The 429,975-nt window shown below is 35.6% G+C and overlaps 13 protein-coding genes and 2 long non-coding RNA genes across 34 annotated transcripts; 12 read left to right on the top strand and 3 right to left on the bottom strand.

Moving 5' to 3' along the window:
• The first annotated feature begins 9,929 nt into the window (after window positions 1-9,929).
• LOC131521740 (uncharacterized protein KIAA0040) lies at window positions 9,930-16,324 on the top strand. Its single transcript, XM_058746757.1, has 2 exons — window positions 9,930-10,172; window positions 13,152-16,324. The coding sequence occupies exon 2, from the start codon at window positions 13,677-13,679 to the stop codon at window positions 14,007-14,009; it is 333 nt and encodes a 110-aa protein (XP_058602740.1). The 5' UTR covers window positions 9,930-10,172; window positions 13,152-13,676; the 3' UTR covers window positions 14,010-16,324.
• A 2,318-nt stretch (window positions 16,325-18,642) lies between these two features.
• Window positions 18,643-57,315, bottom strand: tnn (tenascin N). 3 transcript variants are annotated; one of them, XM_058746631.1, is made up of 18 exons: window positions 57,299-57,315; window positions 56,464-56,572; window positions 46,195-46,584; window positions 44,561-44,935; window positions 39,872-40,135; window positions 38,614-38,796; window positions 38,417-38,506; window positions 31,043-31,306; window positions 28,110-28,373; window positions 26,414-26,677; window positions 23,665-23,928; window positions 23,208-23,338; window positions 22,009-22,147; window positions 21,699-21,850; window positions 21,417-21,513; window positions 21,134-21,298; window positions 20,899-21,062; window positions 18,643-19,364 (listed from the first exon to the last, which is right to left on the bottom strand). In XM_058746631.1, the coding sequence occupies exons 3-18, from the start codon at window positions 46,577-46,579 to the stop codon at window positions 19,239-19,241; spliced, it is 3,327 nt and encodes a 1,108-aa protein (XP_058602614.1). In that variant the 5' UTR covers window positions 46,580-46,584; window positions 56,464-56,572; window positions 57,299-57,315; the 3' UTR covers window positions 18,643-19,238. The 3 variants fall into 3 exon arrangements, with proteins under 3 accessions (XP_058602614.1, XP_058602610.1, XP_058602622.1); XM_058746627.1 differs by lacking the exons at window positions 56,464-56,572; window positions 57,299-57,315 and adding an exon at window positions 52,137-52,273; XM_058746639.1 differs by lacking the exons at window positions 26,414-26,677; window positions 56,464-56,572; window positions 57,299-57,315 and adding an exon at window positions 52,137-52,273.
• Window positions 57,316-64,792: 7,477 nt separating this feature from the next.
• mrps14 (mitochondrial ribosomal protein S14) lies at window positions 64,793-65,972 on the top strand. Its single transcript, XM_058746745.1, has 3 exons — window positions 64,793-64,946; window positions 65,214-65,378; window positions 65,552-65,972. The coding sequence occupies exons 1-3, from the start codon at window positions 64,878-64,880 to the stop codon at window positions 65,732-65,734; spliced, it is 417 nt and encodes a 138-aa protein (XP_058602728.1). The 5' UTR covers window positions 64,793-64,877; the 3' UTR covers window positions 65,735-65,972.
• A 551-nt stretch (window positions 65,973-66,523) lies between these two features.
• Window positions 66,524-71,553, top strand: cacybp (calcyclin binding protein). The gene is made up of 6 exons (XM_058746708.1): window positions 66,524-66,675; window positions 66,963-67,176; window positions 67,270-67,366; window positions 70,463-70,562; window positions 70,663-70,757; window positions 71,083-71,553. The coding sequence occupies exons 1-6, from the start codon at window positions 66,658-66,660 to the stop codon at window positions 71,240-71,242; spliced, it is 684 nt and encodes a 227-aa protein (XP_058602691.1). The 5' UTR covers window positions 66,524-66,657; the 3' UTR covers window positions 71,243-71,553.
• Window positions 71,554-73,119: 1,566 nt separating this feature from the next.
• Window positions 73,120-80,562, top strand: plk3 (polo-like kinase 3 (Drosophila)). Its single transcript, XM_058746644.1, has 15 exons — window positions 73,120-73,437; window positions 74,782-74,889; window positions 74,971-75,087; window positions 75,178-75,307; window positions 75,402-75,489; window positions 75,572-75,667; window positions 76,040-76,238; window positions 76,410-76,536; window positions 76,639-76,751; window positions 77,146-77,263; window positions 77,686-77,769; window positions 77,879-78,041; window positions 78,222-78,351; window positions 79,028-79,141; window positions 79,238-80,562. Exons 1-15 carry the CDS (start codon window positions 73,237-73,239, stop codon window positions 79,433-79,435), a joined length of 1,986 nt encoding a protein of 661 aa, XP_058602627.1. The 5' UTR covers window positions 73,120-73,236; the 3' UTR covers window positions 79,436-80,562.
• LOC131521699 (dynein light chain Tctex-type 5) lies at window positions 80,229-131,956 on the bottom strand. 6 transcript variants are annotated; one of them, XM_058746665.1, is made up of 5 exons: window positions 116,221-116,353; window positions 115,739-115,890; window positions 115,509-115,625; window positions 99,322-99,434; window positions 80,229-83,044 (listed from the first exon to the last, which is right to left on the bottom strand). In XM_058746665.1, exons 4-5 carry the CDS (start codon window positions 99,389-99,391, stop codon window positions 82,341-82,343), a joined length of 774 nt encoding a protein of 257 aa, XP_058602648.1. In that variant the 5' UTR covers window positions 99,392-99,434; window positions 115,509-115,625; window positions 115,739-115,890; window positions 116,221-116,353; the 3' UTR covers window positions 80,229-82,340. The 6 variants fall into 6 exon arrangements, 5 of the variants coding, with proteins under 5 accessions (XP_058602648.1, XP_058602655.1, XP_058602638.1 ...); XM_058746672.1 differs by lacking the exons at window positions 115,739-115,890; window positions 116,221-116,353 and adding an exon at window positions 129,476-129,603; XM_058746655.1 differs by lacking the exons at window positions 115,509-115,625; window positions 115,739-115,890; window positions 116,221-116,353 and adding an exon at window positions 129,476-129,587.
• Window positions 128,700-130,347, top strand: ankrd45 (ankyrin repeat domain 45). Of its 2 annotated transcripts, none has more exons than XM_058746729.1 (5): window positions 128,700-128,956; window positions 129,467-129,634; window positions 129,715-129,809; window positions 129,923-130,113; window positions 130,268-130,347. In XM_058746729.1, exons 1-4 carry the CDS (start codon window positions 128,719-128,721, stop codon window positions 130,070-130,072), a joined length of 651 nt encoding a protein of 216 aa, XP_058602712.1. In that variant the 5' UTR covers window positions 128,700-128,718; the 3' UTR covers window positions 130,073-130,113; window positions 130,268-130,347. The 2 variants fall into 2 exon arrangements, with proteins under 2 accessions (XP_058602712.1, XP_058602704.1); XM_058746721.1 differs by having other exon boundaries at window positions 129,923-130,061; window positions 130,268-130,311.
• Window positions 131,038-212,082, top strand: rasal2 (RAS protein activator like 2). Of its 8 annotated transcripts, none has more exons than XM_058746548.1 (18): window positions 131,038-131,977; window positions 170,594-170,721; window positions 171,544-171,682; window positions 187,665-187,774; window positions 191,114-191,226; window positions 198,602-198,755; window positions 199,407-199,505; window positions 199,605-200,159; window positions 200,248-200,392; window positions 200,477-200,621; window positions 201,502-201,738; window positions 202,041-202,242; window positions 204,131-204,330; window positions 205,616-206,576; window positions 206,662-206,793; window positions 206,895-207,097; window positions 208,008-208,095; window positions 210,807-212,082. In XM_058746548.1, exons 1-18 carry the CDS (start codon window positions 131,848-131,850, stop codon window positions 210,972-210,974), a joined length of 3,909 nt encoding a protein of 1,302 aa, XP_058602531.1. In that variant the 5' UTR covers window positions 131,038-131,847; the 3' UTR covers window positions 210,975-212,082. The 8 variants fall into 8 exon arrangements, with proteins under 8 accessions (XP_058602531.1, XP_058602538.1, XP_058602522.1 ...); XM_058746539.1 differs by lacking the exon at window positions 131,038-131,977 and adding an exon at window positions 149,397-150,179; XM_058746555.1 differs by lacking the exons at window positions 170,594-170,721; window positions 171,544-171,682.
• A 1,941-nt stretch (window positions 212,083-214,023) lies between these two features.
• On the top strand, window positions 214,024-230,594 carry dhx9 (DEAH (Asp-Glu-Ala-His) box helicase 9). Its single transcript, XM_058761994.1, has 28 exons — window positions 214,024-214,162; window positions 214,584-214,704; window positions 214,789-214,929; window positions 215,014-215,113; window positions 215,318-215,454; window positions 215,529-215,677; window positions 216,664-216,710; window positions 216,812-216,948; window positions 217,035-217,124; window positions 217,204-217,365; window positions 217,466-217,543; window positions 220,804-220,995; window positions 221,089-221,230; window positions 221,309-221,391; window positions 221,479-221,635; window positions 221,848-221,945; window positions 224,050-224,263; window positions 225,679-225,773; window positions 225,854-225,927; window positions 226,245-226,397; window positions 226,486-226,646; window positions 226,726-226,837; window positions 226,991-227,152; window positions 227,269-227,396; window positions 227,490-227,719; window positions 228,403-228,518; window positions 228,661-228,861; window positions 228,980-230,594. Exons 2-28 carry the CDS (start codon window positions 214,594-214,596, stop codon window positions 229,359-229,361), a joined length of 3,852 nt encoding a protein of 1,283 aa, XP_058617977.1. The 5' UTR covers window positions 214,024-214,162; window positions 214,584-214,593; the 3' UTR covers window positions 229,362-230,594.
• Window positions 230,595-232,638: 2,044 nt separating this feature from the next.
• Window positions 232,639-291,975, top strand: lamc1 (laminin, gamma 1). The gene is given in 29 exon segments (XM_058748820.1): window positions 232,639-233,368; window positions 265,696-266,000; window positions 270,533-270,663; window positions 274,419-274,495; window positions 274,498-274,584; window positions 275,803-275,991; window positions 279,161-279,278; window positions 279,467-279,565; window positions 281,853-281,989; window positions 282,124-282,246; window positions 282,340-282,529; window positions 282,983-283,095; window positions 283,258-283,479; window positions 283,819-284,007; window positions 284,096-284,341; window positions 285,133-285,286; window positions 285,373-285,515; window positions 285,611-285,789; window positions 285,895-286,051; window positions 286,356-286,561; window positions 286,701-286,780; window positions 286,868-287,005; window positions 287,123-287,267; window positions 287,349-287,498; window positions 288,081-288,195; window positions 288,356-288,555; window positions 288,667-288,825; window positions 288,909-289,008; window positions 290,374-291,975. Coding segments are annotated over 29 exon segments (4,779 nt in total). The 5' UTR covers window positions 232,639-232,998; the 3' UTR covers window positions 290,631-291,975.
• A 5,892-nt stretch (window positions 291,976-297,867) lies between these two features.
• On the top strand, window positions 297,868-309,150 carry lamc2 (laminin, gamma 2). Its single transcript, XM_058765453.1, has 22 exons — window positions 297,868-298,096; window positions 299,916-300,092; window positions 300,327-300,450; window positions 300,536-300,678; window positions 300,766-300,897; window positions 300,984-301,173; window positions 301,391-301,503; window positions 301,610-301,825; window positions 301,914-302,090; window positions 302,396-302,629; window positions 302,959-303,095; window positions 303,796-303,952; window positions 304,036-304,241; window positions 304,423-304,502; window positions 305,687-305,824; window positions 305,935-306,079; window positions 306,221-306,370; window positions 306,553-306,667; window positions 307,445-307,641; window positions 307,860-308,018; window positions 308,111-308,210; window positions 308,729-309,150. The coding sequence occupies exons 1-22, from the start codon at window positions 297,901-297,903 to the stop codon at window positions 308,980-308,982; spliced, it is 3,540 nt and encodes a 1,179-aa protein (XP_058621436.1). The 5' UTR covers window positions 297,868-297,900; the 3' UTR covers window positions 308,983-309,150.
• Window positions 309,151-309,349: 199 nt separating this feature from the next.
• Window positions 309,350-321,442, bottom strand: nmnat2 (nicotinamide nucleotide adenylyltransferase 2). The gene is made up of 11 exons (XM_058765464.1): window positions 321,226-321,442; window positions 318,831-318,919; window positions 317,182-317,249; window positions 316,948-317,026; window positions 316,746-316,863; window positions 316,574-316,654; window positions 315,693-315,737; window positions 315,195-315,271; window positions 311,672-311,773; window positions 311,474-311,541; window positions 309,350-311,397 (listed from the first exon to the last, which is right to left on the bottom strand). Exons 1-11 carry the CDS (start codon window positions 321,308-321,310, stop codon window positions 311,295-311,297), a joined length of 915 nt encoding a protein of 304 aa, XP_058621447.1. The 5' UTR covers window positions 321,311-321,442; the 3' UTR covers window positions 309,350-311,294.
• A 3,389-nt stretch (window positions 321,443-324,831) lies between these two features.
• On the top strand, window positions 324,832-343,076 carry smg7 (SMG7 nonsense mediated mRNA decay factor). Of its 3 annotated transcripts, none has more exons than XM_058747657.1 (23): window positions 324,832-324,965; window positions 329,339-329,370; window positions 329,749-329,866; window positions 329,959-330,091; window positions 331,734-331,905; window positions 332,074-332,145; window positions 332,245-332,395; window positions 332,494-332,629; window positions 332,776-332,938; window positions 333,520-333,676; window positions 333,976-334,046; window positions 334,131-334,191; window positions 334,302-334,421; window positions 334,770-335,187; window positions 335,282-335,417; window positions 335,521-335,897; window positions 336,124-336,468; window positions 337,997-338,146; window positions 338,663-338,740; window positions 339,131-339,287; window positions 339,421-339,591; window positions 339,953-340,107; window positions 340,271-343,076. In XM_058747657.1, the coding sequence occupies exons 1-23, from the start codon at window positions 324,940-324,942 to the stop codon at window positions 340,382-340,384; spliced, it is 3,513 nt and encodes a 1,170-aa protein (XP_058603640.1). In that variant the 5' UTR covers window positions 324,832-324,939; the 3' UTR covers window positions 340,385-343,076. The 3 variants fall into 3 exon arrangements, with proteins under 3 accessions (XP_058603640.1, XP_058603631.1, XP_058603648.1); XM_058747648.1 differs by having other exon boundaries at window positions 324,833-324,965; window positions 335,276-335,417; XM_058747665.1 differs by lacking the exon at window positions 337,997-338,146 and having other exon boundaries at window positions 324,834-324,965; window positions 335,276-335,417; window positions 340,271-343,075.
• A 4,493-nt stretch (window positions 343,077-347,569) lies between these two features.
• Window positions 347,570-351,079, top strand: LOC131522281 (uncharacterized). Of its 3 annotated transcripts, none has more exons than XR_009266493.1 (3): window positions 347,570-347,924; window positions 350,096-350,360; window positions 350,940-351,079. It is a non-coding gene; the product is annotated as an uncharacterized LOC131522281 (long non-coding RNA). The 3 variants fall into 3 exon arrangements; XR_009266494.1 differs by lacking the exon at window positions 347,570-347,924 and adding an exon at window positions 348,289-348,426; XR_009266495.1 differs by lacking the exon at window positions 347,570-347,924 and adding an exon at window positions 349,941-349,969.
• A 1,735-nt stretch (window positions 351,080-352,814) lies between these two features.
• On the top strand, window positions 352,815-353,578 carry LOC131521963 (uncharacterized). Its single transcript, XR_009266415.1, has 3 exons — window positions 352,815-352,962; window positions 353,272-353,366; window positions 353,517-353,578. It is a non-coding gene; the product is annotated as an uncharacterized LOC131521963 (long non-coding RNA).
• The last annotated feature ends 76,397 nt before the right edge of the window (window positions 353,579-429,975 follow it).

Below are 429,975 nucleotides of genomic sequence, written 5' to 3' on the forward strand. Positions count from 1 at the left end.
GGACAACTTTCTAATTTACAGTTATTAGATACAACCAACAGGAAGTCGGCTATTTTGATTTGAATGTGGATTTTTGGAAAATATGGCTGTGAATTAATGCATACTGCTCAGAGGAGAATTATACTATACACAGCATACATGATTTGTCTACATGATGCCAAAACACTGAGGAACTTAAATTGCGAACGGCTTTTGGATAGCTTGAACAGTGTTGCAATGGCGATTTATTAAAGTGAGAGTAAAAAAAGATAGCAGTAATTTTCTTAAATCTTTAAAGTGCAGCTTCCAAACACTTCAAAACTTTTTACATACAGAGAACAAGTCATTCTGCGGAAGTATGGTTAATTTCATAACTTTACAAAGCTTTATGGATGACAGAAAATTAAAAAATAAATTAAAAAAATTTAAAAGTGGGAGGTGGGTGAGTTGAGTGTGGGGGTGAAGGAGTGGGTGAAAGAGATAGAGAGAGAGACTTTTAAACATCTCTTTAATCACCAGGAAAAAAAAATAATAATAATCAGTAATTTGTTGTTGTTGTTTTGCATTACAGCTTAAGAAATATCTTAGGCCTTTTCCTTTTCTGTCAGTTTTAGGGACCTTGAATCAGTTAATTTGTAGGGCACTGACAACATAATTTTATATAATTATGTTAATAAATATGTTAACTAGAACATAAAAACATCTAAAGATACATAAACGTTGGACATTTTTGTGCTGCAAATAATAATTTGACACTCGTGATACTGACCTATGACATCCTGTGACATGACATTCATCTGAATTTACATAATCTCATGGATGTAACAGTAAAACAGTTCAGCTCACAGATGAAGACTAAGCTGTAATGCAGACAAAACTATTTCACAAATGCTTATACATCAATAAAATCATTAAGAAATGCTTATAAATCATTAAAGGTTATGGTAACACTTTACAATAATGTCTCAGTTTTTAACATTAGTAAATGCATTAACAAACATGAACTAAAAATGAACAATATATTTTTACAGCATTTATTAATGTTTGTTGATGTTAGTTAATCAAAATGTTCATGCTCATTTACAGTGCATTAACTAATGCTAACAGATAAAACTTACAATTTTAATAATGTTTAAGGTTTTAACTTAATATTAACTAATATTAATAAATGCAATATAATAATTGTTTATGTTAATTAACATAGTTAATGTTAATAAATGAAACCTTATTGTAAAGTGTTACCAAACTTTTATATATTGTTCTGTGTGTGTGTGTTTCAAAGTCTTGATGGTTTGGATTAACCCTCTCATTGCTGTATCCCTTAAAACCAGACCGCCAGAGGGTTACTGTAAATGCATGTGCCCGCTGGGCACCATTCTCCTGATGCCACCAGGGTGGCGTTTGCACTGATGGCTTGGGCCCGTCATCGCTGCTTGCAGCTATATATATATATTTTTTTTTTTTTACACACCATTGCAGGCTGTGTAGCCAAATAAAGGCCTATAAATGATTAATAGATTTGTTAACATACTCAACCCTCTAATATATTGACAAACAGATAAAAATGTTAACAGGGATTTATACCAGCTCCACACCTCAAATTTTATTGACAGAACGGCGTTTCATCCGCACTTGGACGTTCAACTGTTTGTGTCTATGTTTTGCCAGTCAGTTTTAGATGACATTGACTCTGTCATTCGCTCAAACAATTCGTTCAAAACACTGATTCATCATAAACAACTGTGCTGCTCGCTGCAACCATTTAACCATTTCTGCCTTGATCGTTTGGAATTATTTTTGTTGGTGGAGCTGGCAATATTTTCTAAAATGTAAGTTACTCTATATTAACTTCTCGTTTACTGAATTGTAGTGAATATTAAATGAAGCTTTGCAAAGGAGTACAGAGGCTTACCTCGTAGATTCATTACCTAAAGTTCATCAACATGGCCTAAGTTGTGGCATCGGTGAACATTTGCCTTTATATGGAAATTACGTAATTTAAAAAAAAAAGAAAAGAAAGAAAGAAAGAAAAAGTTGGTTCAATCCTTTTGAACCAGTTGATTTTCAAAAACCATTTAGCAAAAACAGATCTCAGACATCCACTTTTTTGACTGAAAACAGTGCCTAAAGATGTAGGTAAATAATGTAGAAGCTGTTGTATCACTGTATTGCGCAACATTTCTTGTTTTTAAACCATATAGCAATTAAAGCAGCATAATTAGGGGAAAAATACATAAATAATAAAAATTTTAATGTAAGAGCAGGTGAATTTCTCAGGCCATGAATGTGTAAGTCATTTGCTTCCAGTTATTTCACCAGTGCAAAAACAGTCCATTATGATGCGTATTTGTTATCATATTATTTAGAACTTGTTATTCTTTGAGACTAATGAATCAGAAGTCTCACACATTCAAAGAAAACAGGTTAATTCCGCATAAGGTGAAAAATTAGGTGAATACTGCTTAAGTGTGAAATGTGCCATTTTTTTGTTTTTGTTTTTTTCTAACTTTGGTGTTAACAAACATCACTATTGAACTGTGTTCTGTAAATAACACACAATCGAGCTGTTGGTCTAAATATGCATGACCTCTGAATAAAAAGTTTTAAGGGACGCATGCGCTCCTGCAGGAAATGTTCAGACGAGTACAAAAAGGAAATGGAGTTAGTGGTTGTTGCTTGGTGACAAAATTTTATATGCCGTTTATTTATGCTACTCTTCCATTTGTGTGTCATACATTTCACAGCCATAGACGCACTCTTGCTAGGTGTTAATTTATAATCTAAAAATACATAAGAAATCCTCTTTGTACGCGATTCTATTCACCATTACAGCTGTAATAACCCCTTTTATCTACTTGAGGCGGGTGGACAGCAGTCTTGAACTGACTTGCTAGGGCTTGTATTAAAGTAACATTAATGCTTGCCTTTTCAATGCTTTCTATGTGGTATGAGGTAGAGATGAGAGCCATGCCGCAGGTATTTACAGAGCACACTTAGAGTAGTCCGATAATGCACTCCATGGCCTGATGACCAACCGAAATGGCTCTCGAAATGGTTGAACCCCCTGGCCTCAGAACCTCTTTGCTCTATTATCAGAGCTGTAGGTCCCTGCATGCACCGTGCCCAGGGTGAGTCTGATGTAAGTAGGCAGATACACCCCCCCCCCAAATCTTCACAAGTCACTGAACGCTGCGAACTAATCACTTCTGACACTAGAATAAGAGGCTGGGCGGCTGCCTGTAGGAGGACTCACTAATGGCAACACACACGGGGGTTAAATCAGAAACCAAGTTCAAATCTCTGGAACAGCTTCAACAGAACCAGTGGAGGTACGTTCGGTGTCACATGCACATGCTGTGGAGGAACGCCAGCAATCGATGTACATCTGAAGGTAAGCAACATACGTGTGTTGACAAATAAAAACTGGACTGTGTCCTATGGTGTGACAAAGCAAAAATGTTGGGAAAAAACGTAACATACAAATAGCATGAGAAAAATGTATCTTCATTCTTAGAGTTACAAATAGCATGAGAGAGTTTTTTTTTACATTTTTCCGTCACACCATAGGACACATTGATACGTCAACTACCAGCGTGCAACTGCAAGTGAGTTCTATACAGAAGAATGAATAGTTTGCTAAAAGAAGTGATGTGTCTTTATTTGTAGTTTCTTTTCCTGATCTTGACAGGTCTGTGGAACTGAGAAATAAAACAAATGAGATTATATGCTTTTTAAGCATGCTATCATTACATTTCTTTAATTAGCCTGTAAAGTATAAAATGTTTTTTATGTAGGTTAATCAATCAGGCAAAGCATTGAAGCTTGTTTTTAATGTTATAATACTACCTGTCTTTAAAGATTTATTTCAGAATAAGATCATTTTCATCCATCCTGACTTCACGGCTCATTTAGGCTGCAATATAAATGGTAAACTAACCAAAAAATATGAGTGTTCTTCATCTGTGTGTGATGAATTAGTCTTTTTTTTTTTTTTTTGCTTGTAGAAAAGTGTCAGTCTGGAGCATGTCAGTGCATGTTGTCATTCAAACAGAAAGACAATACGTTTATATTGCACCTCATTTTGTGACATGCGTGACAACTGTTGAAAAAATATTGCTTGGATTTCTAGGGCACACTTCAGCTTGATGTATGAAATAGCTTTCCAGAAAAGAAGCTTTTAGTACAAGAGCAGGCTTTTCTGAGTTCCTCAGCCATGTTGGAATTTATGCTCTCAGGCAACATCAACCTTCTTGTAGTGAGCATGCCCAAGCTTTTGTCCTTTTATCAAGATGTCTCAACATACGGTGCTAAAACCACAAAAGTGCCCTTTAGGGCTGGAAACCCAATAATAAGTACAGGCCTGAGGCCTTTTATGGGAGGCATTATTTTGCAACTGTTTTGTCTTTTTGCCTCAATATAGTCCAGGCTGAACCCAATCCTTGTGTTACTTCATTTCAAATGAATCGTTCTATTTAAAGCTTTCTGTCATCAGCTGAAAAAGATTCAGTAAAAGAACTTTAACTTCTGGCATAAATTATACTGACCTTCATATGACCATCTTAAAAACCCTTAAAATGTGTCTTCCTTTTAAAATAAAATTAAGTAAGGTTGTTCATTTTTTGTCATGTTCTCAAAGGTAGAAATAAACATTCACACATTTAGCCATGATCTCTGTAATCATCTTTCTTTCTCAAGCTACTTGCTTGCTTATGTATTTTGAGTAATTTAGGTTGATATTCTGAACAATGTCAACAATACTAACATACAGTCATATGTTTAGACTACCTAACAACATGATGTACATGTGTTAACAAGACTGCTGCCATAATCTAAATAAAAATCTAAGATGCATTAGATGATGTTAGAGGGATAGTTCACTCAAAAATGAAAATTCTGTCATCATTTACTCACCCTCAAGTCATAACAAAACCTGCTGAACACACACACACACACACAAAAAAAGATATCTTGAAGAATTCTGATATAAAAGTGTGAAATTATGTTGTATTTTTGGTCTATATGGGGAAACCGAAACAGTTTAGTTTGCCAACATCCTTCAAAATATTTTCTTTTATGTTCCACATAAGATGACTATTCCTTAAGCATTATCTTAATATTACATTAAATCAAAATAATATGCCCTGCACAAATTGTAGTGCTCACTACCAATGTCTCAAAAAAGGAGATTATTATTAAAAATAATTATTTTTATTTAATGACGGCTTTCTAAAAACGCAAGGTCACCTTACAGCAAGCAAACTGGTATCGGAAATTAAAGCATAGAGTAAAGCAAAAATCACACTTACTGCGATTCAATTGGTAATCTGCTCAACAGGAAATGAAACAAAAACCCCAGTAACTGACATAAATATTCAGTTAATCTTAGAAAATTATGAGTACAATTTGTCCATGAAGTAGTGTAGTTTATTAGCCTAACAATATAGGCTGTTTATATGAAATTATAGTCTGTATTTTTACTACGTATATTCTGATTTTAAACATTCTCAATTTTTTAATTTGTTTTAGAATTCAATTTATAAAACCACATATTTTCACATTACTTTCCACCTCTCACAGCATACTGATCTTTATCTAAGCGTGACGGTGGGAGGGATAGGTGGGGTGAGTGTGAAAACAGGAAGCTCAATTTCAAGGTTCAACACAAATTCATGTAGCCTTGCGTCTTTTCTAAATTGGGTAGTTCCCTGTTTGAGGAAATGTGTCCCTCCAGAAGTCTAGTAATGAAATGTACAAATTTTACACCCAAACTTTACCTCACTCTTGGTTTGAAATGAAACAGTATACAAAAAAGAAATGGAAAAGTTTAAATTACTCTGTGAATTACCCAATTCTTCAGTCCCAGCAGTATTGTCAGTTTGGAGGGAGCAGGTCCATTTATGGCAGAGCACAGAGCATTCACTGGTCCCTCCTCTTGTTTTCATAGTGCTGTTCTGATACATTTCATTAGAATGACTCATGAGCTACAGTTGTGACTGGTTAGGAACGGCCTGTGCTATATTTGGATTCAGAGACAGCCTGCTTTATTTTTCATTAGAGGGACTACACATAAACCCAACACCCTAATGTTTCCAAAGCACACTCTGTGCCTTTGGGATGTGCAGTTTACTGCTTCTGAGGGATCCAATCAGAGGACAGAACGTCAGACAGAAAGATGATTGAAGAGGCTGGTAGAGAGAGATAATTTTTGAGTCTGCTTTCCTTGGATTAGCAGTCTTGCCTCAGCATAGATCTATACAGTTGGGTGGGAATAACCAGAGTAACCTCAACCCTGTGAGACATCAAAAGTGATGAGTCCAGGTTTACATCATCAAGGACACAACAACCTAAGTCTGGTAGAAGGTTTTACAGATTTTACATTCATACATGTAAAATCCAGACAATGCTTCTCTTGCTTCTGTTTAAGTTTAACAAAGCAGCCAGGACAGTCAAAATTGTGAAAGTAGTGTTGGAAATTAGCATCAGCAGGGTTGGGAACCTTCCTGTTTCGCTTGGTTGACTAAAAGAAGTTCAAGTATTGAACGTGCCCAAAATAAATGCTCAGTTCTGCATTTTTAAGTTTTTCCATGCTTGATAGATTAAAGTGCACAGTCTTTGTGTTGCTTCACTCCGTGTGTGTGTGTGTGTGTGTGTGTGTGTGTGCAGTATATATATACACTATATTGCCAAAAGTATTGGTTCACCCCCTTCTAATGAACAGGTTTGACTACTTTAGTAATTTCTAATTTTAAAGCAACAGTTTGGACAGGACCCTTTTGTATTCTAACATGGCAATGCCTCTGTGTATAAGGCAAGGTTCAAAAAGAAATGACTGATTTAGTCAGTGTGGAAGAACTTGACTGGTCTGCAGAAAGCCAAGCCCTAATCCAAGCTGAACACCTCTGGTGTGACTTTAAATGCAGATCTTGAGCCAAAAACTCTTTACTAAACACCAATGACTTGTACATATGGGTACAGTCATTTTAGACACTTCCAAAACTGTTGCAAAAGAGATGGAAATACAATTTTTAAATACATTAATTATGTTTCCATCTTTGTTGCCACAGTTTTGGAAGTGCCTTTTTCTGTTCTAAAGAAGGGGTGTCCCAATACATTTGTCCATATAGTGTATGTACAAGTCATTGGTGTTTGGTAAAGAGTTTTTGGCTCAAGATCTGCATTTAAAGTCACACCAGAGGTGTTCAGCTTGGATTAGGACTTGGATTTCTGCAAACCAGTCAAGTTTCTGCAGACCAGTCTACTGCAGGCAGCAGGGGCGTCTCTAGAGGGGTGGCACAAGGTATTGTCAGCGCAGACTGATCAGAGTATGGGTGTGTTTGACTTGAAGCGGCGCTGTGCAGAATGATCAGTGTATGACATCAAAGTTCCGCGAGAGCCATAAGAAAGCAGACGGATCCTGATGCTTTCGAATTGCTCTCGCAGCACGGGGTGACCTGGATGATGAGACAGCAGCCATATTGCGCCAGAACGCCCACCACACACCAGCTTATTGGTGGAGAGGAGACAGAGTGATGAAGCCAATTAGTGTATGCATGATTAGGAGGCCATGATGGTCAGAGGCCAATGGGTGAATTTGGCCAGGATGCCGGGGTTACACCCCTACTCTTTTTCGAAGGACATCCTGGGATTTTTAATGACCACAGAGAGTCAGGACCTCGGTTTAACGTCTCATTCGAAAGACGGATATTCTAATTTGACCTTGAGAAGATAGCGTCGATATTTGACCACTATTTTTGATCCTTAGTTGGATACTTGGTTACAGAGTGACACTAATAGTTCTCATTTCTGCTAGGAATGCACAATCAATCGGGAGTTAATGATATTTTGATCAGAGTAACGAGACACTGTTCAATCAAGTTTGCGTCCATATTTTTGATCAGTGCTTTGCTACACAACATACAGGGCCTCATTTATAAATTGTTGCGCAGAAACCGTCCTAAATTTGATCTTACGATCGTTTCTCAGAAATGCGTACGTGCGATTCATAGAATGAACTTACGAACAGAAAACGAGCGTACGCGCCTCTTTCAGATGTGAAATCTATGAATTGCAAATGATCTTGAACTTGCACGCAATTGAATGGTTTCAGCTCTCTGCCTTGTAAACGACTCCTAATTAATATCATTAACATATAAAATATCACCAATCATCATAATTTAGAACAGCGACCTGCAAGAACAGCTTACATTTGAAAAAATCTGCATTACTCCGACAATAAAAAGTGCGTACGTCTGCTCGGACCCTGACGTGACGCTAAGCACTTTTCCACGTCAAAGACCGTTTTTATAAATATGAGCGTTGGCGTGGATTTAAGCGTACGCACACTCTAAGATCAAATCTGTGCGTACGCACGCTTTATAAATGAGGCCCACAAACTTTACTCCAAAAGTGCGCACATTAGGCTATGTATTCACACGTTTACCTCATATTTCTTTAAATAGAATAGAACCATAATTTCTTAATGACTCGCAGAAAGACGATTCTCTGCCGATCCATCAGTCAATATTGCGTGATCATAATTCCCAATACGGTGACGCTCTCATAATACATTTATGCGTCAGTTTATTTACAATATCTGCATTAGGTCACAAGTGAGTTTTGAGCAAAAAACATTGTGTATTAACATACTGTCACAATGAAATAGCGCGCGCTGACTTTCTGAAAAGTGCTGGTATGGATTGAAACGCGTGAACCAGGATCACGAAACCCAGACGGTTTCTATTAAGCGGGAGGAGCGCTGACAGTTAAAGACCATTTCTGATTTTACTGTTGCTTGTATTGTCAAGTTGCAGCATTTTACTTGCTAGTGTTTTAAAATATATTTTCATTTTTGGTATTCTATATGCTTTGCTGGTGGTTGGTGGCATAGCATCACCCGGGATCCCCCCCCCCACACACACACACACACACACACACATACACACACACACACACACACAAATCGCACCCTGCAAATTTTCAAATATAGGCCCTATGTCAAAAAAGTATAATCAAAACGTAGATATTTACTTCAATTTCATTTGAAAAATTAAATGAAAAATGGGAAGATAAGGTTTCAACAAAAATATTAATACAATAATAACACATTATCCGAATTACCATATTAGAATGATTTTTGAAGGATCATGTGACACTGAAGACTGGATTAATGACTTAATGGCTTAAGTCAATGGCTTCGTTATAAAGTTATTGTAAAAATAATATGACACACAATATAATAATATATTCAGAGACAGATATTGTAATAATACTTCACAATATCAATCTTTTTACTATGTTTTTGACCAAATAAATACAGCCTTGGTGAGCATAAGACACTTTAAAAAAATTAATAATAAATAAAAACCATTAAAAACAGTGCATACCAAAAACTTTTGAATGGTAGTGTAATATTCACTTCTATAATTTTTTAATAAAAAAAAAAAATAGTAGGGAATGTTATGAGTTATGTTATGAGTGAGAAAATAATAAAGGGAAACGGGGCTAAACTGACAGAAAATTAGATGTTTCTGAACATTTTGTTAAGTCAAGAATAATTCTGTTTTTCGATTCTCTTTATATCCAATACCTTGTTTTAGCACAGTGGCATATTCATAAATGTGAGAAAATCCTGTTCAGTGTTCATTTCCTAAACGTTACATTAAGCCGTAAATCAAATATACTACAAGAATGCACTTTTACTTTTGCTCTCATCGATGTGAAAGGTTATTTTAAGTTTTACTGCACCTCAGTCTAAAAGCATAACTGTTTCTTAAAATACAAGAAAGGATTTGAGACTATTCTCTCACTCGACTTAACTCTAGTTCCTCAGTGAACTTTCAAAATGATTTCATTACATGCTAAAAGCTGTTTGTGGGCACTATGTAAACACAGTGACACATTTTCCCCTCCCTTCATTCTGTGACATCACAGGGAAGTTGAGTTTATAAAGTAACCACAAGAATGCAGTGTGTCAGGCAAAAGAGTTGCGAGCAGACAGAGGGCTCTTTCTTATACTGTACGGCCCAGGAAGACTGAGAAACAGTGACTCGACTCCTCCTCTCACACACAGGCTCCAGGTACAGCAGTGGATATGTGCCGTATGTGCTGTCCATTGAGAGCAGCAGATTGTGTTGCTGAAACGAGGGTTATGTGATGCCCGCAGAGACGTCTGGACTGACCCCTGATCAGAGCCGGTAAGGTTTAATGCTTATGGGCTGAGAAATGATGGATTGCTGGCCTGATGAGCATCTGTTTGTCACATGTGGCATAGCTGAGAACAGCTAATTCAAGTCAGGCCATATGCCCCTTTACCTTCTGAGCTCCTCCTGCATCGTAACTGACATTCTGTGTAATGGAGAAGCTTGTGGACATGCTGAGAAATATGTTTTTCTAATTTTGATATGTACCACATGTGCATTCTGCGATATGACTTGCTTAACTGCCGTCTGACTGATATTCCTTAAATAACTGTTGACCTTTTTCCAGATTAGTCTTGGAAAAGATGTGGTAAAACAATTTTGTTTATATTGAGGCCTGGGATTGTGCACTTTGCTTTCAAGTCTGAAAAATATTGCTGTTTGACATCAGTAGGAAGGAAGGAGATACAAATCATTCATGAATATAAACTGGGCACGTAAATGAAGGGCAGGTGGAGGTTTATACAGGTCCTCTGGTTTTGTAAATATTTCCATAACAGGTCTAGAAGCATGCAAGTGTTTGAATATAAGACAGACACTTTAGCTTTTGTTTGATATAGAGCTTTCAACTGATGAAACTAAGCAATTGCACAGCGCTTTCTGTTCGCCCTCTTTCTCAGACACATTTTGGACCCTGAGGGCCTGTGCTGTATTTAGACAGTGTCCTCTCTTGTGTGAGGTTAATCATGTCCCTGTATTTGTCTTTTCTAAATGTGTTAAATTGCTTGTGAGCCTCGGAAAAGAATTACTTGTCTACCAGGTATCTCTTTGCAAAATTTGGAGGAATTTGACTTGCACAACAGCATGTCTTTGCATGTAACTGATGTTGCCAGTGAAATTCGGAGCTCCATCCTGGCTTTGTGTGAAGCTGTGAGAGTCTTCCTGTTTAACATTCCTCTGCCGATCTGAGAATTACTTAAAGTGATTGTTCTTCTTCAGAAGGGTCGTGCTGAGGAGGTGAAGGATGAGAGTAAGAATGTAGAGCTGAATGCTCTTGAAGTCTTAAACAAGTCTACGGCTGAAACTTCAAAACATGAGATGATGCATTTAAGTACTAAGCTTCTTGGAGAGTCTTCAAATTGTCTGTATTTGAGAAGAGAGTTGCCTTTTCTTGCATAGGTGTTTATCAAATCTAAAAAATTATGCTGCACTAAAGGATTTCCTGTTGTGAAACTATCTACAGGAAGCAGGGCGGACACATTGCCCGCATGAACCGTGCACAGCCAAAACAAGATGCTGAGGCTTCAGAAAGTTTGTGCAACACAACATTTGGGAAACAGAGGATTTTTTTTTGTTTTGTTTAGTAATGGCGGAAATATGATAATATGTAATCCCTCTTATCAGACTAGCGCAAAGAAAACATCCAAAATATATATTTAAGTCTTTATTTTATCACACTTTATCTGCAGATTTCAATCTACATACAATACGATACCGTTTTCTCTAAATTAGTTTTTTTTTTTTTCCTCTTGCTAGAAATCTCAACTTTAGTGGTGCTTACATACACCAAACTTTCCAATTTTATTCCTGTATATATTCTGAAAGTTTTTACAAAAAGGTTTGTTCACATATCATTTGCCTGCTGATTTAAGTAACATTTTATTCCTGAAAACATGGCAATTCTCCATCTCTCCAATTCAAACGTTTAAGCTTATGAAGCCCGTTACTAGCTATGAAAAAAACAACATGCTAGGAGATTATTTAGAAATAATTTTAATAGAGGTATACAATCTATTAATTTATCCTGTATATACTGACACAAAGGGTGGAAATTTTAAATTTTTTAGGCTATACAGTAAGTCCTCTGAAAAATTATAAAAAGAAAAATGATTTAGTAATGAAAAAAAAGTTTGCCTAATACTTTGTTCTTTCCTTCCAAAGAAATTATGTCATTTCTGAGAAGCCACGAAATTTAGGGCATATGGTTAAGATTTTAAATGGCAAGTATCAGTAACAGGGTGGGGGTAAATGTGTATCAAAATAAATTGAATTTTTATGTCAAAGAGTAATTGTATACTAACACTCAAAATTGCAATGATTAAAAAAAAAATTCAAAGTGAAGTTGAAAAAAGTCATGATTGAGGATGTGGGAATTTGCCAGGTGCTTCAAAATGTTTTTTGTTTTTTTTACTATAGTTACAAATCATTATGAATTTGTGTTGATGTGGTGTATCTATGTATGAAAAATCATGTGGCATGAAAGTGAATTAATAATTTTTTTTACGTAAAATATGCAGTATTGTTTAATGGAGACATAAAAACTAAGTTCACATGTAATAGTTAACCTTCAGTTAACTTAACAGTACAAATTTGCTTTTCTTATGTTGCTGTGGTATTTCTTCTAACCGTCAGTTATCTGTCATATGGTGGTTTTGCTGAGCATATCTTTTTGTCACTGTCTTTGTGGTATATGTATTGACGTCAGAGTGTTTCTAGTTGAGTATATTCATTGGTTCCTCATCCTTTGAAACAATGTATTATCTTTCATTGTTTTTGTAATATATTTGTCCATTTTACTGGATTACATTGAAACAAGAAAACAAAACAAGTGAACATAATAGCATCACTGAAAGAATTAACTATCCAAAGTCTGATTTTACCATCTATGATATTCAAATAATTATAATTTTTTTTATTTAAATATGTTTATTTTTATATTTTTATTTTATTATGTTTATTTACATAGTTCATATTTGACAAAAAAATATTAATACTAAGTAAGTAAAATAAGTAAATAACTAAAAAGCACATAAAAATATATTTCATGACCCACTCAGCTGTTCTTAGACCTGGTTTGACTCATGTAGCTGTGTACTCATGACTCTGGCCTGCAACATTGATGAGGGTCAGAATACATGAGAGACATGGAGTCACTTGAGGATCCACAGCTGACTTAACTTCTGTATTCTCTCTCTCTCTTTCTCTTTTTCTTGATATTTCTTTATTCTCTCACTCTCCATCTTTCTCTCTCTCCAGAAATGCCCTCATTCCATCACATCTGTGAGAGTCAAGGCAGAAGAGACTAAAATAGAGCTGGAGTCTCCAGAGGGACCGATGCTGAGAGGAATCCACCCAGTATAAACACGGCCCACGATCTCTCCAATTCTCACAGCCACAAGATATGAATCGTGAAAAGTGAAAGAGAAACATCTCATAAGCAATGCTTTGTTCTTAGACCCAAAAGGCAAGGCGTTTTATGAGATAAGCGGTGTAGTTTGGGATTAAAGCAATAACTGTGTGCATCAAGGATTTTGAAATTGTCTGTCCACCGTTTATTACAATTGGCTTGTGTGATATGTCCTCAGGATGGGACTTGCTATGACATAAGAACATTTAGCAGGTGTTGGATCTGGATCAAATGGACAATTTCTTGATCTCTAGATAGAAATCCCATGCTAATTACTGGTTTAATCGGATCTACGGTGGCTTTACATCTCAGATCACATTGGATTTGATCTCTACAAGAACACCAAAGGGATTTTGAAGAACTCTCGCTGAACCATGAAGGAGGAAATCCTGCAGTTTTTCAGTGATATATGGAACCTCGCTTCATCCAAGCACGACCAGAGCGTCTACAACACGGTGTGCCTGGTAGTGCTTCTGACTCTACCGCTGGTTGTCCTCTTCACATCTCTGCTGGTGTGCTGTCATTGTTGCTGCTGTCGTAATGCCAATGGACGCCGGTGTTGTTGTCGTAAAGGGGAGACCTCGGTCACAAATACGAAAACCGAAAAGAAGAAAAAGAAAAATGCCAGCCAAAATAATGAAGACTTGTGGATCTCCGTCAAAACAGATCCTTTGAGTAATGAAAGACTTGCACTGACTATGGTGTGAACAATTTTATATTTATTTATCTTTATGGTACGTGTAAAGGTACAAAAGTGTTACAGCAGTGTTTACTAAAAATGTGCCTGAATGTAAAAAATTCAAAAGAGAATATCAAAAGAATTTTTGTATAGAAGTAAAGTTTAGGAGTGAATGAATGCACAAGAAAATGCTGTATGGTGTGTGTTGTCCTGAAAGGCTTTCCAATAACCAATGTTAGGAGAAAAGGAAATGCATATCTTTAAACAATTTTACACCGCAAAAAGCATTCTGTCTAAAACATTTACACCGTCTGTCATTTACACTGCAGGTCTTGATGCCCAAAATCCAGTTTGTTGACTATATCCTTTTTTTTTTTTTTTGATGACCCATATATGATGTCTGCATTTACACTTGGCAAAATAGCCCAAGATAGACGTACTGACCTGGAAAAACTTAGGCGGAAAAGGGAGTAAAAATGGCACGATTTGCAATGGAGGCAGATGAAATGATCATACAAGCTTTTGAAAACTGTGGGATTTCAGCACGACTCCACTGGATTGAGCCTTCATCCACCATTTCGTCATTGAAAAGAGTCATGTGATCACAGTTGGTGTCCACCTGAGCTGATGTCATTCACCACCGTTGCTTTTTCAATTGCATACAACTCACATTGACAGGAATAGCTGATCCAGGACAGGATATCTGACAGGATATCTGATCGGTGTGCTTTTTCCATGTTTCCATGTTTGTGGGGCATATCTGATCTGTGCTACATGGGAGGAAAAAATCATAATTGGGTCACTAGAACTATGTAGTCTGGTAAAAGCGGCCTAACAGACAGTCAGTGTAACTGTATCAGTATTATTAGTACTCCGTTTTTCTGAATGAGAGTCAACTGATTTGTTCAAATACAAAGATTCATTTAGGAACGAAACTGTAGTTACCATCTATATAAGTGAGTCTTTGAATCATTTACATAACCAATTAATTCTAAATTCATTCTGGAATGAAACATACCACTGTTAAGAGACACATCAGTTGATTCTGTTTTGGCTACTTTTGGAATTTGTTAGTTGGCAGAGTGAAAATACAATATTGTGCCTAAAATGTAAGTTACTCAATATGAAATTCTCATTTTTTGAACTGCTGTACACGCGCAACCATATGATTTCCTGCAATATTCGGAACAACAGCACTTGTGTGATATTGCTTGTTTAACATTTCTAAAAGGATCAAATGTCAGAAATATGTCAGATTTCCAAAGAGCTTACCACAATTTCAAATGCTTCTAAAAGCTGCACTTAAACTAAATCTTGAATAAAATCATTTTCCAAAGTTGCTGTAATATACAGATGTCAAAAAGTTCTAGTGACGCACTTAGTGGGTCGCAACCACTTGTCCTTCACTTGAAGGATGCAATGCATTTAAAATGAGTTGATTTAAATGGCTTCAGAAATTGATAGTTTCTGTACAAAACAATTTTTCTATAAATATAACCTGCCTTTCTTTCTGTGATGATTCGCCAGAGAAAACCATTATTTTGCCTGAGAAACCATTATTTAAGTGTGTGTGTGTGTGTGTGTGTGTGTGTGTGTGTGTGTGCGTGTGTGGTGGTGGTGGTGGGGGTCTGTGTTGGATCTGTGACGCATATGGATGGATTTACTAGAGAGCAGTTCAACAACACCGTGACACTGGTCTCATAATTTCCTCCTAAACACCTTCATTCACAATGCAGTGAAAAAATGATTATACTGAGCTCAAAACTCAGACTGATAGATACACCATCATCATCACAGTTGTGTGTAACTGAGCTTGCTGATAAACAAACTTTGATCTTCTTGCACTTTTTCAGATGCTGGGATGTTTGCAGTGCCATAATTAGATGTTTATGTGGTACTTCAACACATTCTGATTAGGCATGCATGTCAGAAAGTCATGCATTAACAGTCATTGTGTTCTTTTTTTCACTTAACTGCTGTGTTTCAATACCATGCATTTCGGGTAAAGCAACCACTGAATTATTCATTATGTAATCAGTGAGGTTGGATCATACTTGTCCTTCATTGATTTTGGTTTCTGGTACAGCTAGATCAAAGGAGAATGTTTCATTTGTTTGAACAATGAAGCTGTCAAGTTCTGTTTCCTGCACTCTCGTTCAACATATGTGATAGCAAAGCTTTGATCAGCCTAGTTCTGCATGAAAATGAGTGCCAATTTGTATGAATATGCTGAAGCAGCATTGTCTTACTCTGTTGCGATGCAGGTTGATGCGTGCAGATTTTTTCAGCCTTGTCTTTTTTTTTTTTTTTGAAGTGCAAAATTAAATAAAATTATTTTTTATATTTATTGTGTGCTGTATTTTGTACTTTTAAACCTGTCAAAGTCAACATCATGTTATTTAAATGTAATAAAATAAGTTAACACAATAATTTAAGTTTAATCATGTTAAACAACCATGAAACTATTATAACACACACACATATTATTTCAATAAATACAGTATATTCAATACAGTGTAAATACAGTAAATGCAGCCAACTTGGTGAACAAGAAACTTCTTTCAACTTATGCAGTTTTTTTATTCATTAATTGTAATTATTTTATTATATACACCAATGTTTTCTTTCAATCTGCTTATTGTGTGTGCGTGCGTGCGTGTGTGTCTGAGTGTGTGTGTGTGTGTGTGTGTGTGTGTGTGTGTGTGTGTGTGAGAGAGAGTGTGGTGGCCAAAATTGTTAGAACACCTGACAGATCTCAAAATATTGACCTTTTGCCTCCAAAACTTAATTTCATAATGTTCATAAAACATGCAGATGGTTGCTCTGAGCACAACAAATATCAGATGAAGTGAGTCATACTGTTTTTATGCACTTTTAACTTTAGTATTTGGTACAGCAGCACATCTCTTTGGCATAGTGTCAATATATTTCCTGAGAACTTCAACACTAATGGTATCCCATGCCTTCTGCAACTCAAGCCAAAGGCTTTTCTTTGAATGTACAATAGATCTGTCCAGCTTATTTTCCAACTAGCCCCAAATTTACTCGATGGGGTTGAGGTCCGGACTTTGAGGGGGCCGTTCCAGCAGATTCCTTCAGTCACAGGTAGTTCTGGCAATAGTTTGTTTTATGGGTATTATAATGGCCAATTTAACAAAAACAGAAACCTCTTAAATATGCCAAGTGTTCTAACAATTTTGGCCACCACTGTAGGTTTCAGATTACAAGTTACCCAATTTAAAATGTAAGTAACTATTTCAATTACTTTAAATAATGTAATTGATTATTTCATTGGATTACTTTTTGATTACTTTTCTAATGAACGTTTTCAACTGTTAATCATTTTCAAACATTTAAAGCAGGCAGGGTTAACCTAATGATTACTGTCAGACTTTCAAAATTCATCACTTGAATTAAGATTATAATAATTATAAGATTATAATAATTTATAAGCACAGCCACCACAAAAATCAGACTTAGCACCTCTTTTTACTTTCACGACTGTTCTGAGGTTAATGACCTCATAATTAAATATTAATACAAGAAATATTCAGATATAACCTCCTTTGTAATCTACACTTTCATAAGTAATTGTAACTTAATTACAATTTTTTTTTCAGTAACTGTAACGGATTACAGTTACATTTATTTTGTAATTAAATTACGTAATGCAGTAACATAACTAGTTACTCCCCAACAATGTGTGTGTGTGTATATATATGTGTATGTGTATAAACACAAACACACACATGCACACACATATATGCAGTTGGAGGTTTCATACACCTACACTTCAGCTGGTTCATTCAAATTTAATCGATAGACCTGGAATATGGTGAAAGCAAGGTGTGATACATCGTCTGCATGTTTATATGGAAAAAAAAGCATTTAGTGAACATTTTGCAGCCATGGACACACCCTATTGCTGCAGCTTTCCATCACATAACAGTCATGAGCGTCATGAGGCAGGGCAGAGGGCTGAAAGGGAAATTCTCCCCTGATTACACACACCCACAGTCCAGATCCCTCCAACCAAACAGACCTTGTTTTGTCTCATGCTCCAGCTCACACTAATGCAGGAGAAAAAGGCGGGGAGAGGAAATATAACAAACCCCATTCAAAACAGCGATTCAGCCATGGACTGATGAGAGAAAAATGAAGCATGCTAAGCTGCAGGCTGAAAACATGCCACTTTTGTTGAGCAGCGCAAAAGGGATCCGGGACTCTTTATGGTACATTTCGGTATCAGAATCCATGGGGATTTTGAACAAAACATGCTTGTAGCAAGAAAATAAATAAATAAAAATAAAAACAAAATTTCTTTAGCCTGCTATTTGCCCAGTAGATATGCCAGTTTGGCAGATGTCTGGAGACCTGAAGATGAGCCACAGTCCAGATCCTGCTGAGGCTGATATGTCTCCTTCTGATGTCAGTTCCTCTATAAGAACAGTTATTTTCCCGGTATGATCTAAACGTACATTTCCGGTTACTCTGAGGGGTTGATGTGAAGATTTTCAAGCAACCGGCCCACTGCAGTTACAGTGACGTTGAAATGCTGCAGTATGCAGTGCAATTTTCCTAATTTCCCATCATTTCTGGCTGTAGAGCCAGTCAAATCTGATTCTCAAATATGTGAGTGAAATATTCCAACAGCTTTTTTATTTCAACAACTTTATTTCTGTGAAAATATGTGACACTCGATTTGGTGTCTGTGTCAGGAATTATAGTACAACTACAGTACACAACCAGATGGAAGACATTATAGCTTAAAATCTGTTATAAACGTCTTTTTATACATGACATTTGAATTAAATCATAATTGTCAGCTATTATGATGGGGAAATCCTGAATATCCATTCAAAACTTTATCATACAGTACAAAGTCCTTTGGTGCAAAACACTGTAATAAAATTAAAAAAAGAGGTTCTGTGAAGATTATAATGCAATATACCTTCACTTAAATGTATGAAAAACACCCCTTGGGTTAGGAATGGCACTGGCATGTCAGTTTATGCTACACATTTTGGTTTGGATTTCTTTCATATACAGTGTGTATATATACTAAATCAAAACAAGTATAGCATATTCTATTCAAAATCTGCCTTTTGTAAAATGATACAAAATACAATTACACAGCATACAATCTACAGCATAGAGTGGCTTTTCTGATATGAAGAGCTATTCCAATCTGGTTTGATTCAATTCCCATATGTTTTGGATTTTAATATAACATTTTGTAGTTTTTGTCAAGTGATTATTAATACACAGCTACTCTCCTTTTCAATGACCTCTTCTGTCTGCCCACTGCTCCCACTGGCCGGATCTTAATTTCTGCAAAGTCGAGAGACTGGAGGTGCCCCTTCCATGGCTCCCAGTTTACTCCCTGAAAGACACAATCAGAAAAGTATTAAGATTATTTTACTAACATTCAGGTACTCGTTCATTGTATCATTGGGCAGCCTCTCTGAAAAATAAAATAAAATAAAATAAAATTCATACTGGGTGGTAATTATTCTGCCCATGTTTGACAGTTTTTCAGAAATGCTTCAAAATGTTCAAAAGTTTTAGAAATGTTTTTGATAGAAGTCTCATAGAAGTCTCATTTAATCAAAAATAACAGTAAAAACAATAATAGTATTTAAAATTAAAATAAACGTTCTCTATTTAGAATTTTAAAATATAATGAATTCCTGTTTCAGCAGTCAATACTCCAGTGTTCAGTGTCACAATACCCTTTAGAAATCATTCTAATATGATGTTCTGATGCTTAAGAAATATTTCTCATTATAATCAATGTTGAAAACAGTGTGGAAACCATGCTACTTTTTTTCAGGATTCTTTGATTAATAGAAAGTTTGGTCCCACTTTATATTAGGTGGTCTTAACTACTATGTACTTACATTTAAATTAATCATTTGATACAATGCACTTATTGTGTACATACATGTGTTTACATTGTACTTATATTTTTAAAATACCTATATGTAATTACATCTGTAATTAATTTCTGTAATTACATTTAGAATTACATTGTTGACCCATCCCTTTCACCTTAACCCACCCTTAAACCTACCCATACCACCAAACCTGTCCCTAACCTTAACTGTATCCCACCTCAATAGCAGCAAAAGTGTTTTGCAATACAATATGAACACAATAAGTACATTGTACTTATTTTTTGATGTAAGTACATAGTAGTTAAGGCCACCCAATATAAAGTGGGACCGAAAGTTTAAAAGAACAACATTTGTTTAAAATAGAAATCTTTTGTAACATTACAAATGTATTAAATGTCACTTTTGAACAATTTAATGCATCCTTGCTGGATTAAAGTATTTATAGTACAGTATAAAAGTATCGATTTACATCTGGCTGAATAGTAGTGCATGTTTGGGTCATTTGTAATTATATATATTTTTTAAAAATCAAACTAAATTGCCAAAGTTAACACTGAAATAAAGCATGGACAAAAAAAAAAAAAAAAAGTTTGCAGCCCCTAACACCTAAGTTCAGTCTGATGTTTAGAAATAAATAAATAAATAAACATTTCCTATACTTTGTGGCCTAAAATGTTGTTTTCCTTCCTCTGTGAAAAACATTCAGTATACACCTGTTAGCCTCACAGAAATAAAGGCTCTAATGGGAACATAAATCTCCAACCAACTTGAAAATATCGTCTTATTTGTGAACTTATGAAATCTGATAGATCCAGGACACTGCTTTTCTTTTGAATTATTGGGCTATTTCTTGTAAGTGGTTCGGTTTTCAATCCTCCCTTCAGTGTTGTAACTTGAGAGCTCCCTCTGCTGGTTATTACATCTCAATACTGCAGAATCTATGGCAAATAATGCACCAAAACAGATGCCCCATTTTTTCAAAACTTCACTCTGCTTCACAACAAAATCCTCATAACTCACCATACTGTGTCTGCTGTCCCCAAATCTGCCGTTCAGATTGGCCAGGTGGCAGTTCTTGTACCACCAGGCACCTTGGTGAGTCAGAGCACAGTTACCAAGCGCAATGTCATTGTCTGAATCCACCGTGGAGAAAGACCCTCCCTGGTGGTAGGTCATGGCATCACCTGTGCACAATGTGTTGTTAATAACATCATATAACTTAGCTGGCATAATCAGGTTACATAATTCAACTCACCAGCATTTCCCTTGTAGTTGCCAATGGTAAGTTTAAACTTCTGTTTGGATGGTGCTACTTTGAAGTTATCGTAGACAGCATATGTCCGCTCTGATCCCAAGCCCAGATCGAAACGCACTTCATATTGTGTAGGAGTATTAGTCAGTTCATGGATCTTCTCCAAGCCTGGTCAACAACAACAAAAAAAAAGCTCAAAATCAATATCTAGTTCGGTATGAAGCAAAGACATGGGTAAGTGAAAGGTTTCAATAAGCGTATAATGTGAAATCTTTATTAGATATACCGAGCCAAAATTCATCTGTCAGCTCTCCAAAGCCTTTCATATACTCTCTCCAGCGCCTCATGAAATCTATTTTGCCGGTGTTTCGTCTCTGGAACACCTGGAATTGATACATAGGATAAGTTGTTAGATACAACACTTGTAGTGTGTGTTGTAGATACAAAATGAATTGATAAAATCAAAACAGGAAGAATATTTAATAAATGAAACCTTGCATTTAATTAAGTCATATCTTAGTATTCAATAATCCGCAAGAAAAATTAGTAATAATAACGGCATACTCACAATCCAGCCGCCGCCATCAGTTGTCATGTCACAATACACCTGCATGGTTCTGCTACGGTTGTTGTTGACGTAAATTGTGTAGACGCCACTCTCCATGTTTCCATTCCTCATAATCTGAGTGCAGTCCATTGGGAACGGGTAGGCCTGGCTCACTAAAATATAATGGAAGTGCAATAAATATATGAGGGTTTTTTATTTCTATTAACTGTTATATATGTAATATTTGGTGAAAATGAGGCTTGGAGATGTGTTTATACACTAGGAGTCTCATAAATGTGTAAATGAAGGAATATAGTATTGAATATATTACCTGTGCTAAAGCTTGTCTCCACTACCCTACTCCTCTTTGTGCTCCTGTAGGCAATAAGGGTGACAATGTACTTTTTCCCCACTGCGAGGTCAGAAAGTGCAAATCTATTCTCCCGCGCAGTCACCATTTTTTCCACAGTCTAAAAAAATAAAGCAGAAAATCAGTGAAACAAAGAAAAACTCAGTTGGGACAAACAGACAAGTGTCTGTCAGATAGTAACAAATATAACAGATTTTAACAGATCTCACAAACTTTATGATAAAGTTCATTAGCTAATGCATTGGGTATCATATTATGGCATATTATCGTTTTGCAGCATTTTTTGCATGCATTACGGCATTCTTTTTTTTATATTATTAAAATAAAATACATTCACTGTGTAAGTGCCATATCTAACAAAGAACAATCATTTTTAAAGGATTTTTAATTTGTGTTTACTAAAATAAAATACATTTACAAAAGTTCAAAAGTTTGAGAGTAAGTTTGTTTTTGTTTTTTAAGAAATTTATACATTTATTCAGCAAGGATACATTAAATTGATTAAAAGTGACAGAGCAGACATTTATAATGTTGCAAAAAAAAAAAAATCAGTTTCAAATAAATGCTGTTCTTTTGAACTTTCTTTTCATCAAATAATCCTGAAATATTTATCAACACATATAATTTTTTCCACAAAAATATTTTAACTTTGATAAGAATAAGAAACTTTTTCTTGAGCACCAAATTAGCATATTAGAATGATTTCTCTAGGATCATATGACACTGAAGACTGAAGTAATGGCTGTTAAAAAAAAATTCATCAGAGGAATAAATTACATTTTAAAATATATTAAAACAGAAACACTTATTGTAAATTGTAATAATATTTCAGCATTACTGTTTTTACTGTATTTTTTTATTAAATGTAGTCTTAGTGAGTATAAGAGACTACATTTTTTAAAAATCATATATGAATAAAATTATATATTTTTACAATTTTGTTCATGTTTGTTCATAATACATTAATGTTAATTTATACAAATTGAAATGTTAAAATGTATTAAGGAACATTAATAAATGCCGTAAAAGTATTGTTTATCCTTAGTTCATGTTAGCTATTGCATGATCTGATCTTAACATCAACTTGTAAAGTGTTACCAGTAAACAGACACAGTATTGAATTGAACAGGTTTCAAAAGCTGTTAACATGTAGAGCAAACCTGCATGCTGCCATCCTCAGCCCTGTAGGTCAGGATGTAGCCATCAATATTAGCCTGAGGAGCTTTCCATGTTATAGTGGAGGTTTGAGTCTGGACATCAATGGCTTTGAGATTCTTTGGCGCATCAATCTCTGTGGATCAACAAATAGCACTCAGTTAAATGAAGTCAACATCTGAACTGTGTGTCTGGGAAAGATCATGAGAATACAGCTCATTCTTAATGAGCTCTTAATAGATGAGAAATGTCTCTCTTTATAACTATGAGCATTAGCATTCCAGTTACTGCTGAAAACTGATGGATTCTTCCTATTTAAGCTTTATGTTCAGAATTAATTAACTTATCACTATTGCTGAGACAAGACCTTAGCGAAGACCTTCGACATGCTTCATTTGACATTTTTAGGCAGAAGAAGAAAGCACGGGCGCAGAGCCACGCAGCCAGCTTGAATCAGATAACCTGTTTCAGCCTCAGTTGTGGCTTTTCTGCTTGAGCGAGGGCCTTTCACAGCCCAGACGTAGACTGTGTAGAGAACTCCAGGCTTCAGAGCAGTGAACCTGTAGGAGGTGCTGTCAGCTCCTACTCGAACCTCCTGACTGGAGCCATCTATAGAGCTGTAGCTCAGCATGTAGCCATCAATGTCGGCCTGCACCTTGTCCCACATCACCAACGCTGAGTCCTCTGTCACCTCTCGGGTTAAGAGGTTAGTAGGAGCGTCGATATCTAGAAAGCCATTTGTATAACAGTGTTAATTCTTCAAGGAATTCTACTTCTGTTGGTTTGTTTGTTGTAGAAATGAGACATGAATTGGTTTTGTTGAGTGAAGTACTTAAGAAGGAAACAAAGCTATTCTAGAGGCATGTTTTTTACTGCCAATGACTTTAGGACTTAAGCTAGTGAACTTGTAGGGGGCTCTGTTGGTTTCTTCTTATATGCTCAGAGCCAAAAACACAACCATAACCATTGATGTCTTTCACTTCTTTTGGTCTAAAGGTTAGTAGGAGTATGGATTTCTAAATTAACAGTTGACACATTCGATTAAAGGTGAAGCATGTCATTTCTTTACCACTAGTGGCACTAAAGAGAATAGCAAAAATAATTACTGTTTTCAAGCAGGTTTCCCAAACACTTTCCTTTTGGGCTGTCACGATCCCTTGATTTGAGTACTCGATTTTTAAAAATACTTGATTGTATTTTGCCTGTGTCAAGTAACCGGCATAACTATCTGTAAAGTGTAAAAACAATCATCGGGCCGTTGGTGCATTCATAATGTACAGGTGCATCTCAATAAATTAGAATGTCGTGGAAAAGTTCATTTATTTCAGTAATTCAACTCAAATTGTGAAACTCGTGTATTAAATAAATTCAATGCACACAGACTGAAGTAGTTTAGGTCTTTGGTTCTTTTAATTGTGATGATTTTGGCTCACATTTAACAAAAACCCACCAATTCACTATCTCAACAAATTAGAATACTTCATAAGACCAATAATAAAAAAAAACATTTTTAGTGAATTGTTGACCTTCTGGAAAGTATGTTCATTTAATGTATATGTACTCAATACTTGGTAGGGGCTCCTTTTGCTTTAATTACTGCCTCAATTCGTCGTGGCATGGATGTGATCAGTTGTTGGCACTGCTGAGGTGGTATGGAAGCCCAGGTTTCTTTGACAGTGGCCTTCAGCTCATCTGTATTTTTTGGTCTCGTTTCTCATTTTCCTCTTGACAATACCCCATAGATTCTCTATGGGGTTCAGGTCTGGTGAGTTTGCTGGCCAGTCAAGCACACCAACACCATGGTCATTTAACCAACTTTTGGTGCTTTTGGCAGTGTGGGCAGGTGCCAAATCCTGCTGGAAAATGAAATCAGCATCTTTAAAAAGCTGGTCAGCAGAAGGAAGCATGAAATGCTCCAAAATGTCTTGGTAAATGGGTGCAGTGACTTTCGTTTTCAAAAAACACAATGGACCAACACCAGCAGATGACATTGCACCCCAAATCATCACAGACTGTGGAAACTTAACACTGGACTTCAAGAAACTTGGGCTATGAGCTTCTCCACCCTTCCTCCAGACTCTAGGATCTTGGTTTCCAAATGAAATACAAAACTTGCTCTCATCTGAAAAGAGGACTTTGGACCACTGGGCAACAGTCCAGTTCTTCTTCTCCTTAGCCCAGGTAAGATGCCTCTGACGTTGTCTGTGGTTCAGGAGTGGCTTAACAAGAGGAATACGACAACTGTAGCCAAATTCCTTGACACGTCTGTGTGTGGTGGCTCTTGATGCCTTGACCCCAGCCTCAGTCCATTCCTTGTGAAGTTCACCCAAATTCTTGAATCGATTTTGCTTGACAATCCTCATAAGGCTGCGGTTCTCTCGGTTGGTTGTGCATCTTTTTCTTCCACACTTATTCCTTCCACTCAACTTTCTGTTAACATGCTTGGATACAGCACTATGTGAAAAGCCAGCTTCTTTGGCAATGAATGTTTGTGGCTTACCCTCCTTGTGAAGGGTGTCAATGATTGTCTTCTGGACAACTGTCAGATCAGCAGTCTTCCCCATGATTGTATAGCCTAGTGAACCAAACTGAGAGACCATTTTGAAGGCTCAGGAAACCTTTGCAGGTGTTTTGAGTTGATTAGCTGATTGGCATGTCACCATATTCTAATTTATTGAGATAGTGAATTGGTGGGTTTTTGTTAAATGTGAGCCAAAATCATCACAATTAAAAGAACCAAAGACTTAAACTACTTCAGTCTGTGTGCACTGAATTTATTTAATACACGAGTTTCACAATTTGAGTTGAATTACGGAAATAAATGAACTTTTCCACGACATTCTAATTTATTGAGACGCACCTGTATATTTAACAATGCAAATGGAAACGATGCAGCCTGTTTTACAGAATACGTAAGTTTGTTGCACATAACCTACATTGACGTTTAACTAGAATGACAGGAAGAAGAACTAAGACCAATCAATGGTGGAAAACCATGGTATATGAGAAAGTATTTTAACATTAAAAAAATGACATGCTTTGCTTTTAATGCACATTTCTACATTAAAGCCATGCACAGGACAGTTTATCTGTAGAAAGAAACCTAAGGCTTCATGCCATAAGCCTTATTTCTGCAAATAGATAAACTTTTAAAAACAGAGAACTTTGTGTTAGTTTGCATGAGTCGACTTGGAAAACACGATTCAAAAACCTGTTTCTGCTTCTGTCGAGCTCTTTTTGCTAGAGCGAGGGCCTTTGATGGCCCACACATAGACTGTGTAGAGAACTCCAGGCTTCAGAGCAGTGAACCTGTAGGAGGTGCTGTCAGCTCCTACTCGAACCTCCTGACTGGAGCCATCTATAGAGCTGTAGCTCAGCATGTAGCCATCAATGTCGGCCTGCACCTTGTCCCACGTCACCAACGCCGAGTCCTCTGTCACCTCTCGGGTTAAGAGGTTAGTAGGAGCGTCTATATCTAGAAAGCCATTTGTATAACAGTGTTAATTTTTCAAGGAATTCTACTTCTGTTGGTCTGCTTCAGTTATTTTTTCATTTTCTGAGGTTTAACACAAGATAAAGAGTCGACCAGTAAAGTTGTAGAAATGAGACATGAATAGGTTTTGTTGAGTGAAGTACTTAAGAAGAAAAGAAAGCTATTCTAGAGGCATGTTTTCAACTGCCAATGACTTTAGGACTTAAGCTAGTGAACTTGTAGGGGGCGCTGTTGATTTTTTCTTATATGCTCAGAGCCAAAAACACAACCATAACCATTGATGTCTTTCACTTCTTTTGGTCTAAAGGTTAGTAGGAGTATGGATTTCTAAATTAACAGTTGACACATTCGATTAAAGGTGAAGCATGTCATTTCTTTACCACTAGTGGCATTAAAGAGAATAGCAAAAATAATTACTGTTTTCAAGCAGGTTTCCCAAACACTTTCCTTTAGGGCTGTCACGATTCCTTGATTTAATTTGAGTACTTGATTTTTAAAAAATACTTGATTGTATTTTGCCTGTGTCAAGTAACCGGCATAACTATCACGTGGTAAAGTGTAAAAACAATCGTCGGGCCATTGGTGCATTCATAATGTATTTTAACAGTTTTGTTCAAAAAAAACATATGATTACTTGCTTTTGATACTTTATTTGAACCAATTGTTACTGCCACATTGCTATTATATACTGTATGTATTTTAAGTAATTTTAAAGGCTATTGTTCATTTAGGTCTATTTTATTACTACAAAAAAAATCTGATTACTCGATTAATCATCAGAATATTCGTCCGATTACCAAAATAATCGTTAGTGACAGCCCTACTTTCCTTGTTGGCCAAACTGGTAGTCTTAGAATTTGAATGGGCTTAATACAAACTGACAGCGATATGGACTTGTAAGGTAATCAGCTAACCTTCCTAGTTATTTTTATTGCTGCCGTTTTATTCAATTTTAATATGTGAATGTTAGTGAGAAGAAAAAACCTTTAGATATCAATCTAAACATTGGTTATGCTCATCTTTGGTCTTCGTTTAAAGGCATCTTGAGTAAAACTCTATATTTAACAACGCAAATGGAAATGATGCAGCCTGTTTTTCAGAATACGTAAGTTTGCTAGAACACGTAACCTACATTGACGTTTAACTGGAATGACAGGAAGAAGAACTAAGACAAATCAATCTATGGTGGACAATCATGGTATATGAGAAAGTATTTTAACATTAAAAAAAAATGACACACTTCACTTTTAATGCACATTTCTACATTAAAGCCATGCACAGGACAGTTTATCTGTAGAAAGAAACCTAAGGCTTCATGCCACAAAGCCTTATTTCTGCAAACAGATAAACTGTTCAAAACAGAGAACTTTGTGTTAGTTTGCATGAGTCGACTGGGAAGACACGATTCAAAAACCTGTTTCTGCTTCTGTCGAGCTCTTTTTGCTAGAGCGAGGGCCCTTGATGGCCCACACATAGACTGTGTAGAGAACTCCAGGCTTCAGAGCAGTGAACCTGTAGGAGGTGCTGTCAGCTCCTACTCGAACCTCCTGACTGGAGCCATCTATAGAGCTGTAGCTCAGCATGTAGCCATCAATGTCAGCCTGCACCTTGTCCCACGTCACCAACGCCGAGTCCTCTGTCACCTCCCTGGTCATGAGGTTAGTAGGAGCGTCTATATCTAAAAAGACATTTGTACAACAGGTTAATACACAACATTGCTGCATTTCAGTCATGCAGATATAGAAAGTGCAGCAGAGGAGATGTAAGAAGATGCATGTCCATGTAAAGGAATGCATTACTGAACCATGAAGGTATACAGTTTATCCTTTTCATACTGATACAATTAGCTATAAATCCAGGATGCAGATAGTAAATCCTATTATTTCCCATCACAGTTTGACTTCATTTCCCTCCTGGATCAATAAAGTCTTTAATCTTATCTGATGTTGTTTGCTTCATCAAAAAGTTGAGCGAAAATTAATGGCTTTAATTAATGTAAATTTGGAAATGTTCTATACTTATGAAAAGTGCAATTTTCTCAAATTAGTGTTCAACTTGATTAATGCTGCCAGCAGGTTCTGTTGTAATGTTGCAATTCATCACAACACCACAGAGACAGAGAAGGAAACAACACACCATGCTGTAGAATAGTATTCTTAAATACCATGTCTTATATGAATATTTACGGAATTTAAAAAAAATATAGAGTATCAAAACTATGAAGAAAAAGCACTGATTTTGTGTTTTGCATGAGCCAAATTAATTACAGGTCAATCAATGCTGGTTATGAAATGTAGCAGTATTTGAATTAATATGTATTTCTAATATTTCCCATTTCTATGCTGTTATTGTTTTGTTGTAATTTCAGGAACCTCCTATCCGCATTGTTTACATGTGAACTCATCTTGTTCCTGATGTTCCTGATATTCTTGATGATTGCAGGGGTCTGCATATAAGGCCACCCTGACCAAAATCAAAAGATGGTAACACGGAATATTCTGACATCTTTCACAAACATTTTTTAAAAGTTATATAAATGTTAGGACAAAATGTTCTTTAAGTAATGTTTAAGGAAAGTTCTTATAACATTAATATTTGATATACATTCTCATAATGTTGAAGGAAAATGTTCTTAGAACAACATTCTTAGAATGTCCTTATGATATTTGTACTGGATATTTGAACATTCTTAGAATATTAAAATTAAACATTTGAAAAATGTTTTATTTGGTTGAAAATGAAGTTAGTAGAATGTTGTAAGAAACATTTTTGTAACCTTTAAATTACGTTAATCACAAGAAAACATTTGAACATTCTTAGAATACTAAAAATAAATGGTCAGATAATGTTTTGTTTTGGTTGAAAATAAAGTTAGAATGTTGTAAGAAACATTTTTGCAACTTTTAAATTACCTTATAATCGCGACAAGAAAACTTGACATTGTAACATTTTTTAGAATATTAAAAATAAATGTTCAAATAATGTTTTATTTTGGATGAAAATAAAGTTAGCAGAACATTGTAAGAAACATTTTAACCTTTAAATCATGTTATATGTCTCTATGCTACACTATATAAAGAAAACTGGTCATTTCAATGTTTTAGAAACATTTCAAAATAATGTTCCCACAACATTTTTATAACCTAAATGTGTTACCTGGGATGACAGAAGTTCATATGATTGACACTTTCCATGTAACCTAAAGATTTACAATCAGTAATACAAACACAAAACATGATAAAAAAGGGTAAAAGGACCATTTTGTTAAGACAGTGCAGATCAACATTTGCACAGATATTAGAGCAAACATGAGTGATGGGTGAATTATTGAGCAATCAGCAGAGATGCTAATTCCCTAATATGAAATATTAACATAAAATCTGCATTACTGCATTACATGTTAACGTGCCTGAGGCTAATTAAGCCAGTAGCAAATATTATACAGCACTGTTATTTGTAAGTTTAGGCACCAGCTACTGTAAGCAACATGATTAGGTTTCTTACAAAAAACATTCATTTGTTTAAAGGTTCCAGTAAGCAAAGCCTCAAAGGTAGATATTCCAATCATTCATGCAGTTTGTTAAAGGCTGCATTAGTAACAATGTAAATAGAAAATACACAATGTGGCTCACACTACAGTGCACAGATTTCTTCTATAATGCTCTTTAGACGCTGTAATGTGGACTGTGATAAATGGTTATGGAAACACATGGGTACATTTGTTATATATCCAAGTGCTTCTGTTTGGGTTGTGTTTCCTGACTCTGACTGTCAGCTGGTAATGCACTTAGACCATCTGCTTTACTGTCTACAGCAGCACCCACTGGAGAAATACCTCTAGTTTTCTTAAACATGAATTGCTATGAAGGAGTCGTCATATTAAAGGGATGGCGGTTTAAAAGAGCTTAAAAGAGATTTGTTAATAATGGTTCATCTTATGGAGAATGGAAAATACTAGAAGATTATGGCTACATAATACGCTGTTGACAACTGGTGCTGGAGCTGGTGCTTGCAACACCACGGTCATGGTCTAATTCTCAGATAACACAAAATGCATACCATGCATCTGCCAAATGCACAAATGTAGATGTTTTTTGCAAGGAATGCATGCAAAAGCCTTGTTGGAGAGACAAAATCTCTGTCAAAAGAAATAAAATAAAGTACGGAAATGACTGCTTAGGTGCACAAGAAAACAATGAACATATGAGAATGCCACTGTTCCATTCACTGCACAGCTCAAGAGATCAAAGCATAGTGGCAAGATCCCTTGCGGGAACGCTTGAGACGAGGAAATAAAAACAGTGAGGGTAAAGCCCCACATCCTCACCCAGAAGGTGAACAGCTTACCCGTCTCTGCTTCGGTCATGCTCTTCCTACTGGAACGAGAGCCCTTGTAGGCCCAGAGGAAAACTGTGTACAGGACTCCTGGTTTCAGAGAGGTCAGCTGGTAAGAAGTAGCATCAGCGGCCACTTTAATTTCTCGGCTAGTGCCCTCTGCAGAGCTGTAAGTCAGCATGTAGCCATCGATCTCAGCACGAACACCATCCCACGTCACGGTTGCAGAGTTCTCTGTCACCTCCCTGGTTGCCAGATTGGTTGGGGAATCGATGTCTGTTGGAAAAGATAATTCAAGACATTCAGATGAAAAAATACAACAATGGTATACTGCACAAAAAATTACATTTTCTAAATCAGTGCTTTTGTCTTTTTCCAGAAAAATATATTTAAATCATTTAAATGAGATATTTTTAAATATATTTTTAAATAAAATCCATAATATTTGAGATACTATTTGCTCACAATTGTATATCATAAAAAGACTTCAGAGATTTCATAGAATATCTTCGCATTATATCTTTATTCATATTTGTAAAAAGATATTAGTAAAAGTAAAAGTAGATTTTTTTTGTTGAATATAGATTATTTTATTTTAAATATTTTAAATACAATTGAATAATTAAACTATTGAAATATTGTTTGAGTGAATAAAATATTACATATTTAATTTAAAATTTTAGATGTATAAATTTAAGTTATAAAACATGACGCATTTACTCTTTATTTACACAAAATTGAATCAGATTTTTTTTATTGCATATGCAAAGTAGAAAAGAAAATTTTTTCCCATAAATACTTTTATTCCCAAATATTTTTTAGCATTTAGTGAAATGTGTTTAAAACATAGCATCCATAATATTTAAACAAAGATTTATAAGTATTATTTACTCACAATTGCATATAATGCAAGGACTTCAGAGATTCCAGAGAATATATGTTTTTGTCTTTTTTGTCGTATAAATATTATTTTATTATAAAATGTTTTAAATATAATTTCATATTTAAACTAAATTATCTAAATAAATGAGGTTTAAATAAATATATTTGATATATAAATATTGATAAAACATGATAAATTTGCTTTTTAGTTACACAAAATTGCATACAAATATTATAAAAAAGACCTTTCCTGTTTCAGCATAAATCTAACAACAATTTGTGACCTGATTATCTGGTTACCCGACAAAACTTTTTTAGTGAATTCTTGATTGAACTTGCTATATTTTGTATGCAAGTGAAAGTAACTGCAAGAACAAGATGCTGTTGAGGGTTTTATATTTCATGGGGCTTATGGATTTGCAATTATCAGGACCTGAAAATCTGAGGATGTGTGCAGGGTCATATAGGCAGTGTAATATGCATTTGTGAGCAGTTCCACTGGAACTAAGAAAGTGCCTATGCAATGCAATAGAGGAAGTGAAGAGACAAGGAAAAGCAATCATCATTTAGGCTACCGTTCTGTGACTGCAGCAAGGTTAGCCGAATGTCACCATGCTATCCGCATCATGGAAACTGATTCCCGATGCCTTCCAAGATTGCTAGAATCCACAGCTCTCATTTTATGCTCTCTGATTGCCAAGGTGGGCTTATCAGTTTGGACTCGTCTGAGTTTGAAACATGGGCCAGAATACAAAGCAACAGCTCACACTGGAAAGCAGACAGCGCCGACGCTAAATGCATTTATGAGACACTGAAAACTTCATGATTCCTGCAACTACCTAGTCAATATCTCAGCACAAACAACCACATCATAATGACAAGATATGTGCCAAACAGCTCTTTTCTGTATTATTGCTTATTCAAATAATATGTGCTTTATCAAACAGCATGAGAGATTAAGTTGACTGCCAATTTTATCTCTATTCCTGTCTCTGACCATTGATGTATGGTCAGATTAGAAATATTTCTCCCAAATTTCTCTGGACACATTTCAAGCTTCCAAGCCAAAGTACAGCAGGGGAGATAAAAGCTGGAAGCTCTTTTGAATCATGGAAAACTGTTTATCCATGATGAAAATCAGGGCAGAATTATAGCATCATCCGCTTCATAAGAAGTGCATTGTAGATTTGCTTTGAAGAAACAATGCAATGCAAAGCTATTCAAAAAAAAAAAAAAAAAAAAAACTCTGATATACTGCATAAATGAAAAAAGAAAACATTTTCTAAATCTTTTTTTTTGCAGTGATCTTTCCACAAAACTGCATAACATAAAATGATAATAAATTCAGAGAAAATGTATATATTTGTCTGTTTTTTACAGTAAAATATTTAACATTTTTAAATAAATGTTTTGTAATAAATAAAATATTTATAAGAAGAATGTAATATGTACACATTCTCATAATTGCATATGATAAAAAATTATATAAATACTATTTTTTTATTTGAATATAATTTCATATTTAAACTATTTAAATATACAGGTGCTGGTCTTATAATTAGAATATCATCAAAAAGTTGATTTATTTCACTAATTCCATTCAAAAGTGAAACTTGTATATTATATTCATTCATTACACACAGACTGATATATTTCAAATGTTTATTTCTTTTAATTTTGATGATTAGAGCTTACAGCTCATGAAAGTCAAAAATCAGTATCTCAAAATATTAGAATATTAATTAAGACCAATACAAAGAAAGGATTTTTAGAAATCTTGGCCAACTGAAAAGTATGAAAATGAAAAGTATGAGCATGTACAGCACTCAATACTTAGTTGGGGCTCCTTTGCCTGAATTACTGCAGCAATGCGGCGTGGCATGGAGTCGATCAGTCTGTGGCACTGCTCAGGTGTTATGAGAGCCCAGGTTGCTCTGATAGTGGCCTTCAGCTCATCTGCATTGTTGGGTCTGGTGTCTCTCATCTTCCTCTTGACAATACCCCATAGATTCTCTATGGGGTTCAGGTCAAGCGAGTTTGCTGGCCAATCAAGCACAGTAACACTATGGTCATTGAACCAGCTTTTGGTACCTTTGGCAGTGTGGGCAGGTGCCAAGTCCTGCTGGAAAATGAAATCAGCATCTCCATAAAGCTTGTCAACAGAAGGAAGCATGAAGTGCTCTAAAATTTCCTGGTAGATGGCTGCGTTGACTGTGGACTTCAGAAAACACAGTGGACCAACACCAGCAGATGACATGGCAGCCCAAATCATCACTGACTGTGGAAACTTCACACTGGACTTCAAGCAACATGGATTCTGTGCCTCTCCACTCTTCCTTCAGACTCTGGGACCTTGATTTCCAAATGAAATGTAAAATTTACTTTCATCTGAAAAGAGGACTTTGGACCACTGAGCAACAGTCCAGTTCTTTTCTCCACAGCCCAGTTAAGATGCTTCTGGCGTTGTCTCTGGTTCAGAAGTGGCTTGGTAGCCCTTTTCCTGAAGGCGTCTGAGCGTGGTGACTCTTGATGCACTGACTCCAGCTTCAGTTCTCTCCTTGTGAAGCTCTCCCAAGTGTTTGAATCGGCTTTGCTTGACTGTATTCTCAAGCTTGCGGTCATCCCTGTTGCTTGTGCACCTTTTCCTACCCAAATTCTTCCTTCCAGTCAACTTTGCATTTAATATGCTTTGATACAGCACTCTGTAAACAGCCACACCTTTCAGTAATGACCTTCTGTGACTTACCCTCTTTGTGGAGGGTGTCAATGTTGTCTTCTGGATCATTGCCAAGTCAGCAGTCTTCCCCATTATTGTGGTTTCAAAGAACAAGAGATACCCAGAATTTATACTGTAGGGATGGTCATTTATTCAAACTCAAATGTAACTATTCTAATATTTTGAGATACTGATTTTTGACTTTCATGAGCTGTAAGCTCTAATCATCAAAATTAAAAGAAATAAACATTTGAAATATATCAGTCTGTGTGTAATGAATGAATATAATATACAAGTTTCACTTTTTGAATGGAATTAGTGAAATAAATCAACTTTTTGAAGATATTCTAATTATATGACCAGCACCTGTATATTGGGTTTACTTTAATTTGGGGACCAATTCTCACTAACTAACTAACTATTAACTACAACATTTGCCTCCATAAACTCCAAATTACTGAATTATTATACAAATTATTAATAGTTAGTAAGGTAGTTCTTAAGTTTAGGTATTGGGTACGATTAAAGGATGCAGAATATGGCCATGCAGAGTTAGCTTTGGGTAGAAAAGAAATAATGTATGACAATTTTGCAGGTGAGTTTAACATTTAGGATTGTAATAAACAAAATATAACTTCAATAAATAGATAAACTGTGTAACTGCATACTATAGGTAAACTAAGAAATTTTGTTTGGTATTCAAAACGGCCTTTAAGTAGAGAAACTTCTCTGAAGTTAGGCCTTGCTCAAGAGAAAAACAAACACCTGAGCCCTTCTTGAAAAGTAAAGCTTTAAAGTAGTGCTGATCAAGATGTGAGGTCTTGCTTTGCCACTTTCAGGACATTAAGTTCTTTGAAAATGTCCAATCCAATGATTCTTTCCACTGAACAAATGATGCATTAAACTCCCTTGTGGAGGAAGAACTACACCTGATTGTTATGGAGGAGGTGATGAGGGACACATTGATTTCAGGGTAGAACAAAAGTATCAAAGTCTGTGGCAGATTGAATGTCTTCAATTGCAAAAGAAATGTCCCCAATTGAGCCATTTTGTTCTTTTTATAGAGGCAGTCTTTTCAGTTAATTTAAAGTTGTGTTTATGGTTCCCAAGAACTTGAAAAACTCAGCGGTGCTGTTCAAGTCACTGATGCTAAAAGAAACCAGGTTGGGGGCCTTCAATCACATCTATAAATCTCACTCTTCATCTTCAGGTCAGTGTGAATGCTTCAGTTATTCAGTCGTAAAACATAAGGAATCCTACATTAAACTATATGGTCACCCTACATTGCACTGCATAACAAGAAGAACAATATACACTCTGGCCTCGTTGTGATGGACACGTGCAAAATATGCAATGTCCATGAGGAAGCACTGAAAAACCATTTCCTGCTCCTACGGTTTGGTGAGACTAAGTGTAGGCGTATCTGGTGCTGTAATTCATAAGTTGCTGAGCGGAGGGAAAATACTGTCTACCGGAGACCCCTCTAATGGCTGCTGTAACTGTCAGGAACAGACGCAAAGGATGTAGTACTACCTCAAATTTAGGCAGATTCAAGTATTAAATTCTCTCTAACCAGAGCACTTTTTGAAATTGAGAATCTCTCTGTGGCTTACATGACGTGTGTGCAACTACAGAAATCAGATGGCTCTTTATATAAAATGTGCAATAACACCCAAACTATTTCTTCTAGAAACCCCCTAAGACAAATATACTATCATTTTGAGCCAATACTCAGAAAATCCAATACAGAGCTAAAGTGTCCAGCCACTTTTTTGGCAATACCCTGACTGTGTAAAGTAAAAATCTCTTTTCTTGGAAAAGATTAGCACTGTTGGGATAATATGAGGTCAGATGTTAGCTACCTGACAAGGATCAAATAAAAAAGCAGTATACTTCATTTCACAGTTCACCCCAAAATGAACATTCTATCAACTCAAGCTCATATCATTCCAAACCTTTAAGACTTTGTTTTATCTGTGAAAGAAGATATTTTGAAGAACATTCAGCTGGGGTCCAAAGCAACACTGAACCCCATGGACTTCCATTGAATTTCATTGTCATACAAGTTTGGAACAACATGAGGTTGAGTAAATGGTGACAGAATTTTCATTTTTGGTGAACTATCCCTTTAAGGAAGCCTTGGGGCTCTAGGAACAGAAGAAGTAGACAGCTTAAACACTTTCATCTTATGTATTTGCCTATGTTTTTCTGTTGCAAACACATTTGACCGCTATTTGATTTCATATTTTGTTTTATTACTATACCGATGATTGTTTTCTCACTGAGACATCACTTGCCTTCTCAGACAAAGCAATCGGGAGAGTCAAAGTACAGCTAATTTATCTATCTCAAGCACCTTTGGCGAAGAGCTTAATTCCCATAGGTAAATAGCCTGACATAGTAAACTTTATTTATGCTTACAGCAATAAATCAAAGACGCAGATGTTGAATACAAAATCTAGCAGTTCCCTGCCCTGTGCTTGATATATTAAAACAGCCCAATGAACACAACTGTGGTTACGTATGATAAGTTTTCTTTTGCAACCATAATTTTGCATCTTAAACCATAATTCTAAAGAGATGATCTTATTATTGGACCAAAAGCACTGACGCATAAATATTAAACAGGGAATATTATAGCTGTTAAATAGACATATATATTAGTCCAAGCGTTTAGGCTATGAAATTTAAAGCTAAAACATGACAGATGCCTTTTAATGATTTAAGGGCCATAGCTAATTGACATTTTAATAGGGGGGATATTAAATGTCCAGTCAATCAGAATTATTCTGTAACATTTCCAAAAGGCACAGACATACTCAAATCGCATATTTAAAAGATTTCTTTTCATTAGACATCGTTGGGAACTTCTAAGGGAGATTTACAGACCACTACTAATTTGTTTCCAGATTATTTGACAGGTTTAGTTAGTATAAAGATCTCATTATTGGCAGACTATCAGCTCTAAAGCATACTGGAGCAGTACTTTTAAATATCTGCAGCTCCAACCACTAAGATACCTATAATAATACAGAAACCGATGCCTCTAGGGTTCTTCATGGATATTTGTTGGTTTTGGACATGTGTATTTTTTCAGAGCAAGTAATGTTAGAACTGTCACATTTCAATAGCCCTGGGTAAAATAATAAAATGGATTTGTTGTTTTTTCAGTCAAGGAAGCAATTTAATTGATTTATGGTGACAAGGAAAATATCTGTCTTACGCACTGGGTTGTAAAGATTTTAACTACCATTGGACACTGAAGCCTTTCAGAAGAAAATATTTTCTGAGAGTAAAGCATGAGAGCATGAAAGGACTCCCTTCATTAAAGATTGTTGTGGTAAAGATTCTATCTCTAGCATCAACATCTTAACAGTAATATAATTTCTGCATCTATTTGTCTCTTTTATTTCAGCATATTTTAAAGTTGTAATCACTATACAGATATAGTTCAGGTTTCACCTACATTTTAAGCACCAAATGTCCCTGCAAGAGTAATAAAACGTGAAATCACCTACAGTGTGGCACAACGAAGTGGCTTAATAAACATATTAAATATTAATGTTGTATAGTAAAACAATAATAATAATAATGACCTAAGTCTTGCAGAATATCTAAAAATGCAAAAAGTTTTCTGCCTTGGGTTTACAGAATAGAAAATATCATTAGCTCATTATAGAAACACTATACAAGTCAATGGAATGTCTCCACTATTAAAGAAAATCAAAAGTGGTGTCTGGAAATTTTATTTTCCACTTTATGCATTGCTATCGAGGCATATTACTGACCTGTGACCCCTGTGGCATATGACAGCTTGCCTTCGCTTTCACCTTTGATTGCTTGCACGCCTATCTGATATTCTGTTCCTGGGTTGAGGCCTGAAAGACACACATTCATGTTGTTCTCAGTACACAGCCACTGAAGTCAATACACTCTGAAACTCAGAGGCCTGTGACTGCAGATGGATGCTTATCAGTGGACTGACCTACAATGGTGTGTTTGGTTCTGGCCTCTTGGCTCATTGCCACGTTCTCCTGTCCTCCCTGACCATCAGGACTGGCATGGGTCAGTTTGAAGAAGTCCACGGCAATTGCAGGGTTCTTCCAGTCCACCTGGATAGAGTCCTCTGTCTGGCCCAGCACCTTGATTCCTTCAATACCAGAGACCTCTGAAGAGAAAGCCAGATTGGGGAAATATTGTGAAATATTTTTGCAATTCAAAATAACTGTTTTCAATTTTAATATAACTTAAAATCTAATTTCCTTCTAAATTCCTTTGATGACAATAATGAATTTTCAGCAGCCATTACTCCAGTCTTCAGTGTCACGTGATCCTTCCGAAATCAATATGTTGATCATGATATGCTAATATGCTGATTTTGTGCTTTTTTAAACTTTTTTTTTTTCAGAATTGTTTGATAAATAGAAAATTCAAAGGAACAGCACTTGCTGAACATTAAAAAAAATAATAATTCTTACTGAATTTATATTGAGTTCTAAAGCCACATTTGTAATACCTATTCTAAGATTTACTCATCTGCCACAATAATGTCATGTTTAAATAAAAAAATTATTTTAATTTAATAAATTAGCATTAATTCAACAGTGGTGCTGAAAAACAAACAAGCAAAAACAAACCCCAAAAAACTTTTTTCTTAATTCTACAGTGCTTCTGCATACACACTTTTTGGGTACAAGTAATACAAATGAATGCAAATCCTTTGCCATTTTTTTCATATTTTTGATTGGATGTCTCCGGTACTCCTCTTACAAGCATCCGTCCTCAACATTCTGCCACCGGATGACAGAAATGAGTTGCAGCCAAGCATTCTACCACTTCAGACTGAGCTACACTTCTCATGTGAGAAGGAAACGCTTTTAGGCATTCAAATTCTTTGTTAACCGTTGGCTGACAGTATCCCATGCTGGCCATTCATCTGTGTCATCACATCCAGATGATCAGCACTTTCTCACGAGAGTCTTATGTGCTGAGAGGAATGAAAGACTGACCACATCAAAATGCTGTAGTGCGCATCCTATTGTTGCAAAACTGTAAACATTCATTTCCATGAAAATGTGTTTTTGGATTTCCACATTTTCATTCTAATGGCTTAGTTACATCTGGCCTTAGAGATAACACAAATACCACTGCTTGTTTGCTGCTATGACAAAGCCATTTTATAAGTGAATTGACTTTACAAAGCTTTCCATGTATATTACAAATATTTAAACAATTATTCTTACCAGTCGTAGCCACTATTTCATCTGATTCACTGTTAATGCCCTTGATGACAGCGTACACCTGCACTATGTATGTGACTCCGGGTCTGAGGCCTGTGATCAGGTAGGAGTTTTTCGTGTTTTCCACCTGGACCTCTTTAATGGCTCCCTCGTCTCCATTTGGATAGTAGGACAGGATGTAGTACTCAGCTCCTCTCACAGACTCCCACTCCACCAGCAAAGATGTATCTGTGACTTTGATCAGACGAAGGCCTTTTGGTCCTAGAACTGAAGTACGAAGAAAAGTTGTCAATGAGCATTCTTTTACATCAGATGACATACTACCGTACTGACCCGAATATAAGACAATGTTTTTTTCTTGGAAATAGATCTGAAAAAACGCAGTCGCCTTATATTCAGGGTCTAGACTTTGATATGTCAATAATACACCCCCAACAATAGGTGGCGCCAAACACACTTAAAAACAAGTGTGCCACGAAATATGTAATGTAATGTGAGTTGTAAAGATCGTGAGTGAAAACAAAAGAAAAAGAAAAGCTTACAGCAGCATGAGTCGTGACTGTCATGTTAGCCTGATGGGACCAAACATCCTCTGTAAGTGATTTTAAAACATAAGACAGTACCCAGATTTCACTTCTATTGTTAGTAAAATCGTGGTAGGCTATTATGAGATGGATAGCCTAAATGTTATATAATTCAGATGTGCTACCTGTTATTTTTATGGTAGCCTATATCAAAAAGTGTATATTTTTTAATGTCATTGTTGGTACATTTTACCAGTATTTACCATACTTTCAAAACAAAAAGTAAAATAGGAAAAATATGCAATATGAAAATAATTTAAGAGAGAGAGAAAGAAAAAAAAGATTTGGTTTTCAAAAAGCCTTTTTCCAGAAGATACATCTGGAAAAAGGGGGGTCGTCTTATCAGGGTCGTCTTATATTCGGGTCAATACGGTAGTTGTCTATGCATTGGGGTCCTGTTTATTAATTATTAATTTGTACAACTAAACCAAGAATAACGAACACATCAAAATATAATTCAATATTCATAGACAATTTTCATAGTGTCCGTACAATCATATAATTCACATTCAGACCATTTTTATTGGATCAACTGATTCATTCAAAAAACTTAAAAGAACAACTGATTCACAGATCAAACATTGCTACTCCTCTCATGAACTCTCATGAATACACAAAGAAGAGATTTTCTTTGAATACTTATGTCAATTTTGATTTGTTCATCACACAAACTGCAAAATATATAAAAAACAGTCACACAGGGTCACCTTTATGATAAATTGATGGTGTTTTTTGTCATTTTACAGCTTCACAGCCTCTATCCCTATTTATCTTTATTATATTTAAAAGAGTGGACAAAAATATTTTTTCAGAACTTCTCCTTTTCTGTCCCACAAAAAAAAATAAGTCACATAACTTTAAAGTTGAGAAAATAATGAAAGAATTTCCATTTTTTGGGGTGAACTATTCCTTTAAAAGTTTTTTAATTTCCCAGTTCTCTTCTTTCATTTCTAAAGTTTGTTCATATTTATAAAGCTTGTGAAATACCAGGTGATCTTTAGGTTTACAGAACATCTGAGTTGGATATTTTATGGAGATCACACATTTTCATTCTGGTTACTCTGTGGTTTTGAGCCTCCATCAGTAAGTAGGGATTTTAACAAAACTGCACATCAGAGTAGGAAGAAAAGAGGGGAGGCCCCAGGAACAAACCAGGAGCCCCAGAGTCAGACAGGACAGTCAGCAGCCCAGGGAGCGAAGTTTCCAATAACACATTACCCACCGGCTTACAGGGGAAAACATAAGGGAGGTGGTGGATTTAAGGAAACTGCAGGAGAAAAAAAAAAACAGGGAAATCCATGAGGGGGAGAAACGGGTGCTGTTGGAGACCGCATTACCCAGGAAAGAATGAACAGCAGGTTTGGACATTGTTCCACATGGCATGGGAGCAGGAAGTCAAATGTTTTCCTTCAGTTTTGCAGGAGGCTTTCCATCCAGTGGCAGTTAATACGGCCATTATTGCTATTCTCTCCTGGGTTTGCCAGTAACAATTTCACCCGTAAATAATATCCCAAAAAGGCTTGCTGAACTAATGAATTATCATCAGCCAGCTGGAAAGAAACCATAAGTGCCGGAAATGCATGTTCCCACTGATTGATTGTAAGGGCTAACCAAAGCAATTAAATTACAATTACAACACAGTTCTGTTTGGACTTGGACAAACTTGCATAAATCAGCAGTGGTGGTTCTTCAAGCCAGAGAAACATCAGCCTGATGCTTAAAGCAACTTTTAATTACATTTTATTGATAATCTATTGTGATCAGGACTAAATTTCTTACAATGTCACCACCTTTTTGTACAACAAAACCGTAGTGACTTTTTATGCAGTGTCTAAGCCTGTGGCAGCAGCAATAGGTACAGTAAATCTAATCTTCAACATCTGCACATTGTTGATCTGTTATTAAGACATCCACCAAAATCCACTAGACTCATTGTGGTCAGAACAAAGTTGCCACGCTGATCTTTTGATGATCTACCACATTTACGATTAACATAGAATCATTTCATGGTGTTTTCTCTGTTTTTCATACAGGTCTAATCTGTGTGGGTTTAATTGTAATCGCTTCCACATAATCCAGTCAGTCTAGGCTTGCAACATAAATTTTTTTTATTTATACAGTAGTAAACAAAAGTTTGGGGTTAGTAAGATTTTTGTTATTGTTGTTGTTGTTTTGAAAGAAATTTATGAAGGAGCATGTGACATTGAAGACTGAAGTAATGGCTGCTAAAAATTCAGCTTTCCCATCACAGGAAATAAATTGCAATGAATTAATTTAATAAATTGTGAATTACAATATATTAAAATAGAAAACAGTAACTTTAAATTGTAATAATATGTCACAATATTTATGAATGTATTTTTGATAATAATAGTAAATGCAGTAAATGTAAGAATAATAATAAAAAATATATATATTTTAAAAACAAACAAACAAAAATCGTAATGTTTTAAAAGGAATATTTTTGCAATGTTTTGCATTCACACATTTATGTTCATTTTTATTCTATTCTGCAAGATTCATAATATATTAATGGCAAAATAGATGCATAAAAATAATTTTTTATTTGGTTATTAAAAGTACTGGAGCATTCAACCCTAACAAATACCTCATATTATAATAACCCCGATATTTTTTATTGCTTCTGGTGTTCATGGTATAACTTTTAAAGCATCTTCCTAGAATCCTCGTAAGATTTTACAAGTCAGACATCCCCATATATGCAAGAACGAGAGTGGTTTAATAACGATGGCAGTTCCATATAGCGTTAGATATGGAAAATCTTTCAGACAAGTTATGGACAGCTGAAACCCTCAAGTAATATTCCGAAGCCAATTAGTGTCAAGATCATGAGAAAGTAACACCCAAATTGATCTGTTTGACTAGTTTGCAGTGCTTGCTCTTACCTCCCAACTATTATCATTCTTGGAGTAAATTACACTGTGCCCTAACTCCCCTAAGAAACCATTTCAGAAGTGTTAACACAGATAACACCTAAGGCTATGGCTAATATTTTTTGAAGCTCAGCTCATCTATCCATGCATTCCAACTCTGAGGCATTCCATTTCTTTCTGAAGATCTGAGGGCGAAACGTGTGGAACAGAAAAGGATTGATGAAAAACAATTCCCTTGTGCTAATGAGGCCTAACTTTTACTGTTTTCTTCCAGCAGGAGACTGAAAAACAAGATTAATACGAGCAAATGAACTCAAAGTGTTCAATTAGTTCTCATATAAGTGTTTATTGGAAAAGTATAGAAGTTGCAGTAAGTTTACTCTGTAAAGTTTGAACAATGTTTAAGCTTGAACTAGAAGAGTTTCCTCTTTGTTTGCTTACAGAGGCCTCTCAAATCAAGCATACATTTAAGTATGCTTGAATTTTAGTATACTGGGGAAAATGTTTTTGTTTTTTTGTTTTTTGTTTGAAGTTGTAAATTAAACAAAGATTATTGGATTATTGTTTCCAAAATTTATTTATCTGTTTATCTACATCAAAATTTCATGTTTAATTCAGTGTTACTTGCTGTCTTTTTTAATTGTTTGTAAAATTTTACTAGCAGTTTTACTAGCAGAGTAAAAACTGTTTCTACGCCAAATTTGCTTCAGTAAAAAAAGATGAGTATATAGTAATAGAACAATTGGATTAAGATGCAGTATTTGTGTTCCTGGAAGCCATACGTTGCTACAAATTAACAACAGTGGTCAACGAAGCAAACTACAATAATCAAGTACTGTAAATACTTAGTCCTTTTTTCAGCATTATCTATTTTTTTGCATAAAACAAACAGGCTTTCGTTACAACAAGGATTAGAATCTCAGAAACTCGTTTTTAGACCAATTAATGCTCGTTTCTATAAACTAAATTCTTGTCCATGTATTCCACTGTCAATGTGGACAGAACTACACCGTACTGAAATACTATAAAAAAGTTTATTCCACTGCACTGCAACATCGCTACTGAATCTACAGTGAAAAACAGACAGCTTGACCAGTGTAGTCCAATTTCCAAATGAATCTAAATTATTAAAAGATTCTTTTTAATGAATCAAGCACATAAAGCACAATCAGGAAATTTAGATTCTGGTCAGAATTTCCTGTAAACCAACTTACCCATGGAGCAGTCGATTCCAAAGAATCCCTCATCGCAGATGCACTGTCCATCCACGCAGCGTCCATTTCCTATGCAGTCGTTCGGACAGGTGGCAATACTGCAGTCTTCTCCTGAGAATCCACTAAAGCACACACATTTGCCATCCACACAGTGGCCTTTGTCTTTGCAGTCATTGGGGCACGTGAGCTGGCTGCAGTCACGGCCGGTGTAGCCTTCATAGCAGACACAGCGTCCATCAACACACCGGCCATTATCGTTGCATTCATCAGGGCAGGAAGAGATGGAGCAGTCTGGACCCTCCCAACCTGGGTTACACTTACAACTGCAAGAGTCATGCTGGTATGTGCCATGCCCACTGCAGCTAGTGTCCACACCTAGCAAAGGAGAACACATAAAATGGGATTTTGGAGGTTGGGGAACTCTAAAATCTGTGATTAAGGCAAGATATGACACAAGCCAGCTTACCAGTGGATTTATATCAGATGCAGAGAGTGGAGAGTAACATATAAGATAACATTACAGGTTTTTGCGTGAGACTGAATATGAATTAGAATGGTTCTATACAGGAAGTGGAATTTACTGAATTGCAGTTCAAAGAAATTCAACAGGCAACTGCATTCTGGGAAATCAAGTCCTTCACTCTGGTTCATATATCCATGTCTGTTTGTAAGACCTATATATATATATATATATATATATATATATATGTGTGTGTGTGTGTGTGTGGCCTATATATGTGACCCTGGACCACAAAACCAGTCTTAAGTGTCAATTTTTCAAAATTGAGATTTATATAACACCTGAAAGCTGAATAAATAAGCTTTCCATTGATGTATGGTTTGTTAGGATCGGACAAGATTTGGCTGAGATACAACTATTTGAATATCTGGAATCTGAGGGTGCAAAAAAATCTAAATATTGAGAAAATCGCCTTTAAAGTTGTCCAAATGAAGTCATTAGCAATGCATATTACTAATCAAAAATGAAGTTTTTATACATTTACGGTAAGAAATTTACAAAATATATTCATGGAACATGATCTTTACTTAATATCCTAATGATTTTTGGCATAAAAGAAAAATGTATAATTTTTACCCCAGCGACTTAAGACTGGTTTTGTGGTCCAGGGTCACATGTGTGTGTGTGTGTATATCCTTTCAAAAATTCTAAATTCACATTTCTAGTTCCTGCTAGATACATTGATACCTCACAAATTGAACTAGAATTAAAAAAAAAAAAAAAAGCATTCTAAATTCAAATGACATATAACTCTTCGAATATTTTAACTTTTTTAATTGAAGGGGTCACATACAGTCTATATTACATATGCATGTACTTATTAAGACTGGTGTCTAAGTCCAATATAAGTTACATAAGACAAAGAAAAAAAACAATAGCATCTGCATTTCACACTTTTTCATTATGCACTAAAATGTTAAACTGTGCACTAATTAAAAAAAAATATATATATATATATATATATATATATATTTGCCATAACTTTTTAGCCTGAACTGATTCAACTGTTATATCTGAGGTGTATTCAGGTATATATGGTTCACCGTACCAAATCGGGTAGCTTTATTTTTAGTTTTACAAAATCAGGGAATAATCTCCAGGTTAGTACTAATACCTGACCCTCCTTTGCAGCAGCCCTGAGCACATTGGCTCTTTAGGTAGGTGACTTCCTCCTCCAGGCCATTTACACGGTACAGCAGGGCTTTGAAGTCCTCAGAATCTGCACATCCACAACCAGCCGACTGCAGACGTATGTTGTGCTTGAAGACAATGTCATTCTCTCCATCCACTGTGACTAACTGTCCTTCTGAGGCCTGGTCCTGGGAAAGCTGAGCCACTTGAGAACCCTGTTTACAGCCGGAGTCAATCCTGTAGACATGGCTAAATGTGACTTCTTTCTCTGCAGGACCCACCTCCTCAGAAAGCACAAGATGGGACACCGTAAAGAGCATCCCTAGAAGGAACAGGCCTCTCTTCAGACGGTTGAATCTTACAATCATGGTTTCTGAAAGAAAGCAGAAATACGTGAACCCTTGGGGAATCTTATGATGATTGCGTGGTTAAATTTACAAGCATTTCTTTCTTAAAATATCAAACTTTCCTTATGGTTTGCGGTCTCACCTTCCAGTAAGGAGCTTGATTTGCATGCTACACACGAAAATCAATGTGCAAGACATCACATTATGTTTAATGGGGCGCAATCTGTTTTACAAGGCCAGTGTTATAGATGTCTGATCCTACAGTAGGAACTGGGCAGACCGTATGTTTGCCAAGCACATTCCATCCAAACCATTAATTGCACATCCACAACCACAAGGGCTTCTGGGAGCAGAGAACCCTTCTAACTAAATGATGTAATCCCCATGACAATGATGTCATTCAAAGCTTTTAATACATCTCTATTTAAAAGTAGGATGTTTTATAAAAGAGAAAATGCTTGCTTAGAAAGAGCCACCTGGGGTTTGTTTGCTTTAAAACTAAGATGTGAATTAAAATAACTTTTTTCTCCTGAGCACCAGCTGAAAACAAGTCCCCAGCATACCTAAGATAATGTAATTCATTAGCAGTAAGCATATGATCTTGTGTGGTCTGGGAATCTTGATGTGGAAAATCATGTAATTTATACAGTACTAAAGTTAACTACACTGTAAAAAAAAAAAAAAAAAAGTTGAGCCAACTTAAAAATATAATGCAACCAGCTTCAGCAGATTTTTGAGTTTTCTCAACTTGTCGTTTTAAGTTTATACAACAAAAATTTGAGACTCTCCCACAAAAGGAAGTTAAGCAAACTCAAAAATCTGCTGAAGCTGGTAAAAAAAATATTTTTTAAGTTCGCTCAACTTTATTATTTTTTTTTACAGTGTATAATTGGTAAATGAACACTATAAGTCTTTATAAATAATTGTTCCTCTCTAATACGTTTTAGAACAAATTTATTCTAAATATTAATATTCATATTAAATTAAATATTAAATAATAGTTCACTAATTTAAATAACTGTTTAAATGTCTATTTTAATGCATGCATCTAATTGTACAGCATAATGATCTAGAATAAGTACATACCTTTATTAATATAAAATAAAAAACAAAATATAAATAAAATATAAAATATTTTTTTTTAAATGTAAAAAACATAAATCTAGCATAAGATTGTCATAGATAGACAGCACATAGAACATCCTTTAAAAAATCCTGAACACATGAAGATGAGACACAAACTCTATCCGTTATGCAATGTAAAGTCGAGGGCCCTTGTGAGCCTACAGGACCTAAATTGACAGTCATCTACTCTGCCTTTAAAGCCAAATAGTTTCAGACATTGCATAACCTATGAAAACAAATCACTAATGTCTCAAAGCCCCTTTACCTTTATGGAGTTTATTTCATCATCAGTCACAAGCTCTGATAATAGACCACGACATTGTGATATTGTGATACTGACAACCAGACAATTACAGTAAATGGCTTAACATTTCAGCATATGCTTGCACCACAGTACTTAGTGTAACAGAATTTGTCATTTTTTTCATTTTTTTATAAATTCCATGCTTTGTTTTGAACATTAAGGAAATCTTTGTAAATGTGGCGCTTAAATATAAACATGGAACAACACACATCAAAGTCCAGAAGCAGATGTGGAATGGCAGAAATGCTGAAATGAGAAGACAGAGTACTCCCCCAGGACCAAGGTAGAAATGTGAACAGAAGTACAGAAAAATCTGGAGTTTATGCCACACGGATCAACCAACTGAGCAGAAAACATTGCTGGCGGCTGTTGTTTTTGACAGATTCTCTTTTGCAGATGTGGAGCGCTATCCCTTTGCATTAGTCTGAGGAGACGGAATGCTAATGGCCATTCTGTGTTCATAAATTACCAAATAATAACTTGAAATAAACCAATAAACAAGACGAAATCATCCACTAAATGTACCATCCAGCAACTGCGACTCATATTCATATCAATAAATGCGCAATAATCAACCTCAAAGCTTACAACAAGAACAACAGCAACAGCCCAAACAAAATGCCCACACAAAGCAAAACAATAACCCTATAATGGTAACCGCATAACAAATCAGCAACACAGTTCATATGAAATAGTTTATTCAAGTCAGTTAAGCAACTTGTGACTATTTGAGGAAATATTGTTGGTCTAACATGTGTTTCTATGTAGAGTCAAAGCAATTCACATCTGTGGCTCAAAGGGGACTGTGCACTGGAACAAAATATTCCCCTCTGAATTATCTCTTCTAATTGTTGCATCTAATTCAGGATATTTAACTCACTGGGTAACACTTAAACACTGAACCACTGAACTCAAACAGGCAGGAGAGTCTCTCCATGACCTCATGGGACACCCTGATACTAATTAGATTGGATGGTGCAGTATTAAAGCACAGAGTGGTAAGGTGCATGACCATCCTGCCGTAGCCCACATCACAGGCCCAGACACCACATACATGCTAGAGCTGCAAGGCCCTTTGAGGGTCTCGTTTATTGCTTTCTGTCAGAGGCTTTTATTTCATGTGCACCGTTTCATTTTGCACTTTTATTTATCTTGGAAAGGACACTGGAAAAGCCTGCCAGCTCTCTTCTTCCACCGCTACTGAGGCGATGTTTGAGTCTGCATGCATAAACACAAAAAAAGATGCTCTGTTTCTACCACAGTAATTGAACAGACAATGCAAATTGCCATGCAACAACCACAAAATACTTACTGCCCACATTATGCATGTGACTGGCCAATGTATGACACCAAAATTGCTGCGCATAGTCCATGAACTGCTCATGAAAGATGTTTCATTTTTAACATTTTTTTTTTTTTATCTCACCCAGTAGACTACACTGCAAATGTACACACACACAGAGAGATAGACAGATAGATAGATAGATAGATAGATAGATAGATAGATAGATAGATAGATAGATAGATAGATAGATAGATAGATAGATAGATAGATAGATAGATAGATAGAATAATAATTTGTTTGAAAAAAATAATTAAAACTATAATGAAAAAACAATTTAACTATCAAGATTCTCAACCAATGAACTACACTGTAAAAAAGTTAAAATAATAATTATAAATATGCATATTTTGAAAATATAATATAAATAATTTATTTTGAATAATGTTCCCAGAAAAATAACCTTTAATTTTTTATATTTTAAAATTTTCAGTTTTTGCAAAATTAGTAAAATATATTAAGAATAGTTAACATTAATAACAGTTAACTGTTTGCATATTGAATATTGATAATAACAAAACTAGAAAAGTATTAGAAAATAATAATTATTGTCGTCGTTGTTGTTGTTGTTATGTCCTCTTATAGCAGGTAGGAAGGTATCAAAAGAAAATACATTACAAAACAATTTTAAAATAAATCAAAATTAATAGTTTGTTTAAAAAAAAATTGATTAATTAAAATTATAATGAAAAAAATCTCATGTCTCTCAAACAATGAACTACTAATGTCAAACAATGAAAAATTTATAAATATGAATAATATTTTTGTATATATAATTCATAAAATATATAATAGTGTATTTTTAATAATACTGTTCCCAGAAAAACAATTACAATCCTTTTAGCAAAATTTGTATAATATATTAAGAATAGTTAATATTAATATTAATAACAGTTAACTGTTTTCATTTTAAATATTGCTGGAAAAAAAGAATAGAAGAAGAAGAAGAAGAAGAGTTTATTTATTTATTTTTATAATCACCTTGAGCTTTAGGAGTTTTTGTCAATTTGCACACAGTGAAAATCTCATACCAGGGACCATTACAGTAAGCCGTGCCCAATGAAATCTCTGCAACAAGATGTTTAACAGAGTCTGGTTTAAGACAAAAGAGATGCAGGCTGCTAAGTGGACGCTGGCTGTTTTCTGTTGGATCTCAACACCAAGTCAAAATATAAACTTTCAACGCTGTGACTCATTCATGCCTTTTAGGAACTACAAGGGCAAAGACCTACAAGCAATATGGAATACAAACAGACTGTGAACAGCATAAATCACATTCTGAGAGGGGAATAAATTGAGTGAGGTAGAGGGCGGGAAAACAGAGAGCCAGACTGTGCCGTGCCGTGCCCTCTCCTCTCCTGAGACACATTATGAAGAAGAAGAAGAAGACAAAGACAGTCTGTTCCTCTGCGTCTGAAGCGGAGCCCCAGTTGCACAATTAGGCAAGAGATTCGGGGCTTACCAATGCAGAAAGAGAAGAGGTGGAGAGGTGAGGAGTGCAGACTGCAAGCCACAAACATTCAGCACTAGTGATTTTCCCCTTTGCTTCAGCTGATGAGAGCTGAAAGCAATTAAGCTTAAGTTTAGATTCAGACTCATTTCCTCTCCTCAGTATGCACCACTGGGGAATGAAACCACAGCAGCCATACAGGATCTTTCAGATACCCAAAACTGACTCTGTTAATGTGTAATGTGCAGGCAGCATATAGTAAACCTTCAGCGGGTTGCATGCGTGCAACATCTGCTGTTCATCTGATCTGGGCTTCTGATAATACCTGAAGCCAACACAGTAGCGTTTCCTCTTGATCTGCCAGACAAGGAGGATGTAGCTTAGATCTTGTGTAAAAGTGGGGTCCAGACAGGTTAAGTACTAAGCATTAAAAAAAAAAAAAAAAAAACAAAGAGAAGGAACGAACAAGAAATAGCGAGAGTTGACAGCCACAGATGACAACCATATTTGTTCTCTTATAGCAGGTAGGAAAGGGCTCAGAAGAAAACTGACAAACATCATATCAATACACGAGGTAAAGTAACAGGATCATTTTTAAATAAATATTAAATAATAATAAAACTGGATTATTTAAAACTAAAACAAACTTTAATTTAATAATCATGCTGCCCTGCAACTGATTTCAAAAACATTTTTCCACTATACATTGGGACACATATGTTATCTTGTCAAGACTGGGACACCCATTGCTTCCCAAGATTTATGGTCATTTTAAGGTGTTCATTGAGCACTATCAACTGAAATGAAGCTGTTTGTCCTTTCAAACCAGAAATTATAGTCCTAAATGACAAATCTGAATCTGTTTCGATAGTTTCAATGTCTAAAAATAATTAATTTAGCAATGATTCTTAGTACTGAGCGTGAACATTTAGCAGTGGCAAAAATATAAAAACAAAATAAAAATCTAAAAGTTTAGATGGCCCTATATTAGTGCAATATTTCTATTTGTTAATATTGTAGTATATTACTTAATTTAATTCAGACATGTTAAATAATACTTTTCACTTAGATGTTAGTATATTTTTAGATTAGCTGTCAAAACATGTTTACAGTGTGGAATCAAATATTCATAATTAGCAAGAATTAGCAAATAAGAAAAAACAATTACGGTACCAAGCAATTAATTAAAATAAAGTTTTTAAATCTAAGTTTTTTTTTTTTTTTTTTTTTTTTTTGAAATCACTGCATGATATCTACCCTCACAAACATCATAATGCCGATTAAACAGCAGATTTTTACAGCTGCAAAAACGTGAGATGTTCATGCAGAGGCAATAATGAAGCTGTAGATGCCTTACCCCAGAATATTCCCTGCCACAGTAATATCCCTGCTCGCTGACGCACGCCTATTACTGCAAGCACCTGTTTACAAGCTCAGACTGGGCATTCAGGGCCCTCCTGACCAGCAATGTCCCGAGTCCTCTCCAACTCTCTGCCTTCAAACAGTTTAAATGTCCTCATTGCAGCACTGAGCCAATGGCCAGCCTGGGTGTGGCTATCTCCAAAACTCAACCATAGAGGACAGAACTGAAGGAGGTAATGAGACACTTCTCTGTTGTACATTGTCTGGAACTTATTTCATTACTTATTCCATTCAACACAAACTTAACAAGAGTGGTCCACACATACCGCCAGCTCTCACAGGTAGATTTTAATGAATACGTTTTTTTATATCAAGGATTTTCTTACAGTAGCAGTGCTAATCAATCTGTTTTCCAGGAATTGTGATATATAGCTACTGACAGGCGTGTAGAGCCAAACTCAACACAGTCCTGAGCTTGAATACAGCAGCAAACTACATGGTTACAGGAGCAATATTTTTATGTGTCCTTTCCACACATTTTCCTCTTGATTCAAAAACTGGAATAACTTTACGAATGGAAACTGATTCCTAATCTAATTTACACATTTGGGTTTTGTGCCGTCTATGAAACATGTTCAGAAAAACTGCAGTGAAACATGCAGTGAAACATTCAGAAAAATGTATGTTCCATAGCAAAAACTTTAAGATGCATCTTAATTTTTCCCTGCTGCACTCAAAAGAATTGAAATTGAAATATAAATTATATGATATATATATATATATATATATATATATATATATATATATATATATATATATATATATATATATATATAGATATAGATATATATATAGATATATATATATTTTTTTTTGGTTATTGTAAATAAAACTGTTGAAACATCTATTTCAGAATGATACTAATACAACATATATTATGTTTCAATATTTCACACATTTAAATTTTAATATTTCATCATTTAATTTAATCTTTTACTTGTTTTTTATTGCTTAAAGCGCATCTCTACCTAAACAATGGCTAAATATAAAGGAATACTTCACCAAAAAAAAATCATATTCTGTCATAATTTTGATATTGTAAATAAAACCATGAAGCATGTTTTACAAGAAAATACTATTTCCAGCCTTCTCTTTGTAATTAATAGTGAAATTAGCAGTTTCTGCATAAAAACTGTTTCTGTGCCCTTTTTAGTGTAATAATAAACTAACTTTGAAACATTTTGAGTTTTTGAGACATATTTAGTTTTGAGACATATTTGTTTTGAGTTTTCCACACATATTTTTCTGTCAGCCTATAATCAAGATTTTAAGTGGAACGGAGCAGCAATTATCAGAAGTCATCACTAAGGTTATTTGGCTATAATTTCCCAGGCATCTGTTGATCTCTGGGTGTTGTGTTACAGAGAGGTGAAATAGTTGGGCTGAAACTGGAGAGCAGGCCAGGTGTAATGTTTTTTAAAGAGAAGCAGGGGTCCAGCTTTATACATAATGTGGTTGTATATTCTTCCTCAGACATATAGCAACGGCAGTAGTTTCCTCTTGGAACACTTTCAAAGGATGGCGTAACTGAAAAAAGCACTATCCCAGACCCTAAAACCTTCCCCTCAATCTATGTTGAACTCAATGTTTCATTTGTTAACAGCTAAAAGTAGAGCCTGTGCACTATAAAAATTAAAAAAAAAAAAAAAACCTTTGGCACACCTGATTGTCTCCATAAATATTTGGATACTTTCACATGTGGTTGGAATATGTAGGGAATAAGAACAGGGAGAAATTGTTCTGTAGTCAGGAAATGTCCGGCTGTATAGTGAAAAAAAATCATGCTAGTTTACAGCACCGTTCACTCAGCAGTGAGTAAGTGATTGTGTGCTTGTCTATGTCTTTAATTACTGTTGAAAAACACAGTAAACACTGTTACTACCGGTTTTAATTACATGTCAGTTTGCTTTTTGGTGAATGATTTAGTGACTGCTACTGCAGTACTATGGTTTGAATAATGGGAAAACGGCAGACTTAAGGTAAGGTAAGATTTAAGTACTTAGAATTATACTAATAAAGAATGTATTATGTTTCAATATTTCACACATTTAAATTTTATTATTTCATACAAATTTCTAAGATTTAAAGGGATAGTACACCAAAAAAATGAATATTCTGTCATAATTTATTCACCCCAATGTATTCAAAACTGTATGGCTTTCTTCTGTGGAACTGGAACACAAAAGAAGTTAAACAGAATCTGTGCTGCTTTTTCCTATATAATGACAGTGAATTGTGAAGGCACACTAAAAGCATCATAAAAGCATATTTGCTATATTCCAAGTCTTCTGAAGCCATATGATAGCTGTGTAAAGAAGATCAAGGAGGGAATTTTAGGGAATGGACACCATTGACTTTCACTGTATTGAAAAGAGCCTTGCACACATGTCGCCTTGCACATTCTGCTATAAATAAGAGAAGACAGAAAGTTATACAGATTTTGACAACTATAACTAATAAAACTACTATAACTAAATAAGCAACTATCATTATTTATTTATTATTTTAGTTATCATTAATATTTGTTATTTATGTGCTGCCTAATGATGTACATTGTAGATTATGTAAGGTTTTGAAAGAAGTCTCTTATGCTCACCAAGGCTTCATTTATTTGATCAAAAATGCAGTAACAACAGTAATATTTTTACAAAATAAAATAACTATCTAAAATATAATTTATTTATGTGACAGCAAGCTGAATATTCAGCCTTCAGTGTCGTAAGATCCTTTAGAAATCATTCTGACATGCTGATTTGATGCTTAAGAAATATTTCTTATGTTGTGCTGCACAATATTTATGCAAAAAACATACTCTTTGTAACAAATTACTGTCGCTTTTGGCCAGTTTATACATCCTTGCTAAACAAAAGTACTGATTTCTTTAAAAAAAAAAAAATGGATTGGTATACTTGTCAGCATACTTCCCCATGCATGACAATACTAAAAATACAATTTTTAAGTGGCCATATTTATTTACCACTTGTTTACGAATGAACTATGCAGTAGAATGATATATACAGTACGTTTGGAGTCAAAATCTGGCTACCGTATGTTTTACATTTTCCAGAGAGCTCTAAATCATTTACCCTTTGAGCGATACACATGTTTGAGGTCCCTCCTGACACATCCTCAAATATATCAAAGCAGTTTCCTTTTGAATTATTGAATTATTTTCCAGTTTTTCAACACTAGTATCGAGATGATACCCGTAAAGGATACGCAGCTTTCATCCGTCACTCATTTTTCATCAACGGCCATCTCTCTCCGTTTATTTCAAAAGAGGATCTGTGTATACTGATTAATGTGTTTGGCCGCCGGTGTTGTGTACAAGAATGCAGCAGAAATGTGGCATGGCGTGAAGCAGACTTATGGCTTTCACCATGCTTTTTATGAGGCAGAGGCTCAGCAAGAGTTTGTGTATTAAGGAAATGGGGACATATTTCAATAAAGACTACGTGAGTGGTCCACAGAATAAAAAATGGGGGGGAAAGGAGAAGGAAAAATGTTGATTGCTATGCTGGAGGTTTATGATGATTACAATTACTTAGCAATAACCTGTAGCTAGAAAAACATGAATAAAATGTATAAGCAGACTACATGTTAGACAAACTCAGAGGTGTAAAGAATTTTCTCTCTTCTGTTGAGAGTTTTAATGTCTACTATAGAAGCACAGAGACTTGAGGCTGCAAAGACAAAGCCACAAGGAAATCTATCAGAGAAAATTAAATCTCTGTACTTAAACATATTTAGATGGAATGCCTCTGGGTTTTATTAGGCTGGTTTTGAAGGTCAACCCCACCATAAGAAAACTAAGAGGGAAAAAAAATGTAAATCGAAGCCATAAGGTCTCAACTCTGCAAATAAACCTTCCACCAACTCACATACGTGTGAGACACAGATCCAATATTCTATATCACACTGTCAACAGTAGGCTTTGAGTTACCTTATACATTCATCTATCTGTCTGTCTCCAAAGCAGGGATCATAATAAACCGTAAGGAATGAAGGCTTTTCATAGCAGCGGTAGGACGCTAAGAGGAACCGAATGGGATGTGTTGCAATTGCATTGTGCAATTCTCTATTCACTGAACCGAGACATAGTTAACATTAACGATTTGAGAAAATGTGATCTTACTAATAACGATTTGCTCTTCATAAAGCTGACTGATGGTCTTAATTGCACAAACACACTTAAGTAAGACTGTTGTTGTAACTCAAAGCAGGAATACGTATGGCAATAAACATATCAGCATGCAGGTGACCTTTAAGTTCAGCACAAAAGACATTCTTCACATTCGTGCCATCTGACTGAATCAGACCTCTGTGATGCTGATGTATTTTAAATCCATGGCAGGACTCTACGTTCCTAGACTGAAAAATAAACAAGAAAAAGTCACAAGATGTTTTAAGGTTCGTGGCTTTTGACAGTCTTTCACTTCTTGAAATGAATACAGATGTAATGTAAGTCCAAGACTGAAAAACAGACTTATCTACAAAAATTCGGTTTTAAAGGGATAGTTCATCATTTACTTACCCTCAAGGTGTTCCATACCTTTATAAATTTCTTTCAGCTGTTAAAGACATTACCCACATTCTTCAAAATGCTGATGTATAAACTTAAAATGCTGATGTATAAAATAAGCTTGAATTGAATTGAATTCAAAATCAATTCTTTTGTGTTCAGCAGAAGAAAGAAGGATGAGTAAATGATGACAGAATTTACATTTTTGGGTAGGCTATTGGAAATGCAAATAATAAATAAATCACAAGGCAAAATAAATTATGTGTAAAATATAAATTCTAAATATAGAAATCTATGTAATTTATGACAAAATTGCACAACATTGTATTGGAAACCACAGCATTATTTACCCTTTGTCAAATGTAGTTCCATTATACTTGATTCAGCTGTAGTTGAGCAGACCAAAAAGATTTTGACTGCATCTCTCCAGAAACAATTTTTAATACTTTGTTTTGTTTATAGCAAACAAAACCCCAACTTATTACCAAAGGCTACCAAAACATCATTCTACAGTATCCCACAGGCACAAAAAGAGCTCACCTCCCTCCCAGAGAGCAAAGCTTGTCTTTTCTCACCTGTTTCTCATTGGCCACCGAGGTTCTTTCCTCCTCAGATAGAATGTGATCTAGACACCTGAGTTGAAGCATGCTGTTTCAACCCGCACTGCATGGCCCAAAAAAAATAATTTTTTTTCTTTATAGGTATAGCAGAGGTCAAATCTCTGGAAGAAAAGTCCCATATGGCATTGGAAGCTGACAATGTTTGTGAATTGCTCGGTTTTTCTTTTTTTATGCGTTCCAGACAGACTTTTGAACGACTTTTTCTGCAGGTTGTTGCACAGTTACGCCAGCAGGTGGCGACAGGTTACAAGTTCTTGAGTGAATTATTGAATCATTCAGTGAATGGATCTATACAAATACACTAGGCGCGTTCGACTTTAAGCGGCGCTGCGCAGAATGATCAGTGTATGGCATCAAAGTACCGCGAGAGCGATAAGAGAGCAGAAGGATCCTGATGCTTTCGAACGCGCCTACTGATTCCTGCAGAAAGTAAACAAATGAATGAGTCATTGAATCATTTACTCAAACGATTCGTTAAAAACACTGATTGATCCAGGAATGAAATGCCATTACCGTTTGTTACTGTGTGTGTTGCTTGGAGAGAATGATTCTGCTCTGATTTCATTTGGAATTGTATTTGTTGGCGGAGCAAAAATAAACAATGTAACTGGGAATATTGTGTTTAAAATGTTTCTAAAATGATTTAACATCAGTTTTTTTCACAGCTATTGGTCAAAGATACAAATAAGAAACATATTGATTTTTGTGCAGGAAATAGCAAATGGTGCTGGTGAAAAAGGTTTTTTGCTGATAGGTAGTTCATTCGGAAACACGGAAGAGTGTGATATGATGAAGAGCTGTCCTATCGCATCTCAAGATCAAAACACTGAGGTCTGAATTTAGTTATAATAATTACAGTGCACCACATCACATGACCTACCATTTCCACTGACATTTATTTATCCTGTAACTATCTAACCTGTCCTTTAATCTGCTTTCCCAACAGACAATTATGACAGCATTATCAGCTTCAGATCGCAGGCCCTCCCTATAAATTTAATTTATAAGCAAGCAACACAACTAAATGTCTACACGGCCTCCTCCAATTTTCTGTTTACCTCTGTCACAAACGTTCTTTAAATAAACCTCTCTGAGACACTTAGGGATTCTTGTTTGTCACTGCCTGTCAAAATTGTTGATATATTACAGTAGGTCAAGTTTATAAGCTCAAAGAGGCATTGCCAAACCTATATTGTCAAGCCTATGAAATGAGCCCTATGTAATGTCAGAACTTATTTTCAAATAAAAATATCTAAGCATCCTTATAATATAATAAAAAATAAAAAAATTAATTTTCAGAGAATAATAGTAAATATATGCGTGTAGTAGGCTAGGTCTTGCATTAAAAAATATGTATCACAATTACATTAAATTTATAGAAAAAACTATAAAAAACTTATAGAAAATACATAAATTTTATGTATGTTTTTAAAGGGGTGGTTTACTGCTTTATTTCTTTGCCTGATTGTGTGTATGGGGTGCAATATAACATGTCTTCGTGTTTCGTTTGTTAAAAAACGCCTTATTTTTCATATATTTCACCTTTATTGTAAGCCGCTTTCTCCTCTGTCATTTGAACGACCGGTTGACTTTCTGATTCTATGAAACCACTCCCTCAGAAACAGGCAATGGGCTCAGATTGGTTAGTTGGACCGGTGTGTTGTGATTGGCTAAACTGCGTACTGCACATTGTCCGGAAACTTCACGGCCATTACCTTCACGGGCGACAGTTGCATGTGCTGCGGTCAAATGTAAATAATGGTGTCAATATTGCCATATCAGTTTAAGCCAGAATCAGACCCAGAAAGCGGTAATGAAGAGAGTCAAGCAGAACTTCCGCAAGCACAGCTCTTACAAACGTTTCTGAATGGAAGTTTGCTGTTGTGATTACATATCATTTTTTGAAGTTTGTACACGTTTGTCTTATACACACAAAATAGCATCGAACTAACTGGCTACTATAACCAAACAGCGTTGGCTTGTGTTTACGTTCTTGATCAAATCGAAAAATTACGTCATAAAGTATACATGGAAAATACATTTACAAAATTAGTACTAATTACAAATTCGGGTCCAAAATGTTTGTACGCGTTTGTCATAGACACACGAAATAGCATTTAACTAACTGGCTACTAAAGCCAGCGTTGGTATTTGTTTACGTCCTTGATAAAACTAAAACATTACGTCTGAAATTATACATGCAAATACATTTAAAATTATGAAATCTTACTTACATGTTGTGGCCCAACAACTGCTGCCTCTGTTTTTAAAGTTGGAACTGCTCCATGTTTTAGTAATAGTTTCTGTGTGAATCCGGCATTGAACTCGTGTAGATTCTGGAAGCTGTCTTCCGTTCAGTGCAGCAACTTTGCAGATACTGTTCATGCACCAACAGCAACATTACACACTATTTAAAATGAAAAAAGTGAAATCGCAGTAAACCACCCCTTTAAGTAAAAATATTTTAAATATATAAAATTATGTATCAGAATTACATAAACATTACAGTAAATAATAGTAAATGTATCTCTCTTTTTTTAGAATATTTAAATATTTTACTAGAGAACAAGGCAAAAAAATAGTGATACGCAGACTATATCAACAGTTCAAGTTTAAGTGTCTCGCTTTTACATTAATAAATGATCTCTTACTGTAACTGAACGTTCTTTCAACAAACACTGTTGCCAGAGGACTGATATCATACACGATCATGTGTGAAATGTTTCCAGAAGTCTAATCAAATGAACTAAAGTATTTCTCCAGCCACATTCTCCATGCTAAATTAGATATCCCCTACTCACCCACTCAGGTGGGTGCAGAAATACTACACTTCAGCTGTCCAGAACACTACACATCCACATAGTTTAGATGTACTGTTGAAAATAATGCACCAGGAAATCAGTCAAGCAATCTCGCTTCTAACAGCAGCCTTCCCCAAACGTCTACAGATTAAATTTACCATCTTAGTTAAATGGTTAAAACAGGTCAGAAACACATGCTGACATGCACATGTGAGGGTTTTTTCTCTCTGCAGGCCATTCTCAATTACCTGACTCAATAAAAGAAGATTTCATAAAGTTTACAGACTCTGCTCTACCATATTGTGTTGGGTTACTCCGCTCCACTGAGTGGAAAAGGGTAGTGGGTGCCCTGAGAGCACACTTCCTGTTAACCTTGGTGGTCTCTTTGAATGTATTCACAGATGGTCATGCAGAAAACTCTGGCCTAATGTCCTAGTTATCATTTCATATTTTATTTTGAATCCAATTCGTCATAAACGTCATTATGCTGTATTTGATGGGATTAACAGTTAGGTTTGGAAAGCATGATTGCTCTGATTGTGATGGTTGGCCGTGCGAGGTTCATTCCCTCTGATGTCTCTATTTCTTAATCTAATGTCAAAACCAGACACGCGTCGGGGACAAAACATTAATCAAATACTTGTCGTGCTTCTGTGCTGAAATTAGAGGTTGAACGTTTAATAAAAATGACACTGCTGGGAGTCGTTCTATGAGCCCTCGTTTGTTTACTGAAATTGACGATCAACTTAAATAGGATAGATGTTCTCTCTTTTTCTATACATCAGCTTCAGCATCTGTTGAACAGAAGGACTGGAGTGTAAAATGCAGATAAAAACATGCACTGACCCATGGAGAGACAGAGGAAGAACAGGGGCTTCCGACAAAATATAGACTGAGGGTAGTCTTCGGTCCCCAGCTATTTGATTGACACAGTCCTGAGGGAGCAATGCAGAACATTCCAAAATTCAAGAAGGCCTTGACCTCGAGTCCAAAAAGGACTTTACCTCATAGCTGGAAGGCTGCCTGAAACAGTAGTAAGCACAATGGAAATGTTAGAGAAACTGCACTGATTTCATTTTTTTCTTCTTTAAAAGTTTGCCTAATGTTAATGGTTTCCCACTCTCTAACCAACATTTTGCATAATAGAACAATGGAGCAGTTCTGAATGATATGCTGTTTGAAATCTTTCAAAAATTCTAAATAAACAATTAGAGCCACTGGTCCAGAACGCTAGACCGTGGAAAGCAAACATCTTGAGGTTACGTATGCAAATCACCTGTTACAACATTTGGTAAAGAGCTCAGAACATGCATCCCCATGTGTGTGGAACATTTGAATTTCTTCAAGTGAAATTTGTGGGAAGTTTTTGAAAGATGCTGCCTTCAAGTGCACCTGGGGAACTCCAAGTTGGGCACTCATTATAAAGACATGTCACACATTGAAGTCGGAAGTAGCCTAAACAAAACAAATTAATTATTTGACAAATAAATCCAAATACCAACATCTGAATTCAAAATGCTGAAAAATATACATTCCTATCACTTATTAATACATGGTTTCAAAACTAAATGTTTGTGTTACACAGAACAAACCATGAAAGTTGAGTACTTGTCTATCAGCTGTATCATCACAGCTCGAGGTTCTGCATATCAAATTAAAACAACTTGCTAAATTATACATTATAATTCACTACAGACATGCTTCCTACTGTTTTACAAGTGTTTCCGTAATGTTTAATTGTCATGCCCTATTCCAACTCGACAAGTCATGTCTTTCCCACTTGTAAATACGACTTTGCTCAGTCATTCATTTACTTGTAACTTGTAATTACAATATTTCCAACTCTACATGAAGGGCATAAGAGAACTGACCAAAATAACAGACATAGTAATATTTAGATGCTGAACCATGTTTAGCACAAGCAGACTAAATAATTTTGCAAACGTTCTTCCATTTCACTTTCTCTGAGCTCATATAAAAACTGAAGTACCCGCAAATACTAGACTGCCTGCTTCTTTTCTGCAGTGTGTTCAAATGCTGACTTCGCAAGGCTTAATATAGTGACGTCAGAATGAACAGCCCACACAAGTAGCTCATGAAAATCAAACAGGACACGGAAAAAGTGAAACTGATTTGAGCTCTTTGTGATTTTGTTTAAATGGACCAGTGGTGATGCTAATATAAAAAGAATATGCACTTTGCATGTGCAACTCTTCATTAATCTCTTTTCTATAATGTAAATCTGAGAGCATAAAATCTATTTTGGCAATTCACACAAAAATACTTTTTGAACAGGTTAAAAAAATTAAACAGCAATTTTAGCTTACAAAATGTCAACCTCAAAGTCATTCAAGGTTCAGTTTTGTTTCTCATTTTCACACCCCAGTGAGAATCAACCTGGAATGTCTGAAAATGAATTCAATGGAAGCCCTTCACAACACTATGTTTAATTTTTTATTTGTTAAAGAACAAAGCACAGACCGAATCTGCTTTGTTTTTGGAAAGGATTGATCTCATTTAAAAGCAACTACTGGGGTTTCAAGTGGCCTGCGAACAGCAGGAAATTTACTAAATATTTTTTGAAGCCTACGCTTCAGAAATCTTCAGAAGAACAGAGATTTGCAGATATTAGATTCAGCTTCAGAAGAGCAGCACATGCATGACACAGTATGGCATTCTGCTTTATGTTGGTAAGCTTAAAATAAACAGAACTATGCTGTGAATATTCTAGATCAACAGCATTAATGCACAGATATTTCCAAAGCATGTCCTAAATAGAATCATTTGCACAATGTCTCATATATATATGGAGTTCTTCAAAGGGTATTTTTCATGTAAAGATGATTATGGTAAATTTAGTAATCGGTGGGACCTTTGAAACTGCACTCCCATAGAAACTAATGCAAAGATTCTAGGATTTTTGCTCACTGGTCACTAAAGTTGCCAAATACTTCTGCGTAAACATCCAGAAATGGCTCATGAATTAAACATCACCACATGGCATCATTTCCAGCGGGTTGTCAAAAGCTCTTCCTAAGACTGACTGCTTGTACAGCGGTGGTTTTTGAAGTATTGTCACACAAAAAAATATTTACAAAATGGAAAAAATATGGGTAAAGCCTTCAGCAACTTTAGTTGCCTTCAAGCTTACATGGGTTAAAATTAGTTATGTTCCCTTTCTATTCCTATTAATTTATTTAAGTTAACCTCATATCATAACAATTGGTTTATAGAAGCATAACCTGGTGTCTAGACCTCACGAGATCTATTTTCCACTTTAATTTACATAATGGATCTTCTTTGTGAAGTTGTGCAATTTGACACATGTTAGTATTTTTCTCAGAACACATCTCCTTGTATCTTTTAACAAAGGCAGATTGCTTGGGAAATTCTACAGGAATTTACTAGAACAGTTTTTTTATGAATGCCTTGGGGTTGAACTCTAACCAATGTCATGCAGAGAAGCACATAACAAGCTGTTTGTTGGTTGTTATTTTGTTGTCGTCTGCTTTTTTTCTTTTTTTCAGTTGCATTGTTTTATTGGGGGGATTTATCCTGTGGTAACGACAGAATGGTAGATGAGCATAAGAAGTGGCAAAGTACTGGCTTAAAAAACAAACAAAAAAATATATGTCAGCAGACACAAGATGAGCAAATTTACCTCTGACATCAAGCTGTGAGGGAGGAATTTTAAAACAGAAGGTTTACTCTGTCCCCTGTTTATTTTTATAGTTTGTAGGCCTACAAATTCGCTGTCTAAACGTGGCCAGATTTTGTACAGCCAGTCATCATTACAATCAGAGAATATTGTCTCGAAAAGACCTTGTTTCTCTTGTCTTGATCTGCTACTAACACAATGCAGGTGCAGGATGCAGGTCAACTCACAATGTCTCAAAGGTCTCCGAGGTGTGATTGTTCATTTGTCCAATGCATTGTCAAGAATGAAAATGTCATTTGTGAAGACCAGCCTGTAAAATTGAGTCAACTGATGCTACATGTTTTTGCTGAATTAAATGCCAAGCTTTAAAATATACTTTACTGAGTAGAAATTGTGAGTAAAAAATAAATAAAAATTAAATATTGTTGTGGGCAATGGGGAGGTCTTGCCTTGGAGTCAAAAAGGTTAAGAACTCCTGCTTTAAATGCATATAACATATATGACAGGTATTTAAGGCTTTAAGTATACAGATCATACAGATTTTGTCAAACAGCACGTTTGTTAGTTTAATCTTTTGACGTCTAGACTATTCGGCGATTATGTTGTTGTTGAATTAGTAGCGACATTCTGCCACTATCTGGCCCAGTACTGCAATTACACACAAATATATAAAATATATATTGCTCTTACACTATAACTGCTCTTCATACTTTATGATTTTTTTTTTTTTTTTACTGATTATTTTGTCTTATGAAACCTTTTTTGTATGTTACAATACTATTTTCACGGCTGGCGATAACAGATGCTCAGAGTTATAATTCTCTGTGGACTTTTCCAAAATTAATCGAAGTCTATAAATATGATTCGCCACGACATTCAGACAAAGCCAGTTTTCGACAATATTGTCGGCTACGTCCTATAACAACAAAGTATCATAACTTTTGCAAATTGTTTTGAGTGAGGACAAAACCCAAATGCTTGAATGAACATTTAATATGACCAGGAGATGGCGGTAACGACGTACTAAACGCAGTTCTTACCCTTCAAACCACCATCGAGGTAGAGCTGGATCAACATGGCGGCACGGAAGGTCCTCAGCACGGGGATGGGGTTTCTGCAGTCGTCCTTGCCGATTTGTAGACAGGTAAATTCACTTTTTTAAAAATCAGATTTGTAAATTAAAAGTCTGTTACGACTTTGAATGCATTGTACTTGTGTTTGAATGATGTTGTATTTAGATTGCGATCGCGTTACACACTGTAATAGGATACACCAAGACATATACTACTAGTGACATTTATAGTTTACGTCTGCCAAAAATGCTATTTTTTGTCTTTTTTGGGGGTTTTTGACTAGGTGTATTTCAGATATACACGTATCCCAATGTAAAAGCTCATTTGATGTTCCTCAGGCCTACAGAAGTTCACTTGGAGTGGTGGAGCAGGTCAGGAGCTACTATGTTGACTGGAGGATGCTTCGGGATGTGAAAAGGAGACAAATGGCATTTGAATATGCAGATACAAGACTGCGCATCAATGCCATCAGGAAGAATACTATTTTGCCAAAAGAGCTACAGGTACATTCAAAGTCTTGCAGTTTCCATTCGGTGGAAGTTTAACGTTATACACACTTTAGGTTGTTTTACACAGCCATTAACATTTATTTTGACTTGCAATGAATGAATGAATACATTTAATGTCAAAATATTGATAATAAAACATGCCATGTCTCTCATGTTTATTTCCTCAGGAGATAGCTGATAAAGAAATAGCCGCACTACCTCGAGACAGTTGTCCCGTGCGCATTCGCAACAGGTGTGTGATGACATCTCGTCCTCGTGGAGTGAAGCGCAGGTGGCGTCTTAGCCGCATTGTTTTTCGGCATTTAGCAGACCACAACCAGATGTCGGGAATTCAGAGATCAATGTGGTGATCAGCCATGGGATTGTTCTAAAACCTTGTCATAAAAGAGAAGATATTCTTGCATAAAATGCAGAGACACAGAGCTGGAAAACCAACAAGCACCTGCTCATTTGTTGTATTATTATTTTTTGTTTTATTTGTACTAAATTGATTCAGATTTCACATTGTCCTTTTTTTTTTGTCTTCAACTGATGGCAATTTATATAAGTTATTTTATTGTAGATACAATAAAAAGGTATTATGTGCTACTTTCGTGTTTTGTGATTTTTGTTTTCATTTTTATTATTTTGGGTTTTAGGTTACTGGTATCTAACCTTTTTACTTATTGATTACTTTGTTTAATGTCACACTAGAATATTTTTTTGACTAACTTGACAAAAAATACAAAAAGAGGGTGATATTTAAACTACATCTTTCATCAACAACACAAAGAGCTTTGAATTTATTTTAAATGAAATTTTAATTCTTATTTGTGCATTGACAAATGAGCACTCACATTAAGCAAGTGTAAACTGGTGCATTTTACTTGTTAACTAGTAAATGTTTTGAGTATATCTACTTGCTGTAATACATCTTGAAGGTTATATGCACATTAAAATTTTTAAATTTAGTATATATTTTCTGCTTTATTACGTTTAGAATAATTTTACCTCCTAGATCATCATTTGCAACAATGTAATTCATTTTTTAAAATTATGATTAATATTTGTTTTTTTTTAAAGAATTATTTAGTAGTGTAATTGCGGTCATTTTATCAAAGGTCAAAATAGGACTTTTATTTTGACATCACAACGCGGAAGCAAGAATCTTTCTAGAAACAGCGCTTCGTGCATATCAGCGGACAAGCAGCGCCCGATTGATAGCAAAATTCATTTTCATCACTTCAATCAAAAACTGCAGAAGCTAGTTTCCTAAGGATTCTTCAAGGCAGCGATGGACATCAGTGAACTGGTATAATTGACTGTTTTTGTGTGTGTGTTTTATTCATTTTTGTCCCATGCAGTGGATATATAGCAGTCTTACCACCCAGGTTTCGTTTTCATTGTACTGTAAAGCCTCAGATATAAAGCATCTTATGAATGTGAATGAAACTACTAGGATGTTTTATAGGACAATATACACATTGGGTGAATGAATTATCATTGGTTGTGAGATGACAGCTGCCTGCTGATCTCACCTGTGCTGAACATGTAAACATGCTTCATCACATGATCTCAGATTTGACTTTGTGTCTTTAGATCGCCGGTCTTGAGAGTGATCTTAAAGAGATCTCGAGTCTGCTGGAGAAGTGTGAACGCCAGCGCGTGCGGGACGTGTTAACGCAAGAGCAGAAGAAGATCGAGAAAGAGCTGGCACAGAAACGACAGCAGAAACTGCAGCAAGCCAAGAAAGACTCTGGAGACAAAACTGACACAACACTCAAAGGATACACAGTCAAAATTAATAATTATGGTGCGTTCATACCTCAGGATAAACGGCATAGGCTATTCCACAATGATATGTGTGGTCTAACACGCCTGTCAATGTTTGTTGGTTGTGTTTTAGGATGGGACCAGTCTGACAAATTCGTCAAAATCTACATTACACTAAAAGGAGTACATACTATTCCAGCTGAAAATGTTGAGGCCAATTTTACAGAGAGGTATTGTTTTCACATTGAATATTGCTGAATTTTGGTTCATCTTTTTCATTATGCTAAAATTATGGAATATTGTTTTTTTATTGTTGTTGTTAATCATTAATAAATTCTTAAAATTGACATTAATAATATATATTAATATTAATTATATATATGAAGAGTTAATTTGCAAAATCAGATAACTCTCAAAAAGACCATTCTCAGAAATCATGTTTTTTCATTGTGCATTCTAATTAGGGTTGGGCGGATCGATCTTAATATCGATAGTAGCGATACCAACGTTGGTATCGGTATCGGATCGATACTAGCCTGATTAGATCGATACTTTAGGTTAATTTCCTCTCCTCTACACTTAATATAGTGGATTAATACATTCAACAAAGAATAGACATGTATGTGTGTTTATATACCGCTCTTTTCACGTCTCGTATGCAAACATTACTGCTCCTCCCCTGCTTTAGTGTTTTGTTATGCCATCACGTGACTCAGCGGCTCCAAGCGCAAGCGGATATTATTGGCTACAGCGAGAGATGGAACGGTAGAAATTCGCTACTGTGGCAACAGCACCAAATTTATTCACCTTTTTCAACGAGACCGTATGTGCGAGACTTCCACTTCATTAGGCACGGTAGGGAAATCATGAGAAAAATAAACAAAAAATAGTTTGTGCTATCCACAGTGTGTGTTTATAATTAAGACAATTAATTAAAATAATATGGTATGAAACACCAGTTTGCAATATCAAGCAAGCAGCAAAACGAGCTGTTTTGTACAGTTAAAAATTGCTGGAAGCGGATGAGACTGGAAGCCAGACCCATTCAATTTACCGAATTTGGCCTTTTTATACAGTATTTTTCTTTGTAAACGTTTTCTATCAGAAGAAAACACTTAACATGCATGCACTTTGCGTTCATATGCTGGGCTGCTTGCCTGCATATAGTTTGCATCATCAGTATACTGAGTTGGCCTTTCAATATTAATTTCTTAATGCATTATTAGGCCATGTCAAGTTTTTTTTTTTTTCTCTCTCTCTCTTTATAACTCTTTTCTATGGGAGGAAAATGCTTAACACGAAACTTTACGCATTGCTTTCATATTCTGGGCTCCTCTGCTTGCAAACTCCTTTCAGAAAGGCAAATATCCACATAGCTTTAAGGTGAATGTAATATTTTAGTCATATCAACATAAGTTATTGTTAATTTTCAAAGTGTAATTGGTCATTTAAATGCATGTTATTAAAAAGGAAAAAGTATCGGTATCGGTATCAGTATCGGCGATACTTGCCCTGTATTTACTTGGTATTGGATCGATACCAAAATTTGCAGTATCACACACCCCTAATTCCAATTAATCTCAATCAAACTGCAGTTGGGTTATTTTGACTAGGTTAAAAAATAACTAAAAAAAACAGCTAACTATCACAATAAAACACAATAAAAACATTATAACATAATAAAAAAACATTTTTGAAAATAAAAAAAACGGAGTTATCTGTTTTTTGCAAATAAACTCTTCATATACAGGTGCTGGTCATATAATTAGAATATCATCAAAAAGTTGATTTATTTCACTAATTCCATTCAAAAAGTGAAACTTGTATATTATATTCATTCATTACACACAGACTGATATATTTCAAATGTTTATTTCTTTTAATTTTGATGATTAGAGCTTACAGCTCATGAAAGTCAAAAATCAGTATCTCAAAATATTAGAATATTACTTAAGACCAATACAAAGAAAGGATTTTTAGAAATCTTGGCCAACTGAAAAGTATGAAAATGAAAAGTATGAGCATGTACAGCACTCAATACTTAGTTGGGGCTCCTTTTGCCTGAATTACTGCAGCAATGCGGCGTGGCATGGAGTCGATCAGTCTGTGGCACTGCTCAGGTGTTATGAGAGCCCAGGTTGCTCTGATAGTGGCCTTCAGCTCATCTGCATTGTTGGGTCTGGTGTCTCTCATCTTCCTCTTGACAATACCCCATAGATTCTCTATGGGGTTCAGGTCAGGCGAGTTTGCTGGCCAATCAAGCACAGTAACACTATGGTCATTGAACCAGCTTTTGGTACCTTTGGCAGTGTGGGCAGGTGCCAAGTCCTGCTGGAAAATGAAATCAGCATCTCCATAAAGCTTGTCAACAGAAGGAAGCATGAAGTGCTCTAAAATTTCCTGGTAGATGGCTGCGTTGACTGTGGACATCAGAAAACACAGTGGACCAACACCAGCAGATGACATGGCAGCCCAAATCATCACTGACTGTGGAAACTTCACACTGGACTTCAAGCAACATGGATTCTGTGCCTCTCCACTCTTCCTTCAGACTCTGGGACCTTGATTTCCAAATGAAATGTAAAATTACTTTCATCTGAAAAGAGGACTTTGGACCACTGAGCAACAGTCCAGTTCTTTTCTCCACAGCCCAGGTAAGATGCTTCTGGCGTTGTCTCTGGTTCAGAAGTGGCTTGGTAGCCCTTTTCCTGAAGACGCCTGAGCGTGGTGACTCTTGATGCACTGACTCCAGCTTCAGTTCTCTCCTTGTGAAGCTCTCCCAAGTGTTTGAATCGGCTTTGCTTGACTGTATTCTCAAGCTTGCGGTCATCCCTGTTGCTTGTGCACCTTTTCCTACCCAAATTCTTCCTTCCAGTCAACTTTGCATTTAATATGCTTTGATACAGCACTCTGTAAACAGCCACACCTTTCAGTAATGACCTTCTGTGACTTACCCTCTTTGTGGAGGGTGTCAATGTTCATCTTCTGGATCATTGCCAAGTCAGCAGTCTTCCCCATTATTGTGGTTTCAAAGAACAAGAGATACCCAGAATTTATACTGTAGGGATGGTCATTTATTCAAACTCAAATGTAAATATTCTAATATTTTGAGATACTGATTTTTGACTTTCATGAGCTGTAAGCTCTAATCATCAAAATTAAAAGAAATAAACATTTGAAATATATCAGTCTGTGTGTAATGAATGAATATAATATACAAGTTTCACTTTTTGAATGGAATTAGTGAAATAAATCAACTTTTTGATGATATTCTAATTATATGACCAGCACCTGTATATATATATTCTGCTATTATGTCTTCACAGAAGCTTCAATGTTCTAGTCAAAGATCTGGATGGGAAGAACCATCAAATGACATTCAACAACCTTTTATATCCTATTATTGTAGCAGAGAGTAGTAAAAAGGTTAGTCATTTTCTGTTTTTGTATATTGGCAAATTGATTTGTTTTATGGATAAAAAATTGTATAGATAAAGAGGCAATTGTGAAATATATTTGTTTACAGATAAAAACAGACATGGTCCTTGTTTTGTGCAAGAAGAAGTCAACAAAAAAGTGGGACTGCTTGACACAAGTAGAAAAACAGTCTAAGGAGAAAGAGTGAGTAAAATGCACACTTTCATTCTGTATTTTTAAAATTTGTATATTGAACCAAATTTTAAATCAAATGGTGCAGATGCATAAAAAGGAAATATAAATGTAGAAATTATAAGATTATAAATCTAAATTAAAATTATCCAAAGTATTAATACAAATTATATTATTATATATTATAAAAGTATTGGCTATAATTATTAAAAATATATATATTTGACTGCATAATGCACTTATCAGGGTAACATCATAGTAATAAGCATCATACTAAATTTGGTTCTACAAATTATTAGTCATAAATGGTAATTGAATGGTAATCTGTCTGTTTCAGCAAACCCAACTTGGATGCGAACGCTGATCCAAGCGAGGGGCTGATGAGTGTGCTGAAGAAGATCTATACGGATGGAGATGACGAGATGAAACGCACTATCAACAAGGCCTGGGTTGAGTCTCAGGATAAGAAGGCCAAAGCAGATGACTTTGACTTCTAAGCCAGCTTAATGATCTGCTTTCACAATGAAACACCCAAATTCAGCTGCTGCATACATGCCATTCCAATTTATCCAGATTATATTATGTATTTTTGTACTTTTTTCCTGTTAAATGCGGATGTTAATGAAAATTTTGTTTCGTAAAGTGTTTCCATTCCCATTGTAATTTTCACAGCATTCATAATTTCAAGTTGTTCCATATGGTGAACAAGCTATGGTAAACAAATGTTCAGGAAATTTTCAGTCAATGTTATTGCACTTAAGACCATGTACCTTAAATGTGGAAAATGAAAATAAATTCATTAAAGTCATTTATTGCTTCTGGTGGTCATGAAATTAAATGTTGCTGTCATGTAATATTACTCTCATCATCATCATGGAGAGAAAACAGTATCTAAACTAAATAAACTGTGGATATAAAAGAAAACAGTGTTTGTTAATTAGAATTTTAATTTTTTTTTTAGATAACATAATTGTGCACATAAATGTGAGTTTTTATGTGCAATAAATAGTCTCTGTAATTTACCTATCAAGCCACAAGGAGCTGCATACAAACGGGATGTGCATGAGTTTGTTTATGATATTTATTGTGGTAAATTTATGGAAACATGGCTTACTTTAGTCAATATTACTGTTGCAATTAGTACTACATACCTTTAAAAAAAAATAATTAAAAAAAATCTCATTGCTCCTGGTACTCAAAAAAATTAAATACTGCTGTCATGCAATATTAATATTAATACTGCAATTGATCAATTCTCATTTATTTATTTATTAATAAATAACATAATATAATAGTAATAATAATCATCACTTAGATTATCAAACCACAGAGTTTATATATATATATATATATATATATAAAATGGTAAAATCATTGAAAATCATGGGTTTTATGTTTATTGTAATATTATTCTAGTAATTAGGACCATATAATTTGAGAGTGATAAAAAAGAAAAATAATTAATTTTTTTAATGTATTTATTTATTCAAAACACCCATGTTCATTAAATGAAATATTTCTGGGATGCATTATTATTAATCTGATGTATAAATGGAACTAAACTGAACTGTGAATCGGTGTTTGTCAATCGTATTTACATTATATTTTCTAATCTTGAATGAATGAATGAATAAATGAGGCATTTATATAGCGCTTTATTGTGTATTGCAATACACCCAAAGCGCTTTACAATCATGTAGGGGGGTCTCTCCTCAACCACCACCAGTGTGCAGCATCCACTTGGATGGTGCGACGGCAGCCACAGGACAACGGCGCCAGATCTGGAGAACATTTTGTGCAAAAAGAAAGTGCCCGTAGTTTATTACTTCAGCCACACGGGGGCGCGTGAAACCGCGCGTTTCTCTTTCAGTTCCGTACAGCTGTACGTTCCACAATGACGTAATTTTGCTCTATCCACATGATGTAAATATGCAAATCAAATCCGTGTATGTTTTATGTCAGATTCAACTCTGAATGATACATTATGATGACACAGTGTGGCGGCCATCTACATTTTGTTTTTACACAGTACGACATAAAGTCATGAAATCTTGAATTAGTTAACCCATATATCAAATAATGTAAAGCTGATTTGATAATAATAAATAAATATTACCCTAGTACAAAAACCCTAAACAGAGGAAAAAAGAAACATTGTCAAGCAGCCAGTGCAAGTCATCCGAAGGTCCATATAATCACGTCAACTATGATTGGATGATGTTCTTAGGCTTTCATTCACCTTTCTACAGCACTTTCAGAAGCGTCTCTGATCTGTGATTGAATCTTCAGCAGCCAATGGCGTTGCTTGTTTCGAGACGTCCCCGTCCGTCACCCCGCCTCTGCCCATGACGTCACGGAGCGTTTATATACGGCAGGACGCCGGTGGCGCGGCATGTTTGACTCACACGGGACTAACGGTAGAGAACTTCGCCACACTTTGGGACTTCACATAAGGAGTTTATTTTCTACGGCGAAGGATCTACATTAATGAATGGATCCTGCTTGTTTTACCTCAGCGCAGCGTCTTTCCTGTAAAATGATGAATCCGGATTTGTTCAAACCGTCTCCAGCGGCTCAACCGGCCGCCAAGCCGAACCGGAGTAAATCCGAGCACGTTAAGACGGAGATCGCGCAGGTGGTGGTTGACGCAAAGACTGGAAGATCGTACTGTAAAGGAAAGCTTTTGGGAAAGGTACCAATCTGTTTTTCAGTGTTTGAAATAAATCGGAGCTGGTCATTTTAATTATTTATGTGATCTGTCACGGTATCGCGTTTCCTGATGTGCTTAAACGTGCACGGTGCGCTGTGTATCGGTCTCGTGCTTGGGTTTGGCTGGTTTTGGGAGACGTGCCTCTGTGCACCAGAACCACTGGACCGCAGTGTCTGCGTTTCTAGAACCTGCCAGCACTGCATCTTAAGTGTCTTTCAAATATTGTCCATTATGTATGATTTTCTGCAAAGACAGTATTTGCAGTTCACCGTTGGATGGGTTTTTTAATACGATTCCAGATTTGATTCGATGTCAGGAAAAGATGAATGAATTAGTGCATCAATGAAAATGATGCTGCATTGCTCGCGAGCAGTGGAACCAATGACCACAGTCCCGGTTTTGTTCACTCGTTTACAAGACTACTTGGTTACAAGACTGTTGATTATTAGAAGTCTCGATAATCCCAGTGTTTAAAGTGCCGCATCATTGTGCGATGCTGTAAGGAGGGGTTGGTCGATTGGGAAAAGAATACGTCATTCCTTTGTACATGTTTTGGACCTTCTAAGGATTGGTGCAAAAATGCCCAAAATATTTGGAAATGTGGGGTGATTTTTAAAAACGAGAGAGGGAATATCGATGTATGCTTTAACAGAATTTGTTTAACGAATCTGCTAATAAATATGTAGAATTTGTCACTTTTATTTTAGAGGATAAATTCTGTGCAGATTTGATGCATCGGATGTGACCGATATCGGGTCAACCGATAAATGGTAATCACACAAAAAAAAGCAACTACCAACAGCTGCAAAACGAAAATTGAAGTTAATGGTAGATTATTTAAAACGTTTAATTTAAAAAAAAAAAAAAAAAAAAAAAAAAAGAGAATCTCTGGTGCTTGATTTGATTTGTATAGATAATAGCCATATACAGTATGTATTCCCCCAGTTAAAGCACTTGCAAAATGGATGATACACTGTTTTTATATGGTGCAAAGGGTAAAAATGCCCTTAAATCAATTCCAGATTGCAAATACTGGTCTGGACAATACTGATGGTCTCTGAACTCCATTTAAGCTGGCTGCCTAGACTGCATTCATGACATTAGTGAGGCTGAAAACGTATGAATCAAATGTTAAACACACATAATCTCCAAATATGTTGTCTCTGTAAGCGACTAGCTAGTTTTTCAGAGTCATTGAGTTTTGAGACCGTTGTACAGGCACCTGCAGACAAATTCTAAAGTTAATCATTACCTTGAGTTGAAACTCCAGCATTTTTTTCCTGTTGAAACATTGTGTGACTAAATTTATAATGGCTTTTGTTTTAGGGTGGTTTTGCACGATGTTATGAGATGACGGATCTTGCCAACAACAAGATGTATGCTGTGAAAGTTATTCCTCAAAGCAGAGTCTCAAAACCACACCAGAGAGAGAAGGTAAACAAACAATAGCCAAATGTGAATCCTCCCATTTCTAGCTGCCTCTCTATTGTTTATTCATTAATTTTTGTCTCGTAGATCATTAATGAAATCGAACTTCACAAAAGCCTCCAACACAAGCATGTGGTGAAGTTTTCCCATCACTTTGAGGACCAAGACAACATTTACATCTTCCTTGAACTCTGCAGCAGAAAGGTGACTTGCTTTGTTAAAAACAGACGTCTCATGGTTTGCTTTTTGGTGAATACAAGGCATTTACTCCAATCCTATGCTTCATGTTTACAGTCTCTGGCACACATTTGGAAAGCAAGACATACGCTGACAGATCCAGAAGTACGTTACTACCTCAAACAGATCATATCTGCCCTCAAATACCTCCACAACAAAGGCATCCTCCACAGAGACCTCAAACTAGGTATTGTTTTTGTTTGTTTAGCCTGCTGTTTGAATCACAGTATGCCATCCATCAAATTCAGTTGGTTTAATAATGCTCTAATTTGTGTTTGCAGGTAATTTCTTTGTGAATGAAAACATGGACTTGAGATTAGGAGATTTTGGGCTGGCAGCAAAGCTGGAAACAGTCGAGCAGAGGAAGAAGTGAGTTTGCATGCCGCCGCCTTCAGTAACTTTAATAGAAATAAACTTGATTGGTGTGCTGACGTAAAAAATGCTCTTTCAGGACCATCTGCGGAACTCCAAACTACCTGGCACCAGAGGTCTTAAACCGACAAGGTCATGGGACTGAGTCAGATGTTTGGTCGCTGGGTTGTGTAATGTAAGTCTTATCATATCTACTCTACACTATTTTCATGGTTATTGTGTAGACCAGGGTTTCCCAAACTGTGGTTTGCGAGTTCATGAAAGGCTAATAATTAAATCACAAATTATAAATCCTCGTTTAAAAATAAAATGCTTTCTAAAAATAAAGATTTTGTTTACCTGCATGTCATATGCCACAAATATCAAGTTAATATTTCAAGTAAATGTTTTAGAGGTTCAGCTGACAAAAAAAGATTGGGACTTCCTGGTGTAGACTAATAATCAATATAGTTCTAATAATATATTATGGGAAGTCCGTAGTAAATACTTGACTTGATGCATCAGATTTGACAGCCTTGATGACAAGCTCTTTTTCTTGGCTATTTAGGTACACACTTCTATGTGGGAATCCACCTTTTGAAACCTTAGACTTGAAAGAGACCTACAAGTGTATTAAGGAAGTGAGATACAGCCTTCCTCCTTCCCTCACTCCATCTGCACAGAAACTGATCTCCGCAATCCTTCAGAAAAACCCATCTGACCGCCTTACACTGGATCAGATACTGGCCCACGAGTATTTCACAAAGGTTAGCATACTAATAGCCCTGAGTAGTTGTTCATCTTTTCCTTAACGTAATTATAAAGATTTTAAGTGTACTTTCTTCGTCAGTTTCTTACTATAATTTTGTAGTCCTCTAATCATTTTATTATTTTTTTTTTTTCTTTCCTTAAATCCACCTACTGTTTCCCTCCCTCAGGGCTTCACCCCAGAAAAACTCCCTCCCAGCAGCTGTGTGATGGTGCCTGAGCTTAATCCACCCAGCCCTGCCAAGAAGTTCTTCACCAAGATGGCTAAAAGCCTCTTTGGCAAGAAGAAATCAAAAGGTATGTACCTACTTTAATTAAAAAAATTAACTTGGTTGACAATAACACCATTGGTTTGGATTCAAACATTGGTTTCTTTAATGACACAAAATGTCATTGCAGCTGTTGAAAAGACACCTTGTGAGGAGAAAGATGACATTTCTAAACTGGTTTCTGGCATGGTGAAGCACTCCATCGGTCGGCAAATGAGCTACAAGACAATGGGAGTGAATGAGGTAATAATTCATCTTGCATTTATGTGCATTGCCATGTGTTAATAACTTCGCTGTCGCAAAAAGCCGTGTCAGTATGCATGCTGTTTTTCAGCATAGCTAAAGTGGGCTCTGTGGGGACATTTTGAAAGTTGCTGTAGATGAATAATAGAGTGCAGTTGTCCAGCTATTGTCTGAATGTCTCAGAATAACTGTACTGACCAAACCCAAAATTGCAAAAACAAACCCACACAAGTCGCTGAGTTAATCACATGACAAATAGATCTTTTAAGCTTGGAAAATAATTGAGACAAGATTGGAAAATAATTGTCCACTGTGCATGGTTAGTAATTGCTTAAAACGGAGTACAAGGAAGTACTTATGATTGTTAAAACAATGACTTCCTCTTGATACTCAGGCCACTTCTCCTACGGTTCAACTGGCAAGCTCTGGCCCCCTGGACACCCCGGCCGAGGAGGAGTCCAGGAAGTCTGCATCTCGTTCCTTCAAAGGCACCGTCGCCAGCAGCACTGATGGTAAGGGACCACGGAAACGAATTTGCTCAGACATACAGCAGCAAATAGTTTTGCATGCATGTGGCCTATTTTAGGCTCAACCCCCAGGCTTTCAGAGGCCGCTATTAGGAACAAGTTTGTCCAAAAACATCCTGGCCTAATTTTTTATTTTTTTGCTGAGTTTTTGCTTAATTTGGCAGCAAGGTGACTTGTCATTTCTTCCCTTCATAGATTTGTCTATCTTTTTACACTTACACTACCAATCAAATGTTTAGGGTCATGGTTTTCTACAAAAATATTAAACAGAACAACTGTTGTCTATATATAACCAAGATACACTAATATTAAATGTATTTTTTTTTTTTTTTTTTTTTTTTTTTTTTTTAAAGTAATTAAATTCCTTTCAATTGACTTTGTTCTTTTTTTTTTTTTTCCTTCCTTAGCTAGTGACGATATCCCTACTCCTGCTGTTGTAGCCGAATCTGCCATGAAGGTGCTTAACAGCTGCTTGTCTTCCATGCCGACAGGTTTGTTCCCATACTCTGGTCACACTGTGGTGCTTAAGCAATGGCCATTTTCAAGGTTTACTCTTAAGCCATTGATCATGTACTCAAATATTGTCCTTTCCTCTTCCAGCTTCAAGAAACCCACCCTGCCTTTCTAAAACCAAGCCTTTCATCTGGGTAACCAAGTGGGTCGACTACTCCAACAAATACGGCTTTGGTTACCAGCTCTCCAATCACAACGTCGGTGTACTCTTCAACGAAGGCACTCATCTGAGCCTGTGTGACCAGCGGAGGTATGTCAGCTTACTTTCTGTGCTCCTGTTCGCTAATGAGTCTCCAGTTTGGCATTTGGACTGCGCTTTGATTGACCCACATAGTGCTTTACCCTTTAAAAAGTCTTTGTTTTTGACCAAATTGTTTTAAGGAGCTTTGCTTTGTGATTGTTCTAACTGCTTATTTTTATTCTTCTGCAGGACTGTACGTTACTGTCTGACGAACAACAAACACTTTAGTTTTCCAGCTGATGCTTTACCAGAAAAGCTCCAGAATCAAAAGCACATAGTGGATTTGATGGCTAACTACATGGAGCAGAACCTAATGGAGGTAAGTGTAGAAATTAGCCCTCAAACAGAATTTAAACATTTGTGACCCTCGACCACAAAACCATTCATAAGGGTCAATTTTTTTGAAATTGAGATTTATATGTCTGAATAAATAAGCTTTCCATTGATGTATGGTTTGTTAGGATGGGACAATATTTGGCCAATATTGAGAAAATCGCCTTTTAAAGTTGTCCAAATTAAGTTCTTGGCAACACAATTACAAATCAAAAATTACGCTTTGATACATTTACGGTAGGACATTTACAAAATATCTTCATGGAACAGGATCTTTACTTTTTAATATTATTATTTACATTATCCTAATGATTTTTGGCATAAATGAAAATGCGATTAATTTTACAATGTATTGCTACAAATATACCTGTGCAACTTATGACTGGTTTTGTGGTCCATGGTCACATTTGAATAATGGGATTACTCCTATTAAATAACAATTTTTAATGATAATATTTTAAATAGCTTATTTTCTAAAATATAAACTAGAGTTCAGCACTAACCTTTTATCAAGTTAATTTCTATTAAAAAATATAAATAAACGTTTAAATGTTTTATTTATATTTTAATTGAAATATTTACATAATAAATCACAAATGTGTACAAAAATGAAACTCTTAAATTTTATAGTTTTTATTTAAAACGAGTTTTTCTTTTTGTAGGGTGGAGACATCAACTGTGAGGACCAGCCACCTCCAAGCTCTTCTCCATTGCTTCTGCAGTGGATCAAAACTGATCACGCCTTAGTCATGCTCTTTGACAACCGAACCCTACAGGTAAGTCTCTGATGGTGCAAAAAAGGATGAAACGCTGACAATTTGAATTGCTTGGCCAGTTCATAATATTCCCTCTCTTTCCACTTTCTTTCCCAGGTTAATTTTTACACAGACCATACAAAAATCATCCTGTCCAAGACCTCGGACTCCTCGTACCTGCTGACCTACATCAGCAAGGAGCGTGTCTCTTATTCCTACCCTCTGAACGTGCTTTCCGAATGGGGCTGCTCTCCAGAGCTCCGGCAACGGCTTCATTACGTGGTACAGCTTCTCCAGCACTACACCAACGCATAATGACTAAGAACTTCGATTCCGATTTGCTGCTTACCGCTTCCGTTTGAGAAGCAAAAAAGGACTATGACAAAGAAAAAAAAAAATCAGGGGAAGCTTCCACGTTGCCACGAAGATCTCCTGTCCTTGGTCATCGGCTGGCCTCTTTGAACTATGGTGCACTATTTTTCCTTTGGTTTTCTTTTGTTGTTTTTGCGACTGAGCCTACACAAAACATATCACACTACCAGCTTGACTCACAGTGTGCACAACCAAAATTTGAGCCTATTCTTTTTATGATTTCATATTTTTTTAGCTGGACTGAAGTGCAGATGGCATAAAACACACAGGGTTCTTAAGCGTCTTGCTTTTGCTCGCGGTGTCCCAAACACTGCGCAAGATGGGCTTGGCTTTTTATGCTCGATCACTTGGCTTTTTTTTTTTTTTTTTAAAAGAGGACATTTTATTTCACTAAATAGTACACAAACAAGAGCTACGAACACCAAATGGTTATTCTTTTAACGAGATTAGTTTTAAAGATGGCAGAGGTGAATGGCTGAGGTGGAACTGTAATTCATGGAGGAGCAGTTAGGAGCGGGAGAGACTAAAGTGCCTTTCTGATGGATTCCTCTGTGCAATAATGGCCCTGGATCTCAAGCTTAAGTCACAAAGGGAATGAAAGGGGCTTTATATAGAGTCTTCATATTCGGTTTTCCAAGAGAATTAGGCAGGAGTGGGGGAAGAAACACTACAAATACACACCTGATATAAGCTTTTTGCTCTTAAAAGTTATATCGTTTAATGTCTGTACTTGAGGAAAAAAAAAAAGACTATGTATTCAGTGTGCCTCCAGCTTTGTTTACTTGACATGCTCCATAAGTAATCATAATGTCCTCAAAACTGTGACCATGGCTGTAAGTGTTTAAATAAGTGTTCAGAATACCAACATTGTGAAAGCCATTACCCTCAGACAAATCCTAACTAGTATTATTAATTAATTGTGGCACGTGTTCTATTTATTTTTTTATTTATAGTTTTTTATTTATTGATGTAACATAATTGTACGGTGTCAACACTGGGAAATGTTCAGTATGATCACTTTTTATGTATTGGGAGAGTGGGGGGGGAATAAAGTTTATTGAAAATATACAGTTTCTGTGTCTTGGTTTTTTTTTGTTTGTTTTTTCTCCAGGTTTCAAAGACAATTAAACATTTTAATTTTATAATTTAAGTTTCATTTCTATTTTTTCCATTTCTTGGTTTAAAAGTTCAGGCTTTGTAAGAGTCTTTTTAACGTCATTTTTAATGATGCATTCAGTGAGCATAAGAGACTAATTTCAAAAACAAACAAAAATTACAGCCCTATTACACTGTGTGTGTGTATATAGATGTATAAATGTGTATGTACATGTGTATATAGTCATGGCCAAAAAGATGATCAAAGAAGGCTGTGAAAATTAATCCGCATTAATACTTTTGACCTTTTTAAAAAAAAAAATCACAAAAATTTAACCTTTCATTGGAGAATAAGAATTTAAAATGGGGGCGGGGGGGGATATCATCATGAAATGTTTTTCTCAAATACACGTTGGACGCAATTATTGGCACCCCTAGAAATTCTTATGAGTGAAATGTCTCTGAAGTATAGTCCCATTCATATTCACAATTTTGAGCACTCCAGGGTGATTATGAACATGAAATGGGGGAGAGGTAGTTTGGTTTGTCACCTTTTTCACTTCTGACGAGTTTGCACCCCTGACCTACATCACGTGTTGTTTGGGAGGGTTTCAAGAAAAATTCATCCAAAAACAAACCAGCATATTCAGTTATACACGACTGGAACTTCAAATGGGACTGGCTTCTATGGTCAGATGAAACTAAAAATATGAGCTTTTTAGCAGCAAACACTCACGATGGGTTTGGTGAACACAGGGATAAAAAGTACCCCATGTTTACAATGAAATATACTGCTGTATTTTTGATGTTGTGGGTCTATATTTCTGCTGGAGGTCCTGGACATCTTGTTTAGACACATGGCATCATGGATTCTATCAAATACCAACAGATAAAAAATCAATAAGTGACTGACTCTGTTAGAAATCTTATAATGGACCATGTTTGGATCTTCCAACCGTACAATAATCCAAACTCAAACCTCAAAAACAACACAAAAATGGGTCACTGAGCTCAAAACCAAGCTTCTGCTGGCCATTCCAGTCCTCTGACCTGAACCCAACAGAAAATGAGTGGGTGAACTGAAGAGAAGAAGCACCTACATGGAGCTGGGAATCTAAAGGGTCTGGAGTGATTCTGGATGAAGGAATGGTCTCTGATCTCTTGTCAGGTGTTTTCTAACCTCATCAGGCATTATAAGAGAATTGGAGCTGTTAAACTGGCAAATGGAGGTTTCAAAAAGTATTGAATAAAAGGGTGCCGTTAATTGTGGCCAATGTGTATTAGAGTGTATAAGCGCGTGTGTGTAGCTTTTTTTTAGACAGAAAATAAAAATGTTATTGCTTACGTCTTAGCATAAAGTCTATTTTAAAGTATATAAAATGATATATGTATGTATATAAATTGTGATACTGATTTCTAAATTTGTCTACTGGAAAATCAGTTTTGCCATCACAGTATTAATTTACTTTTTTTTTTTAAATGGATAAACTTTCTTTTAAATTATGGTATAAGACACTTCATTGAGAAACAACCCAAAAATCGTACTGCCCCTATTTGACCATTTAAAAAAATCCTTTCTTTAAAATTGTAATGATCTTTTTCACAATATTACTGTTTTTACTCTGTTTTTTTTTTTTTTGGTTTTTTTAAATCAAATAAATGCAGCCTTGGTTTGAATCTTTAAAGAGAATATTATTTCCTTTTTTTAAGCATGCATTTTGTGCACACATATTAAGGGCTGCTGATTTAGCCTTCATTCAAAATACATGGCGTGTACTAAAGCCACAGCAAACAGTGAGTGATTATGGAAAACAGCAGATGTGTAGTTGTCAGTGTTGGGGTTCATCAGGCTACGGCTGGCCACCCTTATACCTTGTTTACCACTCTGCCCGACCACCACCTGGCACACGAGTTTATATCGTGGCGGATTGACATCTTTTAGTTTACTGAGAACTAGATCTGCTAACATCTGACACAGCTGGCTACAACTATCAGGACTGTAACACACACCTTCCAAATAACTATCCAAAGTGGCCTGTAAGATCTGCTGGGTCCTGCTGGCACTGAAATGGCACCCTGGTTCTGGTCCCATTCTGTAGGTGTTCTCCACATACACCTCCTGGATGGGTTGTTGGAGGTACAGTCCAGAGAAGCTCACTCTTCCTCCCTGGTGCCAGCCTGCAAATGAGAACCGCTTGCCCATGGAGATGTGAGAATTGCTGACGTTGGGGCTCAAGAACGATGACTCGGATGAAGGAACCGTCATGCTCCTGAGAAACAGGGGTCTGTGGTGGGGCTGGTCCTTGGATTGGTCTTTAGAGCTTCGGCGAGTGGAGATAGAGCCCAGACGTCGCCTTGGAGGCCCTGAGGCACCTGGTTCTGTGGACATGGAGCGATTGAACTGAGCTAAAGTCTCCTGAGACAGTGGCAGAGGCCGATTTGCCATGATGAAGAAATCTGTGAGGACACACATCACATTGTATTGATCAATATAGCCTTATTCAAAAAGTGATTTTAATGATTTATTCACTATACATTTCGATATATATATATATATATATATATACAGTATATATATATATATATGTAAAATTATAAATAGACTTGAGTTAATTTCATATAATTTCATTTCAGTTTGCCCACACAATTTTCAAGGAATAGTTCACCCAAAAAATGTAATTTGCAGTCAATATAAAATTTACATTAGATTTTGTTTCTCCGATGGATTAATTGGTCAACTAATTGGTTGATAATTTTGATGTTTTTATCAACAGTTTGATCCCTCCTTCTGACAGCACCCATTCACTGCAGAGAATCCATCGGTGAGCAAGTGATGTAATGCTAAATTTCTCCAAATCAGTTCCAAAGAAGAAACAAACTCGACTACATTTTAATTTGACATTTTTTGTGAATGAAAATATTTATAAATAGTTTTACTTTATACATATTTATGATTTATTATTTTATATATAAATATTTTAAACAATTCATTGCATATTATTTAAATATTTATATTTCATATTTTTTTAAATATTAATTTAATATGAAAAAATTACTGCTGAACCACCACTGACATTGAGGAAACCACCATAATGGGATGCAGTCTAACAAATAATCAGATTATTGCTTTTGTTTATTTATTTATTTATTTATTTATTTATTTATTTATTTATTTATTTATTTATTTATTTATTTATTTATTTATTTATTTATTTATTTATTTATTTATTTATTTATTTATTTATTTATTTATTTATTTATTTATTTATTTATTTATTTATCCATTTATTGATTCATTCATTCAATGACTCATTTGTAATCTACTACCTCAATCCATCTGGTTATCTTTGCAAGTAGCAATAGTTATTTATAATTTACGAACCCTAAAGCTATGTGTTGTGTGCCAGTCCTGTTACATACTAAATGTTTTAGGGTTGAAGATCAGTGCTAAAACGTCTTTGCTCCCACCCTGAGCAACTATCATTGCACCACACATCATTTTTTACTACCAGTATTCTTGTGCATTGTGCCAAAAACAATATTTTTCTTTAAAAAAAAAAAAAATAAGACAAAGACAAATTCTGCTTCTTCACTGAAAATGCATCAGGCATTTTAATTTTAGTAAAAGCTACAACGATACAATTCCATTTAACTCATTATAAGCAGGATAAGCTTATTGACTGATACTTCAGTGAAAAACACAAAATTATGATTTTTTTTCTTCACACTACAGTAAGTCAAAAGTTCAGTATTCAATTCATTACATGTAGTAAGTCATTCAGGCACAAATGGCATCATTTCCTGGGAATTACCCACATTGTATTTGTTGAAAAAGATGTGAACTTACAGGATGGTCAGCTCTGTAAAAGAGGTCATGCGCGTTCAATGGTTAAATGCATCCAGTCACAATCAGGTGTGAGACTAAGGGCCTTTCCCAGTAACACAAACTGAAATTTTACTCTTGTTTCCTCAAAGACACAGGTTTCTAAAATGAGATAGTTTTCTTGAACCAAAAACATTTCTATGAATCTAATTAAAAAGATAACTGAGATTTATTAGTTATAGACCTACTGTGCAAGAATTTGGCCCTCATAAATCCATGCCTATTGAGTGTGGTACTCTTTGTTATTTGTTACTCTTTCTTATAAAGGGAGTCCAGAGAGAGCTGCCATCAGGGGGGAACAACCAGGAACATTGTCCTAGGCCCTGGGACTAGAGGAAGCCTACTAAATCAATGCTTCTGAGTGTATGGGGGCTGGGGTCCAACATTATAATTTGGTCCTAAAAAATCATTTCAAAAGGTGTTCGCTACATCAGTAGGCCATTAAAAAGTTTATACTAAGGAATTGTGAGAGTGACAATATGAGTCACATATCTACCATAAGAAAAGCAATAGTGTGTCAGTTTAAGATTGAACAAATGCTTCCAAAAACACATGAATAATCCTAAACAGAGTAAATCTATGAATTAAAAGCTATAACACAGAATAAAGCTTATATTATTAAAAAACGGTCAAGCGTAAGACCTGAATGTGAATCAGTGACCTGAAGTTGTTTGGGCCAAAATACCATCAAATACCATTTGGAACTGATGTACTTGCAGAAAGAAAAAAAAAAAAGCTTTATTTAGTTGTTGTTGGAAATTTTGTGAATGTTAGATTTGTCCAATAAAATGACATATTTCACAACTGAAAAAATGCCAGTGAAGTGTTAATAGAAGACAACCAGAGACCGCTTGAGTCCAGACTTAGATTAGCCTATGTTTCTAACAATTAAAAAACTATTAAACATTGATTTTAACCTGGGCACCTAGTTGAATCTGTTTCTTGGAAGCCAACCCGAAGAGTTTCTTTAAGAGAATTAAATTATTTTTAATGTATGAAACTTTTCTTAAACAGCACCATCAGGGAAGTTCCCACCTGTTTGTGCAGTAAGTTATTGTTAAAGTCCTCAGATTGAGTCAACAATATACCACACCTCAGGTTCAGTTCACCTTTCTTCTGTCTCTCCCCAGTCTTTGTCTCCACACCACTCTAGAGAGATATCAGTATACGTGCCAAAACATTCACCACAGTTTACCGCTCTACACACATGTAGAATAGTAACAGTAAGCAAAAAAACGTGTAAAAGTACAGGTGTGGGTAGGATAGAGAGTAAGAATGAGTCTTTCACAACTGAGTCACTAGAAAAGAACAGCAAGCAATTGTACATCCTCACCCAGATAAGATCATTTAATTAGCACATCTTTACCGTCAGCTTCCACACCATGGCCAGCAAGAATGAACAAGCTAAAATGGCTCTTGAGTCAGATGTTTTACAAGCTCCGAAATGAATCTACCAAAGTTTCTCTGAGAAGCATATTTATTGTTTGTAAAAATATATTTAAGTATCAGTTTTATGCTTTTTCCATCTTGTCAGAATGAATTAACAATAACATTTCAATGATATATACAGTATGTATGTATGTATATATATGTGTGTGTGTGTGTGTGTGTGTGTGTGTGTGTGTGAGTATGTATATATATATATATATATATATATATATACACAATCAAACCAAAATTTATTCAGACAACTTCAAGATTTCTCACATTATATCACAGTTTATTCGCTATAGTTTTGAAAATGGTAATAAAATATGACAAGAACTCTGAATTAAACTGTGTCAGAACAAATTCATCTTGATAGAAAGGTATGTAATGGATTACAATCAACCAAAAATTATTCAGCTGTTACATTTAAGTACGCAATTTGATAATACCAATTTAGGTCAACCAATTACCAAGCAATGTTAATTCTGTTCAGTCTGTGGTGTGAAAAGGTCACATTAGCAAATAAAGAAAACATACTTAAGCAAAACATGGTCAGATCACAGTGTCTGAATAATTCTTGATCCCAAATTTTAATGGTAGTCCACTGTATGAAGAATTTTTGGGCAAAAATATCAAAAATTGTATCTGGTGTCTGAATTATTTTTGGTTTGACTATACTATATATACTATATATATATATATATATATTATTTTCCCTTTAAATTTTTACTCTAACCTATTTATCTAACACAAAAAAGACCTATTAGATAAATAGGTTAGAGTAAAAGTTTAAAGAGAAAATAATATTTTAAATGATTAAAACATGAAAGTCAATCTAAATCTAAAGTAAAGTCAATCTCAACAAGCCATGAATGTTAATATGGCTTCCAAAACCATCTATAAAATCAATAAAATATTTGTTGTAATAAAATGTTGTATTTGGTATAGCCATGATGCTGGGTTACCCCAAATTTCCTTACCCGTTTAGGAGCTCAATTAAATTTGAAAATTGTTGTATTCCAGTGAGGTTCTCTCTTCTCAACTAATGTTGTCACTAAGTGGTCCACGCTCACTGTTGCGAGTGCATCTCTAAGTAAAGAGCGGCCCCGTAAATTATTGTCAAAATGGGCTACATGGGCAGACACACTAAACAATGCCCTGCAAGCCAGGCAATCATTCACACAGAGCATTGAACAACCTGGATATCTGCCACAAACTTGCTTGTAGTCATGGAAAGCCTTCTATGTTAACCTTCCACAGCAGCCTGGCTTATCAACAATTATGGCTGATTTCCAATGCAGGCATGGGTAATCAAGTAAAATATACATGTTTTGTTGGCAAATGTTTTGCTATATGGTCATTTTTGTATTTCCAACAGTGCTGTAGAGCTTCATTGCAAAGGGCCTTAGTGTGTCATACTGATCTCTTGTATTTGAGAGAGAAAAGGTGCTGATCTCTGGTTGCCAGTGGGCGGTATCAGGCAGAGCCATCTGTTTCCACTGCAATCAAGAGGAAAAGGAGGGCTACAGTCACGTCCAAACACAAGCCACTCATGAAACGCACCTCTGTGCTGAATCTCTGACTCACTAAACCAGTCTTAGCAATTTCAGGGGGCTCTATAATCTATTCAAGAGTTATCTCAAAGAATACCACTGACAAATACTTTATATAATGGAAAATTTGTTGTTCATAATCATGATAAAGTTTCCACCCCTAACTCTCCATATTCTCTGTAATGTTTTTAGTCATGCAAAACATAAGGACATTTGTGAGGAAGTTGGAAATAAATGACAGACACACAAAGGTCAACAAGTTCCAGCATGTCTGGACTTGTCTGCAGATGTATCAATAAACTTGTGGAGTTTAAAAAGTGCTCTCAAGCCAAAAATGCAAACAGTGGAGGCAGTTGAAAGCCAAGACCTTTGAGAGGGGAAAACCATAAATAGTGTTTTCATATAGACGAAGAACTCTCTGTTTTCCATAAATCAACTAGTAGATAGTTGCGTTACAGAACTGAAACTTTTACTTTTCTGAAGAAAAAGTAGCGTTTGACGCCAAATGCTTACCAGAGATTTATAATGGTTTCTTGGCTGTGTGTTGCTTGGTTGTTAGGTTGGAGAACCAACCTTCAAGCAACGCTGTGATTATTTACTGAAAAGCTAAATCTATTAAAAGTAGTTTTTGTTCATTGAATTAAACTTTAAATAAAATAAAATATAAACATTGGATGAAAAACTCAAAATGTTACTTTGGCAACTGACTGAAATAAAATAGGTTTAAGTTGAAATAAAAATAGTGCTGTCAAATGATTAATCGCGATTAATCACATCCAAAATAAAAGTTATTGTTTACATAATATGTGTGTGCTGTGTATATTTATTATGCATGCATGTATATATTTCAGAAAAATATGCTTTTTATGTGTGTGTGTGCATTTATATGTACATAGTAAATATATACAGCACACACACATATATTATGTAAACAAAAACTTTTATTTTGGATGCGATTAATCACGATTAATTGTTTGACAGCACTCAATAAAAATAAATATTTTAAAAATACATTTAAAAAAAATAATTTGAAACATGACAAAATTACTAAAACAAAAACTGAAAATATAAAAATAAAAGTTGATTACATTTAAAAATAAATACTAAAATATTAATGCATGTCTAATACTAAAATAACACTGCCTCCACGTCTCTTCACATCTCTGTATGGCTTGGGTCTCTCCTTTAATGAAATATGAGATTTCTGACCATTTGATGTATCATTCATATCCAATAGAAGCCATGTTATATTGAGATTTAGGGTGAATCCCATTTCTCTGTCTTAACCCTTCCCCTTCTCCTACCCCTTCGTCTTACCCCTAGCCCTTGTCCCTCGAAACCGAGTGGTAAGCGCTAGGGGTGAAAACATACCCCTATGAAATGAGACACCACTTGGTTACGGTTACATCATCATACACCTTCGCTAGCTGGCTGCTACGTCACCAGAGCCGACAAGTGTTGATCACAAACTTTGGAGTTTAGTTAAAACTGTAGCCATGCATGGAGTCCATTCAAGGCTAGTCTACGGGACTGTTGTGCAAATAGCTCGCGAAAATGCTTGGTTTTAAGGGGTATCTACTACTTCCCCGTAGCCCTACCCCTCGATCAAAACGAGAATTGGGATAGCCCTTACTCTCACGTGAACGTGCAAAACTAAGGGGAAGGGGTAAGACAGAGAAATGGGATTCACCCTTAATACTTAGGCTTCGGGGTTTGTCCATAACTTCAGCAAGCACCTCAGAGACTGATGTAAAGGGTCAACTTGATCTAGTTCAACGTGATTTTGATGCACAAGGAGTTAGTAGCACACACTGACCCAACAATACGAAATTCAGCACCAATTCAACTCTGATTGTACTCAGAGGCCTGAGGGCTCTAGTGTTACACAATTTAAATACTGCGTACGTCAGGTCTATTGATGTCACCCAACTGAAACATTTAGAGGAGTACTGGATCAGTCTGTACTCAATCTGGAGCTGAGATAACAGAGCCCTTTTTCTTGACAGGACACAGAAGTCAGAACGACCATGAACAAATCATTCTTTCTGAATTATAAATCTTTCACTAAAAAGAAGTGGCTTTTTGAGAATTTTTGAAACTTAATAGTCACTGGTGAATATCTAATTAAAATAAAATGTCATAATTTTTGTTCCACAGAAGAAAGAAAATCATAATCGTTTGGAATGACATGAACAACAGAATTTTCTTTTTTAGTTGAACTATCACAATAAGAAAAGCCACAGTAGAGATCTATTAAAGTAATTATAATTACTGATAAAGTTACCACCCATCTACAAGTCAAAACATTTTTGAGTGAGATTTTTAAGTGGTGTCAATTCAAAACAACTAAACAGATTCTGTTCTCCACAACAAAATATAAGATGGTACAAAATATAAGAAAGCCTTTTAAGGATATTTAATCCATAGTTTAAAAAAAGATGCATAATCAGACCCGAATTGATAATTTGACCTATTATCATATCAAAGTATTCTGTTTCTCTGCATTATTCATCAAGACTTACGCTGATGCATTTTTCATTGACTTTAATCATGGTGTCAGATAAACCTCTTTTCTGAATCACAATTAAATGTACAATGTTTCATACACAGAACATGTGGGTGTGCATCGTGTGGCACGCAGATGACACAACAAAGAGACATAGGGTTTAGTACTTTTCAATCAAAAATCTATACTTTTATTCAGAATGATGGATTAAATTGATCAAAAGTGACTATAAAGACCTTTACATTATTAAAAATAAATTCATTTCAAATGAACGCTCTTTTAAACTTTCTATTCATCAAAGAATCCCGAAAAAATTAAGCAGTACTATTTTTGACATTGATGTTAATGAGAAATGTTTCTTGAGCACCAAATCAGCATATTAGAATTATTTCTAAAGGATCATGTGATCCTGAAGACTGGAGTAATGATGCTGAAAATTTAGCTTTGCCATCACAGGAATAAATACAATTTTAAAATATATTAAAATATATAAAACAGTAATTTAAATTGTAATAATATTTCACAATATTACAGTTTTTACTGTATTTTTGATCAAATAAATACAACTCATGGTGAGCATAAGAGACATTCTTCAAAAAAAAAAAAAAAAAAAATACTTAACTCTTTGCTAACGTGTTAACCATGGTGAAAGTAAGAAATGAAACGCCTGCTTTTTAACCTAAACATATGACTTTGTCTCATAAATATCCCACAGCTCTCATAACCTGACGTTGCAGTTGTTTGATGTTTTGAGTAAGCCTGCATGAGTAAAAAGTAACAGTAAAAAGCTGGGGTGTGTTTCTCACTCTGACTGAGCAATCTGCTGTCACCCACTTGCCAGTTTTTCCAGAGGCAGTCTTAGAATCAGTGAATCACATTCGGGAACCACAACAAAATGGAGTCTGATAGGAGTTTTGTTTCCTTTTGACAGCTTCTTCCATTTCTTTAGCACAACTTCATAGCACTCTGCCCCCTCATTGGCCAAGTTCAGCTGGTGGGCTGAGCTGAGTAACACAAACTGTGACACTGTTGGCCAGGTCATAACACTTATATGCTCTAGTGTAAATAAACTGAGAGACCTTTATACAAACACATGTGACCTCATCCCATATTTTTAGCTTTTAGTTACGTGAAAAGTATTAAAGGGACAGGTCACCCAAAAAATGAAAATTCTGTCCTCATGTTGTTCCAAACTGAAAAAAGTCAAAAAGGTTTGAAACAACATGAGGTTGAATAAATGATGACAGAATGTTCATTTTTGTGTTAACTATCCCTTTAAATTTTCCACTTACTGCTGTAGGCTGTGTCAGGGGGCGGGACACTCTCATACTAGGGAGCACTTGATTGGACCAAATCAGTGTAGTGCAGGATGAGTCATCAAAAATTTGGGTCTGTTTTCCTATATAAAACTGCAAATATCAAATGCATATATCTCATAAAGATTCATATTGTCAGATTTTCTTCTCAATTTTCGACTTCAAGACCCCATTTTGTCAAAGACGATTTTTAAATGTGTACTTCTGGGACTTCTGTTCAGGCCCGGTTCTATGGGGGTGCTAAGCACCCTCAAACGAAATCAAAAGCACCCTCAGTTAAAGCTGTATTAACTGTATTTTATTGCAGATTTGGCAAACTATCCAGTGCATTATGGTTTGCGCTCTGGTGATCAATTTCTATTTCAACGTGTTTTTGCAGCATTGAGCAATGTAGCCAATCACAGACATGTCTGTTGATTTCTTGAATCAGAGGCGTTTAAGTTAGAATCCACTCACTGCTCACTGAGTTTTTGTTCAGGTTGAGTTCAGCGCGAATCATCTCATTATAACAAAGTGTTGACGCAATGTAAATAAGAGATTCGTTGTGCAGCGTAGAGAACTTTATTGATAACGTATCTTTGTGAGATCACGATGAACTAAGATGAGTGACAGCTTTTTAGTGATTATGAACGGATGAACGCTCTTTGCGCCATAGCAACAGACTCCACTAATATATATATTCAGTAATTTAAGAAGCACCCTCAGTGATTTGATTCTGGAGCCGGGCCTGCTTCTGTTGTTACAAAAATAAACTCAAAAATATGTTTTCAACTCAAAAGCATTTTGATTAAGATTATGTTAATATAACTAAATTAAATAATTGTGAGACTTTTTTAGCTCCCCTTTGCTGAGGCCCACTTGTGGAAACTTGCCCAAACCACTGGTACAGATGACTTTAGAGCAAACAGACATGAATTAAATGCCACAAAACTCCATTTGGGATTTTATGGGGACTTTAAGGAAAACCTCATGGTAATCTACAGAAAGGGGAAGTGGTCAAACCTATCGAAAGAGCAATTGCTGATGTTTAGCGACTGGTTTTAATTAGGAACTTCCTCAGTCCCAGCACATGGCAACACTCTGAAGACCAAACAAGGCCTTGTCCGCTGGCTTGTTCAGTGTTTCCTGACAAAAGCAGGGATTGTAGGGGTGGTGGGTGATGGGAGACTGTTGTGAACTTCCTCTGGACACCGGCACAGGCCCAGGGCAGGGCCAGATAAGCAGAGCTTTGTGTGTAGATGAATTTTCAGGGAAAGCCCCCTAGTTTGCCTCAGCAAAAAAATAATGAGGGTGTATTTGTTTGTGAAAGGGGTCTGTCATTAAACCAAAGACATTTACAACAAAGTGTGAATGAACTGATTCATGTGAAACTGGTTAAGGGTGGAATGGCGACTTCCCTTTCAGTCTTGTTATTCTTTATTTCACATGTGATGAAAGTCACACTGTGGTAAGTAAAAGCGTTTGTTTGACTTTTAACACTGTTTTCTCAGTTTTTGGGTCAATACAATCACCCTAAAGACCGATTTGTCTCACTGCAAAGCTCTGCTTCGACTTTCAAGATCTGATGTGTCAGCAGCAGGCTCATTCGACAAAAACATTAACTAATAGGATCAATATTGCAGGCAAGATGTCTCTACAGCAGCCAAGGATGTGGACACCTCCTATTACTTGTTTGTCGCTGCCAAAGTTTTCATTTGATTTTGTAAATTGTACATCACATTATATCTGGTTTTAAGTTACTTTAGTTTCCATATGCCAATATACCGGCCAATATATTTTAAATATTACAAATGAAAATGAACTAAAAAAAATAGAGAAAAATTATATAATTTCTGCTATATTGTTGTTTGACCTCTTCAATTCATTTAATTATTTTTACTTGACTCATTGATTTCTCATACACAGATAGCTGACACAGTCCTCAAATGAATAATAACATGTAATATGACACATGGATGGCTGATCTTTTCTTAAGCTGTGAATTATTAATAACGTATTGTCAGTATGACCCACTCTCCCTGCTCATTCACCACCTGGATTGGAAATGTATCATTGTGACGCAAATGGAAATATAATTGGAATTAATATACAAAACGCTTTTTAAGCATTTCATGGATCATGTACTATGCAAACAATCCAAAATCAGAGCCGGATTAACTTAAATGAAAGAGGACAAATACACCGCTTCGAATGATTTCAGACTAAAGTACAACATCTGTCCTTTGACTTTAAGCTTTATCATTTTCATTCTTTCTTTCTTTGAACCTTCTCTTTTTACAGGCCCAAATATTATGCCAGACCAATAAGACATTCCAAAGTAACAGATAGGGGGAATTCCCACAACATTCCCTGCTGATTATTACAGCAGCCTGGATCCCAGATGCACCTCACAGCAGCACTAAAGCCAAAGGCTTGAAGTCGATGTATAAAAACATCAGTGGATTTATGCATCTCCTACATGTTTAGACAAAGTGATTTACTTCTGTTAGACACGACTTTGTACTTTCCCTCAAAGTTAAAGTACAAAGTTTTTGTTTGGCATACATATTTTATCAGTAAAAAGTACGATATTGTGACCCAAAGCCAGAATAATCATATTGAATTTTTGTGAATAACAACAAATATTTTTTCTAATCAGAAGCAGTGACGTTCAAGATTATAAACCCGTTCCAGTTATTTATAGAACAGATAAAACCATGAACTATCTTAGGACAAAAACAGTTAAATCAGCTGATAGCATGGGAAAATAAACATATACATTTAAATTAATTCAGAGAAGCACACCCACCCCATATATATATATAAAACATATACATATATCGTATCTTAACAGGCCAGACTCAACATTCTGATAAGTCTAAGATATTGATTTGAATTCAGCCCATTCAAGAGAGACTCTGAGGTTTTTCATCTCAGCTTCTCACGTTGAAGGCCGTTAGCTGAACTCAAAATGAGACACATTACTGTTATTAGCTATACACTGTCAGTCAACGCTGAGTTTGTTCAGTTCTGAACTTTTCTTTCACAGAAATATGTGGGTGTTTATGCTTGATCCGTTGACAGGGTTTTTCAGAGGTGACATTCAGAACAGTGGGAGGTTACGGTTTTGAAGGTGTGCAACACTGACGACAATGTAATCGAGGGAGACGAGAGTATCACGCGCTGAAACAGAAAGACACTCAGGGAGACTGTGGGCGGAGGACAAGTCCTTTACTCAGTCAGAGGAAAACCCAAAAGGGGCCTTTCCTAACAATAATAATAATAATAGAGATGAAGTTGGTGAAGAAGAATGTGAATGTAAAGAATGTGAAGACTACAGTAAATCTAAAGAAAAAAAACTATATGTGAAATTATAAGAAATACTGAGAATTTTTTTTTTTTAAATATGTATAATCTATTTATTTATTTATTACATACACACACACATATATATATATATATATATATATATATATACACACATATATATATATATGTATATGTATATATATATATAATTTATTTATTACACATTATCAATATCTATCTATATATATAATTTATACTTTTTTTATTCATTCATTTACCTTGCTTAATACTTTATTGCAGCGTAAATAAATACTTGTGTCTCAGAAGCGTGGAATGCAAGACACTGTTCATCTGTCAGGCCGGGACAGCCCCGTGCCGGTCTCTCCAAAAACTCCCCAGTTCTTCACAGTCATAAACCAGACATCTCTAACTATCTGCTGCTCATTTTTCTAGAGTAGAGAAAGAGGGACTAAAAAAAAAAAAAGAACAACAACAACAAAGAACAAGAAATCTGCTGGGGAATTTATTGTACTTTCTCCTGCCCCAAACTGCTTATGAATAAAGCATGATAATTCTGGGATGTTCTCTGTCATGGGTACCAATTCTAATTTTTAAAACACTACTGCTTTTGTGCTACAGAATGCTTTCAAAACCCAAACTAAAGTGAACAACGGATTAATGGATTTAATTTCCATGGGCACAGTGTACTAAATACATGTTTCATGGATGTTGCATGTGTATATGTTCCCCTCATAAATTCCCATTACTACGTTATGCAAGGTATAATGTTTGTATGGGCTTGTTTGCATGTGTTTGCATGAGAGTGCGTAAGTGCAAAGTGTAAGTGTAATTTTATCAAGCTGATAAGAATCACAAATCTAACCCCAGGGGTTATTTATATCACAAATATATGCCCACAGTAAACTAAAACTGAAACAACAGTACAACCCCTCAATCCCACACACTGGAAATGTCCATCCACTGACTGCACTGTCACCACAGTTGCAGAGAGGTGTTTCTATGCTCTGACGTGACATTTGTGTGCACGGTGTGACCTTATAATATATCTCTTTTTATAGAGTTAGATGGTAGCATTATTATGTTAAGCTAACAACACAGCACTGATAAACTCATAAGAATACATAGGAAATATTGGGCAAAATTGTCTTTTTGTTAATTACACTGAGCTATTTCAGCAACAACAAAAAAATTTGTAACTAAAGTATATTTATTGTCAAAAATGTTTGTGACTCATTCAGCTTGTAATTTTTCACTAAGCATGGTGCAATGCATTCTTGGATTACCTAATTCATATAGAACAGATGTGATGTCATCAACTAAAAAAAAAAATGATTTCAATAGACAAGTGATTTCTCATACACAATTCATTTTAATAGAGTGTAATGTTAACGCTTAATATAAACATTAATACTTATTAAAGTGATAGTTCACCAAAAAATGAAAACTCTGTCATTAATTAACACAAATTAAGATATTTTTGATGAAATCAGAACTTTCTGACCCTGCATAGACAGCAATGTAACTACCACGTTCAAGGCCCAGAAATGTAGTATAGGGCATCTTTAAAATAGTCCATGTGACATCAGTGGTTCAACTTTAATTTTAAAAGTACCTAATTTGACTTTATTTAACAATTACATCTCTTCCGAGTCAGTCTTTGACACACGTTCATGACAATACCATGACACATAAGGGCGAGCAATTAATGACAGAATTTTCGTTTTTGGGTGAGCTATCCCTTTAAGAATTAATAAATAATATTCTAATTAGTACAAAAATAAAGTATTTTTTTTAATTATATTAATTTAATATATAATATAAAATGTGATGTTAATACAATAAAATGAAATTTAAAAAATACTCAAATTAATTCAAGGCCTAATATTTTGTACGCTTGCTGTCTAGAGAGTTGATGTTAGTGTGTGAGTGTGAGACTGTCTATGCCTACACAATAACACTAACGGTTTCAGTAGGAGGCAGGTGGTACATCTGGAGTGTTGATGTTCATGCGGGTGACCTTTTCGAGTAGATTAACACAGCGTGAGGAGGCTCTGAGGTCGAGAACCAAGTCCTAAGGGTCGACTGAACAACAACAAGGAAGCTCTTAGTGTGTTTTTAGGTTATTTCCACAGTTCTCAGGCGATGTGTGGTGAGAGCTATTACTTCAGGGGATTATCTTTGAAATACAAGAGCTCTTAAAGCCGGCCAACAGATAAAATTAGTTTTTATGGGAGTGACAAGCGAAACTCCCCAATGTCTCTCTGTTGTAAAAACATAAAAATTGGCAGCATGCCTTGCGAGAGAATGTTTTATGGGAGGAAAGATACAGCAAGAATTCAACTTATCTGTGCTATTACTCAGATATATTTTGACTGATACGTCTGGACTCTCTCCGCGTTTAGCATCACGACTTGTTGCTCAAGTCTGTAAATGACACACTGCACCTTTATACATATAAATCACTGTCTTTCTCAAATCTACACAGTACGGTGTGCTTTCACGCCTGGTACATTGGAGGCAGGGACTGTGCTGCGATATGTGAGCAGAGCTGAGATTTGATTCATTCAGGGATTGCATGAGTGCTCTGCTGATGGGAAGGACTCAAATGAGTCCAAACTCCCTCAAGAGAGTATCTCTGAGCCAGCCAACCACAACCGAAAATGCTGCTGTCTGAAACAAGCTGCATTTGTGATGAGAGGACACTGTTCCTTCTTAGGTTTGCACCCTGATAAAAGAGGATCTTATCTGTTACGGAGTCAGTACATTGCAATGAGTCACATGACATGCGAATGATTAGATTAAGTCATGTCTTTGCAAAATCATCAGAAGCAGCAGCAAAATAATACATGCCTCAGTCCATTATATTAGCACTAATGGCACATTTTGGATCTTCCTTATTTGACATACTGAATTCAGGTCATAAAGACCATCTAAACATCTAAAACAAGGGGGTCCAAACCTGTTCCTTAAGGACCACTGTTTGGCACAGTTTAGCCCCAGTCTTAATTGAACACACCTAAACTAGCTAATCAAGGTCATCAGACTCACTTGAAACTTCCTGAAGTGTGTTGAAGCCGGTAGAAGCTAAATTCTACAGGCCATTGACCCTCTAGATGCAGGATTGAAAACCTCTAATCTAAAATGTACAGTTTTGCACATGTATACATATATGCATGTTTGAATATTGAGTCTCAATATACAATATACAGATGAAGTACTGCATCTGTTGAGGTTCTAAATTGTGCAACCAGTGGATGCGTTGCTGTCTCATGAGACTATTGGGAGCCATCACTTAAAAAAAACGGCAGAAAACTGTGAGCCATACAGTAAGTGCATTATACCAAAAAAAAATCCTGTGTTTACATTAACAACACTCGAGTAAACAGTTTTCACGGTCAATAGTATCATAGGTCACAAAAACACACAGGTCAAAGGACGACGCCAACATAGAAGATTACTGGAGTATGTTTTACAAGAAAATACGATTTTAGTTTTTCTACTTCAAAATTTAACATTTAATTCAGTGTCACTTGCAGTGTTGGGGAGTAACTAGTTACATGTAACAGCGTTACATAATTTAATTACAATATAAATGTAACTGTAATCCATTACAGAGAAAAAAGTGTAATTAAGTTACAGTTACTTATTTAAATGTTATTATGAATAATATTAATTTGTTGCTTTACCTGTTTTTGATGTGCACAATGCCTCCTGTCATTTAAAGGCCATTTAGTAAAGTGTTGCTATTCTGATGATTTTGATTGGTTCTCTCATTTGCCGCACACTACATCTGCCAATTACATCAATCCACATTGCTGCTAAAAGCTACAACTTGTCTGAGAGTTGCCACCGTGGCAAATGATAAAAATGCATTCCAGCACTGAAAATTTAAACATCAAAAATCAGAACAATCTCAAAGTAAAAAGTAGTTCTGAAGTCTGATTTTGTGGTGGCTGTGCTTTAAAATGAAATTATTATAATCTTAATTCAATGGATGAAGGATTTTGAAAATCTGACAGTAATCAGTGTTTAATACTAAGGTTAACCCAGATGTATGAAAATGATTAACAGTTGAAAACATTCATTAGAAATTTAGAAAAGTATTTTTAACTGATCAAAAAGTAATCCAATGTAATCAGTTACTTTACTTTAATACCGTAATTGAAATAGTTACACTACTTATTACATTTTAAATAGGGTAACTTGTAATCTGTAACCTGTTACATTTCCAAAGTTACCTTCCCAATACTAGGCCTTTTATTCGTAACTGTTTGTGAAATCAGTGTATGATTAGGAATCCTGCATAAAAATCAAGATGTTCTTCATCAAATTCAGTACATAATATGAAAGCACAAGAATTTGGACGCGTTCACTCGCCAAGATCGATCATCCTGCTGATCTGGCATGCACAGGTGCAGCAATCAGCGCTTGAAAAATGGAGCATTTGCCCCCCACCATGTACTGTGTTTACTTCCCAAAGCACCACAGAGCTGCTCTCTGTATTAATCTTACAACATTACAGCAGTGATTAATCAGGGTACAGTCTGCCGAAGCCGGCAGAGGGGCTTCCCAGTGAGAGAGACAGAAAGAAAGAGAGTGAGACGTTCTCATTGTATTTCCAGTCACACATTATCTCCTCAGGCAGCCGCCCCCACCCTCCTCTTTTCTCTTTTTCTCTGTCTTTTCTCTCTCTCCCCCTCACATCTGTTTCCTGGGGTGATGTTCATGTTGCTACTTACTTTCCAGAACACATTTGATTCCATCCAGGGGAAAAGCCGGTGTGCTGGAATGTCCAGGCACCAGGTGCATCAGCGCTCTCTGTTATTCACATCTGAGAGGCTTCGTGATCTCTCTACCAGAAAGAGAAGAATAATTAGTGTGCACACTAAACAGTGCTTTCTACTGAAAAAATGGCTTTATGTAACCATTAAACACAGATGGTTTGGCATACTTCACCACGCTCTGATAACTACTTTTATTTGTTCTAAGAACCGTTTAGGGATTGTTTACCATTCAAGCAATGTTAACTGGATGTGAAAATGGAATAAAAAGTCTGTTTACGTGATTAGGCATCACTTGTGATCAACCCATCTACGCATTTAGATGGGACCCCTGTATGGAAATGTGCCTGTTGCCATGGGAAACTTCCAAACCTATCATCACATCAAGGATATGATGAGTCATCCACAGGCAGATCCATATTTATACTCCGTAACTCTGGTGGGTCACACCCCCCACCCCCACCCCACTCTCTCTCCATATATGTTTATAAGCCGGATATAGTCTCTTAGCAGCAAAGCAAAAGCTAAGAGTCATGTGGTATGTAAATTTCTTTGGTATATATACACACATGGTCAGAATTGTTGGTAGCCTTGGTAAATATGATCAAAGAAGGCTGTGAAAATTAATCTGCATTGTTAATCCTTTTGATCTTTTATTTTAAAAAATTCACAAAAATCTAACCTTTCATTGGAGAATAAGAATTTAAAATGGGGGGAAATATTATGAAATAAATGTTTTTCTCTAATACACATTGGTCACAATTAATGGTACCCTTTTATTCAATACTTTTTGAAACTTCCATTTGCCAGTTTAACAGTTCTATAATGCTCTATTAAACCCTATAATGCCTGATGAGGTTAGAAAACACCTGACAAGAGATCAGAGACCTTTTTTTTCATCCAGAATCACTCCAGACCCTTTAGATTCTCTTCAGTTCACCCACTCATTTTCTACAGGGTTCAGGTCAGAGGACTGGAATGGCCAGCAGAAGCTTGGTTTTGTGCTCAGTGACCAATTTTTGTGTTGTTTTTGAGGTTTGTGTTTGGATTATTGTACGGTTGGAAGATCCAAACATGGCCCATTATAAGATTTCTAACAGAGTCAGTCACTTATTGATTTTTTATCTGTTGGTATTTGATAGAATCCATGATGCCATGTGTCTAAACAAGATGTCCAGGACCTCCAGCAGAAATATAGGCCCACAACATCAAAAATACAGCAGTATATTTCATTGTACACATGGGGTACTTTTTATCCCTGTGTTCACCAAACCCATCTTGAGTGTTTGCTGCTAAAAAGCTCATTTTTTAGTTTCATCTGACCATAGAAGCCAGTCCCATTTGAAGTTCCAGTCGTGTCTGATAACTGAATATGCTGGAGTTTGTTTTTGGATGAGCTAGGAGAATTTTTCTTGAAACCCTCCCAAACAACATGTGGTGATGTAGGTGCTGTTTGACAATTTTTTTTAAGGTTTTCTGACCCCGAGACTCAACTATTTTCTGCAATTCTCCAGCTGTGGTCCTTGGAGAGTCTTTAGCCACTCAAACTCTCCTTCTCACCGTGCATTAGGACGATATAGACACACATCCTCTTCCAGGCAGTTTCGTAACATTTTATTTTGATTGGAAATTCTTAATTATTGCCCTGATGGTGGAAATGGGAATTTTCATTGCTCTAGCCCTTTTCTTAAGGTCACTTTCTAATTTGTGAAGCTCAATTATCTTTTGCTGCGCATCAGAAATATATTCTTTGGTTTTTCTCATTGTGATTGATGATTAAGGGAATTTGGACTTTGTTTTCCCTCCTATTTATATTTCTGTGAAACAGGAAGCCATGGCTGGATAATTTAATGTTCATAATCCCCCTGGTGTGCTCAAAATTGTAAATATGAATGGGAATATACTTCAGAGGTATTTTACTTTTAAGAATCTCTAGGGGTACCAAAACATTTATTTCATAATGAGATTTTCCCCCATTTTCAATTGTTTTAGTTCAATGAAAGGTTATATTTTTGTGATTTCTTTAAATAAAAGTTCAAAAGGATTAATAATGCAGGTTTATTTTCAGAGCCTTCTTATATATATATAAGAATATACATACACACACACACACACACACACACACATAAACTTGAATCTAATATTATATATATATATATATATATATATATATATATATATATATATATATGGTCATAGCTCATAATATTTACACCACCATACAAATACCATTTACAGACCTGTTTGAAGTTTGAAGTTTGTCTGTAAGATTTTTTAATATTTTTGAATGTTATGGTCACCAGGGCTGCATTTATTTGATTAGAAAAATAAAGTAAAAATTATAATATTGTGAAACATTATTACAATTTAAAATAATTGTTTAGCCATGTTTTTTTTCTTCCTATTTTTTCTTTGATGAATAGAAATCTTAAAAGAATAACATTTATTTCAAATACAAAATTTTTTGCAACACTTTTTGTGCAAGTCACAGGTTTATGTGGCATGGTAAAAGAAAAAAAAAAAACATTCATTTTACCTTGCATATATATATATATATATATATATATGTATATATATATATATATATATATAAAATTCAAAAAAATTTATAAAATATTAAATAGAAAATGGGAATTTAGTAAAATTAAAATTAAATTAAATTAAATTGGTAGTACCTTTGAAATAACTGAAATTATCTGAAGCAGAGATTTGTAAGTCTTATGCAGGCATTCCTGGAATAGCACACTTTAGAATCTTCGTCAACCTATCAGTTTTATATATATATACACACACACACACACACACACACACACACAAACTGTTTTTATTTTAATTATTCATCCATTCTAAATTGTTAAACACATGGCGTGTTAATCACAATGCCACCAGTAGACACAAAACAGGAGAACAGAAGAGAAAATCAAGAGACTCTTGGATAATGTAGCTGAAAGAAAATACAGTGCAATTATGTTCTAAATCACTGGTCTCTTCGAGCAGAGGATAATGCTGTTTTGGTGTCAGACACACAGGGTGATTTCCCATGCTGTGTGAAAGAGGAATGTAAACAGTGGGGTGAGAGGGCTGACACCATGGGTGTCTGAGAGTGTTTTCCTTTGCTCGGTCTCTCCTAGCTTTACAGCACGGAAGTGTGAGATGCTGCACAGTTAATAGCACCCTTCGAGTGAAATAGCGCACCACGCAAGCTTCTTACACAGACAGCTGACACTGCTTTCTAAACACTGCATCCCTCTATAGAGGACCGTAAAGGCCAGTTTCTCTGTGTGCGTCAGCAGGAGGGAAGACTTTATAATCTTGACTGGTTTTAATATAGATTCCACATGTAATGTCAAAACGGCTCCGGCCCTCCCAACTACACATCAAAGCAAAGAAGAGCGCTCATGAGCTCAAGATGTCTAGTAGTTGGTATTCTAAACTTTGACCCCTAGAGTATAAATGCTAAGAGTGGTTGTTTAGAATTGAAGGGAGTCGTTGCATTCATTCATCGGTAGCAGATGTTCACTTGGACCTCGTGGTTGAAGATCGCAGAATAGCGCAATGGCACTTTGTCATAGGCTTCGCATGCACTGAACAAGTGATTCAGAAAGTGACAAATATACAGTGAGAAGTGTTTTATGAGAAAGTCAGAGAAAGTTTGAGAAGTGATGCATTGGTGTTGACATTTGTGAGAAAAACAATGACAGCAAATGGTCAGAGGTTTTTAAACATCCAGATATGATGATTTACTTCTTAAAATACAGAGTTATTTATATTATCCAGTATAAAAACCCATTTACTATATAATACAACTGAAAAAGAGTGATAATGAAACAAGATATTGTAACATCATGTTTCCAAATAAAAAAAATATATATATATATATATTATTTGTCAAACTAAATGAATAAAAAATGTTTTTTAATAAATTACACATATATATATGTGTGTGTGTGTGTGTGTGTGTGTGTGTGTGTGCGTGATTATGTTGAAAAATATGATTATTTTAACACTGTACACAATTATTCAAAAGTTTAGAGTTAGATAAGATCAGTTAAAAAATATATTTTTTGAAAGAAATTACTATTTTATTGATTTTATTACAATCTTCTTTATTTAATTTTTTCTTTATAAAAACTTCAAAAACCATTAAAAAAATCTTACAGACCCCGAATTTTGAATGCTAGTGTGTATTTTCAACCAATAATAGAATATTAGAGACATATTTCAACATATTCAATGGTTAATCATTTTCACATTTTTTAATCATTATTATTTTTTACATTTTTATTTATTTTTACAACAAATATTGATCCAGAGCACCACTTAGCAAGCAGAAACAGCAGGCATGCAAAATATGTATACTATACAATTGTGCATAAACTATATATTAGCATATTACAAAACTATATCTGTTGCTATTGTTATATTTTTTTATCATTTTACATTCTTTCAAATTTTCCATGAAGCCCCTAGCACTCACTTGTGGCCTTCTGGAGGGGTTCGGTTAGAACAGTTGGATAAATAGATAAAAACAATATTTAATGCTTAGATTATAGTTGCATGATCCTTTTCTACCTTTTTTGCCCCCTATTTATTTAGTGGGTAATAGAGAAAGGACAGGAAATGGTTCAAACCCACATTGCCCAGCACCATGGTACAATTTCAGAGTATGTGAGACTGAATGACCCTGCTTATGACACAAGCTCAGTCTTTACTTAAAGCACTGATTCACCACTTATTATTATACCTAAAGCTTGTGAACACAATGTCTCGAAATCAGAGAGTTCAACTTGGTTTCCCTGACAACAGCAGCAGCCAGGTTCCCTGGTCTCCGGCCATACGTCAGCCACACAGAGTAATCATAGGATGAGCTCACTGAAGTCTGAGCCAGAAACTAATGCATGTCTATGAGTCTCCCAGCATCACCACACAAAAGGACACTCCTTGACGACAACACACGACTGTTTCATTATCTTGGATCTAATCTCATGTCTGTTAATCATTCTTATTACTGGTGCTATATGCAATGCCCTATTTTGCTGTTGGATAACCTGATTACAAACTATTGCCAAATCAAAATCAAGGTTTCGTAAATACAGTATCTCAGCTGTTTTTTTTTTTTTTTTAAACAGCAATGAGATTAAATGTTGAGAAGGCTTTTGTTTAAATAGATGGTTAAACCTACAATGATCATGCCATTCCAAACCTGTATGACTAACTTTCTTCTGTGGAACATAAAAGAAAACCTTTATTTTTAAGAGTGAAGAATGTTGGTCTTCCAACACTGAGGCATTTTTCAGAATTGTATGTTCCAGAATTGTAGTTTCTTTTATGTTTCACAGAATGATGACAGGATTTTCATTTTTGGATCTCCTAGAAGATATTTTAAAGAGGTCTCAAACTGTGCTCAGATTTGCCAAGTTACTAAAGCTTGCCAATAAATCCAGAGACTTTGTATTTTAAAATAGATCAAAATGCTGTCGACATCAATTTTATACAACAATTTCTGTTTTTATTCCTAAGAAAAACGTTAATAGAGTTGAAAGCATAACTGTGAACTCCTGAGCAATGAAAGCCCACAAATGAGCAATAAAATGTTCCTCTGGGTTTCTACATACTCTACATAATCAAAACATTGGTTATGAACCATGACATCTGCTACGAACACCAGTTCAGATATGACAAAGCATTAACTTTTAGTAGCAGAAAACTCCATTTCCCGGAAACCAAACTCACCAAAGTGAGCTTTTAATCAGAGGAAAGCATCTGAATAGGTCAGAACAGCTGATGTAGAAGAAAGTTCACATGGGCCTCATAAGCACTGAGGCAGGAAGGCAGGAAGGCATGTAGCCCGAGCTCCATTAAATTAAGTGAGTAAAGCAATGCAGCCCAAACGATGAATCATGCCTGCCAGCAATGTGCACCTCTCCAGAGCAGAACTAAGTGAGAGAAAGCCACATAATTATGTAAGTGAGCAGAAAATACTCCAGGGAATAAAAAACAAAGCTTGAATAAATCATAAGCTATTTGATTGCCTTGTTTCTGCCTACTGAAAGAAAGAGTATTTCTCCAACAAAAAGATATACACAGACATCATGGCAGGAAAATGCGTGGCAATGCACCAGCACGCATATACACACATTTAGAATTCAGGGGATCAACTATGCAATGGGTCTGTGGCTTCCTGTCCTGGTGATCTGGGAAAATCAATAGTTTTCCATAAAACAAAATGACAGCAATAAAAGATTTACAGCGGAAAGATGGGACCATTGCCATTTCTCTGTCACAGATTATTTTATATGGAGGCCAATTAAAAATCTGAAGATACATACAACACCCTTGCGATTTTGATATAATTTCACATCTCTTGCTGATAGAAATTGTTGACAGGAACTCACACCATGTCTGATGGAATATATTAATAGTGCTTAGTACATACAGCATAGCATGTAATGAAAACTAAATATGAAATAAAAATAACAACTAACTTAGAAGAGTGAGAAATATGCTAAAAAAAATTAACTAAACTAAAATACATTTTTATGATCCAAACTTACTAAACTAAAATAAAAATTAATTTTTGTTTCAGTGTTTAGTGCATTGTATAAAACCTTTCACAGCCCTCCTGCATTAAACATGAAAATGACATTAGAAAAATTCAACATAACATACTTTTTTTTTTTTAAATGACACTACTTTGCACATTAACTTTGATAACCCTAAAACAGTAAAACTAAACTAACTAAATAAAAACTAGAAAACTCTAACTAAAAATGACAAGTGAAAACAAAAACTAAATTAAAAAAGACAATGAAGTAATAATATAAAATAGATAAACAAATAGATAAAAAAAATGGCACACACAAATGAAGGACTGTAGTTTTTCTGCTGCCTAAGGAATGCTTACACATACAGATCTATCATTATACATAACTATCAATCTTGTTTTTGGTTTTGTCTGACACATAACAGAAGTCACTTAAGTCTCAACCAACTATACGTCAGATATGTCTACTATCACAAGAATCCAGTATCAGTCACAGACGCTAATGTACAGCCTTGGGGTTTCAGGAATGCCTAGAGATTTGTTTCTCTTTCACGTTCATGGAATATTTTCTCAGCAAATACCTGCATATTGTTTGTTTTTGAACTATGATCAGTCTTTGGGCACTAAAAAGTTATTCATTGCTTCAAACTGACAAAACCACTGACTGTTACGTAACTGCTTACATACTTTGCATAGGTCCATGTGAGACCTTTGAGTCCTTTGCATAATGTAGATTTTTTTTTTTTTGTAAAATTGGAAAATAATTTCCAGTTTAATCACAATCTACACAGAATATATTTATAAATTAATTACACATCAGATCTTCCTAATAAACTGGAGCTTCAAAGCAGAAAAAACGCTCATCTCCTTAAGCCGGCATTACATCAATGTCCCCGACAGAAGATCAATGCTTGGCGTCATTTCTCGGTTTGCTGTGTGGCAATCTGTACTGTAAGGAATTAGGTTACACATCACATCCTTCAATGGACTTCCTGTTGCCTGCCTCACTCAAACACAGCTTAAATTACATCCATTCAGTATCAATGGATTCCTCTGAGCTGTATTTTTCTATCCATTCATTCAGTCGTGGAGTTGCATACAATGCACGTGAAAACAGCAGGTTTTGAACAACAGTTCAAAGCTGAAATACTCAGAGTGCCTACGCAGAATTATGCAGAGTCCTTGAGCATTTCAGTGCAAGAGTAATTGATTGCTTTGATATGCTGCTGGAGCGTACAGCTGTAGGACTGAAGTCTGAGACTGATTACAATTTCTATGCTGTTGCTGTAAATGAGGCCAATGTAATACAGTGCATCTGCATCAGCACACACGCCATGACAGGTTTAATGGCTGACAGCAGTGAACTGCTATTTGTTTAAGGCCATTGAAAGTGTGAATTTTAGAGTGTGTTTCAGTTTGACTTCGTTTGAGTGATGTAATCCTCTAGAGAGGAATGTCACCTCAAAAACAGATTGCAAAAGAATTTAACACTGACACATAGCTCTAAATCGATAGCAGACTCAAAAATGTACTTTCTCATGCTATCACAAACCAGGGTTATTAGGTAACTATAACTAGAACAATGGAAACAGATTATTGTTACTTGAAATAAAATAAACAATACCAAAATAAAATATTCCAAAAAAACTTATTTTATATCAGCTAGTTGCCAATACAAGATTTCACATTTTCAGTTAGTTTAATTTGATGTACTAAAATAACTAAAACTGAATAAATATGTGACCCTGGACCACAAAACCAGTCTTAAGTGTCAATTTTTCGAAATTGAGATTTATACATAATCTGAAAGCTGAATAAATCATCTTTTCATTGATGTATGGTTTGTTAGGATAGGACAGTATTTGGCTGAGATACAACTATTTGAAAATCTGGAATCTGAGGGTGCAAAAAAATCAAAATATTGAGAAAATCACCTTTAAAGTTGTCCAAATGAAGTTCTTAGCAATGCATATTACTAATCAAAAACGACGTTTTGATATATTTACAGTAGTAAATTTACATAATATCTTCATGGAATATGATCTTTACTTAATATACTAATGATTTTTGGCATAAAAGTAAAATCTATCATTTTGACCCATACAGTGTATTTTTGGCTATTGCTACAAATATACCCCAGAGACTTAAGACTGGTTTTGTGGTCCAGGGTCACATATTATAAAAATTTTTTTTTTTAAACTATATAGAAATATATATATAAAAACACACACACACACACACACACACACACACAACAACATTACTAAAACTTTTATTAAAATGTAAATGTAAACAGGAAAAAAACTAATATTAATAGAATTTGTTTTTTTCATTTTTATAATTTATTTATATATAAAATATTAATAAAAACTAAAACTGTTACTAAAATAGTATCAAATAAAATATCCTTTTCAAACTTTAATATAAGTTTTTTTAGAATACATTTCTAAAAATGTGCTGGTATCCCTTTTCAGTGCATTACAATGACTAGGGCCTGAAGTTGTCATTGATTCATTTAGTGAATCAAAAACATACAGCGCAACCAGAGCTGTCTGTTTCATGAGTGAATGACTCTTATGAGTCTTTTTTTTTATTTTTATGAATCGATGTCTGATTTCTGTTTCTGAGCAGTTCTGCAAGCTTCAAAAAGGATGCCAAAATACCATAAAAGAATCACAAAAGTAATCTATAAGACTCATGTTCTTTTAAATCTTCTGAAGCCATTTGATAACTTTGAGATGTGCAGACTATAAAACGATAATATTTTATGATTACTGTTAATCACTAAGTCAAGGACTTAAACTGGAGAACTAAATCAATCGGGTTCATGAACAAATCCTCAGTTTTGTGGACTGAATCAACTGATTTATTGGACTGATCTGACTGGCTGGCTGTTTACTAATCCGCCAATACTATGGCTAGAGCAGATGTCGAGACCTTTAGTGAATCACGAATCAAAAATCAGTTCGTCTCATACAAAGCTATTGCATTTGCTTTGTCATTTTTGAAGTTTGACATGTGCTTTCATTATATTGAAAAGGTTATGATATACTCCAAAGTTTACCCTTAGTGTCCTATGGAAGAAAGAAAGTCATACCACTGAGAGCAAGCAAATGCTGACAGAATTTTCCTTCATAGGTGAACTATCCCTTTAACATCAAATATGCATTGAGGACACAGTATGATTGTTGCAGGTCGTTGCTGAATTCCTCTCCTCTCTAGCCGGATGAGGAAACTGTGCTAAAATAACCCTTAAAACATCCAGCAGCAGGTGCAGAATCAATCAGAGGAATCAACACGAAGCACCCTCATCAGAGCAATTAGCATTGCTTCACAAGGAGAGGGAGAGGAGAGATGTGCGCATGGAAATTTCGAGAAGCAGAGAGAGAGAGCAAGAGAGAACGAGAGAGTACATATAATTGCAGGGCTCAGGCTATGACTGGCAGAGACTGTCTGATGCTCCTGAAGGAGCTCAAAGAATATGCTGCAGCCCACACACAGATGGAGAGGGGCAAACACACTCAGACAGTGCTGTGACACAGCACAATGATGTCATCACATTGTAGACATGTGCTCCATTCATAATCGAATCAGACAAATGGCCCATTACATAACACATGCATTCACCATTGCATTCACCTGAAGTCAATGCACAAGTAATTGTTAAGTAAGAGCTTGTAATGTACTGATTATAGAGTCATTTTCAAAGTTTACATAAATAAACTGCTTCCTTCAGCCCTAGAGTACTTATCATTTTAAATGGACAATAGAAAGAGAGGGCAAATAGGTTATAGGTGATATAAGTACAAATGCATTGTGTAAGGTTTCAAAATTTGATGATGATGATAAAAGTCTTGCAGCCTTTTAGCAGCTTAGATAACTTATGAGTACAAATCCAAGCTGTAAGGATTTCCACAGGCAACAATCCAGCTCTAAGTACATTTTCATGTTCTTTCAAATTGTCAAAACATGTTTCGTCACTGATAGGACTTCAGACAGAAAATGGTTGGAAATGTAGACTAAGAGGCTATTTGTTTTTCTTCAGAACTAGTGTTGATAATTTCTTTTTTTTTTTAAATATTCAGACAGAATGATTTTCATTACACTTGATTCCGTTTTATCGTTTTCACATTTCTATGGACGAACGGAACACTGTCTCATTCGAATGTCAGCTGATCTTTTGAGTGAATCAAAAATATATACTGTATCCAGAGAAGTCTGATGCTCAAGTGAATGATTCATATGAGTAACACAAAGTGCTACCAGGTTGTCTGATTCATGAGTGATTTGACTCTTATGAATAAGTTCTTTTTAGTGAATCAAAAGCAGAGAGCGTGGCGAGAGATATAGAATTCCAAAGCAATGACTCTTACGAGTCCCTTCCTTTTAGTGAATCAAAAACATACAGAGTGACCAGATAAGTCTGATCCCTGAGCAAAAAAACGTATGAGCCTATTCTTTTAAGTGAATCAAAATCATATAGCACGGACAGAGAAGTCTGATTCCAAGCATGAACAGTTATTTTTAGTGAATCACAAATTCTTATGAATCAATTGTCAGTTTCTGTGAACAAAGAAGTGATATTGTGTTTTGTTGTTCTAAAAGCTTGTGAAGACTTAAATTATTGTAGCTTCTGGCTTGGTGTTCATACGTCAATAGTTAAAGATACACAATCAAATTTTTATTATAAAAACCACAATGTGGAATATATTAATATACAGTACAACAGCCCACATCTTTTGTTCATTGTTGTTTCGCATTTATTTTGGGATTGAAATGATCCCAGCATTTGGCAATAGAATTGCATTTAGGTTTTCCCAATTTTTATTCAACAAATTAAAGCTGCAGTCCATAAGTTTTGCCTCTTTGTCGCCATCTCTGTTTGAAAACCTGGAATTGCAGCCGTGTGCGGAATTATCTTGCTTGCGTGGGCTGTATGAATCTAATGTTTTGAGGTGAATGTTCTTCACAATCACAGATTCTATCCTATGTCTTGGAATATATGACCCAAATAAGAATTTTCACTGTATATTGCCATCTGAACAAGTAAGTGACAAGTTTGCCACATTTGTTCTGACCAACTGAGGTAAAAAGCATTACCATAAATCGTGCTACCAATGGTGATTTAATCTAAAGATCGGTTAGCTCATATCACATCAAACCGTGCAAAGTATTATTATTGTTATACTTTGTTCTCAAATTATTAATGTTAACAACATCAGCATTGCGTGACTATGAGTGTGTATTAGCATGTAGATTTCAATTTTTGTACAGTCTAATCTAATTGTCATGCCATTCGAATTTCATATTAAGAAATTCTTTTAACCCAAAAAGCAAACTATGCTCCTTTCGAATTGGTTTTCTTTAAAGTACAAATCTTGTGTAATCCCAGGCTATCTGTAATCAGAAGCACATTTAAAACTGGAATATAATTCATTCACGTGTTTCATAAACACATAATCCTTTCCGGATTACAATCCACCATCAAAATGATACATTTAATTATTCTAGCTGCTGTGAGAAAAGGCTATAAACGGTCCACCACCTGCAGGATAGCCTAGCAGCCGGGACAACTTCTTTATGTTTACAGACGTGATGTAATGACGCAGTGCCATGCTTGAATTTCCCGCAAAAACTTACAAACTTCCCACTTACCGCTGTGAATCGGGCTAAAGTAAGGCAATAGTTTTGAACACTGGCTGGTTATGTACTTGCTCAAATATTTTTTTTATGACTACCATTCCTATTCAGCAATTACGCAAAAACTGAATTTTGGAAAGGATTGAAAGAGAACAAGAAGAATCAATGGCAGATGTGTGTTGTTAGTATTCATGTGACCCCTACAAGACCCGTTTTAAATATCAGTATGCTCTGTGTTTACACGCTTGGCGCTGCATGAAAAGTGGCTTTGGGTTCAGCAGTCTGCAGATTCATCTTGGGTTTTGTGACGTAGCGGTCTGGCTTTTGTGTGGTCTTGACAGGTGGGGTAGACACCCTCTGTCCGGAGGTTCGGAAGCAGCGAGTGGGATTCATCCCCCATCTGCTGCTGTGAAAGTGGGGCACGCGACCCTGGTAGTAGCCCCCACCGCTGCAGCCTCCGGCGGTAGAGAGAAAGAGGCCCAACGGCATTGCGCATACAATAGAGGAGTCTGCACGTCTGTCATTCTGGGCGTATAACACAGACCGGAGGCCCCAAACAGCCCTTTTAGCTTTTCACTTAATGAAATGGAGTGTGTGTGTGTGTCTGTACACCTGTCACTGCATTGCCTTGGTTACTCCTTAAAGGAATGCTATTTCATGGTGTCTTTCTGTTCTTATGTGTTTGTGCAAGCGTTTATAATATAGCCAGAGGGCTCAGCACATTTCTAAAAGCACAACTGCAGTGAACACCTGATACAGGCTGACCAGTAACAAATCCTTTGCCCTTTCATTAGGAGCTGAAGCTGGTTTAACACATTTAACAAGCCGGCAGCAGCATTGAAGTCTGTTTCTGCTTTCCGGAGGGCTTTTTCCTGGTGTCATTTTGAGAGAGAACATGTAATGTGCACTTAAAACTTTTCTCATAAATGTCAAAAATGACTAGAGTTTGCCAAGACACGACTTAAAAATGAAAAAAAAAAAAAAAAGTTAGATAAGATAAGAAAGAATAACATTCAACACAAAAGAAACTTAAAGGTTAAGCATAAATCGAAGTTTATTTATCCAGTGCTCAACATGCAGCCATTATTTAAAATTCTTATGAAATAGATCAACAATTAAATGTTGTGCAATGTTATGTAATGCTTTTTGGTTCCAAAAAAGAAATACAAATCACAGAAAATGTAAAAATTGTATACTATATATGCTGTGTGCATGTGTGTGTGTGTGTGTGTGTGTGTGTGCATGTGTGTATGTGTGTGTGTGTGTGTGTGTGTGTGTGCATTTGTCTTGATGTTATGTAGGAAAGTAACCTGTTAAAAACAACTTTAAAACTGTGGTATATTGCTATAAATTACATTTTAATGTAAAATTTGTATTCTATGTATGTGTGTGCGTGTGTGTCTGTGTGTGTCAAATATATGGAACCTCATGTCAAAAAGGTTCCCAATCACTGCAGTGCATTATTTTCCATTAAATCTTTTTCTCTTTCACTGTCCTCCATCTCCCACCCACACCTGTACAATGATTGGCCACAACCTAGTTTAAAATGATTATGTCTGCAGACCAGAGAATTGAGCTTTAGCTTGGAGGAAGTTGTGGTTTGACCTGTGCTATTTTTTAAGTTTGGTCCTAATGATTTCAGTTGAGCACTTGGCATTGTTTTTTTAGTCTTTTACACAGTGTTTTACACAGCAAAATGAAGCTGCTCTTCTGCATCTTTACTCATTGATTTATTTGGAAATGCCACTGGGTGTTCCTCAGCAAGTTTATGATATACTGTGAAGAAGGCGTCAAACTGATAAATCAAAAGTACATTTCCATGTCTGGGGCCATGTCAGATTCTGTCACTGATGTTGTCACTTTTAGCTCATACTTAAAAAATACTTTGTGTTAGATGCATTCTGGAAACACCCCCTCACATCCACAGGAAGGATATCCTTAACTGGCAGAGCAGCAGTGACAGACTGTGCTTACATTGTGTACTGACATGTTCTAATGCTGGAGTAAAGAGGACTTGTTAGATTATCTCTTGGAAAAGGCTAGTCAGTTAGCACAACATCCCCTTCACCCACCTCAAACAAACACACTCATTACGCGCCCCATTTATACTCATATCTGAATCCCACATGCAACATGATTTATATGGACAGCAGCTGAAGCGACACCCCCACGTCAGATCAAAAGCAAAGTAAAACTCTCTTTGGGACAGTTTTAATCTACTTTGACAGTGGGTCTGCAGCAAGTCTGACTGTCAGGCCATCAGTGTCTGCAATATAGGGATCTGCAGTCTAAAAGAGCTGACCTTTAACATTTCACCCCAAAACCCTGGCAGCTGTCTGTGAAGCCAGTTCAGAGCTGCCCCCATCTGTCACTGACCTCCCGTAGGTGTAGGGGGAGGGATGTCTCTTTATTTCATTAGGCTGAAAGAAAAGAATGCCATACTCTTTGTTAGTGCACTTGTTTGTTATATAGTGCTATATAATGTGTATACTAGATTAATAGATAGATATTTTCTATTTTATGTAATATGTGTTTATATATTAGATGGCAAACAGTCATACGGATGGATGGATAGATGGACGGACAGACGGACAGGCAGACTAATGGACAGACAAACAGACAGATAGATAGATAAATAGATAGATAGAGAGATAGAGAGAGAGAGAGAAAAAGAAATAAAGAAAGAAATAAATATTTTCCATTGTATATGACATGTTATTAGATGGCAGACAGACATATGGATAGATAGATAGATGGATAAACAGACAAGACAGACAGACGAATTGAAAGAAAAAGAAAGAAAGAAAGAAAGAAAGAAAAGAAGATTTGTTTCATATATTACATGACAGACAAACATACACATGGATGGATGGACAGACAGACAGCAGACAGAAAGAAAGAAATTTTCCATTATATATGATATGTATATCTATATTAAATGGCAGACAGACATACAGATAATGGATAATGGATAGATAGACAGGCTGACGAACAGAAGGACGGATACATAGATATGTTATATAATGTGTATAGATAGATATTTATAATGTGTAAATATATTAGATGGCTGGCAGACAGACATACAGATAGATGGATTGGATTTTCAGACAGACAGACAGATCAATCGATCAATTAACAGACAAACTAAGATTTTCACAACCATTATATATAATATGTATGGCAAACAGACATTTGGATAGATGGATGAATGCCTAGACAGACAGACAGATAGATTAGACAGACAGACAGACAGCTATTTACACACACAAAAGAAGAATTTTGAGGCTAATTCTGAAGTAAAAAGTGAACCTTGATATCCGGCCACGGCATTAGCCCAAAGATCCAGATCATGACTTAGAATATTATTCCAATTTCCTCATCTCCTCATTTCTAAACTTACATAAACTGATTTGTACACAAAACAAAGCTGAAAATAGAAGCGGGTTAAACTTGATTATTTAGAGGCGTACTACACAAAGACTCAATTGAGAAGAACCTCTCTGAGCTCCATAAATCCCTAATGCTAACTGTGGTCTTAGGAAGCTTAGAGTGAACTCTCACTGGAGGTAACAAAATATGGCAATTTTTTTCTCTCAGAGACAGCACACACAGCACAAGGATATGTCATTTCTGCTTGATGCATCAATGGAATAAGAGTCCAAGAATACAATAAACAGAAGTCATTTCAGTAGATGAAAACATTCATGGACATTAATACGAATGAGAATAAAGTGTCTCACAAATTCGTGAGCAATTAGTCATTTCTGAGATCACACAGTTTAAACAGTAGATGTTACTGTGCTCAAGGCTGTTTGCATTCTGCCTGGTTGATTGCCGGAAGTGACTCTTTAAGGTGTGGAGAAGTCTCTCACTCATAGCCGTGAGATGAAAAGCTATGGGAAAGAGCTCAGGGAGCTGTGGGCGTTTGTGAAATGCCAGGAGAACACTTGCCGTGACGCACAAGCGGCTGCTGTCACAGGCAGGATCAGTTCGGGCTCTGCAAAGGCAAGGTGTGAGAGGAAACCCCGTTCTGGGATCGTTGTCTAGCTTGCGTGGGTGGTATGCTGCTTGCTGTTGCCTTGGAAACAAAGACGATCCGAATGAGTTCCTGTCTTGTTCACACATGCAGCGTGCACATAAGCATAGATACATGTGCATATGTTACAAATAGCAGTTTTATCTTTACTATACCTGAAAGGAGTGTCTGTTTAGCATATGTGCACTTTATTGCACTGTATTGTGCGAGTAATAATCAGCACTCATTTATGTCTGTGAGACGCAGACTTTGACAAGGTGTGGTAAAAGTAATTTGGCTTCGAGTGTTTTACAGGGCTCCACTGACACTGATAAGACAATAAGCAAACATGTGATCAGATAAAAAAATTAAAAAGATGATACTGTACACATTTACGTTCATCGCTATCATTACAGCCTTGATAAGCCTTACACAAATAGAGAAGACATAGTTCAGTAAGTTTCGGATGATATAAAACAAAAAAAAGCATTCAAGCGTGAACTCATAATTTGCACATCAAGTAGGCAGCTGTTAAAGGGACAGTTCACCCAGAAATTAAAATGTAGTCATCATTTACTCATCGTCATGCTGTTTCAAATGCAGTGTGACTTTAATGAAATTTGCTGAAAAGTTTAAAGGAATTTTTTCACTTGCTCACCAATCACCAACCTTCAGTCCGCATTTATCGTAAATATGAACTATTCCTTTAAACTCTTTTGTGACTTATGATTCCATCTTGCCAAAGTTTTCTGATATTGCCTGACGCATAATTGCGCAGACAGCAGTGACAGTGATGATCTATCACACTGATTGTTCTGATTAGGACAATTTCCTTGCTGCTTGCTTTCGTCACTTTGTTATGGTTACAGTGCAATGTTGCCATCTGCTATTATTTCACTTAGATATTTATCTGGAGCTAAGCTCGGATTTATTTTTACTTCTGACTGCTGAGCACCACTAAACCAGGCAATGTGTCATTCAGTAAGTTACTTCTTGGGTAATGCGTACATGTTTGTTTGGTTGATTCCTCTGTAACCATGACAAAATGTGCAGTATACAGACCTTCTTAATTTGAATTTTTGACGATTTCAGACTTGACAAAGAATAACAACTTATCGCACCATCAAATGTGTTGATTTTATTCTCTCGACCTTGAAACCACACATGACACTCCTCTTGTGGTGTCTGAAAATATCTTGTGGTTGCAACTGGCGTTGAAAACATGCACAAGAAAGGTGTGAGTCTAAGTATATATGTGTAAAAACTGAAAACAAGTCTGACCTAACTGCGTCAAGTAGCTGTTTTGTTTGTGCCAACATAACTGTGACATTTCTCAAGAGATTTATGATGCATTTATGTAATCATCCAGTTTTTTCTGCGAACTGTTGCGAGTACCTCTGTGCAGAGCAAGTCAACAAATAACAAGCAGACCACAACTGTCACATTTTGAGGTTTTAGTCTAAGAACACTCAGTTTTGTTAGTAATACATTGTATTAATTAAAATGAACTTAATGCAACATGATCATCAATTAAAATTATTATGCCACGGCATTTGCACAAAAAAAAAAAAAAAAAAAAACACATTTAACATCATAAGAACCATCTACCAAACTGAAATACTGTAGAAAACTCCAAAAAGAGAGAATATAGGACAGCCACAATCAGGACAAGCACAAGTTTAAATGGCTTGCTGCCTGCCACCCAGATAATCAGCTACCCAGGCAGCAGAGCTGCTACTGCCGTCAGGCTACACAAAAACAGCTGTACATCCTCAAATCAGCAGGACAAAAACACATAAGGAAATCTAACATGAAAAATAGAGCAACTCACAAACTCCCAAATGGAGAGGAGGACTTTCTTCAGTATCTGAGAGTACACTGAGCTTGTTATCGTACCCTAGAGGCAAATGCTCAGTGTGTTGTGTCTTTAAAAAGTGCTGTAATAGTAGGATAGTTGAGAGAGGATCAAGAATTAGAATTGGTCAATCATTCTCATTGAAACTTTAGAACGATTACACTTATTCTTCCAGATAATCAGTCCTCATGCCAAAATGCCAGGCACAGACTTACTTTCCCTTGAACCAACATATCACGCAAGAACCTTCCACTGCACTACAGCTCCAACAGTACCCTATTGAAAAAAACAGCATATGCTGGTTAGGTATGTTTTGAAGCATGGCAGGTGTTTTGACCTGGTTTAACTATTTCCATCTCAGGACCAACTCAGGACCAGCTTAAACCAGCTGCCATACTTCAAAACATACCCTTTTTCAACAGTATAAATTCTGGGTATCTCTTGTTATTTGAAACCACAATAATGGGGAAGACTGCTGACTTGGCAATGATCCAGGAGACGAACATTGACACCCTCCACAAAGAGGGTAAGTCACAGAAGATCATTACTGAAAGGTGTGGCTGTTTACAGAGTGCTGTATCAAAGCATATTAAATGCAAAGTTGATTGGATGGAAGAATTTGGGTAGGAAAAGGTGCACAAGCAACAGGGATGACCGCAAGCTTGAGAATACAGTCAAGCAAAGCCGATTCAAACACTTGGGAGAGCTTCACAAGGAGAGAACTGAAGCTGGAGTCAGTGCATCAAGAGTCACCACGCTCAGGCGTCTTCAGGAAAAGGGCTACCAAGCCACTTCTGAACCAGAGACAACGTCAGAAGCATCTTACCTGGGCTGTGGAGAAAAAGAACTGGACTGTTGCTCAGTGGTCCAAAGTCCTCTTTTCAGATGAAAGTAAATTTTATATTTCATTTGGAAACCAAGGTCCCAGAGTCTGAAGGAAGAGTGGAGAGGCACAGAATCCATGTTGCTTGAAGTCCAGTGTGAAGTTTCCAAAGTCTGTGATGATTTGGGCTGCCATGTCATCTGCTGGTGTTGGTCCACTGTGTTTTCTGATGTCCACAGTCAACGCAGCCATCTACCAGGAAATTTTAGAGCACTTCATGCTTCCTTCTGTTGACAAGCTTTATGGAGATGCTGATTTCATTTTCCAGCAGGACTTGGCACCTGCCCACACTGCCAAAGGTACCAAAAGCTGGTTCAATGACCATAGTGTTACTGTGCTTGATTGGCCAGCAAACTCGCCTGACCTGAACCCCATAGTTTGTCAAGAGGAAGATGAGAGACACCAGACCCAACAATGCAGAAGAGCTGAAGGCCACTGCTTTCTTTGTATTGGTCTTAAGTAATATTCTAATATTTTGAGATACTGATTTTTGACTTTCATGAGCTGTAAGCTCTAATCATCAAAATTAAAAGAAATAAACATTTGAAATATATCAGTCTGTGTGTAATGAATGAATATAATATACAAGTTTCACTTTTTGAATGGAATTAGTGAAATAAATAAACTTTTTGATGATATTCTAATTATATGACCAGCACCTGTACATACACAAACAGGAAGTGCTGGTTGTTCAGTTTAAAGGAAGTTCACCTAGACAGTTACAGATTGCTGCTGAATACATTTATATCTGGTAAAGTTTGATTGGTTTCTGAATGACTTAATCTGTATTAAGTGTGAACAGATGAAGTCAAAACCTACTTTATGTAAGCCTTGCGGTTCTATTTCTCTAATTATATGTATTAGAGATTACATTATCCTTGACAGGAATGTTTTTTTAATCTTCTCTTAGCCAAAAAGTGTTTTCCACCTGACCCAGTGTGACTTTCACTGAAGTGAAAGAAAGATGCAGATGCGAAAATAAAACAGAACAAAAGGAAACAGATTAGCATAACCACAAAAACCCTCTTGCAAGATACCAGCTCACTTATAACAAGCTGCTCAGTAAACAACATTCTCCAGTTCTAATAAATACTCACCATTTACCACAATGTGATCAGACCTCACCACTTCATAATCATCATGCACAAGGGCAAGAGCCAGAGGTGCAACTGTGCAAACTGCAGCACTGCACCAACTTTGTGAATCAATATACTTCATTCTGTAGAAATTCTGTGGAAATTTTAAAACTTGTTGACAAAGGCAAGTTTGTTTAGTACTTTTCTTTGCAGGGTATTATTACAATGAACGTCATGTGCAGCAGAACTCAGCAGCCGTACACAATAGACCAGAGCGTCATGCAGAACTGACGTCGCTGATGGCAATCAATGGCACTCAATTGTCCTAAGTTCTGCTTTTGTGTAAATAAATACCCAAAGCCATTCCTACATTCACTTATTGGATGATTTGAGGACAAAACACTGATCAAGGTCAATGCTACATTCATTTTTTGACATGTTTTCTGATTCAAATGTTGATGCAGGCTGATAAGTCAGACAGTCTCATTACGCTGTCAATGTAAAGGCTACAGATTTGAATACAGATAAGAATTCAATCTAAGAATTGTAAAGTCACTGAGATCCCCTCCTCCCATCACTGTTCCTGTGAAAGAAAAAGTCTGCTGCTCCAGAGGGACCGTCCCTGCAATCAGCATATGCGTCACTTTGGTTAAAAAGCATCTGCTAAACAACAAGAAACATGTTGCACAGAACTGAGGCATTTGGTTAGATGCTATTCTGTGCCCATTTCAAAATCCTTCACTTGATCAGAAAGAAATTTTATTTTACCTTACATGTTATGCACCTTTTTAAGGTTTATTGTTTGGTTATGCAAGTGGAGGCAAAGAGCGGGGAACAAAAGTTAAATGTTTTTCTTTTTTTTTCTTAAGTAAAAAAAAAATTAAAAATTATAATAACATAAATAAAAAAATAAATAAATAAAAACAACTTTTAGACTGTTCATGACAAAAAAAAAAAAAAGACATTTTACGAGTGTTCCCTTTTCATGTGTAAAATAAATGTGTAAAAAATAGAAATATGTTAAGAGCACATGTCATGTATACATATCATGTAGGTGCAACAAAAACAACAACTGAGCAACAAAAGAGACGCGCCAGAACAAAAACATAATTTTAAAATATGCCAACATTTTTAATTTAATGAAATGAAATAATGAAATGAAATGAGCAACAAAAGACCAGAATGTGCCAGAACAAAAATATGGCAGAATGCAGAGCTCTCCTGACTCCATAATTTTCTCTCTCCCTTTCCGGCAGAGCTCAGTGAAGCAATATGCTTGAGATGTGGGGCACTGGACCTCACCCAAACAGACATCAAGGTGATGAATCTGTGCCCACTGCAGCTGGAATGCAGCACTGCCTAATGACAGACAATGGGAACAGGAAGCAAAAATTGTTTCTGTATTATCAAAATCTGCTGTGTTTTACCATTATAATGGTAGTTGTGCTTGTTGGTGCCATAAACACCACCATGAGCCTGTGTAAAAAAGTAAATGTATCTTATATCATCACATGCTGCAATATTTGGTCAAAAAATCATATTGCTGCTGCATAAATATCACTTTTACCAGCTGTATTTTTCTAAATAAGAAACTCAGACCATCTGCAAAAGCATAATATTAATAATGAGACCGCAGGTGTACCTTACCAGATTACACCTCAGATTTCAATGGAAAGATGTGTTAATGTATGTCAACCATGCTAGATGAATGCACAACCCATTTATAGATGCATCCTGTGGAAACGTATCTCAACATAGACACCTGTGTTTGTAACACACAATGTTTGTTTACAGCCTCTTTGCTATCAGAGTTCTTTGTGTACTGTTGTTTCCTTGCGTTGGATTGTTTCTATGCAGCATGCCCTTTTTCTGATATGTCAGCTTCCTGTTGACTTTTGTGGTTAACATACACACTGCAAAGTGTGATCGTCATCATTCAAGACTAAAATAGCTGAACTGTTTTTCCAACCACTTTCTTTTCCATCGAGCAGGTCACATGGTTTCAACTTGTGAGAGCTGCAGACAGAAGTCTGGTGACAACTACTTCCACAACTACTAGCTCTAACTAGTTCAAGATTAATGTTATGTGATGACTCATAGACATTTAGTGTTAAATATTAAATATTCTATGTATTTCTTAGTCTCAAGGAAATCTGGCCTTTTGTACAAAGAACATACATGAAAAATAGTACAGACTTTCTAAATATTTCTCTATATGTCATAAGTTTTCTTGTTTAAAAAAAGAACTGAAAAAAAAAAAAAATCAGAAATCTTCTGTTTATTGCCAATTTAAATAAAATCTAGATTTTCAGTGTAGATTCTTTGAGCGCCTGCTGTTTGATTACAGGAATACCCATTATGGTGATTAAGACGATGCAAATCATTTAGTAAAACATCAACTAAGAAAAACAAAAATCATTGCATCACCAAAACCAAAGTGATGATCAAAAGATAACGAGGTACATACCCACAGAATTCCCTACCCTCTTGAAAGGCATCAATGGGGAATGACTCTGAGTTATGTATACGACAAATCAAAATCTCATGTGATACACTAAAAGACACTATTTTTAATGTACAAATCCTACTTTAAGAAAGGTTTACACAGTGAAAGTAATGGGTACACTATGGTTCAAAAGTTCGGCATCAGTACATTTGTTTTTGTTTTGTTTTTAAATAAAACATGCTTTATAATACTTTTGTTTTTAAAGAATGCATTAAACTGATCAAAAATGACAGTAAATACATCCTTCTAGAATACTGAAAAAAAGTATCATGGTTTCCACAAAAAAATTAAGCAGCACATTATCAGGGCAAATGATACATATTTGTAATTTGTACGAAATCGTAGGACCTCACTTGTTCGAATTTGTACGATTTGTGAAAAATCATACATATTTTACGAGGTGGCAAATTCGTAGAAATTCATATGAAGGACCACACCTAACCCCGCCCCTAAACCTACCCCTCACAGAAATCGTACAAAATCATACGAATTCAAATCAGCCACCTTGTAAAAAAAGTATGAATTGGTCGTGAGATAGCATTGCTTTCAACACTGATGATTTCTGAAGGATCTTGTGACACTGAAGACTGGAGTAATGGCTGCTAAAAATTCAGCTTGTAATCACAGGAAAAAAAAAAAATTTAAGTAAATATTACAAATTAATTTTAAACATTAAAATAATTTATTATCATTTTAATAATAAATAATAATTGTATGTTATTTTAAAAATGTAATAATATTTCACAATATTACTGTTTTTACAGTATTTTTTAATCAAATAAATCTTACCGACCCCAACATTTTTTACTGTATTGAATATCCATTGTCTGTCTATTGTATCATTCACTGCTGGGTACACACCACAAGAAAATCGGGCTGATTTTGGGCCGATTTCTCCCCTTCCGATTATCTTGGTGGTTCTAAAGATTATCTTATCATATTTTCCTGTGGTGTGGGGTGTGTTAAGAGTGATTGAATCTGCTCGGAAGAACATCGGAGGCACCCCGATCGCGAATCGGAATATTTACGATCAGAAATCCTGATGTGTGCGGAGGAACCCCGAGGACACCACACACTATAGGAACAAAACAGTTAAATTTAGGATTTTTGTACTGTTTACTTTAGCCACGAAACTGACTAACTAGCACATTATTAGGAAAGGCGATTTGCGAAGATTCATAAAAAACCCTTATACTCACTTCTTCTGTAGATGAAGCTGGATCACGAATAATTCGCGCGAACATAGATGCATTTAGGTAGATTGGGGATCGGCGCATTCCCTTCAAAACGAAAATAACCTTAATCCTCTGTGTCTTCAGCGGCTCAGATGTCGGGAGTAAACGATGACTGCTATATTCATTATTACATCCAACAACAAAACACCTCAATCGCTTAATCGGAGACAATCTTGTCTTCCCCTGCAACGGAGTTTACACAATGGCGGACAGCTCACAGCTCACTCAGGGCGGGTAAGACGGCCTTATCAATCAACTATCGTGGGAGCGGCCTGTGCAGAACTACGTCCTTCTGACAGGAATCTCAGAATAGCCTGATTTGAGAAAGAGGATTTTAAAATTTTATTTAAAAAAAAAAACACTGGGTGGATTTTTATCATTATAGTATGGATGTGTACACACACTTCCAACACACATTTATGTTCAAACAACTTGTAAAGTGAATTTTGCATCCAATGACCCCTTTAAATCACACCTAATACTCACTCCTAAACAACACATAGTACAACCCGAATTCTGGAAATGTTGGGACGTTTTTTAAATTTGAATAAAATGAAAACTAAAAGACTTTCAAATCACATGGGCCAATATTTTATTCACAATAGAACATAGATAACATAGCAAGTGTTTAAACTGAAAATTACAATTTTATGCACAAAATGAGCTCATTTAAAATTTAATGACTGCTACAGGTCTCAAAATAGTTGGGAGGGGGGCATAATTACCATGGTGTAGCATCTCCTCTTTTTTTCAAAACAGTTTGAAGACGTCTGGGCATCGAGGTTATGAGTTTCTGGAGTTTTGGTCCCATTCTTGCCTGATATAGGTTTCCAGCTGCTGAAGAGCTCTTTGACGTATTTTTCGTTTAATGATGCTCCAAATGTTCTCTATAGGTGAAAGATCTGGAGGCAGGCAGGTCAATTCAGCACCCGGACTCTTCTACTACGAAGCAATGCTGTTGTAATAGCTGCAGTATGTGGTTTTGCATTATCCTGCTGAAATACACAAGGCCTTCCCTGAAATAGACATCGTCTGGAGGGGAGCATATGTTGCTCTAAAACCTTTATATACCTTTCAGCATTCATAGTGCCTTCCAAAACATGCAAGCTGCCCATACCTTATGCACTTATGCACCCCCCCCATGCTATCAGAGATGCTGGCTTTTGAACTGAATGCTGATAACACACTGGAAGGTCTCCCTCCTCTTTAGCCCGGAGGACACGGCGTCCGTGATTTCCAACAAGAATGTCAAATTTGGACTCGTCTGAACATAGAACACTTCACCACTTTGAAACAGTCCATTTTAAATGAGCCTTAGCCCACAGGACACGACAGCGTTTCTGGACCATGTTCACATATGACTTCCTTTTTGCATGATAGAAATTTAGTTGGCATCTGCAGATGGCACGGCGGATTGTGTTTACCGACAGTGGTTTCTGGAAGTATTCCTGGGCCCATTTAGTAATGTCAATGACAGAATCATGCAGATGAGTGATGCAGTGTCGTCTGAGGGCCCAAAGCAATCCAACAAAGGTCTTCGGCCTTCTCCTTTACGCACAGAGATTTCTCCAGTTTCTCTGAATCTTTTGATAATGTCATGCACTGTAGATGATGAGATTTGCAAAGCCTTTGCAATTTGACGTTGAGGAACGTTGTTTTTAAAGTATTCCACAATATTTTTACGCACTCTTTTCACAGGTTGGAGAGCCTCTGCCCATCTTTACTTCTGAGAGACTCTGCCTCTCTAAGACATCCCTTTCATAGCTAATCATGTTATAGACCTGATGTCAGTTAACTTAATTAGTTGCTAGATGTTCTCCCAGCTGAATCTTTTCAAAATTTCTTGCTTTTGTCAGCCCTTTGTTGCCCCCGTGCCAACTTTTTTGAGACCTGTAGCAGGCATCAAATTTGAAATGAGCTCATTTAGTGGATAAAAGTGTACAATTTCTCCGTTTGAGCATTTGTGATGTTCTCTATGTTCTATTGTGAATAAAATACTGGCTCATGTGATTTAAAAGTCTTTTTGTTTTCATTTTATTCAAATTTAAAAAACGTCCCAACATTTCCGGGATTCAGGTTGTACTACAATGCACTCAGTCATGTTAAACATCACAATAATGCATCAAGCAAGTTATATGGGTAACTGTCAAACTGGTTGCATCACGGCCTAAAAATGATAAAAAGCTTTAAAGAATGTGAATACTCAACGTACAAAGTGGTTAAACCTGTATACCATTTACAGGTGTGGCTGAAGTTTCAGGATGAGAGGAAATCCAATATCATGAGTCAGGAAAAACAAACATAAAGACTGAAACTACCACATTATCGGCCTTACAGCTTAAGGAAACATCTGTTTGTCTTTGGATCTCCTGCAGTGGAAGACGTCACCTAGACGTCAGGCTGTAATCCAGTGCAGAGGGGTCAGTGTAAAGCAGCGGACATCAGTCGATTCTCAGGACCCGAGAGCCTTACTCATTTCCTGAGTCCAGTCTTCTAAAGGGGTTATTTTTAGTGCGCCGTGATTCACTTGTAAATGCAGTTAGAATTCAGGCCAAGCTAGGCCGGATTACTAATTTCAAGGCAGAAACGGAAAACAGACACGGACTTACGAGGAATATGGCGTCAGAAAGAGATTATTATAGATTTATAGGGCAGAAGGTCAGCTCTTCGTATAGGATGAAGCAAAATGAAAGTTTTTCAGCCCTGATCTTTCATTCAGTTGATGTTAACAGCTTTAGCCTAAATGACATTCTTGGACAGATTGGCAGAAATAGAGCTCAGTGACTCTAATAAGATGATGTAATGGACTTACACAGCAATACAAGACTATGTTGATTCTCAATCCTCTATGATTAGCCTTGGGACCAGGCTGGTCAATGTAAACTCGTAATTAAAACATTCATCACTTACAAAAGCAGCCCTAGATAAAGGACGGCTGATGTAAGCAGCCACAGCCTACATAAATGCAAAGATCTACTGTATTTTAGACATAAGTGTTTGCTGTATTATGGCACCTATCAGTGAAATCTCTGAGGCGTCCCGACAGCCCCAAGCACATTAGCACTCCTTGGACAAGCACAGATGTTGTTTTGGAGTTTGAGAGAACTGAAGCATGACTGCATGGGCTTTAACAGCTCTGAGGACAGATGCTGACAGCCACGCTTTAAATGGTGAAAACAGCCAGATGCATATTCGTCTCACCACAACTCAGGACTGTGAGAGTGAAATGGCAGTGAAAGTGGTCTACTGAACTAGTATTTAATTGTTCTAATAACTATTAAAAAGTAAAATCAGTCATAGACAAACAAGGGTGAACTTACTGTAGCATTTACTGTAAGATTCTGGTTTCTTACATTTAATCTTGTAAAAATAATAATAATAATAATAATAATAATTAAGACATTACAATTATAAAATAAAATAAAATAAATAAAAACTTGGGTTGGCCATCCTTTCGGGTTGTTGCGACCCTACATATACAGTTTGGAGAATGGATAGGTGGGGGTAAAAAAAAAAAAAAAATAAATAAAAATAAAATAAATAAAAAAATAAAATAAAATAAAACAATTTAAAATGAATAAAATAATGTAACAAATTACTAAAATAACAGTCAATATTTCGTACATTTAATCTTGTACAAAAAAAACAGATGGTTTTAAGGTTTTGAAGTTTTTTTTATTAAGACGTGTTATGTTAAAATAAAATAAAATAAAACAAAACAAAATAATTTAATCTTGTAAAAAACAGAAGGTTTTATGATTTTTTTATTAAGACATGTTATGTTAAAATAAAACATTAAAATAATTAAATTAAATTAAATTAAATTAAATTAAATTAAATTAAATTAAATTAAATTAAATTAAATTAAATTAAATTAAATTAAATTAAATTAAATTAAATTAATAAAGCTTACGATGGACTGGCCATCCTTTCAGGTTGTTTCCCTGCCTATGGCCTGGGAAGCTAGGATAGGTTTCTGCATCCTTGCAACCCTACATAGGACATACAGTTTGGAGAATGGATGGGTGGGAAAAAATATAATAAATAAATAAAATAATTTAAAAACATACCATTTAAAATAAAAAATCAAATAATGTAGTATTAAATTGAGAAAAGAAAAATCCCACCGTGGCACACAGATATCTACATAATAGGATCATACTGTAATATCAATATCAGTCATCTATATTTTCTTTCAGGCATAGCTGACATTTCTTCATGTTTGATACTGCCATTCCCTTTCCCTCCCATTCCCAATTTTCCTATAATTATAGACCCACACCATAAAAAGTTTCCTTCTTTGGCCTAAGATAGAGCAACTGGAAATACAGTCATGTTATTCATTGAACACACACATGCTACAAATAGACTCCAATGACAGAGCAGGAGTTATGGGCAGGTCAGGAGTGAACACTTGAAAGCAGCGCAATGGAATGAGTCAGAACCTTTGACATGAATCCATTCATTCCACATTCTTTACACACACTCTCTCTCTCTCTGTAATGTGATCGTTTCATGCCTTGAGCAACGTGGCTGTCAGTGTGGCATGACAAGATGTCACTAATATCCAAAAGTAAATTATGCTTTTTTTTGTATAATAGAGTGAATTCTGTCACATAATTCCCCGTGTCATTTCATCTAATGATAATAATGATGATGCAAATATTGAGTTGAGGTGACCCAGAACTTAAATGATTATATTTTCAGGTGAGGCTAACACTAAAACTAGCCATGATATTTTAACAACAAGCATGGTTTCAGTTGATTGAGGAAGTTTTTTTTGGAATGTACAATGACATTACATGATGACAAAACTGAATTTGCACTCACAAATTTCCCTGTCAGATGACTTTCCATTCCTTATCATCATATGAGAGAATATGACCTTTTAGGACATCAAATGACTTTTTTTTCCCCTTTTAAATGAAATATATCACATAATTTTACCACAAGAATTGTCCCTATATTTCCTAATAATCCCCCTCCTCTCAGTGAAAAAGATTTGCATATACTAAACAAAGTGGATAGTACATTTATTCACATACTATACTAATATATCATCGATTTGAGTTTACTTTTCAAGACTTTTCATTTCGAAGAATCAAAATATATGACTTCATATACATATTTTGTCTTGATTATGATCTTTCTTTTCAATGCCAGTCCTTTTCCTAGATGTCAGATGATTATGTAATTTACACAGAGAAGTCTGAACCCTTCAAGGACTTTCTATTCTTTCTTTCTTTAAAATGATATCTTTATGGGTAATGATACAACATAAGTTATTCTACATACATAAATATTCTTGTCTAAGATTACAGCTGATAAATACATTTACTTACTTTCACACTTATTTATTTCCACAGAAATAAATAGGGGTTGATGCTAAGCTTATTTTGTTCTTTTTCTTAGAATCCACTTCCTATAACTGCTATCAACAAGATAATATGTAATTTCTCAGTTCAGCTCAGATTTTCAGTTCTTCTTATTTCATACAGCAGTCAACAGCGACATCTCGTGGCCGGTGACAGTAATGACCGAAATGACTGCCCGGTTGCCATAGAGACAGTGAAACACAACATCGCTCTTCCGCAAGTCATAATGCGGTCAACTGAGGAGAAAACTGTACTTTTATGTGCTTTAGATGATGATGTAGAGGGACTTAAGAGTCTTTTGGAAAGCAAGAGTGCCAACGAAACTCAGCAATCGGAGAATATTTTGTGGGAAAGAGATGAGGTGGGAAGAAATGCGCTGTTTGCTGCATGTACTTTTGGTCGGAGCGGAATCGTGCGCGAGCTCGTACAGAACGGCGCTGACGTCAATGAACTCACAGCGCGCGGTAATTAGCGAGCAAATTACTTTTAGGCCTAATTACAAAATACTAATTACTTTCCCACTTTAACTCCTACAGTAAAAGCCTGAACTGCTTTGCTGGTCTGAGCTGATTTAACCCTATTGTTGTGGTCACACTTGTTATCCAAAACAGACCGAGGACAATTAAGCCAATTTAATAAAATAAGTGTACTATATTTTGTTTCAATAATATTGTTTCTTTATGAAATATTTACCTCTAATTATGCACCATTTAAAATACAAATACTGGAAAATTTCATACCAAGTTCACCAAATGTTTTAGGACTAAAATGACAGAGGACCACTAAAGGGTTAAGAAGTTTCTCAGCCTGGAAAATGCCCAGAAACCCTCTAAAACCAGCCTGGCCAAGACCTGCAGACCAGCTTTAGTTTACTGTAAATGGACCAATTAACAAACAGTAACAGAAATTACAAACTGTTGCACTAAAAAAAATAAAAATAAATAAATAATCAATATGGTTCACTCTTACTGTAGGCTACTCACCATTGCATTATTCTGCCATGTGGGGTCAGCTGGACACTTTAAAAACCTTGGTTGAGCTCAATGCTGATTTTCAAGCTGTCAATTTCCGTGGAGAGAAGGCTGTTGATGTGGCCCGGCGTTATGACAAACTGGACTGCGCAGAGTATCTGGCATGGGCTGGTGAGAAAGTGGAACAGAGCACAGAGTCAAATCATGTTATGATTAAGGCAGATGATGATTTATTTTTTTTCTCCTGACAGAGGCCAAACAAAGTTTGCAAGCATTAATACAAGATGTCAGAGACATTATAGCTGATCCAGAGAAAGTTCAAGGGAAGCTCAATAAAGAGGATAAGGTAAATAATTATTTATTAATTCCTTAGTGAAAAGTTGCAGATTGTATTTTTAACATTTTTAGCAAACCCAAAAGTACACATTCTCTAATCATTGTTTGTGTGTTGCTATATAGACCATGTTTATAAACATCTGTTCTGCAAAATCTGACTGGATACACAACGCCAAAAATGCAACAATTCAAGACTTCATTGAACAGAAGAAACAGCTTGAAGGCGTACTGGAACCTATTATGCTCAAGCTTAACACACAATGTGAGAACTGATATATCTGATTTATCCGATTTGCAGAGAAGCTGACAACTGGGTATTTTACTTCATTCAGTATCAAACGATCCAAAATTAATGTACACTTTTTTTTATTTAACCCAGGGCATTTCTAGCCAAAAAATATATTTGTTTTTTATTTAATTTTATTTTTATTCTCTAAATGAAGTTTTTTGTTTCTTATTTATTCACAGCTGAAGCCACAATGAAGACAAGAAAGCCTTAGAAGCATTTTGTCATTCAAGTGAAAATAAATATATTTACAAAAATTGGTTATATTTATTTAATATATGCTCTGTGTTTAGTATTTTCAAATATTAAAAATTAGTCCCTTAGATGAACACTGTATGATTCCTGACACAAAATTGCAACAATTTGATTTTTTAATTGAAAACTTACTTTAAAAATTTTTTAACTGCACTTAATTTAGAACATACACATGCACTTTTAATATTATTTACTGATGAAGAGAATGAAGATCATATAAACAATCAAAAATTATAGTAACAAATTAATACGTTTATAGTCTAAAGCAGAGCTGATGTTCTTGTGATGCGCTTAATGAACACTAGGTGGAGACGGAGGCCGCCTGTCGTGTTCAGATAAAAAATTGAATACATGTATTTTTCATTCAGCTTTTGTCTACAAAATATGTTATTCAAGAACTAAATGCAACGCCTATTAAAGTCAAATCAAATTAAATTCATTTTTATGACATTTATGCACGAGGTTAACCAGCAGATGTCTCACTCGATAATCAGTCACATCTGTATTACTATGTCGATCGATGCTGTCAAAGTCTCAATTCGTCCTCATTTCACATTCAACAAACACATTATGTATTTCTAAAATGTTCACAGATTTTTAATCGATGTGTAAAAGTGGTAAAAGCTGCCTGAATCGGTTTAAAACGTAAATGTGTGCTGATCGAGTCACTCGGCCATCCTCTAGTTTCCCCTGAATCCCAGCGCACAGGCTGGCAATGGCATGTGATTGAGGTGGAAAAGCGGTCTGGATTTTGAAGTGTGAAAAGGGCTGTCTGTCCTCACCACAGGACCGGGAGGAAGGGAGGGAGGCAGTCCCAAACAACGAGTCACACTTAAAGTGGACAACAGAACAATAAATTGATACTTGCTGTTATTTTGATGATTTTTGCCGCAAGGACAATGCAGTAAACTCCTGCCGCCGATCCAGGAAAACCGACGCCTGGATTCATTCAATTATTACTGCTGTTTCCACGACCTGACTCATGGACACAGACAAGAAACAGCAGTCCATCTGAATATAACTGCTGCTTGTTGCTTCTGTTTTAACTTTTGGCTGCTGATTCTGTTTTAAGAAAACCAGGTTGATCTGAAACTTTGCACTTTCGTATTTTTTAGGCTTTGATAAGTGTTTAAATACGTTAACGTTACACTATCGACGCTTTTTTATATCCGTATTACCTTATTTTATTGTGTTTTATTGCCGACTACGTAGCTAACGTTACAGTTCTGAGTAACGTAAACATAGATTAGAGTCGCGCGTACATAATTTATATTCCAACTGTGAAACAAAGAAAAATATGGGAAACTCCAAACGTTTAGTTTGAAAATTGTCATACTACTGTCGCTAGTTTATCTAGCTTTTTTAAAACTCTTTTTAGCTGTATGGTTTGATACTAAACCATCTCAAACCAACGGAAAACATTGTGACTGAGGCTCTCCTGCCACGCGCGTGGAAATCCACCGGACTGGAGTCTTTACCTGGACGTTACCGTGGAGGTGTACCGAGCATGGAGACGGATTCGGTAACCGGTGGCGACGTGGACTCGGTTCAGGGAGGCATGGTTTCTTTAGACCCTGTGGTCGATGGGATTTTGATGGACTCGTTTTGCCAGCAGCAGGGATGGGTGCGGGTGTACGGTGAGTGATATTCAGTTGCTGTGCTGGCATCAGATCTGTTCACCTTAACACCTCGGTGATATAAATCACAAAAGAGGTGTTTTAAATATAATTCTGTGCTTAAATACATTAAATAATTAAATGATTTGGGGTTTTATTTTCTATCACCCTTTAATACCGAGGGGAATTCAGAGTCTTATGTTTACCGAAGCATTGTCAGACAGGACTGTTTATGGCAAGCCGTTTTAACATTTAGCCTGTATCATTTCAGTGAAATTTCTAGCGTTTCATGATTGCATGTCCATAGCAATCAGCACTCCATTTGTATTATTATAAAATACATTTTTATGAGATTAGATCAACAAAGTGATACATTTTTGACTCTGGCATGGCTAGTTCTGATTCTAAACTGCTAAAACACACAACATGCTGATATATTTTCAGGGAAAATTATTCTCAGGTCAGTCTTGGAACACAGTTGTCTTTCACTGGTTCTTGTTCCTCAGGTATAATGGTTTAGCAATACACCATTCCTTGTAACTAGCGGGGTTTTTTCACTAAGGTTCATTATGTGCTAGTAGGGTTGTAATGATATACCGGTATGACGGTCTATCGCGGTTTGAACGTGCACGGTTATCATACCGTAAACAATTGCATATCTACGGTTTTCAAAAAAAAATTAATGAAAAAAAAAAAAAAACATCTCACCCGCGCATATGCAATTTATTTCGGCTGCTTCACTCTGCATTCACATGGCTGCTTAAACGCACTTGCAGCGGAGGAAATGGCAGAGACAGAGATTATATCTAATCTCCATCCCCTGCCGAAAAAGTTTAAATCTGCAGTATGGGAATACTTCGGATTAAAAAAAAAAAAAAACGAACGCGGGGTTGTCCTTGAGGACGAATCCAATTGGCAATAAATGTGGACGCAAAGTGGCTGCAAAAGCAGGCAATACATCCAACATGTTCGCTCATATTTGCGGACACCATCCCTCCGTGCAAATAAAAGTATGTCGCATTTATAACAAGTTAAAAGGCCGTATAATTTCCGTGATGCAGAGGGAATCCCGGTGCAGTCTTGAACATGAGATTTACAGTATAACGTTAACGAGGTTGTCACGTAAAATGCGCAATCTGATGGATGGATAAATCAAAAGATATGAGTGGCGCCGTTTTATCTGCTACATACTGAAGTATGCATGCATGACACTAATGGTGTTTTCAGCGTCTACATAAACATGAACATCAGCAGAGCTGCTCTGAGAGAAAACCTAAATAAACATTTCCCAGTTTTATTTGAGATAAACCATTGTCAAATACACTCTGAAACTCAAAGGTCCGCTACAACCCGTCAAAATAAAAGTTCAATTTAACTTGAAGTCATGACAGAAATATATTAGCATTGTACAATGTACTTAATTTATCACAATGACAATAATAATAATATTATTTATAATAATTAATTTATTTAAACATTATTTTTAAGGAATATCATGTTTGTCCATGTTTTAACTTAGTATACCTCTGTTGTGCAGCACTTTGCCAAAAATAAAAGTTGTTAAAGTGTGATTATAGATATACATAAGGCTTATAGCTTTATTTTTAAATTAAAAAAAAAAAAAAAATCACAAGGGAGACTTACTTTCATTAAAATGGTTTCACGTTTGTTGCAATAAAGGATTTGTTCACTCAAATAACTTGTTCTTATTCTTTTAAGAGTCATTGTTACTGATAAGAATTGTTTAATATATACCGTGATATTTTCTGAGATGATTATCATACCATGAAAATCTCATACCGTTACAACCCTATGTGCTAGTAGTGAATAATTATTTAGTCAGTATTACTTGAACATTATGTATTAGTAATTCTTCTTCTTCTTCTTCTTCTAGTCATTCCCAGTACTAGTAACTATGACATTGAAACAAATGGCTTGTTTTGCAGTTTAAATATATAGGGGTCTGTTGATCAGATATCAACTATTAATTTTAAACTCAAATTTATACAAATTGCTAGTTTCGTATTCCACTTCTTTCTATTCCTGTTGTTTATTCCTTAGTTTCTTGTAGTTATTCAAATAATCATTACTGGTATATATTCAAGTTTTTAGTAACAATTAGTAACATATCCTAAATAATTGATTTATGAGCCACAGATCTACAGAACGGATATTAGTTGAGCAAATACTAGTCACTGTTGGCATATTTACTGGTAATTAAAAAGAAGTTTGAATAACATTAAAATAGCTGCTGGTTAGTTGTATGAGATTAAAATGAAATGTAAATGTGGCTTGCCATAGTACCACAGCTCTAATAGAAACATGTTGGCTTAATGGTTTATTTTCCTTCCTGTGTGTGACTTATGCTGTACATTTTCAACTTAAAAAGATTCTAGGTTAAGTCATATGTCCTTATACATTATACAGTGTGTCTGATGGTACAATACATTTTTTGCCTTTAGTGTGTTTGCTTTAACTGTAGTGTAATTTGTAAAGAAACAATGGCATGAATGTATGATAGATTCCAATGTGTGCATTATGATTTGTGGTTAAAGGAAGGGCTGTGTGGAAAATCCTGGTTACACATAATAGGTTTGAATGTTGATCTGGTTGTGGATGATTATGTCTCCTAGTTGTAATAGGAGATGGGGTGCAGTAGAAAAGGTTTTAGCACATTGTTGACAAACATGAAAATGCGTTCTTGTCATGGTTTCAATTAGAGTTTTAAGAGGGGTTGTTAGTTTGTTAATGCACATGCACAATTTTAATTCTGATTTACAAGACAGAGTAACAGTAAGCCGTGGTTACTGATTGTGTTTCCAGATCTGTGTTGTTAAATAAAGCTTCTTTAAGGCTGTGTGCACCCTATAGACATGTTGCCAGGGGCTGTTGTCATGGCAGCCTGTTGTCTTCTTATTTAAGGATGTAAGTCGAAACCAGGGACTTCACATGAAAGACAGGACATCCAGTTCTGTCCACCCACTGCCACTGACTCCTCATCTCATTTTCCATCCCGACTTATTCTGAGCTGGACCAACTAAAATCAAGTTCTAAAAATTATAATATAAATCAACCAACAAATTAAAGGTTAAGTTCCCTTAAAAATAAAAAGTGTCATAATTTACTCTCAACCTCATGTCATTCCAAACCCATATTATTTTCTTTCTTCTGTGGAGCACGAGGAAAAATTTAGAAATTTTACAAGATCTTTTTTTCCATGCGCTTAAAATGAATGGGAACTGAAATTTCAAGCTTTAAAAAAGGACACCAAAGCACCATAAATTTATTAGAAAATCGGTTCATTTGACTTGTGGACATGTTCTATGTTTTATGAAATCATATGATAGATAATCTTGATGTGCTCTGTAGCTCATTTTCATAAGTAGCAATTCCTGATTTGTTCAAGAGAGACAAATCTTGAAATGGTAAAGTTCACAAAACCAGTCTAGATTTTGAATCAGACTGACTCAATGAGTGAACTCACTTGATACAATGAGTAATGAACAAGCAATGAATAGTCAAGCACTTTTATGATTTCATACAACTTTGAATATAGTCATGCTTTTATAGCATTTGGAAATCAGCGGCCGTCACAGTCTTTCGAATAATTCCTTTTGTGCTCCACGGAACAAATAAAGTCATTCGGTTTTGGAACGACATGAGGATGAGTAAACTATGACACAATTCTCATTTTGGGTGAACTATCCCTTTGTTTTGAAATACAGAGCAGTTTAATCTTATTTTCCAGGCCCGCACTGGGAAAAAGTTCAAATCCAGATGATGTGTTGTAATGTGTAAAGAATTCACGTTTTCTCTGTTCATGTGCTGTCCAACACCCTATGACATAATTTATTTCTTTGGTATTTGTCTTTAAATCGCTCCCACTGGTGTAAGCTCAAACTCCCAGCGAGACAGAAGTGAGTCATTACTGACAGTCAGAGAGCAGTCAGACCTCTCAAAAGCTGGCTTCAGCATGGATGTCAGATCATCCATAATTAAATGACCACGGCAGCTACATGCTCATCATGTTAAACATCCCTTCCTCAGATAGAGGGAAGTGAATCACAGTTTTAAAATAATTAGCAGAGCAGGGGCTTTAGTTTTGCTGTTGTTCATTCAGTGACTTGTTATTACTAGGAAGTCTAATAGCAATAACAAGTCAATGAGTGACACTAATAGCATAACTGTTCTGTTATAGTTCATGTTCCTCCCACACAGGCTTATTCAAGGCCCAATTGTGTTCTGTAAATGTTGTTTATGTGCTTTAAATGTGGGGTTTGTATTGCATTAGGCAGCCTATTCTGTGCACTTTTTGGGTTTGTTGTTGCCTGAAGTGAAATTTTGGAAATATACAAATGCTTCCTGCAGTCGTTTACGCAAAGCTCAGGGTTGGCGGGTGTGCAAATTTGGCATGTGTTTGGGCCTGCTGGTTCAAAAAGTTCACCTACACCCACCGAGTTTCTTACATCATGGCCCTCATATTGAAATGGAAAGGTCCGGGACGGTTCTGCCATGGTGGATGAAAGTGAATGCTGTCGAATGTTTGTGAAGTTGCTGCTTAGATGTGTTTAATCTTGTAGAGGAAGCCGAGAGAGGGTGGGGAGGGGTGGGAGTGAATGGTGGGATTGTGTTAGCGGCGGACGGCTCAGGATGTGCGCCCTGCTGCACCACCTCCCCTCCGCCCAACGTGAACCGTTCGTTCGTTCATTGTAGCTGTCAGCAGACAGGGCCGGCTATGATGTAAGCAGACCGTTCCGAGAATGACCTCAGTGGACTGGATTCCAAAATTCCAGAGCAACCGGCACCAGTGCGTTCATCGTGGCATTCCAGAGCTGAAATAGCTCAATAAGGATGCTGGCCGGCTTCTCTCCCACTCACTTCCCTTATGTATCTGTTAAGAATAATGTTTTCCATGCCAACTTGTCTATTCATGGACTTGTTTTGGCCACGGCTGTTCTTCTCAGCAGTGGTTACAAAACATTTCCGTGTGGACAGCAGAGCTGCTTTTAGCAGTCACATTTTATTTTAAGATCCGATTCTTGCTATTAACAAACTAGGGCTGCATCATATATCGTTTCAGCATTGATATTGCGATGTGACTATCACGGATGCACACATCGCAGGATGTGTGATGTTCAGAGGTGGGTAGTAACGAGTTACATTTACTTGAGTAAATTTTCTTTTAGAGTATATTTAAAAATGGGTACTTTTACTCTTACTCAAGTACATTTTGTACTTGAGGGAATGCCCTGCCTAGACACAATTAATATTGATATTTTCACAATATTTACACTTGCAGAAATAAAGACTACATTTGTTTACATTTTGCAGAACAGACGGAAGAAGATCCGTCAATGTGCATTTGTTTCGTTATGTTCAGATGTTCTGTAGCGGTCGTGTGAGGAGTTTTCACTCTTCTCCGTGTCAGAGGTTATATACATTTATAATACATAATTAAACTTTAAAATATAATTTAATTTAACTCAGTGATGCAAATCAGAATTTGTATCAGCTGTTACTCCAGTTTTCAGAGTCATATGATCTTCAGAAATCATTAAAATATATTGATTTATTACAAGTGTTGTTGAAAAAAACAAAAACAAAAAAAGAGCATATGCTGGTTAGGTATGTTTTGAAGCTGGGATGCTGGTTTATGCTGGTCATGTGCTGGTCTTGAGCTGGTCGGACCATCTTAAAACCAGCACATGACCAGCTTAAACCAGCTAAGGACCAACTTAAATCAGCTCAAACCAGCATCCCATGCTTCAAAACATACCATACCAGCATATGCTGTTTCTTTTCAGCAGGGAACAGTTTTGCTGCTTGATATTTTTTGGAACCTGTGACATTTTGTTCAGGGTTCTTTTATGAATAGAAAGCTAAAAAAGAACAGCATTGATAATAAATCAGGCTGATAAAAATTCTGATTTGCATCACTGAAATAAATTACATTAAAAAAAACATTAAAAGTATTTTGAATGGCAGTGTGTGTGTGTGTGTGTTGTTACTCAAGTAACTATTCAGACTATTACTTTTACTTGAGTAAATATTTCTTCAAGTACTTTTACTTTTACTCGAGTACAGTTTTTGGGTACTCTACCCACCTCTGGTGATGTTTAGTAGGCCTATACTGATCGTTATATTTATACTGATCATTGTCTTTGCTGACACACAGACACCGCGTCTACACCGGACGCGACAGAGATATCCATTTTAAATAAATTTAGTAACAGAGCTACTGCAAGCGATTTTCAGTGCTGGAAATCCATTTATCCTTTGTTGAAACTTATGCGTCGTCGAGGAGAGCGCAGGTCACGGTTGCTTAGCAATGGCAGATGCCACGAAAGCGCTTTGAAAGAAACTGCGGGTGTTTTCCATGTGTTTTTAGGCGTGCCATATGAACGGGCCCAAAGTCTGTCTACACTGGATGCGACAAAGTGACGGTTGCTAATCATTTGAACTTTGTGTCAGTACATCATAAATAGAACAAGGTATCAGTTTACTGGTGGGGATTTGTCGTGTCGCGCCGCATCCAGTGTAGTCAGTCACACAGCATCACTGATTATAATGAATATTGTTCTATTGTATTTTGTTGTGTCGCATCGTGCTGCTCACATCCAGTGTAGACACGGTGAGAGCCACGCAGATGCAATTCCATTCACTTCCGCTACTATTTGTGCCTGAAATGACACACATGCGCGAAACACATGCATGCGTCAAAATGCATGTCTCTGCAAGTATCCTTGTAAAAAACAGTTGCTTATGTCTTAGGTGAAGGTAAACAATTGAGAAAGAAAGAGGATAACAATAACAGCAGTTTAATGTCCCTGTTGCTTTCTGTGTCATGTCAATCATTTTATTTATTAAATCTTTATTAGATTTAATTTTCAGTGAAGACTATGCAGTGTTATTTTACATTTGATTATTCAATTTCTGTACCTGAATACTGTTAGACTTGCCTTAAAAAAATACAAAGCACTGTTTATTTCATTTTCATCATTTACTATGCTGATTTACTCCCCTACTAAATCACCCCAGTCATTGATATTTTTTTTTTCCAAATAGAGCTATTCAAGTCATCTGGGTTTTTTCCCCTCCATATCGCAATATATATCGCAGAAAAACAAAATATCGCAATGTGATTTTTTTCCAATATCGTGCAGCCCTATAACAAACCGTTAACTACGACTTTTGCCTCAATAAACTCATAATTTGTTGCTTATTAATAGTTAGCAAGATAGTTGTTTAGTTTAGGTATGTGGGTAGGATTAGGGATGTAGAACATGGTTATGCAGAATGTTCTTTATAAGTACTAATAAACAACCAATATACTAGTAATATGCATCTAGTTAATAGAGATCATTGGTCCGGTCCCATATACTAAAGTGTTACCGTTTTAGCAAGTTAGGCTGATGTCAGATTCCTGTGCCGCTGATCTGCATGTTGAAGTTAGGGATACACTGCTTATAATTCTGGCCAACATGATTGTTTTCATGCTATTTTTAGTTAATATTAAAATTCAACACTATTTTGTCAAATATAAATGAAAAACTAAAACACTAAGAAACTATTGTTAATGCTACACATTGATCGCAACATGTGGAAGTACTGTATGAAAAATGGTTATTAATGCAAAACTATTTGATCAAAAATACAGTAAAACAGTTATTCAGAATTATACAGTTATACAGTAAAACAGATCATTCAGAAATAATTCTTATATGCTGTTTTAGTGCTCAAGAACCATTTCTTCTCAGTGTTAAACTCCTGTGGTGTTTATTTTTTGTGAGAACTTTGATAAATAGAAAGTTCAGAAGAACAGCATTAGTTTCAAATGGAAGTCTTTTGTAACATTATAAATGTCTAGTCGCTTATGGTTAATTTAATGCATCCTTGCTGAATAAAAGTGTAAATTACTGACCTTATACTTTTAATGGTAGTATGCATAATATCTTGATATTGATAAATGAAACAAATCCCTCATGTTGGCCAATGTAAGCTGTGTACTGTATCTATGGATCAGTAGAGCAGCAGCGTTCTCTAATTTTGTTGTTGAGTTTCTGCATCCAAGGTTCTGTCTAAAATTCAATTGCAAAGTCAGGTTTAATTAAGTTTAAATGACTAAATGTGTCCTTGACTTGGCTCTCCATTAATCCCTGATTTTCAGTCTATTAAGCACCTTATAGATAAGGATTAGGCTCTGTTTAATGCGGATTGTGGATGCTCACTTTGTCATTTACTTGGAGAAAGACTCGTGTCTAAGCTTATTAAAGGTTTGCTGGAAATGGGGGAAAATGAGGAGCTTATCTTCTAACACTAACTCTTGAGGAACCGACTGGGATAATGACAGTTTTTTAGTGATTTCTGTCACAAAGAGTGATGAGTTGTGTGGAACACATGCTGCCTAGTCAAGTTCCTCATCAAGTTTGATGCAGCGCCCAGGTACTCCACATCAGCGTGTTGGTGAGTTGCCTGCGGTGCTGAACGTTCAGTTTGAAAAGCCCCTTAATTGGAGAGTCCTGAATTGAGTTCACTGTAGTCACAAGAGTTTCACATGCTTGACTCTGATGCACCAGGCCGCCTGCTTTGCTTCCTCTCTCAAGGCTGGTTCAAAGGTGCCTTTGTCTCCTTAGATCTTCCAAAACAACATGCTGATAGTTTTGGGCATGTCATCTGTGTTAAATAAATAAATAAATAAATAGATGAATACATTTATTTTATTTTTGGATTGATGCTTTGGTTTTAAGGGGGAATGTTTTGAGGGTCAATAGAATATGGCGGTCTGCTGTTTCCCAGGAGACGAAGGCAGGTATCTGTCAGTTCTCCACCCTTTCCTTTCACTCATGGAGACTGAGTGGCTGGAAGACAATGTTCTGGGATTCCAGGCGTTACCTGAAAACACAGGAAGCCCCCTTTCCTGTTTTCCTGATCATTCTTGGATAAATATTTTGCTCCTAGTCTTGCCATAAAACATGATGGTGAAGCACATTATAATGCTCTGTATTTTTTGTATTACTACATGATTTTCTAGAAGACTTGATACTTGTTTGTCAGTCATAGCATTCTGTGGTCAAATATTTTTCTGTAATGACCACTAGCTGTGGTAGTTTCATCTTGTGTATTACTCTGGGGTCTCTTAAGTTCTCACAAAATAAGGTCATTGCTGATCAATATTTTATGTTCATTTTTTATTTATTTGGTAAGTAGTCATGCAACAAGCAGGATAATGTACAGTAAGGTGGTCATTATCACAAAATAAACCATTTCAGGATGATACAAGATCCCTCTGTTTCACTTTGAGGTCCCAATCACCCTATTGAGACTTATTTTTATAATGAACCTGATTGGACAATATCACTCACACAGTGATGCACTAAAATTAAAAAATGTATTTTAGTGCATCAAAAATTACAATTTATGCTAAAATAAAAAGTAACTAAATACATTTTTATTAATTATCATTTTTACATTTGCCTTTTTTTTTTTTTTTTTTTTTTTTTAGAATTTCTGTCTTGTATTTATTATAATTAAATATTAAATAATATTAAAATGTCTCATAAAATGTCTTTTTATATTGCATGTCTTGAATTGTTTACCATGTGTTTGCTGTGCAAATAGCCTAGTTGCTTTCAGTATTAAAAGAAATAACAATAAACAAACAATAATATTTATTTAGAAAATTAGTTTTAGATTATAACTTTTACATACGTTTTCATTTTATATTTTTTTTATATTTTAATTGCTTTAATGTGACTTTTTGCGTGAAGTTTTCAGCCTAAAATGTTTAGTGGGGAAAATGCTGTGCGATGCTACTTTTAAATGATTGCTGCTGTTCCATTAGCTTGGTTTTGATTCCTGAGTTTGATTTGAAATTTGGCTTGTTTCTAGTGACTTATGATTTTGTTACCCTCATATTATTTAATTAGCTACTTATTATGCATATAATTGAACTTTGCTTTAACTTTTTGCTTTATAAATGACTTGGGAATGTCTGTTTCAACACCCTGATAACCTCTGCAGCTTGTGTTCTCCCATCTGAACATTAATTCCACTTGCAAGAGATCTCATGAAAGAATTCCTGCCACTCTGGGCTATCGATTAGAGCGTGTCAGCAGACCGGTGGCATGTGCTTCCTGCCTGCTCTTTTCAAGACTCTGATACAGGAGTGTTACTCCCCCCTCCAGGACTCATGGATTGTCAGAATTGATTGGCTTAATTGGTTTGATTGGGATAACACCCCTCAGGTTAAACAACATCCTCTTGTTAACCAGCTCATGTCTCCGCATTAGAAATGCACTGAGGATTAGGTGCCTTTGAATTTCTATGGTTGGAATGAGACTCATCTGTGCCTGTAAGTAGGCCAATCCAGTTATAATATTCCTCAATTTGTATTTATCCAGTGTATTCGGTGATAATTCATTAGAAGTTGCTCAAGGTCGGGCTGTATCCTCAGAGCGGCATATTCTATTAATTAAATGCTCTCTTGCCCCGGGTTAATGTAACTCGTGTGTTTTATCACAGCCCTTTGATGGATGCGATTCATTACGGGTGAGCAGGTCGAATGCAAAAACGCATCAATAAAGCTTCCGCTCATCTGGAAACATCTGAGCCAAGCTGTCAAGCGGGAAGTATATCTTCTCTGGCCTGTATGGTACACCTGCCATTGATAAAGATACACATGGTTGGCAGATACAGGGAAGAAAATGAGCAAGATATCCAAAGGGAAACGATAAGGGATGGAGGAACATGAGAAAGACGAGGCGGTCTGATCCAAGATAAACCTTCAGGTTATTTTGTTTAACATTCAGCGTTGCTATAATTGATGACTGCTCATATTTGGTAGCCACTTCCTCATCGTAAAAGCCTAGATGGTAATTTTCCACCTGTCTGCTCTGATTCACCGTGACCACTCTGAGCAAAAATGCCTGAATAAAATGGATAATAAAAGCCATGCTGCACTCTGACTTCCACAATCTCATGTTACTGACAGAGACTCATGTGACGCCAAGGTTATTTGATATGCTCTCACAGGAACCAAAGCCCTCGGCGTTTAGATTTCGCCCTCAGCAGCACCTTCACGTTAGTCTGTTCTAAAGCTTTTACCGTTTGGGTTTGTAGGTACACTTAAGGCAACCGCATTTATTTAGGAAGGCTTGGCGTATATAAACATTGAGCCTGAAGGGATTTCAACATCTTTGTTGCAATAAATTTGGAGCAGGTATTATAGAGCTCTGGTTCAGTGTATGGTTTGCTCAGTCCACTAAGCACATATAACGCAATGTCTGTCATACACAATGCTTTACTTTAGCTGGCTTGTTTGAGGAAAGCATGAGGGACTGAATGACATCATGATGCATAACAAGGCCCCTCCCATTAGCAGTGCTAGCATTTGATTGGTCGACACCAGCTGTGTGTGTCCATGTGTGTGCTCTCTTGCATGTCTTCCTCTGGAAGATGGATGGTTGGTAGGTGTAGCTGCTGTTTTATAGTGGGCTTGATGGCAGCAGTTGCATTATACCAAGCAATCCTTTTGTCCTTGGTTGAATTTTTCCTACTGATTATCATTTAAAGAAAAAAATCTTATTACTGCAATGCAATAGTGAAAGTCATCATTTTTTGAATGGTAAATAAATAATATGATGTATACTTTACATATGTACAAATATATCTTCTTTTTTTTTTCACATTACAGTTAAAAAATACGTATTATTTCATAGTAGGCTACCCATAATTGGAAAGGTGAAGTGTTAATAATGCAAAAAAGAAAAAAAGATTGTCTTAAACAAATAGGCTTTATTTTCTGCATTTAATGGGGCCTATTACCATTCAAATGTTTGGGGTTGTTAAGAGTGTCTCTTATGCTCACGAAGGCTTCATTTATTTAATCAAGAATGTATAAATGAACTGTAATATTGTGAAATATTTTGATTCAAAATGACTGTTCTATTTTAACATAATTTAAAATGTAATTTATTTCTGTGATGGCAAAGATGAATTTTCAGCATCAATTACTCCAGTCTTCATGTCACATGATCCTTCAAAAAAACATTCTAATGATTTGGTGCTCGAGAAACATTTTTACTGACTCCAAGCTTTTGAACTGTAGTAGTGTACCAATTTATGTTTTTATTTATTTTTATATTTTTGTTGCTTATAAGTTTTCCATGCATAAAACACAGATCCGACCAATCATTGGATCCGATTAATCAATGTAATTCATTGATTATTCTGAGGAAATCTATTTTTGATCAATTTAAAAAAAGTATCAAAATGTGCAGCTTTTGTATTCAGCTCATTATGTTCATTTTGCGTATTTTTGAGCTGTTCAGTTCATAGTAATATTAATAATTTTGATGGTTGAGGGGGATTTTTTTAGGTTCAATTTTGGTTCTTTGCTTTGGTTGCCAATTTTATTCAGAGTAAAATCTGGATCGGAAAGCAAAAGCAGTTGAAAACCACTGTTCCTTCACTTTAATAGTGAGCCATTACAGACATTATCTCTAATGTGGGTGCCAGGCAATTCCGTCAGATATGACGGTCAGGTCTTACTCTTTGAATCTTAAAATTGCGTGTTTCAGCCTGACGGTTGTTATGGAGTATCTTGTTGATATAGAGGTTCATGTTGTGTGCTGTTTGCTCTGCAAATTACTGGTAAGAGTCACAGATCACACTTCACTGCTTAGCAATGCTGTGCAAACTGCCAAAAGAGAGCAGAGCACGAATGAAAGTCTGAAGAAAATCAGACTTCCCTTACTGTGTTTCATGCACTTTGCAGACCCTAAGGATATTAGGCAACTCTGAAAGCCCCATTTGATTCGTTGATCGAGAACGGCTAAATGGGGTCAGGCGCTGCGGGCTCCTCCGAGTCTGACTGACCGAAGTCTACTGTGGGAAGCATCCAGAGTTTTACCATGCTAATGTACAGCTACAGTACCACAATTGAAAAAGCTCTACGGTTACTTCATAAAAGATTTCAGATGCCTATCACTTAGTCTGAAATAAGCCCCATTGATGTGGCGCCTTCGCATAAATAGAAGTCTGCATCATTAAGACATTGAAGGTATGTGTACAGGGCGTGTATGTTTGCCGTTCCATTTGCTTTCAACATTATCTATTTGTGTACATTTTGTAGATGTCTTGTTTTGTGCATGTGCATCACTGTGAAATGTCTTTCCAGGTTTTGTGTGGGCCATCTCATCTATTTTGCACAAGACCTTTAGTCTTGTGTTTCCACTCAGTCTGTCTCAGGGCTTTGCAGTGGATGGCTTTAGAAAGCGGCTCAGCTGGACTGGACACGTACAGTGAGGCAGGTGAAGCCGAGCTCTTGTTCCTGACATCCTTTTCCCATCTCAAAGAGTCCTTTGAGGCACAAACAATAGGGCAGCAGTTCTACTCCAAAAGGGTCATAATTTTCCTCTTAGTTCTCAAATGTAAAGGGCTATTCTTAGTAAGATCGAAATAAAAACAGAGTTCACACAGAAAATTAAACTCTGTCATCATTGAGTGCTGCAGTGATGACGTGTTTTTGTAGGCCAACCCAGAAGTTCAATCTGGTTCCCTCAACAAAACCCATTGAATTTTTTTCCATTGGCTTTTGGATTATTACAGAAGATAACAAACGTTTATGTATCTTGCATGTTTATCATGATAATCTTCGCAAATGAACACAACTTTCATGAATTTTAAAGACTAAATTCGAATATCAGAAATAAAAAGGTAAAACATAGGTTATAACGTCACCACCAATAAGCTTCCAGCAGCTCTTTCAGTTTGTATTTAAAAAGCATTTTCCTTGAAAGATTGAGTTAAAATAGTTTGCAAGAGCATGATTATAAACACACTGAGACAGTAAAAGTTAGATGAGTTTACTTGTTTAATGTGATTGTTTAATGTCCCTGACAAACTCAGTAGTCCCATTAAAGGGATAGTTCACCCAAAAATGAAAATTTGATGTTTATCTGCTTACCCCCAGGGCATCCTAGATGTAGGTGACTTTGTTTCTTCAGTAGAACACAAACGAAGATTTTTAACTCAAACCGTTGCAGTCTGTTAGTCCTATAATGCCAGTCAATGGGCACACAATCTTTGGGAGAAAAAAAAAGAAACATGCACAGACAAATTAAAATTAAACCTTGCAGCTCGTGACGATACATTGATGTCCTAAGACACGAAACAATCGGTTTGTGTGAGAAACTGAACAGTATTTATATAATTTTTTACCCTGGGGGTAAGAAGATAAACATCAAATTTTCATTTTAGGGTGAACTATCCCTTTAAGCCATTGGTAGCAACTGCCCTTTTTAAAAGCTTAAAATAAATCACAAAGGATTTTTATTTTATGTCATAGAATAAAAGGGGAAAATATCTTGAGCTTGTGTTAACCACAGACCTTATTTCAGGCATTTAACCAAACCCATTCAAAAAAACCCATAGGCTTCAGGACGATGGAACGGAAAGTGCCAAAATGCTAAATAGTTTCTGGATTTTGGCCTACAAAAGTATGTCATCCCTGCAAGCCTCATGTTGTTCCAAGCTTGTATAAATGCCAAAAAAAGATGTTTTGAAGAACATTGGAGACCATCAATTTTCATTGTATGGACAAAAACACTAAGACATGTTTCAAAACACCTCAATTTTGTAGCACAGAAGAAAGTCATACAAGTTTGGAATGACATGAGAGAGAATAGCCTAAATGATGACCGAAGTTTCATTTTGGGGTTAACTATCTCTTTTACATCTCTTTTCTAGCAGCTATTTCTTAGATTGTTTTTTGAAAGCAACATTACTTTGATGCCCGTGTTGACCTGCTGTACGGAGGAGATGGAAAGTTTTTTTTTTTCAGCCTCCACACTGGGGTGATGTCTGGGGGTGGCAGGATTTCCCCTACTTAAGAGCCAAAGCGAGAGCACTAACCTATGTGTGGGTTAAAAATACACACTCCTCTGTTTCTGGGGGGTCTATCCTTGCTGAGAGAAATAAATGCATGGAAGAATTCGTCCATGTCTGTGTGTTTACTGTACTAATGGGATGTTGCCAGGAACTAGGGCTGGGCATTCCATCATATTTTCAAAATATAATTATACAACAGTTAGCAGCATCATGAATATCATTATTAATATGCTTTTTCATGCAATTTCTTTTTATTTCAGGGATTTCTTTTTTTTTTTTATTGTAAACTTACAAGTATGGGAGTGTTATGATGGATGTTTTAATAGTGCCTCTTTTTAAATGACAAAACATCCAAACTCCATTACAGACTTGGTTCATTTCAACGGTTCAAACTGTCAGGTCTTCATAATGATTCATGTCTTCATAATATGATTCATGATCTTTGTGTTATCTTTATCATCAGTAACCCTCAAAGGTTACAGTGCATTCAAACTGCCGGTGTAACTTTCATCTGCTGTGGTTGTTTTTTTTTTTTTTTTTATGTGGCCTGTTGTCCCCTCTGCCCTCTCCTGATACTTTTCTGACAGATTTGTAGGGCCTAATACTATTTTTAGGAGAGGGGTGTGCGTGCTTGCCCTGTCCCTCCTGGTTTCCTCCTGCACTAAATAGTAGAGCTAAAAAAATCACTCCGACAAAGTGGCGGTAGGTGTAGCTGGGGGCCTTGTGTCATTACTTCCTGTGGTCAGACGTGTAGACAATGTGTCCTCCATTGCTGCAGAGGTTGGTGGAATTTTTTTAAGGCGATGGCTGATCAGAGATTGTGAAGAGAGAGAGAGGATAGGACAACAAGCTTTGAGCAATGTCAACTCAACAAATGTTATCAGTCCTGCATTAGCACTTCTTTTAAGCAGACATAATGACCGACATGTCGAACCGTATTTGCTTTGTAGAAGAATTACCGAAACACTGAAAGGAAACATGACCTTTTGGTCTTTTTCAGATCAGATTGTGCTGTTGATAATGGCGTTTATCTGCATCTCACGCTCGTATAGCGGTGGAGTGGGATACTGGTGTTTAATGATTGCTTTCATGCGCTGCCTCCAGGCACAAAACTTGTTTGATGGCTGTAACAGGGTGCTAATTGCTACTGTCCAGACTGGACTCTCACAGGGCGTCAAAAGGCAGGAAATTGCTTCGCTGACTTCTGAACATAGTATAATAATAGAAGCTCATGGATGTCGGATGTAGTGTGAATGTGACTTTAACTCTGCGCTCTTTCGCTCACCTGCGTTTAATTCAAGGCTGTTGGTAGATTTTGGAATTAATTCCCTTTTCTTAATCAGCCAGGCTGGTTCAGTAGATCTAATGTCAATATATTTGTCTGTGATTGTAGAAAACTTGCTTAATTTTCTTTTTCTCTATAAATTTGTAAGTCAAGGTTTATTCATAATCTACAGAAGAGTCAATAATGCACATGGTTAATCTCAGTAGAGATTGTCGACTTTAATATTCACAGCTTTGACCTTATGTACTAAATCCTTTGCTCTGGAAATGTACTGCTCAAGCCCAAAATCTGGCATATGACAGGGAGTCCTGCTGATCAGCTGTATGTTTCTTTTTAACATGACTCAAGGACATATAGTTTTTTACAGTGGCTTGGCTATTTAAAAGTATGGGAATGCAAGACCTGTTTGTAATGTTTCTGATTCACCTTGTAGCATTGAAACCCTTTTTAGTTATCAGCATTGAAAGGATCAGACTTGGAAGGAATTTTCTTCTTTAACTTTCTCATTGGTTCATTGGTTGCTCTTCAGTCATTGGGCTTTTGTACAGATGTGGGTGTACTGATGTGGCGCCGACATGCTATTGACTGCAAATGTTAAAGGATATGATTATCAACCTCTTCATGTAATCAAGATCAAAATGACATCCATTGTAACCATGTCTCCCTTTGTACAATACTTCTGATCTTCTCACCATCAAATTGCTGTTGTACTGGATCTCACAGCTGTGATTCATCATGAACATAGACAAGAGCAATATAAGAGCATATCAGATCAATCAGAACGAACCATTTTGTTATCCAGAATATGAAACTTCCATGTTTGTTCTGTTTTTCTGAGATGTTTTTTCCCTCTATTGCACAACGGATTGCAGGGAAATCCCTTAAAGTTACTGTTCAGTTTCTTATTCAGTGAAAGCATTTCTGTTTTCTTTGTAAGTTACACTTTGCTGTTTTTTTTTAAAATGGTTATCTTCATCACTACCCTGAATTTAAACTTGCAGCACAGAAGCCGTATGATGTACATTCTCTCTACCTGACTCTGATGAACCAGATTCTCTGAAGACATTTTTTTGTTCTTCCTATTTTACTTTCATGAAATGGTTGGTGTTGCGCCAACCACAGAGTGGGGCCACTAAATGGGCAGCACATGCTCTGATTGGATAGTGAGGCAAAGTGTTTCTGCGCGCACACATATCTGACACCTATTTCCTCCCAGAAACCCTAGCAGCAACCCAGAATCCAGGAAGTGGTGGCTCACCAGTAGATGACTTGCTCTCTCGCTGAGACACATTTGCTCAGCATGTTTCTTCAAGGAGATCTCTGGGACGGTGTTATCCACTATGTCAGGCATCAAATTTAGAGTATTATGCTTGGATAACTTGGTTAGATCCAGCCTAGCTCATCGAGATGAGACTATGATGCAATTGTTAGCATTTGCGATGGACTGAAATTGATTTTGGCTTCCTGCTTCTTGATATTGTTAAGCTTTTTTAGCTTTTCTCTCCTCATCAACCATGAGTTTACCACGGAAGGCCACATCGGAGGAGCAAATGGGGTCAAACAGGAATCCATCACGCTGTTCGTCTGGCAGGGAGAGCGCTCGTCGCTGGCGTCTCCTCAGCAGGCCTTGGCTAAAGCACCGTTCAAATTCAGCCCCCGAGGAGCCCTTGGACACACTTGACAGAAGGAACCTGGCTGGACAGGACATGCGCACACAGAGCTTGACATGGTCCAGAAGCAGCAGCAGTATGGCTCGATCCAATCCTCCTATCTCCAGGGTCCACAGTCTCCCAGACCCCCACAGGGTCACCAACTGCGGTGTCCTCCTGGAGCATCCTAATCTTCAGAGGGACTGGTTATCTCGCAGCTCGACCCCTTTTTTAAGATCTACATCTGAACTGGGGAGCGAAATTCGTACTGAGACTCCACCGCTCAGACGGGGGCTGAGCTCTCAAACGTTTTCAGGGATTCTGCTGTCCATGTCAAGACGAATTAGCCAAATTTTAAATACCTCTCCTGAGCCGGCTGTTGGAGAACTTTCAGAAGACGGTAGGAAATTCCGCTTTACCATTTAGACTAGATTTTGTTTAAAAACTTGAGTTTTTCTTTGTCCAAAATGGTTTTGATAACATGCCAGTGTAAGTTTTCTTACTTGAGGGGATGGTTCACTAAAAATGTAAATTCTGTCATTGTTTACTTTAACCCTGTTATGTATGACAAACTGTATGACTTTCTTCTGCGGAACACCAAATATGATATTTTTAAGTACGATGACAACCAAACAGTTTAGGCTACTATTTTGTATGGACAATGCAAACACTGAGACATTTCTCAAAACATCTTCTTTTATGTTCCACAGAAGAAAGTAAGTCATACAAGTTTGAAATGATATGAGAACTGTTGCCAAATTTGCACTGCAAGGGTGGCACAGAAGAGCTTCTGAAGTGGTATTTAGGTGTCTTTACACAGTTTAGAATCAGAATGAGCTTCATCGCCAGGTATGTTTACACATACAAGGAATTTGTTTTCGTGACAAGCTTCCACAGTGCAACAGAATGACAGTGACGGAACAAAAACACATATAATAAAAGAATAAAAATAGAACAAGTAATTACACTGAATTTTGAGCAGGCACATAGCAGCCTTAACTCTGCTCTGTAAAGATGCCTTAGGGTGAGTAAATGATGCATTTTCATTTTTGGTCGAACTATCCCTTTAAGTGCAGTCTCCACAATGATTTGTTTAAAATTTGGTTCAATCGTAGGGTTGGTTGAGTGCTGACTTTGTCAGATGTGTAGCTGCCGTCCCATGTACTGTAAGTAATGGTTTGACTAACTTCAGAATGATACAACACAGTGAGGCGTTCATGGGTTTAAGCCAGTCATATTGAGTCACATATACATCAGTTAAGGTGATATTACACTGACTTTTTGAGTAACAGGATGATTTTTCGTTCATCCTTAGGATTTTGGTTACTAACAGCAATATGAAAGTTATATAGCTTTCTTATGTCTTTCCAGTGTAGCTGTTTCTTGCTTATAAAACTGTGGTATTTGAGTCTAATCTCATTGTGTATCAGAAAATGCAAAATTGAAGCTCGAGTGTATCTTCAAGCTTTCCATATCTACAGTAGAATCAGTCATTCTTTAGTAATTCTGGTAACTCTTTACTCAGAGCCTTTGTGTAATGCATTATAAAATAGTTTTAATGCATTAATTGTGCCTTGTAATGCACCTTATAATGCATTAAAAAGTAAAATCTCCTGAATAATTATTACCACAGTTTATACATAATGGCACTTATCAATTCATTGTTACACTATGCATTTCAAATTTAGTTGTAATTATTTATGACAAGATATAATCTATTACAACACACATTATGAATAATTATAATGCATTATACCCTTTAATAACCCTTTATAATGCATTATACATAAAGGCTTTAAAGGGATAGTTCACCCAAAAATGAAAATTCTGTCATTAATTACTCACCCTCATGTCGTTCCAAACCCGTAAGATCTTCCTTCATCTTCGGAACACAAATTAAGAGATTTCTGATTAAATCTGAGAGTTCTCTGATCCGAGTTACTGTCTACTGAACGTAAACAACGCTGATTACGTTGATTACATTCTGGGGTACTCTCCACAATGGCGAAAGACGGTAACTTTGCGAGAAGAATTGTTGAATCAGTTATTTTATTGTTTTCTTTTGCGCACAAAAAGTATTCTCATAGCTTCGCAAAATGACGTTGAACCCCTAATGTCACATGAACTATTTTACTGATGTCTTTGCTACGTTTCTGTGCGTTGATCGTGCTAATGTCCTTGCTGTCTACGGAGGGTCAGAGAGCTCTCAGATTCCATCAAAAATATCGTAATTTGTGTTCCGAAGATGAATGAAGGGGTTTGGAATGATATGAGGGTAAGTAATTAATGACAGAATTTTCATTCTTTAAGTATAGTGTTACCGTAATTTTTTACTGAGATGAATCTTTACATGAAAAAATGGCATATTTATAAACACATTTTTTATAATTTTTTTACACATTTTATAGTATTGTATTGTATTTACATTTCCTTGAAACTTTTGATCAAAATATTATCAAATTGCAAGCATTGTTATTGCCAACCTCTCCTTTGACTCCATTAGCATTAGCATTTGCAAGTGAAATGGTAATACATTGAATACTGCGTCTCACTATCGGAGTAAACACCTTTTCCTCTTTTAGATTCACTTCCCCCTTCCTGCTTTCCAACTTATCGCTGAACACTTCTCATCGCTATTAGCATAAATGATAAGTAGCTAGCACGGAAAGGCAAATGCATAAAATTGATAGTGTTAAACCAAGCAAAAGTGTTCCCTTTGAGCTCGCAGCTCCTCACTTGCTCTAATAAAGTAATTATTGCTTTCGGCTCCTCTGGGTTCAACACTATTCAACCGAGGTTGGAAGTGTGAATGCAGATGCCTGGGTTGGCTTGGAGTTTGTGTCAACAAACCTCGGGGTGACAGCAGGAGTTTGACCCCCTCCTAAGTCCAACTTTTTCCTCCATTCCTTTAGAAATGTAGGAGGCAGCTCACTCACCTCTTTTTGTATGCTAATACATGTTCCTGCAAGGGTACAAAGACCCTGGGCTCACCACCTTTTAGCCTTATTACCCTTTGAAAAGCTGGGGCAGAGGTGGTCTACAGAAGTCATGAGAAAGCACCCTGTGTAATTGAGTTTTAGAAGGAGATAGAGGCAGACCTGTACCTTCAATAAAGCCAATTTCCGTGTTAAAGCAGAATGTACTATTTAGGTCTTTCGGACACATTAGTAAGCACAGTTTCCTCATTTAGGTCTTCTCGTCATGGGCTGGTTGCTCCAGGAATCCCCCAGCCTGACAGAAACACAGTGGGTGGGGAGAGCAGCTAGTCTTAGACCTGCAGCTGAAAATGGGGCGATGCTGAATTTGCAGTCCCAATGTCGTGCTTTAGGTAACTTTGTTCTGTCGAGCAGATATTCCCACAAGAGTTGGCACACAAACCTTTGTCATTGTGCATTAACAGCGAGAGCGAGCAGGAACAGTAAAGACACTTAATCCTTTAGGATGGAAAGTGCTGCCAATGAAGAATCCACTGGCTTGAATATAGACAGAGACTGGCTATTTATTTATTTATTTTATTTTATTATCTATTTATTACACTTTTTTTTTTTTTTTTACAATTTCGTTTCCAATGCCAGGAAACAACTGTAAAAGGAATGTTTGTTTGTTTGTTTGTTTGTTTGTTTGTTTGTTTGTTTGTTTGTATTTATTTATTTATTTATAACATGTTTATTCAAGTAGAAAAATATAATACTTTCGGTTGCAAAACAACATTGTAGTTGTTGTTGTTTATTATTATTAATTTAATTTGTTCTATTAAATTTATTAGTGAATAATAATAATAATAATAATAATAATAATAATAGTAAATATTTAATCAGTGCTGTTTAGTTAGTTAATAATTATTAAAATAATAATAATGGCTTTGTCAAATTAATTTTTGTTAAAACAATATGACCGTATCATAAAACAATAGTGGATTTAGGTTTGAAGCACATATGCAGGAGGTGAGTTAATGCAGGAGTGGGGGATATGAGGAAAGGCATGCAAATGTTCCAGGCATGCTGACGGCAGCTTATTTAAATATGTAACAAAGTCTTTCAGCGGAGGATTGTCGTACTTGTGACTTGAACAAAAGAGCATGCGCTTAGTGCCCTGCCTCTTGCACGGTCCCGTCTGTAACAATGGAGGAAAGGAATAACAGCACTGCGAATTATTTTACATGACAGATGTCGGACTGTGAGAAATGCATGACCTCCTTGTTCGACAATAAAGTTTGATGAGTGTTAAAAAACACGTAGCCATGAAAAATGTGCTAATTGCACACAAATTTAAAGAAGTGAAATTGATTTTCCTCACCACTGTTGTTTTTTTAACATTGCTTTCAGTCCTGATAAATGTCAGTTTAAATATTGACTGAGTTGCACAATAATGTAAGTGATTCCAATACAAATGAAGTCAAAATGTTATTACATTCAGTTTATTGGGTCTAGTGTCCTAACAGTGCCTGTAACTCATCTCTCAACAGTATGCATGTATTTAGGCGGGCTCAGCTGGGCAGAGGGCATGTTTTGTGGGCGTAGTGTCTTTCTGACCAGTGTGGTGTTTTAGCTTCTGCAGGGAGTTACAACTGACTGAACAAATCCAGCCTTAGGAGGAAGATGTTTGAGTGTGCAGATTAAAGGGCAAAGGGACGATGGTGTGTTGTCTCAGAGCTGCTTCGCTAGAGTGGCATGATGGTAAAAGGCTTGTGACGCTGGTGATGTGAATTATGAATGACACGAAGCACTCTCCTGTCACTTCCATGGCACAGACCCACAAGCTCCATTCTACTGTTCGCAAGCATTTTGTGCAATTTTGCATTAGGGTAATGACCTGAAAGGGCACCTTTTTATATTTCTAAATGCAGTTAATGGTCATTTAAAGAAAAGGGGAATCTATTTAACAGCAGGTGTTTTTGGGTGAATTTGACTCTACCATGGCCTGGATTTCTAAATTATATGAATGCTTACATTTTTGGCGATTTTTGTTTATATATTATATTATATTATATTATATTATTATATGGTTTGCACTTTTTAAAATTTGGACTAATACTATTAATATTCTATTAAAATAGAATACTAAATAATAAAATCAGTAGTTAAAATACTATAATTAAATTTTGCCATGTTATTATAATGTACAGTATGAAAAATTTTAGATATTTTTCAAATTCATGTTTAAACATTAACAGTAAAAGAATAGTTCACCCAAAAATGAAAATGTACTCGCCCTCAGGCCAACCAAGATGTAGATGAGTTTGTTTCTTGAACAAACAAGAATAAATTTAACATTACATAATAGATCCATTGCAGTAATTGGGTGCCATCAAAATAAGAGATCACACAGCTGATAAATTGTTATTATTTTACTATACTGATTGTTGTGGATTATTGTGATGCTTTAAAATCAGCTGTTTGGACTCTTATTCTGACAGCACCCATTCACTCCAGAGGATCCATTGGTGTGCAAGCGATGTAATGCTAAAGTTTAGATAAAGAAACAAACTCATCTACATCTTGGATGGCTGGAGTGCATGTAAATGTTTAACAAATTTTCATTTTTTGCTTAACTATTTCTTTAAGTGAGAGTTAAATGGTGGAAAAGCTCATCTAATGCTGGGTACACTCTAAAAGATTTAAAAAATCTTATAAGATTTTCAAAATGTGAGAGACCACAAACATGAGGGGGAAAAAATCCTAGATTTAAACGTTTGGCTTCTATAGTGTGTGGTGTCCTCGGGCCCCCCCCACACACACACATCAGGGTTTCTGATTGTAAATATTCCACATGTTGAATATTTACGATTCGCGATCAGGGTGCCTCCGACGTTCTTCCGAGCAGATTCAGTCACTCTTAACACACCTCACACCACAGGAAAATCAGATAAAAAAATCTTTAGAACCACCAAGATAATCGGGACATTACCTAGGATTGTCAGAAGGGGAGAAATCAGCCCGATTATCTTGTGGTGTGTAACCAGCATAAATGTAAAAATCTGGTAAATGAGCGTGGACAAATATCCAGTATGTTTAAAAATTAAAATCTCTAATCTTGCTTGATGACCAATATGTTACCGATATGTCATGCATCCCTACTAGTTTTTGTGTGGCTGAGCAGTGTCTTAAGTCGCAAAGTTTTTATATTTCTCTATGGTGGCGTGTCTGAGATCATGATAAGAGGACAGCGCTGCCCCACCTCACCCCGCAGCCAACAGCTGTTCCTCCCAGGCTGGACCAGTCCCTGTTAGATTACTGATTAACCCGTACCGGCACATCACATCCTGCTTAACCAACTGTGTCAAAACAAAGTCGCAACTTCCCCTAAGCATCCCCACTTTGTTCCTCCAGCTGGAAGCTCCACAAACGCATCCTCACAGAGTTGCAATCATAGCCCAATCTGTTAATTGCAGTAATTTCCTCTCTCTGTGGACCCAACTCCCCCAAACTCCCCAGACACCAATTAAAGCTGCTAATTTGAAGGGCTTATGAATTGCCATTCCAGAGTGAGATGGCTGTGGATGCATCTGTAGTGGGCTTACGCTGAATCTCTTATGATCTGCAAGAATTTGAGTCCTGCACTTTGCCCTGCTTTTAACTCACAAAAAATACCATGGCATTGCTGCTTTTGGACACATACAGTACCATGGTAATGCCATTTGTTTTTGGACATATGCCTTGCGAAAGCACAATGAAAATTCAACTCAGGTGTGTGTATTTTGTCTGTTTTACAATGACTTCATAATATGACTCATTCATTCAGAATTTAGAGTCCGATATAAGTTTATATTATATTACATTATAGATTTATATTTTTGGTTTGTAAGTGTATTTATTACATTTATTAAAAGTAAACAATTCACTGGATTTAACAAAAAATATCCACTGTTGCTTGTATAAATTGATAAATAACTACAAGAATAACAAAGTGCAGTAAACCGTAAAACTATTTGTGCTACAAACCAGTGTTTATGAAAATATGATAATGCCACTTTGCATTATCAAGCAGCATAATGAGCGGTTTATACAGCTAAAAATAACTAGAAGACAATGGCACCAGAAGCCATTCAGGTTACTAATGGCTAGGCCCAAATTTGCATCAAAAATACATATACGCATAATACAATTCGTAACAAAAAATAGGCATGAATAAATATTTTTTCTATTTTTTTTTTGTTATTACGTGTGTATTTTTTAAAGTTTATTATTTGTATACATATACATACATAATTGCATACATACATACATACATACATACATACGGACATACATATATGTATATGCACTGTAAAAAAAATAAGTGCAATTTTAACTTATGAAATTTTGTAAAAACATTTGGGCTTTGTTACATCTTCTGTTGTTTAATGAAAGTTTATTGCATTATTTAAGTATCGTGTGTTACCATGATGGTGTTTTGTATTTGCATTAATGACTCTATATATTAGTATATACTTCTGCTTGTGGCGAAGCTACTTGTGATGAGCTTTGATTCTTCATGCATGGTTTTCTCTTTTACCACCTGCATTATTATGGTGGTTGTCAGTATGTTAAATGTACAAAACAGATTTTAATAGCAGTGTGTTGTTGAATTATACTGGTTTACATTCAAATTTCCTTGTTTGCAAATTAGTTTTTCTGTATAGTGCTAGACAGAAACTGATTTTTTGTTTTGTTTTGTTTTTTTCAGTGCTGCCGTTAGTCTGTGGTAACAGTGGTAAAACCTTTGCTCTCTCACGGGTTTCATATGGGCTATTTATATAACATGAGACAAGCCGCCAATCAGGGGTATACGGGCCATTTCTGCACCACACCTTCTCGCTGTTTTCTATCTTACTCCATTACGTACACTATATCACGCGCACTTTCCCTGTGCTGACTCTAGTGTTCTTCCACACGATTTTCAACCTGGTGTGGCCACACCCCTCCCTCTGTGCTCAGGCATTGTTATTGGACGGGCTGTTTGTGTTTAAGGGTTGTTGTGGAGACCAGGTGGTTGGGCGCTGTGTAGGTTGGCTCATGAGAGGGCAGGAAGGTGACGCTCCACAGCCTCCATGGCTGAGCGACACAAAGCATCTCCTGTTCTCCTTCGCGATCTGTTTGTGTGTTTGTGTGTCAGGGTGTGCACACACCTGGCAAGCACTGTGGGAATTTGGCATCAGGACGTATATATTGAAAGTCCACCGTAATGAAAAGACTCATTTGGGTGAAAGATCCCAGTATAATCAGCCAATTCATGTTTCTAAACTGCGCAATAGACTGGATGTTTGAGTATCTGCTTAATAGTGATGTAATCTGATTCTTTTAATGTACACTGAATGTAGGGTTGGGAATCAATAGCCCTCTTAAACAGAACCAGTTCCATTAAACAAAACAAGCACAATTGATTTTCTATTGAGTGGCATTACAATAAGAAATTGTTTTTGCTGAGCTTGCAGCATGTCTTCAAATTGATAGAAGAAAATAAGGCTGTAGAGTGAAACAAAGGCAATAAAAAGACACACATCTCTCTATTGTGGTGTTCTCGCTGGTTTCATACAACCATCAAACATACTGGGACCAGCATAGGGCAGTTGGTGAACAAATGACTCTTTTGTGGTTCTTTTTAATGAATCAGTCTCAAACTATGAGTTTCAGTTTGAATCAATGTAACAACTCATTCACACAGTGAGTCACAGAGTAGTTTTTGATACTAAACTTAAATGATTATTTTCATATTGATTTTTTTTTTTTTCTCACCTAGAACGGTGTACACTTAAGGCTTGTGAGATGTGGGGCCCGTCCACACGGTAACGCATTTAGCTGTATACATATAAATGTGTGTCATATCGGCATTTCTTCCAGATGGATCCGGCGTTTTGGGAGCCTGAAACCGCTATCATTTTAAACCAGGTCCCAGGGTGGATAAATCTGAAAATGACAGCCTTGCATTTTCATGTGTACAGCCAATCCGTATATATTGTGAAAAGATGATGTCCTCACCCTACGTCTCGACCCTAGTCAAGACACCACTATGTCATGTAACTGCAACAACAACAACATGAACAAACAATGAATGGCCGTGTTTTTATTAAATAACATTAACACCGATCAATAAATGTATTATTCTATGTTTGTCTTTTTCTTGTTGTGTTGGGTTTGTATACGCAAGGTTTATGCGCATGCTCAAAGTCCCTTTCAAGGAAAGTCTGTTCACTCGGCCGCCATATTTGCATTGCCTCCAGGCAGCTCAGACAAGACCAAGTCCTATCTAAATGAATGGGGGAATCCTGAAATCTCAAAAACTGCTCGCTGAACTCGCGATTAAATTACATATTTCAAATCAGCAACAAAATCTGAAATGAACTGCCCCATAAATGTTGTTTCTTAAGCTCAAATTATACTTTTCAGTCTAGACCAGCCAATGCGCTTATGACTGTGCATGTGCATCAGTTGGTCCAGCCCATAGACTGTAAAAAAAAAATGGACGTAGTGTCCGTGACGTCACCCGTAGGTTTCTGAAGAGCATTTTTGAAGCTCAAATTGCTTGGAGCCGGCCGTCGCCATCTTGGCATCGCGTCACTCCCGGATAATCGAAAATGGGCAAAAAGGCTGGAGGTGGGTGGAGCTGGTTGCTGAAACCTCGCCGACAGCTGTGGCAATCCACCTGTCAGTCAAGTGGCTACGCCCTTAATTATGCAGAACTTTTAGGCTTAATATAATTGAAATGGATGAGTTATAAAAAAAATTCACCCCCCTCACAGTTGTCATGAAGGGCAAAATTAGCTATATAGACCAAAACCACTTTTTGTACCAGGCTGTAAACATACTTTTTTCTGCTGTAAAGTTGGGCATTTTAACATGCGGAGTCTATGGGATTGACTCCCTTTTGGAGCCAGCCTCTAGCTGCAGTTTAAGTCACTTCCGTGTTAGGTTGCCGCTTGGTCCAGCCTTAGTTTTCTATGGGAACCAGAGCTTATAAGGGCTGCTGCAGTGACGCAATGACTTTAACAATCAACGACTATCCCACCATATTGCGTGTTGCAGTTTCTCCCATTCATAAGTATAGGAGTGAACCGTCTTTGTATTTCTATAGTCTTTGGCACGCTCCAAGTCTTCTTCTCTGTTTTAATGTATCTCTTTGGCAGAATTACAGCAACACATACTGGTCTAGCATGTATACTACATCGTTTTGAGTCTGTTTCAGTGGTTGTGTGTGTACGCAGATATTTCTTGAGACAACGCTGTGTTTACAGGAAGAACGAGGAAAAAAGATCAGATAGGGAAAGCTCTGGCTTCATGTGGAATTAGTGTAATTTTTGACTGGTTGTTTATATTACATTGCATAGTTTGATGCACTATAGTGTTCAAAAGTTGGGGGTCAGTAAGATATTTTTTATTAAATATTTTTGAAAAGTGCTCAATTTTGAACAGCAGTGTACTCACAGTTTTGTGTAAATAAACTGTGCTTCAATTTTTATTAGACGTTTTTGATTAATACTTAGTATATAGTTAGACCAGAATGTCTAAAAAGGAGCTAGACCATCAACATCCGTATTTTAGTTCTGCAACAACTGATGCTTCCCTGTTGCCTCACTTCATTACACTTCTGCTTTCCTCATATGTCTGCGGTATGAACTACTTTTATAGTTTGGTTCGTCATGAGAAAACACTAGAGAAGTAACGTTGTCCCATTTGTGATCAAACAATCGAAGTAGCTCATAAAGTGTTTGTGAATCTCTCAACAGTATATGAATCAGCATGTTTGCGACCTAAAAATTAAGGGTTGTGTGTGTGTATATAACATACGTGACTCTACCTATTTGGCTTAATTGATACTTGGTGTTGAATCAACATTTATTATAATTCACACACAAAACACAAGCTGCAACATTTAAATTAGTAGTTTACTCTAAAATAGTTTCCCATATTTAATTTAGCTTAGAGGAAGATTCTCAATAAAAAATGACTTTAAGTTTGGTCTATATGTTATACTAACCTAATGTTTGACTTCAGATGACTATGAATATAGTATGGTGCTTTTCCACTCCACTGCATGGTACGGCACGGTACGGTTCACTTTTGGGGGGTTTTCCACTGGGTACACTACCTGGTACCTAGTACTTTTTCTAGTACCACCTCGGCCGAGGGTCTGTGTACTTGGCGGCCAGTGGATTTTCCTTTTGAAATTAGAAAACCAAAATCGGGAATCGAGCATTCACTTGTTTTTTGTTTTAATATTGAATGTAGAAACATGAGAAAACGGCTCCTTTTTCGGTTTTTTTTTTTTTTTCAAGAAACGAAAAACAAGAATTCAGCTTAATTTTTTGTTTTCCGTTCAGGGGTAGAAAAATGTGTAAACCACTTGAATATTCGATTTCTACACGTGGGTGGGAATTGAATGCCCCTTTCTGCTGATTGGTCAGCCGAAGATCAAACCGTGCCATCATCAGTTCTTCCGCAGTTCTGCGAGGCAGAAGTCCTCCACTGCTGCAGGTGTACGGATTCTTGATGTGTTTATTGCAACTACATTTCATCTTTTTCTCATCAAATAACCAGACAAGTGAATAGCTCGATTCAATCCATTCTTCTGTGTAGATATAAATTCTATGATTTGCATCAGCTGGGCATGTATGATATGACGTCTGTCATAGCCTACCCTGTTTTTTTTTTGTTTGTTTTTTTTAATTGATTATAATTGAGACCTCCAAAATGATATGTGCTTGTACTGGCCGTGAGCTGCATGCGCACTCGCACACAGGTATGTAACGCAAGATTTTCATAAATGTAACTTGCATTTCGGGTTGATTCTCACCAAACCCCACAGAATACATTAAGAACGCTTGGAATATACGGCACGGGATTAGGATTATTTTACGACAGATTTGCATCCGCTTAAAATAAAAGTCACCATCTCTGCCATTCTCTGCCAAGTGAGAGCAGGACATTTTGTGTGTGTTCGAAAAAGGAAGGTAATAAGCCTTTAGAATAACAAGGAGAGTTATCCCTATAGTTCACACAGTTTTAATAAATTGCGATGAGTTAAATAAACTCAGTAAACTAAACTGCAGACAAACTAAACGACAGTCAAGCGCAGACCAGTATTGAAGTGTACAGCAAAAATGCAGTCATAACTTTGTTTTTGCTGAGTTTAATTAATATTGAGTCGGCCTATTAATTGAAACGCAAACCGTGCTGTTCCGTGCTGAGTCATACCACGCAGTGGAAAAGCACCAGTAGAATGAGACACATGGGCCAGTTTTGTTGTGCTTTTTCAAGTTTTGGAGCTTGATTGCACACATTGCCATTTACATTTATTCATAAGGCATTTTATTTTTATGTTCCACAGAAGAATGAAAGTCATGGGTTTTGCAGCAACATCAGGGTAAATAAATGGTGTTTTGGGTGAACTGTTTCTAGGGTTATACCACTGAAAGAAATTGCAAGGAGTGTTGATGAGAGTTTAGTTTCTTGACTAAGTGGTGTTTTAAAAGCAGGAGGCGGTTGAGTTTTCTCTGTGTTGGCAGTGATTAGCGGTCCCAGGCATTCCCTCGTCTGAAACCTCATCCCGGACAGGTGGTATGACCTCTCCTTCAGCTGAAGACATTCCAGGCAGGGCTGCAGGGGTTAGGATTACCCTTCATCAGACACATGCAAGGCCGGTCTGGGCCTCAGTGGGTGTCTGTGATCATAGAGATGTACATTAGGCCTGTCCCGGTCAGTGTCATGCACATGCTTCTAACAGATGTTTAATCTGCTTGCGACATATCTGCGTGCCAAGTTACTCAAACATCACAAACCGTGATGTACCAGACATGCTGAGGCAACACTGGCTTGACTCATCTGTTTACCTTTTTATACTCTCATAGATAGTCGATGCCTTATTGCTTAAATATTACCTCAGATGTCTCACAAGCATGATGATATCACATTATCATCCTGTATCACACATGGATCTTTAATTTAACACATGCACGATCACTTCCTGCTAGTCTGTCTGAACCTTTACTGACCTCTTGGGTGAGCTCTATTTGTGGGCTCCAGCTCCATTACAGGGTCACAAACTGGCAGCTCTTGGGATCAGCTGGCAGCCACCCTGCAGTAATTGTTTTCAAGCTGTGCTGCTGCACAAACAAACATATGGGTGCATGTAGGACCATGTCTAGGACACCCACATGGTTACAGTCTTATTACACCCTTTCTGGAGCCCAGGTGTCCTCTACACACCACAGCAATTGCCCACACAGCTCATTGTGTATCTTCAAGGCCAAAATTATCGGCACAGAAGCAGGGTATGAATTTGTTTTTGTTTTTTTCTTTTGGCTTGTTTTTTTTTCTTTCTTTTTTTTCACTGTAGTCGTAGTAATTGGTCACAGTGATTAGTAAACGTTATGTGTAATGTTATATACAGTGGGGGGGAAAATTATTTGATCCCCTGCTGATTTTGTGCTTTTTTCCACTGACAAAGAAATGATCATTCTATAATTTTAATGGTAGGTTTATTTGAACAGTGAGAGACAGAATAACCAAAAAAAAATCCACTTCAAAAAAGTTATAAATTGATTTGCATTTTAATGAGTCAAATAAGTATTTGATCCCCGATCAGTCAGCAAGATTTCTGGCTCCCAGGTGTCTTTTATACAGGCAAGGAGCTGAGATTAGGAGCACTCTCTTAAAACCTGTTTAAAAGACACCTGTCCACAGAAGCAATCAATCAATTGGATTCCAAAAGATTCCACCATGGCCAAGACCAAAGAGCTGTCCAAGGATGTCAGGGACAAGATTGTAGACCTACACAAGGCTGGAATGGGCTACAAGACCATCGCCAAGCAGCTTGGTGAGAAGGTGACAACAGGTGATGCGACTATTCGTGAATGGAAGAAACACAAAATAACTGTCAATCTCCCTCGGACTGGGCTCCATGCAAGATCTCACCCCGTGGAGTTTCAGTAATCATGAGAACGGTGAGGAATCAGCCCAGAACTACACAGGAGGATCTTGTCAATGATCTCAAGGCAGCTGGGACCATATTCACCAAGAAAACAATTGGTAACACACTACGGCGTGAAGGACTGAAATCCTGCAGTGCCCGCAAGGTCCCCCTGCTCAAGAAAGCACATGTACAGGCCATCTGAAGTTTGCCAATGATTCAGAGGAGAACTGGGTGAAAGTGTTGTGGTCAGATGAGACCAAAATTGACCACTTCGGCATCAACTCAACTCGCCATGTTTGGAGGAGGAGGAATGCTGCCTATGACCCCAAGAACACCATCCCCACCGTCAAACATGGAGGTGGAAACATTATGCTTTGGGGGTGTTTTTCTGCTAAGGGGACAGGACAACTGCACTGCATCAAAGGGACGATGGACTGGGCCATGTACCGCCAGGGCATTAAAGCCGGCCAGGGCATTGAAGCCAGCCAGGGAATTGAAAATGGCTCGTGGATGGGTATTCCAGCATGACAATGACCCAAAACACACAGCCAAGCCAACAAAGGAGTTTCTGAAGAAGCAGCACGTTAAGGTCCTGGAGTGGCCTAGCCAGTCTCCAGACCTTAATCCCATAGAAAATCTGTGGAGGGAGCTGTAGGTTCAAGTTGCCAAACGTCAGCCTCGAAACCTTAATGACTTGGAGAGGATCTGCAAAGAGGAGTAGGACAAAATCCCTCCTGAGATGTGTGCAAACCTGGTGGCCAACTACAAGAAACGTCTGACCTCTGTGATTGCCAACAAGGGTTTTGCCATCAAGTACTAAGTCATGTTTTGCGAAGGGGTCAAATACTTATTTGACTCATTAAAATGCAAATCAATTTATAACTTTTTTGAAAAGCGTTTTTCTGGATTTGTTTGTTGTTATTCTGTCTCTCAAATAAACCTACCATTAAAATTATAGACTGATCTTTTCTTTGTCAGTGGACAAACGTACAAAATCAGCAGAGGATCAAATAATTTTTTTCCCCACTGTGTGTGTGTGTGTATATAATAAATCTTTATTTTTACATCCCAAGCGTTGCATTTTCAATATAGTGTCAAGTTAAAAGTAGTCCATACTTTTCAAAACAAGTCTTGAGACCTTTTCTCCATTCCTTTGCACTTCTTGTAGCAGCTAGAAAATGCCTCCCCTAAAAAGCTTGTCTAATTGGGGTCAGGTAAACCTGAAACCAGCCTTATTTTACAAGGTTCCTTAACACAGATTAGTCGACTAGTCTTTCAGACAACTCACTAGTCATTAAAAATATTTAGTTTTGCACATCCCTATTGAAAGGGGTGGCTTCATTTGTATCTTTCATTTTTGTTTCCCCACAGAGGTCACCTGATCTAACCTTTGGTTCTGTGGTTGCATTTCCTTTCCAGAGAAATGAGTGTTTGTTCTTTCTGGTGCATTTTTCATGTCTGTCTTATGAAATACTATAGCAATAAATTTATTTAGCGAGACATATACTGCCTTTTGTGGGGGTTTTATTCATCCCCTTGTCTCTTGACATTTTAACCGACCTTTCTGTCATTTCAGGTTTTGATTAGTATCTGTTTTCTCACTTCAGAGCTGCCACCCCCCTCACAGAGCATGTTGGGTAACATCCTTTGCATGTACTCCGTCATTGCTGACGCTGCACAACAATCTAGAGGATATTTGGAGTGAAAGATGAGTTCAGTTGAGGATGATGGACACACTGAACTCTGCAGAAATAACATTCTTGTTAAAATGAGTTTCTGCAGAGGTTATATAACAGGACTTTTTGAAGGACTTTGTCAGGACAGATGTGATTTTCACGCTAGATTTCAGATGACACACTCATACTTAACTAAATGTTCCCTTGCCCGAACACCTCAGGGAGGGGGCTTTATATACCGCTGATATATTTAGCAGGAGATCACAGTAATTAGGTTCCTGAGCAAGTGTTAAATGTTTTGCCTTCTCAGTGGACTAGAGACTGTCTAGTTTGTTTTGCGGTTACTTTGCCGATCTACATTCATCCACAGAGAAATAGTCTTAATTTAAAAGGATTCATACCAGGCATCTAGGATTTTCTCTAGAAAAAGCATATGGACCATTTAATTAATTTACATGACATTTCCAGGACTTCCATATATCAGTTTTTTTTATAACTTTAACCCTGGTTCATCCAAAAAAAAAAAAAGAAAGTGAGGGGGTGAATTAGAATATTAGTTGTTTTAACTTATTTTAATGCTTAATGTCTTATTTCAAATAATTCATGTTTTCTCGAGGCCCCTGAAAACTGCTGGTTTAGACACCTTTAAAGATTACATTGTTTTTATTGGATTAAATTTTGTTTTTAAAAATGTCAAATTATTTTTTATAATAATTGGAAATGTGCCTAAGATGATGTTAATGGAGCTAGCATTCAGATTTCCCATAATCATGGAAAACCTAAAATATTAATGGATTTTGTAAAAATATAAATTCCTAGGCCTTAAAAATTCAGAACAAACAAATTAATAGTGTTAAAAATCATGGAAGGTTTATGCTGTACACTGAGCATCAGGAAGCTGAATCCTCACTGAGCTGCAATTACAGTCTCTTTTTAATCATTTTGTATGCCAATAAATATGGGATAGATTTCTTTAAAATCTATTAATTCAAATAATTGTTACCCAAAATGCAAATGGAAAAAAAACTCTATAATTGTGTAATCATGAACAACTAGAAAAAGTATAGAAATACTTTGCTTCAAAAAGGGTGGCAACCCTGTATGTTGCATTTTGTCCAAAGAATTAGTTTAACCAAGGTTTTCTAAAGATTTTTAAATAGCTGTCATACTTCTGTATAACATTCCTGCAAATTAAATCAAATAAATGAATCTGCAATGTATAGCCTTCCATATGCAATCAAGACTAGTTCAGTGAGATGTAAATGAGAATTCTCTGAAAACACTATTGAGTTCTTTCCACTGGCGAGAATAAAGGGCTTTGAGAGGCTGTTCCATCTGCTGGTTTTGAGAGATCTCTGATCTTCAGTGTTCACTGGCCTTTTACTCTCCCCAGAGAGAAGCTGTGATTTGCACATAGCTGGTATGAACAGGCGCAGGTGAAGCCCTCATCCTCACCAGAATGCCAAGGCAGTGAATCTGTACGGGATCCAATTAAAATTCCTTAAATAAATCTCCTTGACAGTCAGTGGAGGATGCTGGTTGACGAGGTTTAAGTAACACTGATACACAGATTAAAATAGACAGCTATTTTTGAAATTCAGATGCTAGTGGCACACAATTTACACATTTGTAATGCAAATATTGGTGTTATTGAACAGGGTTATTTTCAAATCTCTCGTGCCTGGAGATTCTCAATGTGCATAGATAATTATGGAAGATATTGTGTTCCATCAGATGGAGTTGTCAACTGCTTTCCCATCAGCTTCACACATTTCTTAATGGCATATGAGATCTCTGGAGAAGTCGCTTTATCTCACCCGTCCATATGTTATATGCTGCCACTGTGCCGCTGAGCGCGAGCTGTCGTCTCAAACAGGCAGGCTTTAGATTGAGCTGGCTCCCTCCACTCCCACACGTTTCACCTCCATCTTTCCGCAGCCGCCTTGAGTGGAGCGCCGCCAGTCTCCCTCGTTTGCCTTCCAGCTCTTATCCAAACACCCATTAAAGCATGTCTGTTTACACAGTTGTATGCTTGTTTGCAGAGCAGTAAATAGAAGAACTGTTTGTGTCGTTGTCAGTGTTGAGCTCGATCTCTCCTGAACTCTTTTGTTCACACCTAGGGCTGGGTGATATTACCAATAGTCACAATATATTCATGATGATCGATCTCTGGTGATAAAACATAATCAACACTGTGAATGGCTCATGGGCCATTAAAGAGGTAATTCACCCAAAAAGTGTATTTCTGTCATCATTTAATCAACCTCATGTCATACGTGACTCGTTTGACTTTTTCCATGGAAAATAAAAGGAGCAGTTTGTCCAAGCTGCTTTTTCCATAAAATGTAAGTGTACAGAGAGCCAAATGAATCTTAATAGCATTTCTGACTTAAGATTTATTAGCAAAAACAATATTTAAACGATTTGGTAAGTTTGATTCATTTCTAAATCTGTTCTATCTGTCTGATTTGATTCATCTTTTTTTTTTTTTTTTTTTTTTATTATTCAGTTTTTATATAATGTTAAAAATGTTAGTTAAAATGCACTAGTGTTCAGAAGTTTGGAGTTGGTAACTTTTTTTTTTTGCTGGTTTGTTTAAAGAAGACTCTTGTTCACCAAAACTGTATTTATTTGAAAATACAGTAAAACCACTAGTATTGTGAAATATTATTACTAATTAAAATGTTTTTTTTTTTTTTTTATACATTTCAAAATGTAATTTTATTTCTGTGATGGCAAAGTGGAATTTTCAGCAGCCTTTACTTCAGTGTCACATTGATCCTTCAGAAATCATTCTAATATGCTGATTTGGTGCTAAAAAAATGTCATCTTATCAATGTTGAAAAACAGTTTCATATTTTTGTGGAAAATGTCTTTACTGATATTTTTGATACTTCTGTTGCATCCTTGCTGAATAAAAAAAAAAAAAATTTTAATCATAGTGCAAGTAAAAGAAATGCTGTTAGTACATAAATTAAAATTAAGTATACTTTTTTGCTTTACTTTTAACTTGTTTTTTTTTTTTAACCTTTTTTACAATAAACATTTTAAATCTACTGTAACAACTTGCTCTATATGACTGCAATGGTTTAAAATGATTAAAAAACATTTTTTTAAAAACTTGATTTATATCAAAAATATGAAAAAAAAAATCACTATTTCTTTTATTAATTTCCCCACGCTCTTTTTGCACTTTCTAGGTCTCTATTTTGGTCAGTTGGCTTTCTTTCTGGATCTTTCTATCAGTTCTCTGTCCGCTCTATCTCCTGATCTCACATTGTTCAAAGAGCTAGTGTTTTTTCTTTCCCCCTTGTGCATTTTCGTCATGGCATTGCTTTAGGCTGATAGTTTATGTGGAAAATAGTCGTGGGCAAGATGACTGCGTTCAATAAACTGAGCAGGGATGCAGCAGTCACACCCGTCCTCTTGAGACACATTGCGTCACTTTCTTCTGCGTCTGTGTGGTGTTAATTTAGTCATGAGGCCTGGGAAAAACTGAAGTGCGGCCACTATTGGCCCAGTCGGCTGATCCAGAGTGACATCAGGGCGGGCTGACCTCTGACCTTGAGTCCTGACATGTTCTTTCTGTGTCTCGCTCTGGTCAACCGTACAGCAAAACCATCAGCCAGAACTGATTGATTGAAGGTCTAAATGGTCAATTAATAGACAAGGAGGACCGCCAGGCTTTTTGTCAGTAATGTTTTCTGACAAGTGCTTCCACTCGTTGGTGTGTGAGTGTTGAACGCATCTAATCACTCAGATCTTGCTTTAAAAAAGCAGATGTTTTCCCTAACAGGGTTTGTTTGTTTGCTCTGAGAGAGATGCAAAGAATTATGAGCTTCCTGCCTGGTGTCATTTTCTCCCACTGAGATTGCTTGAGCACATGAGCAACACTATAAACTAGTATAACACTGCCCTCTACAGGCAGCAGTGTGTAGAACACCATACAGTTCAATTACAGCTGTTCAAAGGTGAAACCAAAGTTTACATTGATGCACTTTTGTGGTCTTTTTGTGCAAGTTATTTAGAAGAAACAGAGCCTTTGTGATCTTTTAATCACAATGTGAAAAATTGCTCTGCCTCTGAAATGACTTTCCTTTCAGGTGACATCACCAATCCCGTTTTCTTTTTCAACACTTCCCAGCCACCCTCCGATGTCCGCTTTTCTCAATCCAGTCAATTACTAATGGATAAACTCTCATTTAGAATAAATACAATTTTGCGTTGCTTTTTTCTTGTTTAATATTCTGTTTTACTCAAACATAAGTCACATATAGTGAAAGTGTGCAGTCAGTCATTTTTAAAATGATTTTTAATAAATTAATTCTTATAAATTAATAGTTTAGTTCAGCAAGGGTACATTAAATTAATCAAAATTGGCATTAACGATGTAATGAGAGAAAATCCATTTCATATAAATGCTGTCCTTTTCGATATTATTTTTATTATTTTTTATTTTTTTAAATCAAATAATCTTGGGAAAAAATGCATCAGTTGCCACACAAATATTAAGCGGCACAACTGTCTTCAGCATTAATAATAAGAAATATTTCTTGAGCACCAAATCAGCATATTAGAATGATGTAACACTGAAGACTGGAGTTATGGATACAAAAAATTCAGCTTTGTTTTACTTTTTTCTTTTTTTTAAATGGAAAATAAATGTACTTTTTAAAAAAGGATTACAAAATACTTTTAAAACCAACCCCAGACCTTTGAACAGTAGTGTAGTATTTTTATATAGACTTGATTAAATTTTTTTCTGTTACTTGACACATTTTTGAATGTGATTGCAGCATTGTATTATGTTGAAAGATACATGAGATACATTTGAGACCGCACTAGCTGTTTGTCCTAACAGTGGAGGACAGTTGTGGAGACCGTTGTTATTTTTACAAATCCATTTGATGCTGCTACTGATGCAGAAATTGCTCACAGCAGCGTTTAATGAGTCCAGTGTGACTCATTTTCTTATGAGCAGCATCATTGTCCAGAGTCTATTTTTGTGAGATGAACTGGTTATTAAATAAAGAAGAGAAGAGTCTGTGCCTCTCTGAGGGCCCTTGTCTATTTCTGCAAGCTGTGAGGGAATATGTAGCCGCGTATTTTGGAAGTCCCATTAAAAGCATTGCTCAGTCTTGAAGTTTTAATCTGAAGAGAATCATTGCTGACATGAAGAAAGCCTGTTTTTGTGGTGGTCCTTTTCTGTGGCAACCCATTCTGAGGTGTTTTTTCTGTCCCCTCTGCACAGATGTGAAGGGGCCGCCCAGCCACCGCTTCTCCTGCGGCCAGTCACCGTTCACGGAGCCCTGCGTTTGGGAGAGGAAGTACTGCATCCTGACCGATAGCCAGCTCATCCTGCTCAACAAGGAGGAAGAGGTAACAGCGCTCCTTCCCTATGCTTTATCCCCTCATTCTTCTCTCTTCCTCTCCATCAGAATGAACAGCGAAGGACAGTTAAACGAAGACACGCAGATGATGTTTGTGTACATTTCCCCTTGTGAGGGTTAAATGCATTGTTTGCAGATGTAATTTGGATTTGGATGGGATTAGTTTTCCAGACAGTTACGTCTGTAATTCGAATAAAATCACAAAGTAAATTTACCTGACCTCCTTAAAGGGTCAGTTCTTTTTAAAAAATGAAAATTCTGTCGTTGTTAACTCACTCTCATGTTGTTGTTTTTCTGTGGAACTAAAAAGAAGATATTTTGAAGAATGTTGGTAAAAACAGTTGATTGAATTCAATGGAAGTCAAAGGGGACCAGAAACTGTTTGGTTACCAACATTTTTGAAAATATCTTCTCTTTTGTTTAGCAGAAGATAGAAATCCATGCAGGTTTGGAACAACTTGAAGGTGAGTAAATGATGACAGAATTCTCATTTTTATGTGAACTGTCTCTTTAAGGAAAACTAGTCCCATCCGAATTGGTCTTGAAAGTTAAAGAGCCTCATTTTGCACAGTTTAATGATTTGTTCTCTTCTTTAATGAGTTCCAGCACATTACTCTCGTTGTGCAATCTTGAGGTTATGAAAGGGAATAATCAATTCACTTAATGTATTGAAATAGTTTCTGATTGACAGATTGCTTTCAGATTAGTTAATTAGTAGCGCTGTCAGGAAAAGGGGCTTTCTGGCCCGCTGTTAGAATGTGTACCCCTGTGACCTCCACCCACTGACCTCTGACCTCTGACTTGTTCCCAGATGCCATCTGAGGTCAATGAAAGCCCCACAGCATCCTCATCAAAGGGTCGCAGCCTGAGAAGGACAGTCAGTGTGCCCTCTGAAGGACAGTTCCCAGAGTATCCACCAGAGGGAACCTCCATGTTAGATAAGATTTACAGTATGTGGTGTTTCTGTTATGATAGCAAAACTACTATTTATGCTCTCTTGTCAGGCAAAATAACCTTATAATTAAAAATAACCTTATAATTAAATAACCAAGTGGAAACTTGAATATATTAGGCAATTTTGATATGGGTTATCAGATAATATTAGTGATGTTTATTTTTTTGTTTGTCATTTTTATTTCCATCTATTTTTACTTTTTAGATTATAGAACACTCAGTTTATTTTTAATTTAGCCATAACATTTAATAACATTAATAATGTGTTAAATAGTTAAAAGTAATTTATATCAAATAAAAATTTTTTCATGTTTTTAATTACTAATATCATGTAAAAATATTCTGTTTTTTTATATTTGTGATGCAAAAATAATGTAGACTTTTAATATCAGCCATGTATCAAAATCATTATCAGTTGAAGCTATTAAAAATGTAATAATAATAATAATACTGTTAAATATAATTGTTAGCAAATTAATTTCTTTAGATTTTCAATTAATATTGTGACCATTATTCACTGTAGAATTAAAAAATATATAATTTTAAATTTTTGATGTACAAAAATAGTGTAGAGATTTAATATCAGATATTTATCAGTTATCAGACATACAATCAAACTAATTGTAAGCTTAAGCTTTAAGCCATGACTTATATATTCTTTATATATCAGTTTATTTTTTTTATTTTTATTTATTTATTTTTTTTATTTATTTTTTTTTTTATCCACTAGAAACTTCTCTTTTGCAGTTTCTTTTTTTTTTTTTAGTATTATCATATTTATCCAATCATGAACAATTGGAAATATCATTGTTCAAAAGGTGTCGAATTGTGAATTCAAACAGTAGCAGGACCTCTAGTTACTTCTGACAGAAGCTTTTTTACTCTGTCTATAGGGTTTCAAAGATGAAGCTTATACCACGGGATCAAATGGCACTCTTTTAGCATTTACTGTAGCTTTAAGATGTTGTTAAGCAAGCACGCTCACACTGCAGCTTATAGCATACGGATTTGTGCGGTAGCAGGCAGAGCATGAGGTGAATCATGAACAAAATCACATCAGTAAGGTGCATTTGTAACATCGGAGCCATTACTCCTGAATCCACTGCCACAAGCACAGAGGATCAGGATAACAAAGCAGTGGATTTAACCGCAACACCGCAGGCTGGGCTTTGAAAAACACCAGATTGGGGGCGAAAATATGCATGCTAAAAACTGCAGAATATTTCACAAAACAAAGATCAGTTGTACAACAGTATCAAATGCATAATTATTCGCATATATACACACCGCCCTCATTATTACAACATGAGACTGTTTAGTCTTGCTTTTTTCATAATTATTCACTCTCATGTTGTTACAAACTTGTATAACTTGACAGGCTTCTGTGAAATACAAAATAAGATATTTTAAAGAATGTTTTGTCTGCTTTTGTTTATATAATGAAAGTCAATGGTGTCCAAAACAACACTGGACCCCAACGAATGTCATTATATGAACAAAAAAGGATATTTTTCAAAATTTCTTATTTTGTGTTCAACAGAAGTAAGTCAAACAAGCCTTTAATGGCAAGAAGATATGTTAATGATGACATTATGTTCATTTTTGGGTAAACTATCCCTTTCATGTAAACTGACTCTCCCTGGACGCTCCCTATCCAGAATTTTCAAAGTTCAAGTTGTTCTGAAAACAGGTTAATCATCTGATTCACCTCTCCATATCCGCACCTTTTTCTCATAATGATTCATTATGTTTGGGTACGTTTGATCCTGCGACCCCTGTGGGCCGGGCAAGCTTGTGCAAGGAGGAGTATAGAGGAATGTAATTTTGCAGAACAAAACTCACTGTTGTTACTTTGTTAGTTTTCTCTCTCTCTTTCTCTCTAGACAGCGTTTCGTTCGCTCCCAGGCCTAGGGGGCAATAACTGAAGCTGCCCTCTGACTGGTCTCGCATTCAGTGCTAGTACGTGCGGGGGTGCGGACACTGACCCAGTGGGCCGGTTGCTAAAGGCAGCGGTCAGAGAAATGCACAAATCTCTGTGACTAAGAGAGTCATTCATTCTCCAGACCCTCCTAAGCTGCACCGCCACGGATTCAGAGAGCGAGAGAAGAGGGTTATTTATATGTTAATGTTCGCTCTGTTTGACAATGAGACACTCCGCAGCCAGGGTGGTGAGGGAGAGTCCAGGATTTCTATGGCCATTCAGAACAGGTTGAGTCTCTAGAGGCTGTTAGATTCACAGCAACCAAAAATTTAGTGAGATCATATGTGGTTTTCAGTTTGTATGGTTTCGATCTGTGAATCATACATATATATTTTTTCTGTTGTTGCAATGAGGAGAGATGTATCACTTATTGAAGCTCCAGCTCCGTCTTTCTCACGGTTGTCAAGACAATGAGGTTCTGACTTCTCTCACATAGCAAACTGAGCTATTTATGTACTTGCAATTAGGTTTGAATTGTGGATGTTCCTTCCACACAAAATCTGGTTTTAAAGATCAGATTCTTTTGCTGAACACAAAATAAGATATTTTTAAGAATGTTTCAGTTGTTTTTGTCCATACAATGAAAGAAGTCAAAAATAACATTAAACCCTTTGGGAGTTTTTAAATTTTTTTTTAAAAATGTCGTCTTTTGTTTTCCACAGAAAACGTAAGTCATACACATTTGGAACTAAATGAGTATGAGTAAATGATGGCAATTTTCATTTTTAGGTTAACTGTCCCTAATAAATGCAATATTTGAAATGGCAACGTACTCTTTAACCTCTTTGCTAGTAGTAATGAAGCATTTAATCGAGACTAAAATGGAATAATGGAGATCTATTTTGGTAGATGAAATGCATCTCATTCTATTGTTGCACTAAAGAATATGTCCAATTGATTTTGCTATTTATACATGTTGAGGCAAGGAAGAGGACTCTGCTTTACAGAATCCACTAATATTGGTCCCCAAGTCTGTGTTTTTCCCCTGAGGTCTTTGTGCAACACATTTTAGTGTTTTATTGAAACAATTTAAAAAAAAGAAGAATGAAAATAGTTCATTGAGCAGTGTCATGGGGCATGCCATCCTAAGAAATTCACATTTTACGTGGTGGGCGAGGCAGATCAAAAGAACTTCCTGGCGTATTTAGGGCAAGAAAAACCGCTGCTAGTCTGTTGATAGCAGAATATTGTTGTTATGCTCGTTGGAAGGAGCAAAGTTCGAGGCTATATGCATCAGATCTATCTGGATGGCCATTGAGTATTATTATCAGCTCTTTCCTACAATTTTCTCAGTGCATTATAGATGCACATAATTCTACTTGTTTGCTTTGGCCTTTTGGATGCTGCAGTGTAATTTTCAGTCTCTCTGCATCTTGAATTTTAGATGAAAATCATTGTAATTTTTGTACTGCAACTGGTCTTTTTTTCTGGCTCCTTTTTCTGTCATCTTGAGACCGTCATCTGATGTTGCATTTTGGATTTTTCTCCTTAAATATGTTTTTAGGAAGCCACTGTTTCCAAAAATGTATGAGGTTTATGCATATGATGTTTTGGGGTGAATTTTAGAGAAATGTAAAACTGCAAAATTGCAATGCTGGGCTTTTAGGGTTACAAAATTTCACCATGTTGTTGCCTATACAGCGATATACAGTATGATTTAACAGTCTTGACGCTTTCCTATAGCAAGTTTAGAAGGCTGAAATTCTGATATGTTCATCTCAGAGCTTTCCTCTGTCATCCTGTAATATTCCTCCACCTCACAGACTTCCCTTTAAAGTAACTCCAAATACATAGTTATAGGCTTGCAGTGCAGTTGCTTTGACCTCTATAAAAGCTTTTTCAGTGCGCTAGAAGACAGAAGCTTTAGTTTGTTCCTCTCAGAGCAACCATCTTGCACTCTATAAAGTTTAGTCCAGCTATGATTTACTGAATTGGCTTGGTTTTGTGAATAACATTAAAAATTGTTGACTGTTAAGTATGCATTTCTGCAACATTCAGAATCTACAGTGTCTCATATTTAATTTTTTTGCAATGTTGCAGTATTTCTATCGCTCGACATTTTAAGGATTGGAGGAAAACTGCAGATCAAATACCTGAAGATTGCAACATTTGATCTAAAACAGTCAGCATGGTGTCATTCGGCAGTGACCATATTGTGTGACTTTGGCATGCTGGGAGATTGAAATTGCTAATATTTCCTTGCCAGACTTGTTGCTATGATACATTTCACAGTGTGAGCTGCTGTTATATGTAGCTTCAACCCATTTTAAGTGGGAAAATAAGCTTTACTTAATTGATTTAAACGGCGGGTCCCAGAAGATCTAATAGCATTTTCACACTGCAACCAAACTTTGTTTACACCGAAACAAAGCTTAAATCCTACTGTATTCTTTTTCTGTATTGCAACTGCCGATGTTTCATTCAGAAAATGTAAACATAGTTACAGTATTTTACTTTCTCGTGACTTCCATTCTTTTTAATGATTTATCTTTAATAAAACTATGGTATGAAATGGCATTCAACACAATGCTAATGCTCAGAAAAATAAATTGAGTTGTTCATCCAGCTGCCTCACTTCCCCTATTCATTCCACTATATTGTTCTGCAGCAGTGAGGGTTTCCTGTTCTTTCTCACGCATGTAACAGGTGAATGTCTTTCTTCAGTGTTACACAATGAGTGAAATATAATAGTGAAGCCATATTTTTATATTTCTGTTCTGTATATTATCAGGATCTGTGCTATATTGAATCATTGGCACCTTTGCATTAAAGCCATAGTTTTGTTTCTTTCTTCCTTTTTTTTTTTTCTTCTTCTGGGAACCATCATATTCGAAGCCTATTTGGCTTTTTCTTTGGCAGAACAACATAATTGTAAATGACTGAACTTTCATTTTGGGTGAAATACCTTCAAAACAAGGGATTTAGCTTGTCAATCTGTTTGATTTATTGGTTAAAAACATTTCCTGGTAATGTAATGTCTGAAGATGGACAGTGTGCAGTCGTCTGTAAATGAAAGGATCCTTGGAGAGGAGAGCCACAATAGACTAACAGAGCGAAAAGCGGAGTGGGTTTGACTGAGACTGACTGGATCGGGCTCAGGCTTTACTGCATTCCTCAGTGCATCTACTGCGTGAAGGGGTGTGAGAGACTTCATTCACTAAACACCGGCTCGGCTCAAATCATCTGCTCTCTGGGGTCGTTTCGTTTTGTTTTCGCGGAGGGATGTGACTATTAATGATTGCGGGATCGATATCAACCATGGAATTTATAGGTACGTTTTTCGCATCACTTCATATTCAACGGTTGTGGAGCCACACGGCAGTTTGAATTGATTTTACGTGATACGTACAAATTTGGGACTCTAGTCTACTACTAAGCAGTATTATTATAGTGTTGTTATACTAATGCAGCCATATGGTGATGTAGTGCGTAGTCAACAGTTGTCTGAAGTTGAAACTGCTTTACGGTTCTGTTTACGATTCTTAATCGAAAAACTGTTTTTTTATTTTCATGACATATACGTTTCCTAAACTTGTGTTTCCCGCCGTTTCGGACGAAACGCCGTATTAAAAAAAATAAAAAATACTCTGAATCTGGTGTTTGAAACATACAGCGTGACTAGTGTAGTCCGATTCCCCAAAGAATGACTCTTTGATTCACTACTATAAAGAACCGACTCCTAAAGCACAGCCCAACCGAAGTAGTCCGATTCCCGAGTAAATGACTCTTTTGAGTCAGTTCTTTTTAGTGATTCAAAATACGACACACTAAATGAATCATTCGGAGAGGTTACTAAATAAAGTGGCATACAAACGCGTGCTATTATTTATACTGTCGTGTTTTAAACCAAGAATTGTTGCTGTTTGCGTTGTACTTAAAGCTCGTGGTACTTTTAATCAATGGTGTTTTATAAAGATAAATGAATGAAATTTGAAGTACTAAAAGAATCGTTCATGGAACCAGATTCGGAAGGATTCCCATTCCTCATTTTTCAGGGCTCTGGTTTTAAAAGTGGTCCGTGGACGTTTTCCTTTGTCCGGTTTAATTAAAGCCTAATTTAGATTAACAATGGCTCGTTGTCATCGTGCCTTTAACATTAAGTAGAAGAAAGCATTGATTCTTCCGCTTGCCTGCCCCCCTATCCTTCATTAACGGTCACCCCTCCTGGCGTCCACTGCTGTTATTTATTTATTTGCCCTTTTAATGTCATCTATCCTATTATGCTCATGTATTAAAAGGGAGAGGGATGCTTCCATTTTGAATTAATCTGTTAATAATTAATAAGATAATCCTATTTTATTTTCCATCTTTACACAGATTTTATTATTTATATGTATGGAAATCCTAGATTACAGAGAACATGAATAAGATTACGAATAAACTATGAAAATGCACAGATTGCTTTCAAGAGACCTTCCAATAGTTTTGCATGCCAAAAGGAAAACACATGAGCTTTCAATTATAAATATCACTCAAACTCCCTTGGGATTTGAGAGTCCTAGGCTGATTTGTCACGGAAAAGTTTGTTTGGATGTAAACTGCTTGGCGTCATTCGATCTTTGTTGTCCATTGCCCTGCCCCCATCTGACAGGATTTTTACACTGTCGAGCCTGAAACTTGCTTTGTGACTCTGAATACCTTGAAATAGCATCTTCTACAATGACAGTCGTCACATACAATTGCTCTACTGTGCATGTAGGTGTAAGTGTTTCATATGTAAGTGGAAAGGAAGTGTGTAAGTACATTGTATGACCCCCCCCTCATATGAACCTCAGTACACTTTTAATACCTAATGTTAAACTTGAAATACCTGTCTGTGGGTTTCCGGCGTTTTTGACCAAACCTGTTTGACCTTTAGATTCTGAGGCGTCATAAAACTAAAACAATGCAAGGTCTGTGAGTTGCAAGGATCTTAATGTAGTGCACCACACCTGTCTGCTCAGTGTAAGCTAGGAAAAGACATCTTGCGAGTCTCCAGTTTCACAGCTTGGTGTTGTGACATCACTGCATTCCAGACATTTGGAATCACACAAAAACAGAGAGACGAAAAAGTAAATAGTGACAGAAGTCTTGTCGTGAGGGAAGGAAGAGAATAAATACACTATTGTGCTTCTGTTTGCACTTGTTTCACATTCTCAAGTGTGGTGGTATTTATTTAAGAAGGTGCACCAACCTGAACCAAAATGGCAAGACAAGGCAAGAGAGAAATTGCTGTCTTAGTCAGCAAACGCTTCTGAAAGTGTTCTGTAGCGCCATCAATCTGTTATTGTGGTTTAGCACCACGAATAGAAGTTTGAAGTATAATGAACCCAGCAATAAAAAGAAATATAACCCCTCATAAAATGCTTTTGGGTATCTGACTGAAAAGAAAAAATCTTTGAGATAACAGGCCGTGGATAAGTGTTTCTGAGTAAATCCTGTCCGGTCACAGCGTTTTCTCTAACCTACTAAAACCCCACTGTGTTTTGCAGTGGCTTTCATGCGGGATTTTCCCATAGCTTACCATCTCTGAGCATTATGATGCAGAGAAATGCTGCAGTTGCGTGTGGTGGAAGTGTGGAGCTTTGCTCAGCTTCACTGATGCCCCTGCTGTTCCACTAAATATGAATAATTAATACCCGGCCTGCACATTTCATATCAGGTATCATCATCTTTACTGTGACGGTGTGGAGAGGCCTGACAAGTAGGCTTTTCATGTATTCCATACTGTTCAGGCATGCAGTATTGATAAAATTGTGGGTTTCTTTAAGGTCTTGTTCTCAGGGTCATGTTGGGATAATGAGTAAAGCTTGGCAAGGCTCATACTTGGGTAGTGCTCAACAACAAGCATGCATGATGGCGGTTCTATATTAAATTGCAATTGCGAATTAAAAAAACAAACAAACAAAAACAAATTGTAGGGCCACACAAGTTGGCCAGAATTTTGTGATTTATGTCCATATGGATATAAAATTCTACTAAACTACTATTAATAATAATTGTATAAATATAAAAATATTGAAATAAAAAATACTAGATGCAAAACAAATTAAAAATATTAACTTTGTAATCTTATGCTGTAAAGTTCAGAGTTTTTAAATATAATAATAATAATAATAGTTGATGATAGATGGCACATGTTGTGTTCCTAAAAGCACATTAAATCAACCTAAACTCGAGGAGATTCATGGAGTTTGTGTGGATCAGCATTTACCATGAACAAGGCACTGACATGCTGCGAAGGGAAACGTGCAGCATGTATATATATTTTGTTTAATTTAACTGCAGCCTTTGAAATTTATTAATTGCACTAATTAATTTTTTTATTTGAGGCCTGTGAACGTTGGAAAGTAAAGTTGCCCTGTTTTCCTATGATTTTCATTGCTTCAGTGGTTGATGAACAATAAAACTGTTAATGGACAATAAAACCAAAATCTCGTAGACTTGCAGTGGAGGAGGGACCCAGCCATCCTTAGCTTAGAGTTTTGCATAGGCAAGCACAGAAAATGTAAAAATCTAGTTTTTCAGTGAATTGTGACTCCTACAATGCATCCATACATCAATACATTTAATAACAGTCTTCTCATCCATGCAGAGAATGATTGGTAATGTAAGTCCAGTTATGCTTAATGTTGCAGGCATTTTGGCTCTGGATAAAGCATTGTGGCAAAATCTTTTTCACTCTTTTTAAGCAAATCCGTATTGATTCATTTACACCCTCCAAATGGCATTTTACCACAGATTGATTGCTTATCTCAGAAGGCAATAAAAGCGGTGGTGTTGCTCTAACTAGGGACCACCCTTTCTCGCCCATCCCCCGCCCTCCTATCCACCAACACCAGAGCACCCGCATCACTTCTAACTACAGCCTGGGTCCCTGTTTCAGGTCTTGCAGTGTTGATTTTAACCCCTGTTATCTCCAGCGCTGTATTGATCCGAGGAAGGGCTGGGCCAAATCAATGCAGTAAGTGGATTTTCAGGGGCATTCACAGCCTGGAGGGTAGGAGAGAGGAGACACTACGCTGTGCTGTGCTGGCCTCACTGAGGGACTGACAGGGAGACCTGATGACTCTGACGCCAAGGGACAGAGGACAGTCAGGGACAGTCTGACCTTGGGCTGCATATAGTGAGGTGATGGATGGGCTGAGAGCTGCAGAGGGAGAGAGACAGGAATAATTCTAGGTGTGATGTAATAGCTGTGATTTAAGGGAACTAAATCAAAGTGTTGACACTGAGAATAGCTGGTTTGTCCACGCTGCCTTTGTTTCATGCATGTTTTGTTTTGTTTGTGTTTTTTTTTTTTTTTTTTTTTTTTTTTAGCTGACTCAGTGTACAAAGATTCAAACAGCCTGTTGTCCTGAGGTAGTCTCTATTTGCTTTGGTAAACAGTGGAAATTTTTGTTGTAGCTTCTTTTTAAACTATCGATACGTTAATTTTTATTTTTAAATATTTGTTACATTTTTTGAAAACTATATTTTATTCATTGGTAGGTTGTTATGGGTGGTTGCTTACTGGCCCAAGTAAAAAATAAAAACAAAAAAGAATTAGCAGAATGTATTTTTAGGTCTGTCAAACTAACAGCAACTAACTATTTTTAACTGCTTTATTTTATTGATTTTTTTCATTTGCACTTATAAAGTTAAACAATTTGGAGAGAGTAAGATAAATACTGATAAAAACAGTAAATACTGTTATTTTAAACTTTTTATTCATCAAAGAAACACCAAATTAGCATATTAGAATGATAATGTAACACTGAAGACTGGAGTAATGGCTGCTGAAAATTCAGCTTTGCCATCACCAAAGTAAATTACATTTGAAAATATATTAAAATAGAAAAGAGGTGTTTTAAATTCGAATAATATTTCACAATAGTACTGGTTTTTTATAGTATTATTGATTTAAATAAATGCAGCCTTGGTAATCATAAGAAAAGTCTTTCAAAATAATAATAAAATAAAATACTATTTTATTATTTATTTGTCAACCTTTTAGCATCTATGATCTAACAATCCCAAAAGGTGATGACAAAGAGAACATTACAAGGTCATTTATTCAACAACACTTATTGCAGTATGGTGCATTTAAACCACTAATTTGTACATTTGATAAGTCATCAGTGCTTGCTTCTAAGTTGTTTATTTAATTTGGCAAGCTAATGTTAATTAACTTTATTACTTTATATTGCAGCTGTGGCCTTTAGTACACACACTCCAACACCTTGAGTTGACTAATGTGGGCAGTCTAAGTTTGAGTCTGTCTTGCGTCATTTTCTGATCCCAGTTTTCTGATAGCATCTGATAATGCTTTATTAGATTTAATAAGGATTTTGAAGGTCATGCTAAATATAGCACATAAAGTTGTGCACCATACTCCTTCAGTTCAGTCTACATTCGATTCTGTCTTCTTTCAGTAGGTCACGTCCAGCTAACAGCTCTAACACGCTTTGACCTTACAGTGTAATCTGATACACACTTGTGTTTCCTCTCTATTCTTTTACTTCTCCATTCTTAATCGCCCTCTAAAACACACCTCTCACAAATGACACGCAGTCACACGCGCAGCACAAGCCTCCAGAGCCATGTCCCACATGAAGTACGAAAACAAAAGTCTCGAGGCAAAGAGCGCCTCTTCGTTTTTGCTAATGTGCAAGGCTGCAGCAGGCAGACGGAGCCAGATGCGCTGAGGAGGGGGGGGGGAGAACGAGCGAACGAAGAGAGAAGGAGAGAGAGAGGGATGGGAAGTGCTTGCAGTTCTGCTGAGAGGAACAGAGGAGTGAGGTTACAACGATTGATTGAGTAAATGCGGTAAAATCTCTTCCGCTGTTGCGCCAAAAAAGAGAAAGGGAAGAGGCTGATAAAGTGAGGACTAGGATTGCTGCCCAGAGATACGGATAGAGAAGAGGATGGACTGAGACGGGAGAGAGAGGTTTAGCAGAGGACGTTTCAGTCTTTGAGGGAGAGCGCTGGAGAGAGAGGAAGACTGTACGATGTGGCAGCAAGCCACGGCAGGACAATGAAGAGGCTGCAGTTTATCAGTGCGGCGGAATCTCTCTCAGAGTGATGGACAATTAAAGGGAAAGCGCTCAAGCTCATTGGACGAGGACGATGGTCACTCTTCAGCCAATCCAATGGTGACCAGCACCATTTATTCAGCAGGTGATGGGCAACAGCTGCGATAGAGGTATCTTTCCTCTCCCTCTCTCTTTTCCTCATTCTCAGCTGCGTTTTATTAGATTAACTTTAATAAATTAAGTTATCGTCTTGCTCTCAGACTTGGAGGGTCATTAAAAAATCTATAATGATTGAAGTTGAGTTGAATATGCTGTTACAGGTCATTTCCTGTTTGATAAGTTGTCCGTGCATGTTCAGAGGCGAAACGAGGTGGTGTTTTGCTTCCCTTGGTTTACATTTACTCACATTTATGCATTTAGCTTTTCTCCAAAGTGATGTAAAGTGCATTCAAGCTGTATGTTTTATCCCAACATGCATTCCCAGGAAATTGAACCCGTGATCTCGTGTTGCTAGCTTCAAGATTGTAATATAAGTACCGCTGTGCTTAGTCATAGGGATCACTGCAATTCGTCAAGTTCAGCACTGCAGAGCCCTCGCACAAGCAGCAACTTCACGGAGAGTGTGAGTGATGCATGGAAGAGTTTGATCCAAGGAGCTCGATGATACAACAGGCAGTCTACAGAGCCCGGCTGTGGAGGAGAAAACGTGAAGTTGCTGTTCTTGTAAAGCACGAATGTAATGTGAATGACTTTGGTAGCGATGCAGTAGAAGAACCATTTTTGTTCCCCAAAGAAACTTTGTGAAGAGTTTTTAAAAAGAATCATTTGTTTCTTAGCTTGAAGAGTATTTTAATAAACTGAAGAGGCTTTTTTAATGTTTGTTATAAATAACATTTTGTGCCGTGACAAAAAGGGAACCATCATGAAACCATCAATGCCAATCAAGAACCTTAATTTTTAAGAGTGTATTTTAAAAAACAGATGTATTTTTCGCATCTTGAGGTCTTAGAAGTCGGATGGACTGCACAGAACTTGACTGGGCCACTCCTGGGCTGCAAAACCGGTTGAACTGCTAAATTTAGGCGTTAATCAATGGTCCTCTGGAGAGTGGCCAAATGCGAGCGTGACTGATGCGTAATTTAAGAGACATTATAACATCCCGTTTATTTGATGAGAGATTTGGTGTGTGTATATGAGATATTAAATCAATAGCTTATCTAAAAATATAAGTTCTTGCAGATTTCTTCACCCTAATTTTGTTCCAAACATTTACATTAACTTTCTTGCATTTGTAAAACAGATACATTGAGAAATATTCTGTAGAATGAAAGTTAAAAGGGGTCTGGTGTTGTCCTGGACCCCATTGTCTTTCATTGTTTGGATAAAAACAGTATCATACGCTAGAAAGTAAGTCAGACAAGTTTGGAATTTTTGGGTGAACTACGTCTTTAAGCTCTTTATTGTGAGCCGAGGGTTTGATCTTGAGCAGCAGTGGGCAGCTCTCCAACGGACCAGGCACAATCTCTATTGTATGGATCCACTGAGGCCTGCAAGCTGAAACCAGAAGCAGCGTCTTGGCCAAAGACCCCTGGGTCAATTTCAACAGTGTTTCTTGATTCAGTGCAGACGCTGAGAGGCGGGAGTTCTGCAGCACTTCGTGCTCAGTGATGGACTGGGTTTTTATTTCTCTGGGTGAATTAACTCATTATGGGGTGATCTACACTTCAGTGAGGAGGACGGCCCGAGGGGTGGATCTCTGGGAGGTTGTGCGGATGTAGGTTACGTCCTGCTCCATCCTTGACACACATCGGCTGCGGGGCTCCCTGCAAATGTAGAATAAATCAGTCTGAGGAAATTAAAAATAAACTTGGCTATGAAAGGAAAATGAGTAATATTACACTTAGCTTCTGAGAGTGGCTTTATATGAGAGCCACAGAACGTCCATCTGGAAGTCTGGTGGTGGCAGGTAGAGTGAGCGATCATGAGTGCTTTATTAAGAGGACTTACTGAAAGCTTTGGGTTAATTCACTCTTTTAAACCTGTCTGACTGGCACTTTAGCAAGACGCGAGCTCTCTGCTTGCGACCCACTGGACACCATTAAGGGAGAGATAGATTTACAGAGGGCAGGTGACTTTATTAGACCCCAGACTACATTTAAGACTGGTCAAGAGGATCAATCATGGGTGCAGGGGCAGTTTTGAAATGTGGAAGCAAAGGAAGACACACCTGTCTTTAAAACATCATTATTAGGGATGCTCATAAAATAATGTTCTTGTGCATCCTTAATCTTATTTTCAGATATTTTTTATTAAAAATAGTTTGGGTCTATAAGATTTTGTATTGATACTTAAAAGAAATCTCTTGTTCACTAAGGCTACATGTCATTACAATTTAAACCTAATTGTTTAGTATTTTAATATATTTTAAAAAGTAATTTATTCCTATGATGACAAAACCGAATTTTCAGTAGCCATCACTCCAGTCTTCGGTGTCACATGATCCTTTGCAAATCATTCTGATATGCTGATTTGGTGCTCAGGAAACATTCTTTTTTTTATCAATGTTGAAAGTTGCACTGCTTCATATTTTTGTGTAAACTGTGATAATTTTTTCAGTGTTCATCTATGATGAATAGAAAGTTTATTTGAAAAAAGCATTTATCTGAAAATGTCCGAATATTTTTTTTATTTTTTCCAAAATGTTACTGACCCCAAACTTGCTTATATATTATTACCTTAAAGGTGCAAAAGTGATTTTTGCCAAACAATGTTGATATTTGAAAGCACCAAAACGAACACGCTCATAGCCCAATAGGACCTCGCCCCTATTTTGATATCTCTGCGCCACACGTACGTACACAACCCTGGCATAACGACGATCGTGGAAACAAGCAAAGATGACACACAAGCATATTTAAACAAAAGCCAATAACACAGATAATTTGTGTGAAACAGTGCAAAATCAATGTTACTCGCCTATCAAAAAGAAACAACGCAACCTCGGCATCCGATTCAAGCCCTTCCCGCTCCTTGAGTTCTCTCCACCGCTGGAAAGCTGCTCCAATATTTTTGCGGGTCCTACCTCTTGCCTGATCGTAACCCTTCTTTTTAATGTTTTGTTGTTCCAATATTTTCCTCCTTTTTTCAATTTTTTTTGTATTTTATTTTTTTTCTTATCTTCCAGTTCTCTCTATCTATAGTCGAACTGCTAATATCTGTCCTGTACACTCAAATTGTGCGCTGTATCATTACAAGACACACCCCTTACTGCTGATTGGCTGCAAGTGTGTTTTGGGACATGGTCCGACACTGCGGTCAAAAGCGTTTTTCAAAAATTGCTTAGTGCACCTTTTAATGTATGATATATAAATAGAAACTATAAATACAGACAAAATGTAATATGCGACTATACTGACATAGAACTACTTAAAGTGCCCCTATTATGGGTTATGAAAAGTTCATATTTTGGTTTTGGGAGTCCCCAACAACAGGTTGACATGCATGCAACGTCAAACAACACTTTCATTGTCTTAAAATATGCATTTATTTTTCCTTTTTTGCTCACGACTCCCAAATGGTTGGCACAACGATTCATTTTCCCAAACCCCTCTTTTGCGTGATGCCAATCTGCGGTGATAACCCAGTCTGTTGTGATTTGGTCTACCCAAGCAGCCATGGTATATATGCGTTAGCCCAATGCAGAAATGTATTGATAAAGCACTGCAGTTTGTACACCAACGTATTTTTTATCAGAACTCCAAGTAATAACGACAGACCTACAAGCTGCGCGGAGTGAGCACAACACACACAACTAAATACGTATCTTGCATGCTACAGTACAGAGTACATGACAGCAACAGTTTTTAAAAGAATTACTTCACTTTCAGAATAAAACTTTCCTGATAATTTACTCACCCATGTCATTCAAGATGTTCATGTCTCCCTTTCTTCAGTCGCAAAGAATTTATCAGTCACAATTTATCTAGCGAAACCATCGTTAATTTTCTTTAAAAAAAAAGTTTATATACTTTAACCACAAATGCTCGTCTTGTCTAGCTCTGCGAGGCGCATGCGTACTTTGTCTGTGTACGGTCTCACTTTTCTCCAACTTCAAAATTCGCTGTTTTACCTTTTTTGTTTTTTTTGTTTTGTAAAGCGTGTTTGACTCTCCTTGAACGTTCACTTTGTAAACACTGGGTCGGTGCTTCTGCAGCGATGTAGGATGATTTTGAAGTTGGAGGAGAAAATGAGTTGGGAGTTTTTCGACATACCGTAATGGATTTACCCTCACAGTGCAGAGCACAGCATGTTCTCCACAGGAATCCGCTACGGTGTTTGAGGGAGGGGAGGTTCAAGTTTTCCCGGGACTGCGTGAGCAACAAGTGGGCGGGAATAAATATGCTAATGTTTCATGTTGACGTCACCTTGAAACAGTCGACTCTTTCTTTTGAAAGACAATAACTTTATACACGGTGCACTTTTAGATTTAAAACTTTGTAGGATGTTTTCATTCACTTAGAGCTGTGTTACACTGCATGAAAGGTAATTTTCAAAAATGCATAATAGGGGCACTTTAATTGCCATGCAGTTGAACATTCACCACTGCACTGTTGAGTTCTGATTGGCCTTTAAGTATTCATGATATAGACCTAAGCTATAACATAATTACATAATTATTGATTATGTGTCAGCCATAATTTCTAAATTAGTATAGCCACCTTAGTAGTAGTAGTAGTAGTAGTAATTATGTTTGGCACAAATGTTGATTCCACTTAAAAAAGATTCCTGTGTCTGCAGAATCAGTAATTCAGCAATAACGCCAAACTTCTTCTGGGAAGTTTTCCACAGTCGACTACCCCTGTGTTACAGGTTTCCAACTCAATGCTTTAAATATCTGTAGTTCTTTGATCATTATTGTGCCTATTAAAACATTTAAAGACATCCTCCCAGTCTCTCTGAAGACTTCCTCTGATCTAATCCCTGCTTTCCTCTCTTCTCTCACAGCGGAAGCGTCTGCGGAGCGCTCTCCCAGGCGGAGGAGCATATCGGGGCTGGGCAGCTCAGAGAAGAACATTTCCATGGATGGCCCCAACTCCTCACCCTTCAAAGTGCCTGTGAGTTCATTGAGCAAAGCACTCATATCAGCATTATACCAATTCATCATCACATCTCTCCGGCCTCAATTACTTCTCACAGTCTGCAATGCCAGCACTCTGTCCTTCAGCTATTATTTCATTTTTAGGCCCCTGAATGGCTTTTTTGTGGGCTATTAGAGCTTACTTTGCTGTTTTGCTTACTGACCAGTGTAATCTTTATCCAGTATTTTTTTATTTTTTTTTTTGTGTGTTAGTATTATTTTTCAGTTCATTTCAGAAACTGTTTGAATGAGCTGAATCACAGGAATGAATCAGACTCAGCAATGCTAAAAGTTCATGACTGTTCAGGAGAGCATTTGATTTTTGTCTCAACTTGCTCGGCTGTAAAGTTCCATTCACAATTCAGTGTTTTATTAAAAATGATGTGAAGTTTTGTAATGCTGCACTGCTAAATTCTGGAAAAAGTGACTGGAACAACTATGCTATTGTGGAGACAGCTGAGCTTCTGACAAAAATATAAAGGGATGGTTTACCCAAAAATGAAAATTGCCGCCATGTACTCACCCTTGTGTTGTTCCAGACCAATATGGCTTGTAAAGTTTTGAATGATGAGTAACAAAACTTTGAACAAACAAATGTAACCTAAAATCTAGCTTGAACCTTTCAACATTAGCTGTCATTTGAAAAAAGTCGCTTTAAAGAAATTGAACCAAAAAAAAAAAAACTTCTGTCATTTACTCACCCTCATGTTATTCTGTGGAAGACAAAAAATATTTAGAACAACATGCAACCCTTTTACTTATATGGACAAACAAAAGAGACTTTTTTTGTGTGTGTTCCACAGGTTCATACAGGTTTGAAACTTACTTTAATTTTTGTATTTTTTCATGTTTAGTGTCTCTGCTGTTACTTAGCCCCCACTATCAATCATCGTCTTTTACAAGAGGCTGGTTACATGTCACACTGCACTGATGTAGAAATAGAGCAGAATTCCTGCTCGGGATAAATGCCCCACTTTAAATACCCTCTTGAGCCCCTGATTAGTGAAGCTTCGTCCTCCTCCGTTTATCTCCAGCCACTAATGGTCTTCCATATTCCAGGCCAGTTCCTATGTGTGAGGACAGAGGTTCAGCACAATGAAGTATGTTTATATGGTGTATGCACATACCTTTTGAGTTTTTTTTTTTTATGCAGTATTTTCAGCGCTGCATTGCATGAACAATGAGCAGACGCTCCCTCCGATAGCTATATTGTAACAAAGGCACATTCTGGAAACAGTCTGTGCCTCTGACTCAATGCATTAGAAATTGTTTGATGATATTTTTAACCAGGCAGGAAGTGGGACAAGGCAGATATTTATATCTCCAGCATTTCTCTGTGTCATTTTATAAGTGATTAATCGTACATATTTGGCTCTCTGTCACAAAATTCCTAGACAAATGAACTGATTTGGTGCACTCGAATAAAAGACTTGGATGTTGGATGTGTTTTTAGTATGAAGTCTCATTACAGCTCAAGTCATTTTCTATTAAGAATATGGAAGCATTGATTGACGGGTGCATTGGGATTAATGGGCTCTGTTGAGGCAGCATATAATTGATATATGAATTATGTGAAGACTGCATTGAAGCCTGTCAGTCTGTAGGGCAGCCTGAATTTTAAGATACATCAGCAGTCGTCACATGATTCCCAGAGGAGGGGAAGCTGTTAGTGAGAACTTTGTATTAATGCCAATGATTTTGATATTGAATGCTTTTAAAATATTGTGGTGTTTAAGTGTCCACAACTCCACATACGTCAGTGTGGGAATTTGAAAGACATTTTGATCTTTGCTGGACAATTTCCAAACAATGCCCTTTCTCAGACTTTATACAGTAACACCATCCACATTAGTGCTTCATCACTCTCTCTCTCTCTTCTTCTCTTTTCTCTTTACCCTCTCTATTTCACTTTTCAAACATAAAGCTTTCTCTCATCTTTCTTCTGATGAGGAATGACTAATATATCACATACAATCTCGCTTCTTTTCTGTTAATGGCCTTTTACTAGCCAAACACTCTCCTACTTACAGTCTGGTACTCATCTGAAATAGACAAATCTCACTTCCCCTGCCCTATTATTTTTTTTTTTTAGACATTGTCATTGTTCTACATGATTTTAATGTATAGCCGCTCAGATAACCCTCTGTGATTTACTACAGATTTTTTTTCTTGCTGGTTTTCTCTTCCTCCTTCCTCTTTTTTTCGCAATAATAAATTCACTGTAAAACAGGTTAGACAGTAGTATGTCTGGTCATATGTTCTGACTGATATGGAAAATTCTAGCAAATGTGATAAGCCGGTAATTATTTTCATGTTCAAAATCTCTAATACTGATGACTAATATAACCTATATTTTATAATTCCTTTGAAAGTGGCTTATCGAAAATAGTCAGAAGAAAATAATAATAATATATTAAATAATATAGTTATTTTCCCCTTTATTCGTGTGTGTGTTTGTTCGTTCATTCATTTGGATTGCTTCTCCCAGAAGAACAGACTTATTCAGTCAGATTTCACAGTTAGAACAAAATATTATGATTTATTATTCCTAATAATTATAGTAATTATTTATTTAGGTTGTTTCTCCTACAGTCTCAATCAATCAGATTTCATAGGCATAACAAAACAAAACTATTTATTTAATTTATTTTTTGAGCTCCATCTGAAATTGCTCTCATTGCGCTCTCATTGGACATGAATAGATATGCTCATGCTGAGTATTTTTTCTTCCTTCCTGTTTTGCTGAAACTAGCACACCTCGTAAGAACAGCTCATTCTGACCCAGAACCAAATATTACTCACTTATATATCCGCAGGTGGCCATTTGAACTCTCTGACTTGGTTACTTATTAATATTTGGTTTTCCTTTAAGACATTGAGCAAGCACTGACTGTGCTACAAACAGACGCTAAACTATTCAGCTGGCCTTGGCCGTCCCATATTACTCTGTGCGAGTGCATTTTCACCGCCAAGATAGACTGATATGTCTGCTGAAACGGTCTGTTGGATTTTACTTCAGCTGCCTGTCCTCTAATGTTCAAACCTGCTTTTGAAAGGTCAATGAAGTCTTTGCGAAGTTGCCGTCTGCTTTGTCGTGATGGTGCTGTTGTCTCTGTCATATGTTCTCAGGGTCTTTCAGTGAGTGGTGTCCATGTATAATTGATCATGACTTTAAAGTTGTATATACAGACTCTTACTCATGAGCAAGGTTGAGTCATGCCGGGCACAGCCTCACACTCAGCTGTCATTCATCGACCGAAAAACATGAGTTTCTCATAGGAACTCATCTGACTTTCTATGTGCTTCTGCTTCACAGGGTTTTTTAAGTAAACGACTGAAAGGATCCATCAAAAGAACGAAGAGTCAAACAAAGCTGGATCGCAACACAAGCTTTAGACTCCCATCGCTTCGACCAACAGAAAATGACAGGTACAACTTGCGCTTGTTTGTTTCTCATAAATGTATTCAGAGGGAACTTTGACTGAACCTCACTGAATCTCCTTCGGTCTTTTTTGTGTCTCTGCCCAGAATTTAAGAGACAGATGTGCGGTTATCTTTCAGATAAATTCAAAGCCATCTTTGTTTCATTTTACACTAATTGAATAGATATATTTTAATGGATTATCTTTTCTACTAAACTTTTATAGGTAAAGCAATAACTTTTCTTTAATTATAAGCAGCTATTCAAAAAAGGTGCTGGGTGCTTATATAACAAGGCCAAAAATTCTGCTTAAATTCATGCTTGTGTCTTATAGAGAGCAGCTGGTTGGGAAATGTGCTGTGCTGGGAGCTGGCATAACATGAGATCTGTTTTAACAGAAATTTTAAACCTTTCAGGCAGTCTGACAGCTCTCTGGCAGAACCGTTCAGCCAGTTCGTCCCTAATGAAGCTACTGTGCTAAAGCTGCGATTTAAACTGCACTTACACTACCAGTCAAAAGTTTGGATTCATTTTACTTGATTTATGTTTGGCATGATCTGGACAAACCTTTTGACTGCACTTTTTTTACTGCCCCCTAGTGGAAAGCACTGTATTACAAATACTATGGCTGGTTAGCAGGGGCCAATTCTTCCCAAAACTACCATTTAGACCTGAACAATCTTTCTCCATTGACCAACATTCAAAAGTTACCATGTGTTCTAACCAAAATAAATCTTTTTCTTTCTAAGAAAAAAATCTTTCTCCATTGATTTGATTGTGTTCTGGTGAAATCAAATTGTTTGGTTTGGTTTGGCTTTTTTTCTTTTTTTTTGCTTTGCTTTTGTGGTTTTGTTTTGTTTTTGTTAGACCCAAACAATCTTATGTTCAGTAATCACCATTTAAAAGTTCCTATTTGTTCTAAACAAAATACATATTTTATTTCATTTTTATTTTATCAATTTAACCTGTTAGCTTGCCCATGTTACACTTTGTGCTTAATTTTTCTTTTTTTTTCTTGAAAAGACATGTAATTAGCTCATTAGACTGAATAGGGGAGATATAAACATTCATTAGAGTAATGGGTTGTCCAGCTATTAGTTAAATTTTTAAGATAATTTATTTTGTCTGCCTTTAAGATAAATGGCTTTCTTCAGGTTTTATTGAATGAATGAATGAGGCATTTATATAGCGCTTTGTGTATTGCAATACACCCAAAGCGCTTTACAATCATGTGGGGGGGGTCTCTCCTCAACCACCACCAGTCTGCAGCATCCACTTGGATGGTGCGACGGCAGCCACAGGACAACGGCGCCATTGCGCTCACCACACACCATCTACAGGTGGAGAGGACCTCCTTCATTATTGACCTCCTTCGTTTAAAACGGTCCACACAGATGATGTTGTATCACATGGACAGCGGCCCTTTTGTTTTCTGTCATTTGATTTGTCAGATTTTCCTGTGATTTGCTGCTTCGCAGTGCTGCGGTTGGGTGTGTGAGCACTGTAAATCTTACTTCAGCTAAGAGGATTAATGGATAAACAGGGCTGTTAATAGCATTAGGGAAAGTCACTTTTGCTTTATTACTACGCAAACAGTGTGTCACAGGCCTCAGGGCTGAATTAGGGCTGGTTACCTTTGGTGACAAACCAGAAGTTGCATTCCCACCCTTTTTGTTAGTGTGCTGGAACAGGATGGAGACTGTGGGCCCTGGCAGTGATGTTGCTGGTGTGTCTGCTCTCTCTGTATACTCTAATGGCCACAGCTGCTGCGGTTAGACTACAGATGAGGAGAAGCGATTCTAATCACGCTGATTTCTCATGCTGCTCCTTGTGAACTGAGTGCATCTGTTTGTGAGGAGCTATTGCTCATAAAGTAATGCCGGGAAGGAGTGTGCAAGTGTTGTGTGGCATGTGATAGTGTGGCTGTTTCAGTGTGGCCAAGACAGAGGAACTGCATGTGACAGTTTGATTGAGATGAATTACTACTGAACTCTCAGCAGACATCTGTCACTGCGCTCACGCATACACTTATGTGCACATGTTTGGGTGCATTTAAAGGGATAGTTCACCTAAAAAATAAGATTATTATAATTTTAAAATGTATATACAATACCATTCTATTTTGTTGGGGTCGTTACTTTTTTTTTGCTTGTTTGATTTTCGTTTTTCAAAGTCTCTATGCTCACCAGGGCTACAATTATTTGATTAAAAAATAGTTAAAACAGTTATATTATTAATATTTGAAATATTTATTTATTAAAAAATAAATATTTATTTTTAAAAAATGAATTTTAATTAAATGTAAAAAAAATAATTTCTTTTTTTGTATATTTTAAAATTTAATTTATTTCTGTTGTGGCAAAGTTGAATTTTCATCAGCCATTACTTCAGTCTTCAGTGTCAAATGATCCTTCAGAAATCATTCTGATATGCTGATTTTGTCCTAAAGAAAGTTTCTGATCCCAATCTTTTGAACGGTACTATATTTGCATTATCTACTTGTTTATGTACCATAAAAGTAGCCCATTAGAACTTCATTCATTTTTTTTTCATGCTGCAGAAAATTCCAATTTGTTTTTCATATCTGATCTCTAGGACTCCCTGTCCTCACTGTCATTTTGCAAGTGATGAAATATGATTTGTTTGTTCAGTGTAGTCAGTTTCCAGTGTATCTGCATCAGTAATAATGTCACTGTCAGCACGATGCTGAGAGACTTTCTTCTGCAACAACTGCGAGTATAGCTGTCAGTGGAAAGAGGATGGAAAACTTGAAGATTTGCATGACATCTCGCCGAGGTGCAGAATTCATGAGGCGCTTGAGACAACTTAAGTAACATTTTACGCATTCATGCATATACTGTGTCTAAAACTGCTGACTCATTCACTCATTTACTATTGACTACATTGACTACATAATGTCCTATAGTTCGCTAGATGCCATACATCTCTGTATGACTGAATTGCATTTAAAAATGAGCTTTTAATCATATTTGAAACCACACACTATGAAAATATGGTAACACTTTAGATTAGGGAACACAAGTGTTTTCCAAAAAAAAAACCTCTAATTTGCTGCTTATAGGAAGTCAGGTAATTAGTTGCAGTAATTATGTTTAGGTATTGAATAGAGTTAAGGAATCTAGAATATGGTCATGCAGAATAAGGCATTAATATGAGCTTCATAAGTACTAATAAGCAGCCAGTATACAAGTAATGTGTATGCTAACAAGCAACTAGTTAATAGTGAGTAGTGTTCCCTAACTTAAAGTGTTACTAAAATATCAGATGTAGCTGTGGTTTCCAGAAATTCACTGTAGAAAATACAGTGACAACGTTTCAGTTATTACTACGCTATAGCATATTGGTGCCTTATATTATTGTATATTTCATTGTGTTATAATTTTAATGTACTTATAATTTAAGTAAACTATCAAAATATGCTTTTAATCTTAAAATGTAGTGTTGACCAGCATTATACAGGTGGTAAAACAGAAGAAGAAAAACAACATTTCACTAAATAACAGAAAATGTACAATAGTACACCCTAATGTACATTGCTGATTACAAAAATGAGAAGAAACAAAAACATTTACACACAATATAGTGTCAGTTTGTTTTTCACTCATTTTTTTTTTCATAATGTTTTTCATTCATTGTGTGGGGATTATTTTATTTATGTATTTATTTATTGCTTATTTGTTCATTTACATTTCAAACTACAAAAATATTTTGTAAGATGTACCAAAAAGCTAAACAAAGCCAAAGAAAATGCACCCAAACTTAATGTATTGTGATCATGCCAAGAGCTAGCTAAAGCTAACTAAACCTCTCTTCAGATAAGGCTACAGTTTTCTGCTTTCTTGGCTTTGCTGAATAGCTGGCTATGGGAAAACATTTGAACTCGTAGCTGAAAAGAAAATGTAAATAGCACATTAGAGGCTTTGAAGTAATCGACCTTTGCTGTAGCAGAATCACCTCTCACTATGTGGTCTGAATGAAAATACTAGTCCTGTATTCATAGTGGACTTGGAAGCTTTGACTGTAAAGAGCTTGAATGTGGCACCGCAGTCCCAGCAGACTGATCAAATTTCTTGGATAATGTGGGAGAGCTGTGTCCGGATACAGGCTGACTGTGCACTGATCTGCTTAGCTGTCCGAGTCAGCGCAGGTGAAACGTATCGAGAGCTGGAAGTGAGCCCTCCATCAAGAGTCACCCTGCTGTTTCTGCATCAGCTGTCCGATTCAGTGTACCACACCTCTGTAAATGGAGATGGAAAGAGATCCTGTTTGGATGGAGGAGATGAATAGACATTGTCATATGCAATTGCATTCAGTCTCATAAACCACAGGCAGTTCACTTAGGCTGTGAGTCAGATTCAGAAGTTTGAGTAAGCGAGTCAGTTCAGTAAATTTGTAAATTTCATTTAGTCAAAGATTCATTAGACTGATTTGTGATTCAGTAACTTGTGAGTTTGAGCAGTTTTATTAAAAGAGCTAATTCATAAGATTTGTGTGTTCATGAATCACACTAAATTGATTGTGCTGTTTTTTTTTTTTTCATACATCCTGAGATGATGTATTGTTTTTTTTGTAGTTTTCCACAATATATGGGCTGTATAACTGAATTATAATCAATTCTGACTGAAAGATCACATCTCAGGGAAAATATGCGGTAATGTGGACAGATAATGGATGTTTTGTGATAAATGATGGGTCCTATGTTTGGGTCCTGTTGGGATGTGAGCCAGATTAGAGGCCAATCATTGTGGTAATCTGTTTTTTTTTTTTTTTTTTTAATCCAAGTCAGCAGGCATCACCACAATTTCTCATAACGAGAGAAACTGATGCCAGCAGATTTTCTATTAGGCACTTATGCCAGGATAGTCCATGTTGCATAGTCCTGATCGTTTGTGCGAAGTCATTGTATTCGACCTTATAGTAGATGTAAACTTGAAAACAAGCAAAAAGCTTTTGGTTTTAAGCTGCAAATTTTAATAATGGATTCGTTTTTTAACTCTCTTTGGTTTTCAGCACAGAACTAAATGAGAATGTGTATAGGACGTTACAGGAGTAGCTGTCTCTTCCTATCAATCATTTTCTTCAGGCTTTTATGTAATAGTATTACATACTTTCATTGTATTATACTCCGAGTGTGTGGTCAGTCTTTATATTAGTCTGCTGTAAAACACTTATTGATTGTACAGGCATATGTATGAATATGAAGAGTTCATTTGCAAAAACATAACTCCTTTTTTCTTTTTCTTTTCAGAAATCACGTTTTTTTTATTGCATTCCAAGTAATATCGATCAAACTGCAGTTGGGTTGTTTTGATTAAGTAATAATAAAATTAAAATTGACAAAATTAAAGTTCATTTGAAAGTATGTTTCAAATGTATATATAATTTTTATATATATATATATATATATATATATATATATATATATATATATATATATATATATATATATATATATATATATATATATATATATATATATATATTAAAAGTTTGTTTTATAGCAAAAGGACATTTCATGTTTTAGAGTTTAAAAACACTCGTTTAATCTTTGTAATCTCCTCAGATGACAATGTAGATGCCTGACAAACGGTGTTGTGATCATAAACTGTATGGATGTGATTAACGTTACTTGCAATACACAGAGCTTTTCCCTCACCATTGTAACGCACTGCTTTTGCAAGGCTCCGTGAAAATGTTTCAGCTTCATATATAAACACACATATATATACACACATACATACATACATACATACATACATACACACACACACACACACACACACACACACACACACACACATACATATATATATATATATATATATATATATATATATATATATATATATTATTTTGAAGGAAATTAATACTTTTATTCAGCAAGGACACATTTTCAGTAAATAAAATATTTTTTCCAGACTTTCATTCAAAAGTTCGGGGTCAGTAAGAATGTAAAATAAATTAATACTTTTATTCAGCAAGGATTCATTAAATTGATCCAGTGTGACAGTAAAGACATTTATAATGTTGTAAAAGATTTCTATTGAAACTGTCATGGTTTCCACAAAAATATTAAACAGCACAATTGTTTTTAGCATAAGAAACAAGTTTTTAAGAAATGTTTCTTGAGTAGCAAATCAGCATGTTAGAATGATTTCTGAAGGATCATGTGACACTGAAGACTGGAGTAATAGCTGCTGAAAACTCAGCTTTTCCATCACAGGAATGTTCATTTAAAATATTTTAAATTTCAGACAATATTTAAAATTTTAAATGAACATTTTAAAATATATTTAAAGAGAAAACTGTTCTTTTAAATTGTAATAATATTTCACAATATTACATTTGTTTTTATTGTTTTTGATCAAATAAATGCAGCCTTGCTGAGTATAAAATTCTCCCTTCAAAAACACAATAGAACAGTAGTATGTATATGAATGATATGCCTGTTTTTTTTTTTTTTTTTTTTGTTTTTGTCTGGTCTCATCTTAAGACTGAATTCTCATTAAACAAAACCCAACCATGTGAGTAATGTCAAGGTGTGGATGTTGTGCGAGTGTGGCGGTAGTTCAGGTGTGAAGTGTAGGGGTGTGTGTGTGTGTGTAGAAGTGTTTAAGATGTTTGTGTAGTCAATTCATCCCTCGCTCCTCAGCTCCTCATAGGGCGGTCCCCATGGTAACATTCTCATGGGGACTTTGCATTGGCCAGCCCTCTTTCTTGTTTGTCACATCAGCTTTCTGCGTCCTTTTTAACCTCACCTGAGCTACGGTGAAGTAGCTCTACGCCTGCACCAAAAAAATGAAGTGAAAACTATTGGATTGGAGTCTTCGTTTCTTTTCAGGAATGCGTTAATATCCTGATATGCTCTTGGGATACTCCTTCAAGTGGATCTTTAGTTGTTTTTCGTAGGTATAAACTTTCTTTCAGGAAACAGTGAGATTCTGGAATTTGTTGCATGACAGATTATATAATAAATCATGTTTTAATTATGGTAAAGAAGTAGAAATTGATTACTGTGTGTGTGTATATATAATGAAATGATTGTTTTTATCTGAAACACTCACTCTCTTATGTTTGACTGCCTCCCTGTGGCTGTACTCTGTAACTTCTTTTTTTTTTTTTTTTACCTTCTCTGTAACTTCTTTCTTGTACTAAAACGATTCATAGGAGATTGTAATCAATCTTTCTGAGCCAAAACTATTTGTCACAGTTCTCATTTGCGTATCGAATCTCCTGTGGCTGAGGACACTGTGTAGCCACTGAGGAAGGAGACTGAAATATCAGAATCGGAAGAGAGGATGTAATTATTTCTAAATGATCTGGCTGAGTCTTAAGTAATTGAGTTTCTGTATGCTGTTGTAGGTCACGAGGCCTGCCCAAATTGAAGGAGTCCTGTTCCCATGAGTCTTTGCTGAGTCCAGGCAGTGCTGTTGAAGCTCTGGATCTGAGTATGGAGGAGGATGTCTACATCAAACCTTTACACAGCAGCATTCTAGGACAAGACTTCTGCTTTGAGGTACAAACTTCACCTCTTAGCATTATTCCCATGATCACATTTATGTTTATGTATGTAGACTACCATTCAAGTTTGTGCAAGTAAGATTTTTGATTCGAAATGAGCATCTTATGCTTTCCAAGACTGCATTCATTTGATGAAAAATGCATTAAAACAGGAATATTGTGAGATATTTTTACAATGCAAGCTAACTGTTTTCAATTTGAATACATTTTAAAATGTAATTTATTCCTGTGATGGCAAAGCACAATTTTTAACAGACATTACTCCAGTCTTTAATGTCACAGTTTCCTTTAGAAATCATTCAAGTATGCAAATTTAGTTCTCAATGAACATTTCTTATTATAATATTTGTGCTATTTTAAGATTTTTTTTTGGAAAACAATCCATTTTTCCATTTAATTTTTTTTATTTTTGCTTTTTAATATGTCCTTGCTGAATATAAATATACATTTCTTTAAAAAAATAAAATAAAATTCTTACCAGCCCCAAACGTTTTACTATGGTGTAACTATCTTGACAACACAAGTACAATCACATAATATTTTGGAAGGGTTATATTGGATGCAGTTCAATTATTTATAACATTTGGAGTAAATGAATGATTTACTTTATGAATGAACTGCTGAATTTCTCCCCCTCTTCATGTAGGTGGCATACTCAGGTGGAAGTAAGTGCTTCAGCTGCTCCTCTGCTGCTGAACGGGACAAATGGATGGAGAACCTCAAGAGAACTGTGCAGCCTAATAAGGTGACCATAAGATGCTTGTGTTTTTTAATCAATGCAAAATCATGCATGCTTGTTTTATACTTAAAATGAGCTGCTGTGGTTCAATCATTCCATTACCAGGACAACTGCCGACGAGCGGAAAACGTCCTCCGTTTGTGGATCATCGAGGCCAAAGATCTGCCACCGAAAAAGAAGTATTTCTGTGAGCTATGTCTGGATGACGTGCTGTACGCCCGCACCACCAGCAAAACCCGCTCTGACTGCCTGTTCTGGGGGGAACACTTTGAGTTTTCCGGCGTTCCGTCCATTAAGAGCATCACTGTACACATCTATCGTGATGTGGACAAGAAAAAGAAAAAGGACAAAAACAACTATGTGGGCCTGGTTAACATACCAGTGCAGGGAGTAATGGGAAGGCAGTTTGTGGAGAAGTGGTATCCGGTCAGCACCCCCACCACCAGCAAAACCAAAGGTGGAGGCCCCTCAATCCGCATCAAATCTCGCTTCCAGACTGTCTCCATCCTGCCCATGGAGCAGTACAAAGAGTTTGCAGAGTTTGTGACCAATAACTATACCATGTTGTGCTCTGTGTTGGAGCCTGTCATCAGCGTGAAGAACAAAGAGGAGATGGCCAGTGCGCTTGTGCACATACTGCAGAGCACGGGACGGGCGAAGGTACGATGCCAATTGAGATCTCAATACCTTAAATTAGCTATAAATCACTTGTTTATGACTAGAAGTTGATTTAAACTTTCTTTATTAGGACTTCCTAACGGATCTGGTGATGTCAGAGGTGGATCGCTGCGCTGATCATGACGTGCTGATCTTTAGGGAAAACACGCTAGCCACCAAAGCCATTGAAGAATACCTCAAATTGGTTGGACAGAAGTACCTACACGATGCACTAGGTAAGTTAAATGTTTACCTTGGTATATTAAGAAGCTTGTGTAGCAAGAAGAACCTTTACTTATATGTTTGTGTTTGCTTTGTAGGAGAGTTTATTAAAGCCCTTTATGAGTCAGATGAAAATTGTGAAGTAGACCCATCGAAGTGCTCCAGCAATGAGCTTCCAGAGCACCAAAGTAACCTGAAGATGTGCTGTGAGCTGGCCTTCTGCAAGATCATCAACTCTTACTGGTAACTTTTTCAATTCCTAGAACTTATAACTCATAAACTTCAATAGTAGCTAAGTATAAGCTTGATTTAACAACAAAAACAAAGTAAAGAATATATGTAGGGTTCATGCTAATTAAAAACTGTTTTTTTTTTTGTTTGTTTTTTTTTTCTTGTGCACAATCTCCATAAAATGTTTTTTTTTTTTAATTCTTCAGAAATTGAGCAATTAGAATTTTTTTCCAGTGCATGGTTATAAATTCAGATTTACACTATTCAAAAGTTTGAGATCAGTAAGATAGATAGATATATAATTTCTTAAAAATATGTAATGTGTAATTTCTTTAAAAATAAATAAATATATATATATATAATTGTTTTTGTTTTATTTATTTTTGAAGAAATTACTTTATTCAGCAAGGATGTACTAAATTGATCAAAATGATGATTATTTTTATAAAGTGACAATTATGAAGACTGTTATAACACATAATGTATAACATTTCTATTTCAAATAGATTCTTATGAGTTTTTATGAGCTTTCTATTCATCAAAGAATCCTGACAAAAATGTATCATGGTTTCCTCAAAAATATCAAGTTTTCAACATTGATAATAACAAATACTGATTTCTGAAGGATCATGATGTGACACTGTGATGGCTGCTGAAAATGTAGTTTTGCCATCACAGGAATAAATTCAATTTTAAAATATATATATATATATATATATATATATAACGTATTTAAATTATAATAATATTTACTGACTTGGCGAGCTTAAGAAACATCTTTCAGAAACTTAAAGAATATTGGCGACCCCAAAGTTTTGTTTGTAGTTTGTTCAAATGCTCATGCTTGCGATTGCATTAGTTCCATCCTAACCTGCTGCTGTGCTCTGGTCAGTGTTTTTCCACGGGAACTGAAGGAGGTGTTTGCATCATGGAAACAGCAGTGTCACGCTCGAGGGAAGCAGGACATCAGTCAGCGTCTGATTAGCGCATCGCTCTTCCTGCGTTTCCTGTGCCCTGCCATCATGTCCCCTTCACTCTTCAGTCTCATGCAGGAATACCCAGACGACCGTACCTCTCGAACACTCACCCTCATTGCCAAAGTCATCCAGAATCTCGCTAACTTTGCCAAGTATGTCAGGAACACTCTTCATACAGTAAACAGTGATTACTTCATAAAATTCAGAATATGAAATAGTTTCAGATTTTGAATGTGAAAATGGGAATTTGAGTCAAAATGGCTTTATTTTGTTAGGGAAATCAGGTGACACTTGCATAATCAGTATGGCAAAATTCTCATTTAATGTTATGTATTAATATTGGAATATTCTTGTGTGTTAATGCAGCCATCATGAAACGTCAGTGTCTGTCTGCCTTTGAGCACTCTCAGTACTTTTGAATTTCTTATGCATTTCATATTTTCTGTTACATCAGATTTGGAAATAAAGAGGAGTACATGGCCTTCATGAATGACTTCCTGGAACACGAGTGGGCTGGTATGACCCGTTTTCTGCTCGAAATCTCCAATCTTGAGACTATCTCCAACACCCCGGGCTTTGAAGGCTACATTGACCTGGGCCGTGAGCTTTCGGTGCTACACTCACTACTGTGGGAGGTGGTGTCTCAGCTGGACAAGGTACAGAAATCCCTCCAAACCATTATACTGCAACAAATACCTCTTACAACAAAATCTTCCGTAGGCTAATGTCTGGTTTTACAGAGATTTACAACAGCTGAGCTTCAATTTGTTCAAGAGGCGTGACAGTGGGGGGTGTAAAAATGCACCTGCCTACAAGAGATGTTATGTGAATCTCTTGCACTCAGTAATTTTTTTTTTTTCTCTTTAAAATGTTTGACGTAGAAAAAATTAGTAATTACCTGGGCTGGGGGGAAAAAAATATTTCTCAATTTTAATCAATCCTTTTTACAAAACGATATTGATTCTTAAATTCCAAGAATCAATTAGTCTAACCTGTCTTCAGTTATTGAACAGAACATTGTAGCGTGCATCCCATCCAATAAATTGCAGTAAGCTTTGTGATTTGTTACTTTTGATATGAAATCAAGTCTCAGATTTCAAATTCTGTGCATTTTATTACAATATTCAAATAACTTCACATTTACCTCAGAGGAAAAAAAAAAAAAAAACTAATTTGGTGACCATAAACTTTAGTCAGCTAGAAAAATGAACTCTAGGGAGGAGCATTTTGCTAAATATCTGCACCATATAACATAATCATTGTAATTATTTACTGTTCTTGAGTATTTAAGTTTGAATAAATCCATCAAGTTTCTATGACAGCCACCATTTAAATGTTTATATTTCAAATGTTAAATTAATTGGAGTAGAAATATAATTGTCATTTAAAGTTAAAGTTAACTTTTAGCTTATTTTAGTATTAGAATTTTAACCTTCAATATTATAATAATGTAATACCAACATGTATATTTTACAGCATTAGTTGGGAGATTTTTTCCTTGAAAATTTGCCATGTACTGTACATGATAGCCTATCTATCCAAAAATAATTGATACTGAATCTAATCACAACCTTGTAAAGCATAATCGAGTCGTGAAGTTTGTGTCAAAACCCAGCCCTAGTACTTACCTGACATAAGCAAATGCAACATGAACGCTACTCAACATAAACGAAAAAAATACTGAGTGCACATGTAAGTAACAATTAAGAATGGCCATGTCTCAAAATCAGGAAGCACATTTCATACCTCAGAGGTATTGCCGCAAATGTCTCCTGTTGAGCTGTGTGCTTCATGTCAGTAATGCTTGATCCCCACTAAACGTTGTAAGGTTCTAGCAGATTTTAAATGTTCAACCTGACATTGCAGTACTGTTAAACAACTGTGTGTGACAAAAAATGCTTTGCTCTTGTTTGCAGTGTTAATGTCATAACTCATTGTTTAGGTTAAGTTAGCCTCAAGGTTAATGACCCTGTTAAATCTGAAACAGTCTGTTTAATGGCATTGGACACCGCGCATTCACGCCCTTCCCCTAACCCTTGCTGACCTGATGCGTCTGGAGCATGGTTTTGTTTTGACTGCAATTAAAACCTTCCTGCACAATATTTTTGTTTCCTACCATGAGTTAATTCATTTCAACCTTTCTTTTATCTCGTCTCAGACATAACCTTCTGTTGTTGTTTGATGCATGGCCTGCATTTGACCATTTTTACCTTGTTTGTTTCTGTTTGTTGTTTTTGGAACTGCTTTTGTCATTTTTGTAGAAGCATGTGTTTGTTTTTTCTTTTATTTATCCCTAATTTGACTTTTTTCCTTTTGTTTTCTCCTCTGTTTACCCATGCCACTATCCATTCCACCCTTTCCTGTCCGACACACTGTGTCTCCATGGTTACGCTGTCCTACCACCAATGCATTATGGTGCCTACTATCTCGACCAACCAAAAAAAACCTCCTGCCAACCCACCAATCTGCCATCTGCACCCTCAAACTCTCGGGCTCCATGTGGTTGCCCTCTGTGGTCCATAATGTGGTTACGCGCCAACCCAGGGTGACAATTCCTTCCTGCAGGCGACGGTGGCCAAACTGGGGCCCCTGCCGCGTATACTTGGCGATATCACCCGCTCGCTGTCCAGCCCCACCCCCATCCAGCAGCAGCTCAGGCGCTTCCAGGACCACAGCTCCGCTCATGACATCAGTGGGAGTGTATCCTCAGGACTGCAGAGAATATTTGAAGACCCAGCAGACAGGTAGGACATTGCTGGATTTTATTTTTTCTACTTCATGTATGACTCTTGTGCTATATTCTAAATCACCTAAAGCCATAATTAAGCTTGTGCGAGTAACAGACTGAAATTATTTGGTTGTTATACCAAAATTATAGTAGTTACTCACTCACTTCCTAAAAGGAGAAGAACATCATTGATTCTCACATGTATTGTGAAAGTGCCAAGTTTGAAGGGCCATTTCTGGTTAAAGATGCGATGTAATGGAAGTAGCGACAGATCTTTTCTTCTCTGTTGTGACGTACATCTGAGTGAAGCAGGTTATTGAAAAGATACAAAATTTTGGGTGGGAACTCTTATCATTTCACCAGAAGATTAAGTTATGAAACTTTTAATGATAAATGACCTTGGATAACAAAACCAGTCATAAGGGTCAATTTTATGAAATTGAGATTTACACATCAATATTTGGCCAAGATGCAACTATTTGAAAATCTGTAATCTGAGGGTGCAAAAAAAATCTAAATATCGAGAAAATTGCCTTTAAAGTTGTCCAAATGAAGTACTTAGCGATGCATATTACTAATCAAAAATTAAGTTTTGATATTTTTACGGTAGGAAATTTACAAAATATCTTCATGGAACATGATCTTTACTTTATATCCTGATGATTTTTGGCATAAAAGAAAAATCGATAATTTTGACCCATACAATGTATTTTTGACTACTGCTACAAATATACCCGTGCTTCTTGAGACTGGTTTTGTGGTCCAGGGTTACAAATTAAAAGGTCAAAAGAAAGAAACGGATGCATAGATGAATCATTCACAATAGATTGTGCGTTTAGAAGGTAGGGTGAGTTTCCATTTCATGCCATCTCATTCGTGACACATACCACACTTCTCCAAAGATTGCATTTAGACCTGGTCTATCCAGTCAATAATGGATGAATTGAACCAAGTCCCGTCCTATTGTTTTTTTTTATTTTTGGGTAATCCATTTCACTCAGATGTACATCACAATACAGAAGAAAAGATCTGTCCCAACTTACGTTTCAGTGTAACTTTTAAAAAGGCTTCAGAACAGATGGCTGACAAGCCTACTTCTATTTCTCTGAGAAGGCCAATCAGTATCGGACAAGGATAGACCACAATGCATTGTAACACCAAAGTATGAATCAACATTACATTAGCACAAGTAACTTTCCAAAACCGCTGAGACTTTAATTGGACCATTAAAATAAAATGTGCAATATTTATTATTACTGCATTATTCTTATACATTCATTCTTCTGTATCTTGTTCCTCAGTGAAATGAGGAGCATCAAATCTCCTGTCCAGGAGCACATGGAGGCCTTAGTCCGAGGGAAGCATCCTTTATTGGGTCAGCAGTCCTCCACTCACAGCATGAGCTTTTCTGACAAAGAGGAGCGAGACAGTCCACTCCCAAATGGACGCAGTATATCTCTAATGGACCTGCAGGACTCTTACCTGGCACAGGGGCATCCGGGTCCTAACTCTCTCAACGAAGCCCCACCTAGATTAGGCCGAGTGGGCTCTCAGGCCTCCATCGGCCCTGTCCCACCTCCACACCTACACCAGCCCCCCGTCCATCCGAAAGTTCCCCAACTAAGAGACAACTTGCCGCAAAGTGCCCCGCAAGTGCGGCGCCCTATACACCCCTCCCTCAGCCAGCAGCGTAGCCTGCAACCGCTGTCTTTCCAAAACCCCGTTTACCACCTCAGTAACCTGCACGCACAATCCACGCACTCAACCCAGTCCACGCACTCCGCCCAGTCCCTGCAGCCGGACTCCAGCTCGGAGAACTTGAGCACGGGCAGCTCTCGGAGCGCCAGTCCCAGTGCGTCAGGTGGCCGGGGAGCTACTCCCAGAGCACGGATGCCCTCCACCAGCAGCGTGGAGGAAGAACTCCCCCGCAAAAGCATCCAGGGACAAGAAACGCCTCCTCCCACAGCACGCTGGCACCCTCCCCTGGCAGACCAGCACTCGGGAGCCCAGGTTGTGGCGGTACCGAGGCAGAGCAGCGCAGGTACGGCACATATCGTGAAGGTGGAGCAACAGAGTCGAGGAGTGGGGCTGGTGGCAGGAAACGCAGGGGCACGAACTCCAAGATCGCTTCCTCACAGCACTTCCCTGCGTAGCAGCAGCAGCGTCAACACTGAACCCATGCAGCAGAGCGGTGAGAGATCCAGACAGCAGTCCACATGCTCCAGAGACAGTTCGGTTCCAGGAGGACGAGGAGCCAAACAGGTAAAGACCGAGATGAGGAAAGAGAGTTTGCTTTATCCAGACATGTTTGAACCCAAATAATGCTTTCTTTGCATGTGTCCATAAGGTACAGTCACCTGTAGAGTCAGTCACCATGTCCCCGGTGGAGCGAACAGCAGCATGGGTCCTCAATAACGGCCAGTATGAAGATGAGGAAGAGGAAGGGCCGAGCAAAGATGATCCCAAACATGTAGAGAAGGTAAAAAAAAAAAAAGGAGAAAGTGTAACAAATATGCATTAGATAATCACTATAGAAGGTTTTAAGAGTTTCTACTTTTTTTTTTTTTTTTTTGTCTAAAGTACGAACAGGAAATCTCAAAACTGAAGGAGCGTCTGCGGGTGTCTAGTCGGCGACTGGAGGAATATGAAAGGCGGCTTCTAGCACAGGAACAGCAGATGCAGAAGCTGCTCTTGGAATACAAGGCTCGATTGGAGGACAGTGAGGAACGTCTGCGCAGACAACAAGAGGAGAAAGACAGCCAGATGAAAAGTATTATCTGCAGGTGAGTGTTCAAAATACAGTCTAAATAATTAGTAAAATCCTTTTATATCTGTTCATTTGCTGATTAACAATACAATAGTGTATAAAGGCTGTTATATTTCTTTATTCTTTTTTTTAAGGTACTTATGTGTTTAAATTAATTTGTTTCCGGTCACTTTATTTTAAGGTCCAATTCTCGCCATTAACAAACTATTAACTATGACTTTTGCCTCAATAAACTCCTAATTTGCTACTTATTATTAGTAAGGCGGTTGTTAAGTTTAGGTATTGGGTAGGATTAGGGATGTAGAATATGGTCATGCAGAACATGTGCTTTATAAGTGCTAAAAAAAAAAAAAAACAGCCAGTATGTTAATAATAGGCATGCTAACAAGTATCTAGTTAATAGTGAGAATTGGTCTCTATTAGTGTTGTCAAAAGTACAGACTTCGGTATCAGTCAGTACTGAAATTTTAAAAACATCCATTTCCTGCCAACATTTGAGCGCTGTTGAGCTGATTCTTAAACACCGCTGATTGGCCATTGTATTCACGCACTCAACAGATATGAGTGTGGTTGGCATGATGATCGATTCACGCTCACACAGAAGCCCACAGGAGCGTTTGAAAGCAGGTGTCTGTCAGCGGATCCGTCTATGTGTAGATATATTAGGGATCTGCTAATAGACGCGGTTTTCAAACGCTCCCGTGTGCTTCTGTGCAGACGCTCTGTAAAGAGCGTGAAGCGATAATCATTGTACCGAAATCTGTACTTTTGACAACACTAGTCCCTATGCTAAAGTGTTACTTTTTTCCTTTAATTTGTACATAAAACTATCCAACTTAAACAACCAAATCTGCAATGTCGAAACTATTTGATAATCCAAAACCATGTGAAATCTGACCAGGCTTTGTGTCATTTGTGGCTCATAGGCTGATGGCAGTGGAGGAAGAACTGAAGAGAGACCATGCAGAGATGCAAGCGGTCATAGACGCCAAACAGAAGATAATCGATGCACAGGTATTGCAGATGACCATGTTAACTAGCATGATAAATGCAAGGGAACTTGAGTGAGAGTTTGGAGATCATCTTAGTCTACTGTCTGGTTGTGAGGAGCTGGCCTGTGTGTGCTGCACAGTGGTATGCTTTGAACTCCCTGCTAAACCTCAGATGGTATTAAAGCAAACAGGCTGCTGACTGGCTCATTGTTACTGTGTCCTACTGAATTCCAGGTCGCTAATGGAACTGAGGTAATACCAGCAGGCAAGTACAAGCAGACAGTTCTGCTCCTGCAGAGCGGTTAGGCTTATGTAAGCGCACCCCGATCCAACACCCATGCCTGGCCTGAACCTTTGCAACACTCAGTCCTCTAAGCCATTTTTTTTCTCTCCACTTCAAATGATATAATAAAACGAAGGTTAAATGTGAAGTGTATAGTTTTTCAGTGTTAAAAGATGCTCTATCCAAATTGCACAGAGATCACTTTAACAAAAATGTATAATAAACAAAAATTATTTTATTTATATAAAAAACTAATGATTGAATGGGATATAGGATGCGAAATGTAAGCTAATTTTAACTAGTAATGTATACATTTATTTACAGTCAAACCAAAATTTATTCAGACACCAGGCAATGCTTAATTTTCTTCAGTCTGGGGTGTAAAAAGGTTGCATTAGTAATGAAAGAAAAACACTTCAGCAAAACATTACCAGGTCAAAGTGTCTGAATAATTTCTGGTCCCATATTTTTATCAATTTTTACTGGCAGTCCACTGTATGAAGAATTATTGGGTATAATATGTCACAGTTTACTTTATTTTGACTGTCATAATTGAACTATAGTGTCCTTCACCCACTGGTAAAAAAATATCAAAAATTATATCTGGTGTTTGAATAATTTTTGGTTTGACTGTATAACGTGATTTATGTTATTAATGTTACATATTATACATATATTCACTTTAAATGTAATGTAATTTATTTTATTTTATTAATATTTAATTATTTATTAGATATTTAAAAGGATTGTCCACCCAAAAATGAAAAATCTGTCATCATTTACTCTCATGTTGTTCCAAACCTGTTTGTGCTTTTTTTTCTTTTTTTTCTTTTTTCTAAGGAAAACAGAAGAATATATTTTGAAGATCGTTGTTATCCAAACGGTTCCCATTGACTACCATTGTTTTTGTCCATACAGTGGAAGTCAATGAGAACCACAATTGTGTGGCTACCAACATTCTTCAAAATAGTGTTGTTTTTTTACTGTTCACAGAAGAAAATTCACACGGAATTTTCATTTTTGGGTGGATTTTCCTTTGAATTATCATCTTATAGAAAATTTGTAGGATTTCTAATCAGGAACTGAAAAGTACTTCAGGCAGAATGAAACTGTTCATGACATCATTAGTGGCATAGAAATTGCACACTTTACCTTTAAACTAGATACTTAAATACGTTTGCATATTTAAACTTTTTAGTCATAGCCTGTTTTGGGAAATGTTCACGCTTTTCCCACATTTCAAAGCTGTCAAAGCGTCTTCCTGAAGTTTAGTGTGATGCTATTGAGGAATGTGTGTTGATAGGGATCTCTCTAAGCAGATTTACTACCTGGTATCTGTGAGCTGTAGCTTGGGCTGCTGTATTTTTCCTTTTTTTTCTTTACCCTCCTTATTTTTGCTTAGTCACTTCCTTATTGCCCATGCTGCCACACTCCCAGCACTGTAGTCGGTATGTGTGCACTCCACAAGTTGCCACTGCCCTCTGCAGATAATTACTTTATAGTGTAATGATACACTTGTCTGGTTTTTGTCTGCATCTGTTGCTTATACAGGTTTTCAGTTGTCCTGTTTTTTGCCGTCCTTACAAACTTGCTCTTTTGCGTGTATGTGCTTGTAGCACATGTGATTGTTCAGACTGGCACAAATTATTAATAGGCCCTATTCACATCAGCTATTACTCGTCTTTTTTAAATTATCTTCATTATGAAATGAAGATAGAGTTGATTTGGTTATATTTTGTTGAAAAATATACATGATAAAACATGACTTGTATTCTTTTTAATTGTTTTATTTATTTATTCGATCACTTTTTTTTTTGCTAACACATTAAGTTTCACCATCTATGTCCACCATTTTCCCTTTTGGACAATGTCATTTGTTTACTATATTATTTTATTTGTATTGAATCTTTTTAAAGGAATATTCATGGTTAAATGTAATTTCAAGTTTGAAAAATAAATATACTAGAGATAGAATTTTATATATATTTGTGAAAAGTTTGGTAGAAATGTAATGCATAATAAAAGTTCATTCACCTGAAAAAGCAATCCTACCTTTAATAATAATCAAATTAATAGTAGAATTAATGATAATAGTAAATTGTATGTAATATAAATGAACCATTATATATAATATTTATTATAATATATTTTTGTATTTTCTACACACATATATTATTATACATAAAATTTAATATTATATGATAATTTGTGTGTGTGTGTTATATAACACATTATAAGAAAATATTTTATTTATATGTATATTATATATTTATAATATAATTATTATAAATGTTTGAACAAAAATATGAGCTTTGTGTTTCTGCTGCTAAATAGCCAAGAGCATGCTGTAATATGTAACCTTGAATATTTCTTTAATTTATGTTAAATATTAAGATATCTTAAAATCTTCCATTTTAATGTGCTTTGCTCTCTCTCTCTCTCTCTTGCAGGAGAAGAGGATCAGCTCCCTGGATGCAGCTAACTCTCGGCTGATGAGTGCCCTCACTCAGGTCAAAGAGCGATACAGCATGCACAACCTCCGCAACGGCCTGTCGCCCACCAACCCCACCAAGCTCTCCATCACTGAGAACGGAGAGTTTAAGAACAGCAGCTGCTGATTGGTGCTCATGGACTTGATGATCCGTGCCGATTGGTGCTCCCAGACAGATCACCAGCACCAATTGGTCGAGTTCAACACGGACTGAGTACTTAGACTACATGCCTAAACTGACTGACTACTGTATACATGCGATTGCAAGGAATGTCTGGTTATTAATGTATATAAACGTTATCTAATATTGGTTCTGTACAGAAATGCTACTGCGAAGGAGTGTTTTGAAATTGCGTGGGAGAGTAAAGCGTAGCGTCGGTTCTAAGTCAATGAGTTTGTGTTTTTTTTTTTTAAATACTGATTTACGCATAAATGCAGATTTAAGATTGCAAACAGATTTTTAATTATTGCCTAAGATATATGAAGGAGATGTACATATCTTAAAATAGAATTGTTTTAAAAGAAAATATGAAGAAAAGCACATGGGTATCGGTCGTAGTTGTAAATGTCCTCAAGCTGCAGAATCTGACTGGCAGAAATAGATAAAAGGCAATTTTATGCACTCAGTTTTCTAACACAAGTTTTCTATTTTTTTGTTTTTTATTATTATTATTTTATCATCTTGCAAAAGGTGTTGTTGACTGATTTTAGTTGTCTAAAAGGACACAATTAAGCCAGCTACGGTTTGATTACAACAAATCTAGAACATATTTAATAAATTGAAATACGCGTTCATTAATTTTACTAAAAAATAAGACTGTCAATTAAAATATTGAACTTAATTACCAAACTGAATTAATTGAACTTCATTTTTATTTTGACATATGTAGGCTGTTTTACTGGCACTCAACCCAACTTAACCTTTTTTTTGCCCTATATGTGTTTTATGTATCTGACCAGAGTGCTGTGAAACCACCAGTCTACAGTCTCACTGCCCTCTTGTTCTAGACAGCCTCACTGCCCTCTTTCTGATCCTCTTTATTGTTTGTCTGCTACTTTTATTGAAAGTTATTGTTTTCCCACTGTGTTCTCACTCTGTCCTTATGAGCATCAATGTCTTTAACCTTTTGTGGCACAGAACTCCTCGATGTTTGCTGTTCTTGTAGCGATATATTTGATGGTCAGTCTCAAAGTTGAAAGCTGAGCATTGAATAAAGATGGATTGTGGCCTCATTGATCATGTTGTCTGTGTTTAACCTGAAACTGATTTATAATTTCTGCTTCCATTCATTTTGCCTTATTGGCATTAATGCACACACTAAAAGAAAAGTAATTCCCATTAAAGATTGTTGTATTGATTATGATGATGTTTTATATTACATAATTTGGTAGCACTTTACAATAAGGTTTCATTTGTTAACATGAACTAACAATGAAAAATTTGAAACGTCTATTAATCTTAGTTAATGTTGAAAAGTTGTATCTATTAATATTAGTTGATGAACCTGAGCTAAACTTGACTTACGATGAATAGTTTGGATTTTTATTAACTAACATTTAAAAAAAAAAAAGTTAATTATCATGTATTGTTTTTTTTCTTAGTTAATGTTAGATTTCCCCCGATATCCGGGGCGTTTACACTCCTTGTGGGGAAAAATCGATGGTATATGTCAAGCCGTTTTAACTTTTATTCATTCTCAGGATATGACTTCTTGATATCAACAATTCAATTTTCACTAGTTAAAATGTTCATTCTTGATATCAGGAATTAGATTTCCACTAGTAACAATGGCTATTTTTGATATCAGCAATTGCATTTCCACTAGTAACAATGTTAATTCTTGATATCAACAATTACATTTTCACTAGTTAAAATGCTAATTGTTGATATCAAGAATTAAATTGTTGATATCAAGAATTAAATTGTTGATATCTGTAATTGTATTTTCACTAGTTAAATGTCACCATAGGCTGCCATTCAAAATCAATTGTTGATATCAAGAATTAATTTCTTACTAGTAACAATTTAATTCTTGATATCAGAAATACAATTCTTACTAGTAAAAATGTCTATTCTTGATATCAAGAATTAAATTCTTGATATCAACAATTAAATTCTTGATATCAACAATTAAATTCTTGATATCAACAATTTAATTCTTGATATCAACAATTTAATTTCTGATATCAACAATTTAATTCTTGATATCAACAATTTAATTTCTGATATCAACAATTTAATTCTTGATATCAACAATTAAATTCTTGATATCAACAATTTAATTCTTGATATCAACAATTTAATTTCTGATATCAACAATTTAATTCTTGATATCAAAAATTACCCTCCCAATTCTTGATATCAACAATTAAATTGTTGATATCAGAAATTAAATTGTTGATATCAGAAATTAAATTGTTGATATCAAGAATTAAATTGTTGATATCAAGAAGTCATATCCTGAGAATGAATAAAAGTTAAAACGGCTTGCCATAATGGTATCCATCGCCACCTGTAAGCTCTTTCAGTAGCTGTGATCATCATATCAGTGTTTTATTTTCTGAGTTGTGGTAAAAATAGCAACAGCTAGCGCTAGCAGCTCACCGAGTACAACCATTAACGTCATCAGAATAATAACATGTATAAAACGATTTCAAACACAATTCAATCAAGGTAAAGCTTTAAGCGTGAAAGGTTCATGAGCTAAATTACTTTACAAACATTTGACATTGAATATAATTCAGTGTCTATTTCAATGCGCTGCAGCTTTTTTCACATAGTCTTACACTCTTTTCACATAATTAAATATTCTCTAATCCAACCTGTTACATTTCTTAATTAATCAAATTAACTACTGACTTGTCGACATGCAAGAAGGCAGAGGGAGAACCTGCACCAGCACCACTGACAGATGAAGAAGTATTGGAAGATTTCTAAAATCCAAAAGTAAAAAGAATAACTTTTGCTTTTGTATAAAGATGACCAAAAAAGTGTGAATAATTTATTTAACATACTTTAATCGTACTGCTCCTCCATCTGGGATCCTACCATTCCATACAGAAATCAGTTTCATTTTCAGAAGGTGAGATTTTAACCCCGAAATCTATATATGTTATCAATAGTAATATTTATACTTTAATGAATCTGCTTTGCACTGTCTGATACGCTTTCATGGCTGCGTCACTTCCTGTTCTGATCTGCTTGTGTGGGTCCCTTCTAGCCACAACCGCCTCTGTTAGCCGTCCTGTAAGATACGTACTTTTCTGAACGTCGTGTGCGTCTTGTTTGGATTTGTGCGAAAGGGCCTTTGTCGGGTATGATACAAACGTAGCGTTGTTCATTTTCATTTTTATTTTATAACTTTGTTTAGTAGTAATTTTAATATATGGCCTGGATATGGCTGCAGGAACCGGCTAGCTAATGTTAGCCCATTGGCTGCAGCAGACTATCTGCTAATATATAGCCAAAAAACATCTTTAGATGTTTAAATGTATGATTTTTTTGTGCTGACAGTTTAAAATGCTAACCAATACACATTAACGAGTTGGATACAATTATTCTTACATTAGTGCTTTAATCATATTTTTCCTCCTAGTCTTGCAGTCAGTGCATGGCTACGTTTAGGCTATCTCTGAGAAATGGGAAGATTGCAGAGTTTACCATAATGTTTTCCTGTAGGCGATTAATAATCTTGCTTTTATTTTTAATCTTCATATTAATTTAATTCACATGCAGGCCGTCAACAATGGCGGACATTAAGAACTTCCTGTATGCTTGGTGTGGAAAAAAGAAGCTAACGCCAAGTTATGACATCCGAGCTGCTGGAAATAAAAACAGACAGAAATTCTTGTGTGAGGTGAGAATAAGACTAAGGCCTCTTGAAGTCACTTGCAAATTTTATATAAAATACTTAATAATAAAAGGTGTTTGTTGTTATAAGGTGCGTATTGAGGGTTATAATTACATTGCCATGGGAAATTCTACCAACAAGAAAGATGCTCAGTCCAATGCAGCCCGAGATTTTGTGAATTATCTTGTTCGGACGAAAGAAGTTAGTCCTAGTGAAGTTCCTGCTCTAGGGGTCAGTATCACATCTGTGTTTAAAGTTCTTCCACTACTCATCTGTATTATGAGGAAGGTCTGAGTTTGCATTTATGGTTTTCAGGTCAGCGTACCTGATGGAGGGAATGAAGAAGGTGGTGGGTTTGGAAATCTCCCATCCAACTGTCCGCTACCTCCACATCTGGCTGTGAAGAAGGAATCAGGTGAAGGTGTCTTGTGTTATACTTGGATTCATCCAGTCATTGGTTGCTAACAAAACATCTGCTATAATTTAATATCAGTATTTTAGATGTCAATGTAGAAAGATGCCTTTTGCCTACAGATTGGTGTAGTTACGGCATACACACACTGGTTTTATTTAAACCATTTATAACATTGACTAAAACAATGTTCTTCCTGTGTCTCAGAACCTTCTGAGGTTTCTGCACCCGTTCCTGGAGTCACAGGTTTGGGATATTCTGGATTTGGTAATAATGCCCAATGGGAGCGAGGAGCCAACCTGCAAGAGTATTACTCTAAGAAAGACGATCAGGATGCAAAAGCAGTAGGTCTTCATTTTTTAGCCACGTTTTAATAGAAAGTTTCTGAGAATTAAGGGGTCTTTTCTCATTCCTCAAGACCTTAGAATCAGAGGAAGTTGATCTAAATGCTGGCCTGCATGGGAACTGGACTCTGGACAATGCAAAGGCCCGTCTGAACCAGTTCTTTCAGAAGGAGAAGAACCAAACCGACTACAAGTACAGCCAAGTCGGGCCTGACCACAACAGGTCTGAACATTCCCATTTACGACAACAGCTTAGTTTTTAACCCATTCCATGTGCTGTATAAGAGCATTATTCTTTTGTAGGATAATGTTTTCAATTAAAGACTGGTATCCTCATTGAAAATCAGACTTTGCATTTAAATGTAGTGTGTCAAAGGTTTGTTTTTCTGCTGGACTGAAACAATGACAGAGAACTCCTTGATGTGTATCTAACCTCAATGAGATCTCAGACAACTAAAAGACGGTCTCATCTCGGATGTTACCTTACAAAATCAACAATGTTTTATGGGTGAATCTCACAAAACATGTCAAGAACATGTCCAGGTCATATTTCACTGCATCACGTAAAATACTGTATTTCAAATGTATAAGAATAATTGAATTAATTGTCTCATCAATGCAAAAAAAAAAAAAAAATCGTATTGTTCTAAAAACAGGCTTTATTATTATGTCCATTTAGGACTATTCATATTTATTAATGTTTTTATTTCATTTTGTTTGCATTTTATTTTGGGGGTGAAATGTGACCTGGACATGTTTTTGTGAGATTCATCCATGTAGTATGTAATCTTAAAGGAGGACAATAGAGATGCCAGAAATCGCAACCTTACATGGGGGAAAACATGTGACATGACTTAGGCTACACTAAGAGGTCACATGGTGAAGTATGTGATTGGTTGGGTTTAGAGGTGGGAGAGGCAAAATAATGTCTGGTTGTGATTTCTGGTGTCACTCGTCCATCAGGGGTCAAGTCCTCCAGTACCTAGAGAGGAATAACACCATGTTTTGAAGTCTGGCAGAAAAACAAACCTGCTCAGGATGGGTTGTCCTGTATGGGCTCTGCGCTGAAATGTCACACTGTTGATCTCATGTGCTGTCCGGGTTAAGAGGTCAGTTTGTGGAGTTTATTTGTGCTTAAATCTTGTAAAAACACCTGTGGGCTAAATGTCGTGTTGGGACGTCTTGATTTTAAATCTTGCTCTGTTATAGGAGTTTTATTGCTGAGATGACAATCTTTGTAAGACAACTGGGTAGGAGTAAGTATCAGAAAACCTTCTACATAATAAACTGTAAGGTCAAGGACAAATTCTTTCACATCAGAAGTTGTGTCCTTGCTAAAGCTGCCCTACTTTTCCAGAGGTTTTTGCCCGTGAGCATGGCTCTACGAAGAAGCTGGCCGCCCAGTCTTGTGCGCTGTCTATTGTCCGTCAGCTTTATCATTTGGGAGTCATAGAAGCCTACACGGGACAGACCAAGAAGAAAGAAGGAGAGACTGTGAGTTTAACACCCTAGTTTATCTAGCTTCTGAGACCTGTGTGTTTGCCAACTCTTCTAACTTCCTGTGTTGGTTGCTGTGACAGGTGGATGTATATGAAGTGAATCTCAGTGATGATGTACAGCATCAAATACACAGTTTTGTGCAGGAGCTTGGCATCCAGATCCCACCTTCTGTAAGTGTTGGACAGAAAAACTGCCTGACTTATGAGCATTACCAAGTAAGAATAAGTAAGAACGTGTGTCCTTTTTTAGCCTCAGGACCCCAACAGTCCAGTATCTCTGGTGCAAGGGAAGATGGCTCAGTTTGAGCCCTCACAAAGGCAGAGCACGGCAGGAGTGGTGCCGTGGTCTCCTCCGCAGGTCAACTGGAACCCCTGGACCAGCTCCAACATCGACGAAGGGCCGCTAGCATTTGTGAGTCCGCTGTTCTGAACTCTTTTAACTCAATGATAGCAAGTGAAATTGGTGTGATACACTTCTTGCCACTGAAAACCTATTTTACTTTGGTTTACAGTGTACTCCAGAACAGATCAGCACAGACCTGCTGCATGAGCTCAACTACCAGCTTGAACAAGATAAAAATCTGCAGACGGTGAGATAAAAACAGCCCTGAAAGACTCCATGAAATTAAAATAGGAGTTTTGTTGGTTTTAGTCCATGTGTGTTATCTGAGGGCATTTCACATTTTCTATTTGAGGGGATTTTTATATTATATATAAATCACATTATGTATTACAACCCGAATTCCAGAAATGTTGGGATGTTTTTTAAATTTGAATAAAATGAAAACTAAAAGAATTTCAAATCACACGAGTAGGGGTGTGCGATTATATATTGTCTGCAATAATATCGTAATTGTTGTTTTAACGATGTGCAATTTGACATTATCGAGTATTTTGCAAAAACCAAACAGAACACCTATGCTTACATTACGTGAAGAAGGGCGCGTGCGCATTTAGAGTCTGTTCTTTCACTGCATGATTCAGTCTAATAAAATGCATTAAGAATGATCACAAAATTCAAGATATGGGTGCAGAAAATGTATGTGTGTGTGTATATGTATGTATATATATATATACAGTGAGGAAAATAAGTATTTGAACACCCTGCTATTTTGCAAGTTCTCCCACTTAGAAATCATGGAGGGGTCTGAAATTGTCATCGAGGTGCATGTCCACTGTGAGAGACATAATCTAAAATAAAAATCCAGAAATCACAATGTATGATTTTTAACTATTTATTTGTATGATACAGCTGCAAATAAGTATTTGAACACCTGAGAAAATCAATGTTAATATTTGGTACAGTAGCCTTTGTTTGCAATTACAGAGGTCAAACATTTCCTGTAGTTTTTCACCAGGTTTGCACACACTGCAGGAGGGATTTTGGCCCACTCCTCCACACAGATCTTCTCTAGATCAGTCAGGTTTCTGGCCTGTCGCTGAGAAACATGGAGTTTGAGCTCCCTCCAAAGATTCTCTATTGGGTTTAGGTCTGGAGACTGGCTAGGCCACGCCAGAACCTTGGTATGCTTCTTACAGAGCCACTCCTTGGTTATCCTGGCTGTGTGCTTCGGGTCATTGTCTTGTTGGAAGACCCAGCCTCGACCCATCTTCAATGCTCTAACTGAGGGAAGGAGGTTGTTCCCCAAAATCTCGCAATACATGGCCCCGTCATCCTCTCCTTAATACAGTGCAGTCGCCCTGTCCCATGTGCAGAAAAACACCCCAAAGCATGATGCTACCACCCCATGCTTCACAGTAGGGATGGTGTTCTTGGGATGGTACTCATCATTCTTCTTCCTCCAAACACGTTTAGTGGAATTATGACCAAAAAGTTCTATTTTGGTCTCATCTGGCCACATGACTTTCTCCCATGACTCCTCTGGATCATCCAAATGGTCATTGGCAAACTTAAGTCAGGCCTGGACATGTGCTGGTTTAAGCAGGGGAACCTTCCATGCCATGCATGATTTCAAACCATGACGTCTTAGTGTATTACCAACAGTAACCTTGGAAACGGTGGTCCCAGCTCTTTTCAGGTCATTGACCAGCTCCTCCCGTGTAGTTCTGGGCTGACTACTCACCTTTCTTAGGATCATTGAGACCCCACGAGGTGAGATCTTGCATGGAGCCCCAGTCCGAGGGAGATTGACAGTCATGTTTAGCTTCTTCCATTTTCTAATGATTGCTCCAACAGTGGACCTTTTTCACCAAGCTGCTTGGCAATTTCCCGTAGCCTTTTCCAGCCTTGTGGAGGTGTACAATTTTGTCTCTAGTGTCTTTGGACAGCTCTTTGGTCTTGGCCATGTTAGTAGTTGGATTCTTACTGATTGTATGGGGTGGACAGGTGTCTTTATGCAGCTAACGACCTCAAACAGGTGCATCTAATTTAGGATAATAAATGGAGTGGAGGTGGACATTTTAAAGGCAGACTAACAGGTCTTTGAGGGTCAGAATTCTAGCTGATAGACAGGTGTTCAAATACTTATTTGCAGCTGTATCATACAAATAAATAGTTAAAAATCATACATTGTGATTTCTGGATTTTTTTTTAGATTATGTCTCTCACAGTGGACATGCACCTACGATGACAATTTCAGACCCTCCATGATTTCTAAGTGGGAGAACTTGCAAAATAGCAGGGTGTTCAAATACTTATTTTCCTCACTGTATATATATATATATATATATATATATATTACAAATTTGATATTGTTTATTGAACTGTTGTATAAAATCAATAAGTTAATATTAAGAGACTTACGTTTTAGACACCATATTGCCTGTTTTTGCTCAATTTCGCCAGCAAAAATGATTCCAGACAGCTACAGCACGGTTTTGCGTCTCTGAGCAACAGGACGATGTTTCGTTCCTGAATGAATCAACAGTTTAAATTATTCGGTTCAGTCGCAATGACTCATTTGTTAACAGTGACTTGCTGCCACCTACTGGCGATTTTAATTTCACATTCAAAGCATCTTTTCATTTTAAAATAATTTCAAATATCAGTATTCAGTGTTTTATGTTTAAAATATCAAAACATTATGCATTTGTAACTGCAGGTTAAAGCACTCCATGTCCCTCTTGAGCTGCATTAAACAGTGTGTAAATGCATTTAAACGCCACTTCACATGCAACTTCTGCAAAGATTAATTTTGTTGATACTGGTTTCATTTGTTTGGTAGCCTAAATGTCTTATTATTCTAATTGACTTATTAAATGTAGTAATTTAATTCAAAAGATGCACACTTTTAGAAAAAAAATGGCTTTATCAAAGATAAAATTGCCCATAAAAGGTAAAAATGAATTTAAACTTTCTAAAGTTTAAACTAAAGCTATTTCAGATTTTCAGTACACTCCATTCTGTGTGATTTATAAGTGTTTTGAAAAGTGGGGACATGGGTCAATGTCCTGAAAAGTCACCTTCTCCTTGTAATACCTATGTCATACCCTTGTCATTATACAAATTTATGTCCTCATTTGTCACAAAAACGCGCACACACACCAAAACAAAAAACAATAAACATGAATGAAATTCACTTTTAGAATATATGCACATTTAAAATGAGCAGTTTTTCTTTCCTGGGCAGGTGAATGAACAATATTGATGACAACTGTTGTACACTATTGCATATCAAATATTTTAAAAATAAATAAATAAATCAAGGTAAAACTCTTCAATCTATATTAAAATTCTTATATTTCGTGGGATATTCAGCATGCCCATTTTTTGTTTAGTTTTGATCACTTTTCATGAGCAAGAATTGTTTACAGGGACTAAAGCTTTATAGTTATCGTATCAATATGCATTTGGTGTTGTCAGATTACTAACAACATGGTCTTTTTACAGATTCTCATGGAGCGAAGTCAGCTGCCAGTCAAGAACTTCAAGGAGCAAATCATGTCCGCCATTGACAATAACCCAGTGGTCATCATTCGTGGAGCCACTGGCTGTGGAAAGACCACTCAGGTTCCTCAGTACATCTTGGATGAGTTCGTACAGGCAGGCAGGGCATCTGAATGCAATATCATTGTTACGCAGGTGAGCCTGTTGAAATGCTTATTGATTTTGTGTGCTCGGTCATCATAAGAAAAAGACAGTAATGTGACTTGCTTCTGCTGTTTATCCTCTTAGCCAAGACGGATCAGTGCTGTGTCAGTGTCTGAACGTGTATCATTCGAGAGAGGAGAGGAGGTGGGGAAAAGCTGTGGCTACAGTGTGCGTTTTGAGTCTGTCCTGCCCAGACCTCATGCCAGCATCCTATTCTGCACAGTTGGTACAGTAATTTCTTAATCTCTGACTGTTGCACATTGCACAGTGTTGGGTGATAAAACTAAAAATGTCTTATTCACAGGGGTGTTGCTGAGGAAGCTGGAAGCTGGTATCCGTGGCATCAGTCATGTGATTGTGGATGAAATCCATGAGAGGGACTTAAATGTAAGTCCAATGTTACCATATCAGCTTTAAACGGTTTAGAGAGGTACAATGTCTCACCCTATTCACAAAGTATGTTTTTCTGTCCAGACTGATTTCCTGTTGGTGGTGTTGAGAGATGTGGTCCAGGCTTACCCTGATGTGCGCATCATCCTCATGTCTGCCACTATTGACACCACCATGTTTAGGGAATACTTTTTTAGCTGTCCTGTCATCGAGGTGCATGGACGTGCACATCCTGTACAAGGTGAGAAGCATGTTTTCACAATGCACTGTTTTATAATGATACTATAATGATTTAATATTCACATCATCTCACACACTGGATGAAATACTGCTGTGGCTGTTTGGAAACCCATTGCCCAATATTAGAGCATTGATTTGGAATGTCTTGACTGTAAAACACAGTTGAATTTGTTCAACAACCTGACAGATTATTATTTGTTTTGATATCTCCAGAGTATTTCTTAGAAGACTGCATTCAGATGACTCAGTTCGTACCACCACCAATGGACCGGAAGAAAAAAGATAAAGATGAAGATGGTGGAGAGGAAGATGTATGTTTTTTTTTGTTTATTTTAAAATAGGTACAAAAAAAAAAAAGTACTATACCGTCTGAGAAAAATACACATTAAAGATATAAATGCCTTTTAATACACATTATATATACAGGTGCATCTCAAAAAATTTGAATATCGTGAAAAAGTTCATTTCTTTTTTGTAACTTATTTCAAAAAGTGAAACTTTCATATATTCTAGATTCATTACATGTAAAGTAAAACATTTAAAAAGGTTTTTTTTTGTTTTAATTTTGATGATTAGAGCTTGCAGCTCATGAAAGTCAAAACTCCAGTGTCTCAGAATATTAGAATATTTATATTTGAGTTTCATTAAATGACCATCCCTACAGTATAAATTCCGGGTATCTCTTGTTCTTTGAAACCACAATAATGGGGAAGACTGCTGGCTTGTCAATGGTCCAGAAGACAATCATTGACACCCTCCACAAAGAGGGTAAGTCACAGAAGGTCATTACTGAAAGGGATGGCTGTTCACAGAGTGCTGTATCAAAGCATATTAAATGTAAAGTTGACTGGACGGAAGAAATTGGGTAGGAAAAGGTGCACAAGCAACAGGGATGACCGCAAGCTTCAGAATACTGTAAAGCAAAGCTGATTCAAACACTTGTGAGAGCTTCACAAGGACTGGACTGACGCTGGAATCAGTGCATCAAGAGTCACCACGCTCGGACGTCTTCAGGAAAAGGGCTACCAAGCGACTTCTGAAACAGAAACAACGTCAGAAACATCTTACCTGGGCTAATGAGAAAAAGAACTGGACTGTTGCTCAGTGGTCCAAAGTCCTCTTTTCAGATGAAAGTAAATTTTGGATTTCATTTGGAAATCAAGGTCTGGAGGAAGACTGGAGAGGCACAGAATCCAAGCTGCTTGAAGTCCAGTGTGAAGTTTCCGAAGTCAGTGATGATTTGGGGTGCCGTGACATCTGCTGGTGTTTGTCCATTGTGTTTTATCAAGTCCAAAGTTAATGCAGCCATCTACCAAGAGATTTTGGAGCACTTTATGCTTCCATCTGCTGACAAGCTTTGTGGAGATGCTGATTTCCTTTTCCAGCAAGACTTTAGCACCTGCCCACACTGCCAAAACCACTTCCAAGTGGTTTGCTAACCATGATATTACTGTACTTGATAGGCCAGCCAACATGCATGACCTGAACCCCATTGAGAATCAAACAATACAGATGAGCTAAAGGCTCAATAGTGCCTCAGCAGTGCCATAGGCTGATCGCTTCCATGCCACACCTCACTGATGCTGGAGTTTTTGCTAAAGGAGCCCCGACCAAGTAATGAGTGCGTGAAATGTTTTACTTTCCATGTAATGAATCTAGAATATATAAAAGTTTCACTTTTGTAAAAATATATTTTTTAATAAAAAATTTACTTTTTCACGATATTAAAATTTGAGATGCACCTGTTATATATATATATATATATATATATATATATATATATATATATATATATATATATATATATATATATATATACATACACACATACATATAAAAAAATTATTTAATTATAAATTAATTAGAATATTCCTTTTAAATATTGTTATATAAAAAGTATCTTGTTTCCATAAAATATTAAGCAGCACAGCTGTTAATAAGAAATCTTTCAATCATGTGACCCTAAAGACTGGAGTAATGGCTGGTGAAAATTCAGCTCTCACAGAGATAAATCACATTTTAAAAATTTATTAAAACAGTTGTTTCAAATTGTAGTAGTATTTCAGAATATTACTATTTTACTTAATTTTTTCTGTAAGCGTGACTCTGAGAGTTGTTGTGTTGTGAGTGCAGTGCCGCAGAAGTCTTTGGGTCATGAGGTGAACATGTAGCCTTGGTGAGCTTAAGAGACTTAAAAAAACACAGCCTCAAATTTTTTTTTTTTTAATGGTATATCCACTGGAAATAAAACATAACCCTTTCATAGCTTGAAAACCGTTGATGAAGAGCTGCATTTAACTAACTAAACTTCACTCCACACGTCCACAGCACTGATAAGATGGTAGTTCGTAATAGTTTACTTAAATTAAATCTACTTCAATTAATGCTTGACATTTGTGTTTCTGTGTTCTACAGGTGAACTGTAATGCCATCTGTGGATCCGAGTATACTCTTGAAACCAAGCGTGCCATGTCTCAGTTGAATGAGAAGGAAACTGCGTTCGAGCTGATTGAGGCTTTGCTGAAGTATATTGAAACGCTGGAAGTACCAGGGGCTGTGCTAGTCTTCCTGCCAGGCTGGAACCTCATCTATTCCATGCAGAAACACCTGGAGATGAACCCTCACTTCGGTCTGTAATGATATTCTGCTCACATCTATCCCCTAGGGGTGGGGGAAAAAATCGATACAGCATAGTATCGCGATATTTTCCGCGGCAATACTGTATCGATACACGGTACAAAGTATCGATCTTTTATTATACTATTTAGTAGAATTATAAAATCAATTATAAGATCTGGATAAGATTTCTGTTCGAACTGAAAGCATATTCTAGGCTTTTCGCTACCGTTTTCAAAGCGCAATGCAAAAACGTGACATTTCATTCACTGACGCTCTTCCCTGAATGCTCTTCAATCGAAGCGCTAAACCCGGAAGCGCATATACTTACTTGCCGGCAACCCACCAAAATAAAATCTTGCTAATTTAGGTTTGAAAATGATGAAAATTCACATTTAAAAAAAAAAAAGTAAATATCATTTTATTTTTGTTTACTATAAAATAATTGTATTTTTATTTAATACTCCCTTTTTATTTTAAAACATAATAGTAATACCATGCTTTATTTATTTATTTATTTTATAAATAATAAGCAAAATAATTAAGTCCAATGATATTATCTCTATTAATTTATTTTTTTAGAGTTATATTTAATGGGTTTCATTGTGTAGTGTGTGGACTAAACCAAATCTCCAGGTACTCTTATGAGAATCAGGCTAAAAAACTTAATGTGCACCCCTGGACATATGGGATTTGCAAGGAGTGTCATATGAAAGTAAAATACTCGAAAAACTACAAACTTGAGGGCTCATCTCACACGCAACCATTCAAAGATAGACGTAGACGGCAGTACATAGTATACCTGTTGTGGTACAACACTTTAATACATGTACATGTTATGTTTAATTTAAATGTAACATTTTTATTTTAATGCAAGACTGTTTTATTTATTTTAAATTGAACTGTAATTTACTTTCAAATGCCCCAATTGCTGAAGGGTCTGCACAACTTTTTTGTACAAGTTCAAGTTGCATTGTTCAAAATACCTGTAGTAGCACAGCTGTGCATACCTGTTTGCATTTAATTAAGGTGGACTAGATTACACTGTAATACAAATAATTGAGTTTGCCAGGTGCATACATTTATCACAGGTTTTCATGAAAGTGTTGGTCAGTTTGTCTGCTTGACAATCCCATTTTGCACTGCAGCAATAATTGAAGTGAGATAAACAAACAGAAATGTTTCTTTTTAGTTAAAACAGATGTTGCCAAAGTTTTCCTTTAGGGGCATAATTTGAAGTTGGAAAAAGGTAATAAATTGCAATGTCACAGAAAATCGCAATATATTTAAAATCGCAATAATATTGTATCGTGACACATGTATCGTGATAATATCGTATTGTGGGGCCTCTGGTGATTCCCATCCCTAGTATCCCCTGATCTCTTAATATAACTCATAGTGATTCCTCCAATATTGTGTCCCTCAAAGGTGGTCATCGATACCGAATCCTGCCGCTTCACTCTCAGATTCCCAGGGAAGAACAGAGACGAGTGTTTGAGCCCGCTCCTGAGGGTGTGACAAAGGTCTGGAGACGTTTCACTGTGCAGTTTAGGAATTGATGTATTAAAACTTGTTTTAAACAAATTTTGCAAACACACCACAGGTCATTTTGTCCACCAACATCGCTGAGACCAGCATTACCATCAATGATGTGGTCTTCGTCATAGACTCCTGCAAGTAAGCAGCTCATTTAATTAAAGTGATGATTCACCCAAATCTTACAATTCTGTCATTATTCATGTTATTCCAAACCTGTATGACTTTCTTTTTGAGAAACAAAAAATATATATCATGTAATGTGTCTTTTTGTCCATTCAATGGAAGCTGTTTGGCTGCCAATATACAAAGTCATACAGGTTTGAAAGGACATGAGGGTCAGTAAATTACACAGTTGTCATTTTGGGCTGAACTATCTCTTTGATGTACATTTCTCTTTTCAATATACTCTGTTTTGTCCACAAATGGTTTTAAAATACCAAATATGTGTCATTCAGGCAGAAAGTGAAGCTGTTCACTTCTCACAACAACATGACAAACTACGCCACAGTGTGGGCCTCCAAGACCAACCTTGAGCAGAGGAAGGGACGAGCTGGCAGAGTCAAACCAGGCTTCTGCTTTTACCTCTGCAGCAGAGCTCGTTTTGAAAAGTATGAAATGTCATTCTTCAGTTGGACCAAAACCTCAAACAAAATCACATTATCTGAAATGTTAATGATTGCAATGATTGTTATGCAGACTGGAGACCCATATGACTCCTGAAATCTTCCGCACGCCACTGCATGAGGTGGCCCTCAGCATTAAGCTACTGAGACTGGGTGCCATTGGGAATTTCTTGTCCAAAGCTATTGAGCCGCCTCCATTGGATGCCGTTATTGAAGCTGAACATACACTGAGAGGTACAGATTTTGTGTTACACGTCTTAATTCTAATGATGTTTAAGTGAACAAAATCAAACAAGCCTCTGTTGCTCTCCAGAGCTGGATGCTCTAGACTGTAATGATGAGCTGACTCCACTGGGACGCATTCTGGCCAAACTGCCCATCGAACCACGTCTGGGAAAGATGATGATCATGGGATGCATCTTTAAGTAAGTTTATTTATCCAACCGTGGCTGTTTATGAATTAAATTATGAATAAAGCTGTCAAGAACTTACAGGTCATTCATTATTATTAACTGCTGTTTTTCCCAAGATTACCTGTTTAATTTACTTATACTTCTGTATGTGTTTGTGTTGTTTAGTGTTGGAGATGCTGTGTGCACTGTCTCAGCAGCGACCTGTTTCCCCGAGCCCTTTATCAACGAGGGCAAACGCCTCGGTTTTGTTCATAGAAACTTTGCAGGCACTCGTTTCTCAGATCATGTGGCCTTACTCTCCGTCTTCCAGGCCTGGGATGAAGTTCGGTGGGTCCAAATGCCATTGTATTAAATTTAGAGACTTTGTATAGGTTTTTTTTTTTTAATTTTACATTTTGTTTGTTTCGAGGGTTTCGTAATCTAAATAGATTACAATTTTTCAGGATGGGAGGTGAGGATGCAGAGATCCGGTTTTGTGAGCACAAGAGGCTGAACATGCCCACTTTGAGAATGACCTGGGAGGCCAAGGTCCAGCTGAAAGAGATCCTTGTTAACGTCGGCTTCCCTGAAGGTTAAGCCGTGCTTCCAAATTCACTTCCATGTAGTTCTACAGATGTTATTTAGAGATTTTAAAGTAAATTTTTGTCTTTACCCTTTTTTGTAGAGTGCCTCCTGAATCAGGTGTTTAATACTGTGGGACCAGACAATAACTTGGATGTGGTGATCTCTCTCCTGACGTTTGGCTCTTACCCCAACGTGTGTTACCACAAAGAGAAAAGGAAGATCCTGACCACAGAGGGGCGTAATGCTCTCATTCACAAGTCCTCAGTCAACTGTCCTTTCAGCAACCATGATATGGTGTATCCATCTCCCTTTTTTGTCTTTGGGGAAAAGGTTGGTTTGAAAGTCTAGCTTTAAACTGCTATTTTTGCAGTTTCTACTTTATTAAGACTTAAGTTGCATCACAGCCATGAACCATAATTTTTTACTTAGTTTCACTTCACATAATATTTGACATTCTTATTCTAATATTAGAATCAAATGTTAGAATCCAGTCCAATCATATATTTATAATATTTCATTTAAAATATTTGATTGGACTGTGTAGTGAAAGACAAAAAGAAATGCTGTGCATTTGTAATGTGTACAAAACCATTTCCAATTTTGGTGTTGATAAGATTTTTAGTACTTTCATTCAGCATTGACCCATTAAATTGATCAAAAGTGGCAGTAGGGTTTTTTTATTGTTATATAAAACAGCACAACTGTTTTCATGTGATACTGAAGACTGGAGTAATGGCTGCTAAAAATTCTGCTTTGCATTACAGGAACGAGTTACATTTTGAAAATATTAAAATTAAAATTTTTCTATTTGTTATTAATTCCTGTGAATTTCGATCAATTTCAGTGGGACCTTGGTGAATTAAAGTATTAATTTCTTTAAAAAAAATATTTAAAAAATCTTTCGAACCCCATACTTTTGAATAGTAGTGTGCATCTGCTAAAAGTTTTTTTTTTTTTTATCAGCTTTTCGGAGTATATAAATGCAATATAATTGATGTCTTTTGTAATTATAGATCCGAACTCGAGCCATTTCTGCCAAAGGAATGACTCTTGTCAGTCCTCTTCAGCTTATTCTGTTCGGCACAAAGAAAATCACCTCCAATGGAGAAGTTGTTGAGCTTGATGACTGGTATGTGTTGAACAATAAACAACAAGAAATAAGTTCTCTGGAATTCTTGAGTCAGGAATCCTGGAAGCAAACCAAATATTTGCAAGGAAGTCAAGAAGAGAAGTGTTCCAGTGATCATCAAGAATTTTCCTTCCTTCTGTAGGATCAAATTGAAGATTCCACATGACATAGCCGGTGGTGTGGCGGCCCTGAGGGCAGCGATGGAAGCCCTGGTAGTGGAGGTGACCAAAGACCCAGAATACATCCGAAATTTGGATCCCACCAATGAGCGCTTGCTGAACGTCATTCGGGTTGTGTCCAGACCCTCATCAGCTGGCATCAACCTCATGGCCTCCAACCCACGGTGAGATCATTGAACCCATACATTTAATTGACTTATTTAGGATAAAGGTTGCTTATAGCTAAACTCTTTTGAAAATGAGATGTTAGTTAATTGTGTTATTTTAACATCCTTTTATCAGCTTTGGAGATGGTCCACGTCCACCCAAGATGCCCCGTACTGACTTTGGAGGGGGTGGAGAGTTTAGGGGCCGTGGAGGAGGAGGATACAGAGGTGGTGGTGGTGGTGGATCCTGGTCTGGTGGAGGATACAGAGGAGGTGGAGGATACCAGGGTGGTGGAGGCGGTTTCAGGGGGTCTGGAGGGTATCGTGGCAGCGGGGGTGGATACAGGGGGTCTGATAGAGGTGGCTTCAGGGGGTCTGGTGGGGGTGGATACAGAGGATCTAATGGGGGTGGAGGATACAGAGGAGGTGGAGGAGGTGGAAGTGGTGGAGGAGGAGGAGGAGGATATGGAGGGAGGGGATTCAGAGGAGGCTGGGGGGGAAACAGGGGTGGTTATTAAAGCTGAATGTCTGAACAAGGATATCTTTGGGAAGGTATAAAACAATGTTTTAGTTTTGTTGTTGCTTTTTGTTGATATTCAATCTTTCCTCGTTTTGAATAAATTGAAACCATGACTGCCATACTGTCAGTTAATAAGTTATTAAAAATAACTATTTGTGACCAATAATGTTGTATTCTAATAAAATAATTTCTCTTTTTTAATAATTTTAGTCTTGATCTCTCTCATGCCCTCTAAGAAAGAGTTCACTGACTTGAGAAATGAAGTCACTGGTGGGAATCAAATACTCAGTTTCCAGATGTGTGGTTTTGCAGCAATGTGTAACTGCAGCCAAGTTTTTTACTGTCCAGATTGAGCAACATTTTTTGCCCTAAAACAAACAATTTATAGTTTAGATATGTGTTTTCATGAAATTAATGTGTGAAATATAACATGTTTGCAGTGAATAGTAATGGGTTGCTGGCTGATAAATGCATCAATATTTTACTTTAAGTTTTTCAGAGTCCAGGCAGTGTCTTTCCAGAGACCACAGAATACCAAGTGACATTTTTGCAGCTGAAGAAGTGTGTCTATAAAACTGTGTACACGCAAGTGTTTTGGAACACTGAGAGCTGAAGTGTGTTGACATGTCTTTTGAAAAGTGTAAATCAATTTTATCTTTTTTTTTTTTTTTCATTATTGTACATTCCGTTTCGGAAAGTGATACAATGATATGATTTAGTGTAAATTATTTTGGCTGCCGAATGCATCGATTACCAAAAAATCCATTGCTCAACTAAACATTTTCAAAAATGTTAAACAAAAAAAAAAAGTGTTGTGAAACCATCAATCAATATTTATAATTAAATAATAGCAAGATTTAAGCCTTTAGATTTACCTTTAGTTCTATATAATTGTGTTTGGTGTATAAATAAAATGCTGGCAAAATATTTTATTTATAATATATATTAGATATATAGTTAAACTACAAATATAACTAATTTAGATGATTACTTAATATCTGGCGTCGTCGTGTTTCTTTGGCTCACGGCATTGGCGTTTGCTAATGATTACCGATAGAGGGCGCAGTAAACCCGCAGCAGGGTATGTTTATATCTGATTGGAGAGTCTATCTATGGATGCTACCATTAATGATTTAAAAAGTATTTAATTGCTTTTTGTATGTTGTTTTTTTATTATTATTATTAAACCCTAATTGATTAATTTAAACTCAAATAAAATTGTGTTTCAGCGTGTAATTGCAAATTTAACCACAAATTCTGTACCCACTTTAACTCCATAACTCCTTGACTTGTTATTTTAACGTTTATATACATTATTACCCACGTCTGATTGTCAAAAAAGCAAATCTGACACCACAGCAAAATTCCAGAGAATTCTTGGAATATCTCTGAGAAAAATATAATCGTAGCCTCTGGGTAAGATGAGAGCGTCCATACCTCTTTTATCCTTGAAGAACAATTGCTGATGAATGTGTTTAGCGTTTGAAGGTAGCAGTGAGACAATGCACATCCTAGGCATGCCTGAGCTTGATGCAGCAGTATGGGGGGCAGGAATGAGTATTTGTCAAAGTGTTGAGACTCATTTCTCATTTTGACATATAGGGATAAATCTAGCCCTCATTTCCCCTGTCCTGGATGTAGTAAGACTAGGCGATTGATGGATAGACAGAAGTCTAGTGCAGAGATGACTGTTGATTGTAAGGTCAGAGGATTTATAGTACTGCTAGATCTCAAGATTCTTCGCTCAAAAACTTGTAGGCATATCTTTGCTTTTTAGCATTTTAAACAGGCCATAATGTAATTTTTGTGAAGGGAAATTTAAACCCGTTTCTTTCCAACAGAGCAGTTCTATCCAATTTAGAGAGATATTAAACCAATTAATCTGCACATTGGTAACTAATTGATTGTCTTGTTAAACACAAGTTTTGTTCTTTGATCACAATTTGATTAAATCGAAATGGCATTATCTAAAGGAATGAAGACTATCTGATGATGATTATTCTGCTGCCTGCCAGTCTGAGTCACTCACTGGACTCATGTTGAGCAGTATCAGATACAGTATCTGCTATAGTTCTTATCAGTAGCACACACACATTGTCAGATCACTCAGTACTCCAGCTCTCACTTTCCAATCAATACACCGGCAAACGTTATTTGTGAATATCCGATGCAAAAGAAAAGACAGTTCATTACAATAGCTATGAATTGGAGAAAAAAAATATAAATTGCCAGTCCAATATTTTTATTAGGCTACTATTTATTATATTTGTATTTGTTTGTTTATTGGTATTACTATCACTAGTTGTTACTTTTTTTATTATTTATTCTATTACTAGGTAGTTCTGTGAAGCCTTTGAATTTGCCTACAGTGGGTAGGATTTTATTTTTATTTTTTTTTATTTTTTTTGGGGGGGGGACATAGTAGATTTTGAGGTATTATATAATATATTTAAAAAAAAAAAAATGACCAGAATTGCAATCCTAACTGTGGTTATTTATTTGTTATTACTAGTTAGTTAGTACTATGAAGACTTTGAATATTCTAGCTGCATAAAAAATTTAAAGTTGATTTTGATGTAAGATATAGGCCTAATACGCACAGCTGAAAATATGACAATTTTAGCTGAAGTGTGTGCCAAAGGATTTATCTAAAAATGGATAGAGTGAGTGTGGGGTGAACTTTTAGATGATTCTCTATACGTCTTAGAAACGAAGCTGGTAAAATATTAATAAACAGCCCACAAAACATAGCTAAAACAAGCTATATAAAGTTTTCGGATACACCCTTGCCTGGTAGAGTAGGTATATATAACCTTGCTCTTTGACCCCACTGCTCACAGCAAGCAACAGCTATCATCCCCTAGTTATTCATAGCACGAGGGATTCATCCAGAAAGTATGTCTCTTTGAAGATCCCGCAGTATAAAAGAGAAATAAAAGATTTTAAATGAATAAAACTTTAAGTAGGCTACTTAACTGCCTGCCCCCGTATGGACAGGCTATTTGAAAGAGATGTTTTTTTCTGTTGGTGAATCAACCCATGGTTTAACACACATATTTGTTTATCTATTTACGGATAGTTAGTTAGTGGTCAGTTCATCGCTCCGTTGAGAATCTGTGAGGTATGAAATCCTGGCCCCACCCACTCCTGGAGTTGACTGGGAAACTGACCAATTGGGAAAGCGCAAAGCCACGCCCACACCCATTTCGCCACGCCCACTCATGCCTCCCTGTCCATTTGGACTTGCCTTGTTTAGCGGGTCGGCGGTCCATCAAAGCATCCTTCAGGCGGAAGTAGACGTAGGGATTTTTTTTTTGGAAGTACTTTGACTTGCGCACTAGCTGCCAGGGTGTAGTCGGATATAGTTCCTTTTCTCCAAAACTTTTTTTTCCATGGCGGTGGTTACAAAGCAGTAATAAAGTGAAGGTTTGCAAGAGAGAATTCGCGAGGAGATTAAGCCACAACTATCGCTTTTTGGAGGTGAAGCGATTACCACCATTTTCCGCATGAGTTTATTTATAAAACCACAAACTCGGTAGCTGGCGAGTTACCGCAAACTTTTTAAAGACTGCGAGGATTTAAGGGATCAAGACAGTGACGGTAGCTACTTGAGGTCGCATAAACAAAAGGACACAATGTCGTTTTTTAGCTGTTTGTTATTATGGACTTTGTGGGCAGCGTGCAGTCATGGAGCGATGGATGAATGTATAGACGAGTCCAATCGGCCTCAGCGCTGCATGCCAGAGTTTGTTAACGCCGCTTTCAATGTAACCGTAGTGGCCACCAACACTTGCGGCTCGCCGCCTGAAGAATACTGTGTACAGACCGGGGTAACGGGAGTCACAAAATCATGCCACATTTGCGACTCCGGAGACCCCAGACACCACCACGGCGCTGCTTATCTCACCGATTACAACAACCAAGCGGATACCACCTGGTGGCAAAGTCAGACCATGTTAGCGGGCATCCAGTACCCAAACACCATCAACCTGACCCTTCACCTGGGTAAGCTGCTTTCTCTTGTGTTCTCGTATCAGAGTCACAAAAATCTTGCTTGGTTTCCAGCGCTGTGAATAAAAGTTGTGCCAGGGTTATGACAAGTCGATTTAGCATGTGTTCTTTAAAGTTAAAGTTAGCATCTCAGTTTCTTTAGTAGCTGTTCAGTAGATACTAGTCATTAAAATTAGTCACCACCAGTATGTATTCGTTGCAAACTATAACTTATTGATTTTCTACTTGGTGACAAGTAACTATTTCATTGTTACTGGTAACAAATTGCACTTTTTATTGAAATCTATAGAGATCTGTGATTCAGATATTAACTATTCACTTTTGACTAGCAACCAGTTGCTGTTAACACCAATTCCATCATTCCACTAGTTACTATTCCCTATGTATTTCTTAGTTACTTTTTGCATAGTTGCTAGTAACCATTCCATTTGTTAGATTGTGTTATTCATCTTATTAGAAAGTAAACTATTAAGTAGCCATTCTGACTAGTCAATGTGTATGAAAAGTTGAAAAAAGCAAGGTAACATTTTACAATAATATCTTATTAGGTAACATGAACAGTTCTTCTACAGCATTTAATAAATGTTAATTGCAAAATGCACTAATAACCTTTTCAATCAAGATGTAATTAATGCTGTAAAAATACATTGCTTATTATTAGATTATTTAATGCGTTATATTTAATGCACAAATGAGGCTTATTGTAAACTGTTAGCATAGGCAGTTGTAGTGAGACAATACATGCTAGTGTTTCATAAATAAATAATAGTATCCACTAAATATGTACTTATAACTTCTAAGATCGTATGGTCGGTCCACTTTTCAATCTGCTCAGATGTAAAGCATCTGGCAATTCTAGTTTTCTGCAGTGTATTACTAATAGTGATCACTCAGTCATCACTCATATTTCATAGCTTTAGGCAATAATAAATCTGTATGTTTCTAATCATCATGGTTTAACATTTTGTTGTATTTTGTTGTTATCATATACTAGATGTCATTTAGCAAGAATCATTACCTTTTAAATACAGCTCAAACTTTACTGTTCTTCAATTCTGGGGGCCATCATGGAGAAACCTTACCTAAGAAGATCATGCAAGATACATACTCTGGGTTCAAAATCACTGTTTTAGACAATAATATAGACCCTCTGTTAGATCTGGCATGGAGTGACCTCTCTACTAGGCAGTGAAGTTGTGCACATTATGCAAATCATTGAATTTCTTCCAGCATAAGCAGAACGATTGGGTTGCAGGAGGAGGTTCCTCTGCCTGTGGGAAAAGAGCAGTAACGTAACCAATTAGTAGAGTCCCAGCAAGCCGTGACCTCTGTAGCTTCTCGTTCCCAAGTAGATGCAGCTATATCAGTTGGCATATACCCAAATGCAAGTAATAAGCATGTCTAATGAGCTGTAATCAGGGTGTCAATAAGACATTTGCATTTAGATGATGGAAGAGGAAGTGATTTGGCTTTTAATGTTCCTATCATACACTTGGCTAATTAGCAGCCATTTGTTAGCACATGGTCTACAACGGGCCTTTTCAGTCAGACACCTTTTCTTCTAATTCACTTCAGCTCTTCTTGTTGATTTAGGCATTTTGCATTTGAATTGTGTCATTAAAACAGTGTGAAACTGACAGCCATATAATATTTGATGCTTTTCATCTTGACTCAAGTAATGAAATTGACTAATTTGTTGAGAGACATTTTTATTTTACATTTATTTGATTAAATGTGCTTTTATCATAGTCTTCTAAAGAACAAAATATTGATAAATAAATGTAAATTATATATTTATAACATTTTAACATGCATTTTGACCATTTTTCCCAAACAGTGCAGCACTTAAAAATTTGCTCAAAAATAAATGGTTTTGATGGGTTGAAGTGGACACTGAGAACTGAAGCCAAAATCTCTGAGAAGATTCACAATTGTTGAGTTACTTGTTTGTTTTATTCTTCCGTGATTTTATTTATTTATTTTTTCCAAAGTGGCTCCGTAGGTGGGAACCCACAAGTAGTCTGGGTCCCAGCCATAAGCTTTTATTTTATGTACTCTGCCTTTGATGGCTTTCATGTTTATTCTGCCTTCGTTGGGATGGTCGAGGCGGAAGCAGGCATGTCTTAACTTGACACTGCTGAGTCCTGGGAGAGTGTGGAGATTTGGCCTGGCCTAGCAGATTCAGGGGAGAGGGGCGAGGAGAGATGAGGAGGGTAGATTTACTATTGAACATTTCTGTATGTCCCACACTCGTTCTTTATTAACCAGTTCTGGCTGGCCTGTCACGCTTCAAGAATTTAGTGAGACTGAGAAATGTGAATCATCATCCAGACACCGGCTAAAGAAGACTTGCAGACATATGCATCTGAACTTGTACAGGCAAATAGATATAATGTGGTGTTTTAAAGAATGGTCAGGTTAATGGAAAATTGTTGATGCTGCATGTTTTAAATTGGTCTTACTTGTCAGACACAGCCCAGAGGGATTGCAGACACAAATTTAGCTGCTGTGTCATACCCAGCTAGAAGTGCCAATTTATATTTCTGTAGTTAGGAGGTTGTTTTTCCAGTATAGTCTTAGCCATTGATGTTATACTTGGGGCCTAAAACAAGGACTTTTTTTAGTCAGCCATGGAATATTTACTTGTACACCCTTGTAAAGTATATAATGTTTTACTGTCTTTGTTATAAAAGTTTTTTTTTTTTTTTTTCTATGAATTCAAGTCTGCATGGAATGAAAATTAATTGTTCATTCCCCCTCCTTTTTTTCCTAAATGCATGTTAATAATTTTATTCCATACAATTCATCCTTGCATATGCAACATCGTAATTTTTAGACTAGACTTCTCTCTGGTGTCATATGCCAGATTCTGCAATTAACTTTAATATAATCGACTGCAAGTTTGAATTCAGATCTGCCTGCATTCAAACAATAACTAGTGGATAGAACCAAGTTCCCACCCTCATATGCACAATACGAAGAAAGAAAAAAAACATCTTTATGACTTCAATAGCTTTTCATCAACTGATGAATCCCCTGCAGTTCCCTCACAAAGGTCTAATTTGGCACACCTTACCTTACATTAAACATTCCTTGTTTGTTTCGAAAATGACTCGAGAGTCGATTTGTGACCTCAGTATTGGATCTGAATGATTCACTTAAAGAGTGAGTGATTCAAACAGCTAACTCACAAGTAAGTTCAAGATTTTTTTTTTGTTGTTGAATACTTTTAACTCATTCAAAATGCACAATAAATGCTCTGTAGATATTTAAGTAGATTAACAGATGTCTTTCTTTAAATGCGACTGTCGTCAGTCAGTGCATTGGGATTTTCTATAGAATTTGTGGAATTATAGCTGTGAAATGTTTTTTTGTGTATATTTTTTGCGGCTTTGATTGAAGAACACCACAAAAAAGCTCTTAATTCTACTAGTCTGTTACTTCCAACTTCTTAAATTGGCAAAGTGCATTTGAGATAAAGTTTTTCTCCAGAACTCTCTAGGGAGCATTTGTGGAGGGTGAGAATTCCCGTTCATCTGATAAACTGCAGCAGTGAGTGATTCATTAACTTGAGCTTGTGAATGGCCCTTATCGTGCCCTGCTTCCTCCCTCACTGATAGAAAGATGAAATCTGCAGTGTTTTCTGCTAACTGTCAATCCGTGCCTTGCATTTTACTCTGCATCATATTGTTTTCGATGCCTTGTCTCATCTTCAATTTCATACTTGAATGCTAAACTATTCAAATGAAAGAGCTCATTTTTCTCCTGTTTTGAGTTTGTAACGCCGCTGAAGTCATATGCTGTCCTTGTGCGTTTATCAGGAGCTCTCCTTGTTTTCACCTCTGTTTTCATGGAACAGGCCTGGTCGAACATCTGCCTCCTAATTGTTTAAATCTGGGAAAATTCTGGCGCACACTATCCAGAATACAATGTGGCCTTTTTAATACGGTCTTCCTTTAAGATTTGTACAGACGGTTATTTATGTGTCAGGAAGAAGCTTGTTTTACTTGGAGCTAATGGGCATTTACTGTATGTTAAGAAGTTTGACCTTGGTTTACTTGACGAGAGCCAAATTCTTGAGAGAAGAAGTTGCTTTCAGTTCTTGTTTTCCTCCTCTCTTTGTCTCTTTCCTGTCTCAACCTCTCTCTCTCTTTATTTCTCATAAGAGAGGAGACGATGAGTGGTCGCAGTGTGGGAAACTGAACAGCCGAATGTTTCCTGGGCTCTGGGGTCCGCGTCTCTCATCCCTCAGAGGCGCTTTTTTTTCCCCCCAAACTCCATCAAAGAACTTGTCATTTCTGAAGGGGGACCAGATGGTACAAATTATACCAATCTGAGTGTAGGGGGTTGGAAAAAAGAGCTTGCTATCTGGTTCGAACCTATTGTTACTCTCTGGAAAGTATGATCTCAGTGTGGGAAACTTGTATTTATGAAAGCTTTGTAGTCTAGCTGTTCATGTAACTGCACGATTTTGTTTTACTCCAGTTGTCATCTGGCCCGTTGCTACTTTTGTCCTGTGAGGCGAAAATTGGCAGTTGATATTGAATTTGTTTGGAATTGCATCACTATAGTAAACGTAATCCAAGCTAATTTGTTGTTTCCACACATTTGCAATGCCACCACTCTTAGAAAGCAATGACTTGGATATTTGATGGCTCTAATTGTACAGCCAGGGGCAAGATTTGAGCTTCGGACCACCCAGGGTGGACAAAGTGCAGAATCTCCCTCATTTCCTGGTGATAAAGCCATTGTGAGCCACTAGTCCTTTCCAGATTGTGCAAACGTGTAATGAAAGAGCCCACACTGGGTCTGTGGTGCCAGCCATAGAAGCCGTCAGACTTGGATTTGGCTGTGGTTATGGTGTCATTTAGGAGAGCGTTGTCCTGTGGGCCCGTTTGACTGTGAAATAGTGGAATGAGCCCTCGGGGGCCACCGTTTGCTGCTCTTGCCATCACTGATTAGTGCTCGTAACAAATGACTGGACCCCGTTAAAAGTTAAGCTCTAGAGATTTAACGCTAGTTTGGCATACATGAGCCTGTCTGTGTGATGGGTGATGATTTCGACATGCCACTGTGCTGCTTTTCTTTCTGAGTTGCGTGCTTAAGAATAAGAATAGCCCTTAAATATTTCTCATTTTTGCTTGTATTTTTATTTATTTTTTTATATATACATATTTTTTATAGAGAATTTCCCAAATGTTTAAGGAACATCCTTCAAAGTATTTGAGAATATGTTTCTGAATTCTGTAAATTAGAGATATTGGGAGTCCCCACAATGATTTTAGATCACTGCACTTATTTTCATAAATCTTCATTGGTGCTGAAAATTAAATTAAAATAAATTATGAAAATAAATTGATTTTTCATTTGCATGCTTTTTACCATTTCAATGTGCAATTTAAAAGATGCATTGTAACTGGAAAATGTTGTAATGGCTGATATTAAAATTCTGTGCTAGTTCGTCTAAATTTAAAAACTATAAAAAAAATAAAAATAAACTATTAAAGTGAATTTAGGTATCACATCATTAGATTGTTCAGTATGAAAGTTATATTAATTTTGAGATTTGCTAAATTTCACATTTAACGGTGTTATTAAAGTCTTCTAGCTTTTAAGTGAATGCTAGAGGATGGCAAAAGTATTGTAAATGTAAAAACAGTGAAAGTGAGCATGAACAACTATTCAATATCAAACAGTACCAAACAAATTACTAATACCAATAAATCAGTAATATCAGCCAATAAACGATATGGTGCCAATATATTTTGCATGCCAATGAAAAACTTGTGTATGACTTTTTGTTTGTCCCATACAGAGCTTAACAACTTGGTAATTACTAGTATTGTTGCTTTGATGTGTGTGTTCAAGGAATAATTGAAAGTTTTCCACAGTTGGCCTCCCTGAACTTTGTTCTCACCTTTTTACCCACACACTGGATGTACATTATTCGTCCTTGGTCTTTCAATACCTTAAGGCTTAGTGCACTCAGTGCCCTCAGCTCCACCTGTAAGCAGCGTTCATCTTTGGATTTGGCTCTTCTCAAATGTCTTTGATTGGGCATGTAGGCGGGCAAGGTACGAACTGGATACCCTATTAAAGGCTTCACTGGTGACAACATGCATTAACCTCCAATTTTATGATGGCATATGTTTACAGAAAACTTTTTCCTTTCTGCCAACACTATATTGTCAAAATCAATCATACACTGTTATTCCCCATTGTTTTGCTCCTTCGTTTGATCTGGAGTCTGGACTTGTAAGGGAAATGTTGCTCATGCTGTGAATGTGATGGCTCAAACTGAGTGGAATAAGAATGTGTGATGGTTATTTTCCAAATCTGTCATTTACAGAATGGTATCAGAAGCAGGAAAAGACTCCCATAAGCACAAGCTGTGCAGCTAATGGCCTTTAAGCTGATGCCAGCATTGCAACCTGTTGCAGAGTTGCAAAAACAAAATAATATCGGTGCTCTGATATGACCCTGATATGTGATATATAGGTCAACCAGTTCATCTAGCATTTAGCTTGACAGTCCTGGTAAATATGCTTGTCCTAGCAGCCTATTTGTTTTAAATCAGGCTTTAAAATAAGCCATATAAACACAATTCTGCCATTGGGTGGAATTTTGCACATCACTGTATTTTAAAATCATTTATAAGTCACTTTTAAATCAATCATTCAAGTTCAGACACTATTCAACTTTAAAATTTACACAGAAGGTCATAAAGCAGCTTTTTTTAGTTTACTGACACCTCAACTTTAAACATGCTTTTCAAAACATATCCAATGTCAGGCCCTTCTCTGTTATTTTCCAACAAAGAGTTCTTCTGAAGCTTCAAAGTGTTGCATCCAAGTACTGAAGTGTGAATCCGATCTCTCGGCTTCCTTGCAGATTGTCAGTTGCCAAATACAGCTGTTTTCACACATAAACAGAGCTTCACAAGCCAGATGGGAACAGGAGTGTTGTCCCAACACAATGGGAAAAACTCAGTGTATTTATTATTCCTCATTATTTCTTACAGCACATCACGCTCTCTCGGAGCGGATGGTTAAAAGAGCTAGCAGTGTACGCTACACAGCTGGTTCATACTTTATGAAAATACCCTCCCTCAGGCATCGGTGATGGCACATGCTTTTACAGTGAAGCATGATTTGAAAGTAGAGTAAAATATGAGGTTTACAATCGGAGAGTGAACAACCTCGCTTCCTGGGTTTAGAGACAAACCTTTTCCTTTGCATGCTACAATAATGTATCATATATAAATGTTCAGGAAAAGTTGAGTGTGTTTGACACGCATAACAATGTGAGATTTGATATACCTGATTACTCCAGTTTTTACATCAGAATGCAAGCATGAATATCACAGGTAAAGTGAAATTGGGGTAAATGGCAAAAATCTAGGTGTGCAAAAGCACAACCCAGTCAACCAACTGGGATGTTAGCTTGTTGACTGACTTCTGTTTTTTTTCCCCAATTGTAATCAGTGTAAGATTGTGCCTGCCAGTACACATCTAGATATGATTTTTATCTTTGTTTGTTTTTATCTTTCTTTAATTTAAATCATGTGTGGTATTGCCTAATGTGTATTTTTGACTTGGGCATGTTGATACAATAGTCTACATTTTGCATACTTTCATAAGTGCCTAATTAATGCAAAGTTAATTCCCAAGCCATTCTTCAATACTTCAGTAAATGCATTCACGCAGAGCTGATGTTAAAATTGGCTAAAGGTTCAATGCAATATTAATATGGTAGGAGATTCACAGTGTTTACAAATGACAAACTCTCCATTTTTAAATCTGGCTTCCATTAGCATCTTGTTTTTGGGGAAATATCATGTTCTTGAAACAACACCCTAATGCTTTTTTTCCTCTTGTGGCTGGGCAAATAGTTGTTTTAGTCCGTCGTACCTTGGATCCTATGGTTTCCTGTGTTATGTTTTTCTGAAGTGCCTGGAAAATATACTCAACTATTTTTGACAGAATATTAAACAAATGATCTTCTGACAGATTATTCAATAAGAGAAAAAAAAACATTTGTCAAACCGTGACAGTTTATTTTTTTACTCCTTTAACTATTTGGCTTTTTTGATCAGTTCTATACTGTCAGAGATAGTTTTCATTTATTCTTCACAGTGAGATAATGTATAAGCTATGAAATGTTTATTTTTCTTACCAGTTTTTTTCTCCTTCAACACAGGCTGGATTTCATGACCCTACAGTTCATTGCATGAGTCAGATTTTAGACAGTTCCTTCACACATTCCTTTTAGATTATTTGTCATGCCAACCTTGCATAAAACTCATTCATCAAAATATATTTTTGTTTAGCAACACTTATGTCAAAGTAAGTTTTATGCATCCAGAAATAGGTTACGACAGAAAACAAGTCACATTATAGAGTCAGACAGGTGTCTGGAGCCTGGCTCGTCTCCTGTTTAAGGAAAGGCCTCTGATTCCAACCCATGAATCAGTAATATGTCACATCACATTCAACTTCATTTAGCTTTTGTTTACACAGCCCTAAATGTTAAAAGCTGCTTTATCGGTAAAGGTGACCCCCTTGTCTTAGCATATTTGATTAAAATACAACCCATTTTTAAAGGATTTCTGACCTTGTTTTTTAAAGCAGGTCTTGTAAAGATCTCACACACACACTCTGTTGACCAAAGGTCAGTATGGTTTCCGGCACCCAGAAAAAACGTTGAGCCGTCTCAGCAGTCACTTCCTTTTGTCTCCCCTGTCCAAACACGATCTCCTTCTGAGGAATAACAAAGCAAATTCTGCACTCTGTTGTGACATTCCTCCTGCCTTTGTGTTGGATAATTGGCCAGAATGCTAGTTTGCAGGGCTGATGTGGTAATAAGTGCTACAAACTCGAGAGAGATGTAAATGAATAATGGTCTGTGCATTATCTTTGAAAGATACATCACATTATTCTGCTTCATTTTCATTTGTGATTTTTAAACCCTAAACTCAACTTTCCAAGAAAAAATGATCACTCGCAACTATTGCTATGTGAAATGGACTTGATTTTATTCTATGAAGTTAATTTCAGGGTAAGTAAATACATTATTTCTTGGTAGATCATATATTATTTTTAATATTATTTTACTATATATAGTATTATATTTTATAATTATTTATATTTTAATTATATTAGTGCTGTCAAAGGATTAATCGCATCCAAAATAAAAAAATTTGTTTACATAATATAACACATTTTTCTTAAATATATACGTCCATGCATGCGTGTGTATTTATATATACATAATAAATATACACAGTACACACACACTATGTAAACGAAAACTTTTATTTTGGATGCAGTTAATCGAGATTAATCGTTTGACAGCACAAAATTATCAGGTAAGTATCTGCCCTCTTGTTTACATGCATAACAACATTTAGAGCTGATTTATGTGTATTATGCGCATACACGCATTCAGTCCAGTTCCTCGTTGTCTGTCTGGAAATGTTTGTTGTGCATAATCGCAGAATCTTGAAAGCCGATTTACCTCATTTTCCTCCTTTATCTATGACTGCCTGAATATCAAAGATTATTTTTATCTTAAAACAACCACTGAACTCTCTCTCTTTGTACATTAGTTTCTTCCACAATCATAAAACTGCTCAGACTTGTCCTCAGCGAATTTGAGGGCAGTAAGGATGAAGGCAACACCACCAAGGAGCTTATTAAAGTAAAAAGGTATAGCCGCTTAAGGAATGTCTTGAATAGCTGCTCTCTGCTTAAGCCTCTTGAATGAAGCACCGTCCCACCGGAGAAGCCTCAGCCGTGTGTGCGTGTGAGTGGATGTCAGGGTCCTATCTTTAGATCTGAGGCATGGGCCAGTGCTCCCCCTCTATCTCTAGCCCACCCTCTTCAAGTTCTACTTCACAAAACCCCTTTGTCTTCTTTTCTTTACATGGGGGAAGGGTTATCCAGTAACTGGATTAGTCTTTTTGTTTGGTTATTCCTACTTGTCTGTTCATACACCCCCCACCTTTCAGTCTGCTTGTTTTTTCTCTCTCACTTCCCTCCATCCCCTCTTTCTTCTCTTCCTGGCTTTCTTTTTCAAACTGAATATTCTTAATTAGAACTTACTCTCAACTTCATTGCCCCGTCTTAGAGAAGTCTTCATCTGGATGAGATGTTAAACACCAAATTTACACTCTAAAAGCTTAACCACGACCTGTGTTTGTAGTCCATTCATCACTGTTTACTTTGAAGTTGAAACTTAACATTCCTGCCGTTGGGAGTAAATTGAAGGGCCGGGAGCGGCTTGAAGGTGGGGGGGCAGGTGGCAAAGTGCTCCGTTTCAGCAAATTAGAGCACCGTTTCTTCGGCATCAATGGATGTCACCAGGGCGTTGTGTCCATCTTTCACTGTTGTCCCTGAGGGAGGGGAAGCGCGAGAAGCTGGAAAGTTTTTGAATTACAGCAAGCAGGATTATAAACTAATAATATGACTGGCGGCTGACTCCAGTTTTACTCTATCTTCATAATATATGATCAAATTGTAAGAATGCCAATCTGACCTTCATTAATGTAATTGATGAGCAATTCAAATCTAAGAGCGAAACTGCCTTCCAAAGTAAGCATCACAATAATCTTTCTTAAAGATTTTGTGAATTTGTCAAATATTCCTTTAATTATGCCACCAAAACAAAACGTGAGAAACATAATCTGATCTGTCTGAACAGTTTTTTTGACAGTCACCATGACCTGCGCTGTTTGTCAAAAATATGTATAATAAATAAAAATATAGCTTTAATTTTATACATAAATGATCAGTTTTTATACAAATCTTTCTTTTTTTATTATGTTTGGAGATATTTTTATTTTATAGATTTAAAAATATGCAAAATACAATTTCATAGCTATTGAGAAACAGGCTGGGAAATCGTCCTAATTCACTGATTATTGGCAAGAAAGTTTATTTTGGACCTTGGTACAGAAGGTTTGATTAAGTTTGCTTTCTTTATAACGTCATGTTTTATGCATGCTTTTACAGGTGTTTCTGAGCTTTCGCTGATGCTGTATCTCTTGTGCATTATTAATCCTTTCTGTTGTGAAATTAACTAGGTATATGTTCTAGTTATGCATTACCTACTGTTAGGGATGTGTCCACTCTGGAATGTCACTGACCGTAATTTGACCCGTGAGATTTCATTTAGTCATTGCCTTTGGATCTGATAGATGGTCTACATGCTGAAACACGCCATACTACAGGATGTGGTGCCCTCAGGACACTTTTGACTTGTACCCCTACGCCCATACTCCCTGTCTCACTGGCCTGTCATTGACTTCTGACCCCGTTTAATTCCAAAACACCCTCCTTTTTTCACCAGTAGATCACAGAGCAGTATTGGCAGCGTGCAGTATGGATTTAATTGCTTTTGCAGAAAAGCCATACTTGTTTGTAATTGAAAAAAAGAGGAAATTAATCCAAAGCCAGGTTTTCCATATGCTCCGATAAGTCATTTTGATACTGTTGATATCAGCGATCACTCGTCATGTGGAAATGAAGTTCAGCTCTCTGTAGTCCTCCTTTTTCATAATTACATGGATGGGTTCAAGACGGATTTAAGGGCTTTGTACAGCATGCCCCCTTGACCTTATAAAATGCTGAGTTTCTGCAGAAACAAATATTTTTAAAAACTAAAACCGTTTATTTCCAGGTTCCAAGTAGATTTGAATCTCAGATTACAGTGTGGACTGTACAGCTTGAACTCCACAGAATGTGTTGTGTACATATCAGCATTATATTACCCAGTATTTTATAGTAATACATAGTTTACAGTCTGTAAGATTTGTTAACCCTTTTTTTTTTTCTTTTTTTTTTTTTTAAAGAAATCTCTAATTTATTTGGTCAAAAATAAAGTAAAAACAGTAATATATTGAATTATTATTTCAATTCAATATAACTTTCTATTTTATATGTATTTTTAAAAAATGTAATTTATAAAGCTGAGTTTTCAGCAGCCATTACTTCAGTCTTCAGTGTCACATGATGCTTCAGAAATCATTCTAATATGCTGATTTGGTGCTCAAGGAACATTTCTTATTATTATCAATGTTGAAAAGAGTTGATTTATCAATATATCAATGTTTAAGAGTGCTGATTAATATTTTTGTGGAAACCAGGATACCATGTTTTGTTTTTAAATATTAAAAGAACATAATTTATTTGAAATCGAAATCTTTTGTAACATTATAACTTTTGATCAATTATGCATCCTTGTTGAATAAAAGTGTTCTGGCTCATTTCCACTGAAAAATATAACAAATATAACCCAACGGAAGGGTACCAAAAAATTGTTACAATACGGTTTGCTATTTTGGTACCATTCACAAGTTCTGACAGTGGAAACGGAAATAATTGCATACTGTACCGTACTGTAACGAACCGTACCGCTCAGTGGAAACGAGCCATTAATGTCCCCAAACTTTTGAACGGTACTGGACATTTTCCTTGTAAAGTCAGAAATGGTGCACTTCATTGACATGTTTTGGTGTGAGAAGCAGTTGGCCTTTGGTTCCTATCAGCTTGTTCTTAGATAAGCAGAGACGAGGCACCGGTAGTGTTAAGGATCTTGTAGCTGTCAGAGGTTAGTAATTAACATTCAGGGTCTGCTGAAGCTCCTCTCTTCTGTCTGGCAATGTGATTACACTATTCAGTCTGGAAGGTTTTTTTTCCCTCATTGTCCATTGAAAATATGTAGTGTAAGAACAATATATTACAGTGTTGACTGCCTCCCAGATGTCAACAAATAATATCTTGGTTCAACTGTCTTTCTGCTGCTAGCGATAGAGGAAGTCTCTTGCAGAGGGATGTCATTTACAATTCAAGACATTGCAAAGTTGAAAAGAATGTGTCTACTGAAGCCGATTGTAAAAACTGTTGTTCATGTTGTGGAACAATCATGCTTTGAGAAAGTAGGATCAGTCGTGTCGTTATCTGCCTGCCTTTTAGCCATTTTCTATCCTGAGAGTCTGGATGCTTTCCTGCAGCCTTTCCCAGTTTTAGCCATAGCAGCTGTCTTGTAGCCGTTTACTTTCAGTTAGTTTTCAGGGCCAAATTTAGTCCCAGCAGACTGAACTAACCTGACTGACTTCCATTCTTTTTTTGTCCTCAGAGTTTGCTAGTATAGTATGTGCTTGACGTTCTGCCTGGCACCAAATAGCATTTTCAAGTTTGTGCTCATTAGCATGCCTAGCATACTCTCCTGAGCCTTCACACAGCCCAAAGACAGTATGAGGAGGAAGAGAGTGACCACTCATAGAAAAATGAATGGGAGAAAACACAACACTCAGTATCGTGGCTTCAGCAAACAACTTCTTGCCATCAGTTAAATTGGCCTCATTTATGAATTCATCACTTGGTTGGTGTGTTTATATTATGTACAGGTATATATACAATATCAATTATAAATTATATATTATATATAATTTAGGTCACACTTTATTTTAAGGTCCAGTTCTCACTATTAACTATGTCTGTTGCCTCAAGCTCCTAATTTGCTGCTAATTAATAGTTAAGGTAGGCCTAGTTAAGTTTATTAAACAAAATTTAGAATTTTGTTTATGTATTTATTTTATTGTTTTATATAATATTTATATATTTATTATATACTCATTAAAATATTTATGAATTTATTAAGAATTAAGAATTATGTTTGTATTGTTTTAATTATTAAAATTAATTATTAATAATATATAATTATTATTATTATTATATTTTTTACTATTATTTATATCCTTCTGACATACAAAGGCGAAATGCAGCAGTCATGCTCGTTGATGAGCCTTTACAATGAATTCAGTATAGCTTTGTGAACGTTAAAAAAATGTTTACATTTGGGGTAAATTCTTCATTCAACTTTTGATCAGCCATCTTATATAGTCATAGTGGTATAACGATGCAGGGTTGGGTTCAGTACTGCATGCTGTCATATGATTGGTTAAAACCTGAAACTTCCCTTGACTCTTATGGAAAACATGCTGGTTTAGACTAAACAATCGCGATGATCCCCCCCCAAGAAAATCTTTGATGATAAATCTTCAAAACCCTTCAGCCAACAGCTACAGCTGTGATGAGAGCAACGAATGAGTGACTTTGGGTGATTTTGTCTATTAAAGTAGAGAGATAGAGAGATGTCTCCTTCCTCTTATCACTCTCAAAAAGGACCCTTTGAAAAGAGCAACTATCCCCTTTGGATCTGTGCTGTATCTTTTTTGCTCCTGTAATGGCTGTTATCAGCGGTCCTGCTGATGGATGGCTCTTTGCGCTGTGTTTTATTAAGGGAACAGCTGAGGGTGACAGACAGGAAGTTGCCAGCTGATTGTTGAACCTTATTGGAAATAAACAGTGGTCCTGGTGTTTTAAATATCACACTTGTCAGCTTTAATATATTTGAGCCTCTCGATGTTGATAGTCTGACACCTTATTGCTTACAGTTAAGGCTAGACAATAATTCAATATCAAAATATATCGCAATATAATTTTTTTTTCAATAACGGTGATATGATTTTTAAAGACATTTTCGTTATTTCAATATACATTACCAGTGTTGCTTATACGTTAATTTATTTTTGGTGGCCACGAATAGATTTTCCAAAAGGCTTTGACAGTTTGATTTTGGTGAATAAACATGAGCACTGCACGTTTCAAAATCAAAACGTGGCGTGAGTGTTTTATATGAATGTGTCTTTGTAGGGAACTGGCATTTTTATTTTATCTGTTAAAGTAGCGTTTACGAGCACAGTGCAGCTTTGTGTACTGCTGTTTCTGCTGCTCAAAAAGCACCTCCTGCTGGCAGAGAATGAATTTGCATTTTCAATAAGCCCGTCTCCAGCAACATGGTTTTGTTGTTGCTCACTCTTTTGTTTTTTCCGTTTTCTGCAGCAACTCTGAGCACTTTTCATATTCTGGCTGAAGCACTTTTGTTTCAATCTCTAAGAATAATCAACCTATGTTATAGATTGAAGTTAAAGATATTAATATTAATAAGGTGAGTCTGAGGATACACAGAGCAACTTTTTGAGCAATGTTGCCATCAAGGGTCAGCCAGTTACCAGAACTGTTACCCATTCTCAATAGGAAAGTGCCCAAGCAACATTGCTCAAAAAAAAGTTGCGGTGTATCATAAGCCTGAGAGTCTTATGTTTATTTGTGGATGATTTTACATTTCTTTGTATGAAGGCTAAATACAAATAAAAGGTGAACATTTATTTATTTATTTGTACTGCTTTTATTTCTGAAATATTATATAGTTTTATAGGAGGAGGTTTCATAGACTTAAATCTTATTTTTTTTATAATTAAAATACATTTTTCAGAAGTTTGTGGGAGCATACATCCTTTGTGGGTGTTCTTTTGAGGCTTTTTTTTTTAAATTGTAAATATTGATAATAATATATTGTATCGACCGAAATATATCGTGATATAAATTTTGGCCATATCGCCCAGCCCTGAAAATTCTGTCTTCATGTATTCATCTACATATTTGTTCCAAACCTATGTACGACTTTCAGTATATGGACAAAAAACATTTGAAGCAGCATGAAGAATGAGGGTGAACAATCTACTTTTCCTTGGGTTATTTCAAAGCAACAGTACAGTTTCTTGCACATTGCTAAAATTGGTAAATGTAAATTAAATTACATTTAAATAAAATGTATTTAAACAAAAAAATTATGTAAGCAATCACAAAATTGAAAAAAAAGTGCCGTTTCATGTGTAATTATTACTGAATTTTGCTAGGAAAAAGATCAACCATTGGTGTAATGAAGGATTTGAGTGCTCATGCCTAGTTGAACATGCAAAATGTCAAAACGAGAAGGAAATGAAAAATATGCTTTGGCAAAAAACAAACATCCTGTTTGCGTGACTATAGCTAACTGGGTTACCTGCTCACATTAAAACTCAAGGTCATACAAATGTGTGTCTGCTGAGTGGAACTTATCGAGAGCAGCTGCGGTAAAGGTCTTCACGGGTGACAGTAACCAGAGGATTTCAGTGTAGAATTTCAGTCTCCTGTATGTAAAAGACTTGGTGTGTTGGACACATTCTCCATAATTATCCATTTATGGCTGCTTCTCCTTTTTTCCCCCTCTCTCTTTACATCTACTATAAGAGGACGGTTCCTTACACTAAACAAAGTAAAATTACACTGCAAGCGTCTGCATGCCTGCGCAATGCATCTCTTTCCATCTTGTCACATTCACACACACATAAACACGCAGACTGTGTCTATAATTAGGAGAAAGGTCTCCCTGAGGCATTTAATAATTTCCTGTGCAACAAATCAGACACAGAGGAAGATGCGCACAAGCCCCCCCACAAACAGTCCAGAGAACTTCCTCCAACGGTGCCTCCGGAGGTCAGGAGCCTCTCTCAGGCCTAAACTGCACACTCTGTACCATTCCCACAGCCACGGGTTCGGCTATGGCTGGGATTGTGGTTTTATCAGATCAGGGTCTATGGATGATCTATCTATCTATACATTATATATGTACACTTTGTAGAGACTGCATTCAAACAACAATTTAAATTTCAAGAATTTTCAAAACTGTGCATAACTAAAATAATTGACTATACAAATTACTTTACTAGAAATTTCCATGACTTTTGACATTTTAAATTAATGTAATGTAAATTAAATTACAATATTAAAAAATGTTTTATTTAAACACAAAAAAATTGTAACCAAAAAATATATGTATGTGTATATATGTATACAGTCATGGTCAAAAATATCGGCACCCTTGGTAAATATGATCAAAGAAGGCTGTGAAAATTAATCTGCATTGTTAATACTTTTGATCTTTTATTTTAAAAATTCACAAATCTAAACTTTCATTGGATAATAACAATTTAAAATGGGAGGAAATATAATTATGAAATGGTTTTTCTCTAATACACGTTGGACATAATTATTGGCACCCCTAGAAATTCTTATGAGTAAAATATCTCTGAAGTATATTCCCATTCATATTCACAATTTTGAGCACTCCAGGGTGATTATGAACATGAAATTATCCAGCCATGGCTTCTTTTTTCACAGAAATATAAATAGGAGGGAAAACAAAGCCCAAATTTCCTTAATCATCAATCACAATTAGAAAAACCAAAGAATATATTTCTGATGTGCAGCAAAAGATAATTGAGCTTCACAAATTAGTGAAGTGGCTTTAAGAAAAGGGCTAGAGCAATGAAAATTCCCATTTCCAATATCAGGGCAATAATTAAGAATTTCTAATCAACATAAAATGTTACGAAACTGCCTGGAAGAGAACGTGTGTCTATATCGTCCTAATGCACGGTGAGAAGGAGAGTTTGAGTGGCAAAAGACTTTCCAAGGACAACAGCCGGAGAATTGCAGAAAATAGTTGAGTCTCGGGGTCAGAAAAAAAATTGTCAAACATCACCATGTGTGATGTTTGACAAAATTCTCCTCGCTCATCCAAAAACAAACTCCAGCATATTCAGTTATCAGACACGACTGGAACTTCAAATGGCACTGGCTTTTATGGTCAGATGAAACTAAAAAAAGAGCTTTTTAGCAGCAAACACACAAGATGGGTTTGGTGAACACAGGGATAAAAAGTACCTTGTGTACAATGAAATATACTGCTGTATTTTTGATGTTGTGGGCCTACATTTCTGCTGGAGGTCCTGGACATCTTGTTTAGACACATGGCATCATGGATTCTATCAAATAACAACAGATAAAAAATCAGTAAGTGACTGACTGTGTTAGAAATCTTATAATGGACCATGTTTGGATCTTCCAACCGTACAATAATCCAAACACAAACCTCAAAAACAACACAAAAATGGGTCACTGAGCTCAAAACCAAGCTTCTTCTTTGGCCATTCCAGTCCTCTGACCAGAACCCTATAGAAAATGAGTGGGTGAACTGAAGAGAAGAAGCACCAACATGGAGTGATTCTGGATGAAGGAATGGTCTCTGACCTCTTGTCAGGTATTCTCTAACCTCATCATTATAGTGGTAACTGCTGGGTCTAAACAACCCAATAGCTGGTTCATCCACATTTTACCCAGTTCTGGGTTGTTTAGACCCAGCAGTTGGATTACTGCCCAGAAGGTTGGGTTAAACATTTAACATTTAACCCAACTGTTGGTTGATGTGTTCTTTACAATATTTACCCAGCACTGGGTTGTATTTAACCTAGCATTTTTTTTAGAGTATATTATAATATAATATAATATAGTGTGTTTGTGTAAATATAGGGATAGTTTTGAGTTGTCATGCTCTTTTTTTTTTTTTTTTTTTTTTTGATGACATTTATTGAGAGTGTGATCACTATAAAATATTTATTAAAATTCCTTATCTAGTCATCATTAACAACTAGAAAGTCATTAGAAAATCTAAGTAATTCATGTCAGAATGTGTTGAAATCTACAAAATAAGAACATTTAGCCTATTAGCTTAATGCATTTTATTTAATTGCAGTTTAATTTACATTTAAAGTCATGGAGATTTCTAGTCAAGTTAATTTGTATAGTCATAATTATATTAGTTATGCACAGTTTTGAAATAATTCTTCAATTGAAATTGTTGGTGTATGTGTGTATATATATATTACCCTAATTAAGTTAATTACTCTAGTTTTTGGAAGTTTAGGTCACAAGAATGAGTTTAAAGGAATGCAGTTAAGTTGATTTCAAAAAAAGAAAGCAAAAATTTTGTTCAGTTTCAGCCATTATTGGGAGTATGCAAATATGGAAACGAAGATGTTTTGTCTATCCTTGAGTGTTGAATGTTATAAGGACTTGTATGTATGTATGTATGTATGTTAGCCATGTGTACTTGTCATCTTGCAAACTGACTTCCCAAGGTATCTGGATTCCATTTTTGTTGCTTGTCTTGTGGATCCAAATAAAAGAAGAGAAATGTGATGTTTTTGGGTTTTGATTTGTCATGCTCCTTTTTTGACACTGATTTTTTTTATGAGTGTGATCTCTATAAAATATTTATAAAAATTCTTTATCTAGTCATTAACAACTATAAAGTCGTGAAAAAATCATGGTAATTTTGTGGTCGGAAAGTGTGGGAACCTATCAAATAAGAATGTTTAGCATACTAACTGGACTGATATATCAAAAACCGAGTGTTTGACTAGACAAACGCCCTCAAATCCCATCTTTAATTATGTTTAGTGACTAAATTGTGACTAGTGGTTTAAATATTTCAAGATTTCAGAGTAGGCTGATTGACCCTGAAGATGTTGTAACCCTGAGAAGTCGGAAGTTTAAATAAAGGATGTAGTAAATAATATCAGGGATATTTCTTTGACCCTTCACTTAGACAGTGATCCATCTCTTCTTGAGAAAGCCCTTAAAATATCACATACCCCGGCACAGGGAGGGTTATTTGAGGAGGAGGGCTGAATGAGCAGCTTGGCAGCACGTCAGTAACTGTTTATGCAGCTGTTGCATGTCCTGCATCCATGTTTAAACATGCATCTGTTTAACAATGTCCGCTTTTTCCACTCATGATCTCGAATAGGTTAAAACATCCTCCTCCCTTTTCCCAAGTTCAACTCCTCTAGAAAGGTTCAAGATTTTTGTCGGTTTGGAACGCGGCCGCCGCATGCCTAAAGGCCTGAAGTTAATGAGCAGTGAAGTGAGTGTTGAGCCAAAGCACCCTGTGGAATAGATTTTGTCAATGTAAAGTTATAAGTGTTACTGAGCTTATCATTAACTCTTCTATATACATGTGCAGACCTGAAAGAATGAGAAGAGGCATTTCCTCATTTTGCCCTCATATGCTTGATTGAAATGTTGTTTGACTGATCGCTGTATTTGCATATGACCTTTTAATTGCATTTCATGAGTTCACAGAGTGATTGTCATACACACTTTTACTATTTTTAACACTAGACTGAACAAGACCAGACTAGTTAGCACTTAGCTTCTCAGGCTGTCTAGAACTCAGCAAGCTACCACCATGTGTGGAGTTATAACGCAAGAAAAGCCCATTGTTATGACTAGTCAACCACAAAGACTTGTCTAAGAACACTGTCTGATGTGGTTCGTAGGAGTCTGTGATGTGTGACTGGTGTCACTGTACGTCTGCACTGCAGTGTGATTTAAAGCACATCAGTGCCTTGAAGCTTTGCCTTAAAGCTTCACCTCGAACCAGTGATGACAGAGTTTGGTTTCATAGAATAGTTTTCAAAGTAAACCACATCTTTAGAATTTAATTTTACTTAATGCTCTGCAATGATTTAGGATGAGTTTAATTAAAGTGCTGCTTGTCGATAAAGTCGACATTTCCTAAAGATTAGTTTTTCCAATCTGACGAGTGTAATATAAATAGATGTGATAAACAGGGTTCATTTGTACTCTTGTTATTGTTATTTGCTTAATGTGATTTAAAATTTGTCAATAATTATTTATCTATTATTTTCGTCCGTTTTACTCTATAATTGCATGTAATTTTCATTGACAAAAATAACATTTTAATTGATGGTAAAATGAAACATAACTAACAAACATTTATACATTATTTTAAAATGTTGGAAAATTATTAATTTAAATGCAAGTTAAATTTTATTTAAACCTGCTTTGGTTGGTGCAAATGCAATTTGTAATATTACAGTTCTCTTTTAAGTCCATTGGTAATATCTTTCGCTTATGTCTTTCACTTATTCCTTTCATATTAAATACCACAATCTTTTTTTGTCTCAGCTCATTTTTTTTTTTTCATCTTAGCCAACATCCTTGTCAAGAAACAATTTTTTTTTTAAGTTTCAGTAAAAATTTCAGTAATGTAACTTTTAAGGTTACAATTATGTAACCTATTATGTAATAGTAATCAATATATTATATACTAATTTTAGTATTAGTATTTAGCCAAACAGAGTTGTAAATCAAAACTTTATACTTGGTGTACACAATTTCCTTAGCCTGAGAACCACCTATTTAAATTGATTACTGCTTATACAAACCTATATATTTGTGTGTCTACATTTATATCACCCTTCAGCTCTGTAAATATTGCAGTCGAACACTGAAAGACCCATATTGGTTGACCTCTATGCACAAAAAAACAGGATATAGCTTAGAATGTGTGATCTATAACAGTATTGCAAATGTTTTTTGTTTGTCCCTTTTGACTTCTAGGCTGTGCAGTCAGGGTGGGCCTATTGACCCTGTTTTATTGTGTGTTTGCCCTGGTTTCCCACACTGTAACACACATTTGTAGCCCCATGTGATCGTCGGTGGTCATCGCTGTCAAAGCTCACAATAGCTCGTTTTGTTTTCCTGTTTGGCTGGGATAGTGTGAAGCTAGTTACTTCCAATTGGTGTGGAAATCTCTTGACTGTAATCAAATTATTTGTTTGATTCGAAATACCTTGATGTTTAGTAAAGTCTTGAGTTGTGACAAGATTTATTGATTTAGTAGTCTGGCTCTTGACTTAACCTTTCATTCTCTAGAAGATGCTCTGTTAAGAGATGTTTGGTTTCGTTGTTCACAGAGCTACACACCAACACGCCTTTCCGTGTCAACGCCGGCCATTAGTGATTCTCACACCAGTGGCCCATGGTCTTGTCTGCTCTGAAACGAGTCAGGGGGCCTCAGGCATTAAACTCAATCATTACATCCCATCCTCCCCCCTTCCTGCCTCCTCCACCCTGGCCGGAGAGCCACCCTAGGGGTCCCCGCGCTCCCCTCAGAGCTCTACACTCCCAGAGCTCAACACCTTTAATGCTGTTGGCTTCTCAGTAAAGAGCAAACAGCAGCTCCTGAATAGGTGCTTAAGTTTAGATGAAGATAGATTATAAATACAGGGCGGCCTAAATGGCTCTTATCAGTAGGAATTCATGAGGGTTTAACTCATAAATCCACAAACTTGAGCAGCTTGTGGATCTTATGGAAAATATATTGTCATTATTGGAATGGAAAATGCTTATTATTTGACTGTGTAATGTACTATTATTAATACTAATATGCTCTGTCTAATAGCCTGTAGTTTTATTAAATCCTCTGGAACTAATGTGCATTTTAGTTATGCATTTTTGGAAAACACATTTTTGGCCTGAAACATCTATTCTGTACATACTTCTAGCAAGGAAAGTTTAATTTCACAAGTTGCATTTTCAGCATATGTAATAAGCTTTTACAGCAGTTTGAAGAGAAAAATACTGAGCTGTTTTTTTTGTTTTGTTTTTTGTTCGTTTTTGACATTTTTGGTGTTTGCCAGCAAAGTCTTTTGTCTAATTTAAAAAAAAAAAATTGTCCAATCAGAGAGATTTTGCTCATTTATTGTGTTATGATTGTCGACCAGCATATGATTTTTGATGACCCAGTGCTCATATCCTATAGAGCATGGTTATAAACATGAATATAAATGAAGTTGACAGTGGGGAGAACCTGTGAATAAAAGTCCTACTTACGATACTCCCGAAACAGAAAAAAAACTCATTAGGCAATGCAATAATTTAAAAGTGCTATCGAACACTAATAATGATTGGACGCACAATTTGCACTCCATTCATGTCCGTTTGTACCCCATGCAAATGCAATAGTAGAAACGCAAAAGATATATATATATATATATATATATATATATATATATATATATATATATATATATATATATATATATATATATATATATATATATATATATATATAAGAAGTTCAGGTTTCAGATGAGTGGCAAAGTTCACGTTTGTTAACCATCTTGATGTCTAATGTGAATGTCTTGGTTTAATCGCTTGTCCAATAAGCAGAAGAGCTGGGGGGTTTTTTTTCTTTTCATTGTTTTTTTTTTTTTTTTTTTTACTTTTGCATTATCAGATCATACGCTCTCTGATTCATTTCATAAAGGGCTGTGGGCTCGACTATGTATTCTACCGCATTCCTCAGATTCCTCTGTTTTGCAATGCATGCCACCCTCCTTCACTCCACCCACCTACTGTAAAATCAGTAGTATAAAATGGTCAGTTCCAGTTCTGATTGTTGATTGGTTTCTATGTAAATTCTCACAATCTACTTCTCTCACTGTTTTCTCCATATGAACTGTCGTGGGAAAGTAACCGAAAGGGAGGTGTCTGTGTTACTTGGGTTGCAAGTTAAATTGAGCTTGACTGTTGCTGGGAAGCCGTGTTTTTATGTGACTAATGTGTCTTTCTCAAGTCTTGGAAGTTACTTAAAGTTCACTGGTTAATTAGAAGATTGAGCAATAAATGATAGATCGACATGTTAGAGTTCTCAAAACAATACGGTTATTTAACAAGATTAGACTAGAGGTCATATAATTTGTCGGTTTGGAAATCAGATGCGAGAAATTCAGACAGCTGTTTACCTCCATTGCCAGGAAATAAGGCTTGAAAGCCTGTAAAAATGTTGAACGTGGTTTCTTTGCCTTTTTGGTTGATTTGTGTGAAGGGCGGAACAAATGACAAGTTTGCAAATGATGAAAAAGCATCAGTTACCCGAGTAAACCCAGCTGTACTTATATGAACATGCATCACTCTCACAAAATGTGAGTTTTATTATATATTAAGGCTTTTTGTATCCCAAAATATGTACATTTAAAATGTTATCCATCTTAATTATTAGTAATAATTCTTTATACCTCTGTGAAATGTGTTTCAAGAAGTGTGTGAACTTTCAGTACAGTTTGTGCTGTCCAGGCTGATGGTGTGTGTGTTGTGGGAGTGTGGACGCTAACAGATGTTCGACATATCTCCCAGCAGGCCGATGGGCAGATGGTGAAAAATTATGTACAGGAAAAAAACTGTCATGCCCACATGTTTAAAAAGTCAAAGCCATCATTGTTCATCCCACCACGGAAGAATGCAGTGAGGTCATGAGAGGAAGACTAATTGGACTGTAGCTTTGGGCTGAGGCTTTCCCTCCGGACACACCACCCCCTAATCCTGCTGCTTCCCTGAGGGTCTCCCTCGCTCTGTCTCTCTCTCTTGGGCACCTCAGGCTGTGTTTGAGAGGTTTGGAAGAGTGCTGAAGGAATGCAGACACCCTACTCTCCTGGAACAGAAAGTCATAGTTTAAATAGTTGAGTATAAAAAGTAGAAATTGTCATTGTTTTTTAAAAGCTGGGTGTGTTTTTTTTGTTTTGTTTTTGTTTGCAGCAAATCTGGATTCTTTCAGGGTCAGTTTTACAGAGTCGTATTTAACACCAAAATCAATCATTAGCTTTTTACTGAGGTATTTACATGACAATAAAGTGCATTATCTCATACTGTAAATATTTGAGATCCTTATTTTCTCTCTGGAAACTATTTTAAAATGTACAGATTAAATCATTTACAGTGATGAGATTATTACTGCCTTTTTAAATTATTAATTTATTTATTTTGTTGAGTAAAATATGAATACAATTTCAGAAAAATGTCATTTGAGATTAATGTTGTGCAATGGTCAACTATTGAGAAATTGGTCTCCGTAATGACAGAGGACTGTTGTGAACTGAACCAACGCCTCTCCTCACCAAAAGAGGCAGGCCCAAACATACAGGGTGTAGCTCAAATCCAATTCCTTGTTCTTGTGGGGAACGCCAAAAACAGAGCAAATTATTTTTCCGCATCGTAAATCTCTCTCTACCAAATTGTCCACCACATGACATTTAAGTATGGCTTATAATCAATTTAGCCACGATTAAAACATTCACACAGCAGTAAACTCACAACAGTAAAGCTTTCAGAGTTGTTTAGATAACGTAGCCACTTATTCAGAGTTTTACTCCGTCTTGTAAACAGCTTTGTGAATTACTGTCGTCCCCTGCGAGCCAGTCAGCCTGGGGCCCGAGACTCCGTTTACTGCTTCGTTGAATGAATGCATGCATCTTTCTTTTGTTTTAACAGAGCTGTAGCTCAATTGTCGTAGGTCTTTATCACCTCAAACATCTCCAATAGGGCTTGAAGGTAAGCTGAAAGGTGTGAATTCATAGTATGGCCTTTGGCAAAGCGCTCCACCTATTTTTTTTTTTTCTCCTCAACCAAGGAATGTCAATCCTGAATGGAATCCCTGATTGCAAAGATCTGGATCTCACCTTTGAAACTTGTGAATGGACAGAACTCCCCCCACACAATGAGACCTGCGCATTAGTGTTTCATTTGTGATTCAGGGTTGTGATTTGGTGTTTGTTTTAAGAGGATTTAATTGGGGCCATGTGACAGTTGCATACCAACAAGACTGACCATGTTAATATAATGTGATTTTCAGAGCCGGGCCTCTTGGCAGCGCCTCCTTTTGAAAGGAGACTAGTCAACGGCCTCTCCATTTAAAAAGGCTTTTCAGTTTAGTCATTTCCCCCATAAAACTTGGATTTACCTTCGCCGCACAAATAAATGCGTTTGACACTTTTAAAGGCTAAATCATTTGCCCTCCGCCTTGCCAAGCAAGCATGCACAAGTCCTTTGAGAACTAGTCCCTCTTCTTCATTAGACTGGCATTCCTAACAAAGATATTGTTTTCGTTTTTGTGTTTTCTTTACACTCGCTCTAATCAGAGGCTGGCCACCTTGTTTAAGGAGGAACTGCTAAGCAGCCATTGAAAACTCTAGTGGGAGTGAAAACTCAAGGATGTAGAGTATCTCTTCAATCATTTTTTTTTTTTTTCTCCTCAGTTCCTGAATTTAGTCTTTCTTTCAGGGCCGATGTGTTCCCGTCTCAAGGCTCCGGTCACTGTCTCTCCTCACGCTCTGTTTAAAGTGGATTTATGGTGGTCTCTTTAGACAGCTGCTGCTTTTCTTCATTCATTTTTCAGTGTTGGACTCATTCTGAAATGTTATGATATAGCGTCACAAGCACAATGCACACATCTGTCTGTGGTGCTGGTTTAAAATTCAAGCCATGGGTCTAAAACATAAAGAATGCAATCTAGCTTGGACTTCAGAAGGACAGAATGTAGAACAAAGTTCTATGCCAAAGGGGAGAGAGTTGCAGTGTTGCAGCAGCTGAAATGCTTTGACACTGTGAGGGGTCACAATTGAGATGCACAATAAAAAATGTTAAACATTTAAAATTTAGCAACCTTTTAAATGATAAAACAATAAAAGATGTCTGGTAGGATTTTTTTTTTTTTTTTAAGTTTTTGAAAGAAGAATCTTATGCTCACCAGGGTTGCATTTATTTGATCAACAATAGAATAAAAAACAGTAATATTGTGAAATATTGTTACAACCGTTTTCCATTTTAATACATTTTAAAATGTAATAAATTTTTTGGCAAAGTTGAATTTTCAGCAGCCATTACTCCAGTCTTCAGTGTCTCACAATCCTTCAGAAATCATTGCTGATTTGGTGCTCAGGAGTCATCAATATTATGAATTATTAATATTGATTATTAATAATTTTGCTGCTCAATAATTTTTATAGAAACTGATTTTTCTTTTTTTTTCAGAATTCTTTGAATAGATTTTTTTGCAACAATCTAAAAGTATTTACTGCCACTTTTGTTCAATTTAATGTGTCCTTGCTGTGTCCTTGCTGAGTAAAAGTAGAACTTTCTTAAATATCTTAGTGAATGGAATCGAATGGAATAGTGGGTTAGCAAGGCCTGTGTTTTTATGGTTAACACACAAGCCTCAGCGTGTTGCCTGAGCCCTTCTCTCATCTTTCATAATGACCAGTTAAGCCACACTGAACCGCACAGTGGTGTTTCATGAGCTTCCTCACCTCCTTCAGAGGATGTGCTTTAAATGTAATGCCATACATTTACATCTCCTCCTTTTCCCCTTTTATAATGGCAGTAAAGTCTTTTGCACTCAAACCCATGATTTTTTTGATGTGGATGACATTTTGAGTTCTGAAACATACAGTATGTTTTTATAAAACAACAACCTCTTATCACATAAACCATGGAAAATGCTTCATGATATCATGATATGCTTAATGTAGCTATTTTTCCTTTACTCTTCCTTGTTCATTACGTACTTGTTTATGGCAGCAGTTTTTACTCAACCAAGATGAATCTCTCATTTAACCATGTGTGGCTTAGATGTTATCTTCTGTTTTTTTTCTCTTTCTCTTAGTCATTCTATCCTTGCTTTTGATTATTTTACAGATGTTCCCTCTCTCTCTTTCAGTCACATTTCAGCCAGTTACCACCCCTCTCCCAAGTCCCAACTCCTCTTGTCCTTGTCACACAGTCTCAGTTTGGTTACAGGTATGAGACAGAGAGAAATCGCACCCTAATGAGTCTGTTTACAGCAAAGGCTCGGTACCTAAGGCTGATAACCAGAGATATTGTGAGCTTTAACAAGGCACATGAACCAGATCACCCCAAAGAGTGTTGTCTGTATAATAAGTGTTCTAATTTAACCCGATGTGATATGTTTTCCATACTAAATGCAAAATCAGACGTTTTATAGGCGTGGAGCAAGATTTTAGACCAATGAGATTTCACAGTGGGTTGAGTTACACAAGTCTGCAGCTGGTTTTGATACTTTGTAAGGCAGAAAAAAAATGTATTTGGTGAAGATATGACTGCATGTGTCTGTGTGAGTCAGGACAGGACAGATTGTGAAAGACAGAGGAAGTGGAATAGAATGTCCCTGTCTGATAATTTGAAAGCTGTGCTTGATATTTGCAGAGATCTTGATGGTGGATATGCCTGAGACAGTTTGATCTGAGCGGCATGGAAATGTACATCTATTCAGCCTCACAATGGGGAGCCCCACAGTTTTTATCATCAATACCCTGATTGTTCTGAAAGGAGTGGTGGAATTTCTCTTGTTCTTCTGTTCAGGGCAGTTCTGGGTAAACCCATACTGCTGTCATTCAGGTGCCACTCTTCATGGACTTCTTACAGCTTCTTCAAGAGCGAAATAATGTGGCAGCATTTTTATTACATTATTTACATGTACTTAAATTAGGAATATACTGTGGGATACAAATATCTGAAACTTTTAGAAAAATGTGGACTTTTTTTCCATTTTAAAAAGTTACTATAAAAATAAGAATTTTTTGTATGTTTTTAATTATAATGTAGGTTTTAAGGCAGAAAATAGTTTTCTATGCATTACAGAAATAAAATATTTTAGGTAATCAATCAAATAAGCAAATTTAAATATTATAAAAGTAATTAAAAATTGTATTACATTTAAACAAAAAAGTTCAATAGGAGTAGCAGACTTTTAGACCCCACTGTATTTATGGATTAAAGTCGACTTAATATCTGCATTCAGTGGCTGAGTAATGAATAAGTGATTAGGCACAGAGGAATTTCCCATTAATATGAAGATAAAAGAGCACTTCAATTTGCCTCCATATAAGCCTAATTAAGTTGAGTTTGTGAAAAGCTTTAACTCCTGGAGTAGACCTCAATACATCAGTCGAGTTAGTTCATGAGCAGAGAGTGACTTTTTCCCATGAGAATTATCAAATAAAACCAGCAATCACACAATAATAGTAAATAATGAGCACTAGGCTAAATAAAGTGTACGCCTATCTCCACAAATTCTCTTACATTCTGAAATATATATTCTGTTCATTTGTTTCATATCTTCTAGTATGTTCTCCATCCTAGCATATCTACCAGCTGGTGCACACTCTGAGAAAGAGGCTCCTTCTGCTCATTGTGATTTTTCTCAGCTTCAGGAGACACCTGTGGCTACTTCCCTCACAGCTGCAGTCGATGATGGTTTAGGTCTGTGTAATGTCTGCTTTGTTGACCCAAAGGAAATGATTAATCGCCCAAAGGATGTGCAATATTTTTGGAATCACGAGAACATCAGGTTTCCATTTTTTTTAATCTGACTGCATGTGTCTTATTAGGATTTTTTTATCACCTTTTCTGCGATGATATAATTATAAATGTAATGTATTTTACTGTTATTATCTTTCCAACATTGTTTGGAGATGTTTGAAACAGTATGTAGACCCTGAAATCACACCCTCTCAGTCTCCAATGGCTTGGTGACAAAGATGAGATGTCATCAAGTGTAAGTTCAAAGACAGTCCAGTGTGACGTCCCCCACAGGGCCTGACCCTTTCCTCTTCATGTGTGCCCTGGCTTCAGTCATGCCTTTGAGCTCCAGCACTGCTCCAGTGAGCACTACGAGTCAGTGCTCAAGTGCTCTTTGTCTGTCCTCCTGAAGCGCATTGGCTACGTGAAGGAGCTTTTTTGTTTTCCTCTCAGCCAGCTTCTGGCTCGATTCTTCACGGCTTTGCCAAAAGATTTGGTTTGTGTTGTTTTGCAAGAATGCCGGGGAGACTTCAGAGGTGAGGCATCAATGATGGCACTGTTCGCTACGACGTCAGCGAAGAACATGTACGACTCACATATGAACGCTTTAAGGCATTGCATTGTTTGGGTATTGGGTTTTAAAAGTCATCCTGCTGTTGTCGGATCCATGGTGTAGTGGTGCCATATGTGGAAGCTTTGGGTTGTTCCAGGGTTCAGAGTGGGACTTGAATTGGGAAATGGTTCTATTTAGGCCCAATGTTTCTGCAAATGTTTGGATGACGAAGTGAATTGCGATTATGATCAAGAGACAAATTAAGGTAAAAATCATGGCTTGAAAACATCTGGATAATGGTTGTGAGTAAGAGTAAGTTGTCCGCCAAGAGAGGAGTAGAATTTGAAAGGCCTATAAGAAATATGGACAACTATTGGATAAGTGTTGCTGGAAAATACCTTTGACTCACTGTTGTGCTGCCCTGGTTTTTCCCAGTGTGCATGCAAGGGAATACAGTCTTATTTCACGAGCATGACCGTCATCATTTTCACTCTTTTGCAAAGGCCAGTGCAGTCTTGTTTTGTTGTTTCTGGTCACTTAAAATGATAGTTCACTCAAACATTAAAAATCTCTCATTTACTCACCCCAATGTCTTTCCAAACCTAGTTATGTAGAACACAAAATATGTTTTTGCCCATACAATGAAGGTCAATGGGGTCCAAAACAATTGCCGCTGTATGGACAAAAATATATTTTTCTTTGTGTTCTACAAAAGAAAAGGTCATACAAGTTTGGAACAACATGTGGGCAGAGGACAACTTGTTGTTTTGTTGTTTGTGTTTTGTTTTTGTTTTTGTTACAGGCTAGTGAGTGTTTCTGACCTGCGAGATTGCTTTTGTGATTTTGTTTTTGTTTCCGGAGTTATGAAGGTTAAATTCTGAGGAAGAGGTAGTTTTAGATTAGCTAGCTCTAAGTTGTTCTCTAAGTCCATTTACTCTTGGTTGACTTTTGTTGCTTTTTCTTTTTTATTCGTACATTTCATCCCTGGCTATTGCAGTTTGTTTTCAAATTCTTTTTCTGAACGGTTTTAATGTTGGTCTCTAAGTTGGATCGTAACATAAATTGACACTGTTAATTTTTGGGTGAACTATATTTATTTTTTAAGCTCTGTTTTTGTTATAGTGCATGTGCAAGTTCACTTAAAAATGAACATCATGAATTTGTATAGCAAATTGTATAGAAAACAGCATCCATATTACATGCTCTGCATATTCCAGGTCTTCTGACACCACACAATACCTTGTGTAAAGAAAAATCTTATGAAGTAGTTCTCTGGGATTTTGTTTTTAATACTTTTTGGAGCATGACAGCTAGCTATTTTGTGCTGATTGATCCTTTGAAATCTTTGATTCGCCTTTGAGTCATTGTCAACTTTTGTTAAACACTACATGAGGCATTTTCAGCTCGTTCACTGACAGAAAAGCTTAAAGCTCACGCCCAATTGTAAAAATCTCTCTCCCTTCTGTTGAACTTTGACCTTGACAGCATGATGTTTGCCAGGGGCTGCTAAAAGTCAGCAAGTTCAATTTCATGTTAACAGTCATAATGCCCTCAGAGACTGCTGCAAGGTATGAGTCTCTGTCATTGCTTAAAATCAGTCCCTGCTTTAGTTTAACTTTTTGATGCAATCCCTGTGTATTTGCTTGACACACAATTGTCCCTAGGTTTTGTGGATTTGTTTGGAGAGCAAATTCTTTGCTAAAGCAAACATTGGTCCCCCGTGGCCTTGCTGAAAGATGGTGTCATTTTCTTCACACTAAATAAATGATCCATACCATTTCCATTTGGCCCCTGGTTGCAGTCTCTCCCAAACACCCATAGCTTGCTCAGACATGCAAAAATATGTTTTTACACGCTCCGTATAATTGCTGGAGGACCTTACAAAGCTGCAGAAATCCAGACTAGCACAAAAAACGAAGCTTCTTGTAAAAAAAAAAAAAAAAAGGTGCGAGATTATGCTCTTCTAGTCCTTTTTTTTTTTTTTTCAGGCTGGTTGATGATAAAATGATTCCAATTGCAGCAGAGATAAAAAGGTAGTTTAAAACAGATTAAAAAAGTAAAAAACTAGTTTAAAATGTGCCAAGTTTTGAAAATGAAAGGTAGTGTAGGTGGAGTAACAATCAAATACATTTTGAATTAACATCTTTATTTATTATTTTTTGAATTATTATTATTATTTTTTTTTTTTTCTTCTTAGAAATAGCCTATAAATTAATTAATAAACACCACCTGATATTTTACAACCTGGACTAATTTTTTTTTTTTAAATCCGAAATTAAATGCGTTCATCATAGAAGTGGTGTATTCAGGTCATTGTATTTATACATTTCAAAAATATTATGTCACAATCACAAAAATTTGGGCGCCCCCCTCTAATTTCTAAGGTGTTTACAGTCCTGAATATTTCAGCAGCTAGAGGGGAAAAAATTAGCAGAACAATGGAAATTTGAGGGCATGGATTTGCAGATCTTATCAGACAGGAAGGAGTTCTGAGGCATTTTGAGTGAAACAAGGTTATGTTTGCATGGCGTTATGCCAGCTGTGTGTAATATCAGGCTTGTCTGCTTAACCTTGATCCCTTTTTCTGTGCAATCTTTCAGAGATGTGTGTATGTTTGACACCTGCAGTGCTGACATAGTGTCTTATCCAGTCCTTGAATCCGGCTCTATCTGCTAGTGGGCCGTACCAAAGCACCGTACCGAAGATTGTTTAGAAAAGAGAGCGCATGGTTTCCAGTCATCTTCCGCTTTATCTGAACTCCGTTCTACCTTTAGCTTGCAGACACTACTACCAGTCTATCTGTGTGATATCTGCCTTGCAGTCCCTGTACATTAAAGAGCACCTCACTAATCTCACTTCTGTTTACCTAAATATATTCTGCATATCCACACCGTATCTGATAATATGCTTATCTGTGACTTTCCCATGCATCGTGTGCCCAACTATTTAAAATTGTTGTTTGATCCATCCATCCCCGGTTCATTGCGTTATAGTGTTAAAATTTAGTGTTTTCAGTGTGTTTTGAAGGACTGAAGAATAAGCTGCAGGGCTTAAAATTGCCTTCTCTCATCTTCTAGGCAAGGCTTTCGACATCACCTATGTGCGTCTGAAGTTTCACACCAGCCGTCCTGAGAGCTTTGCCATCTACAAGCGCACTGGTGAAGATGGGCCCTGGACTCCCTACCAGTACTACAGCGGCTCCTGCGAGAAGACCTACAGCAAGATCAACCGTGGCTTCATCCGCACTGGTGAAGACGAGCAGCAGGCTCTGTGCACAGATGAGTTTAGCGACATCTCACCGCTCACCGGAGGAAACGTGGCCTTCTCTACGCTCGAGGGTCGACCCAGTGCATATAACTTTGACAACAGCCCTGTACTGCAGGTAAACCAGACTTCTATTTGTCTCTTTTTGAGTTCTCACTCACCTTCCCTTGATTGCTCTAACTCACTCATGAAAAGCGTTTACACCACTCACAGTCTCAGACATAACAAAGTTGTTGGAGGGAATCGAAAACTCCATTTCCAGATGTGTGGTTGTGTAGTAATGTGCGATTGCAGCCAAGTTACTTTTCCAAGATTTTTCAGTCCAGATTGAGCAACGTTCCGCAGCCTCAAACAAACAGCTCATAATTTAGAAGTGTTTGCATGTGAGCGATATTAGTATTTGCAAAATATAACAATAAAACAACAATTTCCATTTATTTTCTGGAAAAGAAGTTGCATTAAGTTGCTATTGTAACTGCAGTAGCAGAAAGTCATTTAGAAATTGATCAAATGTTAAAGTAATGGTAAAATAGTAGTAGGATTGAAGTAGATCACATCTACCTTTTAAATGATGATTGTTTTGCATTTAGTTTATGTATTCCTAGCCGATTTTTCAGCAGCCACTACTTTAGTCTTCAGTGCTACATTATCTTTCAGAAAATCATTCTAACCTGCTGATTTGGTGTTTATGAAACATTTCTTATCACGTATATTTAATGGTTTTGCTGGTTAATATGTTTTTGTGGAAAGAGTCTCTGAAAATCTTTACTGTCACTTTTGTTCAATTCAGTGCATCCTTTATATATAAACGTTTTAATTTCTCGAAGACAAAATTTTGCCTAGCCCCAACTTTTTATTGGTGAATACTTTATATATTTTTTTGTTTTGTTTTATTTATTTATTTTCATGGCTGACCACCATGGTTTTGTACCTCCGTGAAGCTGGCACCACATAAAAAGAAATCACGCCATTTGTTTGTGCTACGTTTGTGCTGATTTGGTTTCTTTTAACGACACAAACCGGCACAAATCGAGCACAAACAAACAGCACCGGTTTAGAGAAATTTGGAGGGCATTGGGTGGAGAGTGACGTCACTGCCCCGAATTATGTTTGTTATTTCTAAAAAGGGGAAATATATATGATGTTCATTTCAACGGCACTAATCAGCACAAATTGAGCACAAATTAATGACGCCAGTTTTGTGCGATTTGGATGAACTGGGATGGAGAGTAACATCACAGCTCCCAAAAACAATTTGGTTATATCTAAGGAAGGAAAATAGAAACAGTGTTTGTTTTAACGGCACAAACCCAGCACAAATGAACTGCGCCAATTTGGGCAACATGGGGTGGAGAATGACGTTTCATATCTCAAACACCAAACCAGCACAAACGTTCATTTTTGCGGCACAAATCTGCACAAACGAATGGCACAGTGTTGGTGTTTATTTCCTTTTATGGGGTGCCAACTTCACAGAGGTTTATTAAGTTGCTTCATAAAAGCATCAATTTTTTTGTTAAATAGGTTTACGACATGTTTCTGCCCGTTACACACCACAAATGCAAAAGTCCTACTGTTTCATTGTTTCATTTCACCAGAACTTGATATATTTCCTGAGACCACAACCACAGAAAAAAACATTTTTCAGACTAATTAGCTGAATAAGAGACAGACTCTCAACCTAATGTGAGCTGAGTCAGTCCTTCCGCGTGCTGACTATGGAATTTGTTGTCAGGCAGAGAAAGCGGTCTGCATGCCGAGCCAAAACAAGATGCTACCGTGGTTACAGGGAGGCGAAAAGAGGTTAAGTGTGTGAGATATGAGCAGGAGTGGGTGGACGGCAGATAATGTATGGCTGAATTCATGCATGGAAGCAGGCAGGCTGACTGCTGTGTGTTCGAGAGACCCGTGGTGCGCTGTCCAGGTGCTACGTCGCCTCCCGCTCTCTCAGCACAGCCAACAGTTGCAACATGTTACTAGGTGACACCCCCAGATTTCCCACCCCGTTCTGATTGTGCTTGGCAGTGCACAGACACAGCTGGAAAAAAGTGTGTGTGCATGTGATGGACAACGTGCAGCATACATGCAAGAGCTATGACACTTGGATTTGTGTTGATTTGTGTCTCCTTGAATTATTTTTATCAGTTTTTTCACCATTTGCTTTCATTTGTCGAAAATCCAATCCAAGTGGTCTCAAATTTACAAAAGAGAATTTAATATATGTAGAGGTTTATATTCTTGTAGGAGGGCGCTTTTAATTAACAAAATTAAGCAGTATTATTATGGCAAACATTTGTTTTTGTTATTTTTATTTATTTATTGTAATGTTGTTTTTCAAATGTAATGTTACCTTTACCCAAATGTACAATTTTAGCCCTGTCGCCAGATACCTCCCATATCAGACATCTCATGTGGCGTAAAGCTATTAATACCAAAGGCCCAAACTCTTTTTATAGGAATGGATCTGTTTCGGTGGGTTTATGTGGCTGTCATGCCAGGTCCTTTATAGAAGTGTGTGATGAGTGAAGATGACTAGTTTGTTTGTGGTCTTTGAACATGATCCACAACAAACTGGCTTCACTCATCATTTGTCATTTAATATCATTAGTTGATAATTAGCTGTTACTTTTATATGCTCTCTTTTGTTTCCATGCAGTGCTGATGGTTAGATTTTGTTGTATCACATTTCTTGGGGGCTGAAAAGGGTTAAAGTCAAAGTGCACTCAAATGTGAAAATCCTGTCATCATCGTTTTGCTTAAAACACATGATGTAAGTTTTCCGCGAAACACAATAGGAGTCCTGTTTGCTCTTTTCCAGACAATGAAAGCGGATGGTGACTATAACTGTCAAGCTCACAAAATGGCCTTATGAAGTAGTGCAAACATTTTAAACTCCATATTCAGAGTCTAGAATTTAGGCAGAATTTAGCTAAATTCTAGCTATTGACGGCTGTTGATGCACAATTACAATTTTAGATCGACAAACTGTAACGTATAAGATTTCTATCCAAACTGAAAGCATAATCTAGGCTACCCGCTGCCGTTTTCAAAGCAAAACTGTACATTAAAGCAAATACAGTAATTATGTGTTATTCACGGTTGTAACTAGAAGGGATACAGCTACTGTAAACCAACAATAAATAATTTTTTCTACCTATTAGATTGTGTTTTATTAATGTCTACATCTACCCCAACCCTAAACCTACCCATACAGTAATGCAGATACATTAAATATTATTGTTCAACATGAGAAAAAAGACGCAAAATTGATTTGCGCATGCGCAGTAAGCCCTGGTAGGAAAATCTGACGGGTAGGATAAAATGTCAGGACACCGGCAACCCGCAAAAATAAAAGCTCGCTGATTTTACGTTTGAAAATGATGAAAATTAAAATAAAAATAATGATAATAATAAAAATATTAGCATTTTATTTTTAAGTTTACTATAAAATAATTGCATTTGTATGTAATACTCCCTTTTTATTTTAAAATAAAATAGTATTATCACACTTGATTATTTGGTTTATGATTTTTAGTTAGTTATTTTATTTAAAAAATTGTATAGTTATATTTTATGGGTCACACTACATGCCATAGCCCGTGTGAGGACCAAACCAAATCTCCAGGTTCTCATTTAAGAAACGAGCTGAAAAACTTATGTGCACCCCTGAATATACTATCTATATATTTAAATGGTAATTTAAAAACAATATAAATATGTAACTAAAATCATTTAGCTAAAATGATGTTGTGAAAAATACATTTGTGATATGCTGTAACAGTGACATAAAATTACTCACACCTTGATGGAAGATTTTGATCATACTGCTCATCCCTAAATATAGTATAGCTTTGTGTGAGGAAAATCTGATATTATTGATGATCCCCACATTTCAGTGTGATAAATCTGTTTATGTAACGTGTTTCTCTAGGGGAAGAGAACTGTGGTGTCTTTGGCTCTCTTCCCAAACAGGAACATGCTCTGAATCACGGCTGTCAGCTGTGGATAAGGTGTCAGAATGACTTAAAGAGGTTTCCTCCTCGGTGGAGTTTATTGGACTGAAAATGTTCACCGTTGTTACAGGGTTGCCTGGTTCCACTTTGACCTCCCGTGTTATTCTGTCAGCCCCGCTTGTAAAATAACAACTCGCACGGTTTATAGCGAAACCAGAGGAAATGCTTGCAAAGCTTTTAGAACAGGACTAAAGTCTTGGTCTGACTCATGTTTTCGTTGGTTCCTGAGATTGTTCCCATTGGCACTCCCAGCATGTGGCCGCAAACAGCCAAAGTTCAACTGCAAGCACTGCGCAACATCATTCTACATGACTTTTGCATGCTAAACGGCACACTGGTGTTTTTCTCTTCCCATGAAACCTTTCTGCAGACATTAGTGCCTCAACGTGACTCTAGCAGGTTTGGTTTAGATTAGAGGCCTGAGGATTTATTTTCTTTAGACATCTGCGCACAGAACAGATGGGAAGAATTCTTCCCTGCTAAAACCTCTGTCATAACTATTCCAAAAAATAAAAACAATAATGTTACATGCTCATCTATGACTGGCCTTTCTCTGTCTACATTCTTGTATTCTTTGTCTCATTTTGTAATTTTTTTTTTTAAATGCCTAATTTGTAAATTTGTTTCTCTCTATCAGGATTGGGTGACTGCCACGGACATCAGAGTGACCCTGAACAGATTAAACACTTTTGGAGATGAAGTTTTCAATGATCCCAAAGTCCTCAAATCCTACTACTACGCTATCTCTGACTTCGCTGTGGGAGGAAGGTACTTTTTCAGTTTCAACATCTGTTCTCTGAACGTAACACGAGTTCAAATCGGCATCTCCAGCTGTTCTGGTAGTGGTTCTCTCTGTTGCTTCACTCTCCTGCGTAAATATGTTAGTATGTATTTTTATGAGGCATTCACGTATCTTCCTTGTACTCAGACCACGGATATCAACAGCTCCATCTGGAATGCTGGACATGTGACCCGAAAGATGATATGAGGTTTTTTCAGTGTGCAAACAAAAGAAATGAACCACCGCTTTGAAAGATTAGATCGCTGCGGTGTGAGTTTTCATGCTTTGAGCAGAATAGGTTGATTGGGATGCATTGCTTCATTTGTGAGCCTATAGTTAAGATAATAGCACAGTAATTCTTTGTTTTAAACCGTTTTGTTCAATTGTATATGCGAAATGGACCAAAACAATGAATTCTAGGTACTGCAATGAAATGATTACATCTTTACCTCCATATACTATGACAGTGAGCTTTAGGGATGAAGGACATGCTGAAGAAGCCCGTATAAGGGATCAGAGTGCTGTTGAGCAAGTGTGAAATATCTCTAGGTGCACCATTGCATGTCTTTTCACCTTAATCTGTTTGAAATGTGGAGCAGATTTCCATTACACAGCCCACATTCCCTACATTCCTGCCTGGGAGTGCTGGATTACAGAGCGCAGTGGAACTGGAATGATGCGGGCAGAGAGTCTGGAAAGGGAAGGGAACAAGACCGAGGCCAAAGGGAATAATTTACACCTGCTGCCTCACAGCCTCTGAGCTCCTGTCCAGCAGACACATGATCTGATCACCCGAAACGTAGCATACTGGGAGTTTTAATGTATCCGTGATAAATATATATTAGGATTAGGGAAGAATGCACGTCTGATGAGTGCACATCCTCCACCAAGTTGTTATTCCTCACGTCACCTTTTCCATGAGGCTTTGCCAAGGATCACCTGAGACAATGTGCAAGAGGTGGCTTTAGCTGCACAAGCCCTCTCTTGTTCTGAGGCATCTGTCAAGTTATCTCCATTGGCGAATATGTTCGTTGCTGTGTGCTCATGACAAAGTGGAGTTGAGGACAAATAAGATTTTGTGCCCAAACACTGTCACTGAAATTAGTGAGAAAGAAAGCTTTAAAACAAATTTTCTCATGTTTCAGTATATTTTTGTCATGTTATTTTGTGTAGCGTTCTGTCCAAGTTGCAAATTTAATTTATGGAGGGGGAAAAAAAAAGAAGCAAATTTTGAAATGAAAGCTGCATCACTTGTTAAAGAGAATTTTTGCAAATTGACACTTCTGCTGAAAATTGTTATACATTTTATTAAATCGGAGCAAATAGACTTTTCAAAGAAGAAATAGTAGCTGATTAATTTGATATATATATATATATATATACATACAGGTGCTGGTCATATAATTAGAATATCATGAAAAAGTTGATTTATTTCACTAATTCCATTCAAAAAGTGAAACTTGTATATTATATTCATTCATTACACACAGACTGATATATTTCAAATGTTTATTTCTTTTAATTTTGATAATTAGAGCTTACAGCTCATGAAAGTCAAAAATCAGTATCTCAAAATATTAGAATATTACTTAAGACCAATACAAAGAAAGGATTTTTAGAAATCTCGGCCAACTGAAAAGTATGAAAATGAAAAGTATGAGCATGTACAGCACTCAATACTTAGTTGGGGCTCCTTTTGCCTGAATTACTGCAGCAATGCGGCGTGGCATGGAGTCGATCAGTCTGTGGCACTGCTCAGGTGTTATGAGCCCCATCTCTATGGGGTTCAGGTCAGGCGAGTTTGCTGGCCAATCAAGCACAGTAACACTATGGTCATTGAACCAGCTTTTGGTACCTTTGGCAGTGTGGGCAGGTGCCAAGTCCTGCTGGAAAATGAAATCAGCATCTCCATAAAGCTTGTCAACAGAAGGAAGCATGAAGTGCTCTAAAATTTCCTGGTAGATGGCTGCGTTGACTGTGGACATCAGAAAACACAGTGGACCAACACCAGCAGATGACATGGCAGCCCAAATCATCACTGACTGTGGAAACTTCACACTGGACTTCAAGCAACATGGATTCTGTGCCTCCACTCTTCCTTCAGACTCTGGGACCTTGATTTCCAAATGAAATGTAAAATTTACTTTCATCTGAAAAGAGGACTTTGGACCACTGAGCAACAGTCCAGTTCTTTTCTCCACAGCCCAGTTAAGATGCTTCTGACGTTGTCTCTGGTTCAGAAGTGGCTTGGTAGCCCTTTTCCTGAAGACGCCTGAGCGTGGTGACTCTTGATGCACTGACTCCAGCTTCAGTTCTCTCCTTGTGAAGCTCTCCCTAGTGTTTGAATCGGCTTTGCTTGACTGTATTCTCAAGCTTGCGGTCATCACTGTTGCTTGTGCACCTTTTCCTACCCAAATTCTTCCTTCCAGTCAACTTTGCATTTAATATGCTTTGATACAGCACTCTGTAAACAGCCACACCTTTCAGTAATGACCTTCTGTGACTTACCCTCTTTGTGGAAGGTGTCAATGTTCGTCTCCTGGATCATTGCCAAGTCAGCAGTCTTCCCCATTATTGTGGTTTCAAAGAACGAGAGATACCCAGAATTTATACTGTAGGGATGGTCATTTATTCAAACTCAAATGTAAATATTCTAATATTTTGAGATACTGATTTTTGACTTTCATGAGCTGTAAGCTTTAATCATCAAAATTAAAAGAAATAAACATTTGAAATATATCAGTCTGTGTGTAATGAATGAATATAATATACAAGTTTCACGTTTTGAATGGAATTAGTGAAATAAATCAACTTTTGATGATATTCTAATTATATGACCAGCACCTATATATATATATATATATATATATATATATATATATATATATATATATATATATATATATATATATACAAAAAGAAAAGAAAAAAAAATTATTTTTATTTATTTATATATATATTTTTTTTCTCTCTATGCACATCTTGGAATTGATGCTGTATATCGTTTCCATTTTAGTCTTCTTAACAGCACTCTTGTACATGGGTTTGTGCATTTTGGAAATATATTATAAATGTATTTATTTTTTAAATATATAATTACATGTAATTTCTTAAATATATTAAAATATTATTCTTATCTCATAAAGAAATTGGCAGTCTCTTGTACATGTTTGTGCATTTTGGAAATATATAATGCATTCAATATATAATTACACATAATTTCTTAAAAATATATTAAAATATTATTTAATTTTATCCCTAAATTTGAATAAAAATACTAGTGAGAAAGGCTTAAAATATAGTGCTCAAGTCATAAGGACTTTTAAGATTTTGAAAAAAAAAAATTAAAAATGTAGTAATTGAAATACGTTTTCCAGCTTGATATGCTATAATATGTGATATTTACCAAAAGGTTAAAAGGACTAAAAATAGTCAAAAGCACTGCATACTGTAGTGGTGCTGTACTGTACTCTCTGCCGCTGTATCAAAGGGCAGGCAGGATAAAGACACAGACATCAGCCACTCAATCTCAAAACAAAGGTGCTGTGACATTTCAGTGATAGGCTCAACAAACATCGTCAGAGCTCTGTGTTTGAACAGCTTTGCTGCACGTTTGTGCCTGCATGGTTTGTGTTACGCACAACAGCGGCAGGATGTGTACACATACAGTAAGTGTGCCCTATCATTGTGTGGTGGCCCTTTTGCACCTGACCGGTCTGTTACCTTCCCCCTCCCCACCCAGGTGCAAGTGTAACGGCCATGCCAGCGAGTGTGTGAAGAACGAGCGCAGCAAGCTGGTGTGTAACTGCAAACACAACACAGAGGGCCAGATTGCAACGTGTGCAAGCCCTTCTACAATGACCGTCCCTGGAGGAGAGCCACTGCTGACAATTCCAACGAGTGCCTGCGTAAGTTTGGTCTTCAGTGTTTAGTCGACTCTTCCTCAAAAAAAAAAAAAAAAAAAATTACGTTCAGTGGTTTTCCTCATGTAAAGGAAAAATGAAAATTGTGATTTATTTATTTACCATTATATCATTCTAGACCTGTATAAAAATGAGCCTTTTTTTTATATTGCCAAGCTCAATAAATTGAGCAATCATCATAATCTTTTATTGAAACAGATTTGTGCCCTATATTCTAAATATTTATGTGTATATACACTACCAGTTAACACTTATATAAAATTTTTTTTTTACCTTTATGCAGCAGTTATGAAAATAAAAGCAACAGATATTCATAAGGTTATTTAAAAAAAAGTAAATGTTTTGGGGTTTTTTTTTTTTGCATTTTTAAAATAATAATAAACAACACTAGTTATTCACTGCTATTTTTTTCTACCAGAGATCTCGAGTTTCATTCACGTTTGTTGAATTAAAATTTTAAAAATGCTGTAATAAGGGTGCAAATGAGATTCTGTTCCTCTCACTGTTTTAATATATTTTAATGATGATTTAATGTTTTTTTTAAAGCTAGCCTATAAATCACCATTTATTTTCCATGTGCGGAAAGCAAGTGCTCGAAAATCATGCTTAAGATAATGCCTTCTGTTGTATTTCAAGAGAAAAAAAAAGTAATGTATCCCATTAATGTCTTCTCAGAAATTGAGTTGAATAAGTAAAAAGATGCACCCACCCATTTGACCTCGGTCATGAGTACATCGAGAACTACAGTCTTTCCCCACAGACTAACCTCCTCCATACTGAGTCATTTTTGTTTTCTTAAACCAAAGTTATATTGTATATGGAAGGGGTGTCTGGTGTCCTCCCTCCCCTTCTTTGGACACATGCATGCAGACACTTCCTGGAAATGCATGACTAATGTGCACATCTGATGTACAGCAGCCTGAGACCCAGTGTTCTCACACCCACACAGCTCCTGCTCCTCCATCATCTTATTTCCACTGTCTCTCTCGCTTTCCATTTCTCTCTCATGAACATGTCCACTAATTGCTGAAGCAGAAATCTTACTCGAAATCCTGATGAATGCCAAACCACATCTGCGTAATTCAGTTCCTTTACCACCCCAGATTTTTCAAGCGTTTATTTCACGTTCAAGTGTGATTGTGTGCGTAATATTCATGTTAATTTACATTGAAGTTCTGACTGAAGTTTGTCTCTCTGTTTCAGCTTGTAGCTGTAATGGAAAGAGTGCCGAATGTTACTTCGATCCTGAGCTGTATCGTGCCACTGGTCATGGAGGTCACTGCCGCAACTGTGCTGACAATACGGATGGGCCGAACTGCGAGCGATGCCTGGATAACTACTACAGAGATCCCTCCGCCCAGCGCTGTCTCTCCTGCAGCTGCAACCCTGTTGGTGCGTAACAAGCAGTGGTGGGCCATCAGGGGAAGCAGGGCCTTCTCTGCTGGCCCTATAAAAAATAAAATTGTGTGAAAAATGTTTTTATTGATTATTTGGGTATCATTTTCATTGGTGTAATGTCCACAAAATTGCCTATGATTAGTTTAGTTGCGTTTGAACTGGAATATCCTACATAAAAAAAAGCCTGAGGCCAGCACTACAGATAGTGCTACCCTTTTGTTGAAAGAAGTCACATCTGATTTTGTTACGAGCATTAGTGACAGAATCATCAGCCAATCAAATTTTGACGTTCAATGACAGCCCGCCCTCTGGGTCTAGCTACGTGCCCAGTGCTACCCCCAGCGTTAGACCCATAGACATATAAAATACCTAGACGCCTCATTGGCCGCTTCGGTCCGTCGCTGCGATACGTCAACACGTCTGCCATGTTTGTTAGGGCAAGACTGCCTTAAAAACAAATGGAGGTAAACGGAGGAGCTGCGGTTTGTTCGGGATAAAAACACGATAACGTTTACATTTATCAACTGATTTCAGTGGTTTGTGATCTACATGGAGTTAAAATTAACTCTGCCTCCAGTTATTTAGTTAGGCTTGGAAAATTAATAATTTTCTTAACAAATTGTAAAAGCTCACTCACACTCGTGTTGATTTGGTTGATTTTTTTCGGTTAACAATTCTAATATTGATGTAGTATAACTGTGACATATACATGTAATGTAATTTTAATGTACATTAAATGAAATTATGTTTTTGCTTTCTGTCTTCAACCCCAACATTTTAGCTTTTTTCGTGCTTCAGGTCAGAACACAGCTCGTTCCCTTCGAAATACTGAGGGGAAAAAATCGAAATGATACATCTTTAAGCACTAATAATTTACCATCATTGAGAAAATTGAATAAAACCAGCAAATACAATCAAAAAGGGACACACTGGTAGTTTGCTTTTTATTTTCATAGCACTCTATACAGATAAAAACTCCACAACAAACAATAACAAATATAACTGATAATCCTTTATGGATCCAGTAAAACTTAGTTACAGCTTAGTTACAGTGGTAAACTAATATGCACTGATGCACAGTAAAAATTTATTAAAAGTGATATGTAATATTAAAATGTATATGTAGTACAAGTTGTAGTAAAGTGAATAATATAAGCGAGTACAACAGCACAATAACATAACTGATATAATAGATTTATAATAGCACAAATGTAATACAATAATAAATAAATGAATAACAATAGATGAATAATAGCAAGTAGAATATGTAATATCAAGGGTGGAATAATACAGAATAGACAATAATGAAGAATAAATTAATAGTAAATTAAATAATCGTGAAAAGTACAGTTTTATAATGGTATTTGTGTAATAATTATTAAACAAAGACACAACTAATGACAAGCAAACAATTGTGGTCAATGAATTCCAAATTGTTTAATTAATGAGCTCCTTGAGTAATTTTTGTGTGTGTGTTTTATTTATTTATTTATTTATTTATTTTATTTTTTTCAATGAATGAGTAAAATAATGTAAACAACTTGACAAAGCTTGACATTTTGCTGTACAATGCAAATTACACACACCCATGCAGAAAACACAAATTTTTAAACGGTCGTTTATTTTCAATATGTTACTAAATAGGAATGTTTGGGGTGTGAGTGTGTGCAGTTTACATTGTACAACAAAGTGACAAAATATAGTTATGTTTAACACAGACCAGAATATGACATGCCCCCAATTTCTATAAATCTAAATTAATAATCATTATTACAACATAAAGAGCAATAATTAACAATGATTTTGTCATGATATTGCAGCTTCACTCACTAAGGAGTTCCTGTGTTTCTCATTTCTAGGCTATTTACATTATGCAGTTTTTGTGTAAATGCACATACATTACTTGATCAGCATTAAACAGCCTGTGTAAATAATTTTAAATGCAGTCTGTAGTATTGTGATTGACTTAAGAAACTGGTTATTTTTAAATATTTGACAAAAACGACAGAAACATTTAATAAGGTAATTATATTGCTATAAAAGTTACCCTTACAAAGGTTAAAAAATGCTCCTGGAAGTTCTGGCCATTCATTCAGGGCTATTCTGGGTTTTAACTAGTACAAATACAACATTAGGCTGTGGAAGTATAGCCTAGTCTCTTGGAAAAGCAGGGAACATGCTTTCTTCAGCTTTCCTTAAGGTTTGCTTTGTCCTGTTTGCAGTTGGCTAAAAAAAAATTATATAATCAGTCCACAGTTTTATGATAAGCTGTGAAATCCTTATAATCTAGTGATGATAAACTTACTCTTTGTAAATGAGTAGTGAAATTAAAGAGAGATGCTTTAGCTCCATCCCTATCCTGACAGTCTGACACGGTCTTGTCAAAGTGCTCACTGTACATATTGTGCTCATAACACAATTTAGTTTATGATATAAACTACAATATAAGTTAAAACTTAAGAATTCGTTTAAACTTTGATTTCTTATAAAGTCTCAGCTTTCACTGCTTACTAGCGATATCGGTAGCTATTAATAGTCTGACACTGATGGCTAATTAAGCTGTCAACATAATGCTAAAAATGACCAAAATGATGAGTATTGTATCATGCACATTGTTATGGAGGTGTACGTGGTGCTGTGTGGTGTGTCGATGTCCAGCGTTTGTACAGTTTTGCTGCTTTGGGCGCGTCATCATTAGAGTGACGTGAACCCACCCTAATCTAGCCTACTGTTGAAATTGTTGATCAGCCGTCATTGTTGCTGAGAGCCTGTGTGCGGCATAATATGTGCATTATATGCATATGGCTGTGTTAGCTGTAACAGAGATGTTTACAGTTGCTTACTGAAGGCCCTGACTGAAACCCCACGGTACGCCACTGGTAATAAGGCATACTGCAAGGTGGAAGATGCATAAAAAACCATGATTGTTTAATTTTGTTTTATTTTATTTTGTTTTGTTTTTTTGTTTAGTTTTGTTTTGCTTTGCTTTGTTCTGCTTTGCTTTTGTTTTTTGTTTTATTTTGCCTTGTTTTTTGTTTGTTTTGTATTTTTGTTTTTGTTTTGTGTTTTCTTTTCTTTATTTTTCATTTTATCATTTTGTTTTGGTGTAAATTTGAACGGGCCCCCAGAACTTGAGTTTGTTTAACTGGTTCTTTGTCTACAGGTTCTCTCAGTACCCAGTGTGACAACACTGGCAGATGTAGCTGTAAGCCAGGAGTGATGGGAGATAAGTGTGACAGATGCCAGCCTGGGTACCACACACTGACTGCGGCAGGCTGCAGGTAAAGTGCTTAAACTCATCCATGCTGGCGTGGCTTAAACCACCAACCTGCAACACTTTCTTACACTTTTTAACTTTTTAAGGATGCCAGAAGCTGTCCTTCTTTTCGAGGTTATATTTGATTTGCAGACCCATTAATCAGTTGATTCCTTCTCCTTGACCTTCTTGCTCCCTCTTTTCCCTCTCCAGACCCTGCTCTTGTAATCCAGCTGGAAGCACGCAGGAGTGTGATGTCCAGACCGGACGCTGCCAGTGCAAGGAAAATGTGGATGGATTCAACTGTGACAGGTCAGACTCAATACTTTAGAAAAACATTCATGCACATGTTCACGCACACAATGGCAACTGTTATGGCTTTTTAAACACCCCTGCTGATAGTGTTGTCCATACTTGACTTGTTCACAAGGACCAAAGTTATAATTACTAGGATTGATTTAAATATGTTCTCAAATTAGAAGCGAGTCATCAACAGAATTAACTCGAACATCAACAAAAGCCCCATAAAAATTGTCTGCCTTTCAGCTCCTGCTCTGTTATGAAGTCTGTCAAAGCTTTTATAAACATGTTTATAAGGGGCGTCTGACGTCTACACTGTTTTTCTTATGGAAAGTCCCTATGTGGGTGACACACAGAGGCTCTGAGGCCATGCGTGTGTCTGAGAAACAGAATTAGGACTCTCAGTGTCAGATGGAAGAGAAAATAGCTCAGGGATGGCAAAGGTTTCCCAGCAGAGAGCCCTCAGCCAGACCATGTAGGGCCTCCAGACTTGCAGTCACCAAAGTTGAACTAGCCTAGTGTTCTGCTTGTTGACCGATGGGCCTTCTCTAAATGTTTCATTATGTGTCTTAGTGTAATTAATTCTTAAAAAGAAAATAATCAACTTTTTGAAAGGAGTCTCTTACACTCACCAAGGCTGCATTTATTTGATCAAAAATAAATTAGTTTTTTGTTTTAATGTATTTTAAAATAAAATTGTGGTGTTCTGCTCAATATTCTAATAGAAACCATGATATATATTTTTTTCAGGATTATTTGATGAATGGAAAGTTCAAAAGAACAGCATTTAACAGCATCTTCACTGTTACTTTTGATTTTAATGTGCTCTTGCTAACTAAAAGTAATCATTTCTTTTAAAAAAATCATACTGACCGCAAGCTTTTGTGCAGTAGTACAAAATAAACATTACAATAAAGTACAATAGTTATAACAGTTCAGTGTTATAATCAACTCATTTGTTTAGTTTTTTCCACAAATATTTATATTGTTATTTAATTCAAATGAATAATCTGGATATTTTTTCATTGGTTGGCAGCCTTAATTTAAACATGCATCCCAAATATTTGGCATTTCCAGTTTGATTTTCCATAATCCCAGCTCTCCTGCTTGCTTTTGCCTTGCACTTTGCACAAAAAAAAAAAACTCTAACCCTTACATTTACTTGTCGGCTGTGACATTCCTCTCAGTCACCAAGTTTGGCCACACATGAACTGGATAATCCCTGCAGTATGTACTCATGAGACACACAGACAAAGGGGGAGAAGTGAAAAGACAGATTCAGGAAGGGCGAAAGGAGTGTGTGTCTGAAGCGACAGCTCTTGATTTATGTGTGACCTGTTTTTAGAGGCCTTCGGATGATCTCACTGATGTTAACTGATGGCTTGCTTACTTCACTCACTCTACACGTTATGACCTGTGGGGCCCACATACGAAATCAAAAAACAGTATTTCTCAATAATTTAATGCTGAATAAATACCAAATCACAACATTTCACAACCCCTTTTGTGAGAATGTTTGCTAACACTTTAGATTGGGGAACACACATTCACGGTTAATTAAGAGTTTTCCCTCGATTAAACTCCTAATTTGCTGCTTATTAATAGTTAGCAGGGTAGCTGTTAAGTTTAGGTATTGGGTCTGGTTAAGGGATTTAGAACATGGTCTTGCAGAATAAGGCATTAATATGGGCCTAATAAGTACTAATAAACAGCCAGTGCACTAGTAATATACATGCTAATAAGCAACTAGTTAACAGTGAGAGTTGGTTACTAAACTAAAGTGTTACCAAATATTTTATCCACAGATGTATATATGGTGGTTTAAAAACATGTTATAAGTGTAATTGTAATTACTATAACAATAATTAAAATAAATATCATGACAGCAATTAAAACAATATTTAGTAATAAAATAAATTATTATTATGAATTAATTATTAAAATGTTCCTCAAGAGTAACATGTTGTTAAATATTAAATAAAACTAAATTTAAAGAAAAATCCACAAAAACTGATTAGTCAACCGGCTCTCATCGTTCACTTTTTAAGGACCTCAGAAGCTGTTCTTATTCTCTAGAAGTTGATCTTAGATTGACAGACCTTTGACAGTCTTTTAAAGTTGATTCCTTCTCCTTGACTTTTTTTTTTTTTTTTTTTGCTCCCTCTTTTCCCACTCCCTTCAAATCCAAAATAGTATTTGTCATTTTTAATGCTGAGGAAATCACATGGCATTTCACAACACCTTTTGTGAAAGTAATGTGACCTCATTACTAATAATGACTTTTGCATCTTTCTCTCAGGTGTAAACTGGGCTACTTTAATCTGGACCCCCAGAATCCCCAGGGATGTACTCCATGCTTCTGTTTCCAGCATTCCACTGTGTGTGAAAGTGCTGATGGCTACCACATAGACAAAATCACCTCTACCTTCGACAGAGGTGAGTATCCATCCAACAGTGTGTCAACACCCTCTGTATACTAATTGCTGATGCTATAATGTAAAATCAGCCACAGTTACAAAGGATTGTGACATGGAGAATGAATAATATATCTTATGTATGACTTTGAATAGATGAAGAGGGCTGGAAGGGACAGCAGAGAGACGGCTCTAGCGTTCCAGTGCAGTGGTCACCCACCTCTCGAGAAATCTCACTCATCTCAGAAGACTACTTCCCCATCTACTTTGTGGCTCCAGGTATAATAGCAGACATGGTTTTCTCTGTATGTTAAAGGGGCAGAAGGTTTAATGCATAAGACTGGTCTAATCATCTGGGATATTTTCTTGTAGAGAAATTTCTTAGTAATCAGCTGCTGAGCTATGGTCAGAACCTCACGCTGAACTTCAGGATTCAGCGACATGATGCTCGACTGTCAGCGGAGGACATTGTGCTGGAAGGGGCTGGGCATCGTGTTGCTGTGCCACTTATTGCCCAGGGCAATTCCTACCCAGGAGAGGAGACACAAACCTTTGTGTTTAGGTGAGGTCTTTGAGTTCCTTTTTGTTAAAACTAGCGCTGGTAATTGCTTAAATCAAATGTTTCCCATTTTAATATATTTTAAAATGTAATATATTCCTGTGATGATAAAAGATGAATCAGCAGCCATTACTCCAGTGTCACATGATCCTTCAGAAATGTTTCTTGAATGTTGCTGATTTGGTGCTTAAGAAAGATCTCTAATTGTTATGGAAAAAAAGTTGTGATGCTTAATATTTCTATACATATTTTTCTGGGTTCTTCAATGAATATAAATTTTATGTTATAAATTACGTACATTCAATTATTTATAAAAATCAAATGCATCAGAATACAGTGACATTAATTGCCATATTTATCCGCTCATTCGTCTCTTTGCAGCTCACTAGATTTATGCATATGAGTGTAGCTTATCCGTTGTACTTGAAATGTTAAATATTATCTCTTGTCATTTAGACTCCATGACACAACTGACTATCCTTGGAGACCCACCATGAAACACGCAGACTTCCAGAAACTTCTGTACAATCTGACTTCGATTATGATTCGTGGAACCTACAGTGCAAGAAGTACGTCTACTAATTAACTGAAGTAGAGCATTTGTTTTTAGACACTGTATAAAGACTAAATAGGAACGTGTTTTGATTTGTTTGATTACCATGACCTTGAGTTGAGTGTTGCGAGACTCTTAAGGTGATTTTAACTGATACGTAATAATCTTTCTGCTATAGGTGCTGGTTATTTAGACAACGTGTCCCTCGTGACTGCCCGCCGTGGCACTGGAACTCCTGCTCGTTGGGTTGAGAAGTGTACGTGTCCTCAGGGTTACTTGGGGCAGCACTGTGAGCAGTGCGATCTGGGATATAGGAGGAGCCAACCTGAGCTTGGCCGCTTTAGCAGTTGCGAGCCCTGCAACTGCAACGGACACAGTGACACTTGTGACCCTGTGACAGGTTTGTCATCACAACTGACTTATTTGTATTGCATTGCCATATTGTTGATATATCATTTACTTATCTTCTCTCAGGAGACTAGATATTGATTTCACTGTTCATTATCTGGATGTGGGCATTACGGAAGGTCATTTGCATACATTTTAAGATTTTAAGAGTTGTGAAGATACATATTCTGGGATTTTTCTAAATAGACCATGCTTACACAAAATTCACTGTGTACATATTAGACTGCAGTAATCAAGAGTAGTAGTGCTACTTTTGCCTTTGCGTTTATATAATGTTGCCATCTTGTGGTGATGTGTGTTATTACATGGTAACTTTGTTTCGTACTTGCAGGATTGTGTAACTGCCAGCACAACACCGCCGGCATGAGCTGCGAGAGGTGTAAAGACGGGTTCTATGGTGACTCTACGGTCGGCTCATCTTCAGACTGTAAAACCTGTCCATGCCCCACAGGTGCCACGTGTGCCGTGGTGCCCAAGACCAAAGAGGTGGTCTGTACAAACTGCCCAACTGGAACCACAGGTACAGGCTCTGAGCATTCAATCTGTTTGGAGATTCAATATTGTAAATAATATAGCACATAATCATCCCCAACTTTAACTGTCTCCAGGTAAGAGGTGTGAACTATGTGATGATGGCTTCTTTGGGGACCCTCTTGGTGAAAATGGTCCAGTCAGGGCATGCCGTGCCTGCAGCTGCAATAACAACATCGACCCCAATGCTGTGGGAAACTGTAACCGAGAGTCGGGCGAGTGCCTCAAGTGCATTTACAACACCGCCGGCGTCTTCTGCGACCGTTGCAAAGAGGGTTTCTACGGTGATGCCCGTGCCGCAAATGTAGCTGACAAATGCAAACGTAAGTGAAACAAACAAAGTACTGCCATTCAAAAGTAAGATCATTAAAAAAGAAATGAATACGGTAACACTTTAGAATAGGGAACACTTATTCACTATTAACTATGACTTTTCCCTCAATAAACTCCTAATTTGCTGATTATTAATAGTTAGTAAGGTAGTTGTTAAGTTTAGGTGTTGGGTAGGAGTAGGGATGTAGAATTAGGTCATGTAGAATAAGGCATTAATATGTGCTTAATTAGTGCTAATATTCTAGTGATATGCATGCTAATAAGCAACTAGTTAAGAGACCCTAAAATAAAGTGTTACCATTAATACTTTTATTTAGCAGGAATGCTTTAAATTCTTCAAAAGTGGCAGTAAAGACATTTAATATCTTAAAAACAATTGAAACTCAATGTTTCTTGAGCACCAAATCAGCATCGATTTCTGAAGGATCATGTGAAGACTGAAGTAATGGCTGTTCGTCTTTGCCATAACAGGAATAAATTACATTTCAAAATAGAAAAAAAAATTACATTGTAAAATGTAAAAAAAAAAAGAATAATAATATTTTTAATGTAATAATATTTCACACTATTACTGTATTTTTAGCAATAATAAAATATGTAAAAAATAAATAAATAAGATGTTTAGGGTCAGTAAGAAGTCTCTTATGATCACCAAAATTGCATATATTTGATCAAAACTACATTAAAAACTGTGATATTGTGAAACATTATTGCAATTTAAAATGTTTAAAAATGAGTTTTTATTAAAAATTTTTAAACATTTATTTTTCCACCTCTGCAGCGTGCTCGTGCTCTCCGTATGGTACAGTGGACAGGAAGACAACCTGCTCTCAGGTGACGGGTCAGTGTCAGTGTCTTCCCCATGTCATTAATAGAGACTGCAGTGCGTGTGAGCCCGGTTTCTACAACCTACAGAGCGGCAAGGGCTGTGAACGGTATTTGAATTATTTCTCTGTCCCGTTCTTTATTGACCTTGACAAAACTGCAAGTTTAACACAAATCTTTAAATTTGTTTCCCCAGATGCAACTGCAACCCTATTGGCTCCACAAACGGCCAGTGTGATATCGTTAGCGGCCAATGCGAGTGTCAGCCTGGGGTCACAGGTCAACACTGCGAGCGCTGTGAGGTCAACTTCTTTGGATTCAGTTCGTCGGGTTGCAAACGTACGTTGTCCTGTTATTTTGCCTTATCAGCACTAAATGCAGAATTACTTTATCCGTTTAGATTTGTTCCATTTACCATTAGTCTGTTTTTGCAGCTTGTGACTGTGACCCAGAAGGCTCTGAGTCTGCTCAGTGCAAGGAAGACGGGCGTTGTCAGTGTCTCCCAGGCTTTGTGGGAGCTCGCTGTGACATGTGTGAGGAGAACTACTTCTACAACCGCTCCACACCAGGTTGCCAGCAGTGTCCCAACTGTTACAGCCTGGTCAGAGACAAGGTAAGAGGTCATCTTATGAGCACAGCACTTTTTGTTTTATAACAGAACAGACAACTTCTAACAACTCTGAATTTATTTTTTATTTATTTATTTTTTTCTGTACAGGTGAACCAGCAGAGACAGAAGCTTCATGACCTACAGAATTTGATTGATAATCTGGACAACACTGAGAATACAGTGAGTGACAAGGCCTTTGAGGACAGACTGAAGGAGGCAGAGAAAACAATAATGGACTTACTGGAAGAGGCTCAGGCTAGCAAAGGTATTGTCTGTCAATATAGTAAATTTTCTAAATGTTTCTTTATAGTTTTAATAGTAATCATTTTAAATAGTATGACATGTTATACATCTGCTATTTACATTATTTAAAAAAAAAAAAACATTTTTTAAATCTGATTTTTAAATAATTAATTGGACCTCAAATTGGATAACTACATGAAATGGAAACTAAAAGATATTTGAAAAAGCCAAAAAAGGGAAGGAAATTGATTCATTATATTTTCACTTAATAGTAGAGCAGGTACATTTTACTTTGCATCATCATTATTCTTTTATCTTTCATACAGAAGTGGATAAAGGCCTTTTGGACCGTCTAAACAACATCAACAAGACCCTGAACAACCAGTGGAACCGACTGCAGAACATCAAGAATACTGTGGACAACACAGGAACGCAGGCAGATCGAGCACGTAACCGAGTCCGTGATGCAGAGAACCTGATCAGCACTGCTAGAGAGGAGCTGGACAAAGCCAAGGAGGCCATCAGTAAAGTGGTGAGATTTCTACTACACTGCCAAGGGAGCATGTCGTAATGTTCCACATATACCTTCAGCTAATGGTAGCAGAGTCCATTAAAATTTCTCTCAGTTGCCAATATTTCTTTATTTTCATCCTTTTTGTCTGTTCCCATAGGACATTAAAATACCCACAACCTCTGGAGATCCAAACAATATGACACTTTTGGCAGAGGAAGCCCGCAAACTGTCCGAAAAGTGAGTTATAATATTTCATACGGTGTTAATATTTTCATACCACCTAATACAGTTTTATTTAACATTTATCTATGGCTCTTTACACAGACATAAAGCAGATGCAGATCAGATTGAGAAGATCGCGAAGGATGCCAATGACACATCCACTAAAGCCTATAATATGCTAAAAAAGGCACTCGACGGCGAGAACAAAACAAGCAGCGACATTGATGAACTCAATAGGAAGTATGTCGTGGACATCACATTTTATGCGACTTTTTTGTCTTGTCAGTATTCTGTCATTTGACTTTAAGAAAACATTTCAAATGCTGATGGTCTAAAATGCTGTTCAAATGTGCTCAGATATGTTGAAGCAAAGGATCTGGCCAAGAACCTGGAGAAACAGGCTGCTAAAGTACATGCTGAAGCAGAAGAGGCAGGAAACAAAGCTCTGAAGATCTACGCTAACCTGACCAGCTTGCCCCCAATCGACACCAAAACATTAGAGGTGCTGGTTTCATAATGAATTATAATTCTTACTGAATCAACTTGGATGCAACTATAATCCAATCTCTTGAATTTCGCTCAGGATGAGGCCAATAAGATAAAGAAGGAGGCTTCAGACCTGGACAAACTGATAGACAAGACTGAGAAGGAGTACAACGACCTGAGAGAGGACCTGAGGGGCAAAGAGACAGAAGTCCGCAAACTACTGGAAAAAGGAAAGACTGAGCAACAGGTACATATGCTTTTTGACTTTTAATGTGCTTGTTTTGTTGTGTCTATGGAGTTAGTTTTTAAAATACAGTGATAGGAGTCTAAGAAAGAAACAATGAGAATATTTAGTTGCAGCTCTTTCACGTAGTTAATATGTAAGTCAAGCGCATGCCATGAGGCTCAGGAGCCACTTAAATGATACTGATGAGAGACAAGTGATAGCGCTGGTCATAGTCTATAGTCTCATCCTAATCTGATTGAGTTAAATGTCATGCTCTTAATGAAAGAGCTGGACCATGAACTCAGACATTGTTTTTATGAAACCTGCTCACAGTGTGAGTTACTTTTTTAGATGTTCGATAAAGCTTGGCATTTTATGAATAGCATTATTTTTAGACTAGATGTGAAATGTATTTCGTATTTGTTCCCCCACAGTATTGCTTTTCATTCCTATAAGTAATTGTTTATGATAAACGCAGTAAATTTCTTGTAAGTGCAGAATTTCACCTTCTGAATGTTACCCAGACAAGTCATTGAAGACAGTAGTGCAAAAACTCAACCTTTCTGTGTTTTTCAACTCTCTTTCCACCTGTGTTTTCTTCAGACGGCTGATCAGTTGTTGGCACGTGCAGACGCAGCAAAGGCTTTGGCTGAAGAGGCAGCGAAAAAAGGAAAATCTACTTTCCAAGAGGCCCAGGAAATACTGAACAACCTTAGAGGTCATTGTGTAAAATAACTTTCATTCATAATGCTCAAATTAAAAAAATAAAAGTAATATTTTAGAGAGAGAATAACGATCTAAATATCAAAATAAATGAATATTTAAATAATATTATATTTTTAAAAATGTATTTATTAAAATTTGTGATGCACATTTAGACTTTGACAGGAGAGTGAATGACAACAAAACTGCTGCTGAGGATGCCATGAGGCGAATCCCAGAAATCAACGCGACAATCAATGAAGCCAATGAGAAGACCCGACGGGCCGAGGTGGCTTTAGGCAATGCAGCTGCTGATGCTAAAGAAGCTAAGGGGAAGGCAGAGGAAGCTGAGAAAATCGCTAATGATGTGCAGAAGGTACATGTTGAGTTTCAGATGAAGAGCATCAAAACCATAAAAAAGTTGTGGGATGTCCGTTTCCATATCAAACAGTACCTTACTGTATTCACTTTGCTTGTTTTTAATCAGGGTTCGGCAAAGACAAAGGCTGATGCAGAAAAAGCTTTTGAAGACACCATGAAACTGGATGGAGAGGTGACCAACATGATGGACCAGCTCACAGCTGCTGAGAAAGAGCTGGAGAAGAAGAAAGCTGAGGCGGATGCTGACATGATGATGGCGGCCATGGTGGGTTATGGCCTTGACTATTTGTGTGCAGCTTGTTTTATAGCCATATTTTGACTTTGTATTGACTTTGCTTTTCTTCACAGGCTTCTGATAATGCTAAAGAAGCTGAGGGCAATGCCAGAAAAGCCAAAAATGCTGTCAAGACAGTGCTGAACACAATCAATGAATTATTAGGCCAGCTCGGTAAGACTTTTTTGTTGCTAATCAATAATCCACTTTTTTGTGACCGAAAAAATATGTTTGAAATCATACTGTGTGTATTTCCTGTGTCATGCAAGATCTCATCCCCCTTCCTCAATGTTTATTCAAAGATGTTATGTGTTATCGCGATATTTTGTTGTAGCTTATCAAGAGCTTTTCCAGTTATTGCCATTTTGAACTATAATTAGAACCACTAAAAACAGTTTACAGTTGTTAAAACAAAGATGAAATTAAATATTAATATTAAATGAAAAACTTGTCGCTTGTCATTGCGCTACAGGTGTCCCGAGTTCGAATCCCGACTCGAGGACCTTTTCCAATCTGGCCCCCTCTTTCTCTCCCACTTCACTTCCTGTCTTATCTACACTGTCCTATAACAATAAAGGCAAAAATGCCAAAAAGAAAAAATATATATATATATATATATATATATATATATATATATATATATATATATATATATATATATATATATATATATATATATATATATATATATATATATATATATATATATATAACATTTTAGAATAGGAACACTTATTCACTATTAACTATGACTTTTCCCTCAATAAATTCCTAATTTGCTGCTTATTAATAGTTAGTAAGGTAGTTGTTAATTTTAGGTATTGGGTAAGATTAGGGATGTAGAATAAGGTCATGTAGAATAAGGCATTAATATGTGCTTAATTACTACTAATAAATGGCTAATATTCTAGTAATATCTATCTATCTATATTTCAGTGAAAAACAACTGAAAATTATAAAAGTTGTAGCTAACTGAAATTAAATAGGTACTAAAATTACAAAAAAATTAAAGCTAAATAGAAATATTTAAAAAAATGAAATGACAAAAAACTAAATTGAAATGAAAACTGTAAAGCTAATTCCAATAATATAACATAATGTAATATAATATGGGCACACTTTATTTTAAGGTCTAATTCTTGCTATTAACAAACAATTAACTATGACTTTTATTATAACTCCTAATTTGCTGCTTATTAATAGTTCGTAAGGTAGTTGTTAAGTTTAGGTGTTGGGATTAGGGATGTAGAATGTGAACATGCAGAATATGTGCTTTATAAGTACTAGTAAACAGCCAATATGTTAATAATGAGCATGCTAATAAAAACTAGTTAATAGTGCGAATTGGTCCGAAAATGTTATCTGGCTAACCAAAATATAAAGAAAAGAAAATATTTAGCTTGAGCATTTTTAGCTTATACCATTATTGATGATAATTTTCATTTTCCTTGTTATATTGTGCAAGAAAAACTTATTTCTGTGAAATGTAATGACCTCTTAACACACATTTTAATATAACAGCACCTTATCCTCTTCCAGGCAACATCGATAAGGTGGATCTGAGCAAGCTGAATCAGATCGATAGTGCCCTAAAAGAAGCCAAGGAGAAGATGGCAGGAAGTGAGCTGGACAGGAAGCTGAAGGAGCTGAACGACATCGCCAAGAGCCAGGAGGATATGATCAGCGACTACGACCGTCAGATCCGAGAGATTCGAGCGGACATCGCTAACCTCAACGACATCAAGAACACTCTGCCAGAAGGCTGCTTCAACACTCCGTCTCTGGAGCGGCCTTAAGCTCTCCACGCCACACCGCTCCGTCTGCCTTACACTCCCTGTGTTCTTCCACATCCCTCGTCCGTGCCGCGGACCTCCACCCTCAACCAAAACAGGCTTTGTTTTGTTTCGAAATCTTTTACTCGCATTTTATTTCCTTTTTATTAGGTTATTGTTTGTATTTCTACACATTTCTTCGAAATCATGTTTTACAAACAGAAGACAAAAGCAGCTTTGAATTTTTTGATATGCAGAAATGCTACGTGAAGAGAACTCCAAGTAATGGCCGTGGTTTTTTTGTGTGAATGTGTGTGTGCGTGCGTATTGTGTGTGTGTGTGTGTGTGAGCTGTTAGAGGCCTCGAGTTGAACCCACATGACTGCACCACCTCCAGCTCTTCCTCTCAAACCTTTACAACCGAATCAGAATTCCAACCTAATCAGAAGCCAAGGCGTTTGTTTGAGGAAGTTTGCTACTTAAGCTAGTGTATATCATCATCGGTAACGCTACTCGCTCAAAGCTAACAGTGAAGGAATCTTAATTTGTTCGTAATGCGCATCTTCTTTCGCCCCTCGTGCCAGATTTGGTACCGAGAGAGAGTCGAACACGTAAATACAGTATTTCAGTTCATGTGTATATAAATAAATAGTTCAGTACTAAAAGTTGAGAAAATCCCTGCATGGCTCAGCTGACTTTATACATTTCATGGTTGCCAGACATTTCAGTTTTGTGTTTGTTTGTTTTGATTTTTTTTCAGACGCTGCTGCTTATTACTGGTGTCCTGCAAAACACATTAACATGAGCAAAACTCAACACTATGCAACTTTGTACATTGGCGTAGCAAGACTTTTATCTGATACACTGGTGCTAATAATTATTTCAAATGTTATATTTTTGTGTGAATGTTGTTGTTTTTTTTTTGGTTTTTTTCTTCCTTTTTTTATTATAATATAGAGATGAGGAACTGTTTTTTTGTGTAAATATGCTTAAATGATTCAGGAACGGCTGATTTTTAAACCCAAGACCCAACCAGCCACCTCATTGGTTCATTTGCGAGAGAGAAAAAATAAATAAAAATCAGCCAAAACTTCTGCATAATATATATATATATATATATATTATATATATAAAATATGTTCTGTGGTATAATACGCTTGCCTGTATACATGGCTCAGTGTTGCATCATAGCTCTATCATTTATTTTATTTGTGGTTAATTTTCAGCGGATGGTGATGCGTAATGTCTTGACCCTTTAACTTGCACACCCCCACACGTGATCCACATATGTCTCTAATATTTCATATTTATCGGAATGATTTGCTTTACTTGAGATGGTAAGCTTAATCGCACGTTGCTAGTTAACCATCTTTTTTTAGTGCATAAACGTTTGGATGTAATCCTCTAAATGTGGACGTCGCATCTTAAGTTAAAGAGATCTTTGATGGTTTAGTACATTTCACTGTTTGTTTCTTACTGTTACCGCATCCGCAGTTCCTTCAGTTACAGTCTTACTCTGACAGGTTTGCTAAATCAAGCGGTTCCTCGGCTGACGTATTGAGAGATTCAACTATGGAAAGTGCCACTATAAAGCATTAGATTAGACATAGACCTCCCCTCTCTACCACTGTGGACATAAGTGCAACACGTACACGTTTATGTATAAAACAGTATTTTTAATTTATAAAGTATCAAGTATTTGTGATCTGTTGTTCTGCAGTTAGAGTATGTGTTTGCTGCACAGTCTTTATGTGGTCCTTTGGTTCTAGAGAGTGTAATGGTTTTTAAAGACTCCCTTCCTTCTGTTTTAATCAAGGCATTCACAAACACACACCCAAAGGACCTGACACACCTCTGCTTGTTACCCATTTGCCTGTAAATTCAATCGTAACATTTGAATAATAAACAGTGGTTATTACAGGACTCGCCAGTGTGTCGTTCGCCTTCATTTTCTATTCTTTTATATTACTGTGTGTGTGCCCCAGAACAGCAGGTTTCAGAAGTTCTAAAAGTTAAGAATTCCCAAATGTGAGCCTGTACCACAAAACCAGTCTTAAGTCGCTGGGGTATATTTGTAGCAATAGCCAAAAATACATTGTATGGGTCAAAATTATAGATTTTTCTTTTATGCCAAAAATCATTAGGATATTAAGTAAAGATCATGTTCCATGAAGATATTTTGTAAATTTCTTACCATAAATGTATCAAAACTTAATTTTTGATTAGTAATATGAATTGCTAATGACTTCATTTGGACAACTTTAAAGGTGATTTTCTCAATATTTAGATTTTTTTGCACCCTCAGATTCCAGATTTTCAGATAGTTGTATCTCGGCCAAATATTGTCCGATCCTAACAAACCATACATCAATGGAAAGCTTATTTATTCAGCTTTCAGATGATGTATAAATCTCAATTTCGAAAAATTGACACTTAAGACTGGTTTTGTCATCCAGGGTCACAAATATTATGACGACAACTTTTCTCAAATATAAATTTTAAACTGTACAAAACATTTGCTTTTTTCATTTATGCATTTAGCAGTCACTTACATTGCATTCAAGGTACACATTTGATCAATTCTTGCTTTCCCTGGGGGCATATAAGCACGTTGCTATGCACTAAAATATATATATGTTTAATTCCTTCTATTAAAAGCTAGGACTGTCAAAGGAATAAAGTAGTTAAGATTATTTCTCATTATTTTTGACCAGTTTTTTCAAAGCAGAATTAAACAGTAATATCCATCAATATGTAAAGAAGTGTGAAATTCTAAAGTTTGCGGTCAGTAAGTTTTTTTTTTTTTTTTTTAAATGTATTTATTATTTTTTTAATTTTCTTTAGCAAGGATGCATGAAATTGATCAAAAGTAACCGTAAATGCAGTAAATGTAAATTTCAGTTCATCAAAGAATCCTAAAAAGAATGTTTCATGCTTTCCATTAAATATCACAACTGTTCTCAACATTGATAAAAACATAAGAAATATCGGTGACACTTTATTTTACGGACCAATCCTCACTGTTAACTAGTTGCTTATTAGCGTATTACTAGCATATTGGCTGTTAATTAGCATTTATTGGGCACATATTAATGCCATATTCTGCATGACCATGTTCTAGATGCCTTAACCCGCCAGAAGCAAATTAGGAGTTTATTGAGGAAACCGTTATTTAAAATTGTAATATTTCACATTTTTACTGTATTTTTGATTTTAAAAATAATGCTGCCTTGATGAGCATAAGAGACTTCCTTCAAAAACCTGAACAAATCTCACTGACTACAAACTTTTGAACAATAGTGTATATACAGTTGACTTCAATGACTCTCAAAAATACTTTTTTTTTTACAATAAATTGTGCATGGACCTTCTATAGCACCCTCTTGTGGTCTTCTATGAGTCCCTGGACCCTGTTTGAAAACCCTGCTGAAGATTATATACAGTACATTAATTAAACATTAAATACATATGTAGGCCTATAGTCCAAAATATTTTTCAGATTATTAATCTATAGTGTACAGCATATTTAAAGCGTATTCGTATCATAATAGCAGCGCAGTAGACAGTATTGTGTAGGCCTGTCTGTGTCTTTGTTGCTGTGCAGGAAGTGACACAGACTCGTTACCAAATCTAGTTGGTCAGTGTTACAGACAGATTCACTCATCTGACACAAAATCAGCACTATTAGCAATGTCGTTCCTAAATACATTTGGTAAGACTTCGCCATGACTCAGCGGCCATCATCATATGCGGTTGTATTTCAAATCCGATTAAATTTGATTAAATGTGTTTTTCTCCTCCACAAGCCTGAAAGTACAAAATGTGAACTAGACACATAATGAAAAGCATTGTGCCAGTTTTGGCCTTAACAGAGTTTCCAAAAGTCATTTACATCTTTAACATAAGAGGCTCTCTTTAATATGCTGGCAGTCATGACTCTAAAAAAAGAAATAAAGAGAGTTTTTCTCAAAATCCACCAGACTGATGACTGGATTGAAAGGAGCGATCATGTGAACTGTCATCTGCAGAGTCAAATCCTTGAATCACTCGAATCAAATGAGTTTATTATAACGTTTATGGTCATTCAACTGAATTTAAATCTTTATTACAAAATAACTGACTTATTGCAAATGCACACAATGGTCCAAAAAGAAATGGGACACTTATAGCACATTAACGTGTCTGATTATATAACAAAATATCAGTAACACTTTACAATAAGGTGTCATTTGTTAACATTAGTTAATGTATTAATTAACATGAACGAACAATGAACACTACATTTATTACACTCTTTCTTAATCTTTGTTAATGTTAGTTAATATAAATACAGTTGTTCATTGTTTGTTCATGTTAGTTCACAGTGCATTAACTAATGTCAGCAAACAAAACTTGTGATTTTAATAAAGCATTTGTAAATGCTGAAATTAACATTACCTAAGATTAATAAATGCTGTAGAAGTATTGTTCATTTTTAGTTCATGTTAACTAGTGTAGTTAACTAATGTTAACTAATGAACCTTATTGTAAAGTGTTACCAAAATATCAAAACAAATGGTTTTGTTCTTAATTTTAAGTCTTATATTATATTTTTATCATTTCAAATCTAACAAACCTCTTTTGTGAAATGTTTTGTATAGAAAGAGTGGGTTTTATTTTTCTTTAAATAGTATAAAATAATATTTATTTTCCATTGTCTTTTATTTTAAATAAATGCCACAATAAATAATGCAATGACATTTATACATTTTTATTTTACTTAATTTTATTTTACTTAATTTTATTTTTACTTAATTTTGTTTTATATAAATCCAAAGTAGCACTAAGAACATTTCAAATATTAGAAATAAATATATATAATTTCAAATAAATGATGTTTCCATAAAAAACATTAAGCACCACAACTTTCAACATTGATTTTATTTTATTTTATTTTATTTTATTTTATTTTATTTTATTTTATTTTATTTTATTTTATTTTATTTTATTTTATTTTATTTTATTTTATTTTATTTTATTTTTTATTTTATTTTATTTTATTTTATTTTATTTTATTTTATTTTATTTTATTTTATTTTATTTTATTTTATTTTATTTTATTTTATTTTATTATTTTAAATATATACCACAATATACATTAATGCAATGACATTTATAAATTTGTATTTTATTTTAAATATATTTATATTTTAATTCAATGACATTCATGCATGTTTATTTACTTTCTTATATTTTAAATAGATGCCACAATATACATTAATGCAATGACATTCATACTATTTTATTTTATTTTAAATATGACACATTATATATTCATGTAATGACATTAATATTTTATATATTCACTCCAGTGAATATACAAAGTATATGTATATTCAATGGAGTGAATAAATACCCATCAGTACAAAACCTACAGAAAGACATAAAATGAAAGTTGCAGTGTTTTCTTGATATAATAAGTAAGAGGCAGGTTATTTCTTGTATTTTGATTATTCTCAGTGATCTATGAGAGGACTTATGAGACTTTCCCATTCTCTCTCGCTGTTTCTTATCGTGTCCTGTCACAGTGTGTGTGTGTGTGTGTGTGTGTGTGTGTGTGAGGGTGTGGTGCTGGCAGCGTCCTGCGAGCAGCAGACAGGGTGTGTTTCACACTACACCATGCCATTCTCTGCGGCCGGAGGGGAAGGGTATGAGCATGTTTACCTGGAGAGCTTTAGGTGGGGCTCGTTGCGTCTGTATGAGGAACAAGGTGTGGAAGATAAAGATGTGTGGCGCTGGATGTTTGGGTGTGTTTTGGTAATGCGTAGCTGAGACACCTCTGACTCAGCCCAATGTCTTTCCTTTCCTCTCGGAGAGTTCGTGACAGGGCGTAGCCAGAAATTCACTGCCCTCAGGCCTTGGATTTTTCATGAGTGCAGTATATTTGGCTGTTCTACCAGTGCGGTTCAGTTTGTGCCGGTATTTTGATGACAGCTGTAGTTTTGATATCTAAGCAACAGTCAAATGTTTTTTTTTTTCTTTACTACTCATTTTCAAGATAATGTAAATAACTAAAAAGATGCCCAAGTCATTATCCATGTACCCAGTTCAACACTACAGTGATTCAGTGCCAGTACAGACATTATATCATTTGTAAACCACAAACACTGAATAAATAACATTTAGCACACAATAAGTGAGGTAATTTCTTCTGTAGTGTGTTCTTTAAGTTCACTTGATGTATTGAAAGTTGGTTTTTTTATTGTTTTTCAGTAGATGTGTCCTAACATGTAATGCTATCTTGTTGTGGATCAGTTATTCTGCATAAATATGCCTGTAGATGATTGTGTGATAAAGAAGAAAAGTGAAATCTCAGACTGTTTGCAATTGTTACATTTCTATGGCTTCGGTTTGGTGGTTTGGTCTTCAGTTGGGTGTGATTCTCTTGCCATCATTCTCCTGCCATGTTATGAACTTCTAGAACATAATAATAATAATAATTGTTATCAATTTGATTATTATTAATAATTTTATCTGCAGGTACACATTAGGCTGTCGTCTGATGTTGATTCCTTTAAATCTTCACTTTTTCTTTGGCTTTTGGCTCAATGTAATCCTTGTCAGTCTATCTATTTTATTGTACTGTATCTCCTTGTTAATATTTGTATTTGATTGATTTACATTTTAGATTGTACAGCACTTTGGTCATCAGCAGCTGTGTTTAAATAAAAATGCCTTGTAATATATAATGTAGGCTAATATAAATATAAATTACATTTTTAATATTTTGTTTATGCACACATATTTAAATGTTTTAGTACTTTATACTTGACATTTTATAGTAATTAAATAAGTTTTTATTTTAGATTATGATTTTTTTTTCTTTCTTTTTTTTTTTTAAATACATGGACATGGATTTAAATAATAGGCTACATTTTTAAAATTGGTTTATCTAATTTGTATCTTCTTCTGCCTGTTATTTTGTGTATCATTTTATTAATAAGAGTAGGCCTACTATGGATCTATTACTATCACATACTATCAAATATCTATCACATACATCCTCGAGCATTAATATCCTACTTTTAATATCATAGTGCACACTCAGATCCAAATAATCTGAAGCATTGATGAACAATGGGTTTAATTGTTCTGGTGCTGTGGTTAAAGGCATTTAATCAAACACGTCTTTATGAGAGGACTGGCATGATACATTTCCTATCAGGCACATATGCTGTGTGAATCACTTATGAGTAAATGAACAGTTGAGACACGGGGCTTGACGTGCCCGCGCTTGTCAGGTGGGAAGTTTTTAAATGCGCGCGCAGGGATCAGCTGTCAGTCTCATCGCGCTGAGGACTAACGGACCGACGGTATCCTTAATATCCACCAGACAATATAAAACAGAGAACGCGGCACTGAAACTTGTTTCTTGCATGTGGAAAATGAAGATCAGTTGGATCTTTCTTTGCGCAGTTTGCATCTGGTCTCCAGTTCACGGAACAGTCCGATGTAAGTGAAGTCTGCCTGCCTATTAATTCATTTTTGACATTATGATAGTGTGTTGTTGATAACGTGGTACGTTAAGTAGTACTAATTTGCTGTCTTGCTAAAATCTTGAGTGATGTGTGAGCATGGCTTTTATTTAACTTATAGGCAGCTTGCAAAATGGTTTGGTATTGAGGTGTTAATCCATTTGGCATCGTATTTTAAAGAAACACTATAAGTGAACAGAAAGCCCATTTTATCTGTATTTACTGTAGATTATAATGACAGTGAGTTAGTTATCGACTCATACATCCAGTCAGATCATTTTTATGACTTAATACTAACTGAAATATTTATTTATTGTTATTTTGTATCCCCCCCAAAAAAGTATTTGTTAGAGGACCATTTAAATGTATCTTATTTCTTCGTAAACATTCGATACAGTTGCACCGCGTTCTGCTTTTTCGGCGTCTTGGGCATGCCTTTAGGACGCCTTAAAAGGAAGCTCATTTATTTTCCCTTTGATAATAGCAGAATTTAGCGTTTTAAAAGGCAAAAAAAAAAACATCATGTGAGAACGGCCCCATAATTGTCCACAAACTAGATTGTTGTTGACCCTCTTCACATTTGGAGGGATCTCAGTCGTCGTGTTTGGGTAAATCTCTATAACGTTAGTGGTGATTAACGTTAGGAGATTAACATTACAGCAAATATGATTTTTGCGTTTTGCATTTGCTCTAATAGCAAAAGATTCAAATTTACGATAGCGATATTTTTCACGACTTTCTAAAAGTGGAAAAAAATCAGAGGGATTGATTTTGGCAGTTAGAAAAGAAAAAGATATCATGTTCAGAGTCACTCCCTTACACCCTTGAGGCAGCTTTTTTAGACGAGGTAATATATCACAAAGTATTGCTGTAATGTACAATAATAATAAAAAAAGGACATATAAAAAACTTTTAAAAAGAAAATACAAAACTTATCGAAACTGGAACACAACATCACAGTCTGTGTGAAAAAAAAAAAAAAATGTCCTGGAGCCCTGTAGGGATGACTGTTGTCTAACAGCTGGGTAGTTTTGTCTCTCATTGAGAGGCTGTTGTTGCTGCCTGCCTGTGTTGCTCACCTGTGAAGGACCCTGATGTTGCCCCATTAGGAGGAATGGTATGTCTGTTCTGAGCAGATGAGGTTTGGTTCATGCTGACTTTACATTACCTCATTATACCTTTGCTTTGCGATAAATTACTTACAAGAGTGAGCTTGTCCTACCCACAAAGCCAGTCTATTATCCAACATCCATTATTGTCTGTGTGCTCAACACACTGTAGGCCTGGCTGAACATGGACTACGTTGTTTTATTGCAAGTAATCCTACATGATCTAAAGTGTTTACACAGCTGAGGGTATTTCTGCTTCCCTTTTAAAAGTTGTCCACCCCTGGATGTCCGGAGTGTCTTTCAGATACTTGTTGATCCTCAGACATGTATGGTTTTGTTATTGTATTCTCCGATAGCTTATGGTTTGTGGCTTCGAGTAATTGCCTGTATAATATCCTGGAGAGTGAGTGAATATACCTTAGGGTGGGGTGTAATTTTCTGCATTTGTGGAAATTGTTTGTTTTTATAGGTATAAGATGGTCTTTAGATGTTACTTTCCCATGCTCACAGCAATACCAATAAAAACTTGACTGGCGCCAGTTAACTTTGATACTATCTTCTCAAAGACTGTAAAATGTCTACTTATTCAGCACATTCATTAATCACAGAACGTCTTTGTAGGTGCCTGCTTTGAATAGGGAAAAATTATTGACACCAAGTAACCCATCTTGGCATGTTGTCTTGCAGCCTCCTCTACCTGTGCATGTCATGGTAAGGCACGGTACTGCAGAGAAGATCACCTGGGACTCTACTGTTTAAACTGCCAGGGAAACACTGAAGGGCGGCACTGTGAAAACTGTAAGGAAGGATACTACCACCAGAGGGCAGGAGACAACTGTGTGCCATGCAACTGCAACACTGCAGGTGAGTTGCTACTTTAAGACCAAGTGTCATTTTTTTTTTTTTTTACTAGAAGAGAGTTCTTACAAAAAATAAAAATGCATTTACTTTCCTTTTATGTTCCAAGTCATACAGGAAAATAATTGTTTATATACAAATGTGACAATAAGTTTGTCCGTTTTTAAGAGTTTTCAAATATTTGTGGGTCCACTCTATATAGTAAAGATGTACAAAATGCATATACTTTGTTCTATTCAGGTTCTCAAGGACCAGGGTGCAACAATGAGGGACAGTGTAGCTGTAAACAAGGAGTTTATGGAGACAAATGTGACCGCTGTCGTGATGACTCTCCAGTCACTGCCAATGGATGTGAACCTTTGAGGTGAGAACAGTGAGCCTTACATCTCTAACTGGGATTTAACCAATATGCAGGATTAGTCGGTTCAATCAATGTTCTTCTTATGCAGGCTAATCTGTCGGTCACGTAACAACGGCCGTCTCACGTATAATACAGAGGAGTGCCTGCCCTGCTTTTGCAATGGCCATTCAAGTGTGTGCTCCTCAGCTGAGGGATTTTCCATTCACAACATCACTTCAACTTTTGAAAATGGTGAGCTTGGTGTGTAATCTCTGATTTTAGCAAATCACATTTGGTTTTAGTTGTTGATTTAAATCAAATGTTTCTCTCGTCTCACAGAACCTGAGGGCTGGCGAGCTGCCACTGCTCAAGGCGTGAACCCTTCTCAAGTGCAATTCAGGTGGTCTCCAACTCACAAAGACCTTGAGGTTATCTCTAAGGAGATCCTTCCTGTTTATCTGTTTGCTCCAGGTATGTTGATGACATTTTTTATTACTTTCATTACAATCAGTGATGTATTGACATTTCCTTGACTCCTGTGCTTCTGTGTTCTGTAGCATCCTACCTGGGGAATCAGGCATTGAGCTACGGTCAGACGCTCAGCTTCTCTCTGCGTCTGGACAGAGGTGTCCGTCGTCCTTCCATCGCTGATGTTGTCCTAGAAGGAGCAGGTCTTAAGGTGTCTGCTTCGCTAGGAGACTTGAGGACTGTGGTTCCCTGTGGCAAGAAAGTCACCTACACATTCAAGTGAGTCATTTTTAATAACTAGATCTTTGCCTTTTCTAAAGAAATGTAAGTGGTGCTTACCTTGCCCTCGTTCCGGCTTCTGTTTAAGTCTATGAATTTTTTAGGGATACATGGTACTGTATATGGGTGTTCTGATTTTGATTGTTCTGTTTATATACAAATGTGATAAATGACTGAGTCTGATAATAAATATTCTAATGGATATCATACTTCATAGACTGGACGAACAGTCTGGCAGCAAATGGAGACCTCAGCTCTCATCCAAAGAATTTCAAACACTTCTGAGCAACCTTACAGCCATTAAAATCAGAGGAACATTCGGTGAAAATGGTGAGTGTTTAATCTCTCCACTCTGTCACTGAGCTGCATTGTTGGAAACAAGTGCACACATAACATAAAACAGAATAAAAGAATTGTATATCTGCTTTCACAACAGGACGTGGCTATCTGGATGATGTGTCTCTGGTGTCAGCTAAACTGGGTCCCGGCACCCCTGCCACCTGGGTAGAAAAGTGCAGATGTCCTGCTGGTTATGATGGACTGTTTTGTGAACGCTGTGCCACTGGATACAGGAGACGTTTCCCTGGCCAAGGCTCCCAAAGCCCTTGTGATCCCTGCTCCTGTCAGGGTGGAACATGTGATCCAGAAACAGGTTTGTTATTTCAGCATTTAATGCATGTTGGTGTTTTAGTTATGAAGAAAAGTCTGAGCTGAGAAATGTGGATTTGTTGTGTTTACAGGAGGCTGTTACTCAGCTGATGAGATACCAAATCTGCAGATGTGCCCTAAAGGTTATTATGTAAACCGCCAACAGTCCAACTCCTGCCAGAAGTGTCCTTGTCCCGAGGGAGAGGCTTGCTATGTTATTCCAGGAACTCAGGAGGTGATGTGTGCGCGTTGTCCCCGGGGGACTACAGGTGAGGAACACAGAGTAAAAGAACAAGGAAACATGACGCAGATGCTCTTAAAGGGATCGTGCACCCAAAATTGAAAAGTCTGTTATTATGTACAATGTACATGCATAATAAAATAATTGGCTCTGTCGATTTGTAAAATCTCAAAAAGTTCTATAAAAGTAGGATTATAAAAGTCAAAACATTAGTAGAACATTAGTTGCAATTTAAATGGAAGTATAAAATAACTGTGAATCTTATTTCTGTTTGAGTGTAGACTACATTATTGTGCTGTTAATCATAATGGATACTAATAACATTTTTTTTAGGCTCTCGTTGTGAAATCTGTGATGACGGTTTTTATGGAGATCCTCTGGGAGAGTATGGCCCTCCCAAACAGTGCCAGCTTTGCCAATGTTATGGCCATATGGACCAGAACGCTGTCGGCAACTGTGACCGCCGGACAGGGGAGTGTCGGAAGTGCTTGGATCACAGCACCGGCCCCAAGTGTGAGAACTGTGAAGATGGATACTACCACAATTACCCCACAGAGCCATGTCAGGGTATGAAAAAATAACTATAACTGTCACCAGCGTGAATATACAACATGTTCTCACTCCCAACTCGTCACATATTTACATTTGGTCAGGAACCCTTGGCGTAATTTTTCGTGCAGGGTCCTCCTTTGGGTTTATACTTATTTAAAGAAATGGAGGACACTGCACGTCGAAAAATTATGCTGAAGGGGTACCCTGTGCATCAAAAAGTGACGCCAAAGGGTCCTGACGAAGTTGGGAGTGAGAATGTGTTGGAATATAATGTTGCTAAAGAAGTGAAATGCAAAATCCATAATAGTGAAAGTCACCTCAGTTTTGCTCTTTTCTCCCTGTAGCTTGTAACTGCAACCGACTGGGTTCTGTGTCAAATTCATGCAATGATAAAGGACAGTGCAAGTGTAAGGAAGGTCACGATGGACTCAAGTGTGACAAATCAACATGTCCTTCCTGCTTTAACCCAGTCAAGAACAAGGTGAGACTTTGCAGAACTCAAAGCAAAAATAAAGAAATACAAACGAATGAAAATATTTATATGATATGAGGCGTAATATACATGAAATGTATGTATGAAAAACATTTGAATGAAGTCTCTTATGTTCACCAAGTCTTCAATTATTGAATTTTATGAAATACATTAAAAACAGTGATATTTTGATTAAAATAACTTCTATGGTAATATATTTTAAAATCTAATATATATAAATCTAATATAAAATATGTGTATGAGTGTTGGATTTAACCATGCGAAAATAATGATCATTTAATATCATGTCAAAATAAGCACTTTACACTCTACGCTGTGTGAAAGAAAAAAATGAGCTTTGGAAAAATGGATTTGATGATTGTTTATTATCTGGAGAGTGATATAACGGTATGTTGCTTTGGCGCTGATCTTGAACACTGCCTGTGTGGGTGGAATTAAAATGTGCTGTTTTTCCAGGGACCAGCACGCACAGAATCTGACTGCTGTTAACTCTAGTGCATTTACCAAATCTGTATAACAAGAAAAAAAAAAAGCCTGTTCACTCAAGGTTAAAAATGATTAAATCATGGCATTTGCTGTAGTGTTGGATCCAGTCCCTGCACACCTGTTAAAGTAGAGATACTGTATATGAACAAATGTTGATGTTAAATAAATGACAAATATTGTGTTTTTTTTTTTTTTTTATCAGATTGAGGTTTATGCAAGACAGCTGCAAGAAATGGAGGATTTATTTAAAGGAATTGGAGGTGATGATGCTCCAGTCAACGATGCTCAATTGGAACGGACTATTAGGGCCGCAGAGGTCATGGTGCAAAACCTGGAATTTAGAGCAAATGAACTCACAAGTATGGAAATCCTTTATTTATCTTGTTTAATTCATTGTGTTTAGCTAGTTTATTTAAGACTGGCTTTTTTTTTTACCAAATAGATACGGAGAAACAGCTTCAAGATAAACTGGCGAGCATTAGCCGATCCCAGCTGAGAGAGGACAGAAAAATGGAGGCTTTGTTGACAACAGTGGATGGGATCAGAAACAAGGATCAGCAGTACAGAACAGAAGTTTCAGAAATCCGGAAACTCATCAGTGAGATCAGGTTAAAACTGCAACAGGCCAAACGGGACATCCAACAGGCTGTGAGTATTTCATTATTATAGTTATATAGGTGTTGTTATATTAATATGGGTGTTTTTTAGCTTTAGGTTTTCAGTGTTTAGAGGTGATACCACCTAACTATCACATAGAGGGTTAATAAAAGTATAATCATTGTTTTGAAAATTCTCAGCATTTCCCTCATTCCCTGCATGTCTATTTCAGGAGTTTCCCTCAGGTGATGCTGTGCCAGGTGCTGACACCTTGTCTGATTTGGTTGAGAGAGCTGCTGATCTTGCTGAGCAGTAAGTCATGTGTTATTCTCAAATGCCATAAACAGTGAAACAACACAACATGCTGTGATCTGTAACTGCATGTGCACTAATAAGGCAGTTGCTTAGCCAGCAAAAGCATTAAAGGGGTCATTTGGAGTGTTACAAGCTGTTTGTGCATATATAAGATCTGTAAGGTTGCAAAGATTAAAGTCTCGAACCCAAAGAGATATTCTTTATAAAAGTTAAGACTCTGCCATGCCTTCCTAAAACGGCTCATTCAAACACGCCCCCACATGTCTTCGTCACGGTGTGGGAAGATTTGCATAACACCGCCCAAACGTACACGCAATGAAAGAAGGCATAACTTTTATTCTCGCTGTAGTATTGTTGCTGCCGCCGCCATGTTGTGGAGACGCTGTGTGTTTCTTTGTGAAAGCGAAAGTACTTTGTTTGGCCTTCCCAATGAGTACACAACTAAAAATCAGTAGTTAAGTTATATTTACAACACTGTTCCAGAACAGTACAATGCAAATATCTGAGTGTGTGCAGCGCATTTTACGGAGGACTTTGTTTGTTTTGAGGACTTTGTTAAAATCTGCGCGTTTCAGAAAGGTGGAGCATAGAGGAGCAACAATAATGTACAGTGTAATTAAAAGTCATAAATCAAACACTGGAAATTATTGCATTTATTAAAGTCTCGAATTTGATTGGATTTGCTATATGTGACCCTGGACAAAACCAGTCTTAAGTGTCAATTTTTTGAAATTGAGATTTATACAGCATCTGAAAGCTGAATAAATACGCTTTCCATTGATGTATGGTTTGTTACGATCTGACAATATTTGGTCGAGATACAACTATTTGAAAATCTGAGGGTGCAAAAAAATCTAAATACTGAGAAAATCACCTTTAAAGTTGTCCAAATGAAGTCCTTAGCAATGCATATTATTACTAATCAAAAATTAAGTTTTGATATATTTATGGTAGGAAGTTTACAAAATATCTTCATGGAACATGATCTTTGCTTAATATCCCAATGAGTTTGGCATAAAAGGAAAATCGATAATTTTGACCCATACAGTGTATTTTTGGCTATTGCTACAAATATACCCCAGCGACTTAAGACTGGTTTTGTGGTCCAGGGTCACATATTAACTATGCATGATTTGACTAACTGAAAAAAAAAGACTGACTGAAGGGTGTTTTCTTGCCAGGCACCAAGGTGAGGCAGTGACAGTGGAGACCATTGCAGCCACTTCTCTAGCAGAATCTGAGAAAGCCCTAGACCTCATCCGTGGTGTCATCAGCCGAGAAAATAATGTCAAAGATGAGCTCAGGAACCTCAAAAAACAGTAAGTTGCTTTGGTATTAGAAGCACTGTTAAACCAGATGGTCGAAGTATTTACCTTCATCGTGCAGAGACTAAGTCTGTGACCTTACTTTCTAATGATGTTGTTTTCAGGTATGAAGCAGATGTAACTAAAGTGCTTGACATGGATAGGAAGGCTGTTCAAATTACTGATGCAGCAGGAAAGGAGAGTGGAGTGGCTCAGAACACTCTCAAACAGTTATCTGACCTGGAGAAGAAACTTCCAAAGCCCCTGAAGGTAGTCAATCTGAATTAAATATTTATGTTTAGAAGAGTTTAAGTAAAAATAGGGGAATACAGGAGATGCAAGTCTTCGTTCGAACCCCCCATTCACTTCCACAAAATGTCTATGTGTACTATTATCTTTCTGTTTCTGCAGAAGGACATTGCTGGTGTGGTTTCCAAGTTCGATGGTCTGAAGGGTATGGTAGAGGGGAATTTATCACAGTATCAGGACTTTCAGCAGAATATGCTCAATGAGCAGAAAGAGACAGCTGATCTGTTAAACAAGGCCAAGAGTTTCCAACAGGTAAACCTGATCCTCTGTTAAACATTCCTGATAGAGTAGATGTTCAAACCGATAATTACAAAGAACAATATAGTCAACCAAGAATTTGCAACAAGGTTTATGCATCTCTGTGCAAACAATGACCTTTCATGGTTGTTCCTGGGTCAACGGGAAAATTAACCATTGTTTTTGCTTTATTTAAGGTTCAAGACAAACTTCTTGCCAGGGCAAATGCAGCTGAAGCAGTTAAAAATAAATCTTTGGAAATCTTTGCCAACAACAAGGATAGTCTGGATAAGACACTAGAGACGCTCAAAGGTACGGATGAACACTAGACTTCTACAAGCTATTAAATGTTATGTATGCACTACAGTTGAAGAGTTTGTCAGTCAAAAGTTTTTAATATTTGTCTCTTATGCTCACCAAGGCTGCATTTATTTTATTAAAAATACAGTAAAACAGGAATATTGTAAAATATTTTTTATTTTTATTTAAAGTTTCATTTGTTGTGGATGTATGGCGACCTGAGTGCATCCACATCCATACAGTAAAACAAGAATATTGTAAAATATATATTTTTTTATTTAAATTTTCATTTATTTAACAGACACAATGGACAGTCTATGACTGCCCCAGAATTAGCTAGATATCATTTCATCGGCAGTCCCTCTTATTTTTACAATAACTGTGTTCTATTTTAATGTATTTTACATTTATTTCTGTTATGACGATGCTACGTTTTTACTAGCCATTGCTCCAGTCTTTAGTGTCACATGATTTTTCATAATCAGTGTTAAAAATACATGTGCCACTTAATATTTTTATGGAAACCATGATACATTTTTCAGGATTTTGTCATGAAGAAGTGATTAGAAATAGAAAATAGAATTTTTGTATCATAATAAATGTCTTTACTGTTACTTTTGATCATTTTAATGTATCCTTTCCGAACAAAAGTATTAATTAAAAAAAATCTTACCTACCTGAACTTGAGCAGTAGTGTATATATCTAAAGATAATGTTGTCATTATTTAAACACAATCAACCTTAACCCTTTTTAAAAAATATGCATTTCTCTATTGTGTCTTTACTCAGGATTTGATGACCAGATCAGTGGGAATAAGGATCTGGCAGATGCCGCTATTAGAAAACTTCCTGCCATCAATGCCACCATCCAGAAGGCCATAGTTGACAACATGAAGACTCAGGACATTCTGGATGCAATGTCTACTCACTACAGAGATGCTCAGGATACTATCGACACTCTTACAAGCACTGCAACCAAACTGGAGGTATGGCGACCTGTTACCTTTGTGCTTACCCATTTTATTTTGTAAAAACAGTATTTGTGCCATTGCCATTATTACGTTGATTTCACAGAGAGACCAGTTCAGTTTCTCACAAAATCTGTCACTAGCTTTACTAAATGACCCGAGTTGAGTGGGTCTATTTGAGTCGTGTACAGAAAATTTTGAATGTGCTCACAGGGTGCTTGTATGTGTCTCCACAGGGAATGTCAGCTGCTCTTCCGCCCTCTTTGGATATTTTGGAAGCTGCCACTAAATTGAAAAAGGATGTGGATGGACTGAAGAAAGGGGCTTCTGTAACTAGAGACAAACTGAATGAAGAGAAAAACAAGGCAAAAGCACAGATAACCCAAGCAAAAAATGTAAGAATGTCTGCTTACATAAAACTCTTTGAGAAATTACATGTAAATGTGGAGATGTATGCTAAATTTTATTTTCTTTGTTATTAAATCAGGCTGTCACGGAATCCACTGGGGCACTTCAAAATGCAAAGAATGCTAGGGATGCTGTTAGTGATACTTTAAAGACAATCACTGATATTATGAGCTCACTAGGTGAGTTATAACAATGATTCACTACATGCAACACAAGCAATTTATATGATATTATAGTATTAATATTTTGACTTAGCTTTTGTTCAGTGTGTTATGTTTAGCTTTCATTTTATTCAGTTTGTTTTAGTAATTTTGTTACGTGCTTTTGTCATTTTTAGCATCTTTTGTTAATTTTATATTTAGCTTTAATTTATTTTAATTTAATTTATTTTTACTTCAGTTTTAGTCATTTTAGTACTTCGACTTTCAGACAAGGCAGCGTTTTTCATTTTTGTTAAAGTTTTTTCTCTTTTGTTTATATATTAGTTTAGCTTTATTTCAATTAACAAAAACTATTTTAATAGTTTATTTTAGTAAGATAAAATACATTTTGTAGTAACACTTTGTCAGAGAATCTTTGATAATGGCATGTCGGAGGCAGAACTAAAATATTATTTCTTGCTAAATCTATTTTCAAATCCAATTTTTTATCCCAGTGATGAGCAAGGATTCACCGTGACTGTAATACTGTTTTCCAGGAACTTCTGGGGAAATTGACGACACACGACTGGCTGAGCTAGAGGACACCGTCGCGAAAAGCCGCAGCCGCGTGGAGAAGGAGCTGAGGCCCAGACTCAGGGAGCTGGAGGAGAAGGAAGCCCAGCAGAGAGCCACCATTGCAGGCATGATCAATGACATTGACACCATCCTGGCTGACATTGCCAACTTAGAGGAGATCCGTAAAAGCATTCCCAATGGCTGTTACAACATACCACCTATTGAAAGGGCGTAATGGCTTTGGGTTACTGCAGGGCCAAATCACAATGTTACATAGTTTAATCTATGAACTTATTGGCACTACTTTTTAACTAAAGAGAGTTTATTGTCATAACATGATTTTGTACTGTGTGAGAATTTTTTAGTATTTATTTTTTCAGTTTCATTTGTTTTTCTAATTTCGAAAATTATTACTGTGAAGTATGAAATGAGGTAAATGATATTTCTGTTTTGCATGAGTGCCAAAGATATTTCATTTTGGGTGATTAATAGATAAATATATACCCTATCTGTAATTGATCTAGATAAGAAGTAACATCCAGTTGCTGCTTCAGCATCTAGTGAAAAATGCACAAAAAGAAATGCACAAACTAACAATTCTCTTTCTTTTGTGTTCTGTTTTGTTTTATTAAATTCAGTATTGTCATCAAGGACATGAGTTATTTTCATACTTTTTCAGTTTTTGAATGCTTATTGAATAGCCACTATAAAGTAGAAATATATTCATATAAGACATTACGCAGACACACTTACACATGCTTTACACCATAGACAACTAACTAAAAAATGAATAGTATTGACCTCCTAAATTAAGATCTACAGTTTCAGCATCTTAAAAACAGAACCTTATAATGTTACATGGTGTTTTATATGTATACAATGAGATTTTTCTCTATAATCAATTTAAAAGCAAGAGGGCAATAAAAATACAAGAAACAAACAATATCGTCAACAATATCTATTTTTGTTGCTTGTGATTTTGAATGAAGGCATGAAGAATGCAAGGAAGCAGTGACGATTGTAGAGCTACAGAAAAATGCAGCATGCCAAAACCATGAAAAAATATATTATTTGTGGTGTATTTTCCACTATTTTTCCACTATTTCCAGAAAATTGTTTCCTAGTGATTCCTGATACTCTAGTTGCTATAGTGATTGCTTAATGAAAATGGAAAAAAAAATCATGAATTTATGTTGATACAAACAGTGAGGTATCAGTGTGTGTTTAATAGTGCTCTGTATATTAGAGAAGTATAATCCATTCAAAAAATGAAATGGGGGTGTTATGTTTCTCCTTTAATGTCTGTGACAATGGACATAACCAACAGCAGGTACAGTAAACCTAGTAAACACTGGGTATGAAGTGGTTAAACAAGGAATATCTAATAAGAATATCGAATAAAGGCTTTACAATTTTGAAGATTACCATTCTGGCTTCTAGTTTCATTTATGAAAAGTCTCTGGTTAAAATGATCAAAATGAAACCATTTTTTACCTGAGACTTAAAGCATTATTATATGAAAAACAATAATCACAGTAGTATATTGAAGTCTTCTTCATATCGTAAAGCCGGAGCCTCCCATAAACTCGCCAAATCAATTATGCACAATATACATAATTCACCGAATCTGTTATTCTTCTCATCAAATACACTTTGATTCATTTATAAAGGTTGTGTTAGATGTGCAGCAGATTGACATTTCATGTCAGCTCAAATCATAATTGAATCATTTAAAGGATGTTCCAACTTTAAAAAGAGTTTGAAAGCATGGACTTTTTTGTCATCTCTTCATAAAACAAGCGTAAGTGCATGGAATCTCATCCTGAAACGAATGGTTTGATGCACAGGCAGTGACCGGCTTTACTAGACATCACATCTGTGGCATGTTAGCAGGTTAATGTTGAGCAAAAGGAGCTGAGGAGAAGTAAATGTGCACGAAAGCAAAGTAAATGAAATCACATTCTTTAATGTGCAACCAAATACTCCACGTATACATGAATGCACATTGAAGACAAAACATTGAGGCATAATACAGTATATGAGATGTTCTCTGTACATACAGTTGATTGATGAGTAGAAAATGTATTTAGAGATGAGATGAGTCTAAGCACAGTCTTTTGCAAACACTGTAACCACAGACTACGGTCTGTGTGGTATTTTAAACACTCATGCGCTGAAAGAAAACCCTTAGGCATGCAACTACAAGAACAGAGAGTATTAAATTAACAGCAAAGACCGACATTATAGCAGGCAATGAATTATCTAATTCAATCAAAAACACTTTCTTTCTCTGTCATAGTGGCAGCGAGGCTCTCTCCTTGTCCTCCTATTGGGCACCAAAGCCCACCCAGTCCCTTAAAGCTGATTGGTGGAGCAGATCCCTCAGGCACAGTGCTGTACATCCCAATGAGACACGAGTAAGAGGGGAGGACAGATTAATGCTCCTCTACATGGAAAAGCAGTGGTAGCACAGGAGGATTATACTCTAGATTACACACAGAGAGACAGACAGGGATGACTGACGGCTCGGAAGTGGACTTCCCCAGCCTATCCAGAAGCATTGATGTAGAGCTGACTTTGCAGGATGTAGTCGATGACAGGCTGGCTCAGGTAATCCACCACGTGACCGTCGCCGTGCTGAAGAGCCAGTCTGGTGAGGAGAAAAGCAAGAGGGTTTCAGTATAGAACGGAGAGATGAATTATGTGTAGACGGCGAGAGCACGCACCTGCTCTTGGTGGAACTGACGACTGACATTGGGTGGTCGATTTCATCCTTTACCACGATTATATTGTCCTGTGAGAGGAAAACCGAAGCTGTATAAATATCACAAAACAGCAAAACTGCATGCATTTACTGTGTACTAAAACAACTACTACACAGTAAATAACTTACTAGGTTGTACCCCACACTCCCTAAGCAATACCTTATGTTTTCGAAGCACAGATGAATGGTTCATTATCCTTTCTGTGTCAGCGCCATCCCGAGGAACCACCACTATCCCAAAATCCCCCACAATCACTTCCATCTAGAAAAATATTATAATCACATATTTAGTTCATTTTAACAAAACATATCTGGATTTCTATTAACAATATTTTGTATGCTAAAGATACATTGTTAGTGCCATAATTTAGAAATCAAAACTGTGTGCATGTTATTCTAAAAAGTTGGTTCTAATTTCCTTAATCCATATCTTGCACAAAAATGTAGTACCTTGCGTATTATATTTATCATTTTTATACAAACGTTAGTACATTTGTATAATTAGTAACATAGATAAAACTAAAACTACAAAAAATGCATTACTTATTACTCAAAAAAAAAAACCAAAAAAACATTTGTGACCCTGGACCACAAAACCAGTCTGTCGCTGGGGTATATTTGTAATTTTATCGATTTTTCTTTTATGCCAAAAATCATTAGGATATTAAGTAAAGATCATGTTCCATGAAGATATTTTGTAAATTTCTTACCATAAATATATCAAAACTTCATTTTCGTTTAGTAATATGCATTGCTAAGAACTTCATTTGGACAACTTTAAAGGCGATTTTCTCAATATTTAGATTTTGACCCTCAGATTCCAGATTTTCTGTATCTCAGCCACGGGTTCCCGTGCTCCCCGTGCTCCCCGTGCTCCCCGTGAGCTGTGACAGAAAGACCGACCCTAAAACAGTAACCTCCGTATTTTTCCCTCCGTTTTGTTTCCTCGTTTTACCCAGTGTTTTTTCTTTCCGTTGTGCCCTATGGATCCCCTCGTCCCGCCCGAATTCCTCCTCCTCCTGCTGGAGCAGGGGGAACGATCTCTCGAGGACCACACCAGACTGTTCCTGATGTTAGCTAATGCCACCAGCTACCCGGACGGCACGCTCTGCTCTTTCTACAACGCAAGTTTGAATACGGCGTGCAGAGCGCTGTTGTCCGAGGATGGTCCTCGAGAGGATTTCGCCGCCTTCGTGGAATGGATTCTGGTGAGAAATGGATCGCCCCTCACCGTCTCTCCTGAGGATGATCTCGCCAGATCCACCCCAGACCCAGAGCCCAGCCCACCAACTCCCCGCGGTGCGGAGCATCAGCCCGAGCCCACCGATGACGGAGAGCCATTTCCCGCCGCGATCTGCGAGCCAGCGCGAAGCCGAGCGACTGATCGGAAGATCGCCCCGGAAGTTGAGCCCAACACGTCAGATCAGGTGCGAGAGACGGCGACAGTGCCCATCGCGAGGGAGCCAGCCCTGGACGGTGTGAGTGCGGAGTGGAGCTCCGCCCCCCTGCACCGTAGCTGAGGGTGAGCTGATTATCCATCTGGGGCTGCTGGACATGGAGGAGGATTTGATAGACTGGGAAACTGAACTGGAAGTCGAACTGCCCCCTCTCCTCTCTCCGTCATCCCCGCTGGTCCCGTCCAGCCCTCCTTCTTCCTTGGTTCCCTTGTTCAGCCCTGAGGGGGCTTCATATCGTCCCGTGCCCGCTCCTCGAAAATGCCCTCCAGTGCCTGCTCCTCGAAAATGCCCTCCAGTGCCCGCTCCTCGAAAATGCCCACCCTCACACCCGCTCCTGCCTCCTCCATCGCTGTCGTCTGGCAGCCCCTCTGCTTGCCCTCAGCCCACCATCAATGTAGTGCGAGCCCCACGGGACTGCCATCCTCCAGCGTCACCGGGGCTGGAGTATCCCTCACCTCCGCCTCCAACCTCCTCGGCCCGGACTCTGCCTCGGCCCGTTGACCCAGCGGCTCCACCTCGGCTCCTAGCTCCCTCGCCTCCACTGTCACCCGTCGATCCTCCAGCTCCACCAGGCTCCCTCGTCCCTCCGGCTTCACCTTGGTTGGGCGTCGACCTGCCATCGCCTCAGGACTCCGCTCCTCCGGCTGCACCTCGTCGCTCCGTCCCACCGGCTCAGTTGGGCTCCTTCCTCCCGCCAGCTCCACCTTGGTCCTCAGTCGCTCTGGCTCCGCCACGGATCTCCGGAGCTCCGCCTCGGTCGCCAGAGCACTCGGCTCAACCTTGGCCCCCCGGATCCTCGGCATCCCCCTGGCTCGTCTGCTCTCCGTCTCCGCCTCGGGCTCCTCCACCACCTGCTCCGCCGCCGTTGGTCGGCCCCCTGGAGTCGGCGGCCATGCCTCCTCCATGGCTCCTCCCTCCGTCGGCTCCACCGTAGGCCATCATCATGGCTGTGGTCTGGGTCCTGCCAGGCTCCTCCTGCTCCGGGTCCCTCCTGTCTCCTCCCTGGCTCCTCCCTCCTTCGTCAACTCCCTGGTCTCTGTCAGCCGGCCCCCTCCCGGTGGTCCGTCCTCCTCCTGAGCCTCCGCCTTTGTTCCCACCCGTTTTCCCCCCTCTGTTGTTCCACGGTGCGAGGACGCACCTTCCGGGAGGGGGGAGTAATGTCACGCCCCTGGACTGTTTTGTTGTGTTTTTGCTCCCATGTGTTCCCTGTGACACAGTTTCTTCCCAGTCTGATTGTGTTAATTTGATTCCAGGTGTGTCTCCTTAGTTCCTTGATTGTCCTGTCTTTAAAACCCCCAGTCCTTTCAGTTAGTGTTTGTCGGTCTTTAAGTATCTACCCTGCCTGTGATCTGTGTTCCTATTTGTATATTAAACTCCCGTGTTGTGAAATCCTCGTCTCCTCGTTCCTGGTTCCCGTGCTCCCCGTGAGCTGTGACACATATTCATTTAATTATTTTATTTTATTTGCCAAAGCAGAATTTATCATTTTTTATTTAGTTTAACTCTAGTTTAAATGTACTAAATGAAACTGAAATAAAAACAAACAAAAACTGCATTGAGATTTTTTTTTAGAAAACACTAATAAAAATGCCAAAAGACAACAAAATGACTAAAACAGAAAATATACAAATAACAGCTGATTCAAACAATAATAGTATCTCAATGATACTAAAATAACACTTAGTAGTGTGAAAATCACAATTTCATCATACTGCCAGTAGGTGGAGACAAGTCACACGTATGTGATTGATTCAGAACTGCACACAAGCATACTACCCCTAGTATTTTATTATCTTTCTATGGCAAAAGAAGTAAGAGTAGTATGCTAGTATGCTGTTCTGAATTCATCACTTGACTTAAAAGAATCATTCAAAACACAAATTAATTCAGGAACAAATCAAGTGATTATGTGTATGATTGAGCCACTTAAAAGTTTCATTTCATGACACTCGATTCTGCTTTTGCTTCGACTGGAACTATTTTGTAGGTGGAGAAAGTCACTGAATATTAACTTGTTACTTATTTGGCTGTTAAATAAAAGCAATGCCATAATGACAACTGTGCCTTGTTGGTCTGAATATACAAGGTGTGATTGTTTGAGACTTGCATGTGATATTGCTTAATTTAGGTGAACATACAAACTATGCACTAGAATAATATATTTTATTATATTTAGAGGTTTGTGACTAAGAAACACGGGGAAAGAGAAAAGGAATTATATCTTACATCACTTTCGTTCCACAAGCCAGGAATGCAGAAAGATTCCAGGAGATCGCTGCCACAAAGGAGCAGGATACGCAACTCTGAAAAAACCCACAATCACAGTCACACATCACACCATAGAAAACACAAGACACAGTAATGAGATGTTTTTCCTCCGCTGTGGGGGTAAACACAACAGCTTTGATAAGATGAAAAAGAAACAAGTCACATTCTCCCCACGAGGAGGAAGAATGAGGCACTATACAGCACACAGATGCCTTCTTCACAGTATATAGACAAACACCATCACATGACTTATAGAAAGATTTCGACTGTTTTGTCTATTTCTCTGACAGCCGTTTGTCTGTCTTTGTCTTATTTGATGTTGTTTATATTTTCCTGAGGAGTGAGTTTTTTTCTCTCACTGGGCAAACTCAGTATTTTCTGATGATGACTCAAAGTGACAAGCAAGAACTGATTTGAAAACCAAAAACCAAGGCAAGGAAAATCACATCGTCTCACCAATTTCCTCGTAGCGCATTGCAGTACCAAGGTTGGCATTTTCGTCTGTTCAGAAAAATCAGAAAAGCATGGGAGGTCACAGAGATGATTGATTCATTGGAAGTCACCAGAGTCATGTAAAATTGATACACATCCTGTGTGAAGCGTATGAATAATTCAAAATAATTTTACGGAATTATGTGATTTCTACATGAACCAAACCACAAAGCTGTGGCATATCTTTGTTACTGACATTTTTAATTTTGACACAAATTAAAAGGGGTTGAAATGGTGACATTAAAATTACATGCTTGAAAGTCTGGGGTGGTTAATTTAATGCATTAATTTGGTGTGATTAATTATTTAAAAATCCAATAAGAAAATGAACACAATCTCTTTCTTTTCAATCTCAAATCGACTTTTTGTAATGTCTATTTAGTGGTTTTGTCTGTCATAATAATGTAAAGTCTTGAATGATCTGGGGGTTTTTAACAAATATTCGTATATGTGATATATTGTGATCAGTGTGATTAATTACGTTGCATTTCATGTAATGAATACAGTTAAAATGTTTAATAAATTAAAATGTTTTATTTAATTTAAAAAAAATGACTGTTTCTTCAGAGTAAAACATACAAAGGCAACTGTGACCTTTATCTCACAATTCATACTTTTTGAATTGCAAAATATGAGAAATGCGAGATTTAAACTCAAAATTTATATTCATAACAATGAATTACTTTCTTGCAATTAACATTTATTTTACATTTATATCTCACAAAAATGGAAACAAGCATAGTCTTCTGAGGGTTTGTTAGACTAGTCAACTAATCAGTTACAAAATTAGTGTGAAATGAGTCATGGCACACATCCCTAATATGTATATGAATATGCCAACTTACCAACAAAGGTAAAACGCTCCATGTGTGGGCGAACACAGCAAATTTTGCCCAGGCTTTCGCTCATCTTTCCCCAAAGCTTAACTGGAGAAAAACAGACATAAGTCAATCATGAAATGCCTGTTCTCCAGAACCCCAAACATAACAAACATCTGAACATTTAAAAATCACTTACTAGCCACAGACTTGTTAGCTGTGTTTTGGTAAATAGTAGAAGTTTCGTTTTGGGGCTGGCCAATCACAGGGGTTGTGGAAGGTGTGTTCACGTTGGACAGAATGCACCCTGTGACTCTCTGCAGGGGAACAACACAGTTTATTACTTCGAGATTGAGTACAAGTAAAAATTTGATAGCGTTCAGACCAAATTTGGGACTAACCTTCATTAGGTCTCGGTGATGCTCCAAAACGCTGCAAGTGGTCTGCCAGGTGTCCTGGTAGGACTCCCAAGGATCCACTCTGCAGAACACCATTAATCCATCAAATATTTTATGCCCATTCAACAATATATATCCATCATCTATATAACTCAAGGCTGCTGACGTATATGTAAGTGCTGCATAGCATTCTTATGAGGGTGTAGCTGAGATGCATTCTGACTGATTGACAGTTACCTGATCCAATCAGAAGACTGAACTGCTAGCTGACACATGGTGAGACGATGTCTGCTTGAGACAAGGCCCTAGAAAAGCAGAAAAGAAACCAAAACAAGGCAAAGTGAGTCCTCAAGGTATCCACCTACCAATAAAGAGAATTTCTGAGATTCAAACAATATTCTGAGGTTTACATCTGCTTGCTGAAAGAAGGAGAATCTATTTGATCAACATAAAAAAACATTTGCCTTTTTTAGATAATCAGGGTTCAAAACACAAGATTTCTAGAATTGTTTCTTTCAGACGTGTTATACCTCTCCCACTACAAAGGATTTAATTTGGTATGACTGAATCCTGCTTTCTAAAGCATTTATTATTTATATTTTGTTGCCAAGAGAGAAGAAATCTAGGCCAAAGTTCTTTTTAATTCAGAGTTCTGTTGATAATATTAGAGATGATTCTTATGATTCACATTAAAACCGTTATTTAAACCATCGTTCGACAATGCAGTTCAGTAGGAATCCATCTCAGATTCCACACAGATTTCGCAGTTGGTCATGCAAATTTGCAGCATTTACCAATAGAAACCTGCATGGTTTTAAAGTGACTTATGTTAACTGTATAATAGACCTATTACTGTGTAATAACTGTGTAATAGACCTATAATAGACCTATTTTGACCACAACATTCTGTTAAAGTGACCGCACCTATATTGATGTAACAGTCCACTGTTTGTATGGGGATTCTGTGACTCTTTTTTGCAGGTTGCATAAATAAACCAGTAGATGGCGTCAAGTGACCATCTTATAAATGATGATTGAGCCATGGAATCATTCACTAAACTAATACGTTCAACAATGCTGATTCATTTAGGGCATAAAACAAGTGTATTTATAAATTAGGGGTGTAACGATAAATCGATTAATGGATCGATTCTGTGATTTTCCTAAAGCATCGCGATTGTCCCTTGAATCGATTCTGAACTTAGTTTTTAACAGCAGATGGCGCTCTAGGCTAGTTTTTAACTGCATACTCAAATGCTCACTAAGAAGTGAACGCTTGTGCTTTCAACTGAGAGGTTAAATGTACTTGCACCTCTGCTTTTATGACGCAAGATTAATGTAAACTCAACCCACTGTGAACACTCTTGTAATTCGCTTCAACCTTTTTGAACTTTATGAATGACTATTTTAAGTTCAAGTGGTGTGTGTGTAAGGAACTGAAAGCAAGCTGTTTCTAAAGCATGCAGTGCCATCTGCTGTTAAATCTAAGCTCAGAATCTATTTCAGAGAGAATTGCGATGCATTAGATTAATCGATTTATCGTTACACCCCTATTATAAATAAGTTACTGAATCATTTCTTAATTCAAAAACACAGATTCATTCAGGAACACCACTACTTGTGTTGTGGGCTATGTTAGTTGGAGAAGCAAAAATAGACAAAGCAACTGGTAATGTATCTATGTAAAAATGCAAGTTTTTCAATATATATTATAACTTTTTGTTCACTGAACTGCAATTATACATGTGAAGTTGGCCTCAACATCTACACGTGTGTGAATGTGCTTATCTACAATATAAAAATCAATAGCACTCTGCTCCTGTGATATTGCTTAAATATACAATACTAAAATAACTTTAGACCTTAAAACGAACAGATTCTCTTACCGGTTTGCCATAGGAATCATGTACTGGTGAGATGATACCCCCAATCACAATGAATCGTCCAGTCTTGTGTAGGTACTCTCTGGCTTTTTCTGCAAACCAAACAGTTTAGCTTATTATCTCATGAGCATTTTTTTGTTTTCTGTAACACACTTTATGCCTTGTAGCTTGGATGAAAGGAATTCTCTTAGAGACATAAACAAGCGAAGCAATGCCTTTTAAGTGAGGACAGCACCTCTGTTTTAACTCTGATGACTGATATCTGATTTCTCTCACGATGTAAGCAATATGTTTCATCTGTATAATAGAACCTCACACCCCCAGCCCCATCAAAATACTGACAAAGGTGAATGTCAGAAACAAGATCTCCTGCTGGGGAATATGAGGCAGACATAAAATGAAATAATCTGAACAAATCTCTAAAGAAAATGTCTATAGTGTGCAAAAGAAACTACAAAGAAAGGAAAAATGAGGCCACAACGTAAAGCAGAGGCAACAGAAACAAAGATATTCAATACTTAATAAATGAAATGCTACCATTTAAATGTGTTATATTTCATTGTATTTTTAGTAGTATCAGATATCCAAGCGGTTCAGCATGACACCACTGATCTCTGTCAGAAGCATTGCTCAGAATAAGCCATAAACCCGTTCTTATTTTTGTACCTCAAAATATGCAAAGGCATGCAGTAGGAGAAGGAGGCTTAAAAATTAGGTCACGGACACACAGATGCTTTTGCTTCAAGGGAAAAACAGTGGAATTGTATTGATCAAACTGTGGTGGTGGTACTCCTCATGTTGCTTACGCTCAGAGAAATACAGCTGCAGTAACTGAATTAAGGAAAGTACAAAGCTCCTAAGGTTTTTTTCCCCCCTCTGCTATGTTTATTGGCACACTGAAACGTGGAGATGGATGAGCCAATGGAAGAAATCTCTCTCTGAGTGTCTTTTTCTTTCCCACATGCACTCTTAGTTTCTATATCATAAACCGTATGATGGTATAAATCATGCTTTTCAGTGCAAACAGCCAAACTTTAACCCTCATGTTCTTTTGAAATTTACTTGACTTTGTTTTAAAATACAAATTAATATCAATATTTTTTTTTATATGTTCCTCTTATATCAAACCCACAGGCAAACTGGTATCACAAAGTAGACATGTATTTTTCAGACAAACATTCTATCAATATTCTGTCATTATAGAAAATACAATGAAACAAATCAAAATAAATATTAGACAGTAGTGAACATCTTAACATGTGAAAATTCATTGCATTTATTCATGTTTTACCTGAGCTCCCAAATCATGGGTCACATATCAGTATTAATTGAAGGATAAATCAAGCTGAAATTTTGTTTATAATCCATTATTTCTGAGCAAGACCCCAGGGCTACCCAAATGGAACATAAGGGCATATACAGGTTCATTTATGTGATGATTTTTTCCCTTTTAACTACACAGGGTTGGCTCATTAAAATGGTGCTTTTATTTTTGGAGCAGTGACTTTCTGTCTTAATCGTTTTAATAATTATAAAATCATATTTTTTCAAGCTTTGACATGTATCTGTTCAATATATTGTGGAATAAAGCTATAAACCATTCATCCCAATAATGAATTGAAAATTTAATTGAATGTTTAATTAACTGCCTTCTTTTAAAGTAAAATGTAAACTAATGACAAACAGCAGTGATGTGATCATTACACTTTCAAACACTTTGGACTGTATTAAGAACAAAGAAGAAAGTCAAGATGAATCTCTGAAAACTCAAACAGACATGACAAGTTACTTTGGGAAGTTAAATGGATGCAAACATAGATTAAATATTTAAATACATAGATTAAACCTAGCACTAAATGAATTCCAATTGCCATAGGCCTAAATTAATATCAAAACCTCCTTCATCATTTCATGTCCTATATGTCCTATATTTCTATGTACTTATTCACATTACGTTAAATGTACAGTGTAGATAGTTATTTGTCTTCACATAAGCGCCCTGCCAAGCATCCTTCGCAGAAGTAATGATTAATTACACTTGTTGAAATATCATAAATCATGGTTAGCCTATACTGCTTGCGTCCACAAAATCTTGGATGAAAATAGCGATTTCTTTGCTTAAACCTGCGGCTGCGCAGCACCACCATCTGAACCGAGAGATGATTTGATCATTCTGGGTTTTGAGGCCGTCGCCCATTTCAGCACCTTCGCTGTGGACAGCGATCGACATTATAAGAATTCATTACAGAAACATCTCATCGATCATCTAGCCTGACTTCACAATGTCTAAAATCATCACGGCCACCAAGAACCCCTTTACATACACATACAACACACGGCTAAATTAAAAATCAGCTCGCGCATCATCCACTCCCTCCAGAATAGGCGAAATACTTACCGAACATATGAATGTGTCCCTTCGTGATGGGGTTGAAACTTCCACATGACAGCAAAATGACATGCGTTTTAGTGGTCTCCGTCATTCTGGTTGTGGCGATCTATAGTTTTTTAACATATGTCGCGGATTTTAAGGCCTTTTGTTTTGTTGTGAGACCGCAGCAAGAGGCGAGGTTCATTAGGCTGCGGCAGGCGCGAGAGGCAGAGCGTCACTGTGATCCGTTCCTGCGCACTTAAAGGAACATGCGCGTAAGCGTGCGAATCAACGCTTTCGGTTCTGATTCATCTTAAAGATTCTATTTCTTCTTAACGACTCCGATTCTTCCAGTAGCCTAGGCTACTTCTTATTTCAGTACTCACATTGGAACATGACAAACATTTTCAGATTTAAAAAGAACATATGACGGATCAGAAAATAAATGAATAAAATGACTGAAAAAAAAAAGTTGTGCAACTTTTCCACAGACATTTGCAATTGTTACTTGCAAACCTGTGCCCATTTAAAAAATATATATATTTCGATTTCATTGCGTTATGTTTATTCCTAGAAAATTACAAAATCACACAAATCAGGGTTTGGTTTGTTAACAAATAAATAGATTCATATGTTAATATATTATTAAATAAATGTGCTTTTCCAAGTAAAATATATATTTAAATGTGATTATTGTTATTGCACAGTTTTACATCAGATAAAGGCCAAATACATAGCTGTTTGAAAATACTATTTGATTAAAAATGAAAAATGCTATCAAACTGAGAGTGTTACTGTAATGATACTGTAATGTGTATGTTTAAAAGGCATACAATTTATAAAATTAACCTTTTAAAAAAATATTAGCGGAGACACATAGGCTACAAGATCGTATGCCAGAAATTGACACAAACAGTTGTTTCTGAACAGCTGTGGAGCTTTCCTTTTATAATAGTCTATGATCCCACGCAGCTGCAAAAAAAAAAAAAAATAATAAAATAAAAAATGTCATTTATTAATGTCAACATTGCAAGAAAAAGTCTGTAGAAAAATAGAAAAGTTATGTTAATTTTCTACATTATCTACTTGACTCTAAAACACAACAATGCATTATTTGAAATGCAGTAAAACACCTGTGAAAAATCAATATGGAAAATTCCTTTAACATATTGTGCCTTATTTTTTACAGACTTTTCTTAGAGTGTACAGCAGAATGGCATCCCCCGTGGGCAAATTGCATTTGCACCCCATGTTTGTCAACACTAAAAATACATTCAATACACACATGTGCGGACAAGCAGCCAAGAGAGACAAGCCAGTGGCCCTCATTAACACTGGCTGCCTCTGTCTCAGTCTAAAGATCCTACGGCTGTAAGAAGTGAATCATGGATCAATTTGGATTTGTCTCTCTCAGACTATTCTCAAACCAATCATAACTAGTCATTAGCAAATACTGTCCAATATATTATGCAAATGTAATTAAACATCCAGCTGCTAAACCAAGCTGCTTGGACTAATCGCTTCTGCTTGTATTATTCTCATCTGTAAGTCACTTTGGATAATAGCATCTGTTACAGTCAATGAATTAATGTAATGAATTAGTTGACAGCAAATATAGAAATTTACACCTCAGAGCAGGTTTGAATCAATGCCATTTTTCCTTAGTTCAGCCTTAGTTGTATTACATTTGGAGTCTTGTATTAGATTTCAAATTTTTCCTCACATATTTGGCATTGCATTAATGTGTTTATCAGCATGACAAACACTGTCCTTGATGATAGGCATTTGAATATGGAAGCACTACAGTCACAATGTGACTCATCAATTGCAAAACAAGCTCTCTTAAGCTCTCAAATGGGGAAAACAACTCAGTTTAACAAATCATTATTAGATATTATGCATTTTTTGGTTGAAATTTTGTCTGTAATACAACTTGTAGGCTTGAAATTTGGACAGTTTTGTGGCTGTTTAATTTGCCAGTGGGCTATCTGGCAACCCTGAGCAGCATTGTTTTCTTTTTTTCTTTTTTTATTTTCATTTTTAGTCTGACAATACACTTTAAAATATATATTAGAGGTTTAAACTCAGCAGAAATCATTTCACAGTAGTAGATTTGTATTGCTTTCAGTGTACATTTACATAGTCATTTTGCAGACGCTTTTATACAAAGTAACTTACAAATGATGACAATAGAAGCAATCAAAACCAACAAAGGAACAATAATATGTCATTTCTATGACAAGTCTTGGTTAGCCTAACGCAGTAAACGTAGCAAGCTTTTTATTTATTTATATACATATAACAAAAAGAATAGAATAAGAAATAGCATAGAAAAAGAATAGAGAATGCTAGTGTTAGAGGTCTTTTTTCAAAGAAAACAAGTGTAGGGTTGGGTATGCTTTGAATTTGATCATTTTTAATTCAGATTCTGCTTATTGATTCTCATTTTCTATTCCAATGTGTTAATTATTTGTGTCTCCTTTGGCGAAACATTTAATTGCTGCTGAACACCATGAATAAAAATCAGCCAGCTATATAAAAACTGGACTCAATTAAGAGCTGTTTGTGTGCAAATAGAGCTGCACGATTCTGGATAGATTCTGGAGACTTTTTTTAATGGAAGTTGAAGTTCTCTCACAATTCTGAAGAAAAAGTATTAGACAACTAAACAAAATCTCATGGAATTTGAATGGAATGATTCAATCACTCACTCAAGATTTACTTGTTTCATTACTGGATGAATCAGTGTTTTTGAATGAATCTCTTGAATGAATGATTTAAAGACAAATACATTTTTAACAGCCCCTTTTCGCCAGCTAAAAATAAAAGATGCGCACACAGGAATTGATAGGCAGAATTGAAATTTTCATTTTACAACAAGTATCCGATTCCTGACCTTAAGTATCCGATTCTGGAATTGGAATTGATTTTCGATTCCCAACCCTAAACAAGCGGTTAGAAAACTAATAGAGAGTGCAAGTGTTAGAGGGTCAAGTCAACAAATAGATAAAATAGAATTAGAATAGAGAGTGCTAGAATTAGAGGTTCAAATAAAGATGGAAGAGATGTGTTTTTAGCTGTTTCTTGAAGATGGCTAAGGATTCAGCTGCTCGAATTGAGTTGGGCAGGTCAGAGGGAACAATTAACCCTCTGGGGTCTGAGGGGTGTTTGGGGCCCTGGAGAAGTTTTGACTTGCCCTAAAATTTGTGCTTTTTTCAATATCTTAAGAACATATTAATGGCTAAAGTCTAATAACACTGTAATCAGCACAAACTGGGCTACAATATAGCAGCATGAATGTACATATTTGTGTTTTTGAGAAAACAAAAAGGTTATGCATGATTAGTAAAAAACAAAAAAATTTAAGTCACTGAAATAAGGCCGTAAAACACATACAGAACATTTGTTGACAAGACTTTTGAGAATTGGATGTGGTAGAATTTTACCTACCCTGCTGATAGGCCAACAAAAATAGTATAAGAGGTCAAACTGTATGGACCCATTTGTCTTTCAAGTATTTAGTCTTGCTACGATGCACAGTCTGGATTTGGACGAGCTATATTTATGAAAAGTAATTACTGTACTTGAGCGAGGGGGCGGGGTCTGTGACGTAGTTCAGCGCGCTCCTGTGTGTACGTCTGGACCGTTTTCTACCAATGACGATGTGATGGACAATATGGCGCCGGGAGTAGATTTAGCTTGTGAACCTGTCGTTGTCTAAAAGACTGGCGATCCGACAGGATGAACCTCTGCGCCCAATACTTACGGTGAGTAAAATCCGGAGGTTCTCAGGCTCGAACTGGCGACCGAGTCCGTGTTTCTATCATTGAGGCCGAATGTGGTTTATCGGAATGTTGTTCGACTAGCATTGGCTGTCAGTGCTAGACGCTAGGCTAGTTAGCATGCTAGCCTGTAAACGAGACACGAAACTGAAAACAAGCAGAAGTGGCTGACATTTTGCCCCAGATATTGCTAAAAGGAATTGATAGATGGGTGGTGAGTTAAATCGCGACATTTACTTGATGTAACGATAATTTGTGTCTACATAGCAGCTGTTGTGGGAGGGTATGCTAGGTGCTGTGCTGTGTTAGACCGCGTTAGCTACAAACATACCATTGGATGGTCAGAAAACAATCTAGTTAACGTACACATGCTCGCTACATTAGTCACATACGGTTTCAAGTGACTAATCATCTGTAAAACTTGCCTGAAAAAAGTCAAGGTTTCATATGTGGCGTATCTGCTGTACACAGATTTCCTTATCGTTTCATTTCAGGTTGAATAATATATTACAGTGACGAGCCAATGGTGACCGTGAACTCGTATAATACATATTTATATAAATGTTATGTTATTTTTTTGTGATCGGCAAGTTTTTTTTAATCTTTTAGCTGTAGCACGCATCGATTTGGACAGATAACGTTGAGATTCAGAACAAAACCAACACACATTTTTGAGGAGTTTTCTTTAGGCTTTTTGAGACCTTATCTTTGTGAACGTCTGGTATGCAAGTCATTGTTTTTGCATTTGACATGTCTCAGTAACCTTGCGTTGGTTCAAAACATTGCGACATAAATCGAGCGAGGGAGTTTGTAAATGAATTTAGTGCCTGGTAATGACAAATCCAGGCCGTTTGAACTTGAAAGGTTGTAAGCAGTGTGCTGAGTAGATGTTTGTTGTCGAGGAGTGTTGTGAAGGAATGATGGTGCTGTGATGACAGTCAGATTTCAGCTCCAAAGTGGCAGTGAGGTGAGAACATGACTTTAGTACTCTGGTTTTGTACTTGTTGACATGCGGATAAGAGACAACAGAAAAGTTATGCTTTAATGTAATCTGAAGCGTCATCTAGAGCTTGGATATCAGTATTCAACCTGATCCAGGTGTGCGGTTTCATTCTGCTTGTTTTGATGTGACGTTCATTTAGTGTACATTCCCACACATATGGTTAGAGGCTTTTTGACAACATTAGACAGGTGCTTTTTGAAACAAAATTTTTCAAGTTCCCCTAAAAAGATTATGCATGTCATTTTTTAAAAATTAGGGATGCACCGAAAAAAAAATTCTTGGCTGAATACTGAAAATGGTTGTTTGCGTTTTTTGGCTTTTGAGACCCCCTTCTTGAATCAGGCATGTGATTGGCTAAAACAAAAAAGAAGGAAAACTGAACACTTTCATGTTAGAGTGATTTCTGATGGATAATGTGTGAGAGACATTTTGATGAAAACAATTCTGTTAAGAATTCTGAAAGAAAAGTCACTCAGACATCAGTTCATCCATACCAGGAGATCTACCGTTTGGTATGCGTGAGACTGCTTTATGAAGTTGTAGTCAGATGTTAGAGACTTTTCAGCTGATTAAACTGTCACTTGCCCAACTGGTTCAGTGCTGCACTGTCACAGAATTTTACATTCACTGATCTTGTACAATGTGTACAGAATATTTTGTTTTGTGGGATATTTTCTGTGACATTTTATACATTTTTATTGTGCTGATGATTTGTGTGAACTGCTGCTCTAAATATTACCAGTGTAGCATTATCAGGCTGGCTTTTGGATGGCCTTACAAGCATCTGCTAGAATGGATTAAAATTCTTAACCAATCAGTAATATTTTGCATTGTATTGATAAAAACATAATTTTCCAGGAAAAGTCTCGAAATTCTTATATTTTAAAGTTAAGGAAATCTTAAAGTTTCGAAATTTTAGCTTATATTTATAGTGTTGACTCTTGTAAATAAAGATCGTATTGATTTTTATTTTTATTATTGATTCTATTGAAAAGAAAATTTCATGAAAATTAGGGATGCATCGATCCGATACTGGCATTTTCTGCCGGATCGGGTATCGGTCAGACGAGAGCGATCCAAATCCGATACTGTGCATTGTGGGTGGGCGATATAGCCTCAAAATTATATCACGATAATTCAAGAATATTTGCGATAATGATATTTATGACGATATACAAAAAAAATATTGAACAGCGTTTTATTGGTGATCGCAGCTGGCAGGCAGCAGCATTTATTAGTGCAAACACAATGAAGGGCATTTTCCATCCTTTTCCAATGAGCTACTGTCATTGATGACAGACTACCTAATTCGGAGTGTAAATCTAATGTCATAAGTTGGCAGAAGCAGCATTATAGTGCAATAGTAGCCAGTGTTGGGCAAGTTACTTTAAAAAAGTAATTAGTTATAGTTAATAGTTGCTTTTCACAAATAGTAATTGAGTTAGTAACTGAGTAACATCATTATAAAAGTAACCAATTACATGGGAAAGTAACTATTGCGTTACTTAAAAAAAAAAAAAGAAAGAAAAAAAAGGTTCAAATGTGTCAAATAACTTGGATGCCTCCAATATTAAATGTTGAATGAAATGGACACTACATGGAATAAATTATAATTTAAATAAACATTGTACACTAATACAAAACAACAATTTAAAAATACTTATTTAACACTGACATTTTTTTAACATTCTAGCAGACATTATACCAACAAAGCACAATTTAACTTAAAATTAATAATAATAATAAAATAATATTTTGTGGCCATTTTTGAGACCCCCTTCTTGAGTCAGGCTTGCAAATAAATGCAGCCTTGCTGAGCAGAAGGGAATTATTTTAAAACATTAGAAAATATTACAGATCCCAGTTTGAACACTGTGTGAATGTTATAATAAATGTATTAATAGAGCTGTTGTAATTATTATCATTATTATTGTCTTGGTTTTTAATTTTATTTAACAGAACAACAGTAAAATAAAAGCTCCATCAACATTCATAAATATATTAATATTACAATAATAACATTCATGAATGTTGATGGAGCTTTTATTTTGACGGAAACCCGCAGGAGGTCCTCAGTGCTTCTTTTTGTTGACAGCAGCAGATTTATAAATTATTCTCATTACTAATTTGGGAAGATGCATGTATCACATTGTCACATACCTTGTAAAAATTCATCAAAGTGTTACTGAGAAACTGATGAGTAGTTTAGATTTAGATTTTATAAAATTGTACACCCATGATTTTTCTAGAGTAACTTTTGCTGCTGAATTATCCACTAACCTAGTTTATAATAATATATATTTTTTTCATTTGTTATTTTTCATTAAAATTAAGTTGTCTATATTTAGCAGATTGTGTTTAACACCCATAAGAGTGACGATCAGGTCAACACGCAGAAGTATAGAAATTCTACATTGATTAAAATACAAACTGTGCTGGTATTGGCAGATACTCAGAATTTTCGGTATCAGATCAGATAGGTTCTGAAAAAATGGTATTGTTGCATCCCTAATGAAACTTCCATTAAATAATAATACATTCTAAATAATTTTGAAGCATTGAAATGGCAAATAAATAAATACATTGGCCCACAAAACCAGTCATAAGGGTCAATTTTTTTAAATTGAGATTATAAATCAGGAAGATTTAAGATTATAAATAAATTTTCTATTGATGTATGGTTTGTTAGGATAGGACAGTATTTGGCCAAGTTACAACTATTTGAAAATCTGGAATCTGAGGGTGCAAAAAAATCTAAATATTCAGAAAAACGCCTTTAAAGTTGTCCAAATGAAGTCCTTAGTAATGCATATTACTAATCAAAAATTTATTTTGATCTATTTATTTACAAAATATCTTCATGGAACATGATCTTTGGTTAATATCCTAATGAGTTTGGCATAAAAGAAAAATCGATAATTTTGACCCGTACAGTGTGGTGTTGGCCATTGCTACTAATATACCCATGTGACTTAAGACTGATTTTGTGGTCCAGGGTCCCCCGCCCCCCCCACACACACACATAGAAAAGCCCTGAGATGTAATTGTAATTCTATATGTAATGTAATCTTACATACTAACCACTAAAATATAGTTGTTATTATTGGCAATATTTTTATGTTAATTAAACCAATAGCATTGCCTTAAATTTGCTGTCTGTCATCACTTGAACTATGTACTTGACCAATAAAAATTTAGGTACAAAAATGTTCTCGAGTTTGAGAATATATAAGAATGAAGCCCCTGAACTGCAATGCTGTCTTGTTCGTTCCAGAGATGTGTTCACCAGACCTTGCCCAATGATTCTGTCTTCAATCATCTCCTCATTAACATATTCATTTCTTGTTTTGAGCAGGCAGGCAGAGGCCCTGAAGGCTGACATGACAGGTATGTGCTAGTTTAGTCTATTTAATTAGCACTTTAAACATTTGTCAATGTCTTTTAGTCTCTTAGCATGGTATTTTGAAGTGTTTATCTAATGTGTCATCTTTAAAATATTAATATTTTAACTGCAATGGTTAAAAGTTGCACATATTATTAGAATTATTGATCTGATGTATTAACTTGCTTGGAGTCTACTGCTGTATTTCGTATTTGTCATCTTATCCCTGTCACTCTGGTAACCATGGCATTGAATGTGGTTACTAAGACGTGCAGATCTTTCTCCAAATGAACAGAAAGGCGCTGTTAGACACAGTCAGACACATTATACAGTGCGGCTGCAGCATTAGCTGTTTAACATGTTCCACTCCTCGTGTCATGCAGATTCAAAGCTTGGTGCCGCGGAGGTCTGGACATCACGGCAGGCTCTTCAGGACTTGTACCAGAAAATGCTGGTTACGGACCTGGAGTACGCCCTGGACAAGAAAGTAGAACAAGATCTGTAAGAATACCAATAATAATTCTTTGTATAACTGACATGCATCTGATTTTGTTGAAAATATCTGGTTGACGCTGATTTCGCTTTTGTTTCAGCTGGAACCATGCTTTTAAGAATCAAATAACCACACTACAGAGTCAAGCTAAGAACAGGGCCAACCCCAATCGAAGTGAAGTACAGGCCAATCTCTCCCTGTTTCTTGAGGCAGCTAGTGGATTCTACACACAAGTAAGCTTCGTTATTGTACAGAGCTCATTGTTAAGCAGATTGTGGCTGAAACAACCACAGACAAGCTTGATATCACATGACCAATTGTTATGCCAGTCTGCTGTTCTTTGTTGAGGTAGGGCCCTATGAAATCTGTTTTATTTTTTCCCAAATTCCATTTTAGTGTTTTCTCCAAATTCAGTTTTTTTTCTGGATGCAGTATTTTTTCCGTTTTAATGGTTAAATTAAATTTAATTCATCCAAAAGCATGTCAAGCTAATTTAAGTCATGAAACTTACAATATTAAACAGCAGTAGTGTTGTCACGGTGAAAATCCACGTTCTCTGTACCAATTTCGGTACCACATGCTAATTTAAAAACACACTATTTTTAATAATGAAGTCAAACAAAAATAAAATGTACAAAAATCAATGCCATTCTTTATACTTATTTAAATTGTGTTTCAAGTTTTTCCGCAAGTAATAAAAGTATGAAAAACAGTAAACAAGTTTCACCCAAATTTAATGTCTTTTAATTAATTAAATTTAAACACATTTTATTTTTTTGGTAAATAAAGGGGATTTCCTATAAAAATTAAAATATGGAATAAATATTGTGTGATTTCAACAGTAGTAATAGTATCACATACATTCTACTAAATAATAGTAATATATTTCTGGCACAATGTCTTTAAGATGAACTTTTAGCTATATGTAGCTATATGATATGACGCTGGTTTTACTCAAATGAAACGGTAGAATGCTTGTGAAGTGACTCTCAGAGCAGTTCTGGAGACGTTGTTTATGTATTTATGTCCTCATTGAGACGGCAGATGCTGAAATCACCGCGAGCGTCAGGCGCGCTTCAGTGTGTGTAGTACAAAAAAAAAAAAAACCCCGCGTCTCTGCCATTCATTCATTCACACAGAGACTCGCAGAACATGCAGGATTCATATTTGAATAAACTTTTGCTGCTTAATATTTACAGATACTAGTCGGTGTCGCGATTTGATTTAAGTGTAATGACCTACTTTTGATTAATTCATCCAAACTGACAAATTCCGGGCTAAACTGTAAACTCCGTTTTTATAGCTGGATTCCGAGATTCCGTCCGTGTTTTCTGCATCGCAGAAATCATAGGGCCGTACGCTTCAAGGAACTGGGTTGACCGGGTACTCGGTACCACCGGTACTTAAAAAAACCTGGTACCGTGATGTTTTCATTTTTTTAGTACCGACTTGGTATCGAAGTACCGGGACTTTTGACAACATTAAACAGCAGTATATTAAAGGTTTACAAGCTTCAGTACGTGTGTAGTAAACGAAACCGCGCTATTCTTTCACACACACAGTGGCATGCAGAACTTGCAAGATTCATATTTAAATGGTATTTTTGCAGCTAAGCACAGACACTGTTCACACACACTAGTCTGTATCATGTATTGGAGCGAATATTTAAGTGTACTGACATACTTTTGATGTATCCATCCAAAATTTGGCAAATTCCATGACATTCCGCATTATATAGTAAATTCTGTTTTTATGACTGGTTTCCGCGATTCTGTCTGCGTTTTCTGCATATTGGAAATCATAGGATCCTGTTGAGGCCAGAGCTGTAGTGCCTTTTTTATATATTTGTAAAAAAATCTCTTTTTGGATCCTCAGCTGTTGCAGGAGCTGTGCACGGTGTTTAATGTGGACTTGCCTTGCCGTGTGAAATCATCTCAGCTTGGCATCATCAGCAATAAACAGAGCAGCACCAGCGCCATAGTGAAGCCCCAACCCAGCTCCTGTTCCTACATCTGCCAGCACTGTCTTGTCCATCTTGGAGATATTGGTGAGTTCACTCAGGACATATTGCTTTTTTGTAGCTGGTATGTGGAGAACACCAGCAGACCGCTCTGCTGCTTTTATGAATATGAAATATTTAGAAGCATAGAAATTGGGAAGAGTGCTATTCATGGGAGGGTTTAATTGGTTGTGGTTTATTTTTTGCAATCCACAGCACGTTATCGGAACCAAACCAGCCAGGCTGAGTCATACTATAGACATGCAGCTCAACTTGTTCCCTCAAATGGTTGGTATCTGCTTGTTTTGACATTCTCAAGCACACCACTGAAATTTGAATATATAAAACGAATGAATTAAAAATGAAATCTTCCCCCTCTACTTTCAGGTCAACCTTACAATCAACTGGCCATCCTGGCTTCCTCCAAAGGAGACCACCTCACAACAATCTTCTACTACTGCAGGAGCATTGCTGTCAAATTCCCCTTTCCTGCTGCCTCCACCAACCTACAGAAAGCTCTTTCCAAGGCCCTTGAGAGGTCAGAATTACATTTATTAGATCATAATATTTTGCTCACATTATCATAAGTAAATTTGAAACCAGTGCTTAATTCTCCCGTGTCTCTTTAACCCACAGCCGTGATGAGGTTAAAACAAAATGGAGCGTGTCTGATTTTATTAAGGCCTTCATCAAGTTCCACGGCCATGTTTATCTCTGCAAAAGCCTGGATAAGTTGAACACCCTGAGAGAGAAATTAGAGGAGCAGTTCCAGGTAAGTCCAAAACCACCAGCTGTAGCACTTCATGTCATTTTTCCCCATTAACTTGAGGTGGCAGTTATTCGACAGATTTCTGTCTCATTAGTTTTCTTAGTTTGAATTTGCATGCTCATTATTCTCCTTACTAATTCGCTCCACAGAGGCTGATTCTGCAGAAAGCCTTCAGCTCCCAGCAGCTGGTCCACATCACAGTGATAAACCTGTTTGAACTGCACCACCTCCGAGACTTCAGCAATGAGGCAGATGAGCACAGCTACAGCTCAGATGAGCAGATCAGCTGGATCCAACTCCTCGGCCTTTTCAGTATGTCATTCTCACGGTCTTACTAAATCCTGGGTTAAGCACAGTACCTCTTGTAATTTTAAAAGATACCACTCAAACGTTTAAGGTTGGTAATTTGGTGTTCCTCATGCTTGCCAAAGCTGCATTTATTTGATCAAAAATACAGTAAAAACAGTAATATCATTACAGTTTAAAATAACTGTTTTCTATTTTCATATATTTTTCCTCTGTTGGCAAAGCTGAATTTTCAGCAGCCATTACTCCAGTCTTAAGTGTCACATGATCTTTCAGAAATCATTCTAATATGCTGATTTGGTGCTCAAGAAACATTTCGTATGATTATCAATGTTGAAAACAGTTGCGCTGCTTAATATTGTTGTGTGAACTGATACAGTTTGTTTCAAAATTTTTATGAATACAAAGTTCAAAACACAAGCATTTATTTTAAATATAAATCTTAATGACAATTTCTAACTGCAGCTTTGAAACTGATTTGAGACTATTGAAGAAAATCTCAATTATAATCTCATTTTGTAAAATGTGGTGACAGAAACATGTAACCCTAGTTTGTGCAATGTTGTAATGCAATTGTCTTTTCCTAGTGTCTTTCCTGGGCGTGATGCTAAGCCGAGCTTTACTCAATAAGAACCGAGAGGAGATCATGGGAGAGTGCCCTCTTCCTGCCATCAAAGTGTCTCTGGATTGGCTGAGGCTTCGACCGAGTGTGTTTAATGAAAGTACCATGGACAAGCGACAGTAGTAAGAAAGGCTTTCTTTTTTCCTTCCATCATAGTACTGAACACTATTTGTCTATGTAGGTTTCATTTCAGTTTCGAAACTGAAGCTAGTTGATTTAGCATTTTAATGTTTGTATTTGATGGGGAACTTGTGGTAGTTTCTTAAAAGCCTGAGTCTCTTTAATCCACAATTTGCATAATCCCAGCAACAATACCCACAATCCATTACACAACATGTCTGTTTTTGACTTTTAAAATGGTTCTGCCTGAGCCAAGATTTAGAGGTATTTGTTAAAATGACACATCTTTGGCATCTTACAGCATCTGGCCATGGCTGGTGTCCATTCTGAACAGCTTTCAGCCAAAGGAGGAGGATGTGTCAAATGCATCAGGTAGTGAGCACTGCATCACACGCTTTTTGCTCATGAACGTTTCTTTTTTTGTTTTCTTAATGGTCATGATTGTTTGTTTTACAGTGATTCCACTGCCCGAGGAGTTTGAACTGCAAGGGTTTCTGGCCCTTCGGCCTGCTCTGCGGTAATTCTTCATGATTCATTGATTACTGTTCTTGTTTTAACTCTTTATTTCACAAACATGACTATTTTAGCTATATCTGGTCTTTTAAGGCTGTTATTCAATGATTTCAGAATGCTAGACTTCTCTAAAGGGCATCAGGGTATCGTGGTTGGCAAAGAGAGCTTGTTAATTCATGCCCGACACCAGAGACTCATCAGCCTGGGCAAGTGGGTGGCTGACAACCAACCGCAGTGAGTCGTTCTTTCATTTTCATTTCATTCTTTCTTGGACTTTCCTGGACTTTCCAACTGAAATCTGTCACCTTAATAATTCCCCCTAGCAGTAAAATATGCTTTAAAAAGTAAATCATTTATAATTTTTCTACTTAGTTTTGTTTGTTTGTTTGTTTTCTTTTTCCTTTTGTTTTCTTTGCTTTGCTCTTTTCTTGTTTTTTGCTTTAATTTGCTTCTTTTACTATTCTTGACATAACTTTTCCTGTAATTTTGTTTTCTTCATTTTCTTTTTTTAGCTTATCACTTCTGTTTGTTCCACAGGTTTTTGTTTGCAAAAAACGTAATTCTTACTTTTGGCACCAACAGGTTGATCCAATGTCGCATAAGTGATGGCCTTCTGCTCTTCATCACTGATATCCCTGAGATGGTGGTGGAAGAGCCACAGGAAAAAGACACACCTGTCCTCCAGGAGTCATCGAATGGTGAGCAGACGCCTAACGACAGCACACAGGGCCTGAAGTCGGTCCTCTCGGCTGGAAAGAACCAGAACAGCGGGCTGGATGGCAGCGAGAGACCTGTGGTCACCTTCAAAGAGAACATCAAACCTCGAGAGCAGAGTAGAGAACAGAACCGGAACCAGCACCAGAGGGATGCAGGGAAGGACAGAGCTGGATTTAATAAAGGAAATGGAATACAAGGGAAGAACGAACAGAAGAAAGAGGGCAAGAGAAAGAGCGAGGTGAAGAAAAACAGTCATGATAAAACAGCGGATGCTGGAAAACAGGTGAGACTTGTACAGGAAACTGTCTCATTTTGATGCAATTCGTTTTTAAATGTGTAAACTCCTCCTGACCTCTTTGATTTGCTGCAAGGTGAAGACTCAGACTGAGATGAGGAAGACTCCAGTGTCTGAGGCGAGGAAGACTCCAGTCACGCAGACTCAAACCACATGCTCTTCACAGTTTATCCCAATCCACCACCCAGGAGCTTTCCCCCCTCTGCCCAGCAGACCAGGTACCCTCAGACACTTTCCTACATGCCACACCTGAACATTATTGACAAATATGCTGTTCAGTCAGTGCTCACTTCCTCTTTTTTTGTGCTTTTCCTCCTTCAGGTTTCCCCCCACCGGCATACGTGATCCCTCCTCCCGTGGCGTTCTCCATGAGCCCGGGTTTTACCTTCCCCACTGGTGTATCCGTATCTGCACCCTTCCTCCAGACTGCTTCCCACCCTCAATCTGCCAATCCAGTGCAGACGGGGAAACCCTCACACATTCCCTACAGCCAGCAGAGGCCCTCGGGCCCTGGAGCCCTAAACCAAGGCCCTCCACAGCCTCAGCAGACACAGCCTCCCCCTCCACAGCCATCCCAACAGGCCTTGCAACAATCTGTACAGCTTCAAGTACAGCAACAACAACAGCAGCAGCAGTCGCCCACAAAGCAGAGCTCTCAGCTTGGAAAAAGTCCGCCACATCATCACAGCATGCAACAGGTAATGTAATGCTTTTATTTTAAGCAAGGTGTATTACATGAACCATGCCATTTTTGTTTTGGCTTATTATGCCCGTTTCATTGGCTCTTGTGGTGCTGAGGTTTAATATCTGCTATCCTGTTTCCTTGACAAGTCCGATTACCATGGAGACTACTTGGAAACTTGGATGTTGCTGACCTTGTTGGGTAATCTCTCTATTTTCTCCATTTTTATTTTGTCCTTGCAGTCTTACATGCAGGTGGCTGAACAGCCTGGTCAAATGTGGAACCAGCACCAAAGTCAACCCACCATGCAGAAAATCCCCATGCAGATGCCAGTCAAACAGCCTTTCTTCATGCCCACCCAAGACCCAATGAAACTCTTTGAACACCCCATGAGCATTCAGCCCCCTCAGCCCAGCATGGACAAGAAGATGAAGTTTCCCGAAGTCAAAATGCAAGATTTCTATTGGGAGCCTTCTTACCACATTGGAGGAGAGGGCAGGAGCGGAATGGTGGACAGAATGGGCAAACGTCAGCCTGGAGTCTTCTGCCCCGACCAGGAGAACATGCCCAGAGGCCCTCCATATGAAGTTAGCATTCTTTATCTTCTCTGTTTAGACAGTTATAGTATGTTAAAAACTTTCAGATTAAGAAATGAGTGTCAGGCTCAATATAATGTAATAATAGCATACTATCCTGATACTCTGTATTTGGTATGCATACTGTGCATACAGAATGTCAAATAACAATAGAAACATTCATATTTTGTAAATATTCATTCATTTATTTGTGTATTTGCATAAACTACCATTCTAAAGTATAAGGTTGGTAAGATTTTTTTTTTTAATGTTTCTGAAAGAAGTCCCTCATGGTCTCATGGTCTCCAAGGTTGCAATTATTTGATTACAGTAAAAGCACTAATGTTGTGAAAACGTAAGTAGTGACAGATCATTTCTTGTGTGTTGTGATGCACATCTGAGTGTAACAGGTCATCGGAAAAAAGACAAAGTGTAGGCTGGGAACTTGGTTCTATGGACTGACTATGGATTGGATTTTGGGATGTGGCCATTGCACTCAAAAGTTGGGGCAGATGAAAATCATTCAAGGGCAAGGTTTAAGCAGACTGAATGAGTGATGCATTTAGGAAGTAGACAGGTTGAATTTTCATTTTATGACGAGTAAAATAACTGTTTTCTATTTTAATCTATATTAAGATGTCATTTATTTCTGTGATGGCAAAGATTGATTTTCAGCTGCCATTAATCCAGTCTTCAGTATCGCATATTCCTTCAGAAATCATTTTAATATGCTAATTTGTTGCTCAGTTGTGCTGCTTTGTTTTTGTAGAAACCGTAATTGCATAATACAGTTAAACACAATACTTTATTTCAGACTGCTAGATGTTAAGACATTTTAAACAAATTTGCATTTAAAGTATTTTTATTTCCAAATTAATTGCTTTCATCATTCATGAATTTAAAACGTACAACATTAGTTCAAGCATGCAGTACAGTTCATAAATGATTTAAACATTTATTGTTTCATAATATGTTCACATTATTTATTAAGTGTACTGCGTGGTGCAGTGATCCCCAAGCAGTAAGCAAGCATTCCTTTCCGAACAGTCCTTATTCGCAGTCAATTCCTTACACTTGCTTTTGGTTTCTCCAGGCTTAATGTCTGTACAATATCTGTTATGACTCTATGATTATCATGGGTTTCTGGAATAAGCTGGGTATCATTTGCAGCCACGTTTGGTTTTATTGAAACTTGATCTCAGCAGTTGTTGAGATGCGCATGCTTTCTAATTTTTCATCTCTTCTTTCACGTTTCCACCTTTAACTGCCGTGAAGTATTCTGTGATGTGTTTTTTGAAACACTAATTTACATTTGAGTAAGTCAAACAGCTTCATCATAGGTCGTGAACTGACCTATTCTCAGGTTGACAATCGCACTGATCTTCACAGGCTGCTGTTTTTCTCTCAGATAGCTATGACAGGCCGCTTCCTATTTTCTTACATCCTGTTTCTCTCATCCCTTTTTCCTCCTTCCCTCCCTCCCTCTGTCTCTCTCTCTCTCTCTCTCCTTCCTTCCCCTTTGTGCCTCGTCTCTCACTAGGACAACAAGAGCTCCCCTCTTCTGCCCCCAGACCTGTTAAAGTCTCTGGCGGACTTTGAGGAGGAGGAGGAATTACTCTTTACTAAACCTCATGATTTCTACCAGGCCTTGGCTGGCCCTCTTAATTCTGCTCCTGGAAGGAACATGTTTGTATGTAGTTCTCCTCCTATCATGTTGTCAGGCGGGAGTGAATATTGAGATTTCATATAGGCTTCTGTGGATAAAAAAAAAATCTGGTTCCTGTGTACAGTACCAGTTAAAAGGACACACCTACTCAATAATTATTACCATTTTCCAGATATTAGAATAAGCGTCTAAGAAAAGTCATTGAAACTAAGGAACAAGACATCTAACTTCATGAGGTGCATCCTGGGATTCTTTTTAAACCATATTGAAAGAGGTTCTTCATATTCAAATTATTAACATCTTGGTATTTTTGTCTATTAAAATAATTTAGTAAGAAAAATCAGATTCAGTCTAATGTGCCCAACGTTGGACTTGTACTGTATGTGAAATTTGTACTGTATCTTATATTTGTTATAATAATTTTTGACTTTCTGGAAATATAGTTTTTCTAGTACTGTGGTCTGCTAGAAATGACCGATCTGTTTGAACTTGCATGTCTATTGCGGAGTTCTCATCTTTTATGCTTCTCTTCTTCTGTAGTTGCCAAATCAGTCACGACTAGACAGTGGAGCTGATGTGATTGGCCAGTCCTCTCTTCTCCCCCGCTTTTCCATTCAGGTAAAGCTGCTTTCCTCTTTCTCAAACACTTTAGTCCTCACTTGCATTATAGATCAAAGGTCACCAGGTGGCAGTGTTTTATTCAAAACACAACCAGATTTTGTGTTTGCTGGGCTGGAAGTTGCTCTATTTTTACTTTCCAATCATGCTTTGACTAGTAATGAAAATAAAAATATCTTTTTTTTTTTTTTTTTGTCAGACCTGACTGGTAAACACATTATTATGAAGTAAAATAACCAAGTTTGAATCTGGCTTGCAACATTTCCTGACACCATTCTCCCCTTTTTCTTCCCTCTCTCCACTATATCAATACTAGTGGCAAAAGGCCAAAAAATATAGAAGTACTAAAAAAGCCAAAATATTGATTAAATAGTTTTTTGTTGTTTACAGGAGAGCTCCTACCAGAACAACAGCATTTTCAGCGAGGCCTATGGTAAAAATATGGCTCCTGCGTCTAAGCCAGATTTACCCATGATGCACCAGGAGCCTTCACTCTACTCCCTGTTTGAAGGAACTCCATGGTCCCCCTCCCTTCCTGCTAGCTCAGGTACCATATTGTGATTTTGATTTACTTATAGATATCATATAATGATGATTTAGTTAATAGCTATTATTTTAGATTGTACAAATGAACTAGCAGCATTGATTTGTTAATAATCTGTTCCTATCTATTGTTATAGATCACTCTACACCAGCCAGTCAGTCCCCTCACTCTTCCAACCCAAGCAGCCTGCCTTCATCCCCACCCACCCACAGCCACAGCTCCCTACCCATCTCCAACTTTGGCCCTATTGGGACGCCTGACAGCAGAGACCGCCGTGGAACTGATCGCTGGAAGGCTGATAAGACTGGTAATGCTGCTAATTATTATTTTATTACAACTTTTATTATTAGCACTGGCTGATCAGTTTTTCTTAAGTGTCAGACTGCACTGTTGGTTATGGCACTTACTTTCTTTCTTTGTTCATTTCTTTATTTTTTAAAATGCCAGGATTACAGAATCGTTGCTAAAGTTTTTTCAAATTGATTTATTTGTAAATTATTTATTTGCAATTTAAATGTTTTAGTAAATGTCATGTAGAATGAATATGCATTTAATTGCAGTAATTGTTATGCTTGTATTATTTACAAACTTAAAGTTGGCCACAAGTAGTAATTAATAAACTGTTAATCTTATTTGTTAATGTAAATGGTTGGTATGACTGTCTTCAGGTGTGAGTGGCTTTGGGTTGGACTACCTGCCGTCTGCCTCGACCTCCTCTGTGCCAGATACCAACAGCTGGCACCAGGGGCCGCCAACCAGCAGCTGGGCGGCCCAGGACATGCCAATGGAGGACTCCTCCACCGTCCTCCTTGACAGTTTCAAGGTAGCACGACATGTTCTTTTCAACATTTTAGTGTTGTACAATTTTCTACAAATTGAAAGACCAACAACAGAATTGTTGTTCTAACCGCAGATGTGCAACGACATGTATTTTGCTGTTTTTCCTTCAGTCTCCACATTCCCTTTCTTCTACCCTCTTTCCGCAGTCAATCTGGTCGAGCTCTATGATGCAGCCCGGTCCGTCTGCTCTGGAGCAGCTCCTGATGCAGCAGAAACAGAAGCAGCAGCGCGGCCACGGCAACATGAACCCGCCACACTGAGAGTCCACGGAAAGATGCACTTGTGTGAAACATGATTCAACAGAAGAGGTGAAACACCACAAGCTCCAATCGGAAATTTCCGGCATTACCTGCGCGCGGAGGCTGGAGACGGCGAACGATGTGAAGCGACAGGCTCAAAACGAACCGATCGCCTGACCGACGAGGGACGTGCAGCCCTCTCCTCTCCTCTATCTCCTCTCTCACTCACTCTGTCTGTCTCTCTCCCTGTGAGGGCGTGCAAGCACCAGACCTGTCACGCTGCTCAGCACGTAGCCGCTGCAGAACACTGACTCTGAGGGGGGACAAACTCTCTCTGATTGCCACCTCGCTTCCTCTGGGGGTCAAAGGTCATTCTCCTGTCTCATCTGGACTTAAGACTCTGGACTAGACACCCTCATGCCACCTGCTTAAATCGCTCTGTGTGACTGGCACGCCGCACGTTAAGGAGTTAAGGGTGCGAGCGTGTCAGCAAGGGATGTTTATTGACAGCAGACGTGGTGTTACGAGGGACAAAAAAAAAGAAAGGAGGACTGGTTTTGTGTTTTATTCCAAGTCTGGATTCATTTTCTCAGAGGGATTCGTGTCGCTGTGTTCAGCATTAAAAAAAATGTAAAAAACCGAATGAAGGAAGGAAGATGCGAACGGCGTGAACGTGCGCTTCTAGAGAACGTGCTCAGATATTAGGACTTAGATTGACACAGGCATGGATCATGGTGTTGTCATGTACAGTCTGTTGATTTGTAAGAAGAGTTCGCAGAACGGGACAGGGAACGTCTCTAAAGTTCGAACCATTATGAAGCTCATAGCGACATTATAGCTTAATCAGTATCAAGCGGAGTTGGGGGTTAGACTATAGATGTAGGATGTAGTATCATTAGCTGCAATAGAGACTGCAATTATTAACAATACTGTATTTTGTGACTTGTTCTGTAGCAGTTTTAGCTCTCTGAAATATTATTCAGTACATATGTTCAATAGTTTACTGCTAACGGGGGAGTTCATTCGATATAAATGTGTGCCTCCTTCCTCCCTCCTCTCCTCATTTCTTTATTCTCTAGCTTATACGCATAACGGCTTCTTTTGTTCATGTTCTGCCTTTTTATTAATAGTTTTATCAGCTCTCTTTGTGCCTGGTCTGTGTTTTTCTCTCTTCCTTTTGTTGTTCTTTCTCTATTTTTGTTTTAAGGAACTGCTATCAATTTAGCATCGCTATCACAGTTGGCACTGTAGGGATGAGGCGAACGGGTCTAGCTGTGGCGCTGTTAGCTCGGCGGAAAGGGATGCGAACCGGGGAAGCCTGTTTTCCCACAGCAACCTCACAGCCACTGAACTGTTCTCCTTTCAGGTACAATCTCCACAGCCACTGTACTCGGTTGAAAAAAACCACAGAACAACGTACCTCCGAAAGGACGCTTCAGCTCCCGTTACGCTTAGCACTAAAAAGTCGTCTCTGAGGAAGAGCGTCAAGCCCGATTACTGCTTCGTTCTGAAATCTTGTAACGTATATCATCGGCTGCCTCGGGTTAGCGTCACGTGGCCGTGTTTCTCAAGCTAGAAAAGGGTCACGTCATCGTAGACGCCCTTTTTGCAGCCCGTTTGTTTGTTTTTTTCTTCGAAATCAAAAGCAAATATTGTTTTGAAAACTTAACGGTTCTCTTTTCAGTAGAGGATATAGCACTGAGTAGGCCTTCGAGACCTTGTGTGGGTGCCACTGTTTGGTAGAGATGTTCTGGGGCCAGGGGTTTCTGTTGGATTGGCCGAAATATCTATAAAGCGTTCACGGTGGATATTTCTTCCTAGTTACGCAAGATGTTTTTGTTCGGCGAAGGTTATATGAAAGACGTACTCTCTTGTATGATGAGAATAAAGCGTGTTTTTATTTTTGAGTAGAGAACATTTTATTAAAGACGAACTTTAAATGATGTGTCTATTTGCCGTGTGATTGTGCTTCTCTTGTTGCATTTAAAATTGTATTAAAAAATAGAGGAATAAATAATTACATGGAACCTTAAAAGTTGAGTTAGGTCAAAATATCAATTGCAGAAGAAAAAAAGTTTTCAGTGGGAGCTGCGCGCCCCATTTTGTTTGTCTTTTGTTTTCCTTTTAGAATCGTTCAGCAAGGAGTTTCAGAAGCCTGTGCTCTGATTGGTTGCTGTGGACGCCTAACATTCTTTTATTTTGGATGGACTTGTGGTGCACAGTCTTGTGTGAATGTGCTTTTTTCGATACCCTGCATTGTAAATGTGGATTTTTTCCCTGTTGTCCAGTATCCATCTTTTAACTGTGGCTTCTGTAGTGATGTACATTACAATGCTGATCACAGGACAACAGCCTTGCGCCTCTGGGCCATAATATAACATTCCAATAGTAAAGCTAAAAGAAACTATAACAGCCAGCTTTTTACATTCAATTTACCACTAAGAAAGTTTGTCCCAACCCTAAATTCTAGTCTGCCTCTGATTCTGCATGAAATCCATCTTTCAGAATGCCTTGTATTTTGGATGAGGGAGATATCCAGTAAAGTTCGTTTTTGTTTTTTTAGAGGATTTTGTCAGGGAATAGTTGGGGGTGAGGATATCTCCTTCTATAATGGGCTTGATTTATTGTGTTCTTGTCTCTTTGTGGACACTTGTAAACGCTGGAATCAGCTATGCCTTTAATAAAATAAACCATGTCCTCATATTCAGACTTGAGTCTTCTCTGTACATCACACTTTCTCATTCTACCTTTCTGTTCCTTATGATGTGAATCATACACGTGCATGTCGGGGACACTGATGACTGTTAGTGCGGCATGATTACTAGGTCATGTCATTTTTGACCTCTGTAAGAAAACTGTTTTTTATGGTGAATTCTGGAAAGCAACAGCTATATAAATGTTTTACTGTATACATTAATACTTATAGATCACTTATTGGGACTTTATAACCTGCTGTATTTAGAAAGTGTCTTATTTTTATAGCTTATGAATATTTAATTGCCCTATAAATCTCCATAAGATAAACTTTTTTTTTTTTTTACCTTGAAATATCAGTTTCTAAATCAAGAAAGTTTGTGGATTGCTTTATGACAGCAACAAATGCATGTGTACATTCATCAACTGTTGTTTACTTCGAATATGACTTTAGCTGGATGATTTGGAATCTGCTTTCGCTATCTGCAGGGCTACAGTGACCGACAGAAAAGCAGTCTCAGTTGAATGGCGCTGCTGAAACCTGATTGGTTAAAGTTCAGTTGGTCATTCTGTGAAAGAAATAACGTAACTGTGTCTATAAAGGTGTGAATCAAATGGTCCATTCCATTAGAATAACAAAGGAACAGCATTCCTCAGGAACGTCTTGCAGATTGCAGGATCTCCAGTGGGAGGTTTCTAGCCCTTTTGTCCTTGGGTATAAAATTATACCCCACAGACAGAACTTTAGGAAAAGCTAGGATTCATACAAGGGTTAAGATTGTTTGAAGGAAGACATGCTAACATCGCTATTGAAGAACTGCTATACTACCATCTTCAATAAATTCTTCTCCCCACAAAACGTTTGGTCAAGCCTACTTAATTTTTAGTATTAGAGAAATCTAGTACATTGGTGAGCCACCCAAAAGACTGCTCAGCAAAAATACAGTAAAGATGGGGCATGGAGCAACATTTTAGGTTAAAAGGAGTAGTATGCACTGCCCAGTCTAGACAGATATTGTCTTGACAAGAAGTAAAAGTGGATCATAAAGTGTCAGTTGCTATATTTCCATCCAGAGATGAGAAATGGGTGGGTGAGAGGATGACACTACAGAGGAAAGATGGAGGGGTGAAAGGGAACGTAGGTTTTGCCTAAAAGTAACTTGTGGAGGAATTGGTAGCACACAGATAGTAATATGTAGGTTAAATGTAATAAAGAAACGAGCAGAGATGTCTAGAGGTTTTACCAAATGTCATCTGTGATAAAATTGCATGTGTAAATTAAGTCAAGCTGGTTGCCTGATTTGTTAGTGCTTGTAGGTGGTAAGCCTTTTGAGATCGAATGAAGCTAGGAGTGGAAGTGGAATAATTGGAAACTCCAATTATTAGAAATGAGAAGACCAGTACCCTTCCAACCTGATGGGGGGTGTGAGAGAAAGGGAAGTTGTTCGAGAGAACAGCAGGGGTTGCGGAGTCTTCTGGACGAATCCAGGTCTCAGTCAAGCCCAAGATACTAAGAGTAGACTGAGAAGCAATGGCCAGAATGAAGTTTGTAGAAAGCTGACTCACAATTCCAGAGACCCACAGAAAATGACAGAGGTGCAGATAGGACGCAGTTTAGCAAGATTGCGTTGCTGTCTGCGTGTGATGTTAAAGCATTGTTGAGAGAGAACAAGAATGTATTGGAAACATACTACCGCCTTCCCGACTCTGCCTGAGAGGTAAGAAAAAATACACTTATATTAGATGATTTTTTTTTTATATCTCTGAAATAAATGATCGTATTCTTGAAAACAAACTTTTATTGAATAAAATATTAGTTAATTATCAAAGAAAGAAAAAAATTGATGGCCATAATATGGACTTTTGTAAATGCTGTGATACTGTGATGCTCATGTGATTTCCTTCTCACATTGCGATTTCACCATTAACTCTTCACCTGAACAGTTTATGGGGGTAGACATCACCTTTTCTGTGTTATCATGTTTGGTTCAGGAGATATGACACAAAATATATTATTTGGTTATGGCGGAAAGTAAAATGGTGCCATGGCAACCACGAGGCGTTTTTGCGATGGCTCCATTTCTGAAAATGTTCAGGGCCTTAACCTGTACAATTGTACCAAGTTTCATGCTTTTATGAAAAAGTGCACATCTCACCTGGACTATCAGCAGTAATAATAATAATGAACAGTAACCAACTATTTTTACAGTGTTAGTCTTTGTAAAACTTATAAATGTATTCCTCCTTTTTCCTTTTTTTGTTCATAATACATTGATGTTGATGGGAATTAACATGAATTTATATTAATAAATTCTGTAAAAATATTCATTGTTTGACAACTAATGATTTAGTTCATGTAGACAAATGGAACCCTATTTTGTCAGAATTAGCATTTATTTTTATTTAGTCACTATGCAGTTAATTACTACAAATTTGAGTTGGTGCAAAATTGGCTTAATTGAGGGGGAAATGGGGTTTAAATCACAGAGGAATGAACTGTGAACTTGATGCTGTCTAGAAATGGAAGGGCATGGGGTTGTTCTTAGAACATCTCTCAGCTCCTCACCCACTTCCTGACAGGAAACCACAGTGGTTGAAGATCTGCTTACCACATACACCAGCTGCCTTATCATCTCACTCCTTAATGCAAATTCTATTGAACCGTTTTTGACAAAGAGTATTTCAGTGTGTACTCGGGGGCACGTTGAGTCAATCTTTGATGAGCCCCTGCAAAAACTCACAAGTTATTTGATTTCAGAATTCATGTCTGTTTCCTACCGTGTTACGATGCTAGCTTCAGATTGACCAGACGCTCAGTCATGGCCTGACAGCCCTTATCACACTACCATAACTCACTTACACATTGTTAAATTGCATGATAATATAAATTGAAATATTAATATTTATTCTATAAGCTACAATCAGAGTCTGAATTTGTCTTTGAATTTGAGACTATTTTACTTTGAACTTTTTTAAATGTATACATTGTTAATTGCCATTCTGATATTAACTATGCAGGTGTTCTATTTCAAGCGTTTATAACATGTATGAAATACAACTGTTGTACCTATGTATTTGTAACTGTACATTGTACACTGTTTGCAGTAGTGGTCACACTTTCACCAGGCTAAGTTTTTGGAGGGTATAGTATATTTCATAATGTGCATAAGAGAAAAAAAGTTATTTGTGTGCAAGTATAACATACTTTGTTTTTGTTTCTGATAAATTATTTTAGAAATAAGGAACTGATCAAATCCAACCAAACAAGAAACAATCAATGTGAACATTCATCTGCTCTGGTTCTTACTGCATTGAATTCATTTGAATATCATTGTTATGTTTGGGAGTTATGTTATGTAAAATTATACAAACATCATAATGATATTCAAAGTGATAGTAATTAAGTGCTCTAAGAGTGCCCCATTGCCATCAAACTTACTTATTTACATTGAGTTATAAACATTATTTTTAGTGCTGTCAAAATTAGCGCAAAAGGCATGCGATCAGTTTTTTCAGTTTAACAGCGTTAAAAATATTTATGGTAGTGGGGTTTAACCATTTACTCATCAACATGGCGGTTACAGAACTTTACCACGGTAAACTGCGCTGTTGTTTCAAACGACTTTTGTCATCTTATTGAATTAAGTTACCGAATTAAAATGAGTTTTAACGAGCAACGCTTATCATGGTAAGAGAACGGCTATGGTTTTGAGAGGTTGTGTATTCTGTATGAGGTTTGCCTTTTAAAAGTGTGCTATTTCTACTTCTTGTTTTTCAGAGAAGACATTTCTGTCACTAACAAAGTGGATGGTGAGCAAAGATGGTGGCCACGTTTTGGAGCAGCACCTGGGTTTTGCAGATGGCTATGTATTCTTTGGCTGCTTGTCTTTTTCCTTATGTTTCTGTTGCCTAAAGATTCTTTGTGAGGATGAATCCAGAGGACACAACATAATGCACTGCAAAACGTCCTAAGACAGGAGAAATGGTGAAGTTGCACTGTTCCAGCATTGGAAGTCTGTATTTTTAAGTGTTATACATGCAATGTTTTAAATAAAGAATTTGATATTTTGTAATTATTGTGTCTGTTTTAATTGAATGCCAGTAGTACCTATGTAGAGTAAAAATAAAATGAATTCTATATAAAATCTAATGAAATCTATATTAAAATGAATGAATTACAGTAGTATACTGATGAATTGGATTTTATTTACAGTAATTTACTGTAAAACAGTACAGTTTGCAACTGTACATTGAATACAGTTTGCTACTGTAAATATTAATTACAGTAACTTACTGGCAACAGGCCACTATTCTTACTAATTACTATTCTTTAGGGTCTTAATGAAAAGTCTATAACATAGTTTGGTAAAACATTTTCATTGGTAGTGTAAAAAACACCTTTTTTACCCTGTCAAAACCAGCTCTTGTCAGAGCAAGCCATATTGTGTCATTCTCCTTTAAATGTCCCCCTCTCTTCCGACCTGCTCTCTGAGGGACTGTTTACTTTAGCCGCATTCATCCTGAAACTTGCTAATTAGCACATTATTAGGAAAGGCGATTTGCAAAGATTCATTTAAAAAACCTTGTACTAACTTCTTCTGGAGGTGAAGCTGGATCACGAATGAATCGCGCGAACATAGACGCATTTAGGTAGCCTGACTAAGTCAGACTTCGTACTTCAGCTCAATTTCAGTTCGCTTCTGTACTCAGTCTGATATAGCAGACCATCTCTCAGTTTATCTCCGGCTCCACAGCAGCCGGCCAACCAACGAACAGAGCCGTGATGTAGACGCTAAGCGCTGAATTTAAGATTGTAGTTTAGGTTTAGGTGAGGGAAATCTAACACGACAGCGGACATGGAGACACGGTATGCTATTCGCTCTGTTGTGGAGAATATTCCCGGGATTTGCCAACTGAAGCCCGAACAAGAAGAGTGTTTGGTTCACATTTTGAATGGAGGTGATGTTGTGGCCCTACTCCGGACAGGTTTTGGGAAAAGTTTAATTAATTTAATTTACCGTGGATGCGTAGATTTACTTCACATAATCTGCAAAAGTCGTTCACAGCCATCTTCACGCCGGTATTTCGTTCGATGGTTTTGTTTTCGCCGCATACCTGTGTTTACAGCGGAAGTTCGAGGCGGCGTATAACATACGTCATAACCAAACGTTATGTGATTGGCTTACGGGTACACCAATGATTTTAAACTTCAGACAAGCATGCATGTTTCCTCCCTTAGCTCGGTTCATTTGGGCATATGTGAACAGGGCAGTCGTGCTGGGATCTATGCCAAAACGGTCGGTCCGAGATTGCCTGAGCAAGGTGGTCTCAGCTCGATTGAAAACAAACTCTGGAGCGGATCGGTTGAAGTGAGAAAGCAATCCGATCCAACGGACCAATCTAAGTTGGGTGTAAATTCCGTGAAAAAGCAGTAGACTATCCCTGCGTCTCAGTGTGCATACTATCCACCATATATGATCAAATAGTATTGAAAATGACTAATCTCACATAGAATTTAGGATGGATAGTATGCACATTGGGATGCAGGCTATGTCTGTGGGTGAGCACGTCTTCGCCATTCAAAATCAAAGTGCGCCTTTTCATTTTATTATGTCTTATTGCTCTTTGTAGTAGGTGCATTTTCACAATGTTTTCCCATATCCTGGACTACTGCTCAAAATGATAAATTAATAAACTATTATAACAACAGCTATAAGCCCTCGAAGCTGTTGTAGTTCCATCCTGACATCAGAGCCAGCTGCAAATGTCAGAAGCACTAGCCGAGTTGAAGCTGCTCTCATCGGGAAACATGAGCACTGAGCGCCCGCTGACCGTGCGGAGCTCACGTCTTCGAAATCAGCAAAGCACATTTTCAAATAGACGCTGTCTTTATAAATAAACTGCAGATTTGAATTTTAAACTACATTCTCGAAATACTTTTAAAACTAAATTTCTTGACACAATAACAGTAATATTTCAAATACAATGCTGCTGAACTCAACCAATCAGCATGTTCTTATTTTCTCCTAGATTTTGGATCACCAACTTTATTCTTTTAATAGTACACATAGTAATCCATCCATTTTTTATTCATTCATAATGGTGAAAGACAGTATTTAATTCAAGAATTTGAATTGTATCTTGTGTAATATGCATGTGTATACTGATATATATCAGTCAACTCATAATATAAATAAATAAAATTAATCTAATAACATTTTATAGTGCTTGTGTTACAACTATTATGTTAATAATATAATTAATATTACATAGTAATTATATTAAATTATAATAAGTGATTATGTAAATACAAACAGCTCCTTAAAGTAATTTGTCAGGTACAAGTTCAGTAGTATTACTCACTTAATTTATTCTTAAGCTGAATACTTACATTATCATAAGAGCCCTAATGTAAGGTAAGACTATTTTTTTTTTTTTTTTTAAATGTTCTGTTTCTAAAGAGTTTTCTCTGAGGTGGTCTTTTAGGTGCCAATTTCTCCATATATTTGTGCTTAGTTGTTCTGAAGTGATTCTATCACACAGAGGAGGGTTGTTTTTGTTTCGAGTTGTGTCGTTGTGTGGACTGGGATACGGCACAGTGATTCAGTTCTGGCTTTGCCTCATACAAAAACCTCACAGAGTTTAATTGGCTGTCATTGCATTGAATGATTAGTCTGAGGCTGTTCTATCATCTTAGACATGAAGACTTCCACTGCAGCTCGGGGTTTCATCTTATGGCTATGGATTTTAAACAGTTTTAGTCAAATATATCTGTTGAAAAGATCATCTGTTCAGATGACGGCATTTCTCTCTTCCATATAAGACAGCCCCTCAACAGAGGGCATGGGTATTTGTATTGACGTTTTTCATTGTGTCGGGACTACCACAGTGATACATTCTTCATTAGGCGCTGTACAAAATCTCATAGCTCTATTATTTCTGTTTATAAACTGTATTGATAAATGTAAACCAATATCTGACTGAATGACTGAACTATCACAGAACTATTCTCTTAATCTTGATGTTTTTGTCTTGAAGGCTTTTGTTCCAGACACCTGTTTGTATGTGAATGGAGCAGACATGGGTATATAACGAGGATGACTGACAGATGGAATTACCTTTGAAAGAATATCAAGCTGGACTTCTTCGACTGGATATTTCACATCAAAAGTCCAGATGAGTTTATAGTGCATTTCTTAAGACGTGCGGATACTTTTCATTACAAAAGGATATTGTCAAGGGGCTGAATGAAGTGCAGATCCACTAACTTTTGGAAGTCCCATCCGTCTCACGGTCAATCCAAGTAAGTAAATCCACGTTCAATGTTTCCATAATGCAGTTTTCAAAACCATACACCTGATTTTGTGAAAACGTGAACTTTGGTCAGTTAGTTGAAGCTAGCAGGGCTCAGTTAGGTCACTTAGTCAGTCCCAATGCTGATGTAGGGTCAGGGGTGTTTTTGTAAGGGTTACGGTAGCGGTGCATTTTCAGCTACTGACACCTTAACATTCGGAAAGCCGATAACCCTCAAGGTCTTACCAAGTAAGTACTTCTTTTTAACTGTTACGAGTTTTTACTCCAACGTATGTGCTGTAGAAAATTGTGAAAAACTTTGCAAAATAGCTTGAAACGGTTAGTTAGTTGGTTGTGCTGCGTTCAGCTTCTGATCGCGGCATGTTTGTTAACTTGGGCTGCTGCTCCAAAGAAAACGTGTCTAGTAGAGTAATTGCATTTGTTTATATGTTTTGTGCATGAATAGATGATTGCAAGAGTTTTTCACTGACATCATGGGCATAGATTTGTAACTGCCACATATGTAAAAAGTACTGTCTTGCCAAAGGACTGAAAAACTGATGAAAACTGCTTCTTTTTCTTTGTTCAGAAGATACACCGAAAATCCCTCCGATTCTGTCCATCTTGTCCCCTTTAAAGGGCAGTGGACCAGATATTTGTCTGGCCGCCGGGTTCTATCCTGGAGAAAAGACTATGACTTTGACTTTGGAAGATAAACAACTTGTAAATCTTAACGCCAGCAATGCACCCTTGATCATATCAACCAAAACCTACTATTATGCTGGATTCAATGGTGTTGATAAAATCCAAAAATGCCAAATGGATGAAGTCATAAAAGACAAAAATAGTGAGACTCCTGACACTCCTGACCCGACAGGTTTGTACTTAAATTGTAATTAATGTTTATTTATTCATTTTTATTTTTTATTAATTAATTAGTTTTGTTCTACTTAATTTTTATTTTGCAGATAAACCCAAAGTACTAACTCCACTGTCTTGTGAAACAAATACTAGTACTTCTGCCTCAGAGTTCATAAACACTGGTTAGTAATAAAATACATAAGATATTCTACGTGTATATCTTGCATTTATCTACATTATGCTATGATTTACAAGATTTAAGTTCATTTAATATCAAAGGATGATTAATTTATTGCTTTAATTTTTTCAGGTGATCCAAAAATGAACTCCTTGAATCTTCTTGTGACAGGTCTGAGAATTCTGCTTGCTAAATGTGTTGCAGTTAATGCAATGATGACTGTGAAGGCATTCATATTTTAAAAGTTCAATTCAGCCAAATCATCTGAATAATCAAAATTTTTAACTGTAACTTGATCAAACCCTGACAAACAAACAAATGCGGTTATAAAGTCAGCCACAGGGTCAATATTTATCTATATTCTATCTAATAATGTTACATGGAATGAAAATACAAATTGTTAGTAATGTCTTTCAAATGTACAGAATATTGACAAACATTGCAAACCTTTTTGACATTTAGAAACATTTCTGAATTGAGTGGTATAATGTGCATATTATTGCTTTGCCATGGTGTGTGTATTTTCAGCTTTATTTGCAGACAAGTGCAAGTTAATTTTTTTATACTTGTATATTTTTCCTTTTTCACATAACAGTATTGCATTGTTTAAGACTTTTAAATTGTTTAATTGTATAACGGATAACTATTTGACTTAACTATTAAGGTTCTGGTCTTTGGATGTAATATGGTTTTTTAAAAATATATTAAATAATAAAATGTCTTGATAAAAGAGAAGTTTCATGTGAGTATGTCTAAACCACAGTTTCAACAGCACATTCGCACTGGAGGCAGATTCTAACCACAGATTCAGATAAAGATCTACTGCTCGCTTTGGGTTCCGAGAAATAGTATGTTTGTTGCTACATTTCCCCCCCCTCTGTTATAGAAAGAGAAAAACAGCTGTAAAGTCTTACACCTCTCCGAGACCTGACTACACACCCACTGTTTCTGTCTTTATTCAATCAGCCACATATTGTAACTGTAGGTGCACTTTATTTTATTTAAACCTCCTCACCTGTAAATTTAAAGTTAATCCCTGATTGAGATTTAAATCTGAGTTTAAAGTTATGAAGCAACAGGATTAAAGTTAATCTATCTTAAATATAAAATAAATCCATGATCAAAATGATGGCTTAAATGTAAACCTGTTTATTTTTAAACAAAGGTTTATTAGATAAACAGAATTATTAGATAAACCTTGATTTAATCTAGATTTAAGCGGTCTGTTGAGAACACATTTTTTAGTTGTGTTTATAAATTACTTCATTTTATTATTTATGAACTATTTATTAAGGAGTATTAAGTGATGTTCTAACTCTCTTGCATGAAAACGGTGAGACCGTGAAATAGAGTATACTGCCCTCCTGTGGCTGTTCAGTGGGATTTTGCCGTTTGTTTTGACAGGCGGAGTTGAGTGACCTCTAGTGGCCGATTGAGCATTGCCATTGACATGAGCATTCAATATTTGCTTATGTGTGAACATGCAAGATTCACAAAAGCTTTTGGCTCAAGGGAAAAATGATTCTAGTCTGGCCTGGCCCATGTCCCATTTTCAGTCTGGCTTTACCCCGCTGTAAGAAGACACTTTCTAACACAGAATAAAATGTATCTTAGCTCTCTGCAAATGGCACATTTCTATGGTGGCATGGGTAACTAGCCGAAACGTTTGTTTTTGCTCGATACTCCATCAAATATAAAGAGGCACTCAATATTAAGTGTTTTGTTCAAGCACAAACGTTAATTTAGAGCTTAAAACGCCTTAAATAAGACATTTAGCTGCGTTGACAACAAAGACATTGTTTTACTGTGTTACTATGCGTTCACAAAACAAAACCGAGTAAAGCAAATGTAAATGTTAGCCTATATGCTATTATTATTTCAGAGCCTGCTTCTGTTGGTTCACAGAAATGAACAAGAAATAAGGCCATGTGTAACGTTAAAACTAGGCCAGTAGAACACTGATGTCTATATGAAGAGGTGAGTTACCATATATTTCTCATTTGAATGATTGTCTTCACCTAAACTAAAATGTTGTGCTGGGCAAGGTGGCATTTTAATTTTCTGGTTTGGATTAATTTTTAGTAAAGATTGAGGAGTCTGACACATTTAATACACTGTTTCTTACAGAGGATGTGCAAACATGTTCCAGGATCTGATAGCCTGTAAATTGGGAGTAGGGACACTAAGGTAAGGATTTAAACTCTTTCAGAATTGTTTTGTTTCACTACAATATCACGTTTAAATGTATTAGAGAGGTTTTAGCTTCAAGATCATTGATGCATGGTATTATTAATGCCATCACTCAATTGAAACTTTTGCATTTGATAATTCTAAAATTTTGGGGAAATTTATATAAAAATATAGAAGTGTTTTGAGCATTTTAAGCTTTTATCATTGATCTTGAATGTCTGGTAAATTGTGATTTGAAGATATACCATTTTAAACTATCATCTTTATCTTTATCTTGTGTGCGGAGGTTTTATGTCTGAGAATGCAACACTGTGGTCGTCTGGTTCTGGCTCCAAGCTCTTTATGGGATCTGGAACAAAGTTAATTGTGCAGACCAGTGAGTATTATTTTAAATAGCTTTTATTGTTGCTTTATAGCATGAAATTTAGGCTTGAAACTACTTAAAAATAAATAAATAATAATAAATTAAAAGTATTTTTCATATGATCATCACTTGTGATAATTCAAAGCATATAAATTAAATGATTTGTTTTGAGTTTGCACATAGAAATGTAGATCAGTTGATCTGTTGTTTGCACTGAAGGGTATTTGATATGGTGTTAAGTGTTGTGTGAATGACCAGGGAGTCAATAAGATAATCTTTGGCACCGGTACAAAACTTATAGTGGAATCAGGTGAGATTTATAATTCTTTACTGCGTTTAAGTCTTCTGTGAAGCAAGAAAGTGACATTTATGGACTAATTTGTTTATAATACAGACATAATTAATAATTTGCTCATCAGCTTATTTACAAACCAGTTATTTTTTAATTTCAAAGTATGAAAAAGAAAAGTACAAACATAATTCTGTCTGCATTTAATTGTACAGTATATTAGTTGCAAATGCAATGTTTGACTAGCGTAGGGATTAAAGTAAGACGTAAATGTTTCATAATTTTTTTTAAATTAGTAAAATATTTTAAATTGCAACAATTATTGGGAAATGAGTAGAAAACTGTTCTGAGAGTGGAATATGAAATCTAGTGTCAGTCCTTAAAAATAGTTAAAGTGTTATGTTGAGGTGTTTTTGTTAAGTAATGTAGCGCTGTAAGAATGCAATAGGGTTGAACCAGGTCGTATTTGGCCATGGTACCAGACTCATTGTGGAATCAAGTAAATTATATTTATTTGACAAACTAAATATTTTGATAGGCCACTGAATTCAGATGTGTAAGATTAAACATAAAATTGATTACAGGTCCTATTTAGTGTTTTGCTTCTAAAAATCAGTTTGAGTAATTGTAATGGTAAGGTTTAATCTTAGTATCTTTTTGTAAAATCTGCAGTCATGTTGCATCAACATTAAAAGATCCAACTGCATAGCTTTTGTATTTGAAAGTGTTTAGTATTCAGTTACTTTTCTTTCAGCTAAATCCAATTTCAGTCTATGTGAAACTTCAACTAAATGTTATATATTGCTTAATAAGAAAATATAAGTAATTCAGTAATTGAATTATTGAAATTGATTTGAAAGCATATCTATTTTTATTTTTCAAAAATGACTGTACGATGGGTTTGAGGAATTTACAGGGAGTTTCTGTTATGGTGTATAACTTTGTGTGACTAGAGGGAATGACAAGCTTATTTTTGCAAGTGGCATGAAACTAATTGTGGAATCAAGTAAGTTTCTGCTCTTTCTAATCTTAAAATCACTAAAAATATTTATCTTGGAACTGGCTTTTAAATACTAAATAAGCAGTTTTCAAAAAGTAGTTTAACATATATTTTGTGTGAATTTTAAAACTACTTATTTTTGTCATACTTCTTTAAAACATACCTAAAATGTTGTATAATTAAACATTTAATGTTTGTGATTGTTCACTACATTTATCATATGAGTACAGCATTCTTGATGTTCCGCTGGGATTTGTTTCAGAGGTAGAATGAAAACATCCTATATGTTACATTCTTGAACAAACAAATCTAACAGAATATTTTAAAATAAAAATGCATAATTAAATCACCTCCTAAATAGGCAGCATGTAGTTTTAGAGATTACCTCTGATGCATAGGTTTATGTATGGATGTATAGTCATGTGTGAATACTGGCAGCCTTGGAAAGATAATCTTTGGTAAAGGAACCAAACTTTTCATCCATTCAAGTAAGTTTGCACTTTTGAAAAAATTCAAAGAGTTGTGCGGTTTTTTTGTTTAGTTTTTTTTTAATCTTGAGAAAGTTCTGTGACTTTGGTGCTAGTATTGCTTTAGTAATTGGGCAAATGTTGAAGGTTGAAATGTTGAAACAAGGTGATTCTGAAGAGTTACTGAGTGAAAGTCCTAGAGAAAGTTAGTAAATCTTGAGTTGCTCTCTTCATGAAACAAATACACCAAAAAGCATATGCATCTTATTTATGAAATTTTAATTCTCTAAAAATGAATCTCTTTTAAACATGCCCTGTTATTAAAGTCTTAAATCTTACATTTCTGATTTAAATATATGCTTTGAAAAATAAAGAAAAGCTAATGAATGCGTAACAACAAAATGCTGTGATAAACTATACTACTAAAATAGTAATTATAAAAGTAAAAATTGTTCTGTTGAGTGAACAAATAGCAGTTTCAGTGTTTGGCGGTATTTGGTATGAAGCGTCACTTTGTGTGTCTAATGGTGCAGACAGAATCTTTTTTGGAAAAGGAACAAAGTTGCTAATTCAAACCAGTAAGTGGAATGCATATAAAAATTACATGTTTGACAATGGAAACTAAACTGTTATGAATAATACTAATATTTTCAATTGTTAAATTCATCATTAAAGATGCATAGTTAAATTCTTCATTTTAAATCCTAAATAATACAGGTGGTTCATTTCTCCATTGGTTTTAGCTTCTGACATTTATCGTAGGGTAGAAATGGTTATTGTAGTGGGATAGTAAGCTGTGTGAATGTTGGTGCTGGAAATAAGCTGATTTTTGGTCAAGGGACCAAACTCTTTGTTGAATCAAGTAAGTAAAATATGATGTCTGTTATAGAAACAGAAGAAGAACTAAGAAAAGCATAGACTAAATGTGATGAACTATAAGAATTTGTAAAAATGATAAGCTTTTACCAAGATCATTATCATCTGGTGGGACTTTTTAAAAAAATTCTGTTGAAAACTTTTGCAATATCTTTGAATCATTTGAGCACTGAATATACCTTTAAAAATATCCATCGAGGAAATAATAATGAGGTTTGTAAATGGACAACTTTTTACAGTAATATCTGGGAGTGACACAAAACTTGTTCTAGAAAAAAAAGTAGGTGTATTTTTTCCTATTTGGTCAGAAGATTTTTTTCCCCCGTTTTGGATGGTCATTTTAGACTCTTTGTTTTGGTTATTGGACTGCGAGTATGATGGTTAAAAGAACATCAAATTGTTTAAAAAGAAACTAAAAAAATTAATTTTCAGCCAAGGAAAACAAATGAAACTACAGGTGTAATATTACACAACACCATAATATAAAAAATATATTATAACAATGACTATTTCCTACATCAGTTTGAAAAATTCTAGCTTTAAAATCTAAATCTTGTAATTTTCTGCTATGACAAGTAGTGCATTGAGTATTTGACGCAGTTTGTAGTGCTGTGTGGATGCAAATACTAACAAGTTGTTTTTTGGAAGTGGAACCAGGCTCATTGTTGAATCAGGTATTTGTATTTGAGTATTTAAGTATTTTACAACAGAACACTTTGTGCACGTTGTGCCATTGAATTTAGTGATGAACAGGCAAGTTGAAATCATAGTCGTTTTATCTCATTAGGTCTTTGGCATGTAAATCTCATTTGTTTTATAGTACAGTATGATCATCCAATGCATATTTGACGTGAATGGATAGGAACTCTTTTAAAAAAGCTTTGACTGGTGTGTTTTGGTTAAGTCTTGTTTAGTAGTTCATCAATCTTAAGTAGTAGTAGTAGTAGTAGTTCATTGATTTAAAAGGCATCCAAATAATTGTAGAGTAAAGATTGCATGACATCATGAATATACAATATATTTATTCTAGCCACTTATTTTGCTATCTAAATTTACATATGTTTAGTGACTGAGACTAATCTGTCTGTAATGGGTAATGAATATGGTGTTTTGCACTGTGTGAATGCTGGAGGTGGATATAACAAGCTGTTCTTTGGGTCAGGCACAAGTTTACAGATTCAGTCAAGTGAGTATGCAAAAAAAACAACACAAGCTATTATATTTAGATGGTGTTTCCATTTGCGTTACACATCAAAAAATACCATGGAATTGAATATGAATTCACATTATAAGTTGTGTTAGACAAGATGCAGAGTTGAAGAAATGAGAGGAAAGAAGTTAAATTGCGTAAAATAGCAATTCTTTATCAGGAGGTATTGTCAGGTATTCATATTTGTGCATTTTCACTTTATGTGGCTTTCATGAAAGTGGCCATGTATTTGTTAGTGCACAAGGCACTGTGTGTCTAGTAGTGGAGCAACATGGAAGATTATTTTTGGAAAAGGAACAAAACTCACAATAAATTCAGGTATGAAAACATCTTAATACCTTAAAAACAAACATACCCAGTCTCTTAACACCTTTAGACAGTATTGCAGTGTAAAAAGCTTGGATAAAATAGCTGATTGTTTAAAATCATAAAAAATGTGTGAATTTTAAGCATCTTGCCTCAGACATGTAGTTTTCAAAATCTTCACATTGTGTGACTAGAACAAAAAATTTGTTTGTGAAAAAAAAAAAACTACAGAAAAATCCATCATTACGTCCATATATTCAGCTTTAGTAATGTAGAATTTACGTCATTTGAATAGGTGAAGTATTAAAAACTTGACCGTTGCTAAACTATTGAAATGTTTGTATATGCATGTACTATAACAAATACCTATACAAGTGTAATATTGAACAACAGAAAAAGCGTATGTAAAAGCAATCATTATTCTCTCTTTACGTCTTTAGTAATAACACTTCTAAACGTGAACGGCAGTTCTCTGCAAAGAGAGATGTGCATGGGGTATTTGGTATAGGTTGTAGCTCTGTGTGAATACAGGAAATTATAAGATTATATTTGGCAGCGGAACAAAACTCATTGTTGAACCAGGCAAGTATTTATTTCTGAAAGTTACAAAACACTTCTAAAAAGCTTTGCCTTATATAACAGGTGTATTGTTTTATTTGGTTTAGTTATGTGCTAAGAGAAGGTTAGTATGTAACTTAAAGCGCTTTTTATGCAGCACATGCATTGCAATAAAATAATTATCTTCTAGAAGTTGAAAACAAGTGGAAAAAATGATCTCTGGTGGCGGTTTGTTACATACCAACTCATTAGATTCATCCATTTGTAAAATCTGAATTATTGACCATTTTGTTTGCCATGGATTTATCATAACGTATAAAGAGATAAGGAGATATTTTTGAGAGAGCAGGGAGTTATTGCTAGAGACAAAATTGGTGTGTGACTAGTGGAGACTTGAAAGTCTATTTCGGCTCTGGAACTAAACTGACAATTGAAACCAGTAAGTGCTTTGTATAGATTTTCATTAATGCATATTATTATTATACATATCACGTTTCATACGTTACATAAATCTTTCTGAGTGTGTCAGTATGCTCAGTATTAAGCAAAACATTGTGCTTAATACATAGCAGAAGTGAAAATTATTGCATTGTTAATTATTTACATTTTCCATGTTTAACAAAACACATAGAGTTCCCTATAGATTATAACGTCCAAAGTCTTAGGGTTTTTGATTTGTAGTCTGACATTGTGTGAATGCTGGAATCGCAGGAAAGGTGATCTTTGGAACAGGCACAAAACTGATTATCCAAAGCAGTAAGTTCTTAAGGATCCGTGATGTTTACATTTCATTATTCTATTTAGTATGTCCTAGATTAAGAATTGTTTTAATTAAAACCTGGGTATAAGACATAATATTTATTATTATGTATTATTATGAATATTTAAATAAGGTTTATTCTATGTTGATGTAGTCCTCTATATTTTTCTGTATCTTTATGGACCATTCTCTGTTGAAGCTGGTGTTTGTTTTCCCCTAAACAATCAGCATGTTTTTGTGTTGCTATATAACTGTGTGTGACTTATTCTGGAGCACAGAAAATAATATTTGGAACAGGGACAAAACTCACTGTAAATACAGGTAAATGATTTTTATTTGCACATTAGATTTAGATCACAACTCTTAAATACTCAAACTAACAAGCAAACAAGAATAATCTTGTTTCCAATTGCATTATTACTCATGGTGCACATAGGAGTGCTTTATTTGGAGTTAAAACTTAGGCAAAGCATGTAAAAAAAACAGCAAATGTATTCAAAAATAAATGTATAGACAGTGTAGTTTAAATGAGGAAAATATTTATAAAGCGTTTACAATCTTGACTGTTACAGTGAAACAGTTATAGTTATGATGCTTCACATTGTGTGACTGATGGATATGGAAAAGTGATCTTTGGTTCTGGCACTAAATTACATGTTAGTACAAGTGAGTGTGCTTTTTTTTTTTTTTTTTTTACTTTTACCAACTTTCCCACATTGACCTATAAAATGGACAGGATAAGAGATGAATTTCTGTAATGTGATTGCAGAAAAGAATGTGCCAGTTCATGACTTATCATAAAACTCAAGTGAAAACTCGCTTTAGACATTTTAAAATGTGAAAGCAGCTTAATCAAATAGCAGATTTGTGACTGTTGTGTTGGAAGGTTTTGGTTGTGTGGTGTCATGTTGTGTGACTTCTGGAGGAGGTTATAAGTTGATCTTTGGGTCAGGCACAAGGTTAATAATTGACACAAGTAAGTTTATTCATTTCAACAGTACATTAAAACTGCACATACTTGCATTCCTTTTCATATTTATCATATTTGCTTACAGAGCTATTGTTTGTAAATTTGTCTTTGTCTTTACCTAGACATTGAGCAGTTTCAAAATAATTTTTCCAACAATCAAGTCGATAATTCAGGGGGAAGATGCTAAACACTTTAGTGCATTTTGTGCTGAATGAAACGGATCTATAAAATAGTGTTGCCAGTAAATCCAGTGTTGTTAAATGGAAATGTCTTATAAATTTGGTTCATCATAGTCCATATCCCTATAACCTCACACTATTATTAATCTTCATCATTAGTTTGGATTCACTTTTTATGCCGCATAAATCATTGATTGAAACGTAGAAAGTTATTGTGATGGTAAACTGCATTGTGTGACTTCATCTGGATTCAATCAAATCTATTTTGGCTCTGGAACCAAACTGATAGTTGAAACAAGTAAGTGTCTCTAATAAAAAATTAGAGAACATCACCACCATTTGGTATCCAGATCTTGGTATAAAAGTGAAATTGCTGTAATTTAGACATACTCATATAGTCCCAGTGCTACAAAGCTGCTGTTTATTTTTTATTTTATTTTTTTTTTAAAAGTTCATTACACTTATAAAAATGCTTTTAATTAGAATTGATTCGTTTTCACTTCGACATTAATAGGTTATGGCAAGTGAATTGATTTTAGTCTTTCAGGACAGTTTATGTTCAGTGATCTGCTATTGTGTGACTTCTGGAGGTGGAGGCTACAAGATATTTTTTGGGAAAGGCACAAAGTTAATAGTTGAACAAAGTAAGTTTTTTTTATGTTGGATTATCATTGCCGCTTAAAGTGTGCAAAATTTTTCATTGTTTTTTTTCTTCTGAAAAGCCCATGATTCAAAGAAAAATATATTCAAATTTCTAATTTAGGATTGTTGACAAACTTGGGAAGGTATTGGGCATTTTTACTTGGTAGTATACCCTGTCTAAATGATGAATACTATTGGAAAATATCACATCTTGAAACTTGCTTGGTAACAGTTTACAATAACGTTAAATAAGTAAGCGTTAGTTGACTTTAAATTTTTACAAATATATTAGTATGGGTAAAAGTTAGCATTAACCTAAATTGATACATGCTGTAAATGTATTGTTAACTTGTATTGTTATTTCATGTTAGCTATTGCATGAACTAATGTTAACGAATTGCACCTCATTGTAAATTGTTACCGCTTTCTTTTATAGTTAATGTAGTAGCATTTAGGAGGTTTCTGTAAAGACAAAATATTGTGTGTGACTCAAGGTGGTGGCTTGAAAATGATTTTTGGCTCTGGAACCAAACTGACAGTTGAAAATAGTAAGTTTTTTGCCCATTTAAAAATTGCTGAAGATTAAACACAGAAAAAAGTTATTTATTTGGAAGGTTATAGTATGTAAACATAAAAGGAGCAATTAATTTGACACAGCATAAGCAACGTATACAAAAATGTCAGTTTAAAAATGAGGTTTAAATAGAAATGTAATTTTAGAGTTTTTACGAATCACGCTTTATAGTAATTGTATGTGTTTTTCAACAAAACCTATAGGTCTGTGTTGCATATGACAAGAGATTTTGATATGTGGTGTGACATTGTGTGTATACTGGAGGTGCAGGAAAGCTTATTTTTGGAAAAGGCACAAAATTAACAGTTGATTCAAGTAAGTTAATTATGTTTGGCACTACTCATGTCACTATGAAAATAACTGTTAAAACTGAGGCAGTTGTGTTAAGAAGAAAGTGTTTTTTTTTTCAATCCCAAACATGACTTTTTTCATTTAAAATGATCTATACAAGGACATTTTTTCTGTTTGATCAAATGCAAATGTAATTTTTGAGTCTAATTAGTATAAATCAAGTTAAACTTTACTGAACATTTGAAATTCATTATGCGTATGCATGATCATTATGCATAACGACTGACCTTCCTGATTCTCTTTTGAAACAAAATGGCAAAAGTCAGCGTTTTCATTTAATTAACAACATTTAAAAAATTTTAGGGAATAGGTAGTATAACATTTGAGTAAATGCTTGACTAGAGCATCTCTGGAAAATCTATACCTGGTTAAAATGTTGTAAAATGTACTTGGTCTTATAACGTATGAAACATCTTATAAGTTAAAATGCATTAAGGATATTAAACTGTAGCTGTTACACAGGACTTTATAGTTAAACTTGTAGAGTTTGACAGAGCGATGGCACTTTGGCTGTCTAACTAGTTTTTGTTGTTTGGTTTTGTAATGTGTGAATACTGGTGGAATCAATAAGCTTATATTTGGCACAGGCACAAAGCTGCTCATTAAAACAAGTAAGTTAATTATAATCATCTTCAAGTAGAGTACAGAAAATTCATGATGTTTTTAACATTGTCCCAGTTTTGGTGAATTAAGAAAGACCTTGGTTTTGGGAAAAGGTAATTGTTTACTAGTGTAAACCTTTGAATATTTTATAGGTAAACTCTAAAAGCACTCTGCATGTTTTTGTGTGGCAGTTTAACTGTGTGTGACTGGTACTGGATTACAGAAAATAATTTTTGGCAAAGGCACAAAACTCACTGTAAATGCAGGTAAAATTAATTTCATTTCGCGCTCATGTACTCAGAGCATTGGTATAAGTGTATATGGTAACGTTTTACAATAAGATCAATTTGGTAGCATTAGGCATCATAAACTAAATATGGTCAAATTTACAGCATTTATAAATCTAGGTTAATGTTACTTAAAAAATACTATTGTTTATTGAAATAACACAGCCAGTGATCATTCGTATTGGGAAGTCCTTCACTTTTCTGTCCACAATATTGTTATTATCCATATAGCTTTGTTATTACTAATTTAAATATATATTACATATCAGCAATGTATATTAAGATAACAATTTGATAAGTTAATCATATGTAGTCCTTAATAGAAACAAATGCATATTTAACCATACATTTCATATGCTAGGAAAACGGTTATTTAGTGATGCACTTTTTACGAAGTGTCATTTATTATTACACACTAAAATGTATATTTAATACCCTTTATCAATGATATGTTTACACATTAATGTTTGACTGCCTGAGAAAGTCATTCAGGTAGTTTTTGCTTGGTAGTCCTATGCTGTGTGACTTCTGGAAGTGGAACTTTCAAGATTTACTTTGGGACAGGCACAAAGTTGATAGTTGAAACAAGTAAGTGTTTTTTGAGATTAGTAAAGAGGAATGTTAGCAAAACAACACATTTTTATATGTGTATCAGGAATGCATATCAATATACAATTTTAATCCATTTAAAATTAATCGTATTTTAATACTGTCCTCAAGAAAAAGCAAAATTGTTATTTAGTAGTGTGCTTTTCACTAATGGTAATTCATTAAGGTGAGGTAAAATGCATATTTAATATACCTTATCAGTTACAAGTTGTCATATTAATCAGATTCATTGAGGAGAATTAAGTTTCTGGTCAGGTAGTTTTTGCTTAGTAGTCTTATATTGTGTGACTAGAAGTGGAGTTGACAAGGTTATCTTCGGGAAAGGCACAAAATTGATAGTTGAAACAAGTAAGTTTGATTATTGGTTCTACTTAATGTGTTCCGATTTTGCTTTTGTCACTAAATAATCTTGTTCCTTTGTTCCAGAGAGATTTTTTTTTTAAATAATAAAAGTAATAACGGCTGTAAATCTATAATTACAACATGCATCATTTCCAGCATGTATTTGTGTAGTTGTATAACAGTGTGTGACTCAGGGATTACAGAAAGTGATATTTGGGAAAGGCACAAAGCTCACTGTAAATGCAGGTAAACAAGATGTTTTCCACTCTTATACATTCTTAAGAGAAATGGGCATAAGAATAAATCTGCATATCCCAACAAATAATTTAAATATTTTAGACATATTCTCTAAATTTCAAGGGTAAATTTGTCAGTCAAAATCATTAGTATCGATTTTCCAGGTAACCAGATCATGATATATTTTTTTTGCATGTTTGATAAGTATATTTGACAGTTTAATTCTTAAGAGAAACTAACAAACTATACCAACAAAATAGTGCATATATTTGGATAGTGCTTCAATACTGGATGGCTTAATAAGATTTAAAAAATGCTTTCACGTGAAGTGAAAACCGATCATTGCTAATTATTTATTTGTTAAGGTTGATTGGGCCACTCAGACCAAATAGTTTTTGTTTGGTGGTCTTACATTGTGTGACTTATGGAAGTGGCAGCTACAAGGTTATCTTTGGGAAAGGCACAAAATTGCTAGTTGAAACAAGTAAGTTAATGTTGTATTATGTGTGAATTCATTGTATTCAATATTATTCCTTTATATATATGACAGGATATAGTAAGAAGGTATAGTATACTTGTAACCATGCAATCTTTACAGTTATTTCAATGAAAAACCATCAAAAGTGACGTGTCACACAAGGAATTTTGGGAATGTCAGTTTATGTAAAATTATATGATGACTTTTTTTTCACTTTTTCACTTTTCACTTAAATTTAACAGTGTTTTCCTGTAAAAGTAGGTGAAATATTAAGTTAGTTTTATAAGTTGTTTATAGTAATGGAACTTACCGTTAAACAATTGCCAGGCTTTTACAGTAGCATAAAGTTATTGGTTTGGTAAACTGCATTGTGTGACTTCATCTGGTATCGGGCAAATCTATTTCGGCTCTGGTACCAAACTGATTGTTCAAACAAGTAAGTGTTTTAGAGGCTAATAAAGATATAATAAATTATATATATATAGTGTAATTTACTACTATGCTTTGACATGTTTATTTAATACAAAGTTGTCAGATTAATCATTGACTGCATAAGAAAGTCTTTCGGTTAGTTTTTGCTTAGTGGTCTTACATTGTGTGACTTCTGGAAGTGGAGTTTACAAGCTTTTCTTTGGGACAGGCACAAAGCTGATAGTTGAAACAAGTAAGTGTTTTTGAGGTTATTAAATAGGTATTTACTAGTGTGCTATACACTAATGGTAATTCGTTAGTGTTTAAAATGGATATTTAATGTACCTTATCAATTGTAAGTGTTCATATTAATCAGATTCATTGAGGAGAATTAAGTTTCAGGTAGCTTTTGCTTACTAGTCCCTCAGACCAAATAGTTTTTGTTCGGTGGTCTTACATTGTGTGACTTATGGAAGTGGAGGCAACAAGATTATCTTTGGGAAAGGCACAAAATTAATAGTTGAAACAAGTAAGTTCATGATTATCAGTATTTATGTGTCACGAATTCATTGTATTTGAATTTGTTCCTTTATAACTGTCATCAATTTTGTTTTTCCTCCATAAGTTAACCTCTTGTCAGATGTTAATACATGGCTATTTGTGACATTTTACTCTTTACTCTATTCTGCCTTATTTTAAACGATGGTACGGCAATGAGCTATGTATAAAAAAATAGATTGTGTAAAGAAAGCAGTTAATTTGACAGGATATGTGAAGGTATAGTATGCTAATAAGTATGCAATCTTTAGGTCAGATACTGTATAATGGATGTTTAAAGAATACTACAGTCCAAATAGAGAATTCATTTTGACTTTAAACCCAATAGAAATGTTGGATCTAATCGGCAGAAACACAGTACGTAAAATGCTACTGTCATTTTACACATTAGAACTAAATCCAGTATTATAATATGATCTACATTCTGATTCTGTCTTTTGTTGGTCAGACATCTATTTTGTCATTAGAGGCAGTTTAAATTTCAGCGAAAGTTCCCTTTATTTGGAAACAGTAGTACACATACAGAGTTTTACATAGTGATCTGAAGCATCTTGGGTATCCCTAGTTTTCGGTGTTTGGTTTTATAGTGTGTGACTGGAGGTGGATTCAGTAAGCTTATATTTGGGAAAGGCACAAATCTGATTATCGAAACAAGTAAGTTAATTATTACTCCCTATACACCAGAAGTACCATTGTTGTTTGTGACGTGTGGTGTTTTAAGAAAAGCTTTGTTTTTTCTTTGCCAGGATAACTCTTTAATAGGACGTAATAGGATAAAATTAATAGGACAAAAAAGCCTCAGAGCGTAATGCTGATTTAAGTGTAAACTAATCATTACCGAAACTCTATATTTTTGTGTTAAATTCTATATTGAATTTGTGTTTCCCTTAAGCAGTCAGCATGTTTTTGTGTAGCTATATAACTGTGTGTGACTGACACTGGAGTAAGAAAAGTAATATTTGGGAAAGGCACAAGGCTCTTTGTAAATTCAGGTAAAACTCTTTCCTCTTTTTTTCAAGAGATAACACAAAAAAACAATGACTCACTCTTACAAGTATTTACAGTGTAGTGCACATAGAAATAGATTCAGGTTATATTAAAATACGCAATTAGAAACTTAAGGAATGGTGAATATAATTGTCAATGGAACAACAAGAATTTTTATAAAATCTGCATAAAGACAAACAATGTGCAACTTAATAATCTTATAACTCTAACTAGTAACCAGTTAGCGTAATGATGTTTCATACTGTGTGAATGATGGAAGTGGATTTGGAAAACTGATCTTTGGCTCTGGCACAAAATTGTATGTTAATGGAAGTGAGTATACAGAATTACATATTTTTTTGTTATTACTAATGTTGTTAAAAAACGGAAAGCGACGGCAAAAGCTTTTTTCCCACAAAATGGAATACGTAAGATATATAGCAGGTGATAAAAATGTATTTATTTTTTAATTACATTTTAAAATGGCTTAAATCAGATTCATAAAAACAGAGCGATGGTACATGTTAGAAGGTTTTGGTGGTGTGGTCTTATACTGTGTGACTGGAACTGGATATAAGATTATCTTTGGGGCAGGTACAAAACTGATAATTGAAACAAGTAAGTAGTATTCTCAGCCATATATTTATTTATATTAATTGTTATTTATTACCAACTGTTACTAGCAATCCAAAAAAAAAAAAATTAAAAGAATCTTTCCAAGCAGTGAAGCCAATACTAACACTTAGAGAGGAAAACAAAAACAACACTGTAAAAAAAAAATAATAATCTGTAAAAATTATGGTAAAATATGGCAGCTGTGGTTGACAGAACTTCTTAAGTATATTTGACAATTTAATTCTCAAGAGAAACTAACACATAAAAGATATGCAAACAAAATCGTGCAGTGCTTCAATACTGGATAGCTTAATAAGATTATAAAAATACTTTCGTGTGAAGTGAAAACCAATCGTTGCTAATTATTCATTTATGAAAGGTGGATTGGGCCACTCAGGCCAAATAGTTTTTGTTTCATGGTCTTGCATTGTGTGACTTCTGGAGGTGGAAACTACAGGATTATCTTTGGGAAAGGCACAAAATTAATAGTTGAAACAAGTAAGTTCATGATTTTCAGTATTATGTGTCGTGACTTCATTATATTTGATATCTGTCCTTTATAACAGTCATCAATTTGAAGCAAAAAAATCTATACTATTAATGAATTGTACAGAAATGAGCTGAATATGAAAAGGAAAAGAAAAACAGATAATGAAAAGAAATCAAAATTTGACAGTTAATATATTGGATGTTTAAAGAATATTACAGCATAAGTAGAGAATTCATTTTGACTTTAGACCCATTGGGAATGTTGAATCATATCAGCAAAAATGCACTGTGTAAAATAATGCTGTCATTTTTACACATTACACCCAAATCCAATATCATAATGTGATCTACATTCTGATTATGTTTTTGTTGTTCAAACATCTATTTTATTATCAGAGGGATTTAACATTTCAGTACAAATTTCCCTTTATCCGGAAACAGTGGTTCTGAGTTTTACATAGTGATCTAAAGCATGGGTATCCCTAGTTTTTGGTGTTTGGTTTTGTAGTGTGTGACTGACAGTGGATTCAATAAGCTTATATTTGGGGCAGGCACAAATCTGATTATCGAAACAAGTAAGTTAATTATTCCCTACTACACTCCAAATGCACCACTGACATGACATTGTGAAAAGCCTTGGTTTTTCTTCTCTATGATAAAACATTAAGTAATTAGGAGGACAAGATTATTCGCATGAGAGCATAAAACAGCTTTAAAGCCTAAACAAATCATTTTTGTGCTAAAGCTATATATTTTGTATCAAATTCTATATTGAATTTGTATTTCCTTTAAGCTGCATGTTTTTGTGTAGCTATATAACTGTGTGTGACTAGCACTGGAGTAAAGAAAGTAATATTTGGGAAAGGCACAAGGCTTTTTGTAAATTCAGGTAAAACTTTCTTCTTTTTTCATATCTCTTTTTAGATAGGAGAGAGCACAAAAACAAACATTGACTCACTTTTACAAGAAATATATAAGATATATAATTACATGTGATAAAACTTTATTTTTTAATTAAACTTTAAAATGCCTTAAAGCAGATTCATAAAAACAGAGCAGTGATACATGTGCTAGATGGTTTTGGTTGTGTGGTCTTATATTGTGTGACTGGAACTGCAAATAAGATCATCTTTGGGGCAGGTACAAAGCTGATAATTGAAACAAGTAAGTTTATTAATGCTAATGCATAGGCATATATTTTAGGATTATATTATATTTATATATTAGTTTATTATTATGAGTTGATATTTGCTTCTTTATACCTAGCCATTCAAAAAAATTAAAACTAAATCTCCCTGAGTGGTCAAGCTGATACTAACGCTGACAGAAGAAACTGCAAAACAACACTAAAAAATCCATTAAAATTACAATACAAAAACAGCAGCTGTGGCCAACAGAACTTTACAGTAAAAAATGCGGTAGCAACATTTCAGGTGTTACAGACTTTAAATTACACACATATATTTCATTAAGTAATAAATTGTTAGTATACCAACTGAAGTACTCAAATCTGTTTTGTACCCTTATAATACACTGACAGCCATCATAAAACACAGGTGGTAAAGTAAAAGCACACGTAGAATCAGCATTCAAATTGCTTTTAAATAATGCACGGTGCACGGTGATGTACATAATTGTTAAGAAAAAAGCTAAGAAGAAACAGTGAAAAACCACCAAATGTGAAGTGTCACACAAGGAATTCTGAGATTGTCAATTTGTGAAATGTGAAACGTCCTGTTAGATTTATTATATTAGAGTATCTCACATATATAGTAAGGGAACTTACCATTAATATATATTTTTTTTACTGTAGCATAAAGTTATTGGTTTGGTAAATGCTATTGTGTGACTTCATCTGGTGTCAGGCAAATCTATTTTGGTTCTGGGACCAAACTGATTGTCCAAATAAGTAAGTGTAGAAATAAAAACTTTTTTTAACCTATCAGTAATGCATATTAGGATAAAAATAAAATACAAGTTAATCATATGTAGTCCTTAAGAGAAACTAATGCATATATAACCATACATGCAATATGCTAGAAAAATGTACTTTAATACCAAATGTCATGCACTTTGAAATGTATATTTAATACACTTTATCCACGACAAGTTGTCACATTAATCTTAGACTGCCTAAGAAGGTAGTTTTTGCTTAGTGATCTTATGTTGTGTGACTACTGGAAGTGGAGCTTACAAGCTTTTCTTTGGGACAGGCACAAAGTTGATTGTTGAATCAAGTAAGTGTTATTAAAAGTAAAGAGGAATAAAACACGTTTTTATTCACAGTGTTTTTTTGAGATTAGTAAAGAGGTGTGAAACAATACATTTGCATTCCTGATGTTTATACCCGTAAAATGGTTATTTACCAATGCGCTGTTTACTAATAGTCAATCATTATTGTGCTTTAAAATACATATTTAATATACCTTATTAATTACAAGTTGTTATATTAATCAGAATAATTGAGGAGAATTTAATTTCAGGTCAGGTAGTTTTTGCTTAGTTGTCATACATTGTGTGACTTCTGGAAGTGGATTCAAGCTTATATTTGGGAAAGGCACACAATTGATAGTTGAAACAAGTAAGTTCATGATTATCAGTGCTAATTAATGTTCTGATTAGTTTTTGTCGCTATTTAATCTTGTTTTTTTTTTTTGTTCCAGAAGTTTCTGAAATAACAAAAGCGATAATGACTGTAAATCTATAATTCATCTGTGATCTGTCATTTATCATGGCATCAATAATCTTTCCAGTTTAAAGTTAGTACTGGGATTGTCGTGTGTGTAGGATGGTCATAGTTTTAAGGTATTAAAACAAATTTTATCTGGTACCCTGCCTTACATTAAGTAATGAATACAACATGGTCATTAAGGGAAGTTTTAAGCTTTCTTTTATTGTTTCATTGGCAGAGGTACAACATATTGTTGAGGAGGTTAGTGTAGAGATGAAATATAATGTGTGACTCAAAGTGGAAACTTGAAAATCCATTTTGGCTCTGGAACCAAACTGACCGTTGAAAGTAGTAAGTGACTTCTGAAAAATGTGGAAAGATTTGTTGGAAATGATTATTTCCTCCATATAAATTGTTTAATGTATAGAAATGCCGACTTAATTTGATGAGTTAGATATTAATAATATTGAATCATAAAATTTTATTAATTAATAGTATACATGAAGATTTGTATTATTTTGGTTAGATGAAACTAGAGTCTTATAGTTGTTATAGTTTGAGGGATTTTGCTGTGTTGTTTCGTACTGTGTGAATTCTGGAGGTGGACAAAAGCTTATTTTTGGAACAGGCACAAAGCTAGAAATTCAAACAAGTACGTTTTTCTGTTATTTTGTATTTGTACAGTTGCATGGTATTTGTGCAGATTTGACTTCTGGGCGTTTTTTTATTAATCATTGAAAAAGAATTGCTAGCCTTTTTGCTTGAAAACTTCTGAAAAATACATTTTTCTTAAGTTAAATTATGGCAGTCCACATTCAAGCTGATTTTCGTGATTTATTTTCTGTGGTGCAGCTTATAGTTTCTGGCATGCCTTCATTGATTATTTTTAATATGGCCCTCAAAAACTGATCAGTCTTCCCATGTTTCCATGCAATGTTAGTTGAACAAACCCACATTAATTCAGTGTATATTTAATCTGCAAAATATCTTTAGTCTAAGGCACAAACAGTGATCGTTAACCTTAATAGTCTTGCGTTTCTAAAGCTAATTAGTTTTTGTTCTGTGGTCACGTACTGTGTGACTACTGGAGCTAATCTCAATAAACTATTCTTCGGGACAGGCACAAAATTGATCATCGGAACAAGTAAGAAGGAAAAAAAGTTATTTTACTTTTATTAATAATATTATGAAAGCTGTCGATTTTGATGAATCTGATGGGTGCACATAATTCTGATGGGTGCACATAAAAGCAAATAATTCATTTTTATTATTACTGAGTTATAGTTATGCACTTTAAGTTAGCATGTGGCAAAGAATACATTTACAGAGATTTGAAGTCAGAGATGTTTTTGCAGCTATATAATCCTGTGTGACTAACACTGGAGGTGTTAAAATGATATTTGGGACTGGAACAAAGCTCACAGTACAGTCAGGTATGGCACAATAATATATTCCCCAATTTATTTTCCTTATCTCTAAAATATCCTGTTAGATATCCTGGTTTCAGAATTAAACTGAAATATTATATATTAAATATAATTTTTTTTCTAAATAATTAATTAATCTGATTGTAAATGCGGATAAATATACATTTAAAAACAATCCATTCATTTAAAAAAAAAAAAAACTATTAGCAGAACTTTAGGTGAGGAAGCAGAATGACTGGTGAAAATGGAAATTGTTATGAAGCTCAGCATTGTGTGTCAACAAACTATGGAGGGAAATTTATAATTGGCGAAGGCACAAACCTAGTTGTTGATACAAGTAAGTGCCTGCTTTAAGAATGTCAGTAAAACGAAACGTACAAATAAATTCATAATTTTGTTAAACTGAAATTCCTAGTCAGCAACAATAATGGAGATGCGTATGTGGATATACATGCATTGTCAAAGAATGTTTAAAAACTAATTATGCATTGTAAATATATCTGGCGTATACAAGCTTATTTTTGGGAGGCGCATCAAAGTTGATTAATTATCAAAAAAAAGTTAATATTCATCCACTGTTTCTCAGATGAAGCTGTATTGTAAAACTGTCCTTTCGAAGCTCTGTATAGTTGGATACTGACCTCTGGTCTTGGTGATTGAGAGCACAATGGAAGAGCAGTCAGAAAATGTTATGAAGTTCAGCACTGTGTGTCTAATAGCTTTGGAGGGAAACTCGTTTTTGGTCAAGGTACAAATCTGCATATTGACACAAGTAAGTGGTTTTGCTTTAAGGATTGCAAAATTATGGAAGTAGTTAAAAATAGTTTCAATTTGACAATAACAAGTGTGTAATGAAAAATGAAAAAATGCATGAGAAAGGACGGTTATACTAGCAAATCAAATTACTTAATGGCCACTGAAAAAAGCTTAAAAATGATTATACGATGATTAATCCAAATAATTTAATTTAAGGTTTAATAGAGGGTAGAAAATGTTATACCCTGGTAAATGTTCACTAATGTTAAAAACAGTGTTTTAATGACCTTAAATAAATAATACGTACATATTTTGCTAAATATTTTGGTAAGAGTCAAACAGTCCACTGTAGAGAGTTCTAGTTATCAGGTTTAGCACTGTGTGGCTTCTGGAAGTGCATTTGGAAAGATAATCTTTGGGTCCGGCACAAAATTAGAAATTCACACAAGTGAGTATCCAGATCCGTATCTATTCGTTTGTTGTTTCAAACTTCTTGTGTTACAAGAAACTAGACTGCACAAGATCATTTGTTCTATTAAAACCCTTAAAAGTCGATCTTTTTAATTTTCTAAGTGTAAAATTTAGATTTCCTAGTAGGAATCTTTGTAGAATATGAATGTTTGTAGGTTATGGGGGTTTATGTGAGTGTGTAGAGTAATTGCTAAGAGGAATTGCAGTGTGTGACTGGAACTGGAAACTGGAAAATCATTTTTGGCTCTGGAACCAGACTTACTGTTGAATCAAGTAAGTCAGTAATACTTTTTATGATGAAGTTTTAAATTTAAATGAGAAAAGGACCTTGTAAAATTTCGGCAGTGCTTAGTAGGTAAGGTACTACCAGCTGTTTTTCTTCTGGAAGTTTTTCACAATCCAGCACTCATCTTATTTATATAAAATATAAATAACTTTTTTTCAGTTTTTATATAAAAAATGTCTTGAATTTTCTGTAGTGTAATTACAAAAAAGGTAGAATCCTCACAGTCTATTGGAATATAGATAGTGTTTTGTGGGTGTAGAGTAATTGCAATGGGGAACTGCAGTGTGTGACTACAGGTGGAAACTACAAAATGTATTTTGGTTCTGGAACTAAACTTCATGTTGAAACAAGTAAGTGATAAATACATTAACAAACACAGAAGTGTAATTAACAAAATTATCTTTGAGACAGGAACGAAGTTGATAATTGAAACAAGTTGGTGACAACAAATTAATAAAAGCTTTTGCATTTAATGTTTAAGACCTTTTCATCACAATATTATTTTAGATATCATCCCCACGTGATGTCTGAAGTTTAAGAAGTTTCCCATAAATAATTAGCATCCTAAAAGTTTGTAAAATATGTAAACATTTAAAATGCTTGATGCTCCCAAAGATTGTACACTGTAAAAAAAAAAAAAAAAAAGTTGAGCCAACTTAAAATTTTAAGGCAACCAGCTTCAGCAGATTTTTGAGTTTTCTCAACTTGTCGTTTATACAAAGTTTATACAACAAAAATTTGAGAATCTCTCACAAAAATAAGTTGAGCAAACTCAAAAATCTGCTGAAGCTGGTTGCCTTAAAATTTTAAGTTGGCTCAACTTTTTTTTTATAGTATAGTATTTGTCACATTAATGGAAAAAAAACAACAACCAAAAACAAAATTGCAAAATTGTATTATTAAAAATAGTTTTTTGATTGCAAACCTTAAAAATAATGTAATTCCCCAGCAGTGCAATGTAGAAATAATCAAAAGAGGTAATTTGTATGGTTGCTAACACTGTGTGTCATATTCTGATAAGATCACTTTTGGTCAAGGAACAAAGGTTATCATAAATTCAAGTAAGTAGAAACAAACCTGAATTATTATTCATTTATCATTTGATGTGTCTGTTTTTTTGTTTTCACACGTCGTTTTTCGAACAAGAATTCAGGTCTCTGATATCTTTAGATCAATCAAAATAAGTATAGTATTGTCCTGGCTTTGTAATATAATTCAGTTGTGGATCTGTAGTTCTGTAAGACCTGTTTGTCAGGTTTGATAGATTTTGCTGTGCAGTGTAATAATGTGTGACTTATGCAAGTGGAGTAAACAAAATTATCTTTGGGACAGGCACAAGGTTAATCATTGAAACAAGTAAGTTTTTTTTTTTTTGTTGAGAATTATTAAAAAAAACTTTACCTGGTATTTAGGACTAAGTAAAGCATTAATCCACATGATGTGTAAGGTTTAGGATGTTTCCCATTAGTAGTTAGTATGTTTTAGTGCTGCCATGTAAAACTGTGTGACTGATGCAGGAGGAAGGAAAGTGATATTTGGAAAAGGAACAAAACTAACCGTCAACTCAGGTAGAGCTTAATTTTCATATACCAATATTAGACAGCAAGAACAAAACATAAAATGCTTGACATAATCGAAGGATTTCAGCATTTCTGTCACATTTCTGAAAATAAACACACACACAAAATGCACAAACACACACAAAACCTCAAAAATGTACAATTAAAATAATTTTATTTTGCCTGCAAAATTAAAAATAATTGTTTCGCCATAGAGTAAAATCCGATTATCACCAGGGTAATTTATGTAGTTGCTAACAGTATTCAGATGAGATAATCTTTGGTCGAGTATAAAGTCAAGCAAGTAAACAAACTAATTTGAATTATTTAGTTTTCATGTAAAGTGAAGTGTCGGTTTTTTGGTTGTTTTCACACCAATAAGACTGATATAAGACCATTTATGTTAATTATACTAATATCCTATTTTGTAATTTTCAAAACTCTATAGATTATTATAAGTTAATTGCTTTTCTAAAATATGTTTTGGAACCAAATTGATTGCTTATCAGTACATTCATCGGTAAAATTTTGATGTAATTCTTAGTTTTTGTTGCGAGGTTTTTCATTGTGTGAATGATGGGGGATATGGGAAGATTATCTTTGGAACAGGAACAAAACTGATAGTTTCAACACGTAAGTGAACAATTTTGCTGTTGATTGCAGTATAATATTAGATATTTTTTGTCCCTTTTCAGTAAGTTGCTTTAAAATTCTATAAATAAAAGAGCCCGGTCTCATGAAAATGCATATAAATAGTATGCCAAATAAAAACGAAAACTCGTGGTATTGATACGTAAAAATGGACTTTGGCGTTCATATGATATACACATGTTTGGCATGCATATAATACGCAGTTTTCTCATGCATATGATACGAAATTTGTTGGCATGCATATGATACGCAGTTTTCATGTACATATGATATGCATTTACCCCACAACCCTAATCCCACTCATCGCGTAGCATATACACGCCAAAGTCCATGTTTGCGTATCAATACCATGAGTTTTTGTTTTTATTTGGCGTACTATTTATACGCCTTTCAAGTGATCGGGTTGAAATATAACCTTCTGAAGTTCTGAATACTGCAACATCAACCTTTATGAGTTATTGTAGGGTTTTCTAAATCAAACAGTGGCACTTATGAATTTATCAATAATCTTACGTTTTTGTAAAGCCATGTAACTCTGTGTGACTAACACCGTAGGACGTATAATATTTGGGAAAGGAACAAAACTTACTGTTGATTCAGGTATAGTTCAAATCTATCATTAAAGGGTTTTCAGTTTCTTATTTAATGTATTTATATAAAATGGCAGGGATATTTCTCATAGTCTTTTATTTCAAATAGCCTTTAGTAGTTTTTTCTGTCGTCATCTTAAAACAAAAATTCTGCATCCTCATTCTGGATAGTTTTTGTTGTGAAGTTTCTGGTTGTGTGAAATCTGGAGGATATGAGAAGATTATCTTTGGAACCGGAACAAAACTAATAGTAAATTCGCGTAAGTTTATTGCCTACTAATGAGTTTTGTTTGATAAATCTATTTTTGGTTTCAGGTTAGGTTTAGAGATTAGGATTAGTTTTAGACAGGTTTTTAGAGTCTGAATATACTTTCTCTTGAGATTTTTGAAATGATGCTTCCTGCTGTGTGAATGTGGGACTGGAGAAGATCATTTTTGGAAAAGGCACACAATTACTAATTGAGTCAAGTAAGTTTATTGAATCAATGTTGTCTGATTTGAACCAAAATATAAAGTCAATTTAATAGCATAAAATATTCTTGGAGCTTTGCAAGCTTTACTGATGTCTAATGCGGAAATACACATCAATTAATGTAGAAAAACATGCATAGTATCCTATTCCAAATATAAAAATAAACATTAACATGTTTGACACGTATTTACCTAAACAGTTAACAAGCACATATAGCAAGCGCGTTTATTCAAACTGATTTACGTTGTATTGAAGATATATATTTGATCAGTTCTTGCATCCCCTGAGAATTGAACCCATGGTTTTTTGCATTGTTTGAGCTATGTATTGGTATTTTACTATAGATTTGATTAATTCTGAAGCACTCTAAGTAATTGCTGAGGCATTAGCTACTGTGTGACTAATTCAGGGGGCAAAATAACATTTGCCTCTGGAACATCATTGACTGTTCATTCAAGTAAGTGTATATATTTTAGGAATTAACTGACAAAGTAAAAAGCTTTATTGATCGTATTTGTTTATCATTGAAAAATGATAGCTAGTCTTTTTGCTGGAAAGCTTCTCAAGGCACATTTGTTCCAAGTTAAATGATGTTGGTCCACATTCAAGAAGATATTTATGATTTATTGTCTATAGGCCAGCACAGGAGTTTCTGGCATGCTTTCATTAAATAACTTTAATATGGCCCTCAAAATCTTCCCTTGTTTCCATGCAGCTGTACCTGTTTCTCATTTTAAATCTAACTGGAAAACATTCAATTGTATTTCCAATGTTAATTCAACAAACCCATATTAACTATGGGTTAACTATATTTAATCTGCAAAATATCTTTAGTCTAAGGCACAAACAGTGACTGTTAACCTTAATAGTCTTGTGTTTCTAAGGCGAATTAGTTTTTGCTCTGTTGTCACATACTGTGTGGCTTCTGCAGTTAACATCAATAAAATATTCTTCGGGACAGGCACAAAATTGATCATCGGAACAAGTAAGAAAGAAAACAAGCCTTTTTACTTTTATTAAAATGTATGATGAATGTTAATGATTTTAAACCGGAAGGGAAAATCTAGGATCCCTATTCACGTATCAATTCACATAACTCCTTATGTGTCTTAAAATAATAATTGAATAAATCTATTAAAATAATAGTAATAAAAATAATATATTAAAAATGATTTAGTATTAAGTGTTTACACTTTAAGCTAGCATGTGGCAAAACAGTCAGAGATGTTTTTGTGCAGCTATATAATCCTCTGTGACTAACAATGCAGGCTTTAAAATGATATTTGGGACTGGAACAAAGCTCACAGTACAGTCAGGTATGGCACAATAATATATTATCTCTAAAATATCCTGTTAGATATGCTGGTTTCAGAATTGAATTGATATTTTTGAAAATATTATCATAAAAAAACAACAAATTTAAACATTTTATTAATGTGATTGTTAATGCAAATAAATTAAAAACAATCTGTTAATAAAATAAACTATTAGCAGAACTTTAGGTGAGGAAACAGAATGGCAGGGTGAAAATGTTATGTAGCTCAGCACTGTGTGTCAACAAGCTATGGAGGGAAATTTGTCCTTGGTGAAGGCACAAACCTAGTTGTTAATACAAGTAAGTGCCTGCTTTAAGAATATCAATAATATGGAAACAATATGGTATAAAATCATCGTTTTGTTAAATTGCAATTCATATTCAACAACAATAATGGATATTGTGGATATACATGCATTGTCAAAGAATGTTTAAAAACCAATTCCAACAAAATGAGGTATTATCTTAATTCAAATGTCCTCAGGCGCACTACATAGAGTTAGAGGTATGAGCTTTAGCAGTGTGTGGATGGTGGATTTGGAAAGATGATCTTTGGATCTGGCACAAAATTACATGTTCACTCTAGTAAGTATCTACTCAAACTCCTCAAATCAGGTTAAATATTTATTTCACATTCTACACTGATTTGGCAGTGTTTAGAGACATCTTATACTGGATATGATGGTAATTCAATATGATATCAGGTGTAGTTTAGATTAAACATTTGTTGAGGAGTTTTTATTGTGAGACTACATCTAGTTTTGACTGTCTAACTACATCTGGTATATACGAGCTTATTTTTGGGAGAGGCATGAAGTTGATTAATAATCATCCACTATTTCCCAGATGAAGCTGTATTGTAAAATTTCAATACTTTCAAAGCTCAATGTAGTTGGATACGGAGCTCTGGTCTTGGTGATTAAGAGAGCAATGGAAGAGCAGTCAGAAAATGTTATGATGTTTAGCACTGTGTGACTAATAACTATGGAGGGAAACTCATTTTTGGTCAAGGGACAAATCTGCTTGTTGACACAAGTAAGTTGTTTTGTTTGCAAGTATTGCAATATTAAAGTAGTCATTATTTGATATGCATAGTACATACAGAAAACGTTTTCAATGTTTGTAATGGAAGTAGTTAAAAACAGTTTAAATTGGTGTGAAAGGATGTAGAAAAAGAAAGAATGTTTAAGAAAGAACAGTTATATTAGCAAATCAAATTACAGCTAACGGCCACTGAAAAAGCTATAAATTATCATACAATGATTAATCCACATGATTTTATTTGAAGCATAATAGAAGATAGATTTTTGACTAAGTGTCATGGGCCTTAAATACATAATACGTAAATTGTTTTTTGCTAAATATTTTGGTAAGAGTCAAACAGCCCTCTGTAGAGAGTTCTAGTTATCAGGTTTAGCACTGTGTGGATTCTGGAAGTTCATATGGAAAGTTAATCTTTGGATCCGGCACAAAATTAGAAATTCACACAAGTGAGTATCCAGATCCATTTTATCCGTATTTGTATTTTATTTGTTGTTTCAAACTTTCTTGTGCCATCTTTTTAATCAATATTTCAAGACTATTATTTTTGTTCTATTAAAAATCTTTAACAATCAGGATAATTTATATACAATAAATAGATCTGCAATTGAACCTAATTTTCCAAGTGCAATAGTAAAATTTTGAATACCTAATATCGTGTAGAGTAATTGCTAAGAGGAAATGTAGTGTGTGACTGGAAGTGGAAACCGTAAAATCGTTTTTGGCTCTGGAACCAGACTTACTGTTGAAACAAGTAAGTCAATAATTCCTGTGATGAATTTCTAAAAAGAGAGAGAAAAGTTGAACAAATTCAGCAGTACTTAGAAACACTGTAAGTAAGGAAAAATACTTCCAGCTGTTTTTCTTCTGAAAGTTTTTCCACAATCTAGCACTCATTTATATGTAGAATCCTCACAGTCTATTGGAATATAGATAAAGTGTTTTGTGGGTGTAGAGTAATTGCAATGGGGAACTGCAGTGTGTGACTGCAGATGGAACTTACAGAATCTATTTTGGTTCTGGAACTAAACTTCATGTTGAAACAAGTAAGTGATAAATACATTAACAAACACAGAAGTGTAATTAACAAAATTATCTTTGAGACAGGCACAAAGTCCATTTCATCAAAATGTCATTTTAGATATCGTACTTTAGGGTCTAAGTAGAATATTACCCACATTATGTCTGAAGTTTAATAAGTTTCCCATAAGTAGTTTTGTAGCTTGTTTGTAGGTAAAAATTCAAATACTTAAACACTTCAAATTTGCCAAAGATTGTTGTATTTTAGTCACATTTCTGGGAATAAGAAACAATTAACCACGCTGTAAAAGAAAAAAAAGTTGAGCGAATTTAACAAAATTTTTTACCAGCTTCAGCAGATTTTTGAGTTTGCTCAACTTATTTTTGTGGGAGATTCTCAAATTTTTGTTGTATAAACTTAAAACGACAAGTTGAGAAAACTCAAAAATCTGCTGAAGCTGGTTGCCTTAATTTTAAATTGGCTCAACTTTTTTTTTTTTACAGTGCAACTAAAAACAAACTCAACTGAAATACTTTTTATTTTGACTGCAAAACCTAAAAATAATCCTTTCCTCAGACAGTACAATGTAGAAATAATCAAAAGAGGTCATTTGTATGGTTGCTAACGCTGTGTGTCATTTTCTAATAAGATAATCTTTGGTCAAGGAACAAAGGTTATCATAAATTCAAGTAAGTAGAAAAAAAGCAACCTGAATTATTCATTTATCATTTGACGTACAGTTCAAAATAATTCTAGTATCGTCCTGTTTTGAAATATAATTCAGTTGTGGATCTGTAGTTCTGTAAGACCTGTTTGTCAGGTCTGATAGATTTTGCTGTGCAGTGTAATAATGTGTGACTTATGCAAGTGGAGCAGACAAAATTATCTTTGGGACAGGAACAAAGTTAATCATTGAAACAAGTAAGTTTGTTTAAATTGTTTAAAAAAAGGCCAAACTTTATTTTAAGGTTCAATTCTCGCTATTAACAAACCATTAACTATGACTTTTGCCTCGGTAAACTACTAATTTGCTGCTTGTTAATAGTTAGAAAGGTAGTTGTTAAGTTTAGTTATTGGGTAGGATTAGGGATGTAGAATATGGTCATGCAGAATATGTGCTTAATAAGTACTAATAAACTGCCAATATGTTAATAATAAGCAGCTAGTTAATAGTGAGAATTGGTCCCTATACTAAAGTCTTACCCAAAAATAAATAAATAAATTAAAAAAACATTTGACCTGATTTGTAGGACTCCGTAAAGCATTAATCCACATAGATTTTTGTATTAGTAGTTAGTATGTTTTAGTGCTGCCATGTAAAACTGTGTGACTGATGCAGGAGGATGGAAAGTGATATTTGGAAAAGGAACAAAACTTACCATCAACTCAGGTAGTGGTTAATTTTCATAATAACAACATAAAAAACGTAAAAAGCCTGATATAATCCAAGCATTTTAGCATTTCATTTACATTTCTGAAAAAAAAAAAAAAAAACCCCAAAAAAATATACAATTAAAAAGTTGCTTTGAAATTCCATAAATAATAACTCTGAGTTCTCAGAAGTGCAATATCAATCTTTATGTGTTCTTATAGGTTTTACTAAATTAGTGGAAGATGTGTTTAAAACAGTGGCACTCATTACTTTATTAATAATCTTAAGTTTTTGTAAAGCCATGTAACTCTGTGTGACTAACACTGCAGGACGTATAATATTTGGGAAAGGAACAAAACTTACTGTTGATTCAGGTATAGTTCAAATCTATAATTACAGCATTTTCATTTCCTTATTTTATGTATTTATGTAAAATTTCCTTTCCAAATCAAAGTGGCAGTTCTGTTTCGTAATAATCTTTTAATCAGCTATAGGCTTTAGTATTTTTTTCTGTAGTCATGTTGATAAATTTCTGCATCCTCATTCCGGATAGTTTTTGTTGTGAAGTTTCTGGTTGTGTGAAAACTGGAGGATTTGACAAGATTATCTTTGGAACAGGAACAAAATTGATAGTAAATTCACGTAAGTTCTTTGCCTGCTAATGAGTTTTGTTTGATAAACCTGGATTTGGTCTCAGATTACGTTTGGAGATTAGGATTAGTTTTAGACAGTATATTCAATATCTGAAAACCTTTCTCTTGAGATTTTTGAAATGATGCTTCCTGCTGTGTGAATGCGGGATTGGAGAAGATCATTTTTGGAAAAGGCACACAATTACTAATTGAGTCAAGTAAGTTTACTGAATCAATGTTGTTTGATTTGAACCAAAATATAAAGTTTTTTTAAAATGAATAGCATGACATAATCTTGAACTTTGCCAAACTTTACTGACGTCTAATGCAGAAATACGCATCAATTCATGTAGAAAACATGCATAGTATCCTGCTCCAAATATAAATTAACATTTGACACATTTTTACTTAAACACTTAATATTTCATTCTTTTAAAAAAAGTTGGCACATGCGTTTATTCAGAGCAATACTGAAATAATTTTCAGTTAGAAATCACTGGTAAACATCACATAAATACAAAGAAATGAAAATATTGAAATAGTATTTTCCTGTAAAATGTACTAATACTCTTTTTTCATTTACATTTTCTTTTTTCATTTTCATTTTTTACATTGTTTGCTTTGTGTAGTTTGACTATAGATTTGATTAATTCTGAAGCACTCTGAGTAATTGCTGAAGCATTAGCTACTGTGTGACTTATTCAGGGGACAAAATAACATTTGCCTCTGGAACATCATTGACTGTTCATTCAAGTAAGTATACGGAATCTATTACATTTAACTGACAAAGTTAAAACTGTATTTATTGCACAGTCAAGTTTATAAAAGTAAATTTGCTCGCGACATCTTTTCACAATGTGCTTCTAACGCCGAAGTCGAGGAATGCTACTGAACTACTATATAGGAGTATAGTTATTCTAGGACAGTAAAACACTCAAATATAGAGCTGCTTTGTATACTTTGAAATCTTTGAAATTCAAGATTTCAATTATAAATTGTTTGTAACAATTGTGTGCTAGGTATCAGATTAAAAGGTCTTATTATATTGCCAGAACTGCATTAGATATTGCCAAGGTTTGCACTACTGTGTGACACTTGCTGACAAAATTATATTTGGTCAAGGCACAAAACTGAACGTCAATTACAGTGAGTATTTAAATCATGACAGCTTTCTGCATTACACATTTATCATTGCTCACATGTAATATTGTAACACCATTGTCTAAAACTATATAAAAAAAATATATAAAAAGTTAAGAAACATATTTACACAGTAAAAAACTGTAGATGTGGGCTATATATATACACTGTAAAAAAAAAAAAAAAAGGTTGAGCCAACTTAAAATTTTAAGGCAACCAGCTTTAGCAGATTTTTGATAAACTTTTATAAACTTAAAACGACAAGTTGAGAAAACTCAAAAATCTGCTGAAGCTGGTTGCCTTAATTTTAAGTTGGCTCAATTTATATATATATATATATATATATATATATATATATATATATATATATATATATATATATATATATATATATATATAGTGTAGAAAGAGATCAATTAAAATTAAAATAAAAATTCATATTAAATATATATTTAAAAATATATATATATAAATAAGGTTTTGAAAATGAAACAGTTTTTGCGGTGAGGTCAGGTACTGTGTGAATGATGGGTCCTGGAAGATTAATTTTGGAAAAGGGACAACTTTGTATGTAAAGTCAAGTAAGAAATTTTTGCTATTTTTAAGTAGTAAAATACAATAAAATAGTTTACAGTAACTTTAAAACATAAAAAGACGTAACAATAATAGGCTAAATGTTTAAAAGTAACTACAAATTACTAAAAGTAATCTCAAATGAAGAATCAAATTCTAAAATGTTATTGCTTTTTTTTTAATATACATTTCTTTTTGCCATTTATAATCAACACACATATCAAACGTGTTTGTCCCAGTTTACGGTAAATTGGCCATGTTTTTGTTGTGATTGTTTCTGTTGTGTGGATGGTTCTGGGAGAAAGATCATTTTTGGTCAAGGAACAACCTTAACAGTTGAATCAAGTAAGAGATGTTTAGTTTCTGTTTTTATTACCACTTTTAATTTCCTCATAGACCAGTTTAAAAAAAGACTTTATCAAGACTTTATCATCAAGTCTTCACGTGTACATAGATGGAAACATTTATAGCAATACAATTTGATCTTCAAGACTATCACAACTAAACAAATCTAAGGCTTTTACAGTAACATAAACAGTGATAGATAATAATAATAAAAATAATAAACACATCAAAAGTGCACTTGATCATAGCTTCAAATTTTGTTGTGAATATAATGAAGTAGAGCAGAGTCCCTGTTGCCTCTGAGGAAGAGTTTTTTGAAGAGATGTTTGTTACTGTGTGAATGATGGAACACGAAAGATCATCTTTGGATCAGGGACAAGACTGTTCGTAGAACCAAGTAGGACAAACTTTTGTTCTGTTTTATACACATTTATAGTACTCTTTATTTAACTCTCAGAAATTTCTAATTGATAGAATTCAATAATAAAACAATGGTCATGGCAGCAGTTCAAAATGGGGAACATGAATTTGTTGAGGGTCTAAGCAGTGTGTGAAATCAAACTTTAAGATCATATTCGGAACAGGGACAAAATTAACCGTTGAAACCAGTGAGTACAAACATCTACTTTTTTATATTTAGATGATTCCTGTTATGTAGTCTTAGCTAATGGAACAGTAATGATTGTACATAGAAAGATAAATATTTCTGAGGCTTCAATGAGCTTGTTTTTGTGAGGGATATTTCTATTGTGTGAATATGGGGGTTGGCAGGATCTTGTTTGGAGAAGGGACAACTCTATACGTAGAAGCAAGTAAGATTCACAATAATATTGTTTTTAGGTAGCCTAACAAAGGTTATTACTTCTGTATTTGATACAGTATGATGTATGACAAACTCATATTTGGTCAGGGAACACAGATAAATGTCTGTTCCAGCAAGTGCATTTATTGGATATTGATTAATGGCATTCTAAGTATTTTATGATTATCATATGTTGAAGTTGAAAATACTTCAAACATATTAATATTTAATTTACAGGAAAATGGATCATGTTCAATTCAAAATAAACATCCAAACAGACATGCCTGCTTAGTAGTAATCAAAATAATTAGAGATAAAATATTGAAATAAATGAATATCATTCCCGAAAATATAATTAAAATAAAAATGTTTTACAGTTTGTTATCAGCACCTACAGAATAATACGTATTTTAACTCCCAATTCCTGGTAAACTGGTTCCATTTTTGTTATGAATGTTTCTGTTGTGTGGATGCTGCTGGAAGGACAAAGATCATTTTTGGTCAAGGAACAACTTTAATAGTTCAATCAAGTAAGAGTCTTTAAATTGCTTTTTACATAAATTTCACAATAATGAGATGCAATTAACATGGTTTAATAAAAAGAAATAAAAAAAGAATAGTGCCAGTGAATCATTGACATTTATCTTTACATATACAATTATCTTTATTTCTTAATAGGCAACAAGACGTAATCAAGTCTTTTATCACATACACATACAGTAATTGTACTGTACTTAATGAAAGGCCTCCCCAACAACATTTTGTCTGAGTGTTTGTTACTGTGTGAATTATCAGAACAACAAAATCATTTTTGGAAGTGGAACAACACTGACTGTTGAATCTCGTAAGACAAATTTTATTCATCAATATCTCATAGATGTACAAACTATACTGTAAAATCCTCCAATTGCCAGTATTAGAATAATGTCTTAGTTTACCACTAAATATCAGTCTTAACTTACGTCAAAGTAAAGAGGTAAAAAAGTTAATAGAATAAGTATTGAAAATAGTTTGAAATAGCCCTGTGTTGGTATGAAAACACTGATAAAATACATTTTTAATATTTTTCGGTTTACAGTTAAAGCAATTGAGCATGTAATTGAAGTTTTCACTAAGAAGCTGCATGTATTTGATGTAATTAGCCAAACTGTAACGAAGGTAGTTTTTGTGAGGACTCTTTATATTGTGTGATTGTTGGTGCAAACAAGATCATCTTTGCAGAAGGGACCATGTTACATGTAGAAGCAAGTAAGAGACTGATGATGATTTTTTACTTTATACTTCTGTTTTTGTCCAGAGGACAGCATTTGTAGATTGTAAATAAATTGATACATTATTAAATTTTAAGGCAAGAAATAATGAGCGTCTAGGCATTGCAGTTGAATCCAGACGTTGTTGCTCTGGTTTTCAACACAGTGTGAATTATGACAACAAGATCATATTTGGTCAGGGAACACATCTTCATGTTTACTCCAGTAAGTACAGTGCAATTTTTAGAGTGATAAGAAATTAAAAATGTATATTAATTAATGTATAATTAGAAAATATTTGTAAATATCATGGAAGCTTAAAAAAAAAAAGTGAAGTGTGAAATAATTTAAAATGCAAACAACATTTCTGAATGACCAATATAGCATCTTTACTAAAAGTATGAATGACATCCATGTTTGTGATGTCAGATTTGAATTCTAAGTCACATTCTGTGCTAAAGTCAGTCATAAATAATAAAAAAAATTATAATTGAATCTGACAAACCCAAAGAAGAAACAAAACAAAATTATTTAGGAATTTCAGAGTTTTATCAGTAAGAATCAAAACTGACCGTTACACAGCATGTGCTTAGTGAGTTTTTGCTGGGGCTTTTGTTAGTGTGTGAATTATGACAAGATCATATTTGGAGCTGGAACAACGCTAATTGTGGAACCTCGTAAGACCAAAACATTTCTTTCTATGAATTCATCTTATTAATACAATATTAATTCATATACTGCAAATAATACAATATTAATACTCTTCTCACCATCAATTTTTGCTTTGCATTTAACTTAAAAGCTGAAATGTATAAACAGTCCAAGAATAAAACTTAAAAAGTGTTACATATTTTCGTAAACAAGAAAACTTAGCAACAGAATGAATGATAACAGACAGAACGAAGTGACGAAGTAAAAAGTTCATGGCTCTCATGTATGACATAATGGAATAGCAAAACATCTTTTGTAATTTAACATTTTAATAAGTAGGTTTTAGTTATGTTGATTAATAAACACTAATGTAATCTGTAGGTTTTATTTATAATTAAAATGAATTTGACATCATTTATAGTAATAATGTTCTCAGATGTAATATAGAACTTTTCCAAGCCACTTACCTAGTTTTTGTAGTTAACCAGATAACTGTGTGACAGCTGGACAAAAGATAATATTTGGAAGTGGTTCTCAACTTATTGTGGAGTCAAGTAAGTGAATTTATTTCACCAAACTCATTCCACATTTTAACTTAAGTCCACTTATTTCTGTACTTTCAATTAGCAACACAATTTGACTTCCAAGACTATCACAACTAAACAAATCAAAGGCAAAAAATAAATAAAAATCGAAATGTGCAAGTGATCAAAGTCGTCTGGGAAATAAATTGAAATAAAAAATTCATAATGAATATTTAAATATTTCTAGGGTAAAAATAGATATATAAATAAGGTTTTGGAAATGAAACAGTTTTTGCGGTGAGGTCAGGTACTGTGTGAATGATGGGACCTGGAAGATTCATTTTGGAAAAGGGACAACTTTGTATGTAAATTCAAGTAAGAAAATGATTGCTATTTTTAAGTAGAGTAAAATACAATAAAATAGTTTACAATAACTTTAAAACAGAACAAAACCTTTAAGACTTAACAATAATAGGCTAAATGTTTGTAAGTAACTAAAAATTACTAAAAGTAATCTCAAATGAATATTCAAATCCTAAAATATTATTGTTTTTTATGAAATATTTTTTTCTCAATTTATAATCGACGCAGAAATCAAACATGTTTGTCCCAGTTCATGGTAAACTAGCCATGTTTTTGTTGTGATTGTTTCTGTTGTGTGGATGGTTCTGGGACGAAGATCATTTTTGGTCAAGGAACAACCTTAACAGTTGAATCAAGTAAGAGATGTTTAGTTTCTGTTTTTATTACCGCTGTTTAATTTCCTCATAGACCAATTTAATAAAAAGACTTTATCAAGAATTTATCAAAAAGTCTTCATGTGTACATAGATGGAAACATTTATAGCAATACATTTTGATCTTCAAGACTATCACATCTAAACAAATCTAAGGCTTTTACAGTAACATAAACAGTGATAGATAATAATAATAAAAATAATAAACACATCAAAAGTGCACTTGATCATAGCTTCAAATTTTGTTGTGAAAATAATGATGAACAACAGAGTCCCTGTTGCCTCTGAGGAAGAGTTTTTTGAAGAGATGTTTGTTACTGTGTGAATGATGGAACACGAAAGATCATCTTTGGATCAGGGACAAGACTATTCGTAGAACCAAGTAGGACAACCTTTTGTTCTGTTTTATACACATTTATAGTACTCTTTACATATTACACAGCAATTTCTAATTCAGTAATAAAACAATGATCATGGCAGCAGTTCAAAATGGGGAACATGAATTTGTTGAGGGTCTAAGCAGTGTGTGAAATCAAACTTTAAGATCATATTCGGAACAGGGACAAAATTAACCGTTGAAACCAGTGAGTACAAACATTTTCTTTTTTATATTTAGATGATTCCTGTTATGTAGTCTTAGCTAATGGAACAGTAATGATTGTACATAGAAAGATAAATATTTCTGAGGCTTCAATGAGCTTGTTTTTGTGAGGGATATTTCTATTGTGTGAATATGGGGGGTACCAAGATCTTGTTTGGAGAAGGGACAATGCTACACGTAGAAGCAAGTAAGATTCCCGATAATATTGTTTTTAGGTATCTTAAGAAAGATTGTTACCTTGGTGTTTGATACAGTATGATGTATGACAAAGATATTGGCAAATCATATGACAAATCATATTTGGTCAGGGAACACAGATACATGTCTATTCCAGTAAGTACGTTTATTGGATATCGATAAATGCCTTTCTCAGTATTTATGAGTATCATATGTTGCAGTTGAAAATACTTAAAATACAGTGATATTTAATTTACATGAAAATGGATAATGTTGCAGTTTTAGTCACATTCAAAATCATATGAGCAGTATTTGGCCATTCAAAATAAACATCCAAACAGACATGTTTTTGATTGCTTACTCAGTAGTAAACAAGATAATTAGAGCTAAAATACTGAAATAAATACTCTTAAAATAAATCTCAGTCCCCAAAAATATAATATCATAATCGTAATACATATTTTAGTCCCAATTCCTGGTAAACTGGTCCCATTTTTGTTATGACTGTTTCTGTTGTGTGGATGCTGCTGGAGGGACAAAGATCATTTTTGGTCAAGGAACAACTTTAATAGTTCAATCAAGTAAGAATCTTTAAATTGCTTTTTACATAAATTCAGCAATAATGAGATGCGATTAATACCACGCTTTAATAGAAAGAAATATATAAAAACAAATACTGCCTTAGAAACATTTACATTGAAACAATATAAACTTTTAAAAAATACTGAAATTATATTTAATCATTATTTGGCCATCAAGACATAATAAAGTCTTTTATCACATACACATACAGTAATTGTACTGTACTTAATGAAAGGCCTCCCCAACAACATTTTGTCTGAGTGTTTGTTACTGTGTGAATTATGAAAACTACAAGATCATTTTTGGAAGTGGAACAACACTGACTGTTGAATCTCGTAAGACAAATTTTATTCATCAGTATCTCATAGATGTGCAAAACCGACCCTAAAATCCTCATCAACTACTTTTATTAGAATAATGTCTTAGTTTACCACTAAGTAGTCTATCTGTCTTACCTCAAGTCAAAATAATGATATAAAAAAGTTAGAATAAATAACCTACCTGCATTAAGTGACATATGTAAATCATGTTAGTTTTGCAAATTAGATAAAATTTGATTATATTTTCTAGTTAACTTACAGTTGAATATAGTAGGCCTTTTACTAACATGTTAACACTGACAAGGTGCAAAAACCGATAAAATAAATATTTAATAATATTGTTTTTACAATTAAAACAATTGAGCATGTAATTGAAGTTTTCACTAAGAAGCTGCTTGTATTTGATGTAATTAGCCAAACTGTAACGAAGGTAGTTTTTGTGAGGACTCTTTATATTGTGTGACTTTTGGTGCAAACAAGATCATCTTTGCAGAAGGGACCATGTTACATGTAGAAGCAAGTAAGAGACTGATCATGATTTCTTACTTTATACTTCTGTTTGTGTCCAGAGGACAGCATTTTGTAAATGAATTGATACAGATTTTAAGGCAAGAATATAAATAGAAATACTGAGCGCCTAGGCATTGCAGTTGAATCCAGACGTTGTTGCTCTGGTTTTCAACACAGTGTGAATTACGGCAACAAGATCATATTTGGTCAGGGAACACAGCTTCATGTTTACTCCAGTAAGTACAGTGCAATTTTTAGAGTGATAAGAAATTAAAAATGTATATTAATGAATGTATAATGATAAAATATTTTTTAAATATCATGGAAGTTTAAAACAGTGAAATGTGAAATTTAAAATGCAAATGGCATTTCTAACTGAGTGACCAGTATAGTGTCTAAAAAGTGACTAAAAGTATAAATAGCATCCATTACTGTTTGTAACGTGCGATTTGAATTCAAAGTCACATTCTGTGCCAAAGTCAAATTCATAAATAATAATAAAAAAAATTGAATCTGACAAAATAATTTACAAATTTCAGACGTTTATCAGTAAGATAATCAAAACTGACCATATCACGGCTCTTTAATGTGCTTAGAGAGTTTTTGCTGGGGTTTTTGTTAGTGTGTGACTTATGACAAGATCATATTTGGAGCTGGAACAACGCTAATTGTGGAATCTCGTAAGACCAAAACATTTCTTTCTATGAATTCATCTTTTTAATACAATAATTAATCCAGGATTAATTCATACAGTCAATAATACAATGTTAATACTCTTATCAACATCAATTTTTGCTTTGCATTTAACTTAAAAGCTGAAATGTATAAACAGTCCAAGAATAAAACTTAAAAAGTGTTACATATTTTCGTAAACGAGAAAACTTAGCAACAGAATGAATGATAACAGACAGAACGAAGTACACTAATGTAATCTGTAGGTTTTATTTATAAATAAAATAAATTTGACATTATTTATAGTAATTGTGTCCCTAGATGTAATACAGAAGCCTTTCCAAGCCACTTAACAAGTTTTTGTAGTTAACCAGATAACTGTGTGACAGCTGGACAAAAGATAATATTTGGAAATGGTTCTCAACTTATTGTGGAGTCAAGTAAGTGAATTTATTTCATCAAACTCGTTCCACCTTAACGTAAATCCACTTATTTCTGTACTTTCAATTTGTTAAAGTAAACAATCAAAAAATGTATTTGGTTCATTTATATTTTACGAAGGCAATGTAAAATTACATTTGGATCAAGTCTTTATCAATAAGTTTTTCATCACGTGTACATTGATGGAAACATTTGTAGCAACACATTTTGACTTCCAAAACTATCACAACTAAACAAATCTAAGACTTTAAAGTAACATCAACAGTGATAGATAATTAAAAATTAAAATGTGCAATTGATCATAACTTCAAATTTTGTTGCAAAAATAATGAAGTAGAGCAGAGTCCCTGTTGCCTCTGAGGAAGAGTTTTTTGAAGAGATGTTTGTTACTGTGTGAATGATGGAACACAAAAGATCATCTTTGGATCAGGGACAAGACTATTCGTAGAACCAAGTAGGACAACCTTTTGTTCTGTTTTATACACATTTATAGTACTCTTTACATATTACACAGCAATTTCTAATTGATAAAATTCAATTCAATAATAAAACAAAGGCCATGGCAGCAGTTCAAAATGGGGAACATGAATTTGTTGAGGGTCTAAGCAGTGTGTGAAATCAAATGTTAAGATCATATTCGGAACAGGAACAAAATTAACTGTTGAAACCAGTGAGTACAAACATCTTTTTTTTGATTATCTCTGCCATTATTTATATTTAGATGATTCCTTGATGTGTAGTCTTAACTAATGGAACAGCAATAATTTTACATAGAAAGATAAATATTTCTGAGGCTTCAATGAGCTTGTTTTTGTGAGGGATATTTCTATTGTGTGAATATGGGGGTTACCAGGATCTTGTTTGGAGAAGGGACAACGCTACACGTAGCAGCAAGTAAGATTCCCGATAATATTGTTTTTAGGTAACCTAACAAAGGTTAATACTTTTTACGTTATTTGATACAGTATGATGTATGACAAACATATTTGCAAATCATTTGATAAATCATATTTGGCCAGGGAACACAGATACATGTCTATTCCAGTAAGTACAATTATTGGATATTGATTAATGGCATTCTCAGTATTTATGAGTAACATAATGTTGCCATTTTAGTCACGTTCAAAATCATATGAGCAGTGTTTGGCCATTCAAAATAAACATCCAAACAGACATATTTTCAACTGTTTACTCACTAGTAAACAAGATAATTAGAGCTAAAAGTATGAAATAAATACTCTTAAAATAAATCTCAATCCCTAAAATATAATTAAAATAAAAGTGTTTTACAGTTTGTTATCAGCACCTACAGCATAATACGTATTTTAGCTCCCAATTCCTGGTAAACTGGTTCCATTTTTGTTATGACTGTTTCTGTTGTGTGGATGCTTCTGGAGGGAGAAAGATCATTTTTGGTCAAGGAACAACTTTAATAGTTCAATCAAGTAAGAATCTTGAAATATTTTTTTATTTATTTTATTTATTTAGTTTTTTTTTTTAACATAAATTCAGCAGTAATGAGATGAGATTAATACCACGGTTTAATAAAAATAAATATATGTAAAAATAAAACTGCCATGAAAACATTGACATTAAAACAGTATAAACTTTAAAAAAAAAATGTATTCATAAAAATGATATTTATTTCATAATAAGCCATCAAGCCCTAATCAAGCCTTTTATCACATTCAGATAATTGAACTGTACTCTTCTGTACTTAATGAAAGGCCTCCTCAAGAACATTTTGTCTGAGTGTTTGTTACTGTGTGAATTATGGGAACAGCAAGATCATTTTTGGAAGTGGAACAACACTGACTGTTGAATCTCGTAAGACAAATTTTATTAATCAGTAATAAAAATCAAAGATGTGCAAAACCGACCCTATAATCTTCCAATTACCATTATTAGAATGATGTCTTAGTTTACCATTAAATATCTTGCTCAAAGCAATTAAGTAATTAAGTCAAAGTAATTAAGTAAAAAAAAAAGTTAGAATAAACAACCTACCTGTATTAAGTGAAATATGTAATGTACAAGTCATGTTAGTTTTGCAAATTATATTAAATATTATTATATTTTCTAGTTTACTTAGTTGAAAGTATAGGCCTTTTACTAATGTGTAAACACTGATAAAATAAATATTTCATAATACATTTTTTTCAATGAAAGCAATTGAGCATGTAATTGAAGTTTTCACTAAGAAGCTGCTTGTATTTGATGTAATTAGCCAAACTGTAACCGTAAGTTTTTGTGAGGACTCTTTATATTGTGTGAATTTTGGTGGAAACAAGATCATCTTTGCAGAAGGGACCATGTTGCATGTAGAAGCAAGTAAGAGTCTGATCATAATTTCTTACTTTATACTTCTGTTTGTGTCCAGAGGACAGCATTTGATTGACAGAATTGATAGGAGAGTGCGATTTTTATTCTGATAAGAAAAATGTATATTAATAAATGTATAATTATAAAATATTTTTAAAATATCATTGAAGCTTACAATGGTGAGGTGTGAAATAATTTAAAATGCAAATGGAATTTCTAACTGAATGACCACTATAGTGTCTCACTTTCTACGCCAAAGTCAAGGTCATAAATGAATAATTAAAAAAAAAAATATTAGGGAATCTAACGAAGAAGCAAAACAAGAATTATTTCCAAAATTTCAGAAGTTTATCTGTAAGATAATCAAAACTGACCATATCACGGCTCTTTTAATGTGCTTATAGAGTTTTTGCTGAGGCTTTTGTTAGTGTGTGAGTTATAACAAGATCATATTTGGAGCTGGAACAACGCTAATTGTGGAATCTCGTAAGACCAAAACAATTTCTTTCTATGAGTTCATGTTATTAATTAGTACAGTATTATTTCTTATAATTAAAATGAATTTGAAATCATTTATAGTAGTAATGTTCCCAGAAGTAATACAGTGCCTTTTCCAAGTCATGTACCATGTTTTTGTAGTTAACCAGATAACTGTGTGACAACTGGAGTAAAGATAATATTTGGAAATGGTACTCAACTTATTGTTGAGTCAAGTAAGTGAATTTATTTAATCAAACTCATTCAACCTTTTAAGTCCTGTACTTTATAAAGTAAACAATCCAAAAATAATTTGATTAATTTATATTTTAAGACAATCTAAAATGTATGCTTAAATTTCAGTCTAAGTATTTTTTAGGAATGTTAAAACAACTAATTGAAACTGAAATATAATTGCATTAGGCATTGTACTTAATATCAGCTTCCAAAAACAGGGTGGACAGGTTATTGCCTATGGTTATAGCAATGTGTGACAACTGGTGCAAGAAAAATCATTTTTGGAGAAGGAACTAAACTTACCATTGTAGCCAGTGAGTATTCATATATTTCAGTCATAATTATTGTGTTCCATTTAGGGCTGTTATATTCCCTTTAAATTGACTGAGGTTTCATTATAACCTTAGCTTTAGGTTTCATTAATTGCGTTTACACATTAGTTAGGCAAAAACAGAATCATATTATTCATTTCAGTGAAAAAACTGAGAAAAGACCATAGTGGACCTGCACTTGTGATTGCAGTTATTTGCAATTAGTTGAGGAAGTTTTTGATATGCAGTTACTGTCTGTGTGAATAATAATTACAAGTTAATCTTCGGAAGAGGAACACAAGTGCATGTTGAAGCAAGTGAGTGATAGCCTTACTTTAATAAATTAATTAATTTTTATATATGCATTAGCATTTGGACGAGACTTTATTCAGCTGATAATTTTATGCAACATGCTCTGTTGTTCGAGCTACAGGAAATCTTACCTATAAAGAGAACATATTAAATAAAACATAATATATGTCTAACCCATCTCATCATGAAAGATTGTTGGCATTGTACATAACTTTATTCCCCTTATATTTGAACTGATACTTTTTTTAGTTGAAAATAATGTCCATTTGTTTTCTTTGTTTGTTGTTTTAGAAACAATGAACTCAAATAAATACAAATATTTGTTTATATCTACAGGTGAAGCATGTAGTAACATGCTTTCTCGAACAATAGCAAATGATTGAGAACGTTTAAGAAACCTGTTTGGAAACAGACATTATTTAATTGAAATTCAGAAATGACACACTTTACCCTGTTAAGTGTTTAGGCCCGTTAATATAATATAATCCTCATATATAACAAAAAATGTTTGGAACTCTAAATGTTTTTTGGGACCCTTGGGATGCCCTTTTTGTTGAGAGCTTTAGCAATGTGTGTATGACGGGACAAACAAACTCATTTTTGGAAGTGGAACTTTGCTCTCAGTGGAATCCAGTAAGAAGCATATTTTTTCCCCATCAAATTAAATTTAATTCATTTAAAATGTTAATTATTACCACACTGCTCTTTATTTTTGTAAATCATTTAATTTGTTACGTCTAATTACTAATAATGCAATATAGAATCACTCAGCATTATGTTTGCATAATAATCTGCTATATATAACAAGAACTTTGGTAGTATAAAAGAGTGTCGGTTATATAGAGATGATAAATTATTGATAGAGTGTATGTCAGTGTGTGACATCAACTGGAATAGGAAAAGTTATATTTGGCGCCGGGACACAGTTGAAAGTTCAGATTAGTGAGTATAATGCCCAACATATTAGTACTTTAATATTTGTGTTATGTTTACTTACACATGATGTGCAAAGTATTTCGGTCAATGTTTTGACATTGATGGCTCATTAGCACATTCATAGCACATTCAGTTTTTGTGCTGTGGTTAAGTGCTGTGTGTATACCGGCAATAAGATTGTATTTGGAAAAGGGACCCAATTAGTTGTCACTGCACGTAAGTCATTTTTTTTGTTTACAGATATCCAACTTTTAATTTGTTGTTTCTCTGAGTCCATTTAAAGAAATAATCAAACATGACCACAAAAGCCAAACAGAATCTAAAATACATCCAATAAAAGGGGGGAAAAAAACCTTTTTATTCCTAAACATTTTCTCTTATTCTTGAATTAACTAAAACAAGTTTTCAGTGTAAAGCAGGTTATTTATTCATGAAACGGGAAATATAGAGCCTACTGGATAACTTGGTACACTGTAAAAAAAAAAAAAAAATGTTGAGCCAATTTAAAATGTTAAGGCAACCAGCTTCAGCAGAGTTTTGAGTTTGCTCAACTTATTTTTGTGGGAGATTCTCAAATTTTTGTTGTATAAACTTAAAACGACAAGTTGAGAAAACTCAAAAATCTGCTGAAGCTGGTTGCCTTAATTTAAAGTTGGCTCAACTTTTTTTTTCTTTTTTTTTTTTACAGTGTATGATCTAACAAATTCAGTGAAAGCCTATAAAATGAAGTTATGCTAAATAATGAAGAAATCATGTTCACTCCATCTGCAATAGTAGTTAATGTAGTGACTACATATACTGTGTGAATGATGGATTGGGAAAGATCACATTTGGCTCTGGGACAAAATTAATTGTTCAGTCAAGTAAGTTATTTTATCATATTATATACAGGCTTTTTATTAACACTATAATATGAAAATATATATCGTTATAATATTCAATTCCAGAACTACTCTAAAATCTTTTTAAAATGACTTATTCTTTCTATTATATCTTTCTATTCTTTCTATTAAAACACATTTAGTTTTAGTATATTTCTAGATTTATTTTTTTAAATGAATGAAAAATTAGCGAAGTTAGCATTAGCTATTTGTAATGGGATCAGATGTTGTGTGACTGATGGAGTTCGAATAATATTTGGCAAAGGAACAGAACTCGAAGTACAACAGAGTAAGTTTGAATTTTTCAAGCTTAAAGTTCATATTTTCAAACTAATGGTGTCCATTCACATTCTGCCGTCTATCAACCGTATTTTATGTATGCATTCTTTTGTAGACTGTTTTTCAAATTAGTTTAATTCTTTTTCCAATCAATGTAAAAATCAAAGCAGAAAGAAAATAATTTGCAAGAAAATGATTTATATGGTAATTATAGGTACAGTTTTTGTTCACAATGCTTTCATTGTGTGACATCAAACTGGAAGGTCATTTTTGGTTCAGGAATTAAACTGAGAGTTGAACAAAGTGAGTATTAATCAAAGCATCAAAAATGTTTTATTGTAAGTTTTTCTTGGCTCTCGTTTTAAATTAGAATAAATATTATTGAAATATGTTCGTTTTATGTCAACTGTTGCAGCATTTCAAAACTTTTATAGAATAAACAAATTTATAGGATTTTTACTGAGATGTAGTTTGGCATCGTCAAATCTGATCAGCAGTTTTTGGATTACTTTTAAATGAATGCAAATTTTGTCAGATTTTAATTAACTCTTAAGCAACCAAAACATGCAATAGTTTTTAGTGCGTGTCTAAATGCTGTGTGAATACTGGGTTTAAGATTTTCTTTGGCAGTGGAACCAATCTTGTCATACAATCAAGTAAGTAAAATATATTAAAAACAACAACAACAACAAAAAATCATAATAATCACTTTTTATTCCTTCCCCTAATATAATATGATTCCGCATTACTAATACAAAAAAGAAACTGAAAAAAACATGATGTTCAAGCACAGTTTGTTTAATCAAACGACAGTGTTTCTATAATATTATTTATTTTATTTTATAATATAATATTTTATAAGATGCTATGTAATACATAATGTGAATTATGGCCTGTTTGAAATACAAGTTTTCGGTGCACGCTCAGTGGCTGTGTGAATACTGCCAATAGGATTTTCTTTAGCAAAGGGACAAAACTCAACGTAGAAGCAAGTAAGTCTGAACATTTGTAAACTTAAATGCTATTGGGTAGTTTGTTAATGCAAATAATCATAGCTAATGACAAAATTATACTGTCAGCATTAATGAAATAGCTAATCTTTCAGTTAAATAATTATTTTTACAACACCAGTTTTAGTAACTTTATTCATAAATACTATTGATTCATTATATTTCATTATAGCTACAGGTAAAATGTTTTTGTTTTGACAAATATGAAGCTTAAGAGTCTATTGTAATTTATTCTGCCCTCGTAATTCTTATGAAAAGTAACTTGCATTAATGCACAAACTGCACTGTCGAAAGTTTATAAAAAGACAGTATTATATCAATATATAACAAATGTTCATACAACGTAACTTAGCAGTAGCATACACAAGTTTCTGTAGTGAGTTTATATGCTGTGTGAATCAAGGATTTGGCAAGCTGACTTTTGGTTCTGGGACAAAATTAACTGTTAATTCAAGTGAGTTCATTTTTGTCACCATTCTTTTACATTACACTTTAATACAAACAGTACTGAAAAAAAAATAGTCACTGTTTAGTAGAGAACTCCTTTTAAACATTAAATATTATTGGACAAACAACACCAAAACCCCCAATGTGATTACACCTAACAATGGTTGTTAAAGTACTTAAATTTATTTCATAAAATAAAAAACTTAAAGTTCACAACACTCCAAACAAGGCTAGAGATGGTTTTTGCTCTGGACTCAACACATGTGTGAATACAGCTCAAAAGATATTCTTTGGGACGGGGACAAAACTCACTGTAAAAACAAGTAAGTTTGCATTTCTAAATCAATAAAAACCCTTAAAATACAAACTGAATATCAAAACTGACAAATGCAAAAGTACTTGATATTATACTGATGTTTTGTTATTAATGTTATATAGTTTTCTCATTGCAGTTTAACCAATTTTGATTCAATCTTATTTCATTTGTAAACAATTTGACATCCTTCTAAAAGCCAACCATTTTCATTATCGAAATATAACTGAACTCCATCTCTCTGTCCATCAAAACCCTACAAATGCTTAAATGCTTAATTTTTATATTATATTTTATATATAACACAATTAGAAGATGAGGTCAGTTAGACAAAGAGGTTTTTGTGATGGAGTCAGCACTTGTGTGAATGCTGCCAACAAGATCATATTTGGGAGCGGAACAAGACTAATAACACAAACAAGTAAGCTGATATTGTCAGTGTCACTATCAATGTTAATGTTACATTGAAATATACAGTATGTCAAATGTAATATTAATGTTAAATCACAACTATCACGACTAAATTAGCTTTATCCAATAGCAATTCAATATACAAAGCTTTATTTAATCCTCATCTTGGCATTACTCTGACACTTTCATAAGCGCTTTATCAACATTTTAATTATAATTAAATGTGTATATGACTCAGTTGGGCTCTGTAGAAGGCCAAGTTTTTGTGTAGACAAAGTTTACAGTGTGACATCCGCACAGTGGAAAGTAGTATTTGGAGAAGGAACTAAATTGACAGTTAAAACAAGTGAGTATAAAATTACTACTAATCATAATCTAGCTTATATTGAAATAAGCAATATCATTAGTGAATTAATTTGACTGGATTTGACTTGCTATAGTGTAATCTGTAGAGATGGTAGCCTGTAACTCTATACAGTATGTGAAATAGCTGGAAGGCATTAGTTTTTGGCACATGCTCCAAGAGTGTGTGAATGTGGATAAGATTATCTTCGCCAAAGGAACCAAACTTGTTGTTGAAAGTAGTAAGTAATACATTTCTAACGGAGTCAACATTAATACATACTAACCTCGTAAAGGTCTGATCATACTGATGTCCAAAAATATATAAAAGCTGTTTTGTGGTATCTACATGTTTTATTTAAAATTGAACTGAATCATTCAACAAACTTAAAAAAAAGTGTTTGTGATATTATAAAAGTGTATGTGATGTCACTGCCAAGACCAGGAATTATAACAAAACTTTCCAAACAAATCAAACAAGTCGTACATAAAAATAAAATATAATTACTCCCCGAATGATAGGATCTTATTGGCCAAACATGTCCTGAGGGTAAATGTACCACACTGAACTGATGTGTGAATAGAGCAGGCAAGATTGTATTTGGAACCGGCACCAGTCTCATTGTTACTTCAAGTAAGATATTTTATTTCATCAAAGAACATTTTTTTTAGTTTAATAAAAAGTATGATTGTTAACCAATTTCTTTTAAACTAAAAAAAAAAAAGATGAAGAAAACGGTTTATCATAAAAAAAGCAAAACTCCATGTGCAAATGCATATGTTCAATAATTCAAAAGTTTAGTGGTAACATTCACTAGTATAATATAAATTGTACAACTATAAAGGTCATACCAACCTTTTGTGAATTGTTAAAGGTGAATACAATTCTTTGAGTGTTACCAGACTGCTAGTTTTCGGTGTCTGGTAAATGGCTGTGTGAATGCTGGATATAAGATTTACTTTGGTAAGGGGACCAAAGTCATAGTACAATCAAGTAAGTTAACATTTTACCAAATCATACAGTTAGTAATTTTATGCAGTTTGGCGGAATAAAAAAAAAAAGAGTGAAGATTATCACATTAAATGTAATGTATGTGTAATATTTATTATCTGTATTGTTGGATGAAATTATTTGGCTATGGAGGCTAATCCCTTTCATTTTCTCGAAATATTAAATAGTCCAAATTTGATCAAATAGTCACTGTTTAGCAGAAAACTATTTTAAAAGTCAAATATTATTGCAAAACAAAAATAAAACAATGTAATTGTACATTGTAATAAAATGTAATTGGCATCGTAATTACAACTAACATGGGTCGCGAAAGTACTTGTATTTATTTCATAAAATAAAAAATTACTTTAAACTCACCTCACTTCGGTTTTTGTTATGGACTCAGCACATGTGTGACTAATACTGAAAAGATATTATTTGGGACGGGGACAAAACTCACTGTAGAAACAAGTAAGTTTGCATTTCTAAATCAATAAACACTTTATCAGTATGTTCATTATAATTAAATGGATATATGAAAGAGTGTGTTTAGAAAAGGAACCAAATTAACATTTGAAACGAGTCAGTTTGAACTTGGTTAGACAACACAACAACAAAAGCAACAAAATATTGTTAAAGTACTTTCATTTATTTAATTTATTTCATAAAATATTTTAAACAAACAAACAAACAAAACTAAAAACTCACCACACTACAAACAACGCTAGATAGTTTTTGTTATGGATCTGACATATGTGTGTCTAATACTCAAAAGATATTCTTTGGCACGGGGACAAAACTGACTGTAGAAACAAGTAAGTTTGCATTTCTAAATCAATAAGCACTTTATCAGTATGATCATTAAATGCATAAATGAAACAGTGTGTTTAGAAAAGGAACTAAATTGACATTTGAAACAAGTCAGTTTGAATTTGGTAAGACAAAACAACAACAAACGATTGTTAATGTACTTGCATTAATTCATTTTATTTTATAAAATATATTAAAAAACAAACAAACAAACTTAAAACTCACCACACTATGAACAAGGCTAGATGGTTTTTGTTATGGATCCGACTTATGTGTGACTGGTGCTCAAAAGATAATCTTTGGGACGGGGACAAAAGTCACTGTAGAAACAAGTAAGTTTGCATTTCTAAATCAATAAAAAGCTGATAAAGTAAAAAGAAAACAATATAAAGATTGACAAATGCAAAAGTGCTTGACGTTATACTCAATAACATTGTGTAATAAGTGCTGTATAGTTTCACATTGCAGTTTAATCACAGGATATTTTGATTAAATCTTATTTAAATTTTAAACATTTTGACATCCTTCTAAAAACAAATCACAGTTATTGCAACTTAATGAACTTGATACAATAGCTTTATTTAATCCTCATCTAAACTTCATCTAGGTAATACCCTGACACTTTCATAAGCACTTTATCAATATGTTCATTATAATGATATATTCATATAACACACTGTATATGAAACGGTGTGTTTAGAGAAGTAACTAAATTGACATTTAAAACAAGTCAGTTTGAAATTAGTCAGACAAAACAACAAAAAGCAACAAAAAGTACTTGCATTTTATTTATTTCATAAAATATTTAAAAACAAACAAACGTAAACAAACAAACTTAAAACTCACCACGCTACAAACAAGGCTAGATAGTTTTTGTTATGGATCCAACATATGTGTGACTAATGCTCAAAAGATATTCTTTGGGACGGGGACAAAACTCACTGTAGAAACAGGTAAGTTTGCATTGTTAACTGAACAAAAAGCCTTTAAAGTACAAAAGATAAATACTGAATATCAAAACTGACAAATGCAAAAGTGCTTGATGTTATACTCAATGTTATATAGTTTCAAATTGCAGTTTAATCACGGGATGTTTCGATTAATTCTTATTTAAATTGTGAACAATTTGACATCCCTCTAAAAACAACAAACAAACAAACGCAAGCAAACAAACAAACAAACCAACTTAAAACTCACCACACTACAAACAAGGCTAGGTTTTTGTTAAGGATCCAACATATGTGTGACTATTGATCGAAAGATAATCTTTGGGACGGGGACAAAACTCACTGTTGAAACAAGTAAGATTTCCATTATTAAAAATAGAAGTAAATGCTCAACAAGGGTTTCTTTGTTCTAAATGGACATGTACTAAGTGAAATCATTAGTGTGTATTGGACTTGTAGTGTAAGAACTGTGAAGTTTTTAGTTTATGGTAGATGGCTGTGTGAATGTTGGCTACCAGATATTCTTTGGAAAGGGGACCAATCTTGTCATACAAACAAGTGAGTTTTATACCTGTTTTGTTTTTTCTGGACATTATTATGAGTAGCTTCAAAATACAATCTCGGACTAAACTGACTACAAAATCATACAAATGCTTAAAAGATTTCTTTCTTACATATAATACATAACCCTAACGTGCAATGCATGAAACAAGTTTTAGCACTTTATATTTGTAATGTTATGTATGCCACAATTAGATGAGGTTAATTAGTCGATGAGGTTTTTGTGATGGAGTCAGCACTTGTGTGAATGTTGGCAACAAGATCATATTTGGGAGCGGGACAAGACTAATAACACAAACAAGTAAGCTGATATTATCATTGCTAATGTTATATTGGAATTATATTCCAAATGTACTGAATTTAAATCTTACATTGAAATCACAACTATCATAACTAAATTAATTTGACTCAAAACTTTATCTAATTCCCATCAAAACTTCATCTTGGCATCACCCTGACTCTTTCATAAGCACTTTATCAATATGTTCATTATAATTAAATGTGTATATGAAACAGAAGGAACAGTGTGACACATGAAAATCTGTTTAGAGAAAAATTAAATTGACATTTGAAACAAGTCTGTTTGAAATTAGTACTGATCATAATCTAACTTTATATAAATGCTTATATTGAAATAGTGCAGTGTCATTAATGAATTAATTTGATTGGATTTGACTTGCTATAGTGTAATCTGTAGAAATGGTAGCATGTAACTCTATACAGTATGTGAAATAGCTTGAAGGCATTAGTTTTTGGCACATGCTCCAAGAGTGTGTGACTGTGAATAAGATTTTCTTTGGCAAAGGAACCAAACTTATTGTTCAAACAAGTAAGTAATACATTTCTAACAAAATCAACATTTACAAATACTAACCTCCTAGATGTCTGATCATACTGATGTCAAAAAAGATAAAATCTGTGTTTTAATATAAAATTGAATGGAATCATTCACCAAACTTAAAGTATTTGTGATATTGCCAAAGATCAGGAATTCTTTCAAGTTCACAAAAATACATTTACTAATGATTCGTTATTGTCTAAGTTATTGCATGGCATTATCTTAATCACTTACGTTATTCTTTTCTATCATACAAAATGTTCCAAACTAGTCAAACAAGTATTATCTAAAAATAAAGTATAGTGAAATGATGGGACCTTATTGGCCAAACATGTCCTGAGGGTAAATGCACCACGCTATACTGATGTGTGAATAGAGGTGACAACAAGATCATATTTGGAACTGGCACCAGTCTCACTGTTACTTCAAGTAAGATATTTTATTTCATCTTTAAAAAAAAAAAAAAAAGTTTAGGATAATAAAAAGTCTGATCCTTAAAATATTTCTTTTAAACCTAAGAAAAAAAAATAATAAAGAGAAAGGTTCATCATACACAAACACAAAAATCCATAATCCGTGTTTTCATAAATCAAAATGATGAAGTATTCAATAATTCAACAGTTTAGTGGTGACTTTCACTTAAGTATGCATATTTGAAAAGTATACTATAAATTGTACAAATATAAAGGTCATACCAGCCACCGTAATAATGTTAATATACAGTATTGCATACTATTATAATAGGGTTTAAAGTGTTTTGTGAATTGTTAAAGATGAATACAATTCTTTGAGTGTTTCCAGACTGCTACTAGTTTTCGGTGTTTGGTAATTGACTGTGTGACTGATGGATATAAGTTTTTCTTTGGTAAGGGGACCAAAGTCATAGTTCAATCAAGTAAGTTCCAAATCTTAGTTAATTAATTTTATGCAGTTTGACGGAATTAAAAAACAAACAAAAATGCTATTGAAGTTCATCACAATAAATAGTATAATATTCATTATCTGTATTGTTGGATGAAATTATTTGGCTATGAAGTCATATTCCTTTCATTTTCTCCAATTATTAAGAAGTCCAAATAGAACCAAATAGTCACTGTTTAGCAGAAAACTCTTTAAAAAGTGAAATGTTATTGCAAAACAAAAATAAAACTGCCAGTGTAATTACATCTAACATAAATATTTCATAAAATAAAAAATAACTTCAAACTCACCTCACTACAAACAATGCTAGATGGTTTTTGTTATGGACTCAGCACATGTGTGAATAATAATGACAAGATATTCTTTGGGACGGGGACAAAACTCACTGTAGAAACAAGTAAGTTTGCATTGTTAAATAAATCAATATGTTAATTTTAATTAAATACATAAATGAAACGGTGTGTTTAGAAAAGGAACTAAATTGACATTTGAAGCAAGTCAGTTTAAAATGAGTTAAACAACAACAAAAGCAACAAAAGGTTGTTAAATACTTGCATTTATTTATTTAATAAAATATTTAAAAACAAACAAACGCAAACAAACAAACAAACCAACTTAAAACTCACCACACATACAAACAAGGCTAGGTTTTTGTTAAGGATCCAACATATGTGTGACTATTGATCGAAAGATAATCTTTGGGACGGGGACAAAACTCACTGTTGAAACAAGTAAGATTTCCATTATTAAAAATAGAAGTAAATGCTCAACAAAGGTTTCTTTGTTCTAAATGGACATGTAGTAAGTGAAATCATTAGTGTGTATTGGACTTGTAGTGTAAGAACTGTGAAGTTTTTAGTTTATGGTAGATGGCTGTGTGAATGTTGGCTACCAGATATTCTTTGGAAAGGGGACCAATCTTGTCGTACAAACAAGTGAGTTTTATACCTGTTTTGTTTTTTCTGGACATTATTATGAGTAGCTTCAAAATACAATCTCGGACTAAACTGACTACAAAATCATACAAATGCTTAAAAGATTTCTTTCTTACATATAATACATAACCCTAACGTGCAATGCATGAAACAAGTTTTAGCACTTTATATTTGTAATGTTATGTATGTCACAATTAGATGAGGTTAATTAGTCGATGAGGTTTTTGTGATGGAGTCAGCACTTGTGTGAATGTTGGCAACAAGATCATATTTGGGAGCGGGACAAGACTAATAACACAAACAAGTAAGCTGATATTATCATTGCTAATGTTATATTGGAATTATATTCCAAATGTACTGAATTTAAATCTTACATTGAAATCACAACTATCATAACTAAATTGACATAAAAACTTTATCTAATTCCCATCAAAACATAATCTTAGCTTCACTCTGACTCTTTCATAAGCACTTTATCAATATGTTCATTATAATTAAATGTGTATATGAAACAGAAGTGTGACTTATGAAAAGTCTGTTTAGAGAAAAATTAAATTGACATTTGAAACAAGTCAGTTTGATCATAATCTAGCTTTATATAAATGCTTATATTGAAATGTCATTAGTGAATTAATTTGACTGGATTTGACTTGCTATAGTGTAATCTGTAGAAATGGTAGCCTGTAACTCTATACAGTATGTGAAATAGCTGGAAGGCGTTAGTTTTTGGCACATGCTCCAAGAGTGTGTGAATGTGAATAAGATTTTCTTTGGCAAAGGAACCAAACTTATTGTTCAAACAAGTAAGTAATACATTTCTAACAAAATCAACATTTACAAATACTAACCTCCTAGATGTCTGATCATACTGATGTCAAAAAAGATAAAATCTGCGTTTTGATATAAAATTGAATGGAATCATTCACCAAACTTAAAGAAAAAATTATTTGTGATATTGACATAAAAGTTCATAAAATACATTTGCTAATGATAAGTTATTGCTGATCATTATCTTAATCACTTACGTTATTCTTTTCTATCTTACAAAATGTTCCAAACTAATCAAACAAGTATTATCTAAAAATAAAGTAATGATGGGACCTTATTGGCCAAACATGTCCTGAGGGTAAATGTACCACACTATACTGATGTGTGAATAGAGCGAACGACAAGATCATATTTGGAACCGGCACCAGTCTCATTGTTACTTCAAGTAAGATATTTTATTTCATCTAAAAAAAAAAAAAAAGTTTAGTATAATAAAAACTCTGATCCTTAAAATATTTCTTGTAAACCTAAAAAAATAAAGAGAAAGGTTCATCATACACAAACACAAAAATCCATAATCAATATTTGCCTAAATCAAAATGATATTCAAAGTATTCAATAATTCAACAGTTTGTATACTTATTTGGCTTTCACTTAAGTATACATATTTGAAAAGTATACTATAAATTGTACAAATATAAAGGTCATACCAGCCACATTAATAATGTTAATATACAGTATTGCATACTATTATAATAGGGTTTAAAGTGTTTTGTGAATTTTTAAGATGAATACAATTCTTTGAGTGTTTCCAGACTGCTACTAGTTTTCGGTGTTTGGTAAATGTCTGTGTGACTGATGGATATAAGATTTTCTTTGGTAAAGGGACCAAAGTCATAGTTCAATCAAGTAAGTTCCAAATCTTAGTTAATTAATTTTATGCAGTTTGACGGAATTAAAAATTAAAAAACAAACAAAAATGCTATTGAAGTTCATAACAATAAATAGTATAATATTCATTATCTGTATTGTTGGATGAAATTATTTGGCTATGAAGTCATATTCCTTTCATTTTCTCCAAATATTAAAAAGTCTAAATAGTACCAAATAGTCACTGTTTAGCAGAAAACCCTTTTAAAAGTGAAATATCATTGCAAAACAAAAATAAAACCGGCAGTGTAATTACATCTAACATGGGTTGCTAAAGTACTTGCATTTATTTCATAAAATAAAAAATAACTTCAAACTCACCTCACTACAAACAATGCTAGATGGTTTTTGTTATGGACTCAGCACATGTGTGAATAATAATGTCAAGATAATCTTTGGGACGGGGACAAAACTCACTGTAGAAGCAAGTAAGTTTGCATTGTTAAATAAATCAATATGTTAATTTGAATAAAATACATAAATGAAACGGTGTGTTTAGAAAAGGAACTAAATTGACATTTGAAATAAGTCAGTTTAAAATGAGTTAAACAACACAACAACAAAAGCAGCAAAATATTGTTAAAGTACTTGCATTTATTTTATTTAATTCAGAAAATATAAACAAACAAACTTAAAACTCATCACACCCAAAACAAGGCTAGATGGTTTTTTGTTATTGATCCAACATATGTGTGTCTGATGCTCGAAAGATAATCTTTGGGACAGGGACAAAACTCACTGTAGAAACAAGTAAGTTTGCATTTCTAAATCAATAAAGAGCTTTTAAAAGTAAAAAAAGAAAAACACTGAATATAACAATTGACAAATTCAAAAGTGCTTGATGTTATACTCAGTGTTCTGTAATAAGTGCTGTATAGTTTCACAATAATCACAGGATAATATTTTGATTAAATCTTGTTTAAATTGTAAACAATTTGACATCTTTCTAAAACAAATGGTTTCCGTTACTGAAATGCATTTGAAAACTCCGCATTGTTCATATACTTTTGTTGAACTTTTTAAAGTAGCATTGCTGTAGTGTAAGAATTTGAACCTTACACTTAAATCACAATTATTGCAACTCAATTAGCTTTGCACGATAGCTGTATTTAATCCTCATCTAAACTTCATCTTGGCAATACCCTGACACTTTCATAAGCACTTTATCAATATGTTCATTATAATTATATGCATATATAAAACATTGTCAGTTTGAAATAAGTGTGAGAAAACAACAAAAAGCAACAAAAGGTTGTTAAAGTACTTGCATTTATTTAACGAACAAACAAACTTAAAACTCACCACACTACAAACAAGGCTAGATGCTTTTTGTTATGGATCCAACATATGTGTGTCTAATACTCAAAAGATATTCTTTGGGACAGGGACAAAACTCACTGTAGAAACAAGTAAGTTTGCATTTCTAAATCAATGAAAACCTTTGAAGTACAAACGATAAATACTGAATACCAAAACTGACAAATGCAGAAGTACTTGATGTTATACTGATGTTTTGTAATTGGTGTTAAACAGTTTACTCGTTGCAGTTTAACCACATATTTTGATTCAGTCTTATTTCATTTGTAAACAATTTGACATCCTTCTAGAAGCAAACCATCTTCATTATCAAAATATAATTAAACCCCTTCGCTCTATCCATCAAAACCATACAAATGCTTAAATGCTTAATTTTTTATATGAAGTACATCACAATTAGTCGATGAGGTTTTTGTGATGGAGTCAGCACTTGTGTGAATGCTGGCGACAAGATTATATTTGGGAGCGGGACAAGACTAATAACACAAACAAGTAAGAGTAAGCTTATGTTATCAATGTCACTGTCGGTGTTAATGATATACTCAAATATACAGTATGTCAAATGTATTCAAATTAAATCACAACTAAATTAGCTTTAGAATAACTTTATTTAATCCTCATCTTGGCATTACCCGGACACTTTCATAAGCACTTTATCAATATCTTTATTAATGATTAAATGCATTTATGAAACAGTAGGAACAGTGTGACATCTACACAATGAAAGTGTGTTTAGAGATGGAACTAAACTAACATTTGAAACAAGTCGGTTTGAATTTAGTACTGATCATAATCTAGCTTTATATTGAAATAGCCATTAGTGAATAGTCATTAGTGAATTAATTAGCTGGATTTTGACTCTGTAATCTGAGATGGTAGCCTATAACTTCATACAGTAATATCTGGAAGGCATTAGTTTTTGGCACATGCTCCAAGAGTGTGTGAATGTGAAGATTATCTTCGCCAAAGGAACCAAACTTGTTGTTCAGACTAGTAAGTAATGCTTTTCTGACAGAGTCAACATTAACAAATACTAACCTGATCACACTGATGTCCAAAAAAGATAAAACCTGTGTTGTGATATTTACCTGTTTTCACTTATTTAAAATTGAATGGAATCATCTTACAAAATGTTCCAAACTAATCAAACAAGTAATGACCAAACATGTCCTGAGGGTAAATGTATCACACTATACTGATGTGTGAATATTGGGAACAACAAGATCATATTTGGAGCTGGTACCAGTCTCATTGTTACTTCAAGTAAGATATTTCATCATTAAAAAATGTTTAGTATAATAAAAAGCGTAATCCTTAAACTATTTCTTTTAAACCTAAAAAAAGATGAAGATAAAGGTTAGTCATACACAAACACAAAAATCCATAAACAGTATTTGCATAAATCAAAGTGGTATTCCAAGTAATATAATTCAACAGTTTAGTGGTGACTTTCACATATATATTTGAAAAGTATACTATACATTTTAAAAATGTAAAGGTCATAGCAGCCATAGTATAATATGGTATAAAGTGTTTCATGACTTAAGGTGAATACAATTCTTTGAGTGTTACCACCAGACTGCTAGTTTTCGGTGTCTGGTAAATGGCTGTGTGAATGATGGAAATAAGATTTACTTTGGTAAGGGGACCAAAGTCATAGTACAATCAAGTAAGTTAACATTTTTCCAAATCATACCGTTAATTACTATCCAGTTTGGCTGGATAAAAAAAAAAAAATGCTCATGAAGTTCATCACAATAAATAGTGTAGTATGCATTATCTGTATTGTTGGATGAATTTATTTGGCTATGAAGTGTTATCCCTTTAATTTTCTCCAAATATTGTTCAAATAGTACTTAAATATACCAAATAGTTACTTAAGTTCATTACATTAAAGTGTAATAGTTGTCTTTATTGTTGGAATGAAAAGATTTGGACTATCAAATACTATTATGAAACCATATTCAAAATGTTATGCCTAAAATGCACTACGAAAAAAGTCATACACCAAACAAGAGGTTGGCTAGAGTGGTATTCTGGGTAAATGTACCATGCTTTACTAATGTGTGAATACAGGCTATGACAAGATCTTATTTGGAAAAGGCACCAAACTAACAGTTGATTCAAGTAAGTTTGCTGCTACTTACAGTAAACTAAGACAAGAAAGGTGCAAAAATGTTAAAAGTTTGGCAAATCTGATACTTTTATCGAACCAATCAAGTACTTGATATCTAGTATCAATGCAAAATGGTTTTGAACCTAATTTTGAAATACTGTAGATAAAACGTTTGTTTCACCTGAAAAATAAGAACTTTTATATTACCTTTAAATAACTATAAATTAAAACATCTTTGCCGCTTTAACAACTCCCTCAATGAACTGCTAACTTCAGATAAATGCACTAAAACTACCAACATCTTTATAAATCTGTTTTTAATAATAGATAACTATTTATTTTGATACTGAAACGGATCCCAAATAAAGTATTCATAGTCAATGAATGTATAAATAATAGTCCTTAAAGTTGGGCTTCAATTTGAGGAGAGTCTGTGTTTATGTGGTCACATCAACCATTGTGTGACTCAAGGGATAAACAAAATTATCTTTGGGAAAGGCACTCAACTCACTGTGCTTTCAAGTAAGTGTAGATAAAGCTTGTTTTCCTGATTGTACGTTATTAAAACAATGTAAAAAATTATATGCTTACATTACATGCTTTCATGGGAATTTGATGCCATTATTACATGAGCGTTATAGACTTAATATTCCTAGGACATTTAATGAAACAGGAAAATGTTTTGATTGAACTAAATTGATAAACTGACCAAAGGAAATGTGATATTAGTAATCTAAAATGTAATAGTTGTACACAGTCAATATGGCCCTTTAAAAGACCACTTTAAAATCTATCATGGCAAGATGTCCAGTCTATGTTACAGTTTTAACGTAACTTTTTTTTTGCGCTAGTTGTGCATTGAGACATTCATAGTCATCAAAATACTTTTTGCGATAGTAAAAATACCCTAAATATTGTTTTAAAATATAAACAAGCAATTATTTCGATTTTAAAGTGACCCTTCATTCCAGTGTTGTGAAATGCTTCTCAATGCTGTTCAGTGCTATCAGGATGTCAATACTTTTTTACACATGGTGAATGACTGTGTGAATGATCAAATTAGAATATCATTTGGCAAAGGAACCAAACTCATTATACAGTCAAGTAAGTTGCAATATCCATTATTTAACTGATAATGTCATGTAGACGTGTTTCTGACGATACTAAAAATAAACAAACAACCAAAAACATGCTGTCAACATAATATCAAATAATTCAATTCAGTAGAACTTCATAAAGTTTGCTTAAAACTCAAGTCTGTGTTTTTGTTTAATTGTAAAAAAAAAAAAAAAAAAAGAGTAATATTTTAATATTGAATTAATATTTCAATATTGAACCCTACTGTTCATGGATTCATATTGGCTAGAGTTAGAGTCCTTAGAATAAATGTACTGTGCTTTACTGATGTGTGAATCCTGGGGGCACCAAGATCATATTTGGGACAGGCACCAAACTAACAGTTACTTCAAGTGAGTTTATTGCTTTTTCAAATGACCATAGGACCATGTTCTTTAGGTTTATTGGGAATTTAATGACTGGTGTAGCTTTGGTAGTTTAGGTGTTTAAGATGTTATATTATAGAAAGTAACTTACTTTAAAAGTATAATATTAGACATGACTTGAAATCATTATCAATATTTTATTCACTTGGCTCTTGAAATGAGCTGTAATGGTCAGCTATCACAAAATAATAACAGGACAGTATGAACATCTTTTTGCCAGCATTCAGCTAGCGATACTTTTAGTATGTATCCTGTAGCAAAACACGTTTTAATACTTGTAATTTGTTAGTTCAAAGGTGTTTAATACTTTTGACTAAACTTAGGCTTAATTTGGTAAGTTTAGTTGATTGATTGCATCATTAATACCATTTGTAAATTTAGTTCTTAGGTTCATGATAATAGTAGTGAAACATTTCTCGTTCATGACAAGTTTAAAATCGTCATGGATTTAGTTCTTTTTTAGAAGACTGAAAGACGTACAATCCATGTACACACTGGTAGGATGTTGTTGGTATTTGATACAGAGTCAATAGCTGTGTGAATAACCAATTTAAGATTGTCTTTGGCGAGGGAACCAAACTTATTGTACAAGCAAGTAAGTTTTATCTTTAAAATTTTAATACTCAGACACTCAGTTATTTTACTTAAATTGATGTATGGTTTGTTAGGATCGGACAATATTTGGCTGAGATACAGCTATTTGAAAAATAGAATCTGAGGGTGCAAAAAAATCTAAATACTGAGAAAATCGCCTTTAAAGTTGTCCAAATGAAGTTCTTAGCAATGCATATTACTAATCAAAAATTAAGTTTTAATACATTTACGCTAAGAAATTTACAAAATATCTTCATGGAACATGATCTTTACTTAATATCCTAATGATTTTTGGCATAAAAGAAAAATCGATAATTTTGACCCATTCAATGTATTTTTGGCTATTGCTACAAATATTCCCCGGTGACTTAAGACTGGTTTTGTGGTCCAGGGTCACATATTTTATTCAACTGTTGCACTGAAAAACTTACAATGCAAGCAGTATACAGTATAATATGTATAGGTGATGATAGGATCATGTAATGTTAAAATATGAGCAGATCAGATAATTATACTGATGTGCAAGGCTTTGGAAAAGATGCCAATTTGAGAGATTTATTATTATTATCATTTAAAAAAAAAAATCAATTCAGATTGTGTAAAAAGAAGATTTTTTTAAGTAAGAAAGAATTACTAGTTTAGATTGTGAGTAAACTGAACAAACATACTTTATCTAGAATGATTATGTGTTCAGCCGCAGTTATGTGTATATGGTCAACAGTTGTGTGACTCAAGGTGGATTCAAAATTATATTTGGAAAAGGCACTAAGCTAACTGTGTTTTCAAGTAAGTTCTCGGTTCTCACAAATATTGCATGCATTTTAAAATAAGCACTTTTTATGATGATCATCAGAATTATAAATTAACAGTAATTTCTTTCTAAAAAGATTTGAAGGTATTAATTATTGGGAATTAAGTGTAGTATTACAAGAAAAAATATGAAGTTGCGAGTTGATAAAAGCTAAAGTTTTTCTTAAGTTTCAGTAGTTTCAGTGATTTTTGAAAAGCTGTAATAGAACTTTAGGAACAACAACTACTATTTTGTTTTAGAATCATAACAGTTAAAACTTTTCATTCTAAACCCTAATCTTTGATAAAAATAGATTAACGTTATTCCTTCTTTAAAGTTTTGACACTGCATCTTATTTTAGATGGATTCTTAGAGAATTGCTTGTAATGACTTTGTTATCAGAGTATTTGTAGTTTTTAGTATATGGCCAATGGCTGTGTGAATACTGGACGTAAAATTTTCTTTGGCATGGGGACAAAACTTCTTGTAGAAATCAGTAAGTTGTATTTTAATATTAGCATTTAATTTATTCTGTGATAAACCCATCATTTCATCAACCGTGACTATGCTTATATTGTAATCATTGATTATAATAATTGATTTCACAATGAAAACAAAATACAAAACACAGATTTATCATGCAAACTATTTATCATGTACAAATTCTGTTCAGTGATTTTGGACTTTGGGGAAACTAAACTAAAAAAAAACAAACAAACTCACAAATATAAAGGTCTTGAGAATGAAGGATAAAGTGCCAAACAAAACCATTGTGTGAATACTGGGTTCAACAGCAAACTCATATTCGGAGCAGGCACCAAAACAATAATAAATTCCAGTAAGTTGTTTCATCTTAATTTTTACTTGTTCAATATATACAAGATGGCTGCTGTCAAAAATGTTGCGACAGAAGTGTTAATGTACATTTACATGCACTTGTTGCTACCTGTCCATATTCTTTTTCCCATGATAAATGCCTTTAATATAGAGGAAAATCATTATAACAATAATTAATCTATCATATTTAAATCGTTATATGTTAAATCTAACATGGTCCCTAGTACTCATGGAAGTTATTATCCCACTACGAACCACTGTGTGAATACAAACACTGGAAAAATGATATTTGGGAAGGGGACACAACTGTATGTCCAACCGAGTGAGTGCAACCGTTTCAATAAGAATAGCAGATCATTTTCATAAAATTTGTTATCTAATTTTAGAAACATGGGTAGTGTCTTTTACTATTACATTTTCAGTACCACCAAATTTCAAACAAAACAACTCATTGTCACAGATAATGTCATAGGCTTTAGTGATTAATCTAATTATTAATAGAACTCGTCTCATTTATACCCGTCAGAGGACAGAGTGTGCTTTGTATTTCTGTATTGCGGTTTGTTAGTGTGTGACTCAAAATACATACAAACTAATATTTGGCCAGGGGACTCAGCTCATTGTTTTATCGAGTAAGTTATAATTTCATTTCTCTTAAGTTTACTCTAATTGATATTACAGTTCTGTAATTGATATTATATATCTTTTCACTAATCCACTGATAGGACAAGTATAGTCTTCTGTTTTTCAGGAGAGATTTTCACTCTTTTATATCGTTTTTAAATCTATACGATTATTAAATTGACACAAATATTTGAACTGCATTGTTGAGTGTCTCTAACATCAAAATGAAAACTGAAGTTTTGACCCAAAGTATTTATAACACTGACAGTCACTGTGTGAATGACAACTCTGGCAAAATTTTATTTGCGAAGGGAACTCATTTGTTTGTACGGACAAGTAAGTAAAATCTTAATTGCGTTTAGAAATAATTCATCTGAAAATCAAATAAAAACAATTAAACAAGGAAATCTAGTTATTTAATAAAGACTACCCTAGCTTTAAACAGAACCAGGACTGTCTAACTAAGAAGTCCAATAAACGTAATAATTATTTAAAGATTTTAACATCAGATTTTATACCTAGATAACACAAGGCTTTTATTTTATATAAAAACATAAAAACATCTTGGAAATTGCAGTTGACTTCTGTTAGCAACATGGTACAGTGGTAAGAATCTTTAATTCAATAATAGCTGTCAAAAAAGTCCATATCTTATGATGTGCAAGGCTGACTCTTGCTGACAAATACAATTTAATGTACAATAAGTTTGATCTATTCTAATAATTATATATAGATACCATCCAAATGTTTCTTGTACTGCTATATCAGTCTGTGTGACTTCTAGTGTTACAATTATCTTTGGAGGAGGGACAAAATTAACAGTACAATCAAGTAAGAGCATAATTCATTTTAGTCGAACTCTATTTTGTAATTGATTGATTAGGAAGTTTAAAAAAGAGGTGGATAATGTACACAAAGAGAGGTTTGACATTACTCGTGAATTCATATTCTACCAAAATTTGTAAGGCCACTCCTTAAAAAAAGATTTTGAAAATAATCTGAAGAAACAAATATAAATTTTTTGAATGAACAACATTTCATATTTTACCAAGTAACCTTTGGTAGTCATTCTAAAGCATTTTGCTTAAATTCAGTTATTCATTTGAAGAAGTGGCTAAACTGAGAAAGTCGGAAAAGTGCATAAATGAGGCTGAATGAGGTTTTTTTTTTTTTTGTATTCTAAAATAATCAAAATTTGATATGGATATATTTTGATTTTGTTAGGAACTATAGTACGAGATATTGAGCATGTGTAATATTGGCCGTATATTGGTAGAGTATTATTATATGTGTGCAAATCATTGTGTGACTAACAATGCTAACAAAATGATATTTGGGAAAGGGACGCACTTATCTGTGCACCCAAGTAAGTAGCAACAGATAGGTAAGAATCTGTGTTATAATATCGATAGTATTTTTCGTAAAATTTTTATAATTCAATTTACAGTGCTATATCTAAACGAATGTATAATTTTGTGCGTAGCATAGATTCATAGATATGTATACAGATTTATTGACATGGATTTACCAGTATAAACAATTGCTACGTTTTAAATGACATTTATTTGTGTTTAATTTAAACGCATTCTGACATGTCAGCAGATTCTAATAATAAACACTTGGGACTGGGAAACTGAGACTAGTAATTGTAATCATTACCCATTACAGCAAATGAATAATCAAAATAATCGAAATGCATAGAAGCAATTTAACGTTTTAAGTCTAAAATCTTTTTTCATTGTGATTTAATGTAACTATGCTAAAATATGTAGAATAATTTATTTTTAACTACTCATTGGACATTGTATTGATGTAGTTGCAGTAATTAAAAGCTATTTCATTCTCAGCATAATTGCTTAAAGCATTGCAATTTATTCTAAACTAGATCACGAGGAATCTGGAATAACATTGAATACAGAAACTTTTCAATGTTTAAGTTGCTTTATGTTGAACTTGTGAGTACTGTCGCATAAATACAACTAACAGAAAGCTAATAAATATATAGTGTCCATTAGTGAACCAAGAGATTGGAAAAACTAATGCAATCTTATGAAAATATTACATTGCTTTGTAACAGTTACATTTCATATTATTATAAGTTAGTGCCTAAACATGGACATACAGTAGTAAAAGTGTGAATGAGTTTTTGAGATGAGGTATTAGCCTGTGGGCCTAGAAACATTTGAAGTAGGGTAAGAATTAGTCATATTATTGATATTGTAAATGTACATTGAGTAAAAGGACTGATTTCATTGATTTGAGGCAAATATTCTCAGATCAACGTTCAAGTTATATTTGAGAATATAAGAGTTTTTGCATTTTAATGTGAAATGTCTGTCTGGAAAAAATGGTTCAAAAGAAATGCATTGATTCATTATTATGAGTATTATTTGGACTTACATAATCAAAGTTTATGAATATACTTTCTAATCCATAAAAGCTAATTACATTATGGCATAATGTTATTAGCTATTTTTTGTCTGCATTAAAGACATATACTTTTTGTTTATGAAACTAATGTATTTTGAATTTCTTTCTCTTATATTTTACAGAAGAAAAACAAGAGCCAAACATTTTCAAAATTGAAGACTCATGTCTGGCAACCGACTTCACAGACCATGAAGCTGTTAAATTTGAATTCGAGGGTAAAAATGTTACACCGGTGCGATATACAGGCCAAAATTACTACAGCAGCTTCAACTTTCGAGCTGGAGATGACTGCAATGAACAAGGTAAGAATTATCACTTGCAAATAAAAAAACATTTCCAAATTAATTCCACAAATATTTGGTTGCATTAGATTAATCTTCTTTATTCTACTTTCAGTTCACTGTGTCAAAGGAGGATCAAGCAGTAGTTTCGAACCAGGTATGTGTTTACTGTATTTTTTATTTGCAGATTTATAGTCTGCTCTGCAAACATTACCTGTGAATTCATTCGCAGTCACTGTCAGACAATAACTACGCTCTCATAGATTTCCGATTTTGAGGCTACTAGCTTTTCGAAAAAAAACAAAAAACATTAAACATTTAAAAATCGAATAAAAGTGCTGGATTGTACCACAAAAATCCATGGTAAACCCAATAGACATACTAATTACATTTCTATTCTGCAGATGAAAAAATCAACTACATGTCGCTGGGCCTCTACTGGCTGAGAATTCTCTTCCTGAAGACTGTTGTGTTCAACGTCCTCATAACTTTCAAAGCATGGATGAGCTAACGTGAGTAAAATGTTATATCTTGTGACAATGGGTCTCATTCACTTCACTGCGTGTTAACACATAAGTGTGTAAAAACATTTTTATGCAGAAATCACGATTTATTAATAAGTTGTAGGATAACATTTTGAACCAACTGAAACCACACATACAAAAAAAGACTCGGCCAACTATTTTTTTTTTTACAATCATTAAACAAAAAAGGTTTGCAAAGTGGCATAGGTTCTAAAAATGGTCAATCACATGTAGTCTAGGTCTATTGAAAAGGTATTTGATGAGTATCATCCTGGTTGCGAATGGCACACTTGGCTTTACGTGAAGATTTTGCAGCACATGCTCTCAGAATTTTTTCTACAAACGTACAGTAAGTATGCAAATATTGGTGAATGAGACCCAATGTTTCATTAGCACACTTAACAAATTATGTGCTGGTTTTTTGTTGTTGAAGAATTACAATGTATTATTTGTCTTTCAGGTGTCAGGATGAAAATCCTCGTCATTTTTAATCAGTTGGATTTATCAGTGGCTTCACCGAAGACAAAACATCACATTCGAGAGCCATCGGAGCTGCACTGTTGTTGTTAAATGATGATCAGAGGATTATGAAAGTTATGCTATAGTCCTTATGATTTTAAGAATTATTTACTATATACACATTTGAATGTCATTTGCTCATGCTTTTATAATATTGGCTCAACTATTGTAGTTTAGGATACAGTAGAAGTATATAACACCATGTAATTGTTTCTAATTTAGACATAGCTTGTTTCATTGCTCTGTATTTTAATGATTTCTACATATTGTCTAAAAATAATGGATTCATTTACTTTGAAGATAGATTACATCTGAAAAATTGTCTATATAGCTTTTGTTTTTTGCAACATATTTTCATCCACAGTTACGTTGAATTTTGCCTTTTTTTCTGACAATGGCAGGTGTCGTTTTAGTAATGACTATATGTATCGTGCAAAAAATAAGAAAAATAAACTGTATAAATGATCAACTTTGAGGTTTTTTTTAAGCACAAAATCCAACCAGATCTATAGGTATACTCCATGTTAATTAACGTTAATTAACCATTAAATTGGATTAAATGATAATCAAATGTATTACAATGAATAAGATCAGATTAAAATGAAAAGTTTCAAGTGCATTATGAAAGACAATAGTTGCATCCCAAATCGTGTACTTTTGCGCCATTTTATAGTTTTAATTGTGAGATTAGTGCGTTCACACTGAAAAGTGCACTTGAAATACCCAGATGATGCACTTAAATAACAGAAAAAATGAAGTGTGGAATGTTGGACACTCAGCTGTCGCATTTTTAATTACACAGTGGAAAAGGGGCGGGGCTATCAGATTCCGATGTTGTATGACAAAACCTTGGGAAATTCATGCACTACATGTTTGAGTACATAAGTGCACTGTAAAAAGTGATAAGTTGACAACTTAAAAACATTGAGGAAACATTCAGGAAACCCGTTGCCTTAAAATTATTAAGTACATAATAAAAAATAAAAAAAAGTTAAGTGAGCTTGACAATTCAATTAACTTATTTTTAAATTATCATTTACTTAAAAATTTTAAGGCAACGGATTTCCTCAATTTTTTTTAAAGTTAAGTCAACTTATTTTTTAAGTCAACTTATCACTTTTTACAGTGTGTATAGTGCATCATTTGGGATGCAACTAATGACTTATAATGTTTAATCTCTAAATTCAATTTTGTTTATTGAAAATTATACTTTGTGTATTTAAATCAATAGATAATATGTTAAAATGTTTTTTAAAAATGCAATTTTCATTATCTGTTTGGGGATCAGAAGACCAGTCAGCATAGTAACTGCTGGTTACAGCATCATACACCAGCTGCCCTCGACATGAACATAAGCTCCACTTAGAATACCAGAACATTAAAAACTAAAGCCTTCTCCTTTTTCATCTTTCTCAAGATGACCAACTTTGATTATTGTGGTATTTACAAAACAAATAAACCTCTCAAACATGCAGACTACTGTTACTTAGACTCTTATACAGGCCCTTCAAAATGAAATGGCTGCTGAAGAGGAAATAAGGCACAGTTTAGTTTGTAATCCAACTGAGGAGGTACATGCAAGCAGAGCTGGGTAGTAACCGATTACATGTAATCTAGATTATGTAATCAGATTCTAAAAATGAAGGACTTGTAATTAGATTACATTACATTTTAAAATATTCATAATCAGACTACAGTTACTTCTTTATTGATTGCATGTTTGCATCACACGATAGCAATAAATTATTCATCATTTATTGATTCGCCCTAATTATTGTTTTCCATCTTTTCTAAAATAACCTACCACTTACATACATTCAGAAAGTCTTCAGTTTTGTAGACATTCACACAAAGAGCAGTCACTAGTCAGGTGGCTATAATTACACAGAAAATTGATAGGCCACAGCATTTGACCACTGGGCTTACTCTCAACTATTGATAAACACTAATACATTTTTATTTGAGTTATCACTTAGTGGTTATTTAAACGTGTATTACTATGTCTTTGGAAGGCTTTTTCAAACACATTAAAATGCATAAATTCAAGTTGCAGGTAAACAAATAAAATATATTTTTGTTATTTTAACTGTACATTTTTATGATGTAATTAATTATTAGCTTTTATAGAATATATTTTCTTTCCCTTTGTATTTTTTATATCAATATGGTACAAGATTATCCTATTTAAATCAATGTGATAAACAAGTTAGATCAAAAGTAATCTAAAAGTAGTCATGTAATTTGGAATTAGTAACAGACTACACTTTTGAAGTAATCTACCCCGTTCTGCGTGCAAGGAATTACTTTACTTGTGTTGCCCTTTCACATGTCTTTCACTGAACTTGCTATAAAATCACAACCGTATTTAAAGTGAGCAGACAATTCACTACATGTATTTATAATCACATTTCAACATTTCATATATTGAAACAAAGAGAAAACCTAAATTGCGATATGAATGTCTGCACAATAAATATTTGACATTATCTATTAGGTATTGTACAGACAAAGCCACTGAATGTTTTCTCAAACATATACAACATATACATCACAACATCTGACATCTTGTCCCCAATCTTTGTCAGTATTTGGTTGTGACCAGTCACAAAGCATGTTGGGTAATCAGCACCAATACAAAGGCTGCAATACATTACAATTTGGAAAATGTATAGGTAAAAGGAATGTGTATTTACCATCATGATCAGGTGGATTAAATCATAGTCATATGTATTACAATGAATGAAAATAGATTAAAATGAAAAGCATTATGAAAGGCAATGACTTGAAATGTATTTATGAAACACGTAGTAGGTGTACTGAAAATAGTATTTGATTTGTGATTTTAATCTATGTGTTATTTGGTATTGAGTTTAGTTTTATGTTAAGCAAACATATTTGCAATGTGAAACCACTGTCCACAAGTGAAGCCAAACAACTATGTTTTGAGTGGGCCAGCTGGAACTAAAACATGACAACATGCTAAATATAGTTTAACTTACTATTAAATGCACCGATAAGATAAGTCTGGTTCCTGAACTAGTGTTGACACAGCTATTGCATTTTGAGTGAACCAATATGCACCACTGCTGCAGCTGTCCACAACCTAAGCATGAGCTCAATTTATCAGCAGAATGGTAACCACATAAAATGAATTACATAATCTCTTGTAAATCTCCAGTAAACATGTACACTAATGAGGGTTTCTTCTACTCAAAAACACATTTGACTGCCGCTTCTCATGCAGTATCATGCAAGGCATGTTGGAAACTCTCTAGGCAGTTGTCAACAAGAAATGATTCATGTAGGCCCAACAGAAAATGATTAACATTTACAACTATTTTCTAAATTTAAGTGGACTGAAATTGTGACAAAATGTTCAAGAATTGTGTTGCTTTTTCTCTTTTTAATTAGGAAAATTGAATAAAATACAAAAATATTTTTTGAGTGCAGTTACCTGACACAAGAACTTATATGTATTAAACAAAACAAACCTAAAATAATTATGTAAAAAAAAATTAACTCATTGAGCATTGAGGTGAAGTTCATTGAACAAATATATTTTTGAGTTTAGTTAGCAATAGTACACAAAATCAGGCAAAATACAACAATATTTAAATTTTATGCAATACACCACCTGATCAAAACACACAAGACTGGTTAATGAACTGCTTCTTTATTTACATTAAAAAAAAACAACCTTGAACCTCTAACACTATAGCACTCTCTATTCAGAATAGTGCAAGTAAATAGACTACTGTATTCTATTTCTGCTTGTTTTCTTTTTATTTATTAAAAAACTTGACCTTCTAACACTAGTGTTCTCTGCTCTTTTTCTATTCTATCTGCTTGTTTTCTTTTTATTTATTATAAAAAAATAATAACTTGACCTTCTAACACTTGCTCTCTCTAATCTGTTTCTGTTCTGTCTACTTTCTATTCTTTTTTCTTTTATTATAAAAAAACAAAACAAAACAAACCTTGCTATGTGTAGGCCTACTGCATTAGACTAACCGGGACTTGTCACAGCACTTACATATTGCTGCTTTTTTGTTGGTTTGATAGCTTCTATTGTCCTGATTTGTAAGTCGCTTTGGATGAAAGCATCTGCTAAATGATAAAATGTAAATGTATGTTAACTCACATCAAGTGTGCCATTTGCCCAATTCTTAACCTAAGCACACACTCCACTTACCAGCACAATGGTAACACCGAAAATCTCACCCATAAAGCTAATACAAAAACATTAAACCCTAATAAGTCTTACAAGATCAATATTCAAGTCATATTCGAGAATATATATTTTTCCATTTTAATTTGAAATGTTGGTCTTTCTGATTTCAATATTAACTCTTCTTATCCACCCCCAGAGCGTGATAGGAACTAGAATTCCACTGCCTGTTTTCAAATAAAGCAACAGAAATTGTTTATGTCAAAGATTCAATGTAACTCAAATGTATTAAGTACATTTCCTTTTTCTAATCTGAATGAATAAGCAGTCCATTATTCAGATACTGTTATTCTGGACTAAAGCATGTAGTGATGCACAAAAAGACATCAGGTTCTTGGCTTCTAGCCAGTCTTTTTGCTACTATAGTGAATGCTGCTGCACAGCATAATGATAATGTTGCATGGCATTGCAACACATTTGCAACATGCTCACACTGTGCAAGCTGCTAAGTAGCGCATTAAACCAGACCAGCGCTATTAAAGATCACCCTTGTTACTCCCCTGGAGCTCTTTCATACATATTTAGCAAATATTAGGGGTGAACAGCCTCCATCGTACTATTGGTGCAGCAGAGAGCCAAGTATGTCTCTGTCTCAAGCGTGCTCCAATTTACACAAATGACTTTGCATCTTTGCAGACAAGATCACTCTGGTTACTAGTTTCAAAAGCTCGCCAAACCACATGCTGAGAGAGGAAGCAAGCTGCCTGGAGTCAACAATGTTTTTGACTCAGAAAAAAAGGTTCAAAAGCTGTCACTGGGTTGGTAACTTTTCAAAAGTACCTTCTTTATACCCCTTAAGGATTCATGGTACCTCAAAGGTACTTTTAAGAAAGATACTGCCCCGGAGACAGCTTACTTATTATCAGTAAGGCCTAACAATAGCTTACTTGTACTCTCTGAAACAGTGTCTTGGTCTAGTTCCATGCTAACGTTCAGACACTTTCTTATTTTGGTTAAGCCCTAGTTCATGACAGTCACACTGAAAACACAGATCTGACCTCTCAGACATACACGTGTCTAGGATCGGAAGAAGTGAAAACCACACACCCTGGCCACCTGACACCTTCATTGTGTCTTCCTCCAAGTCATAACTGATGTACTGTAAACAAAGACACTTTTTACCTTGTCTTTTATCATATTTTCATCTAAGAACTTGTGCTGACTGTTTAGTCATGTGTGATTTGTACTATTTTAATTTATAAATATGTGTTGAGTATTCAGGATTGAGATACAGTACTCAGTAAGGGAAAACATAAACAACCTCTTGCTGAATTACTCTACCTGCACGTGGCCTAAACTGAACTCTACATATGGATCTTAAATTGCATCTCAGTAACCTCACATTTAAAACATGCCTGGCATTTTAGTTGTATTTAAAGGACTTTTGGTTCACAGTAATTCAGTAATTTTTCCAAAAATAGTACTTTTTAAAAAAAAATTTGTATATATTCACATGAGATAAACATTCATCATTTCAGCAGTCTAATAAAAGCTGTTTTATTTTACATCGAGTGGGCGTTCTATAGGGAAGTTTTATCTCAGTTACCGTCATGGATACTTTTTGAATTCAAGTCAAATCCAATTCAGACACTAATTTGGATTAATTTCTCTTTTGATTCACTTCAGCTCAGTCCATTCGTCTAATCAGTGCACCTGCTCCACTCATGTACTCAGTCTGGGATGAAGTTACAGATCTTGATTTGTCAAAATGAAAGTATTTTAAGAAGCCTTTTGAATGCATTTGCTTGTGGAACAAATCAACTAGGTCAGTCTGCAGTGACAATAAAATCTGTGACAATTTTATATAAGATGAATTTCTGTCAATAGCATCTCACAACATGCTTCAGACTAAATTGTATCTCTAAATATATTTTGTTAAACAAAAACACAGACGGCGTGTGTAAAAAAAAAACCAAATGCACATTTGAACAGTCTGTCTTTTCTTCCTGTAAACTTTGACCTTGGAAGTACATTTTTGTGTTTACATTTCTAACACTTACAATTAAATGGAGGAATAAACATTCTTTTAAATTATTTATATTATTAATTACTTATTTAGTTTTGCTTTAATAATAAAAAATATTAGACAGGTAGGAACATAAAAAGTATCTATAGGAGTTATGATAAAATGTTGTTGTGGCAAGGCAGAGAATCAACTTTCTTTGCCGTCTTATGTCCTTTGGAGCAAGAAATCAGATTATTTTACTCATCTTGTTTACTAATTCTGTTTGATACCTGCGTTTGTCTGTTAGCTTAAAAACAAAGCTGGTGAACCAAATAAAAATTTGCTCAAAGACTGTAAGGCAGCCTGTTGAAAAGGTATATGAATAATCTTATCATAAAGGCTGGCTAATAACATTGTTTCTGACTCAAATCATGCTGCATAGTGAATTTGTACTTTTACCATCTAATCGATGCTACAAGGTCCCAAGATTTAACCGAGCGAGACTAAATCTCTTTTGTGTATCAAGCTGTTCTAGAAACGCCACTAACAGGAATCATGTTTTGTTTTTTTTCCCCGTGTGGGCTATTGTGAAATTTAGTATTTTGTTTTGATCTATGTGGTAATAATTGTGAACAAACATGCGTCACACAAGAAAAAGTAAAGAAAAATAAAATAAAAGTTTATACAATAGTAAGTTGCTCCCACTTTATATTGTGGCCCTAATACCTGTGTACTTACATAGTAACTAGATGTGTATGTAATATGTGACCCTGGACCACAATACCAGTCTTAAGTCGCTGGGGTATATTTGTAGCAATAGCCAAAAATACACTGTATGGGCCAAAATTATAGATTTTTCTTTTATGCCGAAAATCATTAGTATATTAGGTAAAGATCATATTCCATGAAGATATTTTGTAAATTTACTACTGTAAATATATAAAAACGTAGTTTTTGATTAGTATTATGCATTGCTAAGAATTCATTTGGACAATTTTAAAGGCGATTTTCTCAATATTTAGATTTTTTTTGCAAAAATTGCGAAAAATTTACATTTAAGACTGGTTTTGTGGTCCAGGGTCACATATGTAACCACAGTGTAAGTACACACTAGTACATAGTATCTACAGCTGTAATATTTCTGTAACTACACACATGTAACAACCTTCAGAATGGTATGTGTAAGTACGAATGTGGGTCACACTTTATATTAGGTGGCCTTAACTACTATGTACTTACACCAAAGAATAAGTGCAATGCACTTTTTGTGTTCATACTGTATTGCAAAACACTATTGCTGCTATTGAGGTGGGATACGGGTAAGGTTAGGGACAGGTTTGGTGGTATGGGTAGGTTTAAGGGTGGGTTAAGGTGTAAGGGATGGTTCAACAGTGTAATTATAAAATTTATTAAAGATGTAATTACATATAGGTATTTTTAAAAATATAAGTACAATGTAAACACATGTATGTACACAATAAGTGCATTGTACCAAATTATTAATTTAAATGTAAGTATAGTAGTTAAGGTGACCTAATATAAAGTGGGACCCAAATGTGTAACAGGACATTATTAACAACACTTTTTTTTCACTTCACTAAGTACTCGTGTAACAGGAATTATATAACTACATTTTGTAACAACAATATGTATAAGAGTAATTGGAAAAATTTGATCCAGGAGATGGGTAGGTTTAGGGGTGGAAATGGGATCCAGGGGGTGGAAACGGGTAGGTTTAGGGATATGTAAAATGGGTTGGATCTCGAGTTGGTGTACCACTGTAATACTAGTGTACTTACATTGTAACTCCCCAGGAACTGTCCACTTAATATAAAGTGTAACATTCTGGACACCAACCACAACTTATATGTAAAGCCTAACTTATTAGCCGCTGCTGTGTAACATCAGAGTAATTACATGGTAAATCCATAGGAATTTTTTACTTAATATAAAGTGTAACACTTTCTTTACCAAAAAGTGCTTAGTCCTGTTACACATTTGGGTCCCACTTTATATTAGGTCGCCTTAACTACTATGTACTTACATTGATATTAATCATTTGATACAATGCACTTATTGTGTGCATACATGTTTTTACATTGTACTTATATTTTAAAAATATCTGCATGTAATTACATTTATAGGTACAATGTTGACCCATCCCTTACACCTTAATCCACCCTTAAACCTACCCATACCACCAAACCTGTCCCTGTATCCCACCTCAATAGTAGCAAAAGTGTTTTTCAATACAATATGAGCACAATTAGTACATTGTACTTATTTTTTGACGTACATAGTAGTTAAGGCCACCTAATATAAAGTGTGACCCACATTTGTACTTTCATTACCTAAAAGTGTTGTTACCAATGTCCTGTTACACATTTGTACTTACACATACCATTCAGTGGGTTTTTACATATGTGTAGTTACGCAAACATTACAGCTGTAGATACTATGTATCAATTTGTTCTTACACTGTGGTTACATACTACGTACACATCTAGTTACTATGTAAGTACACAGGTATCAGGGCCACTTAATATAAAGTGGGACCAATAAGTTTATACTAAAATTAATATTTAACTTTTTGTCCACTCATTAGTTTTAGCACTAAAGGAGTAAAAATACATTAAATACATTTCAGACACTTTTTAAAAAATGTGTAAAAAATGTTTGAATGTTTAAGTGACATGTTTGGTACCATATTTTCGAAATGACCCAGTTATGGCTCACAGTGAATATAGTGCACTTACACAATAGCACTGATAACTGTCGAAAGGTGGCTTTAGGTCGCTTCAAGAGTCCCTTCACATGGGACTAGTGGTGGGGCCTCCCCTGCTTGGCCACATGATGATGATTCTAGTTGCCTGCAGGAGACCTGTTGTGACAAATATTAACAGATTGCATTGCCATACTAAACATATGCAATTTTATGCCAAAAAACGGGGGTTTAAAAAATAAAGTAAAATACATACATAAAGTAAATAAAAAATAGCATTTCTTATATGCACACAAAGAATAACATGCATATATTTTATTTATTTATTTTAGCATTGAAGAGATGTTGCCCGTCAGGCTGACTGATATAATGTGTGAAGGTTTGTAATTTAATTTTCTCCATTAGACTATTGTTTATTCTTTTCGTTATTGATCAGTAAATCATTAAATAAGATAGTGTATTACATTTTATGTCTCAATTTGCATGTTTCCATGACACAGGACTGGCAGCATGTCAGTGAGAGAAGTTGACTTGCTGTACGTGATCTGATGACCGATGGGAGCAGATGGTTATTATGCTGAACACACGGACTGATGCCTCATACACAAACCTGTCACTCACAGGTCACTCGCTCACATTTCTCACTCACATGCATGTGCTTTCTCACACATCTATGGTACTTTTGAGTGTATGTGTGTGTTGTCTTAATGGGAAAATGTTTCATAATCAAAACAGAAACAAGTGCCCAGTGATAATATCAGAAAAATGTGTAAAATGTGTCAAAAATGTTTAGTGATACAAATTAAACAGAACCTTAACTAGGTTATCCTGCCCTTTTGATCTTTTGACCTATTTTTGACAGGTTCATTTGAGTTAAGGCTGAGTAGAGAGTTTTGTCTGTTTTAAAATATAATATTTGTATGAATATTACATTCAGATTGAAAATGATATTTAATTTTGTAGGATTGTTTCATTTTGGACATACAACCTTGTGTCTTGCATATTTGTGAACAAAACTTTAAGCACAAAATGTAAAAATAGAATAGCATGCAACATGGGAAAATGATCTAAATGTATTATTTCTATGAATGATAATAATAATAATGAATATAAAAGGATGCATGTAAAACAGACAAATCTATATTATTTATGTTTTCAGTATTCTAAGATCAATGTTCTGGTACAGTATATTTGCTACATTTTTTTTATAGTTTTGCTGCATTATGTGAAAGAATGAGAATTACAGTGCAATGCATAGCTTGAATAGTATTAACATTTATACACACTGTATATAGAATGTTGCATGCAAAGGTACAATATAAAGTTAGTGTTGATGCTTTTAAAAATATGAAAATGTTAAAGTCGTCACAACATTTGGAGTGTTCTGAAATACACAAGTAAATCAATTATGTAAATCCAACCATATATGCTAAACAAATTTTGGTTACTTTATTTTAAGGTGTCCTTGTTACAGTGTAATTATATATTTAAGTATTGAGTAATATTAATTAACTGATTGTACTTTCTATATGGTTAGGGTTTGGCTTAGGGTTACTTGCATGTAATTATGCATAATTTATTGTTATTATAATAGTAAGTACATGTAAGATGTGTAACAAGGACACCTTAAAATAAAGTGTTACTCAATTTTTTTTTTTTTTTTTAAGCAACATCTGTAAATAACAGGCAAAAGACATACACGCCCAAATTTCTAAACTTGTCCACATCATCCGGGAAGTGTGTTGTGTTTTCCATGGTTTAAAACCAGAACTGTGTGAAGCGGAAAACCGAGCTCTCGAGATAGACCAGCTGTCAGATCTAAGCCTATAAACCCCACACAGACATAAAACCCACATCCACAGCACCTGTTTTCCACGCAAACAAAATCACTCACACTTCCTGTTGATGTTTTTCTGTGTCATCTTCATTCACGGATTACAAAATATTACAATTTTAATTTAAATATATTATCATCTTATCATCTTGCAACGGAAGGTATGAGAATGCAGTTGATTTATAGAAAATAGGTTGGTAAAGCCTGTTTATTAATCTCATATTTTGTTTTGTTTACCTGCATTGTATAGCGGTCTGAAAGATGTCCTGCCTTTTTAAAATTAGTTTATGACAATATAAATGTTATTAAAGTAGCATGCTATGTAATGTCAAATATTCATTTTTAATTGAAGTCCAGCTTTTTTTCATAAGCAGTTTTCAGTAACAAATGAAGACAAGATTGTC

The sequence above is a fragment of the Onychostoma macrolepis genome, chromosome 02 (genome assembly GCF_012432095.1).
Source record: "Onychostoma macrolepis isolate SWU-2019 chromosome 02, ASM1243209v1, whole genome shotgun sequence".
In the NCBI taxonomy this organism is placed as follows: Eukaryota; Metazoa; Chordata; class Actinopteri; order Cypriniformes; family Cyprinidae; genus Onychostoma; species Onychostoma macrolepis.

Coding starts and splice junctions, on each gene's coding strand:
- dhx9 (XM_058761994.1), top strand. CDS start 214,594: ATGGCGGACATTAAGAACTTCCTGTATGCTTGGTGTGGAAAAAAGAAG. Junction 214,705..214,788: donor GACAGAAATTCTTGTGTGAG/GTGAGAATAAGA, acceptor TGTTGTTATAAG/GTGCGTATTGAGGGTTATAA. Junction 215,114..215,317: donor GGCTGTGAAGAAGGAATCAG/GTGAAGGTGTCT, acceptor CCTGTGTCTCAG/AACCTTCTGAGGTTTCTGCA.
- cacybp (XM_058746708.1), top strand. Junction 67,367..70,462: donor GAGGCCAATTTTACAGAGAG/GTATTGTTTTCA, acceptor ATGTCTTCACAG/AAGCTTCAATGTTCTAGTCA. Junction 70,758..71,082: donor AAACAGTCTAAGGAGAAAGA/GTGAGTAAAATG, acceptor TGTCTGTTTCAG/CAAACCCAACTTGGATGCGA.
- plk3 (XM_058746644.1), top strand. CDS start 73,237: ATGGATCCTGCTTGTTTTACCTCAGCGCAGCGTCTTTCCTGTAAAATG. Junction 73,438..74,781: donor AAGGAAAGCTTTTGGGAAAG/GTACCAATCTGT, acceptor CTTTTGTTTTAG/GGTGGTTTTGCACGATGTTA. Junction 75,308..75,401: donor CCACAGAGACCTCAAACTAG/GTATTGTTTTTG, acceptor TTGTGTTTGCAG/GTAATTTCTTTGTGAATGAA.
- LOC131521740 (XM_058746757.1), top strand. CDS start 13,677: ATGAAGGAGGAAATCCTGCAGTTTTTCAGTGATATATGGAACCTCGCT.
- lamc2 (XM_058765453.1), top strand. CDS start 297,901: ATGCGCGCGCAGGGATCAGCTGTCAGTCTCATCGCGCTGAGGACTAAC. Junction 300,679..300,765: donor CACTTCAACTTTTGAAAATG/GTGAGCTTGGTG, acceptor CTCGTCTCACAG/AACCTGAGGGCTGGCGAGCT. Junction 300,898..300,983: donor TGTTTATCTGTTTGCTCCAG/GTATGTTGATGA, acceptor TGTGTTCTGTAG/CATCCTACCTGGGGAATCAG.
- nmnat2 (XM_058765464.1), bottom strand. CDS start 321,310: ATGACGGAGACCACTAAAACGCATGTCATTTTGCTGTCATGTGGAAGT. Junction 317,027..317,181: donor CAGTCTTCTGATTGGATCAG/GTAACTGTCAAT, acceptor GGTGTTCTGCAG/AGTGGATCCTTGGGAGTCCT. Junction 311,774..315,194: donor GCTTGTGGAACGAAAGTGAT/GTAAGATATAAT, acceptor ATATTTTTCTAG/ATGGAAGTGATTGTGGGGGA.
- rasal2 (XM_058746539.1), top strand. CDS start 149,645: ATGAGTTTACCACGGAAGGCCACATCGGAGGAGCAAATGGGGTCAAAC. Junction 171,683..187,664: donor CATGTTAGATAAGATTTACA/GTATGTGGTGTT, acceptor CTTCTCTCACAG/CGGAAGCGTCTGCGGAGCGC. Junction 200,622..201,501: donor AAGATCATCAACTCTTACTG/GTAACTTTTTCA, acceptor TGCTCTGGTCAG/TGTTTTTCCACGGGAACTGA.
- mrps14 (XM_058746745.1), top strand. CDS start 64,878: ATGGCGGCACGGAAGGTCCTCAGCACGGGGATGGGGTTTCTGCAGTCG. Junction 64,947..65,213: donor CCTTGCCGATTTGTAGACAG/GTAAATTCACTT, acceptor GATGTTCCTCAG/GCCTACAGAAGTTCACTTGG. Junction 65,379..65,551: donor TTTTGCCAAAAGAGCTACAG/GTACATTCAAAG, acceptor TTATTTCCTCAG/GAGATAGCTGATAAAGAAAT.
- ankrd45 (XM_058746721.1), top strand. CDS start 128,719: ATGCGGTCAACTGAGGAGAAAACTGTACTTTTATGTGCTTTAGATGAT. Junction 128,957..129,466: donor CAATGAACTCACAGCGCGCG/GTAATTAGCGAG, acceptor CTCTTACTGTAG/GCTACTCACCATTGCATTAT. Junction 129,810..129,922: donor AGCTCAATAAAGAGGATAAG/GTAAATAATTAT, acceptor GTTGCTATATAG/ACCATGTTTATAAACATCTG.
- tnn (XM_058746631.1), bottom strand. CDS start 46,579: ATGATTGTAAGATTCAACCGTCTGAAGAGAGGCCTGTTCCTTCTAGGG. Junction 28,374..31,042: donor CATGACCGAAGCAGAGACGG/GTAAGCTGTTCA, acceptor ATGTCTTTTTAG/ATATAGACGCTCCTACTAAC. Junction 22,148..23,207: donor CTGAGGATGGCAGCATGCAG/GTTTGCTCTACA, acceptor TTATTTTTTTAG/ACTGTGGAAAAAATGGTGAC.
- LOC131521699 (XM_058746672.1), bottom strand. CDS start 99,391: ATGCACCTGGTGCCTGGACATTCCAGCACACCGGCTTTTCCCCTGGAT. Junction 83,045..99,321: donor AATCAAATGTGTTCTGGAAA/GTAAGTAGCAAC, acceptor GTGTCCTCACAG/ATTTCTTCATCATGGCAAAT.
- smg7 (XM_058747648.1), top strand. CDS start 324,940: ATGAACCTCTGCGCCCAATACTTACG. Junction 334,047..334,130: donor GGATGTGTCAAATGCATCAG/GTAGTGAGCACT, acceptor TTTGTTTTACAG/TGATTCCACTGCCCGAGGAG. Junction 339,288..339,420: donor CTCCCTTCCTGCTAGCTCAG/GTACCATATTGT, acceptor CTATTGTTATAG/ATCACTCTACACCAGCCAGT.